The sequence below is a fragment of the Cupressus sempervirens genome, chromosome 2 (assembly GCF_028749045.1).
Source record: "Cupressus sempervirens isolate cs-2001-9-10 chromosome 2, ASM2874904v1, whole genome shotgun sequence".
Taxonomy (NCBI): Eukaryota; Viridiplantae; Streptophyta; class Pinopsida; order Cupressales; family Cupressaceae; genus Cupressus; species Cupressus sempervirens.
The window spans coordinates 477,364,625-477,923,907 of record NC_143119.1 but is presented as its reverse complement, the minus strand read 5'-3'; the positions used below and the strand labels follow the sequence as shown (position 1 = coordinate 477,923,907).

At 34.7% G+C, this 559,283-nt stretch overlaps 1 protein-coding gene and 1 long non-coding RNA gene across 5 annotated transcripts; both read left to right on the top strand.

Annotated features, from left to right (window-relative positions):
- Nucleotides 1–73,712: 73,712 nt before the first annotated feature.
- LOC149573106 (Transducin family protein / WD-40 repeat family protein) lies at nucleotides 73,713–332,512 on the top strand. Of its 4 annotated transcripts, none has more exons than XM_089814286.1 (23): nucleotides 73,713–74,478; nucleotides 74,863–75,214; nucleotides 83,565–84,024; nucleotides 98,609–98,696; nucleotides 98,858–99,039; nucleotides 127,763–127,899; nucleotides 133,264–133,330; nucleotides 179,447–179,609; nucleotides 179,759–179,873; nucleotides 196,378–196,453; nucleotides 196,651–196,833; nucleotides 197,080–197,240; nucleotides 242,869–242,974; nucleotides 279,711–279,927; nucleotides 280,036–280,379; nucleotides 280,579–280,700; nucleotides 294,745–294,889; nucleotides 294,991–295,083; nucleotides 321,071–321,304; nucleotides 329,640–329,713; nucleotides 331,199–331,252; nucleotides 331,332–332,097; nucleotides 332,232–332,512. In XM_089814286.1, exons 1-19 carry the CDS (start codon nucleotides 73,866–73,868, stop codon nucleotides 321,110–321,112), a joined length of 3,666 nt encoding a protein of 1,221 aa, XP_089670412.1. In that variant the 5' UTR covers nucleotides 73,713–73,865; the 3' UTR covers nucleotides 321,113–321,304; nucleotides 329,640–329,713; nucleotides 331,199–331,252; nucleotides 331,332–332,097; nucleotides 332,232–332,512. The 4 variants fall into 4 exon arrangements, with proteins under 4 accessions (XP_089670412.1, XP_089670413.1, XP_089670411.1 ...); XM_089814287.1 differs by lacking the exon at nucleotides 321,071–321,304 and adding an exon at nucleotides 294,414–294,446; XM_089814285.1 differs by lacking the exon at nucleotides 321,071–321,304 and having other exon boundaries at nucleotides 280,036–280,370.
- Nucleotides 140,247–140,744, top strand: LOC149573107 (uncharacterized). Its single transcript, XR_016359649.1, has 2 exons — nucleotides 140,247–140,320; nucleotides 140,427–140,744. It is a non-coding gene; the product is annotated as an uncharacterized LOC149573107 (long non-coding RNA).
- Nucleotides 332,513–559,283: the final 226,771 nt, after the last annotated feature.

Genomic DNA, 559,283 nt, shown 5'->3' with positions numbered 1-559,283 from the left:
TAAAGAGTTCTTTGAAGCTTAGGAGCATTTTGGATTGTAATTTTTAGCTTGTGTTGTCTCAGATTCAACAGGCAAACTCGAGTAAGGTTTGGAAAACCTTTGTAAAAAATTTCTTTTCAACAATTGTCTTCTCTATGCTTTCCAAACTATGCTTGATCCAAATGTTGGAAGTTATAATTTAGTTTTGTTTGTGAATTTTGAAAAAGAAATATTTTTTGAGATTTTTTTTTTTTTTTGAGAAATTGGGGGAAATAATTTATTGTGTCCTTGTGTAGAAATTCTGGTAAAAACTTTAAATCTAAAAACCCTCGTGTTGAAATTTAAGAAAATTTATCAATTAAAAAATATTATTTTTATATATATTTAATAAATATATGTATATATAGTATCTTGCAAAATCAATTTGGAAATACTAAAATTAAAAATTAAAAACCTTGTAAGGATAGATACAATTAGAATTATTGGTATATATATATATATATTCTAAAAAGATGACAATGTCGTTAGGCGCCCAAGCCTCGCAACCTATAGTGCCTCTTGTATTTGCATTTTGTACCTTATTATATTTTGGTTTGAGAAATACTTTGATATTCATGTTTGAGGACATTGAAGATGACCTGATGGTCAGATATTATATTTTGATTACCAGTACATAGATGTTAGATGCTATGTTGTTTAGTTTGATCATATCTACATGATGATGCTTATTGATGTGACATGATGCTTTATGATGATATCCGGTTATTTTGTATTCAGACATACACTATGTTTATGATTATATGATGGACTTATTGGATTTTGGATACTTAGATTTGATGCTATGGTTATTTACTTCATTCTTGCTTTGTGATGTTTTATGATGCAGTGAGTGATTTAAGAAAACATAAAGCATGAATATTTTTGTATTTTGAAAGTGATTTTGCAATTTTCTGCATTTTTTGAAATATTGATGCAAGAAATCTAATTAGCATGCAAGATTCAACATAAAAGACAAATCTAACACCAACAAGATAATAGAAAAGAAAATCTAACACCTCAAAACATAATAGGGCATCTAATTCCACAAAAGAAAAGAGGGTAAGTGTGTCGAGTTCACTAAAATGAATAGAATAAAAATGGACAAGATGAAAATGTGTGTATGGTATATGATGTAAGAGGGGGAATATAGGACTTATCCTTAACCCAAATTCCCAAAAGGAAAGATCCAAATGTATTAATCACAAAGAAGTGATCAATGCACCAATGAATCAAACGATGGAGGATATGAAGAAAGGAGGAAATCCTATAATCTACTATAGAAAGTATGTACTTTAAATCTTGAATGAATAGAAGACAAATACTAACCTCAAAGAAGGGAAATCTTGAAAATGTCAATTTCTGATGTCTGTGTACAGTTTTAGGAGATTTTGCAACCTACTCCGGACTAAAAATGTTAAGACAAAGAAAACCCAAAAAACTTTTGTCCTTCTGAGAGTAGGTCGACCTTTACCCAAATAGCAGGGCATAATCTTACCCTAAGGCACAATCTTACTGCAAAAATTCAACCTTGACCTACACTACTTCGATGAAAATTATGTCCGTGGATCTTGGAATTTTTCCAAAAAGGGTATCTAAATCTGAACTTCAATTCACTATCTTGTACCTATACCCACAAGAAAAATGTTTTCTTATTTGGATGAGGGGTTTGCCTTGGTCAAACCCTAGTTTTGAATCAACCTTGAAATGTAAATAAAATTGTAATATGTATAAACAATGTAAATGGAACTATTTACCTTACTTATGTTGAAATCCTTGTGGAGGATTTGAATCCTTGAATGCACAAGTATGGATGCTCCAAATGAATGTAGAATTATGTAGGATGTCTCAAATCAATGGCATTGGACCTTCAACACCAATCTTGAATGGATTTTAGCATAGGAAGAGGCATGGATGAAAGTGGATAGAGAAATCTTCAACAAGAGGGCTCCATAGAGATTGAATTCTTCAATGTGTTTAATGGATCTCCTTGATGAATTGGATCTTGAATGCTTGAATGCTTGAATGCTTTGATGTTTGATAATGGATTGTCTAATATAGTGTCTCCTCTTGCTATGTTATGTTCTCTTTATGTTTCTTGTTAGAGAAAATGAGAGGAGGGGGCTTCCTTATATAGTGATCTAGGGCACAAAATTCTAGTCAGGCCGATAGTGGAGAATTAAATCCCAATTAACCTTAACCCCTAGAAATGGACCTAGATTAAATTCAACTTAAGATTTTACCATTTAGGAACCCAAAACAACTGACTCAAAAGTAGGAAAATGAAACTTTCTGAAGCTTGATATCCCGAAACCTTAGGAACTTAAAATTTGGACCTAGGGTCAAGGTTGAGGTTCACTGTACCCTAGGTCAGGGTTGAGGTCATTTATGGCCTAGGTCACAGTTGAGGTTGACCTTGACCCTTCAAGTCATCATTGACCTAGAAAGTCAAAGTATTTAGTTTCTTAGAGAAAGTTATCAGAAAAAGGTTAGAAATAAGGGGAGAAAAGCATAACAGGGGGGAAAGCTAGATCCATGCAAAGACCTATTCAAGCTGCTTGACATGACCCCATACCACTTACTCAAAGGGCTAAACACTCTTATCATGGAAGTGTTTCCATTTTAAGATGATACATTAAGCCCCCGCTTTAGCAAGAGTATGGACTCAATGCAAACTCTTGGTAACGGAGATCATAATTAAAAGATAGTCTTATTAAAATCACAAAGGTAGAAAGGGATCCTCAATCCCCTAGGGATTAAAGTCTTCACCAGCTCCAAGATCAGAATAAGAGATACATCTCTAGAAAAAATAGAAAGAGAGAAAGAGTGTGATTATCTTTCCCAATGAGAACTTATGTCCCATTGTGAACCACACAAGGAAACAACGCAACTGGAAAGATGGAATTAAACTACTTAGTGAATGTGGCTACTCACTAGTCAACCCATCAAGGATTCACCCTCAAGAATATTTTATTCCACAAGAGTAAAACCACAAAGCAAAAGGGATCTAGTCTCAAGGACACCTTTGACCTTAAGGGATCAAAAATTTTGAAATTGGAGGGATCAAGAGATTCTAAAATATAAATGCATGCTTTAAGGATCAGTCACTAATCCAAAAAGGGAGAAAAGGTATCTTGAAAAAATAATATATGTGTATCAAAAAGTGTGTGTGTGTGTGTGTGTGTGTGTGTGTGCAATAAGTGAGTAGAGCATATACCCCCACGTTAAATTCATTGCTAACACTTTAACTAGAGAAATGACTTTAACAGAAACATAAACAACTCCACTGATTACATTCCCAGATGAAGACAAATCAAGGGAAATATCACATAAACATATAGAGAACACAGAAGGGATCTACCTATTTTGGGGTCAATATCATCATAAGATTTTATATACATACATACATACATATATATATATATATATATATATATATATATATCTGTGTGTGTGTGTGTGTGTGTGTGTGTGTGTGTGTGTGTGTGTGTGTGTGTGTGTGTGTGTGTGTGTGTATGTATATGATATTATTGCAAATTAATGGACATCATTCCCCAAAGAAAGTAGAACTACAATCACAAAGGAGGAAAGATCACATAAGAGATACAAAGAAGAATCCTTTTGGACCATGACCTGGAGACCAAAAAGAATCAGTGCTACCAAATCCTAGATCCAAGCAAATTACACAAGGAAACATGTACGAACAATAACACAAGTACAACATAACATGAAACAACATATGGAAGAATAAAGATTCATATAGAGGAATTGTACAATAGGTTCAATTATTTTATCACCTTACACTAACAAAGAAACAAAGATTGTATAAAAGAATCTAACAACATTTAGCAAACACATCACGGGAGAAGCACAGTACAATAGGCAAAAACACAACAAAGCTACCATAAAGGACAAGCCAATCAAGCATGTCACCTACTCTCCCCATCTCATTCTATATCATTTAGGGAAGGTGGGTAAATCACAAGAGGGACTGTATCCAACATGGTCGGAATAATAGGTAGTTCCAAACAAGGACCCTTTTGAGAATCACAATGTTTGATACTAGGTGTAAGTGTCAATTTTGATGAAAGCATATTAGGTAGATCAATGTCAATGACAATAGTTTCATATTCCTCATTAACATCATCAGTATCATCAAGAGTATTTTCTTCATCTAGATTAATCAAAATAGGATCTAAGATATGAATGGAATCATCATAATCATGCATCTTAACATCATTATTAGCAACAACTTCTAACACATCATGCATAGTTGTATCCAAAGAAGGTAAAGATTTTTGAAGAACAGAATTATGAGCTTTAGCTTGAGCATGATGCTTTTTATGACATTCATTAGCAAATCGATTATGTTTTGTCTTGTTTGAAATGTTTTGAGAACTAGGAGGAGCAATTACTGGATCCTTCACAAGTTCTATAGAAGGATTAATAGGATTATCAGCAGACAAACAAGAAATAGGAGGAGCTTGATTAATAGATGTAAAAGCCATAGATAAAGGAGGTATGCAAGGTGTAGGCAAAAGACCATGATTAAGATCCATAGGAGGTAAGCTTAACTCAAGAATCTTACGATGCTTATAGGATTGATATGAGCAAAAAAGATTATCAAGTTGAGAAGGACATGAATTAGGTAATGAAAGCCAAAAGAAGTCAAGGGTAGCACAATCTCTTAGCCTATAAGATTGATATAAACTATGATTATTTTTCTTTACTTCGTCATCATGAACATATTTAAGACATTTATTGATAGGTGGAGCAACAATATTCATGATGTTTGACCACCGCAAACCAAGCGTAACTTGAAACTAATCAAAAGTAGGAACAATAGAAAAGGTAGGGTTCATAATTTTACCACAAATTTCAATCGGTAAATTAATAGAACCAAATGATGGATAAAGAAAATCATTACAAGTTTGAATCCACACATCAGATGTATCATAAGAATCGCATTGTGATCTTTTCAAAAAAAGATTTTCTTTAGTAATAACATTGACTAAGGGTGTAGGATAACCAAGACAACCACGAGTAGGTATCTAAGAAATCCTAGCATAAATATAAAGGGGACCATTAGGATCTTTAATAGTCTTAGAATCATCACAGGTAATCAAAAGTTCCTGAGGTCTTTTATTCGTAGGTTGTTGTCAAGGTTTAGGTTAAGTCTTCAATTTGGGCTTAGGTTTTGGTTGAGGTTGAGATAGAACTTAGAATTAAATTTGAGGTTAAGACTTAGGTGGAGATATAGATTGAAGAACAAGTTCCACTTTATTAACAATGTGATTAAGATCATCTATCTTTGAATCATACACAATATCCATAGAAGATGACTAAGAAATGGTACTAGTATCATGTTGAGGTAAAGGATTCGTATAGATTTGAAGATTTTGATTAGGAGGAGAAAATATTTGTTCCCATTACCCTAAAAATTATCAATATATAAGGCATTAGATTCAATTAAATTTTGAACCTTATGTTTTAAAGAATAAAATTTCTCAGTATCATGACCATTCTAACAATGATATTGACAAAAATCTTTAGGATCAAAGAATTTAGATGCAATCATAGTAGGTAAAAGAGGTCGAATAGGAGGTAAAGTAAGCATATTAGCAGTTAACAACCTATTCATAATAGAATGTCAAGATCAAAAATAGGAGTAAATGTACAATTTAATCAAAAAGCAGTGGATGCAGAAGTGGTCTTTTGAGATGCAACAACAACTTGATCAACAACTGCACTTGCATGCTTGTTCATCTTGACATAGTTGTTGAATTTTTAAAATTCATTTGTGTTTGTGTAAATAAGTATTTACTTATTACACTTTAGTTAAGTTTACTTAGGTCAATGCATTATTTTATTATTTCTTTGCTGAGACACTTAGGAGTTTGTGTACTCTTATGAGTTGTCATGTTGACAACACCAGAGTAAGCAACTCTAATTCAGCATATGGTGTCTACAACATTGAACTTTGCATAATTAACTGAGTTGTCATGTAGACAACATAGTTATTCACACTCCTATTTAAGCGCATGGTGTCTACAACATAATTTTCCATGCTACGCCTTTGTAGGCTTATCCTCTCATCATTGCACTAACTTTTTTGCTTAATGGAGGATAACCCACACCTAGTGGGCATGTGTTTGGTTGTATGACTTATCATGTTGTTGATTCCTAGGCATTCTAGAAGCATTCCATAGGCCTTTATATACAGGCACTCCTAGTGTGCGTACATATTGTATTGAATATCATTATCGTTATTCTGATCATACTCTTTTGGTCTACTATTGTTCTTGTGCTTGATTTCCTTGGTCTTGGATAAATTTTGCCCTAAGGAAAATTCTTACATGGTATCAAAGCTATACCAAATTCTTACATGGTATCAAAGTTGAGGGAGATTCTCTTCACATAGTCATTCGAGACCATTCTTGCTTCAGCACCTTGACCCAAATCTAGAGAATCCATAGATATTGGGAGTGTTTAGAGCCAAAGTGGACCTCACCATTATTTTTGGAATGTCAATTTGGTGAAAATTGACTATAAATTTTCCTATATTGGGCCATAGTCAAATTTGAGGCAAAATTTTTTTGCAAACTAGCACCCAGAGGCCCGATTTGCAAAATTGGTATGATCATTTCAGATCTCTAAATTTAAATTTCAGATCTGCATATTTTATCATTTAAATCTTTTTTTTTTTTTCAGATCTGCATTATTTTCTAGAATTTTTTTGGCCACCAGGCTAGCAGGAGAGATTTTTTGAGGTGAAGATTGGAGCTTGGTGGTGCTAATCAGATATTGGCATCATATTCAGAAGGTCAAAAAACTCCCAAATTAACTTTTGTTTCATCAAAATTAGACATTTGTGGTGAAATCTAGAGTTAATTGATTTTTGGAGGTGTGATGGCAGCGATTCAAGAAAAATAGCAACAGCAGTGATTTTCAAATAGTGATATCTCCCTCATACGGACTCCTTTTTTCAAGAAATTTTTTTGTTTTGGGGTAGAATTTTGTGATCTACACATTGGTGTAGGTGGTTTGAGATCTTTGTTCCTAAATTGTTCTACAACTCATAAATCCCAATTTTTGCCACTTCAAATGCTTAGTACGGGCTCATCTAGACACATAATCAGGTTCCATTTTTTTTTGAAAGTGCATAATTTTTTGTCTTCTTTCCAGATCTAAAATCAAATTATAGGCTTGTGTATATAGAAATGCTACTTTCAGAAATAGGCCCTAAATTGGCAAGTGGCTATAAAGTACCTGAATCATCCATTAGGGATGGGGGTGGGTTTTTTTTATTCCCTCTTGCATTTTTTGGGGTGCATACATTCATTGATCTCATGGAGGATTTTTGTCCCACATGTCGACAAATTAAACCCCCATTGACAAAAAGGAACTATCACAAATGGAGTGTTTTAATCATTGATCATCTAAGAAGCGAGCATAAGGACGTATTTCCTTATTTATGTTCCAACGAACTAATCTCTGACACTAAAAAATAACCACCTATTAATAGACTTTTAGATATCATTATATTGAATATCAGTTCAGATTCTTGTCATGTCATTAAAAAGCTCATTCACCCTTATGATATGTGGATGGCTCTTTGGAAAGAATATGGAGATCCAACAGTTCCTCCTTTTCCAAAAGACATTCTATCTTTAGTCACTTTAGCTATGGTTCCCTCAACTCTAGATGAGATACCACCTCCTGATACTCTTGTTGATTCTACTAATCCAGTTCCAACCACAGATGCTCCTGATTCAGTGCAACAGGATTTACCATGTCTTCCTACTTCAGCTTCACAAGATGACTTCCTTCCAAACATTGCAAGTTTGTTCATGGAATCTCACATTGAAGATATAGGAGACAACATCAATGATATTTGTCTTCTCTTTGTTGAGGTGACTACTTCATCCATTTCCATAGTGATAGGTCCAGTACAACAGGGTACACCTAGTCTCCAGCTCCAGCATTAGTGGATGACTTCTTGATAGACATTGAAGGTTTGTTTGTGGAGTCATATGTCATATATTTGGAAGACATCATTGATGATATACATCTTCTCTTTGATGAAGAAGATCCTTCTTCAGTTGTTGTGAGGGCTCACTCTGACCCTCATGTCCATTCTCTACATGATCGATCTTCATAGGTTGATATGATTGTGGATCCTTATGTACAGTAGTTGTAGAAGGTCTTTGTATCGTTTGAGGAGATAGTTTATTCTTTAGGATAGGTTTTACATTCATACTTGCTAGATTCGACATTGTTCTTTTTAGCAGCATTGGAAGGGGCGATAGTCAGTATCGACATAGGGACAGTTGAATAGGTTTTAGAGGCATCATTGAGCATAGGGATTCTTTCTACACATAGGAAAATCATCTCACCTATACCTCTGCCATTGTTTCTTCCAAAGGGGAGGAACATTATTCAACATTCCTAGATCAGCTTCTACATCAAAGCAACTATCACTGATTGACACTCTACATTTGGGGGGGAGGACTAACTTGGCTCTCTTTTTCTTCTCTTTTATTGGGGAGGACTTTTTCCTCTTATGGGGTTTTGTCCTTCTCCTAATTTTCTTTTGTATATACTTGATGTATGTCATAATGGGGGGGGTCTTGATTACTCCATCCATCCATGCATCTTGTCTTTTCATCTCTCTTTTTGGGGCAAGGTTTTTCCCATGAGGTTTTCTCTCTTTCTATGCTTTATGAGAGATTGCATTGCATTATGTAGATGGGTACCTAACATGGCCTAGTAGTCAAGACCCATCATGCACTTTCATCCTAGCTTTTGTAAGCTTAAGTGCATTCCACTAAGTTGCACTTAAGGGGGGGTGTTGGGGTAAATAAGTATTTACTTATTACACTTTACTTAAGTTTACTTAGGTCAATGCATTATTTTATTATTTCTTTGCTGAGACACTTAGGAGTCTGTGTACTCTTATGAGTTGTAATGTTGACAACACCAAAGTAAGCAACTCTAATTCAGCACACGGTGTCTACAACACTGGAGTTTGCATAATTAACTGAGTTTTCATGTAGACAACATAGTTATTTGCACTCCTATTTTAGCACATGGTGTCTACAGCATAATTTTGCATGCTACACCTTTGTAGGCTTATCCTCTCATCATCGCACTAACTTCTGTGCTTAATGAAGGATAACCCGCACCTGGTGGACATGTGCTTGGTTGTATGACTTATCATGTTGTTGATTCCTAGGCATTCTAGAAGCATTCCAAAGGCCTTTATATATAGACACTCCTAGTGTACTTACATATTGTATTGAATATCATATCATTATTCTGATCATGCTCTTTTGATCTATTGTTGTGCTTGTGCTTGAGTTCCTTGGTCTTGGGTGAATTTTTCCCTAAGGAAAATTCTTACATGGTATCAGAGCTATACCAAATTTTAACAATTTGGATTAGGAGCAGCATCACTTTTATCAACAAAAATAGGATCCATTGGACTGTTGCTCTCAAATTTACTCACTTGCAATTGATAAAGATGAAGCATTGCACAGAGTTATTGAAAAGAGGTAAATTCAGTAAGTTGAATCTTATCTCTAATATCACTTTGCAAATTTGAAATAAACATAAATTTAATATCAATATTAGGAAAATGATAGGAAATTTGAGCATGTAAATGCTTAAATCTACTAATAAATTCAGTCAATTTTTCCTTGGCACTTTGTTTGCAATGCATTAAATCAATCAAAGACACTTCCGGGCCAATGTTGTTTTGAAATTGTTGAATAAAAGCCTTGGAAAGTTATGAATATGAATCAATAGAATAAGGAGGAAAGAAACAAAACCATTGTAAGGCCTTGTCGCAAAAGGTTCTAGCAAAAAACTTGGCTAAAATCCTATGGTCATGAAAATAATCACTTCAAAGTATTTGAAATATCTTAACATGATGAACAGGGTCTACAATTGTAATTCTCAAGATGAGGCATATCAAATTGCTAAGGAATGAGAGTACAAATGATATCATGAGACAAAGGACTTCCCATGTCACATGTAGGAATACTAAACTTGTTTTGAGTCAGGATGTAAGTTGTTGTTATGAAGATGACATAATTTGAGCCAAATTGATAAGTGTTGAATCATTAGAGGAAATAGGAGAAATAGCAACATTAGAAACACTAGGTAAAGTGTATGAAGCTGCAGGAATGGAAGACACAACTGGAGAAACACTTGGAATCACAATTGGCAGAGGATTAGAATAAGTAAAAGGAACATCATGATAAGAAGGTTGTGATGTAGGAAGGGACACAGGAGGAACACTCATAGGAATAGAGGGAATCATCATAGTCACCAAAGAAGGAGTATAGGTAGGAATACTAAGTAAAGGAACAAAAGAAGGTTCTACACTAGTGACAAGAGGAATCAACCCTAAATCTTGAGCTTCTTGAGCTAAATGTTTAACAGTTGAATGCACAAGGTGAGCAATACCATGCAAGAGATTAACACCTTGATCACTATCACAAAGAACTTTCTTAAGATCCTCTATAACTTTAATAGAAACTTGATTATGGTTTTGTTGAATAAGTTAATTACCCATTTTATCAAGTCCAGCTGAAATCTTTTGTACTTGTTCAGGAGGAACTCTTAAAGTGTCATCCTCATTATGAGATGAGTGAGAAGATTTTTGCTCCATAATAGGATTGAAATCATGATTAATCAAATTATCATATGGAATCCTAAGAAAAGGAGAAGAAGACTCAGGATCAAAGGCACCCATAAGTCTATGACTTTGTCTAACTAGAATATTATAAGTAGGACTAGAAATAGTAAATCTCATAAATCAATGCAATGCAAATGAACTAAACTAAGAAAACATAAAGCATGAATATTTTTGTATTTTGAAAGTGATTTTGCAAATTTTTTGTATTTTTTGAAATATAGATGCAAGAAATATAATTAGCATGCAATATTTAAGATAAAAGACAAATCTAACACCAACAAGATAATAGAAAAGGAAATCTAACACATCAAAACATAATAGGGCATCTAATTCCACAAAAGAAAAGAGGGTAAGCATGTCAGGTTCACCAAAATGAATAGAATAAAAATGGATGAGATGAAAATGTGTGGATGATATATGATGTAAGAGGGGGAATATATGACCTATCCTTAACCAAAATTCCCAAAAGGAAAGATCCAAATGGATTAATCACAAGGAAGTGATCAATGCACTAATGAATCAAACGATGGAGAATATGAAGAAAGGAGGAAATCCTATAATCTACTATAGAAAGTATGTACTTGAAATCTTGAATTAATAGAAGACAAATACTAACCTCAAAGTAGGGGAAATCTAGAAAATGTTGATTTCTGATGTCTATGTATAGTTTTGGGAGCTTCTGCAACCTGCTCCAAACTGGAAATATCGAGACAGAGAAAACTTAGAAAAAATTTGTCCTTCTGGGGGTAGGTCGACCTTGACCCAAATAGTAGGGTACAATCTTACCCCAAAAAGTTGACCTTGACTTGCACTGCTCCAACAAAAAATTTGTCCACAAATCTCAAAAGTTCGTTGAAAAGGTTATCCAAATCTGAACTTCAATTTGCTATCTTTTACCTATACATGCAAGAAAATGTTTTTTTTGTTTGGATGGGAGGTTCACCATGGTCAAACCCCAATTTGGAATCAACCTTGAAATTTAATTGAAATTGCAAGATGTATAAACAAAGTAAATTGAACTATTTACCTTGCTTATGTTAAAATCCTTATAGAGGATTTGAATCCTTCAATCCAATAGTATGGATGCTCCAAATGAATGTAGAATTGTGTAGGATGTCTTAAATCAATGGCATTAGATCTTCAAAACCAATATCAAATGGATCTTAGCATAGGAAGAAGCATGGATGAAAGTGGATAGAGAAATCTTCAACAAGAGGGCTCCATAGAGATTGAATCCCTCAATGGCTAACAATGGTTCTCCTTCATGAATTGGATCTTGAATGCTTGAATGCTTGAAAGTTTGAATGCTTTATTATGGATCATTTGATATACTATCTCCTCTTACTATGTTATGTTCTCTTTATGTTTCTTGTTAGAGAAAATGAGAAGAGGCTTCCTTATATAATGATCTAGGGCACAAACTTCTAGAGAGGCCAACATTGAAGAATTAAATCCCAATTAACCTTAACCTATAGAAATGGGCCTAGATTAAATGAAATTTAAGAGTTTAACATTCTGAAACCTGAAATAATTGATCCAGAAGTGGGAAAATGAAACTTTTTGAAGCCTAATATCTCGAAACCTTTGAACTTGAAATTTGGACTAGGGTTTAGGGTCAAGGTCATCCATGACCTAGGTCAGGGTCAAGGTTGACCTTGACCCTTCAAGTTGTCATTGACCTAGAAAGTCAAAGTCTTAAGTTTCTCAAAGAAAGTTGTTAGAAAAAGGTTGGAAACAGGGGAGAAAAGCAAAATAGGGGGAAACAACCAGATCCATGCATCAAGGTACTTGACATGACCCCAAACCACTTACTTAGAGGGTTAAACACTCTTATCATGGAAGTGCTTCCATTTAAAGATGATACACTTAGCACTGAAGTAGATCGTGGATCTAGATTATCCCTAGACATATTTATCTGACCCTAGATGCATTTTATTGCCTTAGGATTCATGTCAAATCCATACTCATGGATAGAGGTCAGTTGAATGATTTTTTATTTCTCATCTGACCCTTGTTGTTTATGATCTTCATGTTGTTTGTGTGCCCACACACGTGCACACATCTGTCGAGTTCTTGTGAGGCCCAAACTCCCAGTTTATATTGGTGGAGTTATGATTCATTGGGGTTGGGTTGGGAAACTGCATTTCCTACGGGTACTCATCATGTGATGAGCATGGGTATGTAGGGTAAACGTGTGGAGGGGCTTCTCTCATTATCCCAAGTACATTCTGACAAGGTAACGTGAAGAAGTTCTCTAAATAAGTGACAACTAAATAAAATATTGGGTAATAAAACAAAGATAATTAAAATGTGACTACCTGGAAGGTGACCTGAGGGTACAAGCCTACAATGTGATGGCCTTCAAGGAAGAGTTTTGCCATAATGTTTAGCTTGGGCTCCATGATGCCAAGCAATCTACTCTCTACCAGAGTCCCTACATGGTAGTCCCATAGAGTGTCTGACCAGGACTTGTTGTATTGCATTGTCTCATGATCTTGGTATCAATCCTCTATATTGTATGGCATGAGTGTTATCCATGGATGGTTTTCTTGTGTGTATTTGAGGTCAGATCACTATCTCCATCAACACAATGGGAGTGGGCCTACGGTGTAATATCCCCATTTTGACATATAATTTAAATAATAAATAAGTAATATATATAAAATAATTCTAATAATATTATTAAAATAATAATATTTTATATGTAATACTATATTCATATATTAATATTATATTATACATATTGTAATGCGAAAATACGAATAAAATAATAATCTAATATTATAAATATTGATATTATGATTAAGATATATTTTAATATAGCAATACTATATTAATAAAGTATTATAATATAATATATATAGTTGATATATTATTAAAATAATATATGTTATAATATAATTTTTAATATATGTTATAATATAATTTTTAATATATTATATTTTATGATATTAATTAATATAATCAAGCTTATTAATATAAATATATAATTAATATAATTATATTATTATTAATATAATATAATTAATATTACGAAAGGATGTGACTCTTTCTATTAATATATATATATGAAATAATAACATTGGTAAGGGCATCAGATGAAAATATTAAAAACTCATACAAATAAAAGGCAAATAAATAAATGTCCTGAAATGGGACATTACAAGTGGTATCAGAGCCTATTCCTGCCAGCCTGTGGAACAATAGCATGTCATTGAACAAAGGGTTTTACAGGATGCCAATGGGAAAATTTACGGAGCAACAGAGATGAAAATAATCATCTCTATTTAAAATATTTAATAAGAAGCCTCTCCCCTCATTAAAAATTTATAATTTAAAAAAAAAACAAAAAAAAAAAAACCTAAAACATCTTTGAGTATCTATTAAAAAATTTCCACTCTATTCTTATTTTAAATTACTAGTTGTTGTGAAGCACATGGATGTTTATATGTGTAATCACCTAAAAATGGTCATCTAGACTATTAGCCCCCTTCTCAGCATTTTGGCTAATTTAATTTAATCACTTACCTAGACCAAATTGCTAATAATCAATTTATTTGATTATAACCTATAGTTTGACTATGCTATCCTAAGTTCATTATTTGATTAAAATAACATGTCCCCTTTTAATTAAATAAAAGACCCCATTCTTCTAACCCACTTAAAGTGCACACATTAAGTCCTTTTTCTATTTTGCAATTAAAAGAAAAGGCTTTGTGACTTTTGTCTTATATGACAAATCAACTTATATTCTATTGGTTGACTTGTCTGTGCACATGGATCAACTCCTCTTTTCAAATTCCACCGTTGATCATCCACCATCTTCATCTTGATCTCTACCGTTCGTACAACTTTAAAAGCGAGAGAGCTTTCCCCCTCAAATCATCCATCTTTTGAGTATTGTTATGCTGTAGGTTTTCTAACAGGTTTCTTTGGAGCTTTGTGGAGAACTTCTCTTTCTTGTCTACATTCTCTCATCCATGGCATTCTAGCTTAGCTTAGCTTTCATTTTTACATGTAGCTTAAATCATATAGTCTAATAGTTGGATTGTAACACTCTCATCCATGCTTAGAATAGCTGCACTTTTCATATTCATTCTAGCTTAATCTTTAGTTGCATTGCATCCATGAGGAACTCCTTCGGACATTTGCATTCTTGCATCTTGTCTTTGGAACCTCCCATTGCATGGTTTACTAGCAAGAAGAGTATCTCTAAGGCTCATCTAAGAGCCTTCTTATTCTTGAAATATACTCTCTTGCATTCTGTGGATAGGGAGCTCTAAGCTAGCATCCAAGCATTTCAAACTCATGGAATCGTTTGGATAGAAGGGCTTAGAGTGGGACACTTTTGAGTGTACATTTTTGGCACCCACTGTGGGGCTTGAATCAAGTTTCTAGCTCCATTTTTTTTTATTTGTCATCTATGGTTTTTTACAGTAGCATATTGGATCTAATCAAGTGTTTTTGTATAATTATCACTTTGGTTTTAAGGCCAACCCATAAGTAGATTGGTTTGAAGGCCAAAAATTTAGTAGGTTTAAAGATTTGATCATATCTTTTAAACCGCTAGGAGTTTGGTTCTAAAATTTTATTTTTAAGTTGGGTATGTGTCCAACCTATCTCAGTTCGATGTTTAGAGTATTTTGATGTGATTTGCGAAAGTTATGATTTTTTCTTTATTTTTTATAAAAAGTCGTTTCTGATCACATATCAACGTATTTTTTGGAAAAACTTACATTTCTAGAGTATTTTGACTTTTGAAGTCGTATTAAGGATCAAAAACCCGCTTTGATAATCTGGCCTATTTTGACAAAATGGGTCTCTAGGGCACAAATGAAGAGATTTTTTTGAATTTCTTGCATTTTTGGAAAGCTCTCAAATTTATAGTAGGGGTATCTTCTTTTGATTTCTATTTTTGGATCCAAAATCATAGCAAAAAAATCTAATCTTGTTGACTAGGTCAAAAGCAAAGAGTAAAAATGAGAGCATTTGTGATTAGTTTGCACTTTCTTTGCACACACTTGATTGGAAGATAACTTAGATATTTGAGGAAACTAACCACTTTTTATTGCAGTATTTTATGTTATTTCACACTAACTTTTGGTGCTAACAAGTTGTGATTGCAGGTTGCCATCCTTGTGAAAAAAATCAAAACATTGCATAAAAAGAACGCATATCAAAGCTTCAAATGCACAAGGGCTACTAACGATTGTTTGTAGGGCTGCCCAATGCATAAAAACCCAATTTTGCTTGTTCTTTACTTTTACATGTGTGGCATATACTAATTGTTTGTTTTTAGGCACATTAAAACTTACAATCGGGATCTTTTGGTGATAGGAGAGTATGCTCTTCACCCTTGTGGTGAATCAGAAATCTTGACTTACCATTTGGTTTCAAGAGTAAGAGGCAACTAAATCTTCTTGTCATGTTTGGGAGAAAATGATTAGAATAGCAGAGTATGCTCTTCACCCTTGTGGTGAATCAAAAATCTTGACTTCCAAAAGTTGATCCACTCTGTGTAGTTTAGAATCCTTTAGAGGGCCTACTCTCGGACAACTTGAAAGGAATGACCCAAGTGGGGACAAGAAGATTACATGGCTCTTCCAACCCACTATAAACTCAAGGCTATCAAAGACACAAAACTTTGGTAGATGTAGTGTTTGTCTTTGCCTAGTGTGATCGCTTATGAGATTTCGACCATAGGGAGATCACTAGGCAAGAATGCTTAAGGTACTCTTGTGGTCGCGAGATTAATTACTCATCACAAGGTGAGGTGTCTTCTAATGGGGAGAAAGAGGAACACTATGAACGGAAGCCCTATCTAAACACCCTAAGTTAGTAACTATCCTTTTTAGCCGCTCAACTTCTTGGTGCAAGGATCGATCCTAGTGGACTACCCGGATCACCCCAAGATTTTACACTCACCATATGTGTTCCCTTGATTGTGCTTATGGCAGTTCCATGAAAAAGCCAATATCTCTTGTGGGAAACCACTTGGTGTGAGGCAAAGGAGCATCAAGTGTGGGCCAAGTTGTTGAGTAATGAACCACGACTTTTAGGTAGATATTGCTTGATGTGTTTTCGAATGTGCTAGACTTGTGGAAATATTTGGAACATACACATGACAATAATTCTAGGGATTTATTTTGAGACCTCAGATATGCTTGTATCATGCAAGGTTGCTTTGTCCCTTTCTTTATTGTTTGAAGACTACTCCATGTGTCACTATCTTGCTTGGAAAGAAATTGTTTTTGAACATCAAACTTGCTATGCTATCAACTATTGTCAAACTTTGTCAACCAAGTCAAAGCATCAAGTCTTAACATTTTTCTTGTGTTTCTTGCTAAGGGGAGTCTCATCATTTAATTTTTATTTTTTATGTCTCTTATTCTTGAACATGCTTAAATGGCTCTTTGGTCTTAGTGCTCTTGGTCTTTTTGTCTTCATGGTCTATGTCCGCTTGCTAGTTATCCTTTTGCTAAAATGGTTACCTTGATTTCTTGACTACACTCTTGGGTCAGGAAAGCTGTTCACTTGTCACCCCACTTGCTCTATCTACTTGGCTATTGGCTTCTTGCCTAGCTCTTGACTTGAGTCACTAGTGTCATAAGTAACTTGGACACTTTCTTGACAAGTCACTTTACTCTATCTTTACTATATTGGCAAGTGAATGATCTACCTCTCTAGTTTGGACATCAAGTTATCTTGTGTCACCTTATTAGCTTCCTCTAGTCTCCTTCATGCTTGATTATCTATCTACCGCTATGGAATTCAAAGCTTGTGCTACCAAACCTCAACCAAATATAGATGATCATGATATCTTCCATGTCACTAAAGAGTTTCAAGATCTATATGTGCAATACAAAGAACTAGAAGAGACAAATGATCTTTCTTACCTTCATCTCTCTAAGCGCATGACAGAAATGAAGTCTAAACTTGAGAAAAGGTTATAGGAGAACATTGCATCATTACATGAATCTTCCTTAAGGTCTTTACATGCATGTGAGTCACATTCTTTGAGGTCATCCTCTTCTTCTAGGTCTACATGCTCTACTTCAAGACATCAAATGTCTTCATCTTCTAGATCTAAAGACCTCTTTAGAGAACAAGCAAGTGATACCTCCTTTGAACCTATGCTAAAATTTCATGATGGACCTATCTTTGACCAAGATAATGATGAAGACATGGATGCATACCATTCACTTGAGAAACAACAAAAGGACTCTAGACATACTTCTAATAGAACTTTTTCTCCCTTGGAAGATTCTTATGATGACACTTTGCAAACACTTCTTAGCACCAAGTTCATCATGTTACCTAAGTCTAGCTCATATGGAAACCCATTCTTGGATATCTATTGTGCTTATCATCAACATAATGAGCATAGTACTTCAGATTGCATTGAGCTAAAACATAAAATCCAAGATCTTATTGATAATGGAATTATTGGAACCTCTAGTGACTCATGTGCTGAGGATACTTCTCTTGAGCAAGATTATGTTGATGAACCTATGTCTAGTAGTGGCTCCATTACATCTTCCACTTCTTCCAACACTCATGCATCTCCCAACACTTCAAAGCTTTCCAACATGCCTCCATCAAATAAAGAACCTAATGCTTTCCACATTGACTATGTGTATCCTCAAAGGCTACCTCTAAAAGAAACTCAAGCTAACATTCACTTGGCAGAAAACCTTTTCCATGCTACTAATCCTAAACATCCTCAACCTTCATGCACTACTATGCCTAATCCAAGCACTACTCCATTCACTCTTCATTCTCCCTTGTCCTTAGAAGTGCCTCCATGTCAAGAGGACTCTCAAAAAGAAAAAGCTATAAATGTCAAGAAAGATCAAGATCAAGCACCCTTTCATCTCTTTCAAGATTTTTCCCCTCCATATCCTATATCTTGTCCACCTCCTAAGTATGATGAAGATACCACTTCCATTATCTCCCTTGAGCTTACTGAAAATTATGAGAAAATTTCTCTTCATATGCTATCCAAAGCTACTTTTCAAGATCAAAGCATCCCCTCATGTTCTACTTCTCCATATCCACTTCAAAATTGTGCTCAAGCTTCAACTGCTTCTATTAAAAATGTTGTTCCTATCAAAGGTACTTATGAGTCTATTGATGTCTTTGACCATGTTGCCCACTCTAAAGATGTTGATATCCCTTCCCACTATCCCTTTGCATCTTCTAAATCTATCCTTGGTCCTTATCCATCTAAGCTAAAGAATTCAAACCTTCCATCCATATTGGGGCTTTATGTTCCTCCATCTCCTACATTCACTCCTAGCTCATTCCCTAGCTCTCCTATAATACCTCAAGATCAACAAAGACACTCATCCTTGATGACTTTTCACCCATCTATACATCTAAACCAGTTATATCAGCCTTATTCATCCACAAATCCCAAGTCCTTTGGAAGTGAGAATAAACATAAGAATCCATTGAAAAAGAAAGATCACTATGTCTCATCTAATTGACATGTGAATGCTAAGAAGGAGAATGCACAAAAGAGACCGCAAAGGTCCACTATTAAAAAAGCTAAATCAAAGAAAATATGGGTTCCTAAACCCATTATTGAAGAAATGTGTTTTGAAGTATCCAAAGGAAAATCTAAAGCTATATGGATTCCCAAGTCTCTTTTAAAAGACTTGAATATTGAAAATACTTCAAAGTTGACATTCAAGCTTCCAAAGGCTTCCATTCCATCTTCTTCTGAAAATCTTCCTAAAAATATTCCAAAGCCTTCCACTCCACTTTTTTCCAAATCTCTTATACCACCTCATACATCTAAACCTCAAGCTACTTCATCCATGATTCCTCCATCATTCCAATACCCTTCAAGGTGTGTGTCAATTTTGATCTTGTCCAATATTTCAACTACCCTCATGAAATCCTCTAAAGTTTACACTTACTTTCTATACATGAACTATTATCCTCCATATACTCTTCCTACTACCATTTCTCTTTCATCACCCTATCAACATCTTTGAGCATACATTTCTATGGTCTTGGCTTATCATGACTTATCTTTTGTATAGGATCACTATCTACATTTAAAAAGCTTGAGCTCTTTCTAAAAATTCAAAAAATTCAAAAATTTAGAAAAAAAAGAAAAAAAGAAAAAAGAAATAAAAATGAAAATGTGCCTTGGTGAAAACCACTTCTTGTGGCACCTTGGCAGAAAAAGTAAAGAGAAATAAATTTATCCTATGGTGAAAACTACTTCTTGTGGCACCTTGGATAAGTACCATGATGAAAACTACTTCTTGTGGCACCTTGGATAAGTACCATGATGAAAACCTGGCAAACAGGGATCATGCGTAATTCTTCCATCATCCATCTATCCCCTCTTCTCTCTTTGATCTTGACAATGTTGAGCTATCTTTGCATATTGGTTATCTTATCCATGAGATTCTCTATTTATGTTTTCTCATTCCCTCATAGCCTCCATCTTGAGCTTTATTTTTATTGCTCTATCCCATTGTTGTCCTATCTAGTTGACCCTTGAGTCTTGATCACAATAAATAAAACATGGTTCTCATAGGCCTCTTGACATGTCTACTCTTTTGGATTGCACGCTTTCGTGCTATCTTTCTCATTGGCTTCCGCTGCTTATCCTACATGCTATCTTACTGATTGGCTTCCATCGCTTATCTTATATGCTATCGCACTTGTTGGCTTAACTGCTTATCCTACACGCTATCTTGCTCATTTCTTCCATTGCTTATCCAAAACCTACTTTATATGGCTATCTTTCCCTAGCTTGGGTATTCTTGAGGAATGCATTCTTGAGGATCACTTTCACTTGCTTCACATTCCTTTCTTATGCATCTTTTCTTATCCATCGGCTTGTTTCTCCATCATATCCTATACCTTCCTAGACATTGGGAGAAAATGATGTGATCTTGCTTGAGAACTAGTGATCTCTAAATCATTCTAAAATATTCAAATATGATGCTAAAAAAATCTAAAAAATTAAAAAATGTCCTGAAAAAATTTGTCAAGTGGTGAAAACCAAGAAACAGGCACTACTTGAAACCCTTGCACCTATGTCTATCAGTCCCAATCACCTACTTCGCTACACATTTCCTAGCTTGGAATTGTTTCTTGTCCTTGTCTTGGGGGCATAGCTACTTAGCCTATTGAGGTATTCTTGTGCATTAGGGTTTCTTTGACAACTCACAAAATAGTGTTTCTCAACACTTCCCCCACCTTGACATCAAGTGTTTTTCAACACTTTTCAGATGGTTTACCTACGATCTCCGATGTCGTGATATTTCTCACTATCAGAATCAAGTCTTAAGAAATGGCCAAGTGACTTACACACACACACACTTAAACACTTAAACAATTGAGCTATGCTGATCTTTATCTACTTTGTGTGTTGTCTATGACGATTTCTTTACTATATGTTCCATCCCTAATAGTCTTTCAAGGATGTCATTGACTAAAAGACTGGGGGCATGGGGCATGTTTTCTTGATTTCTACTTGTGGGTATACTTTGTTTGTCTATAGTGTTGTAAGAATTTATGCTTGACCTATTCAACATTTTAACTTACAAATGTATCATCCTTGACTGTTTCACAAGACCGCACTCAGGGTTTATCCTGGCGCTTATGCCTTGATATAGGTGTAATCTTGCTAAATTAAACTTAGGGAATCTAATCGCGTAGTTATCTTGACTTACATGTCTCTGATGCTTAGATTAGATTTCCACATACCTATCTGATATCGATCATATTCATATCCTCATAGTTATACTAGTGATGGTTGTATGATCTCATGATGTCCCTAATAAATGCTCAATGATGAAATTAAGAGTCTAAATGTTATGCACTTCTTGTTGGTAAAGCACTTTACATATTAGCTTGCATTTTAGGTTCATTTTCTAGCTTAATCTTATATTCTTGCATATGGGGAGAGCTCTCTCTTCATCTTTTCACAAACATATCGGCTAACTCCTTTCATATATTTCTTTACTTTCTTCTTGTCCATGTCTTTTCACCTTCTTAATCTTTCGCTTCATCTCTTTTCTATCCTATCATCACATTATATAAAGTTTTAACCTCTTAAATAATTTTAACATCATGGATTCATTTTCGAGATCGAAATCAAAATTCGAGTTCATCTTGATGGTCAAAATTGTCTTTTAAAATTCTACTTTCTTCTTAGCAGTTAGCTGATCTTTTGAGGTCTAATCTTCGAATAATCACTGGGGCATCTTCATTTCTTCATGTCTTCATCATTTCCATACTTCATATCTACTTCAATTCACTGTTTCATGTCTAAAATCACCTTTCTACTCGTTTCAACCTAATTTTTATGCTATATCCTTCAAGGTCAACTCTAGTCAAACTAGGGCATTTTATCAGTTTCTTATAGTCATTCTTGGGTTCTAATCATCTATCTGTCATCTTGGACATTTCTATATTCTGATTTTCTCATATCTAGCTTGTTTCTACATCCCCTTACCTCATTTCAATTTTGATCCCGAGGGGGCAGAAATACTCTATCACTGCTTAGGAGCATTTGTTTGATCTTCTCACTCGCTCTCACTCTATCTGCTTTTCTAAGTGTTAGCATTCTTCTAGAATTTTGACATCATCTTCCTAGTGTTTAGTACTACCGCTATCAGGCTGTGCATTCAGGACTTGCTATCTATTTCTGCATTTCATTCTTCAGAATCAGACATCTATATCTACCACTGCCTACTTGGCTTCGATTTTCTTTGACATAATATGTTCCCAGATGAATCACGCATTAGTCAAAGAGGGGCAAATGTAATCACCTAAAAATGGTCATCTAGACTATTAGCTCCCTTCTCATCATTTTGGCTAATTTAATTTAATCACTTACCTAGACCAAATTGCTAATAATCAATTTATTTGATTATAACCTATAGTTTGACTATGCTATCCTAAGTTCATTATTTGATTAAAATAACATGTCCCCTTTTAATTAAATAAAAGACCCCATTCTTCTAACCCACTTAAAGTGCACACATAAAGTCCTTTTTCTATTTTGTAATTAAAAGAAAAGGCTTTGTGACTTTTGTCTTATATGACGAGTGAACTTATATTCTATTAGTTGACTTGTCTGTGCACATGGATCAACTCCTCTTTTCAAATTCCACCGTTGATCATCCATCATCTTCATCTTGATCTCTACCGTCCGTACAACTTTAAAAGCGAGAGAGATTTCCCCCTCAAATCATCCATCTTTTAAGTATTGTTATGTTGTAGGTTTTCTAACAGGTTTCTTTGGAGCTTTGTGGAGAACTTCTCTTTCTTGTCTACATTCTCTCATCCATGGCATTCTAGCTTAGCTTAGCTTTCATTTTTACATGTAGCTTAAATCATATAGTCTAATAGTTGGATTGTAACACTCTCATCCATGCTTAGAATAGCTACAATTTTCATATTCATTCTAGCTTAATCTTTAGTTGCATTGCATCCTTGAGGAACTCCTTGGGACATTTGCATTCTTGCATCTTGTCTTTGGAACCTCCCATTGCATGGTTTACTAGCAAGAAGAGTATCTCTAAGGCTCATCTGAGAGCCTTCTTATTCTTGAAATATACTCTCTTGCACTCCATGGATAGGGAGCTCTAAGCCGACATCCAAGCATTCCAAACTCATGGAATCATTTGGATAGAAGGGTTTAGAGTGTGACACAATTTGAGTGTACAATATGCACAGTCAAAATTAAATATTCTTCAGCTAAGCTTCATGAAAAATCTTTCTTCCACCTTTCTAAAGTTATTTCTCCAAAGATTTCCTAAATTCGCATCAACTTTTTATTTTTCCAATGGCTTATCTCATGCTATATCAACGTTTCATTCTATAGTGTCTTCCTTTCTATTATAAAGTATTAGAAATTTCTGTGAGAAATTTTATCCCTTGCATTTGCTTTGGAAGCCTTTTGTAGAAATTCCTCCAATTGATAGTCGCATGCATTAATGCGTGTAGCATCAGCCAAATCTCTACTCAAGTTTTAAGTTTGACTAATGTTCCTCATTCTGGTCTACTTATGTGCTTAATTGCTTGACAATTATAAAGAGTTATGACATTGAGGTTAATTTAAGTTGGGGAAGATCGAATATTGCAATGAGAGGCTATAGAGGAGAAGATTGAGTAAAGATAAGCAAGATGTTGAAGCTTTAATAGAAATAAAAACAAGTTGTTGTCAAAAGGCTTAATAACATTTTTTTATGTTTGGGCATAATTTTGAAGTCATTTGTTGAGAAATGATTGTTTTTATATTTAAAATGATTCCCAGGCCTATTCACATGATTGGACAACAAGTTTGTAATGCTTTTACACATTTTTGGGCTGCCTACAAACTCAAAAACGCCCATAGATTTTTGAAAACGCCTAGCATTTTTTGACAAAATATGAATTATATCTTCACAAAATATTAGTAGCAATCAAAAGAGCAACCAAGATCAGAGGAATTATGTTGGTTAATGATCAACCAGTCTATTGTGAGAAAGTAGCCTTTCTCCAAATGGGAAGGTTTGTTTGGAAAGCTTGCCGAATCAATGATTAAATAAAGTATTCAAAGTTATTGAGGAATGTGATGATGCAATTGATGCTACTAAAGGAATATGTTTAATATTTGTTGAACCCTAAACCTAATCACCAAATCTAGAAAAGTGTATCACAAGAACTCCAAAAGTGCAAAAGTGTGAATGCTCATATTGGATGAAGGTAAAGGTTATAGTTAGATTTTATTTTGAGTATTATGCTATTTAATTTCTATTATTAAAATGAAGGATTATGTTTATTTATAATGTATATAAGATACATGTATTTCTATGAAATTATAAACATATATAATATATGATTCTAGATGATAATATCATTTGATAATTGAAATAATTATTATAAACATTATTATTAGTTAATTAAGTATAAATCTTGATTGACTTGAAATTGTTTTAATAATGTAAAATTGAAGGTTTAATAAATTATAATATTGTTAAGTAAAACTAATTAAAATATTTAAGATCATCATCTTCCAAGATAAGATAAGGCATGTGGTGGAATGGGTTGGGTGACACCATTCAGAGGTACTAGGTAAGGTTTGTGGTGACATGAGCATTGGGCCGCATCATCCAAGGGTACTAGGTAAGGCCTACGGTGGAGCAAATACCCCAAGGTACATCATACAAAGGCACTATCTTGGAGATGATGATCGGAGAGAGATAACAATAATGAGGGAGAACAGTAAGGCCCATGATTGGGTAACAAGGCACCCTATTATAGTTTCTCCTCCCATACTCTAGAAATGATGAACTAATGAACTATACTTTTGATTGACAAGTCACTATAAGATCAAATTTCTCTAAATTGAGACTATAAATACTTTGTCAAGGGATTGATATAAGGAAATCCTAAAAGGGAAAATTTATATATAAACGTGTACTAATGAATTTTTGTTGTTGCAGGTTCACAATCAAGGAATTGCATAATGTGTGTCTTCATCTATCTGCATTGTGTTTGCTTCGTGTCTTCATCTGTCTACATCATGTTTGCTTCATGTTTTCATCTATCTACATCATGTGTGCTTCGTACTTTCATGCATTTATCTGACTACTTTCGTCCACTTTGTGTTTTCATTAAGATGTATATGTCATAAATATTTTAGGACTTCTGTATGCAAGTATATTTTGTATCTATGAAGGAGTTTTTGTATGAATGACTATGATATCCCCATTTTGACATATAATTTAAATAATAAATAAGTAATATTAATAATAATATTAAAATAATAATATTTTATAAGTAATATTATATTCATATATTAATATCATATTATATATCGTAATATGAAAATAGAATGAAATAATGATCTAATATAATAAATAATGATATTATGATTAAGATATATTTTAATATAGCAATACTATATTAATAAAGTATTATAATATAATATAATATAATATATAGTTGATATTTATTAAAATAATATATGTTATAATATAATTATTAATATAATATATCTTATGATATTAATTAATATAATCAAGCTTATTAATATAAATATATAATTATAATATTATTATTAATATTATATAATTAATATAATTATATTATTATTAATATAATATAATTAATATTACGAAAGGACACGACTCTTTCTATTAATATATATATATATGAAATAATAATATTGGTAAGGGCATCAAATGAAAATATTAAAAACTCATACAACTAAAAGGAAAATAAATAAATGTCCTGAAACAGGACATTACATATGGGTTCCATGTGGTTGGGAGGCATAGCTACCTTTACCACTATTGGGGGCTGACATATAGCGTTGGTCCTTCTCCTTGTTCAGTTTCGGAGTTGGATGCTCACTTGGTTCTCCATATCTTCTGGAGTATGTTTCCTTGGGATTTATGTTATTTCAGTTTCTAGAAATAGTTGATTTATGCTCATGTATGTTCACTGTGATGTTACTTTCTGCATGTTTACTAGATGCTATGGATTAGATGATTAGATGGTTGATTCATCCTTTCTAGCATGCTTTGTTGTTTTGCACTTGTTCAAGTGTTCGAACCTCGATATTTATGGATCTAGTACTCCCTAGTGTGGAGGAATTATTGTACTTTACACTTCTTGTTTAATTTTTCTTTGTTTTCTAATGTCAAATCTCGCATCAGAGAGGGGATTCCTCACACGAGAATACATTCTCTCACGTGAGAAATGTGTTCTCGCATGTGAAAAAAAATTTCTCTCTCGTGCAGAGCATGATGAATGCTCGTGTGAGATTATACTCTCTCGCGTGAGACCAGGTATTCTCTAGCATGAGCCTATAGCTTATTTTCCAAAGAAATTGCTAGCCAGATTAGGTACTTCCTCACACAAGGAGGTATTCTCTTGCGCAAACCTAGAGGGTTATGTTTCCTCACACAACAAACAAGGAGTATTTCCACTTTCTTTCAGGAAACACACTTTGGTGTTTTGGGTACCCATTAAGGTTGTACACCTTCCTAAGCTTTGACAAATTGAATATTCTAGGTTTCATAATTACTTAAATTCTCATAGTCAATTTGAACATGTCGGTAAGTAGTGATGCTTGGAGATTGTTGGATGTTTGGATTGGTTGGTTAAGTCTTCTATTGCGATCTTTTGATCAATTTTATGTTGATGATGTTTAATTCCATGCTTGTTCTTATTAAAAAAAATGTATTGCCTTTTATTTATCCTTGTTCCAATGATCTCTGGGCAGGGCATTACATCTAGTATTAGAGCCCATGTTGCAACATTGGGATCTCTGTGTTATGCTCCCACTATGATATTATTTTGATTATGTATAATGGTATATTGTTTTAGCTTATGCTCATGATACTTATGTTGTTGCATACAACTCTGGCCTTTATCTTATTGTTTCTTTAGTGATGTCCCCTACATGTAGACCTAGTGGTCGGTGTGGCAACTGACAAAATGATAGTAAAGAAGAACACCATGAGGAAGAATGTCAAGAAGTTAAGGGAGGACAAGGTGATAACAATCAGGGTGATGTTAGGGCATTTTTGGCTTTATTACAAGAGATTATAACTCAATTGGAACTCAAGTTAAGGAAAACCAACATGATCATGGCCAAGAAGAGGGATCTCACCATAGAGATTGCCACATGTCAAAGCATAGAGAGGAAGAGAAACATGAGCGTGAGCATTCTTGCACACCACCTGGTGGCAAAGGGCACCATCAGAGAGGTCAAGACCATGACGGTGAGGATTTCATCTATATGGACATGATGAAATTCCTTCAGCAATCTAAACTGCCATACTTTGGTGGTAAGGGAGGTGGCCTTAGGGCTGAAACCTAGTTACTTGATATGGAATATTACTTTTCCATGTATCCATATATAAGTAACTTGAGAGCTTGTTGTGCTATCATGCAGCTAAGAGACCACACATCTGTTTGGTGGAACATTAAGGGGCAAAAGCTTTAGATTACTATAGCAGATCTCACCTAGGAGAGATTTAGAGAGAAGTTCCTATCCCCTCAGTTTAGAGAGGCTTAGGCTGATGAGTTCCATGAGATAAAATAAGGGAACATGTCAATGGATCAGTACGAAATGAGATTCTTTGAGCTTAGGCAATAATCATGCTATAACCATGATGAGATACTCCTTACTCAACATTTTATCCAAGGTCTTAAGGAATCCATCATTGGAGATGTCTAAATGCATCAGCCTAGGACACTTGCCTTTGCTGTCAAAAAGGCAAGGATTGTGGAGAGCAATGTAGCAAAGGGGTTCAGTGGAAAATTAGGCTCTCAAGGCCATAGTACATGACCTTCAGGTAGGATGTACAATTCCCTAATATGTAGTTCTCAGGAAAGGGTCAAACCCAATCAACACCCTCATAAGGAAGTCATGGTCGCCAAAAGTGACAGAACTATCAGTATTGGTCTAAGGGTGGATAGAGTTTAGGTTTCATAGGAGAAAAGGGGCATGACCAGAGTAGAGGTCAATAGCTCCAGTAGAATCAACCATCTTAGAGTAGTCAGTAGAAGTCTAGCAAGGGAAGTGCAACCTATTCTAGTGCTTCTCAGGGTGGACATGGATAAGGTTCCAGTATTAGAGGAGTGTGTTTTCTTATAGTCATCTTGGCCATAAAGCAATTGAGTATCCTTCAAAGACATCTTTAGGGCCTAGAAGAGGTGCAACCATGTTAGAGTCTACCATTAGAGATGCAAGTAGAGCCCATAAGGTTTTTGGGGCAATTGATAATCATCAAGCTGAGCACCAGGGTATCGTAGTCAATATTGTTGGCATAAATGTTGATGGTACTACTTTGGGGGAGCATCCTAAGCATTGGAGAGTATTGATATGTTGCATTCATAACTATGTTTGTCATTGATGCCAACATAGTAGTAAGTTTGTAAAGACTAGAAGAGTAACAGAGAGAGATTGTAGTTGTATGGGCAAGGTTTTGCTTGTCTGGTGATGCACAGTCATGGACATGTTTAGTACAATGTCTTAATGATGTGGTTCAATGTGCAACATATAAGTCAATGATGTATGAAAGTTGTACCTAATTTAAAGAGAGCATTATAGAAAAAAAATATTAGGAAAATAGTTATTGATGTTTGTTCACTATCTTACATCTAAGATGTAATGAAGAGATGCATATTCAGTTGGTGATAGATGAAAGTCTATTGGTGACATCAACAAGTGTGCAAGCCCTAGTATCACGCGTGTGAAGTTTTGTATAGACTATGAGCTTATGGTGCTATTGTTATTATAATTAATTAATTATCTTATTATAATTAATTGGGAAACCCTCAAGGCAGACTCAATGAATTATTTTGAAGATATGGTATAAAGGAAGGATGTTTTCCTTGTTTGTAGTGTGTTGTGATCATAGTATCCATTATTGTATGAAGTGTGAAGTGTGAAAAGAAGCAGAGTGTTTGGTGAATGTGAGTAAGCAATCCAAGGGATTATTGGATTCAAGTTTTGTGATCTGGTTACAAGATCATAATGAGCAAAGGTTTGGTTGATATGATAGAGGAAGGAAGTGCAAGTCATTTCTATTATTGTGCAATGAATAATATAGAGATCATTTGGATAGTGGGTTCATTGATCTTTTCCTTGAAGTTGTTTGGGTAGTGGGTCCAGCGGTCTTCCACAACTCCTAATAGGATTGGAATCTCCTAACAGGGATTCAAAGTCTCTTAATAGGGATTGATATGTATTGAATGTTGTTATAGACTCCAAACAAGGTCCATCCCCTAACAAGGAATATTTATATTAGTACATCATCTTGTGGGTACCATCCCGACCGACGTTTTCCCTCTAATCAAGGGTTTCCCTAGTTAACATATATGGTGTTATTGTGTATGAGTATCTTGTTGTGGTTTTCGATTATATTACTCATAAGATTAAGTTTTTTAAAAGCTAATAATTGTGATATTAGTTGGATAATTGATTCACCCGCCCTAATTATATTGGTGGACTATATATTCTAACAATTGGTATCAGAGCATCATGTCCTTGAAGGATAAGCTTAACAACTTTGGGAGATTGATGGAAAATGTTTTCAAAAAGGATAGTCCTAGATTTGATGGGGTCAACTATGACATTTGGAAGGAGAATATGAAGACTCGTTTATTGCGCATGGGTCTGGATTATTGGGTATTAACAAAGAATCAGAAGACAATTGTGAAAGAAGAGAAGATTGAAGAATGCACTGAAGCAGAGAGAGATCTGTTCATGTGTAACATGAGAGCTAGAGAAGCCCTACTATCAGCTCTTTTAGAGAATAAATACAGTCAAGTAAAGACACTTCAAATATTTCATGAAATTTGGAAAGCATTAGAATCTATTTTTGAAGGTGATGCACATACAAAGAGGGTAAGATTGCAAAATTGGATATACACATTTCAAGATGTTAAGATGATGGAAGATGAATCTGTAAGAAACTATATTTGTAGGATATTATAGATTTTTGCAGGAATCAAGTCACTTGGTTCAACCAAGGAAGAAGATGAGGTTGTGTGGAAGATCTTGAAAACTTTGACACCACCATTCAAGCTAGTTTCTCAAATTATTCAGTTACTTATACCCTGCACTAAGGAGTTTACCATGGAAACATTGCTTGGAAGATTGAAAGCAGTAGAAGTAGATCTGAAGAAATTAGGAGAACTGACAAGAGTTGAGACAACTTTTAGTACCTTGAATGTTCGTCCAAGTATGTTTAGAAGCACAAGCACACATTGAGATTTTGTTGGTAGCAGCAAAACTAGATTTGATGAAGACAAGAAGACTGAGGAAGGTATAACACTTCTTGTGAGAAGAGAAAAAGATGGTAAGAATATCTTTAAATGTTGGACATGGAATGAGTTTGGTTATTATGCATCTAAATGTCCTAAAAGAGAGAAAAATTATAAGGGAAAGTTTAAGCCTATAAGAGATAGAAATTGTTTGTAAGCTAATGAAGATGAAGAATCTGATGAAAGAGCTCAAAGTGAAAGTGATTGTGAGCTAGAATTTGTAGCTATTAAAGAAGATGATCTTGATAGAGAATTTAGAGAAGAAAAGGCTCTAGTTTGCCAAGTTGAAAAGAAATTTGATTGGATAATAGATAGTACTTGTTCACATCACGACTGGTAATATGAATAAGTTTGTTAAATTCAAGAACTATAATGAAGGTATTGTTAGAGTTGGTAACAATGCAAACTATCATATTATAGGGATTGGATTCATTACTTTAGATGGAAGAACTAACACTGTCGGTGTTTTTTTTTTGACAGATTTAAGCATAATTTTTTGAGTGTTGGACAGTTAGTGGATAATGGGTGTCAATTATAATTCACAGAAAAGACTTGCACTATTAAGGATAAGGATGGTAAGATGATTGAAACTAGAACTAGGTCTAGAGATAATGTATTCCAATTAAATTCCACTGAAATAACTTATTTGGTTGATAAAGTGGATAACAATTAGCTATGGCATAGGAGATTATGTCATATAAACTTTGATAATATTGTAAAGGTTAGTAGCATATTTGCAGTTAGAGATATGCTTAAGATAATCAAAGCTAATAATGTGGTTTGCAAAGAATGTATTTTGGCTAAGCAGAAGAAGGTGTCTTTTTCCAACAAGAAGTTCACTAACACAAAGAAGCTAGAGATTGTTCACACAGATTTGAGTGGTCCCTCAAGAACAAGAGGATTCTATGGTGAAAGGTATTCATGATTTTCATTGATCATTTCACTAGAATGATGTGTGTAGCATTTCTTAAAGAGAATTCTGAATCTTTTAAGAAGTTTAAGATATTTAAGAATAGAGTTAAGAATGAATTTGGTGTTAAGATAAAATGTTTGAGATCAGATAGAGGAGGTGAATTCACCTCTAGAGAGTTTAACATATTTTGTGAAGAGAATGGAATCAAAAGGAAGTTATATTCACCTAGGACACCTAAATAGAATGGGATTGCATAAAGAAGAAATAGATCAGTAGCACAAGCAACAAGAGTGATGTTATTTGAGAATGATTATCCAAGATATTTTTGAGAGAAGCAGTCAATATAGCAGTGTACACTATAAACAAGGTACAAATCAGAAAAGGTATGAGCAAGACACCTTATGAACTATGGTTTTGTCGCTCACCATCAGTTAAGTATTTTAGAATATTTGGTAATAAATGTTATATTAAGAGAGACGGTGATGTTGGAAAGTTTGATCCAAGAATTGATTAAGGTATGTTTCTTGGCTATTCATTGAAAAGCATGGCATACATATGTTTTAATCGTAGAACTAAGACAATAGTTGAATACGCAAATGTTAAGATTGATGAAAAGTTTGGAACTAAGGAAAAGATGGTAGATTATAATTTAGATGAAGAAGAAGATAATTTTGGAATTGTTAGACAAGATGCAAAAGTTTTCTTTGAGACTAACAATGATGTACTAATCGTTGAGCAAAGAGGAGAACAGAGATCTGAACCTAGAGATGAGATAAGAGTTGACATGTCTATTGACATTTCAGTCAAGTTTGTTATTAGTGACACACACTTATTCAGATATTAAGTATCTATCAAGCTTCTTGTATAGTTAATAATGTTAACCAAGCATTTTGGGCTTTATCGAGTTCTATAGTTACTACCGAGTACCAGGAAGAGTATTCAGTTTGCACTGAGCAGTTTCTACTAAGTTGATAATTATTAGTGTAAACCAAGCTTCATAAGGTTTATCAAGTTTCTCAGTGAAAATTGAGTTGTATAGTGATTACCCAGTTCACAGATTCAATAATGTAAATCCAATACTGACCAAGCCACTTAGTGTCAACCAAGTGATTTAGTTTATACTGAGCACGTAATAATAGTATTGACTGAGCTATGTAGTATGAATCAAGTGACTCAGTTTATATGTTGAGTTTTGCAATATTCATTGAGTCACTAGTGCAAATCAAGTTCAGACTACTTGCAAGTGATCAGTATGGACTGAGCTTCTACATCTACCAAGTGCATGATGATGCCAAGTATCAGAACCTCGCCAAGCTAGTCTTCAGAACTTGAGTTCCTATAGTTGGATCAACTTTGTGTATTTTGTGTAAACTTGTATTGTAGTCAACTTTTTTGAATTATAATTTGGATTGGTATATATGTAATGTATTGTATCACATCCAAAGGCATGAAATAGAATAAGAATGAAAGTAATGTAACAAGCAAAAAAGAGCAGAAGTGCAAAGTACAAAGGCTACAATAGTATAAGGAGCAACAAAGATTTATTTATCACATCAAGTTGATTATTACACTCAAAGTGATTATTACACTCAAAGGAATCTTATTCAACAAACCAAGTTGCAGATCAGAGATCAGCCACTATTTCATCCTAAAAGGTGGATTAGTTAAATTGTTTCAAAAGGTAGACTTAATATTCTTTGTAAATCTCTTTACCAAGTGCATACTTCATTACAGTATGTTTGTAAATCCTTTTACAAGGTGGACCTAGCAGTCCTTATTGATTCTAACAAGGTTGATCATTAGAAGTGATCATTGTAAGCCTTAACAGGCCAACTTTATACTACAGTACTAGAGCTTGTAGGTATCATCCCCACCCTAGTTTTACTTTCTATTTGGAAGATTTCTGGGTCACCATATTGTGTGTCAAAGTGTTATATATGTTTTAATGATTTCAGTACTTCATGCATGCAATTAGACCAGAAGACACATAAAGGATTAATTGGTAATAAAGGATTAAGTTTTATTGGTTGCTAATTCACCCCTCTCCTCTCAGTAACTTAGCTTATCATATATATTTCCAACAATTGGTATCAGAGCTTTATGATTCTTAGGAAAAAAGTTTAATAGCTTGAGAAAAGATCAAAGTCTATGGAGGTATTCGGACTTGACAAGGCTATTGACAATGAAAAGCTGGATTTGGAATTGGCAATTGGGCAACTCAAGAAAGCAAAGGAGCAACTCTCTCAATCCTTAAAAAGATGAAAAGATCTTGCAATATGGATGAATGACCATCTCTACATTGAAGAAAGAATTGAATACATCCATTCATCAAGCAATTCAGATGAAGTAAATGAAGCAATCAAAGAACTATTAGAAAAGAAAGGTACACTTCAAGAAGAAGTAAGAAATCTAAGAAGAGAGTAGAAATTTAGTGAGACAGATTGTGTGAAATCATGGAAGAGAAAAATAAGATAAAAGGATAGATAGAAGGAAAGAAAAATGAAATTCAACACCTATCCACCTATCCCTTCAGCGGGTAGACTTCATTAATCAACTCACCAATGCAAATGAAGAAATCATGAATCTAAGATCAGAGTATGAAAGGTTGTAGAATGATCTAAACACTAAAAAGCAAAGCAATGAGAGGATGATGATATCTCATGCAAACATGGATCAACTAAATGAGAAAATTCAATACAGACAAAAAAGAAAAGCAAGAATTGGATATACAGAAGAAGGTGAATCATCCAAGCAAGGAGCTCAAAAGAATCAAAGACCTACTTATAGTTATTTTGGTAAGTTAGGTCATACATCAAATAAATGTTGGAGCAATGGAAAAGCTAAATTCAATGGAAAATGCTACAATTTCAATTAGCATGGTCATAAAGCTAATGAATTCAAAGAGAAACCTAAATTTGAAGGCAAATGTCACAAATGCAAGAAGTATGGGCACAAATCTTTTGAATGCAAAAGTAAGACATCAAATCCAGCAGAATGGATTGTAAAAGCTATATTTGGTTGGGACTACAACACTTGGTGCAGATATCATTACTGCTGAGAATATGGACACATTGGAATGAATTGTGTAAAACATCACATGAGGACAAGAGACACCACCAAAAGATGTTTTATTTGTACAGAAATTGGTCATCTTGCCAAGAACTGTATGAATACTAGAAGAATTGAAGATGGAAGCAAAGCAAAGTCTAACAACATCAGAAAGTAGATGAGACAATAATGGAATCCAAAACCTTCTAAGAATGCTGGTCTGAGAAATTAAGCAAATGTCACTCAAGAAATGGGTGACTCAAGTATTTCCACTTGATCTCCCACAAGGAGAACTAGAACTAGGATTATGATGCAGACATCTTACATTAGTTCTAGTCAATAGAATGGAAAGATCCATATCAGCATTTGAGATGCAAAGGGATCATCGAGTATAATAGAAAATACATGTCATTACCAAGCAAGGTCTGGTTGCAAGACCCTACCAAGCAAGATCAGGAGTCACTAAAATTGTTATGTGATCACCAAGTCATGGATGACTCTGTCAAGCATTCAATACAAGCGAAGTGGAAGATAGTATGTCATTAACCAAATGATCATACCATGCATTTATGGCAATCAAAAGGAAAAATTTGATAACAAGACAAAAACAAAATCATTTGTCACCGCGAATTTTCAAGAGCTATTTGTGCATAACGATTTTAGTGCATTCGAGTGATCCATTTGAATAATAGTTAAAGATTTTTGTATCTTTGCAAACCCTACTAAGCAAATGGAATCCTCTAGCAGCAAGACTAAGAAAGGGTCAGAGATGTTAGTTTGAGGCATGGAATGGAAGGCACTAGACTTTAAGATTAGTCGAGCAATCATTGAAACCCTAGATCCAAGCGAAGCACAATCTCAGATTCCATCTAAGGTACTATTGATTAATGATATCCATACACATTTTTGATGTTCTATCTAGGATATAGGAACTCTAGAAATGGATAAATCTTTGAAAGAATTGTGTGTGAATGGTGTGTTAAAATCGAAGCATCAACACCTTGAAGCGATAACTCACATTCCACATATGCCATGAGACTTTAATATTAAATGGATAAGATTTATTCTTAGTCATGTACATAATGGGAAATTATGGTTAGAGAAACCTATTGTGATAACGAAGAAAATGATCCATAGGATCATAGGGCTTCCAATGTTAATGAAGGCTAAAATGACTAAAACCCTAAGCTGGGTGGAGCTAGAAAAGAAAACGCTTGCCAAGTGGGATGGAAGGGGAATGAAGATCAGTTGTGTCATGGATATGGAATTGAATTTTGGGATACATGTCATTGCACGTAAGATATATAGTTAAAGTCATTTGAACAACGTATCATGTGAAGTCATGGATCTCGCTTTTAAAGTAGTCAAGAACAATATGTCGTTTGACCTTGCCGAGTTGATGATGAATTAGTTCAACAAGAACATGAAGAGCATAAGAAATTAAAAAAACAATCCTTGCAAGGTTGATTCACTCTTAACTTGTCTATTTTTCTTTGTGTAAAAGTTAGTCCCATCAAAAGGTACAATTGTATGGAGGAAAGATGTACTCGTTCTCTACCAAATCAATGAATATATAGCAGAAATGGGAGAAAACTATGTCAGTATAATGGATAACTATTTTGATTCATTTAAGGACAAGATGAATAATAGATTCAGAATCCCTAAGAAAATGGTAGAAGACTACAAAGATGATATTTGTTTCATGGTTGATTGTGATAAAGTGTATATACAAGCAGTAAGACCAAGAATTGTATGGGTCAAGCCTCTAGGTTATGAGATTAATATAGATGAAACTAAGGACATTATTGAAGCACTGTTAAATGAGCCTGATGATCATAAAGTTGCATACTTTGGCACATATGATGAAGCAAAAGCAAGAATAGAACTTGAAATAAAACTGCCTTAGGCAGTCAACAAAGGGAAGAAGAGGATAGCAAAATTGAAACAATTTAGCACCGCTCTCCTATTGACTGAAGGAAAAGGTGATGACATTGAGGAAGATGAAGTAGAAGAAGAAGAACCTGTAAATAATAAAGGTAAGGTTATTATAACCAAACCTGCAAAGCCATCTATTGCAGTGTTCACAAGGAGGGTATCCAGGAGAAACAAGGAGGAGAAGTAATTTTTCAAACGACCACCACCCTCATTCCAACAAAAGTTGAAGGAAATTGACTCTTGAGCCGGTATGGAAAACTTCAAATCACTAAGGTATAAGATAAGAACTGCAGAGGGGTAGAAGCAAATTAAAGACATGGTTATGTCTAAAATGGGTAAATGGAAATATTCTCTAGACCAGCTTGCTTAGCAAATTCTGATTGATTTAATGGAGAAAATCAAGCCAAGATGAGAATATGCTTTGAAAACTACTAAAGAAATATATGAGTAGACCTTGAGGTAGCTCATGTTGAGCTTGAATGACAAAGAGGTGAAATAATCCATCAAGCAAAATGAAGAGAAGCTTACCCTAAAGTTTAACACTTGCTCGATATTGATTAAAGACATTGAACATGTGGTAAGGAATGCAAACAACACATGGAAAAACATTTTCAAAATTCATAAGAAAAGTGATTTTGTAGTTCATGTTAGTGATAAGGATGATGATAAAGATGACAAGGAAGAAGAAGGAAATAATGATGGAGAAGAAACACATTATGACAATATAGATGATGAGGAACAAGAATAGGAAGCTAATGAGGAGAATCTACCAGAGGTTTTAGAACATTGAGGAGACCAACCCCGAGAAGATTGCAGTAGCGGTCATAGCCTCACTTCCTCATTCTTTGAGTGAAGCATTGAAGACATCAAGCTTACAGAAAGCTACTGTAGAATTGGTTGTGTCAAACATTGCTAGTACAAGCACTCAATCAATATTTGCACCTGTTCAACTCAGAACTTCATTGACATAAGTGACAAGCACTTCATCTACCGAGCAATCAACACTTCCTCCTCCATTAGTTTTGGTCACACAAGGTACTTCTTCAATAAGTGCAATATCTACTTTTTCTGTCAGTCCTACTATTTCTATTATTGTTTCCATTCCTAGCATGCAAATAATAAGTATGAGGACAGTTGAGACCAAGCCTCAACCAAGTACAAAAGTTTTGAGTAAAGGCAAATAAAAGGAAGAAGAAATTGATCTTGATGAGGAGATAATTATCCCAAATTGGGATATCTCCAATCTTAATCCTGATCAAATGCACATAATAGGAGAACTTCTTTAGAAGAAAGCTAAGCAACAAATGCTTGGAGAAGAAAGGAATAAAGAATTTTAAGTGCTTGAAGATGCTAAGAACATTCTTGTAGAGGCACTCAACACTGAGATTGATACTTCTCAACCAATTTTGGCTTAGTTAGCAGAAGTAGTCCAGAAATTCAACGAAGACTTGAATGGACAAGAGAAATTATTGCAAAGAGCAGAGAAGAAATTTGAGAATAAAGTTTTGGAGCTAGTAGCACAAAAGATTGCAATACATCAAGCAAACTTGTCTAATATTCTAAGTTCATTGGAGACCTCTACCATCAATGCAACTTTTTTATTTTGTAAATTTTGTGACACTTCTAATTTCACTAAGGAAATCAAAGATAAACTTTTAAAGATTGATGAAGATCTAAAGGCAAGTGCACAACAGTTGCAACTTGACCTGAGTTATAGCTTTGCCCACCATACAAAGATTAGATTTCTAACTAATATGTAGGTAGAATTGCTAAGAGAAGAAGTCAAGATAAGAGCTATACTGGTAGATGAAAGGAAATTCAGGTGTGGAAACAACTTCCTTCACTAATCTCTTAAGGAAAGTATTGTGCAAATTCTTTTAAAATCCTTACAATTACATATTCAATATTATGTAAACAATAATATTGCAGCCAACCATGAATACAAAAATAGATAGAGAAAGAAAATACAAACACAAATATATGTTGGTGGGGAGAAACCTTTTGGTAAAACAACCCCACCCCTCCAAAACCTGCAGAATGTATTATCTTCAACTCGAAGGTTACAACACACTTGTAGTGAAAGCTCTTTCAGGACATGGAAGACTTATCCAGTAGCAATCAACAATACACTACTCACACACTCACACCTCAACTATCTACAACCCTCAAAGTGCTTATATAATGCACTTAGGAAATCTTCCAAAGATAGCTCTTACGCATTGTAGGAATCCGTCATAACCATTTTGGTTATGATTTCCTTACACACAATTAAATCTATCCTGCATCAACACCAATATTAGAACACAATCTCCCAAGCCAAATGGCTTCCATACAAGCATGAGTAGCAACCATGTGCTTAGCTTCTATACTGGATTGAGCAACCACAGATTGTCACTTACTCATCCAACTAACGACACCACCAAACATAGTGAACACGTAAGCATTGGTGGATCTCCTGCTATCAATATCACCTACCCTAAATCCACAAAAGCACGAATACAAACTAAATGTAGAGCTCTAGAAGAGTCACCATGATAAAAAATAGAGTAATCTAGTGTACCCCTCAAATATTTGAATACTTGTTTAACTGCATCTCAATGTACTCATCCAGGATTACCCATAAATTGGCTTAGAACTCCCATTGCTTGGGCAATGTCTAGTCTAGTAAAGACCATAGCATACATAAGACTGCCAACTGCACTAGCATAAGGTACTCTACTCATTTCCTCCACCTCACTAGAAGATTTTGGACAATCATCTACAGATAACTTTGTTCCCATAGAAATAGGAACACAAAAAGGTCTACAGCCTACCATGCTAAACCTGTCTAACACAAACTTCACATACTTACTTAGACTCAACCAAAGTTTTCTGTTAGACCTATCTCTACTAATTTCCATGCCCAAGATGCACCTTTCTACCCCAAGATCTTTCATCTCAAACTGTGTTGACAACTGAGATTTAAAATCAGAAATCATACCCTTACCCTTCCCAAACAACAATATATCATCAACATATAATGCAACAATAAGAAGGCAATCATTTTCAAATCTGAAATAAACACAATGATCTGATTTCAATCTTACAAATCCAATTGACAACACAAAGGCATCAAACTTAAGGTACCACATCCTAGGAGTTTGTTTCAAACCATACAAAGACTTCTTTAATCTACAAAGCAAAGATTCTTTAACTTTAACAATGTAGTGCTTAGGTTGTAACACATAAATCTCTTTCTCTAAATCGCCATGAAGGAAAGTTGTCTTCACATCCATTTGTTCTTTCTCTAAATCATATGATGCAGCAAGAGATAACAGAAATCTAATGGATGTCAACTTTGCAATAGGAGAGAATATTTCACCATAATCTTATTCCCTCTACCTATGAATGCCCCTTCGTAACCAATCTAGCTTTGTACCTTTCAACACTGCCATCTGCATAGAAATTTTTCTTGAACACCCATTTGCTACCAACAGATTTTCGTCCTTTAGGCAAAGGTACAAGGTCCCAAGTTTTGTTTTTATCCAATAAAGCCATCTCATCATCTGTGGCCTCAATCCAGGAACTTGCATCTTCCATATCCAAAGCCTCTTTCATAGATCTAGGCTCATCAGTATTAGTAATCAAAGCAAAGGCACACCTAGAATCTAACATAGAATAATGAAACCTTTCTGGTTGCTTTATTACTCTCGTGGATCTCCTCAAGGGCTAAGGTTGAGGTTGTTCTTCCTCTTCTTCTGAACTATCAGAGCTACTAGAGTTCTCCTCATCATTAGACCCAACATGGTATTTCTGTTCAATCTTCTCAGGGGTAGGAGGCAACTAAATAATATCTTCCTTCTTTTCTTTTTCATCTAGTTGTAGCACAATAGGAGAAGATGTTAGCTCTCTAAAAATAACATTTCTGCTATACAACACCTTACTAGTCATAGGGTCCCAAAGCTTGTATCCTTTCATACCAACTCTGTATCTGATGAAAATACATTAGACAACTTTGTTTTCCAACTTAGATCTTTTCTCCTTTGGAACATGTGCATAAGCTTCACAACCAAAAACAGGAAGATTTCTAATTGAAGGCTTCTTACCATACCACACCTCCATGGGTGTCTTACCAAAAAGATCTAATATAGGAGATCTGTTAACCATATAGCAAGCAGTGGCCACAACTTCAGCCCAAAACCTTTTTTCAAAACCAACTCCACTAAGCATACTCCTAACCTTCTCCATTAGTGTCCTGTTCATTCTTTCTGCAACTCCATTTTGCTGTGGGGTATAAGGAGTTGTCTTATGCCTCTCAATACCTTGTTCTTTACAAAAGTATTCAAACTCTGCTAAGAAAAACTCACCACCATTGTCAATTCTCACACACTTAATCTTCTTACTAGTCTAATTCTCTGCAAGGGCTTTAAATTCCTTGAACTAACTAAAGACTTGTGTCTTACTTTTTAGGAAATTAATCCATGTCCTTCTACTATAATCATCTATGAAAGATACAAAGAATATAGACTTGGAGATTGAAGGAACTTTTACAAGACCAAATACATCAGAATGAATAAGATCCAAAACATCAGAAGATTTGTGAGAACTAGAGTAAAATTGAACACGATTTTGTTTACCGTAGACACAATGTTTGTAGAAGTTGAACTTGAGATAACAATCATTTAACCCCTCAATAAGATTCTTGTTTTTCAAGGTTCTAAGACCTTTCTCACCAATGTGGCCAAATCTCATATGCCAAATCATTATCTTTTCTACAGGAAGCTTTCCTTCCAATTTGTTTGCACCCTTAAGTACACATGTTGCACTGCCATCGGAACCAATAACCACAATCTTTTTCTGCTCATTTAGATGGTGGAGATGAAATGATAGTTTCTCTCTTCTTTGAAATAGAAGAACTATTACATTGATAAATGCATGCATCAAGCTGAAACAAAGTACCTCTCCTAGTACCCTTAGCAAGCACCATAACTCCTCTCATCATCTTACATCCATCTTTAGAAAAAAAAAAAACTTGCACACCTACATCATTCAACATACTTGCAGATAATAGGTTTCGTGCCAAACCAGGGATGTGCATTACCCTGTTGATCCCCTTTACTCATCCATCAGGGAATCTGATAGTGACCCATCCTTATCCAACTATCTTTAGGTGAGAATCATCACCCAAGTATGCCTTTCCACCATTGAAAACTTCATACTTTGAGAACCAGCTTCAATGAGAGGTCATGTGGAAAGAAGGACCCAAGTCTATCAACCACACATCATCAGATGCATGCACTGCCAAGGCTGTAATGAAAGCATCACCATCTTCTTGAAATTTTTCTGAACTTGAATCTAAGGCCTTCTTCTTTTCCTTTGGCTCTTTACAGTCTTTATGGAAGTGTCCAATCTTATCATAGTTCCAACATTTCACCTTGGACTTTCCAGGAGTCTTTGATTTTCCACGAGATTTGGATCTCCCCTTTCCAAAAAAATTGTCATTTTGCTTGTCTCTGTCGTTGGATCTATTACAAACAGCAAGAGCTTCCTTAGTCGAATCTAATGACTTTCTCCTCATCTCCTCAAATAAAAACAAAGACAACACATCATCCATTCTAAAAGTGACTAAAGTACTTCCAAGAGCCATCATAAGATGGTCCCATGAATCCAGCAAGGAAACATAACAGAGTCATACATTGATCCTCCTCCTCTATCTTGACACCAGATGATGTCAATTGTGTAATCAATAAGTTAAAAGCATTTAGATGATCTATAACAAATCCTCCTTCCTCCATTCTTAGAGAATACAACTTCTTCCTCAAGAACAACTTGTTCACCAGAGATTTGGCCTGATACATAGACCCAAGCCGTGTCCACAAACTGTTTGTGGTCTTCTAATCAAGAACATTCAAGAGAATTGAATCAGCTAGACAGAGTCTAATGAGATCCTTAGCTTTCTGACCCTTGAGATCCTAATCTGCTTGAGATATTATTGTGGGTCTCATATCAAGTGAAGTCACCTCCCATATATCATGATCTTCAAGCAAGTCTTCCATCTTGAGTTTCCACAACTCAAAATTACTGCCATTAAATTTCTCCACCTCCATTTTTCTATATGATGAACTAGCCATCTCAATCTGAAAATAAGATTCTAAATGCTCTACACAAAACTCCCACCCAAACTTGAGATTAGCGCAAAAAACCCTACCCAACAACTAGGATCAAAAGTTGATCAAGCTCTAATACCACTTGAAAGGAAACTCAAGTGCAGAAACAATTTCCTTCACTAATATATTAAGGAAACTATTCTGCAAATTCTTTTAAAATCCTTACAATTATAGATTCAACATTATTTAAACAATAATATTGCAGCCAACCATGAATACAAAAATAGATAGATAAAGAAAACACAAACACAAATATATGCCGATGGGGAAAAAACTTTTGGTAAAACAACCCCACCCCTCCAAAACCTGCACAATGTATTATCTTCAACACAGAGGTTTTTCCCCATTAGCATATCTTTGTGTTTATGTGTTATTATTTCTCTATCTATTTTCTGTATTCATGGTTGATTGCAATATTTTTGTTTTACCAAAAGTGAATTTGTAATTGTAAGGATTTTTAAAGAATTTGCACAATACTTTCCTTAAGAGATTAGTGAAGGACGTTGTTTCTGCACCTGAGTTTCCTTTCAGTAGACATACACGGCATGATTCTCCCAAACATGGATATATTGCAGAAACATATTGCACATGCTAAAAACCTCATCCATGATAATAACTTCTCTATTGCTGATCACATGATAGAACTATCAGTAGAAGTTCAGATTGCACTACACACAAGCAAGGTGTTGCAATAAAATTGGGACAACACAATGGCACTAATTCTAAAGGTGCATTCTGATTTCTTGTCACATTTTGGCATTACTGTATAGTATATAGAATACATCTTTGACATTAATGTCAAAAAGGTTGACAAGATGTGTATAGCATTCTACAAAGGGAGAGAGTATGTAAATGTAAAGCATACTACAAAAGGGAGAAGATATGTATAAAGGGGTTAAGGAAGCTGTTTTCGCGCTTGAGTTTCCTTTCAGTAGATATATAGGGCATGATTCTCCCAAACATGGATGCATTGCAGAAACATAATGCACATGTTAAAACCCTCATCCATGATAATAACTTCTCTATTGTTGATCACATGATAGAACTATCAACAGAAGTTCAGATTGCACTACACACAAGCAAGGTGTTGCAAGAAAATTGGGACAAGACAATGGCACTAATTCTAAAGGTAAATTCTAATTTCTTGTCACATTTTGGCATTGTTGTATAGTATGAATCAAGTGACTCATTTTATATGTCGAGTTTCACAGTATTCACTGAGTCACCATTGCAGACCAAGTTTAGACTACCTGGAAGTGATCAGTATAGGCATAGCTTCTATGTCTACTAAGTGCATGACGATGTCAAGCATTGATAGTGTATGTCGAATATCAGAACCTCATTGAGCTAGTCTTCAGAATCTGAGTTCTTGCAGTTGGACTGACTTTGTGCATTTTGTGTAAACTTGTATTGTAGCCGACTTTGTTGAATTGTAATTTGGATTGGTATATATGTAATGTATTGTATCACATCCAAAGGCATGAAATATAATAAGAATGAAAATAATGTAACAAGTAGAAAAGAGAAAAAGTGCAAAGTACAAAGGTTGCAGTAGTATAAGGAGTAGAAAAGATTTATCTATCACATCAAGGTGATCATTACACTCAAAGGAATCTCATTCAGCAAACCAAGTTGCAGATTAGAGATCAACCACTGTTTTATCCTAACAGGTGGATCGGTTAAATCCTTTCACAAGGTAGACTTAATAGTCTTTTGTAAATATCTTTACTGAGTGCGTACTTCATTATATGTTCATAAATCCTTTTGCAAGGTGGACCTAGCAGTCCTTATTGCTCCTAACAACGCATATCATTAGAAGTGATCATTGTAAGCCTTAATAGGCCAACTTTATACTGCAGTACTAAAGCTTGTGGGTATCATACCCACCCTAGTTTTACTTTCTATTTGGAAGGTTTCTGGGTCACCATATTGTGTGTCAAAGTGTTATGTATGTTTTAATGCTTTCAATTCTTCATGCATGCAATTAGATAATAATACACATGAAGGATTAATTGGTAATAAAGGATTAAATTTTATTGGTTACCGATTCACCCCTCCCCTCTCAATAACTTAACCTATCATATATATTTCCAACAATGTCAACTCCTACCATTAACAAGAATCTGACAAAGAATCACCCTCTAGAGCAAATAATTGGAAGCAAAGACAAAGGTGTGATGACAAGAAATAGAGTTAATGAAGAGATATGTTTGATTTCTCAAGTTAAACCTAAGAGTGCAAATGAAGCATGTAAAGATGATCATTAGATTCAAGCAACAAAGGAAGAAATGGATCAGATTGTGAAGAATGAAACATGGAAGTTAGTTCCTAGACCTAAAGACAAGAATGTGATAGGAACCAAATGAGTATTCAGAAACAAGATGAATGAGCAAGGCAAAGTTTTGAGGAACAAGGCTAGACTTGTATGCAAAGGTTACTCACAGCAAGAAGGCATAGACTATGAGGAGACATATGCACATGTAGCTAGACTAGAAGTAGTAAGAATACTCTTGGCTTATGCAATGAATCAGAAGTTCAAGGTATATCAGATGGATGTTATCAACTTTTTTGACTAGAGAACTTGAAGAAGAGGTATATATTGAGCAGCCTGAAGGTTTTCCTTTAACATAAGACAAAGACAGGGTATGCAAACTAAAGAAAGCTCTATATGGTCTGAAGCAAGCACCTAGAAACTGGTTGGTTGGAAAACTATTTGGCAAAGCTTGGATTTGCTAAAGGTGCGACAGATAGTGACTTATTTTTTGAAAGAAATTGAGAATGGTTTGTTGATAATAGTAATATTTGTTGATGACATAATTGTAAGACTAGAAAATGGGCTAATGTCTAACATACTATGAGCAAATCACAAACTCACTAAACATACATTAACACCCTCTAGTCTACCATGAAAGCCAAATAAACAAAGGAAAACAACACAATGTTGAAACTCCCTCTTTCATTTGTAGCTCCCATGTCCTTCTCTCTTCTCCATATGATGTAGCTCCAAATTGCCTATAGTGCACACAATGTTGAAGCAAAAGTCTATGATGGGGATGATGCTATGAGAATACTAGAAGATGTGATTTTAGTGTGAGAGATGGAGTGAAAAATACTAAAGAGCTAAGGACTTGAAAAAACTTAAGAATCAGGACCGGAAATGAGAGAAAGAATTCTCATTTTATAATCAACATGGAAGATGAGAGCATTGGAATTGTCACCTTGGGTATGTGACATGGCAAGAGATTCTTTGAGAATCCATGACACATATGACATAAGATGCCAAGTGTAGGATTGTATGACGCTTGGAAGTCAAACTTGGATAAAGAGGGAAGAGAATCTATGACGCGTCATATGACACCTCAAACCCACTTAAAGCCAAGAATCTATGACAATGGAAACCGAATATGGATGTGCATAAGAGAATAAGAATATTAGATTATGACATATCTTAGCCAAGTGTCAAAGGAGAATCCACGAGGTGTCACACCCATGTGTCACGATGATGTCAATATTTTGTGGAATAATTGAATTAAAAATCCATTATTCCACACAAATAAAAATTAGTGAAAATGGAATTAATGGAGGAAAATATGACTTAGGAAATTGAGAATTTCCATGGTTTGTGAATGATGAACCAATTAATAAATAAAATTAATTAATTGAGGAAGTTAGTTAGGAAGAATAATTAGTGAAATTACATAGGATTAAATTATGGGTTGTTTAATCCTATAGGAAGAGTTAGTAGATGATTGGCTAGTTTGATTAAATAAATGCAACATAATCCTTTGATGAAGTGTGATGATAATGGAGATTGACTAGAATGATGATGGATAGACCAAAGCCATGGTCAAGTTGATCGATTGATTGAAATTGATAACATGCCAAGGACACATGACATGAATTAAAGATACTTAGCATTTAACTAACATTGGAAATGCTCCAGAATCGAGATTGATTGATAAGGTTGACCATAATAACATCGACGGACACTGTCAATGTTATTAAATTGTTGATACGACAATGATCTAACACTAAGAGACTCGACAATGTCAAATATCGGGTGATGTGAATGATAGTTTGACCTAGCACTAAGAACCATGACAGTACTAAGGTCATATTGATAAGATTTGATAGATTGATAGGGTTCCAAGGCACTAAAAGCCACAACAATGCCTAGGATTGGACAAATGATGATAGATTTTGGATGTTTGACATGTTTTGGGTTGATTAAGACTGATTTTGAGTGATTTTAAGTTGTTTTGGGGTGATTTGATATGATTCTGAGTTGATTTGATGTGGTTGTGAGTTGATTTGATATGATTCTGAGTTGATTTGAAGTGGTTGCAAGTTGATTTGATATGATTTTTGATGATGCTGAAATGGTTCCAAAATGATGTGAAATTTATGTGAAAGAGGATATGAATGATGATAGACACTGTTGAGATACAATCAGGTTGGCCAAAAGATCAGAGTTAGTGGAATGAGAAAATGTGATGAATTAGTATGAAGTGATCTTGATTCAGGGACCTGAGAGTATTTTCAAGGGTTACCACTGAATATAGTGAAAAAATAACTAAAATTATAGCTCAATTTTTTCACAATGAAGATACAAATCCAACACAACTGACGATTCATAAATCAGAATTGAAATGCAAAAGTTATAGCCTCCAGAGTGCAACATAGGTGTTATGGGAGCAGTTTCGGGCATCTTACTACCCCAAGTGCACCCAAAATGCACCCAAGTGCACCCAGTGTGCACTTGGTAAGCCCAAGTACACTATGATAGTACCAAGTGCACCCATGGTGCACTCGGGAAGCCCAAGTGTGCTCTGAAAGTGTAGATTACACCCTAGAAGGCTTCGAGGGCCAAAACCAACCCGACTGGACTTAGAATGATCTGAAACTTTGTGTGCATGCCCCAAATGGTGGAAAGAGGTCAGAACATAAGTGAAATTAGTCAAACATGGTCACATTTGGTCAAAATTGGTCAAACAAGGGTCAGTCTGAGGCTGGACTAGGTGGAAAGCCCTAGAAATTGACAGACAATGTAGGATGATGTCAGAATGTAGGAATGCAAGATGAAGATGATTTGGTGTATCGGAACACATGATAATTGTGATGAATGAAGACATGAATGAAAGAAGACCAAAGAGATGAGATGAGGACTAGATAGAGTGAGGTGAAGACTTTTTCTTTTAAAAAGTGCACTATATGTCAAATGGAGCTTCATTTTGATGAAACCGTAGACACGAACCATTTTTGAGTATCTACAATAATATTGGAAGGAAATGATGAATCAAGTCATAGGTTTGTTGAAGAAATGAAGAATGATTTTGAAATGAACATGATAGGAGAAATGAAGTTTTTCCTAGGATTGCAAATTGTGCAAAATAATGATGGAATTTTCATTTCACAAGCTAAGTACTTGAAGGATTTATTGAAGAGATTTGGATTATAAATTTGTAAGCCTATCGGTATACCTATGATAACTAGTCACAATTTATCTAGCAACAATGAGACACCCACAATTGAGTAGAAGAAGTACATATCCATGATTGGAGGTTTCCAATATCTGGTTCACACTAGACCAGATATAGCAAATGCAGTTGGGATTGTAACTAGATTTCAAGCTTATCCTAAGGAATATCATTATGCATCAATAAATAGGATATTCAAATATTTGATAGGAACATCTGACTATGGAATTTGGTATGATAGATCAAGTGATTTTACTCTATGTGCATATACTGATGTGGATTGGACAAGCAGTATGGATGATAGAAAAAGTACCAGTGGAAGAGCATTTTTTCTTGGAGGAAGATTGGTTTCTTGTTTAAGAAAGACACATTATTGTATTTCTCAAAGTACAGTTAAGGCAGAGTACATTGTAACAACAAATAACTATAACCAAGTTATGTGGATGAAACAAATGCTAAAGGATATTAGGATTGAGTTTGTAGAAACTATTATCATTTACTGTGATAACACAAGTACAATGAGTATGTCTAAGAATCATGTATTACATTCTAAGACTAATCAAATATCTATTAAGTATCATGTGTTGAGAGAGAAAGCAGTAGAAAAGGGGATCAGATTAGAGTATGTGAGTACTAAATATTAGATTGTAGATATATTTATGAAGCCTTTACCTAAAGATACATTTGAGTACCTGAGAGATATGCTTGGGGTTATGTCTCTACCTACTTCTGACTAGATAATGCAATAAGTGCATCAGTCCAGTGGTACAGAGCACAATTGTTAGACTTGACTCAATGCTGATGCTTCCCATATGGGGGAGTATTTGTGATGAGCTAAGTAATTGAGGACACTTGGTATTTGGTCTTGAATAGTGTCTTTTGACATTTGAGCTAGTTGAAGACTTGGGGCAGTAAATTAACATAATGAGGACATTTTCATTGATGTCAATGGGGAAAAGAATATGCATGAAAAACATTTCCTAAGTATGTATGTGGAGAGTGCATGGGATTTCTACTTTATTAGGGAGATTTAGAAAGATTCAAGTAAAGAAGAAGAAGGAATATCTCTATGGGGAAGATATATATTGCAAGTTGTTTACAATGAAAAACTATTGTCAATCCTAAAGAAGAAGAAGAATAGAGAAATGTTCTAGAGGATTTTAGATTTGATTAATGAAAAGGATTTGAGAAGGTGAGAACAAAAATAACAACAACAGAGTATTGTTTTGGTATTCTTAGAACTTAGATGTTTTTCATCTATGTTGCCATCAATGTCAAAGGGGGAGATTGTTAGCATGAATGTTGATGGTGCTACTTTGGGGGAGTATCCTAAGAATTGGAGAGTATTGACATGTTACATTCATAACTGTGTTTGTCATTAATGTCAACATAGTAGTAAGTCTATGAAGATTGGTAGAGTAATAGAGAGAGATTGTAGTTGTACGAACAATGTTTTTCTTGTTTGGTGATGCGCAATCATGGACATGTTCAATGCAGTGTCTTGATGACGTGGTTCAATGCACAACACGTAAGTCAATGATGTACAGAATTTGTACCTGATTTATAGAGAGCAGTACAGAAACAAAGTATTAGGAAAATAATTCCTAATGTTTGTTCGCTATCTTACATCTAAGATGCAATGAAGAGATGTACAATCACTTGGTGATAGAGGACATTCTATTGGTGATGTCAGCAAGTGTGCAACCCCTAGTATCAAATGTGTGAAGTTTTGTATAGACTGTGAGCTGACAGTGCTATTGTAATTGTAATTGTAAGAATTTTTCTTAGGGAAAAATTCACCCAAGATCATAGAACTCGAACACAAGCACAACTGTAGACCAAAAAGGAGTATGATCAATATATCAAAGTATGTCCTCATACATTGCTCTATATTGTATGTACAAACACACTAGGAGTGCCTATATATAAAGGCCTCTTGGGAAGCACCTAGAATGTCTCTAAAAAGAGCTAGGAGATAAGATAAGCATGACAACTAAGCACATATCTTATCCATCATTCTAGATGATAGGATAAGGATGATGAGGTGTATCTCAAGTGGAGATGTTGTAGACACCATGTGTTGGAATATTCAAATATGGAAAGAGTACTTATGAGGGGGGTGGGGGGGTGAATCATAAGTATCATACTTTAGCCAATAAAACTTTTAACTGAAAGTAAATTGCATGCATGTAAATACATCAAATAAACATGAAACAAAACACATGCATCAATAACTCATAACACAGGAATTTGGTAACCCATAAACCCTCCAGGAATAAGAAGGTAAAACTGGGGTGGGGATGATACCCACAAAAATTACTGTAGCAATATTGTTCGACCACTTCTGATGGTTTGCCCTGTTAAAGGCTTTACACTGTGTCAATAGTGACCTAGTTAGAAGATTTCAAACACTTAACATGAAGTGTCACCCTGTTAAAGGATTTAATCACCTAGTTAAAGGTTTTATCGAAATAGCTGTTAAGCTAACCTATCACCATAGGATTTTCATTCTAATACAATTGCTAGAGAGTATTAGGTACAATAAACCTGACTGATTACAATCCTTGATTGCTGATTGCAGGCACTTGTTATGCTTACTCTGATCTGGATCCTTTTGTGATCTGATAATCCTCACTTCTGAAAATATAACTCCTTGCGAACCCTTGTATGTCTTCTCACACCTTTTTTTTTTTTTTTACAATGAAGTTTCGTCTTCCTTATAAAGACATTTGAAAATTTAGGGTTAGGTATGGATCTACGATCCACATTCAATCTTCATTTTTCGCTCAATACTTATCTTTTGCTGATTGGTTGCATGCCTTTAGCATTTTTCTTATTGGCTGCATGCAAATTGCATAGGAAAATTAAAAGATTTGATCTCATCATTAAATCCTTCGAGATTTACCTTATGTCGGCTGTAAAAATTGTTTGCATCATAGTTTGTGCAATTACAAACTCTTATGCTGATATATTGAGTTACTCGGCTCCTGAAGTATTGCAAATACTCGGCACATGCTATTTCCTGGATAGCTTGGCACCTTAACAAAATTGTATTACTCGGCACCTTAAGTAGCTCGGCACCTTATGTTACTCGGCACTTGTTAACACTCGGCACTTATACTTCACTCGGTATCTGATTTTCACTCGGCAGCTGATTTTCACTCGGCATCTGAAAACTACTCGGCACATGAAGATCACTCGGCATGCATGATGTACTTAGCATCCAATGTGAAATATGTTTAAGTGTGTTGGCACTCAAGTGTCAAAAACCATTATGAGGTTAACACCATGTGCTTAATTAGTGTGCTAACTCCTGTGTTGTCAACATGACAACTCACAAGAGTACGCATACTCCTAGGTGACTAATAAAAAAATATTAAAATAATGCATTAACCTAAGTAAACTTAAGTAAGTGTAAATAGTGAATAATTATTTATACCAACAGCCCCCCTTAAGTGCAACTTAGGGGAATGCCCTTAAGCTTATGAAAAATAGAATGAAATGCATAATGGGTCCTGGCTACTAGGCCATGTTAGGTACCCATGTACATAATGAAAATGTAATCTCTCATAAAACAAAGAAAGAGGGAAAACCTCATGGGAAAAACCTTCCCCCAAAAAGAGAGATAAAAATAGGATGCATGGATGGATGGAGTAATCAAGATTCCCCCCCCCCCGCCATTATGACATACATCAAGTATATGCAAAAGAGAAGTGGAAGAAGGAAAAAACCCCCTAAGAGGAAAAAGTCCCCCCCATAAAGGAGAAGAATAAGGAGATAAGGTAGTCCCCCCTAAATGTAAGGTGTCAATTAGTGAGAAATGCTCCAATGTAGAAGCTGATCCATGATCGCTGAATGATGTTCCTCCCCTTTGGAAGAAACAATGGCAAAGGTATTGGTGAGACACTTCTATTGTGTGTGGAAAGAATCTCAATGATGAAAAATGTCTCTGAAACTTGTTCAAGTGTCCTTGTGTCAATATTGATGATGAATTCTTCCAATACTACTAAGAAGAAGTGTAGATCTAGCAAGGATTGATGTACAACTTGTTTCAAAGAACAAACAGTCTCCTTAAATGACAGAGAGACCTCCTACAACTAATCTACATAAGGATCCATAATCACATCAACCTGTAAAGATTGATTATGTAGAGAATGGACACGAGGGTCAGAGTGAGCCCTCGCAACAACTATAGAAGGATCATCCTCATCAAAGAGAAGTGGTATATCATCAAAGAAGTCTCCCAAATCTATTGTGTGTGACTCTATGAATAGAACTGAAATGTTTGGCAAGAAGTCATCACCTGGAAGACAAAGTGTACCCTGCTGGGTTGAAGTACATGAATCGTTCACTATGGCAATAGATGAAGAAGTATTCACCTCAAAGAGAAGACAAATATCATCAAGGATGTCCCCCACATATTCAATGTGAGACTCCATGAACAACTATGCAATGTCTGGAAGAAATTCGTTGCATGAAGGTAAAGTAGGAAGATAGGAAGTGTCCTGCTGTACTAAATTTGAAGCATATGTGGCTAGAATAGGATCAATAGGAGCAATAGGAGAGCAGCAGGAGCATCTAGAGGTGTGATCTCATCTGGAGTTAAAGAAACCATAGCTAGAGTGACTGAATGTTGAATGTCTACCAAAGATGGAGGAACACATGGATCTCCATATGCTTCCCAAATAGACATCCAAATATCATGAGGAAAACTTACCATTCTAAGAGGAGCAAAAGATTCCTCACTCATACTATTATATAGAAAGCGACGAAGTTGCACAAGATGTATCCAATTAAAATGTGGTGGCAATGAATAGAGATAAGGAAGCAATTCTTGATGGTCTCTTAGATGATCAAGTATCAAAGCACTCCATTTGTGATAGTTCCTGTAGTGCCTCTCCCATTTGACTTTTGTAAGTCGTCCTGATGGATGCAACCTTGATGATCTTTTGTTGTGATGGGATCATGATTGTGACCCTGAGTGGTCTACATCGTTGAGATGTTTGGGTTTATGTTTCTATATCAGTTGCTTTTTTTTTGCTTTTGACTGATCTTTGAGATTAGGATGTGATTTTTGGTTCACTAAGGTTTGTGCCAGTGGTTACCAGGATCGATGTGGTATCATGAGGTTGTTCCGTGAGTACCCTGAGATGTGTGCAGAGATTGCACTATGTTCTTTTACCATGCTACATTGGACTAGGTTCCTGTAGCAGTGGTTAGTCATGTTTATGACTTTGGTTGCTTATGTGTTTTAAATGCCTTTTTTTCTATAAAGTAATCAATCATTATTAAATTCTTAAGTAATTAGAATGGATTGTTCATGTTGGATTCTTTGGTTATGTGTTACGGACATTTACCTTGTTATATTTATGATTAGAGAGATATTTGTTACTCATGTTATGTTTACATTTGATAGGACCCGAGGGTCAGATGCTACACTTTGATTCCAGTATCATGGATTTTAGACTACTATGCTGTTCAGTTAATCATATTGCATGATGTTCCATTTTGAGATGACAGTGTGTTTTATGATGTTACCTGGTTATCTGGTATTTGGACATACCTCTGATTTTGTTATGTGATGGATTTAATGCTATGGTTATTTACTTCATTCCCGCGTTGCTATGCCTTTTGCGAACGTGAGTGATGTAAATAGATTATTTTAATATAATTAAATAAATGGTTAAATTAGGTGATTTAATGCATTTATTGCTTCGGCTATGTTATTATATGCAATTGCACTTGATCGTGTTGTTTAGTGTGCAGGATTTATATCCCTGGCAGTGGCACATGGAGTTAGTGATTCAACCTTTCATATTTTACCAATGTCGTCCTTGTGTGGTCGACGTATCCTTTATTAAAATGTTTAATTTAAACCTTTCGGTGATTATTAAATCGGAACTCATTTGCATTATGTGATTAGACCAGTAAGCGTGTTTGTGCATTTAGAGGTTCGCATTGTCGCGAAAGTTGTTTAAGGAGATTTATGTGTCTTTGAGTTTTTGGGCTTTTTAATTGATTTATTTTAAGTTCTGGCAACTTTGCCATAGATGAATTCCTATTTATAGGAATAGCCTATTTTCGTTTGGGTCGATTCGGGGTTTAACTAGATTGGCTGGTTAAATGCCCTAATCGATTATTCACCTGAAAAGTGAATAAGTATCCAAAAGGAATTTAATTCCTCACTTCTCACTTTCAAATTGGAAAGTTGGAGAGTAAAACCCAAAATCCTCTTCATGAGGATTTACTATCTTGTTCGTTGTGGGAGCTATGGGCGTGGGATCGTCGCGAGGTTGAGCTCGTTGGATCTGGCTCGGGGAAACCTTGGATTGCTGTGATTTTTAGCTACTTCTGCGGGATATTTATTTTATGGTTCAGATTCCCGTTTTGCCCTTTTGGCTGTGAGGTAGGGCTTTCCTGTTTTATTGTTTCTACTCCGTTTCTGCTTCTGTTTTTGGTAGCCATTTGTTTGGAGGCTGAGAACTAGTGTTCCGCTCTGTTTCTATATGCTAGTTCTACTCGGTTGGGCGGGTATGAACATTTCCCTGTTTTTTGGGATGAGGGTTTGGAATTTTACGCCGTTATGCTAGCCGTTTTTGCATACGGTGTCTGATTCCATTTATTTTTGGATTTTTGGGGGTTTTGAACCCAAAGACCAAATGGATTTTAATTTTGAAGTTTTCCAAATTTTTGAGATTTTTACCTCGTTTTGCGTGCCACCCTATTTTCTCGAGTTTTCTTGGCATAATGTGGGTCGTGGACCTTGATGATCCGTTTGGATATCAGTCAGACCACTTTTGCACTTTTATGTTGCATTGGGATGCGTGTTGCATCCGTACTTCCGACATCGTGTTCGGTTGAGTGATTTTACACTTGTTATGGTTTTTGTTGGACCTTTGCTTTTGTTTTGTGAACGCTAGGATTCGTGTAGAATCCATACTCTCGGATTGAGGTCGGTTGAGTGAGTTCATGATGTTTGGTCTTGTTACATCATTGGGATTCGTGTAGAATCCATACTCTCAGATTGAGGCCGGTTGAGTGATTTCATGATGTATGATTTTATTGGCTTTGGGATTCGTGTAGAATACGTCCTTCCCGTGTTGCTTTCAGTTGGGTGTTTTCCTTGCATTGTGTTCTCATTCCTGTCCTTGTGTTATGATCTTCATGATGGTGGTGCACCACACACGAGTATGTGCGCATACATTGTTGGGTGACTTGCGAGGCCCGATCTTCCGTGGATTTGCCGAAAGTTATGATCATTGGGGTTGGGATGGGAGTATGCATGCCCACGGGCACTTGTTGTAGGATGAGCATGAGTAGGGTAGGGTAGCATATGGAGGGGGCTTCTATCCTGTAACCTGGTGACTACTTCCCAGTTGGCAAAAGAAGTTTTATATAAGTGATAATTAAATTAAAACTTTGGGTGGTAATAAATACAAGATAATTAAAATGTGTGGGTTGTGCACCTTCCGTCGTGAAGAGTAGCTGCCCTAGGTTATGCGCCTTCTGTTGAGAAGAGTAGTTGCCTATACTAGCTTGGGCTTGTCGATGCCAAGCGACTCTCCATGATGTTAGTCCCTACATAGTAGCCTATTGAGTGTCTGACCAGGACCTGTACTCCTTGCATTGTCTTAGGTTCTTGGTTGCAGCCATCATATTGTCTGGCGTGAGTGTTAGCCATGGATGTTGTGTTTTATGTGTGTTTGTGGTTGGATCATTAGCTCCATCAGCACAGCGGGTGTGGACATATGGGTGACACATGGTTGGGAGGCGTAGCTACCTTCACCACTGCTAAGGATCAGTGTACAGAGGCGATCTTTGTCCTAGTGCGACCGTTGCTGGATGTCTTCACTTGGTACTTCGGGTTTCGGAGTATGCTTCCTTGTGATTTATGCTTTCATTGGGATGCTTGTATATCATGTTTAGATGATGTTATTTTATTTGACGCATTCCCTTATTATGATGTTTAGCATATGATTAGATGTTGTGAATTGTTGTATTAGCATATCTGTTGCTTATTGTTGTTTAGCATGTGATAGGTGATGTTATCTACTGTAGGATTATCTTATGCTTTTCTAATAGCATGTTAGATTTCCTTATGCTTATATTGTTGCATGTTTTTAGAAGTGACGTCCCTATTACGACAATACCGACGATTTGGTCGGTGGCTTGGGATGTTACGCGCGGGGGATGGCTAGGACCCACGATGGTCTTATGATGCTATTGATGGTTGGGAGGAACCGCGTACTTAGTTTGGTTGTTTTGTTCCTGAGATGTAGTTATGTACATTGCGATGTTGCTTTTGTTCTATGCGATGTTTATATTCATTGTGTTCTTTGTTGTTGTAGTTTAAATGGTTTGATGTTCTTCATTCAGTGTTGTTCTTGCACTCGAGTGTTCATTCCTTGAGCCTCTGTGGATCTGGTAAACCCTGGTGTGGAGGTTCTTTGCTCTAATTTTGGTCCTTTTTGCTTTTGGGAGTGTTTTCGTGTTTCTATGGGTGGCATTTGTTCAGCATGGTGCGACACTTTAAAAAGTATCGCACGCCCATGCAAACTATGTCGTACGACACTGGAAGAGTGTCGCACGCCTTCTTGAGAAATGTCGTATGATGCTGAAAAGTGTCGCATGCCTTCTTGAGATATGTCGTACGACACTGGAAGAGTGTCGCACGCCTTAAGGAGAAGTATCGCCCTCCCTTAGTAAAAAGTGTCGCACGATTTTTGTGAAAAACCTGCACGTGCCATCAATGGGCACTTTTCTTCGTGATCCGATATTTTTGAGAGTGGTTTTGGATACCCTTTTGGGCGTTCTTCAACCCTATGCTGTTGCATTTTGAATTCTGTCGATTTCTCTTGAAATCGAGTTTTCGTGTTTCTGTTTTAGTCTCCTGGGGTTTAAAATATATCGTTTAAGTATAAGTTGATTTCTTATACTTAAGATATATTTTAATATATGCGACAAATCATTTGAGATAGGTTTCAGACCTCTCAGAGATAAGTTATGGATTCCAGGAAATTTCAGGGCTTCAGAAATCCATACTTAGCCAATTTTTAGGGCTTCAGGATTTCAGGCTTAGCCAAATTTCGAGATTCTGCATTTTACCCCAGCTTGGTGTTTTGTTGATGAGTGGTCATTTCTTGTGCCCTCATCTTGTTGTGGTGGTTGTTGGCTTTTGTTTGGGTGTGTCAGTTGGGTAGTGGAGTTCGAAGATTCGTTGGTTGCCGGGATTGTGTTGAAGTCTTCTGTTGCGATCTTTGTGATCCCTGTATGATGTTGTCTTGTGCATTCATACTTGTAAAAAAAAATATCTTGGCTTGATTTGAATCCTTGTTTCCAAGGATCTCCGGGTGGGGCATTACAGTTCCTTGTTGTCAAATGTGGTCTAATACCAGACTGACATATCTAACAAGACTCCATGAGATCAATCAATGAACCTCCCAAAATGTAAAAGAAATCAAAGAACACCCCCCCTCCCCCAATGAATGATTTAGGCACTTGGTAGCCACTTGCCAATTTAGGGCCTATTTCTGAAAGCAATATTTCTATCCACAGAACCTATAATATGATTACAGATCCGGAAAGTAGACAAAAAAATGCACTTTCAAAAAAATGGAACCTAATTTGGAGTCTAGATGAGCCCATACTAAACATTTTAAGTGGAAAAAATTGGGATTTGTGAGGTGCAGAAAAATTTAGGAACAAAGATCTTAAACCACCTACACCAATGTGTAGATCACAAAATTCTACCTCAAAACAAAAAAAAATTGCTCACAAAAAGGAGTCTGTATGAGGGAGATATCGCTATTTGAAAATCGCTGCTGTTGTTATTTTTTCTAAATCGCCATCGTGCCTCCAAAAATCAAATGGCTCTAGATTTTGTCTCAGATGTCCGATTTGGATGAAACAAAATCCAATCTGGGGGTTTGTCGACCTTTTGAATGTGATGCAAATTTCTAATTTGCACCAGCAAGAACCAATCTTCACCTGCAAAAAACTCTCCTATGGCCCGATGGCCGAATTTTTTTTGAAAAATAATGCAGATATGAAAAAAATAGCATAGATGCAGATGAAACAAAAGTAGATTTGAAAATTAAATGTACACATCTGAAATGATCATACCAATTCTGTAAATCAATCCTTCGGGTGCCAGTTTGCAAAAAAAATTGCCTCAATTTCGACTATGCCTAGGGTAGGCAAAGTTATAGTCAAAATTCACCAAATTGACGAACCAGACGTAATAGCGAGGTCCACTTTGGCTCTAGACACTCCCAATGACTGTGATACTTCGGATTTGAGTTGAGGTGTTGAAGCAATAATGGTCTCGAATGGCTATGTGAAGAGAGATTCTCCTAGAGCTTTGATACCATGTAAGAATTTGGTATAGCTCTGATACCATGTAAGAATTTGCCTTAGGGAAAAATTCACCCAAGATTGTAGAACTCAAACACAAGCACAACTGTAGACCAAAAAGGAGTATGATCAATATATCAGAGTATGTCCTCATACATTGTTATGTATTGTATGTACAAACACATTAGGAGTGCTTGTATATAAAGGCCTCTTAGGAAGCACCTAGAATGTCTCTAGAAAGAGCTAGGAGATAAGATAAGCATGACAACTAAGTACACGTCTTATCCATCATTCTAGATGATAGGACAAGGATGATGAGGTGTATCTCAAGTGGAGATGTTGTAGACACCATGTGCATAAAAGAGGTGTGAACTCCCGTGTTGTCAACATGACAACTCACAAGAGTACACATACTCCTAGGTGGATAATAAATAAATATTAAAATAATGCATTAACCTAAGTAAACTTAAGTAACTGTAAATAGTGAATAATTATTTACACCAATAGTAATTAATTAATTATCATATTATAATTAATTAGAAAAACCTCAAGGCTAACTCAAAGAATTATTTTGAAGATATGGTATAAAGGAAAGATGTTTTCCTTGTTTGTAGTGTGTTTTGATCATATTATCCATTATTGTATGAAGTGTGAAGTGCAAAAAGGAGTAGAGTGTTTGGTGAATGCAAGTAAGTGATCTACAAGATTATTGGATGCAAGTTTCGTAATCTAATTACAAGTTCAGAAGGAGCTGAGGTCCGGTTGACAAGATAGGGGAAGGAAGTGAAATTCATTTCTATTATTCTGCAAAGAATAATACAAAGATCATTTGGATAGTGAGTTTATTGATCTTTCCCTTGAAGTTGTTTGGACAGTGGGTCTAGCTGTCTTCCACGACTCCTAACAAGGTTGGCACAACTCCTAATAGAGTTGGAATCTCCTAATAAAGATTCAAAGTCTCCTAATAGGGACTGATATGTATTGAATGTCATTATAGACTCCTCATAGGGTCCATCCTCTAACAAAGAATATTTATATTAGTACATCATCTTGTGGGTACCATCCCCATCGAGGTTTTCCCTCTGATTAAGGGTTTCACTAGTTAAGATATCTAGTGTTATTGTGTATGAGTATCTTGTTGTGATTTTTTATTATATTAATCATAAGGTTAAGTTTATTTAAATTTTATAATTGTGATATTAGTTGGATAACTGATTCACCCAACTCCCCCACCCTCTCAATTATATTGGTGGACTATATATTCTAACAAAGGCTACAGGTACATTGCATGGTAATTCTTTTATTGTATTAATGGATTTTGACAAATCAAATTTTTTTTATTTCACCATCCCTTGTTTAGTGATGCGGGTTAGTGACTACATGATAGGTTGATAGGTGGTAGGTTGAGTTAGCTACAGGTTTCAAGGTGACTGTGGATTCCATAGTTAGTGGTTATGTGTTGGACTTGAGCACCTTCACCACCACAATTGATCTTTGTATCCTACCCTTAAGATCTTATGATATCGTATTGGGTATGGATTGGTTTGTCACCCATCAAGCAAATATAGATTGCCAGTGTAAATTGATACAATGTGTAGATGACACAGGTGGGAAGGTGGATCTTGTAGGGGTCTAGAGGTCGGTCTCCCTTTGGATGATCTCAGCTAATCAGCTGAAGCAAAGTGTGCGAAGTGGATGTCAGATGTTTGTGGTCCTTGTCAGTGACCTTGAGGAGGCTGAGAGTCATGAGGTGACACTAAATGATTTCCCACTCCTTCATGAGTATGTAGACATATTCCCTGATGAGATACCAGGAATTCCACCAGAATGTGACATTGACTTTCGTATTGATCTCATTCTAAGAGCGAAGCCTATTTCATGAGCCCCTTACCATATGGCCACTCAGGAGTTAAGTGAGCTCAGATTGTAGTTGAAGGAATTATTGGCCAAGGTTCATATTCATCCTAGTGTATTCCCATGGGGTGCACCAGTAATCTTTGTGAAGAAGAAAGATGGATCATCATGGTTGTGCCTTGACTACCAACAGTTGAATAAGGTGACGGTGAAGAACTAGTATCCTTTGCCGAGAATAGATGACTTATTTGATCAAATGAAGGGAGCGAAAGTGTCCTTGAAGATTGATCTTAAAGTAGGATACCATCATATTCAAATTCATGAGGCTGATATTCATCAGACAACTTTTTGTACATACTATGGGCATTATGAGTTTATAGTTGTACCCTTTGGGTTAACCAATGTGCCATCAGTGTTTATGAGTATGATGAATGGAGTATTTTGTGCATACCTTGATCACTATTTCCTTTTTTTCTTGGATGACATATTGATCTATTCTAAGACTAGTAAGGAGCACAAGGTCTGTTTATGCCAAGTGTTGTAGTGTTTGCAAGACCATTAGTTATATGGCAACTTAGGTAAATACAAATTTTTCCAGTTTGAGGTGAAGAATTTGGGGTACATCATCACAAGTGATGGTATTGTTGGGGATCCAGAGAAAATTTGAGTTGTCATGGATTGGTTGATGCCACTAGTGTTCTTGAGGTTCGTAGTTTTATGGGATCAGCGAGTTACTACCGTTGATTTGTGAAGATTTCTCAGGTGTGGTTCATCCCATCACTTCTCTTCAATAGAAAGGGAAGAAGTGTGTTTGGTTAGATCTATGTGAGTCAACTTTTAAGACTCTTAAGGAGCAACTGACCAGTGCACCAGTCCTTGTAGTGCCTAATCCTATACGTGATTTTATGGTTTGCACAGATGCTTCATTGGAGGGTATGGGTACATTGTTGATGCACGATAGTCGTGTGATTACATACAAGGCTAGAAAACTCAAGGATTATGAGTTTAACTACCTCACCCATGATTTGGAACTTGTAGTCATTGTGCATGCACTTATGCGTTAGAGACATTTCCTTTTGGGACACAGGTTTGAGCTGCATAGTGATCATTGTAGCTTGCAGTCTATCTTTACTCAGCCAAACTTGAATGCACAACAAAGTCGCTAGATGGAGTTCTTGTGTGAATACGATTTTGATGTTCACTACATCAAAGGGAAAGAAAAGGTCGTCGCAGATGCCTTGTGTAGGAGGAGACATGAGATATCAGTTTTGTCATTCGGAGTGGATTTGTGAGGTCGTATCTTAGAGGTTTTGCCTAGTGACACATGGTATCGAGAGGTAAGGGAAAAGATTGAGTCTAGACGTACCCTTGAGGGGAGATTTTCAAGTTATTTGCTAGACCTCGATGGACTGTTGTGACACTTGGGGCGTATTTATGTGCCAACACTTGGAGATCTTCATACCTTGATTTTGTTGGAAGCACATCGTGCACCATATTTCGCACATCCCGACGTCAAGAAGATGCATGTCGACCTTAGACAATTTTACTTTTGGGTAGGGATGTGGCACAATGTTATTGATTTTGTTGCTCAATGTCTTGAGTGCTAGAGAGTGAAGGTAGAGCATCAACATCTAGCAGGCCTTTTGCAGCCACATACTATTCTAGAGTGGAAGTGGAATAATATATCTATTGATTTTTAATCACAGGGTTGCCTATGTCATCATGATGGCACAATTGTATCATGGTGACAGTGGACAAGTTGTCTAAGGTAGCACATTCTTCACCCTTGAGAACATCCTACACAACTTCTTCTATAGCACATGTTTTCTTGGAAGGCATTGTTCGTTTGTATGGAATCCCTCGATGGATTATACCGGATAGAGATCTAGTGTTTACTTCATCACTGTGGACATCTCTCCAACATGTTGTGGGCACGTAACTCAATTTTAGTTTGATTTACCACCTAGAGACCGATGGTTAAACAGAGAGAGTGAACCAGGTTTTGGAAGACATGGTTCACATGTATGTGATGGACAAGCAAGTAAAGTGGGAGGAATATTTGTACCTTGTTGAGTTTTCTTATAACAATGGGTACCTTAATTCTCTTTGCATGTCATTTCTTAGGCCTTGTATAGTAGACCATGTCATACCCCTTTGAGTTGGGATTATTTAGAGGATCAAGTGATTTTAGGTCTAGAGATGCTTTAAGATATGGACCAATGGGTTGTTCATATTAGAAAGCATTTGGTTATTGTTCAGGATAGGCAGAAGAAGTATGCAGATGCCCATAGGTTGGATCATCACTTTTTAGTTGGTGATCGAGTGTTTTTGAGAGTGTGTTCGTAGAAGAGCCCTATCCATTATAGGAAAGGCTCTAAGTTGGCACTACATTTTGTTAGACCATTTGAGATCCTTGAGAGGATTGATCCTATTGCTTATCAACTAACATTGTCACCTAGCCTATCACACATCCATGATGTTTTCCATGTTTCTATTTTGGGGCAGTATTTTCTGGATGTGACCCATGTACTTGATTGAGATGCTTTGCAGGTGGAGGATGGGAAACTTTCTTTGGAGCCCATTCATATCCTTCAACATCAAAGACTAACCCTCGGAGGTCGAGACATAGAGAAGGTAAGGGTCTAGTGGGAGCTGAACAATGAGGCTTCTGCTACTTGGGAAGATGGTACATGGTTGAGAGATTTGTACCCTTATCTTTTTGTAGGCTTCTAGGAGTAACCCTATGCCTAGTGGAGGAGGATGCAATGCCTCTTGTGTTTGCGATCTATACCTTTTTATATCTTGGTTCAAGAGATACTTTGATACTCATGTTTGAGGACATTCGAAGATATTATATTTTGATTGCCAGTATCATAGATGTTAGATGTTATGTTGTTTAGTTTGATCATATCTGCATGATGATGCTTATTGATGTGACATGATGCTTTATGATGATATATGGTTATTTTGTATTCGAACATATACTCTGTTTATGATTATGATGGACTTATTGGATTCTAGATACTTGGATTTGATGCTATGGTTATTTACTTCATTCTTGCTTTGTGATGTTTTATGATATAGTGAGTGATTTAAATAGATGATTTTAATGTGATTAAATAAATGCTTATTTAATGTGATTTAATGCATTTATCACTTCGGCTTTCTTATTATTTATAATTGCACTTGATCATGTTGTTCAGTGTGCAAGATTTATATCCCTAACAGTAGCACATAGAGATAGTGATTCAGCTATTCTTACCTAGCCAATGTTGTCCATGTATGGTTGACGTATCCTATTTAATTGATTAATTAAACCTTTCAATGATTTAATAAATCTAGACTCATTTGCATTATGTGATTAGATCCGTGAGCTTGTCTATGCATTTAGAGGTTTGCAATTGTTGTGAAAGTTATTAAGGAATTTTGTGATATAATATTTTAAGGGAAATTTATATTTGATTTAATTATTTTAATTTTTGATAGCTTTGCCATAGTTGGATTCCATTTAATTGATTGCCCAATTTTGTTTGGGTTGAAAAGAGGTTGTTTTAGTAAGCCAGTTAATTTCCTAATATTATATTCCACTTTTAAAGTGAATATATATCCCAAAAGGGAATTATTTCCTCACTTCTCACTTGCAAAATAGGAACTTGGAGAGAAAATTTGAAAATCCTCTATGAAGGATTTTTTTTTTGGTTCGCTCTAGGAGCTATGGGTGTGGCATTGTCGTGAGGTTGAGCTCATTGGATCCAGCTCGGGGAGACCTTCATTTGCCAGGATTTTTGATGTTGATTGTAGGGTGATTATTTTATCGTGTGCGTTCCATTTTTATCCCTTTTGACTGTGAGATAGGGCTCTCCTATTTTATTGTTTTTGCTTCCTTTTGGAGTCTATTTTTGATAGTAAACCAGTTGGAAACTAAGAACTAGTGTTCCCCTCCATTTATGCATGCTAGCTCTACTCGATTGAATGAGTACATGAGCATTTGTATCTTTTTGGACTTGAGGTTTTGAGGTTTTGGGGTTTCGTGCCATTATGTTGGCCATTTGTGCATATAGACTTTGAACCCAGATTTTATTTGATATTTGCAGCTTTTGTACCTAATGTCATAATGGGTTTAAATTTTGAAGTTTTTGGGCATTTTTGGTTGTTGCCTCAGTTTGTGTGCCAACTAGTTTTATCGAGTTTACTTAGCACTAAAGTAGGTCATGGATTCAGATTATCTGTAGAGATATCTATTCGACCCTAGATGCATTTTATTTCCTTGGGATTGGTGCTAAATTCATACTCCCAGATAGAGGTCAGTTGAGGGATTTTTTGTCGATTTCTTGTGAGGCTTGAACTCTCGGTTGACATCGATAGAGTTATGATTCATTAGGGTTGGGTTGGGAAACTACATTGCCTACGAGCACTCATCATGTGATGAGAATGGATATGTAGGGTAAATGTGTGGAGGGGCTTCTCTCATTATCTCAGTTACATTTCGACAAGGTAATGTGAAGAAGTTTTCTAAATAAGTGACAACTAAATAAATTACTGAGTAATAAAACTAAGATAATTAAAATGTGAGTACTTGGCGATTGATCTGAGGGTACAGGCCTGTCGGTATATCTGAGGGCATGTGTTTATATGGCTACCTCCTGAGGACACAGTGTGATGGGTCCCGAGGGAGAGTTTCCACACAATGCTTAGTTTGGGCTCCGTGATGTCAAGCGATCTACTCTCCACTAGAGTCCCTACATTATAGTCCCATAGAGTGTCTAACGAGGATATGTTGTATTGCATTCTCTCATGATCTTGGTTTCAATCCTCTATACTATGTGGCGTTGGTGTTAGCCATGTATGATTTTCTTGTTTGTGTTTGAGGTCGAATCACTATCTCCATCAGCATGTCAGGAGTGGGCCTACAAGTTCCACATGGTTGGGAGGTGTAGCTACCTTTACCATTGCTGGGGACTGACGTATGGAGTTGGTCTCTCTCCTTGTTCAGTTCCAGAGCTGGATGCTCACTTGGTTCTCCGTATCTTCTAGAGTATGTTTCCCTGGGATTTATGTTATTTTAGTTTATAGAGATAGTTGATTTATGCTCATGTATATTCATTACGATGTTACTTTCAACATGTTTACTACATGCTATGGATTAGATGGTTGATTCATTTGTTCTAGCATGCTTAGTTGTTTTGCATTCATTTGAGTGTTTGAGCCTTGATATTTGTGGATTCGGTACTCCTCGATGCAGAGGAATTATTATACTTTACACTTCTTGTTTAGCTTTTCTTTTTGTTGATGTTGAATCTCTCATCCAAGAGGGGATTCCTCATGCGAGAATGCATTCTCTCGCACGAGAAATGCGTTCTCTTGTGCGAGAAAATCCTTCTCTCGCGTAAAGTACGATGAATGCTTGCGCGAAAATGTACTCTCTCGTGTGGGGCCAAGTATTCTCTCGCGTGAGCCCATGACTTAATTTCTAAAGAAACTACTGGCTAGATTAGTGTTCCCTCGCGTGGGAAATGCATTCTCTCACACAGAGCAAGGTACTTCCTCATGCGAGGAAGTATTCTCTCGTGCGAACCTAGAGGGTTGTATTTCCTTGCGTAACAAATAGGGAGTATTTCTACTTGCTTTCAAGAAATGTATTTTGGTGTTTTGGGTACCCTTTAGGGTTCGACACCTTCCTAGGCTTTGACAGATCAAAGATTCTAGGTTTTGTAATTATTTAAATTCTCATAGTGGGTTTGAATGTGTCAGTAAGTAGTCACGCTTGGAGATTGTTGGATGTTTGGATTGGTTGGTTAAGTCTTCCATCGTGATTAGATTGATTGCATGTTGATGATGTTTGATTCCATGCTTGTTCTTATATAAAAAAAAAAATGTATTTTCTTTTATTTATCCTTGTTCCAAGGATCTCTAGGCGAGGCATTACACAACCCATAAGGAGCTTGCAAGTTTGTAATCTGTGGTGCATAGGACAATGGTGGAGTTAGTTTTTTAAAATAATATATAAATTTTAATAATACTAAAATTAATTTAACTTAATTAGGTTTGTGGGTAAGTAATAATGGTAATTATTTAAGATATATTTATTTAGTTTTATCTAAGATATATAGATATATAGTTGATGCATCAGATCTTTTTTTAATAAAATAAATAAAGAAAGAAAAACATGTTCTTAATTAATTAAAAATGAAATACTTTTATTTTGCATACACTTCAAATTTAAATACACAATTCTTGCATGAGAATTTGGGTTTAGTTAATTATATTTTTGAACGATTAGGATTTGATTGGGATTTAATAGAGAAAATACGTTCCCTGTTATTTTAAGTTTGATAGATTATGACTTAAACCTTATTGGTCAAACTTGTTACTTATGAGTTTTAGCGGACTTCTTAGGAATTTAAACCAGAGTTGGGATGTGTTATATGTCCACAAAAATGTATATTTTCTATGTGTATTGTGATGTAATATTTGTTTTGATCATTCAACCCAACCTTATTTGCTAAGCTTATATTTTGTGGTTGAGCTTGCAAATTATTTTTTGATTTGAGGACCAATAAACGAGTTTTAGACATCTATTATAGAATTGAATATAATCATTGTGTTTTTATGAGATTGTGTGATTATTTTGACTTATGAGCTTGGGATAGATTATCTGTGGGTGTGTAGGGGGGACGTGATTTTTGATGAGGGTTGAGGCCCTAAAGTGGCTAAGGGTAACACATTGCAAGTTACTTAACAAGCGATAACATAAGATATTAAATGGGATAAAAATGAATTAACAAGATAAATGTATTCCTTGCCCATGCCTTGAGCACTAGTATAGGCTAGGATGGGAGTGACACAAGATGCTTACTCGAGGTCTTGCATAGTTAGTAGACTTTTTGTATGAGAGGCTACTAATGCCACATAAAGTCATTGGAGGGCCGAGGCCCAAAGAGAATGCTAGGATAAATCTAGAGTTTGTTCATGTGATGACACTTCCCCTTACGTATCTTAGGTTTCCTACATGTGTTGGTTGCCTATGGGATTAGTTGTATAATTTTTATTGTATACATGTAGTACCCATTTGACAAAGAGCTTTTGGGATTCCCCATCTAGTTCCTATAATTTGGTTTGTTAACTATCCATGACATGATGTTATCTCCTTAACATGATAGGAGTAGACATTTGGTTCCACATGGTCGGGTGATAGTGATTCTATTATCATTGAGATTTTGATGGACTTGCACAAGTGTTGGATGGTCTTGTAGAAATTGTACCTTCTTGTTCATCGTTCTTGAAGACTTTCTCTTAACTTTAGATATTGTTGTTGCATCATTTATTATTGTATCATTTGTGAATTTAGGAGATGTTTTAATGTATTTTGTATTTGGAATATTACTACATACCTTGTGATTTGTGCACTGGATGTATATTCATTATATACACCTTTTGGTATTAGTTGTATTTATATTTTCATATGTAATGAAGTAAATTATCTTCATTTATAGATGTGAGACATTGTACTTATGATTAATCTATTAATAATTAATATATATGTGATTCTACATTATGGAGCCCTTGAAAAATTTAATTTGTAGTGTATTTTATTTATGTGTATGTAATATGTTTTCATTGTATTGCCTTCGTAATGTTATCATTGATGTTGTATAAAATTTTAAGAAAAAAATTGTTCAACAAACTTAGTAACATGTGTAGGTTCATTTCCTTTGGGTTCCCTAGTGGGGCATCAAAAATTATGTAGCAAAAAGTTATAAATTGAGCTCTTTATGACACAAATTAACATAAAAGTCAAACTAAAAACTCAGTTCTCTGTCTATAAACATAAGATCTAAAAATAATTAAATTAGAGTTTTAAACTGCATACATTCTTAAATCATCGAATCACATAAAAATATCTTAATTCTTATAATTGCAAAAATGTACCCTTGGATTACTCTTTAATCTAATAACCAATAGTGATAAAAAATAAACATTATATCTTCTACAAACCTGAAAAATGAATAAATGAGGCTTTTTAAAAATAATTCGAAGTAAAACTAATTGAGAATGAATTTTTAACCAATCTAAGTGGAGAGAAGATAATTTTTATGTTGAAGGCATTTCATATATGAAATAGATGACCTAAGCTTTTCATTGAACAACATGCACTACTCAAGGAGAAAACAAGATGATTGAAGTTGTATAAACAATCCATACTTTTTATTGATATCTATTATCCCTTTTTGCATGTCCTTGATTTTTACCTGTTCAACTTTTTCACGGTGCTAACAAATTTATTAACTATTGCATCTTTAAGTCTTTTGATTAAATATTTTGACCATTTTCCAAGTGTCCATGGGTTGGCCCTAAGTTGTGATGTCATAGTGCAAAATGCTTGAAAGGTTCCCTCCCAAGTCTAGATTGGAAAACAAGAAAACTATTCCAAAACTATAAACACCCCCCTTGGTGGTAGCTCTCAAGACTATAATTACTCTGATGGAACATACCCTAGTATCCCTACCACTATTGTGTCCACATAGCTCTTAGCCCCATCCAAAAATATGGCCAATCCAAAATAGGGATTGATTTTTTTGTGCAACATAATATTGTTGGCTTTTATATCTTTGTGTATTAAAGGAGGAGAGTAATCATGTACATGAATATGAGTACCGTAGTAGTTCCCAAAGCAATTTTCTACCTAGTAACCGTGTCCAATCGGTCGCACCTGCCACTTTTTTCATAAATCCAACCCTAAAGATTGGCATTGCTCATGAAATAAACAAATTTTCTCTATTCCAAATAAACAACAACCCAACACATAAACCAAATTCTCATAAAGTCCATGGCTTCCCAGAGTTTGCATTTCAAAAACCCTCTTTCACCTTTAGGATCCTTCTATTACAATTTATTGAATACAATTATCTCATATTGAATGCTTAATTATCTCATATTTAATATTTAATTATCTCATGTTTGAATATATATTCTATTATTTTATTAATTTATATTGGTTGTTGCAAATCTCCTATTTGGCAAATGAGGAGGATGCTAGCAAAGAGTACATGGTCTGGCTTTACATTAGCGAAATGCATACAATTGAAAATTTATGAAACTATTTTGTGCATATCATGCAATGGTAGCAATTAAGGAGAGCACATTTAGTCGAGGCACCCTATCAAATAGTTTAGGTTCATTGTTCGTGATTCCACTTTTTCCATAGTTGTAATTAAATATAGTATGGACAAAAGTAAATGGTGTGTAATTAGGTGGAAAACATCTTTTTAGTGGTATACACTCTCTTGATTGACTTGGTATTTGCCTCAATTCTATAATATCTCATATCACTCTCCCTACTACTAGAGGATTTATTGAACATGTCATTTGCCACAAAAATTCCTTCTTTTCTCCCTATAAAGAAAGAAGGAACTGGCCCAATAAAACTTTGAGATGTTTGGATTTGGCCAAGAGGAAAAGGTTTTCAATTTTGTGGGTAACAAATTTGTGATCTTATGAGTTTCTTATTGTTGTTGGGTAGTTAAATGGAGATATTTGTACATGTAAATTTTGTTTTAATGTGAAAATAGATTCTTGTATTGTTTGACATGTTGTGATGTTTTTGTGGACAGTGAGGCTCCATGTGAAAGTATGGATGATACATGTCTATTTATTAAATAAAACATTCAACCAAACTTGAGTACTCATTACCATCTCCACTTTGAACTCCTTAGTCCTCGGTCCTAATTCCCAACTCCCCCATCACGATTACAAAAAACCCATTGCATTGGATTTATTTTCTACTATTTTTTTGTGGGTTGGTTTTATTGTCTTCCCTTTGGAATCATGAATAGTGTACCCCAAAAATGGGACACACGTTCATCCTCTTTACACAAGACTTTGTGTCCATTGTAAATTCCTTCTTGCTGAGAGTCATGCTATGATTGGTTTGTAATATGTAAACCACATGCTCACATTCTTAGCTAAAATAGAGAGGCTACACCAATTCATCAAGGAGATGTCTAGCATGGATTTATTGGTTTAGAATATTTTAAAAAAAAATGAGAGAGGTGAGTTTTATTTTATTTTATTAAAAATAAATTATATCTAATATTTTTGGGATGAATAATTGTCTATTTATAAAATAATGCTATAAGAGGGAAGGGTTCAAGTAATTGTTATAGTTAGTTTGATATATCTTAAGTTTCTAACAATACATTAAGTGATTTTGACAATTCTTTTCAATTTTCTTTATATGTTATTTAAGTACTTTGCTGATACTCTTTGAACTATGACCATGTGAGGGTGAATATTTGGTCTATCTCTACTACAACCTCTATCTATTTCTGTTGGTCTTTTGTATAAATTTTACAGTAAGTGTGTTTATTTTTTTACTTTATTGTTAGTTGCTTAATCAATGGGCCCAATGCTTTCTTAATATTGATGTATATTTTGTGTGGTAACTTCATGAAAACATAAAAGTGAAAAATTATTCACTTCTTCAAATACTTCAATTTTATTGCCATCCTTGTCACTAACAAGCTCTTAGCCACTCATTTCAATGCCTTAAAAAGAGAGAAGGAAAATGTCACAAATAAAATAAAATAAAATATAAAAGAAACATCAAAATTTATTATATCTCAATTTCCTTTGAAACTGGAAGCTCCAAGACAAAATAGGATTTAATAGAAAAGTAAATAGATAAGCAAAACTAGACCTCAGAATAAAATTCTTGTTTAAAACCTTGATTACCTCAAATAGTAATAAACATTCAAAACTCAAGAAGTTTTCCACTAAAAAAATTTAAAAATCTAAATATAATACTTATTTTGTCTTCCCACAAAGAATTAAGGGTGCCAATGAACATTTACAATCGATGCATTATAAAAATAATCTATCAAAATAAAGTCTGAAAGATCAAATCACATTTTAAGCTCTCCCAGAACAACTACACAATAGATTACACTACATTTAGTCAACAAGGAGTGTGCCAAGCTTTATAAAATAACTAAATACACATGCATGCCCATAAATTAAAAAACAATAATTCAACGTCAAACCAAAAGTATGCAAACTCCTATTTACGAGTCATTTCATTCGTATTACATGCACATCGAGCCATTTTTTTTTGTCTACATGTGTGGAATTAATGTCACTGTGTTGGAATGACAATCTATGACGTGTCTAGCATTGAAACATTAAAAAAAAACAATCTCATTTTGTTTACAAACAAGCTCCATTAAGTGTTTCTCTACTATCTTCAAATTTATTTCAATTTGTTTGATGTAATCCCACCATAAAAGAAAGTTTGAAGACTGCTTTCAACAAGGGAAAGTGTCATTCCTTCTTTGTGACACTCAATGTTTTTAGAACCATTTGTAACTCAATTTCAAATAGGATATTCTATTAATATACATGATATGAAATGAAGCCTTTTTAAGGTAAAGGAAAAGGTTGTGGATTATGAAAAAGCAATAGTGGATTAGGAAAGAGAGGTCATCTAAAGAGAATGATACCTACTTACAATTACTTAATGTAAATGAAATTATCCCCAACTAGTATAAATATTATAAGTAGTTTGATTAATGCACTCTATTACATCATCGACAAAGTGCTTAGGCATTGAAGTAAATTCCATTCGAAACTCAATTGAAAACAAACATTCTACATTCACTCGTAACAAATTAAGTACATAATATTATGAAAAAGTAATAGTGGATTATGAAAAAGTAATAGTGGATTAGGAAAGAGAGGTCATCTAAAGAAAATGATACCTACTTATAATGACTTAATGCAAATGAAATTATCCCCAACTAGTATGAATATGATAAGTAGTTTGATTAAGACACTCTGCTACACTATCGACAAAGTGCTTAGGCATTGAAGTAAATTCCATTCGAAACTCAATTGAAAACAAACATTCTACATTCACTCATAATAAATTAAGTATAATTTATTATGAAAAAGTAATAGTGGATTGTGAAAAAGTAATACTTGGATTAGGAAAGAGAGGTAATCTAAAGAAAATGATACCTAATTATAATGACTTAATGTAAATGAAAATATTTATGAATATGATAAGTAGTTTGATTAATGCACTCTATTACACCATCAACAAAGTGCTCGGGCATTGAACTAAATTCCATTCGAAAGATCAATTGAAAACATACATTCTACATACAATCATAATAAATTAAGTATAATTTACATTCCTATAAATGATTACATGTCTAATAGATAATTAATCATCTCCCTCTCAATTTACATTCCTATAGATGATTACATTTTTCATAAATAATTAATAGTCTCCCTTACAATTTACATTCTGAAAGATTATTATATTTTTCAATAGATAATTAATGATCTCACTCACAATACACACTAAAAAAATTAGAATAAACACATTCTAATTTTTTTATAAAAAGACTATAAAATACTACTATTTTCCACCAAATACTTTTCCTTATCCTTATTATTATTAATCTTCAATATATCACCCATTGCACACCAAAGTGCAATTACTACCTAGGGGAGAGGAACCAGTAGTCATGATAGCTAACTTCGTCAACATGTAGCCGCTACATGGGATGTCGTAAGATCTTCGTTTTTTTTTGAAATGTAAAATGGACATTGAACTACCTACAACTAAGGTTTGAAGGTGTGACTCATCACACAACTCGTCAAAATAGTGCACCTAGTGAAATGTGTCTAAAAAATGACTTTTTGAACATTTGACCAAAGCTTAATCTAAAAATCTCTACTAATTGAATTTAAAATTATCACTTGTTGTTAATAGAATATTGTATAACTATATGAAATGTAACATATATGCAACTTAAATGGACCAAATAGTTATTATTAATCATAAATATTTGTTATATATAACTTTTATAAATAACACAAAAAGACACATACTTTAACACAAAAAAATTATTTGTTGTTATAAAAATAACACATTATTATATAAAATACAACATATATCCAACATAAAGGGACCATTAGTTGAACACTAATTTTTTCTCACAATCTCACACATTTCATAAGAAAATACAAGGCATTTATTGGTATTCACTTTTTATATTTGCGATGATACATATTATTGATATGGTTTACTTTATGCATATACATTGGTACCCCAATAGTTGTACACATAAGAATAGTATGTCTACATTAAGATATCAATGTTTATTTAAGTGAGCATATTATGTTTTAAGTGACACACACATATTAGATAGCTATGATATTTTGTTTGAAACAAAAAATTATTTATTTCACTCATTAATGAATTCATTTATTTATTTTTTCTATAACATTTATAAGTTTTCATATGTTTAAATATTGGTATATTTTTTATCAACATTTAGAATTTTTTATATTTACAAATAAATCAATTAATTACAACATATAGTAAAAATATGCTAGGAAAAATAGAGTGATCGACTATTGAACCCTGCTCAACTATTGGGTCCTCTCCCCTAGTTACAAATATAAATACAAAGTTTTAAAAGTTGGGCCTCTGTACCATTGTTCGTATACATGTCCTTGCGTCGCTGATCATCATATTGATAAAATGCTGTACTGAGTGGGAAGGAGGAAAGTGTAGCCTGAATCAAGGCGGGCGTGTGGAAAGTGAATGAGAGATGGGAACGAGAAACAGTGGAGAGGGAATGGGAATGCTTCCGGGTCCTCCCAGTAGAGAAAATGGAGGATGCGCGCAGTGTAGTGAGAAGGGATTACTGGCTTACGGGGCAGGCAGCAGCATAGTGATAATAGAGACGAGATCCATGCAACTGGTGAGCGTACTGCCCATGCCTCCGCCTTCTTCTTCCCCCTTACTCCCCGCCCCCTTCGTCACCTCCCTCCAATGGACTCCCCAGTCAATTCAGAAGGACATCACGCAGGAATTATCCACCGCGCATCTTCGGCTAGCCGTGGGGGATCGCCAGGGTCGGATTGCCGTTTGGGACGCAGGATCCAGGCAAGTCACCCACTGGATGAATTTCGAGTCGGAGAAGGGGAAGCTGGGCATCCAGGATGTGTGTTGGGGGAGGTGCATGGGCACGGGAAGCTGGCTTTTGATGGCGATTCACGGGCCATCGCTCTTGGCCATTTGGAACACGCAGAGCGCTCGCTGCGTCTGGAAATACGATGCGGCTCCTCATATTCTTGTTTCCATCCGCCGTGATCCTTTTGATTTCAGGCACCTTTGTGTCCTTGGACTCAAAGGCCTTCTTCTCTCTATCAAGATCGCAGGTAACAAACATTCTTGCCAACCACTTCTTTAGATTCGTGCCCAATATCTTTCAAACGGGAATCCTCTTTTCCTGAAATTCATTATGTGCTACAACAATTTGTTTCAATTTACATAACAAATTGCACTCTCTTCTACATCCAGTTTGCTAGTGATAAAACTGTGTTTTTGGTCAGTTTTATACTCAAATGATCAGATGTTTTTCTAAAGGAAGTAACAAGAGTCGTTTTTGATTTGTTCTATCGCAACTGATTACATCTTTTTCAAAGGAAAGTGACAAGAGCTTTGTTTGGTCAGTTTCATGCTCAAATGACACATTTTATTTTAAAAAAGCGAGCACAATAGCCAGTTTGCAAATATTAGCCTGTAATGTTTTTCAATCACAGGGGATGAACAGAATGATACGGTGCTCAAAGAACATCAGCTTCAAGTTAGTGAAATCGGGAATTTAAAGAACGACAAGGAAACAGGAAACAATCAGTCCTCATCGTCTCCGGCTTTGGCTTTGTTCCCTAATGTTTTTGTTAAATGTTTGTTTTCATCGAGATGGCCACACATACTATATGTGATGTTTCCAAGAGAGATTATTATCTTTGATATGCAGTATGGAGCACCTCTCTCAGTCACTGCGTTACCCCGCGAGTCTGCGAAGTTTTTTGATCTGATCATAGACGTTCACGGCGATTTTCTCTATTGTGCTCATACAGATGGAAAGCTCAGTGTGTGGAAGAGAAAAGAGTAAGTATTGATGTAATTACCGGTTCTTATTCATGTAAATTGGTTCAGGTTATGTTTTTGGCAAAGAAGATGAACGATTTCAAGTGAAATTTATGAATTTTATTTTCATATATCCATAAAGACAATGAATTTATGATATGAATTTGGAAAACTCGGTGAGTGAAACGGAAGCAAACATGTCTGTGCCGTAATGTTGCTATCAGTAACATCATTTCGATAATCTAATCATCAAGATTACTCGGAAATTCGCCTGCGAGACTGCAGGAACTGCTTTAATTGATTCCCTAGTTTTGTTAGACTTACTGTAATGCATTGAACTTTTTCAGGCAAGCATACAAATGGAAATATTGAAGAACTTCATAAGAACAAAAGTGATAAAATCTTTGCTCGCTTTCTTATGTTAGGTAATAAATTTTTGAAATTATTCTATCAATAAGAGGAATGACACTAATGGTGCTAATTGAGATCGGGCAATTCATATTGTCACTGTATCTAGGATTCAGAATATCTCCAGATCTTTCTTTTTAACCACTTCCTATTAGATTATTTAGTCTTACTCTGCTTGGCCTTTGTCTAATTAAATTCAAACATCACAGCTCGAGGATCAACTTCAAAACTCTCAATTTTAAATCTCAAAAATCCATTTTCTTCGACACGAAGAGCTGTAAGATTTTTCTGTCTTCTTTATGTTTTCACTTATTTCAGAAGTTTTCTTTTCTCACTTGTTGCGTGTTGACCAACAACACCATTCTTGTGATCAGCTTTCTACTCATGGAACACATAAAATCTAGCATAATACTTTCGGTGTCAAAATACACACGAGTGAACTATTAGCTCAAAATCCTCACAACTCTGACAGGGACCAGAAATATGAATCTCATGACGATTGTGTAAAAAAAGACTCAATCAAAATACATTTGAAGATTTTATAAATTTAACTTACATGAGTAATTGAATTAGTTCCACCGGGTCATTTTTCTGTCTTCCCCAGAATAAATCATCCAGAATATCTGTTGTAGATTGCAATACTGCTAGCTACAACAAAGGACATAGGAATGGCTTTAAGAATGGTATAACCAAGATACACAATAAATATATAATTAAGAAGTTTGCTTCTTAAGGCAATATAATCTGTATACTTACACCATATTATTCACAAAACATAAAAAATGCATTTAGCTTATAATTTAGGATATGCTAGCTTGTAATCATTTCTTTTCATTTAGTGTGTAAAACATAAAAAATAATATCAAAGTAGTCTTTGACATGCTAGTGGTCTGTGAAGAGTATAAGTGGAAATCTCTAGACATCCATGCAGCTCGGCACACAATAGCTTTGTACAAGGATTCTGTTGAAACTCTTTTACAAGGATTATTTTTTTTATATTAAGCGTATAGACAAAAACCATGCTGTCGTATTGCATCATTCAGTATTGTAATGGACTGAAGCGGCTAGAGCATAAATATAGAGGAAGAAGGAATGTCAACAGTTTTGGATTAAGTACAGTGGTGACATAAGAAAGTACTTTTAGGTTCAAGACAGCATAAACAATTTCTGATTATAGTTGCAGCTACGGTAAGTGCTCTAGTCAGAATTTTTGTAGATTCCATTTGAAAAGTGTAAGGAATATACTGTAAATCACTGTCAAAAGTAAAATAAGTCTCTATAGGAGAGACTCTTAATTGGAAATATTGAATTTGCAGATGTTTCTTGAAGACATGTTGTGTACCGATAGAATACAGAAGATTGCCTAGGAGTAATTCATTGCAAGCTTGGTTTTAGGGTTGAAATGTAAAGAGGCACAAATTTGAAAATATATGATATAAATAGGAAAAAGTAAAAACAGTCCACTTGTGGGCTTTTGCAGGGGGGTATACTATACCAAATTGGTGTCTTGTTTTGTGGTGGCTTAAAAACATACTTTTGACTGTTACATATACACTTCCCAAAGATGCCATGAACTGACATTTGATCACTAGTCAGTGCTACTCATTTTGGCAATGGAGAGATGTTGAGGCCAACTTGATCTAACTAGGATGTCATCAAACAAGAGTGACTTGTCAACTTTGACGGGTTCCATGTGTTAGCTTTTTAACGATGGATTTTTGAACTAAAAGAGCAACAAAGTTGATTTTAACAAGCTTGAAGGTAACAAGATGTGCAGGAAAAAATAGAGAACAATTCAGCACAAAGAGATTGAGACTGATATACCCTGGAAAAATCCTAAAAATGTGAGTATAATTTCACTCAAAACTGCTCCAGTGGCATTTACAACTGGTCAAAACCTCCTGGGCTTGAATTCCAAGCATGTTTTGACTCTGGAATTTGACTTCAAAGACCCAAAATTACCTCAGTGCCCAACTCCCCTGTTACTGTGCTTTCAGAAGTCAATTGGGAACAACAAAATTTGCAATTTACTGTTCCAGATCTCTCTAGAAGCTCTCAAAATGATATTAGATGACTAACCATGTTACAATTGGCTATACATGGTGTTACAAAGCCTGTGAAAGTTGAAGAAATTGAGAAGTTGAAGAGAAAACTGGAAATTGGAACATCAGAGGATAGATTTTTATTGTAGAGTAGATTGCCACTCTCAATAGAGAGGCGATTTTTTTTCTGGCCTTGTCTATTTCAAAATTGCCCCTGTGATTTTGATTTTACTGCCTATGGCAACTGGAGACTTTGACGTAGAGCCCAGAATACTCCTTTTCACGATTCTTCCTTCAGCCAAAGCTGGCATGTTGATGTCACATACCATCTAATGCACACTCAAGTATCTAAGAGCCTGTGCCATAATTCAAAACTTCTTCAAACGTGCCATGGAGTACAAAAATAGATCCTTTTATGGATCACAACTCCCAAGATGGAGGAGAGACTCAAGAGAGGAGGGAGGATGAACCTCTCGACCATTGACTTCACTGCTGCCTTGTCTTGCCTTGCACTTGAAATAAACATTAACTGAATTCTGAAATACCTTTGACTCCAATAGTCCATTTAATTTCTACTTAACATCTTCTTGTGAAGTTTGAAGATCTCACTAGGCTGCACTTTTCTCTTGTAAGCATACAACATAAAGCATTTTGCATTCCTATTACAGTTTTGTTCCAGCCACAATTATCTCCTGAAATGTCTATGTTCCCTTGGAAAGTCAATAAATTTACTCGATAATGAAAATCACGCATCAATATGAATGAAATATAAGTTAAGTAAAATATGTAATGGTTATTTTAGTGTCATCAACAGCGTCAAAAAATTGTATTAGAAAATGCATTGCACAAAAAATATTTTATAAATATGTTGGATCATATTATATCGTGTAATGTCCCTGTTTTAGCAGGCTCATATAGCTGGGATTAGTCAGTTCATCATTGCGATCCTCGTGAGTTGACAGTGTGGTTTGAGGGTCTCTGTTGATTGACTTGCTATTTGTAGCAACTCAATTATGGGCAATTCTATTTTTAGCAATGTAGCCGAGGCACTAAGTGTTGGCTTCTTCAGTGATTGATTGGGTAAATAAATAGAGCTCTATATTATAAGTTGTTTATCAGTATTATCTTAATAAATGATTTTATCATTTAAGTGTTATAATTTGATGGTGTATTGAAGAAGCCTCTTAGAGTCTTAAGTGAAAAGTGTCTTTGTTAAACTATTTGTGTGAGAGTTATCTATTTGAAAGAATTAGATGGAAGCTTCTAATTAAAAGGGGTCTTGATGAAGTAAATTTAATGAAAGGTGTATTGGAGAAGCCAAGTTGCATTACAAAAGAGGCTATTGTAAACCAATTGAATCTATGTTCTGAAGGTGAATTGAGCATTTCAATTCAATGCTGTTGTATAATGAACTGTACTGGAATCTTCCTATCTGATATTGAGTGTCCTTATTGAGGGTTTTTAGTGGTGAGTTATCTCAGCTTTCCTTTACTGTATTCACTGTGCCTTGGGAGGCAATTAATTGCTGAAGTTTGGTGTTTATTGTTACTACTTTGGGGTGTCAAATACCTCTGCTTATTGGGATCAATTTCCGACTGTATATTGGTGTGGGATTGCTGGTTGAAGTTATACAGGTGGGCATTTAATATTACTGTTATTAGGCATTGAATTTCTGTAGCCAACTGCACCTAGTTGGGTGGCCTAATTTGTGGGGGCTGGCTTTGCAATTATGGGCATTTGATTTGCCCAAGGCGGATAGTACATCATGCCATTGCTGGCTTTTTTTCTGCTGCAACATCAACATCCCTATTTGGGCGTTAGGGAGTGTGCTGGAGCATAATGGGGGCCTATACATGGACAAGCCGCGTTTGGTTTCTTTTTTTACCTGTGGCATTGGCTTACAATGGCAATGCTATTCCCTGAGCATTTGATGTGGTATCTCCATCTGCTGCAAATGGAACTACAACAAGCTTTTGACAGGCTCTTTATCTATTGGAATTTACATGATGTTAAAAAACAATAAAGTTTGCAGCATTTAATTGGTATTTAGTTGTGAGTACGGACATTGTTGTGTTGAAGTAATTTGTTTGGCATTTTTAGTATTCATTCCAGAATTTCATATTAAAAAAAAAAAACACAAAAATTCATATATTCCAAAAAAACAAAGAAATTGCAAAACATTCCCAAGCAAGTTCTTGTGTTTCGGTGGTGAGAGCCAGCAGGGCTCATTACAGTGGTATCAGAGCAATTTCCTGCTAGCCTGCAGGGAATTGGGTTTTCGCATGGCTTAGAGGTGTATTTAGTTTGGTAGTATTTGTGACGGGTGCTGGTAGATCAAGAGGTTCAGCTGGTACAGGGTATAGAGATGCTGGCACGAGATTCAACATTGATAGAGAGACTAAGAGACTTTTAGAGATCTTGCAATTGGTTAGCATGATGTTATCGATGTGCTGCAACAATTGTCTAACATGTTGTTGCATATTGCACTCTGTAGAGGTCGAAGTAGGGAGAGAGATTCTCAATATGATTCAGTCAGTTTGCACAGGTTCTGGGTTGATGACAAGTCGAGAGTTGGAGATAGGATTAGAGTTGAAGATCGAATCAAGATTGATGACAGGATTGACATGACATGTTTTACCGTAACAACCTACAGTTTTGAGGCCGGAGGTAGACGTGGTCAATACTGAGATTGAAGTCGCACCTTTTGTGGATGAGGTTGTGGCACATTTTGCTCCATGGGATGCTCTTCTGCAAGCCATCAATTAGAATCTTAACTTTGACAGTAGGTAGGCCTGAACCTGAGAGATAGAGGCCTAGACAGTCAGATTTGCGTGGGGCAGCCGACAAGATGACCCTTGCCCACTTTGATGGCAGTGGCAAGGTGATAGCTTGAGCTTGGGTCCATAAGCTTGATACATATTTAGTGCTGTGTCCCATGAATGAGGAGGATGCTATCAGATTTGCTGTGCTGGTCTTGGATGGAGTAGCTCATGACTGGTGGTACCATGGGCTAATGTCTTTGCACCATGATTAGATTGTTTCCTGTTAGGAGTTTGTCAATAGGCTAATAGAGTGGTTTGATAGGAATGATAATGAGGTATATTTTCAGGAGTAAGCTCAGTTGAGATAGATAGGTGGCCTTGAGGCCTTCATCAATGAGTTCTAGCAGCCTTCTGTGATGCTTTATGATATCTCTAAGTGGAGGAGAGTTATGCTTTTTATGGAGGGATTGGTTGAGCCATGTAGGGGATGGGTTGAGTCCTTGGACCGACCGACTTTGTAGGAAGCAATAAGAAAGGCTAGAGATCTTGAGTCATCCATATCTCGAGGCAAGTTTGCTTCAAAGCCTTCTACCTCTCTACCCGGGGATGAGGAACACCCACTGATTACTTATGGAAAATAAAAATCAGTTAGGAAGAATGATGTGGCATCACGTGAGGATTTGAGAAGAAGACAACTTTGCTTTTGGTGCAAAGGACCTTATGGTAAATGACACCTATTCTTTGAGGCCTAAAGGAGGGGCAAACCATATGATATGGGTTTACTATGACAAGGTTGATGCTGAATTTTCACAGCAGTCTGTTGGTTTAGGTGGCGATCAGGATTTCAGTGAGGTATATATATTTAGGAGTGCATACAACTTCACATTTGATCCCCATGTGCAAGATATTTACCTAGTGCAAAGTTTGTTTGTGCCTAAGTCTGATATTTGTTATGGTAGTTTGGTTGGTGCAAATAAAGGGGACAAATCAAGATTTCCTATTGAGTTTCTTCCTTGTGATGTTTTGGTTTCTACATCATTAGCACTGGTGTTGAGTACAATTCTACTAATTAGGTTGTTTACTTTGATGGTGTTGTATTTACGAAGGTTATCCAGTGATGCCAGGGATATCATGCACTTTTTTCTATGGGATTTTGGTAGAGGTTTGAGTTCGATGTGTTACTGGATTGCTTGAGGACTAGCAATCTTGGGGAGGGAGGACTGTAATATCCCCCATTTTAGTAGGCTCCTGTAGCTGGGCTTAGTCAGTTCATCATTGCGACCCTCGTGAGTTGACAGTGTGGTTTGAGGGTTCTGTTGATTGACTTACTATAAATAGCAAGTCAATTGTGGAAAATTCTATTTTTAGCAGTGAAGCCGAGGCACTAGGTGTTGGCTTCTTCAATGAGTGATTGGGTAAATTAATGGAGCTTTATATTATAAGTTGTTTATGAGGATTATCTTCATAAATGACTTTTATCATTTGTGTTATGATTCAGTGGTGTGTTGAAGAAGCCTCTTAAGTGAAATGTGTCTTCATGAAGCTATGTGTGTGAGAGTTATTTATTTTAAAGAATTAGATGGAAGCTTCTAATTAAAAGGTGTGTTGATGAAGCAACTTTAACGAAATGTGTATTGGAGAAGTCAAGTTGCATTACAAAAGAGGCTTCATGAAGCAAATATATTCATTCTTGTCTATTTCTTGGGGAGGGTTTGAGTTTTTTTCCTGAATTTCTTCAGGACTGATTCCTCTTGAATTGTGCATCAATTGCTGCTGTTGTAAAGAATCTGTGTTCTGAAGCTGAATTGACATTCCAATTCACAGTTGTTGTATAGTGAACTGTACTGGAATTTTCCTATCTGATATTGGGCGTCCATATTAAGAGTTTTTAGTGGCAAATTATCGCAGCGTTCCTTTACTGTATTCACCATGCCTTGGGAGGCGAGTAAGTGCTGAAGTTTGGTGTTTATTGTTATTGCTTTTGGGCATCAAATACCTTCGCTTATTGGTTTCAATTTCCAACTGTATATTTGTATGGGATTGCTGTTTGAAGTTACACAGCTGGGCGTTTAATATTACTGTTATTAGGCATTGAATTTCTACAGCCAACTGCACCTAGCTGGGCGGCCTAATTTGTGGGAGCTGGCTTTGCAATTATGGGCATCTGAATTGCCCAAGGTTGACTACACATCATGCCATTGCTGGCATTTTTTCTGCTGCAACATCAACAGGGTGTTTGGAAGTGTGCTGGAGTATATAACACAGGCCTATACCTGGACATGCCACATGTGGTTTATCTTTCTACCTGTGGCTGGCTTACAGTGGCAACACTATCCCCTGAGCATTGTACATGGTATCTTCATCTGCTGCAAACGGAACTACAGCAAGCTTTTCACAGGTTCTTTATCTGTTGTAAATGACATGATGTTAAAAAGCAATAAAGTTTGCAGCACTTAATTGAAATGTAGTTGTGAGTTTGGGCACTGTTGTGTTGAAGTAATTTGTTTGGCATTTTTAGTATCCATTCCAGAATTTCATATATTTAAAAAAAACATAAAAATTCATATATTCCAAAAAAGCAAAGAAATCGCAAAACATTCCCAAGCAAGTTCCAGTGTTTCGGTAGTGAGAGCCAGCAGGGCTCATTACATCTTTTAATTAAAAAATGTGTAGAAGTAACAATAGACATAATCAGTGGAAGCACTCTAATACCTCAATGTGCAAAGTGTATGCCATTCATTGGAAATTTTAGCATTATTTACATTAAAAAACAATATGTTCTACTTTGAGGGTTGAATTACAAGAATCTAAAGCCAAAGACTTCTAATAAAGAAGTATTATTAAGGAAGGCCATAGGGCAATAATGAACTCTTTTACTAAAAAATATTATATTATCTGGGAAATAAAGTAAAAGATGCTTGTTGTTTTGAATGATCTCTCTCTCTCTCTCTCTCTCTCTCTCTCTCTCTCTCTCTCTCTCTCTCTCTCTCTCCTCCCCCCCCCCTTCTCTCTCTCTCTCAATAAGTGTAATATTTAGGGTGTAATGAATTTGGTAAATATGTATGATTTTTCTTTACGAAGAGAATTTAGATTTTGGATTGAGATGCATGCATTATTGCAGCTTGCTAAATGGATTTACTCAGTGTATATATCTTGCAGAGGGAAGCAAACATATATATTATGTATGTGGGAAACATTAATGCCCTTGATGGGTACATCAGTGCCATCGCCAACAATACTTGCTGTTTCTTATTGTTCTTCAGAGCTTGAAATTGAGAAAGCTCACAGAATAAATTCAGAAGCATCTGGTTTTAACTCCTTTGAGCTGCCTGCCTATACAGAAAAGGCTGCTTCTTCCTTGTTATTGGGGCAATCTACTCTTTCCCTGGATACATCATTTATCTCCATTTCTGATGATGGCAAAGTGTGGAAATGGTTGCTGACTGCAGAGGTACCAGGAGATATGCATAGTCAGGAAATGAATGAGACTGTCTCCAGAGATCCTATTCAACAATCTGACAAAGAAATCTCAATATATGATGGACTTGGCGAGGAAGAAACTAAAGTTTCACAGCAATTACACACATCCATTTTCAGAAGAGGCGAATCAATCTTTCAGGTTTGTATTGATCATTATTTTTATGATTTGAGTTTAATTTTCTATTTTTTGGATCATTCAAGAGTCAAGACACAGAACAGACCACTAGATTAATATTATACTCAAGTTGTGTAGCTTGTTATGTCACAAAGCGCATTATGTGAATTTCATTTTGTGAACAGCTAAATCAAGCTTCAAATATTGGCGAATCAAATATTAGGAATCCGTTTATTCATTGCATATAAATATTCGTGTATACAATCTGTATGATTACCATACTTTTATCTTGTCCAAATTTATTTATACGATTCTCAGCTAAATCAAGCTTCAAATATTGGCGAATCAAATATTAGGAATCCGTTTATTCATTGCATATAAATATTCGTGTATACAATCTGTATGATTACCATACTTTTATCTTGTCCAAATTTATTTATACGATTCTCATTTTTGTAATATGACCACCTTTGTGAACAGATGTGCATAAGCATAGTACTAGATGTTCCATAATCAATTGGATATGTCATAAGACTAAGATTTATGCTAGTGAATTGGATGATGGTATAATTGAGCTGATTGCATATGATTATCAGTATTGGAGCTTTTCAAGTATTCCCTATTGTGTCGATTGTGGTGTTAGTTGTTGCAATCGATGCCATTGATCCGATTTATTGAAGGCAAAAATGTGAAGGCAACTTATTAGTATTTTTACAGAAGATTATTGAGGGAGGTGGAACCATCAAGGCAATAAAAATATAACACGAAAGATAGCATGCCTCAAGACTATGATGATAAAAAAGGGAGATGTTTGAATTTGGAAGTTGGTATTGCAAGCTTCTCTCAATTACTAGGGAAGCTTTTGAAAGGATGGAGAAGATCATGGAAGCACCCATTGACTAGGCTTGGCTACGATTTGAGACATGCTTAGGAAAAGGCAAGGGATAAGATCCCCAAGGACCAAAAAAAGTAGTCCCAGGGCATTTGCTACAGTCTCCCAAGTTGAAACTAAGGTGGATATCAGACCTTATGAATGAGAGGCCGATGTTTGGTTTATTTCACAATATTTGATGAAATTGCAGTAAGGTAAAAAATCAGAGATATTGCAGGTGTGACAACTTATTTGAATAAGGGTATTTACAAAAACCACAAAGATCAGGCATGGTTTTCATTTTTCAACTTAGCATTTGAAATTTTGGGAAAAAAGGAATTAGAAAGATAAAAAGAAAAACATTATATGGTCTAGTGTGCAGTCAGATTGGGTTCCTTGTTTGCGTGGTTCTTAGCCACAATTCATTAAATTGTATGGTTTATGTTAACTGCATTCTCTATAATTTCCCTTTTCAAATGTTTTATTACCTTACAATTTTTTTGTGTTGTTTAATATGCAACACTTAGAAAGAATGAACAATAGTGACCGATATTAATATTGATTAATTGAAATCCTTTCACATAACACTAAATATAAACCAGAACTTTGATTTATTGAATGCTAGACAGCAGCATAAAATATTGATATTAAACCCTTTATATCAAATGGGTAGCAACAATTCAGCAAAAACCTTTGCATAAAATATTGAAAAAGGTGTACGATAGAAATATTATGTTCATTTATTATTCAAAGCACCAAAATGCACAGCAAACTCAACTTGCAAAAAAGCATCTGTAGTGGTACTATAGCGCAACACCAGTGCAATGATATGGAAATACTGTAGCAGTTGTGTTGGTATTGTTGTTAGTAATATTACACTATCTGCTTGGTTGGTTTTGTCATATGTATTGACTTACTTTGTTGATGAGTGTGTTTGTTTAAGTTGTTAAAACAACTCATGTATTTAGGCAGTGTTTCCCTGAATGTAGGAGTGGTAACTCTTATATGTAGTGTATTCAGCAAGGGGTTGAGAGTGTGAAATAGACTTATTGTTTTGTGCTCTCACTGAAAATTAATATGGTTTCAAAGCTTATTGATCCCATAGAGAAGTGCATGACTTTCAATGATACTTGGTGAATTATGATCGTAAGGGATTTTTGTGGTCCATGATATTCAGCTTGGTATGTTGCGGATAGGAGATGATGCACATAAAGGAAAGCAAAGAATCAGAGCACATCCTCATGAATTATCTATAGGTACCTTTATATTACTCTGCAAAAACCATTGAGGGAGCCAATGAACGTGACGAGGGTTCATTTTGACCGTGACTACATACATAATGAGGTAATCACCATGCTTGTCCTCAAGGGAAAGGCCAGCTCACACAACGAGTGACGTGGAGGATTTCTTTGCCCTGCTGGAATGAATCAGGCAGAATGAGAAGCAAGTTAGCAATGTGAAAAAGTTCTTATGTTCAAAGGTGTCGGTGCTATTGTTGAAGCCAACATGGCACTTGTCCTTTGGCTTATTCTTCACCTTTTGTTGTGCTATTCTCTTCGTGATATCTGGTTATCAGATCATGTTCCCAAAAAATAATGCTTAATCAAAAATGTGGATGTGATTTATTTACTTTTTCTTTTAAGATCATATTAAGTACTAGAATAGAGGAAAAATATTCATTTTAAAGCAATTTTATTTATCTTTGGCCTGAAGATTGTTTTAAATATGCTTACCATATGTAGCTCACCAAATTTCTTACCAAATTTTTTGGTGTGAGTTGGTTTGCGTTTGTGATCTCAACTAGCACATATCTATCCAATAGGGAACTTAAGGGCACAAGGTCTATTGTTTAAGGGAAACTTGCACTCAATCTTAGAGCTCACGTTTTGTCAGTGGAACTAGATGATTCAAATTCAACATAAAAAGCAATTGCTGTGGGTGTGGATAAAGATTTTGATAGAAAAGAGCAAGGTGTAGTTTGAATGATCCAATTTGTTCTACATATTGAGGGAGAAGTTTAGACATTTGAAATTCACTATATGCACCATTCTTCATATTTACAGGCCGCCAATTCAAGTTGCACTCCAAATACTTTTCTATCTCCTTTTTTTCTATAGTTTATTGATGGACATATACACATTTCATCTAAATTACATATATTGACCTGTTGAGCTTTTGTAGATCTATAAGTGAGTTGGAGATTTTTTTTTGATATTGGTGACAGGGTGGGCATTTGAGTATAATAGTATTGAAGGAAAAAAATATGTTTAAAGAGGCTGAATCCTTGGAGCTCAAAGGTGTCAATTGTGTTTGTGAGGGATCTTTACACTTGAATACTCCAGGTTGGCTTGTAATTTCTTCTACGCTGGATTCTTCTTTCGTTGGAGCCTTTGGTTTGTCAATGTCTTCTACTTTTGTTAGGTCCAACATATCTTCCAATTGCTCCCTATGTTGTTGTGTCAGCTAGCAACTATTGACACACTATTATTGTGGTATTACAATTATTGTGTGTTCAATGAAAAAATGGAAGAGGTTAAATAAGGTGTGTAAATATAAGACTTCCACTTTTTACTAACATTCAATACAAAAGAAAGAGGGGTTTTGAAACATAACTCTCAATATAACTAAAGTTAGATTAACAAATGTATCATACTAAAAATTCATAAAATAATTAATTCTTAAATATAGAAATCAGATCTTATTCTTAACCAAATGAATAGAGATACAATTAAATCAGTTACTCAACTACTTCTCAAAAAAAGAAAAATGAGCTAACTATAATACTCCATGTTTGTGAGGGATCTTTACACTTGAATACTCCTTGTTGGTTTGTAATTTCTTCTATGCTGGATTCTTCTTTCGTTGGAGCCTTTGGTTTGTCAACGTCTTCTACTTTTGTTAGGTCCAACATATCTTCCAATTGCCCCTATGTTGTTTTGTCAATTGGCAACAATCGTCGCACTATTATTGTGGTATTACGATTATTGTGTGTTTAATGAAAAAATGGAAGAGGTTAAATAAGGTGTGTAAATATAAGACTTCTACTTTTTACTAACATTCAATATAAGAGAAAGAGGGGCTTTGAAACATAACTCTCAATGTAACTATAGTTAGATTAGCAAATGTAGCATACTAAAATTTCATAAACTAATTAATCCTTAAATAAAGAAATCAGATCTTATTCTTAACCGAATGAATAGAGATACAATTAAATCAGTTACTCAAGTACTTCTCAAAAAAAAGAAAAACGAGCTAACTATAATCTAGATTTTCAAATAATTAGAAATTATCAACCATCTAACTGCCAGCTCACATGACATTCAATTATTAACTACCATTTCGCTTGTATTTCAATTCTGAAATAATTTAAGGAAAACAACATATTTTAACAAGGAAGTACAAGTGGAACATGAAAGGGTTACCAAAATAAAAGTATTTGATGACACTGAGTTGTACAAGCCTTGGCATCGGGAAGAGAGGAGAAACATTGCTACGAGCTTAACCTCCCAGCCGCAGACACTTAGTATCCCCTCACAATCTCCAACGAGAAAGGTCCTCCCTACCTTGGGACCCTTATCCAGCCACTAAGCATCCTGGTGGTAGAGTGTCGACTAGTCAATTGTCGAGACTGTGGACACATTCCAACCAGCCTATTTTACAATTGCTAGCACCTTGATCTCTGGCGATCACGGTGGCAACACGCCATTAACTACCTTGGCCAACGATTTCGGATGGGCATCTTATGTGCCCGATCACCCACCTCTCATCTTGACAACAAGAAAATGCAAAAGGATTACCATGAGCTGTCTTTATATTTATTTTAAGTGTTAATGGTGATTATATTCTTTCTTTCATTGCAGGATTTCTTCCCACTCTTCCCTCCCTTTAGCTTGACCATAAAGGTCTTCATTACTTAAGGGGATTCATATTAAACCTCTGGATTTCATGAACTCTTATTCCTTTGCCATGCATCATGCCATTTTTGGCGTATGACTTCATAAGATATTATACTTTTATTTCTGTATTGATTTCATGCTTGCCTACTAATATTATTTTTGGAAGGCTATTACAAAACATAAGAATTACATAGGAAAGACAAGAGCACCACATAGGATGATATCCCCCCATGATTCTATCATATTTGAGTGTGTGTGTGTGTGTGAGAGAGAGAGAGAGAGAGAGAGAGAGAGAGAGGTCTAACTTGCAGCTGTCAATCCCATTTGCAGAAGATGGAGCTAACGCATCCCATAATGGATGGTATGAAACTGAAGCCAACCCACATCAACGCGAAATCAAATGCTCTACTTTTGGGTCAAATGAAAAGTGATGAGCACTCCTCATAGTCTAATGCTGATAAAACTCCCAATCTGTGTGAAGGGCTCATTAGTATTGTTGGGACTCTAAATTTTGGCAAAATTTGAAGGCCCAAATACCATGACAAAGGAAGGATCTTCATGTATGACTGTTTAAATCCTCATTTTTAAAAGGTGTTCCCATCATTCTAAGTCCTAAAAGCCAATTTGATGCATGCACTCAGTGGTTTTCAGATCTTACCCACTACTTATGTTCAAACAAAATGCTTCAAAACACTAAAAGTCATGATCAGGAGAATGTAGAAAAGGATGCTTGATTCATATTTGGCATTTTGTTTGGATACACAGTTTCCAGATTTGTCCATTGTCAATTGTATGATAATGCTTTTATCATCAAAGACAGGATAATTCAGTAATGTCAAGGGAGGAGGTGAAATGGAAGACATGTCCGAAGTATTCTAAGGATCAATATCTACACTCTGTTGCTTTCTACAACATTAATGCAAATGGAACGTGAAAAATCAGAGTCTCAAAGACAACAAACAAGACCAATTCAGATAATGAAGCAGACAGGTCGTTGGACCTCTGTTGTCACAATGTTCAGGAAATATGCCACTGACTCAAAATGAAGACCTTTAGGAGATCAGTTTATTCAGGTCACTCCACTGTGATGAGTAGCAGTAGTGTTGGCCTTGGAGACAGAGTATGCTCAATGGAAATGCCTCTTACTTCGAGTGCCACTATATGTCAGGATGTTTGCTCTCAATCTGCCTCAGATATTCATCATAGTTCTCAGCTATTGTCAGATCCCTTGTTTAATGTGCACACCTCCAGTCAAATGTATGGGCAGGTACACATTCGAGAAGTAAATTGATACTTATGTGTTTGTGTCTTGCAGTCACAATCAGCTTCAGGGATACATACAAGATTGGCCACGCCAGTGGACTGGCTGTTATTACTGTCATGTTTGATGTCTTTGGTGATTATCATTATAAGGAAGAAAAACATTCTCACAGTGCTGCCATTCTTGATCATTTTTGGATCTGTTAAGATCTTATACATCTTGGCATACCTGTACAGAATTCCTGAGGATAGTTAGGAGTTATGACTTATTCTCTAACCATCTATACCTGTTTGATGATCTAAGGATTGTGGTTAGTTAAAGTTGAGTTTGTGAGAGGCATTCAAGTATTGAACAGTAAGAGACACATCTAAATCTGCATTGAATATTTTGAAAGGTTTGTTGTGTTTCTCTGCAAGTAAGAAATGTCTAAATATGTGGGGTCGACGATATACATATTCATAGCAGGATTTGTGAGATTTATTCTTTATAGAGTTGCAGGATGGATGACACATCCAGAAGGTTTCCTTCACGAAGATTCAATAGCTCGCATGATGATTCTGACAAACCTGATCATACCAGTAATTTGGAACCTTCTTATATCTGCAATGGTGGTCAAAATGAGTAGTTCAACTTCTCCAGTGGTTTCTACTGCAAAATGTATCTGTGAAGGTGGAGAATATTTAACTAACTGTATGCTAAGATATTGTAGTAGGAGCTCGGAGACAGGAATTACTAGCAACAATGGAACTCATCTCAAAGTTTGTTTGGTGATATCCAGGAATGATGTTGCTTTTGGATTAAAGATGCTTTCTAAACAAGATTAAATATTTATATTGTAGTCACTGTTGTGACAGAAGATATGTGTAAAATTTGAAAACGACAAGGAGTCAAATATAGATCTTCCACCAAGGTTTGAATGGACAACATATTGTTGTGGCATAATTTCCGTTTGAAGGAGCTAAAGGTGTTGAACAGAGTGCAAAACCTATCTCCATCGAACATAACAGTACACACCAATACCAACAACATATATTATTACTGTGTGAAAAAGAGATTGGTGTCTTCAACAGCGACCTTGTAAACAAATATGGCAACAAATAAAACACAGATGCCAATGAGAATACTCATCCTTCTTGAGGTATCCAAAGGAATGGAAGAGCTTATGCGGATATGGGGCATGGAAGTTCCAGTTTATTCCAGCATCGAACAAACTATTAAAATCGAGCTTGGCCATCTTGTAATGAGAAAATAATATATAAAGAGACAAAAAGGCCCTCCATATTAAATCAAAATTATATTTAAGTTTTCAGTTATTTGTCATGAAAGGGTGTGATGATTGGAAATGTCTCTCCGTCTATTATAAATATGAGATGTAAAAGATACAATTGCGATACAAGATACAATTTACTACAAATTTTACATACTCAAGTTATACATGCACATTTGATATATTATGTTCTTCTATTGGCGAAGATTGAATGACTGAACAAAGCTTGTGGATTTGGATTACTGGATAAAATTTTATGTGATTTTGGGATGAATTTGTAGTGGATGGATCATCCGTAAGGAGTGTTTTTATTTCAATTTTATTTCCGGCATAATCAGTGAGCATAATTATTTATTTTAATTTTTGTAGTTGGAAATGTTATTAAGTTGTGTCCTTTATAATTATTTTAAATTCTATGAATAATTCATATGATAGATAAGTGGATAGGGTCAATTATAGCATTTTAATTTGATTATCATACATATTGTGAAATATTTAATTGTTTCCTTATCTATGTCTGATTTGTCTCCTTGTTGAAGGAGTTAAAGAGCATTCTAGACTAGTTTAAAATTGCGTCCATATATTTGATCCGTCGCATCTTAATTACTAAATTGTTTATGGTTAAGGTGCATAGAACTTTATAAAGTTGTACGTAATAACTTATAATATTGACTCTAATTGCCCTTTACTTCTGGCACTGGTCTTTATATTTTTCATGATTCATAATCCATATGCTGGCAATTATTTCATATTTTTCCTTTGAAGAATTAATATATTCATTTGTTGCACTCCATTATTATTCTTATTTTAAAACATTCATATATTCATTTATTATTCTTAATTCATGATTTGCAATTTTAAAGTTTTCTATAATCCTTGCCATTTGGGAAACTTTCATTGCATTCATATTCAAATCAATTTGTTATATGTAATCTTGGATTCAAGTGATTGGATTAGGATCAGGTACACCCGCCTTGGCCTTACATAGCCATAAGTGTAGGGGATTTGGATTATATTGATTTATCTCGTCACATGGCCATAACCGGTTAGATATCCTAGCATTGAGTTGGCAAGACTCGTAGGATTCCAATATGTGGTTTTGGGAACCAACAAGTATCAAACTGGGAATTAGAGGATGGCTCCAATCTCTGACTTTGAACTACTGCTCAGATTGGATCCTAGGTAATCCTCTTAGCAAACCCAACCTCAAAATCCCTGTGGGGAAGCATAGCAGACAGAGTCTTTATAATCTTTCCCACCAACTTCCGAATGGCACGAGAGCCTAAGATGAGAGTACCCTTAGACACTTTGTATGAATCCTTCCGCACATCCGAACTCTCCAAAAGATACTCCATGAAAGACTGTGCAATAGAAACTAAATGTGGAAGCATCAACTTGCTCCCCTGCGACCCACAACAGATCCCTCTGAAAATGTGGCATTGCCAACTGTCCAATGCTACCAGCTGTATGGGATGAAGAAGTAGATTCGCTTCTAGCAGAAGGAAGCAAATCATCACGCGAGCTCGTCTCCATTGATACTCTTACCTCCTTCGTACCTACTGCACTCATATCCTAGATGGATGTGTCGGCCACATCACTGTGTCCCTCATCCCCAACTGTGGAAGCAAACTCACCACCAACCACAGTATGCAACTAAACAGGGTTTGGGACTGGTGTTGATTGTACCCACTCCAACTCCACGGTAACTTTGTCCAACTATGACCGTGAATCCTGAAGAGCCAATTGAGTACACTGAAGAGAGTCCACAATCACCTCAAGCTCTTGGGTGAGCTCAACCTCCTCTTTCTCTAACAATGTCAAATAATAGGTGCTACCTCACTTGAGAAGGTAATCCTTGATAACAACTAGCTCCGAATAGTTGTGCTTCAAGATCCTGATAGCCTCTTGAAGTGCATGAATATCTGCTAGAGAAAGAGTACTATCACCGTGCTCATCAGACATAGGAGCACCCCAACCAAATGTAGCTAGCATTTGAAGGATAGCATCATAATGCTCAAGAGCTGAAGAAATGTCACTATTGCTCACCTTCAACTGATTGGTCACATGATGCCTGTGTAACCCTTGCCTCCTATGTAAGCTCTTTGTCTCACTAACGACACTGTGATAGGAAGCCGAATCAGAACTACCCACCACAAGATCACTCACTGCATGTGTGCTACCAACCTCACACACATCTGTAATCGAGGTACAACTACTCAACACCTTAACCAACACCTCCTCTAAAGAAATGAAGGCTCTTGTAGTATCAATCTCCTTGCATGTCTTAGCTTCTACTCTTGTAAACACCAATCCTGGACCCATTTGAAGCCTTCTCGGAGTCATCACCCAATAACTAGCAAGGGGTATCATACCCAGTGCAGTTGATAGCATCATTAGATGAATCATCAGATGTGTCCATACTATTTGCATCCACATCTCCCGATAAAGCCTCAATTGCAGATACTTGACTCTGCACACATGACTCAATGTCCGACTGTGAATCAATAATACTAGAGCATAAACCCACATCTATTGACTTTGCTGTAACATCCAAATTACCAACACACAACTGGGTGACTCCTTACGTGCCTCGGTCCCACCTGAGGAAGCAACTACCTCTTGCACTGGAGCAACACTATGACATATGACATATAAATCTCTAGTAATAATCCGCTCCTCGAGAAACTCTGAAGTATCAGTAGTAACAACTGCATCAATTGTCTCTGCACTAACTACAACAACTTTGAGAGTCTAAACCCACTAAAGCTCAGTGCCACTATCCTCCATTGCCATTGACACAACCACATGTCCCTGTGAAATAAGTCCACCATCAACACTATAGATAGGACTAGTAGGTGCTGTACTCATTATAGGTACATCTGTGTCATGGACACCTGGTGGGGAAAACTCAAGCCTCCTTCCCTCTAACCTTCTAAAGGTGAAAACCATGTACTGCGTGACTCTCTCAACTTTCTCTGGATTCGACAAGCTCTCCACCAACCTTTGGCGATGAAGCTTAAGTTCCTCCATACTCTCCCTCAAGGCATTTAATTTCTCGCTATTCTCCACATCGATCCATCGGCTCACAGAACTACCAGTCCTATTGTGTCTATCCATGGCTAGAAAAAGCGAGAGTGCTGATCACTCCCAATACCAAGCAAATCTGAAATAGCAATAACTTTCCTACCCCATAGGATGGCAGGAAACCGCTCTGACACCACTGTAATAACCCCAATTGGTTATAACTTCACATACACCAATTTGCTTTACTAATTAGTTGTTTGTTATTTTGTCAAACACTTGGCAAACAAACTCTGACAGATTAAATTGTGGTTTCTCGGCGGTCTGTGCTTAATTTAAGAATTCTTTGCAAATAAAAATGAAATGAAAGAATTGATACGGAAGCAACAATTGCAATTAATTTCATAACTCTGAGATAAAGATCAATTGCAATTTAGGATGTATCAAATTTGAGTGCTGCATTAATATTAATCTTGTTTTTTAACAAATGAAAATGAACCTGGTAAATATTCAGCTCATGGACGAGTTGCAGCAACCAATTGCTTAAAACTCTGGGCAGCTATATGTAGATGAAAGATGCCTGTTAGCAGCACACAGGGCTTAGTTCAAATCCAAACCAGGGTGTTGTCAAATGCAGCCCGATAAGGGAAATTGAACTCTTCAAAACTACTGATAATCTTATGCCAATAGCAGATGATACTGGCATTAAAATGCCAACAAACTAGGCACCAAAACAAAGCCCAAATGCTGGAAGCTGGGCTTCAAAAGGCAGTAGTAGGCGCCTTAGTAGCAAATGATATCAAAGCTCAAACAGTATGAAATAACTGGGCACCCAAACATAGATAGAAACAAGCATTATAAATTCCAACTTCTTCACCAAATTCTTCAGCAACCTAATACCTCTCAACTACTGTAGTTACAGTAAGAGATTTACATTAATTCAGATTTGCAAATCGACCAATACCACTATACTTGAGGTAGGGGAAAACCACAATCAGCTTCAAACCCTTATACTTCAGCAAGGGCACAGGAAACAACATCACGAAGACGATAAAAGAAAAATAATATTAATCGGATGTCTTTTCCTTCACAATGAGCTCTTATTTATAATCCCTTGTTTACAAAAGTTTCCCAAAAGAACTCAACTTTAGAAATTGCGAAAGTTTCCCAAAAGAACTCAACTCTTGAAACTTTATAACACAATTCTTTTAGTAACATTTAATATTTGGCTTAGGCATATAATTAATTAAATAAATGACCCCTTCCTATGATGACTCAACCCTCAAGTGAAGTTATGAAGTTAAATTATAACTTTATAATAAGCCATTTAATGATTTAATAATAATTTGGCCACTTAAAATATAATAACTCTCAAAATACTCATCATTTAAATATGCCGTTTGAAATAGGAGTCACTCCTATTATTTCTCCATGTGATCAAATGCACTTTCCAAAAATAGTAAGGGTCCATCTCAATCAACACCTGACTTACCACTAATAGTAAGTACACAAAACTAAGCCCAAAGGAAGTCCAATCTGAGCCAAATGAAGACCAACTTATAGCTTACTGAATTGTGGAGAAGACAAGATCCTCCCAAGCCAAGTCACTGCCTCAGAAGGCCCTCCATCGATATCCACAATAATTAGCCTACGAGGATCACAATAATAGGCTAATCTCACAAACTCCGATGCTGGCAAAAATGGGGACATTACAATTTGAAGGCCATCTAATTATAATTCAAACAAAGGAGTTGCTACCAGTTTAGGGTCAAAACATTCAGTCTCAGAAAAACATGGCAATTACAAGACCTATTGTCAAAGAGTCGAAGACTGTAGGATTTGATTTATTGACACAAGTGAAGGTACCTTTGTGTAAAGAACATTAAGAATCATAATGAGAGTAAGCATACAAATAACACCACATAATGATCCTAGTTAGAAGCTAAACTGAAACCTCAGCTCTTCTTTATCCACAAGCAAACAAAAGGTCATTAGAAACTAAGAAAAAATGTATGCGAGACCCAGTTTCATATTTAATCCTTTGCCCTTTTGCTGTATTGTGTGCTCTAGCATGATGTTCCTTCGTGTTTGTTTTGTGTACCTCAAACCCCTATTGACAAGAGAAAAGGTAATGATTATATAGTATCATTAGCTACAAACAGAATAACGCATATAATAGAACATTGAACAATGTGGACAATCAATTTACAAATGTTATGTCACTTAAATAAACCAACTATATATACTGTGCATTAAGAATTAAAACAATGGTTCCGATAAGCTTGATTATCAAAAGAATATTCGAAGTTAAACAATATTAAATCCTACCAATATAAATGATATTACTGTCATAAAATAACCAGCTGCCAATTCTAAACACTCTTAATCCAAAAATAGTTGCTCTATGCAATATAAAATTATAAATTCTGAGGAAAGACTATGTAATTTATTTAAGTGGCGAGCAATACAAGACTGTATGGTTGTAGCAAAGTACCTTGGATGCCTTCACACTGACATCAGAATCCAAGTCTTCATGGCTAAACCTAATATTGCATATAAAAAATATGCCCAAGTCTGTTATGTCATGATGAATAGGAAGGATGCACTTGGGAAATCTTTCAACAAGGTGTAGCCCCAAGCAAGGGTAGTAGTGGGAAATGTAAGAATATTACCACTACTATTTGTGAAGATTCTAAGAAACTTTTTGACATTTTTGACATAAATACCCCACTTTGATGCAGAATGCTGGAAATAGTATCACTAATCCAAGAAGAAAGATCAGTGCAACAGGCCATTGAATCTGTGGTAGTGGGTAGCAACATTGACTGCACTTTAGATATGAATGAAAGAATAAGTGGCACTTAACTATAGCAGGACATATGGTATAATAACAGCAGTGAAGCTAAGTAAGGACCAAGGAGCCTCTTGAAAGACAAACATAAAATACTTGGGTTGGGGGTGGGAGTTGAATCATTATTTTAACAATTTGAAAAAACTAAAACCAGTGAGACTGAGAAATTGACAACTATAGAGACCTAGAAAGAAATTTTATCACGTGGAAAACCCTTTCGGGTAAAAAACCATGGTACTCATCGACTAAAGAAAATGGGCTCCAACCCAGTTTTCAAAAGTGAGCTACAAGTCTTGGAGAGCCTTGACTCTCTTTCAAGCGCCTACTCCAAAATGAAGCACCGACTTCTTTACTATAGGGCACCAACCTTTTATACAAAGTAAACAATATCAGAAAGAGAAATGATACTGATCTTTAAAGCTGTAAATTTTTCTCATCTTCACAAACCACTATTACTGTACACAGTCTATTGAAATTCCCCTTCCACTAATTGAAGAGTATCAATTCATTGACACTGAAACATATTCTTCCCAACTTTCATTCAGTCCAATTTACACACAGAAAGATCAGATATCTCTGCTCACTGTTTGCAAAAGCAAAACACACAAAGACATGAATCCTTCAAGACATAAATTGAATTATTAATCACTTCATTGGAGTTGGCATCAAATTCCTATGGTGACTACAAATTGAACCATAATATGTATGGCAATATATATTTTTCATGTAGGAATTATAGGCTAAAAAAAGATGCTATGCTGTTATGGGTACGATTAATTGTTTTCATTGCTTACTCTGAAAACGTGATTGATTATCCTCTGATGGAAAATCTTTATTCCTAGCTTCAGATACACATGATAATATAAGGACCTACTTTGAGAATGTGTTCTTTAATGTCAAAATAAAGTAGTTCTCATTTCATGCATTGGATGGCAAGATACCATGTAATTATGGCAAGATACCATGTAATTATGGCAAGATAGATAATAAGGGGTGCAGTTCTTTGTGTGCGCGTGAGCATATTAATTTAACAATTTGTGAATGTTAAAATAACAGTCTTGTACATATGCAAGAATATAAATGGAAATGTGTTAAGGTATTTATTTGTATGTTTTAGGGATTTTAAAAGTTTGCAAGATTGCTCATGCTAAAGGGTTACACTTCGCTGCCATTGTGTATTATATGTTCCCAGTTTAGTAAATGTTTGCAGATCTTTTCATGTGTTTTCTCTCACTTGTGTAATTATATTTGTTTCCCTTAGGATTTATTTGGGTCATTTATCTACATGTTGGAAGTCGCATCTAACTGTACCTATGTTTATGAAAACCTTCAGATCTAAAAATATACTTTTGCAAAAGCACAAATTTGTTTGTGTAGAAAAAAACAATTCAGTAATCCATCTAGTGATATACCTTATGCCTTTTTTTCCCCTTTTGTTCAGCTTAAATTGTTTGGCCAGCTTCATCTTATTTCCTCTACTATAACTACAGTCGCAGTACCAGCACCTTCCTTGACTGCTACTTCTGTTGGTGAGTTTACCTGACATTCATGATTTGTATTTTTTAAACATTTCTCAGTCTGCAATACTAAGTGCCTTTACAATTTTTTGTCAAAATTGTTGTTGCTTCAATATCAATATTCTAACAAAGATATGTGCTTAAAATATAACAAAAAACTGTGCAATTAAAAGGAGGCGGCAATGGTCAGGCAATTGCTGTTCCACTGGTTGCTTTGGCTACTCAGGGTGGTTGTATAGAGGTAATTGATGTGGCAGCCACAGCTGTTGCAACATCATTTTCTGTACACAACAGTGCTATCCGAGGACTGCGCTGGCTTGGGAATTCTAGGCTGGTTTCATTTTCTTACACACAGGTATCTTATTTATTTGCCCCACCTAAGGTTGCATCTGTGTTGTCTTATACATTGTTCTTATCAAAAGATATCTTGTATCAAAAGTTATTCTGTATTGCTCTTTTACTGACAAACTTATTGTTAATTAAAGTAAGATAATTTTTTTACATTCAATCCAGCCCGATGAGGAACGAATAAAAATAGCACTTGAGAAACAGTCATGGACAGTAATACAAACTCAAAAATGCTGGCATACTGCATTTTTTCTTGCCATCCAAATGACCTATGAGAATCCGCTAATGAAAGTTTTGTATCATGCACGTTTGGCCACAAAAAACCCTGAATATATGTAGAAGCTGATCAAATTAACTTGCTTTGTCATGGATGAGAAAATTGACGAATCCAACAAGATAAGCTAAAACTTAATGCCTGTAAAGTTCCTCATACACATTTTGTTGGCGAAGGATATTTCTGTTGGTTGCTTGCTATGAAAGCGCAGGGAGGAAAATCTATGTTCCATGGCGTTTCGGGGACAGGGATGGGAAATGACAAGGGGTGCATTCTCGGGAAGTTTCCTAAAGAACCAAAAATAGGGGAGGACACGACACAATACTATACAATTTTTTTAACATGTGTGTGTGTGTGTGTGTGTGAATTTTTCAATCTATATTAAGATATTATAGATAGAGATAAAGAATAGGAGATAGATATGGCAATAACTGATAATTAACAGGGAAATATGCAAATAAATCACCCATTCAGGAGTTACACAGTAGTATAACAACATAAATGATAATATCGACAGTATAAATCAGTATAATGACATTATAACAATAGTCTCAAACATCAAAACTATGGTCTATCAATAAAAATTTCGAAATCAATGTGTCAAACATGTATTCAAAAGTCTCAAACATCAAAATATAACGGCTATAGGCACAACCTATGAAACTAAGCCTCATTCTAGCTGTCTAATATCCAAAGGCTCAAAATCATACAAGTCACTCTCTCCCTCTAGCAGAAATGGATGATCCAATGCTAAGTCACAAGGTTCGAGTTTGAATTCGAGTGCGACAACTATGAAATTCGGATGAAGTTCGACAAGGTCAAAAAAGTCTGAAAAAAATCGGCATTAAATTCGCCTTACAAAATTTAAAAATAAATAAATATATGATAAATAATCCAAATAGTTTAACATGAGAAAAGAGATTTGAAATCATTACAAAAAGATACTACATTTATAAAGATCTTAACCATAAGAAACATGTGAAAGGATGATTACAAAGATGTTTTTTATTACAAATTTAGGAACTTTAGAATTTGATCTTTTGAGAGCCATTCAATTACCACTTGTATGATCCAAAATAAGGCTAAACAATTCAATTTTTTTTAAAAAGAACTTTAAAATAAAATATATGATTCTTTACTTTTAACTCTAAATTACAAAAAACAAAATAAATACTAAATACTATTTTAATTAACATAAGATATATTAAAATTCTATTACAAATTTTAAAAATAAATTAAAATAAAGCTAGTTTCTATTTTAAAATATCAAACTTCAAATACAAACTAATAAAATAAACTAATAAAATATAATAATTAAGCTATAAAAATAACAATATATTAATTTTTTAATCTAGGTTTGCAAAACAAACTAAAAATAATAAAACTTAAAAATGCTTCAATCTACTTATTTATAGATTAATCATAAATTATATTAATAATAAATAAAATACATTAAATATTAAATATTCAAATTTTAAAAATATTTGTATAAAAATTTTACTTTTAAAATAATAAAAACAACAATAATTAATACATAAATGAATTATGTAAATGTTTAAACCCACAAAACTAAAATACAAAAGACATTGAAAAATGAAACAATACAATGATACATAATGTTACATAAATTAAAGTTGGACTACCTGTGCGTCCGCGAATGAATACCGCTGGAGATTTTTTAACCTTGCCAAGGAACCGTGACAAGTTTTAGCAGTGCCAATAGCCATGGGCGATGAAGATGATTGCTAGGTGCCACAGTTGGAAATGCTAGCTACGTACGACTAGAGGAGCAACATTGATGATTTCCCAGCAATGGAGTTTGCCAGTAGCGGAAAATATTGTGAAAATATTTGCCCTAGGCATCCATCCATTGATGTGTTTTAGTCTAATGGAGGCTATTTAAATGAAAAAACTAAGAAAAGTTCTACGTTTTTACAAGGCGGCCGAGCTACTTTTAACTATACGAATTTGAAACGAACTTTTCCAAACTCCATTGTTTTTCATAGATTCGCTGAATTCCGAACCTCATGCTGAAAATTCAGCGAACCTTGTGACACAGATCCAATGAATGTTTAAATTCTAAACTCAACGGCCTTAAAGTTCACACACACACACACACACACATATATATAACTTGAATTGTTAAGCTATTAAATAAAATTTATAATTTTGTTTTTTTTTTGATCGGTAAGCGGCCGAAGCCAAGATTAATTATTATGTGTTGTAATTAATTATTATTATAATTTATTAAGTGTGATTGCAAGTAGATTCAAACCCAATACCTCTTCGATAAGAGGCTCACAATTTACCATTGTGTTGTAGGCTCTTGCCTAACTAAAATTTATAATTATAACATATTTTTATTCAATAATTTTTTATGCATTTGTAAATTATGATGAATATTAAATAACTTGAATTAAATATCATATGTATAATTTTAATAATTTTGATTTAATTTATGAAATTTTAAGAAAAAATAATCATGAATTTCATTGCTAAATTTTCAATCATGAATTTTATCGTTCGTGGGCATGGATTTAAATTTTTAAAAAGTGTTTTTATTTATTTTTTAACATCGAAAATCCTTTTAAAATTTTGGAGACACTTATTTCGGGGACGGATTGTCGTCCCCAAATGTCAGAGGACATTTCCTAGGGTTTCTTGCTTTTTTTAAAATTGGCGATGGCTAGTGGACGTTTCCTCTTTGTCCCTCTATCCCTGAAACATTCTGGGGACAAAAATGAGTCCCCTAGGGATAGGAAGCACGTTTCCGTGTAACATAGATTAAAAGGCCTATTGTCCTAATGTTTATTGCAACCAAAACATGAATAACATTGAGAAATGGTAGTTGGCAGAAATAGTAATAACAAAAGTTTGTAGAAACAATAATGACAGACAAAGGAATGGTAATAATAGGGAGGATGTACTTTGCTAACATTCCTCCCCTCAGTACATTTGTCCACCAAATATACCCTGAAAAACAATTCAATTTTCACCTTGCCAATGGGCTTGTTTAGTATATCAGCATTTTGTGCATCGGTTGGGCAACTCTGGAGCTCATTGTGGTGTTGCATCACCTGCTGACAAATATAATGACATTGGAAAATTGGACTCGTAACAAGCTTTGACACCCCTTGATTGTCTCAAAAAAGAATTGGCGGCTAGTCCTCTAAAATATCCATATCAACTAGAATGTGATGCAAGCAAATTGCCTCGCATGTGTCGTGCGATACTATATTCAGCCTTGGTGGATGAGAAATCAACAACAATTTGTTTCTTACTTATCTATTAAATAGGACCAGATCGAAGATGAATTTTTTTGCATGATGTTGATTTTCAATCATCTATAGACTAAGTTGCCAGTACGGGTATAAGAACCCTATTCAGCCTTGGTGGATGAGAAATCAACAACAATTTGCTTCTTGCTTATCCATTAAATAGGATCAGATCCAAGATGATTTTTTTTGCATGATGTTGATTTTCAATCATCTATAGACTAAGTTGTTAGTACAGGTACAACAACCCTGTATGTGGCTACGGGCGAATTTTTTTTGGGTTTGGGTACGTCAGTTCAGGTACATGTATATGTATTATATACAAAAAATATAAAGAAATATACTTAAGTGTAAGACTAAATCATTTGGTAGTATGCTACTTCACTATTTATCAATGCCAAATGCCAAAGACATATTAAATGCCAATTGATAGTTCAGAATTTTAATTTTTTTTTCTATTAAGTTGAATAACATCAAAAATTACAACAGCATTAATTTATGGATATCCAACATATACAATACATAGAGGAGCCTCCATGCAACAGTAAGAGCAAGATATACAAAAATCAGCATGTAGATAGTTACGTCAAAATAAACTTTCTTGTCCAGATGACACTAGTACTTCTTTCAAAACTATGCTGACCACCTCATTGGACCTTTTGACTATTGAAGGATTCTACTGCCTCTAACAAAAATGGTTAACGGGTGCACCGTTTCCATTGTTTTAGGAAGGGGATCAGCAACAGGTGGGCAAGCTGCAACAGGGATAGCATGGACTGGGATCACATTGCTCTGCCTTCTTTCTCTCCGTTTTCTCTTATTTGCACGATGGACTGATTCAGTGTCATGTCAAATCTGTCTTTCTCCTCAGCTGATTTGTGGAGGTGAATCCATAGACTACCTCCTTTTTGTTTCTCTGTAGCACCTTCATTAATTAGCTTCAATTTTTTTTCTCCTCCAGCTTAAGAATCACTTGTACTTACATAGCAATATTTGTGATAAATGGTGCCTAACTCTACCATTGAAAATATTCATCATTTCTTAATTTCCAAATATGTCATAAAATATGACCAAATAATAAAAACTAGATTTTTTTTGCTTTTGTTGAGACTCAAGAATCTTCCAGACAACACATGGTATATACTAAAGTTGTTGTTTAAAGATCAAACCTACCAAAGTTGTTGTTTAAAGATCAAACCAAAAAACACTGTTAGAAATAGGGAAATACTGAGAGGGGCAGGGGGGGGTGAATCAGTGTTCCACAAACTTTTGCCCAACTGTGGATATCATTAACATTCATTAAACTTGCATAAATGATCAAATTGAAAAGTAAACATAAGCATAACACAATGAAACTCATAATACCATTATTTGTTGACTAGGGAAACTTGGCCAAGGGAAAACCCCAGTGGGGATGGTACCCACAAAATGATCCAATAATCAAAGGTATCTTGTCAAAGATATTGACCCTATTAGGACTCTGTTACATCCGTATAGTGTATCTGCCCTTGTTAGAGGACTAGGTCTTGTTAGAAGCCTTAACCCTGTTAGGAGTTGAAAGGAAGACAATACAAAATACAAGCTGGGCCCACTGCCCAAACATGCATATACAACTATACAAGCTATCTATAGAGATAGATACAAAAACCTTTGGCTGTTGGTGATATCTTCAATATCTAATCAGTCCTTGTAGTTCCTCTTCATAAAAACAATCATACTAATGCTCTTCTCTGCTTAGTACATCAAATTCGCATCTATACCAAGCATACAAAGTGCGCATATAAACATTATATCATTACAATACAATGCAATACTTCGCTAAACAAAAGGACAAGTCTTTTATATCAAAGTCTTTGGTGTAGTCGACCGTGTGCTGCCTTGCATGTTTCCAAATCTTCAAATTAGGTTCTAGCACATGTGGGTTAACATCTAGTATGTTGTCCCAACCTTGTCAAGTAATTATCTTGCCAAGCCAAAATAATTCCTTCACCAAAATGCCAATACTTTTCTGTTTATCCTGTTCTGTCCTATCAAACCTGTCTTTGCTAAACTGTCCATAACTCTCTCAACACTCAACATTTCTCTTTGCGGCTTTGCATGTGTGTACTATGGTGTCCATACTACATTCCTTTAAGTCCACATAACTTCATGTGCTCTCAGTGAAGCTCGCTGGACAAAACTCTCTAACTGTTCCGTGTTGCTCTTCATTGTACTTGGTGAGTTTCTTAAGTATACCAACACCAAACTTATCCTTAAGTTACGCCATCTCAAGATGAGTGATATGCTTCCATAAATGACAAACCTATCAACTTACCCTAGCCAAATTGCCAACAATCTCCCCCTTTGGCATTGATGGCAATATATGAAAAATTGGCTAAGAATGACAAAATCTCAAAATTGCAAATCTCTCAAAATTGTGAGTCTTCACATTTTGCAAAATTGTGGCCAAAACAAGATTAAAAAATGTGGATCAAAGCTATACCATCTCATATACTACGACCCCCTTTAGATTATGCTCTTATAAAGTGTTCATTATACATATCTAATATATACTTTCCCTTTGACATCAATAACAAAGGTGAGTCAAAATCTATGTACATGACATAATTGTAGATGTTCCTCTGCTTCTTCAAGCTGAATGTGTGCTCAAAAGTGTTACGCAGTCGAGAAAATTCTTCTTCAGGTTTTCAAATTCTGTGTCCCAAGAATTTCTGACAGCTTCAACAATGCTTGTTACTCCACACAATCCATAGGCTGCTACCTCTGCTGCATTCAGGTCTGGATAAGTAAATTTCTCATAGGATGCCTTTGCTTCTAACAATGTATCCAAGTCCTTCTACACGAAATCAATTTTCAGAATTAGGTCTTCTCTTAGCAAGTTGAATCTTTTTAGGATTCTTTCTCTGTCATTTTCTAGCAACCTCAACTCATCATGTGCCTTACTGATTCTTTGTTCAATTTCAATAATCTTTGCATCCTGTTTCTTGAATTCTTTAATCATTCTTTCTAATTCAACTTATCCTTAATTGCTTTAGATATGCCTTGGGTATACTTATGTGCTAAAGCACATTTCACATACAAATCCTCACCCTCTAATACACATCTTCTCATTTCTTTGATAAAAACATCCAATACAGTCAAGTCATTTCTAATATTGTCACATACTATATTGAATAACTTTGCATCATATTATGCCTGTACCTTCATTTTTTTGCCTCCTTAAGTGTTGAAAAGTGATCATCAAAAGCCTCAATCACTTTGTCAGTTTTCTTTTCAACATCTTTCTCTGTGATCTGAATAGGAAATGGAATTGCACTTGGTAACTTCTCTGTTACCTTTTCTAAAACATTTTGAGCATTCTTCCTCAACTTGCTAGACTTCTCTTCTATCTTGGAAGGTGAGAAAGCAGTTAGCTGAATATACTTGTACATATCCATGTCATCAATTATGAAGCTAGGTGCTTTACCAGTCATAATGGCAAATAGAATCTCAAATGGTGACTTAGATGTGCTTGGAGTGTGTTTACCTGTTTCCTTTGTAGGAGTCTGCAAGATCTCTATCTGTTTGTTTTGGCTGCTCTCCTCTGTTCTTTGTTCTGTTCCTTGACTCTGTTCTGCCTCTGTTTGTGATGGCTGCTCATCCATTATGAAGCTAGGTGCGTTACCAGTCACAATGGAAAACAGAATCTCAAATGGTGACTTAGATGTGCTTGGAGTGTCTTTACCAGTTTCCTTTGTAGGAGTCTGTAAGATCTCTATCTGTTTGTTTTGGCTGCCCTTATCTGTTCTTTGTTCTGTTCCTTGACTCTGTTTGTGATGGCTGCTCATCCATTTGATCTTTTCCTTCCTTTTCCTCTTTCTTTTTCGTTACCTTCTTCTCTTCTTGTTGCTCTGGTAGCCATTCAGATGGTATTGATAAATTAGTGATTGTGATACTTTGTTGTTCATCCTCTTATCTCTGTCCATGCATATTGCTTTCAAAACTAGGTGCCAATGCAGATATACTTGGATAAGGTGAAGTCAAAAGAAGTTCCCTTGGGTGTTTCCTCACTCTGCAGAGTGTCTAGGTCATGATGACTGTAGTATCCCCTTCCGGATATTTTCCCAAAACCCGTGATATTAGAGTGCAGGTTTAAACCCAAACAGAAAACTAGTATTCAATATAAATTCTAGAACTTAATCCGACTTGAAACCCCTAGATTTGCATACAAGGAAATTCAGAAAACTTTGTTTATTTCACCAATATTCAGAAAGTACATATATAGACCAGGAATTAACACAAATAACTAAAATGTGTTACTATATTATACAAAAACAATACAATAACGTGCTACAATTCAAGTAATCCAATCTTATAAACATAAATGATAGTCAGACTGGCAATGTAGATGAAACCTGTAAGAAGGCTAGGTTTGTGTCCAACCTTCAAATGCTTCTTCAAGGGTTTGCGTCTTAGAAGAAATAACCAGCAATTGTTTCCAGCTCCCAGGTTAATATTTGTTTTGAATATTATAATCTTCATATATCATCCCATGTGGAGTCTGTTGTACCTTTATTACTTTTCCCAATGTGATGCATGCTCTTTTAAGCAATGTGGGATAAAACACCTTTTTTGTCCTTTAGTCACTTAAGTGAACATAGTAACTTTTAAAAATAAAGTGACAAGTTAAATGACTTTAATAGTCATTTAGTCAGGAAACCATATAATTATTAGGCATTAAAATAGTTGACCAAATGAACTGAGATAATCACATGCAATAGCTCATTGGAAAGCTCTCGGCGAGACGCTTCCAAAGCAACATTGAGGTACCTAAAATACTGTGCTCTGTTTACTTACTAAAAATAGTAAGTATCCGAACAACCTGCCAAAACTACTCCGATGGGTCTGAAGTTGGAAATGCCTAGGCCAAACCTCGAACTGAACCCTATAAAGAACCTTTCCACCCCTGCAACCTAGGCGAAGCGAGCCAACACACAGAATTATAATTTCTCAGAAAAAGGGGACATTACAATGCCTCCCTTCTCAAAGATTGCTTGCCCTCAAGCAATCCGCTCATACCTGCAGAAACCAAATGCCAGGATCTCATACTCGCCTTGAGAAGGAGATTCTACTCCTCAGTTGATGTAACCTGGCATGAATAATCCCAAATCTCGAATGGCAAATCAGTACAATAGGAATCATTGTGCCAAATAACTGAATGCTAGGATCCCAAATCTCACCATAAAGATACAACAATTGCCATGTGCTACTGCTCTGTGTGCCAAAACCCTCAGTCAGCATGAAGGCCTCACTCCATGAGTGACTATGCGAGTCTTGACTGTCAAGTGAAGATGGGAGCTCAACAATATACCAATATCTACCCCAAGATGATAACAACCAAACTCTCCTCTTAGCTCCCTGATGAAAAGCAATACCTAGGGGTACTCCACCTAGATCCCAAGTGAGGACTCGTGCGTTGTCTAAGATACCACTGACTAGTTCCTGAAATATTTGTACCACTGTACCACTCCTGTAATACCTGTTCTGATGTCAATGATAGATCTGGCCAATCCGACTCCACCACCATATCACTTTGGTGAAAAAGGAGTAATCCTAATCTCTGGAACTCTGATATGTTAGAAAGTTGAAACACATAGATCATAATCATGTGACTATGTAGCAACACAACATAATCCACTAGATGTAAGATACTATTAACACCTGGATTCCTGGCTACCCAATCAACATGATCTTGGGTAAATGAAAGAGTGGTTGGTGATACACCAACATCATGAATGCTAACACTGTCTTCAATACCCTGCTGAATAAAAAATGTAGACACCTCATGTGGAACGTAGGGTAATGTGTGATCTCCCCACTCACCTGCAAATAACTCGTTGACCCTAGAAGGCCAAATAGAATCAGTGAATATATTACCAACATACACAGGCAAATCACTGATAGTGGAAATATACCAACAAGAAAAATCACCAATCAACAAGTAGGACATGGCCATCTCATAAGAGCTAGGTGATAAAACTCTGGGCAAGCTGAAGATTCCCTCAGAGCATGCTAAGGATAAATTTGAACTTCCTACACCATAAGTACTCTCGCTTATGTCAAAGTCTTTATAAAAGGATGGTTCACCATTAGCTGAAAACTCTGAATTATCCTCACTTATTGTATCACTAACCTTTTCCTCCTGTGAAAATGTACAGCTGCTATCATAAAACTCAAAATTTTCAGACTTATCAACTTGCTGATCCATAAAAGTTTTCTCACCATAAAAAGTCTCAAACGGGAAATACGTGATTGAATCACATTACTTGCCTTCACATATACCCACTTTATGAATTCCTTCAATGATTTGCGTGATTTCTTGTGCCCTTGAACCACTGTCATCTTTTTTATAAGTGGCTGCCCCACTTGTTTGATTTTTAGCTTGGTGGATGGAATAATGTGTTAAGCTCAATTGAAAACATAGCTCATCTACCTCACTCACCTTGTCCCTTTCAAATTTTATTGCTAGATCTCTATCCATTAATAGTTGCAAGTACTCATATTTTATCATTTTCAACGTTTCAAAGATAGTATGTAAAAGAGGACTTGTGACGCCACATACATTCTCATGTCTCTCTTCTATCACAACCTTCCGTATGAGATCCTCAACCAATTTGGAAGAATCATACATTCTTGTCAACACTTCGACAATCTTGTCCTCTTTGACCAAAAGCATATCGAATAAGTCAAGGAGTGAAAATTGTTTTTGACCATCTCCTTCAAACACAAGTGGGTTGCTCTCCATAGAATTTTCTAATATTTCAGCACCTTGGGAAACAACATTTTCAGATATATCCTCTAACTCAACGTGTGCTAGATCATCTGTCTTGCCAACATCGCTGTCCGTTTGCTCCTCAAAATTTGAAATAATTTCCAGCCTGGTGTCACCATAAAATTCATCCAAGTTAATTTTTATGTCACCAAATAAGATGTTGGAGTTGCCAACGTTGGGGGTTTGGTCAATTCTACTGCATGGGCCATTAACCTGCTCATCAGAAGGACTAGTGTAAACAACTCCATAAGATACTTCTGTCTCCCAATTACTTGTTAGTATACTTGTGCCATTATTAGAACTACTATCAATTTGAACTACTTGTTAGTATACTTGTGCCATTATTAGAACTACTATCAATTTGATTGATATCATCTCTATACAAATTTCTGTATCTGTCCTTTGCAAGGAGATCTCGAGCCAAATCATAGCACTTGTTTCTTATCATAACCGTCTTGTTTTGTAGCTCTAGCTGAAAGTCAACATAGTCCATGAAAGACAATTCTTTCTGAATCTGTGGAGGGAATTTGTTGTATTCATCATATATGTGCATTATTTCAGTCCTCATATCGGATTGAAAATTTTGGCCTAATTGCTGCTGCGAATGTCTTTCTTGACCTTTTTATAGCCATATATTTTCCCCATTTGCAATTTTGTTAAGCAGTTTGCAAGCTTGCTGTTATGATGTTTTAGTTTGTGCAATAATAATGTAGGTTGCTGTTTGGACTGCTAAAATGTCTTTGCAGTAATTCCCATCCGTCCAAGTTCTGTAAACTGAAACTGAGGAGTTGCGTCAAACAATTGTCATTCAAATACCATGTGCTTCATTTACCAAAAAGGTCTTAAATCTTCCAAATCACTGTTAGATTTATACACTATGGGGCTGAGTTTAAGCAATAACAGTTATACAACCCAATAAAAGGTTCAAACTGGATTTTGAAAGTAAGTTTTATCTTAGTCCAATACCACTGTACTGTTCTACACTTATATTTTGGAACAAATGCTGTATTTTCCTTAGGATGGAATTTTATCAAAAAGTTTTCAAGAAAACTGATATGTTTGGAGGTCACTGTAACAAGTCTGAAAAATGATTTCTGTATCTGAGCTGATAGAATTCGAACAATCATATTCAAGCCATTGGTGTTGTAAAGTATACTATTCACAGTCGGTTTGGTAAGAAGTTTAACATTTTCCACAAAATCAATTCTTCGTTCCAACACACCGGGATGAAACTATGTATCTGTAGTACCAATCTTAGAGGAAGCATTTAAACAAACAGTTTGTAGAGATTTATATAACAGAGGCAACATTCATGATTGAGATATACGTAAACATTTTAAAGATCCCTCTCAACACGTTGAAACCCAAACACAGTATATAATTGCAGTGCTGGTGTCAGAGGCAAGCTATGAACACTACTCAAAACACATAAATACAGTAAGGCACCTAGGTGTAATGGTCAGCTTTGATTCGAGACCACCTGGTATGGGTTTGCCGTTGGCGAATATCTCCCAGGCTGCGAGCTTTCTTTTAATACATACTGCTGATCTATGTATGAAGGAATTTTTTGTCAAATAGTTCATTTGCAAGTTTTAATAATGTTTCTATGTATATTCCTGTGGTGAGTTAGAGAATTTAATAATTGCAATAACACCGGAATTATGTCAAACAGTATGGTGCAAGCTCAGGAATGCCTTTTAAATAGCTTTATTTTGTCAAAATACGTACTTCAACAGTAAGGGAAACTAATTGTTAGACCTCCAACCGTACTGAGCTGAGTTTACAATAAAATCAAAATAGGCAATGATTGAACTTGGAACTGTTTATGCAATGATTTGTCAAGGTCGTTACATGTTCCCAGCCAACACAATGTAGCCATGACCTCGTGTACCCGAGGTGGAATTGCCTTCTATAGCGGCATAGGCCTAGCATCTTGAAATCTCCCACTATGCTGTCATTAATCAGTGCATTCACGCCCGTTTGCCCTCCTGGGTAACCCGTAAGCCAAGGTTCGACTTCTAGAATATTAGATGTTGGATGATAGGAGGAACCCGACTAAGATGACGTGAGATGTCTGCTCAAACTGTGAAATATTCAAACTCGTATCCAACCTATCTGTACGTGGATACCCATTGTATTATCCTGGACGTGTTTAAAGCCACCCGCGACACCCTTAGATTCAATGCACGTCTATTCTCCAAGCCGACTGTGCAACTGGTATGCGTTCTCATGTTCTTGTAACTTGCGTTGGGTTAAAATGCCTTCATTCAGATGGTTTCCCACCTTCCAAACACTGCACCTGACCTGTAATCTGAAGGTCGTCCAACGTGAGGGTTTGCTGACGGCGGCTCCCAAGTCTCTACCTTCCTGTTCACAGACCCCTTTATTAATCATGGACGTAGTCACACATTCATTCAGACTAGTGTGGTGTATACTCAAATGTTCATGGCAACGAATCTCTTGCTCGAGCCTGAAAATGACGACTGTAACTCAACCCATGAGGAGCACGTTTGGGTGCTTACAATGCACAGTATTCAACACTTGTTCTTTGCAATAACTTGTCATATAACCTTCTACATTTGCGTTTTAAACTTGAACTGAAAAACAAACCATTCTCCACCCTGTATATTTGCAGCTAAAATAACCCAGAACTTGAGTTTGCCAGTCATTAAAAAAACTCATACCTCCTTCTTCAATTTCCTGAACCCTTTTATTTGTCGATTCTCTACCCAAATTGTTTGCGCTGAATATAGGAAGGTTGGGGTGATGTTTAACTTCCTTTGAAACTCAAAAACTTGAGGGTTTTCGTCCTCTAGTTTCAAGCCAGTCACATTTAAGCAACCAGAACTCCCAATATAACTTTTTCATAAATTCTTGTATGTTGCGTGATTCCATAGGATGGCAGGATTCTTGGCTCTGATACCATTGTAGTATCCGCTTCCGGATATTTTCCCAAAACCCGTGCTATTAAAGTGCAGGTTTAAACCCGAACAGAAAACCAGTATTCAATATAAATTCCAGAACTTAATCCGACTTGAAACCCTCAAATTTGCATACAAGGAAATTCAGAAAACTTTGTTTATTTCACCAATATTCAGAAAGTACATATATAGATCAGGAATTAACACAAATAACCAAAATGTGTTACTGTATTATACAACAGCAATACAATAACGTTCTACAATTCAAGTAATCCAATCTTATAAACAGAAATGACAGTCAGATTGGCAATGTAGATGAAACTTGTAAGAAGGCTAGGTTTGCGTCTTAAAAGAAATAACCAACAACTGTTTCCAACTTCCAGATTAATATTTGTTTTGAATATTATAATCTTCATATATCATCCCATGTGGAGTCTGTTGTACCTTTATTACTTTTCCCAATGTGATGCACACTTTTTTAAGCAATGTGGGATAAAGCACCTTTTTTGTCCTTTAGTCACTTAAGTGAACATAGTAACTTTTAAAAATAAAATGACAAGTTAAATGACTTTAATAGTCACTTAGTCAGGAAACCATATAATCATCAGGCATTAAAATAGCTGACCAAATGAACTCAGATAATCACATGCAATAGCTTGTTGGAAAGCTCTCGACGAGATGCTTCCAAAGCAACATTGAGGTACCGAAAATACTGTGCCCTGTTTGCTTATTAAAAATAGTAAGTATCTGGACAACCTGCCAAAACTGCCCTGATGAGTCTGAAATTGGAAATGCCTAGGCCAAACCTCGAACTGAACCCTGTAAAGAACCTTTCGCCCCTATAACCTAGGCGAAGCTAGCCAACACACATAATTATAATGTCCCAGAAAAAGGGGACATTACAATGACCTTCTCCTTTTTCTCTTCTTGATGACCTTTTCTATCTTTTTGATCTCCCTTGTCACTGGAGTAATCTTCAACATTGCCACTTTCCAAATTTCCAATAGGAAATTCTGATTGGTTTTTTAAGGGGTCCTCCTGTTATTTGAACTCCATCAATGAACATAGAAGTATTACTAGCAGGTGTATCCAAAGTAGCATTGTCCTCAGTTGATAAAATAGTATCGTCTTCTCCTTGTGTGTCCTCAGCTGCTGTGGACTGCAAAATACCAGGTTCACTCAGTACTTGTTGTACTGCTGCCTCTGTTTCAGCTCTAACCTCTTCAGACTGTCCTCCCATTAACTGTATTGCTGTCATCTTTTTCTTCAAAAGTGGCTCTAATGCTCTCAGAGTTTTATTCATGTGCTCATCATTGTCAATTACACAAAGCTTTTGAATAATGGTCTCTCTCAACTTCCTATCTTCTTCAACAACCCTCTATCTTGAATTATTTAATCTATTCTACATCTCTTCAGGTAAGGTGTCATGTCGATTAATAAGGTATTGCTTGAATTTCAACATGTATTTGATAACAGGTATGTCAAGGTTCCTCTTCTAGTAGGATCATAGTTATCATAGTACTTCTGTAATTGCTGTAAATTTCCATCTTCCATAATCATTTGATTCATTCTACCAGTCTGCGGTTTCCAATTTCTCTTCTTCTCCCTAGACTCAAGTTGAACTTGTGGTGTGGCTACTTGTCCTCTCATTCTAGTTATTTCTGCTGTGGCATCCTTTTCTTCTCATTGATTCTTTCTTCCCTTATAAACAATCTCAATTTTAGGCTTTCTTTAGGGACCGGTCCTTTAGCCATTTCTTTTACCCTCTTTGATCTGTTAGGTGATTCTTCCATTTTCTTTCTTTATTTCTGTCTTTAGTATAACAGGTGGCTCTGTTACTGCTGGCTTAACAACAGATGGTGAAGTCCTAGTAGACCTCCTTGTAGACATTGCAGGTGTGGGTTGAACATTAGTTATTTTCACTTCTTCTTCTGGTGTCTGCTTTGCTGTAGGCTGTAGCAGTAGATGCAGCTAAAGGTGGTGAAACTTGTGAAGTGCACCCTTCATCTCTATCTGATTTTAGAATGGCTTGTGCATATAATCATCAAACATATGTTCTGACACTTCATAACCCATAGGTTCAATGAATAGGTGTCCAGGCTCTACAGTCTCCATACAAGTGTAATAAGTTTCCACCATAAAACAGATGTCATCTTTATATTTTTCAACTATTGATGCGGGGATTCCGACTCTCTTCTTCATTTCAGTTTGAAAAGATGTCATCATTCTACAAATATTCTTTGTAATTCTGTCAGTAGGTTGCTTTCTTAAGTAATATGTGGCTAATTCCATTGTACACTTATCAGTTCTCCACTAATAGTTTGGCATACCCAAAAATCTTCCCATGACTTGAAAGAATAAGTGAATTTTCAATTATTCAAATTTGAAAGGTGTGTATTTTCTTTTTTAATCCTCTCAAGGTTATCAATCAATTATTGTCTTAGGATTTCACAAATATTTACTTTCTCCTTTTCAACAGTCATATTCAATATGAATGAATCCAGCTGATACATAATTAGGTCTTGAACTATAGTTAGGTCTTGAACTATAGTTCATCTTATAGCCAATTTTGTTACTTAGCAATCTCACATATGTCTGCTTAATCATGTCTTTGATGAAGTTTAAGATTCAGAATTACTTTGATGAAGTCTTGTGTAATATTATGCCTATGGATTGTTGTCATATTCTTTTGAGAAGACCTTGGTAGTATGATAGGCAAGCTCTTTATGATGGTAGATTGAATCAGTGTACTATAGTTAGAGTCTGCTTGGTTGAAGGAAATCAATTTGTGAAAGATATGAAGATACAAAATGTCTTTTTTGCTTTGATTTCTAGGATGATTGAGAAACAAGATGAACTTGAGCATGCACCTGAGGTTAGATCTTTGTCGACTGAATTTCAAGATATTGTTTCAGATAATGTACTTAATTGATTACCCTCTATAACAAGTATTAGTCGTATGGATTTGATAGCTGGAGCTAGTTTTCCTAATAAAACACCACATATACTTATACCTACAGTGAATGAAAAATTGAATAAACAAGTGCAAGAATTGCTTGAGGAAAGTATGATCAGAGAAAGTTTGAGTCCTTGTGCAGTACTTGCTGTATTGGTACGTAAGAAGAAGGGGGAATGGAGAATGTGCATTGATTCTAGAGCTATAAATAGAATAACAGTTTGGGTCCGTTTGGTTTGTGGAATTGTAGAAATCGAGATTTCTACAAATCTCTACTTAGGTAAATCAAGGTTTTGCAAACCTTCATTCCTACTTTTTGGATTTTACTTGAACCGTTTGTTTCACTTGGAAGATGAGTGGGAAGATACATTTTTATGCGTTTGGTTCCTCGAATTGGAATTAGAATTGAAATTAGAACACAAAATCATACCATGGTTTGAAAACAAAATAAAAAATCAGATCTGTAACATCATTCAGATGCAATGGCTTAGATGTGGAATCTAATCTCTAACATCATTCACATGAAATAGTTTTATTTCGGAATCAGACAATAGTTTTCTCACAGATTCACATCTCTCATTTTTAACTCTTTTTCCACATCATTCCTCTACTTTATTCCTAATAATGTGCTTTGATCAACCACGAGTCCTAATATTTTAAAGAATGGATGCGAATTCATTGAAAATATGGCTTATATTGCTGTACCTTGCATATTTTGGGAAGCCACTGATTTGAGTTTGTTCTTCTCCTCTTGGCAATATTCTATTGCCGACACCTTTACAATTTTGTTATTGTATTGACACAATGTTGAAAATCTTATCCGTTTGGCGTTCGGTTGAGAGCTGAACATAAACTTAGTAATATTTTCGCCATAATTTTGCAATATTTTTGTCTGCAATTGATGTTGACTGTTGTTCTCCTCAAAGCTTAAAATTCTCAACGATTACGTTGTCTGGCATTTTCTGAGACTGCAAAATGGTGGGAAGACATTAGTGCACCCTTCAGATAATGAACTACTATTGCAACTGACACTATAAAAAGCTTTGAACTTCAGAACTAGAGGAATCCATTTTTACACATTGTCTAGAACCACGATTCCTAATATTTCTAAGAATCTGATTTTTTTACACTCAAAAAGTGTAACCAAGTTTTGATTTCCAATTCCTAGTTGCTAGTGGGAAGTTTGATAACTTGGTTTTGGGACGAAATTAGAAATCTGGTATTCTAATTCTATTTTGCCAATTTTGAAACAAAGACAAAAATTTTCAAATCTAGATTATGAAAAAGCCAATTCTCGTCATCTTCCACGAACCAAACGGACCCTAAAGTATAGGTGTTTCTTTTGCCTAGAATGGATGACATTATGGATCGTTTGAGTGGAACAAAGTATTTTACAAAGATTGATTTGAAAAATGGCTATCATCAGATTAGGATCAGACAAGGGGATGAATGGAAGACTACTTTTAAGACAATTGGAGGTTTGTATGAGTGGTTGGTTATGCCTTTTGGTTTAACAAATAAACCTAGTACTTTTATGAGTTTGATGAATGAGGTTTTGAAGAAATTCTTGGGTAAGTTATTGACTATATACCTTGATGACGTACTAATCTATAGAAAGACTAAAGAGGAACACCTAATGCATATCAGACAAGTATTGCAGAGGCTGAAGGAAGAGAAGTTGTTGATAAACTTGAAGAAATTTTCTTTTATGTGAAAGAGGAGATTGTGTACCTTGGTTTTGTGATTTCTTCTGATGGATCCTGAAAAAGTAAAAGCTATTCTTGATTGACATGCACCTAGGAATGTTGGAAGAGTTTGATCATTTCATGGCTTGGTAAGTTTCTATAGAAAGTATCTCATAAATTCTAGTTCACTACGTAATGCGATGACAAAGACAATGAGAGGTGATAAAAGGAATTCAAATGGACACATGGAGCAAATAAAAGTTTAGAAGCATTGAAGGAAAATGTCACAAAATTACTTGTGCTTGCTTTACCTGATTTAACAAAGTTTTTCAAGCTGACTATGATACTAGTGGAAATGCAATTGTCATTGTTTTGAGTTAAGAGGGTAAGAACGAAGCTAAGAGGAAATATTCAATCTATGATGAAGAGTTTTATGCAATAATTCAAGCTTTGAAGAAATAGAGACACTACTTGATGCTTAGAGAATTTGTATTGTACATTTATCATAAGGCTTTATAGTATTTGGGAAGTCACAATAAGTTGAATCAAAGACGTATGAAGTGGGTTAAGTACACACAAAGCGTTTCTTTTCAATTGAAGCATAGAAGTGGATAGTCAACAAGGTAGGAGATGCATTGACCAGAAGGAGAATTTTGTTGACAGAGATGAGAGTTGAAATGCTTGGATTTGAAGATTGGAAGCACTTACATGAAAGTGACCTTGATTTTGCAAAACCTTGGAAAGCTTGTAAGAATCACCTAACAGATGAGCAAGATAAGTGGATTGATTATTTCATTCAGGAAGATATGTTGATTAAGGAAATTCAGTTATGTATACCAAGATGATCTGTGCGAGATAATATCATTCAGGAGAAACATATTGGTGGACTTGCAAGACATTTTGGGATTCATATGACACTGAAGTTGATTGCAGAGAGATACTTTTGGCCACAATTGTATAAGGATGTTTAGAGAATGGTGAAGAGTTGCAGAATTCGTTAAGTAGCTAAAGGAACTAGTGAAAATGTAGGATTGTATACATCTTTACTTGTTACTAGTAGGCCTTGGGAAGATATCAGTATGTTCTTTGTTCTGGGATTATCGGGAACTCAGAGCCTTGAGAAGATATCAATATGTTCTTTGTTCTGGGACTACCGTGAACTTAGAGAGGTAATGATTCTATCTTTTTAGTGGTTGACAAATTTTCTAAAAATGACACATTTCATACCTTGTAAGAAGACATTAGATGTAGTACACATAGCAGATTTATTTTTCAGAAAGATTGTGAGACTACATGGATTGCCTAAGACTACTGTTTCAGATAGAGATACTAAGTTTATTGGTTATTTTTGAAGAACACTTTGGAAAAAATTGAATATTGAGCTTAAGTTTAGTTCTACATTTCATCCAGAAACAAATGGACAAACTAAAGTTGTGAATAGAAGTTTGGATAACTATTGAGATGTTTGATTGGAGATAAACCTTCTAATTGGGACTTGATCTTGACACAAGCATAGTTGACATATAACAATTCAGTGAACAAAAGTACTAAGAAGACTTTGTTTGAGATTGTGAATGACATGAGTCATAGAGGAACTACAGAGTTGAGGAATTTAGATAGTGAAGTGAAGAACAATGCTGAAGCAAAAGAATTTGTGGACTTAATGAAGAATTTGCACGAAGAGGTAAAGAGCAATTTGAATGATGGTAATCAAGGATATAATGAAAAAATAGATAAGAGGAGAAGGCATTCAACTTTTGAGGTTGGTGATGAGGTAATGGTACACTTGAAGAAGAACAAATTTTTTGTTGGGACATATAGTAAGTGGAAGATAAAGAAATTTGGGCCTTGTAAGATCTTGAAGAAACATGACAATGGTAATGCTTTTGAAGTTGAATTGCCCGAGGATGTGGATATTTCACCTATTTTCAATAATTTAAGCATCTTTGAGTACTACTAATTTGACAAGGAGACATCTGACAAACCTGATTATCCTAAAAGAAGAAAGAAGGAATTGACAAAATTTTGGATACCAGAGTTAGTAAGAGTGCCAAAGGAAAAGGTTACAAGAAATACTTGGTTCAGTGGCATAATAAACCTGTTGAGGATAGTTCTTGGATATCTCAAGATGAGTTGGATCTTTATGATACTTCTTAGGCTATCAGGGCTTTTTGATGTGGACATCAATCCTTATTTACCCTATCTATCTGATGCATGAGCATCTTGGGTACTTTGGCAATCTTGCATCACCCAAAAAGATTTCCTAGCTGATTGTTCTTGTTTGCTGTTCGTGGAATGGCCTTTTTTGTTCGTATTTTCTCTTAATGCGCAGTTGGCTCCTCAGTGTGGACCTATCGTAGATCATGTTAGTATGCTCACATAACTTACGCTCTTCATATGCAAAATTTATCCTTCTCTTTGTTCGAGGCATGCGTGTTTCCTGGCAGCTTGAGTAGTGCGTAGGTTTGGCTTCAGCGAGGTTATGCATGATATCGATGCTTTTCGCGGTCTTGGGGCTTGCTTCTTGCATCACTTGTGGACCTATTGTTGTCCCCAGGGATGATAGTTTAGTAGATTATAAGGTCGTTGATTTCTCCTTTGGGATAGGACCTATATTTTTTAATAATTTGCTTGACATGCCGACTTGTGGTCTTGCTGGCTATATAATTTGAGATCTAGGATGGATGATATCAATACAATACTTGATCTGTTTATTGGCCCAACTCCTAGCAGAACAACCTTGTATAAGAGCAAGAGGTTTGTGTCCATGGTAGAGATTCCACCATACAGATTTTTCGCTAAAGATCTTATTTTTTTCATCAAAGACACTATTATTATAGATCAGATGCAACTTATCCAAATTGCTTTGAATACATTAGACCCTGCAACTTTAAATTCAACCTATTTGATAGCAAGTTGTTGATATGGAGTCTGTTCCAAGTATTTGATTTTGAGGGGGTAGCCTTGGCAATATTATTTCTAATTAGAATCTTCCACTGTCCCTCTCTCTAAGAGACTTTGGCTATCTATTTGATGTTTTAGTCATCAAACATCCTGATTCCTTACTCATGATGCACCACTTCCATCTCACTACATGTCTTTTTTTCTTACCCTTTCTATCAGACCATAAAAAATATATGATCCTCTTTTGCACAGTTAATTTGGGTCTAGTTGAAAAACTAGGCAGAAGCATAATAGATGGTGTAGGAGGATAATTTCTTATGGAAAATTTGAAACTTCCCACGCTGAGATAAGTATTGATTGCTCCATTTATTCATCCTTTTGTCTATCTTTCCCATGCATCTTTCAGATTATTCCCACTTATCTTTCGGATTAGGATTAACAGAGAAAGGAATCCATAGGTATCTCATTATGCGGCTAGATCCTTCCCAAGCTAGGGTGGTTGTTTCATTCCAACCAAACATGATTGATTTTGGGACTGAGATTGTACACCTCAAGGCTGAGCAAAATAAATCTTGTTTGTTCATGAGATTGCAAACATTTTCTTTTAGCATCTCTATAATAATAGTTGTTTCCTCAACAAATTGGATATTGGATGGTTCATTTCCATTGGGCACTAGGATGCCTTAGACTTTAGGAGAGATTATGTCATCTCCCAGGAGGTAATATAGTGCATCAACAACTATAACAAATAATGTAGGTGCTGTTAGAATATTTACAATAACTGGGGGGGGGGGTGAATTAGTTATCCAAGGTCCAAATATACCAATTTAACAAACAAGCACTTAAACAGTTTTAGATGTTATCATTTCATTGCTCAACCTCTACTGTAAACTATTTACCACATTAACTGGCTGTCCACTGTTCTAAAAATAACAAACTTGTAGAATGTAAACCTAAATCAATAACGCATCATAATAACATCCACACAAGTTTGACACTAGGATTTACGTGGAAACCTAATTTGGGAAAAACCACCAACATCATGTCACCAATTTTCACTGTTCTGAAGTGAGCCCTGTTAGGAGCTAACCTGTTAAAGGTTACATTACACACTGTTAAATGTGACCTTGTTAAAGGATTTAATCACCCTATTAGGAGTGGCTTTGTTAGAGGACTTAAGAATGTTCCATTATAATGTCACTTGGTTAAAGGATTTACATAAACTGTTAGGTCTTTATGATTGTTAGGTCAACCTTGATTAAAGGATTTCAAATACTAGTCACAATGGTTAGAAAGTAACAACAAGGTAGATCTGTTTAGTACAACTCACTTTGCATGTTCAAATCTTTGTTCAGCTCTCAATACTGATTCACTGTCTTGCCTCCATTGTCATTTCAACCTTAGATTCACTTGGCGATGCTTCAAGCAATCACTCTTCTCATCTTCTCAAATTAAGCCTTCTGCTCAGATTTACTAGTCAACAAAATCAGTAACAACTCCAACTATCTGGAACTTCTTCACGCTCAACACTACTGTAAGTTCGCCTCTGTACCTCTTTAAATAGGCAGCTCTAATCATTTGCCGCTTAATCAACACCGTAGATCTTAGGGTTCGCGATTCGATCCATTATATACAATGTATCTAATCACCATTCTGTTTGTTTCTTCTTTTCTAGAAACTTCTCCTTGAATTTATCTCTTAGATAGTTTACCTAATCCTCTCTTGGAATTAAATCATCCAACTCATCGATCCTTATTTTTCTACACGTTTTCCATATCCCAAGAAATCCACTTAGCCGGTTGGAAATTATGATTCTTTGCAAACATTTAAAATGTTGTTCCTCGGCTATTACTAAGTTTTGACACTCGGTCATCATTGAGTTGCTCGGTCGCTATAGAACTTTTTGCTCAGCACCAACATTGTTACATGGTCGATACTGATGCTTGGTCAACATTGAATTTGCTCAACACTTACAATGGCTCGGTTGACACTGGCATCACTCGACATATACATTAAAATTCTTTGGTCTTTTTCTCCGTTACTTGGTCAATCTTACACAAGTGAGCACTCTTTGCTCACACTGTCAAGACTTGAACATTACTATTTTCTCCTCTATCAACATGATTCAAACAATCACTTTGTCTTGTCGAAGTCTAATTAATCAAATGTCCATTTGTAGTTTCCTCTTCATAACTCAACCTTTCCTCTAGATGCTTTTGTTATGAATAACCTCTCAAATCCTCTTTATCAATCAAATAGATATGACATTTAGATCAAATAGCAAACTGTCTCACCAATAGATTTGACATCAATGACAACACAACAATTGTTCCAATTGTAGTTTCCAACAATCTTTCCCTTTGGCATTGATGGTAACACCTCAACATTTCAACAAAATATATGTAGAAATACTTCAAGTTAACATGCAATCCAAATTGTATAGACTTCGAATAACATTCTCAATGTATCAAATCTTTGATTAACATCCTTAGTTTCATTTTGAACTCCCTCTAAGTAATCATTCCCTTTTACTTAGCATTTCTCTAGCAGCATCCAATTTCTGCTTTCTTGAACGATCTCCCTTTTTTAAGATAAGCTCACCTTCAGTAAGATGTTACAATTTCTCCCTCTACAATCTTATCTTGAATATGTGTAATAATGCAATCTCTCCCTCTAGGATTCCAATCTCCCCCTCTTTCTCTCTAGTATCTAGTATTTGTGCAATCTTTTCAATCTCTCCCTCTTTGACAACAATGCCAAAGACACTAGCTCTCTGCTTCATACATCTTGATTATGTAGAGAATTACATGTCAGGTCTAAAGTCTTCATCTGTTACCTTCACATGACTGATTTGTTATGTTGTCCTTCTTCACTACTAGCTTAGGCAACTTCTAAAGTAGAACCACCTGCATCAATGTGTAAGATAGTCTGGTCAACACATTTGATGCAATGCTGCTTTGTAGCTTAAGTAGCTTTGTTTAGGGAAATCACCCCCAGTTTACCTCTAAGGTATTCATGAGCATCATTCAGTAAAGCTTTAGTGAATATGTCAGCAATTTGCTCCTTGGTGTTCACATATTCCAATTTCACTTCCTTTTCCTGAACTAGCTTTCTCAAGTAAGGATACTTGATAGCAATGTGCTTTGTCTTTGTGTGCATAATAGGGTTCTTTGATATATTAATAGCACTTGTGTTATCACAATAGATAGCCACTGGATCAATAATTTCTTCCTTCATACCTTTCAACAGTTGTTTGATCCAAATAATTTTTTAACAATTTACTGTTGTTGCCACATACTCAACTTCAAATTGTTAGAATATTTAGAATAATTGAGACAGGGGGTTGGGGGGGGGGGGTGTGAATCAATTATCCGGTCCAAATGTACCAATTGAACAAACAAGCACTTAAACAATTTCAGATCTTATTATCTCATTGCTTGGCCTTTATTGTAAACTATTTACAACATTAATTGGCTGTCCACTATTTTATAAATAATCGACTTGCAGAATGTAAACCTAAATCAATTAAGCATCATAATAACATCTACACAAGTTTGACACTAGGATTTTACGTGGAAACCCAATTTGGGAAAAACCACTTGCAACATGTCACCAGTTTTCACTCTTTTGAAGTGAGCCCTATTAGAAGCCAACCCTGTTAAAGGTTATAATACACATTGTTAAATGTGACCTTGTTAAAGGATTTAATCACCCTACTATGAGTGGCCTTGTTAGAGGACTTAAGTACATTCCATTAAAATGTCACCTGGTTAAAGGATTTACACAGACTGTTAGGTCAACCTTGATTAAAAGATTTCAAATACTGTTCACAATGGTTAGAAAGTAACAATAGGTTTGATCTGTTTAGTACAACTCACTTTGCATGTTTAGATAGCAAACTGTCTCACCAATAGATTTAACATCAATGACAACACAACAATCGTTCCAATTGTAGTTTCCAATAGGTGCAAGGGGGCAACCTTGCCTAATTGATCTAGCAAGTCCCACTAACCTTCACTAAAGTAGTTTCTCTATTCAATAGTATTAGAACCATTAGGCAAAAGAATTCAGAGAACCCTAAGCTTTCGAGCATCATGATTATAAATTTCCATTCAATTCTATCATAGGCTTTTTCCATAATCCAAGGGCATTATACAAACTTGTTGATTGGAATTCTTACCCCAATCTAAAGCCTCCTAGTAGGTAGCTAGATTTTCCAATATGTACATTCGCTTCACATATCTAGTTTGTGTTGTATTGATAACATGTGGGAGAATTTTCTCCAACCTCAGGGCAAGCATCTTATAGAACACATTCAATATTGTAACAGGTCTCCAGTTTTTAATCAAGCATCTGAACTCTTCTTTAGGGACTAGTTTTATGATCCCTGAGTTGATGTCCATACCTAGGGACTTCAGATTAATAGCTTCTAAGCACACCTGGTCGAGTTCTTCCCCCACCAATTGAATGTTGTCTTTACTGAACTCTACCGGTAATCCATCAGGTTCAGGGTCTTTTCATTACTCATGCTTTGAATAGCATTTTTTATCTCTTCCACTAAGATGCTTCTATCAAGTAGTTAAGCATCCTCATCTGTTATTCTTTTAGGTATGATGCTGCTGATCTTATTTCTAGCTGATTCCATACTTTACCCAACTTCTTCAGAAGAAAATAGTTTGGAGTATGAGGCAAAAGTCTGTAGTATGTCTAGGTTCACATTTCCAATGAAAATCATTACAATTACAAAATTGACAATAAAAACAGTAATTGTCTTCTATCTTCAATGTAGGTCGTCAATCATCAAAAGGATTATAAAAAGTCATCTATTGCATTTTAAGCTGCTACAAGTTCAAGATATTTTTAACCCAAAGCAGAGCCACTCACACTAGATGCACCATTTGTAGTAGTTTGTGTCATCATCATCGCCCATAGTGACTCTATGAAGGTATTTAGTGACTCTATCGCCCATAGTGCATTAGTGTTGTAACACTTTCAAACCAGTTAATTACTTTGCAACTTAACCATAAGCATCCACATATGCCAATATCAAAAAGTAAAGCTTAGAACGGTAAAGAATTCATAACACCATGATTTGTTTTCAAGGAAACCTTGGCCAAGGGAAAACCCCAGTGGGGATGGTACCCACAACTATTCACTAATATGAAAGTTCTTTGTGAAGAGGTCCGACCCTATTAGGAGTTGTTACATAGCATTTAGTACATGAGTCCTTGTTAGACGTCTTCAACCCTATAAGGATTTGCTAACAAAAAGAAAGATCACACAAGCCCGAGAATGAAGGTTAAACCACCTTTTGGACTCCCTGTCCAATTGCCATGAAAGTATCACAATTACAAAAGACTATACTTGGGATCACAATGCCTGATTAGTTTGTAATGAAGCTTGCATCTGATTTGATCCAGCATCTAGGCTCGCACATATCATAATACCATCATCACAACATCATAACACATCATCATTCATCATATTCCATGCTCGCATACGAAACAAAACTTTCTTTTATATCCTTCACTACTCTTTATTCAGTCGGCTTGCAAAAGCCTTTCACAAACCGTGTAGTACAAACTCCAATAAGCAAAATAATACCGTGCTATCCAAGGGTTAATTTCTAGGATATCGTCCCTACATTGCCAAGCAATTGAATTGATCAAAAAATTCAATTTGCTAGGCCAATTTGCCCGATCACCAAAACTGCTCTAAATAACTGTTATACTATGTTAGTTTCACTTCACTCAACCAAAACATATGCCGATCATCATATAAACATAGGCGACCGTACCAGAAGCATGTATGCACTATATATTTCACATATCCAAAATTGTAGATATGTCTGATAAGTATCCTGTGCTCGCTGATCAAAACTGTCTTCCTGTACCCTGATTTCCTGCTTTGTAACTTCTCTTGGACTTGGTGTAAAACAGGTTCAAGACAAGACCCCACCCTCCTCTTAACCTTATTATGTGAAAGAATCTAGATGCTATTATATATCCTTTTTGTTTTTATATATGTTTCATACAGGAATTTTCTAACATATGGGCAGGTTCATCCCTCGAGGATTATTGTAAAGCAAGACAATACTTGACAAGAGAGAAGGGGACATTACATTTTAAACTATGATGTCTTGCACAGATACCAGAGAATTAGTTTCTATAATCGGTCAAGTAGCATTCAAAGGCTGAATACATTCATTAGAGGTGGAGTTTCAGATGATAAAGTAAAATACAATTCTTTCTGTGAAATTTCAGCTGTACTAGAGAACATTGGAGCCGTAAGGTTTTACTTTTCCTTAAAAAGTGGAATCTCTGACATTAAGTTGGGGTTGCCTATATATGCTTGATTGAGAATCGTAGATGTTGCAGTTCACATTTATTCAGCACATTTAAGGATTACAGAAGGTGCAGTTGGCATTTAAAGCATTATTTAAATAAATTTAGAAGCTGCAAATAATTTGGGCACTAAGCTAACCATTTTGAAAGCTTGATGAATATTACATGACGGAGAAAAGTGATTGGCACTGAGTATGATTTGTTCTTTCAGGAAAAATTTCAAAAATTTCAAAATCTGACTGGCACCCTTACAAATAAGTTGAATTGTAGGTTTGCAATGGTATGCAGAAGATCAAAAGGTGACCATGATCGATATCTCTCATATTGAGTCACAAGACTCTAGTATTGAGACTTCAGTTAGAACAAAATTATTATTTCAAGGATTTTTCAAAGTTGATTCTTCAGGAGATCTGGATGTGTCATTTTAATTCTATTCTACTTATTTCAAAGATGTAGATGACAACAACAACCTGTTGATGACCAGTTTGATGGAGTTTATGGGTCTGAAAATGCAGACTGAAAGCCAAAACAATAAAGGAACTCCATTTCAAATAAAACCTTGTTCTAGGATATTTTATCCAAACATTTACTTTTGAGGGGCATATAGAAATGATGCACTTACATGCTAAGAAAGCCTAACACAAAGTTGTAGGTTAGGTTGTATTGAATCTTATTAGCCTATATTTAAAGCTAAGTGCATTATAATTATTTTATTTACCATATTAGATATTAGCAATTTAAAGCTAAGTTTTATTTATTACTTTCTTCATTTTTCTCTGTAGTTTTTCTTTATGAGGATCAAACATCAAAAAATTTAGATGATTGAGAACCAAAGGCACTAGTTAATTTTGCAGAAAGATTTTGCTAAGCTTGTCAGCTCCATATATATAGCCTTTTTCCCCTCATAAGATGGTGAAAAAGTCTACGGTGTCAATGACGAAGTTTGAGCTATGCAAGAAGTTATCTTTCAGTTCTTTATGCCATAACAAGATCATTGGTTGATGGATTAATGACTCGGGCTAAAATTGCATTTAGCATTGTGGATGTTATGAACAAGGAATCAATTAGCTTCCCAGTGGTTACTTGGGTATGTGTCAATGGTTGGTTATTCAAAAACGGCTGCTTCGTATTTTATGGAACTGCTTATGCTTAGTATTTTTTTCCTCTAGTTTTTTAATTGTTTTGTAGTGCTATGTTCTTTTTTGGCTTTGCTTTCTTGTACTCCTTTAGTATTCATGACTTTGTTCATTAAAATAATTGTATATGTACTGGCTTATTTTGCAAACTATAAGTACTTGAAGTTTTTCTATTTGATTGTGCATGACCGTGATAAAGTTTTATCTGTAAGATTGGTATTGAGACTAATTTAATCTGGCCTTGAGCTGCAGTGACCATTTCATATTGAGTATTTAACAGTAGCTTTCAGATCGACATTTTTAGAATTTAGTTAATAAATTTGTCGGGAAAGTATCTAATGTATTACATTTATGTCCTAGACTTTTGCTTCCAGAGTACACTGCTAGAGATTTTTCCATTCTATTTTGACAATAATGTTTCCAGGTAAATGAAAAAGCTGGAGGTTACATCAACAAACTTGCAGTTACATGTGTGCGGAGTGGGAACAGCCGCTTCTTTCGGGTCTTGCAAAAGCCAGAGCGAGCACCAATGCGAGCTCTGCGGGCATCACCATCTGGAAGGTTATCTCATATTACAGTTCCCTTAGATATTGGCAAGAAACTGGTTTGTTTGCTTTTTGTTTCTGATAATCACATTTGTTAAGGTTAATTTCTGTTTTCTATTTGTGCCTGTGTTCCTCTTAAAGTGGGAAAACAGTGTATATGTTGCGAAGATGCCATTATACAAATGGAAAAAGACTATCTTGAGTCTTTTCTTGTTATTGAGAGATTAAGGTTCATATTGCACGTTAGGGTGTAAATTTCCCATTTGCATATGAAGATTAAAGTATTTTGGCAAATGGCAAATGTAGATGGAGGATGTAGAAGGAAAATGGAGAAATTGTAGATGAAGAATAAGGATAAAGCTACGAGGAGAGAATAACTGAAACATACCTAGGAGGGTAGATTTTGAATGGACTTTTCTATGATTCCATATGGATATGGAAAATATGCATAGTTGTAGGGGACTGTGAGAGAAACAATGATAAAAATCTAACAAGGAACCAGAAATTACAGAGAAATGCATTGAAAGAATAAAAAAACAGGAACTTGTAAATCAGGCTAAGATTATTTAGGAAATCAAAATGACCAAAGAAATACCTATGTTTGTGATTGAGACTGAATCAATGGAATTAAAAGTAATATTTCACTAGAAAAACCCAATTCAAAAATTTGTAGCCCTGTGTGGTAGGATTATATTTATAGATAGAGAAACTGTAGGAAGAGGTGTAGAAACAAGATTCGTTGCAAAGGGTTTATAGCCAGGCTTGAGAATTTAGAGGTTAGGCATAGTACTTACTAGGGATGACCATTGTTGACGAACAATTCAGGACAGTTTATAGGGTCGCATACTCTAAAATTTGATCTTGTGATGACAAAATCACTTGTGTGTGTTAGGGCTTTTGGATTGCAATCAAGCTTATCAAATGACTTAATCTTGAAAATATTGGAAATCATATTAGACGGTCTGCTGGCATAGCTGACGTCATTAAGGAAATTCCCTAACCAGCCATGCATGGGTTTGTATAATAATAGACCTCTCCAACCCTCTTCCAACAATAATTTAGCTTTTCACATTGATATTAGGACCTAGATGATGAATGGCTGTCCAAAAAGTGTCGTATCTCTGTGATGCAATATAGCGTTTGGAAAGACTTTGTTGGAGATATATCTAATGTAACATTCAATAGAGAAAAAGGAAACAAATATGAAATATCCTATGTTGAGGTGTTTGGATCTCAGAAATGGAGGGAAGGGACATGTAGAAGGAAAATGGAATAAAATGGGTTCTAGGTCAATGAGAAAGGTGGACTAACCAGTAGTTGGAAAGCAAGAAAAAATGCATTTTTTTTTCCAATAATGAGATGAAGAGAAAATAATTAGTTATGCAAGGAATCATATGAGTTCTATGACTCTTAAGAAGGACATTTTTGCAAACAAACAAAAGGGAAATGGACAAATGCCTAAACCTGTATTTCAGATGGCAAAACTGATCATGTGCTAGAGAAATTGGTAAATGAATTTTTTTACAGAGAAAATCATTGAAAATGGCAAATAGGGGACCAGGAGGAAGAAGTCAATGAGATCTTTGATTAAAAAAAAATCAAGAGAAGCACCAACATTAAGACATCAAAATGTGCCAGTAATAGGCCTTGTAATTAGACATCATAATATTGGGCAAGAAGAGAATACTTTGACACCTTAGTCAAAAGCGTAAATGAAAAATGATACAGAGATATAATTATTTGGAACTTTCAGAAATCAAATTTTAATGAATGAAAATTGTGGTAAGTGATTGGAGGCCCTAATAAATGGAGAAGAAATGAAGGAACAACAGAACCAAAAAATAATACAAAGAGAAGGCAGAGAAAGAATTGCAACAAGAAGTTCTAAACCAAGGGAGATTCAAAGGGTGGAAATCAGGTCCAGAGCCCATTGACACGAAAAAAACGGTTACAATACATGGAGGCTAAGTCACAAGATTTGCTGAATTTCATCCATGAAGTTTGAATTTCAGCGAATTTTTATCCTTCTCGAACGTCATCTGAATTTTATGATATATTTAATATAATATTGTTAGTTATGATAATATTATTTTAACTAAAAATAATATTGAGTTATTTAGCTTAACTTTACAGCACTATCAAACTATTTTGAAAATTTTGTGGATATATTGCTTTTATACAAAAATAAATAATTTTATATAAGTTAAATTTAATGTCAATTTTTCATCCGAATTTTCACACTTGCCGAATTTCATCCGAATTTTATGATTGTCGAACTCGAATTCGAATTCAAACCTTGTGACTTAGTATGGAGGTGAAGACGAGTTGCCGGAAAACTGACACATGAAAAACAAATAGAGTCGCAATAAGGAAATAATAAGGGGATTCAAAATAGAGTTAGATTACTACACTTGGGGAGTAATCCCCTCAGTCTTACTATTAGATTGAAAGCATATACTGTAATATTACATGTTAAAATACTGCTACATATTATTACATAAGCTAGCATTTGGTGAAAACAAACAAAGGGGCTAATCAGAAATGGTACCAACAACTGAATTTAACCATAAAAATCTGCTTATTATAAAGCAAACTTAAACACTTAACAATAACAGCTAATGGCTACATATTATCTAGTACCCCTACGTAATCTAACCTCCCTCCACTCCACTCTACTCCCTCCAATCACTAAATCATATACAATTGCAAGCTTATCTTAGTCTCTACTTAGTTTCTAAGTCATTATATTTGGAATGTGCTCCAGTGCAGGGCAATAATAAAGACATTACATTTAAATTATTGACCAGTTGACTGATGTAATGGTGATGAACCTTAACATGCTTGGTGCGGGCATGATAGACTGGACTCTTCACCATATTGAGAGTTCCATGAGTATCACAAAAGGGTGAAGTCAGCCCAGTAGAACCACATTAAAAATCAACCAAGATGCTTCACAACCAAATTACTTCACACCTTGTATTGATGACATTTGCCTTCTATGTACCGATAAATTGCACAGCCTCACAACATACCACATTTGCATGAGCTCCTTCATCATTCTTGCCATTATTTAATGTGCCTCAGGTCCATAGCTCCAATCGAATGGATTCACACCATTTAGTGCAGCTCCATCGTATTCACATAGCCTGATTTGTACCAATGGGTATTGGCATATAACACTTGCAAATTATGTTTTAAACTTAACATGCATCACCATGTTAAACCATGCTTCCAAGGAGTGTGCCACATTAGCATACTTGTTGGAAGTGTTTCCATATGGAAGATCAACTATCGTCTCCACAAGGATGCAACCAGTTATGTGTTAAATAACAAATTTTTTGCAACCATTTTAATGTTATCATGTAATCATCATTCTTGTATTTTAATAAGTACATCCGTAATATACACATAGCAGATAGAGTCTAATATCTATAACATGGGTGTGGCTGGAAGATAATAGTTATACTCTGTCTTTCTCTATCTCTATGTATGCCCACACGCATGCATACATACATGTATGCATGCATGTATGTTATGTATGGAAGTGTTTCCATATGGAAGATCAACTATCGGCTCCACAAGGATGCAACCAGTTATGTGTTAAATAACAAATTTTTTGCAACCATTTTAATGTTATCATGTAATCATCATTCTTGTATTTTAATAAGTACATCCGTAATATGCACATAGCAGATAGAGTCTAATATCTATAACATGGGTGTGGCTGGAAGATAATAGTTATACTCTGTCTTTCTCTATCTCTATGTATGCACACACGCATGCATACATACATGTATGCATGCATGTGTGTATATACATAACATACATACAGATACCTACCTACCTACCTACACACACATGTATATATCTATGTATGTATATATGCATGTACACACACAGATATTTTTATTATTTATTAGATTGAAAGTCACAATGGAGCATTTTGCTATGTAATATTACAGTATGTGCTTTCAGTCTAATGTTAAGTCGCTTCTGCTTATGGCACATGTGTATTTCCACAGTTTTAGTGTGTTGTCCTGTTGATTCTCCCTATATCCAGATCAATGAATGACTTATCTGTAGTCTTCGTCTGCTCTCATGTTGTACTTCTACTAAGTGAACTGAATGAATTCAAGATCTGTAACACAAAGAAGTGCCACCTCTCTTGCCCCCCATTGTTGGAAAATTGTCAAATACTCCCCTGATGTCAATTGAAGTGCAACTTTCCTAAAGGCCTTTTTGATTGGGTCATCAAAGAGGATGTGAAGGCATGAGAGTTTGAAATATTGTACGTATCAAAGGCATAGAATTATTCCATTGTGATATACCACAAACTACAAGCAAATAACAGAAAATCCATCTGCGAAGAACAATAGAGGAAGACAAAAAGGATGGATATTGATGTTTACAGTCTTGAGTTCTCAAATCTGCATCTAGTTCTCAAAATTTACTGGCAATTAGAAGGTTCCATCTGTGCAAAATTATCTGATTAGGGGTAGTCGTTACTTGTTAGAGTTACTTTTGAACATTAGTGAACGTGACATAGAGTTACTTGTTTATCAAGAATTTTAAAAAAATATTAGAATTTCCTTTTTATTTAAAACAATCTTTGATTGTTAATGAAGTGTTATAGATTGTCAATTATACATGCATGCTGCAATTTCTTTGAAGAAAGATTATAGTCTAGGTCTTTCCTTTTTATAAATAGTAATACAACATCAAATTTTTCCCATAGCATTTTTCAGAAGGATTAATGTCACAGCTGGCATATTTTTTGCATTATGAATGTTGATTTAGGCACCAGGTGTGAATTTGGTCCAATTTTCTGGTTACAGGAAACTTTTCTCTATATCAGGCATTATTAGCATGTAATGATTATTTTCTTGGGGGTGCTTCTAACTATCTTTTAATCTAGACACATATAATGAAGATGTTTAGAACTGGTGTGATGCGTCTGCATCACACACTTTGGCTGTTTTTAAAGCCAGGCTGATGAATTTGAACAGGCAGTGCGTTATTATACTGTTTGTAATACATTAGGATGGAGGTTCCAATCATTGCAGAGTTCGTTATAGAACAGGGATGCTTTCTATGTGACAAGTTGTTTGGGTTAGAGGCTGACACATATTTGGCCTACATTATTGTTTCTTCTATTTCCATTTGGATTATCATGATGCATTTCCTTCTTTCCTATCAGATTTTGATTTTCTGTTTCTTTTAATTTAGGTGAGAGAGCAAACAATTTTTAAATTTTTTTATTTTGCTATCTCAGAGTCAACAAGTATTGCAATTTAAGCTGGAAAGAAAAATAAGAAGGATCTAATTGAAATAAAAGGATTTCAAAAGTTATAAATTTTACTGAAAATTTGTAGTATAACAGATATCTCCTCATACTATTCCGTGAAGCTCCTGTGGAGGTGTGGGCAATGACCAGGAATCCCCAGATGGTCAGTACTTTCTTTTCTTGCCTTCTACGATTAATATATTTTTGGATTCACGATAGTAGTTATCATGATTGTGGAACTTATTTAATAATTCTCTCACCTTTACTTCTTATATGATTTCGATCTTAATTGTTGATGAAGACATTACAAAAACAATAATTTGCAATTTATTTTATGAATTCTCAAATAGGAAAATCGATATAGATTAAATTGTTAAATGGTACTTATCAAAGTTATCTAGAATATAGTTTTTCATAGAAACATGTTCAATTTGAAATGCATTTTTCTAATCAAAATTGAACTGATTGAAATGTGCTTGTTGAAGTGATACGCTTGATCAAAGAAAACAGACTAAACTTTATGCAGTACATAATGTTGGATATTAAAAGTCTTCACAGTTTCACAGTAACATATAAGGAAAATATGGCAAATGAGTTATTTTGTACTTCATAAAGTAAATTATAGTAAAAGGTAAAGTACTTTTTGTGCTATGCAAAGCCAGACTCTAATTTCTGATATGAGACTTTGCTGATGTCCACAAAGGGAGTCATTTCCAATTACATTATAAATTGTTGTTTCGTTTGGCTGCATATTGATATCAGGACCAAGCACCATAATTACCAAACCTTGTTAACTCGCCCTCACTGAAATTATAATACATGGTTATGTTCCTGCCTTATTTCTGATCAAAAATCATGAGTATGTTAATAAATTGTAAACTATCAGAATTTTAATTTAGGGTTTTTTTTTTGGATATATTTATCTTAGATGAAATCTGAGAACGATAAGTAACATCAATTTAATGACAGGTTCACAAGGAAATTATCTTGCTATATGCAATAATTTGGATATATATTGGTCTTAGGTGAAATCTGAGAACAAGAAGTAACATCAGTCTAATGACAGGTTCACAAGGAAATCGTCTTGCTAGATAAATGCTAGAATCACTAATATCTAAGCATGTACAAGAAAAACCTCAACATGTGCTGAAACTGTACATTTGTTTGAATAAAAATTAGAGTGAAATCATGCTTGGACAATCCCAACATCCCTAAGTTGAGATGGGCAAAGGAAAAAACATTGATCATCGCATGAAATCATGATGGCAAAATCTGGCAAGATAAATTTGGAAGAAATGCGCTGATTTGAAATTCGAAAAAACTTCCATATTTTGAGCCATAGTAGCATTCCATTTACACAACAGTGTAATATTATAAGTCGAATTTAGTGCCATGTCACCTTTTCTGGCCAGTGGGTTTTGTTGCGCGTTTAGTTCGTTTTGCCTTGGTCCCATGGGCAAACCGGGTTTTCTATGTGATCAGAGTAGTTTTTGGCCTCGGCGATTTCAGTTGTGAGCTAATTGGGGTTATTCCAATGAGGTTTCCAGATACTTACTATTTTTAGTAAGTCAGTAGGCTTTGTATTCTTGGCTTTGCATGGTTGGATAAGGAGCATCTTGCCGAGACCTTATCGGCAAGCTACCACACATGCATATCCGAGTCCATCTAGTTAGAGCTTTTAATGCTTGAAGATTTAACAGATTTATTATAAAGCGACTTTATAACCTAAGTTTATATTGTTGATGTCGCTTTATTACGTATGGGCACTTTATCTCCTTAAGTGGGGGAAAAGTATTATTTTAAATAGGAAATAAAGAAAGAAAAAGGGGAATGTGAGAAGTCATTTGTTTGTTCTTAAAATGGAAGATGGAGCTCATTTCCAAGATACGTGGTTTTTTATTTGGATTTCACTTTTCTCTCTTTGAGTGTTATTCTCGAAAGCTTTAGCTTTCAATAGGTGAGAGGACGAAAATCCATTGTTGGTTGTAGACATCGCACAGGTGTTTTACATTGTTTCTAGGTTCATCTTTCCATGATCCAATCTTGTTGTACTTTCTATATCTACAATTGGGTATTTGGTTTATTTTACTAAAGAGCTTCAATTAAATGTTAAATCTGAAATGTATTTCTGCTAAAGATTTAATGCAATAATATTTTGGGGGCTTCTTTAATTGCTTGTTTATTGGAGTTTTGCTGGTAAAATCTGAAATGCATTGCAATATATTTTTGTTTAATTTTTTTGTAAGTTTCCATTAAGGTTTTCGAAGCAAATATCTTGTTAGGGATATTAGAGTGGTATCAGAGCTCTAAACCTGCTATCCTGTTGAGTATTTCGCATTTGTAAATATTTAGCACGATAGAGGAATGGTTTCAAGCCACGTAGTGCTAATTGCTGGTTGGAGTGCTCCAAATCATAGCTACAGGCTCCAAGGGAATTTTCGTAAATAATGGATATGAGTTAATCAAATTTATGCCGTGAATGTTTTGGAGAAAAATTGATCGATGTGAAGGCCTTTTAATATTCATCGGGCTCGGGACGTTACATTCTAAGACCAACCTTTATCAATGACGTTTGAAGTCATTGGGAATGATGGGTGGATATTTTGCAACTGATTGTTTGTGCAAATTCAGTCACAAAATAGAATGACCAGCCACAACATGTGAGACAAAGTCTCTCCTACCTTTAAGGGAAGACTCCTCTTTCTCACCGTTCCTTGGATCAATTGAAGGTAAGCAAGAAGTTGAGAGATTTTGTAAGGGGTGCTACAAATATTCTTTCCTCCTAGCTTTCAAGAAATAATCCACTTACTCACAGAGCAAGTAATGGGCAAGATTAAATACATAAATCACACCTCTATCTAATAGCTGAAAACGGTGATACTGATAAACCAACACCAACTCAAAGGCTGATTGAAAGCGTACTGGTTTGGCTCAAAGAAAAATCACTGCCATTGGGGATCGAAGACTTTTAGAAGTAGATGATTTCTACTCTAAAACTTATTTTTTGTTTTAATTTGTTCTGTAATAAAAACGTCCATCATTGGGGCGCGAAGACTTCCAGAAGGAGGAAATTTTTAACTATTTTTCATGAATTTGAGATGGTAATACAAGTTACAATCAAAGCTTCTAGTCTATGTACCATCACAATTGCTCACAGTCAAAGGTTTGGCTCCAAGTGTTTCTTAACTCACTATGCTCTATTATTTAAACATACAATGAAACATGAATCAAAGACAATAGACACAAATTATAGTCAAAGCTTCCAATTTGTGCTATCATAATTGCTTCCAATCAATGGTTCAAATCCAATTGCTTTTTTTAATTCACTTTTCTTCCAAATTGGTACTATACAATCAAAGTTATGCTTGCACAAGTTTGGTAGAGCTTTCTTGCATGCAATAAAAAATGATTTTTACAATTAGAGAGGCACTCCTTTCATAGGAGAAGAAGTGAGAAAAAGGAGGAAAAAGTGGGAGCAACTCAATCAATTTTTAACCCGGTCTAACTAGGAAAGAAGAAATATTGGATTACATGCGATTGCATTACATGTGTTTGAGTTGCATGCAATTGGATTACATGTGTTTGAGTTACATGCGATTGGATTACATGTAATCCATCTTCTGCATCTACAAAGAAGAAAACTACACTTGAAAAAAAGATGAAGATGTTGAAATTGTTGATTTTGAATGAATCAATCTTGTAGACTATTTGCAAAAGCTGTGTACTTCGTGAGGATCACGAGATCGGGATTCCTGTATTTTGCACCACTGCATTCTCTTTGATGAGTTTCTAGTTGTCATTTGAAAAACTTGATGTGATCAAGTTTTTTCTAGTTCGAGTTGTTGTGAATTCTCCTTTGTAGATTGACACATTATGGAGTCTCTAAAACTTTGAAAACCTTCTCGATGGTGTTTGGATGTAAACTCGGAAGACTTTCCATCAGTACCTTTAACTCCTTTTTCTCTTTCTCTTTTTTTGAAGCAAAGTGCTTAGCGTATTCCCCCACAAACTCAGGTTCTCGAGCAGCCATTGGGAAAATGGAGAACAAATGAATTATTGCTTCTTTTGATTTGAAACACGCCTTCTTTACTGGATGTCTCCATTCCTTGTAGAAATCCTGACATATCTTGACTTGCTACATCATGAAAGTTTCAAATGGGATTGAATCCACGAAAGCCCTGAGATTTTGAGTTTTGATTACAGGTCTATGAAATCTGAGTGTTCATAGTATGGATTAGATACTTATCGAACACATTTGGTGGCTGTTCATGAACCGGACAGCAATGTATGTGGTCAAGAAGTGTCAGAATTGGACTTAAAAAGGCAAATTGCATGTGGGAAAAGATGGGCTTTTGATTGTATGGCCAAGAATGCAAGTTGGGTGTATAGGAATGTGTGCAAAATGCCAACTTTGGTATTAAAAAGAGTGATCTTTTACCAAAATCGGGTTCTTGAGAGGCAATTACATGTGGTAAAAATGAATCATTTTTACCTAAGTTACATGGGTACCCCTCCCCCCCCTCCGGACCTCAAACTGGTTCGAACCGGTTTGAGATTCGGGTCCGGTTCGACCACGGTTCGCCCAAGGTTCGATTTTTGAATCCTGGTTCGAACCATGGTTCGAACCCGGGCGGACCAGGCTGGGAAAATCGAACCAGGTTCGAACCCAGCCAAGAACCCGCCCACGGATGCGAAATTAAAGTTATTTATTTGCATTTTTAAATAATTTTTGGGGTCCACGTACCCTAAAAAGGTGTTATGAATTGGTTTTTTGCTCTCTCATAGTCATTTGTTGTTTCTAAATAGGTTGTTTTGCCTTGAAGGAGAGCACATAAGTTTTTGAGCAAGCATCTGGTTGTGCAAGGAGGAGTTTGAAGATTGACTTGTTGGTGTTCTTGAAGTGTTTGTGCATCATTTATACACATTTGCAAACTTGCAATGGCTGGAAAAGGACCAAGAGGTAAGATCTTATTCCATTTACTATTGTTTTGTTGTAGTTTTTCCATTTTTTTTTCATTTCTCTTTCAATCTTCATATGTTCTAAGTTCTTGAATCTTTTCCATTATTTCAAAATTCGTCATTTTCTTGCATATAGATTATGAACATATATCCAATTAGTAATTTATTGCCATAGGGAAAGGTTCGAAAGTAATGTCATCTACCTCTTCATCAATAGGCAACACCGAACAAAGAATGGAAACCAACTCTGATTCTCCTCTATGGAAGTATGTAGACATTATAAAACCCATTCCAGGAGGTGGTGCATTCTGTTGGAGATGTCGAGCATGTGATGTAGAAAGAAATAGTTCTTATTATCGTGTGGTAGGCCATCTATGTGGTTATACTGGAAGAGGAGTCAAGAAATGCCCTGGCAAAAATGGTGTCCCTATACCAAATCACACCGTGTTAAAATATATTGAAGAGCATGAGGCAGCAGAAGAGAGAGAAGGACACAGGGCAATAGAACTCAGTAGTAGTAGCAATAAAAGTAAAAAAGCTAAGGGAATGCAGCCCCCCTCAGATGTTATTGTACAAGACCATCCCTTCTTCAATACTACAATGGACACTGACACTGAATCTGTCCCCATTGTACACAAAAGAAAGGGGCCAATAGAAACTTCTTTTCAAAACAAGGCTCGGGATATTGCTGACATTAAGGTGGGAAGATGCCTCTATGCAAATGGGTTGTCTTTTAATGTTGTCTGCTCTCCGTTTTGGAAGGACATGTTGAGGGCTGCCAATGAAGCTCCAAAAGGGTATTGTGGCCCCGGTTATGAGAAAGTGCGCACCACCTTGTTGGATGATGAGGTCCAACGGGTTGAAAATCAATTGAAGCCCGTAAGGGACTCATGGGTTGAGACAGGGGTGACAATTGTTTCAGATGGCTAGAAGGATTCTGGGAACCGTCCCTTGATCAATGTCCTTGCGGTGTCCCCTAAAGGGGCAATGTTTCTAAAAGTGGTGGATTGTGAGGGCAAAGTAAAAGATGGGCCATTTATTGCTGATATCTTAATTGAGGCCATTGAACAAGTGGGTGCAAGAAACGTTGTCCAAGTCATAACGGACAACGCAAAGAATTGTAGAGCAGCAGGTTTGTTGGTTGAATCACGATATCCACATATCTTTTGGACACCTTGTGCAGTCCATTCACTCAATTTTATGCTACAAAAGATTGGGAACCAAATTGAGTGGATCAAAACAGTGTATGAAGAGGCTGAGGACATACAAATGTTTGTCACAAACCACCACATGACTCAATCTCTTTTCAGGAACTACTCAAAATTGGAGCTATTGAAGGTAAATGAACTTGAACTCAAATTAGTAATTTAATTTTTAATATTTGACAATTTCTGATTTTTCATATTTTACTTGTGCAATTGCCAATGTGTATACTTTTCTTAGTTTTCTAAAATATGTATCTAATAGTTGTTTTTTGCTCTAATTTATGTCACAGGTTGCTGAGACCCATTTTGCATCACATATAATCGTCTTAAGACGACTTGTGCAAGTGAAAGATGCACTTCAAGGTATGGTAATCAGCAACAATTGGGGTGTATGGAAGCAAAAGAACACTGAAAGGGCAAACAAAATAAAGGATAGGCTATTGGCTGACTCATGGTGGGAACGTGTGGAATATCTCCTTAAGATCACCGAGCCCATTATGAGCATGCTTAGGTACATTGACATGGATAGGCCTTGCCTTGGAGAGATCTATGATGGCATAGACTCAATGATTGAGAAGATCAGGCAAGTTATAAATGAGCAGGAGCAAGATCCGCAAGAGACCTTTTTCAAACAAGTGCAAAAAATTATTGATGAAAGATGGAACAAAATGACCATTCCATTACATTTGCTTCCCTATGCCTTGACCCCCAAATACTATAGCTCACAATATTGTGATCTACCAGGAAGGTTGCCACCATACAGAGATATGGAAGTGTCTGACGGGTACCAGGTAGCATTTAGAAGAATATTTCCTGATGATGATATAAGAGATGTAATCATGGAGGAGTTCATAGCATTTGTCAATGCTACAGGTCTAAGTAATGATGCTCTTCGTCATCAGTTCAAGAAGTATGCTCATGGTTGGTGGTACCTCCATGGCCAAAAATTCCGAACATTGCAGCCCCTTGCAATCAAAGTTATATCACAAGTAAGTTTTATTTTTTTAAAAATTAGCTCCCTTTATCTTCAAAAGAATTTTTTAATAAGATTGAATTAATTCCTTTTTAATTGCCTACCCTATGTTGTCTTTATAGGTTGCTAGTTCTTCTGCATCAGAAAGAAATTGGAGCACCTATTCTTTCATCCACTCGGTGAAGCGCAATAGGTTGCAATCAAAAAAAGCCGAGAACCTGGTATTTGTGCATAACAACTTGCGCCTTCTTTCACACAAGAGTCAAGAATACAAAGAAGGGGAGACAAAGAAGTGGGATGTAGATGCAGAGATTGCGGACTTGGATGCTTCCACTGCTGCGCTTACAATTGATGATTTTGATAACTTTGATGCCAATACCATTGTTGATTCTGCTGCTGATCCCATTGGCCTTGGTGCAAGTAATAGCGTAGGCAAAGAAGGAGGAGATGAAGAAGAAGATGAAGAAGAAGAAGATGAATATGAAGAAGATGAAGATGAAGAATGAAGAACTTAGAACTAGAAATTCAGAATTTTAATAGATTTTCATTCTATTAGTTACTGTTAAACATTGAACGTGAAACAATGACACTTGAACTTGATATTTTAAATGTTTTGAATCTTTCATCTTTGATGTTGAAGTTGATTGAATTATGTTACTATATGATGGTATGCTCACCATGATACATTGATATGTTATTGTTTATGCTGATTTAAAGTTTTAAATGTGTTTATGGTACTATGCTACATTCTAATTTTAACTAATGCTTCATAAAAATGTATATATATATATATATATATATTTATAATTTTTACATGTTTTTGTACTAATGAACCCAAACGAACCCAAGCCCCTTTCCAAAATTTCGTCGAACCAGCGAACCGGTTCTCGAACCCGAACTCGGAAACGAACCACGAACCGGCAACTTAGATTTTTACTTAAGGTAAACATGTAATTGGGTTCGGAGGATGTAATTGTATGTGTTGTAAAATGTATTGGCATGAAAACACGAAAGGTGAAAGTATGTAAATGCACTTGCATTCTTGGATATGATTCTTCAACTTTCTTCCAAAAAAGAAAAGAAAACAAGCAATCAAACAAACAAGAAAACTAAGTACAAAACAAATACATACCACTTGCTATTGACTCAGACATGACAAACTTCAAGATGTTCTTCTACATGCATTTTTTTTTTGGAATTTGGAGGATTTTCAAGCATGTGAAACGAGAAGATTCATCTTATTTAAAGAAAAATGCAAAAGATAAGATATGCCTTTGAACAAATGGACAAAGATGAGGCAAATAATGAAGCAAGAAATACAAGCAAAGTTGAAATCTTCTTCTTGGAGCTTAGTGAGCTGAAAATGGAGGAAAGATAAGTTGAAATGAACAAGTCTTCTCCAAAATCGGGTTCTCCAAGTGCAAATGCATGCAACAATTTAATAACATTTGACCAATTCAAAGTTTGCAAATGGTAATCTCCATGTTCAAATACTTGGGTGTTTTTGCATGTAGAAGGCAAACACGCAAGCTATAAACCCATGTGATGCAAAGGTTTTTGTATAAAACTTGTTCTTGGGACATTTTTGGGAACACACATGCCCTTCGAATGCTAAAGTCTGCGTTATTATTAGAATCTTTGCTGAAAAACATGATTCTCCAAGACCAAAATATGCATTCAAATGCAAAAACGTGCCGTCCTTGATGAATTGTTTGGGCTGGAAATGCAAATTTCTGGGTGTTTTGGGCCAAAACTTGCCCTTGAAATGCCAAAATCTGGGCCATTTTTGGCATTGGAATGCAAAAACGTGGTCTCCAATATAATTTACATGCATTCAAATGCATAATCGGACCCTAAAATGTGTTTGCATATTTAAAATGTATGTAAATATGGGCCGAAAGTGCAAAGCACACTCTATTAGAGGTATTACATGCAACGTTGATTAAAAAATGCATGTGCTGGGTGTAAGTTACACTCTCCCAGCCACATTGAATATTTACAATATGTAAATATGATATGCCTTAGGTGTTTTTGGCCTTGGGGTTGAAAAACAAGGTCTTGGGATCCCATTACATATTACATGTTGGCTGGAAAAAGCCATTTACATGCAAATCGTGGTCTTGAAGGCCCATTACATTTTAAAAAATACACTTTTCATGTAAATTGGACTCTTGGAAGTCCGTTACATATTTAAAATATCCATTTAAATGTCAAAACACATGTATTTTCAAGCCAAAAACAGACTCTACGAGTGCATTTGCATGTAAAAGGACTTGTTATTGAGTTTTGCACGACTTAAGTGACCAATTTAGCACATGTCTATTAACATATTTACACTATATAGTTTATATATTATATGCAAATATTATTCAAAAAAGTAATATTTAACTTAGAAGTTTTAAAATGAAGCATAAAGTAAAAGTTAACGTTAAGTTAGAACTATATAGTGATAAAGTCACGTAAGTGAAAAATTAAAAAGCAACTCAACATGAAAATATAATATAAAGTGCATTGTAGTCACTTAAGTGATGAAGTAACTTAAAAACTTAAAGTGAATTTATGTTATATTTTCAAAAAGTGAATGTCAACATTGGAGAGTCCACTTTTTGGGCACTTAAATGGTCATATCTTTTGACCACTAAGTCCGATTAAGCCTTAAGGTATACCAAATCGAAGGGAAAATCGGAAGCAAGAGATTAGACGAAACAAAAAGACTAAAAACAACTAAACACAATAAAAAATGCAAGAAAGATGTTGAAGGCCTAAAAAATCAAGCATAGGTTTAATAAAAAGGTTAACAAAAAAGGACTTGACGAAAGCCTTCAATCAAGCAATTCATTATGCAAATTGGGGTCAATTCGTTGATCAATGTTGACCAATTAAAAAATGAATTATCTCATAGTAATGCAAAACTAAGTTGAAAAAGTCTTGTTCTGTTATCTACATTTTGTGGTGACAAAATGTAGGACAACAAGGAGCTGGCTTGAATAGAACTTTGATGGGAGACAATGGATGACAGAGGAAACTTAGATGCTGCTGTGGGTGGATGAAAAGGTGTTTTAAAGAATATAGTGATTTCTGGGTGTCTGCTTGCTAATGTTATCCCTCGGCCATCGGTAATTGTATACAGGAATACAAGTTAATATTTGATTTGTTGGGGTGTTGTGAACATAGCAAACAATTCATGTATAGAAGATTAATGGCACAAACTAAATCACAGAAGCTTACAAACAAAAACTAACAGGGATAGAATCAAACATTTTGCTTTAAGAACAAAGATTATGGCACAGGTTTATTATAGATCATGGTCAATATAGCGACATCTTGTTACATGCCCACATTGCTCCAACCTATTGTGTCATGCCCAAAATTTATAAGGCAAAAAAACAACTATTTTTTTTTTAAATCACATATTGACATATGCATGTTACAACTAAGCTAGCACAGAGTTAGGTGATTGGAATATATCTATTCAGCATATACAAATAGAAGTTACGTTCAATGGGTGGTATGTGTGGTTACAAGTTTAAATCATTGATTGAAAGTGATCTCTCAATTTGGTTATTTTACATAGAGTAATACTCTTATCAGAAATAGGTTGCTTTAACATCCTACCTAGGTCTTAGGTAACTCAAGATAAGTAATTATGTTTCAAGTACCTTTAGGATATAGTTGATTGATTATTGATTCTAGCTTGGTCATGGTGCCAGATGATTTGTTTCATTCGACACTCTAATATCACATCATAAATAGTTCTAACGGTGAATCCTATTACATTTAGTTAGGGTTCTATACAAATTTTGTTTATAAGAATGACATGCTAAGTCCTAGGTAATATACATTCACAGATTTCATTCATGTTCGCTTCAATACCATCTGATACATTTGATATTACCTCCTAAGTCTATATCCTTTTTCATAATGTATTGCATCAAAGCTACTATGTTTTCTTGTGTTTTTCATTATGTTACTCATGCTCGGATGCAATGATTGTTCTACATGCACTTGTTTGCCTCCTTGTAAAATATAGCATATATATTATATTGTCATTCGTTTCATGTTTGAATGTTGCCTACACCATATTAACTAATATTAATGTATACAACTTATTGCCTTGAAACGTTTGACACGTACACTAACCACAATATTCTTATGATTATACTTAACATCCTTGGTAATGATGGAGTGATAATAATTAAATTTATGAGTCATCCCACTTTAAACCCTATCATAGTTTAGTTAACGATAAACTAAACCAAATGTGTTACTAACTTACAACTTTTAAGACAACCATACAATGATCACTAAAATATTAGAGCTCCCTATATGCTAACCTTATCACCATACAACCCACCCACTATTCCATTTAAGAATTCTAATTACCTCTTCAATGCTTTATTTCATAACGACCCCTTATATTATTTGTCCTAAATAATATTATATTTAGAAAATTAAAAGATAATATTATATATATATATATATATATATATATATATATAAATATAATACACAATAGAAATATAATATTTAGTATATGTGTATACTCAATGTTTTATAACATGATATTGCTTATCCCATAAACATAGTATAATAGATTACTTAACATGTGTTACTTAATATATACTAGTTACACGTGAAATATTATTAATAACCTACTAACTATCCCCCAACTAACTTTGACAAAATCTTTCATTGAAATCCCCAACCTGAGCGCCCAAAGCTCAAAGCTTTAAATTCGCTTACTCCCATTTATTGCAAACACCTACTACACTAAACCTTGACTCCCTCCTAACCCACGTGGCATTGCTTTTCTCAATCCAAGCGCTATACTATATGCCTAATGCCCTCTTGATTTCATGAGCTATTCACTCCCGATTCCTCTATTCATGTGGCATCCCATTTAAATCCCTAAACTTAATCTTTCACTCTAATACTAATCTCGATTGTGGGTGAGATAAAGTTGTGGAGGGGACCGTACCACCTAGGGGAGTGCACTTCTTCCTTGAAGGAGGAGCATTTCTTTGCAAGGTGAGGGAGGAGAGTTTGGGGGAAGGTGGGCGAGTACTTTCCTTTGGCAGAGCGCCCACTCCTTGGGTGCAGAGAGGGCCGCCAACCCCAATGTCTCCATATTAAATGTCTAAAACAAAATGCCGCCAATACTGAATTTCAATGGTTATTTATGAAATGTGCATGACAAGGACCTGCTCATTTTGTCCTTTGTTATCTCTTTCCAACTTGCCCGTTATATTATTCTTTTGGGTTATTATTATTATAATTTTTTAATTATTATTTATGTAGTCCCTTTTCAGATTTCGATGGACATATGAAATGTATTGATGGTGACTTATTCTCAAAGAATAGTCATGGGATGCTTATGAATTACATTCATCTATGTTATAATCTCTTATTTTATTTTATTGGTTTCCTACTAAGGGAGTATCATGGAATGTTCTCTTAGTATTTTATTGGTTTGTAATTGGGAGGAGATTTAATTGCCTCTCCCATACAAAATCCAGAGAGTTAAATATGCATGCACAGGCCTAATTTCTTGTGGGAGTTTATCTATTTGCTCCAGCCTCTTAATCCAACTATATTGCTAAGTATATGGGTTGGGTGGTAGTTTGACATCATTTATTTTTATGGTATTTGGTTTCAACATATATATCTAATTAAGTGAATTGTCATGTCCCCACTCTAGCTCAGTCTAACAGAGACATGTGAGTCAGCTTATTATGGGGTCTTGTAGGCTGACAGGGTTGGATAGAGACCTAGTATGGTTATTCAGTGTTGGGGACTTGGTTTTCTGGTGGGTATTGATCAGTTGGGTGACGTTCCTTGTTTTTAGGAGGCAGTTCCTACATTTATGGGGTTCATTCCTACTTTTTAGGAGGTATGATCATGCCTAGGGCTGGGTTTCCGTGAGATGACCCTTTGGGTTCAGTTTCAGAGGGATAGGGCTTGTTTTCTAAATTTTAGGAGTATCCCTAGATTTTAGGGATGAGACTGCCAGTGGATCCTTGATTTCCGACTTCAGTCACAGACAGGTGACAGGATGATTTTATGGTTTGTGATGTCAGTTGGGCAGTTTGTGGCAAATTGGGTTATATTTTTAATATTTCCTAAGTTAGCGTTTAATATTTAAATAAGGCTAAGTTAATAGCCATTTTGGAGTAATAAGGGAATTTTGGCCTCATTTGGATGCGTATCCCATGTTATGATAGCTCGTTGGAAAGGTCTTGAAATTCTCTAAATCTTCCTCTTTGGTCTCAGGGCAATTCGGTGAACGGATTGATTACTATGGTGGAAAAGGTCATTTTCTAGTGACATGGTCACTTTAAAATAAGATTTAATTCTTTTTTTTATAGCCAACGCCAATTGGGGGTCACTTTAGGGTTCGAATTGCTTTGCAAGGGGTTATAAGGAGATGGGCACCATTTCTCATGATTATGCATATTTTTCAAACACTTCTTTTCAGATTTGCTCTGCTTGAGCGATTTGCATTCTGGGACGCAAACCCCAGGGTAATTGCTGGCTGGGACGTAACCCTCAGCAGCATTGGGTATTGGTTTGTCAGTAGTTTCAACAGTATTCAGGAGGAAGGTAGACGCCACTTCAGCTTGGGCCTACAGTTTGTTTTGTTGGGCATATTCTTTGGCGTATGGGAGGTGAATTCTAGCAGCCGTACACTGCCATTTCTTGCAGCCGTACTTGCAGCCGTACTCTGTCATTTGCAGCACTTGGATACATAGAATAATCGGTTACTCAGCAGCAGATTCTTGCATCTTATCAGCTCGTTTTCATCAGCCAGTTGTGGCGTCATTGTTAGAGGAAATGTACTGGATCTTTTATTTGGCTCTATAATTCAGAGATCTGCCTGGTACGATTTGTATCAACTTTGACTTTACTGCATATTGTTATTTATTTTCAGACTCTTTTCTTGCCATTTGCTACTTCTCATTTCTATGTGGAATAATCATCAAAAACACAAAAACAAACAAACTCTTCTGCATTTCCGTCTAGTTCTACAAGAAAACATTAATAAACAGGAAAAAAACAAAAAATAAAATAAATTTACAGCAGATTTGCAGCAGAGATCCATCAGGGATATTTCAGTCGTATCAGAGCTTACATCCTGCCAGCCTGTAGGGTTTGTGAGAAATTGTCACAATAGATTTTGGCATCTGGGTATTGGATAAAAGTTTTTGATAAATCATTTCAGCATCTGGGTAGTCACTAGTTGGTGGATTGAATACAAATCCATGCATCCTGGTGGAGAAATACACAGATTCTACGAGCACAGGAGAAACCAGTGGCAAGCAGAGGCCGCCAGAGACGTACAGATACCAGCTATGGGTGAGGCACAGGGTGCTGCTGGCGACGACATGCCTACAGAGGTAGAAGAAAGAGAGATGGTGCGGACCCTATTCACTACTCAGCCCAGGATCGCTCAGGCTCTAGACAAGTTACAGGGTACCTTGGAGCGTTTGGAGATGGGTGGACACAGAGGCAGGCAAAGTAGATCAGTATCAGTGGCTGGTAGTCAGTGCAGCCATCAGTCCCATTCTTCAGTTGGGAGCTCCCTTCATTCCAGTAGGAGGCATCGCCATCGTACACCTACTACGAATAGGCCATTGCTTCCCCAATTCATACCAGGTGAACGGCCAACGCAGGTGGAACCACCAGAAGTGGGGTTTCAGGAGTCAGTTTTGGTGGCCACAACTGAGTGGAGAGCTCTACCTCCTGAGGTTAGGGACGTCTTCCCTCTTCCCCAGTATTGTGCACATTGTAGAGATACAACCAGGTTCAGGGGAGATCGTGGCAATAAACTACCACAATAGCAGCACAATTATGACCTCAATAGAGCTACTGGGAAGATTACATTGGCCCCATATAATGGCTCAGGAGACACTAGTGCACGAGCTTGGGTATATTTCACAATGTTCGCAAATGGAACCATGAACATAGGGTGAAGGTGTGCTTTTCAAATAGGAGATTTGCCATATCGACCAATATCTGCAATAACAATTTTCATGCCCTTTCGGGGCTTTCACAAATCAGCAAATTCCACGCCCTTTCAGGGCATTCATAATCATCCTCCAAACACACTACGATCAGCTATAGCTTCCTTGGAGCCCATACTCCATACACTTCCTTTCCACACCATACATCCCTTATCACCCCCAAAGCAAGATATGAATGATTATGGCATACAATGGAGCCCATACAACAAGGTTCTCAACTAAATTTTCAAGCCCAACTAACCCCTTCAACCAAGACTTCTCTTCCCTTCCCAAAGGGTGAGTGAAGTCTTCACTAACAACACTCATAATAAAATGGAGAAACAAGAGAGAATCAAATGCAACAACACATTTCATCTCAACACAACAATATCACAATCTTCCCACAACATGAATCACCATTCAAACATTTACATGAATGCTATATCACATTACAACACCATGCAATTTACATACAATATGAATCTCACACTCTATGCCGATGAATGAAACACCATTATGAAAGTTTGAAGAAAAATTCTACATGGGCAACAAAAAACCATCCTTGAATCTTTTTGCAAACTGGATATGAAGGTTTGTAGAAGAGCTCCCTCCAAGCTTCCAAACTCTCAGAGTCTCTAAAGTTAGAGAGTGGGTATACAACTCCCTAATTTTTCTCCAAGCCCTCTAAAAAGCCTCTAACTTCTCACTTGGCTAAAAATGGCCCAAACAAGAAGTCTCCCTTTTCTTTCATCCTTGCCCCTTTCTAAAATTGTAATCTTGACCAAGAGGGAGAAACATGTGAACTCTTCAATTTTGAAATTCTAAGAAACTGACTTGTTTGGAGGGTTCCCAAGGTCATCTAGGCCTCCTAAAGGTTAAATTTAGACCCCCAACCTATATTACTATCATGAGAGCACCTCCTTATAGACAATGGATGTGAGAGTTGTTTTCTTTGGGACCCAAGTGTTGGCAGAGTTAGTAGTATAGCTTGATTGTGTTCCATTGATGTGCTTCACCAATCCTGACATGGTGAAGATGAGGTCAGGGTCTTGCGACAAGAGTCCGATGATCTTCTTGGATATGTTTTGATTTTGTAGGATTCCCCTTGGGCACAGAATTTGGATAGTTGGTGTGGTGTATCTACTAACACAGTTGAGGGAGGCCAGACAGGATGGCTTTCCGAGTCACTCTCTTTTGAGATGTTTACTCTTGCGACACTTACTATTGGATTACTCCATGATTTCAAGTAGGGTGCTATGGTTTACGAGGTAGTTTGGCAGATATTATCCTCTTCATGGGCTCATGTATTCCAAGAGTTGGTGGGTGATATCAGGGACATCACACATATTTTCACTTGGGATCCAAGTGGAGCTTTTAAAGAGATGGTTATAGGCCAGGAAGGCAAAAGGAGTGATTTGATGCATTTTGTTTTCAAATGAGATTGGTATATTGTTGAGCTTTGCCTTCTCTTGATAGCAGAGGTGTGTGCGATTACAGCTAGAGTGAGGTACTCAGTTGGGTAGTGAGCATTTTGTTTTATGATAGCAGCACATAGCAGGCTGTTTGGATTGAGTATACACATGAGATGTTTTGAATGTCAGGTATCCAGTTGATTGGTGTTCGTGTTAATGGTAAGTTGTTTTACGACTTTGGGGTTAGAGATGTTTACACTAGTGTAGCACAATAATTGGATAGAGTATCATATTTGAGGTAGATCTGGGATCCAGGCATTTCGTGTCATCTCATAGATGCGGATTGCTTGGGGGCAAGCAATCTTTGGGAAGGAGTACTGCCATGTTCCCTATTCTAGCCAATGGGTTTTGTTGCACGTTTAGTCCATTTTGCCTAGGTACAATGGGAAAAGTGGGTTTTCTATGTGATCAAAGCAAGTCTTGGCCTAGGCGATTTCAATTGTGAGCTAATTAGGGCTATTTCAGTGAGGTTTCCAAATACTTACTATTTTTAGTAAGTTGGTAGGCTCAACATTCTTGTCATTGCAGGGTTGGACTAGGAGCATCTTGCGGAGACCTTTCCAACAAGCTATCACACATGCATATCAGAGTCCGTCTGGTTAGAGATTTTAATGCATGAAGCTTGAACAGATTTATGATAAAGTGACTTTATAACCTAAGTTTATATTGTTGATGTCACTTTACTATGTATGGGCACTTTATTTCCTTAAGTGGGGGAAAAGTATTATTTTAAATAGGAAATAAAGAAATAGAAAGGGGAATGCAAAAAGTCATATGTTTGTTTTTAAAAGGGAAGATGGAGCTCATTTCCAAGATACTTGGTTTTTTATTTGGATTTCACTTTTATCTCTTCAAGAGTTACTCTTGAAAGCTTCAACTTTCAGCAGGTGAGAGGACAAAAACCCTCAAGCTTGGGAAGTGGACGGAAACCCATTGTCGGATGGAGACATTGCGCAAGTGTTTCATAGTGTATTCCACGTTCATCTTTTCATGATCCAATCTTGCTGTACTTTTTGTATCTATGATTGGATTTTTGGTTTATTTTACTGAAGAGCTTCAATGAAATGTTAGTTCTGAAATGTATTTCTGCTGAAGATTTAATGCAGTATTATTTTGGAGACTTTTTTATCTGATTGTTTATTGGATTTTTGCTGGTAAAATCTGGTATGCATTGCAATATATCTTTTTCTAAAAAATTTCTAAGTTTCCATTAAGGGTTTCAAAGAAAAAAATCCTATTAGGGATATTGCAGTTAGCCAAGTTTAAAACTGGAGAAACTTGGCATAATCTTCGAAACCAATAATTGATGTCCAATTTGTATAAACAGAGAATTAAAGTAATTTCGTTAATTCATGTCAAATATAATATGTATAGATAAAAATAAAGCTATGGATTATAAAAATGCTAACTATTCAAAAAATAAACTACTTAAAAAAATCTATTCTCAAAGGTTGTGTTTGGAATATCACATCATTCCCTTAGGTTATTTCTTATTTGTTATATGGTTGTGGTTTGTTTGTTTGTGTGTATTATGAGTTTTCAAAAAAAAATGCTATCATAGCTGGTTGTTATATAATGTTTTCTATATCCCATATTATATAGTAAATACAAATCCTATTTATAAGTGAATGTATTTAACGGAAAAACAAAGAATAGAAGCAACAATAATTTTTGTGAAATGCTTATATTCGATTTCAACATCTCTGCCCATAAAGTTCCATCGTGAAACATGTCTCATTATGTTGGGGGTGGACTTGCATTTTTTACTTTGTGTTATTAGTGTATAAGTAAAAAAGAAAACTGGCTGTGGGCTTTAAAATTTAACTACTAATAAAAACTATTCAAATTAAAGTTAAAAAAATGTAAATTACCCTATCCCTAACCTTAAATAAAAGTTGCTAAGTCTGGCTTTGCTTGTATTTTTCTTCTCAAGTAACCATGAGTTATTAAATATAAGCCATATTTTGAAAACTTTGGTAAATGTCAAGACAAATCTGACAGGTTGTGAATCCCAGGATTTTTAAGAGTAATACCACTTTTCTTTTAACTATCTTAGAAACTACTTCGCATTTTACTAATTATAGTGGTTACAATTTAACCATTTGAACATAAAAATTGGTTGCCAGAAGTAGAGTTTTATTGATCATGCATTTAGTGTAGCATCACTAGGTTAAGATTCACAGTGGAGACCTCCTGTAATTTCAGGTCCTGACACTGTTGGTCAGTAATCTAGTATTAATTATAAACTACAAACAGGTTTCAGCAGAAAATCATTTAGATTGAATATGGTGAGCATTTGATGACTGATGAAAAATAACTATCTTCATTCTTATAATTGAGCTCTGCTTTGACATGTTACTTATTGAGAAGTTTCAAGGGGTATCTTGTTGCAAATTCAATTGTCATTAGGTGTCTTGTTTGATATGATTTTGATAGTGACATTTGAAGTACAATACAAGCTTTAAGTTGCATAGTCCAGTCCCAAATCTACGTCATGGCTTTACCATAAACCCCCAAGTTGGATAACTTGCACTCGGCAAGCAAGACCAGTCCCGAGAATTTGTGGTTAATGAAATGTACAAATACACCGGATTGTTTTTCCTAGACAATAAGAAAATGATAATAGGAGCTTATAATAATGAGAACATATAGCTCTCATTAAACTGATATCGCTAAACTGTTGGGAGTGGTTGGCTATGTTTGGCCTTGTAATTACAATTGTCATGTAGGAGGAAAAGTGGTGCTGTGCTGGCATTAAAAAATGATTTTTTGGTACATATTTAGATTCCTTTTAACAAGTTATGCACTTTCAAAAAAGTGGCACCTCATTTTGAGTCCAAATGCCAAAGTTATGGTCTTTGGGGTATGTTCTGTGGTGTAATACTCCTTGGACCGTTTAGCAGATAACAAAGGGTTGGTCTATAACTTGGCTTTCTGTAGCTCTGCAATATGGATAGGGGACCCACCATATTGCAGAGGTATTATGAGCAGTTTTAGACTGTCCTAAATTTTAGGAAGAATTACTACTTTTTAGGGATTGACTGAGAGTTCACTAGAAAGCATCTGGGTATTTCCAGGATCATTCTGGAGACTTTGGTTACAGTTTCTGTTTTTTAGGGAGGATCCCTACTTTTAGGTTGAGACTGTTGATTCGCCTGCAGCACTCAAGAATCATCCTTGAACTGGTGGCATCAGTCACATTTCAGTTTGGAGCCCACATGATCAGCATATGAATAAATTGGAAATAATTAAACTGTTTCCTAAGTTTGATTTAAATAAAATAACAATAAAGTGAATTAATCTAGTCACTTTATAATTATATTAAAATACTATAAAATAATGCCTTGGCACTCTTCCTTGGTGAAGGGAGTTGTTTTTAGAAGTGGCTTCTTTTTCCATGTGAATAATACTCTCAAGGGGATCAATTCAGTAGAGGATTAATTATTTTAATAAAGTTTATGAAATAAAACAATGGGAGAAACCCTAAATTGTTCGAACCATTTGTAGGGAAGGGGAAAAGAAATAAAAAGATAATCAGGTGAGCCATTTTCAGTTATTTGTTCTTAGATGCTGTGTGCTGTGGTCAATTAGTTAATATTATCTCAGTTATTTTGTTGAATTTCAACAGATCATTCGTTATATCCAAAAAAATTCAAAAAAGAAGAAGAAAACAACAAAAACCACAAACAAAAAATTAGATGAATTTCTCATAAAACGCTGGTCGAAGACTGTATTCATCAATAGTGAATTTATTATATCTAAACAATTACAAAAGAAATTAGAAAACAACAAAGACCAAAAAGAAAACATTATATAAATTTCTCATAAAATGCTGTTCGAAGACAATCTTCATCAAAACCATCAGGAATTTGCTTTAGATTTTAGTTGAGCATGTTTTAGACTTTCGGGGATGGGGACTGTTTAGGGGATGAGGACATGTTTCCAGTATGGGTATAATTTAGGGCCAATTTCTAGGGTACAACTATTAGAAGAATAGGCAAATTCTTACATATATAGAGAAATCGCAAATATGCATATTATAACATTGATAAAGCATTCATCATAGACATTTTAGAAGATTAATACATAGCATTCATCATTGATCAGAAAATTAATAAAATTCAAATGCTTTCATTGTGAATATATGACATACATATAGAAAAAATGCCCAAAGGCTCCAAATTTCAACAATGAAATGACAAAATACTAAAATGTAAATACTATAACTAAACTACTAAACAATAAACATAGAAATATATAATAATATATAATTGTCCATAATCAGTAGATGGTAGGTCTGAGGCTAAATCAAGTAGATCTGATGCCCTAAGATCCCCTTTCAACTATTGTTCACTCCTTGATTAGATGCTCCTCTTGTTGCTCTTCTCCTTTGCAAATGCAAAAATGAATTTCTTTTTATTCTTTTTGGTTATTTTATGGTTAGATTAGGTTTTGGTATTGTTAAATGTGGTTTGGGTGTTCCTGTTGGTTAGCTTTCCTTTTCTTCAAATTAAAAAATTCTTTATTTTTCAACATAACTTTTAGGATATGAAGGACAAATTGAGCAGTTAGGTGGTGCTTTCATAACCACTAGGGTGGTTTCATTTCTCTCTCATGGTTGCTTTTGTAATTTTTTGGTTTGCATGAACTGGTAGTTTTGCCTTGGGAGAGTTTGTAAGAACAAAATGCCTCCTCAAATTTGTCTTCTACCACGTCTAAAGAATAATCGTAAAATCCTTGTTTCTATCTTACAAAGAAAATGGTTACCAAAATAATGGGAATGCCCGCCGAAAAGTTCACCTTGGATGAGATGGAGTACAAGCTGTGGCTATTTGGGAGGAAACCCTAACTTGCAGCTACATGGATACTTTCCTTAGAACCAACTCTTAGATCTTGGTGTACGGGCAACGGAAGCTAGTTGGATCACTTGACAATTACCTTCCATGGAAATGCAACAAAAAATTGTTGATGTTAGAGAGTTCGAACTGCATATTAAAGAGGTTAGATTAGGTTCTCATATGTTGCAATTCATGGATTTATCAAAGGCTGATAACCATGGTGTCATCAGAGAACTGCATTTTCAGTCTAGGGTTCCTTATTTTTGCTTCAAACTTTGAAGGTTATGTATTCTTTTATCATCTTTCTCAAATAAAGAATGCCACCTGTGTGAATCTTGTGGAGTATGTGGGAAGCCTTTTCTATGTACTTTGTATTCATGAAATATTTGTTGAGGATAAGGTATTTGGAATAGCAATTGCATGTTCATTCACCCTGATCAACTGAGAAGTACTGTAATATTGGGTGTTTTCTATGTTCTATGACGTTTTGAGGATGGGGATGGGGAGACAACAAGGGATTGCTTCTGGAACATTTCGTAAAAAGCCAAAAATAGGGGACAAGGGACAATAGTATTCAATTTTTTAATACATACATGTGATTTTTTCAAAATACATTAAGATATTATAGATAGAGAGAGGGAAAGAGCGAGAGATGTCAATAATTGATGACAAAAAGACAATATGCAGATAAATTGCCGATTCACAAGTTACAACAATGCTGTAAGAACATAATGAGAATAGCACCAATATAAAACAGTATAATGACATTACAGCAGTAGTCTCAAACATCAAAACCATGGTCTACCAATATAAATATCCAAATCAAAATGTCTCAAACATGTATCTAGAAGTCTCAGACATTAAAATATAATATATGCTTGAGTTGGCCTATACGTCTGAGTTAGCTAGTGACAGAGAGCTTGTAAACTTGAAAGATAGGTCTCAAGTTCAAATCCCACAAGGAAGTAGGATATGTATGCCTTATTTGTAGTGAAATAGGTGCCTCCCACATGGAGTACGAGGTAGTCCCATATCATTGTCACCATATGTAAACCCAATAACAAATGGCCGGTGTCGTGGACTACAAAAGGGCCTTTCCTTCCCTTCCCTTTCCTAATAGGTTAGAGGCATAACATGTGAAAGTAAGCCTCATTCTAGCTATCAATATCCAAAGGCTCAGAATCTTCTTCGTTAGTATCTCCCTGTGGCAGAAGTGGATTAGACAATGGTAGCCCAACAATCGTGGTTGGACCTCCCTATGGATTTTTTTGCCCTTTCACACGAACTCGAACCTTGTGGGTGCCCATATTGCTGCTTTGGCAAAAATAATTAATTTGTTTTTTTTTGGTATTTTGTAGGCAAAAGTCATCCAATTATGTAGGGGACACTTTTTCCTTTTTGGGATAGATCGGGGATGTTTTGTGTGTCCCCTAAGTGTTTCAGGAATTACTAGCGGTCCTATTGTACTTGAAACATTTTGGGGATGAAAAAGAGTCCCTTAGGGACATGAAACACGTCCTTGTGTAGCATAGGGTACGTCATATGGTAGGTTAGAAACCATTCATTTGAATTCTTTTTCTAACAACTTTTGTATAATATAGTAACAAGCGCATCTAAGAGGTTTGGCAAAGCTTGGGCATTTTTCATGTTAAAACTATTGTCCTGCATTTTGTCACCACAAAATGTACGTAACAGTACGAAACATTTTCAAATTAGTTTCGCATTTCTCTGAGTTTATTTCATTATTTAATTGGTTAGTATTGATTAACCAATCGGTACTAATTGATACAATGAATCTTTTTACTGAAGGCCTTTATCAAGTCTTTTTTGTTTTTCTTTTTGTCGAGCCTTTGCTTGATTTTTAAAGCTTTCACAGTCCGGTCTTTGCTTTTGAGTTTGTGTTTGCTTGTTTTTGGTCCTTTGAATTTGCTCATCTTATGCCTTTCATTTTCCCCTTCGATTCAGTCTAACCTAGAGGTCAATCGGAGTTGTCAGTCAACAGATATGGTCATTTTAGTACCTCAAAAGTGGACATTTTAGGTGCAACAACACGAATAAAAAAAATGATGTTATATTTTCATTTTGACATTCACTTTTTGAAAATATAACATTTTACTCACTTTTTGTTATTTTTTAAGTTACTTTATCTTTTAAATTTATAACTTAAAGTGACTATAGTGCACTTTATGTTATAATTTTAAGTTGAGTTACTTTTTAATTTTTCACTTAAAGTGACTATAGAACTATATAGTTACTTTTTAAATTTTTGATTTTTAAATCAAATACTTATATAAATGTCACTTTAACTTAATGTTTATGACTTATATTGATTAATATAATGCATAAATGTTATTTTTGACCCATATTGTTGACATTTTCATAAAAATAAGTGAAATTCATAACTTAAAAGCCTAAAAGTGGACATTTTATGTGCATATGCATGTAAAAAACCATGAAAAGTGGAAAGTTTTCATGCTAATGCATATGAAAATTCATTTTGAGGACCTTTTTCAAGTCATTACATCAAAAGCTTGTAAAAGTGGACCTTTTTGATGCAATGACATGAAAAGTTGAATTTTCATGCTTGTGCATGAAAAAGGTGAGTTATGTTTATAAAATATGTAAGTGACTCCAAAAAGTGAGATTTTAGAGACTTGCAAATTTTAAAATATGTAATGGGCTTCAAAAAGTGAGATTATGTCTCAAGACATATTTTAAAACATGTAATGGACTCTAAAAGGTCCTCTTTTGCCTTCCAACATGTTTTAAATTATGTAATGAACATAAAAATGTCCTATTATGTGAAGCAAACATGTTCTTGCTTCAAAAACCTCTTGTTTTGATCATAACTTTTAATTTTTTCCATGGATTTGGATGAAATCAGTTGCATTCATCATGTTTTGGAGAGGTGATCATTTTGCCCTCATCAAAAATCAAGTTATTGAACCCAAAAACGTGTTTGAAACTCCCAAGCTAGGGCACGTTTTTTGTATAAAACTCCATAAATCTTCAAATTTGGAACATGTTTTTGCTTGGAATCAAATCGTTTTGACCTTATTTGTTGATTCCATTACATTGTGATCATTATTTTGGTGTTAAAACACCAAATCTTTTTTGCTTGGAGAAACACGTTTTTGCTTAAAATGCCCGGAAAATTGGAGTTTTAATCCACTTTATGTGTTTTGAAGCCACTTTTTTGCATTTTGATCCATGTATATGCATTTGGGGAAGTCATTTTTGCATTCACAAGTCAAAAATGACTTTAAAACATGCATTTTTTAGTCACGTTTTTGCAAAAACGGCCCAGATTTTTGAATAAAAGTCATATTTTTGTTCAAAAAACTCAAAAAATTGCATTTTCAGCCCATACATTTGATCGAAAGGGATTGTTTTTGAGTTTTAAATGCATGATATTGTTTTTGGAGACCATTTATTTGACACTTTCATGTCAAATCCGACCATTGAATGTCCATTACATGCAAGTGTGGAAAAAGTCAAAAGGTTGTTTGAAAATCCGGATTTAAGGGAGAATTGGTCTTAAGACTATAAAACTTGCTATTTTAGCTCGTTCTCTTTTTTTTTTGGTTCTTAATTTTCATGCAAGTGGACTATTTCTTTCTTGCTATTTAATTTGTGTTTATCTTGCTATTTCCATGCATATTTTAGCTTGAAATTGCCCATTTGTCCATATATATGCCATGAAAAGTGCATTTTGCCTTTAAAAGGGATGAAAACTCTCATTTTCATACTTTTGGAATTTCCCCAAACTCCAAATTCGAATTTGCATATTGAAGTGGTTTCCTTGTTGACATGTTCGAGTATTTTGCCAAAAGCATGTGTTTATTTTGTGTTTGTTTTTATGTTTTGCTTGTTTGCATTTCGATTTTTTCTCCATTTGGAAGAAATTGCAAGTTCTTTCCCAAGAACTTGAGCACGTTTCACTTCACTCCACTTTCCATTTCCATGTTACAACACTTCATCTCTCACTCAATGAAATGTGATTACATGTTTTTCATCCCATACGCCATCCGCATATGCATGTAATCCCATTTTCCACTTCCGTTTTCATCCATCTCATTTTTTCGCTTTCATTCGCACGACACGATTACACGAAATATCTTACGTGTAATTGCATCTAAAAGGTCCAATTTTGACTAAAAGTCACTTTTTGAAAAGTCAAAAAGATGTCATTTTCTCCTCTCCATATGCATTCACACCTCCATGAGCAAATACATGTTTCCGTATCTTTCCATGCTTTTCATCTTAGCCTTCATCCGCATATACATGTAAAGCGTATCTTTCACTCACACTTGCATCTCATTTCACCCTCCACCTTCTGTTACATGTTGCATTTACATGTAATCCATTTTCCGTGTAGTGACATCTTGAAAGCCCAAGTCACTTTTTGAAAATCAGCAATTTCCATTTACATGCATTCCCATGCGCCAAGCACTTTACTTCAAAAAAAGGTGCTGATGGAAAGTTGTTTTGAGTGTACATCCAAACATCATCAAGAAGGTTTCCAAAGTGTCAAAGACTCCAATTTGTGCTGATCTACAAAGGAGAATTCACGACAACTTAAGAGCGAGAAAAGATGGATCACATCAAGTTTCCACATGATAATGGACAATTCATCAAAGACAGCTAGAGGTTATCAAAAGATGCAACACTATGATTATCAACGTGAATGCAGCAGTACAAGGTATAGGAACTCCCAATCCTATTATCATCTGGGATTGCATCGTCAAGTACAAAGCCTTTCAGAATTGTTCTTTTCTCTTCCATCTTCTTTCTTTTTCTTTCATGTTTGTAGTTGGAGAAGACGCATTACATGAAAAAGTGTAATTACATGTAATGCGAGTTACACGTATGTAAAACGATGTAATGCGAGTTGCACATGTAGTTGCATGTAACCCTTTATTTTCTGTAGTTAGACTTGGTCAAAGTTGGTTGAGTTGCTCCCACTTTTTCCTCCCCCTTTTTCTCAACTTCTTTGCCTATATAAAGGAGTGCCCCCTCATTGTAAAAATTATCTTTTGTTGTATGCAAGAAAGCTCTGCCACATTTGTGCAAGCATAACTTTGATTGTGTAGTATGAATTTGGGAGAAAAGTGAATAAAAGAAGCAATTGGATTCAAAGCTTTGACTGGAAGCAATTGTGATAGAACAAATTAGAAGCTTTGACTATAATTTGTGCCTATTGTCTTGATTCATGTTATTATTGTGTGTTCAATAAAAGAGCATAGAAAAGAGTTAAGAAACAATTGAAACCCGAGCTTTGACTAGGAACAATTGTGAATATCCATAGCTAGAAGCTTTGTCTGTAGCTTGTATTTTCATCTTGATTCGCAAAATAGTTAGATTGTTCTTACTTTTAGGAGTCTTTGTGCCCTAATTGTAAAACTTTTACCATATAGAAGTACGACCAAACTTAGAGCCAAACCGGTATGTTTTAGCTAGCCTTTGAGTTAGTGAAGATTTATTGGTATCACTGTTTCCAGCTCGTGATAGAAGTGTAATTAGAGATTCACCTTGCCCATTATTTGCCTTACGAATAAGTGGATCCTTTCTTGAAAGTTAAGAAGAAAGGATAATAGTAACACCCAGTTTATAAATCTCTCAATTTCTTGCTTACCTTGAGTTGATCCAAGGAACAGTGAAAAGGGGGAGCCTTCCCTTTAAGGTAGGAGAGACTCTGTCTCACACGCTGTGGTTGGTCATCCTATTTTGCGACTGAATTTTTACCAAAACTGTCGGTTGCAAAATATCCACCCAACAAAAACAATGGTAAAAAAAAACTTTTAAGAAAAAGTTTGCTAGGTATATGTGAAAGTAGCAAAAGAGAATATGACCAAGGATAATGAAAGGGAATATTATATTCCTACAACTTAAGGGAAATCAGCTTGCTGTAACCGCCCTTGATTTAAAAAAAAACTTTTTAAGTAATATGAAGCAACAACATAAACCATCTAATAAATGATAAACAACTCCCATAAAGGGCTTAAATGATTACTTAACAACGTTGATTGCATAAATTGGACAATAGAATAACGAATGCTATAATCTGCCCTCCTTAGGTAGTTTAATTATCAGCGAAGGTTGTCCTATTATGTGGGTTTCTACAGGTCAACATAGTGGATATGGCTTCTTTATGGAGCCACGAAGGGGCTTTATAAGCCGTTTTGGACCGTCTCCTAAATTTTAGGAGGGATTCCTTCTTTTAGGGATTGACTGGGAGTTGATTGAAACACATCAAGGGACCTTTTGGATCAGTCTAGAGACTTCAATTGCAATTCCTATTTTTAGGGAGGATCCCTATATTTTTAGGGGGATACTATCAGTTAACTTGCGGTGGTTAGACATAATTTGTGGACTACTGCTAGCAGTCAGAATCCGTTTGGAGTCTAGATGATGGATTTATAAATAAGTTTGGAGATATTAATTTTTTTTTTACTTTAATATTAATTATTAATAAGTCATAATGGCGACTTGGAAAAATAATGAAGTAATAATAAAAATGTTACCTTGGCACAATTCTCTAGGCAATAAGTTGTAACTTAAAATGTGTTCTTTTAAGCCTCATGATAGCTATTGACTCAACATTGATCAAGTGGATGAAAGATGAGGTTTGAGGGGTAAGTTTGATTAATATAAAGGAAAAAAATTGCGTTTTTTGAGCAAAAATGGAGTGAAATCAGATGGAAAGTGAGATTTTACCAGCTCCAAGTACAATCGCAAACCAACAATCACCATTGGCGGGCTCTAATGACCCCTTCTACGTGGAGTTAAAATGATCCTAGAATGTAAATGAAGACCTTTAGAATTCAGTTCTTGATTACATTAAACAATTGGTAAATATCACAATCCCATACTATTAGTAATTTGGAATATCATCCATAATCCCACGTGTATCAAATCTTTTCATGAATGGTTGATTTATAGTTGCTCAAATTCGGACACGATAAAACATCCTTAGAAGCTAGCACCCTCCTATGCCTAGTTGACACAACGAAGCAGGGATTGGTTAGAGGCTCGCCCTATCATCAACATTGTCTTACATTCTAGGAGTAGATTAATTTTGTGAACCCTTTCCTTTGTAGTCTGTTTGGTTGGAAGTGAAGAAGTTAAAGCTAATTTGGTATCCAGTGAATGAACAATGCAAGTTCCTAAATGATAGCCAAAATATGACATCATAAAATTGAGTGAAGTCTGCAATATGAAGGAACCTTGTGGTTGTCTCATTTGATCACACAATCCATCTACATTGTTTAGTGTATGAACATACTTATTCAAGAGAGAGTTGAAGACTTGGTGTTTCATCTGGGAACACTAATTTTTCAATTTTGTATGTTGTAGTAGAACAAAATTCACATCAACATGTAGTACACATAAGGAACCTGCCTTCTAACCATGGATGGTGTCTTACTTTTCAAGGTTCCAAAAAATGTACAACATTCCATGCTAATGTTTTGTGAGATGCAAATTGTTGCATGAAAACTCTAAGCATTAACAATTAGCTTTTGAAAATCGTATAATGGATATGTTCTGAAATACTACACAATGATGAAATGTCTTGACTTTATTCGTCAAGACAGTTTTCAAGAGCTTGAAATATGTTTATGGAATAAAACTAAGTTACCAGATTCTCTCCTAGGCCTAGGAATTCCTGGTTCAATTCTCTCAAAAGTATGGTCCTTGTCAAATTTTGTCAAAATACTGCTGCAGAGACCAAACTTTGTTGTGAATTCTCTGAGAGGGACCTTGGCATAATTCAGACAACTTTTGGGCGACTTTAGTTTCCAACAGAGGAACCCAGACATAATTTTAGAGAAGTTTAAGAGAATTTGGTCGAAAAACACCCGTTTGTTTACTTTTTCAAAAGGTCTGTTTTGCCAAATTAGACTCAAGCGCATGATTAGACTCAAATTACTAATCATATTTAATTCGAATAAAATGCTACTTGAGAAGAGGTATTGGGATGTAGAAAAGTGACATGCATCTATCATGGAATGTATGAAATACACCATATACCATGCACATAGCGTAACATGTATAGAAAACTATGGATTGAACAAAATCTAAAGAGATCTTTACTATGGATAATTATGGATCCAAAGCTTGCTTTCTTGGCTTCATCTAGTTTGATCCAAAGAAGCTGCTTTCTTTGAATCATCTAATATAATAGTTACTGTGTGAAACTTATAATATGGCAACGATCACAACCTTGGCCTTAAATAGGCCTATAGCATTACCTTTTAGGCTGATTATTAATGTTGACATTATTGTTTTTGAACTGAAACATTGAAGTGGTGGTGTATTTTACTATGTTGCTTTAATATTAGCATAGTGGTGTATGAGCTTATTTGTTGCTGCATATATATTCATGTCTGGATGAACTCAAAACGAATTCGAACCCAACCCAAAATTTTTTGAACGAATTTTGAACCCAAATCAGTACTTGAATCCGAACCAGCATAAAACTGAGTGGAAGTCCACAATATGAAGGATCCTTGAGTGTAATGTCCCCTTTTTAGCATTCATAGCATGATGTTGTCGTTAGCCTATTTCCCCACGGTCCCGTAGGCTAACCAGGACATCAAAAGGGCTTAGAGGCCATTTGGCCTAGATAGTTTCAGTTGCAGGTTTTTCTGAGCGGTTTTGAGGCAACTTTGGGCATACTTACTATTTATAGTAAGTCATCTTAGGCATGGGTGGACATCCAGTGGCAGCGGTATGTCGATGGTAATTGTTTAAAATCAGCAAGAAGACTTGTTTATCATTGATAAGATTTGTTTTGCATTGATAATGCTATTTTATAAAGTTAAATTTAAATATTTAACTTTATTAATACATAGACTATAGTTTGTGGGAAATATTTAAATTAAAAGAATTCCTTTTATTTTATAACACATTGGAGACATAAGTGACATAAAGGGAGTTATGTTTTATCCCACATTGAGAAAACCAAGGATGGGGCTCTTGTGAGAACACTATAAAAGAAATAGAAGAGCTTCTTTTAAGCATGGTTGGAAATATCAAAGGAATTGGAGAATTTTCTGGAGGTTATGTTTCAATAGTTTGAAGGACGAAATCCCTTCAAGCTGAAAATCTTGACGCCATTGAAAGATATGGTCTTGAGATTCAACAGGGTAGCAATCCGAAAAAGCAGAAACGAAAAAGCAGTCCGAAAAAGCGGAACTGAAAAAGCAGGCGGAAATAGCGGAATCGAAAAAACAAGCGGAAAAAGCGGAACTGAAAAAGCAAGCGGAAAAAGCGGAATCGAAAAAGCAAGTGGAAAAAGCGGAACCGAAAAAGCAGGCCAAAAAAGCAGTTCGAAAAAGTAAAGCAGAAGGGGCAGCATTGAAGGAAAATTATTACAGCCATCTACAACTAGGTTCCCTTGTTAGTATTGTTTTTTTAGGGTATTATAAGTTTCAGCTGTAAGTGTGCATTATACCAGCATTGTCATTTTGGTAATCCATGTAAATGCCAAAGTCTTGGCCATATTTCATGAGCATTGTATTAGAAATTTGATTGCAATCAAAAAGATAATAGTTGCTGGTGTCATTTAAGCAATTCAATCTCATTATTTATCAGCTAGATAGTTTGCATACCAACTGTTTGCAAAAATGCCAATTGGCTGTAGGTGTTCTTTTCTCATGCTTAGATCATAATATATGCACTGAATATTGTCAAAATTAGGAGTACACTCATGTTAGGTCATTGTGTAGTTCATTGTAATCTTCTATCACTAGATTCTCATTGATGCAAATTGGAAAAAAGTCATTTAAAGCAAGCTGAAATACTATATCAGTCATATGTCTCTTGCATGTGAATTGTTTGACAAAATTCTTTGAGCCTTCAATCAGCATCTTTGAGAGTAGATTTGAGGAGGGTTATTACAGTGGTATCAGAGCTTGCTTGCAAAGTGTTTAATGAAATGTCAAACAACTGAAGTATAAATATTTTTGGTGTTTGAAGAAGTTATAACCTGTTGGGGTCATTACATTGAGGTTGTCTCATTTGATCACATAATCCATCTACATTCTTTAGCGTATGAACATCCTTATTCAAGAGAGAGTTGAAGACTTGGTGTTTCATCTTGGAACACTACGTATTCAATTTTGTATGTTGTAGTGGAACAAAACTCACATCAATAGGTAGTTGAAATATCCCCAATGGATATTGACCCGATTTCTTTCTCAAGATAACATTCAGATCATCAACATATGAAGTTGCATTATAAATAAACTAGTAATATAAACCATAGGAAATATCCCCAATAGATTTTTACCCGGTTGCTTCCTCAAAATAATATTCAAAACTTAAACATAGGAAGATGTATTACGGAACAATAATAGAAACCAGTAGATTCTCATAAAAATACCTTAAAATAAGTTATTGCATTATACAACAACAATACAATAACTATTATTCAAAATCCAATCTTAAACAAAGTCTTATAGTCAGATTGGAACACTAAGAGAAGAACCTATAAGCACAAGCGAGACACTTGATGTGATGACGTCCCCACAGATAATGGGCTTGCGTCCACTGTCTACCGACACGAGGGGCTACGTCCTCACACTGGCTGAAAGTTGAAGCTTTCTGAATAACTCTCGCAAGAGAGAAACTGAAATTTGAGTCATAAATCAAGCATGCCTGACTGAATGAGCCTCTCTCCTTTTAATTCACACAGCTGTGACTCTTTGGCTCCCCTCCTGGCTTTTCGTCTTATCCCTCCTTGTCACCTTTAGTCCACCTTATAATATTAAATGACCCCTTTTTATTCATGCTCTCATAGACAATTTTAATATTATATGAATATGTCTTTAAATCTTCTAATGTCCCGAAAGGGGACATTACAACAGTACACAGAAGGAACCTGCCTTCTAACTATAGAGGGTATCTTAGTTTTCAAGGTTCCACAAAATGTACAACATTCCATGTTGATGTTTTGTGGGATGCAGATTGTTGCATGACAACTCTAAGCATTAACAATTAGCTTTTGAAAATCTTATGATGGATATGTTTTGAAATACTACTGAATAATGAAATGTGACGACTTTATTCGTCAAGACAGTTTTTAGGAGCATGAAATATGTCTATGGCATGAAAAGTAGATTGGTATTGAGATATGACTAGAGACTAGGCACTTATGTGTACACTATTACTAATAATAGAATTGCAAGATTTGAAAGTGTTTTTTGAGAATGTGAAAATATATCTATAAATTAGGAAGTTGATTACTATTGACACATGGCTAGATTAAGAATATTTAGTTCTACTATTACTAATTGATGTTAAGGTTGTAGCTTTTGTTGGATTGATTTTGACATGAGATACCTTATTGATGGTAAATAATCTTTAAGATAAATATCTTATATATAAAAAATATATTATATATGTAATATAATTATTATATATATTATACATTATACATTATTATATAATAATATAATAACATATATTATATATTATTATATAATGATATATTACATATATGGTTAACATATTAATATTACATATATGCTTAAGATGACTTACATATATGATTATTTATATTACTATTATATTAATATGTTAACTAGTGTTATTTAATTGTAGAGACATGTCTTTTCATGAGACATGTCTCCTCCTCTCATATTTATAAGCCTTCATTTGCATTTGGAACACAATCAATAAATAATGGCATTATTAGTACATTTGCAGCAATCCTAGAAATTCAACATGGTATCAGAGAAGTGTTCTTTCCTAAGACTGGTGATAAATATAGAGAATTGTATAAATTAAAATGAGGGTAAGTGCAGTCCATCTCAGAATTCTCCTGCAATTTATGATGAACTGCCATTTATATAATTACATGCAAATTACTAGTATGGTGATCTGTGTGATGAATCCAAGTTCCAGATATTTTTATGCTGAATGTAGTAGCTAAGGAATAGGAATCTAATGAGAAAATAAGACAAAAACTGGCGAGTCTAATTATTTCTGAAATTCCTTACAATACAAAGGCTCCCACACGTATACTTAGTTATACTTAGTTGCAGAATGAACAAATTGAAGACATTCAGTGCACAGACAAGGAAGATACATGCAGTAATGAAGAGCATCATCAAGTTCGAGTCAACTTCACTGGCAAATGAGACTAGTGGTTGATGGTGTCATTGAATCTGGACAAACAAACCGATTATATAACACAAGGATGAAAGGAGTTTACTGGTCAGCAGTCCAGGTCGTCCAGTGGTCAATGAAGAAATACATGCTCTGCTATCTTGACAGGGAAGTTGGCATCCAAAAGTATTGCAGACCTAGTTATTGTGACTGTGTGATAGGAAACATCATCGTATTTGAAGAAAACATTCATCTCAGCACTTACGAATGCATATCCAACTAAGCACGTGAAAAAACACAATCAACGAGCTAAACATGTCATTCAAACTGTTCAGAATTGGTTTCAGATGGCAGTAAAGGAACTTATTTCAGCGTATCTAAAATGTCTCTCAACATTAGATACTGATTTAATAAAGAGGGCAATTAGTTGCTAACAGATACAAATTAGATAAATCGGTGATTTAGATATGCTTAAATAACAAACCAATTGGTGTTAAAGAGACATGATAATGAGAAGAGTTGGTTGTGAGCAAATTTCACATCAGTTATAGTTGTTTTGAAAGAAGATAAAATATTATTGATATCTTGAAACTAAAGGAGTCAAAATGTAAGAGGATCTTACTCCAACAATATTTAAAAGAGAGATATAATACCATCAAGCGATTGGAGGTAGTGATAGAAGACTCACTGTTCTTATGTTTTGTTCATGGCTGATTGTGCATTTATCATTATGGGAGACACTTTCTTTGTATTTTATGTCTATCATTACCACCACCTAATAAGCACGATATGGATTACTATATTAGATGACTAGGCATTATATGTGGACATTACAAAAGAATTTTAAACATACATTTCCGGGTGAGCCATCTCATGTGCCACAGGAGTAAAGAGAACCCATCCCATGCATAAATTAATAAGAAAATAATGAGATACATACACAATAAACCATGGTTGGCCGAATATAATGGTGACAAAGATGAGAGCAAATCAGTATAAGTTAGTCTACCATAAAGGTAAAGTGTAAACATATTAGAGTGATTGAGTTTAGTAAAGTCACAACCTTTGTGTGAAAAGAGGAATTCAATTTGAAATCCATGTTATATCATACGAGGTGGACATTAAGAGGAAGGGTGCTGATAAAAGAAGGCAACAACTCATATAATCACCACATTTGAAATGAATTTATAAGTATTTAATATGTCAGTCATGATAAGAGAAAGTAAAGAATATGAAGTCATGAAGGGCCACCAAAATGAAACCTGAAATTATAGGAGGTCAAAGAAGTGAGGTATGTTATGTAAAGGTAATTTGTTTTATTAATACGGAATTTGTTTTTATTTGTTAAACGAATTTTTTATATAATTTTTCTTATATATATAGAAGATGGAATATATGCTTGTATATTTCAATAAGACATTTATCTAAACAATTCTTTCTCTTATTTTTGTATTTCTATACATACTATATGAGATATGTGCCTTGATCTTTTCCTTTGAGAATGTTATTGCAGGAAGAGGGAGATTGAGATTTAGAGGGAGCTTGACATGTTATTAGAGGCAATCTTGAAAGATAGGGAGAAGACTATGGATGTTATTTAGTTAACTTTCAGTGAACTTGGTCTTATTGATTAAGAGTGAGTAAACAATGTTGAGATGGATTCTCTAGTGTTGATAGCATAATTTTAGTGATAAGGAAGGAAGTATGAAATGGGAATGTAAATTCAATGAATAAGAATGTACATTTATTGTCAAAATAAGATATTCATATTAACTACCACCTTAAACAAATCGAGAGCAAAAACTTTATTTCAATTAATACAAAGGTGCTAGGCACCGTGGGCTCACCTTTTGAGAGAAAGCTTACTAAGAAGAGGGGTCATCACCGTGGTAGTTGAGATAGGAAATATGCGATTCAGTTGAACAAACATTTTGTCAATAGGGTGGTTATACATTGAGATCACAAATAGATTGCAAGTTTCCTCTTAAAATAAATTGGTAAAAATTTTCTGTCTTCATAAAATGAAATGAGTGGAAATCATACATTGTAAAGGGAATAATAATATTCAATGTTTCCACTGTCTAATTAGCTCATCAAGGTCTTTAGCTCAATTTGGATTGCAAGAGGAACACAAATCAGATTGGATAAGTGGATCAATTATTGTCTAAAATCATCTTGAATAGACAACTCAACAATTGAAGAGTGTCTCGGTTGGGAAGAAATCATTGGGCCACACATAACATGACAGCATGGATATGAGTTGATTTAGATCCGATATTTGGATCAGCTCTTTACTTGTAGAAGGGTAGACCTTATATTTGGGGAAATCAACACGAGAAATGATGTCAAAGGAATCCATATTTGATTTGATGCAAAATTGTTCAACAAAATAGAATGAGTGAGAATTCTACATCGTGGGGGGAATAATAGTCAATGCTCCATTCCCACTTAAACTCTCTTTAGAGGGGAGATGTTCCATTCTCAAATACTCTAAGAAGACAATTTTTGAATCATGTGCAGATAAGTATTCCTAACTTTTACATTTGTCTCTCACTTATTTGTAATTCTATACATACTATAAGGGTTCTTTGCATTGATCTTTTCCTTTATGTTTTTGAAGATGTTCTTACAGGAAAAAAAAGTTGGTACTTTACAAATGCTACCAAATATTGTGCAGACTCAATCTAATGATAGTAGCTCCAAAGACCTTGATGATCAAGATGGATAAAGTTTGGCTCTTGAAGCTGTTGGTTCCCAAAACCGTAGATTGGAATCCTATGAGTCTTGCCAAATCAATGCTGGGATATCCAACCGGTTATGGCCAACTTGACGGGATTGATCGATGCGATCCAAATCCCCTGCACTTCTAGCTCTGCAAAACCAAGGCGGGTGTACCTGATCCTGAACAAAACACTTAAACCCAAAATCCTTACAGTAGATCAATTAGAATGTGAATGCAATGAAAGTTTTCCTAATGACAAGAATTATAGAAAACCTTTAAACTTGAAAATTATGAATTAAGAATAATGAGAATATATATGAATGTTTTTTAAAGAAGAATAAGTATAGATTAATGCAACAAATGAATATATTAATTCTTCAAAGGCAAGATATGAAATAATTGCCAGTGTATGGATTGCGATTTATGAAAAATATAAAGACCAGTGCCGAAGGGTGATAGAGTCACTATTATAAGTTTAAAACATACAACTTTATAAGATTCTACGCACATTAATTATTAACAATTTAGTAATCAAGATGCGATGGATCAAATATCTGGACGCAATTTTAAAATAGTCTAGAATGTATTTTAACTCCTGTGGTTGGGAGACAAACCAGACATATGTTTAAAAACAATTAAATAGTTCTTGATGTTTATGATGTTCGATTTGAAAATGCTATAATTGATCCTGTCCACTTATCTATCATATAAATTATTTATAAATTAAAAATAATAATTATAAATGGCGAAATTATATAATATTTTAACCCTAAGGCTTCATGCAAATAAAATAAAATAAATATTTCTTACTGATCATGCTGGAAATAAAATCGCACTGGTGACACTCCTTACGGATGATCCATCCAATACAGTTTGACTCCAAAATTGCATATGAATATATTCAACAGTCCACAATCCACAGGCTTAGTTCAAAACTTCATTTCTTTACCAATGAAAGAATAAAATATATCATAGAGCATATATGACTTGGGTATGTTAAAATTTGTATATGATAATCAACTGTAAGATTTTACATCTTATATTTATAGAGGATCAAAAGGCATTGGTTGCCTTTCCAAACTTTGCACCTCTTCATAATTAAAAATTAATCAGTTTTTAATACTGAATATAACTCTAATAATATTCCAACATAACTGATGGTCAAATAATTTCCAGGGCTTATAAAATTGGATGCCATTTCCTTTATTCCAGTGGATGCCTCTCCGTGCAACTTCTATCCACTGAACAACTTTTTTTACAACATTCTCCAGATCATAATCCGTAGCATTCCACTTTCATTTCCACATAATACTCAGACCATATACAAAATGTTGATTTAGAGCCGCCGTGGTTATGACTTGGAGCAGGTAGTTTAATTGATGTCTGAAAAAAACATTGTGCCCTCTTCTCAAGTGTATATTCCTGAACTCGGGTGATTTTCCATCGTGCTTGATCAAACTTATGATATATATCCCGAACCTGCAAACAAGCATAAGATATTGGCAGATATCAGTCACAAATAATAAAATGCTCTTCTTAAGCGATCTGGTGAAATTTGGGCATCGAATATTCCACTATGTATCATGACTCGTCTCTTGACTTCGTATATACAATAGGTTGACACAACTAGAATTATTCCACCGTGGATGTCAATAATATTCCTTTCTGGGCACGTGAGTGATCCCTGGCTGTTACTTAGGCTCTTCCTATTGTTCAAACATCTTCATTCCTATTGTTTGAACATCTTCTCTCTGAAAGCACAAGGTACTTTCATGACTGCATCTGCAAATTCCAAAATTGGTTCAAATTTGATTGTTGACGGTAATAGCGGGCTCTGTTCTGCCAATATAATTATATTTGATATAATCTCCCATCACCACAGAAAATTCTTGATGACTCCAAAGCTATAATATGTTTCCTGAGCATCTTCTTATAAGTTTGCCACTATTGCTTCTACGGCAGCCAAAAATCCAAACTTCTGGGAAGATGTCATGGGGAAGAAATCTGATGTGTATTAAACTTTATATTCTGAGAATGCAGCCTCATGTCCAATACCTTCTCTAACAGGTCCAGTTTTTGAACAGACATGTGGATATATGGGTAAACTTATTTGTAGAAACTCCTCAATAGAATCATCAGTAACTGGATACCTCTCGTGGCAACTTACAGATCAGAAATGGTAGTCTGCAGATCTGCTGTGTTATGTATTAATTATCTGCATCCTCCTCTGCAATTTAATGATTCCAGACTTTGCTGCTAGAAAAACTAGGACTCCAGTGCATATGACTGAGATTATATGCAGGCCAGAGATGCATCTATGTTCAGGATCAGAGCAAGCTGAAACAGCCATTTGTGTGAGTTTTTGAAAAAGGAGCAGAACAAAATCTGGCATAAAACAGGACTTCTGTTTAAATCAATATTTTCCTTTGAAATCTGTCTGGAGATTCAAGGCAGTGCTGCTTCTAATCTGTTGCATAGTCCTAATGATTTGGAGCCTGCTATATATGCCCTCTGTCGACTTCTCTTCACTGGAGGAACTCAGAGTTGCATCTGTATAACCCCATTTATATCAGTATTATATCAGGTTCTGCATATGAATGTAAATCCCTAGAACCACTCGTATTCTAGGCTCTCATATTCAATTAATACAGATCTGGTTCTGATTGATCAAACCGTAGTATTCGATCATTATCTTGTGCAAATGAAAACCCCTATCCAACAGAAATTGATCAAAGATCCACAACAGAATGAAAAAGTGATACTCAAAATGGAAGTCCTGATTTAATAAATCAAGGTTCCATCAGAAGCAAACATTTTTGATGATTGAGATTATGAGATCCTTCTACATTAAGAGGGAGTATGACACTTCTAAAGCAACACAGAAGCTTAGAAGATTGATACTCAGAGGGAGGACTTAGAAATACATGTGTGTGACTGCATGATGTTGATGGGCCTACTCCTATGCATATCATGAGGAAGTGATGACTTATCACTAGAAAATCAGAAAATTGATATTAGATTTAGAGTGAGTCTAACAAGAATCCTTCGGGGAAGAGAGCATCTAAGGGAGTAACTACTGGCCCTGACTTCCTAGGATTATTGTTAAGAGGGAGAATTTTTGAGGTGCAATCCTTATGAATGATATCTTCTCTATGAGGAGAAGTTTTAAGTGAAATTCCTTGTAATGCATTCTTCTCTATGAGAGAGAATTGAGCTGAAAGCCTTTGCACCACCCTTTGACTTAGTTCATGGTGGTTACTATTTCACATATGATATGTAATGAAAGGTGATGATCTTTCATTGACATATATAAACAGAAGGTAACCATTATAAGGTGACGATCTTATAAATGGTAGACCTGTTATCATGACAAACTTTGTTAAGTTGTTGTACCAAAGTGTTGAAACTCATGATAATGAATAGAAAGAAGTTAACCATTGTGAGGTGGTGATCTTATAAATGGTAGACGTGTTATGATGGTTCTTTGGGCCGGATTTTGGCAGACACCATGATAACCAACTTGTTATGGTTCTTTGTGCCGAATCTTGTCAGACACCATGACATAGTTACTACTATAGACCATACCTAAGGCGGTGTTATAAAGTTATGGAAATTGCTTCAATTGTGTGTTATGAAAGGTGAGAAATTTAGCCTTATAGTGAATTGAATTTCATACTGAGATGATATCTCTTCATAGTCTTGAGAGCATAATGTGTTCTATAAATCCTTCCTAGCTAAGAGGGAGTGTTAAGGTTGTAGCTTCTGTCGGATTGATTTTGATATGAGATACCTTATTGATGGTAAATCATCTTAAAGATAAACATCTTATATATATAATATATATAATATATATTATACATTATACATTATTATATAATAACATAATAATATATATTATATAATATTATATAATTATATATATTACATATATGATTAACATATTAATATCACATATATGCTTAAGATGAGTTACATATATGATTATTTATATTATTGTTATATTAATATGTTAACTAGTGTTGTTTGATCGTAGAGACATGTCTCTTCATGAGACATGTCTCCTCCTCTCCTATTTATAAGCCTTCATTTGCATTTGGAACACAATGAATAAAAAATGGCATAATTAGTACATTTGCAGCAATCCTAGAAATTCAACAATTGACATCTCTCTATGAAATTTCTGCAAATTCTAAGTTTCAGAGCTAGGATAATACCTTTGTCTTCCTTTTGTTCTGATCTTCTTAGTTATCTGACCTTGAAATGAAATGACAATATGATTATCTTTCTGAAATATATATTATTTTGTAGCAGGTATCGAATAGTGGCAGAGATGCTTATAGGAGCAGGCTTGGTGTTTTTGTGTGTCCTATAACTACACCTACACCCACCTTATATACCCTAACCAAAAGGCATGTCCCTAAATGGACATGACCCTTTCTAGGTTGGCCACAATACCTCATCAAGATCGGCCCTCAAAGGAAATATTTAATGTTTAATCAACATAACTAAATAGTTATGGTTAATCCTTAACAAAAGGTTATTTCCCAAGGATAGCCGATCATGTTTCAGCCAAGAGTAACATTTTAATAGTCTCTTAGAATGGTATTCTATGGAAGAAGAGAATGTGCGGTCTGCATAGTCAGACCAATATGATTATCACAGTAAGAAGTTTTAACACTCCCTCTTAATTTGATAATCATACTGATTGATAACATATCTAGCATCATCAATTACAATGAATAAGCGTAGACTGATACTCTATATCTATTTGAATATTCTAAACAAGTGGTATCATGGAACACATGATATTACGTCATATAACCACCTTGTGATATGACTTATCACTTATACTAGTGATGACAGTCTTGCATGGAAAGCAACACACAAGATAAAATCTGAAGAATGATTAAATTCTTCATTTATCTAGGTTGTGACTCATAGGTACTAGCAATCCTATATCACAACATGATCCTGAGTTAGGATCTACTAGAACATAGAATAAAATTTGAAGAATTAATTTTTTCTTTTATCCAAGTTGCGATTCATAGGCATAGAAATGTTTGTGTCACAAATGATCTTGAACTCATCTAGATCTAATAGTAGTTCTCTACTGTTTAACACATTATCTAAGAGATCGTCATCTCTCATAATGTCTTTTGTACAAGCATTCATTATCTCAGAGATCATCACCTCTTAAATAATGAATACAGATGGTGGAGTCCATAACAGTCAATAACCTGACAATAAAATTATTTTATTAATAATTTAAAGAATGCAAAATTTCATAATTCAACCACACCAAGTCTTTTCCTGAAGTGATCTATGTTCACTCGAGAGAGAGGTTTGGTAAGAATATCTGTTGTCTGAAATGCAGTACAAATGTATTCTAATTTTACAGTATTCCTATCCACCATATCTCTAACATAATGGTAAGGAATTTGAATATACTTGGACCTGTCATGGGAGATTGGATTCACAGAAAGCTTGATGGAACTCTGATTATCACAATGAATAATCATAGGATTCATGGCTTGACCAAATAATCCCACAAGTAACTTTCTAAGGAAAACTGCTTCCTAAGAGGCCATTGCTGCTGCAATGTATTCGGCTTCAGTGGAACTTTGTGCTATTGAAGACTGCTTTTTGCATATCCATGATATCATTGCTGATCCTAAATTGAAACAACATCCTGAAGTACTTTTTCTATTCTTAGCACTTCCACCCCAATTTGAGTCTGTGAATCTATGTAAATCTAAGTCAACTTTCTCATATTTGCGCCCAAGGTAAAGAGTGCCTTGTAAGTATCTCATAATGTGTTTGATTGCAACTAGGTAAATGTCCTTTGGCTCACACATAAACTAACTTAAGGCGTTACCAACATAACAAATATCAGGTCTTGTATTTACTAAGTACATAAGACACCCAATCATCTGTCTGTAGAGAGTAAAATCTATAGACGGTTATTCTGTTGCTGCTTTAAGTTTTTGTAGATTTGTCTCCATTGGAGAAGACATAAACTTGTAGTTCTACATTCCAAATCTCTTCAAGATATCTAATGTATACTTTCCTTGATTAAGTATAACGCTATCAGAATTCTGCCGTACTTCTAGTCTTAGGAAGTAATGAAGGAGTCCCAAATCCTTCATCTCAAATTCTCTGGTTAGATCTTTTTTGCATTGATCAATGAGATGATCATCACCTGTTATTAGTAAATCATCAACATATAGTATCAAAATTATCATATCATCTTTATCTCTTTTATAATATAGATTTCAATCAGCTTCGTTCTTAGAGAATCCTAAGTCGGTGAGATACTTATCAATTCTTTCGTACCAAGCCCTTGGAGCCTGTTTAAGCCTATAGAGAGCTTTCTTGAGCTTGCAAACAAAAACTTTAGGGTTATGAGTTTCAAATCCTTCAGGTTGCTCCAAATATACCTCTTCTATAATCTTTCCATTTAGAAATGCTGTTTTTACATCCATTTGATGTACTTTCCATCCCTTCGATGCTGTAATGGCTAGGACTGCTCTTATAGAGGTGTATCTGGCAACAAGAGCAAAAGTTTCTTTATAATCAATCCCCTCTTTCTAAGAGAATCCCTGGGCTACAAATCTGGCTTTATATTTTTCAATGCTATCGTCAACAGCATGCTTTATTTTAAATATCCACTTGGAAGAAACAACAGATTTTCCTTCAGGACCTTGAACAATTTTCCAAACATCATTCTTAATAATAGATTGGTATTCTTCTGTCATAGCATCTTTCCAAGCTGTATGTTTAATAGCATCTGAAACATTGGTTGGCTCTGATTTAGACAAATCATTCATGTTTGTTGAATAACTAGAACATCTTTTCGGTCTTTTGCATTCTTTGACTGTTCCAGATGGTGTAGCGAAGTCTTGTGCTTCCTTTACTGTCTTAATAGCCCAAAGTGGTCATTTTTTAGAATTTTGAGTTTCTTCAAGAGTGAGATTTTGAATTTCATCTTCAATTTCTTCAATGTTCTCCTTTTGAGACTTAGATTCGGTATTTTCTTCAAAACTAGGTATAGGAGAGGGCTCTCTAGAATTTAGAGCTCTTTTGAATGCTAAATCTTCTTCAAAATTTACATCCCTACTAAGTTCAATATTTTTTTGACCAGGTATGAAAATCCTATATGCTTTAGATGTTTCACTATACCCAACAAAAATACCTCTTCTCCCAGAGGGTTCTAACTTAGTTCTCTTTTCTTTTGGAACATGCATGTATACTGGGCACCCAAAAATCCTAAGATGACTTATATTAGGTTTAACCTTAGTAAAGACTTCATGAGTTTTATCTCTTAGGTAGGAGTGAGGACTTCTATTTTGAATATAGAGAGTAGTACAAAAGGCTTCTGCCCAAAGATAATATTCTAGATTTTGATCAAATATAATAGCTCTTGCAGCTTATATAATTGTCCTATTCTCCCTTTCTCCTACCCCATTTTGTTGTGGGTTATAAGGAATGGTATATTCCCTCTTAATTCCTATTTCTTTACAAAACTCTTTAAACAAGTTTGAGGTATATTCTCCCATTATCAGTCCGAAGAGTTTTAATTTTGAGTCCTGATAAGTTTCTAGTTAAGTTTTTCGATTTTTTAAATATCCTAAGGATTTCTTTTGATTCTTTACACTTTAAGAAGTAAATCCAAGTTTTCGTAGAGAAGTCATCTATAAAAAGTATATAGTACAAGAATCCTCAAAGAGAAGGAATAGCCATAGGTCCACATAAATCTGAGTGAATTAATTCCAAAACATTGTTAGTTTTCCTAGTGCTATCGTGAAATGGACTTTTGGTGTTCTTACCCAGAGTGCACCCTTTGCATATGCCTGAGTGATCTTTATTCAGCTTAGGTAAACTAGTAACCATCTTCTCCATAGTTGATAGGGTTTTGAAATTTAGATGTCCTAATCTTCTGTGCCACATTTCGTTTATTTCAGCAACTTCATGACTTAAGGCTTGAATAGGTTGAGAAGATTTTGTATTTAGCTCATATAAGTATCCCTTTGTTTTACGAATCAACTTTGCTTTATGAAATGAAGAGTTCTTAGACTAGGTTATTACTCTACCGTCCATGAATGCAACATTATGTCCGTCATCTTCAAGTGATGTAACTGAGATTAGATTCCTTTTTATTCCTGGTACATCGAGTACTCCTTTGAGATGTAGAGAACTACTCGTCTTTAGTTTCACGGTGCAATTCCCAATTCCTTTGACTAAATGAGCGAAATTATCACCGATGGTAACTTCGCCATCAACATTTTCAAATATAGAGTCTAGTGCTTCTTTGTATCTGGTAATATGTTTGGATGATCCACTATCAATCATCCCATGCCTTGCTTGAAACTTCATTTGATAGTGCCGAATACAATACACGATTCTCAGGATCATAGTTATCTTCCTTAGTAATGTTAGTATAGTTTACTTACTATTTAGAATTCTTAGGGCAATTAGATTTGTAGTGTCCAAATTTTTTGCATTTGAAGCATGTTGTTTTGGATAGATCTTTCTTAGGTTTGTCATTCTTTTGATTACCTTTTTTCTTCTTGAAGTGTTTCTTCTTGCCTTTACAGGAATTTGTGTTAAGAACATGAAGTTTATTTTCAGTTTTCAGCTTTCCCCCTTTCTTAAGTTTTTTGGATTCTTCTTGAAGACAATCTCCCTTAAGTCTATTGAAGTCAGGAAGGTTGTCTTTGGCACTTACTCCTTGTGCGAATGTTTCTCATGAATCTAGTAATCCATCTATAGCCATTAGTGTCAGTTCAGTGTGATTAATTATGGTTCCTATACTTGCAAGTTCATCTTTTGGGCTGGTAACCCTTAGGAAGTAAGAATTCATCGATTCTCCCTTCTTTATTTGTATATGATTAAGTTGTCTTTTTAGTGTGAGAACTCTAGTTGCATTGTTAACCTCATATGCATTTAATAATGTTTTCATCATATCAAATGTTGTTTGATGTTTTTTTAGCATGGGTACTATTTCATTTTTTACTCCATCTAATATGATCTGTATGGCTTTCCTGTTCCCTTTACTCCAGATGGTTTTTTGAGGTTCAGCAGCAGGTTGTTTGGATGCTGAATCAATAAATTGTTTTACATCATTTTCTTCAAGAGTCATCATGAATCTGAATTTCCAAGCCTCAAAATGTTCTTTCCCATCAACCCTGTGCTCGAGTCTGATTGTGTATGCCATTGAAGATAGAAGAGTGATGCTAGATATATATCAAGTCTGATTATTTAATTTGCAGAGCCTAGGTTCGACTACCAGAGCTCTGATACCATGTAAAATTTCTGCAAATTCTAAGTTTCAGATCGAGGATAATACCTTTGTGTTCTTTGTGTTCTGATCTTCTTAGTTATCTAACCTTGAAATGAAATGACAATATGATTGTCTTTCTGAAATATATATATTATTTTGTAGTAGGTATCAAATAGTGGCAGAGATGCTTATAGGAGCAGACTTGGTGTTTTTGTGTGTTCTATAACTACACCTACACCCACCTTATATACCCTAACCAAAGGGCATGCCCCCTAAATGGACATGATCCTTTCTAGGTCGGCCCACAATACCTCGTCAAGATCGGTGCTCAAAGGAAATATTTAATGTTTAATCAACATAACTAACTAGTTATGGTTAATGCTTAACAAAAGGTTATTTCCCAAGGATAGCCGATCATGTTTCAGCCAAGAGTAACATATTAATAGTCTCTTAGAATGGTATTCTATGGAAGAAGAGAATGTGAGTCAGAGCAATATGATTATTGACGTTTGAAGTTTTAACACTCTGCAACCTATGTTGGCTGTAGGTGTTTCACCTTGCTGCAGCTTATATTTCGTTTGATAAATTTCTGTTTATGGATTCTTATTTTTAACTTCAAGAAAGCACATTAATTCAATGAATAATCTATTTCTTGCTCTTAGTTTCATCCACTGTTTTTGGAAAAATTAATTATCATTGTTTTGGTTTATTTATAGCTTAGGTCACTGGCACTTCCTTTCACTGTGATGGAGTGGGCTTTGCCACCTGTTCCAAAGCCACAACAAAAATCATCATCTCAGCAGCCATCTTCTTTGTCTAAAGAACGACCCGTTGCTGCTCCAAATCTTGCAGCAACCAGTCCACTTTTTCCCAATTCAAGTAAGGAACCAACTGATAAGCTTTATTTGTATTGCAGCCTAGAAGTGCACGAATGTTTATTAAAACATAAAACATACTGTCTCTACTTATTAAAGTTAAAATATTAACTGCCTGTTATGCTGAACTTAAAAACATTATCGAGTTTGCAGAGTCAGGTACATTGGAAGTTGCAGCTGAAGAGCAGGGCGAAAGTTTTGCATTTGCATTAGTTAATGGATCTATTGGAGTTTTTGAGGTTCGTGGTAGGAGGGTTCGAGACTTCAGGTTGATCCTCTTCTTTTTTGTCCATTTTGAGGTTTATGTTTAATCTTCAAAGGAGTGGCAAATGTCTAGCTACTGAATATTCAGATATTAGCAATATGCTAAAACTTTTTTGGGGAAGACTTATTCTGACATTTTTTAAAACAAGAAATTTTTTTAAAAGTCATATGAAGATCCCATGCTGAATTCTCATGCAAACTTACTGATTTTAGAATAAATGGACATATAAACAAATAGAGAGCAATATAGATGCTTTTCATGCAAGAATATAATTGTGTACATACACCAAATTGTATGCATGTTCCTGGTACATATCTCTGACATCAAACATAACCTCCTCCAGCTCTAAATTCAACTCCACAAGTCTGCTCCAGGTGTGATATGAAATTCCTAACTGTTGTAGACGTTGAGTCAGCTTCAAAACCAACAAGAATCCTCATGTGGCACCTAGGATTTGGTGCGCAAGTGCTCAAAATGGCAGGGCAGGCTGGAATAATGCAAATTTGATGTTGTAATGACCTTTGAAAGGCCTCATTTGTTAATAGCTACTCCTGATCTACTCAATTATAATACTGCTCACTGTTATTTCCTCCAACCAGTCAATAGATTACCTGCTTTCTGTGATAACCTGTTCCAAATTGAGGAATTATGTCTCTGATACCATTTCTTACTTTCGCGGACCACCAAACTATGAAGGCTTTTTATTCTCCGCAGCAGATCTGAGAATTTCTGACTTCTTGATTGCCTCGCCTCCTTCGGTGATTCATAGAAGCTGACAGTCAATCTGGGAAAGACCTGGGTAATGGTTTAAAATAGTCTGAAGACCCCTCACCTCCACTTGTTTTTACAGGGTGCAGAGGTTGAGATCTCTTCTTCATATACAAACTTGGGGATCACGTTCTCTGGCCCTCACTTCAGCATAAGACCTGCCATGCAACCTCGCATTAATGAAGGGTATGTTTTCCTTACCATTCTGGAGAGACATTGTTCCCGACATCACTTCCGGGACAGCACGTAAAAGATGACTCTTTTTGGACACTTTGTTACACCAACTTGTTGGATATAGTTTTTGTAAGTTAGTGTGACCACAACTTACAAAGTTGTTACTTTAGGCAACGTCAAGTCATATTACTCTCTCCTTTCAGCAATAAGGGAGGCTCCTTTTTCGTGTAGGTGGCTCCAACAAGAACTTAACTGGAAATTACAAAATAAGGTGGTTCTCTTAATCTATTCCTCTTTTTTTGGGAATGATTTTACAAACAACTCATGAGCAACACTAAATCTTAACAAAAAGTACCTGTTGCTACAATAATATTGATGGCTTGTGAGTTGACATAAGAACAACATGTAAGACACCAATCTACTTTTATGTAGGTGGAATAGTTGCACAAACCCAAAGTCTTTTGTACTTATCCTGAATGAAGATTTAATGACATGAACAAATGGTAAGGCACAAAGTCTCTTGTCGAATATTCACTAATTTCTATAAAACTACTTAAAACTGAAGCACAAAGCCTTTCAGCCTTAGTTTGAAGCTGCTCTCAACTATATAAATTTGTTCTTCTGCAACAGAAAGTCTTTAAGAAACTAAGTTGAACGATAACTTTGAACACAATATGCAGCTCAAAGTATGCAAGATTGAATTCAAATCGCTCTTGAACAAAGCATAAATCGCACAATTAGTATTCAAAAAATGTCGTCACATAACATGTTGAATCAACACAAAGTTTGAAAGCAAGTCTCCTCTTTGATTGAAAGCAATTTAATCTACATCCAAGCACAAAGTTTTTTAAGAGTGCATATACAAACTAGTAAAATTTTCTCTCATTGCCAAAAGATGAAAATTACATTGAGGCTTTGCCTATATACAGCTGAGGGGCTGAGAGGGAATGGTGGGAGAATGATGCAGGATCATCTTGGGTTCCTGGCGATTTTGCATTGTCTTGAAGGAATTTCCTTTTGGTCTTGATGGAGCCCTGTTTTTTGGCAAACATCAGAGCCTCCATTTTTGATATTAGAGATTTGAAGAAAGATAACCATTGATGTCAAAGTTCGATTGAGAATCTAGTAAGAATATATGATGCAATGTGAATCAGCAGTTGTTGATAACCACCCACTCATGAAAGGAGAAGCGATTAAGATCTTTGTAGACATCACATGAAGACATGAGGTAAGGACAGATTTCTTGGTTTGGAACAGCTGACCCTTACCTATGCAGTATCATGAGTTGGCATCCCTTACACCTGACAATGATACTTTTGAGGAGTCTCCCATTGTTAGCACCCAAGATTTGAGAGTAAAATAAGAGGCGTTCACTGACCATGATGATAGTGATTGTCGGCAATTATTTTTCAACATTCTGATTTTCTTATACAAAGAGAAGGGGATGGACAAGAATGAGTTACTGCATCATCATTTATTATTAGGCCTCAGTGATGATTCAGATGCTGTGAAGAGTAAACTTTAAAGTTTTAGGTATTCAGAGCTTTCTCACGATCTTTGTCCACGCTTATTTCAGATGGTGAATGAATATATTGATGGAGATGTTGCAGACCGCTGGTCAGAGATTGCTGTTAATATTTTTGCTGAAGCTTTGTGAAGGATCAAGTGATTTCGAACATCCTGTATTTAATGCTCCACTTTCTGACTGTGAATTCCATGAGTACACTATTAACACATCTTGGTTAGACTTAGGTACTGTTGATACCAAAGGAAAGGCCCAAAGTCAAAACATCACCTGTGCAACATATGTACCATTACAATCACTATAACTTTTCACAGACAGAGAGTTCTATAACTGGAGATGTACAAGTAAGAAGTTCGCTGTTTGCATGTTCAAAACTTGAAGGCAACAGTAATGTAGACAGCTCTCAACATGGAAGAGAAACTGTAATTGATAAAGACACTACGCTAAATGACAAACTTTACATTCCAGCCTTGCAAATTCTCAAGCTAAAATCAATGCAATAAATACTGCACACAGAAGGCAATCCCAATTCATGGAGCAGTCTCTGGAACATGAAAAAAAAGTGCAAATGATGAGGAGATATCAGATAGGAGAACTTCCAGACATTGAAATTGCATACAAGTGTGTTATAATTCCTTTATCAGTTTTAGCTGAGAAAGATAATGTGTTTTTTAGGTAGAATTTTCTTTCATTGCCAAAAGATGAAAATTACAATGAGGCTTCCTCCTATATACAGCTGAGGGGCTGAGAGAGAAAGGTGGGAGAATGATGCAGGAGCCCTATTTTTTAGCAAACATCAGAGCCTCCATTCATGATATTGGAGATTTGGAAAAAGATGAGCATTGATGTCAAAGATCAATAGAAAATCTAGTAAGAATATATGAGACAATGTGAATCAGCAGTTGTTGATAACCATCCACTCATGAAAGGAGAGGCGATTGAGATCTTTGTAGACATCACATGAAAACATGAGGTAAGAACAGATTTCTTGGTTTGGAACAGCTGATCCTTACCCATGCAGTATTATGAGTTGGCATGACTGGATTGTATAATTAGATATTGATAGCAGCAAGGAAAACACTTCGTTGATAACACCAGTTATATGCAACTCTGAGGTAATTGCATATCAGACTATCCTATCATCAGTTTAATTTATTAATACCATGCTCGAATCCCTTATAATTCTGAACTAGAAGAGATGAATAGGAATACAGTACGGGAAAGGCCTGTTTAATCTGGTCAACAGGTTATTTGGAGATGGGAAAAGATCAACGTCCCCAAAAAATGCCTCGAGGACATGTTCAGGATGGGCTTAAGGGCTTGGATCCCTAGAAACCTTGAGGAAGGCCCTGTTACATACCAAATTGTTGGTCTTTTAAAATAATATTATAGTGTAATGGTTTGTTAAAACTCTTAGATGTCATGATCTTGTGAAATGGAAGTTATGGTTAACCATTTTTGATTCATGTAAAAATGACTTGTTAGTTGTTCATTGCTATTTCAACTAAAAATGGATGCTTATATTTTAAGACGAATGTTAGTGGTAATGGTGGTTAGCCGTTGTGACACTCATGAGTTATTGTTGTTTTTAGCTATCCTGATTTAAATGGAGGAATATGTTATTATCGTGGAAATGTTCACGAAGGGGGGGAAGCATTGCTAAATGGGATTTAAGGATGGGGCACCAAAACAAAAATGTCATTTAATAGAGTATCAGGTATGAGCTCTAAGCACCTTGATGAAGGATTTAATGGCTAGGCAACACATAAAGTACCTTGGACAATCATGAGCTACCCAGTCAGTTCTTAATGCAAGAAAACATTTAAACAATTATTAAGTTGTTGTCAGAATATATATATATATATATATATATATATATATATATATATATATATATATATATATATATATATATATATATATATATAGATATATTAGCACCATGGTATTTTTAACACCTATAATTGCACTTACATGTATTCCATGGATCATTAAATGTATTTTTAGTTGAAATTGCACCTATATATGTCGCATTAAATGTATGACCATAGTATTTTTAAATCTATATATTAACACCATGGTATTTTTAACACCTATAATTGCACTTACATGTATGGCCATATATACGTACATGTGTGTGTATAAAATAATAAGTTGAAAGGAAAAAGAGAACCGCATTATTTCAAATTACACATGCACATGTATATATTTACATCAGCATAGGTGTATGTACAATTATAGGTGACATCAAATAACATGATGCCAATATATAATTATATTTTGTGTGTGTATATATATATATATCAACCTTGAGTAAGTTTAGTTATATGTCACTCATCGGTTCCATGACTTTGAGATATTGCCACCTTCATATCGCCTATGATCTTTTGAAATTCATTTAAAGATTTTTGAGGAGTTTTACGCTACGCCACTCCCTTTCTTGAAATGGAGGGAGTGTGTGGTGTTATATGTGAGCATGCCCTTACCAAAGAGTGCTTTCTCTTTCTCTCTCTCTCACACACACACATGCACACACACTTCTCTCTTTTCATAAGGACTCTGAAATCTTAGCAGAGAATATATGTTATATGACATTTGATATATCATCATTCTTGTTGCACATACGACATGTCAAACTGCAACTAGCTACAACTATTGCTCATAGTCCAGAAACCGAGCTTGTAATTGAAACTCTTGGGGACATGCTGCGATCACCCAAGATGAATATCAATTATTATGTCATGCTACCATTGCCATGATTCACTTTTACATGCATTCCGTCCCTTTTTCTGTTATACCGTTGTTAATGAATGATCATACTGATGTCGTGCATCCATGATTCATGGATTAGAAATACTGGTTTTATTTAAAGGCCTTGAATAATGACTTAGAGAGCATGAAGCTATTTTATTTCCTTTCATATTTTTATTTTGTGTGCATTGGGTGATGGAAATCATACAAACTGTACAGTCCCAACCAGCTTTTATTATTCTGATTTCTAATAGTCACAGCCAAAATGTGTATCGTATACTGAAATGCATTGTATACATTGAGACCTCCCATTATACACCTTAGACCAGGAAGGTCAAGCATGAATGGGTGAGGAGGAGAAGTATCCTTGCAAGAATAACTTAAAATGTCAGAATGAGAACAAATGAACAATTCAAAAACTGCATATGCAAGGTTAGCTCATGATTGTCCAAATATATATATGTTCCAATACTCAAGTTGAGCAATGGGTGATCGGGCTCATACATTGCCCATCTAAATCCTTGGCCAAAGTAGGTTAGAGGCATGCTTGCCACATTTGATGACTGGAGGTTTGGGTGCCAGCTGATAAAGGGGAGGTTGATGGAGGATATCCATTGCCTTGTTCGTTGCTTAGCCGCCACTTTAATACCGGGATGCTCGGATGGTGGGACCATGGTGCCCCAAGCCTAACCCCAGGGTAGGGAGTGCCTTTCTTGTAAGAGATTGTGTGGGGATAAGTTAAGGTCCGCAATTGGGAGGTTAAGCCTATGCCAATGCTTTTCCTCTTCACCAGATTCCGAGTCTTGCACAACACATTAACAAATATCGACACTTGTATGATTCTTGAATTTGTGTATGTTCCCTCATCTTATTTTCATGTTATTCCTTGAACTGTATATTTATATAGTTATGTTCATCATAGTATCAAATGATTATGGTAGATGTGGTTATGAAAGTTATATTAGTTTCTTTTTATGTAATTAGGAAAATCATTGTTTCTTAACTGTTGTTTACATATTCTTGTGTTGTTCGTTTTCTTTCTAAATGAAGTAACTAATATAAGTGCCTTATGTCATTTTGTTATGAAGGATAGATTTATCTCTAGAATTAATCTTTATTTTCCAGCATATGAAAAATGGTACATTACAAGGCTGTTGAGTTTGGTTTCAAAGCAACCTACTGTATCTCAACATTCTTTCTAAATCAGAACTATAATCAAAACAGCATGAATTTCTCAATTCATAAATAGATTATTTATTGATTTAATTGTGTATTTCAAATTATAATAGATTTTTTCATAGACAACTCACTAGGGGTCATTACAAAATGAAATGAAAGGAGATCTAATTTAGTGATGTGAATGCAACATGAAAAAGAAGGTGCTAAAACATGATCGAACATCAATGATTATTCTCATGGAAGGAGAAGGATAAAGATTTCATGTCTTCCCCTTTTAATTGAATCTACAAGTTAGATTCAAAATTTCAAATAATGGCCTTGTGTTAACTGATATACTCTTTTGTTTTCTTTTTCTATTAGTGCCATCACTTGACTCACTTGAGAAGGGAAGGAGAAGAATAGTGAGAGAAGACAAGAGAGAATGAATGATTTGGTTATAGTGAAATTTTTGCAGACTTTAGAGATCAGAGTGAGAGCAACCATGGTTTTAGCATGTAACATCCCCAATTAGGATTGTTGGCTCCCTTCTTTTGTTAGTGTTTATTTTATATATAAAATTAAATAATCTTTTTTCAATTGGTAAACAAATAAAATAATTAATAAGGTAACTATTAAATAATTTAACTATATTGGTTTCTTGGGCCAACTTCCTCTTGAGGTCATTGTTCCATCAAGATGACTTTGCCTAAGTATGTTAGTTTAAATTAGTATATAAATATTTGTGTTGGGTGAAAGGAGGAGCAGAAAGTGTTGTTACCAGTGTAACACGAGGACGCATCCCCCCTCAACCCCCCCCCCCCAAAAAAAAAAGAAAAATGGCCACGAGGACGTCCCCGAGACGGGGGGACGACATCTCGACGTTTCGGGCGGCGCCAATTAGAGCGCCACCTCTGCCAGAGACGAGACCTCCTGTGTGTGGGTGCGGGGAGATGCGACAAAGTCTCCTTTATTGTGGGGGGACGTGATATAGTCTCCTTTATTGCAGGGGGACGCGATGGACTCTCCTTTATTGTGGGTGCGTGGAGACTTGTAGTTTTTGTTTGCATTATAATAATATATACTTATTTTGATATCATGATTTATGGCACATGATACTTATTGTTATCATCTTTATGTCATGATTCATGAGTCATGACTCATATGATCATTGATTACTTCTAGATAGTAGAATGTAGATATATAGACTAATATTTGCTGATGTTCAATGTCAATGTTCATTTTTTGTTTGTCATTTGATGATGAATCATGATGTTCCAGTTCAAAACTTCAATGCAATGTTCAATTTTAATTCTTTATTGTTTAAGTTTATTGTTTTTTTACATCTTTAAATGATTATATCAAGTTATATCATATAATTGTCGTACAAATTTTCATAACTAGCATTTCAAGTACCATATGTATAGTATATAGACCCCTGCTCCCCCGCCACACCCTCGTCCCCCATTGCCGTTCCTCGTTGCCGTCCCCCTGCCATCCCCAAATCAAGGCCCCTTTGTCACCCCATCTTGGAAACTTGTCCCCCCGTTTTGCCGTCCCCCCGTTTCGCAAGGCAGTGTAAATATGGTTGTTACCATTCATGCATGAAACAAATGCTAGTCTTGTCTAGATGCAAACTTGGAAGGAGCTTTTTTGTAGGACAACATCCTTGTTGTTAGTTGTGCATGCTTTGAGTTTGCTACAATTGCATTGTGGGCACGATACTCATCTAAGATCATACAGACAAGACTCAGGCTATGTATAGACTGGGTAAGTGTTACTTGACTCGGGACTCTACAAGACTTGACAACTTGTAAAACCCAAGAAATTGAGATATTTTGAAGGATTTAAGACTTGTGTCATGTACGCTTTATTAGGGCTTGTTTAATCATCAATGTCATTCAATTACACTTGTTCGGGCCTTCTATGCTAGATCGAGAGCTAGATGTTTTAATTTTTCATTCATTGTATGATTTTGAACTTAAAGATATGGTAGAGTTGGAGGAAGAAGGCATACTTATTAAGAAGGTGAGGAAAGTATAGGTGGAGAATGAAAAACATGTTTGCTTAGTGAGAAAAAATAGTTTCTAAAATTTGTAAAGTGGATGTCTTGTGAAAATGAGGGTAAAAGGTTTCCTCATTTTATTGTGTATTAACTTCTAAGGCTCTTGACGACCAAAACTTCTCGTTAGAGAGGCATGATCTGAAAATTGTTTAGGATGTTTGGGTTGGGTTTGACTTCATAATTGGGCACATGTTAGAAGTGTGCTTGCAAGAAAAACGTGGTCATTTGGATGATTCAAATAGACATATTGCTATTTATACTCTTGCAGCAAAGGAGAAAACTGTTAACATTATTGTAGCTGAATAAGTATTATGTTGCAAGTCATTTGAAAGTAATCTACTAGTAAGGTTCATTTGTTTTAAGTAATTTATTTCTCTTTCAATGATATTTGAATGCCATAGATGTTGACAACAAAAATGGTTGGATTTTGGGTTTGATGATGTCTTGGTGATGTTCTGGAATGACACCATGGAGTTGACTTTCCATTCATATGCTTTTTGCAAGTCAATTTTTGTCAACTCAACATTCTAAAGGAGATGAGGGTATAAGATCTTCAATGCAATTGTTTTCCTCTTATTGGTGTTCAATTGAGTACGCCTAGCTACATCTTGTATGCTCATGTGGGATCACTCTGGGCAGCAAATAATTTTATGGGTTGGCAGAGTGTTCAACTATTGAAGACAATGACTGTTGGCCTATTCTATTGGTGATAATGTTTCTAATCCATGTCAACAACCATTGGGTGTGAGAGGATTGTTGTTGGGGTAACAATATGGATGAGTGGGCAACTGGATAGTTGCAAATGTGTAATCGCTCCCATCCCAATTGTACCATCTATCCTTCCCCATGTGTAATGCCCCCTTCTCTGCACTAGCATTAATGGCGCCTAGTTGATCTATCTTCCATCCGGATAGGCTAACAACATGTGATTTAGGATGCCAGCCAGTCACAGGAGTTTTTGTTTCAGTTGAGGAGATTTTTAAATGGAAAATCCTAAGGTTAAAGTCACTTTATTTTATTGAGTTGAAGTATAAAGTACTTTATTGTTTAAAGTCACTTCAGGACAAAAAGACCCAAGTGACTAAAAGACGAAATAGTATTTTATCCCACATTGCTAAGAGGTTTGTTTCTCCCCACACTTCGAGGTTATAAAAGAAAGCTTTTACATTGGGATTGTCACCAACGAATATATGTTATTTTTACAAATCCTAAAGGTTGCTTAAATGTGACTGGGTATTTCCCAAGGACGAAACCCCTTAAGGAAAAGAGTGAGACTAGACACAAACCTAGCATCTCACCAATTGCACTTTAGAGTTATGATTCCAGATTGATGCATTAAGAGCTTTAAGAATTGGGAGTTTAGTGGCAAGGAGGATTTTGGTATTTGAAGACTTTCAAAAAAGTAACATGCACAGGTCAGTATGGGTGTTTTAAGTTTGGATGGTTAAAAGAAAGAACAATCATTTCTCGACAGAGGTATAGTTTCCAGCGTGAGTACCTTTCCATTCCAGTCGGGTGTAATTGCATTGCTTAGCATCAAATTTCCGGATTGAATGTATAGCGGTTAAGAGGAACTGGACAATAATCGATTAAGTTCATAATAGATTCCTACACGAAATTCCATTACCCAGAAGCAATCAGTACAATGGCCTAACAATGGTGATTTTACTTAAGAGTTTGATTATTGGGCAACTGTTTGACAAAAATTCCTATAGTTCAGGTGTAATATTTCTAATCAAATCCAGAAAATGACATTTCACCATGTGCCATGTGTTTGGAGAAAGGATAAATGTAAACATTCAGTCATTTTGGAGGTTTGGTTACCTTAAGAAAAGTACCTTTCATTGTTGATTTGATTAGAGAAAGGTGGTGTTTGTAGAAGAAAAGTGGAGGTAGAGGAGTGTGGAGGTTTCCTTGCACTGATCCCGAAAACTGTTGAATGACATTGTACTCCATCAATTGACATCAAATAGTGATGAGATGCCTAACACATGCCCTTCTTGGAGTGATACTATCACCTACAAGCAGCCATCCAACTATGATACTCAAGATGGAGTTATGTTTGAACACAATTTCCTAGACTCGGATTCAGCAAAGCTGACTTGACTTGTGACTTAGCAATGACTTGGCAAAATTAAAAAAAATCCTTTAAATTTAGAGATTTTTAACAATTTCAAACTTTTTTCATGCACCCATTATTGAATAAAGCTTGATGACACTATAACATTATCAAATAGAAGCTAATTTGATCACATATATAAACACACATCCATCACATACATACAAATGTAAATTGTAGTTGAAGGAAGTAGAAAACATCAATCTATAGATTTGTAAATGTTGTCAAATGTATATAGAATCGATGACATGAAATGTTCTCAAACATATGTGTAATTGTAAACAAAAAGCATGTCAATGGGTTAGAGGCTCTAGCTTAGCCTCAACCTTAGCCTCAAAGTAGTCCATTTGCATCCTACAAAAACATCTAAGGTAGGTCCTGGACGATTGAGTAGCCATAGTCTTTGGTTGTGAGGTGCCACAATGATCAACTTCAGTTGTGCTCGTGCCATATCATGCTCTATCCTTGTTTGTTTCCATAGCCACAACTTTAGCCTCTATGTCTTCTTGGTCAACCCCCTCATGGTGGTCCTCCTCAGTCAAGACATGATTAGATTCAATAAGCCACTTAGACTTTGGATCGATCTTTGCTAGCGTGATTGGAGAGAAGTTAGTGTCCAAAATCCGTGTTGTCCTAACATGGATGCTGCAATGAACAATGACGAGATCATTCAACCTCTCCATAGAGGACCTATTATGCCTCTTCGAGTCGATATGCTTGAACGTGGACCAATTGCACTCACATCTAGAAGCACTGCATGGTTGATTCAAAATACGGATGATTACTTATACATATCCGTATAATGATTGCTACTCTCAGTTTTGTATCTTTTCCTATTATGCTCTTCTGTTACAAGATTCAAGAATTGGTAGATTAATGGATTTTTGGATGATTGATTGATAAACAGAGGAACAAATGTGTTCCTTATAAAGAATTACAAGGACGTTGTTTCTAAAAGAAACAACGTAGACTGAAGACGGAATTAGAAACAAAACTAGAGACAGGATAGGAAACATTCCTATTTGGACTGAAGAAAAAAGAGACGGGATAGGAAACATTTCTATCTAGACTGAAAGACAGACTACAGACAAGTAGTTGACTATTATAGAAAGTATAAGATATTATCTTAATACCCTCCCTTAATGGTCAACGTACGAATGTCGGAACATTCTGGGATAATTGAGACCCTCCCTGGATCTACAGAATGTTGAAACCAAGAAGCTTTGCCAGAAGAGTGCTATGACTCAAAATAGGTTGCATTTACAAAACTTCGTTTTTGTGGAAAAAACGGTAAAACCCAAAATCTCACACAACCTTGCGTATTACAGACAACTTGAAATGATTTTTGAGGAGAAAATCAACAAACCCAGAATCTCACACAACCTTGCGTATTACAGACAACTTGAAATCATTTTTGAGGAGAAAATCAACAAACCCATAAAAACGAAAACAGATTCAGAAGGCGAAAAATGCAGCTTCGCCTTGATCAGGAAGCTCGACAACTTGTGCTGTTGGTTGGGAAGCATTTTGCCTTGCTTGGGCAGCCAAACATTTCCAGCACTCGAATTTCATATGGCCGAACTTGTGACAGTAATTACACTGTACATTTTGCTTCGTAGAGCCATCCAAGGATTGAGTAGAAGGTTGATGCTGGGAAGGTTGAGAAGACTGATGGTTGCCAATGTTCCGTTGAAAGGATTTTGCAGCAAAGGCTTGCTCAGTGGAGGTGGAACTGGAGTTGCTACCAAACTATTGTTTCCACCGATCTTGCCGAAGCAGCAGGGTGCAGAGATCAGTGAACTTTAGATCAACACCAGTAGATGTGATGTTGAGAGTCTCGATAAAATGCTCATAGGATTTTGGTAAACTCCGAAGAGTGATTACCACAATATCCTCTTCCTCCATCTTGCGACCGATGGCAAGTAATTGATCATGGATTTCCTGAATCTGATTCAGGTGTGCCTGGAGCGAGGTGCGCTCATCCATGACAATAGAAAACAGAGTGTTTTTCAGAAAGAAGGCTCTGCTCTTGTCGGAAGTCTCATGAAGACCTTTTAGATGTGTCCAGATTTCGGTAGTTGTCTTGCCGGATGGAATCTGAGAAAGCTGGTCATCAGCTACGGATAGTTTGAGAAGCATTACTGTCTCTCGATTCTTCAGATCCCATGTATCTTGATCAGGACCCGGAGAAGTCGGACGTTGCGTAACACCCAGAACAAGTTGAGCGGTATTGTGATATTCGAAGATTGCGATGATACGCTGCATCCAAGTTCCATAATTGCGACCATTGAATTTGGAATTATGTTCGAGCAAAATATTTGTCAAAGATGCCATGGCACATTTTTCAATGAAAAATTGTGAAAATCTGTGAATGCACATTCTTCGAGGCAAAAATACAGAAGACCCAGAAGAATCAGAGAATGACCCAGAAGAGAGCTCGAAAAACCCAGAAGGAATTTGCTGTCGTTTTCTGGATCTGCTGGCTCGAAAATTGAGGCACAAAAATCGAGGCACCTAGAAAAAATGGACGACAACCTAGTTGAGCTCTTGAAAAACCCAGCAAGAATTTGCAAACAAAATATTTTTTCGACCCCGAAAATTAGGGTTTCGAAAAAAACGGCCCTAGCTGAAAAAAGCTTGAAAAAACTTCAGATTTCTTGATAAAAAATGTCAGATTTTTCTTCAAGGATTGATGTGCATGGACGAATGGGGCTAGAGTGTGCTGAACAAACACCAAAAAATGGCGTGAGTTTGCAGAGCCGAATGCAGAAAACCGTCTGCAAAAAAAAACTATACGTTTTTTTAAAAAAAAAAAAAAAATTATTGCTCCCGTCTTTCATTGGCAGAGGGTCTCGGTTTTTCTTTTGCCCTTGAAAAACCGTGGACTTGAACACGCAAGCCATCTCTCACTGAGCCGAAATCAGAAAACCCGTCATTTTTTTTTTTTTAGCACAAAAAAAAAGTGAGCTCCTCAGCCACAAACGCGAGTTCAAAAAACATGAGTAGGAAAAAGAAAATTGCGAGTTGCAGATGAAATCGTCCACGATTTCCCTCAATTTGCAGATTTTGCAAAAACAAAAAAATCTTCCCACAATTTTCAGAAAAGAGACCTAGCTGGATTTCGAAAAATTTGAGCAAATAATTTCGAATGCAATTGTAAATTTTTCAAAAAGTTCAAGAACTAGGCTCTGATACCATGTTACAAGATTCAAGAATTGGTAGATTAATGGATTTTCGGATGATTGATTGATAAACAGAGGAACAAATGTGTTCCTTATAAAGAATTACAAGGACGTTGTTTCTAAAAGAAACAACGTAGACTGAAGACGGAATTAGAAACAAAACTAGAGACAGGATAGGAAACATTCCTATCTGGACTGAAGAAAAAAGAGACGGGATAGGAAACATTCCTATCTAGACTGAAAGACGGACTACAGACAAGTAGTTGACTATTATAGAAAGTATAAGATATTATCTTAATATCTTCAACAATTAAATAAATTTGAAAGTTTCTGTAATGCCAACTATGCTGTACTTTTTACTCGGATGGAAATGAATGTCTTAGTAACTGGAATGCTTACAGTCCAAAATGTCCAATTCACTTGTAGTTATAAGCCGCTTTACATCTGTCCTGCTATGTGTTAATTCTGAAAATTTGGCTATCAGTAACATATGTTTAATTTGCATAACTCAAATTTAGCATTAGTCATTTGTTTAATGTTGCTTGTTATCCCCGTTTGGTTTCATGTACTTATCACCTTAGGGGTTCTTCTGATCTCTCGTAAACTTCACTTTCTTAATTCTATGCTTTGCATCTGGCTGAGATATTGTCAGAAATTTCTTAACATTCTGTTTCTTTTGATTCTAGTTTTTTCTTTAAGTGCACTTGGAGCTTATTTTGCTTTTCCGAAGTCATAGAATTGTGACCCCTCATAAGTTTTTTGTTTGAGAAATTCTTATTCGTGGCTCTTGTTTAGTTGTCATGCATTATAAATTCTTTGAGGTAGCTTCCTTCATCTAACCTCACAGAATTGTGTAATCCAGCTTCATCTGTACTGCAAAATATAGCTTTCTTCTTTTTGACAATTTGAATGACCATTCTTACAACATGCATCCTCTATCCTATTGACTAGCAGAGTACTTTCAGGCCCTTAGGGATGTTCATGGAGAAAACTGATGCAAGTAATTATGAGAGGCACTTATTAATATCTTAGTTACCTGGGTTCGTGGTTTTGCCCCCAGAACCCTGCCTGGGTTAGAACTAGTTCGAAATACTGGTCCAGTTTGGCCCAAGTTCGAACAGGGTTTGATTTTCTTGGGGCTGGGTCATACTCACAGTCCAAAAATTTGAACCTGGGCGAATTTCAGCTGCCCAGATTGAATTTGGTGTGAACCCGGGCGGATTTCTACATAAATTGCTAGAAATTCAAAGATTCAAGATACATAATTTAAATTTTATTTTAATTTTTTACATGTCATGTCTTCATAGATTGCTAGTTCATCCGCTTTAGATAGAAATTGGAGCAAATATTCTTTCATCCATTCAGTGAAGCACAATAGGTTGCAATAAAAAAGAGTAGAGAACTTGGTATTTGTGCATTACAACTTGCGTCTCCTCTCGCACAAGACTAATGCATACAAAGAAGGGGTGACAAAGAGGTGGGATGTAGATGCAAAGTTGGTGGACTTGGATGTTTCTGCTTCTCGGCTTACAATTGAAGACTTTGAAGATTTTGATGCCCATACTATTGTTGTTGGTGCTGATTGCATTGGCCTTAGCTCTATTGCTGAGTCAACTAATGCAGAAGGAGAAGAAGAAGAAGAAGATGATGATGATGAACATGAATATGATGAATATTAAAATTTTATACATTATGATTAGTTGAAACTTGAACTTGAAACAATGATACTCAAACTTGCTGTTATGATTCATGGATCATGATTTAATTTTAATGTTTTGAATTTGAATTTTTGTGTTGAACTTGAAAATCAAAATATGTGATGGTATGATCTTGATTCATGATACAATGATTACATGTTTAAAGTTTATGCCTATGGTGTTTTTGTTGTTTAAATGATTAAATCATATGATTTAATGATACTCTATGCTTCTAGGCTTCATAAATATATATATATAAAATTTTCACATGTTTTTGTACGAACAAACCTAAATGAACTCAAAACCCTTTCCAAAATTTTGCCGTATCGGTGAATCACTTCAAATATGTATTTCGAATCGAACTCAAACTGGTAACTAAGATTAATATAAGTAAACTTTCAAATTAAGAGCTTTTCAAAAAAGCTTAAGCCTTGACAGTTTACCAGTCAAAATTTCATCAACATCCACATCTTCTGGATTTCATTTATAAAATAAATAAAAATGATAAAAATAGAAAGCATAGAATGGATGATTATCAGAGAAGGTCATAGTGTAGGTATAAATGTTTAACAATCTAAACTGCAAGACCCATTTCAATCCAGTCAGAAAATACTGCAACTGTAAGCCTAGAAAAGGAGAAAAGAAAGGTTTCATAGTTTGATATTGAATTAACACTCTCAAAATGGCTTTGCTATTCAAAAAAACTTAAACCTTGGTGGTTTACCAGTCAGGATTTCATCGTGTCCACATCCTGTGGATTCCATTTATAAAATAAATAAAAACGATAAAAATAGAAATCATAGAATGGATCATTATCATAGAAGGTCATAGTGTACGCATAAATGTTTAACAATCTAAACTGCAAGATCCATTTCAATCCAGTCAGAAATTACTGAAACTGTGAGCCTAAAAAATGAGAAAAGAAAGGTTTCATAGTTCGATATTGAATTAACACTTTCAAAATGGCTTTCTCATGATCTAGTGAATTTTTAATTAAATAAATTATAAAATGTTTTGCTCCATAACTTTGATTCTCACAGGACACTAATTCTCTGTTTGTTATCCATGCAGACCCAAGTGGCCCACATCTTCATTTGTCTCACCAGATGCACTGGTGACAGCAATGGCTTATCGTTTGCCTCATGTGGTATACTTACTCAACCTCTTGTTTGTTCAGTTGAGCTATAGTTGTCCACAATTTACCTATTCGAAGTCGTCTGTGGTTCAGTTTTGTTTATGCTGTAATTAGAAATATGTTCATGTCCCTTTCATACTGGTATCATTGCTACTAGAAACTATGAGATGCACACATATTTTGTTGTATCTGTGGTACTGTGTTTTCAGGTGATGGGCAACCGGTTAGGAAATATACGTTGGTGGGATGTAATTAGTGGACAATCATCATCATTTAACACTCACAGGGGAGGAATTCGCAGGATCAAGTTCGCTCCAGTTGTAGTCGGGGACCAGAGTAGAGGACGTGTAGCTGTCCTTTTTAATGACAATACATTTTCAATATATGATTTAGTAAGAACCTAAAATGTTTATGAAAATAATCAATTTTTATGAAATTTAGATAGTGAGAAATTTTACATTAAGAATTTCTGGAAAATATTTTGGTCATTTTTCTGTACTGGTTAGTATCAAAGCGGTGTCTTTTTTAAATCACCTGTTACCTATAGAAGCAAATATTCTGACTTATTACTGTGGTATTCAGTTCTAACAAACCTTCATATTACTGATAGGAATTGATGTTTCAATTTTTTGATTCAGGATACACAAGATCCATTGGCGAATGCCATTTTGCAACCACAATTTGCAGGAATTCTGGTGCTGGAGCTTGATTGGTTTCCATTGCGTTTTGACAAGAAAGAGCCACTTTTACTCTGTCTTGCTGGGGCAGATAGTAGCTTTCGTCTCCTTGAGGTTAATACGTACGTACATTTATTTTGATGCAGTTAAACCTTTACTTTGAATAACATCTGAATTTTTTTTATCAATATTTAAACTGCTATTCTGAATGTCATCCTAGCACAAACTGGCAAACTTGGTAGCTACTTTATAGTGCATAGGTTTGACGGCAATGGAATGTTTGTTAGGAAAAGTGCTAAGAGTTGCAAATTATATATTGGAAATTTAAGCAGATTGATTTCATTGCCTTGAAGCTGAAGTTTGTATGGTAACTGCCCTGATTCGAGTGAGACTATCTTGAAATATCGCGACTCAAATCTGACATAAAATTTTCACTTTTGATTGTTTGACATTTTGTCGAACACTTTCCATGAAAAATGTTTCAGTTGTGATTTGTATGTATATTTTCTGATGTTTGTTTGGGATTTTCTAAATGCCAATTCATTAAAAATGCATACAAATAATAAATAAATGACTGCATAAATGCATAGCAAGAATACCACATCCAGTTATGTCTTTATTGATAGAAACCAAGTCTGATTACAAGTTATAATGGATCTGATATGAAAGTTTTAGATGATTACAGAAGTTACAAACTTAATCCAAATTAAAGATTTGGATTCACATTGCACAAAACATGCACGCTATACCCAGAATGATTGCCCTTAGTTGTCGATGATGTTGAGCCTTAATTGGAGATGGTATTAGCTTCCAACCGAGGTAGACAGGTCTGTTATCTGACTGATGTGATGGCTGGCAATCGCTGATTTGAGGTGCCAAACCTTCAAATCTTGCCACAAATGCCTCCTTAGGATCAGTGCTAGGTATATACATTATAAATGATGAAACCCTTTATGGATTGAATCCTTTGAAGTCTTATACAGTGTCTGATTATGCAAATGATAGCAAATCAACCTCAATATTGAGTGAAACCCTCTTCCAAAGTGGCACGATTCGACCTTCAAGCTGCCCGTACCTTTCAAAGTGGAAATAAATAGAAATCCATAATGCAAAATTCTGATTTTCAAGCCTGTAATATGAATATATGAAATCGTCACAAACCCTCAACAAAACTGTACCAAACTGATGCCAAAACATTATCAGACAATGCCCAATCGATCTCCAGGTGGTATCCTTGTTTATGAAATAATTCCAATCAGAATCACCCACCCTAGAAACCTCGTTGCTGTATGAAAAGCTGTGAAATCTGCCTTTAAATTTTCCACTATAGGACAAATGGAAACCCTGTATGGATTCCTCATAATTGTAAGCTGGGTTTTTGTCCAATTCACAATTCTCCGAGGGATTTTGTCATCAAAAAACACGTGGCAAGAGCTGCCATGTGAAAGAATTCTGAAATTAATCTCATTATAGTGAAATAATGTTTTCTCATGTTACTTTGTTGACTTCACAACTTAGTTGTTCCTGTTGGTTCCTAAAACCACAGATCAGAAATCCAAGAGCTTGTCAATTCTCCAATAGGATTCCGCAATCAGTTCTGGCTAAGGAACGAGAATGACCTTGATTCCCTTGCGCTTCAGGCTTCTCTACACCTAGGTAGGTAGACCTTTAGCTCAAACCTGATCACCTTGTTCAAGGTTTTTATAGAGCGAATTTAAACTTTAAGAGTTCTCTTGTTGGTAAGGTCCTTAAACTCGACCAAAATGAAATTGAATGCCGAGGGCTTAAAATGGTTGAATGCTGAATGTTTGAAGAGATTAAATGTTTTGTATAATGTTGTCAATAATTGATTTGATGTTTGCTAGAAGGAATTATATATTTCTGTCTTCCAATATAGATCCAATAACTACAATTCAATGATTTTAAAAGACTAGTGCATTTGCTTATTTGGGCAATAGAGTCAACTACAATGAAGATTATCACGTACAATTTTACAAAGTTCTATGCACTTAAACTATAAACAATTTAATAATCAAGACTCGACGGATCAAGTATATATACGCAGTTTTAAACTAGTCCAGATTGCACTTTAACCCCTAAGGTAGGGAAACAAACTAGACATAGATTCGGAAACAATTCAATATTTCACTATATCTATGATGATCGAGTTTAAAATGCTATAAATGAGCCTGTCCACTTAATCGACATTTAAATTGTTCACGGAATTTAAAGATGATTATAAAGGACGAATCAACTGCAGTTTAAATCTCTATGCCTTTTAAAAAGAAAAAAGGCTCTTATTTATCATTAAAATATAATAAATAAATTTTAATTACAAAGTCATCTTTCTTACCCATCCCTCCATACAAATAGATATATGAATATTTCTTTTTGTTTCTGCTTTTCGAGTATATGTCTTTCCCATTTTGTTTTGTCTCTCCACCAAAATGAAATAAGTTTCATTTATATCTCATTCTTTGTAAGATATGACTTTTCAAATTAAAAGTCACGCCCCTTCAACATTATATACTTTAAATTATATTGGCACCTTTCCATTTAGTGATTTTCTTTTCTTTAACTAAACCATTGCTTACTTCTCCTTTATCAATCTTAATAAATATCATATCTGGGCGATTAATATTTGGTCTGAATAGATTATTGTTGATAAGTAGGAGATTATGTGTCTTCTGTGCTCCCTGTAGTGATGTATTTTCGTATGTTTGCTGACCGTGGTAGCTGCTTGACAACCTGAGATCGTCTACTATTTGTTCATTTTCACACGGGGCAGAATTTATCAACAGGAAATCAGGCATTTTGAAACTTTGACTTTGTTCCATCGATGCTTCCCTTCTTTGTCACAGTTTGTGTGACCAGTATCACCTGCCGGCTGATGATATTTTATTATCCATAATTTTTTTGATTGATATTTTGACTTATATCATTACTCAGTTCCGTTGATTCCTGGGTGTGAGAAACATTAATCTTATCGCAAAAACATCTGACAACATCCTTGTTTTGCAACCTTTCAAGTCTTAGTATTCGTTTTCTTTATTTTATCGGGTCAGTATATTATCGCTGCAGGTGCTTGGAGTTGTCAATTGTCAATCATTACTGTTCACATAATTTTTTTGCAGAGGTTCACAGTGTTGTATTTCCCCTCCTCCTTGCCTAATTTGGATGCCTGCGTTCGGTACAGGTCTTAATTGGGATAATCTGCCACCCTGCTGTGAAATCTATTTCCTATTTACTGTGCAAATCTCTGACAGAGATCAATTACAGGCTTGACGTCTTCCAATCCCATTGATTGAAATAATTTTTTTCTGCTCAATTTCTCCTCTATAATCAAAGGCTTTGAGAATGGCATTCGATGTTTGTGTTTCTTTAGTGGATTGATTGTTTGTATGTCTCCCATGGTTATCATCTTGAGTCTATCTGCTATGCATGAAATAACACGAGCAATTGCTTAGGACTGTGGCCATACAGCCACCACTACATTTCTAACTCTCCCTAGTTCAAGCATGTAGCAATCTTTTGAGGGACTCTTGATGGTTGTTGTGACTTGCTTCTTTGGTCCGGTTGCTTTATTTCATTATTATCACTGCCATCTCTGTCCTGTAATTCCATATCATCTTTTGGCTTTGACTGTTTATATCATATGGTTCATAGGTTTGAATGATATATCATTCGTACACATCATATTTTCTTATTTTCTTAGAATCACACAAATTTCTTCTATATATATATAGTACATTTCAAATGGAGGCCTGTAGGATCAATATCTTTGTTTCAAGTTCAGTAATAAAGTGTTGATATAACTGAATAAGTGTATCACCAACTTGCAAAACCTAGGCAATTTTTAGAAAAATAATGGGAGATAACACTCGAATGGAAGCTCTAATTTGCCCAAATTAGGGCTCCATCAATGGCTCTTGTTGGGAACATATGCTCCTTGTGGGCATACTGAGATTCCAGCAATTTCTGGAGGAGCAGACTGAGTATCCACGCTTAACATGATGCACGGTGCAATTGCCGGGCCCCCCAAAAATGAACATTGATTCTTTCCTCTATCAAACACCTGATTTTGGTAATGTAACACTTTGAACCTTGTTTCATCATTCTCATGGACAAATGCGCCGAAGACTCCCCTTGAAATCTCTCCAAACTGAAAAAGCCATCAAGTGGAGACATGTCAAGATTTTCCATACTGCAGCTTTGGGCTTCATCTAGTTCACAACACATGTTATCCTCCTCACTTGCATCATGAAATTCATATAAGAACCATTGTTCAAAATCCTTCCAAGATGAGATACATTGTGTAGGTAATGATTCATATGCTTGTCTCGCATTGTCTTTCAATGTCTTGACAAATAGTTTCATCACTTGATCTTCTGCACAAATTTCATAATCTTCTACAAATGTATAAAATACATCCAAATGCTGAAGTGCTGATTCATGCCATTCTCCATGGAACTTTGGTCCAAGCTATGAAAGTTTTGGGGATAACTTGCAAGGTTCATAATCAAAATTGCTGAAATCCAATGGCCTGATGCCATTCGGAATAAAAAGCTTTCTTTGAAATGATCAATACATTTGAAAAAGCTATATACCATTTTCTTCTAAGTTCTCTCTGTCAGTAGAGTTACCAAGAAAGATCTTATTGAATAGAGTTGCCACCTCTTTCAAGGAATGTATTGATTGCTGATCTTCTAGGTTCCCACTTCCAGCAGAATACACTTCAAAACAAACTTATATAATTGTTGTCTGATTCTGATCCGTGAAATCTGAAAATTCTGGGTAATTTCACAATATATATTGTGAACAACTCTCCCCAGTAGAGTCACCATTCTGTTGGTTCCGAAAAGCACAGATCGGAAATCCAAGAGCCTTCCAATTCTCCAACAGGATTCTGTATTCCATTCTGGCCAACGAACGAGAATGAGCTTGATTCCCCTACACTTCAGGCTTCGTTACACTTAGGCAGGTAGACCTTCACCTCGAACTTGATTACCTAGTTAACTCCTAGTCAATCCTTAAAAATGGGAACCTCTCCTAAAAAGTATGGGATTACCTCAAACTGTTCAAAACCGCTTATAAAGCTACCTTCTAAGCTCTCCACAAACCCTAGTTGGATCCTCCTAGCCATTCTCCTGACCTATAAGAACCTGTGGTTATAGGCCAACCTTTACTGAAGATTGAACTGACTAAGCAAGAGACATTACATATCGTCTCAATGTGGTTAGTATTTATAAAGAGCTAGAAAACAATAGTCTGAAGAAGAAATAAAAATTAGAATCTATGAGGTACGCTTATTTTTATGTTGCTTTAGGTGTAGAGAATTGTTGAGCTCATAAAGGTCCACCCCATTAGCATTCATAAACAAAAGGTAACATTCATGAGTCCTTAGAAATATGATGTAATAACCACTACCAGTCTGGAAATGCCAAAATTCTGATTTGTTGTGCTTTTCCGCATAATTTCTGAGTTTTTGTTGGTTTTTGAAGATATTCTGACTTTTTGAGTTTTGGCATATGGCTTTGACTTTTTTTTTTGGTGTGTTTCGCAATATGAATTCAAGAAAGCAAATGATTACAAAAAAACTATAAATGAAAGATTCAAACCATTAACTCCAAGTAATTACAAACCCTGTCTCCAGTCTTAGTTAAGTCGATGAAACAAACATACCATTATAGCCACAGGCAGAAGAGATAGTTCTAAAATGAAGTTGCAGATATTTTTTCTCAATAGCAAAAATGACTAATTTCTTCCAAATGCTTAATATTGCCCAGCAGGTCCAATCACACATTTTACTGGAAAATTATGATCTGCTGAATTGGAATGGTCTGCTAAATCCTAGTTACACAATCTCTGCTGTAGAAGTGTGATTCTTCCTAGAAACCCCATGTCCAGCTAACTGTATGCCAAGGAGGTATGACTGGTTCAATATGCTAGTGATGCTGATGTTTTGTGCCAAATATGTTCAGATCTACCCTCATGATTTTAATAATATGTTTCTGCCAAAACCTTGAAGCAAATCTGAAAGTGAATTCTGAACACCAATTTTCTGAATTAAACTAAAACTGAAATCCATGGGAGGTATTGCACTTCTGTAGGTTTCCGAAATTGTAGAGGATTTCGTCTCCACAACCGTTCTGTTAAAACCCTTGCTCAAAAGCTCCAAACCAGGAAAAGCTAATGCTTAAAACAAACCTTTGAATATCTAGAACGGAATCAGCAATTTACTTTTTATCTCTTCACCAACTTGGATGTACCATTTTAGGGTTTGCGTAGTTTTTTTAATTAATAAAATACCTCCACTTTCTTGTTTTATTATCCTCCCCAATTGGCACTAACTTCAAGACCTCTCTTAATTTTTAGTTTCATCTTTTAAACACCACTTATTCCTCCTAAGAGGGCCGTACCACCCTGTTGCTTTTTTAGACACTAATTAAAGTATTTCATGAATAAAATACTTCATTTATTTATTCTTCTTGTCACTTTATAAACAAAGCCCCCTTTATTTTATTTAAGTTGTTTTAAGAACACCTTTGTTAAGCCTTCCTAGGTGTCATTACCCATGGCGGCCCACTTATTTGTTAGTTTATTAAAATAGTATAAAGTAACTTCATTGAATAATTTCTTTATTAATTTAATCATATTATTAAAGCCATTACTATAATTATTCCATTAATTTTTAAAACTACCACCTGAACCACAAATTGAAGACGGACGCTGCTATGGGTCTCGAACAGATGTTTCAATGAAGCAGGCCAGCTGACAATCTCCTGAAAAATAGAGGTTATCCTTGTAAACATCCAAAATAGCTCATAAAGCCTCCTACTCAGCTCTTCTAGCTTCGGGTAACAGTTGGACTGACAGCCTCCTAAAAAATAAGGACCTTTCCTAAAAATTAGGAAGCTGTCTCAGACCATTTGGAATGGCTCCTGATGCCTGACAGACCATCTCTGAGACTCCTATAAAATAGGAATACTCCTAAAAATTAGGAACTGGCTCAGAGTTTGTGAAATGTCTTTCAAAATTCTGAAAAGGGCCACAAGAGTCCTGGATGGCTCTCTATGCACTGCATTAGCCTACAGGAAACTTGTTGATAGGCTAACTTTGCTAGAAAACTTGAACACCAAAGAAGGTGCAAAACACAGGTATTATATATGAGACAAGGAAAACTGTTTGCGGCTATTGGTTATTATGTACAATTTGAGTACTAGTTTTCCTAAAACAAGGAGTCATTGGTCCTCTTATCGGGGGAATATAATGTTTAAGTCCATAGATTCAAATGTTTTGAAAACATATGATGCAGTTTTTTAGGTTTATATTGATGGTTTAGGTGTATTACCTAATTGCCTGGGGTTATTAATCCTCCATAGTCTCAAGTTCCGAAACTAGGTGGTTTAGTGATATCATTCCTATGGACATCCTTAATTTGGGCTTGTACTAGAAGGCTTAGTGGTTGTTCTCAATCATAGTGGACAAGAGACTCATCTAGGTGTTAAGAAGCCTGTTTCTGAAAGAGGGTTGAGGGTTTATAAATTCCATCCTATGTCTGAAAGGCCGACCTAAAGGAAAGTAAGAAAGAATCTTCTCTACAACTTCGGATGGGACTGATTTGACAATTTTATTTTGGTTCTAACGTGAAATGTGTTGTAACAACGACAAGTAAAGTAGAGAGATAGTTGTTGTAGCCTACATGGTTTCAATGGGTTCAAGGTTGGCAACATGGCTCAAAAGATGGATGTGGGAGTTAACAAAAGTCAGCAATTGAAAAACACTTAAATCTGTAACATAATATTAGAAAAAGTCGCGTAAAACAGAATTTGAGAGCTCATAAATTAATATACTTTATTTATAGATAAAAAAATGAAAGAACTCATAACTAGTTTTGCTTCATTTATGATCAATAAATGAATCCACATTATAATTTTGTAACATATATGATATATCAATATACAAGAAAATTGCAGACCCTTATTCATAATCTACAATTTTTTTTGCAACCAAAGCTTCGAAGAGGCTCTATGGGATACCTTCAAACTGGATGGTAATGATTTCTCTTTATGAAGAATATCACCCTCAAATTAGTTATATAATGTATATTTGAAGTCCCTAGCGACGCCTTTCCTTCCATTTCGTCATTCGATGCTACACCTGCTGCTCATTTTTCTGCCTCTCTCCAAAATAACAATCTTATCTTCTTTAAGAATGTGCTTGATATTATCAACAATACAATTTGTATTTGGATTGATTTTGTCAAGGTGAATTGCTGTAAGTGTCTCCTGCCAATCTAGCTTCTTGTAATGTAGATGAAGGTTATATATATTAAATTAATGAATGCAGGAATTTCAATGATGTCCATGATACCCAGCAGTCTAAGGGACTAAGATACACCAAATTAACCCGTTTTCAGGTTCTTTTTTGTGTTGGTTGTTTTGTTATGAGGCTTGAGTACGAAACTAACTGTTTTGTGAAGCCTTCCCTCTGGAGCTTATTCAAACTATCTACCTTTAAGTCATTTTCAAACTGGCTATGAATATCTTCATACATTACATAGTCTTTGATGAAGTGCCGGAGAGTTTATACCACCATTTCTCCAGAAAATGCAAGTCTTTCACTTTTGTTCTTCTTTAGAAACCTACCATCTACTAGTTTCACATTTCAGATGGTGAGAGCTAGTCCTCAACTATGAAAATAAAATTTAGCCTTTGCCTTAATCGTAGGTCTCAAATAAATCTTTTCATCATGATGCAATATGGGGTTGAATTCCTTAATATAGTATGCTTTTTTCCTGCCTAGCTATTTTGTCCGCGTGGTATTCTTGAATTTTTCTAACACCCACCTTTTTATCCCCTTTTAGTGTTAGGATAGTCATACAGATTTATTTCACGCTTAGTTAGCCACTTGCTATGCAGTATCCCTAATCAGATATTTGACCCTAAATCTCTTGATGAAATCACAGAAATTATAAACAATAAATTCCATGCAGCGCATTTCAGATTACCAGCGAAACCCATAAAATATCCAGATAAAATAAAGTCTTAGAAATGAATATTGCTATAAATGAATTTCAGAGATAATATTGCATTTAATTTCTTCAGCAAAGGAATCACAGAATTCAATCGTAGTTACAGAATACAGCAAGATTGGATACCAGAAATATGAACTTGAAGCACTGTGTAATTACTAATAACACCCTTGTTCTGGAACTGATTATTATCGTTTTTTTTCTTCTCCCATTCAACTCAGTGGCATTCAGACAAACAGTTTTCTTGCAACCAGCATGCTTAAGTGCTAACACTTCTTTTGTAACAGTATGCTGAGTTAGTATACTTCAGCAAAGCAATACAGTCTACAAATGAATCTTCCCTTTGTGCTATGGGTTTGGCATTTAAACTCGACTCCAATCTTCTACTTCTAACTCGATACCACAAAAAATAAAACTCTCATCATCTTAAGATTTTACCTTGAAACTCCAAGATGAATCCCAAGACCGTATCTCTCAATGGCATCAGGATTGGAGGCAAAGAGGGTTTGGCATCCTCCAAGTCCAAGAAAGAAATCTCCAGCAGTTTACCAATTTCATCAATGTCCAAGCATAACCAAGCATGCAAAAAAGAGAGTACTTCATTCCTTTTTATACACTTTCTCATGAGTTCACTCTTTTGTTTTGTCAATGCGGGATTAAAAAACACGAGCTTGTTATTTTTCCTCCCATTTTCTCACACAACCCTATTTTCTCACGAATTCCCTATTTTCCTACAACCCCTATTTTCATGGCGCTCCCTATTTTCTAGCGACTCCTATTTTTCTGCAAGTCTTTTAAAAAAAAATATTTCCCCTCTAAATTTTATATCGCCAATGTGTTACAAAATGAAGAGGAAAGAGGAAATATTAATTTAAATATTTTCCACAAACTATAGATAATGCATTAATGAAGTTACATAATTAAATTTAACATTATAAAAGACTTTATTAATGCATCACAAATTATACCAATGATAAATAAATGATCATGTCAATATTGAGCAATTTCTCGTCGATGTACCATTGCGTTAGAAGTCAAAGTATAGCTACAATGACTTACTATAAATAGTAAGTGTGCCCAAAAATGCCTTAGAACTCCTTGAAATGAACTGTAACCTAAAAACTGCCAAGTCCCAATACCCTCAAAGTATGTTCTGGTTAATCTACAGGACCAAGTGAAATTAGGCTAATGACAACAATGTGTTGTGAACTCTATAATATCCCTGTCATAAAATAAACGTATTTAATTAAACTTTGTTAATGGGCCGATTGATTTAATATATCTCGGACCCTTTTCTAATTTAATTATTTCCGTAGGTAAGTTTGGCCGTCAGCTATCTTTGTACACCCTCAGAAGGTTTTCACGACAGGTATTTAAGCACGACATTTAGGTAGTCGTAGGGATGTGATTTGGATTATTTCTTTGTACTGCGAATTCCCATTGGGATTCTCTGTTGTTTGCCATTTCGAAAGTGAAAGATCTTCCCTATTTGGTCTTTTCAATTTAGGTGGGATTCAATCCTCACCCTATTTTGTTGTATTACTTTGCTCGGAACTCACAATTCTGTGCATTATCTTTGTTGGCAAATACTTATATTTGCACCAATCTGTGATTTGGTTTTCGATATTTGTACTGTTATTTTTTGGTGTCTCTAGCGAATGCAATCACTTGTACTGATAACTCTGAGCATGACTCGAATCATTGGCGAAGCAACCTATAATACCTTCCATCCCTCATGGAGCTGTGCATCTGTACACACTCAGATCGTAGTTCTGGTATTTTAGATCGTTGCTCAAGTCGAGGTGAAGCATCCATTAATCATCCTTGCATTCCAAACAGTCCTCCAGCACACCACACACCGTGTGACTCACTTAACTTCCAAATACATTCCGTGTGTGAGCTTTCATCATTGTTGCTTCTGTACTGCCTACCTATTTGATCTCTGCACCGTACAGACTGTCCACCATTGCTTCCGTACAGATTACCTACAACATACACTCCTATCTACCCATCACCACCATACACCACCCTCCCCTTCACTGTACAGCTGCCCCTTTGACCGTACAACCTCCTTCCACTACCATACGACCTCCTGGCTGTCCCTCCCATATTCCCCAAACACCGTACGACCACTATTGAAGCCTCTTGCTACATGCCATCATCACCAATTAACATCCATCGGGTTTTCTGTCGTCAGACACTAACATACTGTTATTCCATTGTTGTCATTCCTTATAAAAGTGTGTCAGTAATAAATGAAACATCGCAGTGGTATCAAAGCTTTTGTTTTTGCCAGCTTGTGGAAGTGAATGCAAGTTTATACTTGAAGAAGAAGGCAAAATAATGCTATTGATAGAATGGCAGATCATCAGGATCCTACGACAAACTCGTGAATCTTGTAAGAGAGCTGAACAAAAACCAAATACAAATCAACGAAACCCAAAGGCTAATGCAGGAAACATTACAGAAATTATCCGAAGGAAAGACAACAGGAGAACAAAATGGGCATAGCAACGATTCGATTTCTGGAAGGGCAAACTTTCAACCCTCTTGCTCTCGACCCTCGATACCCATCTTCCTTCCAATGACGGAAGCACCTCGCAAAGAAAGAGAACCCACTTTTCAAGAAATGCAAGAAAAACTTTGGGAAGATTGGTGAAACGTAAATATGCATGGTGATATATCTAATAGAAACTATGTTGATCTAAGAATGAGATATTCTGGCGGGGGAAATTGCGGTTATTTTAATGGTGATCTTAGGAGAAAGATCGAAAAGGTAAACTTATCGCCATTTGATGGATCTGGAGCCAGTATCACACAGTCATGGGTTCTGAAGGCAGATACCTATTTTCAACTCAATCCGATGCCCGAAGAGGAAGCAATCAAATTCGCAGCGCTGCATCTCGAAGGAGTGGCACATGAGTGGTGGCATCATGGATTGGTCACTCTTGGACATGACCAAGTAACCTCTTATATCGAGTTCACTAAGAGACTCATTGACTGTTTCGATGGGAAGGATCTTGAGCTAAACTTAAATGATCTAGCTCAGCTAAAGAAAATGGGTTAGGTAGACAACATCATCACTGAGTTCCAAAAGCTATTTAGTATTAGTCATAGACATCTCTGAAAGATGTCGAATTGTGTTATTCATGGATAGGCTGAGAGAGCCTTGGAGAGACTAGATCAAAGGGTTCATCCCATGTGCACTCAACGAAGCTATTAAGAAGGTGCGTGACATGGTTGCATCTTCCTCCAAAACTCATGCAGCTACACCAACACCATTCCCACAAGAAGACAAAGACAAGGAGCCAATCCAAAAAAAACCTCAGTTTTGATGAATTCTCGGCGAGAGCTTTGGAGGAAAAAGCTCTATTTTATGTGCAAAGAACCGTGGGGTCTTGGTCATCGTTGTCTTGGGAAGGGAAAGATTCATTACATTGAGGTGATGCTTGATGACGATGAAGAACAAATACCTACAACGATTGATGAAGAAATTACCCAATAGGAGAGAATAAATGCCCTGATACAAAAAGGGAGTTCCATTGCTACTCTAACCACAGCGAATGCAAGTGGTATCTTCAGGGTTCATGGCACACTTCACGGGAAATGAGTTCCAATCATGATTGATAGTGGCGTCACACTCAATTTCATGAACTCATCTTTGATCACTAGTAAAGGCTTGCGTGTAATTGAGCATGGAGGATTTGAGGTTAAGGTTGCAAGAGGAACCTTGTTACCTTGCACTCATGGTATCCCATGGCTACAAATTTCCATGGGAAGCTATACCATGAAAGATGAATTCTTTGTCATAGATTTGGTTGGAAACTCTTGACCAATACGCCCAAAGTTTCAAAAGGATGGACTTTTCTGATAAGAGGAATGTCAAATAAAGGATTGAGGGAAGTCATGATCAAGAAGATGGAGGCCATTTTAAAACATGATTGGATCCTAGACACTGCAAGTAAAAACATGACAGTCAACACCTTACCCCTTTCCTTGGACAATTGGCCGGCCTATCTATTAGTCAAGTACTCCAAGAACACTTTTGCATGTCAGTTGATGGATGGCTATGTTCGCAATGAAAGATACAAGGTTATTGATGACATCATTTACTTCGACGGGAAGATCTACTTAGTACCTGACTCGGAACTGAAGAAGCTGATTACGGAAGGTTTCCTAAAACCGGATTTGTATTTACTTGAGGACAAGCAAATTTTGGGACGGGAGGATTGTAATATCCGTATCACAAAATAAACATATTTCAATTAAACTTCGTTAATGGGCCGATTGATTTAATAAATCTCGGACCCATTTCTAGTTTAATTGTTTTCGTAGGTAAGTTTGGCCGTCAGCTATCTTTGTACACCCTTGGAAGGTTTTCCCAACAGGTATTTAAGCATAGCATTTAGGTAGTTATAGGGATGCGATTTAGATTATTTCTTTGTACTACGAATTCCTGTCTCAACTAATTCATTAGAATTAATACAGAGAATCAGACTTGTCTCAACTAATTCATCAACAATATTCAATCATCTTTTTTTGACACCAAAGTTCTGATTACAATAACATCGATATATTATTCCTGGATGTTTAATCAACAATACAATATAAAAATTCGCATACAAGGCTTGCTGTAATAAACAACGACAGTTGTAGATCCTAGACGTCTCAGTTCAACATGTCCTTCGATCCTCCACTTCTAACCCTATACCACAAAAATTAAATCTCTCATGAACTTAAGATTTTAGCTTGAAACTCCAAAATGAATCCCAAGCCCAAGAAAGAAATCTCCAGCAGTTCACCAATTTCATCAATATCCAAGCATAACCAAGCATGCCAAAAGGAGAGTATTTCATTTGTTTTTAATTATACACTTTCTCATGAGTTCACTCTCTTGTTTTGTTAATGTAGGATAAAAAAAAATGACATTGCTTTTTTCCAGTTTAACATTGACACAAGGGGATATCGGGATGGGGGGACATTGGGACAAGTTTTCGGGATGGGAAAAAAGGGCCTCAATTTGGGGAGGGTGGGGGGACGAGTTTTCAAAAAGTTTGTTTCCCTTAATAGAGTGGCGAAGCACTCAAGAACACAAGTACCCCAAATGTCTCCAAGCACCCAAGCATTGAAGCGGTGTGGCGATAGGTGTGGCTGCGGTGTGGTGACGCTTGTGTGGCGGTGGGGGCTCTTGGGTGTGTCAAGTACCCGTCCCCGCATCGGTACTTCTGGGTTTTTGGGTGTGCGTCCTGGGGTTCCAATGTTTTTTTCTCCTATTTTCTCGCACCTCCTATTTTTCCGCAAATCCTTTTTTTAAAAATATTTCCCCCTTTACTTTTTATATCTCCAATGTGTTATAAAAATGAAGAGGAACCATTTAATTTCAATATTTTGCACAAACAATAAATTATGCATTAATAAAGTTAAATAATCAAATTTAACTTTCTAAAAGACTTTATTAATGCATAATAAATTATAATAATGATAAATAAATGATCTTGTCGATATTGAACAATTTATCATCAACATAACACTGCACTAGAAATCCAAATATAGAAAAAATAACTTACTATAAATAGGAAGTGTGCCCAAAACTACTTCAAAACACCGCAAAATGAATATTGACCGAAATTGCCTAGGTAAATGACCTCAAAGTCCCTTTGATGTTTTGGTTAGCCTACAAGCTCAAGGGAAATCAGGCTAATGACAACAATGTCTTGTGAACTCTAGAAAGGGGACATTACACTGTGAAATACCTATGCGATGTCTCCAACCGAAAATGGGTTTAGTCCATTATCTCCAAACTCGAGGGTTTACATCCTCTCAACTACTAAAAGTTGAAGCTTTCCAAAAACTGTTGAAGAGAGAAATATTGATTCAACATCGTAAACCAAGTATGCAGCAAATGAGCCATCCGTCCACTACTAAGCCCAACCTGGTGATTCTTCACCTTCCTTTCTCTGTTTCTTTATTTTCTTTCTAAAATCATACTTTTTCCCACTTAAGAAAATAAAGTGCTCATATATAGTAAAGTGACATTAATAATATAACCATATGTTTTAAAGTCACGTTATTTTTATTGCATCCAAATGTTTATTTATTAAAATCACCATTTAGATGGACATGATCTGAACCACCAATCAATTGCATGCTGGTAATACAAAATATCTCACGTGTATACTTAGTCAAGACAACCTCCCTTGTGCTCCTATCATAAAAGAAAATGCTCTCTACCTAAATGAGTATCTCTCTCCAAATGTAACTACACACACCTCTAATGTCAAGAGGTGGCAGGAGCTCAATGATATACCAACCTCCATCAAGAAAGGAATGCAACAAATCAATCCTCCTAAATCCCTGATCCATAAGCATCCCATGTGAATGCTCCACCTAGATCCCAATTGAAGGCCTGTGTGATGTCCCTGATATCACTAGCTAACAACTGTAATACCTGCACCAACAAAGATGATAATACATTCCCAACTGACACAATCACCATGCCACCCCTCTGGAAACGGTGGAGTAATCTAACAGTACGTGTTGCAAGGGTGAACATCTCAATAGAGAACAACTCAGAAAGCCAACTTGTCACATTGAAATGTTCTTTGCTGGATTAGATAAGAAATATTGAATTTGAACTAATAGGAATTTTGTCAAATAGTTGTCAAGTAAGCAAGGCTCTTAAGCAAACTACCACAATATTATCACCCTATTGTTTATCAACACCATGTTGTGAACTAATTATACTAATCAGTGAAACCTTGACTCCACGTGAGAGCAATAACATTTAAATTTCATGACAGTGGACCCAGATTGTAAACATTATGCTAAAAATAAGATTCTTGCTGCATATAACAATGAATCAACATACAGTAATTGAAACTACAGACTGGGCAAATTTGGTACAGACCTCATAACAATGGTGAGATGCCTTGTGGGAGCTCGACTCTGGTGTGTGTCGTTCCAATGTCTACTCTCAAACACCGTGTGCAGTGAATCTGACATTGTCAGTCACTATGGCCTGCTGAACAGTTCCGGAAATGTATCCTCCACAGTTTCCCAAGACTTTCACCACACGTATATGTATACTGGTTGACTGGTTGACGGATATGTGGTTGTCACCATCACTGCTGTATTGCATATACTTGTACTCCTGTCATAACATTAACGTCCCTGCAAAGCTTCCGACTCTACTCGCTAGTTCTGATGTTCCTCAAACCTGTTAATACTGTAGGATCTCATTCATACAATGAGAAGTAACCGACTGGCATCCAGTACTGCCATATCCTGTACTCAGCTACTGTGATAATACTATAAAAATGTTGACAGTGTATAACTGAGAATCAAGGAATGCTACTCACACTTGGTGATTTACTTCTGCATTAGAATGAATGGCCTCCCTGTTTGTCGTCCAAACCCAGGTCAAACTGCTGGTATCCTGTGTGTTTTATCAATCTGTCCTTCTGCCTAAGTCCAGCTTTCCATTATGCTTCCAAGCCTCTAAAATTGAATTTAGTTCTGCAAATATAATGTGAGTTACTAGGTTTACGTCTAGTCTCACTGTTCTTCCATAAGGGGTTTCATCCTTAGGAGAAATCTAGTCACATTGAAGCAACCTTATTAGGATTTGAATAATAACATACATTCATTGGTGTCAATCCCAAAGCAAATGCTTTCTTTTATAACCTCGAAGTGTGGGGAGATACAAACATGTTAACAATGTGGGATAAAAGACTATTTCGTCTTTGAGTCACTTAAGTCATTTTGTCCTAAAGTGACTTCAAAAAATGGAAGTGCTTTATGTTTCAACTCAATAAATTAAAGTGACTTTAACCTTAGGATTTCCCATTTAAATCTCCTCAATTGAAACCAAAACTCTTGTGACTGGCTGGCATCCTAAATCACATGCCGTTAGTCTATCCAGATGGAAAGATAGACCAACTAGGCGCCATTAAGGCTAGTGGGGAGAAGGGGACATTACACACACCTTCCTCAAGTGTGCTATACATATACTATACCAACTATCCAAATCTCGCACACACGAGGAATCCATAAAAATCAAAAGAGCTCCAACAAGATCACCTAACTCTTGTTTCTCAATTCTGACCTCATCTTCACCATACCAGAAGTGGTGAAGCCTATCAATAGAACCCACCCAAGCTATACTGCCAACTCTGTCAATTCTTGGGTCCTAAACCGAATTGCTCTCACATCCATCGACCATCAAGAGTTACAAATCGCTGAAAGAATCTTCAACCCCACAATTGCATCCACCCCCACGAATGTGCTGACTCTGCAAGTAACCCACCTGGGAGAAACTGACACTATAATCATCTTGTAATCTTGTATCTGCATGAGCTTTCTGTAATAGAGGAGTAACCAACCCTCTTAGGTACATATCACTATAATAGAAAATTGACTGGTGTTCCCACAAGTAATCTCCCATAATCTCCTGGGTCGAATACTTGCAGCCTCTAGTCCCATTTTCTTAAGATGACAGACTTCTCTCCCACAATGGGTGACACAATCTTTGGAGTTATCCACAACTGCACCTCATCAAGTCCTCCACGTGCAGATCAAACAAACAATGGTGAGCACTGCTCACTGTATAGTCACAATGAATAACCTCAGTCTCAATCAATGGCTCATCATAATGTACAATGTGCCCTCTGAATGTGGATATCATCAGTGACAGCCTCCTTGAATCACATATCTGAATGTTGAGCCAAAGGAGAGTGTGGAAAATTTAGGTTTTGATTAAGTTCAACCATCTGATATTTGCTTCATGAAATGCCACTAAGGTAGCATCTAGGGTGGTTTGTTAGCTCATAAGTACATGCAGCTACTTATGCTTCCTTCTTCCTGAGTGCTTTTGAGTAAATCTGTGCGAGGTCAATGAGAGGATCATGATTTGAAAGGTGTAGATAATCTGATTTAATAGTTTACAACGCTTCTTGAATTATCAACAGCTGTGGAAATTCCTTTGAGTCCCCTTTGTTTCCCCTCTATCTCCAAAGGTGTTTTACAAATATCCCACATATATCATCAAAGTGTGGTAAGGCTGCAATAATTTTATCTTCTGTTACCCTCAACTGATTCCCCAACATATGTGAACTAGTAGGTGTATGAGAGCAATCAGCTGCATATGGGGTAGTGGAGTACACGTCATTGCACATGTCAATGTCATGAGTGTTATTTTCCATGTCCAATTGTGCAATGGAATTGGGGACAACACTAAGTGCAGAATCAAATCCATTGCAAGAAGAATTCATACCATAAGTAGGGACCTTTAAGTCCAGATCAAAATAAGCCTCAACATTAACAAAAGATGTTGAGTCATCACCATTAGTTGATTGGACAATCTTCTCCCATGAGCTATCAACATGCCAATTAAAAGCACTAGTCTAGGCAGTCCCGTAAGATACCTCTACCTCCATACTACTTATCAATAAACTCGTGCCATAATTATCATATTTCACATGATCATGAGATGGCTGCTAATCACTGGTAGTTAGTTGCTCTTCTTTCTAAGACCATCTGTAAGTAGTGTAGTCCATTTCCCTTCGTTGCCTCCAAATCCTGTTTGAAGGTTTGTGCACCTGTAGGCTGACTACTGACTGTTGAAAACTCATGCAACTCTTCGCAAGTGTGTTGTGCCAAAAATGCATAAGCTATCTCATGGTATTGTTTCTTTGCAACATTATTCTTATTTTGTAGACTCGGGTGAGAGTTCATGTAATCAATGAAGGATAAATCTTTTTAACATAGATAGGAAGGGTATTGTACTCACTTAGCATACTGAGTATTTCGTCCCTTTTACTCTTCCGCATATTATGGTTTAACCGGTGTTGAGCTTGACCAAGACCATTCTTACCCTTTACAAAATCAAGCATCTTTCCTTTGTTGTGAAATTTCGGCATATTGTGAAACTGTTGTTTCAAAATCTGAATCTGCTGGGTTCAGTTCAGATTACATCAGTACAGTACCCTATATGTTTCCTCCGCTTGAATAATTTGTAGATGTCATTCTTAGATTTGAGCTGAAAAAAAATCCCTTGAACAACTGAATCCCAAACCTGCAAATGATATCTGCTGCCACTATGGTTTGTATTTGAACACACTCATTACTATGAGTTAAGGACACTCACTTTCCACAGAGATGTAGTCTCTGGTTCGTAATGCAAAGCATGGGACCAAAAGGAGCCAAAATATCATAGCAATGCTTGCAACTAGCAAAATGACTTTGACTCTGGCTTCTTTAGTGATCATTTTGAAAATTTGTAACGCCTGCCCCCTCAAAGTAATACAAATATAAATAAGTAGCAGCAACCAGTTTGGACAATTTGAAGATACCCATCTCAACAGCTTGAGCATAATTCCTTCAGCAACTTGACTGTTAGTTGACATACATCTATTGCCTATTACAAATGTTTGAGCAGAAAGAGTTTACATTTATCATTTGAGCCTTTGCAGTCTTGAAATATTTCCTTGAGCTGTGATTGTTTGGATACCAGTGACTTAGGGTCTTTCTTTTCTTTTCTTTTGGTATTATCTATATTTCTTCTGATAAAACATAATCTCCAGGCTCCAATTTTGAAGACTACTAACGTCTGTCCTAGCTCATTCCATGTATCCTAAGTCTGAAAGTGTTGCACATGGCTTGGTGCACAAGGTATTCGGATCACAAACACAGCTCGAAGCGGTCAGAATATGTAATGATCCTTTTTGAGGACATTAGAAAATTACATTCCAACTTATAAAATAACTAAAAGTGACTTTAGAATTTAATTAAACTATAAAAAAGTCTGTTTAAATTAAAAAGGAGAAAAGGTGACAAAGGGGAAATAAGGCGAAAAACAGAAATGGGAATCTCAAGAGTCATTTTTTTGCATTAAAAGAGGAAGTCTCATTCATTTTTAGCATGCTTGGTTATTGGAATTGAGATCAGTTTTCTCTTGGGTGGAACTTGGAAGCAGGTTGCTTTCATTTTTAGAACTAGCTTTGAGGGTGAAAACCATCTAGCCAGACAAGAGTGGATGAGAATTCATTGTTCGTGAGACACGTCATTTTAGGTGTTTCACTTGTGCTTAAATTTTTAATTATTTCCAATCTGACTGTATTTTTATATTTAAGATTGGACTTGATGTTTGTCATTGTATTGCTGATGTATTTTTGAAGAATTTATATGGACTTGCTGGTAATGATATAGTATTGCTGAAAATCATAATACAATAGAGATTTCAGAGGCTTTTGATATGAGTATTTGTTGTGTAATTCTGAAAGTTTATTGCATGAGCTATCTGTCTGAAATTTATTGTGAGAAAAGTTTTGAAAAATATCCATTTGGGATAATACAGTGGTATCAGAGCATCAGTCTTGCCATCCTATGTTGATTATTCCAATGTAAGACCGGTACTGGGGTATGTCAGGATGGCGGGAGGAGTTTCTGGGACGGGGCAAAATGGGCCTCATTTTCAGGATGGCGGGGGAATGGCTAGGGGATGGCAGCAAGGGGAGGAAGGGGCAAGGAGGGGTGTTGTATAGTATGCATATAGAACTTGAAATGCTTGTTATGAAATGATTTTTCAGTAGAAAATACCAAATTAAAATACTTGAACATAGCAAAATTGCAACATGAACTAGAACCTTTGAACATTCAACGTAGTAACATATTACATACCCAGTGGTAACATTCGAAAATCAAAATTCAAAGAGAAATCCAAGTTCCCATTCTACCAACAGCATGGTTGCGGAATGGCTGAGGTCAGGGTGCTTGGGTATGCGAGTACCTGGTGCGGGGACGTCTCGGGGACAGGTACTCCAAGGTTTGGGAGGGGGGTGTGAGTCCCCTTGTAACATTGGATTATTCAGAAAAAATCACAGAAGGTTTTTATCAAAGCATAAGCTTGAAGGGTTAACATTTATAGAAATAATAAAATATATTTTTGGTATCCTGTGTTGGAGTGAAAAGGTTTCAGTTGTGGTAAATTATTCCTGTTGGCTTGCTGTGAGTCTGGATTGGTTTTACTGTTAATGAAAACTGCTGGTCATGGATTAATTGTGACCATGCTGTTAAAAGGCTTGAGTTGGTTGACAATAGAAGAAAAAATAATGCAGAAAAGGGATTGAACAAACCAATGACTGGACAAAGATATTTTATTTTGTTGTTTTGGAAGCTGATAAATTGAATCTTAGCGGTGTATGTGAAAGTAACAAAAATTATTGAGGATGATGTTATTTTTTCTGCTGTGGGGCCGATTCATCTATTTGAATTGATTAATATTTTGTATTGCAGGATTTCATCCGGTAATCTCAACATTTTATTAAGGAGAGACAAAATAATATTAATTGGTGCTCATCTATAGTCCAAAATAATTATTTATTAACTTTTATCTTTCTAATTGTCCCATAAGTGTGACAATATTCAGCAATATATCATTTTCTTATGCCAAAAACGGTGACCTCCTTCCTAAATTTTAAAGCAGACTTTATCACATATTATCGTGTTTTTCTAATCATTGTTTTGAAAGTGTCATGAGAATTACGTGAAGAGGATGTTGCATTTACTGACAGTTTGAATATATTTCATGTTGGTTTGAGGGATTAAAGGTTGTGCCACTTATTGCAATTTTTTTTGAGAACAAATATAGTCTGGGTATGAGGAACGTCTTCCATTGGTTCATATGTTGCCGTAAGGTTGGAGTAAAAAAAATTGTATCAATTTCCTGTGGCCAAAAGTCTTGTTTCTGAAGCTGAAATAATATTTCCAGCATCACTTCATTGTAATTATATTTCTGGTGGTGATTGCTACAGCGGTAAATTCAAATCCTTCGCCATAAGAAGTTTTTGGGAATATATTGCAATTGACACCATAGTTGAACATTGAATGAAGGGAGAAATCATATTAATCGAATCCTTCTATTGGTCAGAGCTGTTCCATTAGTCATTTTTGGAATGTTGGGTCTGGTGTAAGTGAGTGCAGAAACATTGAAGGGAGAAGCTTTAAAGAATATTCAATAGTTCAGTGAGCATTACTTGTATCATTCCAAAAATTTGATGCGGGTGTGGAGCATCTCATAATTCCTCATAACTCCTTCTGGAGCAGTCTGGGCCAGCTGTTTCATGAAATGGTGACAACTTCATTTGAAGAATAATCACAGTAGATGAGGCAGTCACTTGAGCACTGCAAATTGGTTGTAACCGAATCTGGAGTCGGGGAATTATAATGTCAATAATAGTTGGCATGAAAAGAATAATTAAATAAACATTATAATTGGCTCATACAGGTCAGAGTTCAAATAACAACGATTCTTATAAGAAAATTGTTAATTGTTCGTTCCAGCAGACTAAAGGATATTGAGCGGAAGTGTTGAAGCCATGAAAAGGTTAATTTACGTTAATGATTTCCCGAGAAGGGTACAAGATCTATAAGGCCCAATGCCCTAGTTGATTGTGTTAAGGTTGTAGCTTCTGTCGGATTGATATTAACATGAGATACCTTGTTGATGGTAAATCTTCTTTAAGATAAATATCTTATATATATTTTATATATTATATATTATTATAAAATAATATAAAAATATATATTATAGTATATTATATAATAATATAATAATATATTACATATATGGTTATTTATATTACTATTATATTAATATATTAACTAGTGATGTTTAAATGTAGAGACATGTCTCCTCTCATATTTATAAGCCTTCATTTGCATTTGGAACACAATCAATACAATGACATTATTAGTACATTTGTAGCGATTCTAGAAAACAACATGGTATTAGAGCCAAGTTCATTCCATAAAGATTAAATAACTTGAAGGTAGATCTAAGCACTGTTAGATAAGGAGTATAAATGGACAAAGTATTGACTCATAATCCAATGCAATAATGATAGAAGTTAAAGCGAATGCGCGCACTAAAAAATTTGAAATGACAATTACATTTATCATCTGGATAGCATAAATAAGCTTACGAACTCAATCTAAAGTTTTGATTTGCCAATAACCGAATAAAATAAAATATTATATTACACTCGGTGATTGGAAAGAGGACTCCACAGAGAATAGTTGACTTTGCACATTAACAATTAGCTCAACAAAGGAATGACCAAGAACCATCATCGAAGAAACCCGTCTAGAGAGGTAGACTTTTATGGTTGGCATTCCAACCATATGAATCGTTAAGCAACGAATATGTTATAAATAGAAGAAACAACGACCACTAAATAGGTAAGTCTTAGTGGTAAGTGGATGAGGTGCGGAAACAAAAGGATATCAACACGATGATAGAGGAAATATATATGGTCTCAAGTCAATGATCACAATTGGTAAATAAATAATAATGTGCACAACAAATCTAAGTTGCCGATTCGGGTTTGGGGACGGATTTGGGTTCAGGGGTCAGGTAAAAAAAATTCCCATTTGGGTTCGTGGGTGGGTTCGTGAGTATATATATATATATAAATACAAATATATATATGTATGCATTATATATATATATATATATATATATATATATATATATATATATATATATATATATATATATATATATATATATATATATATATATATATATATATATATATATATATATATATATATATATAAATACAAATATATATATGTATGCATTATATATACAAAAATATATATATAAATACAAATATATATATGTATGCATTATATATACAAAAATATATATATATATATATATATATATATATATATATATATATATATATATATATATATATATATATATATATATATGCATTATATATACAAAAAAAAAAGAGAAACTTGTAGTCCTCCTGGGTTCATTGTAGGTCCTCCTAGGTTCATTGTGGGTTCTCCTGGATTTGCCACAGGTCCTCCCGGGTTCGCCATGAGTCCGTTTGGATTTGCTCGGGTTTGCTACGGGTTTGGGTAGGGTCTTTAGTTTGGACCCTGCCCGAACCTGGGCGCGAACCTAGACTTGTGCGAACCTGGACCTAGATCTGGGCAGCAGGGTCCGAACCCGGTAACTACGCAACAAATTGTTCACATATCATATTCTTCAAATAAAATAATTAGAACTGCATGGAGATCAGAAGAGTCAAACAAAACAACATGGACACCTGAAAAGTTAGGGATAAGACTCTTAGCAAAATTTGAGGCAGACATAAGCAAACATGCATATTGATAGCCACATGGATACAATTAGACAAGAAGATGTGCACATGATTCAAGGGAGAAAGTGATTGTTATAATCCAACCGTAGGAGGGACAAGTTTGCCATTGGAATAAGGAAGAGGATGGGGCACATGATTGCTTTTCCACTTAGTGTCTTGTTATAGAACACCAAATCTTGATAAAACTGTCGTGATGTGGATAGAGCCACTTTGCATATTAGAGCAAAAATTTATGATGCCAACAAAGGTGACGTGGATTGCACCAAAGGGAACACTAAAAAAAAAGTAAAAAAAACCACACACGTCGTATGTGGTCTCACGGGCCAATTTGAATAAGTCAAGTCCATGCAGGAAATACCACATGATCAGTGAGTGAAAAGACATAACTCTTGAAATGGTTTAACATGATTAAATATTAATAAAGCAGACCTATGATTGGTACAACCCATAATGCCAGAAACAAGGCAATGCCAACACATATAAGAATGCGATATTTCTCAATAAATAAGAAAGGAGTGACGTGGAGGTAAGTATTCATCTCTTTATTATTAGATTCTTTTGCGAATATAATAATTAAACATGATATTAGATTGGAGAACAAGGTACAATTAATTGCTAAAATATATTTGGTATTGATAAAGAGTAGATTCCTAAATATGTAGGGGTTATTTATTTTCTTGAATAATAATTTCATAGTCATTTTTATGTTCTATTGGTAATGATCATTTTGTGATCATTTTGGAAATATTCATTTATATGTTTAATATGATATGGATATTATAATTGAAAGTATATTTTGTAACTATATATACATAAATAACACTATGAATTTCTCAAAATAGATAAATTATGACACATATTTTATGAGATCAATATAATATCTTAAGCTCAAGGGTGAAAGAAATTTAGTATTATTACCACATCAACAATGACGAGGACAATCAAGGATGTTGGTGTACAAGTAAGAAAAGAAGAATGACACATTAGGCAGCTTATGACAGTAGCTTAAAAGAAGTTATGATCAGGTTGGATAAAGTGAGGCTCTTAAAGTAAATATCTTTGACGATTGAGATTATGAGTATCCTTCTACATTAAGAGGGAGTATGACACTTCTTTGAAGGCAATGTAGGAGCTTAGAAGAGGAAGTCTAGAAATACATGTGTGTGACTGCATGATTTTGATGGGCCTACTCTTGAGCGCATCATGAGGAAGTATTGGCTTATCATTAGAAAATCAGAAGATTTATATCAGACTCAGAGTGAGTATGACAAGAATCCTTGGGGAAGAGAACCTCTAAGGGATTAACTACTAGACCTGACTTCCTAGGATCATTGTTCAAAGGGAGACTTTTTTTGAGGTGCAATCTTTTGTGAATAATATCTTCTCTATGAGGAGAAGTTCTAAGTGCAACTCCTTGTAATGCATTCTTCTCTGTGAGAGAAAATTAAGGTGAAAAGGTTTGTACCACCTCTGACTGGGTTCATGGTGGTTACTATTTCACATATGATATGTAATGAAAGGTGATGATCTTTCATTGACATATATAAAGAGAAGGTAACCATTAGAAGATGACGCTCTTATAAATGGTAGACCAATTATCATGATAGACTTCATTAAATTGTTGTCCCAGAGTGTTAGAAATCATGATAACGTACAGACAGAAGGTAACCATTGTAAGGTGGCGATCTTATAATTGGTAGACTTGTTATCATGGTTCTTTGGGCCGGATTTTGCCGGACACCATGATAACCAACTTGTTATGGTTCTTTGTGTCGGATCTTGTCGGACACCATGACATAGTTATTACTATAGACCACACTTAAAGTGGTGTTTTAAAGTTATGGAAATTGCTTCAATTGTGTGTTATGAAAGGTGAGAAATTTAGCCTCGGAGTAAATTGAATATCATACTAAGATGATATCTCTTCATATTCTTGAGAGCATAATGTGTTCTATAAATCCTCCCTAGCTAAAAGGGACTGTTAAGGTTGTAGCTTCTATCAGATTGATTTTAACATGAGATACCTTGCTGATGGTAAATCTTCTTTAAGATAAATATCTTATCTATAATTATCAAATAATATAAATATATATTATATAATAATATAATAATATATATGGCTATTTATATTACTATTATATTAATATATTAACTAGTGGTGTTTAAATGTAGAGACATGTCTCTTCCTCTCATATTTATAAGCCTTCATTTGCATTTGGAACACAATCAATACAATGGCATTATTAGTACATTTGCAGCGATCCTAGAAAACAACAAACTGGAACAAACAAAAGGGGAATGCCATGTCATAGTCATATTGGAAGATGAAGTTTGGCAGCAACAAGCACAGGTATGGGTTGAAGTGATAGAAGTGATTTCTGCAGCAGGTTTAAACATATTAATAGCTGCATGAGAAGTATGGGCTCTTCTTGCAGCACGAGACAAAGACCAATCTTATCTTTGAATGTGAAGAAGTTTGAGGGATTTCCAATGGCAGCGACTCTTCCTGAGTATTATCATGGCTTCCTTATACTGTGAAAAACATCATTCAAAGTTGCACGTAGCTTCATATATTTCTGGAATCGTACAAGGCATTGGAGTTGCTCTGTCTTTGAACAATTGGATGGATTTCTGAACACACAGTGAATCTAACAGGCTGATAAAGTACCAAAATCACAAATTGCTGCCTGCACGGTGAAGATTCCTAGAATCTATTGTTTGACTTTGAATGACTCCAGCAGAAAGTAGTGGAGTTAGATATTATTTCTTTTGTTGTTCATATATGAAGTTGTGTAGTGATACTTAAGAGTTTACTGCATTGAAGAAGGCCTCCAGAGCATTTTTCCTCTGAGAACAAGCATACTTCCAGTATGAGCAGATCTGATAAGAGTATACTACCCGTTGCAGCTTTATAAAGGTAAGATGGAATAAGATAAGCAAAAGAGGACTATGGCAGATTCAAAGTCAAGATTTCAGTCAAAAGTAAAGGGTGAAGATCTCACGTATCAACAAGGTGCATAATACAGTAATCAAAATCATGATTTCCTATTATTAAATTATATCCCCACACACTGCAGTAGTGATGAAACAGTTCAATGAATGCAAATGTATAAGTTGTTTGGCCTATGTAATGTGATACCTATATGGCGTCATCTTTATGATTACTGCTCTGCAAGCTTCAATATCTAGAAATGGCATGTTAGTCATCCTATGTGAATTCATCAATGTAAACATATTAAATTGGCTGCTCATATCTGTTATGTCCCATATTTTCCTCTAATAGAATTTTGAAATAAATGATAATAAAATAATAAATAAACTATAATGTAATTTATTATAAGTAAATAAATAAATATACATATTTAATTGATTTGATAAAGTCAATTTAACTTTATTGATATACACATATATAATTTAATAAACAATAAATATGAAATAATTAGTAGACAAATTATATGATTTAATAATATACGTAATCAAATATTTCTTATTTAAAAATTGAAATATTTATAAATAAATGAAAATCCCAACAAAGAGATGTGACTTCTCTAGCAACACTTCCCTAACAAATATATATGGAATTGATTTGATAAACCACTGATATCATAGGTTATATATTCAGAAAATGGAGCATTGAATATATTAAGGAAGGAGACAATTCAGAAAGAGGTTGTAAAAGATGGATTCAAAATTGAGAGGCTTAGTAGACAACTACTATATAATCAGCATATTATGGAGTATTTGATAATCGTAACGCTATTCACCTATCTATCAACTGCAATGCTAAAGTGGGGAACATCATATCGCAGATAGCTGATACAGATATTACTAGAGAAGTGATCAATTATTGACGACCATATATACGAGGAAGAATCATCGAACACATCCAAGGGATACTAATCTATAATAAAATACGTTGAATGTCCAGTAATATATTGATAACTAACGGGTATGTTCATGTCTTAAATATGTTCACAGATGTCGAAGGGTATATCTGGTACACAGACGACAATATCATATTATAGATAAGATGCTTCATAAACAGGATAATTAGTAAAGGGGAAACACCAAGTATCGAACAAGTTGGAGTGATGAATAGAGGAAGACGAGGAATAGGAATTAAGAGTAACTAGTAGTGCTTCATAGACTGTCCAGACAACAGTAACAAAAGTATCAAAGAAAGAGATTTGACTTAGCGGAAGAATATGGAGAGATATAACAGAGCAAATCAAAACCCAATTGGCATGTTTGACTGCCTAGCCAGCAACTTATACTACTAAAGAAAAGACATGCAAAAAGACTCCAACTCGGGAAGCCAATGACATAGAGGTCTATCAAAAAAAATAACAAAGCCCAAATTACGAAAGCATAGATGGTAGAATAGCCAATCATGGGTCATGGAGGGCACATGATGAACACGACATTAATGGAAGTGTCATGGCAATATTATTGAAAATCATTGGTAACCATTAGGAATCAATCTAATACAATAAATGAGAATTGCGAGTAGTGTATATGACTGACCAAATGGTCCCGTTAGCTCCATAGCAGAGTGGTTATAACAAGACAAAATGCTCCATCAAAAGCAATGATAGAGGCTAGAAGATGAGTATCACTTATACGAGTTTAGTAAGGTTTCACTCGATATGCATCATCTACGAAGAGGAAATACAAAGTGTAAGAATTTGCCTTAGTGCAAAATTCACCCAAGAACTAAGAACTCAAACACAAGCACAACTGTAAACTAGAAAGGAGTATGATCAAAATAACAATGTATTCAATTCAATATGCATAAAGTACACTAGGAGTGTCTGTATATAAAGGCCTTTGAGATGCATCTAGAATGACTAAGAATCAACATCATGATAAGTCATACAACCAGGCACATGTTCACCAGATATGGCTTATCCTCCATTAAGCATGGAAGTAAGTGCGATGATGAGAGGATAAGACTACAATGGTGTAGCAAGCAAATTAATGTTATAGACAACATGTCCTAAAAAGGGAGTGCGAACAACTGTGTTGTCTACATGACAACTCAATGAATGATGCAAACTCTAGTGTTGTAGACACCATGTGTTGAATTAGAGTTGCGTACTTTTGTGTTGTCAACATGACAACTCAATAAGGTACACAAGCTCCTAAGTGTCTTACAAAATAAAATAATAAAATAATGCATTTACCTAAGTAAACTTGAGTAAGTGTAAAAAGTAAATAATAAATACGTATTTACACCAACACCCCCCCTTAAGTGCAACCTAGGGGAATGCCCTTAAGCTTACGAAAACTAGGATGAAATGCAGAATGGGTCCCGACTACTAGGCCATGTTAGGTACCCATGTACATAATGAAATGCAATCTCTCATACAGTGGAGAAAGAGGGAAAACCTCATGGGAAAAACCCTCCCCCAAAAAGAGAGATGAAAAGGGATGCATGGATGGATGGAGTAATCAAGACCCCTCCCATTATGACATACATTGAGTATATACATAAGTGAAGAATGAGAAGAACAAGACCTCATAAGAAGAAGAGAGACAAGGTAGTCCCCCCCGCCAAATGAAGAATGCCGACTAGTGAGTGCTGCTCCAAGGAAGAAGCTGGTCGAAGAATGCTGAATGATGGTCCTCCCCTTTGGAAGAAACAATGGCAAAGGTACAATCCTGAAGATGTATGGTGGCCCTGAAACCTGCTCAAGTGTCCCTATGTTGATGCTGATGTTCGCCCCTTCCAACATTGTTGAAAAGGACGAATGCAAATCTGGCGAGGATGTCTATTGAGCCTATTCCAATGAACCATCTATCTCTTCAATTGATAAAAAGACCTCCGACAACTGCTGTTTATAAGGATCCACAATCACGTCAACCTGTAAAGATTGATCATGTAGAGAATGGACATGAGGGTCAAAGTGAGCCCTTGCAACAACTGTAGAAGGATCATCTTCATCAAAGAGAAGATGTAAATCATCAAGGCTGTCTCCCAAATCTGCGGTATGTGACTCCACGAACAAACCTGCAATGTCTGCCATGTAGTCATCAATTGAAGTTGGAGTTGGAAGACAACATGTACCCTGTTGTGTTGGACCTTTCACTGTGACAATATAAGCATGTGGACTATACTGATGTCATGACCTTTCGCTGCAACTGTCAATAGAACCCCACGTATCTGAATCTGTTGAAGCGCTATCGCTGGTGTCACTATCAGTTTCCACAGTATATGAAGTGCGGAGTGGATTAGAGGATAAGCTAAGTGAACTTTCCTCAAAGTGTACATCCTTCTCCACAAAAATTTTACGAGTCTCTGGATCCATAAGTCTGTAAGCCTCAACATCGTCTTCATACCCAATAAAAGTACAAGGCCCAGGTGCTTGTGCCTTGCATCCCCTGGAAGATAGGTTTTCCCATGCTGGACAACCGAAGACTCTAAGGTGACTCACAACTGGTTTTCTACCACACCATGCCTCAAAAGGAGTCTTCCCATCTAGGGCATTATGAGGAGACCTGTTAAGTTTGTGAGTAGCACTGCTAATGGCTTCAACTTCAAGTGTAGGATCAAGAGACTTGGCTTTAATCATGCAACTTGCCATGGTTTTAAGAGTCCTAATCCTCAGTGCTGCAACATTTGTCTTGTGCGGATTGAATGCTGGTGGATACTGAAGATCAATCCCCTCAAATTTGCAAAAGGTAAGTCTTCTGTCCACATATTTGCTTTCGTTGTCCATCCATAGAACTTTGATGGCTTTCCTTGATTTCTGTTCAACATGAATCTTGAAGGCTTGAAGCTTATCAACCACTTCATTCTTGTGATGAAGGAAGTAGACCCATGTGAATCGTGAAAACTCATTAACAAAAGTAAGGATGTAGCAGCCTTGGCTGACTGAAGTCATTGCAAAGGGTCCTGCTAGTACCATGTGAACCAACTGAAGAACAATTGGTGCTCTTGAAGACTTCCCTTTATCAAACTTCTCCTCGAGATGCATATCCACTGAACATGATGAACACTCACCCTTAGAAAAGTTTATGTTAGCTAAACCTTTGACCATGTGGTTTGAGCAAAGTTGCTGAAGATGGCGGAAGGCAAGATGACCAAACCGCTCATGCCATTGTTTGATTTGTGAATGTGAGTGAGTCAACAAGGCCTGAGAAGGAGACTTAGGCACAAAGTGGGAGAAGGAATAAAGCCTCTTGTCATGATTGACTTTCCCCATTGCAACCAATGAATCATCTCTAAGACTTCGCACCATTACTGGATCTGGAAGGAACTCAACTTTGTTGCCATTTCTAAGGTGAGTGATTTGGTAAATTGAGAGGAGATTAGAGTTAAGGTTTGGAACATAGAGAACGTCTTTGAATTCCCTATTGTCCTTTCCCACATGTCCTTTCCCTTCGACTTCCATTTTGGTATCATCTCCCATGAAGATGTGTGGTACCTGTGACTGCTTCAATAAAGAAAAATCTCCCTTTGAAGAACCCATATGATAGGAGGCACTTGAGTCAAGTATCCATTCCGAAGAAGAAGTTGTGTTTGCCATAAGTGCTTGCCCTTTTCCCTTTGAAGAGGTTGGAGTTAAATCCTTGGAAGTACCCGACACTTGAATTTTGTTCTTCTTGAGTAGGTTTTCCAACTCATCAATTCTTTTAGTCTTGCAATGATGCGCATCATGATTTGGCTTTTTGCAATATGCATAAAAAAGTTTGTCCTTCTTTTCATTAATTCCCTTCTTGTTGGAAGAAGAATTTCCTCGCTGTGAGGAGGATTGTCGTGTCTCAGATTGTGATTTATGCTTACACTGCTTCATCTTGTTGTTGCTAGAACTTCTTCCTCCTTGACTTGATTGGTGCTCATCACTAGCCACCAATTCTTTGGTCCTTCATGTCTTGAGAAGTCCCAAATCTATCAAGTGAGATTGCTCAACAATCAACATCTCTGCAAATGCATCAAATGTAGGCTTCTGGTAAGCACTTCCCATGGTCAACCTGTGAGTATTATAACTCGAAACAAAGGAAGCATACTCTGAAGGTAGCCTCTTCAGGATGTGATGAATCAACTTGTCATCCTTCATGGAATTTCCACAATCTTTAAGTAGTGCTCTATACTCCTTGGCTTTGTTGATGTAATCCTGAATTGTGGCAAAGTTCTTTGGATCCAAGAGAAGTAGATCGTCCTCAAACTGAAATCCTTTTTCCTCATCCACCTTACCATACAATGATTCAAGTTTGTCCGATGCAGGTTTGGATTCCTTGAAACTAGAAATGTGGAAGAAGAGATCTCTATGTACACAATTCCTGATAATTCCTAAAGCCTATTAGTCTTGTTGTTGCCAATTAATGAGTTCTTTAACATTAGTGGGTTTGGGTATTGTACCATCAACATAAAGATTGTAACTTTTTTCCATTAATCTACTCCATGCAATGCAAAAAAAGCCCTAGTTTTGAAAGTGAGATTTTTGTCCATAGAACCCTAGAATTTGACTGCAGATTTGGAAAGTAGACAAAAAATAACACACTTTCAAAAAAAATAGAACCTGTTTTCGTGTCCAAATGAGCCCGTACGGATTGTTTGAAGTTGCAAAATGTAGGATTTAGTAGGTACAGTCGCCAAAAAACACAATTTTTGAAATATCCCTGCACCAAAACCAAAAAAGAACACTACCACTGAAAAGTTCAAGAAATTCTACCCAAAATAAAAAAAATCGCACTTGAATTGGAGTTCGGATGACCAAGTTGTGGGCTTGCAAATTCAGGCTGCCAAATAAAAAATGCATCTAAAGAGGGGTTTGGCAGGAAAACTGCGTGTTTAAATTTGACGGTCAAATGACCGTTACAGCAGTTATAAAATGACTGGTTTTGACGGTCAGACGACCATCAAATTTAACTTCGTAAAATGCTGACATCGGCGAAAAAACAACCCGCTTAGTGACGTGGCCGTACGACTTGCATGAGTTAGCTATATGGACGTTACAAAAAGTACACGTCACTTGTACGAAAATGATGTGGCACAGGTCTGCGTGGAGGTTGAATACGTATCGCTGACGTGTCAAGTGTCCAAGGCCACGTGTCGGCGATTTGTTTGCTGCAGATGGTCCAACGTGACAGGTTTGACAAGCCACGTGTCGGCCGCTGTGTCGGGGTACGTGGTTGACAGGTGGCGGGTCTACGGACTATCGCTTACGCTTGCCACGTTTTAACTTTCTGTCGTCGAGCTCTTTGTTCCACGGAGCGGAAAGCATTTGGTGTTGTCGATTTATTAAACATGGCTGCTGGGATCGGAATAAATGCTGTAGACGTCGGAACTGCTATTTGCGGGCCAGGATTTAAAAAAAAAGGCATCGGAACCTTCAGCGAAGACGTCGCTGGAAACACTGTTAGGCATTGTCGAGAAAAACAAATCTTGCCGGAAGTTAACCAAACACCGGGAGAATGAAGTAGACGATGCCGAGTAATCGCAGTGCAGGTGCTAGAGATATGAAGTTCGTTGTTGGGCTCAACCGGAAAAGACAGCAGGTCGCCGGAGATTATAACACTGCAGGCCGGATGTTGAAGTTTTAATCCCACATTCGTGGGTTGAATGCACTTAGTGCAGTTTAAAACCGCCAAGCCGTAAGGCTTTAAACAAAATGGAAACAACTCATGCTTGGACCGCTAGGAATGGGGCTGGCAGCTGGTGCAAGGTAGGGTTGGATTTGGCTAGCCGCTGTCGGAAATAAAATTTCGAAAAAATGCAGACTTCGAAAATGCATAGAAATAGCAAATTAACAGATCCGAATTAAATGAAATTGCTGATCTAAAATATCATACCTGAATTGTAAATCGGGGCCTCAGCTGCCGATTTGCAAATTTTTTTTGCCTCACAATCTACTTTGGGCTAAGGTAGCCGAATTTATAGCTGATTTGCATCGAATTGACGTTCCGGATGCAATGGCGAGGTCCATTCTGGCTCTAGGCGCTCCCAATTTCTGCGGTATTCCGAATCTGGGTCGAGGTGCTGAAGCAACAATGGTCTCGAACGGCTATGTGAAGAGAAAATCTCCAAGCTCTGATACCATGTAAGAATTTGCCTTAGGGAAAAATTCACCCAAGAACTAAGAACTCAAACACAAGCACAACTGTAGACCAGAAAGGAGTATAATCAGAATAACAATGTATTTAATTTAATATGGATAAAAGTACACTAGGAATGCCTGTGTATAAAGGCCTCTGAGATGCATCTAGAATGCCCAAGAATCAACATCATGATAAGTCATACAACCAAGCACATGTTCACCAGATATGGCTTATCCTCTATTAAGCATGAAAGTAAGTGCGATGATGAGAGGATAAGACTACAATGGTGTAGCACGTAAATTAATGTTGTAGACAACATGTGCTAAAAAGTGAGTGCGAATAATTGTGTTGTCTACATGACAACTCAGTGAATGATGCAAACTCCAGTGTTGTGGACACCATGTGCTGAATTAGAGTTGCGTACTTCTGTGTTGTCAACATGACAACTCAAAAAGGTACACAAACTCCTAAGTGTCTCACAAAATAAAATAATAAAATAATGCAATATAATAAAATAATGCATTAACCTAAGTAAACTCAGGTGTAAATAGTAAATACGTATTTACACCAACACAAAGAAATAGAAAACAACCAGCATCAAGTCGTCGGAGCAGATGTTTAAACCTAGTTGACGAGAGGATTGGAAAAGGATATTCGGCGAATAGCTTTCTTGAGAGCCAATCAACATTTCAGCGCTAATCAATGAAACATAGGATAAGGAGAGTTTAATACAAACTCAAATAAAGTCCATCAAGACAAGTGGTTGGACATAATCATTATCAGACATGGTGTGATCAAATATTATACTATTATGGGGAGAATAAACATTTGATTGATTCTATACGGAGATACTATCCATAAATTATGTCAGAAGATTCTAGAGGATAGAGAATTAGATTGCATGCGTAGGATCCAAGTGTGGGCACTATGAAAAGATAAGTGCAACTTTACATATGAAGTATGTGTTTGAATCATATTTCCGAATTCTCTAATTATAAATTAGAGCATATCAAAGTCGAGATATAAGTACAACAAAATACTCCTTATCTTATCAACAAGAATAACAAAGATGTTCATTGCATCCCATGATACTTGACAAATATATACTGATTAAGATGATTATACAAGCTGTGTTGATTGTATATACTAAGGATAATTATCATTCTTATAATATGTGACATCAACTATCACCAATGACGATATTGTGATGAAGAGTAAGTCTTGATTAGAAAGAAGTCTCTTGCAACTAAATTTAGTCCCAAAATCCCATATGAACAAAGAGGGGACATTACAATATCTCTTTTTTTCATTTTGAAAGCAATCAATTAGAAACTATAAGAACAGGAAACATGGACTTTCGAGTAACACCCATGGTGTTTTAGAAAATTACAAGGATTTCATAGTTCTGCAAATCAATCTTGAATATTTTTGCTAAATTACTTGCTATTGTTGTTATCATATTGTCAGAATAGAGCTTCATTGGTGCAAACATTTTCAGTGGGAAGCACGGGTAATTTCAATACATCAGAATTGGTGGAGGCAAAGCGCAATTTAAATAATGGAAAATCTGAAAATTAAATTCTTTTCAAAGGAATTTAATGACACTTTTTATATTTAACAACTAAGGGATTTGCAAAGGGAAAGGGCAATAGGGAACAAGTTGTACATTATGGGATGGCAGTTAGATTCTATGCAATGTATGGATACTCCTTTTCCTAATTTGGAAGAGCTAGAGAGGTGTTTGTGCAAAGTGGACCAGGCAGATTGCAGGCTTCTTAATTGGGCCTTGCAGCCTTCAGTGGTTGGCATAGTACAACACAAGTTCATTGACCATCCAAGTGTAGGGGTAAAACTAGCAGTTGCCTATTGTCTCAGCGAAATTATTAGAATCATAGCACCAGTTACATTCTACGTCGACAACATATTAAGGAGGGTATTATAGCTAATTCTGGATAGCCTACAGGGGTTACATGATGACAAGGACCCTACTTGAGGAAAAAAGGTTAAGATTCTAGAACTAATTGAAAAAACTAGATTTTTTATTCTCATGTTGGACTTTGCTTGTGAGGAGATGATTCGACATTTGTTTCAAATTTTCTTAAGAGAATTTAGGAAACATCATCTTGACAATGTGAGAGCCTACGCAAATACCATCATGTCATTAATCCTTGATGAGAATGATGACATATGTAGGCAATTATAATCAGATTTGTTGGCTATGTGGAGAAGGGAGAACATAATCTCACCTATGACTTACGAGCTTGTGGAGGAACTAACTGAACATAAGTTTGACATGTTCAAGAAGTTAATAACTGAACCTGAGTTAACATCAACAGGTATACAGGTTGAAGGATATTTGAAAATGAGAAAGAACCAAATGAGGAAAGAGTAGATCTGTTTTAATTGCAATCGTTTTTGCTCACTTGGTCACATTTGTGGGCATAACAAGTAGGAAGAGTCAGCTGAAGAAGTGCAGATCAGCGTTGAGGAAGTTGAGGATTCTTCGGTTCAGCTTTGACATAATGAAGATCATGAGAGGGAACCTACTATGGATGATGGTAAGATTTGTACTAGCATCTTATTTGGTGAATTGGAGGTGTTTATTGACAAACATTATGGTAATCATAAGGCTGGAACTAAGTCTCTGCATGAGGACGAATTATCTGTAGACAGTGACATAATAGTTGAGGAGACAATACATTTGGAGATGGAGGAAAATCATGAAGTTGGTGCAGCTGAAAAAGAAAAAGAATCTAGCATTGAGGAATGAAAGAAAGATGATGTTAGTATAGGGGTTGATTTGAAGAACCAATTAGAAATGATGATGTTGGAGCATATAGTTTGGAGGACGAGCTAAAACTATCAAACGATATGTTCATCGCATCCTTAGTGCATTTTGATTACACCCATAAAACATTGAAGGAACCATGTGGGAAGTTAAAAGTGATGAAAAGGAAAAGGAAATAGTGAATGGGATTAATGGTGCATTTCTTCATACTCTAAAGGGGGTATTGGAAAGAATGAGATCATATTATTTGAAGCTGCTCAAAGATAGGGATATGACCATCAAACATGCAGAGGATAAAGAAAGGGTGATACTTGAACTTTGCCTTCAATTGAGTATGACATACTACTCCTTTTACCAAGTTGAAAATCAGATTTCTTTGACAGCCACTCCTATGGACAATAGTCATAATTCTAAAGCCAAGGAAATCTTACAAATGGTAGAAGGGATTCATACCCTTTAGTGTGGATGAAGGTGAACTTCGTATTCCCACTTCACCCTTTCTATATGAGGTTGATTATATTGAGGAAGACCTTAAGGACTAGCAAGAAATGAACAATGAGAACTCTGATTTTTATGACAACAGTTATATATCTATACAATGCCACGTGGAGAGGGATGAAACAAGTGAAAATGAATCAGAGATTTTAAAATATATACTGAAATTTGCAAATATACACGTCATTTAAACATTATAGAACCTTAGTGATGTTAACATACACTGTTTGAATGCTATCTAGGAAATAATAACCGATTTTAGTACTCAATTGTGAATATGCATAACAGTATTTTTAATATCATAAAAATCTGAAAATCTAAATATGCCCAAAGGTTAAAGGGGTTGCCATAAAGTTTCATCATCATGTTCAAGTTAAATATAGAAAACACAACATAGAAAAATGAAGTAGATTGCTGCATTTATTATGCCTTTGCCACCATGGCATCAAAATCAAAGTCCTCCTTAGTATCATTCTTCATAGGAAGCATAGTCTCATCTAATTGAATCCCAGCCAATCTTGGTGTTGTGTCATACTCATCTATCTGGGCCACATCCTCAAGCTCATCATTCCACCACAAAGCTGGTATCTGGCTATACTCTGGAGTTTGATGATACGCAAGTCGAAGAGCATGATACACCACCACTAGCTTCTCTGGTGGTTTAGAGGTAAGTTTGTTCCTCTTGACGAAGTGGATTAATGAATATGTGGACCAATTCCTCTCTGCTACTGAGGAACTAACAACCTATGCAAGGAGAGTGATAAGTGCTTTAGATGTATCTCTCCCATGCCAGGTCCACCATCCAATATGATCTCTCTGTGCCAAAACCACTCTATCGCACCTTGTTTGTCGCTTACCCAAGTTTGGGCCACAAAGGTTGGTAAAGTCAAGGAAATGTGCATGAAGAGTAGAGGCCTCTTGAGCTGAATACATCTAATTAATGGCTTTTGTGTGTAAGGATCATCACATGGGAGGCCCCTTCCATCCAAGTTTGCATACCATTTGGGATTTAGAGCAAAGGCTGCCATATGAAGCAGGGTATTCATTATGATCCACCTCCGCATCACAATAGGCTTAATATGTTCCTTATAAAACCCCAATGTAGGATCCTTTGCTGCAATAATTCTCTTCATCTTCCCCAACATGGTGTCAATAATCACATATATCTCTCCCAAGCTAGGAGCGTTTGTATCAACATATCTAATGACATCTACAATGGGTGCTATGATAGAACAAATATATCTACAAGATGCAAACAAAAATTAAAATGAGAATTAGAAATTTTAATTTTTTAAGTTAGTATGAAAATTAGAAAGAAAATGATTAACATTAAATTTTAAAATGAGCAACTTACCTCATTGTGGACCACCAACTGTCATCAAGGATCCTTTGCTTCACTAGTTTTCCTTGAGAGAACTTAAAATTGGACCATCGTCCCCTCTCTGGATTCACCACCATCAATTGGAGGGCCTCAAATACCTCAATCATTCTCTCCATCAAGATGAAGTATGTGCAATACCTATAGAGACAATTATAAATTAAAATAAAGTTAAACATTAATAATTCAAAAGTTTAAAACATCACATGTAAGTTTGTAGCAATTATAAAAATAAATTTAAAGCAAACTAAAAGTAAACTATAATTAAAATTAACATACCTTGTCTTGGCTGGTTTGAGGAACTCCTTCTCAGAGAAGGACTTGAATAGAGCAAGTGAAGTGTGGTAGTTGCATATAAACATTTGCACTTGTCTAGCTTCTAACAACGCCTGTTTCACCCATTCAATCTTCCCTATGTCGTTCAATGCATTGTTCAGTGCATGAATACAAGGGGTCCAAAAGATGTGCCTATAATCACCCTCTATCATCAAATCAACTGATTTGCATATAGGTGCAAAATTTGTGATAAGTTGTACCACACTAGCCGACCCAACCACCTCTATGGCATCTCTCAAAATGGTGAACTGGATTTTTTCATCCTTCTTTTCTGAGCAATCTACGGTTTTCAAAAAATAAGAGTTAGCAGGGGATGTGACAATGATATTGATGAGTGGTCGATGTCTAACATCGGTCCACCCATCCACCACAATAGAGAAGTCCAACCTACCATAGGTATGTCTCATATCCTCAAACAACCCTAGAGTATTCTTCATCTAGGATGGTGGTTTGTAGCTTATGCTCACCAGGGGGTACAAATGAGAGATTCGTATTCAATATATCTTTCTCCATTTGTTTAATATAAGTGGAATGGGCAACATGATATGGGACCATTAGCAACAAAGAATTTACCAATGGATGACTCACACTTTCCCTTTGCCTGTGCATTAAAAAAACTTTCCATCGAGCCCTTCTCACCACTACTCATCTTCCTCTTCCCTCTAGACTCAGTAGAGTTGCCACTAGTACCAATGGCGGATGACATATGTGTAGATGACTGTGATTGAATAGATGGTGATTTCACTATCAAATTTTGCCCCTCCATTTCGCCTCTAAGTGCAATCTTTGCCATTCTAATCTATGTGCATCAATGAAGTTAGGACAAATTTTGACTCCATGGCAATCTCACACTCTTGTCTCTCCTGTATTCTTTTTATCTTTTGGCCCAGGTGTGACAAATTTGAGAAGAGGTTTTTCCTATTGAAAGGACCCTTTGCAAAATCCTTCATGATGGTGGGAGGGTATTTAAAGAAATCACTTTTAGGCCAGCTCCTTTCCTAGTCCCACTACTAGCAATATTACCCCCAACCACATTTTCCTCCTCATCACCATTACTACTAGTACTTCCATTGCTGCTCATTGTGCTTTGTTTTGAGAATTAAATGTGCAATCGAAATATGAGCTGAAACAATGAATTTTTTTCTTATAAATTAGACTTTTCAAGCTGTAAATCTCTATAAAACATGGAAAATGGAAGCATAAAGAGTTTCATACTTGGTGCACAATAGAGGAAGTTCAAATCCCTTCTCAAGCTCTTGGAAGCAAAAAAAAATACCTCTTCTAGAAAAATAAAAACCCTGGGCAGCTATTACACACTCCAACTTTAAAAGCAAAACCAAACAAATGCCAAAACAACCATAATGTGGTCTTTTTTACCTTTTAGGGCATTTGGAGGGGCGAGTCCCACCTGGGCGACCAAGTTAGGATTTAAAAGTTTATTTTTTTATGTTTTTTCCTTGAAAACATTGAGCACGGTTGACCATCCTCGATATAGTTGGGGGATGTTCGGACATCCCCTCTCCGTATCGAGGATAGCTTACCATCCCCTCTTTTTCTCCTAGATGTCCCCAAGTACTGGGGACATCTCCTGCAATTTCTGTCTATTTAGGGACGGTGGGGGGACATCCCATACCCGTCCCCCTGTCCTAAGGACGTCCCCGTTTTAGAAACCTTGACTTTTCGAGTGGTGATGCGTCACCAGGGTATGTAGGTAAAATTAATTCCTAGGAACTTGAATTCTATCACTACCTCCAAGGGTTTGCCTTTGAAAATAAAATTAATGCGCTGCTTCTTTTTTTAATAGAAGATCATGACTTTGGTCTTGTATGCATTTGCTTGCATCCCAACCTCTTGGTAAAACAACTTACGAGATTTTAGATCTCTCTCAAACTTTATGCAGATTTTGCAATAAGAATAAGGTAATTTGCATATAAAAATAACTTCACCATGTCTCTTACTAACTGGATACCTTCTCCAATGGTATTGTCTAACCACTCTTCAAGTTTGTGAATTCATAAACCAAACAATGCAGTGGATAAAGGACACCCTTAATTGACCCCAGTTTGAGTGTTGAAGCATTCAAACATACCCTTGTTAGTTCTATTTGTAGTTCTAACTTGGTTATAGTTTATGTACAACAGCTCTAAGCTCATTTGGGACTCCAGGTTCTTCGATTTTGTACCAAAGGTCATCTCTAGGAATGATGCTTAGAAGTCAATGAAGTAGCAAAAAGATTCTCCACCTTGGGAGTGATGCAATGGCCGACAAAATAGAGTTTAGGGCTGAAACTAGCCTGTTGTTTAGCTCTTTTTCCCTCTTTTTCTGCCCATTTATTGATTCTATGCTTTAGCATGCTCCAAAAAAGCTTTCCAAGAAGAGGATTGACTATAATAGTAAGTTAATTAAAATGGTTTTTGATGCCTCCACTTTTGTGAAGAGGTATAACCACACTAGTCCATTCAGCTGAAAAGAAGTTTTGAGTAAGTCTGTGCAAGATCTTCTTGATATGTGGAGCTAGGAGATCAACTCCCCAGTTTAAAACTCTGCCTACAAACCATCAATATCTTGTTCTTTACCAATTGCCAAATTCTTTAAAACTTGTTTAATGTCAAACATTGAAAAGAGCTCAGCTGAAGTGTCATTTGGTGGTGGGTTGCTTTTCTCATTTGTTTGTTCATATAGGAGCTTCGCACAATCTAACCATTGTGCATTTGTGATATTATTTTCTCCGTGTTTTCTCTTTTGTTGTAACTCTCAACTAAACACCTTTTTGTTTCTGCTTCATCAAAGCTATTTTTCTCTTATTGAAATTACTTAACTTTCTTTTTTTGGTTTAATCAATTGTTTGTATGTTATGTTGCTTTCTTTGTTCAAAACCTTCTGTTTTAGCGATATTTTCAGCTTTGCACTCTTTGTCATACCAAGGATTAGCGGGGAAGGTATTTGAAAGGTTATTGAAAGGTCTAGATCTCTTACATGCAATTAAGCCCTTGTGAATTAAAGGGATCGGAACCCTACCACAAATATGCTCTTTTTCTTCTTTTCTTTCGCTGTACTCTATAGTGTTTTTAGCCAAGTGAAGGAGCTTTTTAAGAGCATAATTGAAAATCTGTCAGATTTCTTGATTTATAAAGGATTTTACAGTGCATAAAAGCATTCTTGTGATTGTCCTGGATCTTCTCTTGTTGCTGGCCTTTAAATTCATGCCAAACTTATTAAACAGAGGTATATAATTAGAATTCAGATCTGTAGGGAAGCTTTCAATTTTGAATTTTGTCAGCTTCAAAATAGAGCTCTGAGAGCATATAATATTGTAGACATTGTCATTCAAGTGCTTTTGAGTTGACAGTTGCACTTCTTTGTGCAGATGACCTCAAATGTGCTCTGGTTGCACTCACATTTGAAAGTGCTACATGGCTGTGACAAAATGTGGATGGTGATGGCATTGCTGCATTAAAATATTTCCACCATGAATCTGCAAGGACCACATTTGTAACTTTGTAACATGCTAAACTTAAAGATACACTGAAATTGAAATCTAAAGATAAGTCTGAGTTAAAATATATCTTTTCTACATGGTTGTAGAGCAGTGTTACACGGGAACTCGCACCCCCCTCCCAAACCTCGGAGTACCCGTCCCCGAGACATCCTTGCACCGGGTACTCACGTACCCAAGTACCCCCACCTCTGCCATTCCGCAACCATGCTGCTGCTAGTATGGGGACTTGGATTTCTATTTGACTTTTGTTTTTTGAATGTTACTATTGGGTGTGTAATATGTTATTATGTTGAATGTTCAATGGTTCTAATTCATTTTGCAATTTGGCTATGTTCAAGTATTTTAATTTGGTATGTTCTACTGAAACATCATTTCATAACACGCATTTCAAGTTCTATATGTATACTATACAACAGTCCTCCCTGCCCCGTCCTCCTCTTGCCACCATCCCTTGGCCGTCCCCCTGCCGTTCCCAAAATGAGGCCCATTTTCCCCCCATCCCGGAAACTCGTTCCGACGTCCCGCCATCCCGACGTACCCCAGTACCGGGGTAACATCGTTGTAGTCTTTCTTCCTTTGAATGTGTTGGTGCTCAAACATACATCTTCACATATCCAAAAAATTAGCATGATAACTAAGGCTTGGGATATGTGAACATTCTGATAGTGTCTTGACCAAGTTTGGAGGATGGTGATGTTAGGGGATGGCTGGGTGTGTTTCTAGGGTAAATGTTTTTTTAAGGCTATGTTAGGGGACAACAAAGGAGACAGTTATATATAAAAAAGGGAAATCTCAAATATACATATGATTACTTTAATGAGACATTCGTCCTATACATTTTAAATTCTTAATACGCATAATTAAAGCTGAATTGACAGTTTACTTGAGAGTTGAATAAATTAATAAATGCCAAAACTGAAAACTTAATTGCTTCTAGAGTCTGTTGTCACTGCATATGGTCTAAAACTTAAAAATACAGGAAGATGTGCAAATGCTGAAAGCTTCAATTACAAAATCACTCAAACATATTGATAGGAAGTATGAGGGTGCCCCTAATTGGCATCTAGCCTGCATCAAAATTGAAAACAAAGGAGTCTGCCAATAATTTCAAATGAATCACCTACAAGGTCAACTTCCAATACTGATTAGAATGGTTGGACCATCAAGGACAACATCAAGAAAAAAAAGTACAATGGTGCAACTAGCAAAGGAAACACCAAGAAAACTTATGAATCACTAGACACGAAACTCAAGAACAGCACCAACATAAACCCCCCAAAATCAGTGAAGTCAACAGTGATAATTGCTCAGAATTACTCTAACCTCTAAAAACTTAAATGCAAAATAAACCTCTAAAAATGTAAACGTTGAAAAGTATGAGGTCAAATTTTACAAAATGTACTGATTTTGCTCAGATTGATAGTTCAAGTGTGGAAATTACTTTTACCAGCACCAGTGCACTATGTGTCAATCTTGGTATTGATTGTTTAAATTAATTTTCATGCTATCGATATGGTACAATAACAAGTTGTACTGTGTTGTGGTATGAATGGAAGTAATGAGAGGCAGGCACAGGGGAGCAATGACCTTTGTGTTGGGAAGGCTAGCTTTCTTAACCAAAAGTGAAAGAAGATTCTTGGCCTTTAAAATTATAGTCTCGCTGTTGTCACCAAACTGGATGTGAAGCCTCATGCACGAGTCTTGCCTGCCTGACAGACTTGAACGTGAAACCATTAGGGAGCAGCATTTACTGGCACTACTCACAGGCAAGGTATCAAAGGTGGCGTGGTATCTTCTGATATGTCAAAATACTGCCCATCTGCCTTCCACCTGTGATGCACTCCCAAATAGCATCATAGTGCAATTATTGTTCAGCCTCCAGGACATCACATAGCTACCAACAAGAAAATTTCCCAGAGTTTTAGTCTAAGATGTCCACATTTTGTGTTTGTAGCTGTGGCAAGTTTAGCACATGCAACCTAAATGACCGAACATTATTGTTCATTTGCATTGTTGCTGAGGACAAGCTAAATTTTCCAAAATTGAAAAGTCATGTTTTAAAATATTAAAAAGGTTGGGGGACAATTGATAAATTTTTGCATTAAATAGTGAGTAAAGGTCAAAATGAAGGAAAATGTGAAACTCATGTTTTTTTCATGAAAATTACGAATCTCAAATGACAATTAATTTCTTTTGCCTGGATCTCTTGATATTTCTTTGTGCAACACCTTATTCTGGTCCACTAATCTCTTCTTCAAATATGTACATTAATATGAAGTAGTCTTTGAATTGGGAAAGGATTTAGGCTTTGGATATGATTCTTCATTTCTCTGTTAGAAATCTATCTTATTTTTTGTTATAATATTTTCAGCTTTTTTACATAGCTATTGAGTAGCATTGGCTGTGGCAATGTGGCCTTTTTTGGTGCTGTTTGAGTCTGCACAGTCATATCTGCATGATAAATGGCTGCACAATGGTTGCTGAAACGACTAAATATTGTCTGACATGGAGCCTCTGTTTTCTTGTTATAAATGTGACAAACTTTAGAAAAAAAGACATTTGAAACAGAAAATGGGCTTCACATGCCAATAAATTAAAATAACTTCTGTATCTTTCAAGTAGAGAAGACTGTTAACATGAAAATTTGACTTTGTTATGTGAGTTGAGGTGAAGGATTTATAGGAGAAATTATTATGATCTGTGAAACTATGAAAATTGGACTGATATTCTTTTTTAATTTTCAAATTAGATATGCACATTTTAAGCATGTCGATACTTTAAACTAGATATAAAGGCTAGATGATTGATGTTTGGAGTTTTGGAGATTATGAGCATTTGAAACATTCCTTAAATGAACTGCTTGAATGTAAAGTAGTCACTATAAGATTCATATTATATGGTTTTGATTTTAGGACAGTTTGTTGTAAATTATTGCCTGTTGAAAAGGCATGGGCATACTACAGTGTCACCTGACTGTTGCTTATGATTGTGGTGTTGCAGAAACTTAAGCAAATCAGTTCAAGTACATGAAGGAAAGCTTGTAAAGGATAGATTCCGTCCAATGCCCTTGTGCTCACCGGCATTACTTCCTCCTCCACATGCTCTGGTAATTATAATATTTCCACAATATTATGATTATATTTCACGAAATGCTTCTTGATATAAGGTGGTTTGTTGAATGTGGCTTTAAATGGGATGAAACTCTGACCTAAGACTGAGATAGGAATATGTTTTGATGTTGTTAATCATTAGGTCACGTTTCTTTTAAAATACTGCTAAAGTACTAAAATCATTATATTTTGAGGTTGTCTACACTTGAATGCTGGAAAAAAATTCATTGAGATTTGTGTCATTTTTGGAAACTTTTACCGCGTTTATAGTTAGAATTTCATACACACAATTGGAAACCCATAACATCACATGCTGTTGAAACTGGTCTTATGAATGGAAATTTCAAATATTTATTAAAACAGTCTTGAAGAAATAATTCTTTGGTACAGCACTAAAACTTATCTATCTGTGATTGGAAAATTGATGTTTTGGCTTGAAACAAAGAAAAAACTTCCATAAAGGTAATAAGACCTCATTGCTACACAGACAGAGAATTTGTTTAGAACGATTGGAATTTCCTTTCTGCTTAGTTATTAACGTTAATGATTTCTCAGCCTTTTTAATGATTACATAAGGCTTTGTTATTATTGCTCGGCAATGGTTTGGTTAATATCAACTAATAAACTTAATGGGTTTTCTAATGAATGGTTTATAAGGCACAACACTTGGTGAAGGTTTTGCAAATCTAGTTGCAAGCAGAGTGGTTTAACCATGGAGGAAACTTTGTAGTTAAGCTGCTAAGCACGCTCCAGCTGGAGTAGTACTTGGATGGGTGACCTCCTAGGAAGTCCCGGTGCTTCATGTTTTTGAGAATCAGCTAGATCCAATGAGTGCTAATTATTGTATTCATCCTCATGAGAGATGGGTTCATGTGAACCACTACTCATGAAACAGGGGTCGAAGAGTTTGACTCAAAAACTACATAGTTGGATCCTGGTACCAATATTACAATCATATATTGTAATAATCTACCAAGAATAAAGTTTACCCAAGGATTTCTTTGAGGAGGTGAATATTGCTACCCTAGTAGTCACATTCCTTAAAATGTAGGGACTTTTTAGAGGCCTTAAAAATGTAAAATATGCCCAAGGAAATCAAATTCAAGAGAAAATGAGACAAACCAATGTAGCATTCTTTTGAAACAAATTGTCCTATAGCAAGCTGAACTTGAAATAGTATTTTTGATCAAGTTTTAACTATGGTTAGAAAGAAGGAAATAAATTAAATTAATGTCCAAGGATGACCAAAACTAGTTTAATGGGACTTAAGGGTACAACAGGTTGCAATAATAAGCTTTGAGAAGAGAGAGAAAAAAGATAGAAAACAGAAGCAAAGACGTACATAATAACAATGGATGACTAACACAAAACAGCAAGGAACGACTAGCACAAAAGGAATAAGCTATGTGAGGAGAATATAGAGTTAATGTAGTATAACTAGACTGCAAATTTTGCTGGGTTTTTGAAATGACACTCTTCAATCAAGTTATCTTTTCAAGTTACTTGTGGAGCCTGTCTGACCTGTGACTTCTTGTAAGTCTGCCTTTTTTTATCCTGGTGTTTTGAATTAAGCTCTTAATGAACTCATCGCTTATAATTGCATTAGAAGCTCTTGAATGATGGATGTACAGTGTTAAGTAAGACAGAATTATATTAATGTTCTGTGATGACCAAAATAGGTCTATGAGACTAAGTACAGCAAGGCAATGTACTTGGAGGAGTGATAATATAATATCCTTATTTGGCCATCAAACTGGAACTCTAAGCCAAGTGTAGGTTTTGCTGCACCTGTATATAGGCATGTTTGAGACTGCCTGCAACATGAGATATGCAAGGTTGGTGTCAGGTTTAATAACTCGAATTAGATGAGTGTAACAACCCCTTTTCTTGAGCTTTAGCTAACAACTAGCATATCATCGAAATACAATCACTACTTCACATTCATGAGAAAATAGTTATAACAGTGATTTTACATGTTCATGCGAAAGAGATTAATGGTTACAATCAATTTAACTGAAATATCATAACTAACAATTGAAGGGCAAAATTGATTAAAACTAAATTGGGGATTTTAAGTTTGCAATATCCTAAATTCTTAATCCAGAATCCGCTTTGGGAAACAACTGCAAAACCATGGGTTAATCCACATTTACTGTTTAGGGCACAAAGGTTATACCACTGTATCATAATAACCGATACTATTTAGGGCAACAAAACCACTACATACAACATCCCTTTTTCTCATTGCTAAATTATGACAAGTAAAACATAAATAAAAGATACATTTATATTCATATTCACATGAGTGGAGGACAGTTATATCAACCAACAAGTAAGCCTATCTCATAGGTAGTTACATTTCATGATCAATTTCAAAATCAATTGATTTTACTGATTTCCTAATACATTTAAATGGAAAGTGATTTCTAAGCATTGAAGGGAATAACTAATTAAATGATGTTGACTCATTTCTTTAACTTGAGATTACAAATGTAAAGTAAAATACCCGTTACCAGAAGATATTTGAATGTATATTTGTCTTGTGTAAGCTTTGGCATCTGGTGGAGAGGAGAAGCATTGTCAGGGGCTTAACTTTCCAACCGCGGACCCTCAAAATATCCCCACACAATCTCAACCGAGAAATGCCCTCCCTACCCGGAAATGGGCATTGAACACCCTATCCAACCACCGAGCATCCTGGTATTTAGAGTATCGACCCACCACTCAACTAGGCAACAAGATCTAAACATTGGACCACTATGAGCTGACTCAATTAAAACTCTTTTTATTACTTGCTTATTTGTTATTGATTGTTATTTCTCTTATCATGCAGGATGTACCCGTGGTTTAATGAATATCAATACACACCCTTCATCTTGACCATGTTGGTCTTCCTAGAAGAGTGTTTGGGGGGATTTGCATTAACATTATATATACACAGCCTTGCATGCTGCCTGACGTGGGTGTATGGCTTCACCAAAAGATTCATAATATTTGACTTTCATAAGAGTACTGAAACATTTTATTCAGAGCCAATGCATTATGCCCAACTTGGGCCTATGGCTTCACAAAAAGATCCAAATTGCTTTGTAAAATATTCACCGGTTCTCCTTGAGAGTGCTGCCCTTTTCTCAGGAACATATGGGAAAATGTTCCTGTATAAGCTTGCACAAGTGGTTCAGTTATGAAAATCAGAATACTGTTATAAGATTCATTCACGATGTGAAAATAACATTCAGCTGTGAAATCATTAACTTAATGTGGTACATATTCCTGTGGATTTCTATACTGATATGAATCAGTATTCAGCTATAGGTTCAGCATTCTGATTTGCTATCGGTGTTCATAGTGAGAACATTATTATGTAACAGCTCACCCATTCGGGTGGCTACTTGATCATCATACAAATTTGATAGCCATGGCAAGGAAATAAAGAGACAACTATCAATTTATAAATATCTCGGGCTTGTTAGCTGAAGTTCAAAATATTAAAACACAAAACAAGACGTGTCAATGAGCAGTGTCTGGAATCGGGTTCTTATTACTTACAGCCCTAAATTGTTTCAGAAACAGGAGCTCATGGAACAGGATCATTCCAATGATAACAGTCTTGCTCAGGGACCATATGCACTCAGATTGAATGACTATTGTGGTCTGGAAAAGGAGGCTACCATCAGAGTTATCATGCTGAAATTCAGAAGCAAAATTCGGAGCTAGAGTTTAGGAACGGATATGGAAATGAAAGCTATCAAATGCTTAGAGATGGTTGAGGTATCCAATGCCAATGGGAAAGTCTCATCGAATCTATAAACAATTTCATGCTCCGTTAAGAAACGTGATAGTGGAGGAGTTGTAAAAGAAAACAAAGAGCCATCGAACGTGTGGCATATTTTTGAATAAAAGTCACCAAAATGCCATAAAGTCCAAAGAAACAGATTAACAAGGTGGCTGCTCAAGGCAAAATAAATAATACTTTAGCCAAGGATGAAAAAAACAATAATGTTGTCTTAATATATAACATCATGGTATCTAAAATGCCTATATATGTATGTATGTATATATGTGTACATTTGTAAACCAATATTTCTTACATATACGCCACATATCAAGTATGCATATGGGTCCTTATATATATAAAATTGGTTTACTTATATATACGTATACATTTATGTGCATGTATAGATATTTAGGTATCATGCTGTTGATATGTTAGGACAATCTTTAAAGACAAGAAGGCTCCAACCAAATAACAGAAAGGTACCAATTTGTTCATAATTCAGTTTATGCTTAATGATTTCTTTTATTATTAAGTTATATATATAATCTAATTGGTTAACTCATGGTCGTCCAATGTACACTCTTGCTTGTGTAGCCATTTTCCTTTAGCCATAGGGGTTCACAACTCGTACCTATTTTCCTAGTGATGGTAGTGCCCCTTGTGCCCAACTCCTTTTTGGCAATGCTTCTCCCCTTTGACGTGCACTTGCTAGGAAATTCTCTACGATAACATCATAATCCTCTATATAACCACAATTACTATAACAAGTTATTATTCATAAACCATCATAATGACTAACCACAATTTCACATTCCATGAATTTATAATGAATAACCAACCTTCCAAGTTTTCAACATAATAACATGATAACAATTAACTTACATGTCATCTTCACAGGAATTGTAACTAATTTTACTTGTCAACTGACTTCACATGAAATTTTAACCGCTATATGAACATTTTTAAATTGAGCCAAAAATTTGGATGTAACATACCCTCCCCCTTGTGTTTCATCATCCTCGATGAACTTTGCAATTTTAAACACTAAGAGAATATTCCAAATATATACATATATATATATATATATATATATATATATATATATATATATATATATATATATATATAGCATCATGAAATCATTTTATTTCAAATTTGAATGAAAATCCAAGCCAAGATCAAAATCAAGGTCTATCATTCCCATATCTCAGTGCTTTCAAAAAAATGCTTACATGATGTCGTAAAATCAAAAGTGTAACATACTCACTTGTGTTTACTTTACCGTGCCTTTGCCCACTTTAGCATGACTTTGAATTGATCATATTTTTAGGATATTGTATTCCATATTCCTATCGTGCTCATGTAGACACAATATATTTAGTTCAATCCTCATACTAACATCTTGTGTAATGTCCTCATTTTAAGCAAGTTCATGCAGTTGGCTAGGTCAGTTCACCATCGTGACCCTTGTGAGATGACAATGGGATTTGAGGGTCTCAATTGTGTGGTTATAGGCTTTCCAATAACCTATGGTGTGTTTTGGCTCCATTTGAGGGGCTTACTATTTATATTAAGTCAATCTGTTGGTTCCGATGAGCTCAATTGATTTATAAGAGTTTAGTGATGCTCTTAGTTTTTATTTCAAACTTCTGATTTGAGCTCCAAGTATCTTGGAGAGAGCGTCTATTTATAGTAAGTCACCCCATCAGGTTCATTCATTATCGTTCATCATCAGGATTATTTTGGTGTTGTCGGATTTCAATTCGAATACTTCTTCAGTTGTTTTTGCAAGACAAATGAATTATTATTATTTATCTAAATACGTTGAGGTTGCTATTTTTGTTGGTCACCTAAGTATCATAGCTTGTCGGAACTGGGACGAAAAGTTTTAAATTGCGGGAACAAGAAACAGTGGCCTTATGCGTTAGAATATTAAGTTATGGTGGAAAAGGTCATTTTCAGAGCCAAAAGCAATTAATAAATTAGATTATAATGACAGTTTATTATATTTTAATGTTGTGTGTGGAAAGCTTCTTAAGTGAAGTTCATTTGGGAAACTTTGTGCCATTTGAAAATTATAAATATGAGCTCATTTGATGAGTAAAGCATTTGATTATTTGTTTATCTCTTTGCTTGTTGTCTTTGTGACAATTCCGTGTCTGTGGTTTATGTGCCCTTGCTGAAGTATAAGGGTTAGATTATGAGTTTATTTTGCAATTTGCTACTGAGGTAAAGCAAATTGTAATTGCTTCTCTACTGTATCTACTGTTATTGAGAAGTTGATTGAACAAGTGCTGAAGACTGGATTCTAGAAAACAAATTGAAGGCTGAATTATTAATTATATGCTTCTACATCCTAACTAGGAGTTCAATCTGAGTGTAGAGGGCTGCCTTTTCGCTATAGAGCAGCAATTTATCAATTGCAGGGTCATGTTCACCTAAGGAGGGTTTGTGTGACATTTATGAGGGGCCGTGTTACAATTTTCAAGAGCTGCATTCAATTTATATGGCCTGTGATATATATTATTGGGCCTGTTGTAGATTCACATTGGAGTGCAAATTAAAAGTCAAATCCAATCTATATTTCCAGGTTATTGACATTTTAATATATTATTGCTGCTACTGTTTGGTTGAAACATTATTTGTAATGAATTAAAGCTGGAGCAAATCCTCTCTTTCATAATCATATAATTGCACAGTTTGTAGGGCAGGATTATGAATTAATGTTCGCATTCATACAAACTTCTTGGTATTAAATTGATCTGAAGTTGTAAGTGTCCAATTGCATTCTCTAGTGTAATTTCAAAAATCAGATTATCAAATTTGCAATACTAATAGTAAAGATTGTCAAATGTTTGATAAAATGTTAGACTACTGATTAACAAAGGCAAATTGATGATATAACCAATTGGGGTTAGTACAGTGGTATCAAAGCGGTTTCCTACCATCATGTGGGGTAGGAAAGTAATTTCATTTTTAGATTTGTTGTTACATTTGGAGTGACCAGAATGATAGCATTTTCTAGCCATGGACAGACATAGGAGGATTGATATTTCTAGAAGTTGGTGGAGTAATGAGGAAGATAGCACATAAATGAATGCTTTGCAGGAGAGTATGGAGAAATGTAAGCTTCATCAACAGAGGTTGGCAGAGAGTTTGTTGGATCCAGAGACAATTGAGAGGGTAGTGAGGTATATGGGTTCCGCCTTTAGAAGGCCGACATCGAGGTTGTAGGGAAGGAAGTTTGAGTTTTCCTTGAAAGGTGTCCATGATGCAGATGTACCTATATTTAGTATGACACCTACTAGTCCTATTTGTAGTAATGATGATGGAATTATTTCATAGGGACATGTGGATGTGTCAGTGCCCTGGGTGGATAACAGCACTGAGCTTCAACAGGTTGAGGCTCCCAAAGGAGCTGCTACGGTTAGTTCAGAGCCAATGCATGCTATAGTTGTTACTGACTCCTCAGACTCTCCTAAGGAGGGAGTTGTTATTGGAGACTTATATGTCAGCTATCGTAGTGTTGCTCTAGTGCAGGAGACAGTTGCTTCCTTAGGTGGGACCGAGGCACGTATGGAGTCACCCAATTGTGATGTTGGTGATATGGTGTTACAACGAAGTCTAAAGATGTGGATGCAGATACTATGGACACATTTGATGATCCATTTAATGTTGCTATGAGCCGTACTGGGTAATGTATGCCTAAAATGTGAGCACACTTCTATGAGTCATTATATTCAAGATTGCTCAAGAATGAGGTCTCGAATGGCGGCTCATAGCTCTCTATTCGTGGAGTGCAAGGGTTTGTAATGAAGGCCTTCAGTTTGACCTAGTTTGTGCCTATGCAAGTACACCATAAAATGAGAGATTCAAAGATCAAAATATGAATGCAAATGAAGATGCAAACTAATCTAAATGATGACAATGCAAAGCAATGCAAGAAAGAAAATCTAATTTATGAAAGAAAATAACAATGCAATATTAATCTATGAAAACAAATATGGAGCTAAGCTAATATGAAAATGCAAGGATGAATTATGATGATGGAAGCCATGGATGCATGAGAGAAGAAGACAAGAAGATAGAAGTTCTCCACAAAAAGCTTTAATGCTCAAACTCCTCCAAAAATCGCACACCAAAACTGCAGCATAACAATAGCATAATCGTGGATGTCAAAAATGAGGAGAGGCCTCTCCCTTATAAATAAAAATGGACGATTAAGATTAAGAGGCAATAAGATTTAATCAAGGGTGGAGAAAGAATGATCCATGTGAGACAAAATTCCACCAATGAGAAAAGAGGAGGAAAATTAAATGGAATCCCACTGAGAAATATGTGCATTTAAGTGTAGAGAAAAAAAGAATTTATTTAATTTTTATTTATTTTATTTCCTTTTTTAAGTGGGATTTTATTTAATTAAAAGGGAGCAAGTTCTTTTAATTAAATAAGAAATATTTAATTAAATTAAAAGAGGGGTTTTCTCTTAATTAATTAAATGTGGATTAATTATTTAATTAAAAGAGAGGTTTTATTTTAATTAAATAAGACGTAGGATAAAATGATCAAACCTTTGAAAATGTTGATATAATTGCATTAATTACAATTTGATCAAAGAAATTGATTTGAATTGATTTAATAAAATATTGCAAACCATTGATTCAAGAAATTTGATAAATTGAATAATGGGGGCCCATAGTCTAGGTTACCATTTTAGGGTGCATACATTTGCCCCTCTTTGACTAATGTGTGATTGATTTAGGAACACATGTAGTCAAAGAAAGAAATTGAAGTGTGAGATCGATTTGGGATCACAAAGCAACCCAGATGTGTGGTCGATTCAGGAACACATCGGGACAAAAAATGTAAATAATTTTTGACTTAAAAAATCAATTCAAACTAAATTGAGGATTTTAAGTTTGTAATACCCTAAATTCCTAATTTAGAATCCGCCTAGTGCAACATCTACAGAACCATGGGTTAGTCCACATATACCGTTTAGGGAAAAAAGGTTATACCACTGTATCATAATAACCAATACCATTTAGGGCAACAAAATATTGTATGTAACATCCCTTTTTCGAATTGCTAAATTATGAAAAGTAAAAATAAAATAAAAGATACATTTATATTCATATTTACATGAATGAAGGACAGTGATATCAAAATATCCCCACACAATCTCAACCGAGAAAGACCCTCCCTACTTGGAAATGGACATAGAACACCTTATCCAACCATTGAGCATCATGGTATTTAGAGTATCAACCCACCACTCGACTATATAATAAGATCTAAACATTGGACCACTATGAGCTGACTCATTTTAAACTCATTTTATTATTTGCTTATTTGTTATTGATTGTTATTTCTCTTATCATGCAGGCATGTACCCCTGTTTTAATGAATATTAATACACACCCTTCATCTTGACCATGTTGGTCTTTCTAGATGAGTGTCTGGGGTGATTTGCCTTAACATTATATATACACAGCCATGCATGCTGCTCGACCTAGGTCTATGGCTTCACCAAAAGACACATAATACTTGACTTTCATAAGAGTACTGAAACATTTTATTCACAGTGAATGCATTATGCCCAACCCGGGCCTATGGCTTCACAAAAGGATTCAATTTGCTTTGTAAAATATTAACTGGTTCTCCTCAAGGGTGCTGCCCTTATCTCAGGAACATATGGGAAAATCTTCCTATATAAGCTTGCACACATGGCTGAGTTACGAAAATAAGAATACTATTATAAGATTCATTCACGACGTGAAAATAGCATTTAGCTGTGAAATCAATAACTTAATTTGGTATATATTCCTATGGATTTGCATCCTAATATGAATCAATATTCAGCTATAGTGTTGGCTAAAAAATTTGTACATCACTGACTACGACTTAAAAAATTGACTTTAGGCAACATTTCATGAGATTTCTCTCTCCTCTTAGCAATAGGGGAGGCACCCTTCTTACCATAGGTGGCTTCAGTACGAACTTAACTGAAATTACAAAAAGGATGGTTCTCTTGATCAATTCCTCTTTTTTTAGGATTGATTTGCATACAACTCTAACTTTTCAAGTTAACAAAAAGTGCCTTATTGCCATGATAACAATGGTGATCTTGGAACTGACGTAAGAACAACGCCAGGGGCAATAGTTTACTTTTTATATTTTGTGAAATAAAAATAGGAACCCCAAGTCTCCTGCGTTTGTCTCGAATAAAGCCTCAAGCAGAATAACCAGTAAGGCACAAAGTCTCTTACTGGATATTCTCAAATTCAATAAAAACATTTACAATTGAAGCCCAAAGTCGTCAAATCTAAGTGATTACAACCACTTATATCTATCACAATTTATCCTCCTAAAGTACAAAGTCTTCAAAAGTTCAAATTTGTTCTCAATGCAATAGGCAACTCAAAGTTTGAAAGCAAGATGCCTCTTTTATTGATAGCAATTTAGATTTACATCCAAGCACAAAGTCCTAGAGTGCACATATAAACTGACATAATTTTCTTCCTCGCCAAAAGATCATTATTTAGAATGAGCTCCCTTCTTTATATAGACAAATAGGAGAGAGAGAAGTGGAGAAAAAAAAGGAAATCTTCAACGACCTTAACATATTCAGTAATAAAATTCTAACTAACTAATTTGACTTATTCAAAGTTGTATGCCTAATGAGATTGCAACTTGATTACATGTTACAACTTTGCACGTGATATTATCACATGCAATTACATCTTGTTTTTCCATTACATGTAATATGTCGATTACAAATACATGATACGTGATGGAAATAATCCAAGTGCCTAAGAAGACACGACTTTTATTACATCATCATTTTTCTGTCTCCATATTGCTATAGGATGCTCAATGGTCAAAGTGCTTGGGTTTGGTGGAAGCTCTTGAACTAGAACATGAACTTGCATCTTTGGTTGCTCTGTAGTGTAATGCTGATTGTCTCTTGAAAAACACATTTGTTTCTTTTCATCTCCATTTTAAATATTTTTTATGCACTCAATAATTCTCTCATCTCATTGTAAGCTCCATTATGTGATCGCTCTTGCTTTGTGTTCCTCTTTCACTTTGCATGTCTGGGGTTATGCACGTTGTGTTATTGAGTCTCCAAAAAACCAACATATGTTCTTTCAAGCATAGTGATAGCTAATTATTTTGTATGTCACAGACTAGGACTTACAAAATTGCTACTTTAGGCAACATTTCATTAGATTTCTCTCTCCTCTCAGCAATAGGGGAGGCTCCCTTCTTACTATAGGTTGCTTCAATAGAAACTTAACTGATATTACAAAAAGGATGGTTCTCTTGATCAATTCCTCTTTTTTTAGGAATGATTTGTATACAACTATAATTTTCTAGCTCAGCAAAATGTATCTTATTGCTATGATAATGTTGGTGACCTTGGAATTGACATAAGAACAACACCAGAGGCAGCAATTTACTTTTGATATTTTGTGAAACAAAATCAGGAACCCAAAGTCCCCTATATTCGTCTCGAATAAAAACTGAAACATAATAACCAATAAAGCACAAAGTCTCTTATTGGATTCTCTCAAATTCAATAAAAACACTTAAAATTGAAGCCCAAAGTATTCAAATCTAAGCGATTACAGTCACTACTATCAATTATAATTTGTTCCCCTGCAGCACAAAGTTTTCAAAAGTTCAAATTGGCTCTGAATGTAATAAATAGTTCAAAGTCTGCACGATTAAATTCAAATCCCTTTTGATCAAAGCTCCAAAATTCACAATCAATATTCGAAAAATGTCATCACAGAACACATTGAATCAACACAAAGTTTGAAAACAAGTTGTGTCTTCTATCGATAGCAATTTAGATGTACATCCAAGCACAAAGTCTTAGAGAGCACAAATAAACTGGCATAATTTTCTTGCCTTGCCTAAAGATGATTATTTACAATGAGCTCTCTCCATTATATAGAAAAATAGGAGAGAGAAAGGTGGAGGAAAAAGTGGAACAACCTCAACCACCTTGACTTATCTCTAACTAACTACATTGACTTTATTCAAAGTTGCATGCCTAATGCGATTGCAACTTAACTACATGAGTTGGTTGTATAGGTGCATGTTATCCTGTACTTACAACATAGATGCTCTTTACATATAACTCTCCTACTACAATTCTACTTAAAGAATATCAAAATCTGATTTGAAGTATTCACATGGTATCAACCAACTCTCCAAACTTCTGTAGGGACTCGCATACAACTATAGTATCTGGTTCACCGGTGTGTTGCGAGATAATTACAACTTTCTTGAGTATGCTTGCTGCTCCAGATATCTCTTTGTTACAAATCTCCATTTGATTTTGCAGATTCTTTAAAGAATACTTCCATCTTGCCAATGTATCCAACACACTGATGTTGAAGTCATCCACTTCAAGCTGTAAGCAGATGACCTTTGCGAACTCTGTGAGAACATCTTCTCGACTCTTGAGTCTGTTATCTTCAGTGATGATTTCATATGATAGCCCTCTAAATGCCTCTCTGATCGTGCTTTCTTAGTTAGTTATCTTGGCTGCTGCTACCTTTGCATCTTTTACAAGTCCTTGTAAAACTTGCCCTTTGTTGGTCATCATATGTGCGTAATCATGGCACATCTCAACAGACGTGATGACTTCGTACTTACACAAGATGTCCAAATCAGAATCCATCATGCTATTCCAGACACCAAGATCTCCGTCCAACAACTCGAGTCCAGCAAGAATGCAATTCAATCCAGCAGTAGTCTCTTTCCCTTTTGCTGGTGTAACTTCTCTTGACATTGCCGAATGGTGTACCTGCGCAACTGTCATATGAAAGTTCCATAGTGTATGAACATCGTCATGTGAAGGGTCCATAGCAAAATTGGGAGTGTAAAAACCTAGATTTGAGCAAGGTATTTATAGGGTAATGACATGGAATGGTTAGGGATAGCGAAAGAGCAAATGGGTCAAGCTCAGAATGGCTCAAAAATGACTAGAATAGGCAAAAACAAGTCTTTTGGAGTGGATTGCATATGTGGACAATGAGCTTTAAAATGTGCAAATGAGGAGTATAGTGTAAAGAAATGGAAACATACCATGCTTTAATAGGCATAAGTCATGCTATGTATCTGACAAGCATGTGAATTTTTTTTTTTTCAACCATAGGGCAGCCATATGGAGGTTCATGGAATGCATATAGGTGGGACTTGCACTTGCATTCTTATGAGGGGAAAAGAGGGATTTCCTTTCATGTTAGAACAAGATTTTATCCCCAGTTGCATATGCAAGTAAATGGGACATTGCATATGCAACTTGAAGAAGAAGACGAAAGAAATAGAAGAGACAACATATATACAAAAACATGCAAATCTGAAAATGCAAATGAGACTTGCATACACAACACAACAAATATATACAACAAAAATCTTATGAATGAGTGATTTTAAAAACGTACACGAGGCCAAAGCAGCCTAAGGGACCACCTAGAAAAGCACACCACCCGAGAGGGCAGGAGGACCCTAAGTCTTTTGAAACTGCTTCTTTAGGTCCATTCTTCTACAATGAATGTTGATAATTAAATATGCTGTCCTATCCAACTATGTTTCCTCAAATATAAAATCCAAATTGTTGGTTGCTAGGATATTGCCATAATTGGAGTGGATGTCAGTGTATGCTGGTCATTCCATGATAAAATGTTGTTTTGTCTCCACCACTCCCATGTTGCAAAATAAACATGTTCTCTCCTCCCATTCTTCCTTTGGTAGTGTCCACCTACCTGTTTCACACCTCAAGTGATGGGAACCCGTTCTAAGTTGAGCTACAAGCATTTTTGCTTTCCAATTGATATTTGCTCCTATGTAGTCTTTCTCCACGTGCTCCCTCGTTAGATTAAATTCTTTGATATAGTAATCATTTTTACGTCCTTTTTGTTTTGACCATATTAGATTCCTGAACTTCTCATTCACATACTTTCTAATTTCCTCATTGTTATCTGGACATTCTTGCCTACTAATATTCCACTTTTCCATCCATTTAACATTTTGTTTCATCCACATGTTTTTCTTCTGTCAAGTCTTTCTTGTATGATCAATTTAGGCCTTCGCTGATTTTCCATTCTTTGAGTTTTCTTTGAATAACATAATAATCGAACCATGGCAACAAACTCTAATGGAAAATTGCCCATTTACGCCAATGAGATCTTGTAAGGAATGATGGTTTTAATCTTGAGATTATAGATGATTAAATGTTTTTGGATTCTTTCTATTTGTCTCCATTTTGTATTTGACAAATTGCTGCCCCAAATCTCACATCCATAAAGGATCACCGAGGTAACCAACAAACCGAAGAGTATCTTTTTGGTTTTCCAGTCCCATAATTCTGCATTCTTACATCTGTTTTGTAAAAAATATAATGCTTTCCATCCTCCCTGAATTCTTTTTGCTATACAAGTTTCCCAACAAAGCTTATTATGGAAGTCGATTCCAAGATACTTGTACTCCTCCATAGTCTCCAAAGGGCTACTGTCAAAAAGGAAATTGTTTTGTTACTTCTTATTTCTTTTCAAAGAAAAATCAGCACTTTGGTTTTGGTAGTGTTCACTTGCTTCCGAACCAACTGTAAAAAGGTATTAGGCGCATTCAAGTGTTCCTTCAAACCCTTAGTAGTTTGAGCAATTAATATGAGGTCATATAGGTGTAACTTTATCATGTAATTAGCTAGTTGAACCCATCTCCATTGTTCTTGTCTAAACATTCTTTTGGCTTGTTGATGTATAACCCAAGCAAGGTTGGGGAGAGTGGGCATTTTTGTTTGACACTAATAGCGCTGCAAACGCATTCTGACATCCCATCCATAGTTCTGATTTTAGCCATGAGCTGCTCATAAAGTCTGTGTTGTAGGGCTAAGTTCTATTGTCTTGCATTTTGTCACCACAAAATGTAGGTAACGGTACAAAACTTTTCCAAACTAGTTTCGTATTTCTCTATGGTTATTTCATTATTTAATTGGTTAGTATTGATCGATCAAACAACACCAATTGATATAATGAATCATTTTACTTAAGGCTTTCGTTGTCTTTTTCATTTTTCTGTTTGTTGAGCCTATGCTTGATTTTTGAGGCCTTCAACGTCCTTTTCTTCGTTTTTGAGTGTGTGTTTGTTGTTTTTTAGCCCTTTGTTTTTGCTCAAGTCATTGCTTTCGGTTTCCCCTTCAATTTGATCTAACTTGAGCCTTAATCGGAGTTGTCAATCAAAAGATATGACCAATTTAGTGGCGAAAAAGTGGACCTCTTTGATGCAATTGCACGAATTAAAAATATCATGTTATATTTTTAATTTGACATTCACATTTTGAAAAATATAACTTAAATTCACTTTATATTATTTTTTTAAGTTACTTTTATCATTTAAATTTTCACTTAAAGTAACTATAGTGCACTTTATGTTATATTTTTAAGTTGAGTTTGCTTTTTGATTTTTCACTTAAGTGACTATATTAACTCTATAGTTCAATTTAATTTTTGATATTTAAATCAAATGCTCTAGCAAATATTACTTATTAAATTATTTTTATACATTATATCGTTAATATGATAATGTAAATATAATTTATGTGCCGCTTAAGCAATATTTTATCAAAATTAAATAGACATGTGCTTATTAAAATCACTTAAAAGTGGACCTTTTTCATGCCATTGCATGTAAAACTCAAGTGAAAGTGTAAAATCACTTAGAAGTGGAACTTTTTGATGCCATTGCATGTAAACTCACTTAAAATATGCAATGACATCAAAAAGATGAGGTACATGTGTTATGCATATGCACCAAAAAGGTGAGCTTTTGTCTTTGCATATGCATGTAACTTACAATGTCTTTGCACCAAAAATGTGAGTTTTTGCACCAAAGACATGTTAATTGCACTCCCCAAACCCATTTTTGGGCAAAAAGCATGTTTTTATAACATGCATATACACCAAAAAGGTGCGTTTTTGTCTTGGGAGAGTCCATTATATGTTTTTAAAACATGTAATGGCCTCTAAAAGGTGCGTTTGGGTCTATGTTGCATATTTAAAACATGTAATCCCACAAAAAAGGTCTGTTTTGCATTCACCTTCATGCATTTGCCCTTCCAAAGCCCATTTTTGAAGAATTTCATCACATTGGCTTACAAGAACCTATTTTTGGTGTTTTCTCCTTGATTTCTCCATGAAATGACTTGAAAATTTTCCCGCAAGAGGCATTTTTGCATCCTTATGCATTTGGCAACCTCTTTCATGCTAAAAATGTTTGGTTTCAACCTCATTTGGAGCCACGTTTTGGACAAAACCACCAAGATTTGGGCCTTTAAAAGCCATTTTTTGACTCAAATAGAAGTCGATTAGGTGTTTCAATCCATATATACTATTGAAGAACATGTTTTTGCCATTAGATGTCAAAAAAACTTCATTTCATGCCTTTTATGAATCACGTTTTTGATAAGAACGCCTAGAAAATTGGGGTTTTAATCCACGTTTATGCATTTTGAAGTCACTTTTTTGCTTTGGAACCATATATTAGCATTTGGGGAAGTTATTTTTGCATTCACAAGTTAAAAAAAGACTCAAAAACATGCATTTTTTTGTTAGGTTTTTTGCGAAGATGGCCCAGATTTTTGCATTTAAAAATCATGTTTTTTGTTAAAACAACTCAAAAAATGACATTTCAGCCCATATATTTTAATCAAGAGGGGTCGTTTTTGAGTTTTAATGCAAGCTATTGTCTTTAGAAATCATGTATTTGGCATTTTCATGTCAAATTCGACCCTTCATTACTTATTAATATTGTTGAATGCAAGAACGGAAAAAGTCAAATTATTGTTTGACAATCTGGATTTGGAGGAGAATTGGTCTTCAAAGTAATCTCTCTATTTTGGCTCTTTAATCTCGAAAGAAGTGGATTTTTTCAAACTTGCTCATCAGTCCATGCTTAACTTGTTATTTTCATGCCTATTTTAGCTTGATGTTGCACACTTGTCCATATATATGCCATGAATAGTGCATTTTCCCTTTAAATATGATGAAAACTCTCATTTTCACACTTTTGGATTTTCCCCAAACTCCAAATTTGAATTTGCATTTGATAGCGACTTGTTTGTTGATATGTATGAGTTATGACTAAAGGTTTTTGTTTTGCTTACTTTCTTGCTTTCTTGTTTTTCTTTTTTTGGAAGAAATTGCAAGTTCTTCCCTAAGAACTTGAGCATATTTCACTTCACTCCACCTTTCACCTCTTTGTGCAAGTGCATTGTTTCATTTCATATTCGCTATTACATGCCAAGGCACATTGCATACATTCCTTTCATATGCAAGTACACTTCATGAGCAAAATACATGTAATTCCATCATTCCACGTCATAAAGCATTTCATCTCATCCTTCACACGCACTTACATGTAGGCTCATTCTCCGTCCGCATTCGCATGTCATCTCACTTTCCATTCTTCATTACATGTTGCATATACCTATAATCCGCTTTCCATGCAATGACATATTGAAAGCCCAAGTCACTTTTTAAAAAGTCAAGAATTTTCATTTACACGCATTCCATGCATTCCACTTTCATGTTTCAAAGCATATCCATCCTTCCAAGTTTGACTTTGGCCTTGTTGGTTCCCAAAACTGCAGATTGGAAATCCAAGAGACTACCACTTCTCCGATAGGATTTCGTAATCAGTTTTGGCCAGCGAACGGAAATGCTTCTCGATTCCCTTGCACTTCAAACTCCATTACACTTAGGCGGGTGGACCTTCTCCTCGAACTTGATCACTTGGTTTAGAGCTTTTCTAAAGCGAATTTAAACTTTTAGAGTTCTTCGGCTGGCAAAGTCTTTGAACTTGATTTAAAATGAAACTGGATGCTGAGTGTTTGAATTGAATGAATTGTATAAGGTTTTAATAATGGATCTGATTCTTGTAGAAGAAATATATAGATTTTCTTACTTCAATAATAGAAAGACCAGTGCTTCTGCTCATCTAGGCAATAGAGTCAATTTTAGTGAATTTTCACGTACAACTTTATAAAGATCTTATACACTCATACTACCAACAATTATATAATCAAGATGCAACAGATCGATTATTTATGCAATCTTAAATTAGTCCAGATTGAACTTTAACTCCTTTGGTAGGGAGACAAACTGGACACAAATATAAAAACAATTTGATATAGAAACAATATCCGTGATGATCGAATTTAAAATGCTAAATGACCATGTCCACTTATCTGACATTTAAACTGTATACAGAATTCCAAATAATAATTACAAAGGACGATTCATCTGCAGTTTAAATCTCCATACCATTTAAAAATAAACAAAGGACCTTTTATTTTATTATTAAAATAAAATAATTGAATTAACATTACAAAGTCATATTGAATTCGTTATCCCTCTAGACAAATAATATGAAATATATCTTGTAGATTGATGAATGTTCAAATGTTACAATGTTCAATACATTTGGCTACCCTCTATTATTTATATCTTTTATTTTTATAGGTTTTTCTTTTCAAATGAAAAGTCATATTCCCTTCTACTTCCTCCTCAATTAATCGGACCACTTCAGATTTAACAAATGGCCACTTCAGATATATCCTTTCTTAATCGCATATACATTACATCATAAACAAAATAAACTAATGTAGTAAAATCATCTTCTAATATTCTTTCATCTTACTTTATTGTTTTAATAAAATAACTTTAACTCCTGATGGTATGTAGACTTCCGAAGTTAGATCCTATTAAATCAAATATTACTTAGTCTTCACACGACTTCAAAAGTCATACTCCTTATATATTTATCAGGCTTCTCGGTAAATTGTTAATCGCCGACCAAGTATTTATGTGTTCAAAATGCATTACGATGGAATTTACAAATGCTTGTGCAGCTTTGCACTCTCCAGGTTCGTATATCCATAGACGCTGAATAATCCTGTATAGTTATTCTTTCCTTGCCCTAGCACCTACTAATGGAAGGCCTAGATACTTCTGCCTGAACATGGTCATCCTCTAATAATCCTCAATCCTGAGCTCGTCCACCATATTTCATGCACAAAAACTCTTCGAAAATATCTTCTCTGCCTACAGGTCTTCGATCATATCTCCATTCATATTTATTTGTGTTATTTCTTTAATATTCTCAACAATCGTTGACATCTCTTCCGTCTCATCCTTTTTGTATAGAAATTTTGTTCTACACGGGATAATTGGTTTTATGTGTTCGTGTCACCACCCTTAGTGATTTTGTCTGTCTACAGTGACAAGCATGCATACGATATGTTTTATACTTTGAAAGAACTTTCTAGATGATACCTCTGTTCTCCTTCTACCGCTGCCTTTGCCTTCAAATCACACCACTCTATCATTGCTTTGTATGAGACATAGGCGCTGCTCTTTTACTGTTCGTTCTGATTGTTTGTATTTAGGGAATACTGTAGAATCTCTCCCGTGTGTTCTTGTTTATTAATAATTCATCTACATTTATATTGTCAACATAATGGAGTTTGTTTAATCTGGGGATTAAACTCAGAAACCATTGCTGGAGTCCCATATGTTTTTTATGGGGTGACTTATGTTCACTATTTGTTGCTACACATAATTCAATGCTTTCTTGTTTGTGAGCAATTATTCCAGTATTTTGCTCACTTCTCAAGTCATCAAAATTAGCCATCATTCCTCTTGATTAATGCTGCTGCATATCTGACATGTTTTGCATAATACTTCCCAACCATATCATTGTTTGTCTTACATGCCTATATCTTTTGAATCCAAACTTTACTTACTGACAAGTTAATTTCTATTATAGGCTTGTTGTTGCCTTCGTCATTGTCTGATAGTCTAGTATATCACAAACATTATATTAGTTTTTATTACTACACCTAAACTTTAGTCAATGCTGTGAATGGATTTCCAACACTCCCTTGTCTCTTCTTCATTGCTTTCATTATTTTACTATTATTGATGTATATGGAACTTCATCAAATCATGTTATTTGTATTAGTTGTTGTGGCATCCCACTCAATGACAATACTATCAAGTTTTCAACATTATTTCACAAATGGAGACTTAAATTTTTAGGCTCCACGAAGCCCTTTCCATCCAAATACATATGCTTTCCGGTTCATTTACAGCCATCAATTGTGTTCCATAAGTGTCTAATCCATACTTTGATTACCCACTCGTCATGGATTTGTCATTGTAACTCAAATCCCAAAAGTTTTTAAGGATTCAATCCCATTGAAACTTTCATGTTGCAGCAAGTCAAAGTATGCTAGAGGTTCTATAAAGAATGAAGACATCCGGTAAAGAAGGCGTGCTTCAAAAAATGGTAATTCATTTTATCTGCATTTTCTCGATGGTTGTTTGAGAACCTGAGTTCCTATGGGAATGCACCAAGCACTTACATTAAAAAAAAAGAAAAAGTTAAAAGGTGCTGATGGAAAGTTATTTTGAGTTTACATCCAAACACCGTCAAGAAGGTTTTCAAAGTGTTAGAGACTCCAATTTGTGCTGATCTACAAACGAAGAATTAGCGACAACTTGAATGAGAAAAAGCTTGATCACATCAAGTTTTCAAATGACAACGAACAATTCATCAAAGAGAGTTAGAGGTTATCAAAAGACGCAACACCATGGTTATCAAGGTGAATGCAGTGGCACAAAATATAGGAACTCCCAATCCTGTTATCATCTTGGATTGCATCGTCAAGTACAAGGCCCTTCAGAACAATCCCTAGGATTGTTTCAATTCTTTTCCGTCTTTCCCCTTATTCTTTCATTTTTGTAATTGAAAATGATGTATCGCATGAAATGATGTAATTCATGTAATGCGAGTTGCATGTGTAATTGCATGCAACCCAATAATTTCTCTCTTAGTTAGACCAGGTCAAAGTTAGTTGAGTTGCTCCCACTTTTTCCTCCACTTTTTTCTCAACTTCTTTGCCTATATAAAGGAGTGCCTCTTCCATGTAAAATCATCTTTTGTTGTATGCAAGAAAGCTCTGCCAGACTTGTGCAAGCATTACTTTGATTATGTAGTACAAATTTGGGAGAAAAATGAATAAAAGAAGCAATTGAATTCGAAGCTTTGACTGGAAGCAATTGTGATAGAGAAAATTAGAAACTTTGACTGTAATTTGTGCCTATTGTCTTTGATTCATGTTATTATTGTGTGTTCAATAATAGAGTATAGTGATTTAAGAAGCAATCAGAGCCAAAGCTTTGATTGGGAGCGGTTGTGGCAATACATAGACTAGGAGCTTTAACTATAGCTTGTATTACCATCTCAAAGTCTTTATGCCCCAATGGTAGAGGTTATTCTTATAGAATAGGTTAAAACAAGACTTAGGGCCAAACTGGTATGCTTTTATCTTGCCTATTACTCGCTCTGCGGGTAAGTGTATTCTTTCCTGAAAGCTAAGAGGAAAGAATACTGGTAACACCTCTTTACAAAATATCTCAACTTCTTGCTTATTTTGAGTTGATTCAAGGAACCATGAGAATGGGGAGCCTTCCCTTTAAAGTAGGAGAGACTCTGTCTCACACACTGTGGCTGGTCATCCTATTTTGCGATTGGATTTTACCCAAAAATGTTAGTTGCAAAATATCCACCGAATAAGTTAAATAGGAAATTCAGTTCTTCCATTCTGAGCCAAAGTTTTTCACGTGGCACCATGTCGAAGGCCTTTTTGAAATCCTCAAAGCAGCAAAAATCCTCAGTACCTCTATATTCCAAACATTTTAAACCAAGAATTGAAGAGTAACTCCATGGTCAATAGTGGAATGCTTTGGTCTGAAACCAGCCTGCCCTTTAGCCCTTTAACCTTCCAATTCAGCCCATTTGCTGATTTTACATTCAACCATGCTAACAAAGAGCTTCCCTAGAAGCGGATTAATCATAATAGTGTGATAGTTTGATGGATCATATATATCCCCACTTTTGTGAAGGGGGATCAACATCTAGTACACCAATTTTTAGGAAACCCTTCGTTGTTTACATTGTTAAAGATGCGATATATATGTCGTGTTAAGATTTGGTTGCCCCATTTAGATGCTCAGCTTGCAGCCCATCAACATCTTGAGCCTTTCCCTTAGGTAATTTTTTTATGACTTGTGAGATGTTTTCAACTGTAAAAAAATTCATTTGTGGTTTTTGATTATCAGAGGTCTATGTTTATCTTCCTCCCGCTCATGTAATCTCCTTGCATATTCGAGCCATTGAGGTCCCGTGATATTATTCTCAATTTGTTTTCTCTTTTGTTGCAGCTCTTTCCATAATTTCTTGGGATTTTGTTTACCTAGAGTAATCAGCTCCATTCTTTTCATTCTCACATACTCCTCTTTTTTATTTTCTTCACTCTTATGTTTCCTCAAATTTCTCTTTGCTAACTTGTAATCCTCATCGAACCAAGGATTTGTTGGGAAATAATCTATTGTCTCCCTTTTAGGTTTAGTTCTTTTACACTTCCCTAGATCCTTGTGAAATATAGGAACTAAGCTATGTTTGTTTACTTTTTGTTGTTCCTTGTGTTAAGATGTACTTTTTGGACTCACGATCAACCTTTTAAGGGCCTGGTTTAAAAATTTCTGATTCTCCTCATTCGCTAGAATTCTACTTTGAAAGAAGCCTTCCTTTTGCTTAAGGTGAGTTTGTCCTTCCTGCTGCTGCTCCATGATAAAGGCTAATTTTAAAAATATTGGGTTGTGGTCAGACTTTAGTCCTGCCAGGCACTCTCTTATTTCTAACCCTTTTACTCTTTTGATGTGGCCTTGGGAGCATATAACATATTCCGGAAAATTCTATCCATTGTAAGTTTTGCATTTAATGTTTCTTGAATTCGGCCACCTTTTCATACCGTTACATATGACCAAATTATGAAAAATAACAAAGAATCATACCCTTTTATCAAGAGGCAAGAGAAGAAGTCGCTTTAAACACTTGAAAAAAATCTAAAAATGCAATCAAAGAGATTACTTGGATTTAGGAAGATTGCAAGAGGAAGTGTTCAGTAGACTTCGAATCTTGACTCGATCCTTGCAAGAGATGAATCAAAATCCATAGCTTGCCAAGTGTAGGAAGTTAGAGCAAAAAGTTGCATCATTTTAGCAATCGTTTGACCAAGCAATGTGCAACATGCAAAGAATTTGAAAAATTGTGTCCAAAGCATATCAAGTGCTTTAGAAGACTTGAATGCAAGCAAGGAAGGATAGGAAATGTTTTCAAACTTACCTTGATCCAAACACTTGCTGTTTTAATGGTGCAAATTGCTCAAAACCAGGATGTTTTTATTAAAAAAAACATGCGGTAAATTGGTTGAGAAATGAAGAAAACACTCAATAAACTCCATTTTTGAATAGCCCAATGTGTTCTTTGGGTAACTTTAGGCAAAAACAACCAAGAAATGCTCAAGATGTGAGCATATGAAAGCTCGAAAACCCTTTTTTGGAGAATGCCCAAAAAGTGAAGTTTTGAGAGCCAAAAACATGTGTTGCTAGGCTAAAAATCGCCACTTTTGGTTGTTTGATCCAAAAGTCTCATATTATGAAGTAAAAATGCACTTTTTGGTTGCATTTGTATGTGAAAAATGTGCCCAAAAACCCTCCAAATGCAAGCTGCAAGTTAAAAACAGGATTTCCTTGTGTAAATGTGGTCGGGTTTTAAAACATTAAAGCACATTTCGAAATGCATGTAGTAGGGCCAAAAAATGCCACTTTGGCTTAGGCTAAGTGAAATGAATTTTTAAATATTACATACACATGCAATTGAGTCCAAAAAATCGCCACCTAATGGATTTACATGTTATTAAAACATGTATTTTAACTTAAAAAGTCCATTATGTAGCAATTTTAAAAGATGTATATGTAATGGGTTAGAAAAAACCCATTTAAATGCATATATATATATATATATATATATATATAAAATAAACTTATACATGCAAAAACATATGTAAATAGGTTAGATTTTGCCACTTACATTGATTTAATAAGCTTTAAATATGAAAATGCATATGAAAAATCCACTTAACACATAAAAATGTGTAATTGCATTGAAAAAATCCATTTAATTAAATGTTGGGGCTTATATCTTATTGGAAATGGGTTTTCACATGGTGATTTGCATGTTGATGCATGCAATGTGTAATAAAAATCCCACTTTATGCAGTTAAGTTGTCTCATATATTTATATTTAATATTTAACTATAGTTTTTAGTAAAGTAACATGAAAAGTATTCTACAAATAGGCTATTTTTATAAAACATAAAAAACTATGGTCAAATCGACTTAAAATGAGTTTAAATTTTAAAATGGACAAAAAAATCCACTTTAAGTTTGCCAACAACAAACCCACTTTTATGAGGTTTTCAATAAAAATATGCTGTTGACTTGAAAATCTCCACTTTTTCCCTTATAACTTGAGCTAGACAATTCTGATTTGAACCTAAGTTAGCTCGAATCAAGCGTAATTCCAAGGGCTATTCACCTAAGGTAACGCCAAAAGAAAAACTATTTACAACACAAAGAAAAACAAAGAAAACACTGGAAAGTTTACTAAAAATAGAGTGTTTGTAGGGCGAGGAGAAAATTCTTACCAAGAAACAATTGAGGATAATCTCGACAGAAAACCTTCAAAAGAAACGTAGACAAGACTACACAAAGAACAATTACGAGATAATGGATTGTTTTCATGATGCCTCATCAATGCATTAAAACAAAGAGGATGCGCATACGAGTCCATGTGAAAATTCTATAGGGTTGCCTTAATTTTGTGATGTCAAAATTGAGGACAACATATAGGTTCAGCATTCTGATTTGATATCGGTGTTCATAGTGAGAACATTATTGTCTAATATCTGACCTGATTGGGTGGCTACTTGATCTTCATGATTGATACAAATTTCATAGCCATGGCAAGGAAATAAAGAGACAACTATCAATTTATAAATATCTCAAGCTTTTTAGCAGAAGTTCAAAACATTAAAATACAAAACAAGATGTGTCAATGAGCACTGTTTGGAATCGGGTTCTTATAACTTACAACCGTGAATTATTTTGAAAACAAGAGCTCACAGCACAAGACTGCTCCAATGATAATGGTCTTGCTCAAGAACCGTATGTACTTAGATTGAATAACTATCGTGGCCTAGGAAGGGAGGCTACCATCATAGTTATCATCCTGAAATTCAGAAGAAAAAGTCGGAGCTAGAGTTCAGAAATAGATATGGAAACCAAAGCTATCAAATGCTAAGAGATGGTTGAGGTATTCAATGCCAATGGGAAAGTCTCATTGAATCTATAAACAATTTCATTCTACATTAAGAAAGGTGATGATGGAGGAGTTATAAAAGGATACAAAGAGCCATCAAACATGTGGCATATTTTTAAATAAAGGTCACCGAAATGACATGAAATCCAAAGGAAAAGATTAGCAAGGTGGCCACTCAAGGCAAAATAAATAAGACTTTGGCCAAGGATGAAAAAAGCAATTATGTTGTCTTAATATATAATATGTATTACGATAATAGATAATCGTCTATTATTAGTTAATGGTAATCTATTGCAAATATCTAGTTAGCTTTAGCTTTTTTAGCTTTCTCTGTTAGAATATAATGCTTCTGTTGTTTATGATTGTTTCTTTTGTATATAATGACCTTTTGGTCTTTGTTAATAACAAGCATTTTACCAATTACTTCGTAATATGGTATTAGAGCCAATACTTCAAAGTTTTTCAAAAAAAAAAAAATTCTATTGAAATTATTTGTTAAATTTTTTTGAAATTATTTCTGAGATTTTTTCACAAATCCAGCTAGGGTTTCCGTTCATTTTTTTGGAGAATTACAATCAAATCCAGCAAAGCTTTCCTGATCAAATCGCAAGTTTGGTTTGGTTGGATCAGTTTTGGTGACGTTTTTGGTTTTTGTCGTTTTGTCCTTGCCCTCTGCAACTCCACGCATGCAACGACCTATCTCTGATCAAGGCGTGATCACAAGGAAAGCATCCAAGAAAAGTCACTTTTTATCACTGCTCGTGCCATCAATCACTCTCTGTGGTGTTGTTTTTGGTCCCCACAACCATTGACGACCTCAAACCAGCTATGTGTGACCACAAATCGAGCATTTGTTTGCCTGTAAAACACCATTTTGTTGCTATTTCAACTATTAATGGCCGCAAGCTAGGGTTTTCTTTGAAACCCTAATTTCTGAGCTTGGAAAAATATTTTGATGTCAGATTCTTGGTGGGTTTTTGGAGAGCTCAACTGGGTTGTGCTTTAATTTTTCTAGGTGCCTCATTTTTTGTGCTTGAATTTTTGAGGCATCGGCTCTAGAAAACGACAGCAAATTCCTTCTAGGTTTTTTGAGCTCTCTTCAAAGTCACTCTTCGAATTTTCTGGGTCTTACATTTATTTTGCCTTGAAGAACGTGCCTTTATAGATTGATACATTTTTTCATTGGAAAGTGTGTCATGACATCTCTGACAAACATTTTGCTTGAGCACAACTCCAAATTCAATGGTCGAAATTATGGCACTTGGAAGCAGTGGATCATCACAATTATTGAATATTGGAACACCAATCAACTTGTACTGGGTGTTACGAAGCGTCCGACTACTCCTGGTCCTAATTAGGATACATGGGATCTGAATAGTTGGGAGGCAATGATGCTTATCAAATTATCCCTCGCTGATGATCAGCTTTCTCAAATTCGATCCAGCAAGACAACTGTCGAGATCTAGACACATCGCAAAGGTCTTCATGAGACTTCTGACAAAAGAAGAGCTTTCTTTTTGAAGAACACTTTGTGTTTTATTGTCATGGATGAGTGCACCTCGCTCCAAGCGCACCTGAATCGGATTCAAGAAATTTGTGATCAGTTACTTGCCATCAGTCGCAAAATGGAGGAAGAGGATATTGTGGTTATCACTCTTCGGAGTTTACCAAAGTCCTATGAGCATTTTATTGAGACTCTCAACATCACGTCTTCTGGTGTTGATTTGAAGTTCACTGATCTCTAAACACTTCTGCTTCAGCAAGATCAGTGGAAACAATAGTTTGGTAGTAGCTCCAGCTCCATAGAGCAAGTCTTTGCTGCGAAATCCTTTCAAAAGGATAAAGGCAAGTTTTAGCAGTGACTTAGCAGAAGTCTGCTGCTCTAGCATCAGATGGTTCCCAAAAGAAGAACATTCAATGCAACTACTGCCACAAGTTTGGACACATGAAGGTTGAATGTCAAATACGCTTAATTGCACAATCTAAACAATTAGGTTTGCAGCCCAAAGCGAACAGTGCAAAGTTTACTGAGTAGACAGAGTTTGCCTTTTACACCTTCATGGCTAAAAGACCTGCAGATCATGTGAAGTCATCTGCTTGGTACATTGATTCAAAGGAGACTAGTTTACTGACTACTAGCCTTATTCAAACTTTGTTATTTTTGGTGGTGGAGAAGAGTACATGGTTGTCGGCAAAGGAAACATTCAGATTCAGTCTGCTGGAAGGAATCTCATATTCCTCAATGTGTACTATGTTCCAGGGATGGAACTAAATCTACTCTCAGCTAGTCAGTTGCTGCGACATTTTTCACACTTGGATGTCACCTTTAGTTCAAATCAATGCACCATCACTGATTGGGCGACTCAGTCAACTGTTGTAGTGGGTCTTGAGGATCGTGGTCTTTTTAGACTTACTGATTCTGGTGATTCTTGTGACTTCACTATGGCTGTGCGGCGGTCTTCTTTCAACACACTTTGGCATCAGCGATATGGGCACTTAAATGTGCATTATCTCTCATAGCTTGCTCAGGATGAGCTTGTTCTTGGATTGCCAGAGACTCAGACTCAAAAGCTTGGAGTTTGTGATGCATGCTAGGCTGGGAAGCAACATCGCACACCTTTCACCAGTGGCGATTCATGGCAGCTTCTTAGGTACTTCAGCTTGTTCATGTCGATATCTGCAGCCCTATGGCCACTCCTTCTGTTCTTGGGTCTAAGTATTTTCTGTTGTTTGTTGATGATTTTAGTAGAAAAATGTGTGTGTATTTCCTTAAAAAGAAATTAGATGCATTTCTTGTATTTTAGAAGTTTAAACCTTTAGGTGAAAAGAGTCTGGGAAATCTATTATTACTCTTAGATCAGACAATGGGGGAGAATTTTGTTCTAATGTTTTCTCTAGCTTCTTGGATATACATGGCATCAAATGCCAGTTAACCACACCCCACACACCACAACAGAAGTGTAGTTGAACGTCGGAACTAGACAATCATCGAGATGGCTCGATCCATAGTTGAACGTAGACATGTTTCAAAGAAGTTTTGGGCAGAAGCAGTTAACACTGCAATTTATCTATTGAACTGGTCACCCACAGTGACTGTCAAAGGTAAAACTCCGGAAGAGGCCTAGTTAGGTCGCAAGCCTAGAATCAGTCACTTGAAGGTTTTTGGCTCTCTTGCTTATATTTGGATCGCTGATGTGTTACACACCAAATTGGATGCCAAGAGTCAGAAACTCATGCTTACTGGATACAGTAGTCTTCACAAAGCCTATCGCTTGTTCGATGTTGAGACATTTCGTCTCATCTACAGTGTGATGTAGTCTTGTTTGAGCAGTGAGGACCATTCATACCTGTTTCTCCTATTCCTGATCTAACAGACTAGCCTATGAAGGCTCATGATTTGGGAGTTCGGCTTCCATTAGGTCCACCGAATGGGAGGGCTCCAGCAGCTCCTGCAGCTTTAGTTATACCAATAATACCTGTACAGACACCTCCAACTTCTCCTGCAGGATCACCTAGCTTTGTAGATGCTTCACCTAAGTTTGATCTAGATTCTTCTGATGAGGAACCTAATCATCATGCATCTCATGATACTAATGTTAGTAATTCTCCTCTCCGGCATAAATGGTGTTAAGAATGTTAGCATATGTGAAATTGAATTTATAATTGTTATGATTATTCTCAAATAAACTTTAACTGATTACATAATTATATATATATTTTTATATACATATAATATTATACATATATATATATATATATCATTATTATTATTATATATATACATATAATATTATATACACATATATTTGTGATTAGTTTATATAATGTAATCAGCTCATAATTATATATTGCCGATAGCACACGATACTGTTATCTGCTGATAATAATATTATCACTCACGTAGACCAGACCAGTATAGTAATACTATCAACGGCATTTACAGACCCTTAACTAGCCACAAGTATAAATCATGTTTACCACCAAGCATTAACTAATAACATTTTATCAACCATGTTGACATGTCATAGGAACATAGGGATATATATAGGTTGATATGTGACTTTTCATCACGTCCCTTCACTGCACCATTTCTCATTTGTATATATTATGATTATTATTTGCAATGTGAGAGAGATCAATAACAGTGGCAATCATACTTTCGCACCTGCAGATCATAATACATAATCAAGATATATTTTGCACAAGAAATTATCATCAATAAAATCCAGAATTTAATATTAGTATCTTAATATCTTCATTTTCAAGATTAATAAAATTGAGATTTACAACAATAAAGTTTACGGTATAATATAAAACTTTACATGGCATCAGAGTCAAATTGGTAGAGAAATCTCAATTTTTTATGGAAGAAATAATGGCAAATAACATCAGGGTAGAAGACAGACTTGAAGGTGCATCAAATTTCTTCTCTTGGAAAACTCGTATCATCATGATTCTGGAAGAATTGGAACTTGAAGAATACATTGAAAAAGATATCCCAATACCTCAAGATGAAACCGAAAAACTCACCTGGAAAAGACGAAATAACAAAGCAAGAAAAATCATTGTTGATTTAGTTAAAGATCACATTCTTCCTTCCATATTAGAGATCAAAAGTGCATATGAAGTATTCAAGACCATAAAAAATACATTTCAGATAAATAACTCAAGTAGACTAATCACTTTAAAATCCCAATTACTGAATACAAAAATGGAAAAAGGAGATTCAATTCACTCTTACTTTGAGAAAATATCTGAAACAAAGAAAACAATTATCTTCCATTGGAAACAAAATTGAAGATCAAGAACTCTCATTAATTGCTCTAAGAGGGCTTCCAATGTCTTCGAATACTTTCATACAAGTTGTAAGCAGATCCTCTATTCCTACTTTTGATCAATTAAAAAATGAATGCATTGCAGAAGAATCAAGGCTAATCTCCAGAGGGATCACTTCTAATCAAGAGGGAGAAAATCAGGGTCTTCACACTGTCTCAAACAAAAGGAGGAAATTCAATAATAATAATAATAAAAAGAAATTTAAGAAAAATCATTCACATGTTAAGTGTTTTAAGTGTGAGAAAATAGGACACATTCAGAAACTGTCCAGAAAGAGAAAAAATTCTAGCCTCCCTTGCTGAAACAAAGGAAGATGAAACTCAACTATACTATTCCACACTCTCAAGTGAAGTAAATTCAAATAAAGAAGCTTGGATTGTAGACAGTGGTGCATCCCGTCACATAACTGGATTCAGAGATATGTTTGATACATTTGGAACTCACATCACTGAAGGAGTTACTATTGGAGACAACTCTACCTATCTTGTCAAAGGTATTAGGACATGTTCTATAAAATTAAAGGACGAAACTACACTTAATCTTAAAGATGTCTTATTTGTACCAGGCATAAAAAGGAACCGTATTTCTATCTCAAGTCTAACAGATGATGGATATCATGTCACCTTCAACTAAGACAAAGTACTATATTGGCATAATAACTCAAATCTGAAAAATGCTATTATCATAGGGTCCAGATTTGGAACATTATATAGATTAAGCAATGTTCAAACTCAAGCTCTTAGTCTTGAAACATCCAATGTTAATGAATTATGGCATAGACGACTTGGGCACATTGGGTTTAGTTCACTTCCTACTTTAGATAAGATAACATCTGGTACTCCTAAACTAGACTCATCTCATAGAGGAACTTGCAAAGGTTGTGCTCTAGGGAAAATCATAAAAAAACCTTTTCCCTCTAGTGAACATAAGTCAAAATCAGTTTTGGAACTAGTTCATTCAGACCTTTGTGGACCCATGCCCACGCCTTCTTTAGGAGGTTTCCTTTATTACATATCCTTCATTGATGACTTTTCTAGGAAGACCTTGATCTATTTCTTGAAAGTAAAAGAATCAAATGAGGTTCTATGAAAATTCAAAACCTTCAGAGCATTAGTAGAGAATCAAACAAGTAAAAGGATGAAAACATTAAGATCAGACAATGGAGGAGAATATACATCTGACATCTTCAAAAGTTTTTGTAATTCTGTTGGGATTAAGAGGGAGTATACAGTACCTTATAATCCTCAACAAAATGGAGTTGCAAAAAGGAAAAACAGAACCATTAGTGAAGCTGCAAAAGCTATGTTACATGATCAGAATATGCATGCATCATTTTGGGCAGAAGCTTCTAAGATTGTAGTATACATTCAAAATAGATGTCCACATTCATTTCTAAAGAATACCACACCTGAAGAAGTCTTCTCAGGGATCAAACCGGACCTAAGTCATCTTAGAATATTCGGATGTCCAGTATACATTCACATACCCAAAGAAAAGAGGACTAAACTTGAGCCTTCTGAGAAGAGAGGCATATTTATAGGATATTGTGAAAATTCCAAGGGTTATAGAATTTACATTCCTGGTCAAAGATCAGTTGAAATAAGTAGAGATGTAATTTTTAAAGAGGATTATGCCGTAAAACTTTCAACCGGCATAGAAGATGAACCAATCTCAGATGATGAGGAAATTAGACAAACTGAAAATTAGAGGGAGCACACACCTGAAGAGAGAGAACTAGATATAACAAATGGGAAGAAATGACCATTATGGGCAAGGAAGATGCTTGAAGAAAACAATGTGGAACCAGATGAGTTCTCAAAAGAAAACAAGAGAACTCGAAATCAATCTTGTTATACTGCTCTCATAATTGAGATAAACAAAATCGAATTATCTATAGTTGAAGAAGCCCTAAAGTCACAAGAGTGGAAAGATGCCATGGTAGAAGAATACAATTCCATAATCCAGAATGATGTTTGGGATATTGTACCTAGGCCTAAAGACAAAACAGTTGTATCTTCAAAATGGTTATACAAAATCAAATGCGCTGCTGATGGAAGTATTGAAAAACACAAAGCTAGATTTGTTGCCCGACGATTCTCCCAGAAAGCTGGAATTGACTATGAAGAAACCTTTGCACCAGTAGCTCGTTACACTTCTGTAAGAACAATTATTGCAATTGCAGCATCAAAAGGATGGAAGATTCATCAAATGGATGTAAAAACTGCTTTCCTAAATGGGGTCATTAATGGAGAAGTCTACATAGAACAACCTGAAGGGTTCATCATAAAAGATAAAAATTTATATGTATGTAAACTCAAGAAAGCACTCTATGGTCTCAAACAGGCTCCTCGAGCCTGGTACAAAAGGATAGATAACTACCTTTCCAAACTCGGATACTCAAAAAATGAAGCTGATTCTAACATATACTTCAAAACCACAAGTGATGGAATGGTAATACTTGTTCTCTATGTTGATGACTTGTTGATAACAGGTGATGATAAATTAATTGAAAAATGTAAGCAAGATGTAATAGCTGAATTTGAAATGAAAGATTTAGGGTTACTACACTACTTCTTGGGATTAGAAGTTAATTAGAAAGAAGGCTACATTTTCTTACATCAAGGAAAGTACACTCAAGATATTTTGACCAGATTTGGAATGTGGATAGTAAGCCCCTATCTACTCCGATGGAGACAAACTTACATAAGCTAAAAGAAGAACATAAAAATCAGAGGACATTGATCCTACTCTATTCAGACAAATAATTGGATCTCTTATGTACCTTGTAAATTCCTGACCCGACATATGCTATGCTACAAATGTTCTTAGTCATTTCATGTGTAAACCTAAGAAGATCCATCTTATGGCTACAAAACATATATTAAGATATTTACGAGGATCTATTGGTTTTGGATTAAAATATGAAAAAGTTGAGATAAATTTGGAAGGATATACTGATTCAGATTGGGCAGGATGTTCCTCTAATCACAAGAGCACTACAGGTTGTTGCTTTAGTCTTGGGTCAGCCATGATATCTTGGTTCAGCAGAAAACAGCCAGTTGTTGCCTTAAGTTCTACCGAAGCCGAGTATGTAGCCGCTTCCATGGGAACACGTGAAGCAGTTTGGTTAAGAAAACTTCTATTTGGGCTATTTGGAAAACCTCTAAAACCAACTGTGATCCATTGTGATAATCAAAGTCATATCAAGCTATCAGAAAATCTAGTTTTCCACAATTGATCAAAGCATATTGAGACTCCCTATAATACATAAGGGACATGGTCAGTAGAGAAATCATTAAATTGAGTTATATCAATACAAATGAACAGAATGCTAATATTTTCACCAAACCTCTTGCGAAGTTGAAAATTGTGTACTTCCGAGAAAAACTTGGTATGATATTATTGTAAATGCATCTATTATTCATGAATACAAATTATTCTCTTATTTTTGCTTGCAAGCTTATATTGTGAAAAGTGACGACTTTTCTTGAGAAAGGTGACGACCTTTCATGTGTTCTGATCATATGATAAAGTGACGACTTTATTTTAGTTGATCTATTTTCAAACAACTGTTGAATTTGTTGTTATCCTTTTTGGGCCGGATTCTGTTGAACACATTGATAACCTTCATGGATCCTTTTGGGCGATAGCCGGATACCATGAAAACCCATTGTTTTGAAAGTTTGGGTTATCCTTGTTCTTTGGGCCGGATTTTGCCGAACACAATGATAACCTTCATGGGTCTTTTTGGGCGATAGCCAGACACAACGAAAATCCATTATGTTTTTTCTTTCTTCTTTCTCTCCCTTAGTCTAAAGCATAATGTTGATTATATTTTTTGTGTAATTCAATTTCCCTTGCTAAAGAGGGGAGTGTTAAGAATGTTAGCATATGTGAAATTGAATTTATAATTGTTATGATTATTCTTAAATAAACTTTAATTGATCACGTAATTATATATATATATATATATATATATATATATATTTTTATATACATATAATATTATACATATAATATTATACATATATATATATACATCTCATTATATATATATACATATAATATTATATACACATATTTGTGATTAGTTTATATAATGTAATCAGTTCATAATTATATATTGCCGATAGCACATGATACTATGATTGGCCAATAATAATATTATCACTCACGTAGATCAGACCAGTGTAGTAATACTATTGACGGCATTTACAAACCCTTAACTAGCCATAGGTATAAATTGTGTTTACCACCAAGCATTAACTAATAGCATTTTATCAACCATCATGACCTGTCCCAGGAACGTAGGGATATATGCAGGTTGATACGTGACTTTTCATCACGTCCCTTCACTGCACCATTTCTCATACATATATATTATGATTATTATCTGCAGTGTGAGAGAGATCAATAACAGTGGCAATCATACTTTCACACCTGCAGATCATAATACATAATCAAAATATATTTTGCACAAGAAATTATCATCAATAAAATCCAGAATTTAATATTAGTATCCTAACATCTTCATTTTCAAGATTAATAAAATTGAGATTTACGCCAATAAAGTTTATAGTATAATATAAAACTTTACAAATGGTGGGCTAAGACACTTGCTGATCTTCGTGATGATGAGCTCATTGATGGGAGAATTGCTTAGAAAAAGCAAAAACCTATAGTCTGTTAATTTTGCTCTCATGGCCAACATTGACCATGTGTTTGAACCTTAAACATACTCCAAGGCTAAAGGAATTCCAAAGTAGGAACAGGGCATGACATTTGAACACTAGAGCCTGCTAAAGAACAACACCTGGGTCCTTTCTGATCTTCCACCAAGGCAGAAACCCATTGGCTGCAAATGAGTTTACAAAATCAAATACAAATCATATGGTACTTTGGATAAGTACAAAGCTCGTTTAGTGGCACAGGGCTTTTCTTAGCATCAAGGTATTGATTATGAGGAGAGCTTTGCTCCAATTGCAATGATGAGCACCATCAGATTAGTCCTAGCCATGGTAGCACAGTTTGGCTGGAAGGTCCATCTGATCTTCCACCAAGGCAGAAACCCATTGGCTGCAAATGAGTTTACAAAATCAAATACAAATCAGATGGTACTTTGGATAAGTACAAAGCTCGTTTAGTGGCAAAGGGCTTTTCTTAGCATTAGGGTATTGATTATGAGGAGAGCTTTGCTCCAATTGCAATGATGAGCACCATCAGACTAGTCCTAGCCATGGTAGCACAGTTTGGCTGGAAGGTCCATCAGATGGACGTCAAGAGTGCTTTCCTGAATGGTGATCTCCATGAAGAGGTCTACATTATGTAGCCCCCTGGTTTCAAGGTTGCTGGTAAAAACCATCAGGTTCTCATTGATTAATAAACAATTTCATTCTCCATTAAGAAAGGTGATAGTGGAGGAGTTATAAAAGGATACAAAGAGCCATCGAACATGGAGCATATTTTTAAATTAAGGTCACCGAAATGACATAAAGTCTAAAGAGAAAGATTAGCAAGGTGGCCGCTCAAGGCAAATTAAATAAGACTTTGGCCAAGGATGAAAAAAACAATAATGTTGTCTTAATATATAACATCATGGTATCTAATATACCTATATATGTATGTATGAATATATGTGTACATGTGTAAACCAATATTTCTTACATATACGCCACATATCAAGTATGTGTATGGGTCGTTATATATATATATATATATATATAAAATTTGCTTACGCTTATACACATACTTGTATGTGCATGTATAGATATTTAAGTATCATGGCATCGATATGTTGGGACGAGCTTTAAACACCAAGAGGCTCCAACCGAATAACACAAAGGTACCAACTTGTTCATAATTCAATTTATGCTTAGTGAATTCTTTTATTATGAAGTGATATATAAAATCTAACGAGTTAGCTCATGCTTGTCCAACGTACACTCTTGCTTGTCTAGCCATTTTCCTTTAGCCATAGGGGTTCACAACTCATACCTATTTGCCTAGTGATGGTGGTGCCCCCCGTGCCCAATTTCTTTCTAGCAATGCTTCCCCCCTTCGACATGCTCCTGCAAGGGATTCTCTACAATAACATCATATTCCTTAATATAGTCACAATTACTAGAACAAGTTATTATTCATAAACCATCATAAAAACTAACCACCATTTCGCCTCCCATGAATCTATAATGAATAACCAATGTTCCAAGTTTTCAATATGATAACATCATAACAATTAACTAACATGTCATCTTCACATGAATCGTAACTAATTTTACCTGTTAACTGACTTCACATGAAATTTTAACGGCTATATGAACAGTTTTAAATTGAGCCAAAAATTGGGTTGTAACAATGAGGTCCCCATTCTTATAAATTAGTAGTATTACTTTCAAAGTCTATATACTATGTATGATCTTGAAGTGATTATGTGGAGCTATGTTACAACATTTATTGGCTGAGACACTTAGCATTAATGCATTGTTTAACAAAAAAATATAGATTTACACAATGGATGGTTAATGACAGTTACAATTATAAAGGTAACACTAAATATTTACAAAGCATATCCCTTTAAACACAATTTGTAAGACACATTATCTATTGTAATTGGCGACTTATTCATTTGACAATTTGCTGATTTTTCTATTTATGATTAGACATTTAATATTATGTTTATGTCTTTGATGGTCATGATAGTAAAATTAAATTTTATACTTATGCATTGCATCCATACTAAAGAAGGAAGGGAACTTATGAGTTGAAATCTTGCAGGTTTAATGCTTACATTTTTCTGGCATTGCAATTGCTGACAGGCTTTACGTATGCTTTTGCAATGGGGAGTTCAACCTTCATGGTTTAATGCCCACATATCAGTGAATGATATGGCTACTATGCATACTGCTGGAATTCCATTGATGCAAGAGCAGAAAGATCTTCGTAAATACATGCTGGATACATCTCTTCCTGTGATTGGTGATTCAGTTGTTCCAGAATTACTACTGAAAATTTTAGAACCTTACCGTAAGACAGGTAGTACAATTCTCTTTGTAGTTTAAAACACAAATTATATAATAGTCTAACAAAATATTTCCTTAGTAAAAGATTGACTAAATTAGGCTTTGTACATGTTCTTGTCAGGGCGACTATTGGACAATGACAGGATCCGAAGATATGCTACTTTGCTCAATAAAGGATGCACAGCAAGATTTGCTTTTGCTGCCATACACTTTGGCGAGTTCTCTGAAGCTCTCTTTTGGTTACAACTTCCCGACATCCTTTCTTGTCTGACTGAGAAGATACATGAGAGATCCCTTAAACAAAACAAACCTATTAAAGCCTCTGCTGAACTAACCACATCAGAAGCATTGGACATAGAGAAATCAACAAAAAGGATTGCATCACTAAAAGAGAGGAAACATGAGGTTTCAGACTTTTCCGCACAGAGCTTACAAGACTGCAGTTCCCCTGTGATGGTACAACTGGTATTTAATAAAGGGCCCACATGCAAATCTCTTTTATTTGCATGAATAGCTTTATGTGCTGGCTGCAAAAATTTTGTTGAATATTCATCGAATGTCTAAATCATAGCAGTTAATATGTGTGCATTCCTTGATCATCTTAACTATCATGATAAGAGTAAGATTTCAATGACCATACTTTTATATATGTTGTCATTCTCAGCCATATCAAGGATTGGGTGTGACACCATCTGTCCAAGGAGCATTGTATGTGGATGCCCTGGAACGTATATCATGGCATGGTGAACTAGGAGGAGGAGATGCATCTCAAAAACGTGTACATGAGTAAGATCAAATTGGGATATTTTGGCACTCTTTCAAAATTGCAAGAGCAGTTAAGAAGTTTAGTAGTTGTGCTGTCTGCATTATTTTGAGAATTAAAATAGCTGAATGGAAGGTGGAGTATTCCTAAGGAAGCTTGTATTATTGAGTGAATTCTTTATTTGATTTGTGATCAATAAACTCAGGTCGTCACTTGTAGATTGTGCATAGTATATGCAACTGTATTCCTTTGTTTTCTTTTATTTGAGATTTTAAACAAGCAGTAAGTTTCCGATAACTGATTTGCATTTCAATCACTGACACATGAACATTTTGTATTTCTTTCCTTTGTTAAGATGGGTAATTACACGTGAAAAAGAAACAATATAGATTATGCTATACACTTAAAAACATTTCCCAGTGTTGATTTTCATTTTGTAGAGGTCATTGCAGGTGTAGCAGCAGGGTTTCAAGCTTATTTTCCTATGTTCAAATCTATGTTTGAAGCTAATCTGCGGCAACAACAGGTGTTCATCAGACTACAAAAGGCTCTGAATAAGGTTCTCTAATGCTCATAAGTGCACCAATCTGAAGGAGCTGTCTATATTCAAAAGGGGTTCAATTCATGTTGAGAAGATTCCTATGAGAAATTGGGTCTTAAAAATTTAAAAGTTAAGAGGAGGCCATTAAGACAGTTAAAGCTTGTTTGTGTAAAGATTGTTTAAAATGGCAGACAAACACATTCAATCCTCCAAGACTAACAACATGTACAATGATGTGATTGAAATGGAATTTTTTGTAACATCAAAAAAGTGTGCGATAGTCCTACACACCCATGATGGAAAAGATTGGGCAAAATTTGATCAAAATAATGGAAGGTCAAAAACCTTGTCACGTAGTGCCCGTTTGAACGAAGATACTCTATTGTATTTATTTTTATTAAATTAATATAATCAAAGGCTTTGCCTGTTTAGCGATAAAAAAAACAAAAAACAAAAAAACTTGTCATGTCCCCAAATTTTAATGTAATAATTAAATTTTTATTAATTAATTAATTGGTCCCAGAATTTAAATAATATGATAAAAGGACCCTATATTAGTTACTTTAATTAATTAATATGGGACCCAAGTTAATAATATTTGTATTTGTGGTTCTAATTGATTTAGTATATCTTTGACCCATTTTTATTTAATTGTTTCCGTAGGTGTGGGCGTCGGCTATTTTTTTATACCTTCGGAAAGGTTTTCCCCGATGGGTATTTAAGCCCAGCTTGTAGCTAGTCGTAGGTATGCATTTTGGGGTTATTTCTTTGTACTGCGAATTCTCGTTGGGATTCTTTGTCGTTCGCCATTTTGGAAGTGAAAGATCTTCCCTACTTGGCTTGTTTAGTTTCAGTGGGATTCAACCTTCACCCTATTCCGTTGCATATAATACTTTGCTTGAATCTGACAAATCAAAGCACCATCTGATTGCAAATATTAATTGAAGGATATTCGTGTTCAATCTCCATTCTTGTTTGCTTTCATTTGATGTATTTGGGATTATAAGTTTGTTTACGGTTTCAAGACCGAATCTACCTTCTATTCGTACACCATTCACTACCCTTGGTTTGGTGCAACATGCAATACATTTGTCCGTGTTGCAACATTACCATTCCGTACGGCCATCTCTGCCCGTGCTACAACATTACCATACCGTATGACCATCTCTATCCGTACTGCAACATCACCATATCGTACGACTCTCCAGGCTATTGTATGACCAATCAACACCATCGTTCGTAATCCATTCCAAGCTACCGTACAGCCCACCCCAAGCAGTTTGTACATCACCGTTCACTCCATTCAGCTATACTATACGACCATGAGGCACACAAGACCAACGTGTAGCTGGTCATCAGGCACATGGGACCAACGGATAACTGGCTATCAGGCACACCGGACCAATGGGCAGTTGGCTATTAGGCACACGGAACCAACGGTAACTGGCCATTAGGCACACGAGACCAATGGGTAAATGACTATTAGGTACATGAGACCAATGAGTAACTAGCTATTAGGCACACGGGACCAATGGGTAACTGCTATCAAGCACATGGTGCCAATAGAACATTACAGTGGTATCAGAGCAATTGCCTTCGAGTTGAGATCCCCTTTAGATCATTTGCCCCTTCGGGTCAAGATTCCCTTCGAATTGAGTCCCCCTTTGGAACAAGTTCCCCTTCGGATTGAGATTGCCTCCAAATAGAGATTCCCTTCGAGACGAGATTCCTTCAGGCTGAGTTTGCCTTCGAAACATTACATTACAAATCTCCCAGCTGCATGTTGTAACCAATTTTAGCCAAAAAGCTAACAACTTCCAAACCCTAGGTGCACATACAATTATTTTGATAAACTCTGAACTTGGAACAAATAAAGATTATCAATGCACAAATGTGATCTAGCCTGCAAAATGCCCAGTTCAAACACATTTAAGGAAAAATCCTAGGCAAATGTAGGCATGTGCCTTGTGAAGTGTTTTTTCAGATTGCAATCAATGAAAATAGGTCGTTCTGAGTTGAAACAAGTATCCATGATTGAAAAAAAAGTTGTGTTCACAGCAGGATGTGTGTCATTCATTGGTGGTTGTGCAGGTTTTGGCAGCACTTGGTCATTAGTTCGCTTCGTTGCCATACATCTAGGATAACCTTGCCAAGTTTCAGTCATAATAAATGGTGAATAGGAATGAGGGCTTGAGCAGGTTTTGCTAAGTACTACGATTTGGAAACATCTCTAAGTGGTCATTGCAGAACTTTGTATATTGTTGTGCTTGGTAAATTATGTACATGAAATAATAATACCAATGGCAGTGTGTACGAAAAATAGGAGTAAAGTATATTTTTATTAGATCATGAATTTATTATAGAGAAGACTAGAGATAGTCGACCAAGGATTACAACTCATTTGACTCTACACCACTCCCTTACTTGGTAGTACACAACATATTTAAAGAACACAACGATTGCCAAGAGACACACAACTGTCAATCAACCAACACTTACAAGTTCTATCCTAAGAGTGACAACCAATGAACAATTAATACATTACAAATAACCAATATTATTAGACCTAACAATAGGTATTGTACACTGACTACATCATCACCTCCCAAAAGAAAATGTCTTCTTCCAGAAAAACTTCACTAGTACCCTTCATTACCATACATCTATAACAACCTTGCCAAGTTTCAGTCATAATAAATTGTAGATAGGTATGAGGGTTTTAACAGGTTTTGTTTAATATTACGATTCTTTAACAACTCTAAGTGGCCATTGCAAAACTTTGTTTATCTCTCTGTCTAGTAAACTACATACATGAAATAATAATACCAATGGAAGTGTGTACCAGAAGTAGAAGTAAAATATATCTTTATTAGCTCATGAATTCATTACAGAGAAGAAGACTAGAGATGTTCAAACAAGGATTACAACCCATCTGACTCAACACTACTCCTTTCCTTGGGTGTACACAACATATTTAAAGGACATGACAACTGCCAAGAGAGCCAACCGCCAACCAACCAACACTTACGACTAACCTAAGAGTGACAATCAACAGACAATTAATACGTTGATGAAAAAACAATAATATTAGACATAACAATAGGCATTGTATGTCAACTACATCATCCCCTCGCCAAAAGAGAAAGTTTTCTTCGAGACAATAAGTATAGATCAAGCAATATTCGGGAAGACAAACAGAAAAAGTGTAGACAATTACTCGTATTGTGAAAACTCAACCTAGTATTGCAATTCAAAAATCAAATGAGGCTTTGAGGGCAGTGCCCCTTGTGGGATCAAGGGGCTGTGCCCCTCACAAAGTCCCAAAAAAAATCCTTCAGAATGACAAAAAACTCCATAGCGTGCATCATTTTCTTGATTTTTCAAGACGCCAAAAACAATACTGATAAAGCCCAAAAATAAAGATTTTTGCAGTTTTAAACCAATATATGATGACAAAATCCTGATCAAATTCTTCTTTCCGCTTTGAAATTGGTTGCCATACTAGTTGATGTGAGGAAATTTTGTGGTACCTGATGGAGCCATAAGTTTTACAAAATAAGGACCTCCATTTGAAATAATATTGGATACTTAATGATATTATTTTCTGACAAATAGGCTCGAGGTATCAGACACAGTTGTTACAAAACGTGGATAACTTCATCGTTCCCTAAGTTTTATTGCATAACCTGTGGGTTAGGATCCATTGCTCTGAATACTAAGATGCATAAGATAACCATTGATCTTGGGGAGAGAGTTGGAAAATTAGTTGAACAATATGTTGAGGCTATTGAGAAAGTTAAGATTAAATAGGACAGAAGAACAACAGTAAGCATATCCACTAGAGGAATGGCTATTTGCAAGATAGTCAATTATGGAAACTTTACAACAAAGACCCAGAAGCATATACCATATCTTTGTCCTACTGGTCACATGACTATGTAGTTCAGTCTTATTTTTCAGTAAATAAGACAACAATAGAATTCAATCCTTGTTGAGATCATCAGTCAATACAATTAAGTCTATCTTCTATTGAATGCAATCAGATAAAGAGCAGTAAGCATACCAACAGATAAGGAATTCATCAATTGAAACATTGCGAATCAATTGAACAACAAAGGGAATTGGCAGCTGTTAATTATCAAATCTGATCAGGACTTGGTTCTTAGAAGCTATGTAGAGGGATCCTCATATGCAAAATAAGAATTTACATCACACTGAGTTTTTCTGAAGTATTTGACAATTGAAATTCCTGAACAGAGGTGATATGAGTTGCAAATTGTCTGCAGCAGAAGCCATAAATCATCAAGGATTTGACATATCGGGGGACAACAACTAAGAAGCAACACATTTGAGCATCAACAACAACATGGACTTTATAATCATCAAGCCATCTACAATACACAGAAGGAACAATTATTATTGTCGAGTGATAAATACAAACACAATTCAAACATCCATCACCGAAGTTCTGGATGACCATCTTCCAACATGCTTATACTTCAAACCCTTTATAAGGGATGATGCCAGTTACGAAAAGAGTCAATGCATCAAAGCATATACAAGGAAATCACAATGATATTTATTGAAGTCAAAGAACAAACATTTTTCATTCATCAGAAGTTCAAAGAGATCGCCACGTTATTCACAAAGACAAGATTAAGAATATCGGGCTTGATAGAAATCTTAGGAATCACTGCACTAAGGGATTGAAATAGTAGAAAATGTCAAAATACTACTGATTACGTTTATATGATATGCTCGATAATCTTTTGCCAATAAGTCAAAGATAAACACGTTTATTTAAAGCCAGTGTATAGCCGCAATAAACCAAAGACCAATGGATGTAGAGGCTTGGTGGATACAGAACAAGGATTCTAGATGTATTGGCAGAGTAGAATACTCAAGCCTTGAACTGCAAGTTTGACAGGAATAAAGGAGAACGATAAACTTGAAGGTCAAATAGCAAAATGCTATAGACATCATGGTGACAATAAAGGATTCATATATTCCTTACACAACAATTCTAGTTAATGACATATGAGTTTTCAAATTTCAAATATTTACTAATGCCAGAATTACAAAGGTGGTGGTTAGAATGACTTCGGCAAATATTACGTGTGGTTGGACAAATGCAAAGAAAAGTCTACAAGCGTCCATGTTCAATCTGTGGATAGACTTCAAGCTTTAGAAAATAGCATTGTGATTGTATCAACCGTAAGGTCCAATGATGATAGAAATGATGGATATCTGGCTAAGCGAGATAGACTTTGCCTATTTCTTACTCGAGCAAGTGACAAAATGCACTAAGAATGCACATGTGAGAGGAATCATTTTCGTCAAAGTGATCAGTAGAGCGTTCCGTGTCTTGAGCAGTTGAGCAGCTACAAAGGAAGGGAAAATGAATGGAAAGTCACACAAGAGGACGGAAGTGGCATCAATAATGCTTCACAACATTCCTTCATCTGTCGATTTGCTATTCATAGGCAAAATAAAAAATTATAGACCAAATATCTTTATTGCAAATCAATTAGCAGTTAGTGATTCACATTAAGGATTAAGATTACTGTTTACCGATCAATCACTTGTTATGAAGAGACATGCTTTTTATGATAAGTCATATCTGTTAAATATTAACTTGATAATCATATTGGTTTGAGAAGTGCAGACCGCACCTTAGTCTTCTCCCATTATATCATATGATAGCCTATATATACACTAGACTTGGCAATAAGATGCGTGGCAATCCTTGGCATAAATTATATCTTGTACTAACTATAACAATTTGTTATGTTAGTTAAACATTTGATAATTTCCTTTAGGTGCCGATTTCTTCAAGTAGTGTTTGGGCCGACCTAGAGAGGGTCATGTTCCTTTAAGGGACATGCCCTTTGGTCTTGATATAAAGGGTAGGTTTTATTGTAGTTTGAGGACACACAATAAACACAAGTCTTCTCCCTCAAGCAAAAATACCTATACGAATTCATTGCAAATATAAAACAAATTAAGATCAGAGTTAAAGGTGATAACTGCTCTTACCTTTAGAATTATAAGAAGATCATCTTCAACACTTAAAGGATATTATTGATGTCTGAGTTTTAGAACAGAATTTGCAAAAACTTTACATGGTATCAAAGCTCTGGTAGTCAAACCTAGGCTTTGCAAATTAAGTAATTAGACCTTATATATATCTAGCATCATTCTCCTACCTTCAATGGCATACACAATTAGACTTGAGGACAAGTTTGATAGGAAAGAACACTTTGATGCCTGGAAATTCAGAATCATGATGATTCTTGAAGCAAATGATGTAAAACAATTTGTTGATTCAGCATCCAAACAACCTCCAGTTGAACCTCATAAATCTATCTAGAGTAAAGGAAATAGGAAAGCCATTCAAATCGTATTAGATGGAGTGAAAAATGATATCGTACTTATGCTAACAAAACATCAAACACCATTTTCTATGATGAATGCACTACTAAATACATATGAGGTTAACAATGCAACCAGAGTTCTAGCACTGAAAATGCAACTAAATCACATACAAATAAAGAAGGGAGAATCGATGAATTCTTATTTCCTAAGGGTTGCTAGCCTAAAAGATGAACTTGCAAGTATAGGAACCATCATTAGTGACACGAAACTAACACTGATGGCTTTAGACGGACTACCAGATGCATAGGAAACTTTCGCTCAAGGAGTAAGTGCCAGAGATAAACTTCCTGACTTTAATAGACTTAAGGGAGATTGTCTTCAGGAAGAATCCAAAAAACTAAAGAAAGGAGGGAAATTGAAAACGAAAGATGAAGAACTTCATATTCTTAATACAAACTCCCATAAAGGCAAGAAGAAGCATTTCAAGAAGAAAGGGGGTAATCAAAAGAATCACAAATCTAAGAAAGATCTATCCAAAATAAAGTGCTTCAAATGTGAAAAGTTTGGACACTATAGCTTTTAATTGCTCTGAGAATCCTAAACAAGAAGTGAACTGTACGAATGTTACTAGGGAAGAAGATAACCATGATCCTGAGAATCGTGTATTGTATTCATCACTATCAAATGAAGTCTCAATTAAAGCATGGTGATTGATAGTGGATCATCTAGACATATTATAGAATACAAAGAAGCACTAGACTCTATATCAGAAAAAGTTAATGGCGAAGTCACCATCGGTGATAATTCAGCACTTTTTGTCGAAGGAATTGGAAATTGCACCTTGAAATTAAAATCAGGAAATTCTCTTCTTCTCAAAGGAGTACTCTATGTACCAGGAATAAAAAAAAATCAATCTCGGTTACAACACTTGAAGATGATGGACATAATGTTGCATTCGTGAACAGTAAAGTAATGACCTAGGCTAAGAACTCCTCAATTAAGAAAGCGAAGTTGATTGGTTAGAGAAAAGGGTATTTGTATAAATTAAATTCAGAATCTAGTCGACCTATTCAAGCCTTAATTCATGAAGCTGCAAACATAAATGAAATATGGCGTAGAAGGTTAGGACATCTAAATTTCAAAACCTTATCAACTATGGAAAAGATGGTTACTAGTTTACTTGAACTAAATAAAGACCACTCAAGCATATGCAAAGGGTGCGCTCTGGGTAAGAACACCAAAAGTCCATTTCATGATAGCACTAGATAAACCAACAATGTTTTGGAATTAATCCATTCAGATTTATGTGGACCTATGTTTGTCCCTTCTCTTGGAGGATTCTGGTACTATATTTTGTTCATAGCTGACTTCTCTAGGAAAACATGGATTTACTTCTTAAAGTGCAAAGAATCAAAAGAAATCCTAAAGAGATTTAAGGAATTTAAAACATTATTTAAAAACTTATCAGGACATAAAATTATAACTTTTAGAATTGATAATGGAGGGGTAGCAGAAAGGAAGAATAGAACAATTATAGAAGCTGCTAGAGCTATGATATTTGATCAAAATCTAGAATATTATCTTTGGGCAAAAGCCTCTTGTACTACTTTCTATATTCAAAACAAAAGCCCTCACTTCCTACCTTAGAGATAAACTCCTGAAGAAGTTTTTACTAAGCTTAAACCCAATATAAGTCATCTTAAGATTTTTGGGTGCCTTGTATATATCCATGTTCAAAAAGAAAAGAGAGCTAAGTTAGAACCCTCCAGGAGGAAAGGTATTTTTGTAGGGTATAGTGAAACATCTAAAGCATATAGGATTTTCATACCTGGATAGAAAAATATTTAACTTAGTAGGGATGTAATTTTTGAAGAAGATCTAGCATTCAAAAGAGCCCTAAGTTCTAAAACACCCTATCCTTTTCCTAGTTCTAAAAGAAATACTGAGTCTGAAACTCAAAGGGAGAACATGGAAGAAATTGAAGAAGAAATTCAAAACCTTAATCTTGGAGAAACTCAAAATTCAAAGAAAAGACCACTTTGGGCGATTAAAACAGTCGAGTAAGCACAAGACTTTGTTGCACCTTCTGGAACAATCAGAGAAAGCAAAGGACCCAAAAGATTTTCTAGTCATATAGCAAACACGAATGATTTGTCCAAATTAGAACCAACCAATACTTCAGATGCTATTAAACATACAACTTAGAAAGAAGCTATGGTAGAAGAATACCAATCTATTATGAAGAATGATATTTAGGAAATTGTTCCAAGACCTAAAGGAAAATCTGTTGTTTCTTCCAAATGGATATTAAAATAAAGCATGTTGCTGACGGTAGCTTTAAAAAATATAAAGCCAGATTTGTAGCCAGAGGATTCTCTCATAAAGAAGAGATTGATTATGAAAAAACTTTTTCTCCTGTTGCCAAATACATCTTTGTAAGAGCAATCCTAGCCCTTGCAGCATCGAAGGGATCGAATGTACATCGGATGGATGTAAAAACAACATTCCTAAATGGAAAGATTATAGAAGAAGTATATTTGGAGCAACCTGAAGGATTTGAAACTCATGATCCTAATGTTTTTGTTTTCAAGCTCAAGAAAGCTCTTTATGGGCTTAAGCAAGCTCTAAGGGCTTGATATGAAAGAATTGATAAGTATCTCACCAGCTTAGGATTCTCCAGAAATGAAGCCAATCCAAATTTATATTATAAAAGGGATAAAGATGATATGGTAATTTTGATACTATATGTTGATGATTTACTAATAACAATCGATGATCATCTCATAGATCAATGCAAGAAAGATCTAATTAGAGAATTCAAGATGAAAGACTTGGAATTTGTTCATTACTTCCTAGGACTAGAAGTACGATAGAATTTTGACAGCATTATACTTAATCAAGGAAAGTATTCATTAGATATTTTGAAGAAATTTGGAATGTGGAATTGCAAGTCTATGTCTTCTCCAATGGAGACTAATCTACATAAAGAAGTAGCAGCAGAATCACCTTCCATAGATTCTACTCTCTACAGATAAATGATTTGGTCCCTTATGTACTTGGTAAATACAAGATCTGATATTTGCTATGCTGTTAATGTCTTAAGTTAGTGTATGTGTGAGCCAAAGGAGATTCACCTAGTTGGAGTAAAACACATTATGAGATACTTACAAGGCACTTTTAATCTTGGGCTCAAATATGAGAAAGTTGACTTAGATTTACATGGATTCATTGACTCAGATTGGGGTGGAAGTGTTAAGAACAGAAAAAGTATTTCAAGATGTTGTTTCAGTTAAGGATCAACAATGATATCTTGCATATGCAGAAAATAGTCTTCAGAAGCACAAAGCTCCATAGAAGCCGAATACATTATAGCATCTATGGCCTCTCGAGAAGTAGTTTGGTTGAGGAGGTTACTTGTTGGATTATTTGGGCAAGCCATGAATCCTACGATTATTCATTGTGATAATCAAAGTTCCATCAAGCTTTCGGTGAATCCAATTTTTCATGACAGGTCCAAGCATATCGAAATTCCTTACCATTATGTAAGAGATATGGTAGACAAGAATACTATAAAATTAGAATACATTTGCACTGCAAATCAGATTGCAGACATTGTCACCAAACCTCTATATAGAGTGAAGATAGATCACTTTAGGAAAAGGCTTGGTATGGTTGAATTGTAATTCATTTTTATTCTTTAAATTATTAATAAAATAATTTTATTTGCCATGCTATTGATTGTTATGGGTTCCACCATCTGTGTTCATTATTTAACGATCTCTGAGGTAATGAATACTTGTATTAAAGACATAATGAGAGATGACGATCTCTCAGATTATGTATTGAACAGTATAAAACTACTGTTAGATCTAGGTGACACTTCAAGATCATTTGTGACATAAGCATTTCCATGTCTATGAATCACAACTTGGATAAAGGAAGAATTTATTCCTCAAACTTTATCCTATGTTTTGGTAGATGTTAACTCAAGATCAAGTTGTGATATAGGATTGCCATTTCCTATGAATCATAACCTGGATAAATGAAGAACTTAATCATTCTTCGAATTTTATCCTGTGTATTACATTACACGCAATATTGACATCACTAGTATAAAGTGATAAGTCATTTCACAAGATGGTTATATGACTCAGTATCATATGTTACATAATACCATTTTTCTCAGAAGATTCAGATAGATATAGAGTATCAATCTATGCTTATTAATCACAATTGATGATGCTAGATATGTTATCTCTCAGTATGATTATCAAGTTAAGAGGGAGTGTTAAATATTAACCTTAGTCTTGTCCTATTATATCATATGATAGCCTATATATACACTAGACTTGGCAATAAGATGGGCGGTGATCCTTGGCATAAAGTATATCTTCTACTAACTATAACAATTTGTTATGTTAATTGAACATTTGATAATTTCCTTTAGGTTCCAATTTCTTCAAGTAGTGTTTGGGCCGACCTAGAGAGGGTCATGTCCCTTTAAGGGACATGCCCTTTGGTCTTCATATAAATGGTAGGTTTTATTGTAGCTTGAGGATCAATAAACACAAGTCTGCTTCCTCAAGCAATAATACCTATACGAATTCATTGCAGATATAAAACAAATTAAGATTAGAGTTAAAGGTGATAACTCCTCATACCTTCAGAATTATAAGAAGACCATCTTCAGCACTTAAAGGATATTATAGAAGTCTGAGTTTTAGAACAGAATTTGTAGAAACTTTACAATATCTTATAATATTTAACATATAAATATGACTTGAGTTATAGAACACCAAAAGGACATATTCGATATTCGACATTCACAAGAAGCAAAGAGATTTATTCACTTGTAAGGAGGAATAAGGAGCTTAAATATGACTTTGTAAAATAAATTTATTTATTATATTTTAATGAACAAATAAGTCATTTATGCTATTTGTTTATATTGAAGGCATGGAGAATTAAACTACAATTGATTCGTCCTTTATAATCATTTTTTTAATTCTGTAAACAACTTAAATATCAGATAAGTTGACACAGTAATTTAGCATCTTGAATGTTATCATCATAGATATAGTGAAATATCGAATTGTTTCTGTATTTGTGTCCAGTTTGTCTCCCTACCAGAGGAGTTAAGTTCAACCTGAAGTAATTTAAGATTGCATATATTTTTGATCTGTAGCATCTTGATTATTAAATTGTTGACAGTATAAGTGCATAGAACATTATCAAGTTGTACATAAAAATCTTCGTTGTAGTTGACTTTGTTGCCCGGATGAGAAAAGGCACTGGTCTTTATTATTGAAGTCAGAAAATCTATAATTTCCTTCTTACAAGCCTCAAATCCATTCTTTACAAATATTATACAAAACATCCAATTCAAACATTTAGCATCCAATCATTTTAAGCACTCATCATTTAATCTCATTTTGAGTGAGTTCAAGGATTTTGCCAGTTGAAGAACTCACAAGATTAAAGTTCACTATAGAAAACCTTGAACCATGCAATTAGCATTAGAGGTGAAGGTCTACCCACCTAGGTGTAGCGGAGCCTAAAGTGCAGAGGAATCAAGGTGATTCTCGTTCTTTGGCCAAAATTGATTGTGGAATCCTATTGGAGAAGTGGCAAGCTCTTGGATTTCCAATCTGCGGTTTTGGGAACCAATAGTACCATCTATTATTTTCTGCAGTGAAGAATTCATAAGCTACGTGATGCAATTGAGACACTGCATGAACTGCTATTGAAGATGAAGAGCAAAATGCCACGAATCATGCACTTGTACATTACCAAGCCACAAGTCAAAAACTTGTGCCATGTGTCGTACTGTATGCCATGAACATATCTATGTGTTGCCAAACAATGAGAAATAATCATGTACAGTATGCCATGGATCAAGTGCCCCTACAATATGGAGGAGCATCCTTGTGAGTTGTGTTAGTATGGTTTGAAGTGATTTTGTGAAAAGCTGCTATATGGTCCAAAAGATCGAATGTTATTGTATAGGGTGTTGTTTCTGCCCTTGTGCAATAATTTTTTTGCAAACAGTAGTGTGCAGGTACGATGCACAATGTAATGATGATGCACAATTGTGGAGGGCCATGTAGAAAGATATTTAGGCCGTATGGGATAAACACAATAGTGCTGTAAGACATTGCTCAGCCATACAGGATGAATGGATGGCTACCACATGGTGAGGTACATATCTTGCTGTACAATGTGGAATTATTTTATCTGGTGTCATAAAGTATTGAAGTAATCCAAAATTGTTGTATGGTGAGAAACTTGGGAGGCCATACGGAAGGTGGATGTCTATAATGTCGTACATGATGCAATTTTTGTACTTTACCTAGTCTTGGAGTAGGTTGTGTGCTGAGTTCCACAACAAGAAATATGTTGACCATCGGTGGTAGTCATATGGTACTAGAAGTAGCTGTCCCTACCAAATTTAGTGGTTGTATACTATATTGTGTAAATCTTTGGACATCCTAAATGATACATTATACATTAGGAAAACATCAGAACTCTTAATTTTGCTGGTCAATATATTGTACTTAAATGTAATATCAGAAGTGTATTTAAATGGACATAAGGAGTTTGAAAATTATTGTTCATTTATATTCATATATGGTAGAGGATCTTTTAGCTTGAAACTAGCTCATGCATGGACTCTCTTTTTTTATGGGTAATGGCCATTAGTATTTGTTGAGATTAATTATTATTATTTGTTGAAATTAATTATTATTATTTGTTAAGCTGAGGTAGACTCGAACCTAAGATCTCCCAGATAAGAGGCTCACAACTTACTGTTGTGCTGTAGGTTGTGGCCTACTCATGCATGCATTTTCATTTGGTATGTATGAACAGTATTTTTTATCTGACATAATATGTGCGATGGAACCAAATATTATGGTGAACATGATTGATATATTATTCTTTTTTCCCTCAAAATTTTGGCACATAACAAGTACAAATCTTACTGGAATTTCGATTCAATTTTCTGCATATTCTAGAATGCATAGAAAGTTCCTTTTTTAAGACGTATCTTCTACATTCCCCCCAATTTATCAATATTTGATTCTTATCTGTAGTTTATTTTGAAAGTCTCTTTCCAGTTCAATTTTTTTTTAATACTTGTCTGGCATGTTCAGACTTGTAGCAGTGGGTGACCTTGAAGCTGCTGTGACATTGTTACTTTCTACTCCACCCGATAGCCCTTATTTCTATGTAGATGCTCTTCGTGCAGTTGCCCTATCATCAGCTGTGTCTTCAGCTTTATATGAGCTTGCAGTTAAGGTGAATAACAAATTAATGAGTCTAATGAGGTTTATCTATGTTGAATTGTTGTTATTAATGCTAATCCATTGAAATTCACATTTCTACCTTCCTCTTCCTAGGTTGTTGCAGCAAATATGGTGGGCACTGACAAGTCCTTGTCAGGAATACACTTACTTTGTACAGTTGGTTGTTATCAAGAAGCTTGCTCTCAGGTTATTTTTTATCTTTACTTATATGCATCCATATCTCTAATGGTAGATGAAATTAATACAACTTTTTCTTTTGACAATTCTCAAAAGTATTGGACAAGAATTGGTTTAGAGTATGAGCTTTGGACTAAGCATAATGAATTTGGTTGTTGTTTGACTTTATACACTGTTTAATGACACAAGCATATTCTAACATTTTTTATGTGAAAATGATTTTCTTTTTGCACTCACTGTTGTGTTTGTGGAGAGGAAAATATCTTGAATATTCTGTTTAAGATGGTAGAGGACATCCATAAGCAGGTTTTGGTTGTACAAAGACCTTCAAAACTGAGTATTCCGCCAACTTTGGCAAAATCACCAGTTTGTACAGCTGGGAAAAGTGCAATTGACGTGGACAACTAGTTGTGATTGTGGCTAATGTCTGATCACCTCTTTGGTAGAAGTGACAAATTTGTCATGACAAATGGCTTGTGTGATATATATTGTCTAGTTCTCAAAATTTTCCTTTCCTCTTGTGTTTGGATGGTCTTTTCAGGTTCAAGAATGTTTTAAAACTTGTCTCTCTTGAAAATGCAGTTTGTAAAAGCTGTTTTGGGAGTTAGCGTAATGAGAATTCATATTTTTGTTATTATTATTTTATGCTTGTTGCATAGGGCAGGGAGTTATGGGAGTTCTATTTGGTGTTGGAAAAGCATTTTTAGTCATGTTTAGAGCTTGAGTAGACATCTGGGACAGATTGCCAACTGTATTTACCATTTTGTTGCCAAAGTGATTGTATATTCACATTATTGTCACTGCTTTTACCCACAAGATGTGTTTCCAGGGTATCTTGGTCTCGCTTTTGTAATGTTATTTTGTTCTTGGTTGTAGAACTAATTCAGGAATATCCAGGATAGTTCATGGATCAAATGGTATTGAAGCAAGTTTATTCTTTTGGGAGGTGTATTGTGGGAGCTTTACAGCTTTATGACATTGAATCCAGCAAGTGGAACAATGAGTTGAGAAGCCTGAGAGTATGTGAATGCTAGATAAAGATTTCAAATGATGGAGAATACCACTGCGAATTTCTCTCAATCATTGGAGGCCAATGAAGTAACTCTTGGAGAGATTGGATGGCGACAAACCCAATTTAAGCTAATTTATTGGGTTTGTACCCAAGCCCTAAATTGGGTTTGGGTATGCATCCAGTACAGGTTTATCTCTAGGTAGTTGTTGGGTACATGATATGGCTTATTCAAATGTTTAATAACTATCAAATGGCATTTCACATTGATCAATGATCAAATATTAGACTACGAAGTGATTTATTTTTACAATTCTGTATTTTTCTCTTACTTTTTCATATATATATATATATATACACACACACACATACATGCACCTACCCAAACCCCTAAGAAAATTTTTCATGTACCCATGTATCAGGTTTGTAGACCTTCACTCATCCCTGAACATAAGCAAATAACTTAGAATTTAAATGAAGGAGAACTCTGTAAGGTTGGACAAGTCTTCCAAACAAGCATCTATTCAATAAAAAGGCCAACATTTACATACTATGAGTTGGAGGAGATGCTTATCTTTGGGTATACTTCAGTATGGAAACTTTTACTCTAGGCCAGAAATACGCATTTGCTAGGTAAAGGTTGGCAAAACATGTAATATCCCCATTGTTAAATAAAACGAATAGATAATACTTCTTATTTTGGGTCTCGATTGCTTTATGTACATCTCAGGCTCATGTTTTAATTTATGTTGTAGGTGTAGGATTTTCTGTTGGCTCTATTTGTACACCCTTGGGAGTTTATCCAATGGGTAGGTTGTTTGCTATGCGTATGATTTAATTTGGTATTGCGGATTTCTGTTGGAGTTCTGATTGTTGTCATTTCAGAAGTGGAAGATCTTCCCTATTTGGCTTATTGTAATTTTGGTGGGTGTCATCCCTGCCCTATTCTACTCTGATTTACTTTGGTTGGATCTAGCAAATCCAAGTGCCGTCATTGGTTGCAAGTTTGCAACTATATCTGTTTTTGTGATGAAGTATTCGGCATACATTCTGTGCATTTTTTGGCACATTTCTATTGTGTTGGCAGTTTGGATGTTTCTTTGATTCGTAAATACTGGTTATTGTAATCTCATACACATCCTGCTGCTGAGCATAACCATAGCATCTTACGAGTAATTCACTTGGCACAACAATTACCTCGATATAGTTCATTGTCTTCTTGGCTCACCGTATGCCAATCACACTGTATGGTCACCTATCGTACAAACATACCAAGCACCGTACGACTGACCAGCAATCTGCCCACCGTACAACATCTCAAACAGTACCATACAGACTCCATTTTTTGTCATTTACACATTCACGAGGTACGGATAGACCATTTTATGTAACTTGCTGAGTAACCAGTGAATCTCCGGATACGAAACATGCAAGTTGGGGAAAGAAACATTACAAAACATGCATTGACTTGGTCATAGAGTCTAATGTATCTATGGCTGTGAAAATGACCACTTTATGTTCTTGGGGTTATTTTAAAAAATCAATTAGGAAGCAATTTTATCCAATGGGTAAACAAGAAGAAAAATGCATGGGATGGCAATACTGTAAGCAAACAAAAGGTTCAAAGTGCACAAGTATATACTAGTGAATTCCATCGAAGTACTATACAATTGGCACTAATGATAGACACGTCTCTTTACAATCGCCTTTGTAGGCTTGTATTGCATTCTTAAGTAGTTGACATAGATGAGGTATATCCGCATACGATCTTGAGATAGTTTTTCTTCTTCCAAGTCTAATGAAAAGGCCAATAAAAAGGATACAAATGTAAATTTGACAAGCACCGGGGAAAAATCTGCGCATTGTGACAATTTTGGCAAGGATGGTCACATGGAGTCCTCATGTTGGATACTACATGTGGAAGTGAACCCTCAAAAGCAAGGTAAGAAGGTTGAGAAAAATCTGTGCCCTCTATGACTGAAGACAATGTAATCATTAAAAATGGTAAGGAGATTGATGCTGATTTTTTACAAGGGTTAAACAATGTCTTCTTGTACCACTAAAATGATTTTTAAGTTAGCGAAAAATAGCATTAAAATACATCTAAATGTGTGAAGATTAATGTTTGGTTTGGTGCATGCTCTCAAGCTGACTTGGTTTCACAAGATTTGATGGATAAATTAGGCCTTAAAATGTTCAATATCTCAAATCCTATAGGGTGGGTTGGGCCAAAGAAAGTGCTGATATGCTCATCGAAAAGCAATGAAAATTAAAAAAAATCTTAGTAAATAGAGTTTGATGTTGCTTCTTTAGATATCTGTCTTGTCTTCTTGCACAATCAACACTTGAACAACAAGAGTTGCTTGTTTATTGAGGCAAGAGCACCATGAGAAGGTTGAATCTTCATGTGAGAATGCTTCCTTTGAAGAGAACCAATCTTGTGCAAGTTTCTCTAGTTCAAGCAATACACTTTCTCATCCCACAGACAATTGGAGACTAAGGTGTAGCAATCTTTTTCTTGTGTTTGTATAGTGTAGCAGGACATTGTGATGTGTGTCATGAGTTGAGGGTTTCTTTCACTATCATTCACTAGGTGTCTAGGCTTTTGAGGACCAAAAGCTCCAAGTTGAGGATGTGTCATCTAAAATAAGACCTGGTATATGTGTGCTTATTGGCATATTTTAGGATAGAGGGCTACATGTATATTGAAGAGAGCTCAAGGTGATATGAGACATCATATAATAATATAATATCCCCTATGGTTCTGACCCAAAAATTACATCACAAATCTCACATGAATTGCATAGGCATTTCGTCAAACACTTTTCAGATTCCCTCTGTTTATATAAACTTCTGTCCTACTGAATTGTTATGTTTCACCATTTACTGGATTGGTGAAGCAAGAGCAAACATTGATTTTACAATTTACAGATGACTTAGCTTTGATGCTTCAGATTTACTTGGAGTTCTCCAAATCAGAATTCAAATAGGATTTGCTTATTTCAATTTTCATTCAAGAAATAAGTATGCAATCAAATATAGCTCTAAAATTAACTAAGTGACATATATTTTAACCAGAGACAATATTTAATTTGCAACAATGATTGCAGGCTTAAACCAGTAAATATATGACTTTAGCAAAGACCACCACCGTAAGAGTAGATGAATAGCTGGTTGAATTCAACACCTTACTTGAATGGCAGCATTCTAAGCATCAACTCGTGCAATTATTGAGATTGGTCTTGATCATTAAGCAACACATATGCAAAGTTTTTACCATGCACAACCTTTTTCAGGTAACACCATGCTGGACTCGTATTAAAGTTCCAATTTCTGATACATATTGTTATAGCCATATGGGGAAAAGGGATATAACTCTGCCCATAATTGATGCTACTTGCCGTGTGTGCAATCAGCACTGCTAGCAACGAAGAGTCTCATACTTTAGTCTCCCCCAGCTATCAATTAATATGCTCAAGTAATATTAATTCCTAATTGAATGTCAAATATCAGATAATAGCTTCTATTGAGCTCCATGGCAAATCTTCACAGCCTGAGGATGGTCTAGAAATTCTATTCTTACAATGAGTGCACAGCACTTGCTTAACCACTGGTTCAAACATAAGCTACCGTTGTGAAGTGCCCGTCACATTTTCTTGGGCTAGGAACCATTCACATTCTCCAAAAATCTCAAATTATTGTACTTCTCTTTACAAGTTAGTATTCTCGGCAAAGGATTTTTATTTATCGCCAATACTGTGGAATTAACAATTAAATTACACCCATAACTTTATAAAAGTCAATATTAAGTTATTTCTTTGATGGCATTAGAAAGAATACACTCTTAATATGCAGCAGCTTATTTCTATGTCCGTTACTAAAATAGACAGGCCTAATAAACTATTACAATATGCAGAACAAAATATTCTTGATTCACTGAATCAGATCAAAATAATAAAATACCTGACAATATCTTTATATTGTAAATTTGTATTGAATGAAGACCACACAATTTTAGCGTAGATGCAGATTCTGTCACAAATCTGCCACTTTGAAGAACCAGGTTTCCATCTAGCTCTTCAATCAAGTCCTAAAATCTTTCATCTCCAGATAAAAAAACCAGGTAATGCCAATGCACTAGACAAATTTAACAAATCAAAATAACATCTGAACATCCCTTCCATAATCCTCTCCATACATTTTATAACATCTCCATGAACCTTTTGGCTTTCCATCACCTATGTTTTGGCATTCCATTTTCTTGTCTACTTATTTCCCTATTCTAATTTTTAAAACTTGGAGGGAGATAATTATGAAGGAACTTTTAAGTAATATCATCTTATTTTATTTCATTTAGTTAAACAATTGATATTTGGTCAACATTTGCATTTTTAATTAATTTTTGACAGTCCAATAAAAATAAATTTAATTAATTGTCACTTAATATGGGGACATTATACATAAAATTCAATACGTAAAGATCTTTAAATTTGATTTATTGTATTTTGGCAAAATTGTCGACGCAGTGGTAGTGAAACCATTATAACCATGTTGCGTTTGCCTTCTACTACAAACATTTTTTCATATTGGCTCAACTTGTAGACAACAAGTTCCTCTTTTAATTCACAAATCAATCTGCAGGCAATTAATTTGTTGCATGTTGTTTGTAAGTGATTATTAAGCTCCAAGTTGCTAATAGTTTTTTCAAGCATGTTGGATGAGTTGAATGTGTTAGTAGAGATACAAGGAGGGGGGGGTGATGTACAGAGACAAAAAAATGAATATCAAGGTTCGAAGAGTTGTCTCGACTCTCAACAGATGAGGCAAACTTAAGTTGGAAGATGCATATAAGTAATTTAGAAGGTACCAAAGGAAGATAATGTCATATCAGATAGCCGAAATGACTAGAAAATTCCTCCAAGAAGCTTAGGCATGCCCCTAGGGGGTCTCATGTTGCACACCAAAATGACACTTGCCATAAAGCATAAAGTGATGTGGATTTTGCATATCAATGAAGAGTTAGATCATCCAAGTGATCTAAAAAGTCACTTCTCACTCAAATGATTTGTAATAACCCTGGCCCGGCTATAGCTCTAACTAATGCCAGTTATCTTGATGTTTGACATTTCTTCAAACATTTGACATGCAATAGTAATACTACTGAAATGAACTCTAAATGTCTGTGATTCACAATTTCCCTCAAATACAAATTACCACATTCAAATGAGTGAAGGGTAAAGCAATTTCTTGAACATCATTGACAATGACTGATCTAAATCAAATTGAAAGATAAGATTTGCAGATTATTTATCTTGCCAAATAAACATCAAAATACTGAATTTCTGATCACACACAATCTCTGAAGTTTATTGCAAATATTTAATAATTGCAGTTCTAAATCCCCGACTGTGATGTATTTGGTAAATTGCAATTTAGGCTACCATGCCGAGCTCTAAACAAGTCAATACTTGCAAAACATAACCAACCAAAACTAAAGTGTGCACAACTCTTAATTCCCTTACAAATTATAATGGCACCTAGCAGTTCATCGTCCAGAATCAATTTTGCAGCAGTTGTAAATGCCAATCAGAGGAGAAGTTGATTTGGCGCCCAGGCTCAACATGCAGCTACCGAATTATATATGTTGGGGGAATACTCCTTCAAGTTCAAATGCAAGTCTCCCCAATTATGTTTGCAGCCCTTCTGCAGGTCCAGCTGGAAAAAACACAGACCTCTTCTTTGCTAATGCTGGCCTCTATAATCAATTACAGGCCCCAAGTTTATAATTGCTGGCCCAGTAGTGAATCGGAGGGCAGAGAGTATGTCCGCAGGCATTAGTAAATGTGACGCAGGCCCCCAGCAGGTGAATACGGGTCTGCAAATACTAAATGCAGGCCTGGAAAGATGGTCGTAGGGCCTTCTAGGTAATTCGCAGGCAACACACGGGTGATTACAGGCCCCGATCCTCCGCCACAATGCCTCCAGTAATCAACACAGGTCTGCGAATAATGAAGATGACCGTCCCAACTAGAATTATAAGATAGGCCGACAACAATCCTAAACTCCAGCTGTCAATTGTCGACCTGATCGATCCCATGATTACAGGACAATAATTCACTAACCAGGGGTGTCTTCCAGCCCCAGTAAACACAGCAATAAAAGACACTCCTGAAATCTCAGAAATGCAATTTTCTCAGCAATTACAATGGTCCCAACCACAGGCAATAACAGTAAGGGAGGTTCAACAAATGACCGGAATATAATGGAATCACTTTACTTCAGCAGTGATTTGAAAACACTACTCAGCTTTAGAATCCTTATTCTGCAGCAGGGGAACATAAATAGTAACGTCTCATTCTATCATGGAAATATGTCTGAATAAGCAGGTACGACGTACTAGCCATCTGTCTTTCTTTGAGGGGCTTTGTTTTTAGTTTTCGTTGTTTTTAATCTATGCTGTTTTAAAGTCCATTAAAAAACAAATAATTTCGTTAAAGATGAATAAGTTTAGTATAATGGAATTTTCTTACAGGGGAACATAAATCAATAACCTCAGATAATCTCACCAAATCAACAAAAGCAAATAATAACCGGATGCTTTTTCCTTCACAATGAGCTCATATTTAATATTTCTAAACCCCGAAGGCATTTGTTTCCCAAACAAAACTCCACTTAAGAAACACAACATCACTTTATAACAAATAATAATAAATTGCCATTATAATAATATAAACTCTAATAATGAATTAATAAATATGAGCTTACGCAAAAAAAAAGCCAAATCCAATGCAGGTGATGACTGACTACTAGCGCCACCATCTCCACTACCGAATATGGCAACTGCCCGGAATCGAATTACTGAAAATGGTAAGTCCACAACTGAGACTCCCAAATCACCTTGTTAGCTCATGAGGTTCACTATAATGAATTGATTCAATCAAATGCAGAGCCTCGCAAAAAATGGGGACACTACATGATTGAACTTAACATCACAGTAGATTGAAAGATTGATAAAATATGATAAAAGGGATTAGGGGCACCCATGGAAATTGGATTGTGAAGCTGTCAAAGAAAACTAGTCCAAAAAATTACTCCAAGCACCTTGGGTTTTCCCATGAAGAGGTGATTTTCAAGTTCAAAATATAACGAAAAGGGGCAAATTAATGATTGAATGCATATGAGACTCCCATTATGAAAATTTCAAATGAAAAATAGAAGGTAAAACGTTCCTTATTACATACCTTCATGAACTTTTACTATAACTATTTTATTTGCTTAGTTGGAGATGTAAAGTTAGTGTTGAAATATGCTTATAGTACATATTGATGAATAATTCTAGCAATAGATGGTTATCATATTGATACAAAAGTGGCAAGAAGATTATTATGTCTAGTTGTGCCATATATCACGTGTTCTTTGGTAAATTTGACATATTAAATCGAAGAGATGAAAGCTCCTTTTATAGATTTACAAAGACAGTGTTTCGAAAAGAAATATTAATGAACTAAGGATGAAAATAGACACTACCCAATAAACTAAATACAAACTAAGATGATCATTAAAGAAAGATTACAATATTCTTATACCCTGCCTTAGTGGTCATCGTCTAACTACCCTATAGAAGATTGTACATGCTTTCCAGTTATAAATTCTTTATATAATGTCCCCTTCACCGCACTAGCCTTAATAGTGCCTAGTTGGTCTATCTTTCCCTCCGGATAGGCTAATGGCATATGTTTTAGGATGCCAACCAATCACAGGAGCTTGGGTTTCAGTTGAGGAGATTTAAATGGGAAATCCTAAGGTTTTAGTCACTTTATTTTATTGGATTGAAATGTAAAGTACTTTATTATTTAAAGTCACTTTAGGACAAATTGACTTAAGTGACTAAAAGACGAAATAGTCTTTTAGCCCACATTATTCAGTTGTTTGTATCTCCCCACACTTTGAGGTGATAAAAGGACGCCTTCTGCATTGAGATTCACAGAATGAAGATATGATAAATATTAGCAAATTGTTACAGATGGTTGCTTTAATGTGACTCACAATTTTAAGGACGAAACCCCTTAAAACAGTAAGGGAAGTTGGACGTAAACCCAGCTACTCTTAGTGAATTATTTACAGGTTGGTAGAGATATTGGAAGAATGATATGTCATTTCAAATCAGGTCTGTCCAGTTATTAGATATCTCTTCATATGCAAGTGGGAAATCGTAGGAGTCATCAAAGAAGGAGAGCAGATCTGCGACAGATAGATAAGTACTGCAACAGTAAGAATTATTAGTCAGGATGTGTATCTATTACAGAACAATAGCAAGGAAGTTTGGTTTGGTTGCCTATCATCTTTTTTACGTGGTTAGGAAGTAGTGGCTTTGAGTATGGTGGTGGGAGTTGCGGGTGAAGCTGGGTGGTGCAGAAGTGTCCACTGGAAGTAAGAATTAGCAGGCGGAAGACAATCACAATCTAGGACTCACGGCAGAGGCTTCACATTCTAGTGACGCATGCTCCTCGTATGGTAGTGCTTTGTCTGCTGTGGGATAGTAAACCAACCAGGGCAGTTTGGATTGGAACCAGCATTGCAATGCGGGGAACTCACTGTCCACTCCAAGGTGACGGGTTGAACATTTTTGTTACTGCAGCCTGTACAATGTGTTGGGACTAAAAATTGCATGTTTAATTTTGAGTCGCATATTGAAAATTTTGAGATTTCAAGCCCTCTAACTGCCCATAAATGCATTTGTACCCGGCTGTACCTTTGAGCCCCGTGAGGTGTTTAATGTTTCTAACACCTTCCATTCAGCCTATCCACTTGTTTCATGAAGTCAAATTGGCATTCCAAGCTATTTCATGAAGTCTCGTTTTGAGCAAATTCCAAATCTGCATTTCCATTAGTGTCAAACAGTGACAGGAGGCCTTGTTTGCAAGTGAATATCTCGCACCCAGAAATGTTTCATGATCTGCTACTTTGGGAATATCTAGTGTCCATACCATAGGGCCTATGTTTCAAATTTCGAGTCGTTTTGAGTCCGTTTGCCTAGGTTTTGAATCCCTCAAAGTTGGTCAGTTATCAATGTCATGCTGATATGAAATGTTCATAATTCTGGGAAGCCCTATTTGACGGGTTATAACTTTGACCCAGTTGACCAAAGTGCTAAAATTCCTTTTGCGTTGCATTGTAGATGTCAGAGACTTGTTATGTTTCAAGTTTCAGCTTATGACGAATCCGTTTGATTAGTTTTCGAACGTGATTCCAAATGGAATTTCTATATTTTTCCTGGTATTAGCATTTGCAGATTTTTCAGAACCCCTATTCGTGACGTTATACCTTGAGATCCGTGATTGCCTAGATCGAATGGATTGTACCACTGTGTTGTCCTCTGAAAATACTCCAAGTGTGTCAATTTGTAAGTCATGACGAATCCGTATGCACACTTTTCCAAATCAATTCCATTTGCAAAACACACTTTTTTGTCATTGTTTCCAATCTGCAAATTTGAGTAGCCTGCTTTGACCGCTTGCCATTTGCGTCCTTTTATTTGTCATGAGCCCAAATCCCAGATTCATAATGTCCTAGTGATAGTGAACCAATGCCCTGGTTTTCATCCTCCCATGTGTCAATTTACCTAGTTTTCGAAGCCAATTCCAAATGCGATTTGTTGTTTTCTGACATGTTCTCTTGCAGGCAGTTCTGAGAGGTCAACTTTGACAGCAGATATCTTTTGACCCCAAATTCGTCATGAGACAAGATCTGACGGGATGGAAGAATGTGGAGCAAAGAATCAATATGCCAGTTTTCAGAGCCCGAGCAGGTGTTCTGGTTAGTTTTTAAGGCCAATCCATGGACCTCCTGGCTCAAAATTGACAAGTTGCAGAAAGAGGTGAATTCGAGTTTCAAATGCTGGTTCAGTGATCGAACTTAATTTCAGACAATTCGAGGTGATCATTGGGTCATTATGCAAAGTCAGTTGTTTGAAAACGAAATTTTACTTTAGCCAGACCCACTTTGGGGTCCGGCTAAATTCATCAGATGGGTGATATGCCAGTCTAGTTTCAATGGGTATGAAAGAAAGCTTATAATGTTCAAAAAATTTATTACTAATAATGGCAAAAGCCTCACCATTTGACCAAATCAGTTGAGCTTTCGTCCTTTACATTGTAAAATGCATTCTATGCTTCTTGAAAGGAGGTTGCAGCAACATCTTATCAGAGGGGACTGTTGAAGCTGGAAGAGAGCTTATGTTACCAAACTCAATAATCAGTTGAAGAGTTCTTCAGATAATAAAGGGCTTGATGCTAATGTGTTATATATATCTCACATCCAAGTGAACCAAGCAAAAGCCGAGTCAAACGATTATCATCATCATGCCTTTGGCATGAGCCAAATTTAACTAGCAAAGGAAATGTCAACGCTTTAGAGGCTTTTGACCCCATCAATGTGCACGAGAATATCAAGACGTCATGCAGATATAGAAGCACACCAAGTGTTTGAAAAGCCACCAATCTAATAGAGTTCTCCATCAGCATTTGATTTGAAGAAGCCGCTGTTTGAAAAGAAGCAGGGCACCTCGTTCAAAGGCATCTCACTTTTTCTAACGCCAGCATGTAAGAGAACCTGTGGCCAATGTTAAAAAGAAAAATCCATGTCAAAACAACAGACACACGTAGGCATGAAAAGAAGTAAATCAGAGGAAAATGTATGAAGAGGAGGAGACGCCACGCATGGGAGCAGGCAGGGGATCCACTTTGGAAGCTCCACGCATTCAGAGTACTCACGACCAATAAGGAGGAAGGCATCGAGCCACCAATAAAAAAGAAACAATCCATGCATAAAATGAGCTCACGCAGTTAATGATAAAAAGTGCCAGCCAAATGCAAATAAGCCCACGCCAACAAAGCCAGTGACATGAAAAGTCACGCAGGTCAAAGGGCATTAACAAGAAACTTGCGCAGAGAAAAGCCAAACATCCCAAGCTGCAGGGCTCAAGGAGACGTTGCATTAATACAAGAAAGAGTGCAAGAACAGGGGAGAAATAAGCTCCCAAGCCGCTGGGTACAAACAAGGAGATTGCAAGTCATTTGCTGACAATGAATACATTTGCATTGAAGCCTTGGTTGATGAAGTAGCTGAGACGCCCATTTTGAAGTATGCTTAGGAGGCAAAATATCCACGTAGCAAGGGAAACTCGTAAGGAAAATGTTGTGGAAAACAACTCCTCCTTCCACTTTCACCGTAACAAAGGAATCTACTAGCTAAAGAGGGTCCACGCGTGAATAGGGGAGTCCAAATCAAATTGGAGAAGACCCTGTGCAAGAAAAAAGAGTCCACGCCAAGTTGAAATAAAGAACAGAGCTGAAAACAGTTGAAACTTTTATCCCACATTGGGGATGCGTGGATGTCTTTTGATCTTTAAATGCAAGGACACACATAGCTTAAAATGTCTTTAAGACATGGTGTCTTTTGTGGATGTGAAGAGTTGCGTGTGGGCCCCATGTGTTAGATGAAGATGACAACTGTTGTGAAAGTATGCATAATTTTGAACAAAAATGTAGGTATGATGACATGGCGAGTTCACAGACCGGTGCATGAGATGTCGACACGTGTCAAGATCAATGATTGGCGCAAATCCGCAAAACTAAGATGCTTGATTGTTAAAAAGTGCGGGAATGCAGAATTTCAACATGTGGCAAGCGAGTTCCGCATGTGATGACGTGGGAGTCGGGAGCGTGATCAGAGATGAAGCATAGGATGCTGCCACGTGGCAGATTCAACAGTGAGCGCAATTCCGCAAAATGGAGATGTGCACCGGTTAAGCAAAGAGGGTATGCGGGCGTGTGACACGTGGCACCGGGCCCGCCCAGTGCTGACATGGCAATCTAGTGGCAGGATGTAGAAGTTGGCCAATCATAAAGTGCCACGTGGCGCCCAGTCAAACAGAGGTTTGACCTTGGATTTTGGGGGATAGGGAACAATTTGAAAAATAATAAAAAAATATTATTTGTTTCTCAGAATGCAAATGCATGTCAAACTTTTTAAAATCAAAAAGGGCATTTAAACTAAGTTTGAACTTTAGTTCAATTTAAATTTTTCAAAATTTTAAAAAACAATTGAGTTGTAGATCAGACATTTCTAGCAGAGGGGGACATTTTTCAAATTGACTTCCTGGGTGTTTTCGGTAGGCTAAATATGTGATATTATATATCGCCGAAATCGGGAGAATTTGAATTTTTCGATTATGCAGTTAGTTTCTGCACAAGAAGCAGTCTGTTTGAGCTATAAGGGGTTTTCTATCAGGTTTCCAATTTGCAACTGTATTCAAGTATCAAAGTTCAAAACTAATTTTTGACATGTTAATGACCTGAATGTGGTTAAAAGGCAATGAAAATGCAGTTTGGGTCGAATTTGGTCACCTATTCACTCAGTAAAAACTCAAATTTCACCAAAATTTCATAAGGCAAATCAGATATTTTGGATGCAAAAGGGTTTTTCATCATTGAGCAGAGATGTGTCAAGATCAGTTACAAGTAATGATGAAAACAAAATTAGATCAAAGGGGTAGAAAGATGAAAGAGGTTTTCAGTTGTAAGAGATTGAATTTCAAGTGGACAGATGTCAGTTGCATAACAAATCCGGGAATTCACTTCTTGTTATATCTTTCTTTCATCCATTCATTGTAAGGGTTGGAATTTTGGAAAGTTTCTCTAGAATGAAGGCATTTAGTCGAACTGGACCTGGAATTGATGAATTTCGAATGGAAGAACTGGGATGTGTTGGTTCCAGACCATGAAACTTTGCTTTGGCTGTGATACCCCCTTCCCATCCCATCAATTTCTCATTCCTGCCATTTTCTCTCTTGTATGACAGCATTTGTTCATTGAATAGTCTAGTTTATTAGGTTCTTTGTGAGTTAATTTCATGCATTTTTATGTATTATTTCAAGGAAATCAATACAAGGAACAAGGGTTGAGTTTCATGTTAAATCTTGTCTCCATTCTCAGTGAGTTGTAATGTTTTATGGTCTTTGAACAAAGAGCCTAGATCATAAATGCAGTCCCTTAAGGTTGTATGTTGCTTCATTGTTGCTTGTAACTCAAGGAATTATGTAAATGCTTTAGAGATTCAATAGGGTTGCAGGTTTATTGAGGAGGATATCAGGTAAGAATGAGATTTAAGTTGAACATTGATGTCTATTTACAAGGTGAATGGATAGATCATATATCTGAATATATGAATAAGTATCAGATATCCAAAATGCATGAGGGAGATTCATGAATTTGCCCAATGGATCAGGCATTGATCAGATACAAGGTCATTAAGTCTGTTGTCCATACATGGTTTTCATCCACTTTCCCCACCCACATAAAATCAAATCAAATTCAAATCATCTTTACATTTTATGTTGAAGAGCTATAATAGTGTAACCCTCACTCATCTTATGCATTTCATAGATTTGCACCTAGCTACCGTAGATCTGTGATTATTACATGAGTCATTAGGAGAAATAAGGGTAAAATCTGTAGTAAATAGATTCAGGGATATGTTTTGCATTGGTACGATATCGATAGAATCTATAGGTCCATCCGCCTAGGTTTTGCAGAGCCTGAAGTAGAAGAAGGGTCAAGCCTTATAGTTGGCCTGGTGTCTGAAATGATGTGTTGAAAATGGGAGTTAGCTGCCCCTAGATATGTCATCTTCTCATTGGGATAATTGAAAATCCTCCTGCGTTTTCAAACACCAACACAACGGAGCATCCACTACGGCTTTCTTCTATGGTGAAATTGGGTTAGTATATTGTATTTGTTTAGTGTGGGTGACAAATTACATTGTGAGTGGAAGATTAACTCTATTGTTTCTTTTGCATATTGGTTTAAGATAGTATGTTATCGTTGGGCTTGAATTTCTTATATCAATGCAATTCTGGAGATAGTATGTGTTGTGTTGAATAACCTTGTTTAAAAACACTCTTTGTCGTCGGTAAATATTGTGTAGCCGACAGGGTGTGTGTCAAGGTGTATGTCATCGGTAAATGCCCCTTTGGGAAGGTTCTTGTTATGCAACAACATGTTGTTTGTGACCGATGGACCCCTTTGGGAAGGTTCTTCGGAAAGTATTTATACACCCTTCGGGATCATTGTAATCATCATAAACATAGTGTAATATCTTTGGCATATGTGAATAATAAAACGAGTACTGTTGTTCTTATCTATTATCTGTATGCATTGATTCATTTACCCCGGTACGGTAAACACTCTTTTGGATATTAATCTTGGAAAGAATACTGCCATAGTATTAACACATTCAGTGTTCAGTTCACACACCAATTGTTTGTTAAAATTCCACGAGTATAAATTTCATTTCTTCAACCAGATTAAGGGTGGGAATATTACACTCTACAACATTTTGTTGATACTGATACCCTCCTCGGGTCTGCATTATTTCGATGACCAAGAGTAGCCAAAAACTGTGCAGAAAAAATGGAGAAGGATGCCCCCTTCTTTTGTATGCTTTGCAACAAGAGACATGAGCCTCCCACTAACTTTGCCACTTAGATGAGTTTGCCACTAACCCTCGCTAAATCTGCAAAACTTCTAACCAGAATCATCACAAAAGTCCAACCTAATGGTGGATAACAGAGTTGTTCCTCCCTATAGCCAAAGATGTGCCAAGAGCAACTACCATGATTTTTGAGGAAAAAATGGCAGACCCTCTAATTTTTTGTCAAAGAACACAAGGCCTCAAAATAGACTGCAAAAAGTCACCAAATCCAAGATTACAAATCATCAATTTTTCAAACAATGGTAAAATGACACAAAGGAATCCCATGCAACTATATGAATTATAGAATCCAAAAATGATTTTAAGGATAAAAATAAAAATAAAAAGACTAAACAGTTAGATAGCACAATATCCATGAGACGAATAAGCATACAAAACATTTTTTAAGGAAAAAATAGTAAAACCTTTCTAGAAACCACAGAGTCTTGCCTGACAAGAGCAAACCCTTATTTTTGAAGAAAGTACTCAAAATCTACAATAATATTTTTTTGGAGACTATAAAAAATTCACCAAAAAGAAATTTAAGGGGCAAAAATTATGAAAAGACATAATTTTTTAAAGGGAGAAAGTTATGAGAACTCATCAGAAATTTTTGAGGGGAAAAAATTATGAGAACCCATTAGAAAACCCTTCATGTATTAAAAAATGATACTTTGCATGGTAAAACAACACATGCAAGCAACATGTAACTCACAAAAAGCACATACAAGCAACATGCAAGAACAAGCAACAAACATTCAAGTACATGCTATTAATTCTATAATTTCGAAATCATACTAGTCTGATGGTACAGATCGTACAGATCTGGTTATGCATAAAATGCTTTACTAATGAAGGCCTAAATATATAATTGCCTAGTCTTTAGTAATGATTGACATCTCCCTTGGAGTAATGTTGTTTGAGATTAAACTTGAACAAATTAGTTAGTTTAATCACTAACTAAATCTATTCCATCATTAGACGTCGATTTGGACAGAACAATTCTGGCCTACCTAGAGAGGGACATGTCACTTCTAGGTACATGCCCCTTGGGTGCCATATTTATTTAGGTTATGATTGTGGATAAAGGACACACATTGAAACTAAGTCTGCTCCTTTAGCATTCATTGCCTCATACAAATTATAGCAGAACAAATATATTATTGCATAATTATATATCTCGACAAGAAGGATTAATATTCCATTTGTAATTGATCAAGACCATCTCCAACGCTTTAAAGGTATTATATCAGTTTGATTTAGTAGCAGAATTTTCATAAACTTTACATGGTATCAGAGCTCTAGTAGTCGAACCTAGGCTCTGCAAATTGACGATCAAACTTTAAATATCTAGCAACATCCTTCTATCTTCAATGGCAAGCACAATCAGACCTGAGGACAAGTTTGATGGAAAAGAACACTTTGTTTCTTGGAAATTCAGAATTATGATGATTCTTGAAGACAATGATGTGAAATAGTTTATTGATAAAGCATCCAAGCAACCTGATGTTGAACCTAATAAAACTATATGGAGTGAAGAAAACAGGAAAGCCATGCAAATCATATTAGATGGAGTGAAAATGTAACGAAACATCAAACAACATTTAATATGATGAATGCATTATTAAATGCATACGAGGTTAACAATGCAACTAGAACCCTTGCACTAAAAGGGCAACTAAATCATAAACAGATAAAGAAGGGAGAATCTACGAATTCTTACTTCCTAAGGGTGGCTAGTCTAAGAGATGAACTTGCAAGTATACGGGCCATAATTGAAGACAAAGAACTAACACTTATCGCTGTAGATGGGTTATCGGATTCATGGGAAACATTCTCACAATGAGTAAGTGCTAAAAACAATCTTCTTGACTTCAATAGACTTAAAGGAGATTGCCTTCAAGAAGAAGGGCAATCAAAGAAATGACAAACCTAAGAAAGATCTATTCAAAATAAAATGCTTCAAATGTGAAAAATTTGGACACTATAGATCTAATTGCCTTGAGAATACAAAGCAACAAGTAAACTGTACAAACATTACTAGGGAAGAAGAAAACTATGATCCTGAGAATCGTGTATTGTAAATGCATTATCAAGAAAAGCATGGGTAATTGATAGTGGATCATCTCGACACATTACAAGATACAAAGAAGCACCTGACTCTATATTAGAAGTTGATGGCGATGTTACCATTGATGATAATTCCTCTCATTTAGTCAAAGGAATTGGGAATTGCACCTTGGAACTGAAGTCAGGTAGTTCTCTACATCTCAAACAAGTACTCTATGTACTAGAAGTAAAAAGGAATCTAATCTCTTGTACAACACTTGAAGATGATGGACATAATGTTGCATTCATGGACAATAAAGGAATGACTTGGTCTAAGAACTCTTCATTTAAGAAATCAAAGTTGATTGTTCAAAGAATAGGATACTTGTATGGATTAAATACAAAACCTAGTCAACCTATTCAAGCCTTAATTTATGAAGCTGTTGATATAAATGAAATATGGCACAAAAGATTAGGACATCTAAATTTCAAAACCTTATTGACTATGGAGAAGATGGTTACTAATTTACATAAGTTGAATAAAGATCATTCAAGTATATGTAAAGGATGTGCTTTGGGCAAGAACGCGAAAAGTCCATTTCATGATAACACTAGAAAAGCTAACAATGTTTTGGAATGTCCACTTAGATTTATGTGGACCTATGTCTATTCCTTCTCTTAGAGGATTCTAGTATTATATACTTTTTATAGATGACTTCTCTAGGAAAACTTGGATTTACTTCTTAAAATGTAAAGAATTAGAAGAAATCCTTAAGAGATTAAAAAAATTCATAACCTTAACTGAAAACTTATCAAGACACAAAATTAAAACTCTTAGGACTGATAATGGAGGGGAATATTCTTCAGATTTGTTTAAAGAATTTTGTAAAGAAGTAGGAATTAAGAGGGAGTATACTGTTTCTTATAACCTACAACAAAACAGGGTAGCTGGAAGGAAGAATAGAACAATTATTAGAAGTAGCAAGAGCTATGATATTTGATCAAAATTTAAAATATTATCTTTGGGCAGAAGCCTCTTATACTGTTGTCTATTTCAAAACAAAAGTTCTCACTCCCACATTAGAGATAAAACTCCTAAAGAAGTCTTTACTAAGGTTAAACCTAATATAAGCTATCTTAGGATATTTGGGTGCCCAATATACATGTTCCACAAGAAAAGAGAACTAAGTTAGAACCCTCTAGGAGGAAAAGTATTTTTGTCGGGTGTAGTGAAACATCTAAAGCATATAGAATTTTCATACCTGGTCAGTAAAACATTGAACTTAGTAGGGATGTAATATTTGAAGAAAATTTAGCATTCAAAAGAGCCCTTAGTTCTGAAGATCCCACTCATTTACCTAGTTCTGAAGAAAATCATGAATCTAAGTTTTAGAGGGAGAACATTGAAGAGATTGAAGATGAAATTCAAAATCTTAATATTGAGGAAATTCAAAATTCTAAGAAAAGACCACTTTGGGCAATTAAGACTGTAGAGCTTCAGCACAAGAGTTTGCTGCACCATCTGAAACCTTTTAGAGAAAGCAAAAGGCCCAAAAGATTTTCTAGTTATGCAACAAACATGAGTGATTTATTTAAATCAGAACCAACCAATGTTTTAGATGCGATTAAACATACAGCTTGGAAGGATGCTATGGCAGAAGAATACCAATCCATTATGGAGAATGATGTTTGGGAAATTGTTCCAAGGCTTGAAGGAAAATTTGTTGTTTCTTCTAAGTGGATAAATCAACCATCATTGAAAAATATAAAGCCAGATTTGTAGCCAGAGGTTTTTCTCGAAAGGAGGGAATTGATTATGAAGAAACCTTTGCTCCAGTTGTCAGATACACCTCTGTAAGAGTAGTCCTAGCTATTGCAGCATCGAAGGGATTGAAAGTACATCAGATGGATGTAAAAACAACATTTCTGAATGGAAAGATATAGAAGAGGGATATTTGGAGCAACATGAAGGATTTGAAACTCATAACTCTAAATTTTTTGTTTGTAGGATCAAGAAAGCTCTCTATGTGCTTAAACAGGCTCCAAGGGCATGGTATGAAAGAATTGATAAGTATCTCACCAGTTTAGGATTCTAAGAGAATGAAGCTGATCCAAATCCCTACTATAAAAAGAATAAAGATGATATGATAATTTTGATACTATATGTTGATGATTTACTAATAACAGGTGATGATCATCTTATAGATCAATGCAAGAGAGATCTAATCAGAGAATTTGAAATGAAAGATTTAAGACTCCTTCATTACTTCCTAGGATTGGAAGTATGGTAGAACTCTAACGGCATCATACTTAATCAAGGAAAGTATATACTAGAAATCTTGAAGAGATTTGAAATGTGGAATTGTAGACCTATATCTTTTCCTATGGAGACTAATCTACCCAAACTTAAGGAAGTACCAACAGAATCACCCTCCATAGATTCTACTCTTTATAGACGGATGATTGGGTCCCTTATATACTTCGTAAATACAAGACTTGATATTTGCTCTGCTATTAATGCTTTAATTCAGTTTATGTGTGAGCTGAAGGAGATTCACCTAGTTGCAGTCAAACACATTATGAGATGCTTACAAGCCACTCTTAACCTTGGGCTCAATATGAGAAAGTTGACTTGGACTTACATGGATTCACAGACTTAGACTGGGGTGGCAGTGTTAATGATAGAAAAAACACTTCAAGATGTTGTTTCAGTTTAGGCTCAACAATGATATCATAGATATGCAGAAACCAGCCATCTATAGCACAGAGTTCCACAAAAGTTGAATATATTGGAGCAGCAATGGCCTCTCGAGAAGCAGTTTGGCTTAGAAAGTTACTTGTGGGATAATTTGATCAACCCATGAATTCTACTATGATTCATTATGATAATCAGAGTTCCATCGAGCTTTCTGTAAATCCAATTTTTTATGACAAGTCCAAGCATATTGAAATTCCTTACCATTATATAAGAGATATGGTAGACAGGAATACTGTAAAATTAGAATACATTTGCACTGCAGATCAGGCAACAAATATTCTTACCGAACCTCTCTCACGAGTGAAGATAGATCACTTCAGGAAAAGACTTGTTATGGTTGAATTATAATACATTTGTATGCTTTAAATTATTGTCAGGCTATTGACTGTTATGAGCTCCACCATTTGTATTTATCATATAAGAGGTGACAATCTCTAAGATAATGAACACTTGTATAAAAGACATTATGAGAGATGATGATCTCTTAGATAATGTGTTGAACAGTAGAGAACTACTGTCAGATCTAGATGAGTTCAAGATCACATTGTGATATAGACATTTCTATGCCTATAAGTCACAACTTGGATAAAGGAAGAATTTAATTATTCTCCAGATTTTATCCTGTGAACTAGTAGATCTTAACTCAGGAGCATATTGTGATGTAGGCTTGTCAGTACCTATGAGTCACAACTTGGATAAAGGAAAAATTTAATCATTCTCCAGATTTTATCTTGTATATTGCATTCAATGCAATATCATTATCACTAGTATAAGTGATAAGTCATATCATAGGTATAGTAATATGACATAGTATCATGTGTTCAATGATACCACATGCTTAGAAGATTCAGATAGATATAGAGTATCAGTCTATGCTTATTCATCTTTATTGATGATGCTAGATATGTTATCGCTTAGAATGATTTTCAAGTTAATAGGGGGTGTTAATTCTGTAACTTTGAAATCATACTTGTTTGATGGTACAGATCGTACAGATCTGATTATGCATAAAATGCTTTACCAATGAAGGCCTATATATATGATTGTCTAGTCTTCAATTATGATCCATGTCTCCCTTAGAGTAATGTTGTTTGAGATTAAACTTGAACAAATTAATTAGTTTAATCACTAACTAAATCTATTCCATCATTAGACGCCGATTTGGAGAGAACAATTCTAGCCGACCTAGAGAGGGACATGTCACTTCTAGGGACATACCCCTTGGGTGCCATATTTATGTAGGTTATGATTATGGATAAAGGACACATTGAAACTAAGTCTGCTCCTTTAACATTCATTGCCTCATAGGAATTGTAGCAAAATAAATATATTATTGCAGAGCTATATATCTCGACAAAAAGGATTAATATTCCATCTGTAATTGATCAAGACCATCTCCAACACTTTAAAGGTATTATATCAGTTTGATTTAGTAGCAGAATTTGTAGAAACTTTACACATGCAACCCTCAAAAATTAGAGACTCACTCAAATTAGGAAATTGCACAATCAAAACCCTTAGTGAGGATTGCGGTTTTCAATAAAAATCTTTGAAGACGACCATAATATTTTAATAAAATATCTCCAATGATTTTATTTTTAAAATTGATAAATGAATTTCTAGAAAAAAGATTCCAAATCAAAAGAGGCTCAAATTTTTCTTAAATTGCCAAAATAATGAAATTCCACCAACTTTCTCTTATACCATGTTATGGTAAATGTATGTTGTATTAAATAGAGAAGATGAAAGCTCCTTATATAGGTTTACAAAGACAACATTTCTAAAAGAAACATTTGTGAACTAAAGACAAAAATAGAAACTACCCAATAAACTAAAAAAAACCTGCGATCACCATTAAAAAAACATTACAATATTCAAATAAAGTGGATGTAGGAGGATGGATCACCCTCAAGGAGGGAGGGATAGTATCATCAAGAAGACAGGATGCAAATGCGAGGAAAGATCAAAAGTACCATCCAAGCTTGGAACCAAAAGATAAGTAACCTTTGTCATTTGGTCACAAGATTTGTAGGGTCATGTGTGGTTGTAAGTCGCTAGTGGGCAGTAGTGGGTATAGAAGGCCCTTCTCTTTCTCATCTTTTAATTAAAATAATCTAAAGTACACTAGTAATATCTTTCATCATTGTGTCAATTAGAATTGGATTAACAATTTGGGAGTTCTATTAATTCAATTGAATCCTTCAAATAAATGAATCTAACTATATAATATATTTATTTCTGCTCAATCAATTTTAAAATCATTACTAGTATCCTATACAAACATAGATATTTGAAGAGTGTGAGTATACATTTTTTTAATTCATTAATGACAAGAAAATCATTAATCAAAAAACTTGAATTTTTTTTCGCAATTGTTCAAGACTGCCAAGCATACTAAGCATTTGAGCCAAGTTTCCTCATACTAAGCATCTATGTTCAAGACTGCCAAGAGGTTTTGTGTGTGATTGGCATCCCAACTAATAAGAGCAAAAGAGACCAAATACATTGGGTTGACGAGCCTTGTAAGAGGGTGACAAGGGGCGATCATAGAAAAAGGATATCCTTTGTTGCATATTCATTATCGAATCAAGAAATCTTATGGATGGATAGGCTTCACATTCATACCAAGATCTTATCCCTCCATTATTACTTTTATTCTTTCTTCATTTTCAAACCAAAGCATCCTGTCATTAAGTATTGTGGGGGGAGGGGGGCTTGACAAGTTTTCATCATATTGAGGGAAGTGTTAGAAGGAAGGTTGATAAAGGAGAAAACTCCTTTCCCTCACTCTTGTGTGACTGCTGCAAAATTGTCAATTAATTCCTCAAGATTGGGAATCTTTTCAGCAGATTTTCCCTCTCAATTGCCATGTTTTGTTGAGTTGTCCAACTGAGAACGGCGAGGGCTGCAACTTATTCACCCCTGGAGAAATGAGCATGGGATCATACTGTATTTGATCCGTGACTTCTGTAACCGATCACAGCTTGGTGCTTCTCAAAGTGTTCATTTTCCCTTACATCTACTCTTTTTTCATAATTTTTCAGTTGGAGCTTTGCAAACAAAAGAAATCATTGATTATGAGAATGTGTGTGTGTGTGTGTGTGTGTGTGTGAGAGAGAGAGAGAGAGAGAGAGAGAGAGAGAGAGAGTCTCTTCAATTCTATTCGCTCTTGCTACTTCAATCTAAGCATATGCATTTGTACCGTCTACATTCTCCAAGAGTTTTGATTCACTTTTGCATTCTTAATTAAAGTAGCATCTGAATTCACTTGATGGTATTAGCTCATTAAATTACCAATTACAGACATTGAATGTCAGCAAGAGCAAGAGGAAGGATCGTTGGGGGATTTGATTCAATTATATTATGGGGGATTTGATTCAATTATATTATTGTATCAAGGAAACTTCATTAGCTATTTGATTTGTGTTGGCTAGAAGTTTTTTAATTCACTGTGACCACAACTTGCAAAACTGTAACTCTAGGCAACATCAAGTGAGATTACTCTCTCCTCTCAGCAATAGGGGAGGCTCAGAGCTTCTTACTGTAGGTGGCTTCAACAAAGACTTAATTGGAAATTATAAAATAGGAGGGTTCTCTTAATCTATTCCTCCTCTTTTCAGGAATGATTTTTACAAACACTTACAAACAACACTAAAACTTAACAAAAAGTACCTGTTGGTACAATAATATCAATGAGTTGTGGGTTGACATAAAACAACACATAAGTCTGTAGATTTGTGTTGAAAAGTTCGATGTTTGTGGTGTGGATGAGAAACTGGACTTCTCAAACTCCAAAACTAGGTACCAAAGTTTGTATATATCCCCGACTAGCCAGCATGCTTTGAAGTGGCAATTTGTTCTCAAGCTTGCTAGAATGCTTAAATGAAAATGACAGTATGGAAGCTGTTGTCAACACCTATAAATTTGAGCAAGTAATTATCGAGTTTAATATCATGTGAGCCTAATTGGTATTGCATTTTATTAGACACTTGAAGTGGTTCATGAATCCAACAAAGCTCCTTATTTTTGGTGCTATAATTCCCTGAAATGGCCTGCAGGGAAGGTTTTGAATATTTCTTTTTCAAATTCCACAGGTTGCCGACTTCATGTGTTGAGAAGGCATGTTAGCCATTTGGTAGAGCGCAATTGAATAAGATGAAATGAAATTGTTTACAAAGTTGCACACAGTGATTTGTTTGTGGCAAGCAATTCAAGCACAATTTTTGCAATGATATAGAGCCCAACAAATATATGTTTCCAGAATGAGAGGTCATGTGGTTATGAAATAACACTTGGAGGAAAAATCCACATGTATATGTAAGGAAATGATGGGATTTGATAAGGAGACTGCTGTTATGGTAATAATTAGGCTGGCTTCTCGGAAAATGGAGATGGGAGAAGTTTGATGGAGTGAAATGTTCATGTTCAAACTCAGGTACTCACAGTTTCTATAATATTGTTAGATGTGGCTCCAGTGTCATCAAATTGTATTCTTTGTTGGATGTCTATGTATCATTTTTTGCCATGGTATGACCAGTGTACAATGGCATAACAAGGGCTATCAAAATCAGCCAGAAGCATCGGGCTTTTTCTCAGTTATTACAAGCACCCCGAAATGAAGTATGGGCTATTCTTTAAGAATGATTTACTGCACTTCGATTAGATATTTGTGATCAACCTCAATCAGAAAACTAATACTTACAAATAATGCGAGCTACACTTCGCAATCTGGGTTGGTTACAAGGTTTTGGATTCAAACTAAAAGTGATTTGTCTAATTTTCTTAATTACAAGAATGTGTCTATTATCCATTTGTTTAGGACTAGGATAATGGAAAACTAGAATGAAATTTTATAACTAAAAATGAAGTAGTTATTGAAAGAAAGGGTTCATTGGGGAAATCTATAAATATATAATCAAAAGACATAGGAAAAGGGGCTGGATTTTTCTGAACCCCTTCTCCTTTAAGGCATGAGTGAGACTTGTTAACTGTTGAGGGCATTTTGATTTTATACAGGAGGGTGTTTTGTCTATTTTAGACATGATTTTTGTACAAGTGCAGAATGGTCTTTGAGCCTTTCTCTTTTGCATTTAAAGAATGGAAGGGATATATGTTAAATCTCTGATTTTAGATGTGTTCTTTTTTATTGTAGTTAATATTTGAGTTATCACAATTGTTCTCTAATGCTTTCCTTCCACTATAATTATGCAAATGTTTGCCCCAAAATCTTTGAGTTTTGGTCATTTTTATATCTGAAAGGGAAAATTTCAAATCTTCCTCTGCCTGTGCTGAGTAAATGGTCTTTGTGCTGTTGTTCGTGTTTTCCTTTATCTCTCAATCCTAGATGACATTTGTATCATAGTGATGTGCAGATGTTAGTTTAACTTTCCTGCTTTCTAGTTAAAAGCATACTGCAAAAACTCAAAAATAGATCTTACGAGGGAGCTGTACTTCTAAAATTCAGAGAAGATTGCTAACCCAATAAGAAATCTCTCCAACTGTTAGTTACAATTTGTCTTCACATTTGGTCTGAAGCAAGTAATTTTAATCATTATTTTCAAAAGGCCAATATGTTAACAAACAGATATAAAGGAGGTATCACATCTTTTTCCATTTGTTGTTATTAATTATGTGAGTTATTGTACAAGATTTGTGAGTTTCTTAGCATCTTTGGGAAGGATAAAAGGTGACGTGACATCTCTGGAGATTCAAAGTTGGTCGAAATTGAGTGCCACCCTTCCATAAAAGAAATGGAAGCTCCCTACATGCTGCCACACCATTATTCGAAGGTAGCAACGTATTCCACCTAGCAAATGGAGCCATACAAGGGGGAAATTACAAAGGATGATCTCTGTTGGGTGGTCAACTAGTTTATAGTCCAGGTCAGCAGTTTAGGAATTTAAATATTAGAATTTCCTTAATAATTTTCTGTTCTAATTTTCAGGGAATTGTGTTATGTAACAGCAATTACCAAGAGTTGAAATAAATTCACTGTGATCATCCTAAGGAATGTTTTTGATATCAATGAAGCTGATATGTATACGTGAGATATTAAAATTAATACTGTGTTGATTATTCGCAATATCAATTCAAAATAAGGTGAACAAAAAAATGATTAGAATGTGAATAGATTAGATGGACAGGCTTTATAAAAGCAGATTGGGATAGATTAGAGTTATGCTACTATTTCATCAAACATTTAGATCAGTATGAATTCTAACATTTAAATCTCTGTAGAATGAAAATAAAGATCATATTTTTCTTCTGCGAGTTTGGTTTATGGAATTTCAATGTTGTTTTTGGAGGCACTCCTAGTCTTCTAATGCTGGAGATATCTTCTGAGTTAATTTCCTTAGATGATAGCACTAGTCATGTTGGAGGTTGTGCAAGTGATTGCTTCCTAACTCTGTTTGGAGGATTCATATATAGCTCACTGATGGATGTTGCAGTAGCTGTAGGAGATATCTGTGTACCTGTCATTGCATCAGTATTATATCTGAGATGCTGCTGCATTATCTAATCCTTTAATATGACGAGGCTGTGAAGAGTCTTAATTTTTTAATGATCTTTGATATTATGAAGATCATGAAGAGTCTTTAGCGTTGGCTAATGAAGAGACATGCGTAGATATTGAAGAGTCAACACAGTAAAAGGTCATGACAATGAAGGGGTCTTCACTTTGTAATGGAAAGATAATGAAGGGTCGAGGCAATTTAATATATTCTTCAGGAGGAGGTCATATGAAAACATACTGTCATCTCGTGCTTCTGATTATTACTATAGTTTGAGCCTTCTTTGTGGGCATATTGTATTTCAGACTTCAAATTATTCGGTAAAAGTGATTTTATTGTGTGGCTGAGGCTTTTCCCCTCAAGTTGGAAGGTTTGCCAAGGATAACATTGTTGTATTAGTGTTCATTATTGCTTATGTTAGGATGTTATTGTTGTTTTATCTTTATTTTTGGGCAAGACGTTAACATGGTATCAAAGCGGGTTTAAGCAACATCAGGATCAGAGTGACAATATTAGTTATTAATCAAGAGAGCAGTGTTTTTGCTGTTTAGTTCAAGATCTATCTATTGTTGTGTGGATACCAGTATATTTCCTTGTATAGGGTCTTTCTTTCTGCATACTGCGATGGTTTGACCAACATACATATTGTGATCTTTCCAGTGTGCTTTCTGTAGCACTTGGTTCCCTGTCATATGGATTGATGGGGGGTTTTTGCAAAAGAATCTGTTGCTACCATAATCACTAGTGTTTATGTTTACAAATTCTATTAGTAGAGTTTACTGGTGAGCACATTTGCTGCATCTCGTTGTGATCATTCTACAATATAAACATTCTTTTCTTGATTATAACCTTTTTTGAGTATCATGGGAATGCTAGACAATAATACAATTCTGTTGGATACACATGATCTGGCATTGAGTAACAACACCGTTGTATGCGTTGGTCAAGGATTGTGATGACTTGTTGGATGTCTGGGTTATCTGATTCTCTAAGACATTCGTGGATAAGATATGGGCGTCTATTGATGAAGCAGTTAGGTCTACTGAACTGTAAGGGATATGACAATCAAAATCTAAAAGCATTTTGCTGAAGTGATTAACAATAAAGAAATAAGTATTCTTTGATTATATCTTTAAATATTGGTTATAAATTTTATGTAGTTAATTCATGAAATAACATACAAAATAGTGAATCGTGTATGCTTCTAGTATTAATCTGTATTAATCTGTATGCTTCTAGTATTAATAATTTGTGAAGCTGTGAAGCTTTTGGCACAATTTCTGGCATACCCGATTTGAGGTTTCTTGAGAAATTTGGTGGATCTTTGTGATATCAGTTGTTTGATTTTGAAAATCTGATTAGAGGCATGAAATACCATATCAAATCAGAAAAGGGGACATTATAGTGGTATCAGAGCCATGATCTTGCCACCCTGAGGGTTTGTAGAAGTTGCATGTCAGTTTTGACAACTACCCAGATCTTGCATTTCAGTTTTTAGAACTACCCAAATCTTGCATGTCATAATTTATGGTTGCATGTTGCTTATAATCAGCTGCATGTCAAAATTTATGGTTGCATGCTACTTCTAATCATTTGCATGTTAGTTCTTGGTGAATTTGGTGGTTGTAGAAGTTTGCATGTCAGTTTTGACAACTACCCAGATCTTGCATTTTTGACAACTACCCAGATCTTGCATGTCATAATTGATGATTGCATGTTGCTTCTAATCAGCTGCATGAAAAAATTTTATGGTTGCATGCTACTTCCAATCATTTGCATGTTAGTTCTTGGTGAATTTGGTGGTTGGATGTTTCTTCTAATCAGTTGCATGTCAAAATCTATGGTTGCATGCTACTTCTAATCATTTGCATGTTAGTTCTTGGTGTTTGAAGAAGTTATATCCTATTGGGGTTACACTCTACTTTATCCAGAATGGACAGGTATAGTACAAAGTCTCAGAGGACACGATCTTGGGCAATTGATATCCAGAGTCAAAACAGTAGAAAGGATGGTTATTTAGACATTCGAGATAAATTTATGAAAATAAGTCATGACATGTCTGAACAGTTGGTTGAGCACCACCGTATAATGAATGACATGTTGTCCGACCCAGCTAAGGTGGATAAGTTGACTGGATTTCTATTTGGTAGATTTTCTCACAAGACAGATGACACAATTCCCAAGAACTTGCATGAGGAGTTTGAGAAACTAGCTGATAGCTAGGTAGAGGTCTCAGATTCTACTCTGCCACAGGAGGTGGTGGGAAAGGATATTACACAGATTGATAGTAACGGTCAACTTGATACTCAAATTGAGACAATTGTTTACAAGTCGTCAAAGGGTGATGCCACAGGTATTCAGGATGGTATAGTTACAACAGGCAGTGACTACAGTGTAGTGGGTTCAGATGATGATTATGAGGATGTTGTTGTGCAGGATGGTGAGATACTTGGTAGAGATGAGCAGACATTGAGCATTCATGACTTTGCTGAGAAAGAGTACCAGGCACAATTAGATGCTTCATCACATGAGGTTGAGGCTGCTAGTACTTCACATGATTTGTCCAGCCAGCTGAAGGTGAACAAAGATAGTATTGTGACTTCATTATCTCATCATGACAGGTATGTGGAGTTAGTTGGTATTGGTCATATTACTCAGGTGAGGAGTTTGCTTGAGTTACCAGTTGATTCTAGTTTACAGACATGGACTCGAGATTGTTATATTGGCATTTGGGATTCAGTTGACTGGAGATCTTTAACACTTTTTGGTAGCAGTGTTTGTTTGGGTGCTATCATGGATTTGATTAGCAGATTACACGGTGTTGTCTTTTCTTGTGCCAGTATCTTGTCTGATGTTAGTATTAGTTTTTATACACCGATGTTGGGCTTTGTTCATATATCCAGTCGACCATACTTGCTGGAATGTGTTGATGATATTTCATATTTGGCAGTGTGTATAGATGAGTCCCAGGATCATATTGGCATTGATGACATCCAGGAGGATGCAATGGGCAGTTTTGAAGACTTAGTTTCCTTGGGTACAGAGGAGTTGGACAGCAGTGCTAATGTTTTTGATACTCCGTATGTTGATATGAATTTTAGATTTGATTCACAGGATATGGATGGTAATACTCTAGAGACTAGTAACTTTGAGGATACTCCTTTAGACAGTGCATCAAAGGAGGTTTGTAGGAGACAGTCAAGCCAGTGCTATCATGTGTCTAATCAGTTGAGAGTTAGTGACCGAGACATTGCTATCACTTGCCAGCATTTTGATGCTGCTCGTCAGTTGTTAGCAATTTATGGATGGGGTTCTCCTACTAGTGATGAGCAGGAAGGCAGTTATCTTTCTTTGACAGAGATCCACTCTTTATGGGAGGCTATTCAAATTTTGAGACAGAATTATATGCAGTTGGTAGCTGACAGAGATTATCTTATGGAGTGGGGCAGTATAGCATATGATGCATTTTTGGCCAATGAAGATGAGGTGAGTGAGCTTACTGAGCAGCTTGAGGTGACTTCTGAGATTCTTGAGAGTACACCGTTGGATTTCAAGGAGTCACAGTTTCATTTGGCTAAGGTGACCATGGAGTTAGAGCGACTATAGTCTTTACCTGATTCTATACAGTCACAAGCTATGGTGTTTGGTGATCCGAGGATGTCCATGGCCGAGATTGTCAGAGACAATGGAGATAGGGATGCATCCATCCTTGATACTAACATTGGCATATCAGGTTCATTCCCACTAGAGTCAGGTTCAGTTGAGTTGGGTGTTGTAGCAGATTGTTGTATGCCTGACATGGTGGTGGCCTCTAGTAATGATGGCACGGAGACTAGAGAGGTATCAAAGATCATGTGTGATGTTGGTGAGTCAGCAGTTGGCATGGTTCTAGCTAGTAATATTACTCCCTTGTTGATATCTTCGGAGGTAGTAGTCAGTTCCAACATGGTTAATGATCAATTGCAGTTAGTTTCATCTAGATTACAGTCTGAGCCACTGACTGAGATTGGCAAATTCTATCGGCATTACACTATGAGGTATGCTCATCAATTTACCTTTGATGACCATGTTGATGAGATGTACTTTGGTTCCTAGTGCTTATCATCAGTTATGGGATAGTTTGATGCCTCAAGATGAGAGTTGTGATGGGCATGACATGGTGATAGGTTCTGCAGTTGACAGCTAGATAATATGTGACTTAGAGCAGGAGTTTGGGAGTGATGCTTCAGTGGGGGTTGTTATTGATTCTACTCCTTTGGCTATGACATCTCCTGACTTAGCTAGTGATCAGTCACAGTGGGTTGTATCACTTGTTCATGTGCATGGGAGTTATGGTTATGAGATAGTGGTCGATGATTTGCAGAGTTGTGTTGACTACAGGAGTTGTACAGTGTGTAGATTCTCCATACTTGGTACAGTTTCATTTGAGAGCGTTCACCATTGTTGCAGAGTTGGATTGTACATTCCGTAAAGGCCAATGGGATGCGCTGATGGTATTTACTATGTTGGTAGTTTGATTTGTCCACTTTACTTGGGTTTTGATGTTCTAAGAGTTTGTGTCTCGTGGTTTTTTGACTGCGGTAGTGGTGATTTTGGAGTTTGGTTGAGCTATAATTGTCAGTTTGATTATAGATTCCTCTTGGTCATATTGCAGAGGATATTGCAAGAGCCTGTGTTAATTGGTAGTAGTATAGTTCATGACTACATTTGGGATCCAGGTGGATTGATTGGTTTATTGTTCAGCCATTGCTTGAGGACAAGCAATGTTTGGGAGGGGAGGACTTGTCATGTCCCCTTTTCAAATAATTAAAAAATAATAATCTTTGCTAAGGCAGGCAGGCCCAAGAAAGTGAAGTTTCGAAAAAAGGGGGTTAATCTTTGGAAACCGTTGGACTAATAAATGAAAATTATTATTAAAATATGTTTCATTAACCTCTCTTGGACGTGAGTTACGGTTATGCCCTCTTTTAAGGGGTTTGGAGGCATTTTGGGCGGATTGCAGAACTTGATTTTGCTCATTTTCTTTGTTATTCTTCAGAGGCTGCCAAACCTGTGGAGAAGGAGACCCAAGAACGGGAGTTTACAGGTTTCCAGGGAGACCCAAGAACGGGAGTTTGCAGGTTTCTAGGAAGGCTAAGGACGGGAGTTTGAAGCCATTCCATGTGCATGCTCATACAGAGTTTGCCTTTGTGCTGAACAGTGCAGATTTGTGGGTTTTCGGGTGTGTTTTTTGTATGAGTTTGGTGTTTTCAGTTGAGTATTTTATATCAGTTTGGGTTGCTGCTGTATTTCAGACTTTAAGGTATTAAAATAGAGCTGAATATATGTATGGGGACGTGATTAAACTTTTGAGATAGATTATTAGTGTTTTTGTGGTGTTTCCGGGCATTTTTGTGTTAATTTCGGGAGCCCGATGAGCATAGTTTTTGTCCTTCATTTGAGAACTGTTGTGTAAAGGCTATACGGATTTGGAAATGTCATTTTGTAGACTGTTATGCTGCTGAAATTTCTGTAAAAATGTCCACTTTCAGATTTATTAATAATTTGTGAAGCTGTGAAGCTTTTGGCACAATTTCTGGCATACCCGATTTGGGGTTTCTTGAGAAATTTGGTGGATCTTTGTGATATCAGTTGTTTGATTTTGAAAATCTGATTAGAGGCATGAAATACCATATCAAATCAGAAAAGGGGACATTATAGGGAGTAGCCATGGTGAATGTCATATTGAGATGAGATATCACGTGATAATTTTTTGTTGTTGAGGGTGTAGCCATTGTGTTTTTCATGATGACAAGAAATCTGCAAATGATATCTCCTTTGCTAAAAGGGAGTGTTAAAGGTTGGTTTTTGTAGGAGATATCTGCGTACCTGTGATTGCATTTGCATTATATTTGAGATGCTTTCTGCTGCATTTTCTAATCTTTTAATATGAAGAGGCTGCGGAGAGTCTTTATTTATGAATGATCTTTCATATGAAGAGCTAAGTCTTTTGAAGATCACGAAGAGTCTTCAGTGTTGGCTAATGAAGAGACCATGCGTAGATATTGAAGAGTCAAGACAATAAAGGTGTCTTCACTATGTAATGGCAAGATAATGAAGGTTCAAGGCAATCTTATATATTCTTCAGGAGGAGTTCATATGAAATCATAGTTACACCTTCTGCTTCTGAATATTACTGCAGTTTGAGCCTTGTGTTTGGGCATATTGTATTTCAGACTTCTGATTATTTAATAGAAGCGATTTAGTTTTGTGGCTGGGTTTTCCTGCCTCAAGTTGGAGGGTTTTCCCAGGATAAATTGTTGTGTCGTAGTGTTCAATATTGCTTCTGTTCTAATATTATTGTTGTTTATCTTTATTTTTGGACAAAACATTAACACCTTTTGCCTTCTTTTCTCCTTACCCTTGTCTCCTTTTTGTTATTTCTTTTAACTTGATGTTATTGTGAAATGACCATTCAACAATCTGGTGTGTGAAATGACCCTATGATTTGTGTGTTTGGGAGTGGGAATAATTATTGTAGTTGTGAGAACGGTGTCACATGTAGGACACAAGCAGATGAATCCAATCTTTGGGAGGACAAAGTGAATCCTTGCAGCATTGTATATAGCAGAGTTAAGGGGTGCTCTTTGGTAATGTCATTCTCTAGAATGGTCATAAGTGTTAAACTGGAATTTAAAGATTTACAAAAGAAATAGGGAGTCTCTGTTACTGCAGGTTGAACGCTGAATCGTAATGTTTTTTGAAGCTTTGTTTACATATGGATTGTTTAGAAAGGAGTTTCTTGTTCTTTCACCTTTTGGAAAGGTCAGCAGTCACTGTGGCATTAGAAAAATGGAAATCGTCTTTGCCTGGAGGCTGGAAGTTGCTGAAGTTGGGTTCGAAGAATGAAGGCCTGAGAGGTGGAGAGGAAGTCAGTAGTGAGAATAGACTAGCCATAGCCTATAGGAACAACAGACATTGTGAAAAAGGTTAGATTGTATAGCAAATAGTCTTTGCAAGTTGGTTGTGTACTGTAGGTTGTTCGGGTTCCATATAGTTTTTGGGCTTGACCACATGATTGCATTTCTTCTACAAATGTTAGAATGTGTGTTTTCTCTGCTCTTTGTTGTTTCTCTTTACTCACATGATTTGGTTTTGAAACTCTAGTAAACTGTTGGCTGGTTGTTTGTTCAATCTAGTCATGGTTTGCATCATTTTGTTGCACAACATAGTCTCGATTAACAGTGAGAAGCATGAAGCTTTTACACAAGATTTGCATAATATATCTAGTGGGAGTGTTAGTGGCACTCTGTGAGGTTAAATCGAATCAAATGATGATGCTGATATTGCTGATGACAAGCAATATGATGATTTGTAATGACTTCCCATCTGCAGCTGCATTAAAATAAATTATTTTGATTTATCTTAATATTTGAAAGTTGACATTGAATTATAAATATCAGTGGTGTTTTGTAATAATTGCTATTTATCCTTTTCTGAGATTCTTTATGATATTATTAAAGTATTTTCTCAAATTTTTCATAAGATTTCAGTTAGGACATAGTGTTCAACACATGATAATATGTCATGTATTTTCAGAGAGTAAACATGTGTTCTTATTTTCAGTGTCTTCTTGAGTGCAATCATACAGACATGGACAGCTGTTTTACACAGTTCATACATGGATGAACTAAAACATGCCTTACTTTTTTCTTTTCATTTGCAGCTTCAAGATGCTGGTTGTTGGGCAGATGCCGCGACATTAGCTGCATCACATCTCCAGGGATCTGATTATGCAAGGTTTTGTTTTCACTCTTTGTAGTTCTTTTTCTTTAAAGACAGCTCAGTTGCTTTCTTTCATTTTGTCCAAAATAGCATTCTCTATTTGTTTTTTGTTATTGACTTGTATGTTGTGTTTTGTCAGAATGTTATGTTGTCCTTTTAATATGTGCTGTCTTGTAGCTTGTGGACGGTGGATAAGTAGGGCATTTTCTGTTGAATCTATCCTTCACAACCAGTGTAGGAATGATAGCACATATTTGTTTTACATAAGCACTCACTTGAATATATTAGTATATCCTGCATTCTTGATATTGCAACATTTTCATTATCAGCTGCATGGTGAACAAAAAATAATATTGTACCTTGATTCGAGGAGATCTTGATATTCATTACTAGTAGACCAGACAAAATTCCATCTGTGGATGAGACTCGTTCCCTGACTACAATTCTATTCAGAGGGCCCGACAGTTGCCAATAAGACCATGACCATTGGTTACCACTTATAACTATAATTTTAAATCGCAAAATCTGACAACATAATAAGTCAGCTACACAGATACTAACACAGTAAAGCAATTTCTAATTAAGCTAACTTCAAAACATTCAAATCCACTTCTTTAGTTGCACTCATTTTCAAATTTATTTCCCCCTCCCAGCCCTGTGTTTGAATGTGTTACGATTTCACATTGACTCTTGAATGTTTACAATTTCATTGCTGGAACCTGTCTTGACAACTTCAAATACTCAATATTGATATTCTTGCAAACTCTGGTTTAGTTTTGGTTTATCAAGTACTGTTTTGGAATTGAATCCTGAAAAACAAAAGCGAAAAAAAATTCAAGGCAACATGATGATTTTTTCCTAGAATTAAAATCCAAAAGAGGAAGGTATTTTAACGGCCCATAACCTCTCTTATTTGTACCCTCCAGTTGGTTTATGTTGGCCACTTTTCACTTTCCATAGGTGCAATAGCCTTTCAGCTGCTTAAATGGCCACCCAAGCTCCTCCAATTTTCCAATGGTTGTTATAGTTCCTTGAATGAATGTAGATCTCCAGTGTCTGGTGTTATTCCAACAAGACTGTTTTTCCTTGTTTTTCTTCAACTTCTTATCTAGTTGGCTGCGGGTCATTTTCTTCACTTTTAGGTTTGGGTATACCCTTGTGGTTCCCTGCTTTATAGAATAGTATGACTTGCCTTAGCTTTTGAGATGAAAATGACTTCAGTTCACAGAGACATTAATAGCATTTTCAGAATCTTTTTATTCTCTATAGGTTGAATTAGAGAGTGTATATTTTATTATTTTACTCTTACCTTTCATTCCGAAAGCTCTAATCTTCATGGATATCAAAAACATGGCAATCCTTTGTGCTTAACATTCGTATGTTTATTTTCATCAAGTTCTGTGACCTGTATGCATTTTTAAATGTGTGAGAAATGCCGCATGTTAAAGTATGACATACTTAAGTAAAGTTTATCTGATAGTAACAACTAGATCATTGCAGAGTTTTGCAGAGATGGGCTGATCATGTCCTCTACGATGAACATAACATTTGGAGGTAGAAACTAAAGATCTTTTAAGCTTCACTTAATAAGTTCTGTCAACGCTGCACAGAATAAACAACCTTACTTTTGCAGGGCACTCATTCTCTATGTATCAGCTGGTGCTTTACATAAAGCTTTGGCAGTTCTCCGTGATTCACATGAACCTGACACAGCAGCCATGTTTCTACTTGCTTGCCATGAAATCAAAGCAAAAGTTCTGTCTAAAAGGTCTGCAGATGGAAGACTTGCTGCACTGAATTTAGACAATTGTCAAGGAGATGCCAAATCCCTGGATTTGCCCGACGATTTGAATCAAGAGCAAGAGGATGTCCTTGCAGTTTGTGAGTACTATGGACAGTACCAGAGAACTTTAGTTCATCTCTGCACAGATCTATCACCAGTGTTGGATTGAATGGGAGATATCAAGAAGTATATAAGAGAAAGAATATTAAACAGACCACTTGTGAAGTCTTTTTCTAACCTTAGTTAACATTTATGATCTGACAATGCTCGGAATTTATTTGGGTTCACCAGAGCATGGAGAACAGTTAATTAGATTATCCACATGGAAAAATAAATTTAATCCATTGCCATGTATTCTGATTTATTTTTATGATACATTCACCCAACAGACGACTCTGTTTCAAGGAGGATCTTTGAAGCATCATTATTACTCCTTTGATTGATTCAGAAGGGGTAAATAATTAGTTTGATTAATTCTGATTCTTTTGATTTGTTTGGTCAAGTGAAGGGGAAGCAAGGTGGTGTTTCCTTATATCTATTCAGAACCAGTGACAAGATCTCCAAGAGTTTAAGCAGTATCAGTTTCAAAGTGTGCTCATTAAGAACCATGGCTGACGTAAGTTTCCCTCTGGCTTCCTTAGTCAAAATAACATACGAGATTAAACAAAAAACAATTAATGACCATTGTTCAGCGTCATATCTTTGACATGCAACATTTCCTGATCTCTAATGGCTTGTTTCATGATGCAGATTGAAACCTTCACATTTAAATGGGGTGCTTAGATCATATGTAATCGTGGTAAGCTGCCTGAATATATTTGTAAATTAAACACCTTGGAAATTGAAGAATATATTTACCTCATGAAAATAATATTGTAGTCAGCATGTAAATTCTAAATGTTTTCAGGTTGGTTTGAAATAACCAGCTCTATGAGATGTTATATCATGAGGATCTGAAGTGTAAAATTTAAAACAAATCTTGTCGGTATTGTAATTTTATGAGAGGATATACATTCTGAATTATTTTAGCAGCTTGCTTGCTTGTATTGAGATAATTATAGATGCATGAGCAATTGATGTCTTTTGGTTAAGCACAAAGTTGTAATGGGCAGCAATTCCGCAAACATCTCTTAGGTTGGTCCCATGGGCACCCGCTTCCTTAAAAATAAAGCAGGTGCTGCTGAGATTTTTTAGGAATATTTAAAAAGGGAAGCAGGCCTATGGATTTATAAGTGATTCTACTTCAAAAATAATAATTAGCTGCTAAATTGAAGGAAGCTGATTGTTTCATGAATATTAAAAAATAAAAATTAAATTTATTCATATATTTGTTTGGTAGGAATTCATTTTGGTGGGAGAATGAAGTGTATAGTGTTGACAAATGACAGAATTCCTCGCTAAGTTGGTGGGGCTGAATCCCCTTTTTCACCTGCTCAAATTGAGAGGGCTAGAAATTCGAGACTCCTATTTTGTAAGAAAAGATTCCAATTAATCTTTTAGCCCTCCCTAAAAAACTATCATGGAGCCACCCACTCCACAAAAATAGAGCTGAAGCCCCTCCCATGGGAACCCTACCTTAGGCACCTCATCCTTTTCAAATGTTACTAAAGATTTTTTTTTGGTAAACTATTCAACACTCTTATAAATGGAAGGATATATATATATATATATATATATATATATCAGAATTGGATGGGAGCATTAATAAGAATAAATGCAAAATACTAGGAATCATGTAATAAGAATAATACAAGATACCAAGATACCAAGAATCATGCAATATAAATATTGGCTAAATATAAATTTGTGAAGGAATATTTTTAACTTTTACATGTTTTTATATTATTATTGTTCTAAACTAATTCATATGTTCGAATTACCTTTAGTCTTAAGTCGAATATAAATTTAGTTGAATCGAAATTTAAACTATTTAATCAATAATACTAATTTATTTACACAAGTTAAATTCTTGATTTACTTCAATTTTATTTTTCAGTCATTAACACTACATAATCTAAATCTTGAAAATTTTATAGGTCAACAAGAAATATTAACTTCATCATGCAAGTAAAGAATATATATTCTTTAATTTAATTATTAATTTTAAAATATATTTATGTGAAAATAGTTTATATTAAAGAATGAGTTGTTATTTCTTTATATTTGTTATTATTGAAAATTAAAAAACGTGATATCAAAATATTATTTTTTAAATAAAATTGTTAGATTAAATTTTTAATATATTAATAAAAATTATAATTTTTTCAATTTGAGTTGGAAATTCTTATTTTTTATTTAGTTTATTATTATTAGATTTTGAATATATTTAAATAAAAAATAATTAATAATTATGGTGTGTTTTCAAATTGGGTTAATAATTTAACTCAAAAACCATACAACTTAGTTTCCATAGCAAATAATTTTTAAGATTTATTTGATAACCAGGTTACTTTGCCAACTATAAATTAGCATTAAGAATTTAAATTTAAAAAAATAGTAAAAGATATAAATTATTGTTAGCAATTTTTTAAATATTCATTAATTTAATATTATTATTATCTACTTCTTAAATTTTGTAAATCAATTGAAAACTTGATATTCTTTTAGTCTTTTATTGAAGAGTAAATATAATTATACTCTTGTAAGAGAATGTAGATTATTATGTGCATAATAATTTGCCTTGAGTACTATGTAAATATTTCTTCCTCCAAGTTCAACCATTTACATGTATTAATATAAACAGATTTTCACAATCATTTTTCAATGTACAATTAGTTTCTTGGTTTGATCATATATATTTATATCAGCATTTTTATTTTATTTTATTTTATTTTTAACTCCTTTTCCTTCTTTTTGTTTCTTTCTTCTCTTTGAATCACTTGTTTCTTTTTCCCCTCTGGCCATTTTTATTTTCGGTAAAGATGTTATTTTGTATATAATTCTTCATTTTTAATATCCTCTTGTCTATCATCCTCAAACTAATTGTGCATTTACATATAAGTAGATCCCCCACTTACGAAGATAACTTAATTTTGTTAAGGATGAACATTAAATGGCAAATGCCAATATACATGGTGATGGCGAAGGATAGAAAGAAGTGTAATCTCTGGGGAAAGGAAAAGTGATGACTACATCTCACACGTGGTATTGCCATCTTTGTCGCTCTTGTGTGGTCCCTAATTATTATCTCTAGGATTGTGGCCCCAACGTTGAGGCCCTGTTGAAATGCTTTGCCTGTTCGCATAACGTTGAGCATTTCAACAATGCCATTGCAACTTCACAATGTCAAACCCCAATGTGAGCCCCTTCTGCTAATTACACTACCTCAATTATACACCATTTGTTGTCCTAGGCAGTAATTGCCATGCGAAGAAAAAGCTAAAGGGAAACAATGGAAGGAAGGCGAAGGGGAAGGGGAGGGGGCTTTTATAGTCCACAATATCAGTCATAGTTTTTTAGTTGACATGAAGGACCTCTAAACCCTCAAAAATTTGACAATGCTAAGCTTGTTTTGATTATTTGTGCCACTCTTTTTATTCCACACATTTACTGGGTGCTGAGTGATAGCCTTGTCGTTACTTTCCTTCCAGCCATCCCTTACATGCTTCATATTGTTTTTTTTGAGTAAGATATCACAAATTTCGATTAAAGTCCAATAATACATGATGACCTTTTGGCTAATAATTAGATATGAAAATAAATGTGAGATATTGAAATATAGAAAGTCAAATAATATATATATTTGGTCTTCTTAAGAGATAATTATAAATTGAAATATTTAAATTGGTATTTTATTGTCAATTACACAATCTGATCCACTTATTAATAGTTAAAAATTAAGAGGATAACATTGTTTGAATTGTTTGCAACATTTTAAATAATTTTTAATTGAAAAAGAGATTGATAGCTATGGTTAAATTTATTAAGGGATTATTATACTTCAAACAAAATGTAAATCATTTATTGCATCTAAAATGATGTGATAGAATTAACTTGTAGCTCTTTGGAACTATAAGTAAATTAAATAATAAAATATAAATTAATTCAAGTACATATGTGAATTAGAATTTAAGATAATGCAAATATAACATGAATGATAATTCAAACGTCATTAAAAAATGAATACAATGAAATCTCACTTTAAGAAACTAATAATATCTTCTTTTAAAAAGTAAAATATTATCTTAATTTAGAATCACTATTAATTTTAAATTTACAAAATGCAATCTTTAGAATGCAACAAGCTACTTGAAAAATGCTTAATTTGTTATAGTATTTATTTGTATTTTCCTTTCTACTTAATCCCCACATACACAAAATTTAGGGAGTTGTTATCGAGATAAAGCAAAAATAGCATTAGACAATCTCCGTATATATAGGGGTCTATTTGTCTATGTTGTTCATTCCTTTTGTTTTTATTTTCCACATTCAAAATAGGAAATTTGAAATTTGAAACGAATTAATGACAGCGAAAAAAAAAAAAAAAAAGTCAACCAAATATGTAGTGTTGGTCCAACAGGTATTGAGAGGGGGGTGAGTCAGTACCATCCACTAAACTGGTTCTTCTTCTTACTGTTTCAACTAACCTCAATCCAACCCACTTTACAACTAGAATTGGGATAAATGCAGTAAGATAAAAGCAAGTAAACTCACACAAAAGAGTTCATCAAATTGACACAAATATTTTTGTACGTGGAAACCCTCTATTAGAGGATGAAAACTACAATGGGAATAATATATCCACTAGCCCTTATAATGCATGTAAAGGGGTGCCTTGTTAAGAGCTACAAGTGCTTCTTCTGGAAACACACCCTATTAGGAGTGCTTGCAACCTATCATGGTTATAAAAGCTTTGTGAGGGCTACCTGGTTAGAGGATTTACAAATCTCCTTCTGAGAGACACCTTGCTAGATGATTTTGCAATAAGCTTTCTGATGAAGCTTGCTTTGCCAGGAGCTTACCAATAGATGCAATGGTAAGAAAGCATACTAAGTGTTTTGACCTTGAATGTGGCACTAGTTTTTTGTGTAGATCTCTTCTTTGTCTCCTCGAAGATGCACTGATCTTTCTACTTGCTTGACTTGTGCTCTATTCTCACTTCCCCCTTAATTGTTTGAATAATCATGTCGATCTTCCTTCTCTTTCTCTACAACTTTTGCCTCTTCTGGTTTTCTTTTTCTTAGTTCTTTGTTCTCAGTTCTCTCCTCCTTTTGTGGTGGCAACAACCTTCAACCACACACGCTACACAACTATGATTGATTTAGTTGTATATTACCCTTTCTTTGTTATTATGGCAGATTATCTTGCTCAATCTTGAATTCAAAATTTGAATTGCATGCTTGCTATATTTGTAGGAGACCCATGATCCCTATGCCTAGGGTCTAGAATGGTAGCTTTTCCAATCTTATTCTGAACTAATGGTGGTTTTTCGTCCTTGCTTGCTTCTGTTGCTTCACATTTACCTTCTATCATATAATTAGAGACTCATTTTGTTGATGACTCAAATCAATTCAAACTTACTCCAAACTTCTTGTGCTAACTTGGATATGCTAAATTTTATGCTGGTGAAACTTGTGACCGGTTGTAGTCAACTTCGTCTTCATCCATTGACTGATTGCCACACATTTTTCCAAATACATACTTTTAGCCATCAATGACAACACATCATACTTCTTTCATTCTTTGTACCAAAAATTCTTGCAATTGTATTTCTTTTCAATGACTTCAAGCATTAGTTCTTGACAAAATTAACATGGCCATTAAAAAATCATGGAAATTTTAAATAAATACATAATAAATCTAATAGTAAAATGATAGACCAGAAAAGGAAATAGCAGGAAAAGAAACTCAAACACAAATTTAGCAGAATTACTCGATATGCATTTGTTTGGGATGAAATCTGCATTAAGATGCATTATCTCAAACAACCGCCTCATTTATTTTCTAGATTTAGAACCCTAGATGTTATAAAATCTCTGAACAACAACTTTGAATTGACAGAAAATTCTAGGATCTCACATTTAGTCTGATTCCTAAAGTTATTTGCTCTGCATCAGCTTGGTATCGATGATGTCAAGCGCTTCCATGAAGGAATTCACCTTGGTCAAAGTCTACGTATTAATATAGTTGAAAACAAGTTGCACAAACACTCAGACTCTAGATGCTGAATTGAGATCCCTAAAAATAGAGGCATAAATGAAAATTCCATCGCAGTTGATCTACATCATCATGGTGAAGTCGGCTAGAGTGGCAATCTTGACGGATCTGAAAACCAGACCAGACAAACACCTGAGCTGCTTGGTCAACTTCACCAATTCAAAGGGCACTGACAAATTGCTTTGGAATAGAATAGAGCTCATCCTCTTCAATACTCTACAGGCGCCTCACATCATTGAGCATGACGTAAACAACATCCATGACCTCAGTGTTTCGAATCCCCTAGATCCTCACTAGAGTCGCACCTTCTGCAACCCTGCTCAAATCCTCGCCCAGGTCTTTACACCCGCACATAAAAAAGCACCAGAAATTGAGCTTGTTGATGAAATTTATGTCATATGTAGGGCTCAAAATATTTATCTCATCAATGAATACTAGGATTTGCACCTGAACAAAATGCGAGCGCATGGTATAATATGAGAATGTAAAACTTTATTTATGATATTGCTATCAGAATTTAACTGTGTAGTTTTTGAGTCAAATTTATTTATTCATGTTTCATTAGTAGTGATTCACACAAATCCATCTCTTATGACAATAAATGGAGCACTTAGCACTCATTGGATCTAGGTGATGCTCATAGAGGTGAGGCACTAGGGTTTCCTTGGAGGTCACCCATCCCAATACTATTCTAGCTCAAGCACGCTTAACTACAAAGTTTCTTCCATGGTTAAACCCACTATGATTTCAATTCCATTTGGAAAACCTTCACTAAGATTTGTGCTAAATGAACCAATTATTAGAAAATACCCTTAAGCTCATCAATTGATAAGTAGGAGATATTTTTACACATTAAGTCAAATTGTGATATTGCTATAGGATTTAACTATGTAATTTTTCAGTCAAAGTCATTGACTCATGTTTCATGAGTAGTGATTCACATGAGTCCATCTCTCATGACAATAAATGGAACACATAGCACTCATTAGATCTATGTGATGCTCACAAAGGTGAAGCACTAAGACTTCATGAGAGGTCACTCATCTGAGTACTACTCCAGCTCAAATGTGCTTAGCTATAGAGTTTCCTCCATCGTTAAACCCACTCTTCTTGTAACCTCATTTGCAAAACCTTCACCAAGTTTTGTACCTTGTGAACCATTTATTTGAAAGCCCCTTAAGCTCATCAATAGATATATTTTTCCACAAGAAGTCAATTTGTGATATTGCTATCAGGATTTAACTATGTAGTTTTTGAGTCAAACTCATTGAGTTGTGATTTGTTTTTGTTCAGCAAGATTGATCGACTGTGTAGCGTGATCGAGAGTAACTTATTATTTCCTACCATAAGTCCTGCATAGCACGACCGGTGGTAGTTCGGACCAAAATTATTTGATATGCGATATTTTTCAGTTTGTTGTCATGAGGAATTGAAATCTATGGGGAGGTCTCCCTAATAAACAAAGCCTATTAGCTAATTAAATATATTTATTACAAAAATTACATGAAACAATATCGTATCAATATTTAAGTTGATAGACTTAATGTGGGAACTTTATTTTTTTCAAAATAACTTTTTCTATTTTAAAAAAAAAAACCATTATAGATTTAATCATTTTCTCTTATTTTCTTAGAAATTGGAATATGATTTTAGAAATAGCAAGTAAATCTATATTTTCTTTTAGAAAATCTAACTTTGATTTTAGTTTTCTTTTAAAATTGATTTAGTTTTTAATTTTAAAAATTATTTTAGTTTTTTTTTTCTCTTAGCTTTGTCCTTTTTTTTGTTTTTGTTTTTTCCTATTAAATTTTTACAAATAGATTATCATTTTAATCATATCTCATTAAAAAAAATCATCATCTTAATTTATTTTTCTTTTAGAATATCAAATTTAATTTTAATTTTTTAAATTGATTTAGGTTTAGTTTTTAAAGTTATTTTAGTTTTTTTTTTTAAATTAGTTTAGTTTTTCATTTTTTAAATTACTTTAGTTTATTAAATTATTTTAATTTATTTTTTCTCTTTATCTTTATGAGTATTATTTTTATCCATTTTGTTTTTCTATTATTTTTTCATAATAGATTTTTATACAGATATTTTTATATAGTTATTTTATTCATATGTGATGAATTAAATATGAATACATATTTTTTTGTCTATTCAATTTTTTTAAATTATTCTACTTAAATTGAAAGTTAATTAAAATTTAATTTATTTATATATATTAAATTATATTTTAAAAATATTAGTATATTAGATATAAAATTATTTTGGTAAGACCTTTTTGAAAAATGGTTGATATTGATTTTTTGAAATGTTATTATTAAAATAGAACTTTGAAACACCTAATTTGATCTCCCTCTTTCACACACTTTCTTTCATAATTAAATTCCAAGAATTTTAAAAATAAAAGATTTCCCTTATCTCAATGCTTAGTGAATCTATGCCTTAGCCTAGCTCTCCTTATTGTTTGAGTCATACATCCAACAATGTTTTGTCTCTATAAACTTTCTTTTGGATTATTTTATTACTAGGAAATGTTTGTAATTACTATTTGATGTGGGTAGGATTTTCTCATATGTGATTTTGACTTAAGGTTAAATCCTTATCGTATTTTTCTCACAGGGCTTTGAAAATTTTCTTTAGGTTTATCATATTTATCCCATTGATGATTAAGTTGAAGAAACTCTTCATATATTACACTATAGAGAAGACTTGAAGGACTTGGTCCTTCAAATGAGTGACGTTGATTTTGAAAATCTATTCAAAAAACTTATATGATTAGGAGCAAGGATTGCAAATTTTTGTTAAAATGGAATGATAGTGAGTTAAGGAATATATGAGGGCCTAGATCACATTTTATTATCTAACAACGATAAAAAAAAAAATACAAAAGAAAAAGAAAATAAACTCTTACATTCAAATTAAATTCATCCAACATAGAAAATATCTTTTGGATCCCTTTTAAGAGTTGCTCAAGTGAACTAGACACATTTACAATTAGATTTAGTGACTTGCAATCTTTATAATAATGTTTATCTCCACTCGTTTTAGTCACTCTTATAATTGAAGACAAATTTGGGAGATGACATGCCAACTAATCCTATAGGTTGCATTTTTATTTCTTTCTTATTTATGTATGCAAGGGAATGTATTGCCTTGATATAAAGAAAAAAAGTAAAAGTTTGATGGAAATTAGTCACTTCTAGTTTGTACCAAATAGAATAACCTCCCTATTTCCAGTGATTTGGTACATAATATGCAAGATAATTTAATTCATGTGTAGTACTACAATAATTTTAAACTGGAAACCTCTAATATTTCTTGCAACCATTTTGTGTTCCAACAAATAGTGTAATTAAACAATGGAAATGACATATTTGGAAGAAGTTTCTCTCCTCTACCCCTTACACCCTCTCATTTACACAAAGTTTCATAATAAGATGGAAGTAGGAGGGTCTAGATTAAAGCAGGAGCAAGAATGGTATAAAGGCTATCCCAGATCACCAAAATTATTTCATTTAATTTTTTAATGTTTTGGAATAAATATTTTTGGAGATCAATTTATGTAATAAAAGACCAAATATTTCATAAATATTTTGGTCATTGTAATGTCCCCACTTTTGATTCTAAGTATTATGCTTGATCTTGATGAACAAACATGTGCATGTGTTAATAGAGTCCATTCATATATACATATATAAAAGTATAAATGTAAGTGAATATATCTATGTCCTGTGCCAATTCTCACTTATTTATTTGGGAAAGTTTCTTGTTAGGCTCCTAGCTCTTTAGGCTCCTAGTTCTTGTTAGGCTTCAAGTATTCTACCATTTTTGAAGTACCTCCACTAATTGCATTTTGTCTTGTTTCTTGGTCCAAGAATATAGACTCTTATTTGCATTCCTATTACTATTTGTATGATGTAATCTTGTATTGGCATTGTAAGATGCTTATGGTTATACAATATTTTTAAAACCTTTTATTATCATTGTTGATATAAATTATAGGTTATATTGGTGCTTATCATTTTCATAATATTTATATGATGATCTAACTATTATGTGGCATGATGCGTTGTGATGATTTTGGTTTATTTTGTATTCAAACATATTTGATTATGTTATCTTGATGTATGATTGATAAACTGATGTGTGCACTCATTTTCACTATGATCTGGTGCCTTGTTATGTTGAAGGTTATTTGATTTGGGGTTGTAATTGATAAATACTCTAAATGTAGTAAAATTTTATTTAATATTTTAATTTAAATGAAATGATTATTTTTATTCTTAGTAAAGATTAAATGTGAAAGGAATGGTTTCATAACATCCAAAGTCATATCAATGATTATGCCAATTAAACTACATTTAATTAGTTACTCTTTATATTGTTATGTATATGTGCTTCAATTATTTGTAATGTGAGTAACTATACTTGATGTGTGCATCTTTGAGGGAGGAGGTACCAAACATTGACTCCATTTAGTTCTACAAGTCTACGTGCATCTTATCCTCAATGGTAGCTAAAAAGATAGGTGCATCAACCCTTTTATGATTTTAACCAATATCACCCATGTATGTGCAATGCATTCATATTTGATATATTACACCTTTGATTATAGCATGGGTAAATTCTAGGCTTCTTTGCATTATTATGTTGGACTAATACTAGTTTGTGCATCATAGAGTGACTGTAGTGTCATAGTTCTTTATTAATTTGAAAATAGGGTTTAAGGGGACTCAAAACCACATACAAAGATTAAATAGAATGATAAAGAATTAAGATAAGAAACAAGCAATCCAAAGCCAAAAACCAACCAAAAAAAGAATTGACTAGATGCTGCCACAAATGAATCAATGAAAAATTGCAAGCCCATAACCATAAAATCCCACTAGGATATTTACCTATAGTCCACTTCTTATAGGAATTAAGGGTCATGCCAAATGCATGTGATGAAAGCTTAAAGTTTTTACCTTTCACAAGGATTAATCCTTCCTCAATTTTAGCAATAGTAACTTGCTAACACAAAGGATCTGAAGCCAAAGGCCTAACATACCTCAAAGTTGTCACAATTAGCTTAGGACCAACAAATTAAGACCAACACCAATAATACAAAAAAGGACAACCTTCTCTAGAAAAGGAGAAACATGAAGCCCACTAGTTATAGTTGGAAAAAAAAAACCAATAGAATCACTTTCCCTAGCCAACAAAGGAGTGTCCAAAGTGACATTAATAGTAATTTACTTAGAAATAGCTAGAGAACTACCTGCATTCCTTCCATAGTAGGAATGCCTGATGACCTCATGGGATTGTAGTTTTTGGTTATTGATCTATTTGTTCAAAAGTATGTAGGAGAGGAGCTTGGAGTACTTGTCATTTTTAAAAATCTAAATAGTTAAACTCACACTTATTTTTGGGTATAAAATTAATCAATTAATAATGTCTTGAATGCCTTAAAGAGAATTTACCATTGGTTTGATCAAAACACTTCACTTTGGGCAATAAAAATGAACCTTGCATGATTCACAACACCTCACACTTATTATTTTGTGTTTAAAAACAAACTCAGATAAAATTGAACAAATCTTTCATTTGGGTACTTAAAGTCAATTAATCACATCTTGAATGCCTTAAAGAGAATTTACCATTTCTTTAATAAAAACACTTCACTTTTGGGCATAAAATCAACAAAATACAATCTTGGGCATCTAAGGTTTAAAATAATCAAATTGCAATGAACTCTTCAATTTTTTGCTACAAAGAACATTGCAAATCAGCACATTTAGAATTGGTGCCTAAAATTAGCTAAATCAATCTTGAATGACTTAAAGTAACTCGCTCTTATTCTCATTTTGTTCAAATCTTTCACGATCAATTTACTAAGTTTACCAATGATTTCTTATGCAGACATACAATGTCAAGTTGGAAATAACATACATGTTAAACACAAGTGTCTTCAAAATTCTTATATAGAATAACCTTAAACTTAAATTTGGAATGAGCCAAGTGCTTTGCATATTTTAAAGATGTGTTTCTCAACATGTCTTTGAGCTATCTTTTATTTTCTACAAAGTAGATCCATTTAAATATGTGACACATGTACCAAAAGTTGTTAGTAAGATCATTCACAACAACTTGGGAGTGCTTCTAGAGAGGTATATCCTTGGAAAATGCATCCCCATTGGAGAATGACCTCGAACGGGTAAATACCCCAGCCAGTATATAAACAAGGTGCTGAAAAAAATTCTCACCTTATATCCATGCAAGTTTGGCAATGCATTTCTGATGGTAGTTTGAGGTAGGAAAACTTTCCTACGATTTCAACATGGTCAAAATAGACTCTTAAGTGGATCACACACGTAACAACCATTTGGGAGGATTCCATAGACCTTATTACGAACCAAACTAGTCTCAGCCCTTTTATTCTTGGTATATTACTCACAGTGGAAGGGAGACAATATCCTATGAAGATTACTCACCATTGTGCTCCCTTGGTAGAGGTACAAGGCTACTTGGACCTCATCACCAAGAGTCGTTCCCATAAAAGGGGGAATTCTATTTGACATGCCTTGAAGATTATTTGAAGTGTATCATTTGTCAATCAACTCTTGTATTGACTCACCTCTTAGATTGAGAGAGAAATATAACACTAGAATCAGGAGACACCAAGTTGTGAGCCTATAACTAACATATTGCAACCAATTAGACCTTAAGGATAATGTGTGTTTGAATTTTCTTTGTTTTGAATAGACCACATTAAAAAAAAAATTTGAACATATACATTGGTACTATCAAATTCTTTTTTGTAAAAGAGATAACTTGTTTGTCTCTCTCAAAGTTACTTTGTCCTTTGAGAGATTATTTGCTCACTTGTTCTAAAATCCACTATTATAAAGTCTTACCACTACACACCAAAAATTTGTTAGCAAGTCCATTCATAAAATCCATAGGCCCATTTTGTTCTATTGACCTTTTACTTCAACCAAATTTATTACTTTTTCCCTTGTGAGAATCATTTGCTCACTTGAAACAAATTGTTGACCAAGTTACATGTCATCCAACCTAGGTAAAAGGAATACTTAGTTTAGTCACTACCCCAAGCCAAAAGTTGTGAGTTATCCAAATAGTCAAGTTGAGTCTCCATGTCAAATCAACCAAAATTCAAGTTTAAGAATATCGAGCTAAAACCATAACAAGTATACAAAGAACTAGAAGCAAAACACAAAAGAATATCACCCAATCCTAGAATTGTCAAAGTAGACCAAATTAAGAAATAATCTATTGAGGTAGCCCCACAGACAGAGTGAGATCAAAAAATTCAAAACATGACTATTAGACATGGAGTTAACTATAGCCTCATCAACTACACAAGCTACAACCATTTTGATTAGATCCAGTTTCTTCCTCACACACTTTGCACTTATTCCATCATAGAGTTATCCTTTAAGAATCCTCATATAGGTCTTTTTTCCTTATAGGAATTCATATATCCATCATCTTCATATGCATGTCTTAGAAAATCCTTATCCAAACAAGCATCATTCAATCAAATCCTAGATCAAAATCCTCTATCACCTCCAAAAAACTCGGTGTCATTATTTGTTAGAGTTGTCTATCCTACATCCTACATCAATCACACTATCAAAGCTATCCCTTTGGCCACACACTATCTAGGGTAGTCTATCTCTGTCGCATGTGTCCCTCATCACCTTGGTCTATAGGTGGGGCTCCACATTTGATTATTACACATCTTCCAAAGGGTCATTAGTTTATCCTAGGTTGACATAATCACCACATCTCAAGCTTACATCTTAGGGTAATTCCTGTCATATGTTGACATCATGTTGTTGATCATTTAAACCCTTTAGGCATCACATACTTAGAGTATGATCCTCCATAATCATCTTTTACATTACCACACAATCAACCCTTTGCATTGATCATACATTTTTAGATATTAAGGAATCCCTTTTGCATTATAGGGTAGGCATTATCTAATCTAGTCCTACGATTCATCTTACACTTTTCATATCATCCTACATCCTATTCTAGGAGCATTATCATTTCATGCCACCTACCACATATCTGAAGAAAAAAAGAAGACATGGATCCAAGTCCTACTAGTGGTGCAACTAGCACACAACTTGATCCAGAGGCTACCATTGTCACATCTGGGCCACCTCCCCAATATTTGTAGGATTTGACACCCACACTATCAATCTTAGAGGCATTTATGAATCAAATTAGAAATGGATTCCTTATCAATGACATTATCAATAGAACTAAGCACATCATCATGGCCAACCTATAAAGAGACAATGTTGGCACCTTTGGCTTTGGGAGAACACCAGCATAAATAGAGAGGGAAGACCTTTCAAATCCTCCATATGGAATGTTCCCACCACCTATGGATCCCAATGATCCCTTCATTTATCCCAACATTAAAAAGGTCACAAGCCTAATCACAAGATCAACCTGACTTAGTGCCTCCATCCCCCAAACCATTCAACTAGTCAACACATAATCTTTGGTTCACATCACATCCCAGAAGCCCATCACCACACAATTGACATCTACTATTATTTCCATCACTAATGTTGCTATCAACCAACCCACATCCATTCCACTTAACATTGTAGGACCCTCCACCTCTCAAGTAAGCACTTCCACATCATACCTATTTGTTAGTGGTGCTTCTAATCTATTTAAGCAATAGACACAATTAGTGCCACAATTCACTATGATAATACCACCACCAAGGCCCAATAATCAACCCTTTGTTCCAAAAAATGCTTTCTCTAACCCATTTTCTCCTACCCAAGGTGTTTCCACTCCATTCCCACTTGGCCCATGGGGATTTTTTCCACAACCACAAGGGAAAACTGGTGCTCTTCCAACCAACAATTCTTTCACACTAGTGTTCCAAGCACAACCACAACAACCTCCACCTTCAAATCCATCTCTACCCATTGCCAACTAGTTATCCATGTCTCTCTTGGGGAGTAGCTAGTTGGCACCACCAAAGAAGAAAAAGAAAATAGGAGGATCCCCTTATATAAATTATCTGATGTCCTTAAACACCCAAGTATCTTCTTATGCAAGTGCACATCCATTCTATGTTGGAAAAAATATGGCTTCGCAAACCATTACATCATCATATCATCCAATACTATTGTAGCAACCATCAACACAACAACAATATGCACAAATGCTCACACAAGCTCACCCACCTATATAATAGTCACACAACTATCCTCCACAACAACATCTATAATACTAGAAATAATTCACTCCACATGTACAACAATATATTCAACCACCAACATAACAACCATCGACCCCTATCCAAGGAACAAGAAAATCAATATTTCAACCACCACCAAATCATCCATATTCACCAGCTCCATCTGATACATACTCTACACTACATGCAGTAGGATTGGGGGCACCTCCTATGACCCATGTACATCCAGAGTGGGGAGAGATGAATAATGCCATCAAAATACTCCAAAGAGGCATTGAATCCAACACATTCAAATTTGAAAATGTTTTCCCATATCCATTTGACAGGATATAACAACAACAACAACAACAAAAACACCCTTCCCCAAGTATTTTGAAATTACCAAATTTTAAAGATTCAAGGTGAAAGGAGATACAATCACCCATGTAAAGGATTTTTACATATATTGTCAAGAGGAAGCTTATAGTGACATGTTTCTCATGTGCCTCTTCCCCAAAAGCCTGGGAGGCCTAGCTCTTGAATGGTTCTATCAAATACTCTATTGCACTATGAACACATTTGAAGATCTTTTAGAAGCCTTTATAGAACAATACACTCACCTTTTCAAAACTAAGTTGTTAGTAGTTGACTTAGTCTACACCTATTGAATTTACAAGATCAATGCAAATGTAATTACACCGCCATGTTCTATGTATGTGTTTTCCAACTGCAGTCACCTCTTATATTTATAAGAGAGTGAGAGAATGGACATTTCCCTTGATCAAACATATCTATTAATTAAAATAATTAAAATCTTACAGAAAATAAAATACACACACACACACACACACACACACACACACACACACACACACACACATATACATATCTTGATGTAATTTATCTAAGTAAAGGTACAAAACATCAACACTCCCTCTTAGCTAGAGAGGATAAACACATGACCATATGTTACCTTAATATAACATACAAATATCTTTGATCAAAAGATATGCAACATTTTGATATCAAGAGTATTGGTCTTCTAGAATATCAACACATGATATTCACTAAATACTCAAATGAGGTTTGATATCACATCTAATATCACGAGTATTGGTCTCCCAAAATATTGACCAAGTACTCAAAAAGTTTTGATATCACATCCAATATCATGAGTATTGGTCTCCTAGAATATATGATAATCACGAATTACTCAAAAATATTTTGAGATCACATATGATATCATGAGTATTGGTCTCCTAGAATACATGATATTCACCAATTACTCAAAAAAGTTTAATATGACATATGATATAATGAGTATTTGTCTCCTAAAATATTAATGATACTCACCAAATACTCTAAGTAATGACCCCCCAGAATGTTGAGATGCAAGATATTCACCATTTACTATGAGTAATGGTCTTCCAAAACATCAAGTCACATGATACTCACTAAGTTCCCTATGTAATGGCCTTCGAGAACATCAATTTGTATAACATTCACCATGTACTGAAAACAATATGTATAAGTTATGTGCACATGCATTCTCACAATTCCTACCATATAAATGTCCACCATGTAACATATAATCTATCATGATTTGTATTGACATTGTAAGATATCCATCATAATAGAAAATTAACTTATTGTAAGATTGTCACATTTCAATAACTTATGCAAATAACAGTGACAGTCATTGAAAAGTTGTCACTTCTTCATGATGTACACAAGGATCAATTAAATAATGCAATCACACGCATGATACCAAAATTTTATACAATGTCAAAACTCCCTCTGATTTTGATATGATCAAAGATCTTCAAGGATCAATTGAAACATATCCTCTATCTGCTCCTTCTGACGAATGTGTTAGACTCCCTCTAAATATTAGATACACACACACACACACACACACACACACATACATACATACACACACACACACACACACACATATACATTATATACATACACACACATATATATTGTGTGTGTGTGTGTATGTATATACATATATTTATATATCATTGTCACATATATTCTCAATTATATATCTCATTTCATCATGTCATCATATCAGTATACACATTTTTTGTGGCCAAGAAAATAATCAATGAAAAATGTAATGGTCAAAAATTCACGCAAATGATACTCCTATAAACTATGACTTCACAAATATATTTTTTTAACAATTGATAGACTTAATAACAAGTCACCCAAATGTAATTTTGGGACCCACAAAATATAGTAGCTTAGCAACCTTGATAGATAATTAAATGCATTGCACCTTTAGGGTTGCTTCAATGATAATCAACACCTTTTGTAAAATGGCTCTGTCAACAATATTTTTGGCCCATAATGGCCCCGCCTCCTCTAATATTAGTGTGTCAACTATATTAAAATAGATACACTCCAATATTATTTCAATTTGATCAGAGATGTTCACTACCCAAAATCAGGAATTTTTATACCCCATCTTGAAATTATTTTTTTATGAGGATTAACTTACACTAGTAAATTTGGACCTATTTTTCAATGAGGGTTGGTTGGTTTTTTTATAGTAAATGGTTGAAACATATCGTCAATAAAATTTTGTCAAAATTTTGATGCAAGGTTGGGTTGTCTATTTATCGACAAACAATGTCGTAAGAAATGAGCCCAATCTCTAGAAGGAGGTGGTGTCAAGCATGATTTGATTCCACCTCACAAGCCTTGAAACATCTACCAAATAATGTCAAAACTTTGAAAATTTCTAGTGGTTTTTGATGAAATAGCCATACCATTAACAATAGGCCCCATTGAAACATCTATGTAACAATGTTGAAACTTTAATGAAATCCCAAGATATTCCAACAACATTGTTATGTCACTGATGAAAGGTCATTGAAACTTTGATGAGAGCCTTGTATTGGAAAAAATATTTAAAATTTTGATAAGTGAATATTGATTTGCATTTAAAGATTCCTTCAAATGAGACACAAACCCAAATGGATGGATGTGTTTAGGGCCTCGGGTCAAATGGAAGAGTTGAGTCTGAATTGAGGGGATGTTGATCAATGATAGAGCATCATGATTTTGACCCATTCTCATTGTAATATATGATGTTTGATTGGATATATAGTATGTAGAAATCCATTGGGTGCATTAGAAAACTAACATAGAAAACATTAAGACGAGAATACTATATGACATGTCACAAAGTTCTCAACGCCTAGCCTTTAAAAATGTAGTCTAAAATCTTTCTCAAGAAATTATGTGTCATGAGCTCTTGACCATTGAGATGGAGGCTCAATTTGAAAGGTAGTTGTACACCATTTCTATCATGCTTGTAACCTAGAAGAAAGAATGCCATTATTGAGTCTTTACTCCAATCTACAACAAACATTATAAAAGAAATGGAATGATTTGACTGTCTCCATTATAGCATTTTGTGAAATTTGATATGTAGGTCATAGAGATCGTGTGGAGAGACATAGATGCAGAGATAAGTATGAAAGATTTTATTACCAGTCATTAGTAATGACAAATTGGAAATATGAAGACTTATTAGCCCAAGTCTTGTGTTTTATTTGCATCATGATCTATGCTAATTTAAGAACCAACACCCAAATCGATGAAGGCAATTGGTGCACATTTTCTATCTCAATGAGCATTTAGCTCTTACTAATGGAGTGTGTTTCCTTTAAGGGAGTTCCAATGAAGTAAGGAGAGGATTTGATCAATTTATTTAAGCAAAAAGCCAATATAGCATGAAGACGAAATATAGAACATAGAATTTGGCCAAGACTAACCCAAGCTTTTCAAAGTTTATATATGTTAAAGTTATTTTCAAAGCAGTAGAAGGTTTTCTTAACCTTTATGTTGTGAGAAATATTTTAACAAGTTTCTAAATGTCTACTAGAAGAAGCGGCATTGAGTTATATTGGAAATTGATGATATGTGAGATCTTATTATACAACAACTAGGATAATCTAGTGATGTTGATGTGTGGAAGAGAAAAATTAATACAGCTATGTTTTTCCTTTTTTGTTTTATATCACTTGTGTTGAGGACTTCAGTTTGGGCTCCTTTGATGCACTCATTAATGCAAGACCCTTTCCAACACTTTTGGCTATAACCCAATTTTTAAAATCATAATATCCTTGATACACTTATCAAACTTCACGTTATCATGGTTACTATTTTCATCCCACTTTTTTAAATTTAACATTATCTACTTTCACATATTTCTTAAGCATGGTTCTTATTTGTTAGTGTGCATGTCTTTAGCATGAAAAATGGGGAACACATATCACAGTTTGTGAGTTCAAGTAATTTATTGTTTAAAATAACAATGGGAAAGTAAACTCTGAGAGGGGGGGGCTAAATTCATACTTCAAAACTTTAACCATAAAACATTCACCACACGTCCATCTCATAATTTAGCATATAAACTAAAATAGCTAACTACATATGTTCATCCATAGCATGAAACAAATAACACATAATACAATAAGTTTTTTACCCAAAAACCTTCCAATGAGAAGGTAAAACTGGGGTGGAGATGACACCCACAAATCTTCACTATTGTAGTCATAAAGTGTATCCAATTAAGGTTATAATTGTTTGATCATAAACTATGATCTACCCTATGAAAGGTTTTCCCTATTAAAGGCTTACAAAGACTATTAAATCTTACCATGTTAAAGGATTTCAACACCCTCCTAAAAGTTTGCCTTGTTAGAGGACTTAAACTTGCAATAAAATAAGCACTTGGTTAAGATATTTACGCAAGACTGTTAAGACTACTCTATTAGGATATTTTCTTTGCATCACTTGTTGGAATGATTCAGCACCATGATCCTTCAGTTACCACTCTGCAGCTAGATATCAAATCTTCTCTTTCCAAGTATATCCTCCTAGTTAGATATGTCTCCTTTGTCCTTTAACTACACTACTTTGTTCTCTCTAACTAATTCTACAATTCATATCTCTTATTATAAACTCCATAGTCACAATGAATGTTCTCTCTGCACTTAGCATTCCTCTTCTGCTCTCTCTCTCTCTCTCTCTCTCTCTCTCTCTCTCTCTCTCTCTCTCTCTCACACACACACACACACACACACACACACACACACAAAATTTAGGTTTTTCCCTCCTTAAGAAGACTTATATGAGCTAGGGTTAGGTAGGAATCAATGATTTTGATTCATCCATTTTTTTGCTCAATACATCCCTTTTTCTGATTGGTTGCATGTATTGCATAAGGATTCTTAATATACCTATGTATATATCTTCTAGAATTGTAAAACAATCCTTAAGTTCGCCCAAAAATGGTTTAAATAGGAGTTTTTTCCATTACAAACAACTATATCAAAAAAAATGTACTCAACACTTGAAAGCTCTAATGCTCAGAATTCACTATATCCTTAATGTTATAACTCGGCTCCTAAATGACTTGGCATCCATTATTCTACTCGGCATCTAAATCACTCAGCATATATGACTTTCTTGTCACTTTAGTGACTCAACACATACCATATTCTCGTCACATACTGGTGCTTGACACTAACTATTTATATTTCTCGACATACACTACTTAATTGGCATGCACTTAGTTATATCAAGTAATGACTTAAGTGTTTTTGTCACTGCCTTGTCAAAACCAAAATGAGATCAAAAATCTTTCCATTTGACATGAGTCATAAAAACACTTTGTCCTACATATAAAACCTAACTTATGTGCATAACTCAAATAATTTGTATACATTACTTGGCTCTCATGCAAAATTAAAAAATTTGCAAAACTGATGACATAACTATCATACCTTATTGCACCAAAATTCTATAACTCCCCCTAAGTTGATATTTCCTTTCTATAACTGAATTTTGTACTCTTGTTGAGTAAGTGTGTGATCTATGTTGTTCCCTATTTCTGCATGAGTACTCCCCCTGACTCAAAACTATACTATACATTTGTCAATCTGCTTTCTCATTCTATTCTCATTCCCCCTTTATTACAAAAACTTTATAATCCCCCTTTTTTTACACTTATGTCATTTGGGTGGTACACTGATAGTGTGTTTATCCAAAAACAAATTGTGGACCTCCATGATTATTTTCAATGTTGCATCCCAGTTATTGCATCCTACCTCTAGAGAGTGGTATTGAACATCTAGCTAGGAAGCAAGGTAAACTATGCCATCATGTGTCGAAAGTTGATTATCTTTCTTCGTCAATGTTTCAGCAAAGGCTAGTTCCTTATGTAATACTTCCATGTGTGGGCTCAACATGGACTAGATATTAATCAAGGTATCCCTTATGTTTGCATCTTGTGTTTGTGGTGTGGCTAGCTTACCTTGACTAGATATTAGTCTCTGAAAATGAGACTAGCTTTGACCAAGAGATAGTTTCAATGTTGTACCTGTGAGCTATAGATCTCCTTGCATTTGGTCAATAGCCCATTGTACTTCTGGTGTGAATAAATTCACATCACAAAGCTTTGTGTATAGAAAAAAGATATTCTCCAACACCTTTTTCACATCCTCCATTTTGGTTGCTAAGTCAACATGTCTTTGTGCAATAGCTCTAGAAATATTTTCAAGAATTTTAGAGTGAAACTTCTTTTCAGACCATTCTAAAAGTTTAACATTGTAATCTAGGTCTTCATCCATGATCTTATCAAATATGTTGACTAGTTTCTCAATGATTGGTTTTTCCTCACTCAACTCTAGTAGATTGAATGCATCAAGAAATATCTCTTTGATTTCATGAAGTACTTTCTTGTGCTTATGTTCTCGTCTAAGAAAATCTTGTTGTTTCTTCCTTTCAAGAACTTCCTGTAGAATGCTCATTTTGTCTATGGTGATTTTTAAAAGATCAAACTTTGGTAGTTCAATCACCTCATCTAAGTTTACATCTCCTTAAGATGTACCTTCAACATACTTATATGTGCTAGGAATAGGCCTTGATATTTGTAAGGGTGTACCATCTATATTTGGTCATTGAAGAGTTTGACTAGTAGGAGGTGATACAAAAACTAGTAGGGTAACCAAGGTCTATATTAGAAATGTGTTCTTCTATCTTAGTAGTCAAAACTGACTCTTTAGTCATATCCTTCTCCTTCACTTTGTTTTGATCTTCACCTTGCAATTGTGAGATAGGTGCAATGTTTGCTTCTTGACCTATGTGGACTTATGTCCCATCCTTCTCAATAGTTAATACTACTTGCATTGAAGGATTTGGCACTAATGTGTTGATATTTGGTGTCACTACATCCTTCACTTGATATACCATAATGAGAAATGAAATTTGTGTATCAGTTGTGACACTTGTCTATTCTTTAACTTTTTTAGATTGAGGGAGCACTTTGGATGTTTCCTATTATTTCTCCCATGCAGATGCCAATTCTTTGTTCTCAATCTCATCTACTCTCACCAATATAGGATGGCTGCATAATATAGCTATAGTGGTGGATTCAATCAAAATTTTCTTCATGTCTTCATATTTTAGGGGATTGATGTTCTGAGAAGAGTTGTCAAGAACATCCTTTATTTGTACTAAGCCTTGGTGACTCACTTGGTCTACATGAGGGGGACTGGCACTCAGAATTCGTACCTCTGGTACATTCTAATCATTCTTCTACTCATCATTAGTTATGTCCTCTATTGTTGCTATTTTTTTAGTACCTCCCACATGATCATCCTTAACTTGGATTTCTTCTCCTTGTTCATCTTTCTCATCTCCAACTTGCTCAGGAACTTGATCACTTGGCTTTTCTATTGTCAACCCATAGATGACTTTCCATATCTAGGTGCTCTATTTGAGAACCTCTTCAATGTTATTTTGCAAAATGTTAAAGGCTCTATATTTGGGAGAAAATCTCCCCTTGAATTTATTCATTACTTTTGTCATCATTGTCTTATCCAAAGCATGCATAACTCTGGCAAGTGCAGTCTCCCTAATCTATCTTTCTATTGTCAAACTATAGTCTCACTTTTACTCAACTCAGTCATAAAGGCTCTTTGGTAGTGAGTTGGAAATATCTATAGCTGTGGTCTTAAATGTAACCATCATCACATATATTACTTCTTCCACCTTATGTTGATCAATATTTCATAAATTATCAAATACAACATGTGCAAAACCAAAAAAAATTGCATTATTCTTAACATTTTCGCACAATTTGTCTATATCTAATGAGGGATTGTGGCTTGCCACCTGAAATTGACTGATGTCATCTAATTCTATCCTCTCCTCATCTAACTCAATTGCTAGAGTGTATGTTTTCCTTGCATCTTCTTTATAGGCTGGCTCAGCTCTGCTAAGGCAATAGTTCTATTTCCTTTTGGTTTATCTACCTTATTTCTTGCTTGGTGGCTGCCCTTGTGTTAGACCTGGTAGTAGGTACTAGTGTCTTCTATTGTGAAAGTTTCACAAGCTTCTTCTTGGGTTTCTCCACTTTAGGATCCTTTGCTTTCCTCTTTTTCCTTTTAGCTGGCTTACGTGCTTTCTTGGTTTCTTCTTCCTTGGCACCTTCTACATTCTCTTCTTGATCTTCTCCTTGGTCTAGAGTGAGTGCCAATGGTTCTTCACCTTGATGTTCTTCTTCATCATTTTCATCATCATCATCTTCTTCTTTCTCTCCCTCTTCACCAAATATCTCCTTAAGCTTCTTCACAAGCTTGGTTTTCTTTCTTATCACAGTAGCTATCTTCAAATCAATAGTGATTCCTAATTTATCTTCCTTGTGGTTTCCAAATGAGGTGGCACTCTTATCAACTTCTTCTACCAGTAAAGTTGTAATAGTTGTAGATGCCTCATCTACATTGACTTCATAAGGTAAGGGCTTCAGTCATCTAACCCTAGGTATGGTTACCTGCACATATGTGTAATCTACATCAACTAGAAAGAAAACATCATTGTAGTATTGTTCAACTAGTGATACAAGAATCCTTAGCCTCTTTTTCATATACTTCTTGACGTCCTCAAATTAGCTTGTCATTATTGTTTCAAAATTATCTCCAATCTGCTCAATTAGATCTACAATTTGTAATGTCACTGGCCTGTTGGTCTTCCACACTATTTGATCAAATGTTGGAAAAGTGTTCTACACAAAAGAATATGAAAACAAGTAGTAAACCAAATTTACATTGTGCACTCTTTGTCTTTCTTATGGCCTCCAAGTTTTCTAATAACTATTGAAGTTGTAACTTGGCAAGGTCATAAGTGTGATATTTCTTCACTATCTTGTATCCCAAATCCACAACCATGCAAGATGCATTGTTCAATATGCTAGATTGAAAGAACTTGTGAGCAATTACTCTCACTACAAAGTCAATTAGGGGATCTAAAATTGTGTCTATGGGCATCCCTCTCTTATTCCATATTGCCCCTGTCTTTCTCTCAATTACCTTATTTGCGTCACTTTGCATAGTTTTAGGTCTATCTAGGGTTTGATACCTTGATACTCAATGGATAATCCTTTTGGTGATCTTAATGGGTCCATTTTCCAACCAAATGAAATTTTTATGAATACAGCTCAGGACAATGCATATCCAATCATTCTAAAAGACTTGAGGAAAATCTAGGGCATGATTAATCCTTTCTATTCAACAATCTTGTATTCTTCCCTCAAAACTCCATTATCACATAATTTATTATATGTGTCTCTTATTTCCATGTCTCCTACATCTCCTATCTTTCTAGTGTAGTGGCATCTAACATCTTGTATCATCAAAACCTTTGGTGGTATCATGGATAGTGCACCAAACAAATCTCTCTTATATGTTATCTTAGGAATAGCTCAGAAGGGTGGTTGTCTAACTTCATTACTAATTAATTGCACATTAAAGACTTGTTTTCCTTCCTTCCTAATATTTGCAAAAGAGATAGATGCCATTTTATGTAACTATGTTTCATGAAAATTCAAATAGTGAAACTCAGCACTAGTGAAATACCTTTCAAATCTAATGAATGATAACAAGTAGTAGTTGAATCTAGTTCACAAATGCTTGAATCTTTCTCCCTAGTTTGTCTTATTCTCTTCATGCACTCTTTAATCTCTAATTAATGTAAATGAGTCAAAAATTGACTATATAACCCTTGATATTTGGCAATAAATTTTTAATGCTTATACAGTTGTAAGCTCGGCTATCATAGGATTCCCACTCACTCAGCTTATACATGATTTCCACTATGATCAAAAACCACAGCGAGCTCAACCACTACTAACATAATTCCATCACTTGGAAACAACATGAGAACTAACAAAACTATAGATTTCCTCCAAGTTCTAACCAATACATTGCATCTTAATTCATTCATATATAATATTTTCAGAATTTACATTCTTGGAACTAATGTATTATATAACCTTGAAATATCAGTCCCATACATACCTTTTGATGTCTTAGTTGGGGGTGATGTTTTCACCTTATCCATTGGATGAAGTGACCTCATCTAAACTTGATGCGTTTTAATCTTCCTTCTTCTTCCATGTCTTGTTCATCTGCACTTTGATCTTCTCAACATTGGCCTTTTCTTTACCTTTATTGTTTCCATTACTCAAGGCTAGTGATCTGGTTGGATAGTTTGTGTTAATATGACCAGTCTTCAAACAAACAAAGCATGTAGTCTCACTTAACCATCTATTGTAGTTGCCTATGAAATGTGTTCTAATGTAATTCTTAGGAACATGTCCATACTCTTGACAATAGTTATAACTGTACCTTGTGTTGTAATCTCAATTATAGGATTTTCCATTTTGTTGTACCTTTGTCTACTTGTTTGATGTCCAATTGGCATTAGATCTACATTCATGTGCTTTATGTCTATAGTTTTGAAAATTAACCCTTGAATTTCTACTTAGGGTTTTGATTTTCATTATTTCTCCTACAAACATTTTTTGTATGACCTAACTTTCCACAATTATGACAAGCAAGTTTTTAGTTCTTACCTTTGTTGTTTCTTTGTTCACTACTTTTAGAGGATTCTCCTTCCTCTTTATTGGTGTGTTTCAATCCAATAATATCATTGTTGGATCTAGGAGATCTCATCAATCTCTTAAATTATTTGATGGCTTCACTAGGTTTATTGAAACTTTCAGCAAATTCCTTTTCTTTTCTTAGTTCATTCCTCAATTGTTCATTTTTTAACTTCAAGGTTGTGATCTTAGTGTCCTTTCCATTAATTCATGATTGGAAATCATCAATTGATTCATTGTATCTAGTTGCATGTGAGCAATTCTTTGTACTTCAAATGTCTTCTCTTTTAGTCTATTAATCAATTTTCTTTTGTCATCTTCAATCATGACTTTGTCTTCCTCAACTTTCTTTTTCTGCTTAGTCACCTCACATAGCAATAGTAATTGGACTTGTTATTCTATCTTAAGATTTATGACCTCTTTAGTTAGGGAACCATTCTTTTCCGTCGGATCTGCAACTGCTGCATCAAACTCACTTGATTTCCCATTCTCAAATAGTTTAATAGTGTCTTCCTCTTGGTAATGAATGTCATTTTTCTCAATAGCTACCTCTTTCCTTCTCCTCAATGAACACGACATTTCATCTCTTGCTTCTATAAGTTGGTGTAGGGCAAGCTGGATTTAATCTTCTAGTTCTCAATAGTCTTTCCCAGCTTGTAGACTTCTATCTTTAAGATCTTTCCTTAAAGTTGTAAGGCTTTCCTTTCCAGAGAGCAAAGATTTGATACCAATTATTGGAAATAAAAATAGGAAAGTAAACTCTGAGAGGGGGGTGAATCAGTACTTCAAAACTTTAACCATAAAACATTCACCACACATCCATCTCACAATTTAGTATGCAAACTGAAATAGCTAACTACACATTATCATCCATAGCATGAAACAAATAACCATAACACAATAAGTTTGTTACCCAAAAACCCTCCAATGAGAAGGTAAAACTAGATTGGGGATGACACCCACAAATCTTCACTACTGTTGTTGTAAAGTGTATCCAATTTAGGTTACAATTATTTGATCATAAACTATGATCTACCCTATGAAAGGTCTACCCTATTAAAGGCTTATAAAGATTGTTAAATCTTACCATGTTAAAGGATTTCAACACCTTGCTAAAATTGTGCCTTGTTAGAGGACTTAAACTTGCAATAAAACAAGCACTCAGTTAAGAGATTTACACAAGCTTGATAAGACTACTCTGTTAGGAGATTTGGTTTGCATCACTTGTTAGAATGATTCAACACCATAATCCTTTGGTTATCACTCTACTGCTAGATATCATATCTTCTCTTTCCAAGTATATCCTTGATCCTTCTGATCGCATATGTCTCCTCTGTCCTTTAACTGCTCTACTCTATTTTCTCTAACTAATTTTGCAATTCATATCTCTTATTATAAACTCCATAGACACCATGAATTCTCTCTCTCTACATTTAGCATTTATCTATCTCTTCTCATACACACATTAAAAACACTTTAGGGATTTCCCTCCTTAAGGAGACTTAGGTGAGCTAGGGTTTGGTAGGAATCAATGATTGTGATTCATCCATTTGTTCACTTAATACATCCTTTTTATGATTGGTTGCATGCACTACATAGGGATTCTCAATATACCTTTGTATATATCTTCTAGAATCATAAAACAATCCTTAAGTTGGCCCAAAAATGGTTTACATAGGAGTTTGTGTCATTATAGACAACTATGCCAAAAATTACTTACTCAACACTTGAAAGCTCTGATGCTTGGCATTCACGATATCCTTAATGTTGTAACTTGGCTCCTAAATGACTCAACATCCATTTTTTTACTCGACATTTGAATCACTCAACATATATGACTTTCTCAACACTTGAATGACTTAGCACATACCATCTTCTCAACACTAACTATGTATATTGATTAGCATACACTAGTACTTACTCGGCATGCACTTAGTTTTGTTAAGTAATGACTTAAGTGTTTTTGTCACTACCTTGTCAAAACCAAAATGAGATCAAAATTTGTGTCTTCTCCATTTATATTTAGTTGTACAAAGTGAGTAAGAAGTTAATCTAGACAAAATTCTCGTAGTTTACAAATAATGAAAGCATGGAACATTCAATAGGCATAGCCAAATAAATAGAACTCTTAGATATTGATATTATCAAGATCAAGTGTACACATATATCTTGTCCTTATTATCTCCAATTGCATCGGTATATATCTTTGTCTACCTTTTTCTTTCTTAGATTCTATACATCTTATACACACATACATTATACAATTCCTATCTATGCCCACATTTTTAGTTACTTCTTTTATTATACAAATATGAAGTGGATGAAATGTGTTCCATCTATTCTACTTCTATTCTAGATGGTAATTTTTAAATATTAAATTCCACAAGGATTTTCTATTCTAAGTGTGTTTTGATTAGTGATGACCGTGTTTGCACTTACTCTATTCCTACCAACATCATGCTCTTTCAAAACATTGGCCTTTTCTCAAGTTGGATTTTTAGTGAGAATGTGCCTGTAAATCTCATCTGGGATTAGCAAAAACATTGTATTATTGTGTATTATATTGTCCGCACTAATCCATCTTACTTTCATCTTCTCACAAAGCAAAGTTTAATACTTCAAATATGTTCCAAAAAGGTTCTAGACCTGCAAAGTGACATTATTTTCCCATCTTTTGGTGCATGTCCTTTATGTCTTAAGCATCTCTCCCTCCCATCCAAAATAAGATTTAGCCACTCTGAATCGAGAATGCATGTGCAATTGTGTTCCATATGCATGGACATCAGGTGGAGTTGAAAAAATGCTCCACGTTTATATTATTTTAATAGGTCTATAAATTTTTTTAATTTATAAACCATCATGAATGTTAGAACTTCGCCTGCTATGACCAAGAGAATGTCCTCAACAAGGCAACAAATAAAAAGTCTTGATTTTCTTGTATGTTGAGGACATTACCCTCACCTATAAGAGTCAAAATTATAATGTGTGTGATGGTCTATAACTTAAACTACCTAATTAGTGACCTATAACAAAAAAATAAAATATGTTGTGCTTTTTTGCTCGACCTGATGTCCTATGCATATCAATTGAGATTGTGTATTGAACTAGGGCCTCCTTCTACATTACTTGAAACCAAGAGATTGACACAGTTAACATCTAAAACTACCACCATATTTACTACTACATTCCTATTGAAATAAAAGTAAAAGAAAACCTTCAATTTACCCTGCTCCAAATATTTACCATTAAAAATTTAATATTTTCAATTTATTTACTACTACATTCCTATTGAAATCACATAGGAAAGATATGTGAATTGTTTTATAGAATGCCTCAAAGAAATGTGGTCTCCTAGCAAGCCATGAATTTTGGATATGCGGAAAATTGATTTATTAAAAACACACACACAAGTATATTTCCATACTTGCAACTATATGCATTGGAGGTGCACATGCATAAAAATATAGGTGGAGTTAGAAAGTTGTGATGCCCAAAATTGAAGTGTCAAGGTGTGAACAAACAAGTATTTTGTTGTAGGGTTAGGTATTTTATACAAGAGGATAGTCCTAGATGCATGCCCTAAAATAGTTAGATTCCTAGGTGGAGTTACAAAGTTGTAATGCAATATGTTAGTGCTTATTCACCCCCCACCCTCACTTGCCTCCCTCGGTACCTAACATTTCTAGTTAACGCTATATCCATTAATTTGGTCCACTCAAGCATAATATTTTAATTTTTCTTTGAAACAATTCTCAAAATAGTATTTTATCAATGAGAGGCTAAATTAAAAAACTAAAAAAAGGTCAACACCTATGAACCCCATTTGTTTTAACAAGTCTTACATATTATGCCTTTTATTTTTTTCATTCATCAATTTTGTTTTATTCTTCCTTGTCATTGAATTTTGATTTGTGTCCTTTGCATCATATCCTATCAATTCATCTTTGGCCCCCTATCTAACTAAATGATCACATCATTAGCTAATAACAAAAAAACCACCAAAAATAAACTTGCAAAGGAGAAAAAAGTGAAAAACAACCATTAAATATTGAATGTTAGACAAAATTCAAAGTATCATTTAATTTAAATTGCCCAGTGCCCCACTCAACATTGATCAAAATAAACTTAATTTAGAGCTAGATTTAAATTTCCTAGTGCCCCACTCAACATCAATTAAAAGAAACTTAATTTAGAGATAGAAGGCATGCCAAATAATAATAGTGGTGTATTGGGCACTCGACATAAAAAATGAGATATTGTTTGGCATGTGCCTTTGTGATATACTTGAAGAGATTTGTCTCTTGGAGGAGCATGCAAGGTGATTTAAAATAAATAAATAGAGATCTATTACTAAAAAAAGACAAATACAACAATAGAAAGAATCATCAGGTCAAGCTAAAAAATACTATCAAAGGTCTCATAGCCAAAAAGTAATAGCCCAACCAAAATAATCATAAGAAAAGGACATATAACACTTTGTAAAATGGTTGCAATTACCTCCATGAAGTCAAATTGTATGAACTCTAAACTAATAAAAAAATCACTTAGATCCTATAAGTATATGTCAATTCACAAGGACAATTTGGCATATGAATTATCCAAAACATATCATCTTTTAATATGCCTTCAATATGAACATGTTCACAACACCATATATATGTTACCTAGATAAATCAAATCAAACACTAGATGTTCCTACAAAACAATTATTAGATAATGTGCATTCTTCATCTCAGTTTATTCACTTTCCTATAAAAGTGGAAAATATTAAAATATATTTTGTCAAAAATCAACCTTGCAACGTCCAAAATATTCTTCAAGTTCCAAATTGTTGAAATATTCCACTCAACTATTTTCAATGGAATTTTGTTTGTTTGTTTTCTATTTACATAACTTTATCTCAATCAGTGATGCAGGCATTTTAGCCTCATTATCCTTGTAGATGATTTCTACCAAGAATGTTTTCTTTAATTATCACAGGTACTTCTATCTACCATACCGTTATACACTATCAACTACAATCAATAACAGATAAATCACTTATTATACCATGCAATGCGAAGAAAATGATATATTTTATTGATTCAAATAGAGTTTATACAAAATATGTCATTGCATTACTTATTGATTCCAATATAGTTCATACTTAAATCTATCTACCATACCATTATACTTATTTCTACCATATTAGAGCCTTCCTTAGTTTTTGTTGTATGATTGTTGATGAAAGTATAGTCATTAATGTCAAAGGTATGAATATATCATTGTAAGAAATGTGAAAAAAATTCAAGAAGAGTGTTGGAAATATTGTAGGTGTTGTTAAATAAATTGGACTAAGTAAAAGGTAAATCATTTTGTGAAGAAGAAGATGATCATATGATAGTTCACATATAAAGAATATGTTGTTATAGAAGAAACTAAAGGAAAATAAAATGTGAGAGTAAACACTTACAAAATGAATCTAGTGAGAACATATGAATGAATATAGAAAAATAATAATTTATTAGCTCTAGTTACAACAAGCGTGGATGTTTGCACACTCCCTATTTTTTATCCTCCAGTCTAAAATCTTAGAGTGGTGGCTGACCTCGTCGAAGGAGGCGTATGCACATCATCAAGACCTAAAAAACAATCATATATATAATGTATTGTCTTTTTAAAATATAGATTGCAAAAATATGACAACGGTAATATACTTCACCTTTCTTATAAAATTGTCAATAATAATCATGAATAAAATAATGGTGAAATTTTGACTATTAATGGACTACAATAGAGAAGAATGGTATATGTTGATTTTGATGATTTCCCTTCTGATGGTTGAAAATTGAAATCACATACCTACAAGAACTACACTAGTACCCTCGTTAGGTCCAACAACTCGGTGAGGTCTCAAAAAATTATGTAACACATAATATTTTGGTTCATGATCCATAAATTAGTATAAAATATAAAGCTTTATTAAACTATTTTTTGATATCTAAGCCTATGTTGTCGATTAGTGTCCAAACACTTAATCATTTGCAAGTCATTTACTAGGCAATATTACAAGGTCATCACTGTGATAGAGTTATCTAGTAAAGGTCGAGCATACAACACTTATACCAAGTAAAATAATGATTTTCAAGTATTCAGTAGAGACTAAGTAGAGATATGAGCCAAGAAATATAGAACAATATTAGAAATACAATGAAGACCGATTATACTAATAATTTATATAGAAACTGAGTAACAACATGAAGGCTTATGCATGCCTGAGCGTCAGAGTATTCAAGTGCTGAGTAGTTCAGTTTTGATATGAGAGTTTGTAATGGCACAAACTCATATGTATACCATTTTGGCCAAATTTTTTACAATAGTTAGTAGTTGAAGAGCCAACTAAGATATTTACTACGCATCATTGCAGAAGGTAATGATCCCTAGGCAAGCAATTTAACCAATCAGAAAAAGAGATGTAAACAAAAAAAGATGGTGAAGTGTAAACCATCGATCAAGATCTAGAACCTTCATAGATCATCTATTTAAGGAGGATTATAACCCTAGAATCAAAATGAGGAAGGAGTATGAGAGAGAGATCGTGAGCATATGAAGAAGGCAAAGTCTAAGAGCATAACAAATAGAAAGTAATTAGAGCAATGAATAGATTTATTAGATTTGGAGAATTAGATCAGTGATACAGTGAGGAGGAGACCAATATTAGCTTGCAAGGCATACCAAGGGAAAAGTACTAAATTAGTTATTGTTAATTGAGATAGGGTAAACTTCTTAATAGAGTTTTCCTAACATGCCTATGTACATCTCCTAATAGAGTCCTTACTTCATTATGAGTGTAAAATCCTTTAACAAGGTAAGACCTAATAGTCACTTAAGATTTTAATAGCATATATCCCTCCCAGGTTAACTCTATTGTTGCAATATTGAAGATTTGTGGGTTTCATCCCCACCCTAGTTTTACCTTCATCTTGAAGTGTTTATGGGTTACCAAATCACTATTTTATGTGTTGAACTATTTATGGGTGTGATGTATTTCATTTATGCTACAATATTTTAATTTTAATGAAAGATCTATGAGATGAATTAGGAGTGAGATTATATTATTGGTTTTGAAGCTAAAAGTTTGAGATCCTGATTCACCCCCCCCCCCCCCCCCCCCCCTCTTAGTATCTTATTTTCCATATACTTATTCCAAAAATTGGTATCAGAGCTCAGTTCTTTTGTTAGTAAGCCTAACATATTGAGAGGGAAATATCATGGAGATGGAAGTGTACAAGATGGGAAAGATCATTGAGAATCAGATGATTGAATCCAGATTGTGTTGCAACAATTAGAGACAACAAAAGAAGAGTTAAGTAAAACCCTAAAGAGAAGAAGAGAGATAGCTATTCAACTAAATGACACTCAATACATAGAAGTTGACACTGAAGGACTACTGGACAATGGAAATATGGCTAACAATAATGAAGCAATGACAAAATTGCTAGAGAAGAATAATGCCCTAGTGAAAGAAGTGAAAGATCTAAAGACAAAACAAGAAATTCAATCAGTTACACTCTTTGAAGCAGTTGAACAAAAGAAGAAAGAAATGGAAGACAAACTTATGGCTAAAGAAGACAAAAGGAAGATGACTAGAAGACTTGAAGAAAGATCATTTGAAATATAGAAGCTTATAAACAACCAGTTGGACATGATAAATTAGTTAGTAATTGTAAATTAGGAAGCAAAAAATAAGGATGTGGAAATCACAAATCTAAAGCTACAAATTGAACAATTGAAAAGTGAGTTAAGACATGAAAATGAACTCATAGAAATAATGAACAAACCAAATGAAGAAATCAAGCACTTTGAAGACATGATGAAGTCACCTAGAACAAATGAAACTTCTGGACTAGGATACAACAAGAAATGTTCATCTACTAAAGAAGTAGAATTTTCTAAGAGTGGAGAACAAAGTAATGCAAAGTCAAAAGGAAAACCTACATGTCATTATTGTGGGAAGATTGGTCATACAACCGACATTTATAGAAGCAAAAATGATAAGAAAATTCCTAAACCTAAACCAAGTTGTATTTGTTTTAATTGCAAGAAAGTAGGACATTATGCACATGAATGTATATCAAAGAACAATGAGTCAACTAGGAAAACATCCAAATTCTAAGGCCACTACTATAATTTTCAAAAGTATGGACGTAAAGCTCATGAATGTAGACTTAAGAAAGAATCCAATTGGACACCTGAAAAACAAACTCAAACAATAAAGAAAGGAAATTCCTACAATTTGGATTACAATACATGGTATAGTTGTCACTATTGTGGAGAATATAGACATATTTCAGAGAATTGCATCAAAATACATTTCAAAAGAAATTACAAGAAATGGTTAAATGGAGAAATAGTATGTTTTAGTTGTCTCAAAGTTGGATACATCAATAGGAACTACAAAACCAGAACACCAACACCAACACCAAGCAATAGAAATGACAAACCTAAAGGAAAGAAAACATGGATAGAGATGGTAAGAGTTGGAAGAAGTAAAGTAGAAGAGACAATGATCACCCAATCTGATGGATTGGGTGATCATACCACATCTCACTAAAGAAAGGAAGGTATGTAGAAACTATATTGTCAATGTTATATTTTACATCAATTCCTAACATATAAGTGATGAAAAGTCATATCTGCATAAATGAAGATGCATTAAGAATTGTTAGAAATTAAAAGTCATAAAGTACCAAGCACTAGTGGTATAGTCTATATTGACCGAGCCTTGCAGTATAGACCAATTTATCAAGGATGATAACATACTGACTGAGTGAATTGGTTATGATCGAATGAATAACCTTGACCAAGTTGAAGTGCAGACTGAGCTAGCTATCATACACCAACCAAGTATGAAGACATTCATTATAGACCTAAAATTGAAAGATAGAAGGCATTTATTGAATTTGGTGATTCATTTGCACACAACAAGAGATCAAAGAGATCAAGAGAAGATTTTAAGGAAATGATAGAGATTATAGTGAATTGAGCAAAGAATCTTAGCAAATTATCAACAAATTTGTGAAATGAAGAAAGTATCATTCTCAATACCAAGTCAAAATATTTAGTGAAGATATTTGTGAAAGCTTTGTTTAAAACCCTAGTTAGAGATGGCATCTAGAAGTGAAATGGTGAAGGATAACAGTGTGTAAATCATTAGGAATGATCAAAGCCCCCCACTAAACTTAAAAAATTTAGTGAACATTAATAACATTTTTTATGATATGTGAGTGTTATCATCAATTATACCCAAAGTCTTGATTGTGCAAGACCTAAAATCATGTTATCAATGCAAAGTTGGAGAAATTGGAGATTCTAAGATAAGAGCAGCTTATGAGAAGTTATGCTTGAATGGAAACCTAAAGCACAAATTCAAGATCATTGCAGAGAAAGGGCTTACCCATACCTTAGGATTTCCTAAAGTTTTCAAGGTTGAATGGATCAAGATCATACTCAGTTGAGTTCATGGAATAAAATTTTGGTTGGAAGGAGGACCAATAAAGATTAACAAAGCAATCATTCGTAGGGTAACTAGGTACCCTACTTTGGATCGATCAAAGAGCATAAAGGCCAGAACAAAAAATGAGGTTGAAAATTGACCAAGGAGAAGTGGAATGGTCATGGCATGTCATTTGATGGTATCAAGGATCCATTAATTGAATTTTTTGTTCATGTGATTGCACACAAGTTCTATCAATCGAGAAAATTGAACAGTGTACCTTGTGTTGTAGTTGATTTGGGATACAAAATTATGAAGAAGGATCATCCATATGATCTTGTCGAGCTGGAACTATACCAACTTATAGAGAACCTAGAGGGAGTAAGAAAAGAAAAGAACACCTCTTGTGAGTTTGGTTCCCTACTAGTTTGCATATTTTTCTATGTACATAATAATTTTCCTACCAATGGAATAATTGGATGGCATAGGAATAGGACTTCTATGGAGCAACTGAATGATAAATAGATTGGGAGAGAATTTTGAGGTAGTAATGGATAACTACTTTGAAGAGTTCAAACTTACAATGAAGAACATAATGAGAATTCCAAAGTCTATTGTAGACAAGTATTATGATAAAATATGTTTCATTGTAGACACATATTTTGTGTATGTACAGGCAGTATTACGGAGGGTATCATAGCTAAGGCCAATGCCCTATGAGGTAAATGTGCATGATGTAATGACAGCTATTACTACGCTCTTAGCAGAAGAAGTTTAGGCTAGTGTCAAGCAGTTTAACACATACGAGATTGTTATTGCTGAGTTGACTATAGATTTTGGCACACCTAAGGCATGTAAAAAAAGGAAAAAGAAATTTTCCAAGGCCAGTAATAGTGAACAAGGAGAAGGGTCTAGACAACCCTTGAAGGCTAAGGAAGGCAAAGGAAAAGAGCTTGAAGTTGTCAAGCCAAGGGCCACCAAACAAAAGAAGATTGTTATAATTGAACCCAAGGTGCAGGAAGACTTGAAGAAGGACATACAAGAAATAGTGACACCATAAAGACCAAAGGGAAAGGTGATCATCACCAGAAATAGGTCAGCACAACCTCTTGTCAAGCTAATCATAGGAAGTCCATCAAAGAGGAGGAATTCGGATGAAGTTCAAGCAAATTCAAAAAGAAAGTTGATCGTTGCACAAGAGGAGGAGGAAGATGAAGAAAAGATAGAGTCTAATGAGAGGGTAAAAGCACAAACCTGTATCACCTTTTATAAAGAAATGTGATATCAGAATGTGACAGTTCAACATTAATGAAAAAAAAAATGATATTTGTGTTTAAAATATGAAGATGATGTAAACTGATGAAATGTGTAGAATTGTATGAATTTTATGCCTATAATTTTTATAATTTTTTTGACTAAGAATTTATTCATTTTATTTTATTTTGAAGTCCCTTTTTTAACTATAAAAAATATAGGATGTAGTTCCCGTCAAACAAGTATGTGCAAATCATCTTTTTTTGTTATGATTTGAGAATATTTTATAGATGACATGTATAGCTAGTGAACAAAAAAAGAAATAATTATTTTTGATGTATATTTTCTTTGTTATAGGTACTCAAGTTCAGCCTTGTCAACATCCAACAATTTTTTCCTCCTGTCAAAAATTCCCTATCAAATCTATACCTTCTTGAAAAAAATTACCTATTCATGAAGAGGATTCTCTCCTCTAGTGATAAATATAATTTTTTTTAAAATTTTTTTTGATATGATTTACTATTTTTTTTCATTTTTTGAGAGATCATCTTCTGAAATGTTGAAATATCGACTTATAATATTTTGAGATTATAACATATTATAACTAATCAAAACACTCAAAAATTTATATAATGATGATATTGAATCTGAGATCAATAAAAGGGTATTTTTAGTTTTTGAAAAAAATTGAGTTTTGATAGAGAAATGAGATTTGACCAAAACAGATTTTTGTATCACAAATAGTGACACAGATCTGTGCTTTTACCTGAGACTACCAAACTTCTAGTAGTGAAAAAACTCCCTCTAATGACTATGGATCAAGCATGTGTAAAACTTTGGAAAGCATAATGGGATTCAAAGACATTCAATATGATTCTTTGAACAATGATGATCAAGTTAAGCTTGAATGTGTAATGATTGATATGATGATGAAGTTTAGGTGCACAGCCCTAGAATTGGGAACTGGATTTCTAGTGGGATTATACAAAAGAGTGGATGCTAAGTGGAAATGGGCATTGTCCACTAAAAAGAAAATAAGAGAAACAACATTGACACAAGTTATGCCAAATTTAGGGAAGACACACATGTCTATATCCCTAAAAGATTTTTTTAAGAAGTTTATGCTGAGGAATAGGGTATATAAAGTTTTGAAGGATAAATCTCATGAGGTTGAGCAAGACAATATAAGAGTTTGGAAAGAAAAATTTTGATTTCTTACTACAATAATAGAGGTGAGGGAAGGTCGAGATGCTATTGAATTTGAAGATGAATATAAGCAGGAAATGGCCAAGTTGATAGAAGAAATTTACCAACTTGTTAGTGGATATGAATAGAAAGACATGGTAACAATTAAAGATGACATTGAAACCCCTCTACCTAATCCTAATACATTGAGTGAAGATGAAATTCAAATTTTAAAGACAAACTCAAGAAAACTCTGTACAAACCCAATTTTTTATAGATAATTGAATATCCAAATCTTGAAGTCAAGAAGATGGATGATGTTATAGTCACACCAGTTGTAGAGGCTATAAGTGTTGAGCAACTTGGTAAGGCAATAATTGTATATATGCCACAAACTTAAATGCCAATTTTGAAAAAGGTTTCAAATTTTGATAAAAAATTATGCACTCAATCAGTAGAAGATGAAAGGCAATAGAAAGAGAAAGAGGCTACTCTAGCTCTTATTCAACTGTTGAGTGCAAAGGCTTCAGAACCAACAAATGTGACACCTACGCAATAGGTGATATCTACACCAGTGCAACAACCAAAGAAGAGATCAAGTGACAAGGGGAAGCAATTACAACTATCACTACCAAGTGATACACCCTCTAGATCTCAGGATGTGACTCATATAGATGAGGAAGGTGATGAGTCAGTGAACCTTAATGAGGTAATTACATTACCTACATATTTTTTGAATAATCTTATGCTAGATTAAATGCAAGAATTAAAAATCTTGTTGAGTCGTAATGAAAAAGAACAACTTAGAAGGGAGAAGGGAAGGAAGGTACTTCTTACTATCAAAGTTATTTTTACAAATGCATTTGGAATCTCAGATGATACAATTTTGGATCAACTAGTGTATGTAGTTGACAAAATCCAGAAAGATGATATAGAGACAAATGAGAAGTTATTACAATGGTTTGAAAGAAGAATGGAGCATAAAGTTTTACAAAAAGTTTCACAAGAACTTATACAGAGACAAGTCAACCTTTCTACATCTATTACATAGTTGGAAACAATTTTGAAGACTGTCAATTCTTTTTATTTGAAATTGTGTAATTTAGATTTCTTTATAGGAGATACTACATGCTCTTTAGAGCTATTACATGTAGACATAAGAGCTAATGTTATTACATTGGGAAAGAATGCAAGTTCAAGCTCATCCTCTTACAGTGAACTGGCATTAAATTACAAGAGGTTAGCTAAGTTCACGGCTAAAGATACAAAGATAAGGGATAAGTTGGCATTGATTTAGCTTTACTTATTACTGCATATTGAGATAATTCAGAAGGTAATCTGTATTGCTAGAGATATTTTGAAGAAAGAGACACATTTTTCTAATATTACATGATTCATTTATCTAGCTACCAAGCTAGAAATTCAATTTTAGATTGTGGAACAAGTATAGGAAAGATGGAACTGAGGTTATGCCAATATTGTGGAAATTTATCAACTATTCTTTGATAAGTATCAGCTAACCCCAACAGCCCCAAGTTCCATCAGTGAAAAAAACAAGGGGGATAAGGATAAGAAATAAAGGAGAAGATCAAGGTATTAAATAGATGTGTAGATCAAAGATCAGATATCAGATTTTATAGGATTACATTATGGTCTCAGGGGGAGTATACATCTTTGGAATGAAATGATTTCATGACAAAGTGTTTTTGCCACTAATGTCAAAGGGGAAGATTATTGATCTCTAAGCCTATGTTTCCAATTAGTGTCCAAAAATTTAGTCATTTGTAAGTCATTTACTAGGTAAGATTAAAAGGTCATCACTACGACCAAGTTATATAGTAAAGGTCAAGCATACAACACTTATATCGAGAAAATTAGTGATTGTTGAGCATTTAGTAGGGACTGAGCAGAGATATGAGTTGAGAAATATAGTATGATCTGAGAAATATAATGAAGAACAAGCATATTGATAAGTTATATAGAATTTGAGTAACAACATGAAGGCTTATGCATGACTGAACATCAAAGCATTCAAGTATTGAGTAGTTCAATTTTGATATGTGAGTCTATAATAGTAAAAACTCATATTTATACCTTTTTGGGTAACTTTTCTATGATATTTAGTATTTGAAGAGCTAGCTAAGATGTTTATTATGGGTCATTGCAAAATTTAATGATCCCTAGGTAAGTGATTCAACCAATCAGGAAAAGAGATGTAAAAGAAAAAAGATGATGAAGTGTAAGTTGTTGATCAAGATCTAGAACCTTCATAGATCATCTATTTAAGGAGGATTCTAACTCTAGAATCAAAATGAGGAAGGAGTATGAGAGAGATTGCAAACATATGAAGAAGGCAAAGTTTAGGATCAAAGAAAGAAGAAAGCAATTAGAGAAATGAAGGACTAAACATAATTATTAGATTAGGAGAATCATATCAATGATACAGCAAGGAGGAGACCCAATATTAGATTGTAGATCATACCAAGGGTCATGTACTAAATTAGTTATTATTAATTGAGATAGGATAAATGTATTAATAGAGTGGTCCTAACAGGCCTATATAAATCTCCTAAAAAATTCTTTACTTCATTGTGAGTGTAAAATCCTTTAACAAGGTGAGACCTAATAGTCTCTTAAGATTTTAATAGGGTAGACCCCTTATAGGGTAGATCATATTTTATGATCAAACATTGTAACTCTAATAGGTTAACTTTATTTTTGCAACAATGAAGATTTGTGGGTTTCATCCCCACCCTAGTTTTACCTTCATCTTGAAGTGTTTTTTGGTTACCAAATCATTGTGTTATGTGTTAAACTATTTATGGGTGTGATGTATTTCATTTATGTTACAATATTTTAGTTTTAATGGTATATCTACGAGATGAATTAGGAGTGAATTTATATTATTGGTTTTATAGATAAAAGTTTAAGATCCTAATTCACCCCACCTCTTAGTATCTTGTTTTCGTATTACTTATTCCAACACTATTGTACTAGCTAAAGATTCATTGTTGCTTACTTTCTCCTTCTGACACCAAGCTCTCCCTCTTTGATATCAACTCAAAATTAATGATATGAGAAAATTTTCTCTCTTTGACATCTCAAAAATCAAAAAAAATCTCTGATATATGATGGCAAACTCTTCCTCTTTGACATCTTATGCCAAAGACAATAATCAATGTAGTTTCCATGTACCTTTTATATAGATTCATATACAATCTACTCTAACAATACTGCATCATCTTGACTAATCTTTAAACATCCTTGGTTGATGCATCACTAGACTCTAATTAGTGAGCTTTAGACATGAGAATGACCCCTAGCTTACCTCTTAGATACAAGAATGTATCCTTAGGTAATGGCTTGTCGAATATGTCTATAATCTATTCTTTTATATTCACATATTCCAATCTCACCTCCTTGTTTGGCACCAATTCTCTCAAGAAATGATATTTTATTGCAATGTCTTTGGTCTATTAAAGAATTAACCTAGATAATCTATAGGTCTATGGGTGCAGATTGTGCCTAACTCTCATTGGCATATACTTCATTAAAAGGCATTGGTAATTACTTATACTTGCTCTAAAGGTGCCAGCGATCAAAGTATAACAGGTCTTATTTTTACTTAACTAACCTTAGTACTAACTAATATTTATCCTATGGTCACCAACTTTAGGTATTTTAATTACTTTTTAATGCTAAGGGTGATGTCCCTTAAGGGAAATACCCTTTGATATGGATATATAGGTGAGGTTGAGAAGGCAGTCTAGGAACATACAATACACCTATAATCTATTCTTCAGGTCTTCTTAGCCTCACGGGTTATCTGTTGCATTTCAGTACTTCAATACTTACATATACCAGGATCTTCAATTGTCTCATCTGCAATAATAAAAGCCTAAATATAAGTATTATTGCCAAAGTTATTCCAGTGCCAATCCAGTCTTTGCATTTGAAGTCGAATCCTATTATCAAAATCTACAAAATATTTACATGGTATCAAAGCCCTGTTATCAGATCTAGGGCTCTACGGATTTTTTTCATTAGACATGTTTATATCCAGTAGATATCCTTCATTTTTTTCAAATGGCATATGCAATCAGGCTTAAGGACATATTTGATGGAAAATAACATTTTGAAGCATGGAAATTCAAAATCTTGATGATTCTCGAAGAAAATAATGTTAGACAATTTGTTGATGGAGCATCCAAATAGCCACCTGTTGAACCTCACAAATCCATACGGTCCAATGGAAATAGGAAAGCCATTCAAATCATCTTGGATGGAGTTAAGAATGACATCGTACCTATGCTTACAAAACATCTAACTGCCTATGATATGATGAATGCATTATGAAATGCATTTGAAGTAAATAATTCAATGAGGGTCCTTGCACTAAAGAGACAACTAAATCACATCCAAATAAAGAAAGGAGAATCAATCAACTCCTATTTTCTAAGAGTTTCTAGTATTAGAGATGAATTGGCAAGCATAGGAACCATCATAAATGACACTAAACTAACGCTCATGGCCTTAGATGGACTACCAAAATCATGGGAAACATTTGCATAAGGAATAAGTGCTAGAGATTAGCTTCCAAATTTTAACAGACTTAAGAATGATTGTCTTTGGGAAGAATCAAGAAAAATAAAGAAAGGAGGAAAACCTAAAGTGGAAGATGAAGAACTTCATGTTCTTAATGCCAACTCGTATAAAGGCAAGAAAAAGCATTTCAAGAAAAATAAATGAAATCATAAGAATGGAAAGTCCAAGAAAGACCTATCAAAAATAAAATGTTTCAAATGTGAAAAGTTTGGACACTTTAGATCTAATTGTCCAGAAAACTCCAAACAAGCGAATTGTACAAATATTGTTAGAGAAGAAGAAACTTATGATTCGGAGAATCATGTTTTATATTCCTCCTTATCAAATGAAATCTCAAATAAGGCATGGGTAATAGATAGTGGATCCTCCAGGCACATAACAAGATACAAAGAAACTCTAGATTTCTTGTCAAAGAAAGTCAATGGTGAAGTTCCTATTGGTGATAACTCAGCACATTTAGTTAAAGGGATTGGTAGCTGCACTTTGAAGCTAAAAATAGGAAATACTCTCCTTTTGAAAGATGTACTATATGTTCCAGGGATAAAAAGGAACTTAATATCAATTACAACATTAGAAGATGATGGACACAATGTTGCATTCATGGATGGAAAAGTACTAACTTGGGCTAAGAATTCTTCCATCAAGAAAGCTAAAGTAATTGGTCAAAGAAAGGATATTTGTATGAACTAAATATAGAACCCATTCAAGCCCTTGTTCACAAAGCAAAAGATTCAAATGAAATATGGCACGGAATATTAGGGCACCTAAACTTTAAAACCCTATCTACTATGGAAAAGATGGTTACCAGACTACCAAAATTAAAACAAGATCACCCTAGTATTTGCAAAGGGTGTGCCCTAGGTAAAAGTACTAGAAGACCTTTTCATGATAGTACTAGAAAAATAAGTAATGTACTAGAATTAATTCATTTATATTTATGTGGACTCATGTCCGTTCCTCCTTAGAGGATTTTGGTATTATGTCTTGTTCATAGATGACTTCTCTAGGAAAACATGGATTTATTTTTTTAAATGCAAAGAATCAGAAGAAATCTTACAAAGATTTAAGGAATTCAAAACATTAACTGAAAATTGTTCAGGTCATAAAATTAAAACCCTTAGAACAGATAATGGAGGAGAATATACCTCAGATTTGTTTAAAAACTTTTGTAAAGAATCAGGGATCAAGAGGGAGTATACTGTTCCTTATAACCCTGAACAAAATGGAGTAGCTGAAAGGAAAAATAGGAGAATTATAAAAGCTGCTAGGGCTATGATGTTTGAGCAAAATCTAGAATACTATCTTTGGGTAGAAGCCTCTTGTACTATTGTATACATCCAAAACAAAAGCCCTCACTCCTATTTTAAAGATAAGACCCTTGAAGAAGTATTTACTAAAATAAAACCTAATATAAGTCATCTCAGAATCTTCGATGTCCTATATACATTCATGTGCCAAAAGAAAAGAGAACCAAATTGGAACCATCTAGAAGGAAGGGTATCTTTGTAGGGTATAGTGAAACTTCTAAACTTAGCAGGGATGTAGTCTTTGAGGAAGATCTTGCATTTAAAAGGGCAATAAATTCTCATGAAACCTCTCTTTTATCTAATTCTAAAAGCATAAGTGAGTCTGAATCCTAGAAAGAGAACTTAGAAGAGGTTGAAGATGAAGTAAACCTTGAAGAAAGTTCAAAGAAAAGGCCACTTTGGGCCATAAAAATAGTTGAAGCAACTCAAGATTTTGTTGTACCTTTAGGATCAATCAGAGAAAGTAAAAGACCTAAAAGATTCTTTGGTTATACAGAAAATATGATTGATTTATCCAAAATAGAGCCAACCAATCCTTCTGATGCTATTAAACATCTCGCCTAGAAAGAAGCTATGACAGAAGAATATCAATCAATTATAAAAAATGATGTTTTGGAAATAGTTCCAAGGCCAAAAGGAAAATCCATTGTTTCTTCAAAATGGTTATTCAAAATAAAGCATGTCGTTGATGGAAGTATTGAGAAATATAAAGCGAGATTTGTAGCCAGAGGTTTTTCTCAAAAAGAAGGAATTGATTATGAAGAAACCTTTGCTCCTGTCACCAGATATACTACTATTAGAGTTGTCTTAGCAATAGCCACCTCTAAGGGATGAAAGGTACATTAGATGGATGTAAAGATAGCATTTCTCAATGGAAAGATTTTTGAAGAAGTCTATATAGAGCAGCCAGAAGGATTTGAAACCCATGATCCAAATGTCTTTGTTTGCCAACTCAAGAAAGCTCTTTATCAGCTTAAATAGGCTCCTAGGGCTTGGTATGAAAAGATTGATATATATCTCACTGGCTTAGGATTCTCTAAGAATGAAGCTGATCCAAACTTGTATCATAAAAAGGATAGAGATGGTATGGTAATATTGATATTGTATGTTGATGATTTATTAATCATAGGTGATGATCATCTTATAGATCAGTGCAAGAAAGATCTTATCAAAGAATTCGAGATGAAAGACTTGGGTCTTCTCCATTATATGCTAGGATTGGAAGTGCAACAGAATGCTGATAGTATCATACTAAATCAAAGGAAGTACACTTCAGATATCTTGAAAAATTTTGGAATGTGGAACTGCAAGTCCATGTCCTCTCCAATAGAGACCAATTTGCATAAACTTAAAGAGGCAGTTGTAGAATCACCTCCAATAGATTCTACTCTCTACAGGTAGATAATTGGGTCTCTAATGTACCTAGTAAATTGAGACCTAATATTCACTATGTGGTTCATGTTTTAAGTTAGTTTATGTGTGAACCTAAGGAAATTCACCTAGTTGTTGTTAAACACATTATGAGATACCTACAAGGTACTCTTAATTATGGACTCAATTATGAAAGAGTTTCTTTAGATTTGCATGGATTCACTGATTCAGATTGGGGCGGAAGTGTTAAAGATAGGAAAAGTACTTCAAGATGCTTTTTCAGTTTAGGATCGGCTATGATTTCATGGATATGAAAAAAATAGTCTTTAGTAGCTTAGAGCTCTAAAGAAGCTGAATACAATGCTATAGCAATGGCCTCTCAAGAAGCAGTGTGGTTGAGGAAGTTGCTTGAGGGATTATTTGGGCAAGCCATGAATCCTATGATCATTCATTGTGATAATCAAATTTTCATCAAGCTTTCAGTGAATCCAATTTTCCATGATAGATCCAAGCATATTGAAATTCCTTACCATTATGTAAGAGATATGGTAGACAAGAATTCTGTGAAATTGGAATACATTTGTACTACAGATCAAACAGTAGATATACTCACCAAACCTCTATCTAGAGTAAAGATAGAACATTTTAGAAAGAGGCTTGGTATGGTTGAGTTGTAATTCATTTTTGTACTATTTGATTATTAATAAAATGATAAATTATATTTTGTTAGGCTATCGACTTTTATGGGCTCCACCATATGTAATCATTATTTAAGAGGTGATGATCTCTGAAATAATGAATACTTATGCAATACACATTATGAGAGGTGATGATCTCTTAGATAATGTCCTAACAGTAGATTTTACTGTAAGATCCAGGTGAATTTTAGATCATCTTGTGACATTGACTTGTTCATGGGTCACAAATTGGATAAAGAAAGAATTTTAGAAATTCTTCAAGTTTATCCTACATTCTAGTAGATCTTAAATTCAGGATCTAGTTGTGATTTAGAATTACCAACTTCTATGAGTCACAACATGTGTGTTATCACTAGTAGCAGTGGTTTTTCATATCATAGGTTTAGTAATATGACTTTGTATCATAAGTTTTATGATACTATGTAGAGATAGATAGATATAGAGTATTAATTCTTGCTTAACATCTGTATTGATGTTGCTAGATATAATATCTCTCTGTAGGATTATCAGGTTAAGAGGGAGTGTTAAAGAGTTAACTTGGATAATCTATAGGTCTATGGTTGCAGAGTATGCCTAACTCTCATTGGCATATACTTCATTAAAAGGCATTGGTAATTACGTATACTTGCTCTAAAGGTGTCAAAAATCAAAGTATAATAGGTCTTAGTTTTACTTAACTAACCTTAGTTAGTACTAACTAATATTTATCCTATGGTCACCAACTTTAGATATTTTAATTACTTGTTAATGCTAAGGGTGATGTCCCTTAAGGGACATACCCTTTGATATGGATATATAGGCAGGGTTGAGAAGGTAGTTTGGGAACATATAATACATCTACAGTCTATTCTTCAAGTCTTCTTAGCCTCACAGGTTATCTATCGCATTTCAATACTTCAATACTTACATATACCAGGATCTTCAATTGTCTCATTTGCAATAATAAAAGCCTGAATATAAGTATTTTTCCAAAGTTATTCCAATGCCAATCCAGTCTTTGCATTTGAAGTTGAATCCTATTATTAGAATCTGCAGAATATTTACATGGTCTTAGTATGCATCATTGGATTTTTGGATATGTTGACTACACCAGTGTTATCACAAAAGATAACAAATAGGTCCTTGATCTACTCCTTCATACCTGAAAAAAGTTGTTTGGACCACACAATATTGGAACAATTGACTATTGTAGCAACATATTATGTTTCTATTGTAGACTAAGAGATACATTTATGCTTCTTGCTTGTCCAAGATACTAGCCTCTTTCCAACAAAAAATGATCCACCACTAGTGCTCTTCCTCTCATCAACACTTCCTACCCAATCAACATTAGTGAATGCTCTCAATTCAAAGTTTCCTCCTTTCTTATACCACAAACCATAATCTTTAGTACCTTTCAAATACCTCATGATTCTTTTGATTGCCATCATATGATTTTCTTTAGGATTAGTAGAGAATCTAGCCACCATACCAAATGCTAATGCTATATCAGGTCTTGTGTGTACTACATACTGAAGTTTTCAAATCATTGATCTGTATGTAGTCTAGTCTACCTCCTTGGAATAATCATTTTTGGAAAGCTTATATCCAGTAGACATAGGTGTTCCATCTAGTCTAGAATCCTCCATTCCAAATTTCTTCAGTATCTCCTTGATGTATTTTGATTGATTAATGTAGATACCATCCTTCATCTTTTGAATTTGGAAGCCAACAAAGAACTTAATCTCTTCAAACATCGACATTTAAAATTCCTTACTCATTTCCATAGAAAAATATTTTCACAAATCATCATTTCCAGTAAATAATGTATCGTCCACAAGGATTTTTGCCAACACAATCTTCTTATTTGGTCCTTCTTTGATGTAAAGGTTGTTGTTATCATTAGTTCTTTGAAAACCAATCTTTATGAGATAATTATGTAACCTTGCATACTAGGCTCTAAGGGGCTTTTTTGAGACCATACAAAGCTTTGTGTAGTCTGCAAACCATGTCCCTTTGGCTAGGATCAATGAAATCTTTTGGTTGCTCAATGTAGACTTCCTCTTCTAAGATTCCATTCAAGAATATCAATTCACATCCATCTAATATACTTTGAATCCTTTGTGTGTTGCATATGCAAGGAGTATTCTAACACCTTCTAGTCTATCAACTGGAGCAAAAGTCTCTCCATAATCAATACCTTCTTCTTAAGCATAACCCTTGCAAACTAACCTTGCCTTGTTTCTTGTAACTTCTCCATTCTCATTCAGCTTATTTCTAAATACCCATTTTGTGCCAATTACATTATTGTCCTTGGGTCTAGGAACAAGAGTCTAAATTTTGTTCCTTTCAATCTAGTCAATCTCTTCATGCATTTCTTCAATATAGCTTTCATTTTCTAATGCATCTTTGATAGTTCTAGGTTCAAAATTAGTAAGAAAACATGTACCTTTTAATTTGTTCCTTTTCATTGTGCCTTATGACTAATCTCCAATTATTTGCTCAGGTGCATGATGCCTTCTGACATATCCAAAAAGTTTGGGCTCCTTCTTTCTAAATTTACTAGGTTCACCATGATATTCTAAATCATGCTTGGGTCCCATTATCTATGACTCGGGCCCATCAGATGACTCAGTTTGTACTGGTTGAAACTCAAGTCTTAACTATGACTTGAGTTTTTTTTACTGTGACTTGGGTTGTACTGGCTACAACATGAGTTAAACTAGGGATTTTGTGGGCTTAGGTGGTGAAGACTACTGACTATCATTTTCTTGAACTTCAATTAAAGTATCAAGCTCATAGTAAACAAAGTTTGTATAGTTCTCAGGTTCTTTCTTGCTTTGTTCTTCAAATTCTTCTACAAATTCATCAATCTTTATATGTTCACTTTGCATAACTTTGTGAGTAGATAGATTCCAACATTTGTATGCTTTTCCCTTTTTGGAATGTCCCAAAAATATGCCTTCATCAATTTTCACATAAATTTTCCTTTTCTTGACTCCTTCAAAATATAACATTTTCTTCCAAATACTTTGAAATAAGAAACATTAGGTTTATATCCATACCATAATTCAAAAGGTGTTTGATCTAAGTCCTTCTTCAACTGAACTTGGTTCAAGGTATGAACTGCAGTGTTGATTACTTCCTTCTAGTATTTGATATTGATGTTCTTCTCTGTCATTAGTGTCCTTGCACAATCTATGATTGATATATTCCTTCTCTCAAAAATGTCATTATGTTGAGGTGTACCAAGTGTTGACACCTATCTTTTGATTCCTCTTTCATTGCAAAATTCATTGAATTCATTTGAGATGAATTCACCTCCTCTATCTGACCTTAGACACTTTAGTTTCTTTCCTATTTCTTTCTCAACTCTAGCCAAATACCATTTGAACTTTTCAAAATCTTCTAATTTATCATTCAAATACATAACTATCATCATACTAGAATAATCATCAACAAAAAAAACAAAGTACTCATCTCCAGAGTAGCTTTGTATTCCAATAGGTCCACTAAGGTTTGTATGAACTAGCTCCAAGACTTCTTCAAAATGATAGTTCTTACTTTTAAAACTTGTCTTTCCCATCTTTCCAATTTGACAATTCTTGCACATGCCCATATCAAGTTTCTTTAGGCTTGGAATGCCTCTAACCCTTTTGTTCTTGCTTATGTTGACCAAGCTATCAAACTTCACATGACACAATATTTTATGCCATAACCAGCTTTCTTCTACTTAAGCTATGAAACATGAATTTTTAGTTAGATCTAGGTAGAATAGATTACCTCTTGTTTGATTGCCAGTTCCAACTAGATTTTAATTTCCATCCATCATCTTGGCTTTCCTACTCATGAATTCTACCTTGAATCCAATGTTATTAAATTGTGCCACACTAAGAAGATTATGCTTCATTCCTTCAACGCAATAAGAATTGTCACATCTAAGATCATTGGTTAGTGCAATACAACCTTATCTTTTCACATGACAAGGTTCATCATTTCTAAATTTGACACTCCCACCATCATAGTGTTCCAAGTGCTCAAATTTAGATTTATCACTAGTCATGTGGTGAGAACGATCACTATCAATAATCCATGTATCATTCTTACTAACATGATAAATGAGGGCCATCTTATCATTCTCATTATCTGATTCATCCTTAACAACAATGTAAACCATTTCATCTTCTTCACTACTATTAGAATCTTTAGCCATGTAACATGATTTATTACCTTTTTCCTTGTAGTCTTTGTATCTTTTGAAATCCTTCTTGCCTTTGTAATTGTCATGCTTATTTTGTTCTTTTCCTTCTCTATTTGGACACCTTGCAACAATGTAACCAACTTTTTCACAAGAAAAGAAAATCAAAGGAATTTTGCCTTTGTACTTTCCTTTGCCTTTGGGAAATCTTCTTGAAATTAATGCTTCAATGACTTCAAGATCATCATTAGAACCATCTTCATCTTCACTGTCAAACTTTTTTCTTTTAGACTTTTCATATTTCTTCTTGAGTGATAGCTTGGCTTGAAATGTAAACTCAAGGTTACTAGAGTTAGGAATATATTTATCAAAATTATCTAACTCAAATGTTGTCAACCATCCCACTAGTGCATCCAAGGTTATGTCATTCTTAAGATCACATCTCATTTCTTGAATAGCTATACTCAAATTGCATAAATAGGAAGAAGTGTTTTGAGTACCTTGCTTACCACTATTACATCAACAATTTTCCCACCTAAGGCTCTAATTGCACTTACACTAGCTTTGATTTGTTCACTATACTATGCAATTTTCTCATCTTCTTTCATCTTCATCTGATCAAACTAGCCTCTAAGACTTTTTGCCTTGGCTTTCTGGATATTTTCATCACCTCCATAGATATCCTTAAATTTTATCCACATTTCATGAGTAGTGCCATAGTCTTTGACTTCATTAAATTCAAAATGATTGAGAGTGGAAGCAGTGTCAATCATCATTATGTTATGGTTCTTATTTTCTGTAATTTGTACCACAATCAAAATTCTAGTTGGTGCCACATATTTTTTCTCCAAATATTTTAGACCTATGTCACTAATGGTTTCCAAATGGAGCTTCATAATTTCCTACCATGCTTGGAAGTTATCTTTGTTCAGCTTAGAAATCTCCCTTCTATAAGATATCTTGATCTTTAGCTTAGTTCCTTGAAACCTTCTCTGCAAGCACCAAAATATTTGATACCAATTGTTGGAAATATAAGAGTAACTAAGAGGGGAGGGGTGAATAAATTACCACAAAAGAAAATCCAAGATCCCTTAATATGTCAATACAATTCAAAACTAAACTTTGCTGAAACTAAAATACTGGTGTAACTCGGTTAATAGAAGAACACTCGGTTAACACTAAGAATTACTATCGCTCGACAAACACTGAAATAATTACTTCTTAAGATGTTTATTTTGATTAAATTTAATTAAATTAGTTTCAAAATCATAAATAAAATAACATGAATACAAGAGACACTAATATTTAACATGGAAACCCAATTTGGTAAAACCACCAATTGCAACTAGTTACTATTTTTCACTCTTCTAAAGTGAGCCCTGTTAGGATCCAACCCTATTAAAGGTTACAAAACACTATTAGGTGTGACCCTATTAAAGGATATAGTTCACCCTATTAGGAGTGGCCTTGTTAGAGGTCTTTAGACACTTCAATCTAGAAATGCCACCTTGTTAGAGGATTTGGCAAATAGTTGTTAGGCGAACTCTGTTAGGAGATTTTATTCACTACTATAATTATTAGAGAATAACAATGATATGACCTGATTGTTGATTCAATTGTCTTTTCTAATTTCATATCTTTTTTCTGGCTTGAATACTTGATCCTCCTTGATCAGAATGTTCTTTGTAGCTTGGTTAACTTGGATACTCTAATGTCCTTCTAATTTGATTCCTTAATTTATCTTTTCAATCCCATGCTTCTTCTCTAATTCAATCCTCAACTTGACCTTATATTTATATGTTTTACCTTCTCAAGTCATCTTGAATACAATTTCAAAAAAATGAAATTCATCCCATGAGTTGACTAGAACTAACCAACAAAATTGTCAGATAAAATATATTGATACAGGAAAATCCTTCATTAGCTGACCCAACTTGGTCGATGCTAACTTAGAAATGACTTTCATTCATACTTCCTTTGGTAACTGAGTGATCTCAGGTAACACTTGTTCCATGCCAACTTTTCTTTGGTAACCAAGTGAGCTCAATTAACATTGGTTCCATGCAAACTTTTCTTAGGCAACTACATGAGCTCGGTAGACACTGACTCTGAATTTAGTTAACATTAAAACACTTGTCATATACTGGAACATCCTTTGATTCTTGAGTGAGCTAGGCATACATTGATTGCTTAGTATATACTTGACATTTATATAACATCAAAGACAACATACAATTGAATGATTATATCCAACAGATGTATGAGGTATTGTTCTTGTGCATTGAAAAATGTTGAAGGTAGACACTTTTGCATCTCATACAATAGATGAGGAAGTTTTATGTTCCAATATTTTTTCTTTTTTTATTAATTTCTTTAGATGAAAACCACCTAGAATATATTCATCATGCAAAAAAATATTAATGAGACTCTACAAAATATTATATAAATAAATCACAAAAAAAAGAAAAACAAAATGCAAAAATAATATCTATACAAAAAATCTAACAAATAACACTTCTAACCTTATGTATTTCCCAAGATCACATATAACTTGTTTGACACTCATGTTGTCGAAGTTGTGTAGGAGAGATAGAGGTAGAATGTAGTGCAATAATAATTAAACTATCTTTTCAATATATTATAAAATATACAATGAAAAGTACATGATGTTTTGCAAATTTATTGTAAATAAAAAAGAACATGACTTACCTTAACAAAGGTATTCCAATCATGCATTTTCTATTGGAAATATAGGAGTAACTGAGAGGGGGGGGTGAATCAGTTAGCGCTAAAATATATCCCAGATCCCTTGGATGTTAACAATAAAATTGATTGTTGTTGTTACACAGAAAATGTTGTAACTTAGTAAATGCAGAGTGTGATTTACTTTTAACTGATCTTAAACATTCATAGTTATTAACTTGTAAGCATAAGAGAAATAATATGAACACATGAGACACTAGGATTTAACGTGGAAACCTAATATGGGAAAAACCACAAATGTAACTAGTTACTATTTTCACTCTTCTGAAGTGAACCCTATTAGGAGCCAACCCAGTTAAAGGTTACAAAACACACTATTAGGTGTGACCTTGTTAGAGGATTTAATCACCTTGTAAGGAGTGGCCTTGCAAGAGGTCTTAAAATAATTCAATGGAACTATCACCTTGTTAGAGGATTTACAACTAGCTATTAAACCAATTCTATTAAGAGATTTTGGATCACTGCTACAATGGTAAGAAAGTAACAATGAAATGACCTGATTGTGATGCAATTGAATTGTTGATTATAGATCTCTATTTTGCTTCATACTAGATCCTTCTTGATCAAATAAAGCTTTTCTACTCCACAAGGATGCCTGCTTATCCTTCCAGTTCGCTCTTACTCTTTACTTTATAAATTCAATCAGCATACTTGCACACACCCTACACTCTCAACTTGACCTTTCATTTATACCATCCGGATTATCAAGTTGGCTCAATTACAAATTACAATAACCAATAATCATCACCATAGTCAGCTAGAAACAATACTTAAAATAATTAAGCTTCCTATGTCAAAACAAAAAAAATCCTTCATTGGCCGACCTTGCTTGGTAAACACCGATTCTGAGATGATTTCTTGTGTTAACCAATAGAAGCTTGGTTAACACTATGAACTTGAAAAATCCTTTGGAAATCGAGTGAACTCGGTGAACACAGACTTTGTCCAACTTTCCTTCGCTAACCATGAGAACTCGGTTAACACTATTTCCTACCAGAATTCTTTCGATGCCCGAGTGAGCTCATTAGACACTGTCTTTGCAAAGTAATCTTTCAGGAACGCTCAATAGACAAGGAAAACTATCTTGTTGACCAAGTGAGCTTAGTAAGCACTGACTGACAACTAATATGACATTTATGTAACATCCAAGACAACACACAATTAGATAATTGTATCCAACAATCTCCCTCTTTGGCATTGATGGCAACACAACATGTCATAGCACAAATGAAATTTGAGAACAAGACTTTCTCTAATAGAAAGTTTTTCCCTCTTAGATTTTTACCAAAAACTTCTTCTCTTTCATGTAGTACTCTCCCTTTGTAAAGGAATTACATAACTTCTTTTGATACTATACTTCTCTCTCAAAAAAAATTTCAAAAAGATATGATAGTAAACTTCTCCCTCTTTGACAACACATGCCAAAGAAAACACATGCCAAATTAGTATCAATGTACCTTGAGTATTGATTCATATGCAATATTTCCTTTTGACTATGTTGCATCAACTAATTGATCTTCAACTTGGTTCTTGTTGATGCATCACTAAAACTTTATTTAGTGAGCTTCAGATAGGGGAATGACCCTTAGTTTACCTCTTAGATACAGGAATGCATCCTTAGGTAATGGCTTGGTGAATATGTCTGAAATCTATTCTTTTGTGTGAGCATATTCCAATCTGATTTCTTAATCCTACACCAATTCTCTAACAAAATGATATTTTATAGAAATGTGCTTAGTTTTGGAATGCATCATTAGATTCTTTGAAATGTTAATTGTGTTGGTGTTATCACAATACATGACAAGTGGTTCTTTGATCTCAACTTTCATGCCTTCCAACAACTGTTTAAACCAAAAAATGTTAGAACAATTCACTGCTATTGCAACATATTCTGCTTCTGTTGTAGATTGGGATGTGCAGATATTCCTTTTGCTTGTCCAAGATACCAACCTTTTGCCAAGAAAGAATGCTTCACCACTTGTACTCTTTCCTTCATCAAGATTTCCTACCCAATCAACAGCAATGAATACCTTTAGGTCTAAGTTTCCTCCAAGTTTGTACCATAAGCCATAGTCTTTAGTACCTTTCAAATACCTCAAAATTCTTTTGATTTCCATCATATGATTTTCTCTAGGTTTAGCTGAGAATATTTCCACTATCCCAACTACTAAAGCAATATCAGGCCTTGTATGAACTACATACTGTAATTTTCCAATCATTGATCTGTATAAGGTTTGATCTACCTCTTTTGAATCATCATCTTTGATAAGCTTTAGTCCAGTACACATGGGGGTTCCAACTAGTTTAGAATCTTCCATTTCAAATTTCTTGAGTATCTCTTTGATATACTTAGATTGAGTAATGTAGATACCATTCTTGCTTTTTTGTATCTGAAGTCCAACAAAGAATTTTATCTCACCAAACATGGACATTTCAAACTCTTTGTTCATTTGTTTTAAAAAATATTTACATAGATCATCATTCCCTGTAAATAGAGTGTCATCCACAAATATCTCTACCAATACAATCTTGTCATCTAGTCCTTCCTTGATGTACAAACTATTGTTATCATTAGTTCTCTAGAAACCAATCTGTATAAGGTAGTTGTGCAATCTCTCATACCATGCTCTAGGAGCTTGTTTTAGACCATACAATTCTTTGTGTAATTTACAAACCATGTCATTTTTGTCTGGATCAACAAAACCTTCTGGTTGTTTAATGTAGACTTCTTCATCAAGAATACCATTGAGAAATGTAGATTTAACAACCATCTGAGATACTTTGAATCCTTTATGAGCAACATATGCAAGTAGAGTCCTAACACCTTCTAATCTTGCAATAGGAGAAAAAGTCTCATCATAATCAATTCTTTCTTCTTGAGAATATCCTTTACACACCAATCTTGCTTTGTTTCTTGATACTTGTCCATCTTCATTTAGCTTATTTCTGAATACCCATTTTGTTCCAATCAAATTTTTATCTTTAGGCCTAGGAACAAGGGTCCAAGTTTTGTTCTTCTCTATTTTCTCTATTTCTTCATTCATAGCCTCTATCCAACTTTCATTTTCCAATGCATTTTTAACATTTCTAGGTTTAAAATCAGCAAGTAAATATGTACCTTTTAGCTTACTTCTTGTCACAGTACCTTCTAATTTATCTCCAATAATTTGATCTGGTGCATGATGTCTTTTAACATACTTAGCCAATACAAGTTCTTTGCCTTTTGAATGAATTCCACTATCTTCATTTTGAATTTCAACTTCTGGCTTTGGTTGCTCAGACTTAGTAGGCGTAGGCTCGGTAGCTTCAGAATGTGACTTAGGTCCTTGTGACTTGGTTTGAACTTCTTGCAACTCGGTAACTGAGGAGGACTTGGGAGTAGAAGTCTCCTTATTAATAGATGTGTCTGGAAATGTATCAAGTTCGATGTAAACAAATCTCCTATAATCTTCTGGTTCATTTTTGCTTTCTTCTTCAGTCCTTTCTACAAACTCGTCAATTCTTACATGTGCACTTTCTATGATTTTATGAGTAGACAAATTCAAACATCTATATGCCTTACTTCTGCAAGAATATCTTAAGAATATACCTTCATCACCTTTCACATCAAACTTGCCTTTTCTAGATTCTTTCAAGATATAACATTTACTTCCAAATACTTTCAGGTAACGTACATTGGGTTTATAGCCATACCATAATTCATAGGGAGTTTTATATAAGTTCTTCTTCAACTGTACTTAGTTAAAAGTATGAACTGTAGTGTTGATGGCTTCCTTCCAATATTTGATAGCAATGTTCTTTTCAATCATTAGAGTCCTTGCACAACCCATGATAGATTTGTTTCTTCTTTTAGCTATTCCATTCTACTCAAGAGTACCAAGGGCTGATACTTGTCTTTTAATTCCTCTTTTAATGTAAAATTTATTGAATTTATTGGAGATGAATTCACCACCTCTATTTGATCTTAAGCATTTCAATATTTTCCCTATTTCTTTCTCTATTCTTGCTAGATACCATTTGAATTTCTCAAATGCTTCTAACCTTTCTCTAAGATACATGACAGTCATCAACAAAAAGAATAAAGAATTTTTTACCACTATAGCTTTCTATTAAAATGGGTCCACATAGGTCAATATGCACAATTTCTAAGACATCTTCAAACTAATAGTTTTTGCTTTTAAAACTAGTCTTTCCCATTTTGCCAATCTGACAATTTTTGCATAAACCAACATCTGGTTTCTTCAAACTAGGAATATCTCTCACTTTTCTAAATTTTATTATCTTGACCATATTATCAAAGTTTACATGACATAATCTTCTATTCCATAACCAACTTTCTTCTATTTGAGAAATAAAACATGAACAATCACCAAGATCAAGATAAAATAGGTTACCTCTTGTTTGTTTTCCTGATCCAATCAGATTGCCTTTGTCATCTAGTAGTCTTTCCTTGTCATGCATGAATTCCACCTTGAATCTAATTTTGATTAGTTGTGTCACACTTAGTAGATTATGTTTTAGTCCTTCAACCCAATAGACATTGTCACATACAAGTTCTTTGGTTAATGAAATTCGGCCTCTCCCTTTTATGCAACAAGGTTCATTGTTTCCAAACCTTACACTACCACCATCATAGTCTTCAAAGCGTTCAAACCATTTTTTGTCTCCATTCATATGAGGTGAACATCCACTATCTATGATCCATGTGTCATTCTTACTAACATGAGAGATAAGTGCCATCTTATCTTCTTCTTCTTCAAATTCATCTTTCATAGCAATGTATGCTATTTCATCTTCACTGTTCTCAAAATCTTTAGCCATAAAATAAGTCTTCTTACCTTTTTCCTTGAATTATTTGTGATTTTTGAAATCCTTCTTACCGTTGCACTTGTGAATTTTCTTCTCATCCTTGCTTTCTTTGTTTGGGCACCTGGTAGTAATATGACCAATTTCTTCACATGAAAAACAAATTAGGGGAACTTTACCTTTGTATTTTCCTCTACCTCTAGAATATTTCCTTGCAAGTAAAGCTTCAACAACTTCAAGATCACTATCAAAAATTTCCTCTGATTCTTCTTCACTTTCTAACTGAATGTCCTTTATTTTCATGCCTTTCTCCTTAAGTGGAAGCTTGGCCTCAAATGCAGATTCAACATTCTTGGAAGCTAGAACATAATTGTCATAGTTGTCTAGCTCAAAAGTTGTCAATCTTCCTACTAAGGTATCCAAAGTTATCTTATGATTTGTCTCACACCTCCTTTCTTGAATAGTAGATACTCTAATTACATAGATAGGAAGTAATGTTCTGAGAACTTTACTTACAATAGTTTCATCCTTGATTTATCCTCCAGAAGCTTTGATTGCACTAACAGTGGCTTTGATTATTTCAACATACTTGGCAAAATTTTCATCCTCTCTCATTCTCATTTGATCAAACTATCCTCTAAGGCTTTCTGCTTTGGCTCTCCTCACATTTTCATCACCACCATAGATGTCCTTTAGCTTGTTCCACGTATCAAAAGTGGTTTTGTAGTCCTTGATCTCATCAAATTCATCATAGCTAAGAGTAGATGCAATATCAATCATCATGGTGTTATGGTTCTTTTCCTCAGCAATATCTCCAACAGATAATGTACCAGTAGGAGTTGTGTATTCTTCATCAAGGTATTTCAAGCTTGAATCACTAATGGAAGCCAAATGAAGTCTCATAAGTCCCTGCCATGCTAATAAGTTGTCTCTATTAAGCTTTGAAATTTCTCTCTTGTAAGACATCCTGATCTTTAGCTTAGGTCCTTGAAACCTTTCCTGCAAGCACCAAAAGCTCTAATATCAATTGTTGGAAATATAGAAGGAGTAATTAAGAGAGGGGGTGAATCACTTACCACTAAAATATATCCCAGATCCCTTGGATGTTAACAATAAAATTGATTGTTGTTGTTACACAAAAAATATTGTAACTTGGTAAATGCAGAGTGTGATTCACTTTTAACTGATCTTAAACATTCACAATGATTAACTTGCAAGCATAAGAGAAATAACATGAACACATGAGACACCAGGATATAACATGGAAACCCAATATGGGAAAAACCACCAATGTAACTAGTTACTATTTTTACTCTTCTGAAGTGAGCCCTATTAGGAGCCAACCCAATTAAAGATTACAAAATACAATATTAGGTGTGACCTTGTTAGAGGATTTAATCACCCTGTAAGGAATGTCCTTGCAAGAGGTCTTAAAAAAATTCACTGGAACTATCACCTTGTTAGAGGATTTACAACTGGCTGTTAAACCAACTCTGTTAAGATATTTTTAATCACTACTACAATGGTAAGAAAGTAACAATGAAATGACCTGATTGTGATGCAATTGAAGTGTTGATTACAAATCTTTGTTCTACTTCATACTAGATCCTTCTTGATTGAATAAATCTTTTCTGCTCCATAAGGATACCTACTTATCCTTCCAACTCACTCTTACTCTTTACTTTCTAAATTCAATCAGCATACTTGCACACACCCTAGAATCTCAATTCGACCTTTCATTTATACCATCTAGATTATCAAGTTGGCTCAATTACAAATTAAAATAACCAATGATCATCACCATAGTCAACTAGAAACAATACTTAAAATAATTAAGCTTCTTATGTCAAAATAATAAAATCCTTCATTGGTCGACCTAGCTTGGTAAATATTGGTTCTGAGATGATTTCATGTGTTAACCAATAGAAGCTTGGTTAACACTGTGAACTTGTAAAATCCTTGTGCAACCGAGTAAACTCAATGAACACTAACTCTATCCAACTTTCCTTTGCTAACTATGAGAACTCAATTAACATTGTTTCCTACTAGAATTCTTTTGATGTCCGAGTGAGCTCAGTAGACACTGTCTTCACAGAGTAATCTTTTAGGAATGCTTGGTAGACAAGAAAAATTATCTTACTGACCAAGTGAGCTCAGTAAGCACTGTTTGACAATTGATATGACATTTGTGTAACATCAAAGACAACACACAATTAGATAATTGTATCCAACATTTTCAACCCTGACCCAAAATCACCTTTCTTTGATATGAGATTGCTTATGTTTGCAAAAAATCCTATGAGAAATTTAGTTTTTTTTATGACTTCAAATATGACATCAATTTTTTTCTACATTAATAACCAAGGAATGACACTCATATTAATCCTATTTCTATTGTTATTTGATTCAATGAAAAACTTCAATGCATGATTGGATTCATGACTGTCATTACAAATTTTGACCATTTTTTCTTTTTCACGCATTCCATCCAATATTTTCCATAGTGTCTCTATTACATTCTTTCCAATATGCATAACATCAAAAGCTTACATGATTGGGAGGTGCTCCTTGTACGATAACCTACTAAATTATCTAGGATAACTTTTTAGTCCTTTTGGAAGTTTCTAAACAATGTCTTGATGACCTTCATGGACATCAATTACATCATTACTAAACAAAAGACAATATCCAAATTTAAATTTCATACAAAAAATTTCACCAAATGGAATGACAATACCTCAACGATTCATTCTATTATATTCCAACTTCCACATGTGAGGTGTCATTATTCATGGCTTTGATGTTGTCTCTTCTTTCCCATTGAAAAGATATTTTTTGGTAATTTAATACTTATGATTTTTATGGAGAAAGTGTCTATGTTCATTAAACACATACTTTCCTAAACTTTTTGAATGACGATATTTCATCTTTGGACCACAAATTGGACATGTAAATTTTCCCTTTGTCTGAGACCTACAAGATCATGTATAATTAGATTTTGCGTAGAAGATTCATATTTACAATTATCATGCCCAACTTAAACATACAACGAAAATGTATTAGCACTATAACATACCAAAAATATGTGTTAATAGTTTTACATACCACAAAAATGTGTTAGCCCATGGGCATCATGTATTGTCCATACAAACATTGCATGGAATTGAAATTGTCTTTCACCTATTGGTCTAGAGATGTCATACATAGTGGCCCCATTCCATAACTCCAACAACTCATCAATAATGGGCTCAATAAATACATTCATATCTTTCACTTGGCACTTACCTAGTTGAATGGACATAAACAAAATATATTTATTATGGCCATTTTGATACATTGTTTATAAATTAATCTAGATGACTATTAAATAGAAAAATATATGGTACAATCATTGCTAGCATTATGTGCACTCACTTTATGGGCATCTAAGGAGGAATGTTATTGTTAATAACAAAAATAGGCTAGATCGAGTAAATAGATCTCATCTCTCTAAATGGATTGACATCGTCCACTACTAATGAAAGCTTCATATTACAAGGTTCTTCTTTAAATAGTGGCCACCTATCTTCTATATCCTTAAATGTAGAACCATCCGCAAACATTCATATAATGTCACGTTGACTTCTATTGTGTGCATGGTAATCTATAAATTGTACCAAGCTAGTGCACCTGAATAATCAGTGTAGACATGGAATAATGGGAATGTACCAAAGAACCTTGTAAGGCACCCTTTTTGTTATTTGATCTTATTGATATCTACTAATGTGACAATTAGAGATTTCGGTTGCAAATTCATGTTGTTTATGATATATAATATGATCATTGGGACATGCATGTATTGTTTGACACTCCATTCCAATTTCTTTCATAATGGTCAATAATTCTCGGTAAGAGCGAGGTAGAATTTTTGATGGTGGTAAAAAACACTCACCTATCAACCTATGGATTTTTTTATTTAATATAAATAACATTAATGGTACTCTAACATAGAATATGACAAAAAATGATACAATACCTTATTATACATGATATTGCTACATTAGATATGCCATTTATAACCTTGAAGTTCACCAACACCAATATAGCAGAGAGAAGTGTTATTTGGGAGCCTTGGTATAGGGGCCCGTGTGCCTTTTCAATTGCAAGTTTATCAAGGTTCTCTTCATCATCATCATTAGATGCACTACTATCATTGTCTTCATCATCTTGATCAATTATGCCAATAAAATGTTCTTTAATCCTATTCTCTGGCACATGATCAGCTGCACCAATACCAATATCTTCAATTGTGTTCTCTATCTCAAGATCATCTTCTTCCATGGGAGCATTACCTTATGCTTCAATATTCACACCTCCATGTTCCCCCAGTTTGAAATCCACATTCACCAAAGGATGAAAATCCTTTCCCCCTTCAATGTGATCATGTTGCCTACAATGTCTTTGAGTTGTTGTGATTAGAATTATTTGATTCTTTAAGCCCTTGCATTTTTTGCAAGGACAATAACATTTTCCATCACCTTTTCTTTTCAACTGAGATCACAATCTATAAATTATCTCCTTATTTTGCTATGGGTTCATATTGTTTGGCATGGATTTTCTTCACATGTATATATTCAAGCTATAAAATTATGTCAAATAAACATACAATCATTAGTAGTATCTTGTATATAATCAAAAATAATAAAATTTAAATATATATACCATTTATAACCTTGAAGTTCACTAACACCAATATAGCAGAGAGAAGTGTTATTTGGGAGCCTTGGTATAAGGGCTTTTATGCCTTTTCAATTGCAAGTTTATCAAGGTTCTCTCCATCATCATCATTAGATGCACTACTATCATTGTCTTCATCATCTTGATTAGTTGCACTAATAAAATGTTCTTTAATCCCGTTCTCTGGCACATGATCAGCTGCAACAATACCAATATCTTCAATTGTGTTCTCTACCTCAGGATCATCTTCTTCCATGGGAGCATTACCTTATGCTTCAATATTCACACCTCCATGTTCCCCCAGTTTGAAATCCACATTCACCAAAGGACGAAAATCCTTTCCCCCTTCAATGTGATCATGTTGCCTACAATGTCTATGAGCTGTTGTGATTAGAATTCTTTGATTCTTTAAGCCCTTGCATTTTTTGCAAGGACAATAACATTTTCCATCACCTTTTCTTTTCAACTAAGACCACAATCTAGAAATTATCTCCTTATTTTTTTATGGGTTCATATTGTTCGACGTCAATTTTCTTCATAGGTATATATTCAAGCTATAAAATTATGTCAAATAAACATACAATCATTAGTAGTATATTGTATATAATCAAAAATAATAAAATTTAAATATATATAATAATAAGAAAAACTTTCATTTAAAAAATATTAGATCACAAGGGTGCAACAAGAGACAAAATATATATTCATTGTTGAATCCTAAATGAATGAATGACTAGAAAATCTAGGTGGGGGCATAGTTTATAACTTAATCAATTAAAATTTAATAACTTTTAGTTTCCCTTCCATTCCCCTAACTAAAAAAAAGCTTCCATTGTGTAGCCCCCTAGTTTGTCTTTATCATTGATTTATGTGTATGTAAAGAGGAGAGAGTGAAGAGCATATGGTCAAAACACCACATTAAATTCAAATGACACTTCAACAATGACCCTTCCTATTAAAATGTTATGTAAAACCTTTCTCATGAGATAATGTATTATGAGATCTTCATCAGTGGGATGGAACTTGAATCTAGGAGGCAGTTGTGCATCACCCTTATCATGACTGTAACCAAAGTGAAGAGCCTCCATTATTGAATTCTCTTCCTAGATAGGCTAAGTCAACCCTAGCCAATTTTCTAGATGTTCACTTAGCCTTTTGCGAAATATAATACATATTGTGGGGAGATGTTGTGTTAACTTCTTGTATAGGTGTTATGAGAGGTGGGAAAATGGGATGGGAAGGGATATGAGGAGAGGCACATATCAAAGATGAAAATGAATCCTATTGCCTGTCTAGAATGGATTCCCTCAGTCCAATGCATATATGTGTAAGAAAAGCATCACCATAGATATTCATTTTTGCATACATGTGTAAGAAAATCATCACCATAAACATTCATATTTGGTATATTTTATGCACCTTCAACACTAATGTTCCTTGAGTAGGTGAATCACCATGTATAGAACCATTGATCAATACTGATGATGTAGAATATGAAAATAATGTTATTAGTGCATGGGATTGATCCCTTCTAGCAGATGGAATCATTATTCTTTTTTTATGTTTTTAAGATGATATATGCTTTGTATATAAATTTTATGTATGTTAACTACACAAGACATAACAATTGATAGTAGTACTTACAATTGTTGACACCTTCCAATTAGCATTAGATACCCAATCATTGTTTTCTTTTTCTTTAAGTTTTAATTGATGTATCATTTGCATTTTTGATATTTAATATAGAAAAAATTACTTCTTCTAAAAATAATTACATTTTTCTCTAACACATAATTATTTATTTCATTATTCAATGCTAATTAAGTCTTCTACTTCCATGCTGCTAATTTTCACTCACTTTTAGTCAAGCTAATTGATCAATTTAGTCAATCTTTATCATGTACTTAATTAATTCCCAATAACTTATATATTTATTTCATCTAACCTATTAAAGTCAAGAAACATATTTTTAGTGTTATTATCTCAGTCAACACAAAATTTTGAAATCAAGTGACCAATTTTACCTTATTATATTGCCATCAAATAGTCTTTTTGAATCTTAGCCATCCAGTATTTGTAAGAATATTTTAATATGACCTACCCATTGAAATCATAAAATCTATATAATCATCCTTGATTTCTCATTGTTTCTAAGCACAACCATTAAATCTTTGTGTGATCACACACCAAATTGGTATCATTAATTTTAGATCCAACATTACAACTTGAACAAGAGAAGGAAAATGGAGAACTATTTCTGGTTTAATGCAATTGATTCCATATGATTTATTGATTTCTTTGAATATGATTTTCTTTCTGTTCTTTATTATTTGAAGGTAGGTTTATGCATTCAATTGTGTTTTATGGTTGATCATTTATTTAATGTAGTTTTAACCCCAATTCATGACATTGATAGTACTAAGACTACTATGATTCAATGACTATTCAAAGCCTAATAGACTATACATAATATATAATAACTAAGTTAATGATGTCAGAAATTAAAAATGAATATAAATTTAGGTATTTGCAATTAGCTTAACTATAGTTGCATTATTCTTCTAACTACCTAAAATTAGATATTCGTGACTTTAATATAAATAATCCTTAATAAAGTATAATAATTGAATTAAATGACATAGTCATATCCATTCGAGGATTTATTCTAGTCAATTATATTAACATGTTTAAAATATTTTTTTGAATACCCTCCTAATATTGGTAGGTTTAAAGTATAGAAGATGTATACTGCTCTCTTGCTTATTGACCTTTTCTAATTTGTAGACTTAAATGTAGTTGCTTTCATTGTATAATAAGTTATATCACTGGGAAAAATATCTTAGGTGAGGATTAGTGTATAAAGGAACACCAACACACACATGTTTCATGGATTATCATAAGGCTTGGGAATCTAGAGTTAACTAGTTGAGATTTGTGTTCATAGATCCACATAATACTCATATCATAACACAAGGTTGAGTGAGATAGATGATAAAGTACCACATTTTAATCCAAATAGATTATCTTCAATTAGTCGCTTTTGAGGAAACTTGCATCCACGCACTCAACTAAAAAATTAAAAATGCTTATATGATAAAGCCAAGTACATTACATAGAAACCAACAATATATTCTCTAAAAGATGATATCATTTATGCATATTATTGAGAATGAGGGTTGCATTTTTTTAGTTGGATTCCATGCCTAATGAAAATATTGGAAGAATTACCTAGACACACTAGCAATGTCCCCGTATGCTAGCCACCAATACTCTATTTAAGCTAGACTAATTGCAGCACATGACAACAAACATTACAAAAGACAAATATTACACAATGTTGAAAATGAATCAAAAAAAAAAGAAATTTTTACAATGTAGAAAGTGAATAAAAAATAAGTTATACATGGTAAGGGTAATAATGATTTGTATTTTTTTCTGAGTCTTTGGGAGTATGCCAAAATTCTAGACACATACCATGCAACATACAAATAAAAGATCTTAAAATGAATATATTATATAAGAGAAGCCTCTTGATCCTTGATTTATAGTAAATTAAAATAATTTATAATACAATCATCCAAAGCATCCATAAATCTACTAAGAGAAGCCATGAATTTGCATTTTCTAGTAGAGGAAAACATTCAAAATGTTCAATTTATTGTCTCTTCTATCACAAAAGGAGTTGATGCAGACATGTTTCCTCCCATATTATTGGCCACATCACTTGACCCATTACAATGTATAGATAGAACATTATGATATGAATAATTCAAATGTGAACCCACTAAGGGTAATTCTGTTAGAAATTATATAAAGCCTATATTTACAGTATTGGCTTAATCTATTGTTAGGTATCTTCTTCAAGTGTTTTTTAGAACCTTTCAGTTTACTATTTTCACTTTGAAGAGGGAATGAGAGTCTTGGGTCAACCATAGGGATGGATAGTGTTATATGTTCATTTGAACCTTATCTTAGAAAATGATAACTGATTTTTTGATATGTTGTAGAGAGAGAGAGATTTGAAGGGTGGAAAATTTACTTTACATGAGTATAGTATGGTATAGTTAGTACTATAACTACTACTACTGCAACTACTACTGACTAACCTACCCTCCTGTTGCTCCCACTGGCCCTTAGGGGACTACTAGATATCCAGAGTCCCAGGCTCAGTTGATTAATAGATGATACTATCTCAACTTCAGAGCAGGAACATTGTACCATAACTGAAAATACAGGACCAGATGCATGCATAGGCCCCTATAACTATATGGGCTAGGTGGGAGGAGATAGTTGGTGTTGCTTTTGCTTCTTGATCAATTGAATCACCTTATGTTACTCCACCAATGGGATCAACAATTGGGCTAGAAATAATTGGTCCCCTATAGAATGGTAGGGCTAAACCATCATTAAAAAACTCATGATGCTATCTTTGCCTCTATTGATGTTAGATCTACCAATGGATCAATGAGATTTGGTAAGGTATGCTACCTACACTAATGGACCTCAAATTTTATGACTAGTGGGTAACCCATGTAATAAACTTACTCTACAGGATCTAATAATGCATGACCTAAGCCACTTGTATTATATTGTATATACAAGACCCTTCCTTTCCCTTTTCCTTTTCATCCTTTTCCATTGAAAAAGATCACTGTAGAGACATAGATAACAAGGGCACAACAAGAGACAAAATATATATTCACTACTCAATCCTAAATGAATGAATGAATGAATGGAAATTTTAGGTGGGGGAAGAAGTTATAACATAATCAATGAAAATTTACTAACTTTAATTTTCCTTCCATTCTCCCAACTCAGTAAATATTAATGGTTGTGATTACTTACCAAACAAATATGATGCAGTCATTGCTTGATCCCTCCTCCCACATGTGAGCACTTTGGTGATGTGAAAAATGAGTTTCACTTTTCACTTTTTCTTGTTTATAACCCATATTCATCTAAATCATATGGGATAAAGGTAAAAGGTAAAAATCATATGGTTTCGTTGAAATTTGGACAATAAACTTAAGTAATGTCAAAGTTTTGACACTAAATTTTAAGTTTCATCAAAATTTTGACCTTCTTAGGATCAAAAACAAAAACAAAAAGAATTGAAGAATCCAAAATGGCCTTTGGTTAAAAATGTTGGTCAAAAATAGTGGTACAATGCAGTAGTGTTAAGAGGAAGGAACATGTAAGTTTGAGCCCAACAATAAATATTTTCATAATGATTTTTTTTCAATCGATTATCATTAAACTCACTCTTTTCACATTCTCACCATTTCAATAAACCATTGAAATATATGTTTTCCATTAAGATTAAGTTCATAAACCTACACTTAGGGTAATCCATGTGATCCAATTCATGGCTATTAGGTGAGGCTAATATATAGGTGTCTAAGAATATCAAGCTCTAGATCTACATCAAATCATGTATCCTAGAAATGTTTTGTCCCACATGACCATGGAAGTGGGAGAAAATTCACCCAAAAATGGGAATAATCATCACTATTTGGTTATATCATCATCTGTTAGCCCAAGGTTCATGCATGCCCGCTTCCATCAAATGATAACTAACATAACTTTGTCTTTGTATGTCGCTAATCTCTTAAGATAATATGGGATATTTATTCCTAGGAGATTTCATTTGTACAAGTACTCTCCAATTTTATCAAAATTTCTCTCTAATGAATTAGATGAGTACCTAACTATTATGTTGTGTGTTTAACCCCCTTTGGTAAAAGTAGTTCATTTAGTAGCTCCATGAATTTCTAAATGGATGTTGAGCATATTTAAGTATAAAAAAATACATAGTTGAATCCTAATAGCAATATAACAATTTGACTTGTGAAAAATATATCCTACTTATCAAACTTATATGTGTTTTTTTGTAAAGGCTAGTTGCAATCAATATGATGGCTCATGAATCACCAAAAGTCACCACTCAATTGGATATAATAGTAAGATCCAATTAGAAATTATGTATAGGAGGAAGGTTTTTGATAATTTAATGGTGGTTATATGAATTTAATAATGCTATAAGAAATCTATCTTTTCTTGCTCCCCAATGATGTTAATAGAAAAAATAAAGCTTAATACTTGGTAGGTTGTTTAAATATTTCCATTGTGTCTAAATGTCAACCTATTTGGACCCATTCCACCATTAATGTTTATGCACATTTCTTGCTATGGTCATCTTTCTAAAATAGAGGAAGGGTAATATTGTTCAAGTGACCATTAAAATTGAAAGGAAAATTAAATGCATAAATAGTTAAGATATTACACCACTTTATTTTCTTTCTTGGAGTTTCAAACAAATAAGTTTTTTAAATAATTCCTAGAAAATTTTATTTTATATTTTAAATAAATTATTAATTAATGAAATATTTGAGTTATGACAGTTGATCCCCATTTCTTATTGTACACTACCTAACACTTTTAGCTCACAATTTAGTTATGTCACCAAGTTCTACACATGTGTCTCTTCACAATAGTTGCAATATTTTCAGTCTATATATGCATTACGATGTATCATGTGTTGCATTTTTACAAAAAAAAATGGCAATTTAATGTTCATTTGCATCAATTTTCAATATTTGCAACAAGCACAACCATATTTTATTGTGCAACTAATGATTTATTTTTTGGAACCCATAACAACCAAAGAATAACAAAATTACTAAGTAAAGACTAGATCTATAGAAGGGGTGCTCACTTGATTGACCAAATATCATTACTCTTGTAACATAATGATAGTCTACTAAAATGCCCATCATAGCTTCACAAATTTTCTCTACACACCAATCCTTTCCAAATATCCTAATGGAAATGAGGACAAATGAGGAGTATGGACCCCTAAGACCTACTTATAGACCCTAGTTGACCTAGTCACCCAACCTCATTACCATTTAAGATTCTTGCACTTTGCCAAAAACTAATGATTTGACCTAAGTCAAAATTTTCATTCTATTTTTATCCATTTAACAACTAAATATACCTAATAAAAATATTGCCAAACTAATCTCAAACTCATGATATTTTGATTAGTTAGGCATGCAAGGGTAGTACTAGCATCAATTTATATTATTTTTCTTTGAAATGATGTTTAGAACACTCTCTTGAAGAGGGGGGAATTTTAAAGACTAAAAACAAATTATCACATTCCAAATCATTTTCACACTTGTTATTCGACTAAAAAAATTTATCACATTCTAGATCATTTTCACATTAGCTATTCTTCTAAATTAATTATAATGATTGAGTTAAACTAATATTATTCATATATATATATAATTGAGATATTACTTTCCCTCCATCTCATTATTATTATTTATTCATTATTATATTTTCATCTAATGTAAATAAATAATTTTTTACTGTTTAATCAATGTATCTTTGCACAATAGTTAAATATTTTTTATTATTTTCATGTGTAATTCATTTTTCATTTGGACCAATATTAAATAGACTTAATTATGTAGTTAATTCATTTATTGTAGTTACCTTTAACTAAATCATTATTTTACATATTTAATTAGCTAACTAATTCATCTCTAATTAAATAAATTATTTGGCTTATTTAATTATTTACCCATCTACATAAAGTTCTAAAAATAAATTCAATCAATATTCTCTTGTGCATATGATCATTTTTTTGTTATTTATTTAATCATAATTGTCTCTTCTTCTACCCCACTTTACCATGAGTCGGTGTGAATTTGATTAATCAATTTAGATCACAAAGATTATGCAATCAACTAAATACATAATAATTAGCCCCTACTTTATAGGCAAGGAACTAATGTTTTCATTAGGCTCATTGACTTTGCATGGCAAACAATTTTTTTAATTCTAAGGTTTTGATAAAGATTATTTTTAAAATCTATTTTTGAAGTCTAATCTCTTATTTTTTATTGGTTATAGACAATTTTCCTGGGGTTATTTCTTTTTCCCAATACAAAAAAAAAAAAATTTAAAAAGATAAAAAGAAAACTATGGATTTATTGCCTTCACGGAATTTACATCAGCCTGACAATGACATCATGTTTCTTCAAAAATGTGATGTTTTGCAGACATCCTATCATTTTCTATGAACCAAAATAACCTTTTGTGGTTGGAATTGGGAAGTCTTACAATATGTGTCTAGATCTCTATTCATGCTATTAGTTTATGTTGGTGTACATGCAAATGGAGGGCACAAATATTGAAGACTTTGTCGAGAAGTTGCAAATGGATTTAGCCATCATTAAATTGAGTGGTCATAGAAGATCACACAATTATCAGAGGCTCCACGGAATTGGGTGGAGAGATTGTTGAGGGGTAAAGAAGGAATGCTTTTGGAGTATTTTAACATTAATTTTGTTTTCTTATTTTTATTGTACATATGTAATAGCATAGTAGATGATATGGTGGTAAATTGTAAATGGTTAAGAAGATAGAAATATTTAAAACTCTGTGAAAATGTATATTGGATATAATTTATGCATTTTTTTTGTATCTATGAAGAATTTAAGTATTTCAAAAAATTATTATTATATTTAAGTTATAGTAATTACTTTTCCATCTAAAATATATTAATAAAGTTTTAAAATATAGATATTAAACATTTCAATTTTTTAAATAATTGTTAAAAATCAAAGTACAACACTTCATATTTATCAAAAAATAAAATCTTATTATTAATTTTTTATTAATTTATTGAATTTATAAAATTGGAATTAATTTTTATGTCAAAGTTCTCTAACAAATATTTAAAAATTAATTTTATAACGATCAATAAATTATAATCAACATTTTAAAAGTTAATTTTTAAAGAAAGTAACATTATTATCTAACATTAATCTTAATTTAGTAACTTTTTTCTAGTGTTAAATAAGTCAATATTAAATTGTCTAGCATAAAAAAAAAAAAGATATTGAAATACAATAAATTTGCAATCATAGTTTTAATATTAATAGAATTAAAAGCACTCATTCAAAATTACTATGTTATTAATTTCCTCATAGTCAATATGTCATTCATTAGTATTACTAATATAAATGTTAATTGATATTAACTTGTCTAAACTAGCACATATCACTTTAAATTTTATTTATAGAAGCGCATTGTCAGTTCTTTGTTGTTGTACTCTATTTTTACAATCCATTTGATGTGATTAATTAGGGCTCTAGAGATGTGTTAAATGAAATTTTGAAATCTATTTTCTACAGAACAATTATCTCAACAAAGTCAAATACTCATGGCTCTCATACCTTCTACCTCTTGCATAAGGCAAGGACTCAAGCTCTCTGAGAGCTCTTCTCTTAATTGGTTCCTCTCGTTTTTATCTTATACATCCTCCACCATTAATCAATATTAGAAAAATATATATAATCATATCTCATTCATCATTTAGTCCAACCTGAGTCTTTGACCTTTGATCATACTACAAATAGTTATATATATATATGGGAGTGACAATACTATTGCTACCTAACTTTTCACTCCCAATTCAATTCAAGTAGGTCATTAGTCATGTCAAAAAAAGGTGCATTTTATGCTATTTTATGCTATGTGCATTAAAGGTTAAATGTAATATCTTTGAAATTTTGTGCAAATGAGAGATCATAACATTTGATGAAGAAAGGAGCAAAACATAGAAAAACTATTTTGCAATTTTAATTGAGAATGTGATTTTATTCATCAAAGTATTGTACAAATGCTCCACACAAGCCATGAAACCAACTAGAACACAATTCATTGATTTTCAATTTGAAAATCATGTAAGAATATGTGTACATTGAGAGGGAGAAAATAGGTAAAGGAGAGGTAATTCATTGCCTGACTGACTAGCACAAGTGGAAGGAGTCTTGTCTGTTTCTTTGAGTTTTTATTACCTCAAGCCTTGACCTCTTGAATCCTCCTTGTTTCGTGTATCGTTAAATTGTAAAAATCAAGATGTTATACCCAATGGATCTAAGTAATGACTAAACTCTATTCTACCAATTTTCCCATATAAACACATATAACTACAAAAAATTAGAAACATAATGGTTTATCTCTAAGTAGTTTGCTTCATGTGTAGTGTCAAGTTTCTCTTGTTAGCAAGTGGGAGTAAATGTAACTCCCGCAAGGGTTTGAGGCTAACTTGCTAGTTAGAGACAAATAATTAGAAATTTACTTGATAGATAGTCAAGTATACTTAGAATGCAATCAATAATTAATAAATTAAAAGATAATTAGTTTTAAGGGACTTGTTGTTAAAAAAGGGAACTACTTGAGCAGAAGACATTTTATACTATACAAGAACTTTTATTTAAGTACCATCAAAAATATCTAGAAATTTGATGCAAGTGGAATGGAAAAATACATCATCCATTCAAAGAGTGGTGAAGGAATGCCATGATACATCAATTGGTTTCAAGTAGAAATTTTGAACAAGTGCACTATTTCAAGGATATGTCATCGTCAAATTTAAGTAAAGTATAATGTTGATCAAATATGAAAAAGGGTAGTGGTAATCTAGAGAAAATGATGTACATTGTTAAGGGATTTTTTACTTTTTATAACAATAATGAAGGACTTAAAAGAAAAGCACATATCAAAAGTAATATTCCCTAAAATTGAGAACCATCTTCAATATATCACATGAGTATTGAATTAATTTAGAATACAATCAATTGTATGTAGGATCAACATTTATTTTATAAAGAACTTGCATTGTATCGAGATCAACAAAATATAATCAAAAAGTAGATGGGGATAAGATAAAAAAAGATGAGTTTTGAGGTGCAAAGGAAATTATGTATCATTGTTGGATAATGAATGCAAGCAATATTAAAGTATTGAGTTAATTGTTATAATAATGAGATAATATAAGGCTTTAAATAAATAAATAGTATTTCTAGGAGGGCACATCATTTAAATGTTGAAGACAACAATGGATAGTCATTTCAATGTACAGAGAAAAGTCTAGTCACTATTACATGAATATAACAGATAAGCTACAGGAAAAATGTCTCATGATATTATTAAGTAGCATACATATAATTGTATAAGGAAATAAAAAATGAGAATATAGAGGAGATTATAAAAAACATATTTTTCCATTTTGATAAGAACATTGTAGATGTTAAAGCACTGCAGATTGTTTGCTTGATTAAGTATTTTGTGTCAGAGCCATATTGATATGACAAATATTGTATATCAAATAAAGGTTAATAGTGTCCCTTCTAGAAATAGAAATGAGTTATTGACATATTATACAGTGCACTTAGAAGGAGTTTAGTGAAAAAGTTGATAATTAACTAATAAAGACATTGTTATAGTGCATAATCAATATTAATACAAAGAGGAATTTAGATGATGGTGAATTATAGAAGAAATTTGGTAAAAGGGAAAGAGAGTTACAAATCAAATCCTTGTAATGGTATAAAAGAGAGACCATTTTCATTAAATGTTGAAAGTTTCTATCACAAGTGAATGAAAAATATATAAGTATACAAGCCAAATATGGAACTATGGTTCTAGGTTTTTTTTAATCAATAAAATTGAGTAGATTTATTAATATAAAAAGAAAGATTACATATAGGAAAAAATTAACCTTATGACTATATAGCTAACCACAATCTAAACTTCCTATTAACAAACTTCTATCTAGGGAAATTCCATACATTCTTCCAATATCTACTTGTAATCACCTAAAAATAGTCATCTAGACTATTAGCCCCCTTCTCAGCATTTTGGCTAAATTAATTTAATCATTTATCTAGACCAAATTGCTAATAATCAATTTATTTTATTATAACCTATAGTTTGACTATGCTATCCTAAGTTCATTATTTGATTAAAAGAACATGTCCCCTTTTAATTAAATAAAACACCCCATTCTTCTAAACCACTTAAAGTGCACACATAAAGTCCTTTTTCTATTTTACAATTAAAAGAAAAGGCTTGTGAGACTTTTGTCTTATATGGCAATTCAACTTATATTCTATTGGTTGACTTGTGTGTGCACATGGATCACACTTATTTTTGAATTCCACCGTTGATCATCCACCATCTTCATCTTGATCTCTACCGTCCGTATGACTTTAAAAGGGAGAGAGCTTTCCCCCTCAAAGGATCGATCCATCTTTGGAATATTGTTATGCTGCAGGTTTTCTAACAGGTTTCTTTGGAGCTTTGTGGAGAACTTCTCATTTCTTATCTCATTACCATTGCACACTAGTTTAGATTCATACGTACATGCTAGTTTAGTTATTTTCTTGCAATAATCTATCTCACATAGTTTAAATAACAGTACTATAACACTCTCATTCATATTCTAGCATAGTTGCATCTTGCATTTCCATTCTAGTTTAGTCTTCCATCTTACATTGCATACTTGAGGGATTCCTTGAGATATTTTCACTCTTGCTCTTGTCTCAAAGAACCTCTCGTTGCATGGTTTACTAGCAAGAAGCACATTTCTAAGGCTTGGCTGAGAGCCTTCATGCTTGAATACTAGCTTCTTGCACTCCGTGGATATGGAGCTCTAAGCTGGCATCTAAGCATTCCAACTCATGGAATCGTTTGGATAGAAGGGTTTAGAGTGTGACACATTTCTAGTGTATATTTTTGGCGCCCACCGTGGGGCCGGACTATATGTTTTGCCCTGTATTTCCCTATTTTCACTTGCATTTCCCTTACCATTCTGCATTCTTCTTCTTTTTATGTTGCAGTGTTGGGCAACATTTTTCTAGTTTCATGCGATAGTTTACAGTAGTGTCATGCAACACTTTTTTTGGAAATAGTGTCACACTAGAAGCCTGCATTCTGTCGCCCTCTATGCAAAACTCTGTCACATGGCTGAAGAAAAAGTATCGCCTGAACATAAACTGTTGCCTTGCTATACTATAAAGTATCGCATGACATTTGTTCAGCAAAAAGTATCGCCTGACCAATTTTTTTCTCATTCCTTGAGGGATTTGATCAAATTTCTTTTTAGCTGGTTGACTATTGTTTTTAAGTAGATTTCTAGGCTATTTTACAGAGGTTTAATTCACATTTTTTGTGATTATTTCGTGCTAACTTGTGGGCTAACAAGTTGTGATTGCAGGTTGCCCTCTTTGTGAAGAAAAATTGAAACCTTATATACAAAAGAACGCATGTCAAAGATTCAAATGCGCAAGGGCTACTAACATTTTTTGTAGGGCTGCCCAAAGCATAAAAACTCAAACTTGCTTGATTTTTTGTTTCCATGTGCAGCATTGACTAATTGTTCATTTTTCATAAGCACATAAAACTTGTGATTGGAGTCTTTTGGTAATAGGAGAGTATGCTCTTCACCCTTGTGGTGAATCAGAAATCTTGACTTTCCATTTGGTTTCAAAAGCAAGGGGTAACTAAATCTTCTTGAATCTTCTTGGCATGTTTGGAAGAAAATGATTGGAATAGTAGAGTATGCTCTTCACCCTTGTGGTGAACCAGAAATCTTGACTTCCGAAAGTTGATCCACTCTGTGTAGTTAGAATCTTTTAGAGGGCCTGCTCTTGGACAACCTGAGAGAAATGATCCAAGTGGGGATAAGCCGATTACCTGGCTCTTAGAACCCACTATAAACTCAAGGCTACCAAGGACACAAAACTTGGGTAGACGTAGTGTTTGTCTTCACCTAGTGTGATCGCTTATGGGATTTCAACCATAGGGAGATCACTAGGCAAGAATGCTTAAGGTACTCTTGTGGTCGGGAGATTGGTTACTCATCGCAAGGTGAGGTGTCCCATGATTGGGAGCAAGAGGAACACTATGAACGGAAGCCCGATCTAAAAACCCTAAGTTAGTAACTACCCTTTTTAGCCCCTCAACTTCTTGGTGCAAGGATCAATCCTAGTGGACTACCTGGATCACCCCAAGATTTTACACTCACCATATGTGTTCCCTTGGTTGTGCTTATGGCTCTTCCATGACAAAGCCAATATATCTTGTGGGAAACCACTTGGTGTGAGGCAAAGGAGCATCAAGCGTGGGCCAAGTTGTTGAGTAATGAACCGTGACTCTAAGGTAGATTGATTGGCTATTATTTTCAATGTTTTGACCAATGTTAACATTCTTGCAACATAAACATTTCGATAAAAGTTGTTAGGAAGGTTGTTTTGATATCCCAAATGCGTATTGACAAGGTTGTTTTTACCCTTGATCAATTGTTTTGAGACATGTTAAAACACTTACTATTTGCAAACCTTGTTGTTTACTGATACGAACTAAAATGAAACACTATCTGATTGAAACAACTGTCTGATTGACAAATTGAAATGAACTTCATACCAAAAATTGACCTTTTTTTGCACAAAACTGGCACTCTATTGCACGCTCTCACGAGAAATATCGTGCGACATATTTTTACCCAAAAATCTGTCGCATGTCAGTATTAAATTTTGTTGCACTGCCTATAAACTTTTGTCACACTCAGTTACAATATATGTCACTTAAACAAAAAGTGTCGCACCCGTGCTAAAATTTTGTCGTGCGACACTATTTTCTAAACTTATGTCGCCCTCCTTTTGAGAAAATATCGCCTAGAGTCACTTTGGGTCAAAAACAGAGTTTACAGTTGGGTTTTTTTTTGGTCTAAGGAGATCCTAGCTACGTATCAGTGTGTGAAGAATTCATCCTAGGTTGAAAAGATGGGTTTAGTCTATCGAATGTAAGTCTTGAAATATCTTGATGAATCACTTGTCAAAATTCAGCTATTATTTTATTCTAGCTATCTGCTATTGAGCTTCTCGCTCGTCCGCTTGGCTCGAGTCACCCATGTTGTAAGATCTTGAGCACTATTTGACAAGCCATCTATCACATTTTGACAAGTGACTAGTCCTGATCGTAAAAGCTTCAAATTCAGCTCACTTTTCTTGTCCTACTAAACAAAGACAACTCTTTACATGCCGGTCACAACTAGATATCAAGTTGGTAATGGTAGCCACACGCCTTTCATTTTCAAGCAATTGGAGACACCACCTGAGTGTCCTCACAAACAACTTTGTGTGGAAGATCCTGAGTCTACTCAAACACAAACAGCTAACGTTAGGCATAATCCGCTCTATAGTTTTGAAAATACATTTGGTACACCCTTTGAGACACCCAAGGATATAAGTGGTATAGTCACTATGGTACACCCTGATGAAATTAAGCGTCGCCTAGAAGAACAAGCACGTGAAACCCAAAAGACTTTGGAGGCGATATACACTATGGAAAGAGAAAACCAACAATTCAACACTGACAATCAGGCATGCTATGAAGGATATAAAGGAGCTTGTCCTCGAAATCCTTTTGAGAATAATGATGGTAATCACATGCCTCCAAGGACTCCTAGAGCTACCGCTGGCGCATGTCCTTCACCACCTAAACCATCTCATCATGACGGTGATGAAGAAGTAACTAGCGAAGACGTGATCAAATTTCAACAAGATGGTTTCGCCCAAAAACTAATGCTTAGAGCTTTAGAGGAAAATGGAGACCAATACTTCCGATACATGGCAGCTAGGGGATGGAAACTCCCTCAAAGTTTTAATGTTGAGCATATTATTCCAAAACAAGAGCCCATTAAGGCTGAAATCTTAAGGGAAGAAATACAGGAACAAAGGAAACAATTTTCACAATTGCAAACTTCAAAAGAGGCATCTAAAACTTCATTTGTTGAATCAATTTACGCTCTTCCATTTGATAGGAGTCTATACATGCTGCCATTTCCTAAGGATATAGAGGTTCCTAAGTATGACAAATACAATGGGAATGGTGATCCTCACGATCATGTGAGACATTTCTATGCTCTTAGCATGGATTTTATGCATGAAGACACCTTTCTTATGAGGTTATTTCCTAGGAGTCTAAGAGGACAAGCTATGGAATGGTTTACAAAACTGAGTCCTCCTCTTAAAACATTGACAAACGTGCACAACGTTTTATCCAGCAATATTCATACAACATTTAACATCTTGTGACTGTGCTAGACTTATGCAACATCAAACAAAAACCAGGAGAATCTTTTGCAATATACCTTCAACGATGGAGATCTTTATACTCTCGGTATCCTCGACAAGTGCCTAAGGCTGAAAAAATTGATATTTTTGTCAATACGCTTGTACCCGAATTATACTTTGATCTAAGAAAATAGTTATTCACATCCTTCAATGCCATGGTGGATAGTGCATATCGCATTGAGGATGTTGCTATCAAAAGAGGTGACATTGCCATAAACAAGGATAAAGTTAACAATGGAAACAGTAAAGACAAAAGCAAACCTTGGAACAAAAACAAGTATGTTGTCAATGATGGAGTAGTGGACACTCCTAAGACTAAGGAGCCTACATTTAACCTTTCCAATGCCATCTATGCAACAAAACAACAAGAAGGTTCAAAGCCACAACCCTTTGATAAAGGCTCTAAATTTGCAAGGAAGCGACATGTTTACACACCTATGGTCGAACCTTATGAAGTGGTTTTAAAAACCTTAATTGCAAACAAATTGGTTACCTTACCAGAAAAATCACATACTTATGATCCACCCGTTAGACCTCCATGGTGGAGAGAAGATCATACTTGCAGCTATCAGTGAAGTAAAGGACATAACATAGAAAATTGTTTCAAACTCAAAGATGTAATTCAAGACCTCATCAAAGCTAGCAAAGTTGCCACAGATGGCCTTGTTAAAAATGTTTATCATAAGGCTTTCCAAAAACCATTACCCAAATACAAAAATGGTGAGACCTCAAGGGTAGCTACCAAAAAGAATCATGACACCAAAATTAGTTATGCTTACGCTGACATTGATAATGTTATAGGCATGCTTGAGCCCGTTGAATACATATGTATGGCAAGCTCCAACAATGACAACTGGCCAAATTATGATGCTTAAGATGAACAACCAAGAGTGGTCTTAAGGACACGATCCACTCCTCAAGATCATACTGATACTAGACCTAAGGTGGTACTCTGAGTGGCTGAGTCTTCATCTTCTTAGGATGAACCACTTGACGTTATCACTAGGGGGCAATCTAAGGTTGTCCTAAAAGTTGCTAATGATCCTAAAAATGCTTCATCATCTAAGCAACCAATTACTTCCAAGATCTCAAATTATGATCTTGTTAGCCAACTGCAACACACACAAGCACAAATCTCCATTTTTGAATTGCTAGAGTTATCTCCTTTGCACAGGGATATCCTTGAGAAAGCTTTACATTCTGCCAACGTTCCCATAGATATTGATGTAGAACAATTCCAAGCTATGGTGAACCACATCTCCTCGCCTCACTATCTCACCTTTTCTAAAGAAGATGATCAAGCTCTCAGTCATCCCCATAACCTTGCTCTTCACGTTAAAGTTCAAATCTTTCATACCCGTGTTCGCCGAGTCCTGATAGACAATGGTGCAGGGCTAAATATCATTTCATTCAATGTAATCCAACAGTTGGGCATGTCTAAATTTGCAATCGATCCTAACCGCAAGATCACTGTAAAGGCCTTCTAAAGGTCTAATTGTATTTCCAATCAGAGTTGGTCCAGTTGAGAACAATGTCATTTTCCAAGTCTTAGACATACTACTTGCATACAACTTGTTGGGATGGCCATGGATTCACGATATGCAAGTAGTACCCTCTACGTACCATCAGTGCATTAAGTTCCCTTTTAATGGTACTGAAGTAGTTGTCCCTGGCGACAACTTCATGGCTATCAACACATTATCTACTGCTGAGACACTGGTTCCACATAATTGCTCATCTCATGAGCTGACAACATCTTTCATAGAGTGTGAACAAAAACTAAAAATGATGAGCCTTGGCATGGGCAAGTACACTTTGGACTCTATTGCTGCCTTACCAATTTCCCATCAGTCCTATAGGAAACCAACTTTTGCAAAGAAGTCTTCTGCTTCTGCTATGACACTTTTTGGCACTTTTGTGCAATCTTCACTACCTCTAGAAGTAGAGAAGGAAGAACAGGCCATCAAGGGCTAGATCTACAGAGAAGAGGAAGACAAGGAAGTTATAGTGACTATGCCTATTTCTCCCAAAAGATATGGAAAAGGCTATAAATTTTTGGCAAAAATGGGCTACCAGGGCCACGAGTCCTTAAATGGTTGTAAGAATGCTCTAGTTGAACCTTTAAGTCACACTCAAGGTCGTGATACTCGAGACACCACTGGTCTAGGCTTTGGGCTAAACAATTGTATACCAACCTGTGATCGAAGATTTCCCATGACTAGTGAATCAGAGGATGATAACCCTCTAGTGATTGCTACCACTGCGCAAGACAAAGACTTTGTTCCTCTCACTTCCCTCCTTTGGGGAGAAGAAATAGTGACTACTAATAATGAAGAAGCTTCTACCTCCCAACAATAGGAACAAGAAGGGTCTACTTTTGAGGACATAAATAGAGGATGAATTAGGAAGAATATTACTCATCTCATAGCTAGGGATCAGATTACACATTCTGATGAGTATGAGTGGGAAAGTCTCTCTGATGCATCTTGCGAGCTAGGGGTGTATTTCATTCATGCCTATACAACCCAACCCAATGTAGTCGAACAGTCTAGTATAGGGTCAGATGAGTTTAACTCACAACATGTCTCAATGGATCACGCTAGTCCCTACAAGACTATTTCTGAGCTGGACTCCTTTGTGACATTTTCTATAGGCTCAACTTCACAAGTCACCAGAGATGACTCCTTCCATGTCAATCATATTGAAACTTCCCTGTCACTCTCACTAATTCACCCAGATCTCATATATTGGTCTATCCAAAATCAAAGACCTGAAATACGATCTTTCCAAAATGACTATGAGATCGCTTGTTATCTGAATGCAATTGAACCTGTCACTTCTTCCACCAGTGAACCCGTGGTTAACATGACAGAATCAAATATCAAGTACCTCAGTCAAAAAATTAAAAGGAAAAATAAGCGATCAGATGGCGAAAACCACATTGTGGCGGTGTCTGATCCTCAAAAAAGTAAAAATAAAGGTGTATCTAATGGTTAAAACCTCTCTGAGGCACCTATGAATGAGGTACTTGGTAGTCTACCAAGCTATTTCTAGGATAGATCTTCGTTTCTCATTGAACCTACATAGCCTATCAACTTAGGTACAGAAGAATGTCCTCAGATTATCCATGTAGCTCAATCTTTGTCAGATGAAGAAAAGACACAGTTTGCTCAATTCTTTCAAGACAAGAAGGTCAACTTCACATGGACATACTCTGATATGCCAGGGCTTGATACAGATCTCATCATGCATCACTTATCAATCTCACCAGATGTCAAGCCTATCAAACAAAAGTTGAGAAAAATACATCCACATGTGGCCCTACTGGTCAACATAGAGTTAGAAAAACTATTGAATGCAAACTTCATTAGGGCCATTGATTATGCAGAGTGGATTTCCAACATTGTACCTATCTCTAAGCATGAGAAATCCATACGAGTTTGTACTAATTTTAGAGATCTCAATAAAGCATGCCCCAAGGATGACTTTCCACTACCAAACATCGATATGATAGTGGACATGACTACAGGTTATGAGATGTACTCACTCATGGATGGATTTTTTGGGTATAACCAAATCAAGATAGCTCCAACAGACCAAGAAAAGATAGCTTTTACATGTGCATGGGGTACCTTTTGTTGGAATGTCATTCCTTTTGGGCTTAAAAATGTTGGCGCTACATATCAAAGAGTAATGACAACCATCTTTCATGATATGATGCATAAAAACATGGAAGACTATGTTGATGACACATTGGAAAAATCAAGGAAGTGAGACACACATCTCAATGACCTTAGTTTGATATTGGACCGTATGGAACAATTCCAACTTAGGCTGAATCCAAAAAAATGTGCCTTTAGTGTCACTTTTGGAAAATTGCTAGGTTATATCAATTCAACAAAAGGCATTGAGGTTAACCCTGAAAAGGTCCAAGCTATCATGGATATGCCTCCACCAAAGACTATCAGTCAACTTAGAGGTCTGCAAGGATGTCTACAATCCATAAGAAGATTTATCTCTCAATTAGCTGATAAGGCTCAGCCTTTCAATAAAAATTTGCATAAAGGATCTACCTATATTTGGAATAGTGATCGTCAACAAAGTTTAGATCAAATCAAAGGCTACTTGGCAAAACCTCCTGTTTTGATGCCACCCATTTTGGGAAAACCTTTGATCCTGTACATTTCAGCTACAGATTCTTCTCTAGGAGCACTCTTAGCCCAAAGTGATGAGATGGGTAAAGAAAGAGCCATATACTATATCAGTTGAACTTTGGTGGCTTATGAACTAAATTATACAAGTATAGAGAAGGCATGCCTTGCTATAGTTTTTGCCTCCCAAAAACTTTGGCATTATATGTTGGCCCATACAGTTCACTTGATTGCCAAGATAGACCCTTTGAAATATTTATTAAGTAAAGCTACACTTACTGGTCATCTTGCTAAATGGATGATGATTCTTTCCGAATTTGACATTCAGTATGTTGAACGTAAGGCAATCAAAGGACAGGCCATAGCTGACCAGTTGGCTGACTTCCCACTTGAAGATGTAGCACCTATGCAAATTGAGTTTCCAGATGCCTCGATCATGTACATTACTGACAGAACATGGAAGATGTTTTTTGATGGATCCCATACACAGAATGGAGCTGGAGCAGGGGTTTTGTTTGTTTCCCCTCATGGTTATACAATCCCAAAGTCCTACAAACTATTGTTCCCATGTAAAAACAATATTGTAGAGTATGAATCATTAACAAATGGGATCAAAATGGCCCTTGAATGGAAAATAACAGAGCTACACATCTATGGGGATTCTCAATTGGTTTTGAACCAAGTGAATAATGAATATCAAATAAAGGATGACAAGTTGATCCCTTATAAAAAGTTGATAGACACTCTAAGGAATTATTTTACCTTTGTAACATTCCAACAGATTCCTAGAGCAGCAAACAAGGCTACTGATGCTATGGCCACCTTAGCATCTATCCTCCAATTGCAAGAACATGAATCGTGATTTCAGTTCCTAGTGGAAGAATTGCGTCATCCAGCCTATGGTTCCTCGAATAACCAGGTGATCTGCACTATTGTGGGTCATGATTCCTCCTACTATGCGGCTATTTTCTCCTACCTGCATGATTAGGTTATTCTCGAAACCCTCACGTGCAACCAAAAATGCCAACTCCTTTGTAATGCCTCACACTACACTTTGGTCTCTAGTGACTTGTATAGGAAGGGTCTAGACAGAACATTGCTTAGGTGTTTAGAGCTAGAAGAGTCCGAGAAGGCACTTGCCAAAGTCCACGATGGCATTTGTGGGGCACATTCTGATGGCCTTGCACTTTCCTAAAAATTGCTTAGGACGGGTTATTACTGGCCCACCATGCAAGCTGATGCTGTGCGCTATGAAAAGTCCTATCAGAAATATCAGCTCCATGGCAACTTGATACATGTTTCCAGGTGAGAGTTAATCCCTTTTGTGACATATTGGCCATTTTAGCAATGGGCCTTTGACTTGGTAGGAAAGATTCATCCAAGCTCATCCAGCGGTCATAAATTCATCATCACAGCAACAGAGTATTTCACTAAATGGGTTGACGTTGTACCATTATCTGCTACTACAGGAAAACATGTTGCCCTATTTATACTAAATCACATCATTTTCCGATATGGTATCCCATCCTCTATTGTTACGGATAATGGAGGGAAGTTCAAGAATAAAGACTTAAAGCAACTGTGCAAAAAGTTTTGAATCAAGCAACACTGGTCCTCTATTTACTATCCCCAAGGGAATGGCCAAGCTGAGGCCTCTAATAAAACACTATTGAAAATCCTACACTGCACAGTTCACAAGTTTGGGAAAGATTGGCACTTGCAAATAAATCCTGCACTTTGGGCCTACAGAACCACCATTCATACTCCTATAGGGGCTACACCCTTTTCTCTACTCTATGGCTCTGAGGCTATTCTCCCATTAGAATTTGAGATACCTTCCTTGTGCATCTCCTTACATGGGTTAATAATCGATGAAGATCATAGAGCTATGTGAGTACAAGAACTGGAAACTCTGGATGAACATCGCAAGGCTGCTTTTGATCACATGAGATCTTATCAGAAGCACATGTCTACACAATATAACAAGAAGGTTCACCCCCATGAGTTTCAAGTAGGTGAACTCGTGCTTAGAGAGAATCCAAAAAATTAGCAACATCAAGAGCAGAAAGGGAAATTTGAACCTAACTAGTTGGGTCCTTACATTATCACAGCAGCATTCAAGTCTGGTGCTTATCAATTGTCTACTTCAGAGGGTGAAGAACTTGTAGAGCCTATCAACATCCTACACTTGAAGAAGTTCTATGCTTAGAGGCTTGCTGCTCAGCTATCTTGTATATATCTATGATCCTAAAAAAATCCTAAAAATCAGAAAATGTCCTGAAAAATGATCATCTTAGTGAAAACCTAGTAATAGGCACTTTGATGTATCACCAAAAAAATTGAAAAAAGTCTTGAAAAAAGTCTTGAAAAAAATTTTCAAGTAGTGAAAACCTGGAAACAGGCGCTACTTGAAACCCTCGCACCTATGTCTATCAGTCTCAATCACTCATTTTACTACACATTTCCTAGCTTGGAATTGTTTCTTGTCCTCATCTTGGGGGCAAAAAAAAAAAAATTCTTAGCCTATTGAGGTATTCTTGTGCATTAGGGTTTCTTTGACGAATCACAAAATAGTGTTTCTCAACACTACCCCCACCCACTTTGACACCAAGTGTTTCTCAACACTTTTTAGATAGTTTACCTATAGTCTCCGATGTTGCAATATTTCTCACAATCAGAATCAAGTCTTGAAGAAATCGCCAAGTGACTTACACACACACACTTTAACACTTAAAACAACTGAGCTATGTTGACCTTTATCTACCTTGTGTGTTGTCTATGATGATTTATTTTCCATGTGTTCCCTCCCTAATAGTCTTTCGAGTATGTCATTCACTAGAAGACTGGGGGCATGGGACATATTTTCTTGATTTCTACTTGTGGGTATACTTTGTTTGTCTATAGTGTTGTAAGAATTTATGCTTGACCTATTCAACATTTTGACTTACAAATGTATCATCCTTGACTGTTTCACAAGACCACACTTGGGGTTTATCCTGGCGCTTATGCCTTGATATAGGTGTAATCTTGCTAAATTAAACTTAGGGAATCTAATCGCGTAGTTATCTTGACTTACATGTCTCTAATGCTTAGATTGGATTTCCACATACCTATCTGATATCGATCATATTCATATCCTCATAGTTATACTAGTAATGGTTGTATGATCTCACGATGTCCCTAATAAATGCTCAATGATGAAAATAAGAGTCTAAATGTTATGCACTTCTTGCTGGTAAACCATTTTTCATATTAGCTTGCATTTTAGGTTCATTTTCTAGCTTAGTCTTGCATTCTTGCACGTGGGAAGAGCTCTCTCTTCATCTTTTTTTTCTTTGCAAACATATCAACTAGCTGCTTTCATCTTTCGCTTCTCCATGTCTTTTCACCTCCTTAATCTATCACTACATTTCTTTGCTATCCTGTCATCACAAGGGGTTAATCCAAAAACATCACATATGATCTATCCAAGTGTCACATTTTCACAAAAACATTTAAGTCTTTATCATCCATATGAGAGATCAAAATCAATACACATGAGAATATACACATACATGAGCTAAAAACTAAAACTAAAACACCACATGAAAGCTGAAACATACATTTTGAGACAAGTACACAAGAATATCGATAAATCCAGTATCTCATATATATATCAAATGTGTCATGGTACATATACAAATATGGGATCCAAAATCTGGATATATGTCTCAAAAATACATGGGGTACAATCAAAACACAACTATCGCTCGACGTCATGTCTGACTACCACCCTCTGCAGCTAGTGCTGGCTCTGGTGGAGGAGCCTGTCTCCTATTTGGTGCCTACACTGTGCCCTCTGATCTACCAGCTCGCTCTAAATAGTGAAGAAGACCCTGTCCTGGTGGTACCACACTCCTATAGGCAGCATAATAGTATGCAGCTTATGCACCATGATGTGTTGCCTCTCGCCTCGCAGTATCCCGCTCTCGACATAGATCATCTGCTCGTGCCTACTCATCCATCAACTATTGATCTTGTACTGTGATGGTCACCCGAGCTGCCTACAGCTCTGCCTCCAAGGCACATATCCTCACACCTTGATCCTCTACTCCTACTGGCTACTCTGCAGGTGCCTCGACCCTCACCACTCACCGTCTCCTCAGGGGAACCTCCTCCTCCCCACCATCATCATCATCAAACTCTGATGACTCCTCTACCTGCTGCATCGTCTGTGCTCACGTCCTCCTCCGCCCTGCTCAGGAGCTCTCCCTCTCCATCTGCCTGCCGCCTCCCTCTCCCTCTGCCTCCTCCTCCCCTACCACCTCCACCTCCCACTCCTATAGGTGCCACATCTAGATCTATGAACCAAGGGAATGGGTGTCTCTGAATCTCATAAAGATACCCTGCATCTGCCACATCTAGGCGATAATCCCAGGGAGTCACCACTAGCATTGTTGTATCCTGAACTATTGTCTTATAATCCAGCATCGGTAGCCATCCTAATCCCTCATCTATGTACATCCGATCATAGGTAGTGGTCTCCACTGATACCACCTTCTGCCTTGCAAACTATCACCATACACAACTGATCACAAACCACTCCACAATGTTCGTACTCTGACCCACCAGTGGTCTGTTATACCGCATGTAGTCTAGCTCCCATGAATCTGACCACTGCTGACACTCCTGGTACAGTCACCATGTGAACGTCATCAGCTCATCAAGTACCCATCGATAATAGGTCACATCCCCACTATGGCTCTGTGGGATAAAACCTCTATAAAAAAAAAATATAAGGCTGGCTGCACTCTCGTGGCTGCACCCACGATCGGATCATAGCAATGTGCTCCCAAGCCCAAATCTGTGCTAACACTGCTCCACATGCCCATGACCCACCCTCATGGTATACTATCTCATGGAGCTTGTGGTACATCTCTACCAATATGCCAAGCCCCCATGCCATCCTATCACCTCATACACCAGTCAACCCCATCCTAGCAAGAAGCCCTTCTGGCCTTGGTCCGTCACTAGGGCCTGGGCTACCAAAGAGCATAACAAGCTCAGAAAAGGATAATCATATCCATACTCGGTCATCAATCTCTCCCAACTCAGGTGATGATCCAGAATGGTCACATCCTGGAATAGCTCCTGCACTCGCACTCGCCCCTCTGTCGAGGTCATATCATAGTACACCTGTGCCATCATCAAACTTGACATCAGTACACCTGGCATCTATTATTGGAATTGCTAAATCAACAAACTACTAATCAAGCAACTTACCAGCTCGCCATGGCATGGCACTTGCAAAATGTGATATACGTCCTCCAAGGTAATAGACGCCTCACCGGTCAGTAAATGAAAGGTGTTATGCTCGCTATGCCACCTCTCTGCCAGTGCAGATAGCAAACCATGGTTTGCCCAAATATGGGGCATCTGTACAACCCACCGCAAGCCCATAGCCACTAGCACAGTCTGCTCCTCATCGCTCAAATGCTACAAAATGCGCAAACCCACCACCCTAGGAGCTCTAATCTATAATGTTGGGAACACCTCCTGTCCAGATAAAACATGCAACCATCAGTAACAATCACATGATGAAAAAAACTATTAAGAAAAGCAACAAAACCATCTATGCGACACTTTTTATATAAAGTGTGCGACACAATTTTCTACAATAGTGTCGCGCAACACTTTTTCTGAAGTTGTGCAACATAATTTTTTCGTGCAATATTTCACATCGTTTCGTGCGACATTTGGGTATAGCCATAGCGATACTTTTTACTAAGAGGTGCGATACTTTTTTTGAAAAAAAGTGTCGCATGGCAATTTTTCAATGCCCGTGCAATACTTGAAAAGTATCACGTGACCTTTTTTCAAAAAACACTTAAAACATGTGAAAAAGCTCAAAAAAGCGACAAAAAGGTAATTACTTACCAGCGCCCCATATCGCTCTGGCCGGTTGTGCAACCGGCTGCACTCGAAATGGTGTCAATGAAGAGGAATGTTTGCCTGAGCCATGATGCTATGTGGACCACTCAAAATCTCTCAAATCACAAAAAGACAAATGAATAGTGAAAATAACACTTGGACCCCCTTTTATAGCCTCCAACACCATATTGACCTAATTTTCAAAATCTTCGAAATTGCACAAAAATTGCACCCCTAGCTAATTTCGACATCCTAGATCCATTTTTGAGATCAAAATCAAAATTTGAGTTCATCTTGATGGTCAAAATTGCATTTTAAAATTATACTTTCTTTTGAGCAGTTAGCTAACCTTTTGAGGTCTAATCTCTAAATCATCACTGGGGCATCTTCATTTCTTCATGTCTTCATCATTTCCATACTTCATATCTACTTCAATTCACTATTTCATTTCTAAAATCACCTTTCTACTTGTTTTGACCTAATTTTTATGCTATATCCTTCAAGTTCAACTCTAGTCAAACCGGGGCATTTTATCAGTTTCTTATAGTCATTCTTGGGTTCTAATCATCTATCTTTCATCTTGGACATTGCTATATTCTAATTTTCTCATGTCTAGCCAATTTTTGCATCCCCTTACCTCATTTTGATTTTGATCCTGAGGGGGCAAAAATACTCTATTGCTGATTGTTACAGCAATCTATTTCTTAGGAGCATTTGTTTGACCTTATCACTTGCTCTCGATCTATTCACTTTGCTAGGTGTTAGAATTCTTTTTGAATCCTAACATCATCTTCCTAGTGTTCAGTACTACTACTATCAGGCTGTGCATTCAGGACTTGCTATCTATTTCTGCATTTCACTCTTTGGAATTAGACATCTATATCTACCACTGCCTACTTGGCTTTGATTTTCTTTGACATAATGTGTTGCCAGATCAATCATGCATTAGTCAAAGAGGGGCAAATTTAATCACCTAAAAATAGTCATCTAGACTATTAGCCCCCTTCTCAGCATTTTGGCAAAATTAATTTAATCATTTATTTAGACCAAATTGCTAATAATCAATTTATTTGATTATAACCTATAGTTTGACTATGCTATCCTAAGTTCATTATTTGATTAAAAGAACATGTCCCCTTTTAATTAAATAAAACACCCCATTCTTCTAACCCACTTAAAGTGCACACATAAAGTCCTTTTTCTATTTTACAATTAAAAGAAAAGGCTTGTGAGACTTTTGTCTTATATGACAAGTCAACTTATATTCTATTGGTTGACTTGTGTGTGCACATGGATCACACCTATTTTTGAATTCCACCGTTGATCATCCACCATCTTCATCTTGATCTCTACCATCCGTACAAATTTAAAAGGGAGAGAGCTTTCCCCCTCAAAGGATCGATCCATCTTTTGAATATTGTTATGTTGTAGGTTTTCTAACAGGTTTCTTTAGAGCTTTGTGGAGAACTTTTCATTTCTTATCTCATTCTCTCATTACCATTGCACACTAGTTTAGATTCATAATTACATGCTAGGTTAGTTATTTTCTTGCCATAATCTATCTCACATAGTTTAAATAACGGTATTGTAACACTCTCATTCATATTCTAGCATAGTTGCATCTTGCATTTCCATTCTAGTTTAGTCTTCCATCTTGCATTGCATACTTGAGGGATTCCTTGAGATATTTGCACTCTTGCTCTTGTCTCAAAGAACCTCTCGTTACATGGTTTACTAGCAAGAAGCACATTTCTAAGGCTTGGCTAAGAGCCTTCATGCTTGAATACTAGCTTCTTGCACTCCATGGATAGGGAGCTCTAAGTCGGCATCCAAACATTCCAACTCATGGAATTGTTTGGATAGAAGGGTTTAGAGTGTGACACATTTCTAGTGTAAACTACTATCTTAAATACATACCCCCATTAGAGTTTACAAACATCTTTATATAAAGTGACATTTTTATAAATACTAACACCTAAATATTATGACAAGATAACATCGCCAAAAATTTCCATCATCTTTATTCTAACTTCCTCGTTCTATTTGGATGGACTCAATTCATCATCTAAACTAAAATCCACTATTGGTAGTCCATTGCTACCAAATTTACAAAATTGGACCATCCAACATTGATTCCCCTTCCCTCCTGCATTAGACACATCGGCCTACTTATTTGGACCATCCTTTAATTTCCTCTTTTCACATAATAGGAATAAACATCCCCTTTCTCATGTTCATTTTGTTCATCCTCCTTTGTGGAATCTACTCATAGGAAGAAAATAATGTGGACTCTAAGGATATTTCTTTCCTTGAAGTAATCTTCATTCTATGTCACATTTTTCACACCCTTCTGGCCTCCACCTACTACTTGTGAACCTCACCCATCTTTCTTCCATGGGATGAATCTCCTAGTTATAGATTCCTCTAGCTACATCTTTCCTTATGCATTGTGCTTCATATTTCCATTTGCATCTCCTACCAATTGAGAGAATATTTTAGCATATAATCATCCTTATCCACTTTTCCAATTCATAAGATCAACAAAGTGAGCCCATATGTCATTGTGTCCTCTTCATTTTGAAAGCACTCAAAGATGTTAATATCTATAGCTCAAGATGGATATATATATATATATATATAATGGATTCTAACCCTACCAAAAACTCATTGTCAAAAAGGTTTCTAGTCACCCATTTAACCACTTCAATTTCTTTCCCTAATTATAAACTCCACATTACAACCAACTAAAATTGTGTTTAGATTAACCCTCCAACTTTTCATGTTTTCTTGAAACATCAACCTTAATATCCCTTTGATAGATGGATATATATAGAATGGATTCCAACCCTACCAACAACTTCTTGTCAAAAAAAATTTAGTCACCCATTTAACCACTTCTATTTCTTGCCCTAATTATTAACCCCACATTACAACCAACTGAAATTATGTTTAGATTAACCCTCCAACTTTTCATGTTTTCTTGAAACATTAACCTTAATATCCCTATGACTAACTCCACCATTATGGTTGTCTTAATCTTTAGCATACCCCTAATTCTCTCATTGCTTGTTATTTATTCAAAACCTTTCTATTGTTTGGTTTTTATTGTAACTATAAATTATCCCCCATGATTTATGACCCTATGTAGCCCTCTCTAAACCACTCTATGATTTTCCACCTATCATTTTGATTGATGACTTACTTTTGTTAGGAATAAGGTGTCTCAACCTTACATAATTCCTATTCTTATTATTATTTGTTTTGTAAAATGTATTTTTGCAAATAATATGTAAATGTGGGTGTACATGTCTAGTTGGCATGTTGATCACTTACATGTGTCGGCATCTTGAAGTGTGTGAAGGAGATCATGGCTGAAATGGTTATGACAGATTCCTATGACGCGTAAGAGCTATTTAAGGAATAAGCTATGACAGGTGTAAGAGCATCTTATGACATGAGGCCTATTTGGGCACCCAAGAATGAGTGGTTGGTGTGTGTAAAATAATATGCCAAAAATAGGTTGGTATGACAGATTCCCTTACACTTCTCTTGTGACCGCTATTTTTGGCAAATTCGATGACAAGTTGTCATTGCCTATTCAAGGGATGGATGCCCTTTTCTTGGTATTGGATGTACATGTGGCATTATGCATGTTTCTTGGTGGTTGAGCCATGAAAAATGCCCAACTCCTTTGTGGGCATTTTTTTGGGTCTTAAGATGTTCATAAAAATTTGTATTGCATGTTGTAATGCAATAGTGTGATAGATGAAAGTTTGTAGGTACTGAGGTGCTGCTTAAGTCCTCTATTGTTGATGTTGAACTTGCATTGCAAGTGTATTGTAATCTTGTGTTGAAGATAATACATTGTGCAGGTTTTGGAGGGGTGGGGTTGTTTTACCAAAAGGTTTTTCCCCACCGGAAAATCTTTGTGTTATGTGTTTCTTTCTCTATCTATTTTCTGTATGCATGGTTGGTTGCTATATTGGTGCATTGAATCTATAAGTGTAGAAGATTTTAAAAGGATTTTCACCATACTTTCTTTATGAGATTAGTGTAGGAATCTATTTTTGCACCTGAGTTTTCTTACAAGTTGTATCAGAGCTTGATCACTTTTGATCCTAGTTGTTGGGTAGCGTTTTTTTAGCTAATCTCAAGTTGAGTGGGAGTCTTGTGCAGAGCATCCTGAATCTTATTTGTAGAATGAGATGGCAAGTTCATCATATGGAAGAATGGAGGTGGAGAAATTTAATGGCACTAATTTCGAGTTGTGGAAACTCAAGATGGAAGACATGTTGGAAGATCGTGACCTATGGGAAGCTACTACAAGCGCTACAAGACTAGCAACTATAACTCAAGCAGATTGGGATATCAAAGACCATAAAGCTAAGGGTCTCATAAGACTCTATTTAACCAATGTAGTCCTTCTGAATGTTCTAGATGAGAAAATTGCATATAGTTTGTGGGAAAGACTTGGGGCCGTGTATCAGGCCAAATCTCTGGTGAACAAGTTGTTCCTGAGGAAGAAGTTGTATTCTCTATGAATGGAGGAAGGTGGATCCTTAAAAGATCATTTAAATGCATTTAATCTGTTGGCTGCACAGTTGACATCAACTGGTGTCAAGTTAGAGGAGGAGGATCGTTTCTACACACTTTTGTGTTCTTTACCGGATTCATGGGACCATCTTGTGATGGCTCTTAGAAGCACATTAGTCACCTTCAAAATGGATGATGTGGTGTCTTCGCTGCTACCAGAGGAGATGCAGAGAAAGGCTTTCATTTTGGAAAAAGAAGCCCTTGCTGTTCGTGGGAGATCCACGGAAAGAGGAAAGAAAAATGACAATAAGTCTGACAATAAGGGTAGACCCAAATCTCGTCGGAAGTCAAAGACTGCCAATAAGTCCAAGGCAAAATGTTGGAACTGTGAAAAGACTGGGCACTTTCGTAAAGACTGTAAAGAGCCTAAGAAGAAGAAGAAAGCCTCAGATTTTGGTTCTGAAAAATCACAAGAAGATGGCGATGCATTCATCATAGCTTTGGCAGCCCATGCATCTGATGATGTGTGGTTGGTTGACTCGGGTGCATCTTTTCACATGACCTCTCATCGAAACTGGTTCTCAAGATATGAAGAGTTCGATGGTGGAAAGGTATACTTGGGTGATGATTCTCACCTGAAGATAGTTGGATGTGGAAGGGTCACTATCAAATTTCTTGATGGACAAGTAAAGGGAATCAATGGAGTTATGCACATTCCAGGTCTAGCATGAAACCTATTATCTGTAAGTATGTTGAATGATGTAGGTGTGCAAGTTGTTTTTTTGAAAGAAGGATGTAAGATGATTAGAGGATCGATGGTGCTTGCTAAGGGTACTAGGAGAGGTACTCTGTTTTAGCTAGATGCATGTATTCCTCTATGTAACAGTTCTTCATCCTCACCATTTGAACGAGTAGTGAAGAATTCTGTGGTTATTAGTTCTGATGGCAATGCAAACACTTTGGAAGGAAAGCTTCCTGCAGAAAAGACAATGTTGTGGCATATGAGATTTGGCCACATTGCTGAGAAGGGTCTTAGAACCCTGAAAAACAAAAATCTCATTGAGGGGTTAAATTATTGCAATCTCAAGTTTGACTTCTGTGAACACTGTGTATATGGTAAACAAAATTGTGTTCAATTTTACTCTAGTTCTCACAAATCTTCTGATGTTTTGGATCTTATTCATTCTGATGTATTTGGTCCTATAAAAGTTCCTTAGATCTCCAAGTCTGTATTTTTTGTATCTTTCATAGATGATTACAGTAGAAGGACATGGATTTATTTCCTTAAAAGTAAGACACAAGTCTTTAGTCGATTCGAGGAATTTAAAGCCCTTATAGAGAATCAAACTAGTAAGAAGATTAAGTGTGTGAGAACTGACAATGGTGGTGAGTTTTGCTCAGCAGAGTTTGAACAATTCTGTAAAGAACAAGGTATCAAGAGGCATAAGACAACTCCTTATACCCTAGAGAAAAATGGAGTTGCAGAGAGAATGAACAGGACACTGATGGAGAAGGCTAGGAGTATGCTTAGTGGAGTTGGTTTAGAACAAAGGTTTTGGGCCGAAGCTATGGCCACTGCTTGCTATCTGGTTAATAGATCTCCTACATCAGCCCTTGTTGGTAAGACACCCATGGAGGTGTGGTCTGGTAAGAAGCCTTCAATTAGACATCTTCATGTTTTTGGTTGTGAAGCTTATGCATATGTTCTAAAGGAGAAAAGATCTAAGTTGGAAAACAAAGCTGTTAAATGTATTTTCATCAGGTATAGTGCTAGTGTGAAAGGATACAAGCTTTGGGATCCTATGACTAGTAAGGTGTTGTATAGCAGAAATGTTATTTTTAGAGAGCTAACATCTTCTCCTATTGTGCTACAACCAGATGAAAAAGAAAAGGAAAAAGATGTTGTTCAGTTGCCTCCTACCCCTGAGAAGACTGAACAGAGAGACCATGTTGGGTCTAATGATGAGGAGAGCTCTAGTAGCTCTGACAGTTCAGAAGAAGAGGAAGAACAACATCAACCTTAGCCCTTGAGGAGATCCATGAGAGAAAGAAAGCAACCAGAAAGGTTTGGTTATTCTATGTTAGATTCCAGTTGTGCTTTTGCTTTGATTACTAACACTGATGAGCCTAGATCTGTGAAAGAGGCTTTGGGCATGGAAGATGCAGGTTCTTGGATTGAGGCTATGGATGATGAGATGGCTTCATTAGAGAAAAACAAAACTTGGGATGTTGTACCTTTCCCTAAAGGGAGAAAATTTGTTGGCTGTAAATGGGTGTTCAAGAAGAAATTCTGTGTAGATGGCAGTGTTGAAAGGTACAAAGCTAGATTGGTTGCAAAGGGGTATTCACAGGTAGAGGCAATAGATTATGGTGAAATATTCTCTCCTGTTGCAAAGTTGACATCCATTAGATTTTTGTTATCTCTTGCTGCATCATATGATTTAGAGATAGAACAGATGGATGTGAAGATAGCTTTCCTTCATGGTGATTTGGAGGAAGAGATTTATATGTCATAGCCTGAGGACTACATTGTTAAAGGTAAAGAATCCTTTGTTTGCAGATTGAAGAAATCTCTATATGGTTTGTAGCAATCTCCTAGGATGTGGTACCTTAAGTTTGATGCCTTTGTGTTGTCAATTGGATTTGTAAGATCAAAATCAGATCATTGTGTTTATTTCAGAGTTGAAAATGATTGCCTTCTTATTGTTGCATTATATGTTGATGATATGTTGTTGTTTGGGAAGGGTAAGGGTATGATTTCTGATTTTAAATCTCAGTTGTTAGCACAGTTTGAGATGAAAGATCTTGGGGCAGCTAGGTACATCTTGGGTATGGAAATTAGTAGAGACAGGTCTAACAGAAAACTTTGGTTGAGTCAGAGTAAGTATGTGAAGTTTGTGTTGCACAGGTTCAGTATGGCAGATTGTAGACCATTGTGTGTTCCTATTTATATGGGAACAAAGCTATCTGTAGATGATTGTCCAAAATCTCCTAGTGAGGTGGAGGACATGAGTAGAGTACCTTATGCTAGTGCAGTTGGTAGTCTTATGTATGCTATGGTCTGTACTAGACCAGACATTGCCCAAGTAGTGGGAGTCCTGAGTCGATTTATGGCTAATCCTGGACGGATACATTGGGATGCAGTTAAGCGAGTATTCAGATATTTGAGGGGTACATTAGATTACTCCATATGTTATCATGGTAACTCTTCTGGATCTTCGCATTCAATTTGTATTCATGGGTTTGTGGATTCAAATTGTGCAGGTGATATTGATCACAGGAGATCCACCAATGGTTATGTGTTCACTATGTTTGGTGGTGCCATCAGTTGGATGAGTAAGTGACAACCTGTGGTTGCTTTGTCCACTACAGAAGCTGAGTACATGGCTACTACTCATGCTTGTAAGGAAGCCATTTGGCTTAAGAGATTGTGTTATGATGTTGGTGTTGATGCAGAACAGATTACTATTTGGTGTGACAGTCAGAGTGCTATTTGCCTTGCAAAGAATCCAACTTTCTATGCCAGAACGAAGCACATTGATGTGAAGTTTCACTTTGTGAGAGATATGGTGGAAGATGGAAAGGTAAACTTGGAGAAGGTAGATACTGTGAAGAATGTCACAGATGCATTAATGAAACCAGTAGAAACTGAGAAATTCAAATGGTGTTCAGAGTCTATTGGCCTTTCGGCCTACAGCAGTTAGTTCATGTTATGTTCTTGTTGCTCTTACAAGGTGTTCGACAAGTGGGAGAATGTTAGGAATAAGGTGTCTCAACCTTGTATAATTCCTATTCTTATTATTATTTGTTTTGTAAAATGTATTTTTGCAAATAATATGTAAATGTGAGTGTACATGTCTAGTTGGCATGTTGATCACTTACATGTGTCGGCATCTTGAAGTGTGTGAAGGAAATCATGGCTGAAATGGTTATGACGGATTCCTATGATGCATAAGAGCTATTTAAGGAATAAGCTATGATAGGTGTAAGAGCATCTTATGACATGAGGCCTATTTGGGCACCCAAGAATGAGTGGTTGGTGTGTGTAAGAGAATATACCAAAAATAGGTTGGTATGACGGATTCCCTTACACTTCTCTTGTGACCGCTATTTTTGGCAGATTCTATGACAAGTTGTCATTGCCTATTCAAGGGATGGATGCCCTTTTCTTAGTATTAGATGTACATGTGGCATTGTGCATGTTTCTTGGTGGTTGAGCCATGAAAAATTCCCAACTCCTTTGTGGGCATTTTGTTGGGTCTTAAGATGTTCATAAAAATGTGTATTGCATGTTGTAATGCAATAGTGTGATAGATGAAAGTTTGCAGGTACTGAGGTGTTGTTGAAGTCTTCTATTGTTGATGTTGAACTTGCATTGCAAGTGTATTGTAATCTTGTGTTAAAGATAATACATTGTGCAGGTTCTGGAGGGGTGGGGTTGTTTTACCGAAAGGTTTTTCCCCACCGAAAAATCTTTGTGTTATGTGTTTCTTTCTTTATCTATTTTTTGTATGCATGGTTGGCTGCTATATTGGTGCATTGAATCTGTAAGTGTAGAAGATTTTAAAAGGATTTGCACCATACTTTCTTTATGAGATTAGTGTAGGAAGTTTTTTGCACACCTGAGTTTCCTTACAACTTTGGCCCTTCTTTTTAATCCACAAGTTAACATAAATATGATATATTTGTCTTGATATTGACTAACTAATCATTACTTTATTACTCTCTCCTTTGTCCACCCCTAATTTTCACAACCCATTATGTTAGTTATTAATTATCATTTGGATGCCTACTAGGCACACTTTCCCAAACTCCAAAAAAAATTACCTGTAGAAAGGTTTTCAATACTTCCCTTCCTTTATTAAATAGTGCAACTATGTCCTATTCTTATTCTGGTGGCAAGTAAGCCCAACTCGAAATTTGCATATTTGTTCTTGCTAAGGTTTCTAAGTTTCATTACTAAATTTAATCATCATTAACCATTTTAAAATATGGGAAAAGGTGATGTGTATCACTAATAGTCATGTAAATATAATTTTTTGGACATTATCTAAGATCTAGTCATCCTCATCATGACATGATAAATCCCATTTGGAAATTTTATTAGCCTCCATGTTGGATTTCGTAAAATTTTGGTTGACTTTAAAGCCTTCCAAATACTCAGGTCCCTACATTATTAAATCTATTATCAGTTGTAAGTACCAGAACTCTAATTTTACTTTCATCATAGATTATGTTGCAACCATTAATTTACCCTTCAATGTATTTTGTTATAACCCATCTCCTTACCTATCCTCATTGTAAACCATGTTGCCCTTAATTTTGTGACATTATTGGTTCATGCATTGGTCTCTTTGCCCCAATCACTAAAGTTTCCCCTTCCTCATTCAAACAATGGCTCTAACACCTAAGAGGATAAAATGGTGGATTGAGGCACCATGAAGATTGATCTTCACCCATTATTTATCTATATGTTTCCATTTTGCATCAACTCTCAAATTTAAAATCCCTCTAACTCCACACACTTGACCTAATTGTTTAAACCTCGTTCTAGGCCATCTTCACTACATTTCATAATCTTGTCCCATTAAATGGATTGCATAAACAAGACTAGAAATGGCTAAGAATTCCACTTACTCTATAGCTACATTGATTCACTATTTAATTCTATCAATTGACTTCATCTACCATCTACCCCTAGAAAATTCTTCTATTATGTTCCTTCCATAACTCCTGAATTAATATTGATGGACTAAGTGATGATAAATATAATAGAAAAATTTAATTTTTATTAACCATCATATGAAAATCTCTTTTAATTAATGAGGAAATGGCCCATGCCAATATAGTTTTCCCTTCACTATTTCCTTGCATTCTCAAGATAATTTTCAATTGAGAAGCAAATGATTGGTTGTCTCCTCAATTGACTCACATAGAGCACATCTTATTGGTCATTAGAAACCAAACCTTTCTCTTCTCTCACATGTTGTAACTCTTCCCCATAAAGATTGTAAGGAAACTCAGGTGCAAAAATAGCTTCCTACACTAATCCCTTAAGGAAAGTATTGTGCAAATTCCTATTAAATCCTTACAATTTTAGATTCGATATAATGTAAACAATAATATTGGAGTCAGCCATGGATACGAAAAATAGATAGACAAAGAAAGCACATAAACATAAAGATATTCCAATGAGGAAAAACCTTTCAATAAAATAGCCCCACCCCTCCAAAACCTGCACAATGTATTATCTTCAACACAGAAGGTTACAACACACTCACAATGCTAGTTATTTTAGGAGAACAATGACATAGAAGACCAAAATCGGTCGCAACATACCATACCAAAAATACATTTCTCACTCTCCAATCTACAACCCTAAAAAATTCTTATATCATGCACTTTCCCTTTTACGAAAACTTCTAATGAACAACTGTATTAGGGTTTTACCATTCTCTAGAAAAATAGGAACCTAAAAAAAATTTGGGTTGATGCCCTGAACCCCATACGTGAGTTGGAGACTCAAGTGTATAGTATTCAATGATCAATTGACACATACCTTCATGTCTTCACTCGTCCTCAAATCTTCCATAGATAGCTCTTATTCATCATAAGAATCCATCATAACCATTTTAGTCATGATCCCCTTACACACAATTCAAGATTTTGACACATCAACATGCCAACTAGACATGTACACTCACACTTAATTACATTATTGCAAAACATACATTTACAAAATAAATTATAAGAGTAGGAATTATCCAAATTTGAGACACCTTATTCCTAACAAAGATAACCAAGAAAAGGACCCTTCCTTAGGAATGAAATCCTACCCCAAAAAGAGATAATCATTCATACTCCCATCTCTGCACAAACAATTAGCATTTGATAACCCACCTTCACTAAGTATTGGTTACTCTTCATTGCACACCATATAATTTTATCCTCTTTCTTTCTTATGTTGATTGATCTACCTTTAAGGATAGATTTTAGGAGCTCATTTTTCTATTCAATTAACCTACTACCTCCTAAGGATTTCCAAGACCATTCTGAACCACCTACACTTTGTCTTTGTTCCAAATAATCTACCACTTTGTCACCCCAATGTTCAGTCAATGGTACTTTGGCATTCTATAGGTTTGCATTATCTTTTAGAGTTGATAAGCCACCCCATTTTCTTGAAGAATCTATCCACTAGATCATTATCATCCTTAAAAATACCCCCAAAGAGGGGGGCCAAGATATCTACCAGGGATGGATCCCACTCTCATTCCTAAATTTTGCATATTGATATTTGTAAATATATATTTGTACTTAAAAATTAGACTTCATATTTAGCTCAAATGATGCACTGACATAAGGCATCACTAAATTTATCCAAAATATATCTAATTACTCATGTTTCTCTTTCACTAATCTCCCACATCAAGTATGTGTCGTCACCAAATTGAAGGTGTGAAACTAGTCAACTCCATCCATAATATTAATGCATTTCCAATGTCCATCCTCTCTCTTCTTTATGATTAACCTTCCCAAGGATTCAAGCAAGGCTATGAATAGGAAGGGGGAAAGTGGGTCCCCCTACCTAATGTCTTTATTTTATTAAAAAAAATGTGTGGACTACCACTAATCAATACCAACAACCTTGGGATATTGATGCACTACCCTAGAAGAGATCATTTGCCACTCTATCATCTCTACACCTACAATTAGAATTTGATAACCCATTTGTCCTCTTTGTTTCTTATGTTCATTGATCTCCCTTTAGGGGTGGATTTTAGGAGCTCTTTTTGCTATCCACTTAACCTACTCCCTTCTAAGGATTTCAAACACCATTCCCAACCACCTACACTTTGTCTATGTGCCATATTATCTACCACTTTATCATCCCCAACATTAAGTCAATCATACTTGTTGACACAAAAGTCTACACCCTTGCTTGAGGTATGACCCTCAAGAGACCTTGTGTAACATTGAAACAACCTCCAAGTGTGGGGCTTGCATTTTGAGGTTGAATCTCTAGAGAAGGTCAACTTCCTTACTATCAGGGTGGACCTAAACTATAGCTTAAGAGGAAAAGGGAGAAAGAGAACAAAAAGTAAAATTCTAAAAGAGAAAGGGGGGGTGATGCACCAAGATAGAATTGTGGTTACAATCTCTATCTATGACTGCACAAAACATCAATGAAAACCCAAAATACACCAATCTTAACTCTATTCTACTTCCCAAGGGACCACATATAGGTTTGAAGCTAATTAAAGTGTTGAAAGGAAAGATATTTCACTATGTAGCAACTACTAGTAGACTTAACACAACATATCAATCAAGAAAAATAGAAAAGAAACACTCACTACAAGGCAATAAACATGCACAAGTTAATGAATGGAAACATAGATAAGAAACAAAGATTTCATTAATGGAAGGTAAAAATTGCAGAGCATAATGTTGCTACAAAATACAAATAGAGAAGAACCTAAAAAACATATTTACAACTGCCTTTTAAAGAGTTCAAGCATAACTCTTATTTAACTATGGAGTTCAAACCCTAACTGGGTGGAGTTGAGTTGGAGAGGAGCGCAATAACTAAGAATTAGAAAGAAATCTAATCGTGGAGTGTAATCCAATGTTGGAAGTGATAGGAAGAGAAAAAAATGAGTGCATCCAACCGTAAGAGGTCAAATCACCAAAAAGTTGATCATTTCATGCATTAAAGAGTCATGGAGTACAATTCTATCATGCAAAAAAGCCCTAGGAAGTCACTTAGCATTGAAGAACAAGCCCTATTAGCATGTCATGGATGTAAGAAGCTAATCTTGCTATAAAATGTAGGGTTAAATACAGGGGAAAATCTAATTTCCCCCCAAAAAAAGGTTGGTCACTGATGAAGGTCTTCTCTTTGAAATAGAAGGTCCAGATGCAGTGAGAAATCTCCCCAATGAGAGATTAAAATCTAGTCATTGGTATAGATCCTCCCCACGAGATGAGTGGCCCAAATATGGCAAGAATCCCCCAATGAGGAAGTAGATAGCATAAAAGGTGGGGATCCCTACCACATAGCACAATTTTGGGTCTCAGAGCCTCGCAGAAGCACTATGGAGTGAAGAAACTATTGACATTCTAGTCATGTTTGTTATTAGTGACATACACTTATTCATATTGTAAGTTCATACCGAGCATATTGTAAAATTAACAATGTTAACCAAGCATTTCAATTGTTATTGAGTTCTACAGTTGCTACCGAGTCCCATGGACAAATTTTAGTTTGCACCGAGCAATTACTACAGAGGTAATGATTAGCAGTATAAACCAAGCATCTCAGTGTATGCCGAGTTTACCAGTGCAAATCAAGTTTTAAAATGCTTACCAAGTTTGCAATTGATGTGATGTGAGTATAGTGTTAATTGAGCTACTCAATGTTAACCAAGAGACTCAGTTTATACCGAGCTTGAGGTGATAGTGTTGATCAAGCTATACAGTGTGAATCAAGTGATTCATTTTATATACCAAGTTTCACAGTATTTGTCAAGTCACCAGTGTAGACTGATTTCAAGACTACTTGGAAGTGATCAGTATGGACCAAGATTATACATCTATCGAGTGCATGATGATGTTGAGCATTGATAATGGATGATGAGTATCAAAACCTCACAGAGTTAGTCTTCAAAGCCTGAGTTTCTACACTTTGGCTGACTTTGTAATATTTGTGTAAACTTGTATTGTGGCCGACTTTGTAATTATGTAATTGGATTGATATATATGTAATGTAATGTATCACATCCAAATCATCAAATAGAAGTAATATAATCATAAGAGAAGAGAAGAAGAGTGAATTACAAAGGTTACAACAGTATAAGGAGCAGCAAAGATTCATCTATCACAGCAAGGTGATTTGTACACTTAGAGGAATCTCATTCAACAAACCAAGTTGAAGATTAGAGATCAGCTACTATTTTATCCTAAAAGGTAGATGAGTCAAATCCTTCAAGAAGGTAGACCTAACAGTCTTATGTAAATCTCTTTACTGAGTGCATACTTTATTGTATGTTTGTAAATCCTTTTGCAAGGTGGACCTAGAAATCCCTATTGCTTTTAACAAGGCAGATCATCAAAAGTGATCATTGTAAGCCTTAACAGGCCAACTTTATACTGTAGTACTAAAGCTTGTGGGTACCATCCCCACCCTAGTTTTACTTTCTATTTGGAAGGTTTCTAGGTCATCAAATCTTGTGTTAAAGTGTTGTGTATGCTTTCATGTTTTCAATTTCTCATGCATGAAGTTAGATCAGAATTCATATAAAGAATTAATTGCTAATTGGGATAAAAGTTTTAGAAGTTACTGATTCACCCCTCCCCTCTCAGTAACTTAGCTTGTCATAATATTTCCAACAGAAACATCAGAATGGTAATGTGTGGCAGTATCATATGTTTTAATGTTTAAGAGATCAGGCAACAATCTTTTAATCTTCTGTTGAATCTCTGTCGTCAATCTGCACATGTGCATGTTGGGTTGACTTAAGTGTTGGACATAGGGGGCCCCACCACATGGAAAAATTATGGATTTTGGGGCCTCGTGGAGACATTGTAATATGAGGAAACATCAGAATGAAGATACATAGCAGTATCTCACACTTTTAGGAGGATGGGCAAATGTATCACAAAAACACGAGAGTCGTCAGATCTCATAACCAAACTCACTTGACCAAAAACAAACTGAGTTAACTTGGAAAAAGAAGAAATTGTAGCTCAGTTAAAGAACAAACCAATTCAAATTGGTCAATAAAGGGACCAAGCTAACATGAAATGTTAGCTTCCAACTCTAGTGGGTTAACCCAAAACAAGAATCTAGCCCATTGAAGATCTCTCAAATTAGTTATCAGTGATGGGCTGAATGGGGGGGAAAATGGCCAACATTATTAGTGACTTAGGGGAGATGCTTGCCTGCTAAGCATGGATCAGTGGCCTTAAGTAATCCATTAGGAATGGAGTCAATAGAAAGAAATGATGTGGTGTCCCACCTGCGACTTCACAAAAATCTACAACCAGCAAAAGACAAAAAACTCTGGGAAGCTTCAGAAAGAGAGAAAATGTGCATGTGCACTTCTTGGAAATCTGAAAACCTACTCTACTATATACAAAAATTTAAAAAACTAAAAATCAAATAAAGTCATTAACTAGCTTGTTGAAGTAGCTACCCTTCCTTACAAGTTAATTTTTTCTCCCATGCACATGGGTAGCTAGATAGATTAGCAAGTATGAAAAGCATATTGTTGCATGTAGTACCTTCCTCTCAATGCTAAAAAATAATGAAGGTTTCTAGCACTGGGGTATTGTCTCATTGAGCAAGACATGCTTGTTCTTCCTTCTAATAATCTTCCTCATGCTCTAGAATGAGAATGACCAGGGGTAACATGCATTGTTGTAGAGCTAGATTCCTTATGGGGCATCCTCTTGATGGTGCTTGGTCAAAGGAAATATCCTTGACCGCGTTATTGTGCTCCACAATACTCAAATTCTCTTGGCCAGTAGGGGCTACCTCTGATGGTATGGTTGTTAATGTTTGTGTCTCCACATGCTGCAAAAGTGGGGGAGTGCTATATTCAAAGTGAGAAAATTTCCTCTTTCGGGGCTCTTACACTTTAGTTGCTTGCAATTGGGCAAGCTTGAGCCTTGTCTCCTCCTGGTCTGTAGTAAACCTTCTGTCAAGGTCCTCCTTAATCTATCCTTAAGCACCTCCCACTCTAGAGAGTATATGAGGGCCAAAAATACTTTCATTATCATATTATGGAGGACAGAAAAGGGGTCTCTATGAACTGGGTCCATGTTAAAGCATTTAAATAAAAGATTTCACACAAAACCTAAAGAACAAAAAGATCAAAAAATCTTTACACAAACCAAAACTTGGTCTTTTCAAACCAGTAGATGCATAGAGTTGCCATGGTATTATATTAATGCCTCTAAAGACTGATTGCATTGAGAAAAACACCTAATTTCTCAATGAATAGATCTCGTCTGGCTAGCCAATGGACTTATGAAGCTGAAATGTGTGTTCCACCAGGTGTGCTAAAAACTATTGCCATAAAAGTCTGCACCCTTTCTTGAGGTATGACCCTCAAGCAACCTTGTGTAACATGGAAACAACCTCAAAGTGTGGGACTTGTGCTTTGAGGTTGAATCTCTAGAGAAGGTCAACTTCCTTAATATCAGGGTGCACCTAAACTATAGCTTGAGAGAAAAAGGGAGAAAGAGAACAGAAAGTAAAATGTTGAAAGGGAAATGGGGGTGATTTACTGAGATGGAATTGTGCTTATAATATTTGTCTATTACTATATAGAACATCAATGAAAAACCAAGATACACTAATCTTAACTCTATTCTACTTACCAAGGGACCACATGCAGGTTTGGAGCTGATTAAAGTGTTGAAAGAAAAGATATTTCACTATGCAGCAACTGCTAGCAGACTTGACACAACATATGAATCAAGAAAAATAGAAAAGAAACACTCACTACAAGGCAATAAACATGCACAAGTTAATGAATGAAAACATAGGTAAGAAATAAAGATTTCATTAATGGAAGGCAAAAATTGTAGAGCATAATGTTGTTTGCAAAATACAAACAAAGAAGAACCTAGAAAACATATTTACAATTTCCCTTTAAAGAGTTCAAGCATAACTCTTACTTAACTATGGATTTCAAACCCCAACTAGATGGATTTGAGTTGCAGAGGAGAGCAATAACTAAGAATTAGAAAGAAATTTGATCATGGAGTGCAATATGATGCTAGAAGTGATAGGAAGAGCAAAAAATGAGTGCATCCAACTGTAAGAGGTCAAATCACCAAAAAGTTAACCATTACATGCATTAAAGAGGTGTAGAGCGTAATGACATTGTGTAAAATAGGCCTACAAAGTCACTCAACATTGAAGAATAGGCCCTTTAGCATGTCTACAAAATACAAGGTTAATTGCACGAGGAAATCTAATTTGCCCCAAAAAAAAGTTGGTCATCAATGAAGGTCTTCTCTTTGAAACAGACGGTCTAGATGTCATGGGAAATCTCCCTGATGAGAGATTAAAATGTAGTCATTGATGTAGATTCTCCCCACAAGATGAGTGGCCCAGATGTGGCAAGAATTCCCCCAACAAAGGAATTAGATAGCATGAAAGGTGGGGATCCCTACCATGTGGCACAGTTTCAGGTCTCGGAGCCTCGCGAAAGCACTGTGGAGTGAAGAAATGTCAAAATGGCAATGCATGGAAACATCATATGTTTTGACATTTGACAAATCAAGAAGTGATCTTTTAATCTTCTATTAAATCTTCATTGTCGATATGTGCATATGCATGTTGGGTTGACTTAAGCATTAGAGATGGGGCCCTCCACCATGTGACAGAATTCCAGACTTAGGGGCCTCATAGAGACATTATAATATGAAGAAATTTTAGAATGGTGACGTATGGCAGTATCTTGTGCTTTCGATAGGATGGGCAAATGTATCACAAAAACATGAGAGATGCTAGATCTTGATGCCAAACTCACTTGACCTAGAAGAAATTGAGCTAACCTAGTAAAAGAAGAAACTGCATCTTAGTTAAAGAATAAACTAAGTCAACTTGGTCAATGAAGGGACTGAGATGACATGAAATCTTAGCCACCAACTCTAGTGGGTTAACCCAAAACAAAAATCCAGCCCATTGAAGATCTCTCAGATTAGTTATCAACGATGGGTTGAATGGGAGGAAAAATGGCCAACATTACTTTAGCATTCTGTAAGTTTGTATTATCTTTTAGAACCAATAAGTCACCCATGAATCTTCCAAAAAAATCACCTTTGACCCATTTCCTATTTTCCATGTTATATGATTAGTGATCTGAAAGTGACAATCAAGGATAAAACTCCATTTTTTTGAGCCTTTATAGGTGGGTTTCTTATAGTTAAAATTCTCTCCTTTGCCTCGGAATCAAGATACTTAGCTTTGCTGATTTTTGCCCATAAAACATTGGGGTCTTGATAAATTTTCTAGACTAACTTAGCTCCCAAGGCTAAGTTCATTCTTTTCCAATCTCTAAAACTTTCACCCCCAATTTTCTTACTTTTACATATTTATTTCCATGCTAAAAATAGCCATATATCCTCCTCTTGTGAACCACTCAAAATAACTTGATTTTTTGGTGTTGGGTACCTTGGCAAAGTTCTACAAGTCTTCATGTTCTTAGAAATTTTTCATTACAATAAAGGAGTGAGTTTTAATTTTTTTTTTTTTTTCTTTTGATCCCCTTTTTTGGTTAAGGATTCTAAGGTCGTGATTATAAACTTTGAGTTCCTTAGGCCATTGGATTTGATCAAGTTTTTGATAGGAGTTAGGATCTAGTATGTCTTGCGTTAAGAATTTTTGATAGGATTTTGTCATGGATAACTCATTGGTTTTGAATAATAAACTTTAATTTATCCATTTTCTAGTTTTTAGGAGGTTCACGTTTCCATAATGTTGAACTTTGCATTCCTATAATGTTGATTTTGGCATGACAACATTATGTTTTAGGACAGCAGTTATGTATCTTTCAAAAACTAATTGTTTTAGTTATTTCCAATGGTCACAAATTCTCATGGATGGTTGGGACAGTTGGGGGAAATCCTATTTATGATTCTCAAATCATTTTCCATTTGGTTGGAATGTTTTTGGATGATTTACATGTACAGGCAAAGTCATTTTTATGAGGAAAAAAAATAGAATTATGAGCATTGTTTCTACATGTACAGCCTATGTACAAGCTAGATAGTATACATAAGTTATATGGATGGATAGATATCTGAACTAGCTTTCATTTTAATCTGATTTGAGTGATTTTCATTAATTTTTGTGGAAGTTAGAGCCATTTTACTGAAAATAGTCTAAAACCCTCATGTTTAGAGGTTACAATAAAGAATGGATCATATCTTGCACTCCATGGATGGAATTATTATTCCTTTTGGATTTTGTAAGGTATAAACATTTATTATAATAATTTTAAAGGAAATTTTATTAGAATTTTTTTTGGCATGGCCCTAGGTTGAATATCTCTATGTATTCAGCCTGCCAAAATAGTGAAAAAGGGAGAAAATGGATGAAATGATCTAATGGACCTGTCTACTTGTGCAAGAAAACTTGAATAAGGTAAATACACATATTCAAAACCTTAGTTCATACCTATGCACCCATCATTTATCACTTGTAGTGTTGACCAAGCCTAATTTGAGCATTGTGAGAGTTTAGTGTTGCCAGAGTAGGTTGAAGATCTATGCCTTTGGGAGTTGATAAAACATCAAAAAGGGTATTTGAATCAGAAATTATTATTTTTAGGTCCTTTGGAGAAATAAGAATTTATCATCCATCTTTTTTTTTAGGAGACCAAGTAGCCTAGTAGGTCTAATATTGCATTTTGGTGTTATGGGTTTTGCAGAGGCTAACCAATTGTGGATTTTATGTTGTGAGGGGTCCTTTGAAGTATTCCAAAAGTCAGTTTGGGAAAAGGGAGTGATTCGTGTGGTTTTCTCTATTTGAACCAAATTGGTAAAGCATCTTTTGAAGTCAAGTTTGAAAGCAAGAATTTTTGTTGCCCACGTTATTTGGGTTTGACCTTGGATAGGTCTTAGGATTTTATTTGAGAGAGTTTCTAACCATTGTAAGGTGTGGGTATGGCAGGACTATTTGGTTTCTTAACCTTGTGAGCCCATTATTACCCTGAAGACCTATGTAGCTCTACATCAAGTGGTATCAGAGCCCCACTAAGATCTAGTTGGATTGAAAAGATGTCTGACAATGAAGGCAATAGAGGGAGGAGTTCCCTACAAATGTGACCAACAAAGAGTTGGCAAAGATGCTTAAGGAGTATATGGAAAAAAGAAAGAAGATAGAAGAAGAGATAGCAATGTTGAAAGATCAACACCAAGGAAGAAGTGAAGATGGAGAATCTAAAGATGAAGAAGAATTAGAAAAAGAGGAGCAATCAAGAAGATTGGGTACTGATCCACTTTCAGATAGACAATTCCTTGAGGCACTTGGCAAAGTGGGAAGGAAGGATCCAAAGGTAGATCTTCATGTATTTCAAGGTAAGCTAAATGTTGAAGGTTGTTTAGAATGGATTGAATCCATTGAAAATTATTTTGAATGTGAAGAAGTAGAGAATAACCAAAAGGTTAAGATTGAAAAATCAAGTTTGAAAGGACCATCTTTGAGTTGGTTGAACTTTCTACAACAAGAAAGGATAGATGAAGGCAAGAACCCTATTTTTTCCTAGAAGAGGATGAAGGCTAAAATAAGAAAATAATTTTTACCATCAGATTATGAAGTTTCCCTCCATAAGAAGCTTCAAAATCTTAGATAAAAAGACCTTGATGTAAGTTTCTATACTGAAGAATTTCATAAGATGACCTTGAGGTCCAAGCTAAGTGAAAATGGAAGTCAAAAGTTTGCTAGATATCTAAATGGTTTGAAATATAGTATACAAGATGAGTTGAGTTTGTTTAACCTTGAGTCAGTCCATAAATTTTATCAAATGGCATTGAAGATAGAAGAGAAGCAAAGGAGAAGAGGTGAGCAAAACAATAGGGGTAGAGGCAACTCAAACTTTAGAGGAAGAGGCACATTTCAAGGAAGAGGTTCATCACCAAGGCCACCAAATGACAATAATCAACAAGAGGTTGAAATAGATTCAAATAATAGAGGTAACTTTAGAGGTGGAAGAGGAAATAGCAAAGGTAGACTTGGAGGAAGAGGTCCTAATGTCTTCATGGGAAGATGTATCACATGTAACCAAGTAGGGCATCAATCTTTCAGATGTCCAGAGAAGGCGAGTAGTAGTTCAAGTCAACACAATGAGAGGAGGGTACACTTGATTCATGATGAAGATCAACAAAGTACAAGTTCATATTAGTTAGCCCTGTCTAAATTTGTTGATCCAATCAATGGTGAGTGCATTATGTTCAATAGATCCCTTGTGATGCAAGCCAACAATGAGCCTCCACAAAGAAAGTCTTTGTTCAAAACCAACTGCTTGGTGAATGATAAGGTTTACAAGGTAATTGTAGATTCAGGCTCTACTAAAAATTTGTCTTCCACTACTATGATTGATAAGTTAGGATTGAAATGAGTACCTCATCCTAACCCATATAAAGTTTCATGGTTGAGTAAAGATCAGCACACACTAGTGGATGAACAATGTTGTGTAAGTTTTTTAATAGGTGAATATGAAGACAAATTTTTTTGTGAAGTGGCCAATATGGATTCTTGCCACCTTCTTTTGGGAAGACCTTGGCACCATGGTACAAATGCTCAACATGATGGAAAGATAAGTGTTCACCAATTAAACAAGAATGATGAAAGTTTCACAATGAGACCTTTGATGGATGAACCTAAGGATCAGCCTTTAGATAGTACTATAATGATGGTTGGAGAGAAGGAATTTATGAAGGTATTGAAGGAGGATAATACTCCATGTTTTTCCATTATGGTGAAACCAAAAGATAATGCACCAAAGCAAGATAAGACACAAGAATCATTGAGGAGTGTGGGACCAAAAGAAGTTGCAAATTTACTTTATCAATATAAGGGGATACTTTTTGATAGTAGTAGTGAATCCTTGCCACCAAAGAGGGAGATTATCCCTTTCATTTATTTGATTCATGGTGCCACACTACCTAATAAGGTAGCCTACAAACTAACTCCTAAACAAAATGCAGAAGTATCTTGGTAGATTCAAGGTTTGTTAGAGAAAGGTTTCATAAGGAAAAGCCTTAGTTCTTGTGCAGTACCAGCAATCCTTGCACCCAAGAAGGAAAGAACTTGGAGATTATGCATGGACTCAAGATCCATCAACTAGATAGCAATTAAGTATCACTTTCCAATGCCAAGGATAGAAGATTTGATGGACGGCTTAGGAGGAGAAAAGTACTATTCAAAGATGGATCTCAAAATTAGGTATCATCAAATAAGGATTAGAGAAGGGGATGAGTGGAAGATCCTATTCAAAATTAATGAAGGTTTTTTCAAGTGGGTTGTAATGCCTTTTGGATTATCAAATGCTCCTAGTACTTTCATGAGACTTATGAATGAAGTCTTGACACCTTTCATTAACAAGTTTGTTGTGGTATATTTAGATGACATTTTGGTGTTTAGTAGAAATAAGGAGGAGCATCTTCAACAACAAGACATGGTTCTCAAGAGGCTTCATGAAGAACAATTAAATATCAACCTTGAAAAGTGTTCGTTCTTAAAATAAGAGTTGGTTTTTCTAGGTTTTGTCATCTCCAAGAGCAATCTAGAAATGGATCCATCTAAGGTTAAGGTGATTTTGAATTGGCCACCACCTACTACTACATCTAGGTAAAGAGTTTCTATGGATTGTATAGTTTCTAGAGGAAGTTTGTAAGAAACTTTAGTGGTATTTGTGCCCCCATCATAGACACTATAAAGGGTGGAAGAAAATGTTTTTTTAAGTGGACTAAAGAGGCTAATGAGTCATTTGAAGTGTTGAAACAAAAAATTGCAGAGCTCCCTAAGCTTGTACTTCCTAATTTTCATAAGGTTTTTGTGGTAGAATGTGATGCTAGTAATAAGGCTATTGGAAGGGTATTGAGTCAAGAAGGTAGGTTGGTAGCCTTCTTTTGTGAGAAGTTAAATGAAGCAAAACAAAAATATTCTACCTATGATTTGGAACTCTATGTTATGGTTCAGTCTTTAAGAAAGTGGCAACACTATCTTTTGCCTAAGGAATTCATTATTTTTACTGATAATCATGCACTTAGTTTTTTAAATAGGCAGGAGAAACGTCATCATAGGCATGTAAAGTGGATGGAATTCTTGCAATCTTACACCTTCACAATCAAGCACAAGAAATGTGTTGTCAATAAGGTTGTTGATGCTTCAAGTAGGAGAAATCTAACCATTCAATCAGTCAAAGACATGTATGCAAATGATGATGATTTTAAGGAAGCCTACAAGGTATGCATTGAAATGACAGAGATGTATCATACTGATTTTTCTGAGTTTTTGGTACAAGATGGATTCTTGTTCAAGGGTAGTTTTCTTTGTATACCTAAGAGGTCAATAAGGGAAAACATTATCAAAGAAAAATAGTGTGGGAGTCTAGCAAGTCATTTTGGTGTAGACAAGACATTGGAGTTAGTGAGGAGATTCTACTTTTGGCCCAAACTACAAAATGATGTAAGAAATTTTGTTGAGACTTGTCTTGTTTTTCAAAGAGCCAAGGGTCAAACAACAAATGTCAGACTCTATACACCACTTCCTATTGCTTTCAAACCATGGGAATCTATAAGTATGGACTTTTTGATTAGACTTCCAAGGACTAAATCTAGTTCTAATAGCATCTATGTAGTTTTGGACAGATTTTCAAAGATGGATCACTTCATACCTTGTAAGTTTATTCATGATGCATCCCATGTGGATGGCTTATTTTCAAGGAGGTAGTTTGAATTCATGGTTTACCTATGTCCATTGTATCAAATAGGGATCCTAAATTCATTGGTCATTTTTGGAGGACTTTGTGGAAGAAACTTGGTACTAATATTGCATTGTCTTTAGCATATCATCCTATATCTAATGGGCAGACTAAAGTCATTAATAGGTCACTTGGAAGCCTATTAAGGTGTCTCACAAAAGAACATGGAGCAAGTTGGGATACTATCCTCACCCAGGAAAAATTTTCATATAATGATTCCATCAATAGGAGTATAGGTATGACTCCATTTTAGATTGTTTATGGTGTGCATCCTAGGAAAATTGTGGAACTCAGAGAGGTTAGTGACATTTATAAGAAGAGTACTTTGGCTGAGGATTTAGTAGAAGTCATGAAAGATATTCATGATCAGGTAAAGGAAAGGCTAAAATGTACCACTAAAAAATACAAGGTTCATGCTAATAAGAAACAAAGAGATTTTAAATTCAAGGTGGATGATTTGGTAATGGTACAATTGAAGAAGGAGAGGTTACCCAAGGAGAAATACACCAAGTTGATGATGAAGAAACTTGGCTCTTGTAGAATCTTGAACAAATATGGAAACAATGCATATAAGGTTGATTTACCTTCTCATGTTGGTTTGTCACCTATCTTTAATGTGGTTGATTTGTATCCTTTAAAAGGCTCTATGGATGGTTATTGTGTTGTAGGTGAGATAAAGGATGAGCATGCAAAATTACTCAAAGATTTTCCATCACCACCCATTTTGGAGATTGAGCACATTTTTGACAAGAGAGTGCTCAAGAAAACAAGGAGGTGGGTATACTATGAGTATTGGTCAAGTGGAAACATAAACCCCTTGAGGAAGCTACATGGATGACTAAGGAGGCCATTTAGAAGGTAGGTTTTCATCTTGACACTACCAACTCAAGGGACTTTAATTCTTTTAATCTTGTAGGGCATGGTGCAGGGCACATTGGCAAAGCGCTACAAGTCTTCATGTTCTTAGCAAGTTTTCATTGTAATAAAGGTTTGAGTTTTAATCCTATTGTTTGTGTGTTTCTTTTGATCCCCTTATTTGGTCAAGGACTCTAAGGTCATGACTATAAAATTTGAGTTCCTTAGGCCATTGGATCTAATCAAGTTTTTTCTAGGAGTTAGGATCTAGTATGTCTTATGTTAAGAGTTTGTGATAGGAGTTTTTCATGGATAAACTCATTGGTTTTGACATGATAAACTTTGATTTATCCATTTTCTAGTTTTTAAGAGGTTCACTTTTCCATAATGCTGAACTTTGCATTTTGCATTCCTATAATGCTGATTTTGGCATGACAACATTATGTTTTAAGACAGCAGTTATGTATCTTTCAAAAACTAATTGTGTTATTTATTTCCAATGGTCACAACTCCTCATGGATGGTTGGTAAAGTTGGGGGAAATCCTATTTAGGATTCTCAAATCATTTTCCACTTGGTTGGAACTTTTTTGGATGATTTACATGTATGGGTAAAGTCATTTTTATGGAAAAAAAAAAAAAAAAAAATTGAGCATTGTTTCTATGTGTACGGGTTAGATAGTGTACATTAGTTATATGGATGGATAGATCTCTGAAATAGCTTTCATTTTAATCTGATTTGAGTGATTTTCATTAAGTTTGGTGGAAGTTGGAGCCGTTTTACTAAAAATAGTCTAAAACCCTCATTTTTAGAGGCTGCAATAAGGAATGGATCATATCTTGCAACTCCATGGATGAAATTATTATTGCTTTTGGATTTTGTAAGGTATGAATATTTATAATAAAAATTTAAAAGGAAATTTTCTCAGGATGCTATTTGGCACGGTTTTGAGTGAGCCCTAGGTTGAATATCTCTATGTATTCAACCTGTCAAAATAGTGAAAAAAGTAGAAAATTGATGAAATGATCTAATGGACCTGTCTACTTATGCAAGAAAACTTGAATAAGGTAAATACAAAAATTCCAAACCTTGGTTCACACCTATGCACCCATTATTGATCACTTGTAGTGTTGACCAAGCCTAATTTGGTCAATTAGGCCTGTGAGCATTGTGAGGGTTTAGTGTTGCTAGAGTAGGTTGAAGACCTATGCCTTTGGGAGTTGATAAAACATAAAAAAGGGTATTCAAACCAGGATTTTTTTTGTTAGGTCCTTTGGAGAAATAAGAAGTTATCATCCATCTTGTTTTTTAGGATACTAAGTAGCCTAGTGAGTCTAATATTGCATTTTGGTGTTGTGGGTTTTGAAGAGGCTAACCAATTATAGATTTTATGTTGTGAGGAGTCCTTTGAAGTGTTCCAAAAGTTAGTTTGGGAAAAGAGAGTGATTTTTTTGTTTTTCTCTATTTGATCCAAATTGGCAAAGTGTCTTTTGAAGTCAAGTTTGAAAGGAAGAATTTTTTTTGCCCATGTTATTTGGGTTTGACCTTGGATAGGTCTTAGGATTTTATTTGAGAGAGTTTCCTATCCATTGTAAGGTGTGGTTATGGTAGGCCTATTTGGTTTCTTAACCTTGTGAGCTCATTATTACCCTAATTATCTGAAGTATATCCAATTACTTCTACTTCTATTTCACTTACCTTCCTTATCAAGTATGTTTCATCACCAAATTGAAGGTGAAACCAAGTCAACTCCATCCAAAATCTTAATTCATTTCCAATGTCCATCCTCTATCTTCTTTATGATAAATTTTCCCAAGAATTCAACCATGATTATGAATAGGAAGGGTGAAAGTGGGTCTCCCTACCTAATTTCTTTATTTGATTCAAAAAAAACTTGAGGAATACTATTAACCAATACCAAAAACCTATGGGTATTGATGCACTCCCACACCTATTCAATCCTTTACTTGTTAATACAAAACCTGATCAGGCCAAATATTGCCTTTATTTCATGATAGTTTAAACACTTTTTTGATACTCTATTTTATTTTTGTCAAAACATTTGTGGACCTATGTTTACCGAACCTATGATAAACCTATGGGTAGAAACTATGCCATCTTTTGCTAGTATTATATATATTATGTAGTTTTTCATATAGTTATCAAAATGTGTGTTCTTATATTTGAATTTAATTTGATAAATTTTTATTTACAAACATGTCTCTGCATAATAACTAACCTATTAGCAATGAAGCTAAAAGATGATTGGAAGAATTCAAAAGATGAGTGCCAACAACATTCAAGGAGAAGAGAACGCTAAGCACCAACCATGGTGGAGGAAAGTTGTAATAGTTCTAGAAGACACGGCAACAAGTAAGGAGGAGCTATGAAGATTTATTGTATTTTCTACATTTATTCCATGGCAAGTGGATGCTTAGATTTTATTATTCCTACCTTAAACCATTATTTCTTCTTCTCACCTTGAGTTGTTATTTTCCTTTTTTCTCTCCTGCAGATTTAAAGCTAGGATATTTACTTTTCTATTATGGAATAAGTGTTGATCTCCTATATATAGGAATCAACCCAAGTGTGTTAGTTTAGCCAGTTAGAAGAAAGAGTTTGTGAGAACAGACTGTTAACTTTTACAGTTTTATTTTTACAGTTTTGTGTTATGTAATGAATTTTTGAAATATAATGAAATAGTTTTTGGCTTCTATCTTGCGTTAGTAGTATAGTGAAGCTAACCAAGGGGGCCCACTTGGAAGGTGGATTAGACTAGGATAGAATAGATTTGTTTCCAAGCATTCTTAGTATTGTAAGTAGAAGTTGTAAGTTCCTTCCTATAGCATCACACTTCATGAATGTTCCTGTAGCATATGTGAAAAGATTTATAGTGGATGAACCAAGTTGGAATATTTGTTAGCCTTTTATTATATTTCCAGTATTCGTAGAGTTAAGTGTGTTAGTTTCTTGCAGCAATAGTGTAAGTTCTTTTTCTTGCATTTTTCTTTCCTGCAGCATAAGCTTAGTGACTCGTTAAGAGACCTAGTGCACATACTGTGCCGACCATTTCAAGTATATGTCCCTGGGTTGATAAGATTAAATGCACCTCATAGTGGGAAAAATAGTCCTTAGTTTGAATATATTATTCCTAAGCATGGCCTAGAGCATGACTATGATACATCTATTGTGAGGTGGACCATTTTTGGCACCATTTTCAAGGATGGTGTCAAGCTAGGAGCATTTTTGAGTCATAGTTCTAAGATAAAGTTTTTTTAGAAATTTCTAGTTTTGAAGCTTCTTTCACTAGTGTGAAAAGTTTAATTGCATGCATCAAAGAGGAAGACGACGAGATGAATATGGCAGATTTTGTCCACGAGAGTTTGTTAATTTGAACGAAGAAATTGAAGAAGAAGTTGAGTTACCTTTTGAAGATGCAAGCCTTATTTTTCCCACAGCATCATCATCAAGAGCTAAACCAATAGATACAAGTGGTCTTCAACCTTTTACTAAATTTTTGGCCAGTTTTCTTGATAACACTGCTCTGAATCCACTAGTTGTTAATCATCTAGTACCCAATGTCCCTTTTCAGTGAAAACCTCATAATCTAATACCTCCAGTCATGACACAACCTACTTTTCCATTTCCTCTTCTAAGCCTTGTAAATACTTATAATCTCAAGAATATACCTGCAGCTACCCTTCCAAAGTTTTATGGCCTTGCAACCCAAGACCCTGATACTTTCTTGTTTGAGTTTGATATACTTTTTCGTAGTTTTGACTACAACACTGATGCCCATAAGCTTAAATTTTTTCTAGAAACATTGAAGAATTAGCTCTATGATGGTTCATGGGCTTAGGAGCCAATGCAGTAGGAAGTTGGGATGAAATGCAAACTCTATTTTTGGATAAGTACAAAGAGTATTGCAAAGCATTTGGTTCAAGAGGAGATGATGTCTTCAGGATATCTCAAAAGGAGGAAGAAACATTAGAAGACTATGCATCTGGTTCAAGAGGAGATGATGTCTTCAGGATATCTCAGAAGGAGGAAGAAACATTGGAAGACTATGTTTCACATTTCTTATATACAATGCAGAAGAACCCTTGGGATGTGTTGTTTGAGGATTCACAAAAGATACTCTTTCTAAGAGGTATGAATGATGACTGTTTAGAAGCACTAGACTTGATGACTAGTGGTGATGTATATCAAGTTTCTTGGGAAGACCTCAAGAAGATCTGTTAGAACTATTCAAGGTCAACCATGAAGATAGGCCAAGGACCTTGATCCACAGTCACTAAAGGAATTAGTCAAGGCATTTAAAAGCTCAAGATATCTAACCTATTATCAGATTTCAAACAAGACATCATCAACGATGTCACTACACATCTTGACACAATGACTGCAAAGAAGAAGCATGTAGAAGTTGAGCTACAACTAGTTGAATACCATCCTCATTGCCAAAAGAAAAAGAAGGATTACCAACGTAAACTAGTCGCAAGAATGAAGAACTAGCATCTTCCAACTGAGTACATCAAGATAGATGGAGATGATGAGAAAATATTTTTTTTGCTCAACACCGACCATGGGCCCAATGTCAAGGTATGCCTCAAGACCCTTTGTAAAATTCAAATTCATATGGTAATCAATGGCAAAACTATAATCCCCAAGGTCCTCCACAATATCAACCCAATTGGAACAATGCTAGTCAAAAAAACCCACAACAATCCCAATGGCCTCAGAATTCCCAACCACCTTGGCCTAACCAATAGAGTAACCAAAGGTAGAACCAATAGAACTACTGGCAGAATCAATGGAAACCACCCCAAGGGAATTGGCAGTCTACAAACCAATGGAGGGGATCTCAACAATGGCCTAACCAAAATATTGGTACTCCACAATTACCACCTCCAACTCAATAACTTGCTCTAATGCCACCACCTGCAAATCTTGGACCTCAAAAGAAAACACAGTTACCTACACAACCTCAACCAAACCCAAATAGCCAATACCCACAGCAGCCCATGTATAGTGTTGATGCTCAGCAGTATCATGCTTACACTTTGGGTGTTGCAGATATACATATGAGATCTAGTACAACTTTACTAGCACCTAAACCGCCTCTTATAACTAAAATACTAGACTCTCCTACAGCATCAGAACCCTCAATTGTTGAAACACTTGACCCAACCAATGTTACCATGTCAACCTAAGCTAAACCAACAGTGGAACCTCCTTTTCCAGAAAAGCTTATACAAAAGAAACTTGAACAAACAGAGGAACATTCTTTTAATATTGTTGATCAGCTGAAAAATGTACATGTCCAAATACCCCTATTTCAAGCCATTAAGGATGTTCCAATTTATGGAAAAGCCATTAGAGAAGCTTACCTAAAGAAGCCTCAAAGGAAGAAAAAGGACCCCACCATAGTCCATGTTGTGGGACAATTGGCTGACATCATGTTAGGGAAATTGATCACACCAAAATACTCTGATCCAAGAAGTCTAGTAGTGAATGTCAGTATAAATGCTCAGTTTGTTAGAAATGCTTTAATAGATCTTGGAGCTGCTATAAATGTCATGACCAAGGATACTATCAAGAATTTGAAAATAGGACTAAGGGCTACACCAACAATTCTGCAACTTGCAGATAGTTCTACTGTCACCCCTCATGGGATGATAGAAAACATAGTTGTAACCTTAGATTCTTTAGAATATCCTACAAACTTCATGATTTTATCCCCAAAAGTTAATCTATCTAGTTACCCTATCATCCTAGGTCAACCATGGTTAGCCACAGCTGATGCAAATATAAGTTGCAGATCAAGGAATATGACCATATCAAATGGCCAAGCAATAAAGAAATTTGATTTATATCATCCAGCCCAACCATTACCAAATTTGAGCGCATCTATTTGGCTAGATTTAGGGGATGAATAAGAAGAGTTAAACTCTATAGGATAGCTCATGATGTTACATAGATAGTCTTTTCTAAAACTACAAGAGGAAGATTCAGTACTTTGGAGTATCCTTACTAACAGTTGTGTGGTAGAAAAAGATGTATCTGAAAGTTCTGTGTTGGAATTAATCACATATGAAGAATGTGATAAGAATTGTACTTTACTCAAAGAACATGATATTCTTTATCCACTCTTACTATGTGCATTAGAAGCAAGTCCAATCTCTGAAGCTACTATGATAGAGTCCACCACTACTGTTGAACTGACTAAAGGTCATAATCTCCATGTTAATCCCAAATTAACACCCACACAGATGGAATAGTTAAAAGAATTGCTTCAAAGGCATGAAAAGGCCTTTGCATGGGACTATAGTGATATGAAGGGGTTAATTCCTACACTTTGCACCCATAGGATATACATCAATGAAGGCTACCTACCACTCTGTCAACCCTAGAGAAAGATAAATCCAAGCCTTAGAGAGATAGTTAAAACTGAATTGCAAAAATTGCTTGATGTTGGTTTTATTTATCCTATATCTAATAGTATATGGGTGTCACCCCTGGTCATTGTGCCTAAAAAAGGAGGAAAATGGAGATTTTTTGTGGATTATAGAGAATTGAACAAGGCCACCAAAAAGGATCACTTTCCTTTACCATTTATAGACCAAGTTCTGGACACTCTAGCTGGAAAGAAGTATTTTTCTTTTATATATAGGTATAGTGGTTATAACCAAATTAGTATTACTCCTGAAGATCAAGACAAAACCACATTTACATGTCCATGGGGTACTTTTGCATACTTTGTTTTACCATTTTGTCTATGTAATGCTTTTGCAACATTCCAACATGCAATTATTAGCATCTTTGATGATATATCACATGATTGTATGGAAATATACATGGATGACTTCACAACATTTGGAGTCACTTTTGAGGAAGCAATGGTGAATCTTGAAAAGGTTTTGGTAAGGTGTCAAGAACAAAATTTGGCACTTAATAGTGAAAAGTGTTTCATGCTCATGCAGGAAGGCGTGGTACTTGGTCATTTCATATCAGCTACAGGAATACAAGTGGATCTAGCTAAGATAGAGGTAATTCAAACATTTCCCATACCTACAAAATCAAAAGATGTAATACCTTTTCTAGGTCATGTTGGATATTACAGATGTTTCATAAAAGATTTCAGCAAACTAGCTAGTCCCTTGTATAAGTTACTCACAAAAGAAGCTGAATTTAGTTGGACCCTCGAATGTGATGAAGCCTTCCTGCACCTTAAGCAACTTCTGACTACAGCCCTAGTTTTGCAAGGTCCTGATCAAAATTTACCTTCTCACATATATACAAATGCCTTTGATTATGCTATAGCTGTAGTCCTAGCACAGCAATCCCAAAATCTTGAAAATGCAATCTATTATATCAGCAAGAGCCTTCATTGACTAGAATTAAACTACACACTGATAGAAAAAGAATTGCTAGCAGTAGTTTATGCCCTGAATAAATTTTGGCATTACATAACTGGCTATTCCATATTTGTTCATACTGATCATGTGGCAATTAAATATCTTATGATTAAACCTGCTATAACTGGCAGATTAGCAAGATGGTTACTATTTTTGCAAGAATTTGCTATAACTATTGTTGATAAGCCTGAAAAAGCCAATGTTGTAGCTAATTATTTATCAAGAATCCATCATGATGATACTGACACTACTTTGGTAGATGATGCATTTTTAGATGAGCATTTACTTCATATTTCTATTCAAACTCCATGGTATGCAAATATTGCTAACTACATTGCAGCCAATAAAATACCAGAACATTTTTCTTACAAAGACAAGAAGTTTCTTGTACAAAAAAGTTTTCATTTCTCCTAGATAGATAACCTCTTGTTTTACACTGGAGCTAATCAAGTTATGAGAAGATGTGTGCAAGAATATGAGACATATGATATTCTACATGCATGTCATAATGAACCATGCGGAGGACACTTTGTAGCAAAAAGAACAACCTTGAAAATCTTGACAACTAGTTATTATTGGCCTACACTTTACAAAGATGCAGCCAACTATACAAGGAAGTGTGACAAGTGTCAAAGAATGGGCCAACCAACAAGAATAGTTGGAATTCCTCTTAATCCTCAGATGGCATTAACAGCATTTGACAAATGGGGCATAGACTTCATTGGTCCAATTGATCCTCCATGTAATGGGAAATCCTATATTCTTGTGTGCACTGATTACCTAACAAAATGGGTTGAAGTAAAGGCCATGAAGCATGCTCGTGATGAAAAAGTTGTTGAATTTCTGTATGAAGAAATTTTTACTCATTATGGTGTACCCAAAGAGCTAGTCACTAACCAAGGTGCACAATTTACCTCTAATCTGATCTTAGAGTTGATGAAACAGTATAACATCAGGCACCAGAAATCCAGTCCTTATCACCCTCAAGCTAATGGACAAGCAGAGGTCACAACCTAGAAGACTAGTACAAGATTTACACCATTTGAGCTCCTATATGGAAGGTAGAAATGCTTCCAGTTGAATTTGAACATAAAACTCTAAGGACAACATTGGTATTGGATATTGAACTTCCTGTAGCACAAAGAGAACATCTTCTACATCTCAATTCTCTGGATGAAATGCGCAAAGCTGCTTTGGAATGCACTGAACTGATACAGAAATAAAGGAAACAATGGCATGACTCATATTATCAATAAACAATTTCAAGTTGATGACTGGGCACTACTATATGATTCCATATTTAAAGATATGCTAGGAAAGTTGCAGACAAGATGGCTAGGACCATATGAAATTAGTCATGTCTATGATAATGGAGCTATTCAACTAACTACCATTGATCCAGTACCTTTCAAATTATTAGTCAATGGTCACAGACTCAAATTATATAAATGGCCCCAAACCAAAGAGGACTTCCTGCAGCAATTTCAGCGATCGGATTTAAATATACATCAGGTAACTCTTCCTGCAACCAAAGGTGTCAACCTTCCGACTACTGCTCTTCAACATTAGTTTCTTTGTGCATGCTCATAATAAAGACTTTATGTTCACATAAATTTCACCTTTTCATTCACTTTATCCTTCCATCCCATCTCTTTACCTTCCACCCATCCACCTCATCTCATTTCTTTATCTTCCATCCACCCACTTTCCATGTCATCAATTTCTCATGTTTTCAATAAACCCCGCGAGATGTTGACAGATGATGTCGATGCTGATATCACTTCTGCCACCTTTTTTTTGGGTATGTGTGATGATCAATTGATAGGTATAACATTTTCAAATTATTATTCACTTATAGTCCACAAATTTAGTTAATTATATTTAATACTACATAATTTATATGATGGCAACGCTATGTCAGTCCCTTACCCGTACTAGGTCTGACAAGTGTGGACACTTGTCCATATTTAGTAGGGAGCGAGGAAGGTCGCTAATATCCAATGGCATTTCTATTTATCCATAATGATTTTTCCAAATCTTTGTATTTCCTTTATTAATGGAATTTAATTGCCATAAGTACACAAGTGAGGTGCCGTACCCCTTATTTTTGAATGATTTTTTGTCTAAAGTTGTGGTGTGACTTGTGTTTAAATTTTATGTGATCTAAACCCCATTTTCATACAATTCTCACACATATTCATGATTTACCTTCATTTAAGCCATATTATTGTGCATAACAATTTGTTATTACATTAATTTCTTGTTAAAACAAAGAAGTGTGAGTTGAGTCTATAAAATAACGAAGCAGCTTGAATTCAAAAGGGGGAAAATAGAGCAAGCAAAGAAAGTGTTAATAAAATGGGTGGACAATTGCAAAGGAGAGAACCAGTGGAACATATTGTGTTTCTCTCAGACGTAGAAGCCATGAGAAGGTTTAACACATGCAGATGGCTAGGGTATTTCTTGAGTTTCACTGCATATAATAAAGAGGTGGCTGCAGAATTCACAAGGACATTTGATGAGGGTGAAGCTTCCATTTGGGGTTTAATGGTGATTGCAATAGAGGAACACATTGCTAAAGTAACTGGGTTGCCTACAATTGGAGAACATTACCCCAGCACACATGATGCGAGGTGAACAAGAGCTCAATTTACTAGACCGACTAATCCTCAGATGGACATCACAAAGCAAGGTTGCAAGAGAATGTCACTATCGCCACCATACAATGAATTAGCCATGCATATTAACAAGTATTTTACATGCAAAGGCAGATTCTCATACTTGCATGCACATCATTTCAAATTACTTAGTTGTGTAAGGCATAATCTTGCAGTAAACATTCCAAATTTCTTGTATAATATGCTCTATATTACTGTGGAAGAAACTTAGAAAGGAAAAGATGATTCTATTACCCATCATGCCCTAATCAAGTTACTAATAGAGAGGTCACTTAGGGATGTGTCTCCCATGATATGGGATGAATTTGTGCAAGCCAAAACTCTACAACCCCAAGCTGCCCCTAGTGAACAGCCTAGTGAGGAAAATATCCCCACCAATGAGCCTACTAAACAAAATACCCAAGAGGTTGAAGCTGAAAATACCCAAGAAAATGTGCAAGAAACTATCCCTATTCAACAAACCATGTCTTCACCTGTGCAAGAGACCCCAAAACCTACTTCTAGCAGAGCCAAGAGGAAACAAAAACTATAAGAAGAAATCTCTATTTAGGAAAAGGAAGAGCCAAACCCTACAATTGTGAGAGAAAAGAGAACAAAGAAAAGTCCTATAGCAACTACTCTTGTAGCAAAGACACCCAAAGGGAAAGGTAGGAAAAAGGCTATAATGCAAGAAGAAACCCTCGTAAGGAGAAGCCCTAAGATGAGAGGGCAAGTTTCTAAAGATTCTACTTTGTCCAAAACATCTACTAAGGAATCCCTTGTGCAAATTGTCTCTGATCACTCTCCTCCCCATCCTAAGATTACAAGCATTCCCAAAAATCCTACTGAGGAATGTAGGGATGAAATCAAAGAAAATCTAGATGGTACCCCAATAGACCAACCAGGTACTTCAAGCTATAGGGATGAAATAGTTCCTAAATATGTTGATCCAAACATTACCCTAGTTCTCCATAAATCAACATGGATTACTGGTTTTGTAGAACATTTATGGAAGGAATAAAGAAAGAGTAAAAGAAATCATGAAGAAAATAGTAGTTCTATCACACTATAGAAACTCCTTTTTAAGTTGTATGGATAGCATCTATTTGTTAAGGCCTTGTGGAAAGAAGAGAAGAAAAAGATGAATAAAATCATAGCATCTCAAGGTGAAGAAATTGCAAATTTAAAGGAACAATTAGCAAGTCAAAATCAATGAATGGATCATGCCCTCAAGTTGGTTGATCAGGCCCTTGCTTGTAGACCACCTCTAAGAGTTTATGCTTTCTATTTGAAAGAACAATTTATTTTATTTCAATTAATGTTAACTCTTAAGAATATTAATGCAGAGTTCAAATCAGCACAAGAATTTTATGGACTATATCAGACTCTGCCACCCTAGCAGCAGAATTTACTTTGTGAATTATATGTTCATAATTTTGTTATCCCTTCAGAGACTCAATGGAATCCCTTGCTCTACATAAGGGAGATACATTTGAGAGCCCTCATGTCCTAGATGTCCAATGAAGCAAACTATGATAGGCAGATGAATAATTACAGGGATGAGGAGAGGTCAGAACCCTTGCCTTTAAGAGCCAAGAGTAGCAAGCCAGATGAAGTTCTCAGGGATTGGTTCACATTAACTTATGGAAAGAAGAATCCAGAGATAAGGGATAGGATCTTTGCTGCCAGAGCTAAGGTTTATGTTGATTATGAGAATTTTCCCATAGTTAGAACCACATAGTCCCATCAACTTGGAGGTAGCACTTTACAGGGTTCAAATATATTTAGAGTTAGGGAAGTAGGGCAAACTAGAATTGTGGTGTCCCCTAACCATGTAGCCTCCAATGCTCTTGTGGCCTTTATATGACATTAATGCCAATAGACTCGACAAGCTGTAGGAAGATCACAGAAGGGAAGTGTGGGAGAGAACTAGAGGATTTTACTACACTTTCAAGAGTAGAAAAAAAGGAAGGACCAAGATTGGAGAGTTCAAGTCATTAACAAGGAAGTGCAATGCTTCAGGACAAGCATTAGTTTAGCAGGGGGTAGATGATGAGGTCAAATATTGCCTTTATTTCATGATAGCTTAAACACTTTATTGATAGTCTAGTTTATTTCTGTCAAAACATTTGTGGACCTATGTTTATCGAACCTATGATAAACCTATGTGTAGAAACTATGCCATCTTTTGCTAGTATTATATATATTATGCAGTATTTCATATAGTTATCAAAATGTGTGTTCTTATATTTGAATTTAATTTGATAAATGTTTATTTACAAACATTTCTTTGAATAATAACTAACTTGTTAGCAATGAAGTTGAAAGACGATTGGAAGAATTCAAAAGATGAGCGCCAACAACATTCAAGGAGAAGAGAATGCTAAGGAGCAGCCATAGTGGAGGAAAGTTGTAAAGGTTCCAAAAGACACAGCAGTGAGTAAGGAGGAGCTATGAAGACTTGTTGTATTCTCTACATTTATTCCATGGCGAGTGGATGCTTAGACTTTATTATTCCTGCCTTAAATCGTTATTTCTTCTTCTCGCCTGGAGTTGTTATTTTCCTTCTTTCTCTCTTGCAGATTTAAAGCTAGGATATTTACTTTTATATTATGGAATAATATTTGATCTCCTATATATAGGAATCAACCCAAGTGTGTTAGTTTAGCTAGTTAAAAGAAAGAGTTTATGAGAATAGACTATTAACTTTTACAGTTGTATTTTTACAGTTCTGTGTTATGTAATGAATTTCTAAAATATAATGAAATAGTTTTTGGCTTCTATCTTGCGTTAGTAGTTTAGTGAAGCTGACCAAGGGGACCCACTTGGAAGGTGGATTAGACTAGGATAGAATAGATTTGTTTCCAAGCATTCTTAGTATTGTAAGTAGAAGTTGTAAGTTCCTTCCTGTAGCATCGCACTTCGTGAATGTTCTTGCAGCATAAATGAGAACAATTATAGTGGATGAACCAAGTTGGAATATTTGTTAGCCTTTCATTCTATTTCCAGTATTCATAGAGTTAAGTGTGTTAGTTTCTTGTAGCAATAGTGTAAGTCCTTTTTCTTGCATTGTACTTTCCTACAGCATAAGCTTAGTGACTCATTAATAGACCTAGTGCACATACTGTGCTGACCATTTTAAGTATACGTCCCTAGGTTGACAAGATTAAATGCACCTCATAATGGGAAAAATAGTCCTTAGTTTTAATATATTATTCCTAAGCATGGCCTAGAGCATGACTATGATACACGTATTGTGAGGCGGACCAAAAATTTTCTAATATATTTAACGAGGAGATCCAATTGACTATGTCATGAGCCTTCTTAATAACTAGCTTGTTCATAATTCTAGATGTTTTTTATGTCCTCACTAAGTGTATATCTTCATAAGCCATAATTATTCCTTCATAGATTGATCAATTTGGGGAAAATCTACTTTGTTCCTCTAAATGTATCATAGGTAGTAGATCCTTCAACCTATTTGTTATTATTTTTAGAATTATTTTATCAATTATATTGCATAGAGATATTAGTCTATAGTCATCAAAATCAAATCTATCTTCCTTTTCTCAGACCAAGGTAATAAATATATTATTTAAATCCCTCAAAATGAATTTACCTTATCTAGATTCCTCTACCATCTCTAGATCTCCTTACAAAACAATATGTCATAATTTTTGAAAAAGATGATAGAAAGGTCTTCTAGTCCTAGAAATTTTTCACTTCCCATAAATATTGTAATGCTTCTCACCTCTTCTTTATATCTCTTGCATTAAGTCTCTGGTTTATTCCTTTGTTGCACACATTAGGATAATCTCTAGTATATCAATATTCTTATTGAGAGTTTATTAATCTACCCAAAAGATATTTTGAAAAAATTGATTGCTTCCCTATTGATTTTCTTTGGGGATTGGAGTACATTCTAATTAGAATCAGTGATGATGAAAATTTTATTAATGGACCTTTCAAATTTAACCGAGTTGTGGAAGAAAAATATGTTATGATCTCCCTCCCACAACCAATTCTCCCTTGATTTTTTCTTGCAATAGATTTCTTCTTTGGCTAAAGTCTCAACAAATTTCCTATTTAGCTCTCAGTCCTTGAAATTGTCTTCCTCTATACCATGTGTAATAATGTTTTCATGAATATTATCTATACTTTATTCAATCCTAAATATCTCATCAAAAATGTGTTTACAAACTTCTATATTCCAAAATTTAAGTTTCTCCTTCAGAAATTATATCTTCTTAAATAGTTTAAAAGCCTTGTTACCTTCTTTAAGTGGTGTGTTAGTCCACCATTTAGGGATGCTATCTTCTATCAGTGCACCCCTAAGCCACATAGATTCAATTTTTAAAGGCACATATTTGGGAGTGTACTCATCTTGAATGCAAAGGAAAACCATGTAATGATTAGAACATGTGATTAGTATAATCTCTACTAAGAATAACTAGACCATGTTTTTCTAATTTATAGCTAATAAAGAGTGATCAAGTTTCTTTACCACATTCAAATATCCACTGCATCTATCGGTCCATGTAAATTGGTCATTCCTCATCTCGACCTCTGCTAACCCATTATTTATCACAAATTCTTCAAAGTTCTATTGACTTCTTCCCCTCCATCCTTTCCCCCTTTTTCTTTAGGACTCAAATAGTATCCACCCTCCAATATGAACCTCTCTTCCTAGTTTTTTCTAATAATGGTGGATAGGTCTTGTCATCCCATCCTTTTTTTATTGGGGTCATTGGCCTCGTACACGTTGATAGCCCACTAAAATTTTGACAACTTCTTGGAAGCTATCTCTACCCATATCAAATTTATGTTCTTGGCTCTAGTCCTAATTTCTACCACTTGTTCAACCACATCAAGATTAATCCACCTTAGGCCTCCACCAAGTCCTCGAGATCACATTTTTATCTACATAACTACCTTTTAAACATGTCCACATCCTCGTGACTATTTCTTGCAAAAAAATAAAACCTTGTTTGACCAGGACCTTCTGTGAACATGTTAATTCTTAATGACTTTTGGAATGCAATAATTTCATTTTATAGAGTAATTGATTTTACCATGTTAGTAGATAATAATGATTACTTACTTGAAATGATGATAATTTATATGCTTTTACTTAGTAATTATAACTACTATCGTGACAGTGGCATACTATGTATCTTGAAATTATGTTTATTATTATCTTCATCATGATGAGACTCTTATGTTAGAATATGATATTAAATATACTTGTGATTTACTAGTTGTACTTACCCCATACTTTCATGTGTATGGTATGTCTATTAGTTTTATATTTCTATTTTTGTGCTTGATGTGGTTGAGGGAAGGAGTTGTAGTTGCATGTGAGTCAGGATCTACATGATGTACCACTCCCCACCATTACATGTTTAGTTAGAGATATATTTATACATGCTCATCTTTTATGCATGTTTGTAGGTACCAAACGTCGACTTCCCCAAATTTCTAGCATGTGTGTTAGAAATTTTTAGAATAACTGAGAGGGGGGTGAATCAGTTACTCAAGGTCTATATGTACCACTTGAACTAGTAAACATTAAACACATCAATGTTTTGTTGATCCTGCTTAACTTGTTGTTGCTCGGTCTATACTGTAAAACTGTCATAAACTTAACTTGTATTGCATAATGAAAAACATTATCACATGTAAAATATTCATAAGACATTTATCACAGTTTGACACAAGGATTTTATGTGGAAACCCAATTTGGGAAAAACCACTAGCAATATGTCACTCTTTTTCACTCTTTCAAAGTGATCTATGTTAGGAGCCAACCCTGCTAAAGGTTTACAATATACATTATTAAATGTGACCTAGTTAGAGGATTTAATCACCCTAATAGGAGTGGCCTTATAAGAGGATTTTGATCATTCCATTTAGAATGTCACCTAGTTAAAGGATTTAAACAAACGTTTAAGTCTTCCAATGAGTGTTAGGTCAACCTCTGCTAAAAGGATCTCAATAAAAACTGTTTACAATGATAAGAAAGAAAATAGTAGATTTTGATCTTTGTGATTACAACTCACTTTTTCTAGTTCAGATCTTTGTTCAGTCCTTATGTTGGTTCTCTGATCTTGATCTTCTTAGACACCCTTCAAGCAATCAATCTACATGTATCATCAACACTTAAACCTTTTGCTCAAAATCACTTATCAATAATAGCATTACATCTACAAGCTTTATCCTTTAGCTTCATATTCACACTCTTGTGTGCTTTTGATCAACCTTGCTCTTTATATGAACTTGCTCATACACACTAGTTGGGCTTGGCTAGGCTTGACTGAACATGGCACCAAAAATTTGATTTAGTCTCCCTTTAAATAGAAAATTTGTGTATTACTATTTTCTACATCCACCATAGATCTTAGGGTTTATGATCAACTTCAACTCGATTCAATGTATATGTACAAGTTCTTGATCATCCTCTAGAAACTTCTCTAGAATCCTTCTATTGGATCTTTACCTAATCATCACCTTGAATTTAATGATCTAGCTCATTAGTATAATCTTTAGCACATTTCACATCTCCCAAGAAATCAACTGAGTCTACTTGATCTTATGATTCCTTTGAATTTGATCTTTTACTATCACTCGACAATCACTAAATTCTGACTCTTGATCAACATTCAAATACTCGATCATTGTTTAAGCTTTCTATCTCAACATCAACTAACTTGCTTAGTCGATGCTAATACTTGGTCAAGACTAGATTTTATCAGAACTAACTATGGCTCAGTTGACACTAGCATAACTCGAAACTCCTTAGTAATTTACTCTTTTGCTCAGCATGTCATAGCTTTATTGACATAACTTCAACCTTTTCTCTATGTGCTATAGTTATGAGTAACTCTCAAATCCTCTTCATCAATCAAATAGATATGATATTTATATTAGGTAGCAATATGTCTCATCCATAGATTTTACATCAATGATAAAACAACAATTATTCCAATTGTGAGTGTCTAACAGAGTGTGCCCTATCACAATATTTCAATGGTGAGAGAGGGGATATAATGTTTAGGTCCAAATCACAATCTAAGCCTAATTATTATCTTGAGAAGGAGGACATGTATCTGACTGAATACCCATCCAAACACACAAGTTTATCCTTGTGCATGTTGTTTGATTTTGAGTTTGGTCTTTTTTTCTTGTGTTGCATTTATGTAGATTGGTTGATGTGTTTTATTGAGAAAATGATTTGATTTTAGTATTTGAATAATCATATGATATTTGACTAATTAAAATTTAATTTAATTAAAAGGAAATATTAAAATATAATAATATTTAATTAATTAGGAATTAATTAAATAGGTGCATATAATTTAAACAACTTAATTTACAAGTCTAAATATGAAAGTTGGGAAAAGCAATTAAAATACTAAAGATAGCATGTCACTTAATTCATAATTATTTAATTAATGATAATATTTAATTTTAACTAATTAGGTGTAACTCCAATTTTATAATTACTAATTAAATAATTTTGAATACAACATATGTTATCTTTCATAATTTAATTACTTTTTCTTACTTTAATAGTTGGACTTCTAGATTAAGCCTTATAAATTAAATTCACATATCTAATTAATTCCTTATTAATTATATATTATTATATTATAATATTTCCTTTTAATTAAATTAATATTTGATTTAAAGTAAGAATTCAAGTCACAATGCCTGGTGTAGAACCTGTGGTATTGTGATTCAATTGAAAGCAATTAAAATGCAACAATAGTTGTTTTTGCAAGCCAAAAAGTGATCCATTCCATTCAAAAATAGAGTTTATACAAGTGTGATGGATCTCAAGGGTCACCACTATCCCTTGGAAATGAAAATGAAAATTCCACAAGCTAATTAATTACAAAAGAAAATCTAACAACTATAAAAACTACAAAAATGTATATTAAAAATTACATCTATGTGTAGAAGTCAAAACTTTCTACTTGTAGCTCAAAATCACAAACCGTCAGAATTTCTAGAAAGGTCTTCTAAAGTTCCACATTTAGTAGCTAAAGGTTTAACTGTAGCTATGCCTTCTTGGCCCTACCGAAGCCAAGAAAAGCCTTAGACGCCTCTAAAAATGCAAAGTACTAGAACATAGAAAATACCAAAAAAAATAGATTTTGATATTCTCCCTTTTTTTTTGTACCAACATCCTTTGAATCATCATGGACTATGTTTTGATCAATAGTTAATAATTCAAATATAGATGATTATTTGAATACTAAAATCAAACCATTTACTGAGTAAAACACATCACCCAATTTACATAATGCAACACAAGAAAAAATAGACTAAATCCAAAATCAAATAAGACACGCAAGGATAGACTCACAGGTTTGGATGGGTAGTTATTAGACACACATCCTTCTCCTCAGGAAAATAATTAGGCTTAGACTAAGACTCATACCTGAACATTATCTCCCCTCTCTTATCACTAAAATATTGTGATAGGACATGCTCATCCTAACAATTCAGGGAGGTCAATGCCTAGTATTTGTAAACCTACATAAAAGGCAAGAATGTAAAAATATATATCTAACTAAACAAGCAATGGCAAAGAGTAGTACATCATGTAGATCTCAACTAGCAAGTGCTTATGAATCTCTCCCTCAACCACATCAAACACAAATATAAACTTGGCACGCATACCATACACATGCAAGTATGGGGTAAGTACAACTAGTAAATCATGAGTATAAATAATATCATATTCTAACATAAGAATCTCATCATGATGAACACAACAATAATATCATTTGAAGGCACATAATATGACATCATCATGAAAGTAACTATAATTATTAACTAAGATCTTATAAAGTATCATCATTGCAAGTAGATAATCATTACTACCTATTAACATGGTAAAATCAATTACTCTATATAATAAATAATATTGCATTCCAAAAGCCACTAAGAAGTAACATGTTCATAGAAGGGCTTGGTAGGGTTTAACCATGAAATTGAAAATGATGAAAAATTGGATGGGTATAACATCCTCCTCCCCTTGAAATAGGATTACTCTTGGAAATCAACTACTATGACTAGGATGTTCAAAAGTCAAGGTATAATCCATAATGCCATGTAAAATGGTCATTCAAGAAAATAATAAAAACAAGTTAACTAAGTACACACCTCTAGTCACTAGGATCTATTTGATTGTGGTTTAGAATTAAATGAAGACCATATTGATCCAACATTCACCTCTTTAACAATTCCTTACCTAGATCTAGATTTGTGTTCTGCAAACATCCAATAATTATTTTTACATTGAATAATAAGATAAAGATTTTATGCAGTCCTAGTTGATACAACACCCACACAAATGAACAATATCTCAAAATCCATCCAAAAGCATAAGGACATAATGCCTAGTCATAAAAAGAAGAGTCTAAAATACAAGTGTTCTGATTTCAAGTGTTATTTTCAAAAGTTTTATTATTTCCAATTTTGTTTTCCAAATTTTGTTGTCCAAGTTTTCACTGTCAAGTCTTGTTGATTAATCTTGGTACAAGTTTGACTACTTGTTAACTAATAGGTACACAATATTCCCAAATTTCCTAGTGTAGAAACTCGGACTCTCATACTAGATTTAATGCCCTACTGGGGAAGCAAGAGAAATTAACATATTATGTAACAGTGTAGCAAAATCTGCTAAAAACTTTATTCATAATTATTTAATTGCTAATAATAAAATAGAGTTGCACTTGCTTAGTGAGCTTTAAATATTATTATTAATTAAAATAATAATTGTACTTTTAAAAGTGTTGTGCACAAATAAATAAAGTGGAAAAAGAAACAAAGCAATATTAAATTTATAAAGTTCTTTTAGTGTGTACAAAATAATTAGTAAATTAAATTATTTGATATTTAAACAAAGTGAGTTTCATTTTATAGAATTAGAGATTAGAAACCTTGGGTAGGGTTACGGTTCTTTATTAAAATCATTTTGGTTCATTTAGTGCACATAGGCTTGGGAGAGAAAATTGGTGATTTGAAGTTAAAGAATTTTTTCAAAGCTTAGAATTATTTTGGATCACGTGACTCAACTAAGTTACTCTAGAATTCAACTATTGATTTTGAGGTAGGATTTGAAAACCCATAGTAGAATTTTATTTGAAAAGAATTGTCTACCTTGTGTCTACCAGGGTGTTGGTAAATTGATTGTTAAATATTATTTTGATTTTGGATTGACGATTATGTTCGTGCAACTTGGGAAGAAAAATTTGCTTGGTCTTCTTATTAGAAATTGGATTGGGAAATCAATAGATCCAAGAAACTATAGACAAGTTTAATAAATTATCAGATTCTATTCTTAAAAAAAATACTTTTGATAAAAGTAGAATTCAACCAGAAAAATTAAGTAAATGGAGTTTTTAAACCAACTACAGCTTAAGCAAAAAATCCTACTAATTAAAACCATAAAAATTCTCGATCTCCTCTTATTAAAATATGTATTTTCCTCATTCTATAATTAAATTTTATTTGTAAAAGAGAATTAAAAATAATAATAATAAAGAGAATTAATATTTCAGGTTGTTGAAAATTGTCTAATTTGGCTGCAAAATCAAACTAGTTAAATAAATAAATATTGTAAATGTTATTTTGCTTCAAAGAAATGTTATAAAAATAAGAACTGGGGAGGTAAGTTTGACCCTCCAAGCTGCATGCCTTGGCTACACACAATTGTTGAAGGTAGTCTGTGATTGCCTAAAGCAATTCGCCACTACTCAAGGCAGCTGCCACGCCCCCTAAAAAGGGATTTAAAAAATAATAATTTTTTAAATAACAATATATATATTATTTCAAAAGTTAATAAATAAAATAGGCAAGAGCTTACAACACAACACTAACTTGTGAGCCTCACATGTGGGAGGTCTTGGGTTTAAGTCTAATTGAACTTAACATTTAATAACAATAAATCTAGGCTTCGGCCCATTACTTATAAAAAGCGGTAATAAATAAAATAATTTAATTTAAAGGCAAGAGCTAATAACACAATGGTAAATTATGAACATATTGTCTGAGAGGTCTTGGGTTGGAGTCTACTTGAGCTTAACACATAATGATAATTAATATTGACAAATAATAATAATAAATACTCTAGGTTTTGGCCCATTACCTACCAAAAAATTAATAATTTAATCTAAATGTTATTTAAACTAAAATTTTTTATAATTTTAAGACTAATTTAATTAAGATTTGTTTTATTTAAAATTGGATTGAGATATAAGTTATTATATTTATGGTATTGAATGTAATTCCATTAAATTATAATTACTTAGATTTAAATTGGTGAATTTATTTATTTATTTTTTATCAGTAAATGGTCGAAGCCTAGATTCATTATTGTTATTTGTTGTAATTGTTTATTTTATGTGTTAAGAGAATTCGAACCTAAGACCTCCCACATGAGACGCTCATAAGTTAATGTTGTGTTGTAGGCTCTTGCCTTAAATTGGTGAATTTTAGTGAAAGATATGTTGGGAGATTTAATTTATAGGTATTATGGACATTAATAATTAACATGTTGTCTTATTGATGAGAAGTTATTTATAAACGAGCTCTTGATGAGAAGTTCTTTTTAAATGAGCTCTTGCATTAGTTTTGCATACACATCCTTATGGCCAAATGAGACTCCTAGAATAAGTAAACTAAACTATGTGATTGAAACCCTTTTTTAAATATGTGTGATTAATTTTAGAATTTTTTGATGATTATTTCATGATAATTTGTCTAGTTGGCCAACTAGGATGTGCACTAGAGGCTTGTGAGAGTTAGTTTATGATGATGTATTTTACTATATGTCATGATGAGATATGTGTTCAAGATGAAGTTCATGTTTATGATATTTACTTTTGAGAGCGTTTATAATGTTTTGAGTTCTAAGAACCAATTTAATTTTTGGTTGCCACTCATGGAATCGAGATCGATTATTATTTCTTTTGAGGTATGTGATACATTTTTTATTGTGAGATTAGGAGATGTGATCTTGGTATATCCTAAAGAGTGGCTTACAATAGAGGTCATAGGGTCCAAAGTGGCAAGTGATAGGATAACCTATCATAAGTTGTATAATCTATGATAATATAGTAATTAAAGTATTTAGACACAAATTAAAAAGATAATTAGAGATGTTGCCTTGCATGTGCCTTGAGTTTTTTTTTAAGAAAAGAATGAGAATGGAATGATACCTTGTGAGAAGTATGACTAGTATTCCTCAGCTTCATCAGAGGGTATTCTGGTTCCGCATGGGTCACATTGAGGGTCCAAAGTCTAGAGTGACTAGTCTAGGATAACTTAATGCTTGAGGGTTTGGGGTCTAGTGAGAGACCAATCCAAGGTAACTCAAGTAATTTGACCATGTGATGATACTCCCTAATATGTAGCTCAAGTCTCCTTCGTAGATTTTGTATTTGTCTCTAGAGTGTATTATTTATTATTGGTGGTCGGTACTTATTGATGATAGTCATTTATTCATTGGTTATTATTATTTTGGTTATAGGGTTTTATTTGGAAGTCAATATTCTTTATGTGGTTATTCTTCATTGGTTTTGGTACTTGATTTGAAGTTGGTATCTGGTTGTTGACTTTGGTGTGATGTTGGTTTTGGTTGATTATTGTGATTCCAATATTTTTGTTATCTTTTCTTTATCAATAGTTGTGGTACCCTTAAGGTAGAGAGAGCTTTCAGGATTCCTTGCCTAGGATTTGATCAATCACATTTTATCTCTCCAACATAGTGGGAGTGGGCCAAATTAAGTTACTTTGAGGTCAGGAGGTAGTAACTCTCTTACTACTCAAGTCCCCCTGACATTTTCATAGTTGGATGATCCATTATTATAATTGCACCATTCTTATTCTTATCTCTTAGGGAAATTCTCTACATTCAGTTGATGTATATATCTATTCATGTATAGTGTACTTGTATCTTGAGGTCCTTATGGGATGATGTGCTATAATTAGTTTATCACTACATACCATGTGACATGTGCAATGGATGTTGTGTATTTGGATGTACTTTCTTGTATAAAATATACTTATCTATTCAATATGAGATTATGTATCTGATATCGTATTATAGTTGTTGACATTGCACTTAAGATTAACTCTATTTAATAATTTTTGATAAATATGATTTAATGTGAAGGGATTCTTGAGAAATAGATATCATCACTATGTTTCTTATGTGTTTTGATGTGTATGACTTATATTGCTTCCACATTGTTAACATGATGTTGTATAAACTTTTAAGAAAAAAAATTATTCAACAAAAATTGTTACCTAATGGTTAATTTATCTTGGCTACCCTTGTGGCGCATTACATTATGATTCCCTTGGATCATCATTATTCATATTAGGATTCAACCCTTTGCTATTACCCTAATTGTTTCCATTGTTAGACTCCCCTTTTTCAATTTTACTCAAATCAATGAAATGTTATGCCAACCTTCTCATAGTAAAGATTATGCAAATACATTGGAGTGAGTAAAGTGTCTTGATTAATCACAATGATCTCTACCTATCAAATATAAATTACTAGATAAAGAATGCATGGAAAAGAAAAATAAATTCATACTTATAAATTAAGATCACCACATGAAACAAGCATTGGGAATGTAATTGATAGTTAATATTGTCATTATTTAGTGACAACATTGTGAGTGCAATTCCATAATGGAACACAAATCTTTAAAAAATTCTAGAAAAAAAAGAGGAAACCCTTCAATTCTTTTCGCTACCCATATCAAAGAATAAGGAGGGGAACTTAGTTTAGGAAAGGTAGAATATCCAATCCAAGATGTGTGTATTAGATTATTATCTAATGATTATTATTATTTATGTATGATATTCATTAGGTGATAAATGTGTTATTTAATATATGTTTTCTTTATTAATATAAATATTGAGTGTCTATATTGCATTAAATACAAGTTGTACTTCATAAATTGTAAACAATATCTACTAACTATTATTTTATAAAATACTTAGGTAGTTATTATTTTTAAGTGCAAAGTAAATAATATTTACTTTTGGCTAAGTCAATAAGGATAAACTTGCATTGATGAGATTCCAAGAATCTAGGGGAAGTTGGAATAGGTTGAGGACCTTATGGAGGGTATTTAGGCAAAGTTGGAGTCCTTGGAGGAGATTTTATGGCAAAGAATGGCATGGTTTGACTTTTCATCTATTTTGAGCCATTTTGAAGCCTTTTGAGGGCCTAAAAAGTGGGGCTTTTTGTTAAATCCAACCATGAGATTAATTTCCTATTATGATGCAACTACTTTTGGAAGAAGCATAAATAATTATATAGGACTTCATTTTTGGGGAGTTCTCATTATGTAAAATTTGTGCTCAATGACTTGAGTTAAGTCCTTTGACAGTTATATGCATTTTTTGTAACTCATTCTTGTAGATGCAGTAATATTGGAGACCATTATACATTTTTTCCTTCCTATTCATTGTAAAATTAAAGCATCGAGTGAATGATTGATAATACTGCTAGTGAGAATCTATTTTCCTTTTAGTCTTTATCTCATGTTTGTACCTATTTTTTGGTTTTGAAGTGTTTTGATGCAGGTTATAATTTGTTTTAACAAGGGTTATTTTAGTGTTGTGTAGGAAGGTTACCTTTCCTTCCTAAACACATAATTTCTTAAATCTTTTTGTGAAATAAATATGCATGAGCAAGAAGTAATGGGTTGAGTGACTTTATGAATTCATCTATGTATTTTTCAAGAAATGTTTGTATGTATGCTACAAGTTGTGCATTTTGGTGCATCACCATTGGTTTAGCTTTCATTTTTTTCATCTTTCTATCTCTCTCCATCGGAAAGTTTTGCGACTTTGAGTGAAGTATCTGATAGGAGCTTACCTAGAATCTTATAGGAGTCTTTATGTGTTTCTCTAGAAGGCCAAGTTTTGTAACTTGGCATAGGGTGCACTTTTGAGAGATAACAACTACTATTAAGGGAAACTACAAATAAGAATAGAGATAATCATGATGAATGTGTGAAGGTATCCTTTTCTTTGTATTTACATGCATTCATGCATTTTTCTTGCATGCTTTATTGTGTAGATTAGAATATTGTGTATAGAATTCGGGTTGATCCTTTGATAATTTTTACATGCTAAAATTTTGCTCTTTACATAAATAAATGTAATAATTGACCAAAAATAATTAGATTTGGGTTGATATTCTCATAAATATTAATAAATATGTATTCACAGGGTTTTAGGTAGACATGAATATCAAACAATATTAAGATAATGTAGAACTAGAGAAGACAAAAAAAAACATAGAGATTTAATGTGGTTCACATAATATGGACTAGTGTAAGCACATGCAAGATCATGGTGTGCCAAAAAGTGGCAATGTGAAAAAGTTGTAGTTTTAAAATGTCTAAAAGTGTTTGAAAATTTGTTTTGAATTTTTTTCCACCCATCTTGATACCAAAGAAAAAAGGTAATACCTTACATTATAGGGTACCTGATGTCATATTGGGCACTTGATATTTTTGGGTACTCGATATGATATCACATACCTAAAACTTGCATGTAAAAAATAAAACCCAAAAAAATGAGTGTTATTTTCATTGTTTGCTTTGGTTTTCAATGGCACTAATTTCATGTATCAGGTCTCATATCGAGTATCAGATCATTTTTTTCCTTCAATCCACCATTTAGAACAAAGGTAAGTTAATTTTTCATGATTTTTATTGTTTTCTATTTAACATTAGGTTTTTTTATAGAAATATCTGGGGATTTTTTATTTTAATTATAAAATATGAATAGAATTAGTAATTTTTGAATTCTTTGTAATTTAATAGGCATGGCTGACCCCAATAAAACAATGTTCTTCGAAACCCTTTGCCAAATTTTCCACAACTCTATCAAAATCCTCAACCTCTACTAAATGATCCTCTACCCCCTCAAAACCACCATTGAATTGAAGATTTGATATAAAAAAGCTTACCAAAATTAGGGCTTTACAAACGTCTTATAAAATATACTTTAAATTGGCTCCCATGTTTTCCACAGTAAACACTAGTCTTGATATTTTTAGACACTTTTCGAGTAGCAAAATGTTGCTCTTTACTGGCGTGAGGAGATGTGTGCCCTATTTGATGACAGGCTGGACTCTGATGAGTTTTTGGACCTCAACATAACTAAAGATTATATAGTTGGCCTATTTGTGAATCCAAAAACTAGTTAAAAAGTGGATTGTAAAAAACCCAAATTATCAATTAAATGGTACACAAATGAGGCTATGTGTGCAAACTTTTGGGGCTGCTTGTGGATGGTTTTTGACAAACCACCACATGGCAATTTGGAGGTCTCATTTTATTTCATTAAAAATTGTATGTTAATTTTTTTTTGGGCCTCAAAGTGAACTACTAAATCATGAGGCCCAATATGGGCATAGGAGGAGGAGCTCCCCAGCATAGACCATTTTCCCAGTGAAAGAAAGCTAGCACTTATGTCCCTCCTACTGATGTCTCCCACCTCCTCCAATTCAACATCTTGATATCATTGTAGAGGCTAGCTCTCATACTATTAGAGTCATTCATAAGTTGAGTAGCCTATTGATCTCCTAGACTATGTTAGTATTGCCACCCTATGTTGATGATGCTAGCACAAGTTCATTCTTGGGGAGCACATCACATGTTTGTGTGCCCCATACTTGCATAATGTGCAAGAATTTATGTATAGGTCCCATTGGTAATTATGATTATCAATTTATATTTGGGGAGGAGGATAAAACACATGTGGCTATAGTGACTGTAGACCCTGACGTGAGAGAGGAACAAGGGCATGCAGAGCCATGGGCTCCTTCTGTGTTAGTAAATGTATACATTTATTTTTTATTATGGTATAATTTATTTAAAATTAATCTTTATAGGAGAATAATTTTAACAACTACACACTTATACATTTATGTGATCTTCATTCTGGTTCAAGTGATGATTGAGGAGGAGCTTAGATAGTTCAATGATGTCATGCTCTTAGCTATTTCATTTGTCCTTGAGACATCTAGAGTACATTATGTTTTGTTCTCATTGATTTTCTATTTGATACTAGAATATATACAATTTCTCATCTTTCTTTTCTCTTGTAGGTATTACCTATTAGTGGGGGGTAGAGTGCAAGGGGTGAGCCACAACACATTGACAAGGGAAAGGTAATTAGGTGTTTTTAAAGTGATTAAATATAGATGCCTACAAGTTTAACTTGTTTGTGCCAATGAAAATTTATTACATTATTTATTATACAGGGGGTGGCCACTGGTGATGCCTCTAGGCAGATGACATCCCAAACCCTTTGTCATTTCCATTGCAATGAGAGCCCCGTTATATGTATATTGTATGTATATGTATATTTATCATTTATTTTTTATTTTCCTTTTTTCATAAATTTGTATAAAACTAATTTCCATGATAGTAACAACTATGCTTTTGTCTCTCATAAGAAATTTATGGTGCCAAGGAGGCTGGGCGTTAGAGTTATGTATATTTATTAACACAATCAATTCTTCTAAAGGAGGGATCAACAAAGGTAAGTTTTAGTTTTAGTTCTTGATTATATGTGTTGGTTAACAATTTGTCTTCCTTGATATTTTGGTTTATACCTTAACTCTTTAACTACCCAATGGCTTATGGGAAAAAAAGGAGATAATAACAAAATGGGTCAAAGTAGTAATCCATCAAAGACCCCTAATTGAAAGGTATGGCTCCCTTATGAGTGCAAGATATGCAATGAATTTTTCTTTCAATTTTTGGGGGTATGCTCTTAACCAAAGAGCAGAATATGCAAAAACCAAGTTGTTCAACACTTCAAACAACCTAGGAAAATAGGGGAAATAACTCACAAACTACAATCTATTACAACTTAGATACAAGAAAGGAAACATGCAAAAGTAACTACAACAACAGGAAGAAAGGAAGAGATGATGAAATAAGTAATTCTCAAATTATGCAGTTAGCTAATGTTTTGACAATACCTGGATTGCCTGTCCTTCAACTATTCCACACATCAATTTTTGGTTTCCTTATGCAATGAACTAAACTAAACACATAGACTAAGGTGAACAATAGAGAAATCAAAAGATATGCTTATGTTGAAGAGAGTAAGACATACAATCTATTGAATGAAGGAAATAAAGTCAACTTCATTCACATTCATTCAATTTTCAACATTAACACATTCATTCCATATCCTCCATTCTAAACTAAATGAACAAGAAAACTTAAAATTAACTCAGAGTGACACAATAGTCCCAACTACAAGGGTTTTCCCAAAGTAAATTTTTTGATCTTATTAACTTCATCAAAGATTATATTTTTTGGGCCTTCTCAAAATGCCTAGTTACATTGGATGATTTCTTTTACAAAGCATCTATGAATGGAATAATCTAAAAATAGGACAAGCATGAATCATTGTTCGTTACAAAGACTAACACAATGCCATGAATGACAAAAAAAAAGAGGAGGGGAAGAGTGACATATGTCCAAAAAAGCATCAGAACATCATGTCTTCTTACAAGTAATTTATTTATCTCTATAAGCTTTCATAGCTTTGGTTACTTTATCCAACTCTTTGATACTTGGAATGAGGATATTGTCGGCTCAAACCATCCAGTAGTCATGCATTTCTGTCAGTTCATCAATTATGGCCACCCTTGACTAGAATTTCTCTACTTCCCTCTTTATTATTGCATCAACTGCTGACAGTTCCTAGATCTTGGACACTTAGAAGTTTAGTGGGTTAATGGCTTCATCAATAGATGCAAAGAAATTAGATTTCATTCTTTCAATGTCCACTAGATTGCCATTAGTACACACAAAGGACTCTGTATGCAAGATCTTCAAATACTAAAATAACTTTTCAATGATCTTTTGCACCAGGTTGTGCACATCCTTGAGTTAATTTGCAGATCTCATGGAGCTTTCTATGACAAACTCCAAGGATTGCTTCCAATGGAATATTGACTCCTTGCCAATCTTCAAAATCCCGTAAGCAATAGCCACATTGGTCTTCATGTCTATCACTTCTTGTAGAAGGCCCAATTGCTCTGTCAGCTTGTCTGTTGCCTTTTGTATAGTTGTTTGATGATCTAAAGCCACTTCCCTGAGCTTTTGAGCATCCAACACTAGGCTTCCCAAATTCTCAACTAGTGGGGGACCTTGAACCTTAATTTGATCCACCCAAGCTCAGCCTACTTGCCCAATTTCTCTTTCTTGTTGTAGCTTTAGGAGTAAGTTCATGTTTCCTCTATATTCAAGTCAAATTGACTCAAAGAAGTGCTTCCAAGTGTAGACTTTATGTAATCCACTAACTCTTTATTTGAGGCCTTAAATGTCTCCTTCTTCTCTCTAAGCTCTTCTAGCTTATCCTCGATCTTTTCATTAGTTGACTTCCACATGTTTACCATGGAGTCATGAATTAGGATGCTAAGATAAATTATCCTAATCTAGAAATCCTCCTTTGAGAGCTCATAAAATCTTCCCTCTTTCTCTGGCTCTTCAATCTTAACTAGCATGTGGTCGGTTGTTGAATCAGGTGCTAGTGCAGCAATTGTCTTTTGCTTCTTTGTCTTCTTAGATGGATGAGAGGAGGTGACTTGTGTAATCAAGTCATTTGAATGGGTTGCATCCTCATATCTCCTCTTCTTCCTATCAATGGTCTTCAATCTTAACTAGCATGTGGTCGGTTGTTGAATCTCGTGCTAGTGCAGCAATTGACTTTTGCTTCTTTATCTTCTTAGATGGATGAGAGGAGGTGACTTGTGTGATCAAGTCCTTTGAATGGGTTGCATCTTCATATCTCCTCTTCTTCCTATCAATGGTCTCCTCAAGACAAGACTCTGTAGAGAGCACATTGATAGTAGATTGTAGTGTTGGGGGGCCAAATAGCTTCCTCGGGATCAATGGAGTTGTCTTTCTCTAGGAGGCAACAAGGAAGGTAGCTACCTTGGTTACTGAAATGGATAGAGTATCCCCTTGTTGAGATGCTTCATGATCCTGGCCATCCATGGGGTTAGTATCACCATCCAAATTGATGACTTGAATAGGGGAAGGTGGCTTAGCCATTGATTTTTCCTGTTCCTTCCCCTTATCCTTATCATCTTCCTTCTCTCCAATCTTCTTGATGTTCAGAAGAGGGCCAGCTCTACAAGTAGGGGTGAGAGGCACATTCTTTTCTAGAGGCTGGTCTCCACCTTGGCCAATAGACTATAATGACCCTATAGATGTTGATGTAAGGGCTATAGTGGTGGTTGTTGTGGCTAATTGGGTGGCTTTAACCAATACTCCACCTATTGAACCAATGCTTTCGTTCCTCTTCTTCCTTGCTTGAGTCCACTCCACCCATTTGTTTTTTCTTTTGATTATACCCTATATGAGAACCTTCATGGTGTCAATGATTGGATCTATAGGTGGGGTAGACAGAATTAGTGTGCCCTTGATATTCTCATAAGAAGTGGGGTGCATGTAGGCTCCATTGTCTGCAAGGTTAGTAACATCAATAGGATTGTTATATAGTTTTATTTCATCAATAGTGGGCCTTGACAAAAATATCTCTCAAGTTTGGTACTTCTTGAGATACCTAGACCAAAAATCTTCAATATTCGAGACATTCTTGTAGGCATATCTCAACTTCAAATGATCCCTTACAAAATTAATTAGATCATATTTAGGCCTAAGAACCTCATAGTCTAACAACTTAATCTTCCTCTCAAAACACTTCACCAAGTTTTGAACATCTAATATGGAGGCACATGAATACAAGCCTACAAATATAGGGAATAGAATCTCGACAATCTTCTTCATATTGGAATATAGGGTGTTCACTTCAAGTATCTATCGACACTGTTCAACTAGGACCACCTTGTCTTCAGGATACCTCAGCAATCTCTTAGGGAATCCATCATAAGCCCCTATTCAAAAATAGGAGAAACTCAAAAACTGGATGAATGAGCATACGAACTAGCTTATGGCTGAAATTTCCTCTAGTGAGAATCTCCTTTCCAGACATCCTTGCAATTCTTAGTATAGCCTCATTGTAAAAGCATGATTGATAGCTACATATTCCTCATAGCTCCTTTGTAGTTGCAAATGCGAGTAGAATTCATAGACTTTGGTGCACTCATCATAATTTGGGATGCTAGGGAGTCTAGGCCACAAGTGGTGGGTTGCTGAAGCATAGATTAACTAAGAGGACATGTAGAATTGCTTGAATCCTCTGTCTAACCACAACCATGAGGCAAGCTCATCATAGATGATCTATGCCCAGTCAATCTGCATATTCTTGGCATAGATTGCTTAATGTACTAGGAAGAAGTGGTGCTCAATGAGCTCCAAAATCTCTTCTTTTCCTTTCAGTTTGAGGACGAGTGCAAGGATATCCACAATCTCTCACTTTAGATTTGTGCCAAATAGAGTCTTTGGCATTTTTCTCTTCTTTGGGTAGGCAATCTAGAACTAATCCAAACCAAACAAAAACTAATCCAAACCAAAAAGATAAGGAAGATCATTCAGCCTTCTATCCAAAAATATAGATTATACATGGTTTCTAGGTTGTACATGGTCGTACAAGACCTGGAACCAACACTAAAACTGAAAAGTCAATCAAAATAACAACTCAGAATTTCACCAAATTTGTTTTAAATGTATCTCTTTCCTTCCATTCTTTCTTTGGTTTGACCATACATCCATTTTTATATTTTTTTTGGTTGGTTATAACTTCCAAACCACCTTTTAAACCATCTTCTTACATCCTTTTAAATCGTTATGCAACTTTGACAATTTTTTTATGCACTTTTCACATTACAACTTTTGAAGTGTAAGTCCAAATTTGACAAATATTTGCATGAACACTTGAATAACCCTAAAATGGACTTAAATGGAAATTTTACATCAATTGAATCATTTATAAGGAACTCTTTCATATTTTTACCTTCTTGACCAATTTGAGACCTCCTTGCACAATTTTGACACTTATTACAAATGGCTTCTCTAGCCTTTACATTTCAACTTGTGGACTCAACCACATTATAAATGTCTTAAAAAAATTTAATATATGATAGAAGGACTCTTAACCTCCTTGTTCTCTTGTACTTTAGGTTCTCCTACAAAATAGGTCCTCTGCATTACCTCCTATCTAAGGGTCTTCTCATTAAACATGGATATGGAGGATTTGAAATCAATATCACAATATTTCTCTTTTATGAGGATTCAAAATACAAAATGCATCAGTGCCTTGTTAATTGATATGAGAATGGACCGGTCAGGAAATAAAATCTTCTTTGTTTCTAGGTTGTATCACTCTATGCACTCCTTCACCAACTCAAGTGCATCAACTACCATTGGAAAACTGGCTACTTCTACCAATCTACTCTCTTTAAGTTTATGAGTGATTGGGTGAATGGGTTGGGAATTCAGCCTCCTATGAAGATCACCCAAATCATAAAACTTGAAGGATTTATCTATATAATCTTTTAACTCACACTCCAATCTAATTAATCTATCATAACTAGCAGCTCTAATTGCCATTCACTATGATTGCTCAAGATGCAATTCTCAATAAATAGTCATTTAAATATACTTGTAGAAACCAATTGTATGCAATTCTAATGAAATAGCTTTAGGAATTACAACATTAGTGCCACAAAAATGAAATTAAGTTTGGCCAACGATTATAATGGCCCCATTTGCATTTAATTACATGAGTAGTAGCTATTTAAACTTTTCATTCATTTGCACATAAAATAATAAGTTCCTGAAAGCACTCTCACTTTACTTAAAGTAAATTGATATAACTAAGAATCACTTAATAGCACAAATACTTTAGCTATACAAGAAGTTCCTTACTTTGCTTCAAAATACAGATAGCAGATATACTTAATAACATTAACACGTGGGAGAGAGAGAGAGAGAGAGAGAGAGAGAGAGAGAGAGAGAGAGAGAGAGAGAGAGAGAGAATTAGCTTTTTTGTAAACCCATTTTCCTTTATTCAAAATCGTAGCACAAGGAGTAATCCTTTGGCTAGCTTGCACACTCTACTTTTCTACTTTCTACCTAATGCTTTTAATACTACTTTTCCTTTATATCAAGTTCACATTTCCATCACTAAATTCTCTAGAAGTATCTTCTAAACATCTCTAAGGGATATTCATTTTTTAGAATGACTTGACTTTCTATTCTTGAATCATCCAGAGAAGTGATCTTTTTAATCACCTTAGGATAGAAACCCTTCTCTCAACCATGTTCTTTAGACTAAAGTATAACAAATAGCATTCAACCTTGCACTTCAGTCTAATGGCCCTGATGTTGAAACTTAAGGATGCCTTACTTATTATGAGCCTTCAAATGGTTCTTTTTGGCATTGTGCTTACACTATCTGATCATTGGGCTTGAGATTTGGCTCAATTTCACACAACTACATAAACATAACTGAACAACTTCATTTCCATGGATATGTAGTAGTGATATCCAAGACTCATATTTCCTTGTGGTACTTGATCTTATCTCTCCAAATTTTAATGAGACTTACGCTGGCTCTTATCCATAGCTTCATAAGTCTTTAAGTATTGACAAAATCATATACACAAACTATTAATCATTGTCATGGATTTATGCTTCGGATTCACACTTGTTGTAGTTTTCTCAAGGGGAAAAATCAACTTGAAAGCTTAGAATCTATGAGATCTAGAAAATTAGAGCAAGATGGTAGAGAATTAAAAAAAAAACACTTACTTATCATTAGGAGGATACCATAACACACCCCATCCATACCTAAATCACCTAAACCCCGTGCGAACTAGAAAAATAGGAAACTCACTTAGAAAGATTAGGTAAAGGTAATGCAAAGGGAGATCCAGAAAACAAATGAAGTAGAGTACCTCAGGAAAGATGAGAATTAAGTCACCTAAAACATACTTAAACACTTCTCTCTTGGAAAGACACTCACTTTAACCAATGACTTCAAGCTTTAAAAGGGTAAGACTAAAACTTGGCAACAATATGTTATAAACTTAGTATGCTTCCAATTATGATTTTATAGTTTAAGTCATATATCCATCTCACAACCATACTTGAACATATATAGGCCAAAATTGGCCAGGTTCGTGCATTGTCGAGGACATACGAGAGGACTCGTGACCACTATAAGAGGTCGACGAGAGAGATACATGATGAGAGTTTGAAAATATAAATCTGCATTAAAAATATGATCATTATGCATTTGAGTAAATTAATGTTAGATATTTAGAATCATATAAATTTAGTGGTCTAACTTTGGGTTTTCCTTTTCTTTTATGTAGGAGGCATCTAATCCACCTAGTACATTGAAGAGGTTGCACTTCAATGATCCATTGATAGCATAGGATAGTAGAGTTATTTCAAGATGTGTCATGAGACATTTTAATATGGCATATGCCACATTGTATACAGAAACTTTTATATTATACACATATTTCAATGGCATGATCAACCATATTTTGTATATGGACATACGTATTTTGATATATATTTGCATTGTTCTTATCTATGGATATATGTATTTTGATATATGTTTGTGTCATTTATCTACACATGGATATACATTTTAATATATTATAGTATTGTTCAATTTATTGTGCATCTGTATTTTTCATGTTTATGGAATATCATTCATTTTGATCATGTTTAGTATATTCAATTCAAATGTACTAATTTTAAATTGTATCCTATCATGTTTAATTTGAAATTGTATCCTATCTTTGATTTGAAATTATGCTTAACTTGTTGTCCACACTAGGACCCCTATTTTAGGCCAAGAAAAATGAGTTCTTTTTCAAATTAAGTATATGAAATATTTAGTCCCAAATCTTGAAACCTTAAAAAAGTCCCTTACAATGTCTACAATTATCTAAATCCACAACCAATTTGGTCTTACGCACCCATTTGCTATGAAATCCATAATTTTTGCTTAAAACCCTCACTGAACCCTTGCAAAACTAGGGCCTCTTCTAAAGAGGATTCTAAAGAGGAAAAAGGGAAGAAATGGTAGATTTAGAACCAGAAATAGTTCAAAGAAGGATGAGAAATGTTTGAACATCCCCTCGGATGATGATCTTCTGATCCAAAATAAGGAGAAGGACATGAAAGGCAAGAAGATTTTGATTCATGGTAAGGTTGAGGATAAAGGCATTGAGGATGCTAACCTTGGGAAAGATAATTTGGAAATTGATGAGGAAAATTTGAACCAAACCAATGCCCAAAATGATCAAGGGCATATTAAGGGTGTCTTTGGCGACTCTAGTGAGATGAGAAGGGACATCAGCAATATGAAGGAATAGATACAGGATATAAGAAGGGAGTTTGAACATCTAAGAAAGACTAATAGAGGTGAGTTGATCTTAGGCCAGCACTTGGATAGGCTCTCAGAGGTGATTGAGAATGCTAAAGAAGTTAAGAACTTGATGAAGAGATTCCCACCTCTTGAAGCCAAAAAAAAAGCTATGAAACAAATGTTAAAGGACATGCAAAAGAAGATGGATACCATGGAGAATAGAGTTGACAGTGCTGAGAATGGGTTAAAGAATTTTGTTGATCAAAGTTGTTCCATATTGAAAGTTGTCTTGAAGAACATCAAGAATTTTTTGAATAAGCTAGAACAGGGGAGAAACTAGGGTACAAAGGACATAAAAGATTATCAAGGACCCAAAGAGTGCACAAGGGAAAATTCAAAGAAGATAGAGGTTATGGATGACAAAGAGATTGATGAGTTGAGGGCCTTTGCTGCGAACATGAACATCCTATTTGATCGGGCTGTTGAATTATTGAAGACCTTATAGATGTCATGATGTTGTATTTTTGTGGTCCTTCTTCCTGTTTGGTGTTTTATGGTCTTTTGTTCTAGCTTGTCTAGTTGTATGGTGTTGATGCATAGTTTCTCGTGGGCTTTCTTTTCTTATCTACTTGTTACTTTGTAAAAGGTTTAGGGTCCTTTCAAAACATGTTTTTACTTAAGAAAAACTAGGGCCTCTTCAATATACTCATTCCCAATGTTTCTATAACTCCAAAAAAGTTAAAATAGCATCTATCAGGTATGAAATTAATGTTCCAAACATAAAATAGGGTCTTCCTTCAAGTAGATTTCATGTTAATATAACATACCTCTTAAATTTCACTTAGAAAACCTCAAGGGACACTTCAATATGTGGTGGTCTCAAATGTTATAGGGGCTCTATGGTCAAAATAAGAGTGTCACTAAGGTTAACTCACCCATCATGAGCTAAAAACGATGACAAATCGATGCCACAATCAAAAGTTTGAAAGTTACACAATGATGCACCAATGAACTGATGTACACTACAAGTTTTTGGCATCAAGTGAGATCAATGTGCAAAATTCAAATGGAATTGGATCTCTTTGAATTGAGAGAGATTATTATAGACCTTAATATCACTATCTTGTGAGATCAATGTGCAAAATTCAAATAGAATTGGATCTCTTTAAACTGAGAGAGGTTATTATAGACATCAATATCACTATCTTGTAGTATTTGATGATCTGAGTTATGATCCTCACAAGATCTGAGTTATGACCCTCAAAAGATCAATCTCAAAATGTACTTAGTACATCTTGGAGACACTTTGGTGCAGGGTGATCATGAACATTCTAGGGGCTCCATGGTTGAAATAGGGGTATCACTAAGGTTCACCCACCCATCTAGAGCTAAGAGCATTGGTGATTAAATGCCACAATCAATGGTTTGAAATTTACACGATGATGCACCAATGAACTGAGGTACGTTGCAAGTTTTGGCATCAGGAAAGATCATTGTGCCAAATTAAAATAGAATTGGATCTCTCTAAATTGAGAGAGGTTATTATAGACCTCAACATCACCATCTTGTATCATTTGATAGTTCACTAATAACCCTTAGAAGATTTAAGTTATGACCCTCAGAAGATCGACCTTCAAACGCACTTAGTGCATCTTGGAGACACTTTGGTGTGGGATGGTCACAAACATTTTAGGGGATCTATGGTCAAAATAGGGATGTAACTAGGGTTGAATCACCCATTAAAAGCTAAAAACATTGAAAAATCAATCTCACAAACAATGATCTGAAAGATACACAATGATGCACCAATGACCTAAGGTACACTGCAAGTTTCAGCATCAAAAAATATCATTATTCAAAATTAAAATGGAATTAAATATCTTCAAAATGATAAATTTTATTGTAAACCTCAATATCACCATCTTATAGCATTTGATAGTTCAATGATAATCTTCACAAGCTCTGATTTATGACCCTTAGAAGATCTCTGCCCAAATGTACTTAATGCTTCTTGGAGATACTTGGGTGTGGGATGGTCATGAACAGTATATAGGCTCCATGATTGAAATATGGGTGTCACTAGGGTTCACCTTCTCATATATAGCTAAGAGCATTGATGATTCAATGCCACAATCAATGGTTTGAAAGTTACGTAGTGATGCACCAATGAACTGAGGTAGACTACAAGTTTTGGCATCGGGAAAGATCATTGTGCCAAATTAAAATAGAATTGGATCTCTCTATATTCAAAGAGGTTATTTTAGAGCTCAAAATTACCATCTTGTAGCATTTGATAGTTCACTGATAACCCTTACAAGATTTAAGTTACGACCCTCAGAATATTGACCTACAAACGCACTTAGTACATTTTGGAGACACTTCAGTGTGGGATGGTCACAAAAATTATAGAGGATCCATGGTCAAAATATAGTTGTAACTAGGGTTGACTCACCCATTTGGAGCTAATGGAATTGACAAATTGATGCCACAAACAATGATATAAAAGATACGTAGTGATGCACCAATGAACTAAGGTACACTCCAAGTTTTGGCATCAGGAAAGATCATTGTTCAAAATTAAAATGTAATTGGATATCTTCAAACTAAGAGAGGTTATTGTAAACCTCAATATCACCATCTTATAGCATTTGATATTTCACTGATAACCTTCACGAGCTCTAAATTCTGACCCTTGGAAGATCTCTACCCAAATGCACTTAGTGCATCTTGGAGACACTTTGGTGTGGGGTGGTCACAAATGTTCTAGGATCTTTGTGGTTGAAATAGGGGTCTCACTAGGGTTAATTTTCCAATTAAAAGCTAATGGTGTTGATAATTTGATGCCATAATAAATGGTTTGAAATTTATGTAGTGATGCTCTAATGAACTGAGGTACACTACAAGTTTTGGCATCTTGCGAGATCATTGTGCCAAATTCAAATGAAATTGGATCTCTCATAACTGAGAGATTTTGTTGTAGACCTTAATATCACCAACTTATATTATTTGACAATTTTATGATAACCCTCATGAGCTCTCAATTATGACCATCAGAAGATTGATCTCCATATGCACTTAATACATCTTGGAGACACTTTAGTGCGGGGTGGTTGCAAATATTCTAGGGGATCCATGGTCAAAAAAGGGGTTTTATTAGGGTTCAACCACTCATCTAGAGATAAAATAACTAACAATTTGATTCCATGATCAACGGTTTAAAATTTACACAGTGATGTACCAATGAACAAAGGTACACTACAACTTTTGGCACCAAGCGAGATCATTGTGCCAAATTCAAATAGAATCAAATCTCTCTAAACTAGGAGATTTTATTATAGACCTCAACATCATTGTCCTTTAGTATTTTAAATTTTAGTGATAACCCTCATGAGCTTAGAGTTACGACCCTCGAAAGATCATTTCCCAAATGCACTTAGTGCATCTTGGAGACACTTCAATGTGGGGTGGTCACAAACATTCTAGTCTCTCTATGGTCAAAATAGGAGTGTCACTAGGGTTCACCAACCCATTAAAATCTAATAGATTTTATGATTTGATTCCAAAATCAATGATTTGAAAGTTACACAGTGATGCATGAATGAATTAAGGTACACTACAAGTTTTGGTATCAGCCGAGATCATTGTGCCACATTCAAATAGAAAAGGATCTCTTATAACCAAGTTATTTTATTGTAGACCTTGACATCATTTTTTTGTAGCATTTAATATTTTTATAATAACCCTTATGAGCTCCTAGTTAAGACCCTCAGAAGATCGATCTCTAAATGTACTTAGTGCATCTTGGAGCCACTTTGGTGTGGGGTGGTTGCGAATGTTCTAGGAGATCCATGGTTGAAACATGGGTGTCACTAGGATTCACTTTCCCATTGAGAATTAAAGGCATTGATGATTTGATGCTAGGGTTAGTGGTTTGAAAGTCACGTCGTAATGCACTAATGAACTAAGGTACACTGCAAGTTTTGGAATCAAGCGAGATCCTTGTACCAAATGAAAATGGAATTGGACCTCTCCAAACTAAGAGAGGTTATTGTAGATCTAGACATTAACATCCTATAGCATTTGACATCCCATTGATAACCCTTAGGAGCTATTAGTTATGACCCTTAAAATATCATTTTCCAGACACACTTAATGCATCTTGGAGACACTTCAGTGCGGGGTGGTCACAAATGTTCTAGGCTCTTCATGATCAAAATAGGGGTGTCACTAGGGTTCAATTTCCATCTGAAGCTAATGGCACTGATGATTTGATGCCACAATCAACAATTTGAAAGTTACACAATGATGCACCGATGAACTGAGGTACATTGCAAGTTTTAGCATCAGGAAAGATCGATGTGCCAAATTCAAACATAATTGGATCTCTCTAAACTAAGAGATGTTATTGTAGAACTTAACATCATCATATAGTATCATTTAATGGTTTACTAATAACCCTCACAATCTTTGAGTTAAAACCTTCAAAAGATCACTACCCAAACACACTTAGTGCATCTTGGAGACACTTTGGTGTAGGGTTGTCGCAAATGTTCTAGACTCTCCATGGTTGAAATAGGGGTGTCACTAAGGTTCACCTACACATTTAGAGCTAACAACACTGACAATTTGATGCCATGATTAATGGTTTGATAATACTCCTCAATCAACAAGTTTTTACAATAATTATAATTTGTGTCAGTACTACGTCAATCGCACTTTCAAATTTGTGAACATTACCAATATTAATTGGATGAAGTAAAAACATAATTTTTATCTCCCTCTATGTTATTTGTTGACTTTGACTTCTTAGACCACTTTGACCACTAAAGAACCTTATGACAAAATATATTAAATCAACAAGCTCATATTTATAATATCTCAAGTATTCATTGTTATTACATCAATACACAACTACCAAAAATCCTAATGTCAAAAATATAATAGAATTGTCTTCATTCTACTCCTTATTGTGTTTCTATCTTAATGCACTTCTACACTTGATGATGTACCTACATTCCAATATCATACAAAATATCAATATTATCTAGGAATAATAATAAGTAGATTGATAACCAAGATTCTATCATAAGTTAATTTAATTTAAACAAGATACTAATTGGTTCACCAAATCATTATGAACAAAAGAACATAATAAGTAAATATACCTAGTCAAGTGTTCATGTAGGGTTATCTCTCTAATTGATGATCTCCAATAGGGCTTTGTGATCATCATTACTAATATTAAAAAGTTCTTTTACTTTTGGTCTTTCTTGATGCATCAACAACTTTACATTTTCTACTATAATAAGGTGTGAATATATGAGAATTGTTTTGTTCTTCTCATAGTCTTCGAATGTGATAATTCCATTCTTTCTAAGCAAGTATGTTTGTATCCATGTTCTAGAAATAACAACTAAATAAATAAGATATGTGAATCCATCATCATTTGTAATCGTTTGTGCAAGATTTTGTTTACCTCTTACAAAATGTGCTAACCAATGATCTAATTTCTCATAATTCCCCTATTGTGAAACCAATTCAAATGCATGTTCTAGAAAAAGAAGATTTGATAGATGGTTTTACTCAACTAGATTTTTCATGTCATCATTTTTGATAGAGAGTGATGTGGAACCCATGTATCTACCCACTTAGTCATCTCATAGTGATCTCAATCACACTAAAAATGACTCAAACAAAAACAAGCTATTTTTCATGTCCAAATGGCCCATGTACTATAATTAGAGCTCCAAAATGAATGCATTTTTTAAGAATCTCTAATAGTAGCACAATCCAATTTATCACCTACATACCCCTCCTCAACCAAACAAAATAACCTATGTACGCTAAATCAAGAGTTCCCCCTTGTGATAATGATGAACTACACCAATTAACAATGCTACAAGAATCAAGAAGCTCTACAACTAAAATCTTCGATTTCTCCTTAACTAGAGCTCTCCACACATGCCCCTACTCCATCATGTTCCCCTTTCCCATGGCTAGACTAAAAAAAATGCAAATATGAGGCACACTCCTCTCTATGGGCATCCTACACAACCAATAAAACATGCAAGTATTATTGAATTGACCTATGCAATTATCAGACCAAATGATATGTCTATCCATAGTAATATCATGTTCTCACAAGAAATCAAAATAATTCTTGAAAAAATGTTGCACAAAATCATGAGAGTGAGATCTATCATCACTCACATAAAAATGGCACTTTCTAATTAGCTTATGATTATCTTCCACACTATCACGGGCATGTTTATATCTTATGTGGACAATAGTTGTAATCCAAATGGAGTTTTCATATTGATATTGTGTCTCATTTTGGGACTGCAATGTGTAGTTCTCTACAAATTCAATAATTGATATAATAGTGCCAATGGGAAAAGTGTCCTTACACATTTTAAATTTTCGATCCCACCACTAAGACCTATGGCTATGCCTTGCATACCTATAAAAAATAATTTTCTTGAAATCTGAAATAGAATCAACCACACTAATTTCTTTTACAACCAGCTCACATCTAGAGCCCTCACCTCCACTTTTCAACATTTATTTGACTATTTCATATACTTTTTTTAATACTATTGTCATCCCAAGATCTTGTTTGCAATAAGCCACCACATTGTGAACTCTTCTCATTAAAGTAGTCATTTTTATAAAAGAAACAACCATCAACTCTGGAACATAAAAAATGATTTAGTAAGTCACTTGATGATTTTGGAAGCCCACTAATGCCACAATTCTCCAACATTTCACTACTATGCAAAGTACAATGCATGGAGTGTAACATTTCATGGTGCATAGAAAACTCTACATGATATTTGAAACAACGTGTTTCTCAAATCTTAAGTGGAACATGATAGAATGGCTTCAAAGATTCAAAATCCCTTTGTGATATATGTTATTTTTGATAAATTTTACTAAATTATTTGAACAACATAGTATGACTTACCTCTAAATAATGTTTAGGATGTGGTGTGCAGTCTCTATTGCCAATTCTCAACTTCAACATGTCCTTAGCATTTGGTGAGACTCTTGAGCTAGACTATCAAAATTGTGTAATTTATTGCTTCACATCATTGGTTAGCTTCTTATTGAAACACGAAAGTCTCCCACCATAAGTCCATGTATCATTTTGAAAGATCACCAAGTAGCTCTCTTCTAGCAAGTGCTCTATTCAAAGTAGTATGATTTAGGTTCAAGTCAATAGAAGTTTGTCTCATGTATCTACCCTATCTCAAATGATGACTTACCAAGGAAACTGTAATAACCCTTTGAGAAACTCTCTTGTCCTTCTCCGTACTATTTTTACCAGTGCTATTGAGAGCACTCAAAAGATTCTTCATAATAATGGCAATTATCTCCATTTTCTTTTTAGCACAAATCTTCAATTTGGCAAGCATAAGTCTCATCTTTTGCATCTTTAACAAGTGCACAAAAAGTTAATTATTGTTGCACCACTGTCTTGTTGCCAAAAAACATATCATACAATCTTGAAGCCCATAATTGAATGGTTCTTTGTGATCTCTTCCCTTCAAAATTTCTAATAATGGTTTCGTTAATTTCAATTAACCATTTTGGTGTTTCAAAAGGACCTTCATTTTGATTATAATTAGGAGATATGTAGGATTTTTGTGAATTTTCAATCCTAACATTGACATTATGAATTGGTATATTTTTGTCCTCTACATTCTCAATCTTGGCATTGTCATTGTGAATTCTTAAATTTTTATTCTTCAATTGAACATACTCATTTTCCAACTCTACAATTTCACCTTCAATCAATACATTTTCAACTTGATTCACATTAACATAAATTGTCTCTTCCTTCAGTGATCTCCCCTATCTCTTTCCCTATAGGGTTTGATTTCTTCATTCGATGCCTTCCTTTTGCTTTTATCCTTTCAAAGACTACTGAACCCCTTTTAGACAACAATCCAAGACACCTTATTGAGTAATTTAGCCACCTTTGACAAAATGGGCCCCAAACCCCTTTTGTTCTCCAACAATTCTTTTAAAACCAGTGAAAAAGATAACAAAAAATATGATTGTCGAATAACAGAGAATATTTTGGTAAAAGTTCACTAGTAAAATAGATGAGGTACCCAATCCCATATCAAACACCCAAAATAAATAGGTACTCGATATAGGATCATATACCCAAAATATGAACCCAAATAATGGAGGCAAATAAAGTAGAGACACATTTTTGAAAGAGAGGCTAGTTTTTGTATGGGACATATATTACAGTTATTTATATATCATAATATATATCAGTATAAATGGTATAATGTATTACTGTTTAGTATTTAGTATTAGTATATTGTAGTATAGTTTAATCTACATTATTATTATATATTCAATATATTAGTATTTTATATATTATAATTATATATTATTTATATATTACTATTTATTATATAATATTATATATATTATTAGTATATATTATTTATATATCAGTATTTATTATATAGTATCATATCTATTATAATTATATATTAAATTATATAAATTAGTATTTATTCTATATATATATTATACATTAGTAATATTCACTTAGTCACATGAGGTTGAAAGGGGTTCTAGTGTTGCTAGGAACCCATTGTCATGTGAATGGTCAAAGGGATCATAGGTTACTCTATGCTCCATTTCGACCATTCACATGAAAACATGTGTTTTAGGGGTCCTAGCTAGGACCATGCATGTTGTGTTCCAATGGGTTGAAATTTCAACCATTGACATGAAAACATGTGTTCCTATGGGTCCTAAGACCCCTAGGGACATGCATGTTGTGTTCCAATGGGTGGAAAGGGGTCCTAGGTTACCTTATGACCCCTTTCGACCATTCACATGATGACGTGTGTTCTGATGGGTCTTAGGACCTCTAGGGGCATGCATATTGTGTTTCAATGGCTCAAAAGGGGTCATAGGCTATTCATATGGCAACACATGTTCTTAGGGGTCCTAGGACCCCTAGGGACATGCACGATGTGTTTCAATGGGTCGAAAGGGATCGTAGGTTACCCTATGTCCCCTTTCAACCATTCACATGATAACATATATTCCTATGGGCCCTCAAACCCCTAGAAACATGCACAGTTTGTTCCAATGGGTCAAAAGGGGTTGCAAATTACCCTATTATCCCTTTCAGTTATTCACATGAAAACATGTGTTCCTAGGGGTCCTACGAAACCTAGGGACATCCATGTTGTGTTCCAATGGGTCAAAAGGGGTCGTAGGTTACCCTATGACCCCTTTTGACCATTTATATGATAATATGTGTTCTTACGGATCCTAGGACACCTAGGTACATGCATGTTGTGTTCCAATGGGTCAAAAGGGGTTGTAGGTTACCCTATGACTTCATTAGACCATTCACATGACAACATGTGTTCCTAGGGGTCCTAGGGCCCCTAAGGACATATAAGTTGTGTTTAATTGGGTTGAAAGGGGTCGTAGGTTACCCTATGACCCCTTTCAACCATTCACATGATAACATGTGTTCCTAGGGGTCCTAGGACACCTAGGGACATGCATATTGTGTTCCAATGGGGTAAAAGGTTCTGTAGGTTACCCTATGACCCCTTTCGACCATTCACATGACAACATGTGTTCCTAAGGGTCCTAGGATCCTTAGGGACATGCATGTTGTTTTCCAATGGATTGAAAAGGTCATAGGTTACCTTATGAACCCTTCTAACCATTCACATTACATGACCCCTTTTGACCATTAACATGACAACATGTGATCCTAGGGATCCTAGGATCCATAAGGACATGCACATTGTGTTCCAATGGGTCAAAAGGGGTTGTAGGTTACCCTATGATCCGTTTTAGTCATTCACATAACATGTGTTCTTAGGACCCCTAAAGACATTTTTTTGTGTTCTAATGGGTTGAAAGGGGTTGTAGGTTACCCTACGACTACTGTAGACCATTCGCATGACCATGCATTTTGTGTTTCAATGGATTGAAAGGGGTCGTACATTACCCTATGACCCCTTTTGACTATTCATATGATAGCATGTGTTCTTAGGGGTCCCAAGACCCCTAGGGACATGCACGTTGTGTTTCAATAGGCTAAAAGGGGTCATACATTACCCTATTGCCCATTTTGGCCATTGACATGACAATATGTGTAAAGACCCCTAGGGACATGCATGTTGGGTTAGAATGGGTCATAAGGGGTTGTAGGTTACCATGTGACCCCCTTTGACCATTCACATGACAACATGTGTTCCTAAGCATCCTGGGATGCCTAAGGACATGCATGTTGTGTTCCAATTGGTTGAAAGGGGTTGTACCTTACCCTATGACCCCTTTCAACCATTCACATGACAAAATGTGTTCTTAGGGGTCCTAGGACCCCTAGGGACATGCACGTTGTGTGCCAATGAGTTGAAAGGGGTTGTAGGTTTCCCTATGACCCTTTTTGACCATTCACATGACAATATTTCTCTTAGGGGTCCTAGGAACCTTTGGGACATGCACATTGTGTTCCAATGGGTCGAAAGGGGTCATAGGTTACCATATGACCCGTTTCAACCATTCACATGACAACATGTATTCTTAGGGATCCTATGACCCCTAGGGACATATATGTTGTGTTTTAATGGGTTGAAAGAGGTCATGGGTTATGGTCATTAGATACCCTATGACCCCTTTCAACCATTCACATGACAACATGCATTCCTAGGGGTCTGAGGACCCCTAGGGTCATGCATGTTGTGTTCCAATGGGTCAAAAGGGGTGTTAGGTTACCCTATGACCCCTTTCAAGCATTTTCATGACAACATGCATTCCTAGGGGTCTTAGGACCCCTAAGGAGATGCATGTTGTATTTCAGTGGGTCAAAAGGGGTCGTAGGTTACCCGATGGTCCCTTTCAACCATTCACATGACAACATGTGTTCTTAGGGGTCCTAGGACCCCTAAGAACATAATTTTTGTGTTCTAATGGGTCAAAAGAGTTCATAGGTTATCCTAGGACTCCTTTCGACCATTCACATGACAACATGTGTTTTTTGTGTTCTAATGGGTTGAATGGGGTCATAGGTTACCCTATGAACCCTTTTGACCATTCACATGACAACATGTGTTCTTAGGGGTCCTAAGACCCTTAGGAAAATGCATGTTGTGTTCAAATGGGTCATAAGGTGTTGTAGGTTACCTTGTGACCCCTTTCGACCATTCACATGACAACATGTGTTCTTAGGGGTCCTAGGACCCCTAGGGACATGCACATTGTGTTCAAATGGGTTGAAAGGGATCAATTCTAAGACCCTATTTGACCATTCAGATGACATGTATTCCTCCTAGGTACATACATGTTGTGTCCCAATGGGTCAAAAGGGATCTTAGGTTACCCGATGACCCTTTTTGACCATTCACATGACAATATATATTCCTAGGGGTGTTAGGACCCCTAGAGACATACACATTTTGTTCCAATGGGTTGAAAGGGGTCATAGGTTACCCTATGACCTATTTTGACCATTCACATGATAACGTGTGTTCCTAGGCGCATGCATGATTTGTTCCAATTGGTTGAAAGGGGTTGTTGATTACCCTATGACCCCTTTCAACCATTCACATGACAACATGTGTTCAAGACATGCACATTATGTTCCAATGGGTCATAAGGGGTTGTAGGTTATTGTATGACCCCTTTTGACCATTCACATGACAACATGTATTCATAGGTGTCCTAGGACCCCTACAGACATGCACATGGTGTTCTAATGGGTCAAAAAGGGTTGTAAGTTACCCTATAACCCCTTTCGACCATTCACATGACAATATGTGTTCTTAGGGGTTCTAAAATCACTAGGGACATACACATTGTGTTTCAATGGGTCAAAAGGGGTCATAAGATTCTAACCATTCACATGATAATATGTATTCCTAGGGGTCTTATGACCCCTGGGGACATGCATGTTGTGTTCTAATTGGTCAAAAGGGTTTGTAGGTTACCCTATGACCTCTTTCCACCATTCACATGATAAGATGTGTTCTTAGGGGTCCTAGGACCCCTAGGGATATGTACATTGTGTTCCAATGGGTCGAAAGGGGTTGTTGGTTACCCTATGACCTCTTTTGACCATTCACATGACAACATGTGTTGTTAGGGATCCTAGGACCCCTATGGACATGTACCTTGTGTTACAATTGATAAAAAGGGATTGTAGATTACCTTATGACCCCTTTTGACCATTCACATGACAACATGTACTCCTAAGTATCTTAGGACCCCTAAGGACATGTACATTGTGTTCTAATGGGTCAAAAGGGGTCAAAGGTTACCCTATGACTCCTTTTGAACATTCACATGACAACATGTGTTTATAGGGGTAAGGACATGCATGTTGTTTTTGAATGGGTCATAAGAGGTAACTTACCCTATGACCCCTAACAACATGTGTTTCTAGGGGTCATAGGATCCCAAGGGACACACACATTGTGTTTGAATGGGTCAAAAGCAATTGTAGGTTACCCTATGACCCATTTAGACCATTCACATGACAACATGTGTTCCTATGGGTCTTAGAACCCCTGGGAACATACATGTTATGTTCAAATGAGTCAAAAGGGGTCATAGGTTACCCTATGTCCCCTTTTGACCATTCACATGACAAAATGTGTTCCCAAGGGTCCTAGGAGCCCTAGGGACATGCATGTTGTGTTTCAATGGATCAAAAGGGGCCATAGGTTACCCTAAGGTCTCTTTTGACCATTCCATTAACATGCATTCCTAGAGGTCTTAGGACCCTAAGGAACATAGACATTGTGTTCCAATGGGTCGAAAGGGGTCTTAGGTTACCCTATGACCCCTTTCAATAATTCACATGACAACATGTATTTCTAAGGGTCCTAGGACCCCTAGATACATGCATGTTGTGTTCCAATAAGTCTAAAGGGGTCATAGGGTCATAAGTTACCCTATGACCATTTTCGTCCATTAACACAGCAATATGTGTTCCTTACATGCACATTGTGTTCCAATGGGTCAAAATTGGTCATAGGTTACCCTAGGACCCCTTTCGACCATTCACATGACAACATTTGTTCTTAGGGGTCCTAAGATCCCAAGGTCCATGCATATTGTGTTTGAATGGGTTATAAGGGATAGTAGGTTACCTTATGACCCCTTTCAACCATTTACATGATAACATGTGTTCCTAAGGGTCCTAGGACCATTAGGGACATGCACATTTTGTTCGAATGGGTCAAAAGGGGTCATCGATTACCCTATGACCCCTTTCGACCATTCACATGACAACATGTGTTATTAGGCATACTAGGACCCCTAAGATCATACACGTTATGTTCCAATGGGTATAAAGCAGTCGTAAGTTACCCTACGACCCCTTTTGACCTCCACGTGACAACATGTATTCCTAGGGTCCTAGGACCCCTAGGGACATGCATGTTCTGCACCAATGGATCAAAAGGTGTCGTGGGTTGCCCTATGACCACTTTCAACCATTCACATTCAACATAACACACAATTACACATGACAACTTAGTTCGATTGAATACAATATAATATTAAATAAAATTATGTGTATTTATTAAAATATATAATACTATACAATAATTTCTAATACTATGTAAATAATTTGATGAACCGATTTTTTTTGTATTAGGCAACGATATTAGATTTTCTTCCTAATTCTTTCCTAGCTAAGCTTTTGAATCAATTTTTATTAATATATTATTATAGTGATTTGCCCACTTTTGCCTAATTTTTTTTTTAAAAACTCTAATACTATGTTAAAATACATATTATTGTAGATATTTTTAATAATATATTTATAATACTATATTTAATATATTATACTATATTTAATATATAATACTATAGATAATATAGAATAGTATATAATAATATATAATACTATGATCCTAATATAGTATGAAATTATATTTTATACTTTATAAATTGTTATAATAATAATATTTATTAAATAATGTATAATAGTAAAATACCAAATAATAATATTCATATATTATTATATCTTAAATATGAATACTACTCAAACATATTTAAATATGTTTGTAAAACTTTTTGTTTTAAATGTATAATGTGGTCCCAAATTTCCCAAATTTGAAATTTTGAGAATTTGTTGCCATGTTTTTGTGTACACAAACCCTCATCAGGTACCTGAAATCTTCTTCAAGTACCTGATTAGGCTTGGTATTTACCAAGCCTATGTGACCAACTCAAAAATTGTGTTTGAGCCATGTTTATTTGACATCCACACTTTGACTGACCATCTGATGACTCTTTTTTCATCCAAATTCACTGAAACAAAAAGAGTTTCATGAGAGCACTCTCAAGATTCCATCGATATAATTGTTGTCAAATTATGATTTTGATAAGTATATATTACTTAATTCCTAATTAAGATGTCTGTAAAGGTCTGATTGACATACTAATTGGGAAACAACTATAAGTTTCAAATGGTATAATATTTTTGAAATCTAAAAGTTGCATCACATTCTATGCTTCACCTACCATAAGGAAAAAGAAAAATAAAAAACTGATTTTGTGAAGTTTTGAATTAGTTAATGTGGTCAGACATGAGATTTTTTTATTCTAAAAAATGTTATAGTTCAAATTTCATAATTAATTATTTATTTGGAATAAAAATACTCAAAAATATGTGTCACATTTGGGCACAAGTTTACTTCTTATATCTAAAATTATATTAGAAAATATTATCATTTGATTTTGATTAAGGTGGTCAAACATACACCTACTTTTATATATGTGCTTAAATTTGTGTACTACTGCATTTAAATCCAAAATTTTGACCAATCAATTTTATTTTTCTTTAGATAAGGCCTAGGATTTTATAAAGTACATTCAATTTCCTATATATTCTTTTCTTACAAATTTTTATATAGATTTCATAACTACTTTAAAATAATGTGTCAAGTTGACATAACCCTGCTTTGTTGATTTTTCACTTGAGGCCATAGTTTGGTTGACCATCATCCTACATATACCTACTACATCCACTAGAGAAACAACCCTCCACTTAGTTTATAATTTAGTGAAGAAAAATATACAATATGATACTTTTACATCACACAACCACTTATTTATCAAGCCTTCAGAGGTGGTTTACAAAGCCAATTAACAAAATTAACCCTAACCTTACAAGAATATTTTTGTGATCTTTTCCTCATACTTGTACATCTACTCATATTCTCATATGTATAAGATTTATTTATTTATTTATTTATTGAGGGAGGGGGTTTAGGGTCTATTATAGCGACACTTTGTGTCCACATTATGATGACCCTTTAGGCTGACTCCTTTGCCCAACAAGTGTACAATACTTGCATGATCAATTGCCACATACTAAGATGAACTTAAATAATACTTGGTTTGATTAAGTGAAAAGGAAATATTTTGTTCTTTTTTAAAAAAAATTGGGCTTAGGTGAAGAATAGAGATACTAGAGATATTGTTGATTAATAATATTTCACTTTAGGTTATTTGTGCATGTTAATTTGATATTCATATTTATGTATTAATTATATGTTTAAATACAAACTTATCATGCATTGACCATATCCAACAAGAGCTCTTTGTGAGCTAGAGTCCCTGCCTTTTGGCACTACAGTGGGATTGAAGTTGTCAGCGTCTATTCAATAAAAAGGTATAATGAAAACTAACAAATTTTCAATTTAAAAGAATCAAAGTATCTATTAGAATGTCTTGATATTTAAATTATTATTTAGAAGTTGGGATAATTCTAGAGTTTTATAATGACAAAGGGAAGGTAGGCTTAATTTCTAGTTAGAAAAAACATGTTTTATATAAGGAACTAATTCATGAATTGTATGATTCATATTTTTAAGATATATTTTAATCAATTTGAAATAATAATAATAATAATTCTAGAATTTGGAGACATTGATCTTAAGTTTTTCTTGTTTTTATTTTAATTAGAATTGATTGAAGATTATCATATATCAATTATTTCAATATTTGTTTATAATTTTATTTATTTAAACATTTCAATTAAATAAATTTAAAAACTACCATTTAATTTTTCTAATATATTTATGTAATTATTATTCAGAATTTTCATACAATAGCTTTACATACAATTTACACATTAATAAAAAATTATATAAAAAGTTATTCTGATTAATAGTGTGATGAATAATTTCAATTAGAAAGTTGGAAGCTGAATAATTTGGACAAGTTTTAGTAGGATGAGGATGATCTTGGAAACCAAGATTGTAATGGACAAAATCAAGTTACGAATATTTAACCCTCGGCTCCAATGGACGAGAAGCTATCGATGAGAGGTGGACATTATTTCATGACATGTATTTCTCCACCTCACTCATAATTATATTTTGCATCGCTTTCACCTCATAGGCGCTGCCACATGGCAATATGGACATGAATGGTAATGGAGAAGGGGATTGGAATTACGGTGACATTCAGAGGTGGGAGGGACATGTGGCAGAAATTTGTAGAAAATATTAAATAAATTCTAACAATAATATTAATTGCATCTTATCTTTGCAACAATATTGATTGCATTTTTATCCTTTACATTTTTTTTAGATTTTTCAATTCAAAAAAATAGGATTTATACCCTAGGAAAATAGTCCTCCTCCAATCAAAAAAAAGGTTTTTCGATCTATTAAATAAATTTAAAAATAATTAGTCTAAAACTTTAGACATATGATACTTGCTGGAAAAAAAGAAATTGACAGGGGGTCAATCAAAAACATGAGTTCCCTACCTTATGCAAGGTAGGGACTAATAAATATTACATTCATCAATCTCACTCACTCCAATCTTTGATATTTTAATACTTTCAAGGACTAGTAGTTTTTCCAAACACTGATGAAAATATTTCTATACAAGCATCAAATTCCCTTTTAATCATACGTATAAAGGATTAATTGTGTGACTTTGAACAAAGACTTGAAAAAGTGCCCACCATATATAAGATGTTATGCTCGATTCTTTAAATTTATTTTTATTGTAAATCTAAATCTAAACATTCTTAATAGTTTCCTAATGTTATTTTCAAAGGATAAATGAATATACTTAAATACCAAATCTCACATATAAATTAACATAATGATATAAATAAATAAATAAAAATATAGTGTTTGGCAATATATAAGTTTAATTTTTAATTTTTAAAAGTAGAAGTAACTTAATCTCTTATAAACTTAGTATAAATTTATTATAAAATGCCTCATAATTATTTTTGAAGAAATTTTATTAAAACTCTAGAAAGTAATGATGACATTGTTTAACATATTAAGTAAATCTATACATAAATGTGTCACTTGATAGCTTATTATGTCAAGAGGTGTTCTATACAATGGCAACACAAATCCAAATCTAAGCATGAGAATATGCCAAAAAAGATTCTTTGTCAATAAAAAAGAAATATGAGTGGTTACAAACAATTTCATTCAATATAAATTTATAAAATCATAAAACAAAATACCATTCCCAAAATAACAGCTAGGCAAAATAATATGAAGACAAATAGAAAGACTGAAATAACTTTTATATATATATATATATATAATGAAACATTTTTTTCTTTGTTAAGTATTTTTTTGCATGCAAATTCATGGTTAATATTTTTGTGGAGGGTGGGAGAATTTGAAACAACTTTGTGGAATGTCAAGAGACATTCATTGGGGAATATGAGAAGCCTCTCACAAGTTATAAACTAGCTTATATATATATATATATATATATATATATATATATATATATATATATATATATATATATATATATATATATATATATATATATGAGACATTCATTGGGGAATATGAGAAGCCTCTCACAAGTTATAAACTAGCTTATATATATATATATATATGAGACATTCATTGAGGAATATGAGAAGCCTCTCACAAGTTATAAACTAGCTTTTATATATATATAAAAGCTAGTTTATAACTTGTGAGAGGCTTCTCATATTCCCCAATGAATGTCTCTTGACATTCCACAAAGTTGTTTCAAATTTTCCCACCCTCCACAAAAACATTAACCATGAATTTGCATGCAAAAAATTACTTAACAAAGAAAAGAATGTTTCATTATATATATATATATATATATATATATATATATATATATATATATATATATATATATATATATATATATATATATATATGTATATATATACATATATATATATATATATGTGTATATATATATATATACATATATATATACATATATATATATACATATATGTGTATATATATATATATATATGTATGTATGTATGTATATATATATATATGTATATATATGTGTGTGTGTGTGTATATATATATATATGTATAAGTTATTTCAGTCTTTCTATTCGTCTTCATATTATTTTGGCTAGCTGTTATTTTGGGAATGGTATTTTGTTTTATAAAAAGAGGCTTCTCATATTCCCCAATGAATGTCTCTTTTATATATATATAAGTTATTTCTGTCTTTCTATTTGTCTTCTTCATATTATTTTGGCTAGCTGTTATTTTGGGAATGGTATTTTGTTTTATAAAAAGAGGCTTCTCATATTCCCCAATGAATGTCTCTTATATATATATATATATATTTCTCGAGGCTCCTATTTTCATTAAATTCCAAGGTTATTTTAATCACAGTTGGGATTTATGAAAATGAAAATAGGCACCTCGAGAACGATTACTCTCGACGTAATATATATATATATATATATATATATATATATATATATATATATATATATATATAGGTATATATAAGCTAGTGGCAATCGCAACGCAATAGGAAAAGTATTTTTTTAATTTTTTCTTTTTTTTCTTTTTAAATATAGTTGTATAAACTTACTATAAAATTGTAATAGTGTAAACTTACTATAAAATTATTCTTGAACATTTTATTTTTTAATTCTATATATGGTGTTTATTTGCATCACTTTTGTTTAGTTTTATTTTAAGCATATTGTTACGTAAAATGTTATTCTGAAGAGTAGAGTTATAGTTAGCAATAGGGTTAGGGCTAGGGTTATAGTTATGGTTAGGTTTAGAATTAGAGTTAGAGTTAATATTAGGATTGGGGTTAGAATTTGGGTTACAAATACAGTTAGGGTTAGAATTAGAGTTTGGGTTAGGGTTAAGGTAAGGGCAAGGGTAAGAATAAGGGTTTAGGTTTAAAATATAGTTAAGGTTAGGATTAGAATTAGAGTTAGAGGTAGAGTTAGAATTGGAGCTCGAATAAGGGGTACAATTAGAGTTGAAATTAGGGTTATAATTAAGGTTAAAATTAGGATTAGAGTTAGGGTTAAAATTATATTTACGGTTAGAGTTAGAGAAAGGGGTAGAGAAATGGTTAGTTTTAGGGTGATGGTTTAGGTTAGGTTTATATTTAGAGTTAGGGTGTATATAGAGTTACATCAGGGTTAAGTTTAGGGTAAAGGTTTGAGTCAGGGTTAAGGTTAGGGTTAGATTTAGGGTTAGGGTGAAGGTTAGGGTTAGAGTTTTGAGTCCAGGTTAGAGTTTTGAGTCAGGGTTAAGGTAAAGGTTAGGATTAGAGTTAGGGTTAGGGTTAGAGATAGTCGTAGGGAAAGGGTTAGAGTTAGGTTTAGGGTTAAAATATGAGTTAGTCTGGTTAGGGTTATAGTTTGAGTTAGGGGTAGACAGAGCATAGGAATTATGGTTAGGATTAGGGTTAGATTTAGGGTTTGAGTTTGAGTCAAGGTTTCAGTTAGGGTTAGGGTTAGAGTTTTGAGTCAGGGTTAAGGTTAGAGTTAGGGTTACCATTACAATTAGGGTTGAAGTCTAATTATGGTAGAGTAAGATTTAAGGCTACAATTAGAAGTAGGGGTAGTGTTATAGTTATAGATAGGTTTAGTATTGGAGTTAGAGAAAAGGTTAGGCTTAAGGTTATTGTTAGGGTTACATTTATATATAGAGTTGGGTATAATATTAAAGTCCAATTATGGTAGAGTTAGATTAACGGTTAGAGTTAGGGGTAGGGTTATATATAGAGCTACATCATGGTTAAGGTTAGGGTACAAGTTTGAGTTAGGGTTAAGGTTAGAGTTAAAGGTAGTGTTAGGGTTTTAGTCAACATTAAATTTAGGGTTAGGGCCAGGGGTAGAATCTAATTATGGTAGAATTAGATTTAGAGTTAGAGTTAGATTTAGGGTTAGAGTTAGGGGTAGGGGTAGGGTTAAGGTTAGGGTTAGTGTTGGGATTAGAGTTAGGGTTAGGTTAGGATTAGGATTAGGGTTAGAGATAGGGGTAAATAAATGGTTAGGATCAGGGTTAGGGTTAGGGGTAGGGGTAGGGTTAGGGTTAGGATTAGGGTTAGGGTTAGAGATAGGGGTAAAGAAATGGTTAGGATGAGGGTTAAAATTAGGGTTAGGGTTAGGGTTAAGGTTAAGATTAGGATCACAATTAGGGTTAGAGATAGGGGTAGAGAAAGGGTTAGGATTAGGGTTAAGTTTAGGGTCAGGGTTAGGTTTAGTATTAGAATATAAGTTAGGGTTAGAGTCTAAGTTATAATTAGGGTTATAGTTTGAGTTAGGAGTAGATAAAACATTAGAATTATGGTTACGGTTAGGGTTAGGGGATAAAGTAGGACTATGGTTAGAGTTACATTTAGTGTTCCATGTAGAGATCCATTTAGGAGGGAATCTTGTTCTCGTTAGACATGCCTCTTAGCATAATGGAGCAATATAAGGATTACAATGTTCCTTAAGTAGTTTTATAATTTTATCAGTTAGGTTTATAAATAGACCATTGGTTAATGTTAATTATTCTTAGTGTGAATAGTGTACAACGAAGGGCTAGTATATGTTATTGAGGTAATGATTACACTTAAAATGAGTATAAAATGAATATTCTTCTTTAGAGTTAGAGTTATATTTAGGGTTAGAGTTAGGGGTAGGGGTAGGGTTAAGGTTAAGGTTAGTGTTAGGATTAGAGTTACAGTTAGGTTAGGATTAGAGTTAGGGTTAGGCTTAAGGTTAGGGTTAGAGATAGGGGTAAATAAAGGGTTAGGATTAGGGTTAGGGTTAGGGTTAGGGTAAGGGTGAGGGTGAGGTTTAGTGTTAGAATTTAAGTTATGATTAGGGGTAGACAAAGCATTAGAATTATGGTTAGGGTTAAGGTTAGGGGATAAAGTAGGACCGTGGTTAGAGTTATGATTAATGTTGCATTTACAGTTATATCTAGGAGGGTAGCTTGTTGTCGTTAAACATGCCTCTTAGAATTAAAGAGAAATATAAGGATTACAATGTTCCTTAAGTAATTTTATAATTTTATTAGTTACATTTATAAATAGACCATTGGTTAATGTCAATTATGCTTAGCATGAATAGTGTAGCTACAAACACAAAGGTCAAGGAAAAACATTTCAAATATTTGCAAGTATAGTCGAGAAGAATTTGAGCTGAAAAGTTACATCATTTATTTATTATTCTGATACATAGATGAAAGGAGAACTATATCTCCTAATACAATTATTTAGATGAAGTAATAATTGAAAAAATGAAAGATGAGAAATCATCATATGGACCACGTGTAGAGTTCTCCATAATGATGTAAGTACATCACATATTCTTCAGAGATTAAAATTGTATTACAACTTTTGTTCGTAATATGATCATCATAGACCTCTTTCATCATGGGTGGAAATGCATCTACTTTTGCAGAAGTGTTGCATACATATTTGGCAACATCTTCCATCTCCATTATCTCTATCTCTTGTACATGATCAATTGATAAAGTTGCATTCTCAAGTGCTTTTACCATAGTTGCACAACATTATTTAATTATTTGTGCACACATCTGAAACTCTATCTCAAAAAAATGATTTGATCCTATAGAAGAAGTTGGGCTCATGTCGAGAATGCTTGACTGTCTATCAGAGGCTGTCATGCCTAAAAAAATCATGGAAAACAATTTAGAACGCATTAGCACCAATAAAAAATAATAATAAATGCATAGTTAATGAGAGGGACATAAATTTTAAATCAATAATGGTTTTAAAAAAACATAATAGGTCACTTAGTATAATCAACTGTGGAGAAAATGAATATACAAACATACTTTTCAAATATTGAGTAGCAATGTATTTGTTGAAAGTCATGAAGCATAATCATTTTGATTTATTTCAATCGAAGAAGGTCTTTATAATTTGAATTAATGTTATAGCTACCTTAATTTGAGGACCCAATTGATGATCATAGTTAAAATCACAAATTGGAGAATTAGTAAAATTAAATTTCAGCCTAATCGTACTTGTAACAATAAAAAAGTGCAAATAATAAGGTTATAATGTTGCATTGAGCATATCTAATTATAGTTGTCATTAACTATGGAATATAAACTATCAATGTAATAATAAGAATAACAACATAATAGTTGACGATGATGATAACACAATGTAGTAGAACAAATAAATCTTTATTATTAAATAGTCTGTTTGAAAACATCAATGATTTTCAAGACTTCTCAATCTACATTCTTCTACTTTTCTCTTTGAAAGTTGTTTCCCACTTTTCATTTTCTCATAGTGGTCATATGTAAATGGTGGCATTATCCTCAAAGCTTCTAGTGATTTAACACAAGATATGGCCACAAATGTCAATCCTGCTCTTTCTCTTGGACCTATGTCAATTGTGGCTTTTGAAAGAGTTAGCCCTTGAGATTTGTGAATAGTCAAGACCCATGCCAACCTCAATGGTAGTTGGAAGTTCCTACCCCTCTATAATGGAGCTATTGGTATTATGTTTGGATGATGATCATCAAATGGTACTCCAGAATAATTATCGAATTCAACTGTAACATATGCTGGTGGCTCAAGTGGAGCAGTTCCTGGTTGGTAGACAATACTTTTGATATATCCCAACGATCCATTCACAAGACCAGCTTCTATCCATATATTTGTAGTCAACATTACTCTTGCATTGTTACTAATCAATAACTCTATATCAAGTTCCTCGCCTGGTAAATCTTCATTTCCATTACCATTCATTGACTTGGTTGCAAGGCTACGTGCAATTGGATGTCTTAAAGAATACAACATCCTCATGTTATGGTTATGAACATTGTCATTTGTAGAGAATAAATGCACTGCCTTATCAAACTCATCGTTGCTTGCAACATCTAATCTTATAGGTGTTCTTGTCATGAGCAAGTTCCAATCATCTATTTGTGGATTTGCATCTCTAACATTTGTGAGAAGTTGACGAAATATTTGTTGTTGGATATTTTCTCCATCTTGCCTAAATACTTTATCTAGTGTAACCACTATCTTGAATTCCTGCCATAATAACTTTGCCCGCATGTTGCTATCATATGGTGGTCTATCATTAATAGGAGGTAATTGCCCCAAATCACCAACTAAAATAATAGAGACACCTGAAAGATAGTTGCAAAATTTTAATTTACATACATAAAGTAAAATTGAAAGATATACATTCTATATGACCAATGTTAATAAGAATTAAGAGACATTAATAACACCATGGGTTGCAAGGAAAGGGATACCTCCAAAGCTTATGTCTGCTTTATGCGGGAAGGCTTGTCTAAGTCAACTATCTATATTTTCCAACATATTCTGGCCAATGAAGCTCATTTCATCAATCAAAATATATTTGATATTTTGCATCTCTTGTTGAAAGCTTGTAAGTCTTGTCCCTTGTAATTGGGCAAACTCTATAATTGGAATCTGCAACTTTGAATGAATGGTAGATGCTCCTATATTGAAAGCTGCAACTCCAGTTGGTGCAAGTAATAGAAGTGGAGAAGGATTTTTCATCGATGCCATATGAAGAGATTGATTGATGGTACCAATTAGATACGAATTTCCCATTCTCGTTGTTCCTTGAATTATCATAAATAAAGGATTTTCCACTTGATTGCTATGGTAGTGTGTCAGAATAATGTCAACTACCTTTTTTTGCTTGTGACTAAGAGTTGTAAAGTTGATGCACTATGGAATGTCATCATACATAAGACATCCATTTTTTTCATTTTAGGTATGAAATTTATTGCTCAGATTGTCTCCTCTTCAGTTTGATATTCACTGCACCAATTTGTATTTCTATCAATATCTTTCCTTCCCAACATGTCAATTTCAGAAAGTGGCATATGTTGACCATGGTGTAAACCAAATATTATTTTCCACTCATGTTTTGTAGTATTTTCCTGAATGGCTTTGTTATCTTCCATCTCTGAATCACTTGAAGGTTCATCATTTTGTGCATGTTTTTGCCTTTGGACATGCCAAGGATTGTAGTTGAATGAGTCCCAATTTGCTACTATAGTATAATCATCATGACCAATGTCTCTCTCAACATTACAAAAAGGTTTTTATAGTATCAACTCAAACAAAAAAAATTCCACCCATTTATCAGAATCTCGCGGAGGAATAGTAAAATACCTAGGAAAAACTCTAACAATAGCTCCTTTATTTCTTGGGCTCCATTTATTATCTCCTCTTCTTTTGGGATTATATATCGAGGACCTTATTGTATCAATCAAACTGATACCTTCCATAGAAAGTGGTCTTATTTTATAACCATCAACAAAATATTTTGTGAGTTCTTCCTCATTTCCATCATCATTGATTACCACAGGTTTGAAAACTTCACGTGAGACGTTTAGATTAACAAAAAATTTGCTGCACTCCACCAATGGAAGTTGTAATAACATATCACATGTTTCTTGAGCTCCAATATCTCTTTCTATAATTGTCTCAGTTAAAAGCTTTCTATATGCCCGTGATGCCAAATCATTAGGATTTTCACGATTTAAAAGACGCATCAACATTTGTTGATATGTTTCAAAACTTTTCTCTACTTTTTCTGCATACTTTGCAATATATTTGATAACTGCATGTCTTGAAAGGACAAGTTGCCAATCAATGTTGGCCCTCCACAATTCCAGTATGTACCGATTGTGTGTATTAACTCTATCATCATTTCTTGCTGGTTCAAATCTTCTCTCACCCAAATCTACATCTGTATATAACTTTGACCTGTCCAAATTTAATTTCCAAGGAGTATTATACCTGAAACATTGATGAATACATATCTTGTGAATCCAACTTCTTGAAAAAGGTGAAATAGATCATTTAGATATAATTTTTTTTGAATTTGATTAACCTGCAAACCATGCATCCTCTTTTTTTACAAAGGCATGCTCCCTCCTTATAGATTGTGTGTCTTTCAACACAATTGAGTATATGTTCATAATCTTGATCTGTATCCATCTCAGCGAGTTGTGTTGTATTCTTGAGGCATGGATGTTGACCAAAATTTTGGAAGACCTAAAAATGATGATTTATGTATTATTCTATTGGATTGAGGTGAGAAACATATATTAATATTTAATTGATTTATAATATGAAACTTACATGTATATTTCTTTGATGCGGATCATGTCTAGGATTCCATGCATGAATAATGGAGTCAAAATATCTCTCTGCACTTTTTCGTTCATCCTCATTTGACCAATTAATAGTGTCCATATTTGGTGCCCCTTCAAGCCATAAGAAGTTGTGAACATGAGGTGAACCATGATGTTGCCACTCATATCTACACCAAAAGTCCTTTACTTTCATACCTTTTTCAATATTTCTTTCCTGAACATTGTATTCCTTAAGTGCATGTAATAAGTGACTATATGTGGATAGTCGATGATATTCTGCCTTCTCCATTTTTTAGCCTCTCGTGGATTAGCAAGTGGTGTACCAGGCATTAGTGCATGTAAATTAGGCCATTGCATATCGACTGCACTTAATGTGAAGAAAATTATAGGTGTGCCAAGCTGATTAAGCAAGTTAGTTAATTGTACTTTATTTTTTGCCCAATATGATCTTGTTCCTCTTAGACTTGTTCCAAACCGCATTAGCCTATCTGCAAGATTATTATGTGGCATATTCTCCATATGCTCACACAATTCATTAATAGTAATTATCATTTCATGAAAGCTCATTTTTGCAAAAACAGATGTTGAACTTTGTGTGCAATGTCTCATTACCATGTTCTGCGCAAAATACCTAAACTGTGGATGTTTTCCAAAGTGGTGATCCCTATATTTGATCAAATGCTTTACAAATTCATGCGAGTATACTCATTTCATTCTAGGCTCTAACCAATCACAACTTCCATTTGGAAATAATGTTGGGAAAGCCATATCCAACAACCCAGATGTGACATACTCAATTATAGGTGATGCACCTATAGATGGCCACTCAATTAAAGCAGACGGAATGGCATCAAGATTATTAACCCAAGCATGAATTAATTTCATTTCCCTTTGAGCATTAGGTGGCCTTGAAGCCATAGAGTTTGTGTGCTCAATTATATTACCTTCGTCTATCTCCATGAGAGGACCTAGGAATACAACTTCATTTGCATTAGAATCAAACTCCATGTGCACTGTCTTTAATCTATGAAAAATATTCTCATCTATATTTATAGGCAGTTCATTAAGAGCACTTTCATCTATCTTGACACCTGCATAAAATTTATCATTTTGAACTTTGTATTTCAATGCTCTATAAACACGGTCCCTATTCATAGTAAAGTTATATCGTGTACCACATTGATCCCTTCTTCGAACAATAATGATTGGTAAATGATCAATTGTGTGTAGCAAGACTTTTGATAGCTATTCAACATGCTAGCGAAAACTAATAGTATGTCCTTTATACTTATACTGACCACTAGTTGCATGTGTAACTTGCAATATAGGGTTTACACATGCAATCAACATCTCTTCAACCTGAGTTAAATTTGCAAGCTCTGCTGGTTGACATCCTGGATCCATATTATTTGCAGATGAAAACCTATGAATTCCTGTCTCTTGATGACACCTATTGCATATTGGACTTGCAATATACTTTCATTCCTACATATGACTCTTGACAAACATAACACATATTTGGTGTTTTCAAACTATCTATCTGATATCTAAATTGCACTTAGAATCTTCTAAATTCATATTGAAGCATACCATTTGGGTTGGGCATGTTTTTTGTATCATTTTGAAGCGTACCATTTGGGTTGGGCATGTTTTCTCTATCATTTTGCAACTCTAAATCAACATGTATGTCACTTCCATGTTGTGGTGTTTCTGGTACACGTTCTATGGATGGTGAGCGTACATTCTCAATATTTAGTTGGTTATTTGTATTTGGAGGATGGTCCTGTATGTGGCTTGGTTTGGCTTGAGGATGTTGAACTTGGCAGCTTTGTGAATTTTCAGGAAGGACCCTCTCAGAAGTACATCGACGATGGTTTCTGTCTACATTTTGCAGATCTCGATTTTCAATTTCCAGTTGTTCAACTATTATTTCTACACTTCTTCTAGCATATATTTGCATGCAACCTTGATTTTCTATTACTCTTTGTTGTTCTCTTTCAAGTTCTGTTTGTTGTTGTTGTTGACATCTACGATATTCTCTACGATACTCCTCCTCCGTCTCAAAATTCAACCTAAGTCTCACCATAGCTAGTAGGAAAAAAACATTAATGAAGTAACATTTATTTATATATACATGACAAATATTTCACCAATAAATATTATTAGATGTGAATTAAATTTTGTAAATAATGTATGCCTGAATGAAGATAAATAACCTTAGAAAAGTAACATATGTTTGTATATAAATGAGAAATACACAACCAATGAACCTTACTATTACGATGTAGCAAAAAATTGGAGAAAGTTATTGTGCAAGTAGATCGATGAGATGATCTAAGCATTAAAAAGTATGCATAGAGTATCCATAAATGTAGAGAAACATTGGAGAGAGTTTATTATATTGTCAAAAAATATATTAATAAAGGAAAAAAAAAAGAGCATAAAGATTATTATTTTTAATTAAATTAAAAGATTTATAGAAGTGTATACTTTTATTATGAAATATACAACATCAAGATAAATAGTCAAGAAAGATTATTACATCATGCAAATCAATAATCTTCATTTTATTACAGAATAGATAAGTACATGATGTTGTATTTTACAATACATAATACCAATACCAAAAATAATAGGAAGTCCACTTTAGAAGATAGTGAACGTTCGCTTTTTAATAGAGTAGAATAGTTGCCAGAACATATGTGGGTCTCCACACAAAAAGAAACCAAGTGCATATTCACCACCACTGCCTTAATATCCACCTTCTGTTAACCCAATCATGAGATCAATGCAAGAGAGCTCGAGAATAGGGTTCAAGAGTTTGGGTATGTGGAAAGTAGATTTCAAAAAACTGTTGTTGACTTAGTGGGGACTGAAACTTGTCAACAACCACGCCAAACCACCAACAATCATTCTGAAAGACATCTACAAGAAAATCTAATGGAATGTATGCTAGTAGTGGAACAACCGGTGGTGTAGGTCTAATATGATCAGCAACAATCTCCTCAATAAGAGGTTCTCGAGTCACCTCATCTATAATAAAGTGATCATATTGAATAATAAACGTTGGCCTTTGAGCATTTTGCACTCAACCAATTACGGTGCCAAGGAACCATGCTCCCTAGAAGCCATCATCGTCACAACACACTTCGACTTTCATTCCATAGTTAAAATTCATGATGTGCACCTTTAAAATAAAAGGAGTACATAAAATCTTTTCAATTACATGTATTTAATTCAAAATAAGAGTATAAAGGAATAGTTAGTATTGAAAATTTTGTTAGAAAAAATTACATTCTAAAATTTATCTATGCATAAAAATTACATTCTAATGTTGGAAAATGGTGGAATTGCCTTCCACATTTCAAACATTAAATTTATTTATGGATAAAAATTACATTCTAATATTCTACGAAAAAATTACATTCTAATGTTTGAAAATGGTGGCATTGCCTTCCACATTTCAAACATTAAACTAATTTATGCATAAAATATTTTCGAATAAAAGAGTTACCAATATAATATAAGAAAAATGGTGGGATTGCCTTCCACTTTTGAAACAATATTTATGGATAAAAATTACACTCTAATATTGTATGAAAAAAATGCATTCTAATATTCTACAAAAGAATTACATTCTAATGTTTGAAAATGGCAACATTGCCTTCCACATTTCAAACATTAAACTAATTTATGCATAAAATATATTTGAATAAAAGAGTTAAATAGAATTAATATGTAAATAGTAATGTAAATCAAAATACTATTGTTAATCTAAATATTATTCAAAATCTAAATAGTACTCTAAACAAAAGGACTATAATAAATTGTATAATTGAACCATTCATAAACGATCACCTATAAATCTTTTTATAGAAATAAATGAACCATGTTGTGCCTTTTTCCAATTGCAATAGTTTCCTTGTTTGAAATGTTAGGAAAAATATTTGCTAAATAGAGGGATTATCTTTAGTTTAATTTCTTTCTTCTATACTCATACTAATTAGATTGTTTTACCATGCAAATTTCACCCATAAAAAATTAGATGCACTATTCTATCACTTCTTCTAAACTTAAAATTATTTTTTAACCTACATTTATTTTTCTATTTTTAAACACACATAAAATAGGCCCACATTTTTTTATCATTGAATGTTTATGGAGTTTAGAAGATAAAAATTTATGCTTTACTTTTCTTGAAAAGCTTCTAATAGCCCCAACTTTCACCTCTTTCAAATTCAATAGGTTTTAGAGGCTTGTGAATCCACATAGGTTTGATTATATTCTTCTATATCTTTTTATTTAGATTAGATATTTCATTCTTTTTTCATTTCATTTTTGTCTTTATCCAACATGATTTTATTATTTTCATTTTATTTGGTTATCAATACTTTGTTCTGTATGTGTAAGAAGTGTAAAGGTTCATAAGATTTATTTGTTTAGTAGTAGTTTTGGAGAACATGCATTTTTTGCTACAATGTATAAGTTGATTACAACACATTGTATATTCATCTACACATTATTGACACATCTCAAATAGAGAGCTCTACTTTTCAAATTTTCATTTTAATTCTTCTTTTTATACAAATTTAAGTAGAAAAAATAATTAAAAACCTCAACTAAAGTTAAAATTAAAATTAATACCCAATCTTATTTCATAAATAATATAAAAAGTTGAAAATTGAGTAATGTTTAACATTATATGTAGATATGTATACATGCACACCCCATACCTATGCACAACCCCATATCCATGCCTATACATACATATATTTACTTTTTAAATAATTATTTATAGAAACATATTTTTATATCATTTAATTTTTATATAGATATTATATTTTTATATTCCATTGCGAATGGATTGAAGATCTTTAAAAATGTATGAATAGAAACCTAACGGACTTATTTGTTTCAAGTATTCATTAGATTTTTAAAATTTAGTTTTTAAGAAAAATTACTTATAAAAATGTCTTCGATTTGATTTGTCCTAGTTTTTCAGAAAAGCTGCTCAATATATCAACAATTGTTAATAACCCAGCCGATTGGAAAACATGCAAATAAATATATCATTTAGTTTCAGATTGTCAAATGACATCTTCTAAGTTATTATGTTTCCAATTAGTAACTTCTCTTATACGAAAAAGGCCAAATATTTTTTCTTCTCATTGTTCTATCTCACTTAAATATAGTTTTGACGTGGCTGAATCTAGTCAAACTGAATGTCACTAAAAATCTATGGTTCATAAGGCGGTCTTTCAATGACTGATCAAATTTCTAATAGAAGAAAGGAAAACTATCAAACTCCATAAAACCTAAGAAAATATCATTATCATATCAGACAATACAATACAGAGAAATATCATTACCACACTTTGAAATCTTATATGTATCGAGATTGAATGTACTGATAAATTAATCTAACTTTTTAGATAAGATAGATAGTTTTTTAATAATGCAAACAAGATGATCTTTAACAATAAGCTTGAATAGACACTGAATTAAAGAACAACTATAATTTTTATTTGTGCCAATAACTTTTCTACTCCATATTATTATCTGCTATGAACACAAAAAAGGGAAAAAATTACATAACATAAATCATAAGTACTACTCACAAACAATTGCCATCACCAAGGACTGAAAAAAGAGTTTTCATTTTCAGATTTATCATATTTTTGTGTGTTCTTCAATCTTTTTGACTGAGAAGGAAACCCTAAATCTTATCTGTGAGAAAATAGCGAAGAGCTAGTTTTTGGAAAGGAAATCTCCCTTTGTATTTGTATTTTATCTTTCCTCAAATATATATATAAAAGCATAGGACATGGATGTAACGTTAGATTTTGTAATGCAATTCAAACAAAAACATTAGCATTTGCAGTCCCAGGAAATGACAGTCAATGCTAACTTATCGCAAATATGAAACATTATCGCAAATATGAAACATTATTGCAAATATGAAATGCAAGGAAAAGTAATAACATTAACAATGCCAAGATTAGACGTAATAAATTTGAATACATGAACTATACCTAATTCAATGCTATGCAGTTGAATTGGCTATAACCTGAACTTCAAATGCCTTCTTCAAATCTCCACGGGAAGCAGTGGATTATGGCAAAGCAAAAGTCGGATCTCTGTGTCTGTTCGAATATGACAAGGGCAACATATTTAAAGTTTTGTAATGACTTTACGACTTCATGCCGTTACAAGATTAAAAATCGATTTGCATTCCATCGGTTGGAAAAAGAAAATGAAAACGCAAATCGAAATGAAATGCAAACGCAAATTGAAAATGCATTTTTAAAATCATTTTTTATTAAATTAGTGTGTAACGACTCCCTTTTTTTTTTTATTGACAGAGAATCTATTTTGGCATATTCTTATGCTAGGGATTTGTGTTGTGATTGTATAGAACGCCTCTTGGCATAAATAGAGACTCCTCATTTTATTTTTATTTTGTGTTCTTGTAGGGAGTAAGAGATGAAGAGTTTTGGAGGAGTAGATTGAATTTTTTGAATAGGAGTGTATTGAAGTTTTGAAGAAAGTTTTTTGCAAGTGAGGTTTTTATTTTTTATTTTTTATTTAGTTTTTCATTTAGATTAAGATTTAGTTGTGTATTTAGGTTTAGATGTAGATTTACTTTCAAAATTAATTGTGACGTTCTAATTTGATTTAGATTACAATGTCAATTAGTTTCATTTAGATTTAGAATCGCATTCAAGATCTATTTGATTTATATTTTTGTTAATATTTTTCATTTGCATTTTCTTAATGTGCAAATTTAAAATAAGTATTAGATTTGCATATTCCATATTAGTTTTAAATTTCTATATTTCAAAATAGTTTGGATGTTTTAGATTTTTTATGTTTCATAATAGTTTTACATTTGCATAAATCAAAGTATTTATATTTACATGTTTTATGATTCTTTGTCAATAAAAAGGAAATATGAGTGGTTACAAACAATTTCATTCAATATAAATTTATAAAATCATAAAACAAAATACCATTCTCAAAATAACAGCTGGCCAAAATAATATGGAGACAAATGGAAAGATTGAAATAACTTTTATATATATATATATAATGAAACATTTTTTTCTTTGTTAAGTATTTTTTTGCATGCAATTTTTTTTGTGGAGGGTGGAAGAATTTGAAACGACTTTGTGGAATGTCAAGAGACATCCATTGGGGAATATGAGAAGCCTCTCACAAGTTATAAAATAGAGAATCCTCATTTTATTTTTATTTTGTGTTCTTGTAGGGAGTAAGAGATGAAGAGTTCTGGAGTAGATTGAATTTTTGAATAGGAGTGTATTGAAGTTTTGAAGAAAGTTTTTTGCAAGTGAGATTTTTATTTTTTATTTTTTATTTAGTTTTTCATTTAGATTTGGTTGTTCATTTAGATTAAGATTTAGTTGTGTATTTAGGTTTAGATGTAGATTTACTTTCAAAATTAATTGTGATGTTCTAATTTGATTTAGATTACAATGTCAATTAGTTTCATTTAGATTTAGAATCACATTCAAAATCTATTTGATTTATATTTTTGTTAATATTTTTCATTTGCATGTTCTTAATGTGCAAATTTAAAATAGATTTGCATATTCTATATTAGTTTTAAATTTCTATATTTCAAAATAATTTTAGTTTGGATGTTTTAGATTTTTTATGTTTCATAATAGTTTTACATTTGGATATATCAAAGTATTTATATTTACATGTTTCATATTTAATCTTATCATTAATGTGGATGGCAATACCACCATGTTAATGAATTTTTATTTTTTTTTAAGTTAATGATTTGTTTAAAATAGACTAACCATATATTTAGTCTATATTTTGATATTGTGTATTTAGATCAGGTATGTGTTTTATTTAGTATTTCACTCACACACACACACACACACACACACACACACACACACACACACACACACACACACACAGAGAGTTTATGTTTTTAATATTTGACAACTGGAAGGCAATACCACCATATTTAAAAGATATTATGTATTTAGATTAGGTATGTGTTTTCACACACACAGTTTATGTTTTTAATATTTGACAACTGGAAGGAAATGCCACCATATTTCAAAGATATTGTGTATTTAGATTAGGTATGTGTTTTCACACACACACACACACACACAAAGTTTATGTTTTTAATATTTGACAACTAGAAGGCAATACCACCATATTTCAAATATTACAATCTAAATATTTATATTTTTATTTATCTTATTTTGAGCATTATGCATTTCAATAAGTTTATGCTAATTACTAATACCTTTTATTTCTTATTATTTTTATATATTGATACTATCTCGACTACTTCAGTGGCCTCAAATGATTTATTTGAGACTAAGTTTGACAAGTGCCTATGAATAATTAAATAGTTGTCCACAATTATAATTAAAGTTCTAGAGAACTTAACATTTTCATTTGACTATGTTAAGGAAATTGAAATAATGCAGATGGAAGATGTTGCAAAGTACATGTATGACACATCTACAAAAGTGGATAGGTTTTCCACAATGATGAAAAGAGTCAGTCATGATTACTATACAAATAAAGGTCACAATACAAACCTAATAATTAAATATTATGTCATATATTTATGCCATTATGGAGAAATGCTTTGTATATATTTAATTCTCATCTTTGGTTCCAAACTTTTGTTTCTTCTAATAAGTTGTAGTAGGAGTTGTGTTTCCCCATTGTTTTATGTAACTTTCATAAAGCAGAGAACAAGAAAGAGAAAAAAATGTATTTACAAAAGATGTGTCTAATAAATATATTAATTAAAAAGGACATCGCAGATATATATGTTACATGCTACTTTAGTATAATCCCCATATTCTAATTATAAGAAATATTTGTATTCTAAGTGTAACCCTTATTCCACTAAATTAATAGAAAATTATAACTTTGCATTGATGTCCTTCATGATAGGCATATTTATTGAATACAATTATTAATCATTACAATAGAACTTGCATTAGCATTATAAAACATTCAAGAATATATAACATTGTTCTCACATCATAATGGAGAAATATTTTCCTTATATGTGATTCTTTTCTATTCTTCATACTTTCTACATATCTAAATAGATGTGTTGGGACTTATAATTCCCCTTTCATGAACAATATACAATGATTTTTTTTTCGCTATTCAAGTCATGTTTAAAACCTATATCTCAATTTTGACCATAGTTGTGCACCAAATACTCCAACTATACACCTAAATCTCATGCTTACCTTAAGTACATTCCTTATTCTAGTATAATGCTAAACCATTTATCGATCCTAACGATAACACTAAGTGTCATATAAATAAAATTTAAACCTTTGACCTTAATTCTAACCCTAGCTCTATATGTGACTATATTTAGCATCTAGTAAATTATATCCCTTACCTTAACCCAATCTATAATTATATTACTTATTAACAATAATATTATATTTTAGAGAGAGAGAGAGGGCTCATATTATGTTTTTATAGATATTCTTAGTAGAAAGATATATATTAGAGATAGAGGTAGATATAGACATATGATGGTGAGAGAAACAAAGGGGGGGGGGGGAGATTAGAGAGAGAGAGAGAGAGAGCATTAAAAAATTAATCATATGAGTCACAATAACACTAATCATATGTGTTATAATAACACTAAACCACATTAAAAAAAACCTTATCATTAACTCAACACTAACTTGAAATGTAATAATAGTACTAATGTCAACCATAATAGGAGTAACCCTAAAAATAACCTTAACTACAATAATAATAGAAACTCTAGAATGGTATTTTTCTTGTCCTGATACCCAAAAAGTCAAGGGTAGATAGTATGGATCAATTTAGATCCATTAGTTTATGTAATTCTTTTTATAAGATCATTTCCAAAGTCCTCACTCTTAGGATTTTGACTTTATTACCTTCTCTGATTTTGAGATAGCAGAATGGGTTCATTCCAGGAAGGAAAATTATGGACTCTATTATCTTAGTTCATGCAAATATTCACTCTTACCAAATCAAACAAAGAAGGGTTCTTACTGGAGCTGGATTTGTCTAAGGCTTATGATAGGGTGGATTAGGACTTTTTGAGGTGTGGATTGGAAGCCTCTGGATTGAATAATAGATTATTGGATATGGTTCATATGTTGGTCTCCTCTACCACTTTTTATGTTTTTGTTAATGGGTCTCTGAGTCCTTTTTTCCATGCATCCTAATTTTTAAGACAAGGGGACCCTTTATCCCCTATCTAAATTGTTTTAATGGCTAAATGTTTGGGAAGCTTTGTGGAGAAAATGGTTCAAAAGGGGGATTTTCTGGAGTTAAGACCTTCATCAAAGGAACAAATGTGTTCACACCAACAACTTGTGGATGACTGTATTGTGATGGGAGAAGATTTAGTCAAAAATCCTAGGAATATCAAAAAGGCACTTGATGATTATGGGCAAGCCATGAGACAAATTATAAATTGGAATAAAAGCTCTATTTATTTCATAAATTTTAATGTGAAAAGATAAGATAAAATCCAAAGAATTATGGGATGTGAGGTGGGCAGCCTTTCAGGGTCATATCTTGGCTTACCTCTCTGCCTTGAGCCTCTTGAGTCTTTTTGGAGTTCTCTGATTGATAAAATCCATACAAAGTTAGTTGGATGGAGAGGATCCCTCCTTAGACAGGCTGGTAAGATAATTTTGCTAAAATCTATTATTCAAAGCATCCCCTTGTATGCTCTAAATATTTTTAAGATATCCAAAAAATATGCTATGGCTATTGAAAGAATTCAAAGAAACTTCTTATGGACTAGTATGGAAAAGAAGAAAAGAATGACACTAATTGCCTAGGACAAGGTTTGTAAACCCATTAAAAAAGGAGGACTAGGGTTAAGAAAGATAAGTAATATGAATGATTTCTTACTTGCTAAGCTCATTTGGAGACTCTATAATGATGTTGGAGAATGGAAAGACATATTGAATAGTAAATATAATATGGAGAATAAAGCTTCAATTATTTCCTTAGCAGTGATGATATTCAAAGGGGCTCAGTTATTTGGAAGTGAGCTCAAAAAAATAAGTAGATTATTAATAAAGGGGTGAGATGGAAGGTTGGTAATGGTAGGACTATATAATTCTAGGATGATATATGGATTCTTGATCATGTCATGAGTTGTGATCAGCATTGGAATGGTTATATTATGCAATGCAAGACTACTTTTGGGATATATGTTGCTGACTACTGTGAAGGGGATAAATGGGTGGATCTTACTAGAGTGGATAACTCTCTAAATGACCTTAATAAAATGTTTAATGCTATCTTTTTAGTTAATGAGGATGAATCTCTAATATGGAAGTTTAATCCTAATGGACTATTTTTTGTCTCTTCTCTATATGGTAATACCTTTGAAGATTGTCATGAACCTTGCTAGGCTAAAGCCTGGTTCAAAGGCCTAACACCTAAAGTTAACATCTATTTTTGGTTCTTACTGCAAGATAAAATCCTCACTACTGACAATTTAAAGAAAAAAGGTCTTTGTCTTGTTAGCATATGTTATCTTTTCAAGGAAGAGGAAGAGTCATTTAATCACTTGACCATTCATTTTTTGTACACTAGCATCTTATGGTAAAGGATTTTTAGACTTTTGGATATAGAATGGTTTCTCCATTATTGTATCCAAGAGTTTTTCTTAGCTTGGAAGTCACCCTCCCATAATGCCTTGATCAATAACTTTTGGAATTAAATTCTACCTTATTTATGTTGGGGTGTTTGGAAGGAAAGGAATTATAAGATATTTAGGGGTAAGGATTCAAATGCTAATCAGATCTTTCATAAGATCAAACGTATGGTAACAAAGAATGTCAAGCTAAGTGGGAAAGTCCAAGAGCCTCATGATGAATGGGAAGCCAAAGTCATTAAAAATTGGAAAGTGGAAGGGACTACTTACCGTCAAAGTGAGAGAAGTCTTAGAAGCTTTGTTAAATGGGATTTCCCACCCAAGGGCTGGTATAAGGTTAATTTTGATGGGGCCTCAAAGGGAAACCCATGGATTATGGGGTGTGGTATCATTATCAAAAATGAAAATGGGTATAGTATTGGAGCAATGGAAATCCCTATTAGAAAGCAAACCAATCACATAGTAGAAGCTAGTGTGGCTCTTTATGGTCTCTTATATGCTAAGAGTATGAATATGAAGAAAATTTGGCTAGAAGGGGATTTCCTAAATATCATTAATTTTATTAACAAGGTTACTACCCCCTCATGGACTATTCATAACATTATATGCAAAGCCATAAATTTAATCAATTCCTTTGTGGAATGTGTTTTTACTCATAATTATAGAAAAATTAACAAAGTGGTTGACTGGGTAGCAAAATGTGGCTTGTAAAAGTCATATGAAGATGACTTGGAATAATAGCAATGACATCCCAATTGATGGGCTATCTATGATAGAGTACAATAGAATTGGAAGCAAATAAAAATGTTTTAATAATCATGGCAATAGTAATTAGGAGTAATTATAAGATGTGTTGGAGAGGGGGTTTGTGGATTATGATTGTGTATGATGTGACTACCCAGTTATTACCACATGGATTGTGGGTGTTTTTGCAAAAGAGAAAAGTCTACTGTAACTTTTAAACAAAGAATTTCAACTTGCTTGAGCTTGCTGGTAAGAATAGCAATTTATACAAAACTAGTAACATGGGAGGTAGGAGAAAGAGGTGTGAGCTAGGGAATTGCAAGGAATAGAAGAAAAAATTGGAGATATGGTACATATTGGAACAAGACAAGTTTACAGGATTTATGGAGAAACTAAAGGGAAGTAGCCTATCTATTACCAAGTAGTTTATGAAAACTTGGAAGAATGGTAGCATTCTAGATGGAAATCAAATAATGGAAGTCACAAAGAATATCATTGTTGAAGCTACTGGCCTGGACATGGAAGGGATTAGCTTCTACAAAGATAGGAAGATGTATGATAGAGTTCTTGACAAGTTTTTAGAGTTGACCAAGGAGAGAAATAGGTTAGTCAAAATTGGTAATTCTTACTTTAGCCCTCATTCTATTTCTAGACCTTGGAGGTTTATTATGTTTGTTTTGATTGATTATATTACCCTAGATGATCATTTCACTAACATTTATGGCCACCACTTCATGTTGGCTAATCACTTTAGACATAGGGTTAGGATTAACTCCCCTTCTACCTTCGACAATCTCTGGATAATACCATATTAACCCTTTAGAATGACCTAGATGGGGATCATGCTTGTCATGAGAGTTTGATGGTGTTGATTATGAATTTTCTTAAGTTAAAAAAAGTGGACAGACCCCGTATAAGCAAAAGACAATGGAATGTGATACTGAGGGGAGTGATCCAGATGAGGTCTATGAAGAGGAAACTGAGGAGGAAGAAGTAGAGCTAGGGGGGAGAGAGAGAGAGAGTCTTAACCCTAGGGTCTCTTCTAAGAGAAGGAAAATAAATGAGGTGGATTACGAGATGGAGATTGGGATAGATGAGGAGACTGCAGAGGATAAGGGGAAGAAGAGCAAGGGTAAAACTAGTAGCAGAATTAAAACTAGAAATAATACAAAGAAAAATGAGAGATGCATGAACATCCCCTCAAATGATGATCCCCTAATCCAAAAAAATGAGAAGGATCTAAAAGGTAGGAAGATTATTCTTCAAGGGAAGGCTGAGGATAAACATATTAAGGATGTTGCATGCAAGGAAAGATAATCTAGACCTAGATGAGGATAATTTGAATCAAAGTAGTGCCCAAGATGATCAAGGGTATATGAAGGGTGTCTTGGGAAACCTTGGTGGGATGAGAAGGGACATTAACATTATGAAGCAGAAAATGTAGGATATAAGAAGGGAGTTTGAGCATCTCAACAAAACAAATAGAGGTGAGAAGACTTTAGACCAACATCTGGGTAAGCTCTCAAATGTGACTAGGAATGTTGAAGAAGTTAAGAATTTTATGAAGAGAGTCCCACCTCTTAATGCTAAAAATAGATCTATTGATCAAGTGGTGAAGGACATGCAGAAGAAGATGGACATTTTGGAGAACATAGTTGAGGGCACTAAGAATGTTTTGAAAAAATTGTTGATCAGAGTTGTTCCATTGAAAGTTTTTACGAAGAATATCAAGAATTTGTTGGATAAGTTGGAGCAAGGGAGAAATTAGGGTACAAAGGATATGAAGAAGGATCAAGGTCCCATCAAACACACAAGGGAAAACTTTAAGAAGATAGAGGTTATGGATGATAAAGAGATTGATGAGCTAAGGGCCTCTGCTATGAACATGAATATTTTAGCTGATCAGGTAGCTGACCTGCTGAAGATTTTATAGTTGTCTTATTACTATCTCTCTATTGTCTTTTTGTTATCTTTTTATTCTACTTGATGTTTTATAGCATTCTGTAATGGCTTGTTTAGTTTTTTGGTGTTGATGCACAGTTTCTCCTTAGATTTTACTACTTCTCTGCTTGGTTCTTTGTAAAAGGTTTTGGGTCCTTTCAAAACCTATTTTTACTTAATCAAAATAGAAACCCTAGAAAACTTCTTAAATAGAACCTATGAATTCTTCTAACAATAATGTTAGGCATAATAACAACACTAAGACTAGCTATGGGTTAACATTATCAAATTTCCACAATCCATTTGTAAAGAAATTCTTTAATGGATTCAATTGTGTGTATTTTTTAGCATCAACATGTTGGATCACACTAACTATAGGTTTTAGAATAACCCTAACTTACATAAATAAATCTAGAAGTCAACCTAACACCAACCTTTAGTATAACAATGGCACTAATGTTTACCATAATACAATAAATAACCCTAACAATAACCTTAATTATAGTAATAACATAAACCCTAATAATATTATTAAAAATAGCATAACACTTCCCCTAAAATTGACCTTTGCTGTACAAATAATACTAACACCAATCATAGGTATCACAATAACAATAACAAACAAAAAAATAACCTAATAGTTTTTTATAAGAAAAATAGGTTTTACAGGGATCTTGAAACCCAAAAATTAAAACATATCAAAAGGCTGATAATAAGCATTTAAAGCCCAGCCAAAACATGAAGGCCAACCAAAGGGCCAATACAACAGAAAAACAAAAAGCCAGCTAACCAAAAACCTATAGCAATTTAACAGTTCAAAAGATAGGATACGAAAAACCAAAGTTAATCCGTTGTCTTTCTCTCGAGCTCCTGCATCATTTTTGCTGCTTCATAGGCTTTGTCAATCTCCTCAACCATCTACTCCTACTTCTTCTGACCATCCTGATCCATGCTGTTGAAGGTAATGTCAATCGTCACATCCTCTTCCATTCTAGCTCTTTCTCTGTCCTTTTCCTCATTTTCATCCAAGAGACCTCTAGCTTTCAGCATTCCAATAAGGGACAAGATATTATCATTTATAGAAGTCAGAATGGATATCATCTAATTTGCCAGATTATGATTGTAGTTTTCTAAATTTTGGATTCTCTTCTCAGCCAAATTGATTCGATCCCCCTAATCATTCAAATTTCCATAATCTAGCATCTTGCTTTTGTTTTCCAGTTGGCCTATTTTTTCTCTAAACTCCTCCAATTCATGGTAAAGCCATTTGATTGACCTAAAATTGTCAATCATACTATTTCTAGCATTATTAAGCAAATTCATACCAGTTTCCCTTGCATTATCCATAATAGCCACCATTGCTAAATCAATGAGATCCTCCAACTAGAGTTGACCATATTTTTCTTCTAAAATTTGGGGGTTCATAGCCTCTCTTACAATACCCATTTTGGAAGTTCTTACATTAAAATTTCTCCAGGTCATGCACCTATCCTTAATCACCACCTCTCCTCCCTCACCATCTTTCTTCTCCTTGTCCTATTCCTGAGGATGAATAGGGGAAAGAGGAATGGCAGAGAGCTCCAACCCAGAATCCAAAATCCCCTATGCTTCCTTCTCTTTAGACCTCCTCTATTTTTTAGCCACCAGCTCCTCTTTCTTAGTTTCCACCTCCTCATCATCCTCTTCATCATTTTTCATATCCTCCCCTTCCTCATTGTACTCTTCATCTCCCTGGCCTGATGCTTTAGACTCATGTCCTCTAGGGATCTTCCTGCTCAGGGTTTTAATTGATGAGGGTGATTTCTTCTCTAAATCCTTGGCCTTCTTTGTAGGTGAAATGTTTTCTTCACCCTCTAAACTAATGCTTTGGACATCCTCTGAATTAGATGGGAAGCTAGAATTTCCTATATCCACAAATGTGTCTGCGCCCTGCAGGGGGTTTTGCTTATGGTTTGAGCCTTGAAATGCTCATAAATTAGAAGCAATAACCCCTCATGCAGGGTTGGATTCGCAAAGGGTTTCTTTTTCTGCCCAAAAATACCCTTACTCATTGAAGTATATAAATAAAAAGGAAACGAAATCTTGACAACATAGTGAAAGTGATTGAGTAAAACAAAATGGTGTGTTTTTACTCTATTAAATCTAGTGTCCAAAGAAATATACTCTATAACAACTCATAAAAAATACCTCCATAACTTCTTAATTAAATCCATTTTGTAGTAAGTTTCACACTTTACCAGTTCATTTCTCTCCTCAGTATTCATTGAAAGAACCTTCACAACATTTTTTGACACCTTCTTATCCCTGCAAAACTTCAACCCCTTTGTCGAAATTTTAGTTACAAGAGCAATGACTTCCTTAGTGACCTGAAATAAAACCCCATCTACTTTAACCCTCCTGTCCTTCGATGAATTAACCATACTGTTAGTGATTGCAAGGTTGAAACCATGAAGTTTAGCAATATAGTTGGCTATACCACCCTTCTCTAACTTTTACCAGACTTTAGTCCTTTGCTTCCATTTATCTACCTCACCAATAGGTTCCTTCCTACTTCTTTCCCCCACCATTTCTATTTTTTCAACACTAACTATTCTCATAAACTCTGACCTCTAATATCCCTTCTCCAACCTCTAAAAACCCTAATGGCCACCTCTCTGATAATCGCTGATGTGTCTTTGTTTTTCCCAAAAATGGTAAAGGAAGAGAAAAATTTGACCCAAGAAACGTGTCGATTTGACACTGATAACCTCATCTGATTGCATTTTTTGTAAACGCCATAATTACAATTACTCAAACCCTAACTCTTGTTAATAACCATTATAAAAATTAGATATCCACCATATCTCCTTGGATTTTTTCTAGCTCAATTAGTCTTTTCACTTCTTCCAGATATTTTTGCCCAAATTCTAAATCATCCCCTTTTCTTGCCTAACTACTTCATTGTCAAACCAGTCTGCCACGAAATTTTCCTCCTTGTATTCATGGATGACACGGACACTTTCAAAATTGCCAAGAAAGGAGCGGGTCTCTTCAATAATATTAGCTATGGACCATGATGGTTGGGAGACACCTTTAATACACCTTGTCATGTTATTGGAATCCCCCTCCAACCATAATTTTTTAATTCCCATGTCCAAAGCTAATTTCACCATGTGGCATGCAGCACTATCTTCTGCATAATGGTTTGTCTAATAACCCAAAGGATGGGAAAAGGCCACCACCCCTCTACCATAGCTATTTCTAATGATACCTCCACAACCCGAAGGTCTAGGGTTTCCTTTAGTCGCACTATCAAAATTTTCTTTATGCCATCCCTCAGGAGGGAGCAACCATTTCACCTCCTATCTTTTAGTCCTCTTGTCCTTATCTTTCTCCTTCTTACTACCACCATTTTCAATATCTCCCCCCTTACTAACTTGGTAATTTTCCTTCATATTTCTATATATCTTTTTCGCCAGAACAAAAGTAGGTTCCTCTCTATCTTTGAAGATTCTATTATTTCTTTCCTTCTAGACTCCCCAACAGAAATGAGGCAAAGACCAGGTACTTAAATCCTACAAATATGTGCCTTTAAACATACTAGTCCATTGACAAAAGAAATCTAGTACATTATCTAGCTTGCACCAACTTACCCCAAGGTTCTTGGTTAGGTTATCCCAAACCTCCCTTGAATAAAGACAATGGATAAACATATGATTAGCCAATTCCATTTGATGTTTACATAGTATAAATCTATTAGGCATATAATGTCCTCTTTTGAATAAATTATCCTGGGTAAGAATTTTGTCTTGTAAAGCTAGCCAGAAAAAAATATTAATCTTTGGGGTAAGACCAGGTAACCAGGCTTTAGCCCAAGGAGGTTTCTCATTCAAGCTCCAAAGAGAGTTATATCCTGATGCAACCAAGTAACAACCATTAGGGTTGTCTCCCCATATTAATTCATCCCTCTTGTTGTTAAGAATCATAGAGTTTAGTATTATCATAACTGGTTTGAGGTCATCTGAAATGAAAGATAAGTCTCTCCAACCCTGGTCTATTTTATAATCACTAACTTTCAAACCAAATTGCCTAATACAAACATTTGACTAGTTTTCAAAGATAGGATTATCTATAAGGGGGCCTTGAGTCAACCAATTATCATGCCAGAATAGAATGTCATCACCATTACCCACTTTCCACTTAATCTTAGCTTTGGCTAGATCCCTTACCTTAAGGATTCCATTCCAAATGACAAACCCATTCAGGATGTCTTCATTATTAAGCAAGAACTAGATAGTAGGTCTTCTGACATACTTATTAATAAAAATATCTCTCCATTCCCCTATACTATTAAAGATGCACCAAATCTATTTAGCTAGAAGGGTCTTATTAAGATGCTTTAATTTCCTAATTCCTAGGGCCCCATAACACTTAGGAAGATAGACATTATCCCAAGCCACAAGGGGATATCTTTTCTGATCCTCAAGGCCAAACCAAAGAAAATACCTCTGGACCTTTTCCATTTTTTTAGAAAACTTAACCAGTATCTCGAATAGACTCAGGGCATACATCGGGAGATTCTGAAGAGTGGATTTAACCAAAATAAATTTGCTTGCTTGACTAAGAGAAGCCCCTTTCCACCCCACCAGTTTCTTGCTAAATCTATCAAGAATCCCATTCCAAAAAGAATCAAGAGGCTTAGTATTCATAGGGAGACCAAGATAAGTAGAAGGGAGCTTCCCCACTCCACACCCTAGAATCCTCACAATTTTCCTTTGTCTGTCCTCTGGAGTATTAATGGAAAAAATAGAGCTTTTCTCCCAATTAATAAGCTATCCTAATCCTCTGATATACATATCCAGAATATCCTTCATCACTAATACTAGGCTTAGTTATAACAGAGAACTAAGATTAACCATAAGAAAAGTAGTAACCTAACAATAACCTTAATCATTATAATAGAATAAACTATCAAAAAATTATTAAATGTAACCTAATAACTCCTCTATGACTGACTTTACTTGTGTAAAAATAGCACTACCACTAACCATAGGTGCCATAATAACATATTAAGTGTTGTTGTAGCACTAATTAGAATCCTAATAGTTATGCTATCACAATTGTGCTCCTAACCATAACTCTATATCAAAACATAAATTAATGAGTAATCCTTTCCCTAACCCTAATCCTATATCTAACCCTTCACATATCCTATGTCTAACCATAATCCTAAGCATAACCCTAACACTAACCCTAAATTTACTCCTAATCATAAGTTTAACTCTTGTCCTAACCATGTACTACTAGATGTAACACTTTTCCCAATTGTAATTCTTAAGCCTTAAATCTAACCCTAACCTTGACCCTAGCCCTAAACCTAACCCTAATCCTTCTCCTAATCATAATTCTAACTCTAACCCTAACCCTACTACTAAATTTAACCCGTTCTCTAGTCGTAACCCCTAAGCCTTAAATATAACCCTAACTCAATTAGTATTTCTTTGTCCTAACCCTAACCTTATGCCTAACACATCACTTACCCTAAGTCTCAAACCCTAACCCTGTGTCTACTCCTAAGTGTAATACTAATTATAATCCTAATAGTTATCCTATCATAAGTGTGTCCCTAACCATAACTCTATATCCAACCCCAACTCAATGAGTAATCTTTGTCCTAACCCTAATCCTATGTCTAACCCTTCACTTAGCCTATTTATAACCCTAACCCTAACCCTGATCCTAACCCTACTCCTAATCATAAGTTTAACCCTAACCTTAACTATACTACTAAAAGTAATCATTTCCCCAACCATAAATTCTAAGCCTTAAATCTAACCCTAATCTTACTCCTTATATTAACCCTAATTGTAATTCTAACTCCTTCCTTATTATAAATTTGCCACTAACTCTAACTTGAACCCTTATCACAAACCTAACAATAACATTGTATCTATCCACAACCCTAATTACAACTATAACCCTAACTCTAACCCTAAATGTAAGCATGTCTTTAACCTTAATAGTAATTCTAATTATAGGCATACTCTTTTCCATTTCAATACTCTTAATCCGAAGCCTTTTCCTAAGTCTTATAGAAATATTAACTATAACAATAAATATAATCTAAAACCCTAACCCTAACTTTACTCATATCTATAATTGTATTTATAATCCTAAACACCTATATGTTTGACCCTTATCCTAAATATAATGCTAACTCTAACCCTACTCCTAATTGTAAGTATAAACCCTAACCCCACTTCTAAATGTAACCCTTTTTGTAATCATAATTCTTAAGCCTTACATCTAACCCTAACTATACTAGTAATCCTAGTCCTAACCCTAATCATATTCCAAACCCTTCACTTCTCCTAAGCCTAAAACCCTAACCTTGACTCTTCTTTTAAGTGCTAGACTAATTATAATTCTAACAAATGCCCTATCATAAGTGAAACCTTCTCTTGTCCTAAGCCTAAAACCCTAATCCTAAGTCTATTGCTAAGTGTAACACAAATTATAATCCTAATAGTTTTCCTATCATAAGTGTGCCCCTATCCACTACTATATATCTAACTCTATCTTAATGAGTAATCATGCTCCTAACCTAATACTTTGTCTATACCTTTACTTATCCTTGTATGTGTTAGAATTAGAATGCAAAAGATACAAAGCCAAATCTAGGCATCCAACAAACTAAATCAATTAACAAACATATAAGATAAACTAATAAGGAAACCAAATAACAAAACATTCAAACTTGTGTCTCCATATAGCCTCCCTGATATGCAGATTTGGTTGTGATCATGGATGTGTGCTCAAATATCGTGATCAAGCTTCAACAATGGATAAATTTGATAGATGCATGGAAATTTGAGTATCGCCAAATTACACTTTGAAAGTAACTAGCTCTCAAATGGTATAATAATTCTACTAACAAGGTGGATGGTTTGTGATGAGAAAAGGGTTCAATTTATAGGAAATTGGGTGAGTAGGAGGTAAGAATTATTGATGGATAGTTAACTAAGTGAGGTGTGAGATGGTCATTAGTTGACTGAGATAGGTAGAGGAGATAGACTTCCATATATAGAGATGGATGTAGGATATGTGGCATGAGAGTGGACTTGGGCTTGAGTTAGAGGGAATAAATTGTGCCTTAATTTATACAAGTGATCTCGAGAGAGATTTTAGGCATGGAAGAGGAGGTGATGTGTTTCAGTTAAGGTGGGTGATGTAACAACCCCTTTTCTTGGGCCTTAACTAACAACTAACTTATCAAAGAAATACAATTAATACTTCATATTCATAGGAAGATAGTTATAAAAAATGTGTTCATGTGAATAAGATTAATGGTTAGAAACAATTAAATAGAAATTTCAAAAGTAACAATTGAATACACCATCAATAAATTTAACAAGGAATTTAAAATCTACATACCGTAAAATTCAAAACTGAAATCAGTCTAGGGATGCTTCTGCAAAACCTAGGTTAGTCCATAAATACCACTTAGGAACAAATATCTATACTACTTTATCAAAATGACTAATATCATAAAATACCACTATATCATTTAGGGCATCAAATACCATTATATCAATTACGGCATCAAATACCATTATATCAATTAGGACATCAAATACCATTGTATCTTCTACTTGTATAAACATCATAAAAGTAAATTACCTGTTACCAACAAATGTTTGAATTCATAACTTATCTTTGTTTGGTGCATGTCTTGGCATCTTGTAGAGAGTGGAAACATTGTTAGGGGCTTCACCTCCCAACCAGGGACCTTAAACTTATCCCCACACTTTCTCTAACAAGAAATGCCCTCCCTACTCAGAAATAAACATGGAAACCCTTGATCAACCACTGAGCATCCTGGTACTAGGATATCATTCCCACCACTCGACTAAGCATAAAGATCTAAATATTGGACTACCATGAGCTGAATCTTGTTAATAAATATATCTTTTATTTGAGCTTACAATTACTATTATTAATGGTTTATTTCTTTTCATGTGGAAAATAATTCTTGCTTCAATGATTTTCAACTCACCCTTCATCTTAGCCAAGATGGCCCTCTGGGATGGATTTCCTGGGTATAAGATTAAGTGTTCTTTGTGAATTATAGTCACAATCAACTTCTTATGTCCCTTCCAGACTTATCACAAAATCATGAAGTATACTTGACTTTCATTTTCTTATGTGTGTTATCCTTAACTCATGGACTAAAGAGTGGATGTCCCTACATATAGTACATTTCATAGATTTGACTAAGCAAAATCATTTATTGTTATGAAATTAATTCTAAATGGAAATCACTAGCAATCAATTGTAATTCATTATTCAAACTAATGAATATACCCTCATGTGGATATCAGTCAGATATGAATCAAATTTTTCCATCGGATTGGCATTCTAATTCAATATTAAAGCTTTAAAAAAAGAGGCCTTATTCACTTACATACTCACCCACTGGGTGGTTGCCTATATCGCACGATCCATAAAATGGCTTCAAATTTAGATGCACATATTTCAAAGTTCTCTTCAAGATTTAAACATAAAATGTAAAACAAGACCTCGGATGTGCTCCGCTAGGAGATGGTTCATACAACTTGTTGTCATGTCCTGTTAATCCAAGATGCACTACAACCACCAGTTTCCAATGCCTCTACTTGGGATCTATATGAACTCAGAATGTAGGAATAATTTTTGTCTAGTAGATGTAAGAACTCCAGCTATAGTTATGAGAAATAACGATGCAAAACATAGAAGGTAATCCATGCTCTGAAGGTTTGTGCCTTGTAAAACAAATATAACTCAAAAAATTGTGAGAGGACAAGGCCCGCTTCCTAGGCAACAGGGAGAGTAATAAACAAAAAATCATCTGCATGTTATCTTGGTTACAAGAAGAGGGTGGCAATGAGAGTTATAAATGCAAACAAGAAGTCATCAACACAAATATCTAAATTGACCATCTCAACTTATAAGGCTCGATGGAAACTAATAGAAATATGAAAGGTGGCCTCACATGAAATAATATTAAACCATAACCATGGTGATAGAAATAATAACAATAATATCTTAATATATAACATCATGATATCTATAGATACCTATATATGTATGTATGTATATACATATACATGTGTAAACCCCAACCCTATATTTCTTCCCTATATGCCAAATATTAAGTATGTGTATACATCCTTATATATATATATATATATATATATATATATATATATATATATATATATATACATATATACATATATATATATACATATATACATATACATATATATATATATATATATACATATATATATATATATACATATATATATATATATATGTATATATATGTATATATACATATATATGTATATGTATATATATGTATATATACATATATATATATATATGTATATATACATATATATACATATATATATATATATGTATATATATATATATGTATATATGTATATATATATATATACATATACATATATATGTATATATACATATATGTATATATACATATATGTATATATACATATATGTATATATACATATATATATATACATATACATATATATGTATATATATATATGTATATATACATATATGTATATATACATATATATATATACATATACATATATATGTATATATATATATGTATATATACATATATGTATATATACATATATATGTATATGTATATATATATATATATATATATATATATATATATATATATATATATATATATATATATATATATGTATATATATATGTATATGTATATATATATATGTATATATATATATATATATATATATATATATATATATATATAAAGTTGGTTTATGTATCTAAACATATACATGTATAGATATGTAGGTATCATGATGTCAATATGATAAGACATGATTATACATTAGGAGGCTCCAACCAACAACACAATTACAAAGGCACAAATTTGCTCCAATTTCAATTCGTGCTTAGTGATCTCTTTTACTATTAAATGATATGTAATTTAACAAATTAGCTCATGGTCATCCAACATACACTCTTTCTTGCCTAGTTGTTTACCCTTAGCCATGGTGATTCAAGGCTCATACCTATTTTCCAAGTGATGGTCATGCTCCTGTGCCCAATTCTTTTTTGACAATGCTTCCACTGCTTTGACGTGTTCCCTACAAGGAAATTCAATGCAATTAAATCACATTCCTCAATATATATTTAATAACTATAATAGGTTATTAATCATAAATAATCAAAATGGCTAACCGCCTATTCACTTCCCATGATAAATAATGAACTTTCTAATATAGCTTTAAAATATCATCATAACAGTTAACTAGCAAGTTGTCTTCATAAGAAATTATAATAATTAAACATCTTACCATTTCACATGATTATAACAAATTTTAACTGTCAACTGACTTCATGTAAAACCTCAATGGTTATATGAACATTTTTAATTGGGTCAAAAATTGGGATATAACATACTATTCCCCTTGTGTTTCATCATCCTCAGTGAACTTGAAAATTAATTGAACATTATAAAGGAGCATTTAAAATTGGGATGTAACGTACACTTCCCCTTTGTGTTTCATCGTCCTCGATGATCTCTACAATTTTGGACACTAAAAGAATATTCCAAATACAAGGTGTATATATAGCATCATGAAATCATTTCATTTCAAAATCTAAGTCATGACCAAAAATTGAGGTCTATTATTCCTTTACTTCAATGCTTCAAGAAAGATGCTTGCATGGTATCATAAAACTAAAAATTAAACACACACTTACCTGAGTTTACTTTACTGTACTTGAAGTCACCTCAGTCTCACTTGAGTTGATCATGTTTTAGGATATTCTATTTCATATTCATGTCATACTCATGTAGACACTCACAATACCTTTAGTTCAATTCTCATATTAATATCTCATATAAGAGAATTTTTTAGTGTTCAATAACTGAAAGTATGATCAACATTTAAAATTGTAATTCCTCAACTAACATGTTCTAGATCATAACTAGATCCTATAATTTAAATCGCTCGTACATACCAGATGGCATATGGTACTCATTAATGACTAGATCATCCTTGTAAACTCATATATCACCTAAAAAAGGTTAGTGGATCCATGCTTTCCATTTACGTAACCTCGGCCTTCATGCTCATCTTATCATAATAACATTTTCATTAGAATAATCAGCTCATTATAGAAATATACTTCATCTCTAAAACAATATAAAACAATTTAGTATGTCTTGTTATTTCCTTACCATAAAATAATATCGTGTGCATTATAAATGTCTAAAAATGTGTCATAAGTTAAAAACATGATATACTATAAAAGATCATCATACATATAATCAAAGATCATATGGGTTATGTTTAACATGCTACCACACTATATGTATCCCAATCTCTTAGCACTAAATCTACATGCCAACATGCAATTCTTGAGACAGGGGTGCAGCCTTGATACTTGTTTGTTTTGTCCACCATATCTCGATTGTGGCTTAGACTCTGAGTCCACAAAACGCTTACATTTCCATGAAACTCTACCTTTCATGCTGAAATTTCATAGCTCAACCCATCCTTCAGTCATGAATTGATCATAAGTATCTAAAACAAATTTACATAGGTTTTTTATTGAGTAGCTCATCTGAGCATGCTCGCCAATCGCCTATAACTATTTGGCAATTTACCTTTCCATTTCATGTGACATAGTCTTTCATGCCCATCTCGTCATTATAATGTTTCAAGGAAAAAATCAAGTCAAACAAAATTTACATCTATAATTAAGGATTGATAGTTTGAGTTATGCAAGTATGTTTACTCCATACTAGAGCACAAAATGGCCTTCTTGTCATTTAGTCAACATTAGAAATGATTATCATTTCAAGTTAAAAGAATTCTCAAAATCATGGTTCACAATTTTATTTTTCCTTCAGTTCCAAAAATGGATAACAAAATAGTACTACCATTTCATATGAATAGCAATGTAATTGCATAATATATAATGTTGGAAACATGCAACTGAAAAGAAATATCTTGTCGCCATCAAGATTTAGAGAACACCACATAAAGGTTTATAAAAATTGGGTTGTATTGTGCAAGACTCAACATTTGGACCTAGTTTAATCTTCTCGTTCTCTACTAAGAATGGCCCTCCCTCTTGGGATAAGGCACATGTACCATTTTGGTCCTACCATCCAAGCATCCTAGTTTTAGAGTGTTTTCTCAACAACAGACAAGGTTGAGGATACACCTCCACCAACCTTCTCCCTATCCACTGGCACCACTGACCTCTTAATGATCCATTTAGGAAAGCATGCCTTTAGTCTACCTTAGCCAAGAATTTAGTTGGGCAAATGAACATCTTGATCACCACCACTCAACTTTCTAATCATGTCATTTTTCATTAATTCTGATTCATTTTTATTATTTTTTTAATTTATTCATCTGTCCATTTCATAAAGACTACATCATTATCTCAATCCTTCCCGGCTATTATGGATGATTCCCCGATGTGATTTTTTTTACAGCTTACATTGTAAAAAATTTAGTTATGGGATATAAATCTCATTCAATATTACATTATCAATTCCTCTAAAATAGTATAGGGGCTAAGGTTGGTGTCGAACCTAGAGCTCTAATACCATATGTAACAAGCCATTTTCCTGGTTCTTAAATAACAAATAGCTTATGAAATAAATATAGTTAATACTTCATATTCATAGGAAGATAGTTATAACAAATATGTTCATGTGAATAAGATTAATGGTTACAAACAGTTAAACAAAAATTTCATAAGTAATAATTGAAGACATAATCAATAAATTTAACAAGAAATTTAAAATCTACATGTCGTAGAAGTCAAAACCGAAATTTATCTAGGGATGCTTCTACAAAACTTAGGTTAGTCCATAAATACCACTTAGGAACAAATAGCTATACCACTTTATCAAAATGACTAATTCCATCAAATACCACTATATTATTTAGGACATCAAAAACCCTTATATCAATTTGGGCATCAAATACAACTGTATCAATTAGGGCATCAAATACCATTGTATCTTCTACTTGTATAAACATCATAAAAGTAAATTACATGTTACCAACAAATGTTTGAATGCATAACTTATATTTGTCTGGTGCATGTCTTTTCATCTTGTGGAGAGGGGAAACATTGTCAAGGGCTTAACCTCCCAACCATAGACCTTACACTTATCCCCACACTTTCTCTAATGAGAAAGGCCCTCCCTACCTAGAAATAGACATGCAACACCTTGATTAGCCACTGAGCATCCTGGTACTAGGGTAGCATTCCCACCACTTGACTAAGCATAAAGATATGAATATTGGACTACCATGAGCTAACTCTTGTTAATTAATATCTCTTTTCTTTTGAGCTTACGATTACTATTATTAATGGTTCATTTCTTTTCATGCAAGAAATAATTTGATGGTTCAATAATTTTCAACTCACCCTTTATCTCAACCAAGATGGCCCTCGTGGATGGATTTTCTAGGTGTAAGCTTTGTTCTTTCTAAATTATAGTCACAATCAATTTCTTATGTCTCTTTCAGACTCATCACATAATCATGAAGTATACTTGACTTACATCTTCTTATGCTTGTTGTCCTTAACTCATGGACTAAATAGTAGATGTCCCTACGTATAGTGTATTTCACATATTTGATTAATCATAATCATGTATCATTTTGAGATTACTTATAAATAAAAATCATCAGTAATCAGTTGCAATTCATTATTCAAACTGATGGATGTACCCTCCTATGGATATCAGTGGGATAAAAATCAAAGTTTTCCATTTGATTGACATTATGATTTGATATAAGAGCTTTAAGAAAAGAGGCCTTATTCACTTACATACTCACCCACTAGGTGGCTACCTATACCGCATGAGCCATGAAGTTGCTTCAAATTTAGATGCCCATATTTCAAAGTTCTTGTCAAGATTCAAACATGAAATTCAAAACAAGACTTGGGATGTGCTCCGTCTAGAGTCAATTCATACAACTTATTGTCATGTTTAGTCAATACAAGATGCATGAAAAGAACCACTTACCAATGCCTCTACTCATGATCTATAAGAACTCATAATGTAGGAATAGTTTGTGTCTAGTAGATGTAAGAACTCCAGTTATAGTTTTTTGAAATAACGATGCAAAACAAAGAATGTAATCCATGCTCTGAAGGTATGTGCCTTGCAATACAAATATAACTTGTAAAATTGTGAGAGGAAGAGGCCTACTTCCCAAGAATTGGGGAGAATAATAAAGAAAAAATCATCTGCACATTATCTTGGTTACAAGAAGAGGGTGATGGTGAGTGTTAAAACAAGAAGACATCGACACAAATACTAAAATTGGCCATGTCAACTTATAAGGCCCAATGGAAAATAATAGAAATATGAAAGGTGGCCTCACATGAAATAAAATCAAACCATAATCATGGTGAAAGAAATAATAATGTCTTAATATATAATATCATGGTATCTATAGATACCTATATATCTATGTATACATATACGTGTACATGTGTAAACCCCAACCATATATTTCTTACGTACACGAAAAATATTAAGAATGATTATATGTCCTTATATATATAAAGTTGGTATATGTATGTACACATATACATATATGTACGTGTATAGATATTAAGGTATCATGATGTTGATATGATAAGACATGATTATACATCAGGAGGCTCCAACCAACAACACAATTATAGATGTAAAAATGTTCTCAAATGTCAATTCATGCTTAGTGATCTCTTTTACTATTAAATGATGTGTAATTTAATATGTTAGCTCATGGTCATCCAACGTACACTCTTGCTTTCCTATTTGTTTTCCCTTAGCCATGGTGATTCAAGGCTCACACCTATTTTCCCAATGATGGTGGTGCCCTTATGCCCAATTCTTTTTTGACAATCCTTCCACCCCTTTGACATGTTCCCTATGACAAAATTCTCCACAGTTAAATCATATTCCTCAATATAATAATAGCTACCATAACATGTTATTAATTATAAATATTCACAATGGCTAACTGCCTTTTCACTTCCCATGATAAATAACCAACTTTCTAAGATAGCTTTAAAATATCATCATAACAATTAACCAGCATGAAATCTTCATATGAAATTAGAATTATTAACCATCTTATCATTTCACATGATTATAAGAAATTTTAACTGTCAAATGACTTCATGTGAAACCTCAACAGCTATATGAAATTTTTTAATTGGGTCAAAAATTTGGATGTAACATACTATTCCCATTGTGTTTCATCGTTCTCGATGAAATTAAAAATTTAACAAACATTATAAAGGAGCATTTAAAATTGGGCCAAAAATTAGGATGTAACATACCCTTCCCCTTTGTGTTTCATCGTCCTCGATGACCTCTACAATTTTGGACACTAAAAGAACATTCCAAGTACAAGGTGTATGTATAGCATCATGAAATTATTTCATTTCAAAACTGAATCAAAATCTAAGTCATGACCAAAAATCAAGGTCTATTATTCCTTTACTTCAATGCTTCAAGAAAGATGCTTGCAATATATCATAAAACTAAAAATTAAACACACACTTACCTGATTTTACATTATCATACTTGTAGTCACCTCAGCCTCACTTGAGTTAATCATGTTTTAGGACATTCTATTTCATATTCTTGTCATACTCATGTACACACTCACAATATCTTTATTTCAATTCTCATATTAATATCTCATATAAGAGAATTTCTTATTGTTCAATAATTGAGAGTATGATAAACATTTAAAATTGCAATTCCTCAACTAACATGTTCTAGATCATAACTTGATCCTATAATTTAAATCGTTCGTACATACCATATGGTATATGGCACTTATTAATGACTAGATCATCCTTGTAAACTCACAGATCACCTTAAAAAGGTTAGTGGATCCATAAATTCCATTTATGTAACCTGTGCCTTCATGCCCATCTTATCATAATAACATTTTCATTAGAATAATCATCTCATGATAGAAATATACTTCATCTCTAAAATAATATTAAATAGTTTAGTATGTCTTGTTATTTCCTTACCATAAAATCAATATTGCATGTGTATTATATGTGTCTAGCAATGTGTCATAAGGTAAAACATGATATATTATAAAAGATCATCATACATCTAATCAAGATCATAGGGGTTATGTTTAACATGGTACCACACTATATGTATTTGTAGACACCTAAAATTGTCCAAATCACGTGTCTTAACCAATTAAATAAATATTTATTATTTATTTAATTCCCTTACCTTTAATTAAATAAATTTTACATTTATTTAATTATGTTCACCTTTTCTTGATTTAAATAAACTAAGGTTTATTTAAATCCTAACGTAGTCCCCTTGCATCCTAACCCATCCCCTTTAATTAAGTACATTTATTTAATTAACCCCTTCTAATCCCATTTGGAATTAAATATTAAATTTAATCCTATTTGAGCACATGGCTCCTAACTTTAACCCTTACCTAACCTCACTTTCCTAACCTAACCCATCCTTCTAACCTAGGTCAAACCACTTACCCACTAATTAATCCTAGTTTCTCATCTAATCATATCTTTGATCATTTGCACAATCCTAATCAAAGGATTAGCAAACCCTAGTCACATGTGACATGTGACTCTTACACACTTCCACACTTGTCCCCCTTCACATGTGAACCAAATGTGTCTCACACATGTGTAAGGAAACATGATCTTCCACACCTCTTACACATGTCATTGACCCATCACTTTCAAAGGTGTTTGACACATTTGTGAGAAACTTTGATCTTCCACACCTCTTACACATGTCATTGACCCATCACTTTCAAAGGTGTCTCACACATGTGTGAGAAACCTTGAGCCTCCAACCCTCTTACACCTATCATAGACATGTCACATCAAAGGTTGCTCACACATGTGTGAGCATCTTTCCCCCTTTGAATGGTCAAAAACCCTAATCCACATGGAGTCCACTTGGCCTCTACCTCATGGACACCTCATTGATCCTGAGAGATCCTGGCCCTTCATCTTGCATTGAATCTCAACCGTCCATTGCATCCATTTTCCTATAAAAGGAGAGCCCTCTCCTCATTTCCATCAGCACTATCTACCTCATTGTTATGTTGTTGGATTTGTGAGCAACCACATCCCATGAGAAATGAAATCATCTACACTTGATGGTTTCATGAGGTTTGCATATGTGCTATTTTGAGTAGTTTATGCTCTTTTTATTTCATGTTGTCTTTATTTTACATGTTCATCTTCCATATTTTGACGTTTGCATAATCATGTAGGAATAGATGTTAGTTGCTTAGTGTTTATTCTGTTATTACATTGTTATGCAATACAATATTCAAATCTCCTATCACTAAATCTAGATGCCCACATGCAATTCTTGAGATGGGGGTGCAACCTTAATGCTTGTTTGTTTTGTCCACTATATCCCAATTGTGGTTTAGACTCTAAGTCCACAAAACTATTACATTTCCAAGGAACTCTACCTTCCATGCTAAAATTTCTTAGCTCAACCCATCCTTGGGTCATGAATTGATCATAAGCATCTAAAACAAATTTACATTGGGTTTTTATCGAGTAGCCATTTGAGTGTGCTTGCCAATCGCCTGTAAATATTTGAGAATTTACCTTTTCCATTCGTGTGACATAGGCTTTCATTCCCATCTTGTCATTGTAATGTATCAAGTAAAAACTCAAGTCAAAAAAATTTTTACATCTATAATCAAGCATTGATAGTTTTAGTTATGCAAGTGTGCTTACTCCATACTGGAGCACAAAATGGCCTTCTTGTCATTTAATCAACTTAGAAATGATTATCATTTTCAAGTTAAAAGATATCTCAAAATCATGATTCACAATTTTATTTTTCCCTCAGTTCCAAAAATGAATAACAAAATATTACTACCATTTCACATGAATAGGAATGTAATTGCATAAAGTATAATGATGGAAACATGCAACTAAAAAGAAATATCTAGTCACCATTAAGGTTTAGAGAACACCACATCAAAGTTTATAGAAACTTGGTTGTATTGTGCAAGCCTTGACATTTGGACCTAGTTTAATATTCTCATTCTCTACTAAGAATGGCCCTCCCTCTTGGGATAAGGCATATTTACCATTTTGGTTCTACCATCCAAGTATTAGAGTGTCTGCTTAGCAATAGACAAGGTTGGGGATACACCTCCACCAACCTTCTCCATGTCCAATGGCACCACCGACCTCTTAGTGTTCCATTTAGGCAAGCATGCCTTTAGTCTACCTTGGCCAAGGATTTAGTTGGGCAAATGAACAGCCCAATCACCACCACTCGACTTACCAATCATGTCATTTTTCCTTAGTTCTGATTCATTTTTATGATTTTGTAAATTTTTTCATCTATCATTTTCATAAGGACTACACCATCATCTCCGCCCTTCCTGGCTATTCTAAATGATTCCCCGATGTGATTTTTTTTCAACTTACATTGTAAAATATTCAGTTATGTGATATAAATCTCAATCAACATTACATTATCAATTCCTCTAAAATAGTGTTGGGCTTAAGGTTCAATGTTGAACCCAAAGCTCTGATACCATATGTAACAACCCCTTTTCCCAGGTCTTAACTAACAACTAGCTTATCAATGAAATATAATTAATACTTCATATTCATAGGAAGATAGTTATACAAAATGCATTCATGTGAATAAGATTAAAGGTCACAAATAGTTAAACGGAAATTTCATGAGTAACAATTGAAGATGCCAACAAGGAATTTAACAAGGAATTTAAAATCTACATGCAGTAGAATTTAAAACCAAAATCCTTCTAGGGATTCTTTTGCAAAACCCAGGTTAGTCCATAAATACCACTTAGGAACAAATTGCTATACCACTTTATCGAAATGAATAATACCATCAAATACCACTATATTATTTAGGGCATAAAATACCATTGTATCAATTAGGGCATCAAATACCATTGTATATTCTACTTGTATAAACATCATAAAAGTAAATTACATGTTACCAAAAATTGTTTGAATGCATAGCTTATCTTTGTCTAGTGCATCTCTTGGCATCTTGTGGAGAGAGGAAACATTGTCAAGGGCTTAACCTCCCAACCATAGACCTTAAACTTATCCCCACACTTTCTCTAATGAGAAAGGCCCTCCCTACTTGGAAATAGATGTGGAACACCTTGATCAACCATTGAGCATCTTGGTACTATGGTATCATTCACACCGCTTGATTAAGCATAAAGATATGAATATTGGACTACCATGAGTCGACTCTTGTTAATTATTATATCTTTTCTTTTGAGCTTACAATTACTATTATTAATGGTTCATTTCTTTTCATGTAGGAAATGATTCTATGATTCAATGATTTTCAACTCACAGTTCATCTCAACCAAGATGGTCCTCCTGGATGGATTTTCTGGCTGTAAGATTAAGTGTTCTTTCTAAATTATAGTCACAGTCAATTTCTTATGTCCTGATGAGGCCAAGTATTGCCTCTGTTTTATATTAATTTTAATACTCTATTTTTAATACTATTAGGACATTTGTGAACTCATAACCAATTGAACTTATGATAAATTCTAGATAGAACTATTAAATCATGGGTAGATAGTTATGTCATATTTTGCCAATATTATACATATAATGCAGTATTTCATATAACCATCAAAGAGTGTGTTCTAATATTTGTATTTAGTTTGATTATGCTTATTTGCATAAATATTTTTGCATCACAACTAACTTGCTAGGAAAGAAAGAAGTTGGGGAGTTGTTGACAGCGTTCAAGAAGGAGTGTCAAGGCCTAGTTGCAGTAGAGGAATCATTATGGTACCAGAAGACACAACTACTACAAAGGAGGAGCCATTATTCTAGGAATGCAGGGATGAAGTGTTGCTATATTCCCTCTATGTTTACTATTGTGTTGAAAACTTTATTGCTTATTCTGTGGACTATTATATTTCCCTCTTATTCTCTAAGCAAATTTTCAGCCAGTTTGTTTTCTTTTTTGTTTTAGAATAAGTATTGATCCTCTATTTATAGGGATTGGATCAATAGTTTAAGAAGGTTGGAAAAAGTTTATGGAAAAGTATTGTTGTATCTTGTAGTGAGTTATCTGCAGTTTTATGTATTGTTCTTATGTAAGGAGTTTTTGAAATATAATGAAGTAATTCTTGGTTTACATTCTATGTTAGTAGATTAGAAGAAGAAAACCAAGGAGGCCCACTTGGGAGGTGGATTAGATTGAGTAGTGTAGATTTACTTCTAGCATTTCTAGTATTTTAGATAGAAGTTACAGTTTCTTCTTGCAACATCATACTTTGTGAATGTTCCTACGGCATCTACAAGAGCAATTATAGTGGATGGTCTATGTTGAAATATAGGTTAGCATAGAGTTGCATTTCTAGCATTCATTTCAGTAAGGAGTTAAGTGTGTTACTTTCCTATAGCATTAGTGTAGGTTCTTTATATGCATTTTACTTTCTTGCAGCATAAGCATAATGACTCTTCAAGGAACCTAGTGCACATACCGTGCTAACCATTTCAAGTATACGTCCCTGGGTTGACAAATTAAATGCACCTCATGGTGGGAGAAGTAATCCTTAGATTGAATAAACTATTCCTAAGTAAGGCTTTGGGCATGATTATCATACACCTATTATGAGGCAGACCATTTTTGGCATCATTTCTGGGGATGGTGTCAAGCTAGGAACATCTTTTTGAGTCAATTTTTTTTTATATAACTAGTTTTTTTTAAATAGAGATTTGCAATTCTAAAAATTGCTTCACAAGTGTGAAGAATTCAATTGCATGCATCAAAAAGGAAGATGACGAGATGAATATGGAAGATTTCTTCCATGAGGGTATTTTAATTTGAATGATGAAGTTGAAGAAGTTGAGTTGCCTTTTGAGGATGCAAGTCCTTATTTTCCTACAGCATCTTCCTCTAGAGTAGAATCTTTGGATATAAGTGGTCTTCAGCCTTTTGCTGAAATCTTGGCCAACTTTCTTGATAGTTTTGGTCCAAATCCACTTGTTGTTAACAATCTCGTAGCTAATGCTCCTTTTCAGCAACAACCCCATAATCAAATACCTCCAATAATGGCACACCCTACTTTTCCATTTCCTCTCCTGAGCCTCATAAACAATGCTAATCTCAAAAATATACTCGTAGCTACTCTTCCAAAGTTTTATAGCCTTCTAACTAAGGATCCTAATACTTTCTTATTTGAGTTTGACATACTCTATCATAGTTTTGAGTATAACATTGATGCCCACAAGCTCAAGTTGTTTCTAGCAACACTGAAAGAATCATCTTTATGATGGTTCATGGGCTTAGGAGCCAATGCAACAGGTACTTGGGATGAGATGCAGACTCTATTTTTGGAGAAATACAAAGATTTCTACAAGGGGAGTGATCCAAGGGGAGATGCCATTTTTAGAATATCACAAAAGGAGGACAAAGCATTGGAAAACTATGTTTCACATTTTTTGTACATAATGTAGAAGAACCCCCAACATGTACTGACAGAAGATTCACAAAAACTAGAGTCTTCTTGAGAGGGGTAAATGATAATTTTTTGGAAGCATTAGACCTGATGGCTAGTGGCGATATATACCAATCTTCTTAGAATAACCTTAAGAAAATTTGTCTTAACTACTCAAGGTCAACTGTGAAGAAAGACAAAAGGTACCGGTCCACAGTCACTAAAGGGATCAGTTAGGGCATTTCAAAGCTCAAGATATCTAATTTACTCTCAAATTTCAAGTAGGACATCATAAATGATGTCGCTACACATCTCGACACAATGACTACAAAGAAGAAACATGTAGATGCTTAATCATGATTGGTGGAGTATTGTGCTCACTACCGCAAACAAAAGCAAGACTGCACATGTAAGCTGGTAGCCAACCTAGAGAATCAAAATTTTCCAACTGAGTACATGAAGATAGACAGGGACAACAGTCAAGTGTTCTTCATTGCTCAACGTCAACTATGGGTTTCAAGACAAGGTATGCCTCGAGACCCTCTACAATTTTCAAATCCTTACAATAATCAGTGGCAAAAACAAAGTTATCAGAATCCTTATCAGTACTCCCAACCTCCCTAGAAAAACCAACAAAAAAACGAGTGGCCTAATCAAAAAAATAACCAATGGAAAAACTGGTGGCCTAATTAGCAAAATAACCAGTGGCAAAATCAGTAGAATCAATGGCAACCACCGCAAGGAAATCGGTAGAAAAATGACCAATGGAGGGGGCCTCCATAGTGTCCTAGCCAAAATTTGGGTAATTCACAACTACCACCTCCAGTGAAACCTGCAATAATGCCATTTCTTTCACCAAATAATGCTAATCCTAAGCCAACCCAATTGCCTGCTCAATCTTAGCCAAATCTAAACAACAAGCAACAATAGCAGCAAACATACACTATTCATACTTAGTAGTGCCCTACTTATTCACTAGAGATATCTAATATCCATTTGAGGTCTAGTACAACTCTACCTACACCAGAATATCCTATTATCACAGAAGTTGCAAACACTCCTAAAGCACCACTTCCAAAAGCTACACTGCCAAATACCAACCCACCAACTAATGTACCCAACAGGACTACTGACCACACCTCACTAAATCCTCCCTTTCCACATAGGCTAAATAAAGAGAAATCTATATCCCAAGAGGAAGAGACATTTGATATTATTGAGCAGCTGAAAAATATGCACATCCAAATCCCTTTATTCCAAGCTATCAAGGACATCCCTCTTTATGGAAAGGCTATTAAGGAAGCATGCCTTAAGAATCCAGGGCAAAGGAAGAAAGATCCTCAAATAGTCCATGTTGTTGGGAAATTAGCAGATATCATGTTAGGGAAGGTAGTGGTACCAAAGTATTTAGATCCTGGTAGTCTAGTAGTTAATCTAATCATAAATGGACATGCTGTGAAAAATGCTTTAGTTGATTTAGGAGCAAAAATAAATGTGATAAGTAAAGATACAATCCATAGGTTGCATATAGAAGGCTTAAGGACAACTCCCATAGTGTTAAAACTTGCTAATAGTTCAACTATCACTCCAGATGGTCTCATAGAAGATGTGATAGTGACTTTAGATTCATGGGAATACCTTGTTGATTTTCTTATCCTATCACCTAAAGTAAAACTTGTTGGCTATCCTATCATATTAGGGAGACCCTAGTTAGCCACCACTAATGCTAAAATTAATTGTAGATTAGACAGTATGACAATTTCAAATGGTCAAGCCATAAGGAAGCTAGTGCTATATCCACCTGCCCAACCCCAGCCAGACTTGGGAGAACCTATTTGGCCGAATTTAGGGGATGAAGAGGAAGAGTTGAATCTTGTAACCTAGCTCATGATGTTTCATAGGCACTCTTTTCTAAAAATTCAACAGGAAGATGATGTAATACAAAGTATTCTTACCAATGAATGTATAGTGGCTAGAGATATTGCTGAGAATTTTGTCTTAAAGCTATGTACCTATGAAGATTGTGTCTACCCAGCAAGCCCTGAGATAATTGATCAATTACTGCCATGTGAAGTAGCTACAAGTCTAGTACCAAAAGTGTCAATGGTAGAGTTAACAACTAATGTGGAACTTTCTCCTAGTCATAATCTCCATGTAAACAACAAGTTGTCCCAATCACAATTGGGATTGTTAACCAAGATCCTCAATTAGCATGAAAAAACCTTTGATTAGGATTATGGGGATATGGTAGGACTAATCCCTAAACTCTACACCTGTAGGATCTACATCAATGATGGAAGCTTGCCACTCTATTAGCCCAGAGGAGAATAAATCCAACATTGTGTGAGATAGTTAAAATTGAGTTGCAGAAGTTGTTAGATGTTGGATTCATCTATCCAACCTCTGATAGAAAATGGGTATCACCATTAGTTATTGTACATAAGAAAGGAGGTAAGTGTTGGATATGTGTAGATTATAAAGAGTTAAATAATGCCACAAAGAAGGATCACTTTCCTTTGCCCTTTATTGACCAAGTTTTGGATACTTTTGCTAGAAATAAATACTTCTCATTTTTTTTATGGATATAGTGGTTACAATTAGATAAGTATTGCTCTAGAAGATCAAGAGAAGACCACATTTACATTTCCTTGTGGTACCTATGCTTATTTTGTATTACTATTTGGCTTATGAAATGCACCTGCTACTTTTCAGAGAGTTGTAATCAATATCTTTGTTGATATATCACATGATTGCATGGAGATATACATGGACGACTTCACTATGTTTGATGTCACATTTGAGAAAGCCCTGAAGAACTTGAAGAAAGTGCTAATCCAATGTAAAGAACACAAATTCTCTCTCAACAATGAGAAATTCTTTCTAATGATGCAGAAAGGCGTGGTCTTGGGACATTTTATCTCTAAAGCTGGAATCCAAGTAGACCCTACAAAAATAGAGGTAATTCTCACACTCCCTATTCCCATAAAGAAAAAAGAAGTCAAATCTTTCCTAGGACATGTCTATTATAAGAGGTTTATCCAAGATTTTAGTTAGATAACTAGTCCTCTATATAGTTTTATTTCCAAAGAGGTTGAATTTTCTTGGACAAAGGAATATGATGACTCCTTTCGGCAGCTCAAGTCACTGTTGACAACTGTACCAATACTTAGGGGTCCTAATTGGACTTTGCTTTTTCAAATACATATAGATGCTTCTGACTATAACATAGGTGCAGTCCTCAGACAAAAATCTCAAAACCTTGAAAACACAATCTATTATATTAGTAAGAGATTTCATGGACTAGAGTTAAACTATACAGTGACTGAAAAAGAACTATTAGCAGTAGTTTATGCTCTAAACAAATCCTAGCATTATATAATTGGTTATCACATATTTGTTCATACTGACCATGCAAAAATTAAATATCTCATGAACAAACCTACCATCATAGACAAGTTAGCAAGATGGCTAATTCTTTTGCAAGAATTTGATATCACAATCATTCACAAACCTGGGAAAGTGAATGTGGTAGTTGATTATCTATCCAGAATCCAACATGATGAAGAAGACACTACTTTGATAAATGATACATTTCCAAATGAGCATTTATTTCATATTTCTCTCCAAACCCCATGGTATGCAAATATAACTAATTACATTGCAGCTAACAAAATGCCCGTACATTTCTCTTATAAGGATAGGAAGCTACTTATAGAAAAAAGCTTCCATTTCTCTTGGATTGATAACTTACTATTTTACACTGGACCTGATCAAGTTATGCAGAGATGTGTGCGAGAAGATGAGACATACAACATTCTACATGCATGTCATAATGAGCCATGTGGGGGGCACTTTGCAACAAAAAGAACAGTGTTGAAGATTTTAACAATTGGTTACTATTGGCCTACACTTCATAAAGATGTAGCTAGTTATACACAAAAGTGTGATAAATGTTAGAGGATGGGTCGAACAACAAGATCAAATGAAATGCCTCTCAATCCATAGGCCGTGGTAACACCATTTGACAAATGGGGCATGGACTTCATTGGTCCAATAGATCCTCCATCCAATGGGAAATCATACATCCTCATATGCACTGACTACCTAACAAAATGGATCAAAGTCAAAGCCATGAAGCATGCCCGCGACCATAAAGTTGTTGAATTTATGTATGAAGAAATATTTACTCAATATGGCATACCCAAAGAACTTGTTATTGACCAAGGTACTCAATTCACTTCCAATCTGTGTAATGCCCCACCAAGGGATCCAAAATAATTAACCTAAAGTTTTACTAAGTTTTCCAAACAATTTTTTTTTTAAAAGAAAGATTAACATACACGTTAAACAAAAAGTAGCGGAAGCAATAACATACAATCATCTATAAGCATACATAATAGGTTGCATTCCTAAAGGATCCCAAGATGTTGAATCACATTTAAATTTAATTAATATTAAGTCTAACAAATACCACATCCATATGAAAGAATAATTAAAAGTCCAAAGTCCATTTAAATAATATACATATGTTTCGAATGCCACTTGACAATAAAATTCAGAATGCTCAATAATCCATTGTACATGTCACAGGGTATGAAAGGCTAAAAGAATATACATTTATAAAAAATAGAATTAAATTATCCTTCTCGGATCCACGATACAAAGTACAACACAGTAAATGAAACCATCCATCATAAAAGATATAAACATCCATCATAAGATATAACCATCCATCATAATGATACAAAGATAGAATAAAAGGAAATGTAGACAAGGAAACTCTAGCCAAGGTAGCAATGGATGGATCTCAATGGTAAGAGTAAAAAGCACTACCACCCAACCGCATGGAATCTAAATGGCCCACTACCACCATGCTGAGGAGACAGTCTCAAGTCCAAAATAGGATAACAAACCAATTATCAAAAGTACTCTCTAAGTCTAAGAAGTCCTAAAAGTATTCTAACTCAAAGGTTCCAATATAAATTGACATCTAATCCTAGAGGCACACAAAGACACGTAGGAAACCTACTATGTAAGCGGGCAAGTGTCATCACACGAATCATGCTAGAATTACCCTTGCAATCTCTAAGGACCCTGGCCCCCTAGTGATCCCTATGTAGCGATAGTATCCTCTCGTACTGACAAGGCATACTAACGATGCAAGGTCGCAACCAAGCGTTCTCTCTACTCCTATCCTAGTCTGTACTAGTACTCGAGGCATGGGTGAGAACATACAAAGACTCTTATTAGCTTCATTTTACTCTCATTTAGTGTAGTGTTTTCACTTATTAAACAACTTACAATGGGTTACCCTGGCAGCCACTTAGGGCCCCAGCCTCCATTGCAAGCCACTTCCTGACATTACATATAGATAACCTACCCTAGGCTCATGAAATCACAAATCAAAGAATCATAGTAAAATCACCTCAACCCTATACAAGTGACTAGAAAGCATCAAAAGATAAATCACAATAACACATAAGTTCTCTGCAAGCAACTGGAAAGCATCCCAAAAATATTGATCGAAGACTCAAAATGGTTAAGTCAAATATGTCATGATAGGACATCACCAAGAGAAAATCATACCAAACATCTCAGCCCTATAAAAGTGACTGGAAAGCAACCAAATACAACTGATCGAGGACTCAAAATGGTTAAGTCAAGTAGGTCATACATTCACCTCAGTCTCACAAGAGAACAATGGAAATCAATAACAATCAATAGATCAACACACATCATAGAGCATACCAGACACATTACCATGGTTGAGTACAAAAGATCAAAATCAAATCATCATAACATCACAAATGCAAAACTCCCAAGCCTCTGGTAAACATCCTAAACTGGTCAACACTCTAGTCAACCCAAACCCAAAACATAGACAACATAGTGTAGGTTTCATAGTTTGGTTTGATTTTCAAACCATAATGATGAGTTAAATGTAATGTTTCAATTTTCATTTCAAAGTATGTTTCAAGTAAAAGATTCCCAATTTACCCTACAAGTCAACCCATTCATTTATTTGAATCAAATATAGAATTAACCCCATTATATTTTAAGTTAGTTTCCCTAAAATATTCTAAGGATAATCATTTATTTAATTAAATTATTAAAATAATTCCTAGTGATTTTAAATAAAATAATTGGAAATTTCATTAAAATTAGAATTATTAATAATTACATAAATCTACAATCCTATCAAATAATTTCCATTATTAAATAAATAAAAAAATTAGATTTAATTAAATTAACTAATAAGTATATATAAAATAACTATATAAATAACATTTAATTCATTATTAAAATTTAAAACTGTTAATAAATTTTATTAATAAAAATAATATTTAAAAATTAATAATAAATATTAATTAAACTTTAAATAAATTTAAATTTAATAAATAAAAATTTTTAATAAAAAATTAATATGGATCGGCATTTATTTTTATAAGGCCTGTCGGCCTTCCAAAACGGCTCCCTACTACCACAAGGCCTGTGGCAGTAGTGGTACTCTGTACCACTGTTGTTGCAGTACCTGCAACAATAGTCTTTGACTGTCATAATAAATAAGAGGGAAGGGGTGTGGGTTATCGCCACCCTTTCCCATATAATTTTTTAAATTTAATTTTATATTTTTTTAAAATATGTTTTTCTTTGATTAAAAATTTTATGAATATATAATTTTAAAGGAAACAATTACCCTTCCCCCTTTAAATTATATATTTTTTATAACAGTTCCAGCATTAATTTGATAGGGAAAATACAACCAACTAGTCAAATTTTCTCAATCGAAATTTTTGAATTTAATACAAAACCGTTCCCAATTAAATACAATTTTCTTTCTCCTTCGGAACAGGGTTTCAAATTGATTTATTTTTCTTCTAGTTCTAATATACAGATGAGATACAATACAAATATCATAAGATTCAGAACAAGAGAGAGAAAGATTCATACAACAAAATCTAAAAAATTGATTTTAACAATTGCAAAGAAGACAAGATTATCTAAATAACATAATTTTAATTGGGTGCATAAAACTCAAGAACCTACTTGGTTCTGATGCTAAAATTGCAAACACCCAAAAGATTGTGAGAGAATTCGCTTCTCTCATAACCTTCTCTCTGAAAATTCCCCTTCTCCCAATTTCACATCCTTCCCAAAACTTTGGTCCCTTGAAAATGAACCCTCAATTGGTGATAAGGAGTTTTCTCCTAAAATTGAGGCACTAATTGTGCGATCACCCAAGAGAACTCATTGCTCACAGACTACAACTCTTTATTATCTTTCCTTTATCTTTTTCATGCATGTTCATTGAATTATAAGATAACTTTATTTAATTTTCACTTGACCTCTCTTTTCAATTAATTTATTAAATTTTAATCTCATGCACGCATTATGCAATTTTGAAACTTTTAATAAATTAATATCTTTTTCCATGCTTTCCTTTATTTTCAAAATGTTAATAGATAAAATATTTATTAACTTAACTAATAATAATATTTAGCATTTATTTAAAAATTAACTCTAAATATATTATTATTAAATTAAATTAATATTATCACATTCTAAATTTATTTTTATTTTTTTGATCGGTAAATAGCCGAGGCCATAATAATTAATTAGAATAAATAAGATACAATAGTGTTCCACCGTTCAAACAGGCACTGGTAGGAAAGAACGGGGAAAGAAAACCTCCAGTCTAGCCCAGGACCATAGTCCTTTATTATTACAATAAAAAGGGGCATACCCCAGTCCAAATATCCATAGTGCGATACAACCAAAATCAAATGAAGATGAGCAATATGAAAATTACAATCCTTAATATTCTCAATCACCTCTTGACAAGGGAATAAAGCTTCTCTTGCAAATCCAGAATCTGAATATAATGTCCCTGTCTAATCACTCCAATAAATCGGTTAATGAACTAACATCATAATAATCAAAACCTTTAATCTCTAAATAAAGAAGGAAGAATCCTTTATGAGACATGTAATGGAGAATCCAAAAACAAAATTATCTTATCCTCCCTACATAAAGCACAATCATAACCATAGAAGGAAGGATAGATAGCTATCCAAATATTCCTATGAGAAAATGAAAGCCATGCCCAAAATTTTAATAAGACATAAACCTACTAATCATAGAAGCCAGCGTCAGTCCAATAATAAAAGCTTAACCTCCCAAACTGGGATGGTCATCAAAGAAGACATGTATACTTATCAAAATATCATTCCACCCCTGAAGCTAACCTATGAATGAAAAGATGATTCTACACCATTTTTTATATCTAACACCATTCGTATCAATAATGACAAAGCTTAATGGGAAAGGACAAAGATTACTACAAAGTATGGATCAATATATACTATTGGAAGTAACCCAAAAAGGAAGGCCCAAAGCCGTTAGAATCCTTTGCAATCCATATCCACTTAATAAAATCATGTCCCGAATGGGAGAGGGACACCCATTCCTTTAATTATTTATCTAATCCTATCATCGACATCTTTAAAAAAAACACAAGATACTCTGAGGAGCCAAAAAACTATCCAATCTAGAGTCTATCTTAGGATCAATATCATATTGAAACAGAGCAATGAGAAAATAACCAGATCTTAATCTCATAATCCGATTAGTATGAAACTAGTCGAGTACCAAAAATCTAGTTTTAACCAATATACCTTTTATACCAGATGCCACATCATAGAGATGAACCAAAAAACCAAAAAATTCATACAAATTCTCAAGCCATCAACAGATTGAAATGTAAAACCATAAGAGATTGAAGGAACATCTATAGAATCGATATCATTATATTATTGTTATGCTTATTGATGATAGGTACAAAATAAAGGAGTTGCAAAAAATATCCTTACATTGCAGAGAACGTATACATATACCATAATATGAAATGTTGCTTTACATAACAAAATGTACCACTCATAGTCCCGAGTAAACTACAGTAATTACTATAATGGCTAAACCAATGCCTATTACTATTTCATACAGCCTACCCTTCCCCATCCCCATTATATACTAACTAACTCAAGACCATTTATCTTCAATACACCATTATGACCTCAGAGACTTCATTGGGGTTTTTCACTTGAAAAATTGGGGGGAATTTGAAGTCAAACTTTGCCCTGCTTGTCTTCTCCGTGTTAGGTTTGACAAAGTTAAGCGCATCCAAATCCTCAAAGGTAACCCCATGTTCAATGTACTCATTGTAGGCATTGAGATAATTCATAAGCCAGGATTTGTTCTCATCTGCCATGATTCCCATCTATCCAAGCAGGAAATGGATGTTGGCCTCCATCTTGGGACATTCCCTGTAGAAAGCATATTTTTTGTGAACAACCAACAAGGGACAATGAAAAGCAACCTCCAACTCTGGAGAGCCAGGTGGAAGCTCCATGTATCTCTCAGGCAGTGGAATTCATAATTTCTCGTCGATGCTTCTGATTGCCTGTTCAAGCCCCTTCCTCCATGTAGGATTGAAGATGCTGCAATAGAGTTGGATGATTTCTCCCAGTTTGATCCTTGCTCTGGCCATGCATCCTATAAAGGAACCAATAATATTGCTATTTTTCCTCTACGTAAAGTTGTAGTCAAAAACAACTTCTCCAATGGCCCTACTTATAGCTATCCTGGCCATGTCATCCAGAGGGTTCAGGATTCTACTCCACTGCTCTGGCTTAACATTATCGCAGAATGCCATGGTGTAAACCTTCGATGTGTGGAAGAAATAAATGTTTGAGTCCATTACTTAAAAGGTAGGGCTAACCTAGGGCATCGATAGTGACATGGATATAAACAAATTAGATCACAAGATCTAGAAGCCTCCAAGAATGACCTCATGCTAAGGTGATGCCAGCATCTCAAGGCATGGGTTGAATGTGGAAGATGAGGTAAGTAAGTTAGTCCCAAAAATGATGATCAACCACCTACATATCCGATAGGAAAGTTTCCACCTATCACAATGATTATCAAAGGTGGCAGACTATTGAAAACTAAGTAAAGTTTATAACTACTAATGTCAGACAAAGGGCCACTTCCCAAAGTGAAAGAGGTCCTCTATACTATTATCTTAACAGAAAAAAAAAAAAAAAAAAAAAAACCATAATTATATAGGTAACCAATTGAGGAGAGGGTTTAAAATAAACCTAGGGCCATAGAAGCTACAATGAACATACTCTATGAACATTTAATAACTTGAAGATTTGTATCATCCACTCCTTTTTTTGCTAAATCATTTGTCTTTTGGTTCCCTTCTCAAAATATATGACAAATCCTAGAATCATCTAATTGATCAATAAGCATAAGGACATCGTTAAGTCTGGAATTTAGTACCCAATTTGGTGTAGCCTGTTTCCTAATTGCATTGAGGATGATCTGAGAATCACTTTCTATAATGACTTTTGTCAATCTCAACTTGAGACAAAGAAGGATGCATTTTTCCAAGGCTTCTAATTCTGCTAGATTGTTAGTTGTAGGTCGAATCAATCATGCTTTTTTGGCACTCCAGTTGCCTAAATCATCATTTATAATGCAACCAATACCTGCCATTCCCAGATTTCCTCTGGCAGCTCCGTTGAAGTTGATTTATACCATCCATGCAGGGGGGAGACCATTTACAATCTTCCCTAGCCTTCTTATTGCTCTTGTTGTATACTAGGGGTGGGTTGATCAACTTACTCTAGTTCTTCTTCATGAGACCATCCCAAGTAGAAAAGGAACCTTCTTCTTTCCTAACCTTCTTGAGATGAGAGTTAGTGACTTCCACAATGCTAGCTTCTATCTTAAGAAGTAAACCTTCCAACTCCATTTCAACATCTCGAAATATGTGTCTATTTCTCTCCTTCCAGATTTCCCAAGCCACAATCACTGGGCAAATGTTCCATAGTTTGCTATAGATCCCCTTAACCATGTTAATGGGTCATCCTTTCAAGAGCTCAAAAAAGGATCTCGAAAAAGGGGATGACCATCCCAACTTTAGTCTAAGCCATTCCCAACAAGATTGGGAGAATAGACATCTATATAATAAGTGCTCTACATCCTCGATTATGTTTACATAGAACACACCTAGATGGGCCTTGAAAGCCGAATCGATGTAGCCTATCTTTCGTTAGAATCCTATTTTGGGAAGCCAGCCATAGAAAGAAGCCTGACTTGGGTAGGCAAGCTGGGTAGGCAAGCTGCATCCCAACATAGATTGAGAGGAATTTCTATGTAATCCCATCTTTGTGAATGAATCAAGGTATTGTATCCACTCCTAACATTGTATTTTCCATCCTTCAAAGCTACCCAAATAAGTTCATCTTTCTTCTCAGTTTGCTTAGCTCTCCTATCAAAAAGAATCTTTTCATAAACATGTCTTTCCTCGAAGTCAATTCCAACTCCATCCAAAGATTTCCACACCCATTTGACTGATCCTTCGGAAGAGATTTTCATCTTGTAGTCCTTTACTTTATCTCCCCAAGTAGATACTAATTTATCTTTAAGGGCTGAGGGAAAGGGTCTGGAAACAATTGGGGGGAGACCATCCCAAGAATCTTCCCAAAATAATGCCTCATCACCCAATCCTACATCCCATGATAGAAATTTTTTGATAATGTGATGACACTTTGTCATGAAATTCTAACTTTCAGATCCCTTGGGGAGATTCCTCATTCTAAAAATTGAAAGAGAATCATCCACATTAAGGTATTTATTGTATAATATCTTGGCCTATTTCTAGTTTCTTTCTTTATACAAACACCAAATCATTTTAACTCTAAGGCTTCATTTTGCCATTGTAGATTCTTAATCCCAAGACCACCCAACTCCATGGGTTCACAAAAATTCTCCCATTTAACAAGAGCTAGTCTCTTATCCTCTTCGCAATCCTTCCATAGGAAGTTTCTGAGCTTCGATTCCAATTTTCCCAAAAAACTCTTAGAAAGGGGAAGACATGAAAGAGGAAAGGTAGGGATGGCTGAAAGAACCGATTTAATTTTTGTACATTTACTGGCCTTAGAAAGCCATTTATCTTTCCAACTTCCAATCCTAGCATCAACTTTTGCAATGGTATTCTGCCAGATCTTGCTAGATTTAGAACCCTTTTCTAAAGCTATGCCCAAATATTTACAAGGAAACCGACCTTTGCTGAATCCCATCACCTTGAAAATTTGATCCTCTACTTCTTTATTCATGTTTAAGAAATAAATCTCTAATTTGTCCTTATTTACTTTCTATCCATATGCTTCCATATAGGAATTAATTATAGAATTTATGTTCAAGGCTTCTTTGATTGTACTTTTACCAGGTAGGATGGTATCATCAGCATATTGTTGATGTGTAATGTTGGGCATATTACTTGCCATAGTGATACTGGAAATTACTTGATTATTATAAGCATCTATCACCGCTCTTCCAAATGCTTCTGCCATAATAATGAAGAGGGAGGGGATAGAGGATCACCTTGTCTGATGCCCCTAGATATTTTGAAAAACCCCTCAGGCGTTCCATTAATAAGGACATAAATTTTGGGAGTGGAGATGAATTTAAAAATGAGATTGATCCATTGATGCGAGAAGCCAAACATTTCAAGCACCTTACAAAGGAATCTCCAGTCCACCATGTCATAAGCTTTTTTAATATCAAGTTTCATGAACATACTCGGCTCTTTACTCTTGAAAGAAGAATGAATAGTTTCTTGAATAGTGAGGATACCATCTAGAATAGATCTACCTAGAACAAAACTTGTATTTTCCTCCAAGATAATTTTCGAAAGCAATACCTTGAGTCTATTTGCTAAAATTTTGGAGAAGATCTTATAAATAGTGTTACAGAGGGTAATAGGTCTATAGTCCCCAGCCATTTCAAGATCAAATTTTTTGGGGATCAGAGTTAGGAAGGACTAATTAATTTCTGATAACAGAGCTCCACCATTCCTTGAGGCTTCAATGGCTTTCCATAAGTCTTCTCTAATAATGTCCCAACATTTCTGATAGAAGAAGGCCTGAAAGTCGTCCAAGCCTGGGGATTTATTGGGGTTCACGTTAAAAACCACCTCTCTAACTTCTTCCAAAGTAATAGCTTTATTGAGGAGTTTGTTATCCTTAGGAGTAATTACTTTGGAATAAATTTGAGTAATTCAGTTTGCACTTCCCTATTAGACCCTTCAAAATTATTTAGTATCTCCTGATAATGTGCAACAAAGGTTCTTGCTATTTCACATGGATTCTTAGTAATGAATCCCATCTTATTTTTAATACTAGTTATTTTTTATCACATTCCAAATTTAAACTTGTAACTTTTTATCTTTAATTCTTTCCCAATTAATTAAATATAATTAAATATTAAAATATCATAATAATTTTCCATTAAATTAAATAATTAATCTAATCATTTAATTTGACTTAATTAATAAAAAAATCACCAAAGACTCATAAAACAAAATACGAAAACCCATCATAGCAAAAACACATACAAGATCAAACTAAAGGGTTACAATCACAAATTAATGTCATCTGATGCATTCAGAAGGTAAACAACTTAGATACTTGTCCTAATTTTTTAGGACAAATGGCTAAAAGGTTTAGGATTTGGACTTAAGAATTTATCTCCCCTCTCTTACCATTGAGATAATGTGATACGGTACGCTCATCCTGGCAATTCAGGGAAACCGATACATGATACCTACAATCTACATAAAATCCATGCATGTACAAACACGATATTCTAAGCTAAATAGACAATGGTAGGAAGTGGTGCATTGTGTAGATCCCAACTAGCAGGTGACTATGACTCCCTTCCTTAACCACATCAGAAATGCCATACATAAAGAAAACATACGCGCACACCATACACATGTAGTATGGGGTAAGTATCCATAAGAAAGAACATGATAATAATCCATCTAACCAATCATCATCAATAACTAAAAATAATGTAATAATCATCATGCAGACATGAAGTATAAAGTACCAAGTAATTTCATCATATAATCAACTGAATGTGAAACAATATTTGATAATCTCAAAATAATGCTACTAATCATCAAGCATAAAGCTGGCCTAAAAGAGTTTAGCAATGATAGCAAAAAGGAAAACTAGGGACAAGCACTACATCCATCCCCCTTAGACTTAGGCTTACTCTTGGAAGCCTACAAGAAAGGTAAAACTAAAGAACTCATTGTGCGGGTCCCATTGGACCCTTTCCCCTTGTAGGAGGATATGACTCCACTGAGAGCACTACAACAATAATATCTGAGGTAACAAGGTACTATGATAACCATAAAACATACTACTTTCAATCACTTAGAGGAATATGATTCTAGTTTAATAGTAAACCAAAAACCATATTGATCCAACATTCATTCTTTTAATAAATACTGAAATAGATCCCCTAAACACTCTAAACAAAGGATGAACATCCCTAATCCATTGGAAGACATACAAGATGCTATAATAACCATAAACCATACTACTGTAAGCATATAAAAAAGACACATGTTTTGAAAATAGTATAAGTTCAATTTTTTAGTTTTGTCTATTTGTAGGTTTACGTATAATTCAATTTTAAAGTTTATGTGTTCAAGTTTGAAAATATACAACTAAAAGTTTAAGTTTTGTTTCAGTTCAACTAGTTCAAGTTTCAATTTGATATAGATGTACCTAATAGTTTAAATTTTTATTTTAGTTAAACTAGTTAAGAACTAGTGGTGTTCCAATATACCTAGAGCTCCCAATGTAGAAACTTGGGCTCTGATACCAAATGTAACACCCTGCCAAGGGATCTAAAAGAATTAACCTAAAGTTTTACTAAGTTTTCCAAACAATTTTTTTTTAAAGGAAAGATTAACATACACGTCAAACACAAAGTAGCGGAAGCAATAACATACAATCATCTATAAGCATACATACCAAGTTACATTCCTTAAGGATCCGAAGATGTTGAATCACATTTAAATTTAATAAATACTAAGTCTAACAAATACCACATCCATATGAAAGAATAATTAAAAGTCTAAAGTCCATTTAAATAATATACATCTATTCTGAATGCCACTTGGCAATAAAATTCAAAATGCTCAATCATCCACTGTACATATCACAGGGTATGAAAGGCTAAAATAATATACATTTATAAAAAATAGAATTATATTATCCTTCTTGAATCCATGATACAAAGTACAATACAATAAATGAAACCATCCATCATAAAAGATACAAACATCCATCATAAGATATAACCATCCATCATAATGATACAAAGATAGAATGAAAGGAAATGCAGACAAGGAAACTCTAGCCATTGTAGCAACAGACAGATCTCAATGGTAAGAGTAAAAAGCACTACCACCCGACCACGTGGAACCTAAATGGCCCACTCCCACCGCACTGAGGAGATAGTCTCAAGTCCCAAATAGGATAACAAACCAAATATCAAAAGTACTCTCTAAGTCTAAGAAGTCCTAAAAGTAGTCTAACTCAAAGGTTCCAAGATAAATCGACATCTAATCCCAGAGGCACACAAAGACACGTAGGAAACCTACTATATAAGTGGGCAAGTTTCATCGCACGAATCATGCTAGAGTTACCTTGGCAGTCTCTAAGGACCCCAGCCCCCTAGTGATCCCTATGTGGTGCTAGTATCCTCTCATACTGACAAGGCATACTAACGATGCAAGGTCGCAACCAAGCGTTCTCTCTACTCCCATCCTAGTTTGTACTAGCACTTGAGGCATGGATGAGAATATACAAAGACTCTTATTAGGTTAATTTTACTCTTATTTAGTGTAGTGTTTTCACTTATTAAACAACTTACAATGGGTTACCCTGGTAGCCACTTAGGGCCCCCACCTCCATTGCAAACCACTTCCCGACATTACATATAGCTAACCTACCCTAGGCTCATGAAATCACAAATCAAAAAATCATAGTAAAATCACCTCAGCCCTATACAAATGACTGGAAAGCATCAAAAGATAAATAATAATAGCACATGAGTTCTCTATGAGCAACTGGAAAGCATCCCAAAAATATTGATCAAAGACTCAAAATGGTTAAGTCAAATATGTCATGACAGGACATCACCAAGAGAAAATCATACCAAACATCTCAATCCTATAAAAGTGACTAGAAAGCAACCAAATACAACTGATCGAGGACTCAAAATGGTTAAGTCAAGTAGGTCATACATTCACCTCAATCTCACAAGAGAACATTGGAAATCAATAATAATCAATAGATCAACACACATCATAGAGCATACTAGACACATTACCATGGTTGAGTATAAAAGATTGAAATCAAATCATCATAACATCACAAATGCAAATCTCCCAAGCCTCTAGTAAACGTCATAAACTTGTCGACACTCTAGTCAACCCAAACCCAAAACATAGACAACATACAGACAATGTAGTGTAGGTTTCATAGTTTGGTTTGATTTTGAAAACATAATGATGAGTTAAATGTAAGATTTCAGTTTTCATTTCAAAGTACATTTCAAGTAAAAGATTCCCAATTTACCCTACAAGTCAACGCATTCATTTATTTGAATCAAATGTAGAATTAACCCCATTATATTATAAGTCAATTTCCCTAAAATATTCTAAGGATAATCATTTATTTAATTAAATTATTAAAATAATTCTTAGTGATTTTAAATAAAATAATTGGAAATTTCATTAAAATTAGAATTATTAATAATTACATAAATCTACAATACTATCAAATAATTTCCATTATTAAATAAATTAATAAGTATATATAAAATAACTATATAAATAACATTTAATTAATTATTAAAATTAAAAATTGTTAATAAATTGTATTAATAAAAATAATATTTAAAAATTATTAATAAATATTAATTAAACTTTAAATAAATGTAAATTTAATAAAATTAAAAATTAATATGGATCGACGCTTATTTTTATAAGGCCCGTTGACCTTCCAAAACAGCTCCCTACTGCCGTAAGGCCTACGGCAGCAGTGGTACTTTGTACCACTGTTGTCGCAATACCTGTGACAGTAGTCTTTGATTGTTGTAATAAATAAGAGGGAGGGGTGTGGGTTATCCCCACCCTTTCCCATATATATATATATATATATATATATATATATATATATATATATATATATATATATATATATATATTTATTTATTTATTTATTTTTTTTTTTTTTTTTTTTTTTTTTTTATTATATATATATTTTTAATACAGTTTTCTTTGATTAAAAATTTTATGAATATAAAATGTTAAAGGAAACAATTATCCTTCCCCCTTTAAATTATATATATTTTATAATAGTTCCAACATTAATCTGATAGGGAA

Coding starts and splice junctions, on each gene's coding strand:
- LOC149573106 (XM_089814284.1), top strand. CDS start 73,866: ATGGGAACGAGAAACAGTGGAGAGGGAATGGGAATGCTTCCGGGTCCT. Junction 280,380..280,578: donor CCCCTGTGATGGTACAACTG/GTATTTAATAAA, acceptor TGTCATTCTCAG/CCATATCAAGGATTGGGTGT. Junction 294,890..294,990: donor TATATGAGCTTGCAGTTAAG/GTGAATAACAAA, acceptor TCCTCTTCCTAG/GTTGTTGCAGCAAATATGGT.